Here is a 576,716-nt window from a genome sequence, read left to right as displayed (position 1 = left end):
CAATTTCCATGTGGAACTTAATAGTTTTTGAATTAGCTCTTAATGGCATTTTCAGTTATTACGCCATTTAAGTCAATTAAACAGTTTTGAATTCCGCAAGGAAATTGGCTAGGAACTGCTAGGCGCCACTATTTAGTCACCTACCGGCACCTAGCCTAGATACCACTTATAGAATCAGGGCCTTTATGTGCATTATTTTATAAATTGTGCCGAAAAACTGGTGCCCAAAAATTGAATGTAAAGCGTGATTCTGTAAAACCAAGCACGCTTTATAGAATTACACTTTGCACCTATTTCTGTGCACATAAGTCTATGTACACATTTCTGCATGCCAAAAATCACACAGCATATACACAATTGAGCACCCTTTATAGAATACCATTTCATACCGATTCCTGTGCACATAATTCTGCTTGAAAATCAGCTGATTTAATCAGGGATAGTGCACAGTGCATGATCAAGTTTCAAGTTTATTAATATTTGATGAATCGCTAAATCGGTTTGCAAAGCGATGTACAAAATATAAAAGAAAGTAAAATTATAAAAAGACAAGCCCAATGACATTAATTTTAAAAACAAGACAAACTAGAATTGGGGGGAAGGAGATGACATGATGATGTCATCTGCATGGGGAAATTGCAGGAAACGGAAGATGGCTACAACAAGAAGGCAGCCAAATTTTTCTGACAATGACACCCTTCTGCTGGCCAAACTCATCCTCCCCAGGCCCTGCCAGCTCTTTATGATCCCTGGGCACCAAAGGAAGAGCTACAACAAATACAGGGCCTGGCAAAAACTGATTGCCACCAAGCCTTATTCTATAGGGAGCTAAGCGCCAGCACACTGGGCTCCACATTACATCAGTCAGCTATGACCCTAGTACAAGAAATCACCGTTTGCTTGCCACTTCTGTATCTGGGCTCAAGGTGATGGTGACGAGTCAAATGCACTCAGGACAATAGCGCCCTGACAATTGAGCACAAGACAAATGTGCACACGGAATGGGAACTGACCCGTCAAATGCGTGCAGGACAATAACACCCAGACAATTGAGCGCAAGACAAATGCACGCACGGAATGGGAACTGACCCGTCAAATGTGTGCAGGACAATAACACCCAGACAGTTGAGCACAAGACAAATGCGCGCACGGAATGGGAACTGACCCGTCAAATGCGCCCTGACAGTGAATGCTATTTTGACATTTTGAGGGTGGAGGGTAGGGGCAACCCCCTCCCCACACTATACTTAAAACATTCACTTGCTATCTAGTGTTAGGGTAAGGTTTACATCAGGATTATGGGAACCCTTAACATAACTGGATATCTGGAAGGCTCTGATTTGCTCAGACTAGAGAATAACATGGTGGCTCTTACCTGCGGCTAGCTGCGACTACCCGTGGGTAACCTGCCAAAATGGTGGGGGAGGGGGGGAAATGGTCACCGCAGGTATGGGGAGAAGGCAATTCACCACTCCGTGAAGCGGTGAATGGCCTTGTTTCCGCAGTTAAGGGAGGGAACGCATGTGGTCACCGATCGTGCGCAGCCCCCTCCCTCCTTCCTAAAGATCACCGTCGCCGCCGCCATTGTCCATCTGGGCATCTTCCTCATCCCTTCCCCTTACCTTCAGGTGGTTTTAAATTTTTTTTTTCTACAAGCAACCGGAGCCGCGTGATGTGTGTGGCTGCTGGAAAGTCTTCCTCTGACGCAACTTCTAGTTTCGTCAAAGGAGAAGTTTCCGGCAGTCACACGCAGCTCCGGCTGCTTGTAGAAAAAAAAATTCAAAATTGCCTAAAGGTAAGGGGAATGATTTATTTCTTTGAAAGAGTTTGCTGATGCACCATCTATTTGTGTAGTTATTTGGGGATTTCAGCTCCTCTCTGGAATCACTGAGTTTTCTTTGGGTTGTTCCTCTTGCACCACCTTGTAATTTTTGTTAAGCTGCGGGGGGTGGGGTGATGTTTGGAGGGAAGGGATAGTTGGTGGAAGGTGAAGAGGGGTGGGGGGTGGGGTTGTGTGCTTTTTTGCCATGTACTAAAGAATTATGGTACGTCAATTGTATTGTATCTGACCCTCTGCTATCTTATCTGTGTTACTGTGTTTGGGTGGTTTTTGGGTGTTTGATTGGCTTTTATGTTGTAATTTGCGGTTTTTTCAATAAAATATATATATATATTTTTTTTAAAATGAAGGTAAGGGGAAGGAAGGGAGATGCTCGGACCACGCGAAGGATGCTGAAGGGCGCTGGAGAGAGGGGGGGTGGAGAGGAACAGACGCTGAAGGGAAATGGGGAAGAGACATTGGGGAAAAGACAGAAATAGGGGAGAGAGAGTGGGGAGAAGATGCTGAAGGGAAATGGGGAAGAGAGAGTGGAGAGAAGACGCTGAAGGGAAATGGAGAAGAGAGAGAGTGGGGAGACATTTATAAACAAAGCCCTGCCAGCTGAAAATCTCTTTCTCTAGTTCAGCAGCCAGAACTTTGATTTATAAAATGACAATTGTACAGAATATTGTTTCTTTTTTTTACTTTAATAAAATAAGTTCAGTATAAAACTATTTGAGGCTTGTGTGGATGGGATCAGATGGTTTGCAGGGATGGGGCGGTGACGGGGACCGAGATCGTGGGGACGGGGAGGAGACGGAGATAAATTTTTTCTGTGTCATTCTCAGGGACAGGGCCTGAGGAGTCTGAGCAAATCAGGGCCTTCCAGATATCCAGTTATGCCAGATTCAGTCACGGGGCACAATTGACAGGCCACAATTGTTGTGCGCTCACTTGTTCGGGCGCACAATTGTCGGAGCGCATTTGTCAGAGTGCAGTTGTCCTGTGCAGATTTGTCAGTGTACCCTGTCAATCTAATCTGATAAGCTTCTTTGATTGGGTAACAAAAAAACTGGATGGGGGTGAGTCCCTAGACATAGTGTATTTAGACTTTAGTAAGGCTTTCGATAGTGTTCCACGCCGAAGGTTATTAAATAAGATGAACTCGCTAGGACTAGAAGAAACACTGACAGCATGGGTACAAGACTGGCTTAGCGGAAGATCTCAAAGAGTGGTGGTAAATGGTATCCCCTCAAAAACGTTGAGAGTGATCAGCGGAGTGCCGCAGGGCTCGGTCTTGTGCCCGATGCTATTTAATATCTTTGTTGGGGATCTGACTCAGGGACTCCAAGGCAAAATTACACTATTTGCCGACGACGCTAAACTATGCAGCGTTGTGAGCAGGGCCTCAGAACCTGATAGTGCAACCAGGCCCAACACTATGGAGCAAGACCTGCTTGTATTGGAAAAATGGTCCAGTACTTGGCAACTAAATTTTAATAACAAGAAATGTAAAGTAATGCTCCTTAGGAGTGAAAATACATGCAAAACATACACCTTAAATGGCAAAAAATTAACAAGAACTACTGCAGAAAGGGACTTGGGAGTTCTCATCCGGGAAGATATGAAAGCTGCTAATCAGGTGGAGAAAGCTTCAGCAAAGGCCAGACAAATGCTGGGTTGCATCAGAAGGAGCTTTATCAGCCGGAAGCCGGAAGTAATACTGCTGTTATACAGATCCATGGTGAGACCTCATCTGGAGTACTGTGTCCAATTTTGGAGACCACATTAGCAAAAAGATGTGAAGAGAGTGGAGTCGATACAGAGAATGGCCACTAAGATGATCTCAGGACTTAAAGGCATCCCATATGAAGAACGTCTGATGAAACTGCGCTTATATTCTCTTGAAGAACGCAGAGAAAGGGGGGACATGATAGAAACATTTAAATACATCATGGGCCACATCAAAGTGGAGGAGGAAATCTTTTTTCTAAAAGGTCCCACGGTGACAAGAGGGCATCCACTAAAGCTTAAGGGAGGAAGATTTCATGGTGACACAGGAAATACTTCTTCACTGAACGGGTGATTGATCGATGGAATGATCTTCCCCACCAGGTGGTCGAGGCCAGTAACGTGCTCGACTTCAAGAGTCGTTGGGACAAACAGGTGGTACTACGGAGTTATGCTCAATCGACACATACTCCAGGGAAGAAGGGTCCTTGAACAGGCAGTCTAGTTGGAGGGAGGGTTCTCGAGTGGGCAGACTTGTTGGGCCATTGGCCCTTTTCTGCCGTCATATTCTATGTTTCTATGTTACCCAAAGCGACAGGTACCATGGCTGAATGATAAGTTAACTGTCTTAACCATTAGGCTACCTCATCTACTACACAGCACAATGTTGCAGGCATTTGTAATGATCCATTAGGAGGGCAGCATGTTCATGTCAGAGGGTGACTGACATTTCCATATATGTCCTGATGTGAATATAAGATCACAGAAGCCACCATGTCATGAGGTAAATCTACACTGTGGCATGTGGAGGTAGAAGCAGCAGGAGTCATGCAATACAGTAATGTCAGTCCCCCATGTGAATAGCTAGGTATTATTATTGAAAAATGGTATACTAAATTGAAGAATGGTAATACTTGATAATTAGTTTGGATGCAGTCTTGTTGAGGACCTGATGATATAATACTGTGACTTTGTATTTTCCTCTAATTGACGTATGTGAGCCACCTTGGATAAAGACCGATTAAAAATGTTTTAAATAAAAATGATAAATCTGCCACATACTTGCCCACTCAATCTCTTTCTCCTTTCCCAATGCCCCCCCCCTTCAAACAGATGGAGGATCTGAGGAAAAAGAATCAGTACCCTTGGCAGCACAAGCCAGACTACCTCCGAGGAGTGAGACAACAGTTGAAAGCAGAAGCATATAAGTAACACTGCAGTGACAAATGTCTATACCACTGGCTCCCTCTCCATGCCTCACTCTTTTCTGTGGAAGCCACTTTGGGGGGGAGGGGCAGGCACTAATCTATGGTACTACAAAGTACAGGTATAGGGTAGAGACAGAGCACACACACCAAGATCACAAAATATCTAAGGAGGCATGATGCGCGGAGGGAAGCCCCAGGGTCTATTCAAAGGAGCCTGTCTTGCTGCTGCCACCATCATCATCAAAATATCAAAATCTTCACAGCACCAGGGGTGTGTGCGAGCGGTGCTAGACGTGTGGGGAAGGAGAGGAGAGACCAGATTTTTTTGGGGGTGTGGGGGTATGGAGAAAAAGCATAACCTAGAAACATGATGGCAGATAAAGGCCAAATGGCCCATCCAGCCTGCCCATCTGCAGCATTCACTATCTCCTCTTCCCTAAGAAATCTGATGTCCCTGTAGACCGGATGAGATCAGAGGCTAGATATTTGGGCTGTAGTCTTACTTGGTAACCAGCTGGTGAGGTACGACTTGAAACTTTGTCTGTAGCTTTTAAGGCAGCTATTCTAACCATCTTGCATTGAAGAAACACATTAGGGGGAAAAACAAAGACGCACACCAAATAAAATCCAAATATAAAGTCTGTATTAGAAGTATTCCCAGTAACACAAAGATGTGCCCAACATGACCGCGTTTTACCTAAATGGCTGCATCAGGGGCTAACCAGCTGGTGAAAGGCATACTGAAAACACCAAAGCTGCAAATACAAATGTGCCTGGCTTTGTGAAAATTTGCAATCAAGCAGTGTTTTTAGTGTACCTTCACTAGCTGGTTTGCCCCTGACACAGCCATATAGGCAAAATGTGGTCATGTCGGGCACATCTTTGTGTTGCTGGGAATACTTCTAATAAAGGCTTAATATTTGGATTTCATTTCATTTATTTTACTTATTTAAGAACATTTATAATCCACTTTTAACCAAAGCAGCTCACAATTCACATACACAGTCTAAAATACTTATAATTTCATGAGACCAAGTGTACAACAGGGAAAGGATTAGAGGTCAAAGTTACAAAATCTATGCCATAGTCTTCTAGGTAACATGATCACTATGGTGGAGTGTAAGTTTAACAAAGAAACGCCTGTGCAAAAAGATAAGTTTTGATCTGCTTCTTTGTTTTTCTCTATTGTCGATCTAGTAGACCCCTGCCTGCTTGTTTTCTCACCGTTGAAGAAACACTTTCCAGCGCAGTTGAGAATATTAGTACAGTTGTAACCAGGAAGCTCCCTTAATTCTACAGCAACAGCCAGCTATTAAGATCATCCAAGACAAATATCTGTGTTTGTTCTGACCAAATGAAAGATCTGGCTTACAAATGAGGAAATACAGTATATCATAAAGAATAAACCACACAGGAAAACTGGGCCAACAATAGAATACTATATTGTGTATAATTGGTTTTTTTAAAAATAGTTTTATCAGGGATAATCAATAATGCCTTCTGCCCAGTCTGTCGCATACACTTAGATCTTTTTACTAAGGTGTGCTAACAAATTTAGCATTCACTAATGAATTAGTGTGCATTAAGGCCCAGATTATGTAACCGATGCCATTGTCGGTGGTCACCATAAAAGTGGCCACTGATCGTATGCCAATCATGCTATGGCACCAGGTACAGAATCGTGCCTCTGGCAAAGGTAGGTGCCGGAACTGTAAGCCAGGATTTTCCAGGCCTTCATTTCTGTAAGCGCTTTAGACTACCTAATGCCACTTCCGGCATTAGCCACACCTACAGTAGCGCTAGGTAGCCTAAAGTGCCTATGGAGATGCGATTCCAGCACCAATTTTTTAAATGCCGATAAGCGCCTTGAAACTCAGTTTTAAAAAAAATTGGTGCCAGTTAGAAAATCCGGACCTAAGTGCTGTGCATGGGCTGCATAGCATTTAGCATGTGTTAATCTTTTGCATGCACTAAATCCATCAGCGCATTTTTGTAAAAGGACCAAAATAGATTTAACACTGAATACAGCGACCTACGGTAATAGAGGAGGCACATTAAGGCCCCCTTTTATTAAGCCTCGTTAGGATATTTTTATCGCCGGCCGCTGCGGTAAAAACTCCAATGCTCATAGGAATTTTATGAGCGTCGGAGTTTCTACCGCAGTGGCCAGCGATGAAAAACCTGAACACGGCTTGATAAAAAGGGGCCTAAATTTTAAACCCTTAAAAGTAAGCAATAAAATCCGAATATAGCATGTTTTGGCATACATAGCCAGTGTAAACCATAGAACAATTGTAAAAGTATTAGTATTTCTAGGATTCTTTGTAAGAAATCTGGCCACCATATTTTAGGCTACTTGTAATTTCTGTAATAATTTCCCAAGCAAACCTACAAATAAAGCATTGCAATAGTCCAGGGAATATAAAATAACTAATTCCACCACTGTTCTGAATAGATGTTAAAATATATTTATCTATCAATCTGCAAAATTCGTTTTGACCCAACTCCCTCATCTTCCAAAATTACCTCTAAAAACCCTCAGATCAATAACTCCTTATTCCCCAGTAAAATTTGAAGATGAATGTCTTCCCAATTAGTATCCCTTAAACATAAAGAAGCAATTTTATCTACATTGCTCATTAAACTACTCTGAGCAAACCAAAAATCTAATTCGGGCATACAACCTGAAATCTTCTCTTGTTGTCTCTGTTTATTTCCATCTATGGGAAAGAGGAGCTGGATGCAATCAACATAATTTTGTTTTTTAAAAAATTCTTTATTCATTTTCAAACTTATAATAATTGTATCAATATGTTAAAACAAATTATCCATAAATATATCACTTAATAATCATCAATAGTAGAAATAATATGCTGTTATCCCCCACCCTTCCCACACCCTTTTTTATATAATCAAATACCTTGTACAATATATAATAATAAAATTAACCCCCCTCCCCCCTCATAATTGAACCTGTAAATTAAGGGAAAAAATGTCATCTAATCAGTACAATATTTTGTTAATGGCTCCCACACATCTTGAAATTTCTTAAAACACCCTCGTTGTATTGCAATAAATCGTTCCATTTTATAAATTTGACATAAGGAATTCCACCAAAAATTATAATTTAATCTACTCCAGTTTTTCCAATTATACATAATTGTTGAATGGCAACCCCAGTCATTATAAGTAATAATTTGTTATTATTTGAAGAAATCTGACTTTTTGCTCTATTGCCATACCAAACAGCACAGTATCATATGACAATGCCATTGGATTGTCTAATAAACAATTAATTTGGTCCCAAATTGATTTCAAAAATTCCATAATAAATGGATAATAGAATAATAAATGGTTTAAAGTCCCTGCTTTGAGATGACAGTGCCAACATCTATTAGACTTAGAGCTATCCAATTTTTGTAACCGAACAGGGGTCCATAATGCTCTATGTAACAGAAAAAAACATGTTTGTCTCATAGATGCTGACACTGTACATTTCATCCTCCAAGTCCAAATTTGTGTCTATTGAGACACAGAAATTTGATGCTTGATCTCAATGTTCCAAATGTCTCTCAGACCAGTGTTTGGTTTCTTTTTAATAAGTCCAATCGGCAATTTATACCACTGGGCAGCCTGGTGACCCAGGAAGTCCGCCTGAAAGCATAAGAACTCCATACTATATTGATTATTAAGGTTTTTCCACTCAGGGAACCCAGCCTGAATGGCATGCTTCAGTTGCAACCATCTAAAACTTTCTGATTTATTCAGGCCATATTTATATTGCAACTGTGAAAACTCAAGCATTTTACCATTAGAGATAACATCATCCAATAAATGTATTCCTACTATCATCCAATTCTTCCAGGCAACCTTTTCTCCGCCTATTTGAATCTTGGAGTTCAGCCATATAGATTGATTTGTAGATTTGTTAATTGGAATAATTGTTAAATTACTTACATATCGCAGTGTTTTCCATGTATCAGCTAATATTCTGTTATTTTTACTGTACCTAGGCATTTTGATACTGAGCACATGGCAAAGGCACATTGGAGACATGAATTGCCATTCTAAACATCACCAATCTGGAAGTTTTTCCATGAGCTCTGGGAGGACCCAATACATACCCTGGCGCAAAATATAGGATTGATGGTACCTATAAAAATTGGGAAAATTTACCCCTCCCTCCGAAATTGGTTTCTGTAAAGATACCAAAGCAACTCTAGGAGTTTTATCCAGCCAAATAAATTTTGTAAGAATGCTATTTAATTTTTTATAAAAGGACCCAACTGATAATAAACCACAGGCAAAATCGTCATTTTAATAGTTTGGACTCTCCCCCACCACGAAAGATGTAAAGGATTCCATTGCTCATACATTTCTGTTACCTTCTGTAATAAAGATTTTTAATTTATTTTCATTGTTTCTTCCAGCGTATTTTTAATCCAAATGCCTAAATATTTTATTCCATCCTCTTTCCAAAGAAAAAGGAATGAATCAAACAAACCTTTTGTACATAAGAACATAAGAACATAAGAGTTGCCTCCGCTGAGGCAGACCATAGGTCCATCTTGCCCAGCGGTCCGCTCCCGCGGTGGCCCATCAGGCCTATTGCCTGAACAGTGGTCCCTGACTAATTTTATAACTTACCTCTAATCCTGTCCCTATAATCTACCTCTACTCTTATCTGTACCCCTCAATCCCTTTGTCCTCCTATCCAAAGCTTCTTTGAAGCCCTGTAGCGTGCTCCTGCTTAACACATTATCTGGTAGCGCGTTCCATGTATCTGATTTACTCCAATTTATCTTATATCCTGAAAATTTTCCAAATTTCTCAATCATTTCAAGTAAGCAAGGAATGATTGTCTCAGGATTTCTCGAATAGAGCAATATATCATCCACATAAGCAGAGACCTTATATTCCCGATCTCTACGAGGAATATCCTGAATCTCCTTCGCTTGCTGAATAGCTAATAACAAGGGTTCTAATACAATATCAAAAAGCAGAGGAGATAAGGGACAGCCTTGTCTAACCCCCCTCTGCAACCTAAATCCTTCTGAAAAATTATTATTAATGTACAATTTAGCAACAGGGGATCTATACAATGTTTGAACCATTTGTATAAATCCTGAACCAATACCAAACCACTCCAACGCTTGATACATGAAGGTCCATTCAACTCGATCAAAAGCCTTCTCTGCATCAAGGAATACAGAAACAGCCGGATCATTTAAGGCTTTTGACAAATTCAACATATGTAATGTCAGCTTAGTGTTATTAGATGAATGTCTCTGAGCAACGAATCCTGTTGATGCATACCAATAATAAAAGGGAGAGCTTTAGCCAAACGTATAGCCAATGTTTTAACTAAAAGTTTTCCATCTAATTAATTAATGAAATAGGCCTGTAATTTGAAACCAGTGTAGGATCTTTATTTGGCTTTGGCAAAACTATAGTTAATGATTCTGCCATGGTACCTGTAATATAACCTTTAGTTAGTTGAGTCTGATATAAATTTAACAAATATGGCAATAGGGTAATTTGGAATGATTTGTAAAACTCTACCGTAAACCATGTACACCTGGAGCGGATCCAGCTCTAAGGGACTTCAATGCTGTTAGTAATTCATTTATTGATATTGGCTTTTCTAGACTTTCTTTTATATGCACAGGAATTTTTGGTCCCTTAATTAATTTTAAAAATTCTAATCCATCTTTTTCTTTATCTAAATAAGGCTCAGAAGAATATAGATCTTTATAAAAATTTAAAAATTGTTTTAGAGTGGGACCAATTTGAGAATAAATATTCCCTTTATCATCTTTTACCAACACTTCTTTTGTTTTTCATTTTTTTGCTTTTAGATAATTTGCCAATAATCTTCCCGTCTTATTTGAATTCCCATAATACAATGCCTGTTGAGAAAATAAATCTTTTCTTATCAATTTAGAAGAAATCTCATTATATTTTCCTTTAGCTTTCAAAAGATCCTATAGTGTAGAATATTCCCATTTATCTATTAATTTTGATTCCAATATCTTTATATCTTGTTCTAACTTGGAAAAATTGACTTTTAATTTGTTTTTTAATGTATGATGAAAAAAAAATAATTTGACCTCTCATGGTTGCCTTAAAAGCATCCCACAATGTTTCCATTGAGATATCCTCAGTATTATTAATTTGAAAATAATCATTTATTTTTAACTGAATTTCTTCAATAAATTTTGGTTCTACAAGTAATGCATTATTGAATCTCCCTATAGGTCTACTATCCTCCTGATCATTAATTTTAATTTTAACCCACACCCCACCATGATCAGACAAAACAATTGGATCAATGGAGGCTTATGTTACTTGCTGAACTAATGCATTTGAAACAAATATATAGTCTATTCTTGAAAATGATTCGTGAACATGGGAGCAAAACAAAAATTCCCAATCATTAAAATGAAATATCTGCCATATATCTTTCAAATCACAATTTTGTACCAGATTATCCAAACCTAATGATTTCATAATTCTACTAGGTTTTTTATCCATTAAAGGATCCATAACAGCATTAAAATCCCCCGCCACAACTAAATTAGAAGCAGCCAGTGGTAACAATAATTGTTTTGGAGATTTTAAAAATTCAATCTGATTCGAATTAGGTGTGTATACATTGAATAATGCCAGGGTATTATTTCTCATGCTCATGTTTAAATGTATCCATCTTCCTAAAGGATCAGCATTAATCATTTTAAATAAAGCATTAAATTTTTTATTAATTAAAATTGTTACACCTGCCTTTTTCCCTATAGCTGGGACAAAAAACAATGTTTAACCCAATCTCCTTCTAACTTTTTAGACTCTGTCTCTGATAGATGAGTCTCTTGGATGTAACATATATCTAAGTTTTGTTGTTTTAAAAATAAAAGTGTTTTCTTTTTTTTATTGGATGGTTGAGGCCATTAATATTTAGTGAGAATAATTTAAGCTCCATTAAAATATTTACTTACTGAACACTTGAACCATATCAAATATTTTGTTTTATTATACTTAATATTCTTCTGTATATATCTATTTTCCCTTAATTTACTCTGTGTAACATCCCTAAAATTCCTTACTCTATTAAATATTGTATTTCTAAGATCCCCAAAACCCTTCCCTATGCCCTCCCATAAACCCTCCCTTTCTATATTACGACAACTTGAAGACATAAAAACAGACTGGCCTCCATATCCCTCCCCCTTACATCTACTTTAATTTACTTCTTTTATACTTTATAAAATAAACATATTTTAAAAATATATTTTCCCTCCCTTTTTTAATAAAACCTAACTTTCTATCATTTTGTATAAAATCTTTTCCACAGACAAGCATATAAATAAATGTTTCATTATGTTCATTACATCAAATCAATTTTCTAAAATATATAAAAATTCTCTTTATAAATTTCCCTTATCAGTATTGAATATAATTTAAGACATAAGTACATTTACAGTTGAAAAAAGAATGCCATTTAATTTATTTATAAAACAATCATTTTAAATCTTTTAAATCTTGTGTAAATTAGAAATTTTATACTAGAAACCTATTACCCCTTATTCTTAAAATAAAATCTCTATTTGCTGCATAACTAGATTTTAAGAATAAATGCTGCATAACTAGATTTTAAGAATAAATGGGATGCCTATGTGAGATCCCTAGGAGGGTCGAGTCAGGGTATTGAGTCATTAGGCACGGGGTCTCTAGGAGAGTAGACTTAGGGGGGTGGGTTAGTAGAGTGGGCAGACTTGATGGGCTATGGCCCTTTTCTGCCGTCATCTTTCTATGTTTCTATGTTTCTAACTAGAACCATGTTAACATTACTCATTCTCAAGATATTATGAATCAGGAAGTACATAAATGTCACCAATTTGTTTGGCATGCCAGCCTAATCCTCAAGAGACTAGGCTCTATGTTTGAGAACATATTCCTCTCATTAAAGATTCCCATATCATCGACAACCTTCATCTTTCCTTTCAATTAAACTTTACCAGCTTTCGGGTTTGAACTGGAACATCCAGATTTATAAGCATGGAAACCAGAGATACCAAATCTTCATTGTTTTCAGGTCATCTCACATGTTAAGCCGCAATTATATTAAGTCTCTCTCTGTTAAGCCGAAACCATCCGTAGCTGCAGAAGTCGATATGCAAATCACTATTCATTACATCAAAACAACAGATGTCTTCTTTCTCGCAGAGAATATAAAACAAAATCAATGCCATGGATCTCTGCCTGTATGACAATGTTCACTCTACAGCTGACAGAGGGAAGGAGAGCACGAAATTTCCTGAAGAAAAAACAAGGACAGGAGGAGGAGGGGCCCCATCATTCGCCCTGGAAGATTTACCTCTGAAACATCTGTGACTTCCATTTCCAACTGTACGGCCAATCAGATGCTACAGCCCCTTCTGTCCTCCAATCCTCTCTGATCCCTTCCGATCTAACCAGCCGGCATTGGAGAGCGCCGCAGCGGTGGATTAATTTCAAGCCGCGCAGCTAAGTCAGTGAGGAGGCGGATGTCAGGCAGACTGACTTTTTTTTTTTCCCCCCCAATCCAGCCGGCAGTGAAGCACATCGCAGCAGTGGAATCAGTGAGGAGGCAGCCCCTGGGACCCCGTACAGGCACGGATGTCAGGCAGACTGACCTTCTTTCAATCCAGCCGGCCATCGGCAGTGGAGCACATCGTAGCAGTTGAGTCAGGAAGGAGGCAACCCGGGGGATCCACTATTTTAGCAGTCTCATCAACTCACAGCTAATGCAGCATGTCTACCATTGAATTCTCATCGTTGCCTTATAAGGAAAATTCCATCCTCCAAATTCTCCTGACGTCAGCAATCAGCATAATTTAAAAAAACAAAAAAAACAACAACAACCCTCATTTCTCACAACCTCCCTTAATGGGGCTAGATCAGACATGGGCAAACTAAGGCTCACAGGCCATATCTGGCCCGTTTAGTTTTTTAATCCGGCCCGCTGACCATCCAAACCCCGCCGACCGCGAGCCCTACATACTTCCCTCCAGAGCAGCGTTGGGCCGGCAGCACTCTAAACAGGCTACTTCGCGGCCTTCTCTCTTTAGGGAATTCCCTCTGCCGCATCACTGATGATGTCATCAGTAACACGGCACACGGAAGGCTCTGACGAGAGTAAGCCACGAAGCAGCCTGTTTAGAGTACTACTGGCCCAACGCTGCTCTAGAGGGAGATATGTAGGGCTCGCAGTCGGCGGGGTTCAGATGGGAGGGAAGGATGGAGGGTCAGTGGGGGTTCGGTTACGTGACGGGGCAGGTGCTCAAGGGTTCTGCAGCACAAGGGATGAGAGGGAGGGAAGGATGGAAGCTGGGCAAGGGTTCTGCTGCACAGGGGGACGGGAGGGATGGAGGGATAAAAAAGATGCTCTTGGTCTGGACCCTCTGTCAAAAAGCATTTAAGAGCATAAAAATAGCTATACTGGGTCAGACCAATGGTCCATCAAGCCCAGAAGCCTATTCTCATGGTGGCTAATCCAGGTCACTAGTACCTGGCCAAAACCCAAGGAGTAGCAATATTCCATGCTACCGATCCAGGGTAAGCAGTGGCTTCCCCCTTGTCTTTCTCAATAACAGACTATGGACTTTTCCTCCAGGAACTTGTCCAAACCTTTTTTAAAACCAGCTACGCTATCCGCTCTTACCATAACCTCTGGCAATACGTTCCAGAGCTTAACTATTCTCTGAGTGAAAAAAAATTCCTCCTATTGATTTTAAAAGTATTTCCCTGTAACTTCATCGAGTGTCCCCTAATCTTTGTAATTTTTGATGGAGTGAAAAATCGATCCACTTGTACCCGTTCTACTCCACTCAGGATTTTGTAGACTTCAATCATATCTCCCCTCAGCTGTCTCTTTTCCAAGCTGAAGAGCCCTAACCATTTTAGTCTTTCATCATATGAGAGGAGCTCCATCCCCTTTACCATCTTGATCACTCTTCTTTGAACCTTTTGTAGCACCACTATATCTCTCTTGAGATAAAGAGTCCAGAATTGATACAAAAATAACGGTGCCTCTTTGGAGACTACTGGCAGCTTAGCACTGGGTGGTGAGCAGAAGGGAGCAAAGATGGCAGCATAGCTCTGAGACCGAGACTGAGCAGAACATAGACACAGAGTGCAGCAATCAGTTGGGGTGGCGCCTGGATTTTAAAATATAGATGCTCGAAATAGTCAGAAATGCAGATACTGTAGCAGGATCTACAAGAAGGACTGGATGATATTTTTTAAAAGTTACTGAAACTAACACGGCAACAGGAGGAACTAGTGGAAGCGTGGACTGTTAACATGGAGGAAGCCATTGGGGACCTGATAGAAGAACATGATGCAGCCAGTAAAGATGAGGTGTAGTTATGGGACCCAAAGGAGCAACATACTTATTAGGGGACTTCCTGAGACCACACTATATAAAGAATGTATACTGTATACAACAAGAAATAACTAATAGTCTATTGAAAGGACAATCAATGGAGGTGGGAGGAAGGCCAAAGGTATGAGTGGACAGAGCACATAGAGCCTTTGGACCCCAGAGAGAAAATCAACCAAGAGACATTATTTTGGCACAAAAGAGAAGGTTAAGGCAGCAGTGCGACAGATGAAAGTAGTCCATTGGAAAGACCTTAAATTGGATGTCTCCCCTCTGTACTGCAATGGTGGAGGGATCTGCGAGAGGTGACTCTATCCATTATAAGTGGGTTTACCCATTTGGTCTCAAGGAATTTTGAGGAGAGTTTAAATTCCAGATAAACTGCCATGTGTTTGTGCAGAACATACCAATAGAAGTATGTAAGCAACCTATGATGCAACAATCAAATAATTCACCAGCATAATGGCGGTATGTAATGGAGAGAATTGTGGAAATACACTTCCTGAAGCTGAGATAGAAACCAGCAGATTATTGGAATTAGCAGAGATTACAAATAATGCTTGAAGTTACATCTGAGTAACCATGGAAGATTGGGAGAGTACCTGAGAATGAATGAATAGGATGGTCTGTTAAACATGTGAATGGACGCAAGACAGTTTAATATGTGTGGAAGCTGGGTAATTTCCAGAGAAGGGTGGTTTCAAGAGGTTGTAAGATAGTGCTGGAGGTCATGGTGGTATGAGACCAATGGGAAGGAGTAGAGAAGGGGAGAGACAGACTGGGATTTCTTGGGGAGAGAGGCATAATATTGGGAGAAAGGGAGGGGGAATATTGAGGGAATCTAAGAGCATAGCTGGAGGGGATCAAAGGGATATAGAGTTGAAGAAAGGAGTCATGGTCATGCATGATACATAGTAATTTTAGCACGGGGACTCTGAACATTAATGGTCTGAATTCTAATCTAATCTAATCTAATCTAATACAGCACTTGTATTCCATCAACTCCCCCTAGAGATTCAAAATGGATTACAATTTAAATTCAAAACCAAAGCAAGACCCCTAGGAGTTTAAAAAAAAGATAGTAAAACATAAAGTTAACCTAAATATTAAATAGGAGAGTCTTAAGGGAACAGTGGAATAAAGAATAAGACTTTAAGGATTTTAACACAAATGATAATGAATTCCAGAATTCAACTGCTTGGAAATTTATGGGACTCTCAAGAGACCTCTTAAAATGCATCCTTTTAGCCAAGGGGAAATAAAGTAACAGTCTCCTTAGTTCTAAGAAAAGAAGAAAAGAGTTCTACCAGATATTCATGATACAGTAGTACCTTCAAAAATCTTAAACATCACTTTCATGTGGAAACGATGGAGATCATTTCAATTTAATAATTGTTTTTATTGTAAACTGCTTTGATTTGTCTGACAACTAAAGCTGTACATCAAATCCATTGAATGATAAATGATTATGCAGCCCAATTGAAAAGAATTCTGGCATGAACTGGTAGCCAGTGTGATTCAATCAAAAGTGGTTTAACACTGTCATATTTCTTCATACTGAAAATCCATCTTGCTGCAAGATTTCGCAGGTTTCAAGTTTGGTATCAGAGTATAGAAAGTTACAATAATGAAGTCCCTGAACCAACACTCAAAAATGTTCTTCAAGAAATTCTCTTCAAAAGTGAAGCTTGTTCTTTAATGAACTAAACCAAGGGGTCCTTTTATCAAGGCGCAGTAGGGGTTACCACACGTTAAACCGCCTGCCGCGCTAGTCGCTAACGCCTCCATTGACCAGGCATTAGTTTTTTTTGCTTGCTGCGGGGGTTAGCGCGTGATGAAATGTCCGACACGCTAACCCCGCTAGCGCGACTTGATAAAAGGAACCCCAAATGTATCTGGCTGACCTCACTATTAAATCATTTTCTTGAAAACGGTCAGTTCTTGGTGGGTATGAGGAACATAATCCTGACACCCCTATTGAAAAGTACCAGTTTGGACCCTTCCGTTCCCTCCCATTACCGTCCAATTGCAAATATACCCTTATTGACAAAAATGATTGAATCTATTATTTCTAGCCAACTTTCCAACTATTTAGAAAAATTCTCCATTTTGTTACCATTGCAACACGGGTTCAGACCAAATTTTAGTACAGAAACCCTCTGTGTGTCATTAACTTCAAAGATTCAAAATTTACAGACGCAAAATAAATATGCAGTACTCCTGCAATTTGATTTGTCGGCCACGTTCAATGTTATCCATCATGATATCTTGATCGGTATGTTATCAGATATTGGTTTAAATCAAGTAGTTCTGAATTGGTTTAGTAAATTTCTATCACTGTGATCCTACGAGGTATATTCAGAGAGTGAGTCATCCTCTGTGTGGAAACCGAGCTGTGGGGTTCCCCTTTGTCGCCAATTCTGTTTAATATCTATATGACCTCATTGAAAAACTTTTGTCTCACAACTGTAGAGACTATATTCACCTACGCAGATATTTTTATTTTACTGGAAGTCGATCCTGATCTCAGTAATTTAGTTTCAAATATAGACTGTTGTATTTCTAAACTTCAAATATGGGCGTTGTCCATTCAAATGAAATTGCACACTGCCAAAACTAATCTACTTTGGGTTGGGCCAAGATTGGAAAATCTCTCTTTCTCTGTTACACTAAAAACAGGTACAGTCAAACCTCGGTTTGCGAGTAACCCGGTTTGCGAGTGTTTTGCATGAAGAGCAAAATATTCTCGCAAAACTTGTCTCGCAAACCGAGTGCTGATTCGATTTGCGAGCACCCACCCCGAGAACCGGCATCACTCCCCCCCCTCTCGCAAAGGCCCCCATCCCATGCTCTACTCGGCACCCCCCCCCCCCCCGCGCGAACTGGCACCCCCCGCTCAACCAACTTTAACTCACCCTCCCATCTGGCACCGACACGCAGTCCACAGGACGTGCCGGTGCCACTTGAAGATCTTCTTCCTGCCTCTGCCGGCTTTGAGCATGCATCTGCGCATGGTCAAGCCCTTCTAATTCTCCCTCTCACCGAGATTCAGATCTCAGAGAATCTCGACGAGAGGGAGAATTAGAAGGGCTTGAGCATGCGCAGATGCATGCTCAAAGCCGGCAGAGGCAGGAAGAAGATCTTCAAGCGGCACCGACACGTCCTGTGGGCTGCGTGCCGGTGCCAAAAGGGGGGTGCCTATTCTTGCGGAGGGGGGGTGCCGATTCGAGCGGGGAGGAGCGATGCCGGTTCTCGTGCTGGTGCCAGACCGGGGGGAGGGGGGGTTTGAGTTCAAGTTGGTCGGGCGGGGGGTGCCGGTTCGCGCGGAGAGGGGCCTTTGCGAGCAAGGGGGGAGCAGCGCCGCTGGCCTCGGGGGGGGGGGGGAAACATATCAAAGCGAGTTTCCATTATTTCCTATGGGGAAACTCGCTTTGATATACGAGTATTTTGGTTTACGAGCATGCTTCTGGAACGAATTATGCTCGTAAACCAAGGTTCCAGTGTATTTCGTTACAGTTAGAGTTCTCTTCCAGAGTTCTGGGTATTATCCTAGACTCATCACTCACATTTCATGAACAGATAACTTCCTTTGGTAAAAAAGTGTTTTTTTAGTCTGTGTATGCTGAGGAAAGTTAGATCATTATTTTATCAAGACCACTTTTCAGTGTTGGTACAGTCTAATGTGCTCATCCAGTTGGATTATTGTACGTAATTCTGTTTATCTAGGTATCAAACAAGGTAGTTTAAGAAGACTCCAACTGATACAGAATACAGCAGCCAAACTCATCTTAGGGAAGAGAAAGTACGATCATGTCTCCCCTCTGTTGAGAGAGTTTCGTTGGCTCCCAATCCATTTTAGGATCCAGTTTAAATGTGCAAGTATCACTTTTAAGCTTCTTTACGGAATATTTGGCCCTCTGGTCCCTTTATATTGGAATACCCTTAGATCCTGCTATTCATGGAATACACAGAGATATAACTTACTGTTTCTTTCCTTTAAAGGAATTAAATCGGCCGGGAAGCTGAGTCAATCTTTCACTTACAAACTGGTAGAAACTTGGAATGGGTTTCCTGACTCTGTCAGATTGATAGGTCAGTTACAACAATTTCGTAAAGTCCTAAAATCTTTATCATTTACACAACACAACACCTGAACAGTATACCTAAAGATTCAATGAACTGATGACTTTACAACATTTTCTCCTCTTATGACCTTATTCTTATTTTTCTGGTCTTTAATTACTTGTAAACCGAGTTGAGTTCCGTTGGGAGATGACCCGGTATATAAATTGAAGATTAGATTAGAATAGTGTTTTTGCAAGACATACATTTCAGTAAAAAAGGGGAAAAGCTATTACACCATAAATCGTATTCTCAAATATTTTTTCATCTAAAGATGAGAGAAAAAATGTGGGGTAGCAATACTGATTCAACATGATGTTCCACTAGAAATCCAAACTCTATGAGAGGCCACTGAAAAGTTCTCAGCCCAACCATCAAAGTTGGGGCAGTTTCCCTCGAGGGCTATATCCAGTGATTTTCCACTTTTTTCATTCCGTCAGCTGCACAAGGGGAGTCACTTGAGTTCTGACGTTGGGACACTAGCAACCTGTGCCAAAAGATCTTTAAAGTGCATCTATTCTGTGGTTTCGTCGCAGGGCACAGTTGCAGGGTGTGACCAAATGGGCATGTACTAAGGTGCACACTTGCCCCCCTGTGAGTCCCTTGGAGCACTGAAGGAGCAATAGAGGAGGAAATCCTGCTGAATGCTGAACTTCTGACCATTAATCTGGTATATCATGGGGAAAAGAAAAGAAAAATCAAAGCTCCTTCCAACATCAAGTTGTCCACAATTGGGTACTATTGGCAAACGTTTATTAACTAGATCCCCTTCTGTTCCTTTAAATGCTGGCTTCCCACAAGAATGCATAACACTGAGCTCAGCTAAAAGGTCCCCTCCACCTATGTCTAGTATGTCAGTTTTGAATTCCATCTCCCCCAAGGTATAACTTGCTGTGGAAGCTGCTGGATGCGCTCTAACTGTTGGTTTCTCTATAGGAGACAATTCAATTCCACTTCCTAAACTGGTTGTTCTCCCTTTTCGGAAGTCATCTGATTTAGATATTGCTTCTGAAATTTCTTTGAAAGATATTTGGTAGGTGGTTATTAGAATTGAATCTAAATGGAAGATACAGTGGGACAGCTGTATCATTTTTCACAAGAAACAATCACAAGAATGGAGGATTGGATAAAAATATTTCTTTGGTAGAAAAGAGACTCCAAAAATGGAGCCTCGGGTTGCCAATCTTCAAATTATTGGCTTTGACGATTATAGATGGACTGAAATGGCTAGAAAATTCACTAAAAACCAGAAATCTGAGAGTATTGAGTGTGTGGCACAGTGGTTAAAACTACAGCCTCAACACCCAGAGGTTATGGGCTCAAATCCCAGACTATGTCTTCTCGGAAAATACTTCAATTTTTTTTAAATTTTTTTTAAATTAATCTTTATTGATTTTGAAACTTTGACAGTACCATTAATTAATTTAGATGAAAACATTACAGAAAAGGCACTTTAGCTACACAATTAATACAAAAGACAATCATTTCCCCCCCCTATAACTTATTATATTAATTAATCTTTATTCATTTTTAAAGCTCCCAGTAAGTGTAACATATAATACAATCATTTATACTTAAATCACACTAACTATGACATCAAATTCTAAACTTTATCGAATAATCCCTCTCCCTTGTATCCTATATTTATTCATAAATAAAAGAAATCATAAAATAATCCCATCCCCCACACCACCCTGGATGTATATGAATCAAAGGAAAAAAATTAATATTTATTCTATACAATACTTTCAATCTGTGCAAAACTTTGTTAATGTTTTGTTAATTTGGCGAGGTAATACTTCAATTTTTAAAACACCCTAAGTCCACTGTCTATATCTCCAAATCTGTATGTTATGACTATACTGTAAAAGATGAAATTTATACCTCTATATACACCAAGTTTGTTTTTTACACCAAAGTTTGTCTTACTTATAATGTGAATGTATTCTTGTAACCCATTCAGGGCTCCTTTGGGAGGACGGACTAAATAAATGAATAAAAATAAATAAATAATATTTCATCTAAGATCTGGGCAGTTAATGTTGATGAAGGGCATTTCACTCCTTGTATGTGGCTCTTTTTTGTTTTAACTAATTTTTTAAAAATCTCCTTCAGCTATTTCTGCTAGAGCCAGCCTCCTCATCACTTTTTCAGTAGGGAAGGATAAAATATGAGTGTTGAAGTCTTATTTCAGAAAAAGGATTTCCCTTTTTGTGGTCAAAAAATCCAGATGTTCCTGGATGTGGAGTGAGCCACACAGCTGAATAGGAAAAAGTTTCTGGATTTAAAATTAAAGGTTATGCAAGCAGGAAGAACCTTTTTTTTAAGGATTAATTCCCCTGTAAATGTTTGGTATATTGGCAAGAGAATCAATTTGTCTTTTTTAACCTCTCTCAGAGAGTCTTTCTCCCTCCCCATGATGGGGCCTAAGTACATCAAATTGCTATTATAGAAATTGATGTTTATATTTCTTTTTCCTATGTCTATGTTCTTGTTATGGGTGTTAATTTCTGAATTCTATTTGGAACTGAAACTATAAAATCTTTAATTTAAAAAAGTATTCAAATACATGTCATGCCATGATCTGGATAGAGGCCACAAGTACTGAATATCCCAGATAAGGCAGTTATTGCTGAAACTTATCCATACAGCGACAATATTCAATCTGCAATCAAAATAACTTATCTGGATAACTTAGGGCCTGTTCTATCCTAAGTTACCTGGAGAAATTATCTGGATAGTAGACTAGAAATGTTCTGGGACTGTCCTGACTGTTTAACCCTGGCACTATCTGCATGGTGCAGGAGCGATCTGTAAGGAAGTTCAGAGGTGCGATCTGGATATTTCCTCTGAATATCCAGCTCAGCAGCAGTTATCCAGATACGTAGAACTACGTAGCTCAAGGCGTGAGCCAAGTAAGGCACTGGCTCAGGGTGCCAAACCTCAAGGGTGCCAAAAAGCCTGCCTCACCATCATGCCTGCCGTAGCCAGTAGCCACTTCAATTCTCTGTCTAGTTAGCAGAAACATCTTCTCCACAGTCTTCTCTGACCCCTGACCCACTTCCATAACCGCAGCGCTCCCTGCTTCTGTTTTATACATATTCCTCCACCCCCACCCCCAATCCTTATATTCTATGGTACTTAGCCAGCCAGGAATGATTCTCAGCTGGCTAAGTGTTGCTTAGCTGGCCATCTGCCAGCATTCAATAGGAGATAGCCAGCTATCTCCCACTGAATACAGTATTTGGTTTGCTTTGATTAGCCAGCGAGCAGTTACGTCGCACAACATAGCTGGTTACCGCCAATATTCATCAGCTGGCCAGCTAAGGAGCAAGGCCAGATAGACCTGCCCAAAAGGCAGAGCTATCTTTGCTCACTAGACCTTAGCCAGCCAGCCGATGAATATCAACTTAGCCGGCTCACGTCTGCGGTGGCGAACTGCTGGTGGGTAGATACAATATACAGGCTCACCGCGGACCGCAGAAGGTAACTGAACTGCCTCCCATGGTCTCAATATCAGGTCCATTGACCCTAATTATACATCTAACAGGCAATTTTATACATACTGAAGATGCATAGCCCTTTCATTATTCACTGGATAGTTCTCGTGTGTGAACAAATAGCTCATAGATAGATAATGAGCTATTTATGAGCTATATATATCTCTTTCCATATTGAAGAAGGAAAGACCTCAGAATATCATGGCTTCCATTCAAAAGATTCTAAGAGCACTAATCCATATTTTGGTCTTATAATCGGTCAGAAGACCTCCTTTTAACAAAGTGCTCAGTATCTAGAATAACCTGAATTTCCTCCAAATATTTCAAAAAAGCAGTGACTTTTTTTTTCTTCCAAAATATTCCTTCCATAAATCAATAGTATGTATCTTGAGTGATGACCTGTGGAGGGGCCTTTCTTAAAAAACAGTTTTATTAATAGAACATTAGCCCCCTCTTTAACGAATGCATAGCACGGTTTTTAGCGCCAACAGTGGCAGTAACTGCTCTGACACTCATAGAATTCCTATGAGCATTGGAGCCGTGGTGCTAAATAATTAAACAATCAAGAAAATTCTTGTACAGAAAAGCTCAACCCATAAATAATACATTACAATAGAATTAAGTGAAACGTAAATGAAACATTATGAGTTTAAGCTAAAGTCCATTATGTGGAGGGTGGATCAGAAAATGACATAAGAAAAATTATTTTAATACCAATAATCAAAGGAATTATAATGAAACATCAGTGAAGTCCTTCTAATTAAATCTCATATAGTATCTTTAACAACAGGAAACTAAGGAGGAGTAGGAATCAAAGACTTCTTTGCTGCCAAAAAATTGGTTGGATGTAAAGGATCAAAAAATAGATAACGTACAGATTTGTACTTCACAAGGAGATTTTTAAAAATACAATGCTCCTAACTGTAATACAGTGTTCCCCCGGTCATTCACATTCGGCGGTTCGTGGTCCCAGTCATTCGCGGTATTTTCCGACCGCAACCGCCAACAGCTGGAAAGGCAGGAGAGAGCAGCTGGAGCACCGGCGAGTGAAGGAAATCACTCGCTGTATTCTCCGACCGCCTCTTCCTGCACTAAAGTCGGGCCTTACCAATCAGGAGCTGCGTGTCAAAGCAGCTCCTGATTGGTAAGGCCTGACTTTAGTGCAGGAAGAGGCGGTCGGAGAATACAGCGAGTGATTTCCTTCACTCGCCGGTGCTCCGGCTTCTCTCTTCTGCCTCTCCCGCTGCCCTCTCCAGTCTCCCCCATGAAAAACTGTATTTGTGGTTTTTCAAGATTCGCGTGAGTTCCTGGAACGGAACCCCCAAGAATTTGGGGGGAGTACTGTACTTCAGCTTTTAACAACAGAAATAGATTTCTCTTTTTTTTTTTTTTTTTTGCATCTCTCTTGAGACGTCAGAAAAAATATTTATTTTTAAATCAAATAACTTCTTATCACGATGATGAAAGAACATTCTCAACAGCCACTCTATCAGAGGTAAAAGCAAAAGTTACCACCATTGTAGCTGGTGTTACATTTCCATGATCTGAATGCTCCAATATATTAGAAACATCCATTTCAACTAAAGCTTCTACTTGTGGCTGTTCCTTTTGTTTTTTTTAAAGCAGAAAGATAATAAGCCTTTACAATGGGTGGAACAGGTTCAGGAGCAACCGCTAATATTTCAATTACATATTTTCTGAACACTTGTTTAGGAAAATTCAAAAACCTCAAATTTGCAGCTCTGGAAATATTCTCTAAATTTTCCACTTTAGCTCTAAGGTTCAAGTTATCTTTAATTAAAGTTTCATTCACAGACTGATTAGTGGTAACTTTCTTATTCAGATCCTCCACTTCAGGAGACAAAAACAAAATGTCTGTAGCAGACTTTTCAACTTTTCCTTCCAAGACTTGAACTCTCAGATTAAGAGCATTAGTTTGTGGAATTAATATCTTTGCCATCTCTGATAAGGCTTCCCAAATTACATCTAGGGTTGCCAGATTTTTTCAATCGTAAAATCTGGACCCCTAGACCCGTCCCAGGCTCGCCCAGTTTTGCCCATCCCTGCCCTGTAACATCCTAGCCTTGCCCCCCTGTCTCACCCTAGCCCCCCTCCCTCCCCGCTGCCTTCTCTTGGGCAGGGAGGAAGTCCATGCATGGGCGGATGCCACGTGATGATGCCACGCACACGCACGTGTGCACATGACATCATCACGTGGCATTTGTGCATGCGCGGATTTCCTCCCTGTCCGACATGATTTGAGGAGGCTTTTCAAAACTCGGACAAAGTGCCAGGTTTTGAAAAGCCATCCGGACCCCTGGACATGTCCTCAAAAGGAGGACATGTCTGGGGAAATCCAGATGACTGGTAACTCTAGTTATTACAGAGGGGTGATTGACCAAAAAAGAAGGCATCAGAACTGTTACCATTGAAGAGGAAATTCCACCAGTGTCTTGATGAGCTACAGAAATCTCTACTACAAATATACCTGCCACATTCTCTGGGGTCAAAGATATCTGATTTTGCAGCACAGCTTCAGTTCCTGACTCTTGCAGGGAGCTCTCAGCTAGAGAATGACACGGTGACAAAATTCATCACCGTTCCCGTCCCCGCGGATAACCGCGGGAAACCATCTTCATGTCATTCTTTAAAGAGAGAGGGAAGAATCGGAGTATAATTGGGCACAACCACTGACCCGCAAGCTTTGCTTTGAAGAATGCTGGGGTAGAAGAACCGAGGTTGAAATAGACACTAGAAAACGACATGGGATTATTTCCCGTGGTTATCCGCGGGGACGGGGACGGTGATGAATTTTGTCACCGTGTCATTCTCTACTCTCAGCCACTCCTGCTGGTAGCACCTCCCCCCAGCAAATTCAACACCTCATGGGAGAAGAAATGATGGGTGGGGCAGAAACACTGTTGGTTGTCGAAGGCTACACAGGAGGGTTTCCAAGATCCAGGCTTTTAATGAGGCGTCAGGCCCAGGAGAAAAACCAGTAGCTCCTGCTTAGAGATTGACACGGGGACAAATTTGTCCCCGTTTCCACATTCATTTACCTTGCATCAAAACGATACAGGGCTATAAAATTATTCCATTTCTAGCAGCTTATACAATTGCAGCCAAATACAAAGTTTCAGGACAAAGTGTACAATGTTGGGTCTGAATTTAAAAATAAAACTTAAAATCTACACAGAAACGTGGTAGAAATCAAGCACAGGTACAAGGATGGAAAATTAAAACTCACAAGGGGAGTCTGGACTTCCATTCGAGTTCTTTATTCTGCTACAGAATGGTCAACACTGTAAAGATGTAAGCTTTATGATTAGTTTAAATTATACACTCTGTAAATACTATAACCAAGTTATGCATACAGAAAGAGGTGTCCATTAGAGAATGACACAGGGACAAATTTGTCCCCTGTCCCCGCAGGAACTCAATTTCCCCAACCTGTTCTCTTGAGTTTTGTCCCTGCCCCATTCCTGTAAACTCTGCCTTAACCTCACAAGCCTCGAACACTTATGATTTTAAAGTGTTTGAGACTTGTGCAGATGAGGATGGAGCTTGCAGGAAAGGGGCAAGGACAAAAAAAAGAACTTACGGGGATGGGAAAATGAGTTCTCGTGGGAAAGGGAAAAATTTGTCCCCTGTGTCATTCTCTACTCCTGTTTCCTGGCGTCTTTGAGCACCGGACACTGAAGGATCTGTTCCTCACTGAACAAAAGGGTCTATCGGACTCATCACATGAATGCTCATGGTCTCAGAGAGATAGACACGGGGCTTCCCCTTTTGTTTCACCATTGTGGCAGGTAAGGAAAGCAGTCGGAGAGCAAATACTAGACTGCCGCCAGCTTGACTCCACCCTCTTCACCTCTGGCATTTTTAAAAGAACATCCAAATCAGAATTGGGATTTCCTGCTCATAATGTTCTCACAGCTATTTTTGAACAGGGGATTTTCTATTTGAAAATATGAGAGAAGGCCATTCTTGTACTGAAAACATCCAAAATGAACAGCTATTTTTCGAAATGAAAAGTCCAAATAATGCTTGCAAAAAAAAGCAGGCACAAAAAAGTCTGTCTGGCATCATTTGTCTACAAATGGCCACACAAATGTCCCTGCAGCATCAGAGCATTTACCTCGCTGGCCTGCACTAGAATGCTCTACTGCAACTTGATAAAAAGGGGCCGAAGAAAACCTAGGGCTCTTTTACAAAGCTACGGTAGAGGTTTCTACCAAGGGCCAGCAAGGTAAACGCTCCAGCACACATAGAGATTCTATGAGTGTCGAATCATTTACCTCGACGGCCCACGGTAGAAACCTCTACCGCAGCTTTATAAAAGGAGCCCTAGGTTTTCTTCGGCCCCCTTTTATCAAGTTGCAGTAGAGCATTCTAGTGCAGGCCAGCGAGGTAAATGCTCTGATGCTGCAGGGACATTTATTTGTGTGGCCATTTGTAGAGAAATGATGCCAGACAGACTAGTTATTATTGAAATATTTAAACCTGAGGCATGCTTGTATTTGAAGTTTATTAAGCTATTTTATAATAATATAATATTGCTGTACTATTAGAATGAATGGTCTTTTCTATCCCACTGTAAACCATACTGAGCTAATGGTTGTGATGGTAAATAAGATTACTGTATTTTATTATTATCTATCATAATAAAACCCTTAGCGTGCATGCGCACTTTAATCTCCATGTCTCCGTGCGTCGTGATTCCGTGCCGCGCATGTGCAGTACAATAATTCGCCTGCTGCCGATCACCTGTGCCTGCCTCAGCTGATTTCCTGCCTTCTGCCCCGATCTCCGATGCCGGCTGACTTCCTGCCTTCTGCCTACGCTGCCGGGATGCCTCTTCTTCTCAACCCTGGACCAGCAGCGGCAGCAGCCGCGGTTTCATCAAGAGCCGCGGGGCCTTTGCTAGGCTGGCCTACTTGGATAATGTGAGGCAGGCTGGCCTAGTAAAAGCCCCAAAGCTGCCTGGGCTAACGGATGCGGGACAGGTGTCACAATCCGTCCCCTGTGGCTCCGCTCATCCCAGAGCTGCCGGTGACTAAACCCTATCCAGTCATACAGCGAGCTAACCACGGGGATAGGATTGTGACTAGTCCCAGGGGAAAATGTGGATTTCCCTTTAACTTAAAGCAGGCTGAACTGCAGGGAGTAGAGGAAGGGGAGCAGAACAGCTCAGAAGAGCTTCAGAGGAACCTCCCTCCTCCTGTTCACTCTCAGCTGAGACCCATAATGAAAAACCCAAGACAAACTAAGCAAACAGTGCAGGTAACTCCTCCCCCTCAGAGAGCAGGGTGTGTTCGGTTGAACAATATAGAGGCTGCTCTGAGGAGAGGAAAGTTAGTTGGCCCTGAGCCAGCTCAGGGAAGGGTCTCTCCTGATTATGTTCCTGACTGTGAGGATGTGATAATGCAGGAAGCTGACACTGACCCTATTGCCAACCAGCCAGCTCTGCCTGAACCCATGGATTGGGGAGAAAACCTTGGACTGCCTGAAGACATGCTCCTGGAGTGAGGATAAGTGGCAGGTCTGGAGGTTTGTGCAGGCAGGAGCTTTCTCTGTTTAATAGAGTATTGTTGTGCAGTAGTGCTGCGTGTGGGAAACTGCATAGACTTGTGCTAAGAAAAAAAAAAAACGTTTTTTTTTAGTTAATTCAATTGGCCTGAATTGGGGACTCATGTATGTGAATGTGAGGGAAGTAAATGTTGTGATTTTGGGGAGAATTCACTTAAGATCCAGGTTGGGATAGTGGGGCCATTATTGGCATTCTGAAGTATCAGAAAAGTGATAAGTGAATTCCTTTACTCCCCTCCCCCACCAACAGCTTCTCTGTTGGTTACAGCCAAGCTTTAAGACTTACTGAGCTTGGAGGCCCAGAACTTGTGTGAGAAAAAAAAAAGGTTCCTTTGCCTTCTTAAAGGTAAAGACAACCCCTCTAAAGTTCTGTTAGTGATTGCAATACTGAACTGTTACTTACCTGAATTGCCTGATTGAAGGTAGCAGTGGTAAACCCATTCCGGTGGGTCCACTCCATACTTTATTTTTTGATATTTGGATACAGCATTCTACTTGGACTTTGATTTTTCTTTGAATGCTTAAGGGAGACGTTGCTCCCATCATCGCTTCACTGAATAAAGTGACTTTAAACAAGTAAAGCTGATTTGTTTTATGTTTATATTTGATTCCTGACAAGTAAAGATATAACCAACAGGACTTCCTTCCTTCATCGGAAGCACGCCGGAGTTGCGCTCGGGTGAGCAGAGACCGGGTTCCGGAAAATACAGGTACCGGCTCTGTCACATATGGTATCAGGAGTGGGATAGAGCGCCTCCTGTTGGACACTAGTGGAACTGTTGGAAAAAAAAATTAATATATTGGAAAAAAAAAAAGTTTTTTGGACTTTGGAGCTAATTTGTTGTTTTAGCTTATTATTTTAGTTTGTTGTATTGGTTCCTGTCCTGGAGGGCCAGCTTCCTGAGTCTTCCGCCGGAAGCGCCGAAGAAGCTCGTGACCAGAGGGATCCTGGTTAGCCCACGGTGAACCGGTGTCGGAAGAGGACCAAGGGGAGCTGGAAGCTAAGATAAGAGGACAGAAACGCAGCTATATGACTGGGGGCCAAGGAGGCCTACAAACAAAAGGCAAAGACTCACCTTACGCTCTGGTAAGAGGCTTGACCAGGGGGGTGAGGGAGGTTGACTACCCTTATATAGTGGTACCGCACTTGGGTTGGTCTCTCTCTTTGTTTCTTGTAGGTTACCCGGCACGATGGACCAGCAACAGCTGATAGCGTTCCTGACGGCGGAGCGACAGAAGCAAAGCGAGGACTTACAAGCAGTGTTAAAAACCAACCAAGAGTTATGGTATCGGTCCCAGGAGCTATCTCGGCGGCAACACGACGAGATGGTGCTGGCGATGGGGGAGCAAACGCAAGTACTGTCTAGAATTTTGCAGAACCCATCGACATCTGCAGGCAGTGAGCCTGGACATAGTAGTTTACCACAACCCTCAGGAGCAGCTAACCCTCTAGCCACGCTGAATCTGTGCAAGATCACAACAGCGGATGCTCCGGATGAGTTCCTATCCGCATTCGAGAGGGTAGCTACTGCTGCTGGTTGGCCTCAGGGTCAGTGGGCGGTAAGGCTACTCCCATGCCTTGCAGGAGAAACCCTGTCTGCTTATCAGACACTAGCCCCTGAGGTAGCTAACAATTACCAAATGGTGAAAACACATATCCTAGAGTACTTAGGCTACACCCAGGAACATTACCGTCAGCGGTTTAGAGCAACCCTTATGCAGGATAAGGAAAGGCCTAAGGCACTTGCTCAAAAACTGTCTAAGTTGGCTGAGAGGTGGCTTAGTCCATGGCTTGGGGATGCCCGGGCTATTGTATTGGAGTTGATCAGGGAGCAGTTTCTGCAATCCGCTCCAAAGAATTTGAGGGGCTGGGTGCAGAAACAGGGCTGCAAAACCCTAGCCCAGACCTTAGAGGTGGCAGAAGCCTATTTGGACGCTCAAGGCGCCTATGAGGAGGAAAAGACAACCACCCTACTAGGCCTGGGAAAAGCTAAGGACAGCCGAGGTCAGGACCCGCCTAGGAGAACTACAGGGTATCCTAGGGCGAAGGAGCCTGTCCCTGAGAAAACCCCGAGGTGTTATCGTTGTGGGAAAATAGGGCATACCCAGAAGTTCTGCAACTCTAAAAGAGAGCTAATGGTAACTCAAGGAATACATACCCAGGTTCCGGAAGCTTATAGAGCTACAATCTCAGTTGCAGGGAGAATGGTGGCTGCTCTGGTAGACACAGGAGCGGATCAATCCATGATGTCTACCCCATGTTATAGGAAATTGTTTCCCTCCGAAGCCGAGCATAAGGAGGGAGAATCGGTGGTTATTAAGTGCGTACATGGAGACAGGGTAAGGTATCCTCTTCGTACCACGACCATATTGAATAAGGATAGGGTAGACCGGGTCAAGATAGCCATAGTACCCGGCGCACCCTACGACCTCATATTGGGTCGGGATTGGAAGGGGTTAGAGGAGTATCTCAAACCTAAACAAAGCCTAGTGAGCACTCGATCCCAGGGACCCCTTACTTCAGCCGGAGAGGAGGAACTGGGGAAGATATTTCCCTTTAGTGGGGAGGTAATAAGGGAAGCAACCCAGAGGCCGAATCGAAGCTCTAGGGCACAGAACCGCAGACAAAGGCAACAACGGAGCCAGGCTCTGAAACAGGTTAGCACAGGCAAGGATATTCCCTGGTTACCCAAGGAGGTGACACAGGTATTTCCTACCTTCGCAGCAGAGCAGAAAGCGGATGCCTCTCTGGCAGAGTTCTGGAAACAAGCTTCCCAAACCCCTAGGTCCCCAGTGGGCTTTAAGGTGAAACAAGGGTTACTGTACAGACTCACATTGGGGAAGGACTCCAATTGCAACAATGAACAGCTAGTAATTCCTCAGGGTTTCCGGAGGATAATAGTAGAAACAGCTCACGATCATCTGCTTTCTGGTCACAAAGGGACTGAGTCAACGGAAACTCAGGTCTCCCAAAGATTTTTTTGGCCAGGCCTCGTTCAGGATGTAGCAAGTTTTTGCAAATCTTGTCCCACATGTCAAAAGCTCTCATTGAATAGACCAGCTAAGGCCCCGTTAATACCTATACCCAGAGTAGGAGAACCTTGGGCCCGGGTGGCTATGGATATTGTGGGTCCATTAGAGAAGACTCCAAGGGGATATAGCTACATTTTGGTGGTGATGGACGTGGCCACTCGTTATCCCTGGGCCTTCCCGTTACGGAAAACAACGTCCTCGATACTTATGAGGGAATTAATGAACCTTTTTTGTACGATGGGGTTCCCTCGGGAGGTCTTAACCGACCAAGGAAGTAATTTCCTGTCAAAAGAAATGGAGAAGTTTTGGCAAGGGTTCGGGATTCGCCACCTTAGAACGGCTGCTTATCATCCCCAGGCTAACGGGATGGTGGAAAGGTTCAATCAAACATTAAAGCAAATGATTAAAAAAGTGGCGGGCTCCGAAAAGCGAGATTGGGATCTTTTTCTGCCATTGGTTTTGTTTGCAGCGCGTGAGAGAGTGCAGGATTCCTTGGGGGTAAGCCCTTTTGAGATGATGTTTGGGAGAGTCCCAAGGGGAATACTGGATGTGGTTAAGGACCAGTGGGGCTCACAGGAAAGCGAGGATATGAATGTAGTGTCCTACTTAGCCCAACTAAGGAAAAGATTAGAGCAGGTGGCCCAGGTGGGCAAACAGAATTTGGAGTGGTGTCAAGAAAAACAAAAAAGGTATTATGATAGGGGGACTCGGGTTCGCCACTTGGAAATAGGAGATAAGGTCCTGGTTCTGATACCCACAGACCCTCATAAATTCCTAGCAGAGTGGAAGGGGCCCTCCACGGTGATAGAGAGAGTGAATGAGGTGGACTATAAAGTCAGGGATGAGGCAAACCGCGTTCAGACTTTCCACATAAATCTCTTGAAGCCCTGGAGGGATCGGGAAACGTTAACTATGATGGCAGAGCAGAAATCCGATGACGACCTGGGCCCACAAATAGCGGACATGGCCCAAACTGAAGGGGTCAATATTGGGACTGAATTGTCCACCAGTCAAGCCAGACAGCTGGAGACTTTGGTACAGGCTTTTGGGGATGTATTCTCACCAATCCCGGGGCGGACCGAAGTAGTCACCCATGAGATAGTCACTACTCCAGGGAAGGTAATCCGGGTGAAGCCTTATAGACTCACAGAGGGAAAGAAAGAACTGGTTCACAAGCTGGTGGAGGAGATGCTAACACTGGGGGTGATCGAACCATCTCAAAGTCCTTGGAGCAGCCCGATTGTTATTGTTCCAAAGGCTGATGGCACACCCAGATTTTGCATCGACTTCCGTCAGTTAAACGAGGTCTCGCAATTTGATGCCTTCCCCATGCCCCGGGTGGATGACCTTTTGGACCGATTGGGTCAGGCCCAATTTCTCTCCACGTTAGACCTAACGAAAGGGTATTGGCAAATCCCGCTATCCCCATCGGCCAGACCAAAGACTGCCTTTAGCACACCCCACGGGCTGTACCAATTCAGGCGCATGCCCTTCGGCCTTCATGGGGCAGCTGCGACATGCAAAAGAGGAATCACGGAGGTCCTAAGGGGGCATCATAGTTACGCAGAGGCGTACCTTGACGACATCGTGATTTTCTCTAAGGATTGGGCCCAACATCTGGTGCATGTGCAAGCGATACTGGAGTCCCTAAGAAAGGCAGGGTTTACAATCAATCCAAAAAAATGCTATCTAGGGCAAAAGGAGGTGAAATACCTAGGGTATGTAGTAGGCAGAGGGCAAATTAGGCCTTTAGTGGACAAGGTACACTGTATAAAGGAATACCCCATCCCTAGCTCCAAAAAACAGTTGAGGGGGTTTTTGGGACTCCTAGGGTACTACCGCAGGTTTATTCCAGCATTCTCGACCAAGGCCGCAGTCCTCACGGACATGCTAAAAAAAAATAGTCCGGACACCTTGCGTTGGAAGGATGAGGGAAGGCAGGCCTTAACAGAATTAAAGGAAGCTTTGTGCACTAACCCGGTGCTCATAGCAATCGACTTTAAGAAACCATTAATTTTACAAACTGATGCGTCTGGAACGGGGCTGGGGGCGATATTAAGCCAAGAGGTTCAAGGGGTAGAACATCCAGTCCTCTTCCTCAGCCGCAAGTTACATCCTAATGAGAGGAATTATGCGACGGTGGAGTTGGAATGTCTGGCAGCCAAATGGGCTATGCAAACCCTTGAACACTACTTGCAGGAAAGAGAATTTACCTTAGTTACCGACCATGCAGCCCTGAAGTGGCTGAACACTATGCGAAATAACAACGCAAGGCTGACACGGTGGTACTTGGCTCTGCAAACGTTTAGGTTCAAGGTTTTGCATCGCCCTGGCAAGTTAAGTGTGAATGTTGACACTCTGTCTCGAATGCAAGAGGATAGTGAGTTGCCCCTGGAAAATAGGGACAGTCAATCCTTAAGGGTGAGGGTATGTCACAATCCGTCCCCTGTGGCTCCGCTCATCCCAGAGCTGCCGGTGACTAAACCCTATCCAGTCATACAGCGAGCTAACCACGGGGATAGGATTGTGACTAGTCCCAGGGGAAAATGTGGATTTCCCTTTAACTTAAAGCAGGCTGAACTGCAGGGAGTAGAGGAAGGGGAGCAGAACAGCTCAGAAGAGCTTCAGAGGAACCTCCCTCCTCCTGTTCACTCTCAGCTGAGACCCATAATGAAAAACCCAAGACAAACTAAGCAAACAGTGCAGGTAACTCCTCCCCCTCAGAGAGCAGGGTGTGTTCGGTTGAACAATATAGAGGCTGCTCTGAGGAGAGGAAAGTTAGTTGGCCCTGAGCCAGCTCAGGGAAGGGTCTCTCCTGATTATGTTCCTGACTGTGAGGATGTGATAATGCAGGAAGCTGACACTGACCCTATTGCCAACCAGCCAGCTCTGCCTGAACCCATGGATTGGGGAGAAAACCTTGGACTGCCTGAAGACATGCTCCTGAAGTGAGGATAAGTGGCAGGTCTGGAGGTTTGTGCAGGCAGGAGCTTTCTCTGTTTAATAGAGTATTGTTGTGCAGTAGTGCTGCGTGTGGGAAACTGCATAGACTTGTGCTAAGAAAAAAAACAAACGTTTTTTTTTTAGTTAATTCAATTGGCCTGAATTGGGGACTCATGTATGTGAATGTGAGGGAAGTAAATGTTGTGATTTTGGGGAGAATTCACTTAAGATCCAGGTTGGGATAGTGGGGCCATTATTGGCATTCTGAAGTATCAGAAAAGTGATAAGTGAATTCCTTTACTCCCCTCCCCCACCAACAGCTTCTCTGTTGGTTACAGCCAAGCTTTAAGACTTACTGAGCTTGGAGGCCCAGAACTTGTGTGAGAAAAAAAAAAGGTTCCTTTGCCTTCTTAAAGGTAAAGACAACCCCTCTAAAGTTCTGTTAGTGATTGCAATACTGAACTGTTACTTACCTGAATTGCCTGATTGAAGGTAGCAGTGGTAAACCCATTCCGGTGGGTCCACTCCATACTTTATTTTTTGATATTTGGATACAGCATTCTACTTGGACTTTGATTTTTCTTTGAATGCTTAAGGGAGACGTTGCTCCCATCATCGCTTCACTGAATAAAGTGACTTTAAACAAGTAAAGCTGATTTGTTTTATGTTTATATTTGATTCCTGACAAGTAAAGATATAACCAACAGGACTTCCTTCCTTCATCGGAAGCACGCCGGAGTTGCGCTCGGGTGAGCAGAGACCGGGTTCCGGAAAATACAGGTACCGGCTCTGTCACACAGGGGGAGCAGGGAAGGGAGAAGGGGTACTGCTGGACAGGGGGGAGGTAAAAGGAAGGGAGAAGGGCTAATGCTGGACAGGGGGGAGCAGGAAGCAAAGAAAGAAAGGCCTCAGCGCCCTATTGTGCTAAAACTTTACACATCTATTTTAGCATCCATTAATGTAATGGACTTAAACACTAGTAGTTAATATTTATTTTTAATGAAGTTCTGTCATTTGCCATTGTTTGCTGTGCCAGATTGTGATGATCTGATGACTCTATGCTATTTTTGATATGACGTATAAGTCCAAGTTTGGACATGTGCAGAACAGAAAAATCCAATAGCGAACAGCACCATTTTCAAAACAAGAAAATGGCTCTTTCTCAGATGTGTTTGTCCTCAGTATGTCTATTTTTTTTTTTTTACCATTTTGGAAAAAAAAAAGTTAATAAGAAATTTGCACAAAATAAGCCATTGGGATGTAGGAGGAGGCAGCATTTTATTTAGTAGACTGGCCACACACACATCCCAGCAGAGCAGTGGCCTTAGGGAGCAAAGTCTGAGGTACACATTTCACCATAACCCCCTTATATTGCATGGTAAGCCCTACAAACCCCACCCACAACCTACTGACCCAACTGTACACTCAGTGGCATGGTAAAGGGGGGCAGTCCGCCCCGGGCACCATCTAGGTGGGGGCACCGGCACCCATTCTCCTCTCCGCCCCTGCCATCATTTACTATGTTACTATGATGACCTTAAGGAATACGTCGGCATGCAAGGAGTCAGCCAAATAGATCTTTGCAATCCGAAAATTGAAAGTTATTAGACCTGATTGCGCGGGGGGAGATATGCAGACACTAGGCCAATAACTTTCTGTTTTGGTAGGTCAGTTAAGATTATGCTTAAACAGGCTACAATTTAAGAAACAGTTAAACTCAGCTGTTTGTTACATCATTCCTGTGATGTACTTTGGTCATTACGGAGCAGAAGAATTTAATTAAGAGGGAAGATTTTTTTTATTTATTTATTTTATGATGCTCATTTTATATATATTTTATTTTTGTAAACCATTTAGTTTTTAGACGGTATATACTTTTAAAAAAATAAATAAGAATGATGACAAGCCTGCGCTAATTATAATACCGAAAGGAAGTCTTGTTGTAAGCATCAAACAGTGCTCTTGCTTACGCAATATGATCCCATTGATTGGCTCATGTCATAATCTTAACTGTGGTGTTCTGTACTCTCTGTAAATGTTTGCTATCCATGATACAGAGGCCCCCAAAAAAGGGGATAACAGTAATTAAATTGCCCTAGCACGAAAGAATGAAGTAGTTCCTGTAAAGCTGTTTGATCAAAGCTATGGCCATTATCCTTTCTTACCCTTATCCATTCTCTGTTTTCTGTCTTTCAGCCAGTTCCTGATCCACAGTAGGACACTGCCTACTATCCCATGACTTTTTAATTTCCTCTGGAGTATTTCATACAGACTTTGTTAAATGCCTTCTGAAAATCCAGACATACTATCTCAACTAGCTTACCCCTATCCAAATGTCTATTAACACCTTTAAAAAAGTCTTCATATTTGTAAGGAAAAACTTCCCTTTGTTTAATCCATGTTGACTTTGACCTGTCAAATAACGTCTTTTCATATGGCCAATTATTTGTTGTTCAGAATAGCTTTTACAATTTTGCCTGTTACTTGCATCAGGCTTACCTGTTATTTTGGCTATCCTCCAATCCTCAACCACTGTAGCTAATTTCAGTGACAAATTGCAGATTACAAGTAATAAATCTGCAATTTCATTTTTGAATTCTTTTAGAACTCTGGGATATTTGTCTTTTGGTTCTGATGGGTTCTGATGATTTCTTAATCTTGGGGAGAAAGTGTGGCACAGTGGTCAAAGCTACAGCCTTAGCACCCTGAGGTTGTGGGTTCAAACCCACACTGCTCCTTGTGACCCTGGGCAAGTCACTCAATCCCCCTCCTTGCCCCAGGTACATTAGATAGATTGTGAGCCCATCAGGGCTTCTTTGGGAGAATGGCATAGAAAATTGAATAAATTTTTTAGTTTGCTCCATTATATCATTCAGGTTCATCATGGTGGCTTCAGTTCCTCAGTCATCACCATCAAATAGTGTGAATGTCTGTTCAACATCCTACTCAGAAAAGACCAAAGCAAAAATTACATTTAATTTTTTTTTTGCTACGGGCTTGTCTTCCTTAAGTGTCTCTTATACCCCTTATCATCAAGCAGTCCTGTCCTACTGACTCCCTCACAGGCTTTTTCAAAAGTACCTGAAAAAGATTTTGACCCTGTGGAAAGGTTTTGTGTTTTGTTTTCCAAAATTTATTTTAGACTGGCTTACCTTAGGTTTACTTCTAATATCAAAATATCAAAACAAATACTCAAAAACTGGCTGGTGAGAGAGATAAACCCTATAGATCAAATATAAGTGGAGGAAAAAACCTCAGTATCAAACAGGATAAGACAAATAGCATATCCAGGAGACAATCCAACTTCAAAAGAAATTTTTAAGAATCTTTTTTTTTGAAGAAATTTTGAAGAAATTTTTATGATCCCTGATCATAAAAAAACTCCACTCAAGCTAACATATTGATACTTTCAAAAATTGCACAAGTCTTTCAAGAAAATCTATAAATATAATTAAGTAGAATTAAATCAGCAGCACTTATCTTCAATAAAAGTCCATTCAACACACAGCTCCACTTAGGAAAGAGAAGGTACTATGAAAGTTCTTGATTCTACACTCCTCATACATTATATTGGGTTAATTCAACTCTAAATGTCCGTTTAGCAAATTACTTCTAATGTGTCATTGTGTATGTGCTTTCCTATTTTTTTTTATTTGGATCTGCTTTCCAGTTTTCTAAAGATGTCCTTTGGTCTTTAATAATAGTTTATAGTTTATTTAAAATTTGATAAAACGCTTTACAATATATTTCAAAGCGTTGTACAATTAAAATCAAAATAAAATAATGGGCAAAGATAATACAAGGACAGACATATTAAGGTGGGAAGGAGGAATAAAACAAAAGGGAGGTGTGGAAGAAAACTACAATTAAAAAAAAAAAATTAAAAACAGAGGGAAGAAACAAAGGGAACGGATAGGGAAGAATTTTAAAATTGATAAGAAAATAAAGGTGAATTAAGATTGTATACAATATATCAAAATTGAATCAGATACATTAATCATATGCATCTTTAAAAAGGAAACATTTTAAGCTGCTCTTAAATTTAACCAAGTTTTGTTCTACTCTTAACTGTAAAGATAGTGAGTTCCAAATAGTGGGTGCTGTTACGGAGAAAATGTATGAACGATGAGTACCAATTATTTGTAGAGATGGAACATTAAGGGTAAATTGTGATGAGGATCTTAAGATTCTAGGGGAGTCATATGGAATAAGTAGTTTGTCAATAAATGCTGGTGCATTAGTCTGCCAGGTCTTGAAAGTAAGGAGAGCAATTTTATAGATGATCCGATGATGAATGGGAAGCCAGTGGGCATTTTTCAACAGAGGAGTAACGTGATCATATTTTTTTGAGTTAGTGATAATTTTTATTGCTGTGTTTTGTATTAGTTGAAGACGTCTAATGTCCTTTTGGTATAAACCTTTATATAATGAATTACAGTAATCTCTTTTGCATTACCATTTAACTATGCTGAAAGTGTTTTAGTCTTCAGTCAATCTTTGTTAATTCATGGAATAAATGTGACATTCCATTTGGTATAGGGAAATGGGACATAGAGATTGAGTCATTCATATTTCCCCTATTACTTTACTCAGGAGAATTTGATCACATGAATCTACTTCTTGTCATACTACCAGAAAGATCACCCAAAAAGGCTTAGGGGCTCATAATCAAAAGAGAAAAACGTCCAAAAACCGGCCTAAGTCAGCACTTGGATGAACATTGTCAAAATATGTCCAATATAAATGACCTAGGTTTTCATAGTGCCTCTGAACGACCATAGCTAAACGGGGCATTTCAGGAGGAGTGTCGAGGGCGGGAGTTGGGCGGAACATGGAGCGGTTTAGACTTAGTCGTACTGCATGTATAACTGAAAGTTATACAGCACAGGATTGACGGAACTTGGAAGTTGTGACTTAGACCATTTAAAACATGGTCTAAGTCACAAAAATCTACCTAAAGTGACCAGATAAGCACTGCAAACACATAATACAGACCCCCACACACTACCTCAGTGATCACCAACCCCTCCCCATTAAAAATATTAATCACAACTTGAAAATTGTGCCTCCAGAACATCATCACCTGGTAGCCTGGCATAGGAAAGCCTAGTCGTGCTGCATAGAGGCATCTTAAACCATCTTGGGGTTGGGTTAGGGACCCATGGAGAGGAGGACCCATGCCCATAGGCCCCTGTAATCACTGCATTGATATTGAAACATGTGCACTCCCCTATACACCCCCAAAACCCTTTTGTACTGGCATATAGGTGACTCCTGTAGCCATGAGGGCTTTTGGGGTGGTAGATAAGTGGGTCTAGGGGATTCTGGAGGTGGTTTGGGGGGCTCACCACGACCTATAAGGGAGCTATAGTGAGATGAAGACATGGCACCCTTTTTGTGAGGTTCACAGCAGTGCCTTGTAAGGTACCCCACTATTTAGGTGCCATGTCTGGTTATCAAGTCCATCACTTTGTAGACCCTCCCACGTCCAAAAGGTCTGTTTCTAGGCGTTTTTGCTTTGGTTTTAAAGTTGGACAAAAATGTGATATAAAGATGGAAGATTTAGCAGCTTGAACGATCAGATCGGCAGGATGTATAGTTAGACGATTTTCGAAATGGAAAATAATTTGGACTTATTTTTCGAAAATGTGTCCTAAGCTGTTGTTTACTTTGGATGACTTGCGACTTGGACGAAAACGGACTTAGATGTTCCTTTCAATTATGCCCCTCATAGCGCCTCTTCTTTGAAATAAATATTGGAATACAACATGTATAAGCATCTGTACTGTTCACTTGTCATCAAGGAGTCAAGGAGATCCTTCTGACTGGTCCACCATATAATTTATGGCACAATTTAAATCAATCAGGTAACAAAGGAGGCTTAAGGCTGATATCTTTCCCTCTTGACCCCTTCTCAGCAAAGATAACATAACATAACATAATAACAGATTTCTATAGCGCATAACCCTTAGTTCAATGCGGTTTACAAAAGATTATGCTATGAGTAAATACAGAGATAATGCAAGAATTAGCTAGCTACAAATTTAGAAAAAAGAAAAGTTTTCAAAAGTTTTCTGTAATGTTTATAAGATATTGATCTGGTCAGTAATGGGTGGAATTCTTTATCAAATTGAGCTGCTTGATAAGAAAGACAGTGCCCATGATATTTCTTACTTTTACAGCCCTTAAGAGAAGGGAACATAAATAGGGCATGGGATTGTACAGCTAGGAACAAAGGAGTTACCGTAATTCTTTTCTTGTGGAAGAGGAGCTGCCAATGAAACTAAAAAGGACTGTGGAACACCCCTATTGATGAAGAGCTCATGTTCTAATCTATACCACCTCTCCCATAGGAGGCTACAAAATAGATTACAAAGTTTATATATATTAAAATAAAGCATAGCTGTTTCATAAAAACCATCAATTCAAGAACTAGTACTATACAAACTCATGTAAATTAACAGCGTTTCAAAACCAAAATACCATAACACACCCATGCCTTGCATTTTAAAAAAATATTAGAGTTGAGTCATCTAGGAATGCACTCTAATATTTTGGGCCACTATGTGAAAAAGAATGTTTTTTATCAGCTGATATTCAGCCAGCAGTAGTCTAGAGTTTTTAAGACAGCCTCAAATTGTATAAAAATCACAAAATATTATGCATGCAAATTTAATCGCATACCCAAACTGCATGTGCAATGTACCCAACCTTTTTTTTTTTTTACAAAAGCATAGCAGGGTTTTATCACCGGCCACGGTGGTAACTGCTCCTGCGATCATAGAAATTCTATGAATGTCGGAGCTGTTACCGATGCCACCGGTGCTAAAAACCACACTACGCTTTTGTAAAAGGAGGGTAATTGACTAGCAAGCTAATTAGCATCAATAATTGGCTTCTTAAAAAGCAATCATTGGTGCTAATTAAAATCAATTACTAGTTATGCACATAAATGTAGGCGCAGGATCCATGCCTAAATTTTAGCCCTGAATCAAAAAAGGGGACACGGAAATGGGTGGGTCAAGGCCAGATTGAGGGCATTATGAGGAGATGCTGAAAAGTTCTCAGCCCAACCAACCAACTTCCTACAATCTGAGCGTTATTTTGCCACCGTAGCTGATCCAAAGTGTTAGTCCTGTCCTAGTGAGCCAGTAACAGTATTAGTGTCCCTTCCTGATGAAGAGATGAAACTCGGGTCAGGGGGACAGGGACTTTAGAAAGAACGGCTTACAACGGCTTATTTTAATTCACCAGCACAAGTTTTAGGCACCCCATCACCATTGAGGAATAACGTTACACAATCAACCACCCGGCAAAGATAAGTACATCATTGGATACAACAACGCACGTGGAGTGCTTTGTATATAAAGGGTGGTTAGGGGACAGTGAAGGCGATGATGGTCCCCTTGTTAACCTCAATTTAATGACATCACTAAAGCACTGGTTATAAGGTCTGAGCACTTCACTTTAATTTGAGAAATATTTTACTATAAAGTTTAGAATTCAATTAGAGCTGTGATAATAATAGCAGTAGATGATCTTCATCACAGGATACTGAAACTTATTTCCCTATTAATTAGTTTATTAGATCATTAATTGAACCATGTCCACGTCATTTTCTTCTTGGTTGGGCTAAGAACTTTACAGCATCCCCTTGTACTTTCTGGGCATCCACGCCTAAATTTAGGCCCAGGCATTTGCAGCACATATGTCTGTATTTTGTCTTAGTTTCCAGGTGTAACTTTAAGCACAGCTTATAGAACAGTGTATTTTTTGGTGCCAATGTTTTGGGTGCCATATATAGAATTTTAGCCCTCAGTGTCGCCCATGGTTACTAGCCAAATTAGTCCAGATATCAAGGCACCAGTAGGTCAGTTGCAGACCCAGAAGTTATTGTGACGCCAGCACTTGCATACATAATTGTGCTATCTGCCTGGTTAGGTATGCTGGCACCAGCACTGAATATGGTCAGTGCCCATATATCTGTCATCTCATAGCAACATAGAACATGACGGCAGAAAAGGGCCACGACCCATCTAGTCTGCCCACACTAATGGCCCACCCCTAACTACCTCCATGAAGAGATCCCACATGCCAATCCCATCTTTTCTTAAAATCTGGCACGCTGCTGGCCTCAATTACCTGTTGTGGAAGATTATTCCAGTGATCAACCACCCTTTCGGTGAAGAAATATTTTCTGGTGTCGCCATGAAATTTCCCACCCCTGATTTTCAATGGATGCCCTCTTGTTGCCGTGGGTCCTTTAAGGAAAAAGAGATCCTCTTCCATCTCGATATGGCCCTTGACATATTTGAACGTCTCAATCATGTCTCCCCTCTCTCTGTGTTCCTCGAGTGAGTACAGCTGCAACTTACCCAGTCGTTCCTCATAAGGGAGATTCTTGAGACCTGAGACCATCCTGGTGGCCATTCACTGAACCGACTCAACTCTCCATACATCTTTTTGATAATGCGGCCTCCAGAATTGTACACAGTATTCCAGATGGGGTCTGAACAACGGCATTATGACCTCGGGCTTACGGCTGACGAAACTTCTACGGATACAGCCCATGATTTGTCTATCCCTGGATGAAGCTTTCTCCACTTGATTGGCAGTCTTCATGTCTTCGCTAATGATCACCCCCAAGTCACGTTCTGCTACAGTCCTTGCTAGGATCTCACCATTTAGGGTGTAAGTCCTGCATGGATTTTTGCCACCAAAGTGCATGACCTTGCATTTTTTGGCATTGAAACTTAGTTGCCAAGTCTTTGACCAATGCTCCAGCAGGAGTAGGTCCTGCGTCATACTGTCGAGCATTGAGCTTTTGTCGGGCACTGTGCTTTCATCTGTTGTGCGGTTGCCTACTATGTTGCATAGTTTGGCGTCATCGGCGAATAATGTAATTTTACCTCGCAGCCCCTCAGCCAAGTCTCTTACGAAGATGTTAAATAGGATCAGGCCCAAGACCGAGCCTTGCGGCATTCCGCTGATCACCTCCGTCGTATCGGAGAGGGTACCGTTTGCCACTACCCTCTGAAGTCTACCTCTAAGCCAGTCCCTAACCCATGCGGTTAATGTTTCACCCAGTCCCATCGAACCCATCTTGCTCAATAACCTGCGGTGTGGGACGCTATCAAACGCTTTGCTGAAGTCCAAGTACACGACGTCCAGGGACTCCAGCTCAGACTCCAGCCCCAGACCCTCTGGCACTAACTGGACTGTTCCATGACGGTCAAATAACATGCCTGGTAAAGTGCCTCCTAATATCCCCTCCTAGCCTGCTGATCAGGTTTAAGCAAGTAGGAGCTTCTATCCCTTAGTTCATACTTGAGGGACTCTGCAGTAAGCTTCTTTGAGATAGGCAAAGGGTTCTTGCTGGTGTATGTCATTAAATACTAACTGCAAGATGCTGGGGCATAATGTCATTTAATCCACTTTTTCTAAGGTAATTATAATCTCTTCAGCTCTTCCACCTTCGTACTTTATATAGCACATGCATCCAATATTCTGCCAAAGACCTCAGAAACACAACTCCTCCGTCCCACTATAGGTATTATTCTCCGGGGAGATTCATGTGTTCAAGCCTCACTGGTCTAGGCTCAATTTTATCAATTGATAACATTGATAAAAATGGATAAAATTGAGCCTAGATCAGTGAGGAGTTAACACATGAATCTCCCCGGAGAATAATACCTATAGTGTGATGGAGGAGTGGTGTTTCTAAGTGTTGGGAAGTTGAGGGAGAAGTCAGTAACAGAGGTTCACAAAGAAAAATGAACATTGCCTGAATGTGTTTTAAAGCACTGCTCTGCAACTGAAAGTGAAACAAATGATAGAAATGATAGAAAACCTGTGAGAAAACCTGTACTAGATGAAGCCAAGGATTATGAAGCTTTAAAGGAAACTGTGTCCTAGTTTACCTAAAAAAGCCAATACTGTTAGTTGCCAAGGAAGTAGTGCTGTGTGAGGCAATTAACCAATTAGGCAGTCAGAGGCAAATCAGTGTTTCTGACTGAAGAAAGAATTGTGTTGGAACTGTGTGAGAAAGTTTATTTCTGCTGGCAAAAGAAAAACTAACTGTATGAAGTCACTCACTAGTTACTACTATATAAATCTGATGGGATATTATGTTATATCTTGGGTGGGATCTACAAGCAGATCTAAGGGCGGAATGATCCCATGCATTGTTTAAAACAGTATTTAAACCAGTGGAGTGCTTCAGTCACATGGTTGAAATTTTGAGAGAGCCATCAAGGCTTGGGAACTGAGGAATCGAGCTACTGGGCTTGAAAAGTAGAAGGCAGATGTAAAGCAACTAGCTTAGATCGTGTGAAGACCTGCTGTGGTCAGGTCAGTGAACTGAGCTTGGGGAAGAAGAATGTTTTGTTTTGGTGGTATTTAAGTTCAGTTGAGAAATTCTGAAGCAAAGTAGCATTATCTACCAGAGGAAAGGTTCCTGTGTTTTCGTTTAGTACCAACTCCATATTAATCATACCGCTTGGTCAGAAATCAGTGACTGGGTCAACACCATTGGTTACATGCCACGGGCCAGTGCTCGACCACAATATGCATGAAATAGATGTGCGTACAATGGAGGCGGTGCATTCAGATTTATCTCATGCATATTCATTGTGGGTATCCTGAAAACCTGACTGACTTGGTGTGTGCTGAGGACTGGATGAGAAACCCTTGATCTAAGTGGATAAGAACCATGAGAATAGAAGATTGGATCATGTAGAAAACCAGATTATTTATTTAATTCATTTTCTATACCTTTCTCCCCAAAGAGCTCAGAACGGGTTACAGGTTGACATACCTTATGTACAGTTAACAGATTACAATTTTCCATAGTTCCAGTGCAAGGTTTTTCAATACAAGTTTTATTCCACTTGATACTAGGGATATAGAGGCTAGAGAAACTGGGCCTCTTCTCCCTTGAGAAGAGAAGACTGAGAGGGGACATGATCGAAACATTCAAGATATTGAAGGGAATTGACTTAGTAGAGAAAGAGAGACTGTTCACCCTCTCCAAGATGAAGAGAACGAAAGGGCACTCACTGAAGTTAGAAGGGAAAAGATTCCGTACAAACATAAGGAAGTTTTTCTTCATCCAGAGAGTGGTAGAAACCTGGAATGCTCTTCTGGAGGCTGTTATAGGGGAAAACACCCTTCAGGGATTCAAGACAAGGTTGGATAAGTTCCTACTGGAACAGAAATACGCAAGTAAGGCTAGATACTAATAGGGCACTGGTCTTTGACCTAAGGGCCACCGCGTGAGCAGACTGCTGGGCACGATGGACCACTGGTCTGACCCAGCAGCAGCAATTCTTATGTTCTTATGACACCAAAAGGTTGTTCTTGAAATATGCTAAAACTTTTTGCAGTCTCAAGAAATGTCCTTCCTATTTGGGCAAAGCTGCTTCACCAACATTTTTGAAATTTTTTAATGGCCCGGCATAACTTCTATCTCGATTCTGGAATTTTTCCCCCTTCCTGGGGTGATATTTTTCTCACCCCAATTCCAAAGAATCTAAAGATAAGCTTATTGGAAGAGATTGATTACCATCCTGTTGTTTCTATTCCATTGTTTATAAAGGTGATGGACGGACTAGTTAGAAGGAATTGGAGATATATTTAACTAAACAAGATCTTCTTTATTCCACACAATCAGGATTTCAAAGAAATCACAGTACAGAAACTGGTAGGCACTTTTGTGGCTTACGGGAAACAATTATTATCTAAGGATCAGTGTGTGATAGTAATACAGTTTGATCTTTCTAGCACATTTGACATAGTTGATTTAGATATGAGACAGAAATATTTCATCATCAATTTGGTATTTATGGTCAGATATTAAACTGGTTCTTAGGGGAGCGGTTATTGTTTTTTCTTTAAGAAAAATCACTACATAAATTAAATCAAGAAAATCAGGCAGAAGTAATTACAATTACGCACTTATTACAAATCTTATATGAAATAGTCCACATCATGAGAGGAAAGAGAGAGAAAAAAAATTACAAGTAATCACAGGATAATACAATCCTAAATGCTAGTGCCATTATCTTTTCCACTAATAATACCCTGAGAAGAAGAACTAAATAATTATTTAGGCAAATTAACCTTTGTTTTTTTGCTAACTCCTTAAGAAGGATGGAGTTTTCTCTGAGAAATGGAGGGTGCCCTATGGTGTTACCTTGGGCTCCCCTTTATTGCCTTTACATTTGGAAGGGGTTTAGATCATTTTGGGTTTAGCTATTTTACAGTATCTATGCTGATGACATTACTGTTATTCTATCTTTTGCCACAGGGCTTTTACTAAGCCGCGTTAGAGCTTTAATGCATGGAATAGCGTGCACTACATTGCCGCGCGCTAGACCTTAACGCCAGCATTGAGCTGGCATTAGTTCTAGAAGCGTAGCGCGCGGTGTAATGTGTAGTAATTTCATGCGTGCGCTAAAAATGCTAGCGCACCTTAGTAAAAGGAGCCCACAGTCTTGGTTAGAACATTGGGATGCATTTGAGAGTGTCAGACTTATTGATAACTGGATCCTTGTTCTTCATTAAAAAATAATAAAAAGTAGATGGGTAGGTCCCATTAACGATTCAATATATATTTGTGGTCTTGCTATATTTCAGGGATCTCAAAGTCACTCCTTGAGGGCCGCAATCCAGTCGGGTTTTCAGGATTTCCCCAATGAATATGCATTGAAAGCAGTGCATGCACAAAGATCTCATACATATTCTTTGGGGAAATCCTGAAAACCCAACTGGATTGCGGCCCTCAAGGAGGGACTTTGAGACCCTGCTATAGATGGTATTATCTTTAAATTAGATTCTATTTCCAAAATATTAGGAATAGATGTAGACAATTTACCACTGATAGCTATGCATTATTCTGTTCATACTATAGTAATGAAATCTTTAGAAAGTTGAGGATTATAAAGAGATATTTTTCTGCAGATTCATTTAGAGTTTTAGTACAATTGCTTCTTCTATCCCAGTTTGATTACTGCAACCTTACTTTGGCAGGTTGTTCTAAGGCCCTGTTTAATAATCTACAAGTTATTCAAAATAGAGCAGTCAGGATGTTTTTTGGGCTACATTAAAGTGAATCTGTTAGGTGTTTTTATGCTAACCCCCTCTTCTACTAAACTGTGCATGTGGTTATAGCACGGGGAGCCACGCTGAATGGCCCGTGCTGCTCCCGACGCTCATAGGAACTTAATGAGCATCGGGAGCAGCGCGGGCCATTCAGCGTGGCTCCCCGTGCTAAAACCACTAGTGCAGTTTAGTAGAAGAGGGGCAGTTTCACTGGCTACCTGTTATAGCAAGAAGGAATTATAAGCTTTGTATTATGGTTATCCTAGTCTGGGGCCTACAAGAGCCTTGGCTCCGTGCTTTAGGGGCTAAGGAGAAGAACAGGTCACAGGAGTTGCCAGTCTGGTCCACAGCTATCCCCTGGAGAATATTGGAAGCAGAGGGTCTGTTACCAAGAAAGAGTGAACTAATCATTCATTGCGTTCTGATCCACAACTATCCCCTGAGGCTCAGACTCAGAGTACCATAAAAGATGAGGTAAAGGTCATTGGGAAAACCTGATCTTAATCTTTTGAAGGAGAATTAACAGAGTGCAGCTGCTGCCAAAGACAGCCCTTACAATAAAAGGACCTAATAGCTGTGAGCACTGGAGCCAGTGAGTGGTGCTACCTTAAAGAGACAGAAGATAGAACCAACCAGGGTTCCAATAAACTTGCTAGTTCTAAGATGGAAAAGAGCACTGTTGACACAGGAATAAAGGTTAGGGTCTTCAGCTTGGAAAAGAGATGGCTGAGAGGAGATATGATTGAAGTCTACAAAATCCTGAGTGGAGTAGAATGGGTACAAGTGGATCGATTTTTCACAACGTCAAAAATTACAAAGACTAGGGGACACTCGATGAAGTTACAGGGAAATACTTTTAAAACCAATAGGAGGAATTTTTTTTTTTCACTCAGAGAATAGTTAAGCTCTGAAACGCGTTTCCAGAGGTTGTGGTAAGGGCAGACAGCGTAGCTGGTGTTAAGAAAGGTTTAGACAAGTTCCTGGAGGAGAAATCCATAGTCTGTTATTGAGAAAGACATGGGGGAAGCCACTGCTTGCCCTGGATCGGTAGCATGGAATATTGCTACTCCTTGGGTTTTGGCCAGGTACTAATGACCTGGATTGGTCACCATGAGAATGGGCTACTGGGCTTGATGGACCATTGGTCTGACCAGTAAGGCTATTCTTATGTTCTTATGAGAAAGTGGATACAAATGTGATTGGAGTAGTCTTTTCTTCAGGAGAAGAAAGTTTGATAGATTTGATATTGGAAGCACGTCGGGCCCCTTTTACAAAGCCATAATAGTGATTCCCGCTTGAAAAATGTGACGCATAGAAACATAGAAATAGACGGCAGATAAGGGCCACGGCTCATCTAGTCTGCCCACCGCAATGACCCTCCCCCACCTAACTCAGTGAATAGATCCCACGTGTCTATCCCATTTGGCCTTAAAATCAGGCATGCTGCTGGCCTCAGTGACCTGAAGTGGAAGACTATTCCAGCGGTCAACCACTCTTTCAGTGAAAAAGAATTTCCTGGTGTCACCGTGCAGTTTCCCTCCCCTGATTTTCCACGGGTGCCCCCTGGTTGCCGTGGGACCCTTGAGAAGGAAGATATCTTCTTCCACTTCGATGCGGCCCTTGAGATACTTGAACGTCTCGATCATGTCTCCCCTCTCTCTGCGTTCCTTGAGTGAGTAGAGCTGTAATTTATCCAGCCTTTCCTCGTACGGGAGATCCTTGAGACCCGCGATCATCCGGGTGGCCATTCTCTGGACCGACTCTAGTCTCAGCACATCCTTTCGGTAATGCGGCCTCCAGAATTGCACACAGTACTCCAGGTGTGGTCTCACCATGGATCTATACAATGGCATAATGACTTCAGGCTTACGGCTGACGAAACTCCATTTGTATGCAACCTATGATTTGCCTTGCTTTGGAGGAAGCTTGCTCCACTTGATTGGCAGTCTTCATGTCCTCTCTGACGATCACCCCTAGGTCACGTTCTGCTTCAGTTCTTGTTAGGATCTCGCCATTTAGGGTGTAAGTCTTGCATGGATTTTGGCTGCCCAGGTGCATGACTTTGCATTTTTTGGCATTGAAGCTGAGTTGCCAGGACCTAGACCAGCGCTCCAGTAGTAGTAAGTCGTGCATCATGTTGTCGGGCATTGAATTTTTGTCTGTTGTACTCTTGGCCACTACATTGCTTAGTTTGGCTTCATCGGCGAATAATGTTATTTTACCTTGGAGCGCTTCTGCCAAGTCCCTTATGTAGATGTTGAACAGGATCGGGCCCAGGACGGAGCCCTGTGGCACTCCACTGATCACCTCCGTCGTTTCGGAGGGAGTGCCATTCACCACTACCCTCTGAAGCCTACCTTCAAGCCAGTTCCCAATCCATTTCGTCAACGTGTCGCCCAATCCTATAGAACTCATCTTGCTCAGCAACCTGCGTTGTGGTACGCTATCGAATGCTTTGCTGAAGTTCAGGTATACGATGTCCAGGGACTCCCCAACATCCAGCTTTATCGTCACCCAGTCAAAGAAGCTGATCAGGTTGGATTGGCAGGATCTCCCCTTAGTAAATCCATGTTGACGGGGATCCCGTAGATTCTCCTCGTTCATGATCGTATCCAATTGGCGTTTGATTAGAGTTTCCATTAGTTTGCTCACTATTGATGTGAGGCATACCGGTCTGTAGTTTGCTGTCTCCATCTTGGAGCCTTTCTTATGAAGTGGAATGATGTTAGCCGTTTTCCAGTCCAACGGGACGTTACCTGTACTAAGGGAGAGATTGAAGAGCGCGGATAGCGGTTCCACCAAGACATCACACAACTCCCTGAGCACCCTGGGGTGTAGGTTGTCAGGCCCCATTGCCTTGTTAACCTTGAGCTTTGACAGCTCGCAGTAGACACTGCTGGGCGTAAACTCGAAATTACTAAACGGATCAGCTGAGTCAACCCTTGTCTGCAGTTGTGGATCAAGTCCCTGCACCTCGCGGGTGAAGACTGAGCAGAAGTATTCATTTAACAGTTGGGCTTTTTCCGAGTCCGTTTCTGCATAGTCTTCCTCTGGTTTCCTGAGGTGTACTATCCCGCCTGAGTTCTTGTTCCTGTCACCGATATACCTGAAAAAGGAGTTATCTCCTTTCTTTATGTTCCTTGCTAAAGACTCCTCCATGCAGAATTTGGCCTCCCTAACTGCTGTTTTGACGGCTTTTGACTTGGCCAGATAGATTTCCCTGGAGTCCTGTTTCCCTGATTGTTTGTAAGAGATGAATGCTTTTTTCTTCTCCTTGATGAGGTCCAAGATCTCCGCAGAGAATCACTGTGGCTTATTGTTCCTACTCCGTTTACTTACTGATTTAACATAGCGGTTTGTTGCTTCCTGTATGGTGGCTTTCATAGTTGACCACATTTCTTCCAAGTTATCGGTTTCTGCTTGGCTTTGTAGCGCCTGGTGAACGAAGTTCCCCATGTCTTTGAAGTTTGTGTCCTTGAATTTAAGGACCTTGGTCAGTGTGGTAGATTTAGTGAAACCTTTCCTGAGATTGAACCATACCATGTTGTGGTCACTGGAGACCAATGTGTCGCCCACCGAGACCTCTGTGACACTTTCTCCATTGGTAAGTATCAGGTCCAGGATTGCCTGATCCCTTGTTGGTTCCAACACCAGTTGCCTTAGTCTTGCTCCCTTCAAGGAGTTTAATAGCCTCCTGCTGCTGCCTGAAGCAGAGGAAAGCGTGACCCAATCCACATCAGGCATGTTGAAGTCAGCCCATTCAATTCCTATGGACTATGTCACATTTGCTATGCTGGGACACACTAGCATGGCATGTGAAAGGGGCCTATTTTTTGGGAAGGTAGATGTTGAAGAGGAGTCAAGTAAAGCATTATTATTTTTGTAGGTCCCTTATGCTTTCTCTCTATTTTTGTGTCTCGATGTGGACATGGAATCTAAATTGTTTCTTTATGATTTGTGGATCATTTTATTGTGTTTCTGTTACATCTCTTATTTCATGTATAATAATGAATCTTCCAATATAAATAAAGAGGAACACATAAAAGCTGTTTGCCACCAAGGGAGAGAGAGGAGTGAAATACTGGTCATAGCCAATATTCAATGCAACTGATAAAAGGGAGAGATGCTGCTGACCAGTACAAGGAAGAATAAAATCACCCTATAAAGGAATATGAAGGAAAGACTGTTACAGTTATCGGGGTAGGGTGGGGGTTTAGGTTAGGGAGGGTGGGATGTGTAGATAATGATATGTGTCTTTTAAGAATTTTCTTGTGTATGTTTACATATGTTAAAATATATTTGTGTGTTGCATTTCTCTTTAGAATGTAAAAATTTAATAAAGATTGAACTTAAAAATAAAAAAAGGTGTGAAAGATGCATGGCAAGGTCAGGACCCTCATACAGTATTGCGCTAGTTACTCTTCCAAAAGTAATTAATTAGTTACTAGTCGCTTCTCAGCTTAAGTAATTAGTTACAGTGATTAGAGTACTCATTTAGGAAAGCAATTGATTGCTGATTACAGTTACCTGCTTAGATTAACTAATTCCTTTTCCTTAACCGATACCCCATCCAAGAATATTTATCTTTATACATCTTCTATATATTGCATTTCCTTCAGTTAAAGGTGTTTGCAACAGAACTCATGTGTACATTCATATTTGTATATTTTTACTGCACTGTGGAATGAGTTGCCACTACAGATTAGAACCTGCGCTTCTAATCATATTTTCATAAATTACTGATAACTACACTTTTTAACTTTTAGTAGAATGACATTAATGTTGTTTGAAGATCCAATTAACTGTCTTAAATATCTGAACTTATTGACGTTATTGTGCACCAGGATGAGATCTAGATATATAGAGATAATCCAGTATACAAACCTAAAGATTAGATTATAGATGGTAAAAGCTTTATGGTATGTGAAAAGGTAAAATATTTTATACACTTCATCTCATGATGCTTATTTCAAGGAGGGTTGACCAACTTATGCTAACCGCATCCTCTGTCATATCATGTTATACTAACTGCTCTTCAAAAGTAATTAATTGCAGTTACTGGGATAGTAAATAAGTAGTTAATGACTTTATTGATTACTGCAACTAATTACTAGTAACTCAATATTGCACAACACTGCCCACACATGTGTAACTTACAGAGTAAGAGCTCCTTTTATCAAGCTCCGCTAGAGGTTTTTAGCATGGGCTGGCGAGGTAAGTGCGCCAATGTTCATCGGAATTCTATGAGCGTCAGAGCATTTATCGTGCTGACTCGTGCTAAAAAACCTCTAGTGCAGCTTGATAAAAGGGGGGAGGGGGTACATTATGCACATATCTCCAGCACTTAGGCACACACTTACTCCAGCTCTACGGCAGATAGAAATACTCAAACTTAACTTATAGGCACATATATACATGGTTATGCTAATATTCTAGAAAGCAAAGATGGGGGCCTATGTTCCTTTATAGAATCAAATCCTTCCAGGCACCCTATGGGCATCCTATGTGTTTACACTGTCATGTCAATAAATGTGATAGGAATATCTAGATAGTCAGTTTCAACCAGTAGAGCAGAACTGGCAATTGCCCCTTGATAAGAAGCTGGTGGCACTGGGAGCAGCCTTGATATAAAATTGATAGCACATCATTGGAACATATGCCCAACTGCAGCTGCTGATTAGAGATCAGATTTTCTTGTGCCACATTGATAACGATAACCGTTACAACTCTAATTTTTAGCACATGAACTTTCTGTGACTTTTCTATCATTTGTGACCCTGGAAAGTGTGATAAACATTATAACTCACTATCAGCAAGATAGAACGCTACAAGATAAAACAACAGTTCCTTGAAGGGCGTTAAAAAACATTGCTGTTGGGAGAAGTTCCTCAAATTGTGGACAGACCCCCATCCTCTAATAAAATTGTAAAAAATGCCACTCAGAAATAAGTACGACGGGCCACTGAAAGTTTCTCAGCCCAACCAACATAGGGCTCCTTTTACAAAGGTGCGCTAGTGTTTTTAGCACACATACACGATTAGCGCGCGCTAGCCAAAAAATTATTGCCTGCTTAAAAGGAGGTGGTAGCGGCTAGCGTGCGATAAAACCGCTAACGCACCTTTGTAAAAGGAGCCCATAGTTGGGGCAATCTTCATCGAGGGCTATACACTTAATCCAGCAATTTTCCACTTTTTTAGCTGCCCCTTGTACTAAACAAAGAAAGGACCTATGTAAGAAATCCCGGTTCTAATGTGTTCTATTTTTTAACTTAAAAAAGTTCAAGACAAGTTTGTTTTGCAGTTATGTTTCACCTACAGTATATCCCTTCTCATTTCCTGCCATGTTGCAGCAGAGATAGACAGGGACTCAAGAGCAGATTATAAGCATCTAATCTTATAAGTTTCTTTATAAGATTTCTAAATATCCTTCCCAAACTTCAGCAGTATTCTGCTAACTATTTGTAGTTTGCTCCATAATAAGGTGTGGTAGCTGCTATGCCAGTGGTGGTTTACATATTTTAGCCAGGTACTCATTTTGTACCTGGGACAATGAAGTGTTAAGTGACTTGCCCAGAGTCACAAGGAGTTACAGTGAGAATTGAACTCACAACCTCAAGTTGCTGAGACAGCCGCTCTAACCACTAGGCCACTCCTCCATTCCCCTAGCCCGGGGGTCAGCAACCTGCGGCTCCAGAGCCGCATGCGGCTCTTTTCCACCTTTGCTGCGGCTCCGGTAGTGTGTCACGCAGGCATGCACCTTACAAGTCCAGCGTCGCGGCGGGAAATAGCCATGCTGAGCAGTGAGCTCAGCACATACACAGATGAAAGCCTTGCTTGCTGATTGGTCCGGCGGCCCCGCCCCGCCGTGCCGCCGGACCAATCAGCAAGCAAGGCTTTCATCTGTGTAGTGCTGAGCTCACTGCTATTTCCCGCCGCGACGCTGGACTTGTAAGGTGCCTGAAAAAGAAATCATCCTGGCCGGGGTCGGTGTCATGCTCCGGAGATCTACAGCCTTCCTATCTCCCTCTCCCTTCTACCTGCTTCCGGCCACATCCCCTGCTCCGCGGCTCTCTTCGGCAACTCAGCAGCAGCGATCGACACAAGCTTCTGACGTCGGGGCCTACCCTCTGCGAGTCCCGCTTGTTTCAACTTCCTTTTTCCACAAAGGCGGGACTCGTAGAGGGAAGGCCTCGATGTCGGCAGCTTGTCTTGATCACTGCTGCTGACGAGTTGCTGAAGAGAGCCGCGGAGCAGGGGGGTGTTGCCAGGTGCAGGTAGAAGGGAGAGGGCCAGATGCAGGACTCGTGGGTGAGGGAGGAGAAGAGAGAGAGAAAGAGAGAGGGGAGGGAAACAAAAGGAAATCTTTCATACTGGGCTGGGCCGGAGTGGAGGGAGGGTGGAAAGATTCTAGCTACAGGGTGCAGTAACAAAGGAAAAGGGGGGGAAAGCTGAAAATGGAGATAGTGACACAAAGAAGAGAAAGGGTAAGCAGGACCTACTGAATAAGGATAGAGATACAGAGGGGACATGAAGAGGAGGTGAAATAGAGACATAGAAGTAATGCTGAAAAAGTGGGGGGGGAGATAAAGACATTGAAAGGGCAAATGGTGAACATGGCGTAAAGATAAGGACAGAGACAAATGAATATTCTGAAAAAGTGGTGAGATAGGGATATAGGTGAGATGGACACAAAGAAGGGTGATGCTGGAAAATAGGTGGAATGGTAATTCTGACAGACACAGAAGGGAAATGCTGGATCAAGGAGAGATGGGGCTCAGGCTGGATGGAATGAGGAGAAATGCCTTGTTGGCCCGGAACTTCCTCTCCTACGTCAGAATTGACGTCAGGGAGCGGAATGCTGGTCAGCGCAACACTTCTGCAGGGAAAGCTTGGGACGGCGGTGGCTTGGGGGCTGTTCCCCGATTGCGGTGGCAGCAAACCGAGTGGCTTGGGGGAGGGCACGGAGACAGAAAGAAGGGGGAACAGGGAGACAGAAAGAAAAAGTTGGGGGAGAGAATGAGGTCTGGAGGAGAGGAAACATACAGGAGGCTGAAAGAAAGGAAGAAAGATTGGATGCACAGTCAGAAGAAGAAAGTGCAACCAGAGACTCATGCTGGGGCCGTTACTCTTCAATGACCTGGAAAAGGAGGCAAAGTGCGAGGTTATAAAATTTGCAGACGATACCAAACTGTGCGGCAGAGTTAGGTCCAGGGAGGAGTGTGAGGACCTGCAAAGGGACCTGGACAAGCTGGAAGACTGGGCAAACAAATGGCAAATGAGCTTTAACGTGGAAAAATGCAAGGTCATGCATATAGGGAAAAAGAACCCGTTGTTCAACTACAAATTGGGGGGGGCAATGTTGGGAGACAGCAGTCTTGAGAGAGACTTGGGTGTGCTGGTGGATGCATCACTGAAGCCATCTGCACAGTGCGCGGCAGCCTCGAAAAAAGCCAACAGAATGCTGGGCATCATAAAGAGGGGCATAACAACCAGGACGCGGGAAGTCATCATGCCATTGTATCGAGCGATGGTGCGTCCACATCTGGAATACTGTGTTCAATATTGGTCGCCGTACCTCAAGAAGGACATGGCGGTACTTGAGAGAGTCCAAAGGAGAGCAACGAAGCTGGTAAGAGGGCTGGAACACTGCCCGTACGCCGAGAGGTTGGATAGGCTGGGGCTCTTCTCTCTGGAAAAAAGGAGGCTCAGGGGAGATATGATAGAGACCTTCAAGATCATGAGGGGCATAGAGAGGGTGGATAGGGACAGATTCTTCAGGCTGAAGGGGTCAACAGGCACGAGGGGGCATTCGGAGAAACTGAAGGGAGATAGGTTCAGAACAAATGCAAGGAAGTTTTTTTTCACCCAAAGGGTCGTGGACACTTGGAATGCGCTACCGGAGGAAGTGATCAGGCAGAGTACGGTACAAGGATTCAAACAGGGATTGGACGGATTCCTGAGGGATAGGGGGATCGTGGGATACTGAGAGAGGTGCTGAGATGTAACACAGGTATAGAAAGCTAACCAGGGGTCGCGGCCTGCTCTGGTCGTGCATGTGCAAGACCGGAGGGTTAGGACTTCGATGGGAAGATAGAACTCAATGGGAAACCAAGGTGGCAAGGGGGCCCCTTCTGGTGACTCAGACAGGCCGTGACCTGTTCGGGCCGCCGCGGGAGCGGACTGCCGGGCGGGATGGACCTATGGTCTGACCCGGCGGAGGCACTGCTTATGTTCTTATGTTCTTATGTTCTAAATCACCAAATAGCAAAGGTAGGAAAAATGATTTTATTTTCAATTTAGTGATCCTGTATATAGCATTAAGATAAGAAACAATATATGCAGTGTTAGATTTGTTTTATAATGGTTTTGCGGCTCCAAGTTTTTTTTTCTTTTCGAAAAAGGGTCCAAGTGGCTCTTTATGTCTTAAAGGTTGCAGACCCCTGCCCTAGCCCTTTCCAGTCCTGATATTGTTTAGTGTGTATTACGTTTTTGTGCATTAAGGCAGTTCTATTATAGACTGGGTTTTCTAAGCCCTCTCTCATCTCTGGAAGCCTAATTCACAGTTTACAAATCCTTGCCTTTTTATACTGTAGTTAGAGCCAGATAAGCCTGGAGGAGGAACAGAGAGCTCTGAGCTACTGAGACCCTTAAACTTCTTGAAGACAGCCTATCAGCACTATTCATAAAACAAGCATTATTTTCCAAGTAACTGGGGACTTTTGGAGAACAAGAGTGCCATACCTAAGTTCCTGGTGTACAGCCAACACTAAAAGCATCACAAAGTCCTTTCAAAACTATTCCCACTGTTCCAGTTGAGAACATATGCGAAATTCCCACAGTACTATGTTGTAATGTTATCAAGAGTTGGTTTTGCTTTTCTTGGATATCTTATTTGTAACCTTCTTTAATTTCTATGAGGAAGCTGTTTGCACATTTCATGTTGTCCTTGCAAGATATTAGTTCTCCTTTTACAGAAGACAGTGGTTGTATTAAGCTAAAATTCTAATACGTATGTTAAATTTCCTTTTTTTCAGAAAATATAATGTAGTTACCTGATGTAGGCCATGTTTAGCGTTGTACAAAAGTATTTCACAAAATCAACTCACAGGACTATGTTATTTCATGAGATTTTCAAATCTCTGGAGAGCATGGAGACCAGTTTGAAGACTAGCCTCGAATACTTTAAAATTATAAGTGTTTGAGACTTGTACAGATGAGGATAGAGCTTGCAGGAATGGGACAGGGACAGAGACAGAACTCACGGAGACAGGACGGGGTTGGAGATAGATTCTGCTATGATAGGGACAAATTTGTCCCCAAGTCATTCTTTACCTGGAAGTTATTAATTATACTTGTCCTCTTGCACCACCATTCAGGAATTGGCCAGGGACTTAGGAGCCAAAACCTAGCCTCCTTGCATTGAGGTGCTCTGGCTGGGGACATGAATCAAAAACAGTACTGTATTTATAACAGGTCATTTTTTTCCCCTCCAAGGAATGTATCCTTCCCCCCTTGGAGGGAAGGAAGACAACCCCTGTTCTAGAAATTGAGAGGTGAGAAAAAGTTCAGAATTCCTTTACTCTGGTAGAGAACTAAAAGGTGGTAGCAAAACTCAACAAGCAGAACTTTCATTGTTTCTCTACATATATTAATATAGCCAAGAGCTTCCATTTGTAAATCGCCTTGCTATGTCCAAGGAAAGTCAGCACAGAAATTTTTTTCCCAATAAATTTTATTGATTTTAGATTTTACAACAATAACAGTGTATAAACAAAAGGTTGACCCTTAATCCTCCACAGAAATGAAAGTCTAACAAAAACACTGTGGAGAAGATGATGTCCAAGATGCAGGCTTTATTGAAAATACAATCCAATAATCCACATGAAAAAGTATCTAGGACCCAAATCATTGGGGACTATGGATCCAACAAGGTCCATGTTTCGACAAAACTGCCTTTTGAGGATATCTCATCTGCGCAGTTTCACACAGGATTGTTTTCAGTATTTGATCCACAAGTTTTTGAATCAGGACCCTCAGGGACCCCTGAGGAAGACAGTTTTGTCGAAACACGGACCATGTCAGGTCCATAGTCCCCCAATGATTTGGGTCCTAGATACTTTTTCATGTGGATTATTGGATTGTATTTTCAATAAAGCCTGCATCTTGGACATCATCTTCTCCATAGTGTTTTTGTTACAATAACAGTGTATAAGAGAAATGCAGAAACATTGAACTATAGACAGAATAGTACATAAACATGAGTGCTTCTGAGAGTAATAGATATAGTAAAAACAATCTGTGAATATTGAAGTATTTAAAGATCTGATTTATGAATAGAAAATTTATATTGAATTAAGTTTGTTGCAAAAGGTATCAATAGGTGCCCAAACTTTATTAAAATGTAATAATGAATGATTTTTAATAGCAATGACTTCTTCATAATTACATATGGAACTTATGAAGCTCCACCATTTCATGAAGTTACATTTGGTACAGTATTGTCTTTCCAGTTACAAATGAGTACCCACCCCCACACCCCCTTTTACAAAACCGTAGCACTGTTTTTAGCACCAACCATGGCAGTAACATAGGAATTCTATGAGCGTCGGAGCTGTTACTGCCACGGCCGGCGCTAAAAAACGCACTACGGCTTTGTAAAAGGAGGGGGGGGGGTGTAAATGAGTAGCAGCAGCAAGTAGAATATTAAAAAGTTTTATTTAGTGATCAAGGATAATAATGTCAGGGTTGGAAGAACGTAATCACAGAAAATTAAATAAACTAGACTGTACTAAATGAGCACTAGCTTTGAATGGATACATTATCCTCTATAATAAAACCCTACACGCGCATGCGCACTTAGGAGTCCGTGATACCTGACAGCGTACTGTGTCCTTCCGTGGCTGTATTCTATTTGCAGCACGCAGAGGCTTGAGGCGTGTGCGCTGGCTTGCGACGTCTTGCGACACATGCAGCGATTTGAGCGGCGGTGGTGGTTTCACTCCTGTGCTGCCACTGCCGAGACGCCTCCTCTCACCCCGGACCAGCAAACGTACCAGCCACAGGGCTTTCACTTTGGAAAGGAGAAGGGATACTACTGGACAGGGGGTGAAGTAAAAGGAAGGGAGAAGGCCTTCTGCTGGGCAGGGTGAGCAGGGAAGAGGTGTTGCTGGACAGGGGGGGGATAAAAAGAAGGAAGAAGGCCTACTGCTGGACAGGGGGAGCAGGGAAGAGGTGCTGCTGGACAGGGGGGAGAAAAGGAAGGGAGAAGGCCTACTGCCGGACAGGGGGAGCAGGCAAGGGGTGGTGGTGGACAGCTGAGGAAAGAGAGAGATTCAGAAAGAAAGAAAAAAAGGCATACAGACAGAAAGCGGCCAAGGAGAGAGAGAAAGAAAGGCACATACATCTATTCTAGCACCCGTTAATGTAACGGGCTTAAAAACTAGTTTGTAAAGAACCTTTTTAGACTCAGATATGTGAAGTGCTCATCTACCATGTTAAAGCATCCTGCTTAAGCCCCTTGCCATTTTGAAAGCATGTAGAAGGTGTTTAGGCTTCAGACCCTTCATCAGATAAATAAAAACCGTTTTTCAATGTTGGTTGTTTTAAAGTCATTTTCAATTCCTCCTCTAACATTTTATTTTATATTGATTGATGCAGCTTGCAAGGGAAATGCTGGCCAGCGTAAGACTTTTGATAAGGTAACAGTGTAGGAGTGTTTGTGTCTGCCTTCAGATACCATGAAAGAAATATGGATGGTTGATTGCTTTGAAATTTTAATAACAACAGACAAGATAAGTCTTCTAAATAATATAGCATTTTCTGTGTCATTGAAATATACCAAAATTGTTAAGATCCTGGTTCAAAGACTGCTGAGGCTTTTTTAAAATCTATTTTGAGGTACATTATGTAATATCTGGTGGGCATCTAAACTTTTATTTGAACTTTAAATATGTTTGCATGGGTTAAGAAAATGTCTTTTCCGACACTTCCATTTCATGAAATTTTTTAAAATAATAAAATTCATAGAACATGAAACATAAAAGTAAGAAGATAGCATGTATTAAAAAACATATCTTTATTAACAAAATATAGAATGAAAAGTAAAGATAATGCAAAACAAAACAGAAAAATTAATGTAAAAGTTACTATGGAGGTTTTTAGACCTCTAATTGAGAAAGAGATGCACAACTTATGTAAATAGCCTTGACAAACACAAATGTCATTTGACAGTTCAAACCTTTGAAAATCTTGCTAAACATTTTTGAATATTGTTTAAGGTAATACAATTTAGTTTCATATATGTTGCTATAGATTTTTTTTTCTCTTTTTAAGTTTGTATTTGCAACTCCTAGCCCCCAATTGCCAAGTGCCAATCAGGATAATATTTCATAGACTAACATACAGTAGACTCTGGGTCCTAGTGATGCATCTACTATATTGCTGGTATTACCGGCATTGAGAGTATTGCCATGACAATACTCTCAATCCAGAATCCTCGGATCTTCTTCATACCATCTCAGGAACTAGGTTGCAACCTCCACACGCTGTTTGGGAACTCATTTTGCATACACTTTCCTGTATCCCAAGTCATCATGCATTATGGCGAATGCATATCCTTAGCTGATATCCAAATTTGCAGCCAACTGAGTCACTATTATCTGTCTGTCTTCTCTAATCAGGGCAGCTGCTCTGTCAATGTGCTCTTGTGTGCGTGATGCCGATGGGCGACCAGAAAAAAGAGCCCGAGAGCTAGTCTCGACGGGCGACTATAACAGTGGGTTGGATGGCCCAAGTTGGTTGCCCGTGGTGAGACTGCTTGAAAGGCTTGGAGGGAGGTAATAGGGAAAAAGTGGGGGAGAAGAGGTGGGTGAGGAGGAAGGTGATTTCCCGCCAGATGGCCGTAGGTGATTGGCTGCGAGAAGGGAAGCAGGGCATGATGGGTGGGGATATATATAGTCTTCATGCCTCTGAGGAACAGTGTGCTTCCCGGTCCCTCGGAGGCAACTTTCCCTCCCACCCTCCCCTTGTGTTTATTGGGTTCGCTTGGGAGATTTGGAGTTTCAGGGTTGGCGCAGTGGCGGTAATCCCAAGCTACAAAGTTTTGGCTCATCAAAAGATGAGCAGGTATTTGGCAGTCAGCTCAATTGAGTGGCATCCATGCCTACCCCCTAGGCTCATCTGCCTTGATACAAGTGCTACAAATGGGGCATGGAGGTCCATGCCACCCCCTAGGCTCCTGCTGAGGTGGCGGAGTCAGGGGTATACAATTTGATGGCATGGAATGGGGCATGGAGGTCCATGCTACCTCCTAGGCTCTTGCTGACGTGGCGGAGTCAGGGATATACAATTTTGAGTGCTTGTCAAATTGCAATGTTTTGTAGCTCGGGAGATGAAGCAATTGTTGATTGCTTATTGGTTGTCCCCAATAAACTATGCTGCGGCTTGGTTTTACCATCAATAAAGTGTCTGTGGTTTATTTATTGTCCACGTTATTACTGTGATTATATGAACTTTGGTAAGAAAGTATAGCGAAGGGCTTTGTGATGTGGGGTGTTAGGGGCGAGAACTTGGCCAGTCCAGATCCATATGTTATGACCTTTGTTGGTTATACCTGTTCTTCTCGCTTTATGCCCACTCAAACCTTTCATTGATTCATGGTGCTATGTCCATATTGAGTCAATAACCAATGGTGAATTTACACAGGTTTTACTCCCTCTGTCCAAAGAAATCTCATTTCTACATTGTTCTTTGATGGTGCAATCTTGTAATGGGCGTCCATGTTTCTAACCTCGTGGCTGCTACATGACCAAAGGTCAAGCACTGCACTGTGTGAGGATGAACTATCCAACAGGCACTGTAATAGTACTTATGTTATCACATAATTTAACAATTGCCTTTAATTTCTGACTCACCCTCTTATAGCAAACCTTTAGGCTGCTTGCCAGTCTCCATCTCAAAGGAGGGGCCTTAAATGATCTCTTTGGCAGTGCAACAGCCAGTAGGCTCTTGCCATCAAATTCTCCTGAATAAACCAGTCTATTGAGGCAAATACTCCTTCTTGCACTCATAAAACTGACTCAGTTCCACAAAACTCTGAGCTTTATCTAACTCTTCTAGTACTTGTTTGCTCTGTTCCTGACACCATGTGCAGCATTTCTCTCCCCCCCCCCTTGCCTGTGCAGCATTTCTCTCCCCCCTTGCCTGTGCAGCATTTCTCTCCCCCCTTGCCTGTGCAGCATTTCTCTCCCCCCTTACCTGTGCAGCATTTCTCTCCCCCCCTTGCCTGTGCAGCATTTCTAACCCCCGTCCCTGTGCTGCAGAAACATTTCTCTTCCTTGCACAGCATTTATGGCCGGTTTCCCTGCTCAAAGCCGCGGGCATCTACATCTCACGTGATCCGCGGTTGCATCGGAAGCCTTCTCTATGATGTCGTGACATCAGAGGGAATGCTTCCGACGTAGCTGCGGATTGCGCGAAGAGCCGATGGCCGCGGCTTTGAGCAGGGGAGCCGGCCAGAAGCTGAAGAACCGCCGGAGAGAGCACAAGATAGGCCGCGGATACCCCTCTTTACCATTTACTGCCGCTGCTGGTTAAGGAAAGCAGCAGTGGCAGAATAGGGAGGGTGGCCGGCTGTGCACTCCCTTGGGGCGTGCACCTGGGGCGGACCACCCCCCCCCCTTGGTACGCCACTGTTCAGACATTCAAATACTTGAAAGGTATTAACGTAGAACAAAATCTTTTCCAGAGAAAGGAAAATGGTAAACCAGAGGACATAATTTGAGGTTGAGGGGTGGTAGACTTGAGAGTAATGTTAGGAAATTCTTCTTTACAGAGAAGGTGGTGGATGCTTGGAATGCGCTCCCGAGAGAGGTAGTGGAGATGAAAACGGTGATGGAGTTCAAAAAAGCATGGGATGAACACAGAGGATCTAGAATCAGAAAATCACAGTAACTATTGAAGAACTAAGGCCAGTACTGGGAAGACTTGCACGGTCTGTGTCTGTATATGGCCGTTTGGGGGGAGGATGGGCTGGGGAGGGCTTCAATGGCTAGGAGGGCATAGATGGACTGGAATGAGCTTTGACAGGGACTTCAGTAGTTGGAACCCAAGAACAGTACTGGGCAGAGCTTTGGATTTTTGCCCAGAAATAGCTAAGAAGAAAAAAAACAACCCCCAACAAATTTTTAGATTGAATCAGGTTGGGCAGACTAGATGGACCATTTGGGTCTTTATCTGCCGTCGTCTACTATGTTACTATGTTATGTTAACTATATCCATGACATCCTGTTTGTCTATCTTGCCTGTTTAGATTGTAAGCTCTTTCGAGCAGGGACTGTTTTCTTACTCTTTGTGACTCTGTACAGCACTGAGTACGTCTGGTAGTGCTATAGAAATAATTAAGAGGAGGAGGATAATCTTTTAATAATACCATCTTTACCTAGAATCAGATTAGAATCAACTCATTAGACTGCCTTTAGTCACTTGGCCTCCTCTCACTGGAAGCCTGTGCCTCTGGATCTGAGATTAGAGCCCTAGACACTTTAAGGCAAGTTTCAAAATATGGGTTTGGAGACTAGCCTAGACTCCTTCCAAAATGGATTGTTGTTGCTGGGCTGAGTAGGAAGGAGTGAAATGTCCATATGACTGTAAAGGCTTTGTACTCCTCTTCAGTCCCTTGACTGGTAGTTTCCTTTTACTGTGTGTTCCCACTGTATTCTATTTATTTATTCATTCAATTTTCTATACCATTCTCCCAGGGGAGCTTAGAACAGTTTACATGAATTTATTCAGGTACTTCAAGCATTTTCTCTGTCTGTCCCAGCAAGCTCACAATTGATCTAATGTACCTGGGGCAATGGGGGGGGATTAAGTGACTTGCCCAGGTCACAAGGAGCAGCGTGGGTTTGAACCCACAACCCCAGGGTGCTGATGCTGTAGCTTTAACCACTGTGCCACACTCTGTTCTTCATTCTCTCCAGTTTATTTCCATTGATTGTTTCTTGTGGCTGTTTATGTAGTTTTATATTAATACAGGCAGTATATATCAACATTAATAACAGTAAACTAAATTAATACGAGCTAGGTTCTGTTACTTAAATATTGAGCACTTCATGAGCATTTTCATTGTAAACGTAGCTTGGTGTTTTCTTTTGCATTACTTGTAGTCTATGTTGCAATATCAGAGTGCTCTAAATTAATAAAAATATTACCCAAGAAGCATGTAATTTTCAGTTTTGAATAAAACATTTTTTTCTTATTATACACTAGCATAGTGTTACAGCAAAACAATATAGAAAATGGATTTGTTTTGAAGAATTTCGCACAGAAAGATTAGAAGCCATCTTTTCTAAAGAGATCTGTTTTAAACTCAGAATGAGAGAGAAATGTTCACATGATAGGCCCTAGATCTCTGAAATAAGAAGCTTTGTAGCAAAAATGAATACCTGTGGGATGACTAATCCCTGACTGCCTTCCAAAACTGTTCCTCCACAGCTGCCAAGAGTACAGGCCGTCAAGGATTCTGCTATCAAACTGCTGGTTTTGCTCATGTTGAGAAAAAGTAAACTTTTTAGGGCACTTTTCGGATCCCTGACATGCTGCACTCCTCCCTGAGAAAGGAGGCTATTTTGTGTGGTTCTTCCTCGTACCTCTGGAGGACCTTTAGCTTGATGCCCTACTGATAGTTCCTGAGAATCGACATACTGCAGGAAGATATTTTGTTTTATCCCTGGTGCAGAGAGAAGATGGATATTTAGGTTGACAGAAAATGAAAACCTGCCTACTCCTACTTTCATTAGTCTTCATTATGTGACCAAGACAGGTTTAATTGCAACCCAAGCATACATAAGTAATAAAAATGTAAAATGTCTAAATGAACTGTGGCTCCCAAAAGCCATTATAAAAGATTAATGAAGAGCACTCTTTTATAACTTAAACAGGCTTGAGTAACACATCCCAGCAGCCCTTGTGGTTAGACAGTATTGGAGCAATATTTGCTGGACCACTTTGTCTCAAACCATTATGCAGCAGCAGCCTTGATGGTTTTGATTATTCTGTCTTTAGTGGGTCTGACTCGAGACATGTTTGATCCAATTTGCTCATTCTTGACAGCTTATCACAGTTCCATGATCCAGAGAGTCTTTAGAAGCTTTTACTAATATTTTAACTTTGAGAAGTGCTGATGCTTGTATAGAGAACTTTTTCTTCTGGGGCCCAGCAATCAGAATAATACCATAATACAGCTCCAGATCAGTACAGAGAATCCATTTAAGAAAGCTACGGTATGTATTCTAACTAGAGAACGGCATGGGGCCAAATTTGTCCCTGTCCCCAAAGGGATCTACCTCTATCCCTGTCCTCACGAGTTCTTTCCCTGTCCCCCATCCCCGCAAGCTCTGTCCTCATCTGCACAAGCCTCGAACTAACATCATAAGTGTTTGAGGCTTGTGCAGATGAGGACAGAGATTACAGGGATGGGGCAAGGACAGGGACAGAACTCGCAGGGATGGAGTTGGAGATAAATCACGCAGAGACGGCGACAAATTTGTCATTCTCTAATTCTAACTTCTGCTATTGCTGCTTCCATTTTTATAGCCCTATTAAAACATATGCAGCGCCCTTTTTTTCAAGAGTGCCACTTTGCCGTATTGCCGCAAATGCTTATATTGTCCCAGCTGGATTATTACAGCTCCCTCTATGCAGATCTAAACTCTACTCTTCTAAACAAACCTACAGATGATTCAAAACACGGCGGTCAGACTGACATTCAAACTACAAAACTTTGACTCCGTCTCACCTTACTATAAGAACTTACACTGGCTGCCTGTCAAAACTCATATCACCTTTAAACTATCAGGCATAATGTTCCAAATCCTGTATGCAAAAACTGTGAAACCACTAATAAACGTATTTGTCAAGTCCTGGTCTAAGTCAACCAGAAAACCGAAATCGCTTCAACTGCTCTTCCCATCTCCCAAAGGGGTTAAATAAAACCCATATTCGACTCGCTCTTCACATATCTTGGCACCAAGACCTGGAACAACCTCCCAACTGACATCAGGATGGAAACATTCTACATCAGATTCCGCAAAAAATTAAAAACTCTCTTTGAAAGCATACACACCGTAGACAACTAACTCGAAATACCTAATGTCATTAAATCCCACACTCTACTCAAATGCTATACCAGTATAGCCATAGAACCTCCATTCTCTCTTCCCTATTTTCTCTATTCACAACTCTGCCTTCCTCAAACTGATATAATGTAACATATACATTCTGTAATTCCTTATATTGTAAGTTGTCTTGAACCTGTTTAGGCATAGCGCAACTCAGAAATACTAGATTAGATTAGATACAGAAAAGAAAGTACATGATCCGTGGAGCTTATGATCAAGTCAAGTCACACTTAGAAGACAAACTTATCATAGAAAAGCAATGAAAATCTACAAAACTTGCATTAGGGTGAGCCAAAATTCAATATTTAAAAGCCACTAAAATAGAAGAGGTTTTAAGTTACAGTTGAATATGAAAGGAGAGGGAGCATGACACACCAACGGAGGAAGTCTGTTCCTGCATACAACACAACAGATTGGCGATGATATAAGATGTTCATGAGGAAGAATGTAGACCAGCGTCCCCCAAACTTTTCAACCGGCGGCACACGAAACCTGGTGCCCTAGCCAGAAGGTACCCGGGATTGCACAGACTTCGACACGATGATGTCACATGCATGTGTGATGTCATAACATCGACGTTCGTGCATGTGCGGAGGCCCTCCGGCCACGACCCTGAAGCGGTCACTATGGTGGGGGATCCTGGAGAAGGGGAGGTGTGGGAAGAAGAGGAGAGGCGCCGGCTGACTGCCTACAGGACGTGCCTCTTGCCACGAGAGGCACCTCTTATAAGCAGTCAACCGGCACCTCGCCTCCTCACTGGCATCTCGTCAGGGCACACCTGGAATCTGCTGTAGCACACAGTTTGCGATACACTGATGTGGAGATTGGATAGAGAATAAAAAAGAGGTAATGAGGAATGGCAGAATAAATATATTTCTAGAAGTGCAGTCAATGCAGTGACTTCAGAATGGTCATAAGGACTTTACAATAATATAGTGGAAAGAGATGGTTCAGAAGGAGACACAAGGAACACAAGTTGCATATTTTAACTTTGAGATGATTAGAGAATGGGGACTTGATCGAAACGTTCAAAATACTGAAGGGAATAGACTTAGTAGATAAAGACAGACTGTTCACCCTTTCCAAGGTAGAAAGAACAAGAGGGCACTCTCTAAAGTTGAAAGGGGATAGATTCCGTACAAACGTAAGGAAGTTCTTCTTCACCCAGACAGTGGTGGAAAACTGGAACGCTCTTCCGGAGGCTGTTATAGGGGAAAACACACTTCAGGGTTTCAAAACAAAGTTGGACAAGTTCCTGCTAAACTGGAATGTATGCAGGTGAGGCTGGACTCATTTAGAGCTCTGGTCTTTGACCTGAGGGCCACCGCATGAGCGGACTACTGGGCAGGATGGACCACTGGTCTAACCCAGCAGCGGCAATTCTTATGTTCTTATGAGAGTTTTGGTAAACAAATACAAGTACATTGATGAACATAAAATTGAATAAATACATAAAAGCAAATTAATTGATTTTAAAAATTTTACAACCTCCCCTCCTCTTTTTACAAAGCTTCACTAGTGGTTGCCGCTGCAGTAACTACCCTGAAACCCATAGGGATTTAAAGGGCTACAGGGCTTTTTCCACATACCAGCTGCTAGTGCGGCTCTGTAAAAGAGGGGGTTAGTCTGCCTATAACCTAGGCAGATTACAATCTACATACATAAAAACTGCAACATAACACTATTTAACAGCACAGAAATCTTCTAATAAACTTTCCATCCACAGACTAGTCACATCAACCCGGCATAAAATGCTTGCACAAACAGATGTGTTTTCAAATGTTTCTTAAAAATTGTTCTACTATGGTACAACCATAAAATTCCTGGGAGTGCATTCCATAATGCTGGACCTGCTACTGAAAAGGCCATGGACCTGGTATCAGCATAGTCCGTGGTGCGACCTCACCTGGAGTATTGCGTTCAGTTCTGGTCTCCTTATCTCAAGAAAGATATAGCGGCACTAGAAAAGGTTAAAGCAAGAGCGACCAAGATGGTAAAGGGGATGGAACTCCTCTTATATGAGGAAAGACGAGGTTAGGGCTCTTCAGTTTGGAAATGAGACGGCTGATGGGAGATATGACTGAAGTCTACAAAATCCTGAGTGGAATAGAACGGGTACAAGTGGATTGATTTTGCACTCCGTCAAAAATTACAAAGATTAGGGGACTCTCAATGAAGTTACAGGAAAATACTTTTAAAACCAATAGGAGAAATTTTTTTTTTTTCACTCAGAGAATAGTTAAGCTCTGGAAATCTTTGCCAGAAGTTGTGGTAAGGGCAGATAGCGTAGCTTGTTTTAAGAAAGATTTGGACAATTTCTTGGAGGAAAAGTCCGTGGAGGGGCATAATCGAAAGGGACGTCTAAGTCCGTTTACGTCCATTTCGCAAGTTGTCCAAAGTCAAAAAGTGCCTAAGTCCCATTTTCGAAAGAGACGTCCAACTTCTTTTGACTTTTGAAAATTGTCCAAATTATACGTCCTGCAGATCTGATCTAAAACGTCTAACTTTTTAGTCCATTTTCGTCCAAATGTCCGTCCAAGTCAAAAACGTCTAGAACAAGCCCTGTTGGACATGGGAGGGGCCTGCAAAGTGAGTGACAGAACACCCAGACAGGGCACCTAAATAGTGGGGTACCTTACAGGGCACTGCTGTGAACTTCACAAACAGGGTGCCATGGCTTCCCCTCACTACAGCTCCCTTATAGGTGACGGTGAGCCCCCCAAACCACCTCCAGAATCCCCTAGACCTACTTATCTACCATCCCTATAGCCCTTATGGATGCAGGAGCCACTTATATGCCAGTACAAAAGGATTTTGGGGGTGTATAGGGGAGTGCACATGTTTCAATATCAATACAGTGATTACAGGGGCTTATGGGCATGGGTCCATCTCTCTTTGGGTCCCAAACCCACCCCCAAGATGACTTAAGCTGACTCTGGGCTGGACGACTAGGCTTTCCTATGCTAGGCAGCCAGGTGATGATGGTCTGGAGGCTGAAATTTGAAGTTATGATTAAAATTTTTATTGGGGTGGGGGGGTGTTGGTGATCACTGGGGTAGTGTGTGGGGGTCTGTGTTATGTGTATTCAGTGATTATCTGGTGAGTTTAGGTGGGTGTTTGTGACTTAGACCATGTTTTAGATGGTCTAAATCAGTGTTCTTCAACCTTTTTACACCCGTGGACCGGCAGAAAAATAATAATTATTTTGTGGACCGGCAAACTACTAGGACTAAAATTTAAAAATCCCGTTTCCGCCCCATCTCCGCGAGCTCGGTCCCCACAAATCATCTGATCCCATCCACACAAGCCTCAGTTATGATTTTATATTGAATGTATTTTATTAAAGTATAAAAAGAAACAATATTCTGTAGAATTGTCATTTTATAAATACAAATAATTCAGAGCAAGGATCAACAAAACCCCTGTCTCTCCTCCCCTTCACATATATCCCCTCTACTATCAAGAAAACTGAACAAGCCAAATTATTACAGAATGCTACACAGAAATATCATGCTAACAGAATACTGAAGTAACACATGACAGGAATAGTTTTAGGGGAGTGCAACTAGGGCAACTGCCCCCTGGTCAGAGAGCGCCCTAAGCCAGCTGAAAGCTAAAGAAGCACTGCCTGGGTTTTGCAGTCCCCAGTTATGTCTAACACCAGCTCTAGCAGGATATATATTTCAAATCTGATATATTCTAATTACAAAATAGAAATAAAATTATTTTTTTCTACCTTTTGTCGTCTCTGGTTTCTGCTTTCAATCTTTTTTTCACTCTCTTCCTTCCAGCATATGCCCTCTCTGTCTCTTCAATCCAGCATCTGCCCCTTCCATCCACTATCTGTCCTCTCCCCCTTCCATATGGTATCTGTCTTCTTTCTATGTCCCTCTCCCCTTTCCATCCAGCTTGTGCCCTTCTCTCCTATTTACATGATTCATTCCAGCTTCACTGCTCTCTTCATTTTTATCTCTCCTACACCAGATCTATCATCGTTGTCCCTCTGCTTATTTTTCTGCTGACCCCTTCCTATCATCAATCTCTCTACTTTCTCATGCCTGTGTCTCCCCTTCCCCTCCTCTAATCTCTCTGCCAGCTGTTTCCTTCCTTTTTTCATTCTCCCTTCCCTCCTCCTCCTGTCCAGCAGTAACTCTCTTCCCTTCCTCCCCTCCCAGCAGCATCTCTCCGTCTCCCTCTCCAGTAGCAGCTGTCCCTTTTTTTTCCTTGCCCAGCAGCTTCCCAGATTCCTTTCCCTCCTCCCCTCCCAGAAGCATCTCTCCTTCTCCCTCTCCAGTAGCAGCTGTACCTTTTTTCCTTGCCCAGCAGCTTCCCAGATTCCTTTCCCTCCTCCCCTCCCAGAAGCATCTCTCCTTCTTCTCCCTCTCCAGTAGCAGCTGTCCCTTTTTTTCCTAGCCCAGCAGCTTCCCAGATTCCTTTCCCTCCTCCCCTCCCAGAAGCATCTCTCCTTCTTCTCCCTATCCAGTAGCAGCTGTCCCTTTTTTTCCTTGCCCAGCAGCTTCCCAGATTCCTTTCCCTCCTCCCCTCCCAGAAGCATCTCTCCTTCTTCTCCCTCTCCAGTAGCAGCTGTCCTTTTTTTTCCTGACCCAGCAGCTTCCCAAATTCCTTTCCCTCCTCCCCTCCCAGATGCATCTCTCCTTCTCCTTCTCCCTCTCCAGTAGCAGCTGTCCCTTTTTTTTCCTGGCCCAGCAGCTTCCCAGATTCCTTTCCCTCCTCCCCTCCCAGAAGCATCTCTCCTTCTCCCTTTCCAGTAGCAGCTGTCCCTTTTTTCCCCTGCCCAGCAGCTTCCCAGACTGATAGTGGTTTTCTCCCCTCCCAGCAGCTCTTCTTACTTCCCAGCGCAGCGATTCACGAAGGCAGCCTCGGGTCCTTTGTTGGGTCGCGCCGCCTCTGAGGAAAGAGGAAGTTGCATCATCAGAGGCAGCCGCGACTCAGCAAAAGCCCCGAGGCTGCCTTCATGAATCGCTGCGCTGGGAAGTAAAGGAGAGCTGCAGAGAGGGGAGAAAGCCACTGTCGGAGGCTCCCCAAGATCTCTCCGGCCCAGCGCACGCTTCCGATGCTGATCTTGCCGGTCCTGCGCGGACCGGCAGGAAGTTCAAATGAGTCAATCTTGCCGGTCCTGCGCGGACCGGCAAAAATTTCCTGCGGACCATTACCGGTCCGCGGACCGGCGGTTGAAGAACTGTGGTCTAAATCAAAACGTCCAAGTTTCCTCTAGGCTCTGTTGTTTAACCTTCGGTTATACATGCTGTATGACTAAGTCTAAGCCGGCCCACGTCCCGCTCAACTCTCGCCCTCGACATGCCTCCCGAAACACCCCATTTAGCTTTGGACGTTGAGCAGCACTATGAAGGCCTAAGTCGTTTAGAAATACATCCAAAACCCGGTTTTAGAGAAATGTCCATCCGAGTGCCGACTTAGGCCGGTTTTTGGACGTTTTTCTCTTTCGATTATGAGCCCCATAGTCTGTAATTGAGAAATACATGGGGGAAGCCACTGCTTGCCCTGGATCGGTAGCATGGAATGTTGCTACTCTTAGATTTTTGCCAGGTACTAGTGACCTGGATTAGCTACCGTGAGGACGGGCTAATGGGCTAGATGGATCATTGGTTTGACTCAGTAAGGTTATTCTTATGTCGCATAGCCAACTCAGATTGTAAGTGTTTACTAGGCTTATAAATCAGCAAAACCTGTTTCAGATATATGCCATGGAAAAACAATATCAAAAATAGTAAGAACATAAACATAGGGCTCCTTTTACTAAGGTGCGCTAGGGCTTTAATGAGCGGAATAACATGCGCTACATTGCCGTGTGCACTAGACCTTAACACCAGCAATGAGTTGGCGTTAGTTCTAGAAGTGTAGCGTGCGATAATTTCCTGCGGGCGCTAAAAATGCTAGCGCGCCTTAGGGCTCCTTTGACTAAGCTGCAGCAGCATTTTAGCATGCGCTAAACCTGCACTACGCAGCTAGAAATAACGCCAGCTCAATGCTGGCGTTATCGTCTAGTGCGTGCGGCAATTTAGTGTGCGCTATTCCGCACGTTAATGCCCTAACGCGGCTTAGTAAAAGGAGCCCATAAAAGTGAAATCATACCCAATGTATATATATATTTTCACGCAGACATTGTTCAGGTGAAATTTAGCCATGATAAATCCTTTGTTTTAAAGTTTTTGTATAATAGATATCTTTGTGTTTGTTAGATATGTGATCTGCTCTGTTTTCTATTTTTCTGGATTTACATATAAAATAGACAGAAATAAATTATTCCAAGTTACCTCCATCAATTTCTATGCAGGCTATAAATATGAAAAATAAATATTCTTTAAATTATCTGTGTGCAAATTCCAGAAATCTAAAAATTTAGATAATAGAGAATGTGAAGAGTTATATTTAATAGAAAGCTCAGAATGGTGATAGAAGGATTGTTGCTGTTTTCCGGGTCTCACTGCATCTTGGTAGGTAAAACCGGAATTTCAGCCATCATGTTCTGGATTTTTTCAGGCTGAAATGTCAGTTCTACCTACCCAAACATGACGAGACCCAGAAAACAGCAACAATCGTGACGCCAGCTGCAGAAGCCTAAGAGAATGTGGTAGAAGGAAGTCAAGCAATGGGGACATTGTGATACTGGAGCACAACCAATAATGTCACACTAACAAGTTGAATCAGATTAGTTGGTGATGGGGCACTATGGGTCCCTTTTACAAAGCCACAGTAGCAATGCTGCTGCAGTAAATGTACCGAAATCAATAGGAATTGAATAGGCTTCGGAGCATTTACCAAGGAAGCTTTGCTAGCGTTGCTTTGTACAAGAAGCCCTATATGCTATGAATAGCATAGAGTGAAACAGGACAAAAATTATAAGGAAACAAAATGTAATATATAATATTTATGAATAGAAATGTAATTGAATGATGGAAAGAAGCATAGTGGTAGGGGTATACTACCATCCACCTGGATAAATCAATAGATTGTGAAAAGTAACGGCTGAGGGGAGATATGATTGAAGTCAACAAAATCCTGAGTGGAGTAGAACGGGTACAAATGGATCAATTTTTCACTCCGTCAAAATTTACAAGGACTAGGGGACACTCAAAGTTACAGGGAAATACTTTTAAAACCAATAGGAGGAAATATTTTTTCACTCAGAGAATAGTTAAGCTCTGGAACGCATTGCCAGAGGTTATGGTAAGAGCAGATATCGTAGCTGGTTTTAAGAAAGGTTTGGACAATTTCCTGGAGGAAAAGTCCATGGTCTGCTATTGAGAAAGACATGGGGGAAGCCACTGCTTGCTCCATGTTTGGTAGCATGGAATGTTGCTACTCCTTGGGTTTTGGCCAGGTACTAGTGACCTGGAATGGCCACAGTGAGAACGGGCTACTGGGTTTGATGGACCATTGGTCTGACCCAGTAAGGATATTCTTATGTTGTTATGAAATAGCAAGAAAAATTAGGAAGGTTAACAAATTTGGGAGCACAATAATAATGGGAAATTTTAACTATCCCAGTATTAATTGGTTAAAAATCTCATTGAGCCTTGGAGAGCCTATAGAGCAACAATTGTTTCTGTAGGGTCTTGTTTAAAATGTGATCATCCTAAGGCGACATTACCACATATGTTTTGGGAATGCCCTTTGATCTCTCATTTTCAGTCAGAAATTTTTTATACAGTTAATAGTATGTGGCATGTTACATGGCATTGTAATAGTTCAGTGGTCTCAAAGTCCCTCCTTGAGGGCCACAATCCAGTCGGGTTTTCAGGATTTCCCCAATGAATATGCATTGAAAGCAGTGCATGCACACAGATCTCATGCATATTCATTGGAGAAATCCTGAAAACCCGACTGGATTGCGGCCCTCAAGGAGGGACTTCGAGACCCCTGTTATAGCCTATTTTGGCTTTTTGACGTACAACATCTAGTACCTAAGGGGTTTAAAGATTTTTTTAAAAAGGGTAATTCTCTCTGGGTTAAAAGCTATTCTTTATTCATAGATAGGGCCTACAGGACCGAATTATGGTCATTGGAGAGCACGAATGATAGATTTGGTGCTTATGGAGGCTAGTCTGTTTCTGACTGAGATAAGAAACAAGGTAGGATTTTACTTGTTATTTGGAAACCATTCTTAGAAACATTGACTCAAACTGCTTGTAGTCGTGTTTTGTTATGTAGACCTTAAAAATTTATTTATTTTTTATATGCTGTCCTGGAAGAAAGGGTGGGTAGTTCCAATTATAATCATAATTATTCTTTATTTATTTTCTGTTATATTTATATGCTTATTTAATCGGGAATTTGGGTGGGTGGTGAACAATGGGTTTGTAAAGTATACAGTGGTAGTTGAAATTGAAATTGTTTCAATTTATTGTTGATTGCTTATTTATATAACTATATCTATTTGTATTTTCTCATGTACAATAAAAATCACATTGAGACATGTCAAAGAAATAAAGTTTCTAGACCAACCAAAGGGGAAAGTACTTTTGATCTAGTGCAGGATCTAGTGCAAGTGTTTAATGGTGCTGGGGCCACTAGGCAATAGTGATCACAATACAACCAAATTTGTCACCACTGAAAGGAAGATACCAAATAAAAAGTATTAGTCCCAACCTAAGAGGGAAGTGACATGGGAGGGGTGGAGCCAGAGGGCATGACCTAGGAAATATAAAAGGCTAGGCCAGAGCTAGGTTAAGGAGGCCCAGAGGGAAGCAGTGACACTCACTACAGATGCCTCCATCCCAAAGGTGAAACACTGCAACCACCATGTTCAGACTGGAACCTTGAAGAGTTTGTGTTTTTGACCTGGCTAGCTGCAGGCCAACCTTGTGTGCCTGTTTGAGACTGTGCTGGTAACTCTGGATCTATAGACCCAGCCAGAGACCAGTAAGATCTGCTGCTGAGAGAAAGGCATTCATGTATGCTGTGGCCCTGCAGGAACAGAACATCCAGGGACACTGTTATATTACAGAACCAGGTTTGAGTATTAATTTCTCCTTTCATGTGAAGTGAACAGGAACCCTTACCAGACAACTTTAATAAATATTGCTTGTTTTCACTGTAACTCGCTGAGTGTGTGTGGCTTGTCTTACCTGGCCCCTCTGCCCGCTCTTGCTCAAGTTACCACAGGGAGACTATGATAAAATGAGGATATGAGAAAAAAATTGAAAGAAGTGGTTGCCAGGGTCAAAAGTTTGCATGAGTGGTAGATATTATTTTTTAGTTCTCCTATCTATATTTAGTTTTGGCATCATATACACAAGGCAAACATAAAAAATAACCATCCAACAACAGTTAAGCCTTGTGGTAAACTTGGTCAAGCAGGTAGCATGAGGTCCTTTTACATATACTATAATTTAATAGATTTCCATACTTTAACAAATGAGGCCAGCCTGCATACCTTTTGTACAGCATCTAATCTAATCTAAACCTTAAGTTTATATACCGCATCATCTCCATGCCTCATATGTGAATTTAAATCCAACATCAAATTGTTCTTCCAGTGATTTAAGATTTGTTTTAATGCTATCATCAGTAGGAAATCAAAAAGTATTTGCTTCCAAACAACCACTTTATCATTTAAATGTTGCTTAAGCTGCAAAACTGAGCAAATTTCTCCAGTACTTCCCTTCAGTAGATCTAAATATTGAAACAGAAAAATAAAATTAATCTGAGGGACAATGCCCTTCTGTTTCTGCCATGATCAACATTTCCTATCCCCCTGCACCACTTTACCAGGTGTCCAAAGAGCCTTATGGCTATTGACTGGGTAATAGTAGCAGATACAGACACTGAGAGGAGTTTAGGGCAAGATGCACTACAGTCTCTGTTCGTTGCTAAACCGGTTTGACTGGTTTAGTGACCGATCGTACTTGCCGACCCGATGCACAAATCAGCTCACTGTGTGGTTTTCTGTACAATTGCTTATTCTCCGATTCTGGCATGCAAATGAGGACATTAATATTTAAATCAGTTCTCTGACTGATGTCCTAACTTTGCATGTCAGAATCAGATTGGAAAACCTGACCCTGAAAAGCCGACAGGTCCTGTTGGTAACTATGTTACTGACAGGTCGACCTGGTTTTCTCATTTTTTTTTTCCTATGGGTACAGATGGGCCCATAAAAAAAATGGTCTGCCGTGCTATGTTGTTCTACCCCCTCCGTGATGACCCCAGAACCAAAAGAGACACTGGATGCCCCCGGCTCCCCGAACCTCCCCCGTACCTTGAAATTAGTTGACAGTAGGATGGACGCCCAGTCCCTACTGCTTCTCAGGCCTGCCACTGCAAAATGTTCCCCTTCCCAGTACAGCCTGGGATGCATGGGGAGGGGCCTAAGGCCCTGATTGGCTCAGACACCTAAGGCCCCTTCCAGCCTGGTGTCATCAAGAAGGTTTTAGGTGCATAGGAGGATGGGGCAATATAAGGAAAAACAGACTCTATTATAATGATGAGTTGCATCGTACTATGGCATGAAAAAGAATCCTTCCTGAGAAATTCAGGCAATATGTTTCTAGGCATTTAAACTAGAAGGTTGGGGGGGGGGCATTATATTACATTACATTACATATGCTTATTAACCGCATTACCAAAAGTTCTACGTGGTTTACAAAAGATTATTAAATTATAAACATGCTACACGGAATAGGATCAGTTGGGTAGTCAAGTATTTAGAGAAAAGATAAGTTTTCAGCTTTTTCCTTAAATGTTTGTAGGAATCAGTTGGAATCAGTGGTCACCCCCAGCAAAAGACAAGTTGTGACAGTAGTAAAGATAGCAATGTAAACAACAATCTTAGCAAATCAGCAATGCAGTAGGAAGTGAGACAAAACAAAAAAACTTTACAGTGAGAATACCACTGAAATGTAGCTGGAGTGCAATGACCATAAACATTCACAGTCTACTGTAAGCATGGTTCAGTGATTAAACCGAGCTATAATCTTTATAGGAAGAACAGGGATGGTCGAAAAGGTGGAGTAACACCTCTATATGTGAGGAACAATATCCAAACAACTGGAATGCAGGGGGCTTGGGGAAAGGAAAAAGCGATATGGATCGCTTGAAAAGAGAAGATGAAACTTCTGTTTCTATGGGTGTTGTCTGCCGAGAGAACATGGGCGTTTCCACGCCGCAGCGCCATGTTTCATTTGAGTTTCTTTTGCCTTTCGGCTAAGTTTGCTCTCATCTTCACTTCCACCAGTTCAGTTCTACCACTCCAGAGGAAGGAGGAGTGACCTTCCAAAACGGAGCCCCGTAGAGATTCAGCGTTGTAGCAAGAACTATGGACTGAATATGCCTTATTGGACGGCTCCACGTTTGCAAGGATAAGGACCTGCTTCTTTAAATATTTGAACTGTTTTGATTTTTGGATATCAGAGGAAGAAATTTGGAAGCTGAATCTCAAATAGATTTATGGACTTAGTGGCATTTATATGCACAATAGTATATTAGAGAGATGAATTTTGAATTATTTTTCAATTTTTGATTTTGGTTGCGTGGTTTGCACTCATTCACTATAAAATATTGGGTCCAGGGATGTTTCATATTGAATAACCTGTTTGGGTTAACACAACCCTCAACCCGATGTTACAGGCTGGGCCTGATAACCAAGTTGTGAAAACTGAGGAACATACACAAATTGAATTTATTAACTTAATTTAATTTTTATTCATTCATTTCATTCCCAGTAATCTCTCAATATATTATATTATTCAGGAAGAATTTCTCATATTACTGCTGTTTCATTTTCCTACTTGGATTTTGAAGTTTTACAAATAGTCTACAGACTTCTGACACAATCAGATCAGCTTGATAAAGATCTGGTTGTAGATATCCAAAAGTTGGGAAATAAAGAGGCGATATTGCTGCAGGGTGATTTCAACCTGCTGGATATGCATTAGAAGTTCCATCTATGGAACTGGAAAGAAATAGAGAGATAATGGATGCCTTTCAAAGTGCTCTGCTCAGACAAATGGTGACAGAACACATGAGGGAAGGAGTGATGCTGGAACTGATGCTCACAAATGGGGAAAGTGACTCTAATGTCCAAGTTGGTGTCCACCTGGGTGGTAGTGATTTTCAAACAGTTTGGTTTGATATAAAAGCTAAAGTGGGGAGCGGCTACACAAAACTCAAAGTCCTGGATTTCAAACAAATGGACTTTAATAAAATGGGGAAGTACTTGAAGAAAGAGCTGTGGAAAAACAGTGGTCCAAGCTGAAAGGAGCAATAAAAATAGCTACCGACCTTTATGTGAGGAAAATAAATAAAAGCAAGAGAAAAAGGAAACTGATATGGTTCTCCAAACAAGTGGTGGAGAAAATAAAGGCAAAAGAGTTGATGTTTGTGAAATACAAACCCCCCCCCTAAAAAAAAAAACTCAAGAAGAGCACCGAAAGGCATACCGGATGAAACTGAAAGAAACCAAGAGATATGTCTGGCAAAAGTGGAAGAACAAATGGCTAGAAATGTAAAGAGGGGAACAAAAGTTTTTTTCAAGTATATTAGTGAAAGAAGGAAGGCTACAAATGGAACTGTGAGACCAAAAGAAGCTGTGAACTGCTGTGTGGGGAGTGATGAGGAAATAGCAAATGTGCTAAACAATGTACTTCTGTTCGGTGTTCACTGAAGAAAATCCTGGAGAAGGACCACTATTGGTTGGTGTGACAGGGTATATATCCCATCACTGGCCAGCAGAGGGAAGTCTCAGCATCAGAAGAAGGAACTCATTTGCATATAGATGCTGTAAGGGCATCTGGATACTCTACTCACCCTGAGTGGGAAAGGGAGGTAAAAACAAGAGTTCCAGAGCAAAGCGCTGAGAAGAGCAAGAGCTCCTTTGGAAGCTTGGGTGACCTTCAAGAGGAGTAATGGTGGTGAAAGCCTAATTTTCAGTAAGTCTGACCTTGACTGGTCTTCCTGGTAGAGCTTGGAGTGATCAGAGAGTGCTCAAGCTTGACAACTGGCAGAGGGACCAGGGGAGTCCTTGGGGAGAGAGTCTGAGGGACTAGAGAATCCTCAGGGAGAGAGAAGAGGAATGCTGGTGAAAGTCTAATCCTCAGTAAGCCTGATCTTGACTGGCCTGCCTGGTAGAGCTTGGAGTGATCAGAGAGTGCTCAAGCTTGACAACCGGCAGAGGGACCAGGGGAATCCTTCAGGAGAGGGTCTGAGGGACTGGAAAGTCCTCAGGGAGAGTGTCTGAGAGACTGGGAGAGTCCTCAGGGAGAGATGAGTGACCATGAAAGTCCTGATCAGTGAGTGACTAGTGACCAGAGGATCCATGGAAGACCACTGTACTGGTAAAAGCTTGGCTGGAGGTGACTAACAAGTGACCGGTGGAGCGACCAGAGGAAGTGCCCAGAAGATTCAGAGGGAAGCAGCTAGAGGAATTCGAGGTCTTAGGCTGATGGTGACTGATGAGTGACCAGTGGAGGACTGGCAGGACCAGTGACAACCAGCGGAGAGATTGGTAATGGTACAGGAAGCAGCCATTTGAACTAAAGACCCTTGACTAATAGTGACTTGTGAGTGACCGGCGGAGGGACCAGTGGTGACCAGCAGAGAGAGTGGTAATGGTACCAGCTGCTAGAAGACCTAGGAGTCCAGAAAGGGTTGAAGAAGACCTGGTGGCACCAGAGGGACCAGTGAAGACTGGAGTGATCTCTGGTGGCCAGATTGACCAGGAAAGTGTGTCAGTGAAGCATGTAAAGGTGGTGGTGAAGTGACGGGATGTGACCACTCGACTCATTCATAGTTGACAAAGGTACATATGACAATGCAGTGGATACTGCACCATTCACTGAAGAAAGGGTTTATGAACAACTTGAAAAACTGAAGGTGGACAAAGCCATGGGACCGGACAGGCTCCATCCAAGGATACTGAGGGAGCTCAGAGAGATTCTGGCAGGTCCTCTTAAAGATATGTTCAATAAATCTTTGGAGATGGGAGAGGTTCCATGGAATTGGAAAAGGGTTGATGTGGTCCTTCTTCACAAAAAGTTACAGAGAAGAAGTGGGAAACTAAAGACCAGTAAGCCTCACTTCAGTTATTGGAAATGTAATGGAAGCATTGATGAAGGAAAGGATAGTGAATTTCCTAGAATCCAATGGGTTATATGATCTGAGGCAACATGTCTTTAATAAAGGTAAATTGTGGCAAACAAATCTGATTGAATTCTGTGACTGGGCAACCAGAGAATTGGATTAAGGACATGCATAATTTACTTAGTTTTCCACAAAGCCTTTGACACTGTTCCTCATAGGAGGCTCTTAAATAAACCTGACAGGAAGAAGTTAAAACCCAAAGTGGTGAACTGGATTAGAAACTGATTGACGGACAGATGCCAGAGTGTGATGGTTAATGGGATAAGAACCATGACTACAGAGGCGCCTACTGAAGCCTAAGGGTACTTCTGGCATTAACCATGCTTATTTTACCCTTAGGCACCAGTAGCCGCCTCCGTAGTTGCGATTCCTGAGCTGCTTGTGAAGGCGCTGTCTTTTTTTAAAATGAGATTTTAATTGCTTTTAAATGATGCGATCAATTATTGTATCAATTAAAGGCAATTAAACCAATTAAAAATGGTGCCATTAGGACACCTAATGGTACCTAACTAGTGGCACCATTAATATAATTTAGGCATCTATGTTTAGAAACAACTAGCCTCACTGGCTTTAATGATGGGTATATCCTCTTATTAAAAAAAAAAACCCAACAAAAAACAGAAAAAGTACTGGAAGCATGCCATGCATATACAGAATCATAGGAGCCAAAGTCATTTTAATTGCTTCCAGCTTTCCCCACCACAAAAGGTGAAGGGGCATCCATTACAATTGTTGGCAACTATAGTATCTTCCAGCATCAAATAGACCCAAATTCCAATATACAGTACTTTATACTTCATTAGCAACACAACCATTGGAGCTATAGCTGTAGCGAGAGAACATTTGATTTAGCGTAATTAAGTTTAAACCCAGAAAATGCATAAAATGTTCAATAGCTCACAGAATCTCTGGCAGAGAGCCTGCATGCGCATATATTAAGACACCATTAATATTGAGTGAATGACCTAAACCTGAAGTCAACCAATGCAGGGTGTTGCTGAAGGGCAGAGCTAGGAGCCTCGGTACAATATTAAATAGCATAGGGGAAAGGGGATACCCCATTGGATTTGTCTTCCTTAGCCAAAGACCTGGGAGAGAAGACCATACATGTATAGTAAAAGGGATGGGACTTGTATACCAATTTTTTGTGTAGTTACAATCAAAGTAGTTTATCTATATTTAAGACAGGTTCCTATTTTGTACTTATTTAGTGGTTAGAGCAACAGCCTCAGCACCCTGAGGTTGTGGGTTCAAATTCCACGCTGCTCCTTGTGACCTTGGGCAAGTCACTCAATCCTCCATTGCTCCAGGTATGTTAGATAGATTGTTAGCCCACTGGGACAGATAGGGAGAATGTTTGAGTACCTGATTGTAAACCGCTTAGATAACTTAGATATAAATACCAAAAAAATATCTAGGGCAATGAAGTGTCAAGTGACCTGTCCAGAGTCACAAAAAGCTGTAGTGGGAATTGAACTCACAACCTCAGTGTGCTCAGGCAGCTCCTCTAACCTCTAAGTCACTCCTAGCCAATGGAGAAGTATACATTAAAGGCAATTCTATAAAGGGGTGCCTAATTTTAGGCATGATGAAGGCACCTATTTGGAGCCTATGCTATTAAAAAAAATGAAGGGTTTTTGGTTTGTTTGTTTTTTTATTATGACAGGGATTGCCATACAACAGATTACGAGTAATTGGAAAAACTCTTTATGTCATATGTCTAAACTGGAGAAGATAATAGCCACACAGCAGGGGAATTTTAGAAAATTTCAGGAGATTTGGGAGCCATTAACAAAATATTGTAATGATTGAATATTTCTTTTTCTTTTTTCTCTTTTTCCCTTAAAAATACACATCCAGCATGGGGGGAGGGGAAGGAAGGGATTTTTATTGATTTGAACATTAAATAAGGTATATAAGAATGGGGTTTATGATAGGTTTTCTGGAATTTTAAGAGTGTAATTGATTAGGGGGGAGAGGGGATAAAGTCTGATATAATGTTTAACAGAATATTAAGGGGTCCTTCTATCAAGCCGCGCTAGTGGGGTTAGCGCGTCGGACATTTCATCTCGTGCTAACCCCCGCTGCCGGCTAAACAATTAATGCCTGCTCAATGCAGGTGTTTGCGGCTAGCGCAGCAGGCGGTTTAACACGCGTTAAACCCCTACCGCAGCTTGATATAAGGACCCCTAAGTGTTGTATTTGAATTTTAAATGCTATAAATACTGTTACACTTATTGTAAGTTTTTTAAAAACGAATAAAGAATTTGAAGAATAAAAAAATTGAAGGTGCCTACTTTTCGTTATAGAACTAAACTAAAGTAAACTAAACCTTCAGTTTATATACCGCTTCCTCTCCATAAAGATGCTACCATAACCAAGTACAGTCAAACCTCAGTTTGCGAGTAACCCGGTTTGCGAATGTTTTGCAAGACGAGCAAAACATTCCTACAAACCTTAACTCGCAAACCGAGTGTTGACTTGATTTGCGAGCACTGCCCCCCCCCCCGATAACTGGCATCGCTCCCCCCCCCCCCCCGCTCGCAAAGGCCCCCCGCACGAACCGGAACCCCCCCCGTGTGAACCGGCACCCACCACCCGAATAACTTAAACTTACCCCCCCCCTCCGTCTGGCACCGGCATGCAGCCCACAGGACGTGCCGGTGCCGCTAGAAGATCTTCCTGTTTCTGCCAGCCTTGAGCATGCATCTGCGCATGCTCAAGGACTTCTAATTCTCCCTCTCGCCGAGATTCTCGGAGATCTCCTGTTGCCTTTCTTACCCGAGTTACTTGCTTGTCTTACTTTCCGTCGAGGGGGGGGGCTGCGTTGCCGATTGGGTGGGGCCCGCGTTGCTGATCGGGGGGGGGCCCACGTTGCCAATAGATGCTGGAGGGGTGCATCGCCGTTTGGAAAAAACAATGTTGATGCCCTCCTTCATCGGGCCCCCCTGACCATTTTGGGCCCTAGGCACGTGCCTACTTGGCCTATTGGTTAATCCTGCCCTACTCACAACCCATGTGTTCCAATTCTCAGTGCCTATGTCTATTCTTTCCTTCCTCATTCCTTTCCCAGAGTCTCTCTATGGTAGACAAAACCAGGAAGCCTCTCTTACCTACACTGCAGCTGTTCTGTGTTCTCTGCTGTTAGTTCATTTCTCAGACATTCTTTAGTCAGCCAATAAGATGCAGAGGAGACAGGACCAATAACTTATGAGACATCAACTTTCAGTCCTGTTTTTCCCTGCAGCCTATTATATTACCTAACTAAGCTTGCGGCAAGGAACCCCCAAACTCTACCTCAAGTCAACTGGCAAGAGGGATTCTCAATTCCTTCTGCTGCCACCCCCAAACACCCCCCCCCAACACTGTCCATGGCAGGAAGGATGCCCAATTCCTCCTGCTGCCACCCCTGAACCCCCACCCGACACTGTCCCCAGCAGGAGGGATGCCCAATTCCTCCTTCCACTATCACCAAAACAACCCCCTCAACTTCGATAGGTAGGAAGGATGCCCACTTCCTCATGCCAGAAAGCCCCCATGAACCTATGACCCCCTAATCTATGACCCTTCCCCCAGACTCGAACCCCCCAGCCTGATACCTCCCAAGACACAAACCCTTCACCCTGGCACCCCAAAAAACCTCGATCCCCCTGTACTTTTTATAGTATGGTGGGCCAGAGGGATGCCTACTCCCTCTGGCTACCAGGCCTACCTCTTCACAATGGCTAGCCTTTTCCTTCTCAGTGCATCCTGGGATGCACCGAGGAGGGGCCTAAGGCTCCGAATGGAAAGATACCAAAGGCCATGGGTGTGGTCATGGGTATCTGGCCAATTGGAGTCTTAGGCCATGCCCAGTGCATCCCAGAATGGGCGGAATGAGAAACTGGGCATCTCTCTTGCCGCGGACAGTATCAGGTGGGAATTTGGAGGTGGCAGCAGGAGAGATTGGGTATTCCTCCTGTCGCGGACAGTGTTGGGGGGGGGGTCACTGCCACTGCCACTCAGTTGATCGCAGCAGCGAGATTCTCTTGCCACGATTGGCAACGCGATTCTCTAAGTGGCACCTGTGACTTGGGCGCTGGTTAGAGAATTGGGGTGGTTAGGCAGGGTTAGGCATCTTTCCCTTATGGCAGACACAATTCTGTATAGGATGCTGGTGTGCAATTCGCAGCCCCTTCTTATGCGGCTGCAGAAACCAACATCCTATACAGAATTTTCCCCTTACCGTCAACTCCATTTGTAGGCAGTAAGGGTACCTGCGTTATCTATGTACTAACCAATGAGTGTGCGGTAAAGTAGATGTGCTAATTGGTTAGTGTAGAGATGACCACTCTTCACACATAACAGGTCCCCTCGAAAACAAAAGGAAAAATTATTTACCCCCCCAATTCTATAAAGTCCATCTAAAGTTAGACGCCTACATCAGCATGCCTAGCCGATGTAGGCACCTAACTTACCCCCCACACCCACCCCTTTAACTAAGCCGTGCTAGAGATTTCTACCATGGCCCGGAGCGCTAAATGCTCCAACACTCATAGAATTCCTCCTGCTTCCTGCATTTAACACTCCAGGCTACAGCTGAAACCTCTACCACGGCTTAGTAAAAGGGGGGGGGGGGAGAGTTAATTAATAGGCCTAATTGGTGCCGATAATTGGCAATTAATTTACATTAATTGGACTTAATTGAAAGTTAGGTGCACAACTCAGCACAATAATAAAAAATATGCACCTTCTCCAAGGCGCATACCTAAAAATGGATATGGTTAGGGACAGATCGTGAGCATGTTGTTCAGTCAGACGCATGTTTTCGCCACTGTGCACACAAATTAGGTGCAGGCATTTAGGCGCAGAAAATCCTGGTATAAATAGGGTGCGCCTAAATGTTAGGATGCCTAGTGACGCATAGCTGCACTAAGGGGCTCATAATAATAATAAAAAAATGTCTAAAAAATTGGCCTAATTCAGTACTTGGACGATCAAAAAACCAGATCGTCCAAGTACCGATAACCAGCTTAGGCCTTTCCCCTGCTTCTAAACGCATAGAGCGAAAAGAGGCGTTTTTAGAGGAGGGAAAAGGGCGGGAGGTGGCCGACCTAGACATAGTCGTACAGCAGGTATAACCAAAACTTTTGACTGGTTGCCTAGTCGGCACTTATACGTTTTGACTTCGACCAAGTCAAAATAGGTATAAGTGCCAACTAGGCAACCTGTTTAAACTTTTGGTTATACCTGCTGTACGACTATGTCTAGGTCGGCCACCTCCCGCCCTTTCCCCTCCTCTAAAAATGCCTCTTTTCGGTCTATGCGTTTAGAAGCAGGGGAAAGGCCTAAGCTGGTTATCGGTACTTGAACGATCTGGCTTTTTGATTGTCCAAGTACTGAATTAGGCCAAGTCAAAATAGGTATAAGTGCCGAAAAAGGGGCCGCTGAGCTGATCACGGCTCCCTTCTGCCTCGATCTTCGTTGGGGGGTCATCCAGTCTTCGGGCAGGAAGGGTTGGGCTCCCTCCTGCCCGATCTGATCGGCCGGGAGGGGGGGGTGAGGGGCTGCATTGGGGCAGGAGGGCCTGGGATCCCTCCTGCCCTTATCGGTTTGGGGGGGGGGGGGTGGATCGCGGCAAAAGAGATTGGCTATCTCTCTTGCTGCGATAGCAATCACCCCTCTACCCAAATTGCCACAAACCGCGGCAAGAGAGATTGGGCATCTCTCCTGCCACGGGTTGCGGCAGTTCGGAGGTGGGCCGATCACCATCGTGGCATGGGAAATGAGTCATCTCTCCTGCTGCGATCATTAGGGGGATGGGGGGTTGGATTCTGTAACCAGTGTTGTTTTTGACAGACACCGATTACAGAATCCAGCTTTTAGGCAAAGGACTGGCCCCTCCTTCGCCTAATAGGTCTGGTTTTGGGCGTTTGGGACTTAGGCTGTTTTGGGGTTGATTATGTGTTGTAAGTGTAGATGTAGTGGTGGTATGGCCATTTAAACAGCTGAACGTAGAGGTAGGCTATTCTCAAAACAAACCTCATTTTGGACGTTTGTTTTGAGAATGGACATTTTCCCTGCTTCTGCTTTCAGCGTTTAGGGCCTAGGCCAAAAGAGGACTTAGACTTTTTTTTTTTTTAATTATTATGCCCCTCCACGCATGATTCTATGCAATGTGCATAACTTTGATAGAATCTCACTTAGTGCCACACTAGTTAGTGTCAATTTTTTAGATGACATGCTGCATATAGAAATCGAGCATTGAGTCTTAATGCGTGGCTAGTGCATGCACATTTTGAAGCTACCGCAGGGTGCCTTAGAGCACAGTTCTTCAACCGCCGGTCCGCGGACCGGTATCGGTCCGCAGGAAATTTTTGCCGGTCCGCACAGGACCGGCAAGATTGACTCATTTGAACTTCCTGCCGGTCCGCGCAGGACCGGCAAGATTAGCATCGGAAGCGTGCGCTGGGCCGGAGAGATCTTGGGGAGCCTCCGACAGTGGCTTTCTCCCCTCTCTGCAGTTCTCCTTTACTTCCCAGCGCAGCGATTCACGAAGGCAGCCTCGGGGCTTTTGCTGAGTCGCGGCTGCCTCTGATGATGCAACTTCCTCTTTCCTCATAGGCGGCGCGACCCAACAAAGGACTCGAGGCTGCCTTCGTGAATCGCTGCGCTGGGAAGTAAGAAGAGCTGCTGGCAGGGGAGAAAACCACTATCAGAGTCTGGGAAGCTGCTGGGCAGGGGAAAAAAGGGACAGCTGCTACTGGAGAGGGAGAAGGAGAGATGCTTCTGGGAGGGGAGGAGGGAAAGGAATCTGGGAAGCTGCTGGGCCAGGAAAAAAAAGGACAGCTGCTACTGGAGAGGGAGAAGGAGAGATGCATCTGGGAGGGGAGGAGGGAAAGGAATCTGGGAAGCTGCTGGGCCAGGAAAAAAAAGGACAGCTGCTACTGGAGAGGGAGAAGGAGACGGAGAGATGCTTCTGGGAGGGGAGGAGGGAAAGGAATCTGGGAAGCTGCTGGGCAAGGAAAAAAGGTACAGCTGCTACTGGAGAGGGAGAAGGAGAGATGCTTCTGGGAGGGGAGGAGGGAAAGGAATCTGGGAAGCTGCTGGGCAAGGAAAAAAAAGGGACAGCTGCTACTGGAGAGGGAGACGGAGAGATGCTGCTGGGAGGGGAGGAAGGGAAGAGAGTTACTGCTGGACAGGAGGAGGAGGGAAGGGAGAATGAAAAAAGGAAGGAAACAGCTGGCAGAGAGATTAGAGGAGGGGAAGGGGAGACACAGGCATGAGAAAGTAGAGAGATTGATGATAGGAAGGGGTCAGCAGAAAAATAAGCAGAGGGACAACGATGATAGATCTGGTGTAGGAGAGATAAAAATGAAGAGAGCAGTGAAGCTGGAATGAATCATGTAAATAGGAGAGAGGGGCACAAGCTGGATGGAAAGGGGAGAGGGACATAGAAAGAAGACAGATACCATATGGAAGGGGGAGAGGACAGATAGTGGATGGAAGGGGCAGATGCTGGATTGAAGAGACAGAGAGGGCATACGCTGGAAGGAAGAGAGTGAAAAAAAGATTGAAAGCAGAAACCAGAGACGACAAAAGGTAGAAAAAAATAATTTTATTTCTATTTTGTGATTAGAATATATCAGATTTGAAATATATATCCTGCTAGAGCTGGTGTTAGACATAACTGGGGACTGCAAAACCCAGGCAGTGCTTCTTTAGCTTTCAGCTGGCTTAGGGCGCTCTCTGACCAGGGGGCAGTTGCCCTAGTTGCACTCCCCTAAAACTATTCCTGTCATGTGTTACTTCAATATTCTGTTAGCATGATATTTCTGTGTAGCATTCTGTAATAATTTGGCTTGTTCAGTTTTCTTGATAGAAGAGGGGATATACCGTATTTTCACGCAAATAACGCGCACCCGTATAAAACGCGCACACGGGTATAGCGCGCAGAAATCACGATGATATGCACAAAAACTTTGGTATACCGCGCTCACGGGTATACCGCGCATGCTGCCCGACGCTCCTTTCGCCCGCCCTGACTTTCCGTGCGCTGCCCCGACTCTCCGTTCACCCCCCCTGACTTCCGTGCACTGTCCCCCCTTGAAGGTCTGTCCCCATCCTGAAAGCCTGATGCCCCCCCCCGACGTCCGATACATCCCTCCCCCCGAAGGACCGCCGACTCCCCAACAATATCGGGCCAGGAGGGAGCCCAAACCCTCCTGGCCACGGCGACCCCCTAACCCCACCCCGCACTACATTACGGGCAGGAGGGATCCCAGGCCCTCCTGCCCTCGACGCAAACCCCCCTCCCCCCCAACGACCGCCCCCCCCAAGAACCTCCGACCGCCCCCCCAGCCGACCCGCGACCCCCCTGGCGACCCCCACGACCCCCCCACCCCCCTTCCCCGTACCTTTGGTAGTTGGCCGGACAGACGGGAGCCAAACCCGCCTGTCCGGCAGGCAGCCAACGAAGGAATGAGGCCGGATTGGCCCATCCATCCTAAAGCTCCGCCTACTGGTGGGGCCTAAGGCGCGTGGGCCAATCAGAATAGGCCCTGGAGCCTTAGGTCCCACCTGGGGGTGCGGCCTGAGGCACATGGTCGGGTTGGGCCCATGTGCCTCAGGCCGCGCCCCCAGGTGGGACCTAAGGCTCCAGGGCCTATTCTGATTGGCCCACGCGCCTTAGGCCCCACCAGTAGGCGGAGCTTTAGGATGGATGGGCCAATCCGGCCTCATTCCTTCGTTGGCTGCCTGCCGGACAGGCGGGTTTGGCTCCCGTCTGTCCGGCCAACTACCAAAGGTACGGGGAAGGGGGGTGGGGGGGTCGTGGGGGTCGCCAGGGGGAGCGCGGGTCGGCTGGGGGGCGGTCGGAGGTTCTTGGGGGGGGCGGCCGTTGGGGGGGGGGGGGGTTTGCGTCGAGGGCAGGCGGGCCTGGGATCCCTCCTGCCCGTAATGTAGTGCGGGGTGGGGTTAGGGGGTCGCCGTGGCCAGGAGGGTTTGGGCTCCCTTCTGGCCCAACTACCAAAGGTACGGGGAAGGAGGTGGGGGGGTCGTGGGGGTCGCCAGGGGGGTCGCGGGTCGGCTGGGGGGGCGGTCGGAGGTTCTTGGGGGGGGGCGGTCGTTGGAGGGAGGGGGGTTTGCGTCGAGGGCAGGAGGGCCTGGTATCCCTCCTGCCCGTAATGTAGTGCGGGGTGGGGTTAGGGGGTCGCCGTGGCCAGGAGGGTTTGGGCTCCCTTCTGGCCCGATATTGTCGGGAAGTCGGCGGTCCTTCGGGGTGGGGGTGCGAGTGGTCCTGCCGGGGGGGGGGGATGTATCGGACGTCGGGGAGTCGGCCGGGCAAGAGGGCTTGGGCTCCCTCTTGCTCCGATCGTGGATGCGGGTGCGGGTGGGAGCGCGTGCGAGCGGTCGTTCGGGGGGGGGGGTGCGAGTGGTCCTGCCGGGGGGGGGGGATGTATCGGACGTCGGGGGGTCGGCCGGGCAAGAGGGCTTGGGCTCCCTCTTGCTCCGATCGTGGATGCGGGTGCGGGTGGGAGCGCGTGCGAGCGGTCGTTCGGGGTGGGGGTGCGAGCGGTCCTGCTGGGGGGGGTGAATCGGGCGTCGGGCGGGGTGGGAACTATGTTTTAAAACTTTTGTATACCGCGCTCACGCATATAACGCGCGAGGGGTATGCGCGGTAGGTAAAAACGCGTATAACGCGCGCGTTATATGCGTGAAAATACGGTATGTGAAGGGGAGGGGAGACAGGGGTTTTGTTGATCCTTGCTCTGAATTATTTGTATTTATAAAATGACAATTCTACAGAATATTGTTTCTTTTTATACTTTAATAAAATACATTCAATATAAAATCATAACTGAGGCTTGTGTGGATGGGATCAGATGATTTGTGGGGACCGAGCTCGCGGAGATGGGGCGGAAACGGGATTTTTAAATTTTAGTCCTAGTAGTTTGCCGGTCCACAAAATAATTATTTTTTTTCTGCCGGTCCACGGGTGTAAAAAGGTTGAAGAACACTGCCTTAGAGCATCCCACAGCAGTCCATTTTTATCTGCATCAGGTGCATGTAAGTGCCTAATGCAGTTTACTAAAAGGGCCACGATGTTAACTGTCCATCTGAAAACTGCCCTCTTTAAGGTGGCAAAAAATATTGAATGAGTTCCACAATGCATAATTCATTTTAGGGGAGGCATTCGCAAGGTAGGAAAATAACAACCATAGAATGCAATCTCAAATCTTTGTATATTATTTTTTCTTTAAAGTACTCGGACAAAAATATAATGCCAGTGTCAGTGGTTGCCTACAACAGATTCCAAAGAGCAGGTATACAGTTGAAAACTGAAGCAAAGCCTGTGGGGAAAAAAAAAGCAGTGCACCCCCAGACTTTATCCTAATGCAGGATGTGTGAAAATTGCTCAGTTTGCTTTTCCAATATTGTGATCGAGATATTGTAAACATAAAGTTGTCAGCATGTAACAATGTCTGACTTTGAGTTCTTTGTTTTCCTTCTGAGCGTGCCCTCCATTTCATTTACTGTTCCTCAGAGAGATGGCCCAGACAAAACAAAAATAAAAGGGAAACAGACACAGTCTGCCCATGCACAGTGTCCGAACGCACAGGGACCTAGTTCATGGTGCTCTGGACATCAGCACTTTGATGGGTTTTAATGACAATCAATGGAAGGAAGATGTGTTGAAACCTCTGCCACAAAGAGGAAGTAGGGGCACATGTTTCATGGAGCTGTGCATGGTTCTGCAAGTTTGAGACTACTGGATAAACAGTATGACTCACCGGCAAAACTTCCGATTGCCCATTGTGCTAATAACTTGTTTCTGAACTTCAGTGTGTTTCTCCTCTAGCCACAGATCAGACTTCCAGGTCAGTCCATAAAGGTCTTGCAACTGGAAAGGCAGTAAAAATGTTACACAGCACACTGACTTATTTTGGGGTAATTTTATAAAGAGCACAAGCATGTGGGTTCTGATAAAAATCTCTTGAGGGTGTACATAAATAAAAAGTAAGTGCAAAGAAGCAGTGTCTGCTTTTATGTGATTTTAGTGTGGATATTCTGAGGTGTAAAATAAACTGTAGTTGAAGCAGGAGTAGGATTGGCAAATCCCGCGCTGACCCTTGTGACCTTGGACAAGTCATTCAATCCTCCATTGCCCCAGGTACATTAGATGGATTGTGAGCCCATCAGGACAACAGGGAACATGCATGAATGATTGTAAACCACTTAGATAACTTTGTTAGGTGATATATAAATACCTAGAATAAATAAAATAAAATATGAGCACATATTTTATAAAAATATAAATATACACCTTGGTGCCTATTCTTATTGACCCATGTACAAACACAATAGCATCTATCTCAGAAGAGGTATAAAAGTATGTTCCTAGCACTCTTATGATGTGTAATTGCTCTAATATCCGGGCAGTAAAACCTCTTGTACATCAGCACACACAAGAAGTCTATGGGGCTCATAATTGAAAGAGAAAAACATCAAAAAACCGGCCTAAGTCAGCACTTGGACGATCATCAGTCAAAAACGTCCATGTGCCGATAATAAAACCAGGTTTTGGATGTATTTATAAATGACCTAGGCCTTCATAGTGCCGCTGAATGACCATAGCTAAATAGGACATGTCAGGAGGAGTGTCGAGGGCAGGATTTGGGTGGGACGTGGGCAGGCTTAGACTTAGTCGTACTGCATGTATAAAGTTATACAGCACAGGATCGACGGAACTTGGACGTTGTGACTTAGACCGTTTAAAACATGGTCTAAGTCACAAAAAACCACCTAAATTGACCAGATAAGCATTGCAAACACATAATAAGGACCCACACACACCATCCCAGTGATTACCGACCCCCCATCCCCATAAAAATATTAATCACAACTTGAAAATTGTGCCTCCAGAACATTATCACCTGGCAGCCTAGCATAGGAAAGCCTAGTCGTGCTGCACAGAGGCGTCTTAAGCTGTCTTGGGGGTGGGTTAGGGACTCATGGAGAGGAGGACCCATACCCATAAGCCCCTGTAATCACTGCATTGATATTGAAACATGTGCACTCCCCTATAAACCCCCAAAACCCTTTTTTTACTGGCATATAAGTGGCTCCTGCAGCACTAAGGGCTATTGGGGTGGTAGATAAGTGGGTCTAGGGGATTCTGGAGGTGGTTTGGGGGGCTCTCCATCACCTATAAGGGAGCTGTAGTGCAATGAAGACATGGCACCCTTTTTGTAAAGTTCACAGCAGTGCCCTGTAAGGAACCCCACTATTTAGGTGGCATGTCTGGGTGTTCAGTCCATCACTTTACAGACCCTTCCCACGTCCAACAGGGCTTGTTCTAGGCATTTTTGACTTGGACAAAAAGTTGGACGAAAATGTGGTATAAAAATGGACAATTTTGTGACTTGGAAAATTAGATCGGCAGGATGTATACTTAAACGATTTTCGAAACGAAAAAAAATTTGGATGTATTTTTCAAAAATGTGTCCTAAGCTGTTTTTTACTTTGGACGATTTGCGACTTAGACGAAAACGGACTTAGACGTTCCTTTCGATTATGCCCCTGACATTTACTTTATTGAATACATGTAGCTAATGTACTCACAGTAAGTAGATTTTCAGAAGCTTTATTCCCTAAGGCAACAGACTTTGAATTTCTGAAAGCTGTAGCTAGAGATGAAGGTGGAGTTCTGAAGAGAAAAGGCTTTATGGCAGAGATGGGAGAATCAACAAGCAGACAGAAGTACCGTAGTTCAGAGGTGACATACCGAGTTATGCAGTAGTACTAGCAGTAGTAAGGAGAGAGAGATGCAAAAAGACAAGTTCATTTCAGAGGGGCATGTGCTCCTGAGACAGAAGCAAGAACACCCACAGGAGCAAGAACACCCACAAGGCCAGGGGCAGGGCGAAGGGTCCAATAGGAGTAGAGCCTAAAACTAGATCACAGAGAAGGTCATATTCTGACTGACCTATCAGAACAGATAGTAAAGAGGATCAGGAAATAACAGCATGTAGATAAAGGACTCAAGCTCAGCTAAAAGAAATGATCTTTGCAGAAGAGAAGACCGCTAGGAAAGATGCTTATACACTAAGCAAGGATGGCTGTAAGACATGGAACTACAGTACGCACAATGCATTGCTCACATACCACGACAGAAAGTAACTGCATCACTAAAAATCCTAAGAAGTGTAAATAGAATTAGACACATTTTTAGAACTATAATATAAAAATAGTACAAGTCTGCCAGGGTCAGAACAGTGTGTACCCATCTATCCTAGAATAATTTTACAAAGGCACATAAGTATAATATACTGTATGTACCCAGCTCCTCATTCTATAACAGGTCACCTAAAGTTAGGCACCCATTTCACATATATTATAGACTAATAAGATGCATGAAATCCAAGATGGCTGCACAAGATATTTAACTTAATCTGTTTCTCACTCTATCCAGACTACAGACTTTTTTCCTGATTCCTAAACAGGAGGGATTGGGCTTCCTCCTGCCTATCACAACTCTTTTCTTAGTGGCAAACTCTGATCTCGGCTTACACAAAGGCTAATGCTGGGGGGCATTCTGGCTGATCTGGGGAAAAATAAAGGAAGGTGAGCATGTGTCTGCTTGATTTTCCACATCTAAAATTCTTTAAGATTTTCAAGTGTCATGCCTGATGTTTTGAACTATGTATAACTAGGAAGGATTCAAATCTACTCATCCACCTTACAGGAATACTATAATGATCCTCAGATGCACCACTCCACGTTCAAACTTGATCACTACATTAAGCTTGATGTGCAAACTCTTCCCTGGATCAATCTGTTTTGATTATACTCATATATATATTTTTTCTTTTAAATTATACCATTATTCTCATATAGTTAAATGCTTCAGCGTGTTAAATACATTATTAAATATGTTATATAGTTTAAGATGAATTTATCTTAAATTGTGGTCAACGTAGGGACTTCTTGTGCCGACATGTTTCGCGTCAAAAACGCTTTATCAAGGCTTGGTCCCTAATTTGGCCACGCCATCTGATATGACCACTAATCTCAGCTCAAGTTTGAACGTGGAGTGGTGGCATCTGAGGATCATTATAGTATTCCTATAAGGTGGATGAGTAGAGTTGAATCCATCCTAGTTATACATATTGCAATTGGATGCTATAGTAATATTGAGTGCCTTTTATTGATTGATGTTTTGAACTGACATGTTTAGTAAAACTTTTCTGCTGTCTGCTAATGAGTACACAGCTGAGCAGGAAGGTGCCCCATTATGTCAGACGCATAAGTTCATTCAGACTAAGGCTGACGCCATCTATGCCGCTGTGAGTGAGTGAGAGATTCACCCAATGTGAGTCGATGAAATGCTGGAGAATGATCTTTACCAGCTGTTCTTCAAAATTGCTAATGCTACTCTTGTTCTCCCTGTGCTTTCTTCGAGAAAAGAGGTCTAGTGCCCTGACGCAGCTGTAATAGCGAAACACCAGAGCTCTCGTAAAAGGCACAAAAAGGCTGGGCAGAGAGAGTACAATTGAAGACTTAACAGTAGTCCTGACGCAGATGAGTTTTTTGAGCTTTTGGAAATACGATTTATTTAAACACTGGAACAGTTATTATGAATGTTTTGGATGGCTGACACAAATAATGCATAATTGGAATTATATTAGAATCAGTTTGGTCGGGGCAGGAGGTTTTTGAGCCAGTGAGGTTGCTACCCTTTCCAGTATGTCTGCTTAAAAACAACAAATGCAGCTCTTTTCCTCCTTGAATTAAAAAAAAGTTATTTTGGTTTTGAAACAAGTCAATGGTAAAGAAGATTCACCACATTTCTAAATCAATGACAAATTTAAGGCATTGAAGAGAGGCATTTGCTGGAGAATATTAGTTCTCTCTTTTTTTTTTCCTGTATATTTTGGGAGAAAAATAAAGGATCCCAGACCTTGGAAGCAAAGTTTTGCTCAGCTTCAGATTCCTAGTAGCCCTGTCCCCAAGCTTGGAGGATGCATTTGCCAGTAGAGATGCAGACACCTATGGAAATCATATTGCAGCCTGCAATGGCGGGAGCAGCACAAGCATTTTGACAGTTCTTGTGAAGGTGCATACATAGAAGTTGCTACTGGGAGGGGGAAGAAGATTCATTTCAAGGGATTGAATTTACAATTCCTCGTTTGACAAAACCAGCTGAAATAAACTTAGAAGCAGTATGGATGGCCCTTGAATTGCTGTACAAAGTGTGTTCAGGAGTAATTCTTGCTGTCCTAAACAATGCAGTGAAGTTGCAGCAGCACTTACAAACCAAATTTGGAGCTGATGATACAAAGTTGAAAGATTTGACTACACAAGTACAGCAAGTAAAACAAACTCAGGTGGCCTTAGTGCAAGGCAAGATGATATTACATTGAAAAGATAGAACATTTTGCCCTTTCATTATGCACATCCAAGATGGGTTGGTGGGGGGGGGGGGGGATATGCCTTTAATTTATTATTTGATTGCAATTTTGTTTGTCTTCAACACTTGTATAACTTGATTGTCTTTATAAAGGGGGAGAAGGGATATATATTTATTATATCATTTGATGGTATTAAGTGCTGTTTATTTTGTACATTGTTTGATAATAAGTTGCACTTGATGTTGGTTTTTAAAATGAATAAAGATATGGAAAAAAAAAAAAAGAAAAGATAGAACATTTTGATAACTATATTGTATATAGTATTTGAACTTAAGTATTTTTAATTTCCCTCAGATGTTGACTGTTTCTCCTAAAAATCTATAGATTTCTAAAGGAGATACTTCATTATTCTCTTAAATCTTTACTTCCTTTACAAAAGATATATAGGGCTCCTTTTACGAAGCCGCGTTAGCGGCTTTAGCGCGCACGACTTTTAATCACGCGCTAACCCCTGTGCTAGCCAAAAAACTACCGCCTGCTCAAGAGGAGGCAGCAGCGGCTAGCGCATCCGGCAGTTTAGCGCACTATTATGCGCATTAAATCTCTAACGCGACTTCGTAAAAGGAGCCCATAGTATTTTTCTACCCTCACCTGTTATGACACATTTGCCTTCATCTGCTGAATGTTTCCATTGCTTAATGTTTCCTTGTATAGTTTGAATGTAACAGAGATAGAAAATTCTCTGGATGAGATTACTTTTAGAGCAATCTTATTAGTATATTTCATCTTTCTGCAAGATAAAGAACTTTTGCTGCATCTTTTTTTCATCTGGTTTTCTCAGTGTCTTAAGATTGACACAGTCTAGGAGAAAAAACTTTCTTTTATGTCATCAACAACTTGTGCACATGGGTGCAAAGTTTCAACTTAGGGCTCCTTTTACGAAGCTGCGGTAGCGGTTTAATGTGCGTAATACCACACGCTAAATCACCAGACACGCTAGCCACTACCGCCTCCTCCTGAGCAGGCGGTAGTTTTTTGGCTAGCGCGGGGGTTAGCGCATGATTAAAAGTCACGCACGCTGAAGCTGCTAACGTGGCTTCGTAAAAGGAGCCCTTAGATCAGGGATAGGGAACTCCGGTCCTCGAGAGCCGTATTCCAGTCGGGTTTTCAGGATTTCCCCAATGAATATGCATGAGATCTATTTGCATGCACTGCTTTCAATGCATATTCATTGGGGAAATCCTGAAAACCCAACTGGAATACAGCTCTCGAGGACCAGAGTTCCCTACCCCTGCCTTAGATACTCATTTAAATGTATTTTGATGTTAATCATTCTTATATTTTCTATGAGCCATTGCAGTTGCAGTATTTTCCTAGAGAATAAGTAGCTTCATACATCAAAGCCATGATCGATAGATTTGCCTCTAAGCCAGGGGTAGGGAACTCCGGTCCTCGAGAGCCGTATTCCAGTCGGATTTTCAGGATTTCCCCAATGAATATGCATTGAAAGCACTGCACGCAAATAGATTGCATGCATATTCATTGAGGAAATCCTGAACACCCGACTGGAATACGGCTCTCGAGGACCGGAGTTCTCTACCCCTTCTCTAAGCTTATAATTCTGAGCCATTATTTAGATAGGCTAGGCCAGGGGTGGGCAACTCCGGTCCTCGAGGGCCGGAATCCAGTCTGGTTTACAGGATTTCCCCAATGAATATGCATGAGATCTATTTGCATGCACTGCTTTCAATGCATATTCATTGGGGAAATCCTGAAAATCTGACTGGATTCCGGCCTTCGAGGACTGGAGTGCCCACCCCTGGGCTAGGCTCTAACTGCAATGTAGCTTAACTGTATTTCCTAGAGCAGGGGTGTCCAATGTCGGTCCTCGAGGGCCGCAATCCAGTTGGGTTTTCAGGATTTCCCCAATGAATATGCATGAGATCTATTTGCATGCACTGCTTTCAATGCATATTCATTGGGGAAATCCTGAAAACCCGACTGGATTGCAGCCCTCGAGGACCGACATTGGACACCCCGTCCTAGAGATTGCCAGCTTCCTTTGATTAATTAATACTTAATTAATACTCTTGAATCTCCAAATGACATGGGCTAAATTGTGAGAAATTTCTATATATAAGTTTCTTTGTTTCTTTATATTGTGGAATATCACTATATATGTTTCTTTCCAAAGTTTCATTTTGAATGTATAATTTCGGAATCAAATATAAAATAAAGTCTCCTTGTAGGAAGCCCCGTTAGACTTTTTTATTGCCGGCCACGGCGGTATTAGCTCTGACTCTCAAAGAATTCCTATGTGTCGGAGCTAATACCAATGCATCCGGCAATAAAAAAAAGCCTAACATGGCTTCATAAAGAGGGGGGGGGGGGAGGTGGTAGAGGAAGATTACTAGCATGGATAAATGTGTATGTTACAGTTACACACACTCAGCAGTATTTGATAAGTGCACAATTCACTTACCCCAAAATTATTATAGTGCCATGCATTGTGATTGAAAATCGGGGTGCATAGCTGATTTGCACCGATCTCGTGGCACACCTGGAATCTGCCGGGGAACACAGTTTACAGTACACTGTTCTAAGTGGTACAATAATTGGTTGTGCCATTAAAAACCCAATTAAAACCTCATCAAAATAAAAAATTAGGTGACATTAGGCAGCCTCCAGGACCAGCACTTGGGTATGTGATGCTTAGAGTCACCTAGTGAAGTCGAAGCCTGAAAGTGGGCATGTTTAGGGGTGGGTGTAAGACTTCGGCTTCACTAGGTGATGCTAGCCGCCATTCTGCAAGGACCCTAGGTGCCATAAATGTAGGCCTGAAAAAACCCTGGTCTATATTTCCAGTACCTAGGGTCCTTGCTAAGTACTGGTATCCCTGATTCTGAAAGCGGAGCCTGGTCGTAATTGACATGCCAGTATATAATAATGATCCCTATTCAAAATTTCATGCTATCAAATAATAATTGTAAGTGAAATGACTTGTGCTTAGAGATGTGAAGCTTTGCCAAGGACTAAAGCCCCTATAGCAAGACCCGCAGAACAAAGGCAAGAATTTTCATTGCATATAATGGGCGCCTGAGCGTTTAGCACATGCTAATCTTTAGCTTGTGCTAAATAGATTAGTGCAAGCTAAATCGGTTAGCATGCACTAAATCAGTTAACGCGCCTTAGTAAAAGGACCCCATAATTACATAGCACTGTTTATATGATACATAGGACTAGATTTACTAAGCAAACCGATCTTGTACCGATCGGTTTGCGAGCCCTATGCGACCAAATTTCCCTCCAATCCCATTCACTAACGCCTGTAGCGATCCGATTCCGACCCTCCCATGCAAATTAGCAAAACCCCATGCAAAATAGCCAAGCGATTGATTCACTAACAATTGCTTGGCTATTTCGAATCGGGTTTTACTATTGGCAAACCAGACTGCTGCAGACCTGTCACCTCAGCCAATCAGTGCCTTAGGCCCCTCCCCGTGCATCAGATGATGCGCCAGGGCGGAGCCTAAGACCGCTATTGCGCAGCAGTGGCCAGGGGAGCAGGAGCAGGAGGACTTTCCTCCCACTCCCGAAGATTGGCCTAGGAGCAGGAGGGCCCAGGCACCCCTCCTGCTCCCAAAGATGGAGGGAGCCTTGCCCTAAGGAGCAGGAGGAACTGGGCACCCCTCCTGCTCCCAACTGTTTAACAGGTACGCGGGGCGGGTGGGCCAGGCCCAACCACCTGAGCCAGGTCGTGGGTGAGGTTATGGGGCCGGCCGTGCTTGATCGTGGGGTGTCGGGCAGGCACATTTGCGATCCCTGCTCACAAATGGGGGCGGGGAGAGAGGAGTGGTTCCTCCGGTGGCAGGAGGGAGTGAGCATCCCTCCTGCCTTTTTCTTCAGGAGGGGGAAGGTCTTTCTGGGTAGGAGGGAGTGGGCATCCCTCCTAACATATTTTTGGGGTTTGGAGGGGGGGACAGTGGCTCAGGGGTGCTAGCGTGAGGGAGGGACTTTTATAATGGGACAGATGGCGCATAGAACATCTGTTCCATTTTTTTTAAAAAGCAGGCTGTTTCCCCTGTCACTACTGTTAGGGCTCTGCATTGTGTCAATCGCTCACTGAGCGATTGAGTCGGTGGGTTTGCATAAAGGTAGACAAAGCAATGGGGCCGGATGGTATACATCCTAGGGTGCTTCGCTGACTACTTTTCAATGAGTCTCTAGAGTCAGGAGTGGTACCGGAGGACTGGCGAAGAGTGGATGTGTTCCCTCTCCACAAAAGTGGAAGTAAGGAAGAAATAGGAAATTACAGGCCGGTAAGTCTGACTTCTGTGGTAAGCAAATTAATGGAAATGCTTTTAAAACAGAGAATGGTCAAGTTTCTGGAATCCTGTGGATTCACTTAGAGGTAGGTCTTGTCAGACAAATCTGATCCATTTCTTTGACTGGGTGACCAGAGAATTGAATAGAGGATGTGCGCTAGATGTGGTGTATTTAGATTTTAGCAAAGCCTTTGAGAGTGCTCTACACAGACGTCTAATAAATAAACTGAGTTCCCTTGGGATAGGTCCCAAAGTGACAGGCTGGGTCAGGAACTGGTTGAGTAGAAGGCGACAGAGGGTAGTGATCAATAGAGATCACTCTGAGGAAAGTAATGTTACCAGTGCTGTGCCTCAAAGTTCTGTTCGTGGGCCTGTTCTTTTTAACATTTTTATAAATGATATTACTGAAGGGTTCTCGGCTAAGATTTGCCTCTTTGCGGATGATACCAAAATCTGCAATAGAGTAGACATGCTGGATGGTGTAAATAACATGAAGAAAGGCCTGGCGAAGCTTGAAGAATGGACTGAAATTTGGCAACTAAAATTTAATGCTAAGAAATGCAAGGTCATTAATTTGGCCTGCAAAAACCAGAGAGAACGGTACAGTTTGGGGGTGAAGAACTTATGTGCACGATGGAAGAGTGGGATTTGGTGTGATTGTATGTGATGATCTTAAGGTGGCCAAATAGGTTGAAAAGGTGACGGCGAAATCTAGAAAGATTCTAGGTTGCATAGGGAGAGGTATGGCCAGTAGGACAAAAGAGGTATTGATGCCTCTGTATAAGACTCTGGTGAGACCTCATTTAGAATATTGTATGCAATTCTGGAGGCTGCACCTTCAAAAAAAATATAAAAAGGATGGAGTCAGTCTAGAGAAAGGCTACTAAAATGGTGTGTGGTTTTCGTGATAAAGCATATGGAGACAGACTTAAAGATCTCAATCTGTATACTTTGGAGGAAAGGCGGGAAAGGAGAGATATGATAGAGTCGTTTAAATATCTACATAATATAAATGAGCATGAGTCGAGTCTCTTTCATTTGAAAGGAAACTCTGCAATGAGAGGGCATACGATGAAGTTAAGAGGTGATAGGCTCCAGAGTAATCTGAGGACATACTTTTTTACGGAAAGGGTGGTAGATGCGTGGAACAATCTTCTGGAAGAGGTGGTAGAAACAGAGACTGTGTCTGAATTCAAGAGGGCCTGGGATAAACAGGTGGGATCTCTCGGAGAGAAAAAAAGATAATGGTTATTGTGGATGGGCAAACTAGATGGGCCATTTGGCCTTTATCTGGCGTCATGTTTCTATGGTGGTTTTGAAAGTGCATTCCGCCTCATCCTGGGCAGAGCAGACCTTGATTTCTCTAGAGGATATTTGCAGGGCAGCTACTTGATCCTGGGGTTCAGTCACAAGTGGATGCCACATTTGGGGCCAGGGTCTGAGCTGCTGTTTGGCTGCATTCTGCCCTCATTGAGTACTGCTTTAGTACTTCCCACTTATCGGGACTGGTTTGGAGAGCCAATGAGGAAGGAAAAATTAGATTTCACCTGCTAATTTTCTTTTCTTGAGGCCTCCAAACAAGTCCAGAACCCCTCCCTCTGAATTTCTTCCTTTGTCTCTTCACAGCTGGAGTGCAGAATGTTATGCTGCATCAGTGGATGATTCTACTTTATTTGTCTGGTTTATTTGAGGCTGGAATTCTGGTCCTGGGAGGTTATATCCTTTCTCCTCTGTTGGTTACCTGGTTTTCTATTTAATTGTTGCTAGCTTGGTCCCAAGTTATGGGGGTTTGTTCTTCCATTCCCATCTAACTTTGAGAATAATAATATTGGCTGGTTCAGAGATACACAGGACCCTGTATGGGGTGATGTAAACGCCATAGTAGTCTCAGTCTCCACCTGAAGAAAGTTTGGTATAATCCACTCAGCTGGACTGGTTTGTAGGCTCCAAGAAAAAAAATTAGCAGGTAAGCTCTAATTTATCCTGATTAGGACTTGTGTGCAATAGTGCAATATTAAATTTTACTACTAATGTGTTGTTAAGTGTTAATTGTAAACCATTTTGAATGTCTCTGTTCAGGGAGATGATATAAAAATGTCATATAAAATATAAGGGACCTTGTTTCTTCAAAGGTGATAACCATATAACAATTCAAAAAATAATCACCTTATTTCCACATAAATAAACAAGCAAATACTTTCATGGTCACACAGTGACTCTAGATTTCTAAGTGAACACTCAGACCCATAATTAAATTCTAGTGAAAAGTCACAGAGTCAGTTATAATAGAGACTATCACAGCAAGTTCACTGTCTCTGCCACCTGCTAATAACATACAAGGAAAAGATAGATAACTTATCTGAATGCAGGATGGCACTGCTGTTGCTCTTTTACTGCTCAGGGTACATATTTAAAGTACGAACACATTGCAACTGCCATAAGCTGTTAAACCCCCCAACCTGGGTTTCACGATTGACTTTCTCAGGAGGGGCACTGCAAAAGAAAATCAATAACATTCTAAGCACCTTCTACTGTGACAACAGGGTCAGGGCGAACTAGAAACTCAAGACTAATAAATACATTCACACTAAATGTTTCAAAACCTTTCAAATACTATTAAATAGGCTTACCAGGGACTGGACACTCCTTCACCAGGCTGACAGGCAACTCTAGCGATGTCGAAACCCGAAGCAGGCCCAGAATTTGAAGCTCCAGCCAACCAGGGTCGACCATGATGTCAGACATTGGGGGCGGAGCTTCATGATGTCACAAAATTTCAACAAACTTTAAATCTGAAACCAATCTATTTCATTATTTAGCTCCAGTGGGCTTTGCAGTGCCCCTCCTGAGGAAGCCAATCGTGAAACCCGGGTTGGGGGGTTTAACAGCTTATGGCAGTTGCAATGTGTTAGTACTTTAAATATGTACCTGGAGCAGTGAAAGAGCAACAGCAGTGCCATCCTGCATTCAGATAAGTTATCTATCTTTTCCTTGTATGTTATTAGTAGGTGGCAGAGACAGTGAACTTGCTGTGATGGTCTCTATTATAATTGACTCTGTGACTTTTCACTAGAGTTTGGTTATGGGTCTGAGCGTTCACTTAGAAATCTAGAGTCATAGTGTGACCCTAAAAGTATTTGCTTGTTTATTTATGTGGAAATAAGGTGATTATTTTTTGAATAAAAATTCCATAAACAAATACAGAGCATGTGTTACCACATCGATATACTACTGTTTCAATGAACAGTGTCAAGAAAAGTGTGGCTCCACATCATTTTCTTCTTGGTTGGACTAAGTACTTTTCAGCAGCCCCTCATTATGTATGTTATTTTATGGCAGGTTCTATTATATGCAATTGGATCTATAGTTATAGATAACAGGTGTTAGCATGCTGCTCTGAGAATTTCAACTGAAATTTATACCACTGAATATTGCTTTCTAATATTTCTATTTTACCCTATCAATTTCTACAGAGTCAATACATGCAAATGAGATGGAAATTTTGGTAGATGACATGCAGACAGACGTTTTTTGGATTCTTGCCCTTGGCTCAACTTGCAGCGTTATTGCATGCACTTTCTTTATACAATTCCAGCTGGTGTCAATGTCAGGAGAGTAAGATTACATATTTGAAAAGAAGAATGAAGTAAGAGAATTTCGACTCAAAGCTGATAAGTAATGTATGGTGCATTTCCAAGCAGAGGCTTTTACTAAGGTGCGCTAGGGCTTTAACGCACGCTACATTGCCATGCGTGTTAGACCTTAACGCCAACATTGGCGCTAGTTCTAGAAGCGTAGCGCGCAGTGTAGCATGCGGTAATTTCCTGCGTGCGCTAAAAACTTTAGCACACCTTAGTAAAAGGAGCCCTAAGTCATGTAGAGAGGGTTTATCTGACTTTTCCAATTTAAGAAGGACCTCTTAAGATTTGATTATTATTATTATTCTCCAAGCCTTTGAATTAATTTCAATGCCTGGCAACTAAAATTCAATGCAAAGAAATGCAGAGTAATGCATTTGGGGATTAATAATAGGAAGGAACTGTATATGCTGGGAGGAGAGAAGCTGATATGCATGGACGGGGAGAGGGACCTTGGGGTGATAGTGTCCGAAGATCTAAAGGCGAGAAAACAGTGTGACAAGGCAGTGGCTGCTGCCAGAAGGATGCTGGGCTGTATAAAGAGAGGCGTAGTCAGTAGAAGGAAGAAGGTGTTGATGCCCCTGTACAGGTCATTGGTGAGGCCCCACTTGGAGTATTGTGTTCAGTTTTGGAGACTGTATCTGGCGAAAGACGTAAGAAGACTTGAGGCGGTCCAGAGGAGGGCGACCAAAATGATAGGAGGCTTGCGCCAGAAGACGTATGAGGAGAGACTGGAAGCCCTGAATATGTATACCCTAGAGGAAAGGAGAGACAGGGGAGATATGATTCAGACGTTCAAATACTTGAAGGGTATTAACGTAGAACAAAATCTTTTCCAGAGAAAGGAAAATGGTAAAACCAGAGGACATAATTTGAGGTTGAGGGGTGGTAGATTCAGGGGCAATGTTAGGAAATTCTACTTTACGGAGAGGGTGGTGGATGCCTGGAATGCGCTCCCGAGAGAGGTGGTGGAGAGTAAAACTGTGACTGAGTTCAAAGAAGCGTGGGATGAACACAGAAGATTTAGAATCAGAAAATAATATTAAATATTGAACTAGGCCAGTTACTGGGCAGACTTGCACGGTCTGTGTCTGTATATGGCTGTTTGGTGGAGAATGAGCAGGGGAGAGCTTCAATGGCTGGGAGGGTGTAGATGGGCTGGAGTAAGTCTTAACAGAGATTTTGGCAGTTGGAACCCAAGCACAGTACCGGGTAAAGCTTTGGATTCTTGCCCAGAAATAGCTAAGAAGAAAAATTAATAAAAAAATTTAAATTGAATCAGGTTGGGCAGACTGGATGGACCATTCGGGTCGTTATCTACCGTCATCTACTATGTTACTATAAATAATTTTTCTGTATCAAACTTGGGTGAGAGGAGGTTTTAGTTCTAATTTTTTGAACCAATGAGAATCAGCGGTATGATGACTTCCTTCATCACAACCAGGACGAAGGAAGTCATCATACCGCTGTATCGTGCAATGGTGCGCCCGCACCTGGAGTACTGTGTCCAGTACTGGTCGCCGTACCTCAAGAAGGACATGGCGGTACTTGAGGGGGTCCAGAGAAGAGCGACTAAACTGATAAAAGGTATGGAAAACTTTTCATACGCTGACAGGTTGAAAATGCTGGGGCTGTTCTCCCTAGAGAAGAGGAGATTTAGAGGAGACATGATAGAAACCTTCAAAATCCTGAAGGGCATAGAGAAGGTAGACAGGGACAGATTCTTCAGACTGTGGGGAACCACAAGTACTAGGGGTCACTCGGAGAAATTGAAAGGGGACAGGTTTAGAACAAACGCTAGGAAGTTCTTTTTTACCCAGAGGGTGGTGGACACATGGAACGCGCTTCCAGAGGTTGTGATAGGCCAAGGCACAGTACAGGAGTTCAAGGAAGGTTTAGATAGGTTCCTAAAGGATAAGGGGATTGAGGGGTACAGATAGAAGCAGAGGTAGGTTATAGAAATGGTCAGGAACCACTTCATAGGTCTTAGACCTGATGGGCCACTGCGGGAGCGTACCGCTGGGCGCGATGGACCTCTGGTCTGACCCAGTGGAGATAACTTCTTATGTTCTTTCCAATGTACCTGTTCCAGTTCCTTCTATCAATCACATCTGTTCTTTTATTGGAAGCCTTTATGAGTGGAAACAAAATTTGCATAGTCCTACATACCTCTCTAAAAGAAGAAATTGTTTCCTTCATAAAGACTTTGGAATATGGGATAAAATGTTTGCTCATTGCTATGAAAGGTGGCCTGTTAGAGTAAAATATATATTTTCATAAATTGAAAAGCAAAATATAGATAGATAATGTAACATAACGGAATGTAAACAAAAGGACTACATAGCAGATCAAACACTACTATAAAAAGGTACATGCTTGCAAAATCATTACAATGAATATACTTCAAGTGATCTAAATGAACTTCTTGGAAACTGTAACAATTAAATTTCTTAATTATCTAGGAGCTTAGAGCTGGGTTGAATTACAGTGCAAGGGCTGCTTTCCACTGACAGGTAGGTACTGTATGTGCACGAGGGCTGTTACCAGCATCGTAGCAGATAATTATTCACACGTGTATTATTTTTAAACATCTTACCAGAAAACCGCTTGAGATATTTTTCCTCTTGTTTCTAAGGAAAGTCAGAAATAGAACCCAGTTGCAATACAGGACCCATTTGATTTGGTTATAGTTATTTTCTGGTACCTGGAATGATCCAAGTCTGCTGGTGTGTTGGCTGCCTTGCTCCTGGAGACCCTGGCTTGAATTTAGACTGCAGCTCTTTCCAGATGTTGGATCTGTTTAGGGTTTACTTGATCCAAAAATATGTGCTTTTTGGCCATAACAAAAAATTTTCTTGGAGTTGAGAGAGACTGTAAAATCAAATCCAACAGCGAGGGATTCCACAGCTGATATTTTTTTTTTTTTTCTATTCTTATTAATGTGTCACAGGCAGCAGGCAATGGGAGTTACCCTAGCAGAAATAACTTGGCCTGCAACATAAATAGTGGAAATAAAATATGTTAAAATGAGTCTGAACTCTGAAGTAGTTCTTAAATACACTTTGTCATTGCCAGGCAGTAGAAAATGCATAGAAGAAAAAGACAGGCAGGCCTACTTTTGGTAAAGAATGTGTGAGAGCTGGAAATAGAGTTAGTTTTCCTGCTTTGTTTTGAGGGGCAGTCCAACAGTTATCACCACATGAAGCTGGAAAATAAACTTGTTTTTAAAAATGTATTGAGACACCCATTTTATGATTGTCTCAAAACAGTATACACTTCTCCCTCCGTATTCGCTGTGATAGGGGATTAACAGAACCGTAAATACAGAAAAAACGCAAATAACTTTTTCATATGTTATTCGCTGTTTTCTATTAAAAACCATTGTGAATATGGTGAAACCGCGAATAACATGGTGGGAGACCTGGCCTGTTCCTGAAGGAGAGGCAAAACACGGTGAAGAAAGTGCCGGGAATCGGCGATTTTCTCTGTAAATGCTTGGATTCAGCGATTTATCTATGCAAGCTGAAGTAATTTGGGGGGAGGAGCCAGCAAGCTAAAAACCACGAATAATCGAAACCGTGAATGCTGAAACCATGAATATGGAGGGAGAAGTGTAGCACCCTTTCTTCTCATCACAAATGCTCAGGAATAGTTAGCACTCCCCTGGTTTTATTTCTCTTTTGCAGCAAAATGGAATACGTGAATTTATAAAGCAAACTATCTCTCCAACCCAATGCACTGCCTGCATATTGTTAAAAATTGATCCAGTTAAAACTATTTGATATTTTGTTTTTTTCTAGTAACTGACAGAGGTCATACTGAAATTGTTTTTCATATTTAGGGGCGTTATCAAAACACTAAGGGCTCCTTTTATCAAGCCGCACTAGCGGGGTTAACGTGTGCAACGTTTCATCATGCGTTAACCCCCGCGCTGGCCCCAAATCTACCGCCTGCTCAAGGGAGGCATTAGCGGCTGGTGCAGCCGGCGGTTTAACGTGCACTATTACGCGTGTTAAACCGCTAGCATGGCTTGATTAAAGGAGCCCTAAAATGCAAAAAAAAAATAAAATAAAATAACTGCCTAAGTCAGCACTTGGACGTCCTAATCGCCGGGACATCAAAGTGTCAATAAACACATACTTTTGATCTGTCTTTCCTAATGCTATTTGGGTAGTTTTGTAAAAAAAAAATTTTTTTTTTAAATACGCTATTGAAGAATATGTAGGTCTTGCTTTCACATGTGTTCATGTTATTTTGAAGAACGATTTGTATTGTTTTTGATTTATGTATGGGGCTGTTTTACTAAGGCGCGGTAGACGATTTTGCGCATGCTAAATGCTAACACATCCATAGAATATAATGGGTGCGTTAGCGTGTAGCGGGTGCTAAATCAGCTACTACGCCTGTGTTTGGAAACCGCTGTGACTCCAGGCGGTATATTAAGAGCTCCTTTTGTCAAGGTGCGGTAGGCGGTTAACACCTCCATTGACGAGGCGGGGTTTGCGCGTGATGAAATGTGTGACGCCCTAACCCCCTTGATAGCCCTAAGTTTTTAAATAAATAAAATTAATAAATTCAAAAACATTTTCTCGGCTGTCTAGCGAGATGTTTCATCCTCTGTGCATCCAGAGTTCAAGTGGGCATGTTATGGGCATGCTTTGGGCAGGCCAGACTTGGACGTCTTGCAGGGATAATCAGACCTTTCCCAAGATATCCTGGATGGAACTTAGATGTTTTGGGCTAGACCTCTTTTGGAAGCCTAAGTGCCAAAAAGGGTACCCAAATTGACTAGATGGCCACTGGAGGGATTATGCTATGATGCCCTACACTCCCCCAGTGGTCACTGACCCTCTCCCACCCACCCCGAAAACTGAATAAAACAGTACATACCTGTCTCTGGAGTAGCAGCATCTGGTATGGGAAATCCTAGTAGAGCATCACCCAGGTATCTTAAGTAGCCAGGTGGGTGGGCTAGTGAACCGTAGAGAGGAGGAGCCAGACCCATAAAGCATGCTAACCACAACATCTTTGGTTTTAAGCATGAGCTCACCAAAACCCTACTATATTGCAATATGGGTGCCACCTACAGCCACAAAGGCTATTGGAGTGGTAGACAGGTGGGTATAGTAGGTTTTGAGAGAGTTTTGGAGGGTTCACTATAAATTATAAGGGGTATATGGTGAGATGTATATCTGATATCCTTTATGTGAAGTTCACAGCAGTGCTCTCTAAGGTGCTCCACTGCTCTGTTGGCATGTCTATGTGGCCAGTCTATTAGAATGGCGACCCTTCCCACGTCTAAATGGTGCTAATTTGGATGTTTCTAACATGGACATTTTTGTGTTTGAAAATGGTGAATAAATTTAGACATCTTGTTGGTCTGGTCTTTTTGGCGCCCAAGACGTCCAAATAGTGCAATTTTTGCATAAAAAAAATTATTTTGATATCCCTTTAAAAAAAAGGACATTTCTGTGCTTCTGAACTTGGACATTTAGCGGGGAACCTCCAAGTTGGGCTTAGATGTCCTTTTCAAAAATGGTCCTCATTTGCAAATATGGAACTCTGCCTGTAACTTGAGATCTGGACTGGCCACTGCTGGAAAAAGGATACAAAGCCTAGAAAGACCCGTAGTCTAGCTTGATAAGGCATCTGTTATGTTAGGTTCTCATGTTATGTTAAAATTTAGTTGCTCTATTTTGGGGTTTGGTAGTCGCCCCTCCTCACCCTCCCCTAGCTTTCCTTTGTTCATGCCCTACAATGAACAACTAACCATTTTTGTTCCTCTTTTATCTCCATGCCTTACTGTAGCTAAGCCCAATGACAGCCTTTGACTGGGGGTCAGGCAGGATAGTGAAGTTACTCACCCGCAGCAGTTGTTCTTTGGGCATATAGGGCCCGATATTCAGTGTTATTTAGTGGCCGAGAATGGCTCCCAGCTGGCTAAATAGCGTATACATAAAGCATCACAAATCAAAAGGAAACCACAGCTACTCCGAGTCTGGGCTAACAAACTGTCCAAAAAAAGTGGAGAAAAAGACCTCAGAATGCGGGTATACCTACCGAAAGCTATAAAGCAGGGACCTAAAACACCATCATTAGTGTAAATAGAGTATAGCCAGTTATCTGGCGATATTCAGCGGTAAAGAGATTTCTATCTCCCACTGAATATCTGGCTCAGTGAATTGGCTGGTGACCAGCTAGGTCATGTGAAGTAGCCAGTTGCCATCAATATTCGGTGGCTTACTAACTAAGTGTGACAGCCAGATAGAGTCACCTAAAAGGGTGATCTATCTTTGGTTGTTAACATAGGCATCAGAATGGGGGAGCCTGAAAATTGACAGTATGAAGAATCAGTTATGACTCTACTTCCCCGCCTACCTCCTCCCAGCCGCTGTAATTTTAAATCTTCAGGCAGCCGCCATGCAGCACCAACGAGCAGACCTGCCTTGGAAACCTTCCTATGCAGGAACAGGAAGTTGCTGCAGAATGAAGACATGCTTGTTGATGCTGCACGGCAGCTGCCCAAGGATTTAAAATTACAGCAACCAGGGAAGGTAGTTGGGGGAGTTGGGAACTGGAGAGAGAGGTCAAGCCCCAGGATCCTGCTGGGATCGCCCAAACAAAAAAGTGATCCACTTCCTACTTAGCTGGCTAGCCGCTGAATATTGGCCTAGCTGGCTATGTCTCGGCCGACCAAAAATAGATCAGAAATTCAATGCCATCACTGGATATGATGCCAGCATTTAATTTCCAGTATCACACCGTGAGCAGATTGTGAAGCTGTGAGGTCTCTTTAAGACATATTCAGCTACTGAGGTATTTTTTTCCCCTCTTATTAAGTTCAATTGACTAGGTATGTCTATGTTATAAACAGCCTGCAACAAGTTAAGGCCTAGAACATTTTTCTTTTTTCTTTATAATTTTCAAAATGATTTTTTGTTCAGCCTGTAACAGAAACAAAATAGGCCTAGGTGGAGTGTTAGACTAACAAGAATTCTCTCTGAACAACAAGTTATTAAGTATCAAGAGGACCTTATGAGACTGGGCATCAAAATAGTGGATTACGTTTAATGTGAGTAAGTGTAAAGTGATGATTGTGGGAATGAAGAATCCAAAATATAACTACATTGTTCAGGGTTCCACTGTAGGAGTCGCCACCCGATGAAAGGATCTAGGTGTCATCGTTGAGGATACGTTGAAATCCTCAACTCAGTGTGTGAAGCAGCAGCTAAGAAAGCAAATATAATGTTAGAAATTATCAGGAAAGGAATAGAAAACAAAGATGAAAATGATATCATGTCTTTGTATCACTCTATGGTACTGCTACACTTCGAATACTGTGTGAAATTCTGGTCACTGTATCTCGGAAAAGTTATAGTGGATTTAGAACAGGAGAAGGGAGATGAAAATAATAAAAGGGATGAAATGACTTCCCTATGAGGAAAGGCTAAAGCAGCTAGGGCTCTTCATCTTGGAGAAAAGACAGTTTAGGGGAGATATGATAGAGGTCTTTAAAATACTGAGTGGAGTGGAACAGATAGATTGAATCACTTGTTTACTCTTTCTGAAAATACTAGGACTATGGGGCATGCAATGAATATTTCTTCAGTCAACATGTAATTAAACTCTGGAATTTGTTGTTGGAGAATGTGGTGAAAGCAGTTAGTTTAGCAGGGTTCAAAAAAGTTTTGGATAGTTTCCTAAAACAAAAGTCCATAAGGCATTATTGAGATGCCTTGGGGTAATCCACTGCTTATTCCTAGGATAAGCAGCATAAAATCTGTTTTACTGCTTGGGATCTTTCCAGGCTTGTGACTTGGGTTGGCCACTGTTGGAAAGAGGATACTGAGCTTGCTGGACCTTCAGTCTGTTCCAGTATGGCAACTCTTATGTTCTAACAAAGAGCAGAAGCTAACCAAGTTGGTACCCCATTTAAAAAAAAAAAAAATATTGATAGTTTTACAGTGCCTTTTAAACATGCAAAAATTCACTGGATGGTCATACTAAAGTCTATAATTTCCCTATGTTTACAGAAAATCTCATTCCACTCAGCACTTAAATGTAGATAGTTAACAAATAAAGCCGTAAAATTTCACATTAAAATTCCAAGCAGTTGTTGAAAAAACAGCAAAAAACTCAAGGGGGGGAGGGGGGTTGTTTTTTTGCCTTAATTTTTATATGTTTTGCTGTCCCACCAGACCATTCCCTCTCCTTCTTGCCTTGTGGACCTATTCAATTTTCCCAAGTCTGAATGGACTTTGTTCTGAAACATCTGGTCCTCTCCAGATGGTTAAATGCTGTTATTTAAATGTAAGGATTCTTAAAAAAAGAAGGAGCTTTATTCATGTAATGGGCACATAAATATGAACACCAAGAAGCAGGTGGGAGGGCGGGCACCCAATCTTTGGGGAGGCCATGGCCCCCGTGGCCTCCCCCGTTCCGATGCCTATGGGTTATATCATGAGCTTGTCTTGATAAATTTCCTGTTTTTTATTTCTCTTCTGAGGGTTTTGGTAGTTTGGTGCTGAGGTCGGTAAATTGGAGAGATGGCTGTCCAGTTTAGCTGCTTGCGTGGCAAGTAACTCGTCATGCATTGCCTTTAATGGGGGGTGGGGGGGGTGAGTAAAGGGTGTCTCTGTTCTCCTTGGTTTGGATGAGTTGTTCCAAGTTAGGTGATTGTTCAAGTAGGCTGGTCCATTGCCATTTAGGGCTTTGAAAAGCATGCAGTAGAATTTGAAAAATATTCATGCTTGTGCTGGGAGCCAGTGTGCATCTAGGTAGGCGGCGGTGATGCGGTCATGCTTAATCAGTGAATAGATCAGTCTGAGGGCTGTGTTTTGCACTGTTTGTGGTTGTTTTATCCTGGTGGTGGGGCAGGGTAGGTATAGGATGTTGCAGTAGTCCTAATATTAGGGCCTGGACCAGGAGTCTGAATTGTGCTTTATCAAAGTATTTTTGGATGTCTTAGGTTACGCATGACTGCGAAGGCTTTCTGGACTATTTTGTTGATTTGTAGTTGCATGGTACCACCTCTGTCTAGCATCACCCCTAGAAGTTTTAGGTGGGGTTGTAAGGGGTATGAGATGGAGTTTATTTCTAAATTTGTTAAGGTTGAGGCTTTGGTGTTTTCGAGAAGTAGGATTTTTGTTTTGTCTGGGTTTAGCTTTAGTTTGCGGTCTTTCATCCATTGTGTTACTATTTCTAATGTTTTGAGTAGTGAGCCTATTGTGGTGGGGGTTGGTTGGTAGAAGGGAAGGAAGACACCTTAGACATCTGGTCAGTTTTGACACTTTTTTGGCACGTATTCTTTGTTAAAACAGGTTGTGACATAGAAGAGCCTGTCACTGGTGTAAATCCTGATCCAAACCCAGTACTAATCAGGACTGTCCCTAAGGAAAGGAACAGATCCTGTAAGTCTGTCACTAGTGCTAAATACAGACAAGGAATGCGGTTAATAGGGGATGTTGCAGTGAGGAATAGGATTTCTGCCACTTTTTCCTATCATTCCTTTTATGAATAGGCTACAGGAGCTCACATTAACCCCCATGCAGGATTAGGTGACAATAAAAGGGATAAAGAAAGGGGTGTGACAGAGAGAGATGGCATGCTCGGATAAATTAGCCACAGCTGTGAACCCTAGGAGGCAGCTGCAAACCCTGAAGGAAGGGAACTTCAGAGGAGCTTTAGAACACTGTGGGAAAAGTCCTGCTCTTGAGTCTCTAACTCGTTAAAAGTTCTGCACCCAGGAAGTAGCAGAGCTGGCAGGAGCTAATTTGGAGAGAGAAGCCATTAGAAAAGATTTATCCAGAAGCTGCCCAGGGGAAGCATTTATTTTCACGTTTAGAGGGGGAGGAACAGTTCTCCGGAGAGGAAAAGTTATGGAGATAGAAGAGAATTTCCCTGACATGAGTGAGAATGAATCTGACATGAATTGGACCTCAGGAGCAAAGGAGGGAATGTTTAAGGAATGCCTGAATGAGTAAAATATGATTTGATGAATAGGACAAATGTACTATACAGTAAAAGGGTGGTCTTAGAAACTATGGAATATAATGGTGATATATGTATGAGTGTTTTAGAAGTTATAGTGCGGTTTGGATGGTGTGAGTAAGCCAGTCACTTTAGCTGGCCTGAATATGGAAAGGGATTAGAAGCCTTTAATAAACTCAAAGTCTAGACATTCTGGAAACACATGCTAATGGGAACTCGGGAGGGATTCGGGACCATCAGAATCGTAGTGGGTAGAATGGTTCCCCTTCCCATCAACCCTGGTTTAGAGGAGAGAACTTCCTGGACAAGTGCCTAATTACTGCTTAACAGCTTTGGAAGCACTGATGAAGGAAAGTGTGAGGGCAGGTGGCCATGTGGCTGGCCCTGGTACCATGTGAGAAGGAACATGGGTTCTGTATACAATATGCTGCAAGAACTGAGCAAAATAAAGCAGCTGGACTATATAAAGAATGCAGTTACTCTGATGGAATTTTATTAAGCTGATGAACCTTTTGATGTTTCTCATTTATAGAGAGTCATTTGAGATAGCTACCTGTAGTAAGGATTTACCTTAATTGCTTGGAAACTAAGCCAGTGAACTGGAAATTAGAAATAAATGTTTTTAATTGTTATAGGGCTCAGAGTTTAAGTTATAACTCATTAATTGCCATTACCCTATGGCCTTCCAGGGAGCATTGGATTGTGCGCCTATGACTGAAGGTGGGCCTCCTGCTCTGTTGGCAGGCCCCAGCCCCACCAAAAGGTGTAGCCCTAAATGCCCAAATTGTGTCATGGACATTTTCTAACATGTTTGATTATTGCAGAAAAATGTCAAAATCATAAGCCCACCTTAGTCCCACCTAAATCACGCCTCTAACATGCCCCATTAAGATTTAGATGCACTGCGGACAACTGCCATAGAAATCAGTTTAGAAAATGGGTTTTGAAAATAGTGAAATGGAAGGGTTTGATGAGAAAAACATCCATCTGCCCTTTTATACTACATTTTATACTTTTTTTTTTTTTTAAATGAGACTTATAAGTATCTTAAAACACTCATATCCAAATTTTAACATATATAATCAGAAAAGACCTTACTATATAACTCATCACTCTAATATCATCAAAAAAAATTTCTTCTCCATCACAGATCTAAAACAGTTTAAGAAGAGGATAGTTTTTAGTTGCTTACAAATGGACAGAGGCTTCTGTTCCAAATATATCAATAGACAGCTTGTTCCAATGCTCTGGTTCTGCCACTGTGCATGTACAAGAGGAGCAGCTAATAAACAACTTTGAGTATAATACATCTGCCTATATGGAACATACTGATGCAAGACGGTAGAAAGCAATGTGGACTCTGGAAATGCAATACCTTGAATGTCAGCACCAGTCATTTGCACCTCATTTTTTCCACAATCATCTGCCAATGTAAGACGACCAAAGAAGGATGTGTGCTTTCTCTTTTCCTGACATCTGTTACTATATGAGCTGCAGCATTTTGGACCATCTGTGAGGACATGGTGAGTCAGGTTATTAATCAGAAAACCACTACTGATACCGTTATTAAAGAGAATGGAGTATTAATGATAGGGAGTTCCATTTCTGTAAGATGTTTGGAATTTATTTTTACTTTATTTAGCTCCCTGTATTTTCTTTTGTGGCACTCTTTTTATTGTGGATTTCAATTCATATTTGTTCCCCTCCACCCCCCCCCCCCTTTTTTTTTAAACTTACATTAGTTGAGGGATCTTTTTATTGTAACCACAGAAAGGCGGTATATCAAGTCCCATTCCCTTTATATTTCCAAATCAGTCGGAACCAGGGCTGAGATTTGGTGCCATGACCCTTGATTCATTATCACCTGGGTCTTGATTTCCTATTTTATATCTTCTCAATGTAGCAACTATGGTCCTGGAGCAAGCACAAGGTTCCTTTTAGAACTCTGCAATCATGGGCTCTGGCAGGAATGAATAATATGGTGTCACCCTTCATTGATAACAATGACTTTTTTACTTTCCCCTTAGGGGGCTGTGAGCAATACTTTCATAGCATCCCTAGCCCTACCTGACCCAGGAAGTAGAAGACATAATTCTGGGTCAAATCTAAGGAGCTTCTACATGGCAGTGCACAACACTGCCACTGAGCCATTGGGTCAGCTTTCCCAGAAACCTTTGAGTTCTGGTCATCTTGAGACTGGTGTAGCATAGTGGAAAGGGGGGCACATATATTCCTGCTAGGCACCCACTTAGGGCAGAGAAATTTGGGGGGCAGCAGTGTTTCTGGAGATCACTGACTTATGAGGGGCTGCTGAAAAGTTCTCAGCCCAACCAACAAAGATGGCGCAGTCTCCATCAAGAGCTATAAATTTAGTCCAGTGATTTTCCAGTGAAACAAAAAAAGTGGAAAATCATTGGACTAAGTGTATAACTGTCATTGGAGACTACCCCAACTTTGTTGGTTGGGCTTAGAACCTTTCAGCCCCTTGTATCTCCCCTTCCATACCCCCATCTTTAGTCCATCATCTCTCCCCTTCCCTTCCCTCCTCTGCTGCTGCTGCCGCCACCCTAACTCTTCCTAGTAGGTCAAAGCTCTAAAGGGACTCAGCACAAACACTAGACTTTTGAGTAGAGGCCTGTGCCATAGCACTACTACATTCCACCCTTCCTCTGATAGGCAGTCCCAACTTTAGAGCCTTTTCTGATGTATAAGAAGATTATGATCAGCTATGGGAATAAGTATTCCTGTATCCACCCAATCAATACCCCATTATCAGACCAGTGGCTATGGACTACCTATGGAAATTCCCACCCCTCTGAAATCAGGATGCAGAGAACATATTAATAGGTTAAAAAAAAAGGTCTGGGCCTATTGACAAAAGTTGACAAACCAACTGAATGGCTCAACAGCATGGCTGCAGTCAGGAAAGCTAAGGATCTGCATTTATACAGGATTCAAATACAGTACTGCTTTTTCCACTGGTTCTCCTTGCAACCTTGAGCAACCTTGTTTCATTTTCCATTGACTCGAGTCTAGCCTAGATTGTAAATCTGCTTGAATATGTACCAGATTATAATTTGTCTTGAGTTTGGATTTGAGAGTGGTGAGTAATTACATTTAAAATTCAGATCCAATCTCAAAGACTAGAATACAGCACTGAAATGCTCACAGTATCTGATGCCCACCCTAGAAGTGATCCTGCCAAGTTTGGTCAAGACCAAGGTGCTCTTTGTTCTGGATACCCATGATGGGTTCTGAAAACTGAAGTTAGTCAAACAAAGCAGCCACCTCACAATTTTCTGGGCTACAACAGTGATTTCAGAATCCACTCAGAACTGCCCCTGCCCTGAGGAGTGCCAGTGCAGGCAGCACAAAGCAGTGGAAGGGCTTCCAGGAGTGAAGGTGATCACAGATGATATTCTGGTATACTGTATGTCTGTAGAGACACAAAGGCAAAAAAAAGCAAAGGACCACAATCTGACAGCACTGTTAGTAAGAGCTAGGCAGCTGAACTTAGTCAAACAAGACAAAGATGCAACTTTCAGCTGTTCCATATATTAGACATTGTTGGGAATGGGTGTCTGGGTGAGAGAGAAAGAAAGATGGTGCACATGAGGAAATGAAGAAAGCGGTGAATTGTTGGGCACATGGGCAGCGGAATGCTGTCCTGTTTGGGGGGGGGGGGGGGGGGGAGGGACCAGAAGCTCCACCCTGGCACCAGCGAAATCCTACGGCATCTCTCCCAACTCTGTGGTTTTAAATCTTCAGGCAACTGCTGCACACCGTCAAGGAGAATGTAGAGTTCCAGGGCAGGCCTGCTCAATGACACTGTGCGGCAGCTGCCCAAAGATTTAAGGGAGAAAGCAGGGATATGGGAGGGTGGGCATGCACCAAATTTTGGGGGAGGCCATGGCCCTTATGGCCTCCCCTTTTCCAACGCTTATGGTTGGGCATAGGAAGGGATAAAGAAATATTGGACATGGTGGTGGGAGAGGCGTGAGGTGCAGATGCATGGGGAAGAGGGAGATGAGAGGGAGAAATGTTGGATATGGTAGTGGAGAGGGAACAGTGAGATGGATGAAAAACAAAAGTAAGTGTAAACCTCCTATCTTTTCTTTCTATTTAAACTACAGTCCTTTTTTTGAGGACTGTTTCTTTAATGTTTAATGTTTTTATAGACTGTGTACTGTACAGGATCTGAGTTACATAAAAATTCAACTTAAGAATGGTTAAAAAAACAGAATTTATTCTTAACCCGGGGTCAGCCTGTATTTGAGAATCAAATGCAAATGGAATGAGTGATCCCAATGGCCAATAGCCTTCCAGTGTTTGCTGGTCCCAACCCAAAAATTCTGTAGCCCATGACAGTTAACTCCCCACCCCCTGACCTTCAGTTTCCCTACAGTATATGGTGAGAGGCTAAAGGCTGTGGGAGCTATATGTGCCTAATTTACATGATCATTATAGAGTGCCACAAGATACAATTCAGTCACCATAAGCTTTCATGACTCTTCTATAACAGATCACTATGTAACAACATTTTTTTTGTTCCTGAAATGCTTATGCCACAATTTATAGAAATGACTATCATTCCCCTGAAACTTTGCTTTTGTGACTAGGACATCGATATTTTGAAATTTACCTCTTTTGCATTGAAGATTGATTCCAAGCTCAGTAAATTTAGAAGCCCTTTTACTAAGGCATGGTAGGGTATTACCAAGCAGCAAATAATACCGCAGGCACGCCACGCGTACAGCTGCAGTAAAAAAAGATTTTCCACATGGCAATTCAGACAGTAAGACTTACCATGGCTGTGGGTGGAGATGGATTGAGGAAGGTGTGTTGTGGGCATGCATACCCATAATGCACTGGCGTGCTACGGTAAAGATGCTCAGTTATATATACAGCCAATTTATCAAGACAAGAGGGGGAAAGTACTCCATAGAAGCATCTGCTAAGATGTGTGATGCCTATAAGGCATATTTCAGCTTGCCTGCTGGGGACTAAAGACAGGTGTTGGGCACCTCACTTCACATGCAAGCATTGCCATAAACTCTGGAACGTAAGACAATTTTGTTTATCACTAGGATGGTAGAGTTTCTGCAATAAAATTTCTTAAAATGTTTAATTTTAAAAAATATTTCAAATTTAAAAATTCAGTGTTATTTGAAATACTGTATATTATGAGAATCTTGTATACATTAGTCATAGGTGAAATAATTTACTGTTTCATTACCACAATTTCATTATATTCTTCTACAGGATGGTACAGAGGGGAAAAGAGAGCCATGAAGTTTGAGTAATCAGTGGGTTCCCGCCAAATTCAACTGCTTTTTCTGCATGGTGGACCCTTCCAAATGTTGAACTGGCAAGCATGCATCTGCAATCACATATCTGAACATTTCTTCTTCCATCACCCTGGTGCCACATTGCCCTTGGCTCCCCATATCCACTTCCCCAGAGAGAGAGCAGCAAGTCAGAGAGTGAGGGAGACATTGTAGATCCAGTTTACGGTATCAGTGGTACAGCTGATGAGAGAAATCCATACTACCCAAACCAAAAAGACCTCAATGACTTGATCAGAGATCTTGGTCTCACCAAGTCCAATGCTGAACTCTTGATGTCTAGGCGCAAGCAGTGGAACTTGTTGATTGAAAGTGTGGACGTCACAGATCAGAGGAAGCATCACCAAGCTTTTACCACCTTCTTTACCCATCATGCTGTGCTGTTTCTTCCACATTTTGACCAGTCTGTTTGAGGCAATTGGAATCACCGGTAACCCCAAAAAGTGGCATCACTTCATTGACAGTTGATCCAGGAGCATCAAAACTATACTGCTCTACAATGGGAACAAGTACCCATCTCTTCCACTGGCTCACTCAGTGCATCTCAAAGAGGATTACATTAGGCACCCTGAAATATTATAGGTATGGGTGGGAGGTCATTGGAGACTTCAAAATGGTGGTAATCTTAATGGGTCTCCAAGGTGGTTTTATCAAGTTTCCCTGCTTTTGGGATTTTAAGGACACAAAGATGCACTACCAAAGGTGGGACTGGCCACAGTGGACCAAATTCTCTGTGTGGACAAACATCAATAGGAATCACTGGTGGTTCACCAGAAGATGCTGATGCTACCACTCACATAAAATTGGGCCTAATGAAACAATTTGTCAGAGCTCTAAATAAGGAGTCGGCAACCTTCAAGTACCTTCATGACTTCTCCCCAAATTTATTTGTGGCAAAAGTCAAAACTGGTGTCTGAGGAAAAAGCCAAACCTGGAAAGCAAGGAAGCTCCCAAGTAGCTAACTAGGAAGTAGAAAGTGGCTTGGAACAGCTTTATCACAGTGGTTCAGGGCTTTCTGAGCAATCACAAGGCTGAAAACTATGTGGAGTTGGTTGAGAATCTGGTGAAGAATTATAGTAAAACTAGTTTTTAAGCCCGTTATATTAACGGGTGCTAGAATAGATGTGTCTGTCTGTCTTTCTGTCTCTCTGTCTCCTTAGCCGCTGTCTGTCTGTCTTTCTTTCTTTCTCTCTCCTTGGCTGCTTGCTGTCTGTCTGGCTGGCTGTCTCTCTGGCCCACAGTCTGTCATTCTTTCTGTCTGTGTCTCTCCCTGGCCCCTTGTCTGTCTGTCTTTCTGTCTGTCTCTCTCCCTGGCCCCCTGAGCAAGCCAAGATTGCTGCCTGCCCCCCAGCACACCCCTCCACTTTCCTGTGCAGCAGTAGCAGCCGGATGCCTTGCAGCACCTCAAAGGACAGCCACTGCACGCTGCATGCGCCGCAAGCCACCACACATGCCACAAGCCAATGCACGCTGCATGCGCTACAAGCCGCCATGCACTGCAAATGGAACATGGCATGGAAGCACAAATCATGGCGGCAAGGATCATGCTGTTTCAACTACGCTTTATTATAGAGGATGGGCTGTAGAATGTCTCTCAAAGTCCATGTCCTTGATGCTCGTCTTGAGACATTCAAGAAGAACATAGGAGCATACTCAGAGGAGGAAGGTCAGCGCTTCCACCAGGATACACTAGACTTTGAACATTGCTACCAAAGACAATATAATGAGAACATGATGGGAGACTACATTTGGGGGCTGATTCGTGAAAATGACTTACAATATAATCACTAATCTTGAAAAACTACTCAATTCTAAATCTTCTGTGGTCATCTTTGTATAATTTCAACATAAATATATGTTAATTGTAATTCATATGTTGTTTTTTATGACTTTATATGAATGAAAAGATGAAAATTTAGCATTTTCACATTTTAAATATGTAAATTGCAAACTTTGACTTATCTAGTCACAAAAACAAAATTTTAAGGAAATAACAGATATTTTCTATACTTTTTAGGCATGAGTAATTAGGAAATTACACGTAGTACCCAGGAACAAAAATCGTGTTACATGGTATGTTAGGCTGCCATTCACAAGACAGGTTATCTTATTGTCATACAACCACCATTCCAATAGGTAGAAACAGCAGTTAAAGACTTATAAAGAAGGTCAAGCCTAGCAATAAAGATACCTGAGGAACTACACTTCTCCTGCCGTATTCGTGAATTCCATATCTACGGATTCACTTATTCGTGGTTTTAGATCAAAAAATACATTTTCATTTTTCAGACTATTATAAGCCCTGTAAGGCCCCCCCCCCCCCTTAAGCCTTACCAGGTGGTCTAGCGGGTTTTCGGGGCAGGAGCGATCTTCCCACGCTCCTGCCCCGTGCAGATCGCTCACAGGAAATGGCTTGAGAGACTGGGCATCCTCCTGACGGCCGCGTCTACTTACAATGTAGACCAGCATTTTGCTGGCCTACATTTTAAGCTTCTCTTCCTCTACTAGGGAAACGCGTAGGGCCGCCTAGGTTCACCTAAGGCCCTTAGACGAGCTTAGGCGTCTTGCGGGTCTCCCTAGGCTCCCGGAAGCGCCTTCAATATAGGCGGCCTGCCTGGGGAGCATGTTTTTAAAAAACGTGCATCCCGATTGGCTGATTAGACAGCTGTAGGACGCCTACAGCTGCCTAAAATCGGGACACACTTTGGAGAATCAGGCCCTGAATATCCAGTTTTTGCAGAGCCAGCTAACACAGAACTTAAGTAGTTTTGGGTTACTGCATAAAGATAGGACAATGTTTTATGTGACCCCATTATGCAGTTATCTTGGCCAGTGAAGTACTGACTAGTGACTCTGCTCCCAGAATGCCCCCAAATTAGCACTGAGGTGCTAACTGCTAATTTTCAGCAATGATAACCAGTTAAGTGCCACTGAAAATTAGAGGATAGCTCCAAACAAGCGAGTCAACTGGTCAGCAGCCATTTCTGGCTGGTTAAATTGTTTTGAATATCGACAAGCCAGGTTTTTGGTTCTCAAAGGCAAAGACTAGTCAAAACACAAATATAAAAATAATTATGCCCCCCAGCAAGTATGTGCCAGTTAAAAAAATATATATATATCACTACATATATATCATCGTATGCCAAAACTTTCTGCCATTCCTTGAGGTGGGGTGGAGAGTGGCCATACCCCAGAATTTAACCTCCTTCTCATCACTTAATCATAGTTCTTCATCATTTGGTGGTCTCTTTAAAAATGAGCCATGTGGATAACTCATCCAAACCTGCCTTTGCCTCTGGGGAAAAGAGCTGATTCATGAAAAAAATACAGGGCTCAACACAGGGGCATGTATGATTTGCATTCTACTTGAATTATAAATTAAAGTGGCCACCTTTTAACTTTTAAAAATCTATTTTGGTTAAAGAAATTGTGCCAAAGTGTGGTTTGTATGTGTATGATCTATTAGGTTAGATATTATGATTTAGAGGAGCTTCTGAGCAAAAGAGAGGTGGGGGGAGAAAGATTTATGTTACAGCTAAACTATCCAGCGCTGACTGAAGCCAACTAGTGAGCCAGATTTATTGTTGAAGTGAATTTGAGATTATCATACATTTTATGGTTCATTTGACATGATGCCTGATCTTTTTCAGCCTTAAAGAAGAATATGTTAAAAACAAGTATAGGTATTTGACTTTATACAACTCCTCTCATATATTGTATTTACTCTATCTCCAAATATTTTAGAAATAGTAAGACACTGAGTAGGACTGGTCATAAATTTATGACAGAATAAACCCCTCCCACAGTGGGGATTTGGCTCCTTCCTAACTTCAGAACCATTTCCCATCATTATTGGCTCATTCCTGGTTACATTTTGGGGCGTTCCCCAGAAAAAAGTTGAGAAAAAGAAATTTATGAAATGATTTTGATGAAGGTTGCTATGAACAATCCTTTGATAAAAATACTATCGAATGTGAAGCAGGTGCTAAACAAATATTGAAGGAAATTCTTTAACAACCCCAAAAGAGGGCACTATTTAGTATGAATAAAGCAGCAAAGGCAGCAATATGCTTTTATAAACAAAGATTTTGTTTTCAGATTTTCTAAACAAAATGTTAGAGCAGGGGTTGCCCAATAGCAGTGCAGACCCTGTAGCATCCTCCAAAAGTGTGGGGTTTCCAGTTCATTTTCATATTGTCCCCTTCCTGTCCTTCAAACCTATTACCACTAGTCTGACGTCTGAATTCCCAAAGCCCACACCTGCTGGCCTCCTCTTCTCTCATCCATAGTCTATCTCCACTGGTCTCTCTCCACCTCCCCTTCTAGTCGGTCCTTATCAGTCATTGTCTCATTTCCAGGCATATCTTTCTCATCCTCCCCCCCACACATCACTCACCCAATCCCTTAAACAAATCTCTCTCTCTCTCTTCCTCCCTTCACCCAGTCTTGCATCAATCTCTCTTCCCCTTCTCACCCAATCTCCATCAGTATCTTTCTTTCTCCCCTCAGCCAATTCTGTCTCCCCACTCCCTGCCAATTTCCCTCCCCCAGTCACTTGACTCTCTCTTTGCTTTGACTGACCAGCACAGAGAGGGAGCTAAAGGACTTGCACTTTACTCATTGGCTGGTATGATTCTGATAACTGACTGAGATAATCCCTCATATTCACTTTATTTTTCACTCATGTTGGGTGTCACATTATATTTTTAATGCACAGAGTTTATAGTATCTATCTTATCTCTCATATCATACATTAACACATGCTGCATTAAGTTCTAATCTTTTATAACTCACCACTTAAATATTTCACATTCACACTATTCATTGATCACCTCTGATAATAATGTTCATAAATATTACAATGTTTATAAATATTATAATTTTATTAATCTTTGGTTATATTACTCTCCCATGCCATCTCTAAGCACCATTTGTTTTATATAAAATTTTTTATTGGTATCTTTGTTTTCTATTAAATTATACATATATATATATATATATATATATATATATACACACACGCTGAAACACAACTCATGTTGAGTCAATAAAGCACAGTTACTTACCGTAACAGGTGTTATCCAGGGACAGCAGGCAGATATTCTTGACTGATGGGTGACGGCACCGACGGAGCCCCGGTACGGACACTTTTAGAGTGATTGCACTCTAAGAACTTGGAAAGTTCTAGAGACCGCACCGCGCATGCGCGAGTGCCTTCCCGCCCGACCCCGACGCGCGGTCCCTCAGTTAAGATAAGCCAGCTAAGAAGCCAACCCGGGGAGGTGGGTGGGATGCAAGAATATCTGCCTGCTGTCCCTGGATAACACCTGTTACGGTAAGTAACTGTGCTTTATCCCAGGACAAGCAGGCAACATATTCTTGACTGATGGGTGACCTCCAAGCTAACGAAAAGAGGGATGGAGGGAAGGTTGGCCATTAGGAAAACAAATTTTGCAAAACAGATTGGCCGAAATGTCCATCCCGTCTGGAGAAAGCATCCAGACAATAATGAGATGTAAAAGTATGGACTGAGGACCACGTAGCAGCTTTGCAGATTTCCTCAATAGGCGTGGAACGGAGGAAAGCTACAGATGCTGCCATAGCTCTAACTCTATGGGCCGTGACAGAACCTTCCAGTGTCAGTCCCGACTGAGCATAGCAGAATGAAATGCAAGCCGCAAGCCAATTAGATAGCGTACGCTTAGAAACAGGACGTCCCAATTTATTCGGATCAAAGGACAGAAAAAGTTGGGGAGATGATCTGTGGGGCTTAGTACGGTCTAAATAGTAAGCTAAAGCCCGCTTACAGTCCAAAGTATGAAGAGCCTGTTCTCCGGCATGGGAGTGAGGTTTGGGAAAAAAAACAGGCAGTACAATAGATTGGTTGAGATGGAACTCAGAGACAACCTTAGGGAGAAACTTTGGATGTGTACGTAGAACCACCTTGTCATGATGAAAGACTGTGAAAGGTGGGTCAGAAACTAGTGCATGGAGCTCACTGACCCTCCTGGCAGAGGTGAGAGCAATAAGAAAAAGTACCTTCCAAGTGAGAAATTTGAAAGAGGCAGTAGCCAAGGGTTCAAATGGAGGCTTCATCAAGGTGGAGAGAACCACGTTCAGATCCCAGATCACAGGAGGTGCTCTGAGAGGTGGTTTCATATTGAAAAGACCTCGCATGAATCTGGAGACTAGGGGATGAGCTGAAAGGAGTTTCCCCTGGACCGGCTCATGAAAGGCCGTAATGGCACTGAGATGGACTCTGACGGAAGTAGATTTAAGACCAGAGTTAGACAGAGACAGCAGATAATCCAAAAGAGTCTCCACTGCAAGAGACTTGGGGTCATGATGATGAAGGAGACACCAAGAAGAAAACCTCGTCCACTTTTGATGGTAACATTGTAGAGTGGCTGGCTTCCTGGAGGCGTCCAGAATGGAGCGAACAGGCTGAGATAGAATAAGATCAGTTGAAGTCAGCCCGAGAGATACCAAGCTGTCAGGTGTAGGGACTGCAGGTTGGGATGGAGAAGGGTTTCCTGATTCTGTGTAAGCAGAGAGGGAAACAGTGGAAGTAGAAATGGATCCCTGGAACTGAGTTGAAGTAGAAGGGAGAACCAATGCTGCCTGGGCCACCGTGGAGCAATCAGGATCATGGTGGCCCGTTCCCTCTTTAGTTTGAACAAGGTCCGAAGCATGAGAGGTAGAGGAGGGAAAGCATAGAGGAACAGATTGGACCAATCCAGAAGAAAAGCATCCGCTGCTAGACGGTGGGGAGAGTAAAGTCTGGAGCAGAATTGGGGCAACTGATGATTGTGAGGAGCTGCAAAGAGGTCCACTTGAGGAGTGCCCCATTGAGCAAAGATGGACTGTAGAGTCGATGGGTCGAGAGTCCATTCGTGGGGTTGGAGAACCCTGCTGAGCTTGTCCGCTAAGTAATTCTGTTCTCCTTGAATATAAATCGCCTTCAGGAATAAGCGGCGAGTGGTTGCCCAGGACCAGATTCTCTGAGCTTCCTGGCATAAGAGGCGAGAGCCTGTCCCACCCTGTTTGTTGATGTAGTACATAGCTACCTGGTTGTCTGTGCAGAGTAGAAGGACTTGAGGAAACAGAAGGTGTTGGAAGGCCTTGAGGGCATAGAACATTGCCCTGAGTTCTAGGAAATTGATGTGATGCTTCTTTTCCTGAGGAGTCCAAACGCCTTGAGTTTGATACTCGTTCAAATGGGCTCCCCATGCATAAGGGGAGGCGTCGGTGGTGATGACCAGTTGATGAGGAGGCAGATGGAACAGAAGGCCCCTGGAGAGATTTGAGGATGTCAACCACCATTGTAGAGACTGACGAAGAGACGATGTCACAGATATGTGTCGTGAGCAAGAGTCTGTCGCCTGAGACCACTGTAGAGCCAGGGTCCATTGAGGAGTGCGCAGGTGAAGACGAGCCAGAGGTGTGACATGAACTGTGGAGGCCATGTGACCCAAGAGAATCATCATCTGCTTTGCAGAAATGGAGTGCTGGGGCAGCACCTGCTGACAGAGCGATTGTGAAGACGGTTGTCCGGCAAGAAGGCTCTCATCTGGACAGTGTCCAGCACCGCTCCAATGAATTGAAGTCTCTGTGTAGGAAGAAGGTGAGACTTGGGTACATTGATTTCGAACCCTAGAAGTTGTAGAAAAAAGATGGTCTGGTTGGTGGCCAGAAGAACAGCTTGAGATGAAATGGCCTTGATCAACCAGTCGTCCAGGTAGGGAAAAACCTGAAGGTGGTGGGAGCGCAGGAACGCTGCCACCACCACCAGACATTTTGTGAACACTCTTGGAGAGGAGGCAAGACCGAAGGGGAGCACTCTGTATTGGTAATGACAGTGATTGATCATGAAGCGAAGGTACTGTCTGGAGGCCGGGTTGATTGGAATGTGAGTGTAGGCCTCTTTGAGATCGAGAGAGCATAGCCAGTCGTTGTGATCGAGGAGAGGATAAAGTGTTGCTAGAGATAGCATCTTGAATTTTTCTTTGACCAAGCATTTGTTGAGGTCTCGCAGATCTAGAATTGGTCTTAGGTCCCCTGTTTTTTTGGGAACTAGAAAATAACGGGAGTAGAATCCCTGCCCCCTTTGATCCAGAGGAACTTCTTCTATGGCGTTCAGAAGGAGGAGGGATTGAACCTCCTGACGAAGAAGGGCAGATTGAGGAGTGTGCAAAGCAGACTCTTTTGGTAGACTTTGGCCTGGAAGGGTGTGAAAGTTGAGAGAGTAGCCGTGGCGGATGATGTTGAGGACCCATTGGTCCGAAGTTATAACTTCCCACCGGCTGAGAAAGAAAGAGAGTCGTCCTCCTATCGGTTGAGGGAGGAGAGGAGATGTGTGAACGTTGGCTATGCCCTCGAGGACTAAGTCAAAAGGGCTGAGTCGATTTTTGCTGAGGAGGCTGCTTGGCTGGTTGTTGCTGCTGAGGTCTAGGCGTTTGCCTCTGTTGTTGACGCTGCCTCCGAGGTTGTTGAGTGGACGGCTGCAAGGGGCGAGCCACAAAACGCCGCTGATAGGCCGATTGCTGTCTAAATGGCCGTGGAGGTGGGGGTTTCTTCTTGGTCTTAAGAAGGGTATCCCAGCGGGTTTCATGAGCCGAGAGCTTCTGAGTCGTCGAGTCCATAGATTCTCCGAACAGCTCATCCCCTAAACATGGGGCATTAGCCAACCGGTCTTGATGATTAACATCAAGCTCGGAGACTCTGAGCCAGGCCAAACGTCGCATGGCTACAGACATGGCTGTTGCTCTAGAGGTAAGCTCAAAGGTGTCATATATAGACCTTACCATGAATTTTCTGAGCTGAAAGAGAGACGAGGAGCATTGATGGAAAGCCTCACGATTCCCCACAGGAAGGTACTGCTCAAAGGAAGCCATGGTGGTAAGGAGATGCTTTAAGTAAAAAGAAAAATGAAAAGCATAGTTACCAGAACGATTAGCAAGCATCGCATTCTGGTAAAGTCGCTTACCAAATTTGTCCATGGCCTTTCCCTCTCTGCCAGGAGGAACAGAGGCATAGACACTAGCTCCTAAGGACTTCTTGAGGGTGGATTCTACAAGGAGAGACTCATGAGGGAGCTGTGGTTTATCGAACCCAGGAATAGGGATCACTTTATATAGGGAATCCAATTTGCGGGGAGCTCCCGGGACAGTAAGAGGAGTCTCTAAATTTTTGTAAAAAGTCTCCCTCAGGATGTCATGTAAAGGGAGTTTCAAGAATTCCTTTGGAGGCTGGTCAAAATCAAGAGCGTCTAGAAAAGCTTTGGACTTTTTAGACTCAGCCTCCAAAGGAATGGAAAGAGATTCACACATATCTCTTAAAAAAGAAGAGAAAGAGGTGGAATCAGGTTTGGAGGAAGTATCCTGAAGAACAGGCTCATCCTCCTCTGACGAACACTCCCCTTCTGACAGAAAAGGTTCTTCAGAGTCGCCCCACAGATCAGGGTCTCGAATATGGGGACCACGGTCCCAAGACTCAGGGGTGGATGGTTCCAGGTGTCGGGACTTCTGTACCGACTTACCCGACCTCATCGACGCGGTACCGGGTGATGTTATCGGTTGCACCAGAGCCGAAGTCTGTACCGATTGGTGATGAGACCTGGGCTCCGGTGCGAGGACAGGCATCGATGCCGATGAGGCCAAGTGTACCGGTACCGAAGAAGTGGATGGTGACAATACAGACTGTTCCACAATCTGTACCGGTTGCCCAGTGGGGACCGACACCGGAGGGCTCGGTGTCAGGAGAGCTGGAAGGAGTTGTTTGAGCTGTTCCTTCAGCTGCACCTGTAAGATGGCCGCAATGCGATCATCGAGGGAGGGCACCAGTACCGCTTTTTTCTTCTGCGGTACCTGCGGTGCCGCTCTACGCCCCGGAGATGAGGAGCCCGATATCGAGGGACTCACCTCAATAGAGGCGGAGCGCTTCCGCTGGCGCCTCACGGTCGGCAGGATTGGACTCTCTGCAATGGAGACCGGAGGACGTTCCAGCGGGGAAGGCTTCTTAGCCGGCTTACCTGCATGCTGCGACGCCGACGCGGTATCGCGTGGCGTCGATGAGGTGGGTGCCGACGAAACAGGTACCGAGACCGGCGCCGAAGACGTGGGGTCGGACATGTCGGTGCCGAAAAGCAGTCTCTGCTGTATTTCTCGATTTTTGAGAGTCCGCTTTTTCAAAGTGGCACAGCGGGTGCAGGTAGAGGCCTGATGTTCCGGACCCAGACACTGAAGGCACCAGTTGTGTGGGTCTGTAAGGGAAATAGGCCGTGCACACCGCTGGCACTTCTTGAACCCGGGCTGAGGGGGCATGAACGGAAAAACGGCTTCTGCCAAATCGAAGGCCGAGGCCTCGATGATGGCAGTAGGCCCCGCCGGGGCAAGTCAAGAAAACTCGAAAAAAAAAAAAGAGATTTTTTTTTTTTACAAAAGAAAGAAAAAAGGAAGGGCAAAAAAACCCGAAAAAGTTTACGCGAGCGGGAAGGCGAATGAAAAAATTTTTCAACAGCCGTTGAAAATGCGACTTCTTAGCTCCGCGGAAACTAAGAAACTGAGGGACCGCGCGTCGGGGTCGGGCGGGAAGGCACTCACGCATGCGCGGTGCGGTCTCTAGAACTTTCCAAGTTCTTAGAGTGCAATCACTCTAAAAGTGTCCGTACCGGGGCTCCGTTGGTGCCGTCACCCATCAGTCAAGAATATGCTGCCTGCTTGTCCTGGGATAAAGGCAAGACCCTGTTCATTGAGGACCTCTGTGCTTTTTTTTCTAATGGTAAAGGGTTACCAGTGAGTAAGAATGTCACTTATTAAAAGCAACCATTTCTATCTCTGACTGGAAGGAAAATGCAGCCATTGGCACCTGCAATTGAACAACCTATCAGACCTAAAAGCCTATCATTCCTTGCTAAATATCTACATCATTGGTCTCCATAGTGTGGCCTTTGGGTTATATGCGGTCTCCAAAGTTCTCCAGTGGCCCTTAAACACTTGGCTGAAATGCTTTTTAAATCCTATAAATGTGTTAATTTCAATCTTGCCCAATTGATAAAGGGGAGCATTTTTATATAAAAGATGTCTAAATCCAAGTTTAACTCCATTTAATAGCCTCAAGTGTATGTATTTCAAACAATAGAATCTCAGCAACACCACTCCAGGATCAAAATTTCATTTCCCTAAGCTTTATGTGTCAGATTGTCACTGGTTCTTTATCCTTAAATTTTCTTTCAACATTTATATATTTATAATTACTTTTATATTTGCAACATTTCAATACACTTTTCAAAAGTATGTTTAAATTACTTAGCAATTTTGTAGTCTGGGACGTCATAAACAACATGTTTCGCTAAATGCTTTTTCAAGGACGCATCCCAGCATTGCCGACACTATCCAGCCTACTCCCTTTCCAGACTAAGGGTGGCCATCTCAGTGGGGGTACTGGCATCTTTCTGCCCCCCCATGCCACACTCATGCCCTCCTTTCCCCGTCCTCGTTCCTTTTAAAAATCTTTACCGAGAGCAGCTACTCTAGCTTGCTACTCGCGCAGGCCTGGCTCCTTCTAAAATCACTTCCGGGTCGCAGGGCCAGGAAGTGACGCTAGAGGGAAAGCTAGTGCGGCAGCAGGCAGAGAAGATGCTCGCGCTGAAGATTTAGAGGTTCGGGGGGTGGGAAGGGACGGTGTGAGTGTGGTGTGGGGACTCAGAAGGAGCGGGGGATGTAAATGAGGGAGCAGGGGGGAACCACAGCGTCAGGTGCCTCCCACCCTCGCTATGCCACTGAATTAGCTTCTTTGACCTATACAATTGCAATGCCACAAAAATAGATATCAGCTCAAATGGCATACACCTGATTTGCTTCATGAGGGGATCTTGGATTGTGCACATTCATTTAAAAAGTAAGCTATTGCCTAAAATAGTGTTTCTTAACTCGGTCCTGGAGTACCCCCTTGCCAGTCAGGTTTTCAGGATATCCACAATGAATATGGATAAACTTGATTTGCATACACTGCCTCTATTATATGCAAATTTCTTTCATGCAGATTCATTGTGGATTTCCTGAAAACCTGGCAGGCAAGGAGATACTCCAGGACCAAGTTGAGAAACACTGGCCCAAAAGACCATCAGTTCAAAATTGGTAAAACACTTGTTTAGAATCTCACTGCTTTCCTTGTCTTCCTCTATACTGAGTATGTCCATCCAGTATAAGAGCAGTCTGCCCATACAATGAAGACTGATTCAGTTTTCCATGATAGCTGCTAAATTATTACTGCATGCTTTACACCAGGGGTGCCCACACTTTTTTGGCTTGCGAGCTACTTTTAAAATGGCCAAGTCAAAATGATCTACCAATAATAAAAATACTAAACACATACCCCCCTCTTATACTGTAGTGCGCTAGTTGATTTAGCGTGCGCCCATTGTATTCTATAGACATGTTAGCATTTTGTGCACGCTAAATCAGCTAGCGCGCCTTAGTAAAAGACCCCCATATTTATTTATATATATATCGAGTGCACCTCTTCTGTCCTCCAGACTTCGCTCCATTCCCCAACCAACATCTCTCTCTGTCCTTCCAGCTTTTCTTTCTCTCTCCACCCCTATTGGCAACATGTCTCTCTCCTCTGATCTTGCAACTCTTTGTTCTTCCTTAGGGTCTCTCCCCTTCTGTCTCTTCTGTCCCATTGTCCAACATCTGCCCCCTCTCTTCTGCCTCCCCTTTGTTTCAGGTTTCTCCCTCTCTAGCTTCCTTCTGCTAACATTTTGAGTCCTCCCACCTTTGGTCCAGGTCTTTGTGTCTCTCACTCTCTTTGTCTTCCCCCTCCCCAGGGCCTAGCATCTCTCTCTCCTCGGTTCAGAGTGTTTCAACCTCTCTAAGCCCTCTAGTAGTCCAGGATCTGCCTTGTCTTCCCACTCCCTTTTTGTTCAAGGCTGCTTTCCTGCCCCTCCTCAAGGTCCTTTTGTCTCTTCTCTCTCTCCCCCCCTCCCCGATCCAGAGTCTCTAAGGCAATCTCCCTCCTGTCGGAGCCCTCGCAACGGGCCCAATTTTACCCCGACATGTGGGATCTTATCTCCGCTGCTTCCCTCAGACTGGATCCCTCACCTCCGTTCTTCTCTCTGGGCCTACCACAGTTGAAAGTTCATTACGGCAACCTGCAGAGCGAGCGCAGCATGCTGCCATCAGCTTCTGTAGCACGTTCCCTCTGCCGTGGTCCCGCACCTCCTCTGACGTTGGGGGGCGGGACCGCGGCAGAGGGAACGTGCTACAGAGGCTGATGGCAATCTGCTACGTTCACTCTGCAGGCTGCCATAATTCCACTACTTTAAAGGTGAGACAGTGACCGGGGGAATGCTAGGGAGAACATTGGCTCTGCGAGCTACCGGCGTTGCCTTTGCGATCGACGTTTTGGGCACCCCCTGCTTTACACCAATGACTTTCAACAGTTTATAGATTTTTGCTGCTAGACATAGATAGTCAGAGGGGAATGGCAAACAGGAAACAATAGATACCTTCGGTACAGTCATAAAATGGCAAAATAATTCCACAGGAACTCCTTCGCAATAACACAGATAGCTACCACAACACTTGTGACTGTCTGCTTGGGAATATGGCAGGTGTGATTGGAAGATCAACCATTGGGATTAGAATGAGTATCAAAGCAACTGAGCAGCTTCCTGAACAGTTGATGAATGGTCAACTGGAATGCCTTAAATCACCCCATACCAGATTTGACATTTGAAGAACCAACATGGTAAAATAGGAGTATTCCTTCATGCTTGAGTTGAGACCTGTAATTGTGGTGAGAGGCACACCATGCATACCTTTTGTTTTATCCATTCACCAGCAACAACAAAAAAAGTATCACTTTGGACAATGAGCACAAAAAGACCTAAGATGCAAGCTCTTCTTTGTACCCTGCAAATATTAACTTTGCTCAGCTCTACAACTCTTTGCTTCCTTTCTTATATGTCCAGATTAATGTATGTGCAAACTACTATGAAAGTTCTCTGTAAGAGCAGTATGTCAAGCCAAAATAATCTTGAAATTTGAGCACTCAGCTAGTCACAGTATTTACAAAATTAGCTCATATGGAGACACTGCTTCCAGAGAGGAACAGTACCATATCATACCGCTCTTCCTTGAAATAATAACAGAGTGGTTCTCAGTATATAAAAGTTAAAAACAAAGAAAGGAATGGCAATTTTAGATTGAAAGGTAAGTAGGAAAATACATGTAGCAAAACAGAAAGGTTAAAAAAAGCCATCCAAACAGAGGCATTCGCATAAATCAGAAAATCCCCAAGGCTGCTGAGCCATAGAGCTGCAAGTTAAAAGCTTTTTCAAACAGATAGGTTTTAAGTGAACATCTGAATTTTGGGTAGGAAGGGTCATTCGAAAGGGAAAGTGCAATACAAAAGAATGTTCAGTTCCTAATGACTTGACAATGAGCTTGTTACACTGAATGAATGCAGAGATGATGAGTGAAGAGTTCCCCTAACTCCTATCCGTACCCTTGGATCACTGGATGCTAACAGATTGGTACTCCCAAACCCAATACAGGCTCATTATGAATTAACTAGGACATCAGCCTTCTACTTTATTGCTCCTAAACTAGGAACAGCCTCCCTGCATATATTTTCTTCAAATCGACTTTTTCCAAATTTAGAATCTTGCTGAAATTCCACTTTTACTACAAAGCCTTTGGCATTGACACCTCTCAGTGAGGTAGCGGGAGGTCTACACCCTTGGAGCTCAGGAGACATACAAATTGTCTTAATTTTTTTGCCTAAAATGAGTGTCTAATCTTTCCTGTCCTAAATTACTGGAGTTCCTTTCTTTTATGTAATTATTTTATTGTAAACCTCATTGAGCTCGAATAAACCATAAACTATAATGTCAACTAATTTTGCTGCTGACCTTAGAACTCTTGTATCAACTCTTTCCTCTTCTCCTAACACCTAAACCTTCCAACCATTGATTCAATCAGACTAAACTGTGTAGCCTGTGCCTTCACACGGTGGCGATCCAACCAGCTCGTGCAGGGTCTTGGGTCAATTGGCTCCCTTGCCCTACACCATGGCACACAAAAAGAAAAAAAGAAAGAAAGTCTTTTTGAATGATTTTTTTTCTCATTATCACACAGAAACTCTCAATCCTTCACATGAGCTTGGGCGGATAGGCTCCGCGATTGACTTGTGTTGCCTTCCTGATCTACCGGTCTATCGCGATCGACATATTGGGCACCCCTGCTGTAGAGTCACCACAAAAAATAGAAACCCCTTTGCTTTAAGTAAAGTGTCTGGCAAAGGAAGAAATGTGTACTGTTCCTGAGGTGATGATCACAGTTTGAATATTTTTGTATAGTAAGTTGTAAGGGGCCAGAGCTCCATTGCTGAGGAATATTAAGTTTGTGATATAGAACCGTCTCTAGGCTTATATTGAGATTCTGTATATTGAATCCTGTAACAAAACCACACCACTCCCACAAAAGAATTTACTGAATGATGGCATGAATTATAATGGCAGCTTTATAGGGTAGCTGAAACTGGCTGGAGGGAGGATGATTTATGCCTAGAAGGTCCCCGGTGCCTTATACAGCAAATTTAACAGTTGGAGGCAAAAAGGCCTTTGATGTGCAGAAATGTCTTTTTGGCTTGCTATCTGCCTTACCTAGTTTGCCCTCCTGTTGTTTCCCCAAATATTTCTGTGTAGATATGTCATTGCTTTTTAAGAGAAGCAATTATGATGTGTACCATGATTCTTTTTTTTCTTAATGGGACATGAGAACTTTTTCAAGGGAGTTACCTTATCTAAAGTAGGTTGTAGTGTGGAACACAGGAGCCCAGCTCTGTGGGTGCTTTGGATGCTTGAGAACCCCTAATATTGAACATACTTCTTGACTGTTTCCAGGGATGGGTAATTTCCATTGCATTTAGCACATTCCAATCATTTTGAAAAGTTGGCTCCTATGGTGAGAATGTCATGTAGTTATTTTATTTTCTAGAAAGAGGGAGGCAAAATGGTTAGTATCTAGGTCCAGATTATCTGCCAGCTATTCTCTAATAATAAAGTAGATAGCCCTACTTTGTGAAATGGTTTTAGGTTCCTGGATAGGCAGAATACCTGGTCAGTTAAAGGTGAAATGAATCACGGAATAATCAGATCATGGTAGGGCAGTTTGTGATAGATGATCAATGGACAAATAGAGGTCAGACCTGGTGAGTATGAAATCTAAAGTGTAGCCAAGCCTAATGTACTGGGCCAATGATATGTTGAAATGATGTAAGTCTTTAAGAAAGAGTAAGAATTCCTTGGTGAAAGGGTCTGATTGATCATCTACATGTATTATATTGAAATTTCCTTCAACTATATATTGAATTGAGTTTACAAACTATTGAGCTATGAGGTTGCAGGATGGTAGATTTAGGAGTAATATTAGGAAATTATTTTTCACGGAGAGGGTGGTTGATGCCTGGAATGCCCTCCCAAGGGAAATGGTGAAGAGGAAACTTGTATAGAGTAGACAGGCACTAAATAGCAATGTTTTACAGAATAAGCACAGTTTAATGAAATAAATTCAAGTAATGCTTATTCAACAGGATTAAAGAAATAACTTTTTATCAAAAAGAACTGTAGTACTTCCAAGGACTTCAGAGGTGACACTCACAAGACCAGTCATTTGGAGTGGATAACCACCATATTTCTTCATTAGTCCAAACTTTTAAAATTTTCTTTTCAATAAAATGCTTAGCTTGCTTAAAGTGCTGGTTTCTATAAAGTGCTTAGTTTGTTTAAAGTGCTGAAATAATCATTTTTCTAATTTCTAATTTAATTAGACCAAAGCTGTGACAGAATTCAAAAAAGGCATAGGATGATCATGGAGGATCTCTAATTAGAAAATGAATGGTATGAATTGAAGAACACAGTCTATGTCCCGTATATGGTGATTCAGTTTAGGATGGGCTGGGGAGGGCATCAATGGGAACTCCAGCAACATGGAATATGAGGACGTTGCTGGTCAAGCTTTACGGTCTGCATCCCGCAAATGATGAGATGGTTGGATTGGCTGGAGTAAGCTTCGATGGCAACTCCAGTAGTGGAACCTAAGGATAGTATTGGGTCAACTTTATGGTCTATTGTCCAGAAATATCAAAGAAAAAAGACAATTTAATTTAATCTTGAATTTATAATGTGTGTAACTAATGGGCAGACTGGATGAACCTTTCAGGTTTTTATCTGCTGTCATTTACTATGTCACTATGTTATGTAGTTCCATAAGGGAAAGTGAAGAGATCAGAGGCGGTTGGTAGATAAGAAGAATGTGGGTACAGGCAGAGGAAGTCAAACTGAAGTTGATATGATATGAAATGAAACGAAACGAAAAGTGTCAGGAAAAGTGTGGAATAACTTATTGGTTGGGCTGAGAACTTTTCAGCGGCCCATTGTCCTCCAGACCTCCCTCATGAACAGAATAAACAGATAAGAGTTTTATTTAAGGCCATTCACTGAAAGGGGAAGTGTTCTTGGTAGGTGACTTTAATTTGCCAGATGTTGATTGGAACATCCCAGCTGCAGTGTCATCTAGAAGGGAGATTTTGCATTCTCCACAGGAAGAATCGTTCCAGCAACAGCAAAGGGGGCTCATTCTGGTTCCTGTTTCAAGGTTCAGCTCAGACTCCAAGTTTCAGATTCCGTCTGCAAGCTTCCAGGTCCTCTTCCATCTTCAGAGTAAAATAACAAATTTGCAGGGCTAAAATAAACATCCAAGCAGGAGCACCTGGAGCTCTGCTTTGTGCCTCAGCCCCAGAGCCCTGTGGTGAAAGTACTGGCGTGGCTAAGGAACCGAACATATGACTACATTTAAGCAAAAAAGCATGATTTTGATTATATAAAATATTATACTAATCCATAGTGAGATATTCTTTTCTCTTAGTTTATAAAAAATTGAACTGAAGGTACAGTATTTTCAATTAATCAAATCTTGGGTGACAGGGTTCCTCACTCAGAGATAAATTCCAATTTTCTTGCTGTGGACTTCCAGTCCAAATACAGACTCATTCATGCAGCTACAAAATAAATCTCTTCTCACTTTACTCCTTGAGATTGTACTTTCTTTGTTCAGCAACATATGGATATATAGTAGTTTGACTATATAGTAGACTATTAAGTTACTCTCGGGAGTCCATTTGTTTTGTGAAAATAGGGCTTTCTGCCACTAATAACATTGGGTATCTGCACTTCTACAACATTGGCTTTTCCCACTGAAGTGTTTCTTTGCACCTGAATAAAGTGACACCAGTATACAGTGCAGAGTCCTGCTGAGAAGTATCGTATATGCTGCAAAGTACTCCAGTTTTATTAAGACTACTAGTCTTTAAGCCCATTACATTAACGGGCGCTAGAATAGATGTGTCTGTCTGTCTTTCTTTCTTTCTCTCTCTCTCCTTGGCCGCTTTCTGTCTGTCTGTCTGTCTTTCTTTCTTTCTGTCTCTCTCTTTCCTGGGCTGTCCACCACCACTCCTTGCCTGCTTCCCCTGTCCCGCAGCAGCCCTTCTCTCTTCGTTTTACGTCTCCCCTGTCCAGCAGCACTCCTTTCTTGCTCCCCCTGTCCCTCTTCCCTGCTCCCCCTGTCCAGCATGCGGCTTCCTGGTCATTTGCGTCTGTCCTCCTCTTGTTTAAAGCAGCCTGCTGAGAATCGCGGCTGGCTGTAACGAACCTCACAGGCCATTCTGCACCTCGGTAGCACATTCCCTCTGATGCGATCGCGTACGTCAGAGGGAACGTGCTACCGAGGTGCAGAGCGGCCTGCGAGGCTCACTACAGCCAGCCGTGATCCTAAGCAGGCTGTTTTGAAAAGGAGCAGCAGCGTCGGCAGCAGTTGGTGAGTGAGCACTTAGGGTTTTATTATAGAGGTGAGTGAGCATGCGCACTTAGGGTTTTATTATAGAGGATGTTAATGATGAGAAGCATACAAAACATTTTTTACACTTATTTTTAAATTCATATAAAGGTTAGATACGAGGGGCTGCTGGAAAGTTCTTACAAAATTGTTCATCATATTTCAATCAACTTAACCCTCATGATGTGCTGATCTCTCAATATCATATATGAGTATCTCAGTAGTTCAGGGTATAAGGCTGGCTTAGTCTCCCCCACTGTGTTAGAGAGGGTATGGAATGCTAAACTCCAGTAATGAATGGTTTTCAGAACCTTAGATGTCTTAATCTTCCCCTTATTTTTACCATTTTCACTCTTTTTCTTGTCCCCCAAGTCCTGATTTCTCTCTAACAGCAAACATATATCCATATATTCCCCCCTTAATATCTTTCTGTACAGCTTGTGTGAAACTTGGCTATGCAGAGGGCGATCACATTGAACATGTGAAAGCCCAGCAGGACATCAGCCCTACCACTTCTATCCCCACATCTGTATCTACCATTTCAATTCTTGGCCCCAATCTCCCAATTTAAAGCTTTATTTCTTGCGCATAGAGTTTTTTTAATTCTCTACAGCCTGCTTACCTACATTCATATTTGATTCCCTATTCGCCATTAAGAACTTTGAGATCTATTCAGGATAATAGAATGGTAATACCCTCTGTTCATAGAGCTAAGTGGGAATCTACTCGAAATAAAGCATTCTATTTTGCAGCTCCAAATTTATGGAATCATATGCCAAGAGAGCTGAGACTAGAGGCAAATTTAAAATCTTTCAAAATTATGTTAAAACCAGTATTTTTTTTAAAGAAGCATTCGGACAAGATTTAAATCAATCTGATATTACTCATATAGTCTGAATGTTCTAGATCTTCAGTTAGCAGTCTGGGGAAATTTTAAAGCTTAACGGTATTTATATGATTTTATTTAGGAGTGAATGCTTTTTGTAAGAGTGAATGTTCCTTAGTATGTTTGCTGTTTATATGGGCTAGGTCTATACTATCTAATAATGGAGTTCTTTTTTTACATTTGTTTTACTTTTATTATATTTTGTAAACTGCTTGGACCAGGAAAATGAACGAGCTGTATAACAAGCTTAATAAACCATAAACCACATGAAAGCTGTTCTAGACTTTCTCCAGAGTCTAAATCAAAAGAGAAAAAGGGTTCTGAGGAATCCACCAGGTTCGATGATTCCCACATCTTCTTCAGATTCAGCCTACAGTGCCTGAGTAAGTACTTTTCTTTATCTAATTGCTTTACAGACCTCCTTAAATTCAGCAAAAAGTTAGACTTCCCCTGATTCCAAGTCAACTTAACACAGGCACAGAAGCATCAGGGTACTGACCCTCAGCAACTTTTGTGCCATTTTGTTTGACTCTCTGCTGCCCTCCACATCACTCTCATAGAATCTGTGCCTTTCTCCATCAGAAAAATGTGAAACCTCTGATTCATCAGCAACTTTTGTGCCATTTTGTTTGACTCTCTGCTGCCCTCCACATCACTCTCATAGAATCTGTGCCTTTCTCCATCAGAAAAATGTGAAACCCCTGATTCATAAACTGACTAGCCACAATCAGGTATTAAGGCTGACTGATGGCCTGCCAAATTCTCAGGTGTATACTGCTTTGCTTCACATTTATCCTCCTCTATCCCCCTCCCACACAAAGGCCCAGAGAGTAAAGCTCACACTCTTGTGACCTGCTCACCCAGACACCCTTTTCCCTGCAACCCCTTTAGTATCATGGCCTCTTTCTTAGTGGCCCATCCATACCATCCACTATCTCCTCCCCTCCCTAAGAAATCTCATGTGCTTGTCACATGCTTTTCTGAATTCAGATACTGTCTTTCTTAGATGCCATCACTCTGGAGCCTAAAATTGCAAATTATACTTCTCCCTCGGTATTCGCAGGGGTTAGGGGCAGAGCCGGACCGCAAAGTGTGAAAAATCGCAAATAACTTTGTGCCACCCCCGGACCTTACTTGGTGGTCTAGTGGGCTTTTGGGGCAGGAGCGATCTTCCTACGCTCCTGCCTCGTGCAGATCGCCAATAGAAAATGGCTGCCGTGAGCTCCCGTAGTCTCTTGAGCTACTACGGGAGCTCATGGCAGCCATTTCCTATTGGCAATCTGCACGGGGCAGGAGCGTAGGAAGATCGCTCCTGCCCCGAAAGCCTGCTTGACCACCAGGTAAGGCCAGGATGCCGGGGGAAGACGGGAGGGAGGTGGGGAAAGTCTGAAACAAATCTTTTTTTTCCCTAAAAAAAAAAAAAAAATCGCAAATAACCTAATTGGCGGATGCTGAAACTGTGGATTCGGAGAGGGAAGTGTACTTTGTATTCCATAGGAAAACACAACCAACCTTTTTCACACCAGCACTCACTAGTCTCGGCACTTCACCCTAAAAACCTCTCCCGTACTGCCCCCAATCACCTTACTGCTCCAAACTGTTCCAAACTACTCAGGTCAATCCTCCAAACATGCCTCAGAACAAGACTCTGAACACTGAATTAGACAAAAATAAAGCAGGCGCTAGGTAAATTGATAGAATTCTGACTCTCACTAGAAAAACAAAGCTCAATAGTAACTGTCTATCAGCGCATAGCAACATTCACCACAGCCCTGTACTCAACTGAGCATGCCCAAGAGAAACAGCTGGTAAAGCATATTCAACACTGGCCCAGAAGCTCCAGTTAACACCCTTCTCCCAATCACAGGACTGAAGCAAGACAGCACCAGGGCTGCAGGCTGACACTTTGCTCTTGTCATAAAACTCTGCACCAATGCAAAGCTATCCTTCACAATCGAATGAACCAGTGACTCATAGTCCTAATCAGTGAACAGAAGCTTGCCTCTTTATTTGAACCAGTTTCACCTCATTACATGCCTATCCCTTGGGTTGGGGTATTTTTACCCTGCACATCAAACCAGCCCACCCACTCCTTAATCATATCCCTCCCCTAGCAGGGAGCAAGTGCCTTGCAGCTCAGCCATGCTATATGCCCTCACCCTCCATGCCCACCTGAGATTTCCTTAAAGGATGAGGGGGGAAATAATTTAGTTTGATTTTTTTGTTTTGACTAATAAAGACAAAAAGATTTAGAACATTTAGCTAAGGTAAACATTTTGCTAAAATCTATCAATGCTGGAAGTTCAGTTTTAATTTTGAATCGGCTTGATTTGATATATGTAGATATCTGATACTGCTGTGTCTAAGCAGGCTTTTTATTTTACATGGTTTATAAATGGTCTGCCAGATCCAGACGTACTCTTGAGTCAAAATAATTCCTGCTGGTCAGATAGTGAAAGATTCTCCCCACCCCACCTTATGGTTTTCGTGGCAAGATACTACTACTACTAAGCATTTCTATAGCGCTGAAATACATACACAGCGCTGTACATTTAACATGTAATAGACGGTCCCTGCTCTGAAGGGCTTCATTCTAATTAGGACAGACAGGACATATAGGGTTGGAGAATTTCTTACAGACAGAATGATAGGATGAACATAGGTATCTTATGGTAAATTTGAGTTAGGAATTGAAAGCAGCCTCGAAGGAGAAATTAGCGTTTACCTGCTAATTTTCTTTCTTTTAGTCCCTCCAGACCAGCACAGATGGATGGGTTCACGCTCTCTTGCCAGAAGGCGGAGACTAAGAACAAACAGAACTGCAGCAGCCATACAAGTAAGTTGTGCAGGCCTTCTCAGAATCCGATACGAGTCTTCTTGTTGCCTTTTCCTGAGGCCTGCGGGGTTAAGTGACTTGTCCTAGACCACAAGGAGCTTCCAGTGGGATTTACACCTGAAGCTTATAGCTCCCAGCTCACTGATCTAACCATTAGGCCAGTCTCTGCTCTATACATAAGACTATAAGAACATAAGAGTTCTCATACTGGAACAGACTGAAGGTCCATCAAGCCCAGTAACCTGTTTCCAAGAGTAGCCAACCCAAGTCACAAGTACCTTCTGATTTCCTGGTGCCCAGAAAGCATCCAGAATGGCGTTAAAAGACATTCCTGTGTTTTTGCAAGCCATAACACAAAGAGCACAGCCAGTCACCTTTTGTAGTGTAATCAGATCATCAGTTATCAACAATTTTGGCAGGGAGATCAAAGATTGCTGCCTGAGAAGAACCATGGATGAACATCACTCTGCAGTTTCCCATTGAGGAATGGGTAAGTATAAGAGGAAATTGAAAGACTTTCCCTCCAAATCTCAGATTGTGCTCCCTTATGGCAAATTTTCATCACTGAAGTTTTTTCCTGTGTTAATCCACTGATCTCTCCTGCTTGGCCATCTTTAAAACAGCAGCCAGAGGAGATACCGAAATCAGCTTGAGCCTGCAGCAGCAAGCACCTCTTCCCCTCTGCATACCTACCGCTAGGAGAAAACCATGCTGCCCAGATCCCGAAACTCCTGAACTGCCTCTTGGAAATCAAAATCTGGATGTCCGTCAACAAATTACAACTAAATGCCTCCCAAATGGAACTCCTTTGGATCCACAAAGAACACTGCAACCGCGTCCATCTAGTACTATGCTGGGACTCGTCTACCATAACTGTAAAAGACCAAGCCTAGTAATACTCCTTAACTTCAACCTATCGCTCACCTAAGGCCACTTCCAGATGAAACCGTGCCCATGCCCCGCCTTGGGAGAGCTTAAGTGTCCTGACGTGTCTCTCTTGACCATGACAAATACCTACCGTGTAGGTGCCCTGACTCTGGGTAGTTATTTTTTAATCTATGGTGAAAGTAAAGTTTCATGGCATGATCCTGATCCTATGGAAAAACAAAGGACGGGAAGAGTGGCAAAAGTCAGTTTCCATATCTGAGTTTCTGTATCTGATTTCTTCAAGAAAGCAGTTAAATCTAGCCTGTCCTGTGATATATCCTCCATATTTAGAACCATGAGCCAGTCTCTGAGAATCCTTAACCTTAGGTTTTGTGGAAATATAATAAGCTTTAGTGGCAGGTGGTATAGCCTCCTTAGGAATAAGCAAAACTCCCTCAAGATAACTTATTAAAAGCTAATTAGAAGAAAAAAAAATAGGATGTTTTGGAAAATTGAAAAAGCACAAATTCAAAAACCTCATGGAATTTTCCAGGTGCTCAATATGTCTATTCGTGACATTTTTATCCTTAATCATGGCAGACTGAACCGTCAGTGACTCTTGAGACTCTACTGTAACCTTCTGAAGTTGAGCTTTCAAAGTCCCTAAAGAATTGTCAGTATTCACTGCAGTTGTACTAAATGGATAGCGCTGTTGATATCATGAAAAACAGAAGTTTGTCATGCTGCTTGTGCAGGAAAAATTAAAGCGGTATGAGGGAAGGGGTACACGCGCATGGCAGGGGGGTCAGGAAGGAGGGGGAGGAGAGGAAGATGGGTGCCTTTGCCCTTTACATGCTCGGGGCGGACTGCCCCCCCAGGCACTCCACTTAGTATGCCAGTGGGCCCGCCACTCCAAAATGGCAGGCCTTCCCTTACCTGGTGCATTCTGAGATGCACCGGGGAGGGGCCTGAAGCCCTGATTGACTCAGATGCCTAATGCCTCTACCATAGGAGGGGCCTTAGGCATCTGGCCAATCGAAGTCTTAGTCCTCCTCCCAGTGCATCCCTATGAGAGGGATCTTAGGCATCTGAGCCAATCAGGGTCTTAGGCCCCTCCCCGTGCATCCCAGAATGTACTGGGAAGATGAAGGCCCATTATTTTGGAGTGGCGGGCCTGCCAGCCAGAGGGCGTAAGCATCCTTCCGACCTAACTTTCTATTATAGAGGTATGGGGGTGTTGGGTGTCCTATAGGTTTGGGGGGGTTTGGAGGTGTCTAGTGGGAGGTGTCGCCAGTTGTGGAGGTTTGGGATATTCTGGAGGGTGGCAGCAGGATGGAGTGAAACACTCTTTCTATCCACTATTTTCTAAATGGCTTACGATATTTAATATTGAAAAAAGGAAAACCAGAAGTGAAACTTTGAAAATTCTGACTATACAGCTAAAAGAAAGGACAGCATTCAAGATAAGTACAATACCTCCTGTTTGCCCCTTTTTTGACAGTTTTTCTTGTATTCAAGTGCCATCAAATCGAGTGTAATTGAGTGTAATATAGAAATCAAAGAACTGATATGTGTGGGGATGAATGAGATTTGATATATTACCCTTCCTGAAATAAAACTGATATATAAAATAAAAGAAAGAAAGAAAGAAAAGAAAAAGAAATTAAAGGAAAGTAAAGTTCAAGCTAAATATGGCTATTTTAAACAGGAAGGAAAGTGGTTTTTGCCAATGATTAAATCAAAAGCATTGTGAGTGACCACATAAAGATGCCAGATGGTGTTTTTTGCTCTAGATCTGAGGCTTTTTTCCACCTACTATATAGCATATACTAATAGAATACAATAAATTCATATATATTTTAAAAAAGACCCCATTAGAGACTATCAAATTTATTGATCTATGCCACTTAGAAAATAGTGGATAGAAAAAGTGTTTCTAGTAACTTTAGATATTTTACCACTATTCATGAATTTAGGTAATTTTGCTGAGGGCAGGAGGGAGTAGGCATCCCTCCTACCAGGGGACTTCTTTGGGGGGGATCAGAAGTTTTGGCAGGAGGGTAGGCATTCCTCCTGCCAGGAGATTTCATTGGGGAGGGGGTCTGCGATTCTGGCAGGAGGGAGTGGTTCTCCCTCCTGCCAGGGGACTTCTCAGTGGGGTGGCTGGCGGTTCCAGCAGGAGGGAATGGGCAATCCTCCTGCCGATTTCAGTAGGACTTGTGAGGGGTTCCCAGCAACAACCGCTTAGCTGATAGCGGCAGGGGAATTTCCTTGCTGCAATCAGCTGATGGCAAGATATCAGGTGTGATTCTCTAACTGGCGCCTGTGACATGCACACCAGTTAGAGAATTGGGGCAGTTAGGCAGGGTTAGGCATCTGTCCATTAGGGCAGATGCGATTCTGTATAAGACACCGGTGTGCAATTCATAGCTGCTTCTTAGACGGCTGTTGAGATTGGTGTCCTATACAGAATTTGCTCCTAAGTGCACCTAATATGTTACTTGGTTGTAAACCACATAGATGCCAAACAATGGATATGTTGCAGTATATCAAGAATTGTAAATAATATTTAAGGCCTATTTTACCACAACCATAAAATAGTCAATTTTCTTTTTTCTTTTTAACTTTATTTAGTTTTTAATGCCAACAAAAGTTGCAATACAATTTATATACAAATAATGATAATCAACCAAGCACTTATAATCAATCAGTATCTATACAAAAGATAAAACTTCCCTCCCCCATCCATCATTACCATCAGGAATAATAACAAAAGATACACCCCCCCTCTCCTGCTCCCACCACTCCTAGATGTGTGGGTGAAAAACAACGGAAAATAAAGATAAAGATAAAGGACAACTATAGCAAATCTACAAAAGACGTCAATGGACTCCAAACTAATTTGAATATCTTATGCCCCAGTATGTCAGCATTCATTTTCTCATATTTATAAGTTAAACATAAGCTCGCCCACCAACAAGGAAAACTAAGGTCAATTTTCTATTTTTTGTTGCCATTAGTGTGTGGCCATTTTTAAAAGTTACTGTATAAATACTCACTGCCACCTATTTTGTAAGTGGTAAAGGGTCATGTATTTTTGCACTAACCAGTTATCAGTAATATAGATGTGCTAACTGGTTAGTACAAGAATGCCCAATCTCTGCTCATAACATGCCTCCTCCATATAATTTGAAATATTTTAGCATGTGGTTAGCACGCATACATTGTGAAGTTACCAAAGGATGTCTGAGTGTGTGCCGTGGTACTCCAGTCTTTGTTTATATGCATGTATTATACAGGTTTTATGTTCAAAGTTAGAAGTGCCCATTTCAGTGGACCTCCATTATCTGATTCATTTATTTGATTTGTATTTTTGTACTCTGACTCTTAAATATATAGGGCTGGATTCTGCAACTGGTGCCATTATTGGCCGGCGTCTCCATAACTGGCGCCGGTCACATGTCAATCATGTACCTGTGCCGGTTGCAGAATTGTGGCCATGTGTACACGAGAATCATGTCCATAGGGGCTCCTACTGGCGCAAGAATTGTGGCCATGTGTACACGAGAATCAGGTCCATAGGGACTCCTATTGGCGCAAGCCATACCTACTTTGACTGTAGGCGCTGGTAGGTTCCTCTGTGGATGGGACATCAGTGGCTTGTTCTGTAGGCGTCTACATTTTTATTTTAATTAGTTTTTAATTGGGTTTAAATGACACAGCCAATTACTGCATTAAACCAATTCAGCTAGGCGGTGGTAGGATGCCTATTGCCACCTAACTTTCAGCGTCCCTACGAGAATCAGGGACCTTTTTGGTATTGCACCTTTGTGTCCCTGCTATCCCAAAGGCAGAACAGGGAAACCTGGTAAAACATAAATAGATTCACCATTTGTTCTGTATGTCTATCATAATTAGATTGTAAGCTCTTGTGTGCAGAGACCTTCTCTTGCGTGTTTAATGTACAGCACTGAGTGCGTCTGGTAGTGCTTTAGAAATAATAGTGATTATTGGGTTGTTGTTGTTTTTTTTTTTAATAATTTAGATTCAGTTCTGATTGATTATTTTATCATCCTTAGGGTCTGAGATTATGAATGTATTTGGTAAATAAATAGGATTTAGATTCAGTGATTGTGTCATGGCCTGTATTTTTTTTTCTCCTTGCTAAGATCAAATATAAGCTGTGAGCTGAGTGCAGTCTTGACATTTCAGTTGAGACTGGGAACCTATATAATATAGAGGGCTAAAGCCCTGCAAATGGTCCTGTAGAGAACAGGATAATATTACAATCATGGCCAATCAAAAGAATTCATGGGGAGGTGTGGTTCATGAACTTCGGGCATTTTTTCATCTCTGCATTAGTTTAATGGCATGAGAAAATAACTGGTGTTAAAATCTGACATTCATTTCCAAAGTATATTATTTTCTTGTAGACTAATTAATACTTGTGTGGATTGTTCAATGAACAATTTTTATTCTGGAGGATTGGTATATTGAACATGGTGCCCAAATTCCCAGCATGACTGAGACATTGGGGTTCCAGGCTTTTGATTCTGTCTTGTGGTGTAAGGTATATTTATTTCTTTTAAGGCGGCTACAGTTGGTAATTTTATGTAATGCAGTTATTTTTTTCTTTGTCCTTTCTATGAACTCTATAGTTTTTATTGTTTACAATGTTATGATTAGTATGACATGCCCCATTATTTTGCATAATTATGGTTTACAATATTTTATATGTTAATATGAATTGGCAGTGGTTGACTGTTCACTTTATTTAACTCGAACCAGATCTAAATGTCTGTTTCTGCTGAATTGCATAATCATGTTTCTGTGAAGTGTCTAAAAAAATAAACAGTTGTTTGAAAGTTAATTTTTATACAGGCATAAAATATGCTAATTAAAGGGCATAGATGCATAGATTCTGGGCTCCTTTTACAAAGGTGCGTTAGGGCCTTAACGCGTGGAATAGCGTGCGCTAAATTGCCCCGCGCGCTAGACCTTAACGCCAGCATTGAGCTGGCATTAGTTCTAGAAGCGTAGCGTGGGTTTAGCGTGTGCTAAAATTCTGCGTGCGCTAAAAACGCTAGCGCACCTTAGTAAAAGGAGCCCTCAGTGAACTGGACTCCATCTTTTAAAATCCTGTAAATCTAGATGGGTAAACCTTTTACATTGTATGAGGTAACATAGTAAATGACGACAGATAAAGTCTGCCCAATAGCTCCACGTATTATAAATTCATGATTAAATTATTTCTGGTCCATAGACTGTAGAAGTCTATATAGTACAGTACATAGGTTCCTACTGGAGTTGACATTGAAGCTCACTCCAGCCTATCTAAACCATCCCAGATTATTGGAATTCCCAAAGCTCTCCACAGTCCATCCCAAAACCAACTAGCCATATACAGGATACGGATCGCATAAATCTGCCCAGTTCCAGCCCTAGTTCTTCAGTTTATACCCTTCACTTTCTGATTAGAGATCCTCTGTGTTTGTCCTACGCTTTTTTGAATTCTGTCACCATTTTGCTCTCCACTACCTTTCCATGAAAAAGAATTTCCTAACAAAACTCTTAAGTCTACCACCCCACAATCTCAATTTATGCCCTCTAGTTTTACCCTTTTCCCTTCTCTGGAAAAGATTTGGTCTGTATTAATACTTTTTAAGTCTTTAAATATCTATATCATGTCTATATCATATCTCCCCTGTCCCTCCTGTCCTATTCAGATCTTCCAGTCTCTTCTTGTATGCCTTTTGGCTCAAACCCCTTTCCATTTCTATTACCTTTCTCTCAACTGCTTCAAGTCTTCTTATATCCTTCGCCATATAAGGTCTCCAAAATTGAACACAATGCTCCAAGTGGGGCCTCACCAACAACCTGAACAGGGGCATCAACACCTCCTTTCTTCTGCTGGTTATGCCTCTATACAGCCCAGCATCCTTCTGGCTACTGCCACTGCCTTGTCACACTATTTCTTCGCCTTTAGAACCTCAGGCACTATCACCTCAAGGCCCCTCTCCTCATTCGTGCATGTCAGCCTCTCTCCTCCCAGTACATATGGCTCCCTCAAATTTCTACTTGCCAAATTCATCACTTCACACTTTTTTGCTTTGAATTTCAGTTGCCAGACATTAGACCATTCTTCTAACTCTGAAGTGTCTACTCTGAAGTGTCATCCACAAAAATGAAAATCTTACCTACACCTTCGGTGACGTCACACACAAATATTTTGAACAGAATTAGCCCCAGCAGCAATCCTTAAGGCATTTCATTTCCACTGCTCACTTTTCTTTCCTCCAAGCAAATCCCATTAACCACCACCCTCTGGCATCAGTCAACCAGTTTCTAATCCAGTTCACTACTTTGGGCCCTAACTTCAGCCCATCAAGTTTATTCAAGAGCCTCCTATGAGGAATTGTATCAAAGGCTTTACTGGTCATCCACTCAAAGAATTCAATCAGATTTGCTTGGTGTAACTTTTTAGTACAGCCATGCTTTCTTGGATCTTGTAATCCATTAGATTCTAAGAAATTCACTATTCTTTCATTCAGCAACGCTTCCATTATTTTTCCAATAACTGAAGTGAGGTTTACCAGGATATAGTTTCCTGTTTCATCTCTGCAACCACTTTTGTGAAGAGGGACTACATCCACTCTTTTTCAATACCATGGACAGGGCCAGATTAATCAATAGGCCCAGTAGGCACGTGCCTAGGGCCCGAAACTGTGAGGGGGGCCCGCTGAAGGAGGACAACTCACCTTGCTATTTTTTTAAACAGCAACGGCCCCCCCGGCAATGACAATGGGCCCCCCCATAGCAACGGCAACGGGCCCCCCGTAGCAACAGCAACAGCCTCCCCCCCCGCAGCAATGGCAATGGACCGCCCCCTCACCCGCAGCAACAGCAACGCGGCTGGATCTGTTACTGGAAGGTCCTGCGATGACTGCTTCTGCCGGTCCATCCCCCTCCGACATCACTTACTTGTTTTGGAAGAAGTGACATTGGAAGGGGATGGACTGGCAGAAGCAGTCATCATGGGACTTTCCTGTAACAGATTTGGCCGCGTTGCTGTTGCTGTAGGGGGGGGCCCGTTGCCGCTGCTGAAGGGGGGGCATTGCTGTTGCTGCGGGGGAGGGGCATTGCCATGGGGAGGTAACCCATTGCCGGCAGCGGGCAGAGCCGGCAGCTGCAATGTTTGGAGGGGGAGGGGAAAAGGAGCATGGAAGGGTGGTGGAGGGAGAGAAAGGGGGCAGGGTGGTTTGGAAGGGTGGTGGATGAAGAGAAAGGGGGCAGGGTGGTATGGAAGGGTGGTGGAAGGAGAGAAAGGGACTGATGGAATTGGTGTGCAGGGGAAGGGGAGAGATAAAAGGGGAAGGATACTGGATGGAATTGGGTTGAAGGGAAAGAAAGGGGGCAGATGCTGATGGAATTGGGGTGCAAGGAAAAGGGAGAGAGACATAAGGTGGAAGGATCCTGGATGGAATTGGGTTGGAGGGAGAGAAAGGGGGCAGATGCTGATGGAAGTGGGAGGAAGGGAGAGGAGAGAGTGAAATGCCCGACCATGGGGGTGTGGGAGAGGAAAAGAGAGGAGAGAGATGCCAGACCATTGGAGGAGGGAAGGGAAGATGATGGATGCCACACCAATGGGTTGGGGGGGGGGGAGAGAAAGAAGAAATGTAAGGGAGAGGCAGACAATTTCTGGAAGAGGCACATAAGGACAGAAGATGAAAGGAAGAGAGTGACAAGAAGATGAGAAGAGCAGAAACCAGAGAACACAAAGGTAGAAATAAATTTCTATTTATTTTTTTGCTTTAGGGTACATGCATCGCTGTTTCTGTGGTGTTGCATTATATGAAGAGTCCAGCTTCTTGGTGGTTTTATTTATCCTTTGTCTACATATTTCTATTTTATCCCCCATTTTACAAACCTGTAGAGCATTTTTTAGCACTGGCCATGGCTAAAAATCATACTACAGTTTTGTAAAAGGGTGAGAGGTTAGTTTGTGATTACATATTCCATACTAGGCGAAGGTGTTTTCTGTGTTCTGTTTGTATGAAAGACATGGTTTTTTTGTTAGTGTTGACTAGCCTTGTTTGGCAAAATGCATCAGGCATGGTTCTTGGGAGCACCTTGAATTAACCTAGATTTGAATCTCCTTATTTTTCTGCCAATCTTCTTTTGTTTCATGTTGGATTCTTTGGTGGACTGCTTGCCTTGCTGTTTCATTGCAAGTTAACATACATGGAGTGGAACGTACTAGAGGAGTTACAGATTTGGTTATGATAAAGACCCGAATGGTCGGTCCATCCAGTCTGCCCAACCTGATTCAATTTAAATTTTTTCTTCTTAGCTATTTCTGGGCAAGAATCCAAAGCTCTACCCAGTACTGTGCTTGGGTTCCAACTGCCGAAATCTCAACCTACTGCGGTTGAAAGGCGTTGTAAACTTGATTATTAATATAGACATATTTCGGATAGTATTACTGCTTTACAAATATTTGAACACTTTTATATATGCATGGAAAGGATTCAGAGTTAAAGTTCTGGGTAAGTAGGTGGGAAAGGAAGGAAGGGGGATCTGTTCAGAGATGTTTGGGGGTTGCATAGAAGAAAAACTGTGCACTGGTATGCTAATCTTTGTTTGTTTTGAATTAAAAAAAAAAAAAAGAAATACAAGTGGAAATAAAGAAGTAAACAAGAAAACAGTTAAATGGGGGCGGGACATGGGCTGGGTAGGGGCGGGGCAGAGCCAGGGGGGCCCAGTGTACTTGGGTGCCTAGGGGCCCTCGAAGAATTAATCCTGCCCTGCCCATGGAACCTCTTCTTTCTCCAAAGATTTATTGAACAAATCTTTAAGAAGACCCGCCAGAAACTCTCTGAACTCCCTCAATATCCTGGGATGGATCCTGTCTGGTCCCATGTCTCTGTCCACCTTCAAATTTTCAAGTTGTTCATAAACACTTTCTTCTGTGAACAGCGCAGTATCCGTTCCATTCTCCATGTAACTTGCATGTAAAATGCATAGGATAAGGCTTAAATGCTACGTCAGGGATGATATTCATAGGCATAGATTGTGGTTCAAATATATCAGGCATAGCGATTGGTCTAGGTTTATTAGTCACTGTTAACAAACACACAAGAAAACAGATCCTGGAATGTTTAAACTGGAACAGCAAATTGTACTGGAATCAAGAATGCTGGCTAGAAAGATTGATATAGTTTATTAGGGCAGCCAGAACACTTGATGCAAAATTCCCTGACAGTAGAATCGCTGTAGCGGCCGGTGGGGGGGGGGGGGGGGAAGGGGGTTGGACACAGCATCGTAGGCTACAGTGCAGCTAATATAGGCACAAAGCCCAGAACTGTGTTACAAACTAGTGGTGGCAATTACCACTATGTCCTGTCTTGCAGGTGCTCTGTCCAGATTCAAAGTATAAGGAGGAGTTCTGAGCAGGTTCCAGGTAGATTTATGTAACTTTGGGGGGTTCAAATCAGAATTTATTTCAAAACTCTAAGATAATAAGCAAAGGGTTCCTTCATAACCAGGATTCTAAAACATAAATAAACATTCTTTTAAGTCATGGAGCCAGGACAGTTCTACATCTCTTTAGCTCAGAGCTGGCTTTAATTTTAAATGAGAAAGAGAGAAAAATCATGCATGAATTTAGTTTAACTCAAGCATCCCCTTACAAAATAAATGGATTACTTTCAGGTCAAGTACCAGAGAAGGAGTCTGCGGAGCTCTTCAGATATTGGGTAGCCTCTGTGGCACAGTAGCATTTATCAAACAGCCTTCAAGATCCCAAGTAGCCTTTAGGGAGCCACAGCTTTTGGCTATTGTAGCCAGAAAGGAGATCAGCAGAGACTTAGAGCAAGGTTTGTGTCATGGCAGCAGCCCTTCTCCCCCACCCCCGGTGGATTCTGCTTCCCTTGAAGAGGATCTGGGCTTCAGCAAAGGGTGTTATTAGGTAGTGGACATAATGGCTCAACCTCCTGCTCTGTGGCAGCAGCCAGCTGGAACTGAGCTCCTGCCTTCGGCAGAACAGCAGCTCTGCTCCCTAGGAAGGGCTGCTTTTCTTGGCCAAAAAAGTGAACTTTTTGAAAAAGAGGCAGTGTTCAGGCAGACATGCAATTGGCTTCACAGCAATATTTTGCTTGATAGACCTAGCAAGCCAGTATCAACACAGGTTCTGAATCCTCTGGCAGCAGTCTGGGAAGTTCCCCCACCAGAGTGAAGCATGGAGAGCAGTGCGCCAGCTGTGGATGCTAGAGGTGGAACCTCAGAGCATTTTTGCTGCAAGAACAGAAACGGCTGGAGGTAGGTGAAAGTCACTGAGGAAGGAGGTTAGAACTAGAAAAAAAGCCAGCTATTTCTGCATTTTTAGCCCTGTGCTGTAGCTTCAAGTAATCCATTTTCAGCAGCTGCAGGGGAGAACTATTACTTGGAAAGCAGGCCCTAGCTAGAGCATCATTTCCTCCACACCACAGTGAAGCTGTAGGTGCTTGCCATGGCAGGCACCACTTCCAGAATCAGCCCCTTAGTGTTTGCTACAAAGGCTGCTGCCAATGTTCATTGTAAGCACACAGCTGCGTGGCCGTGCACCAACTGATGAATTGGCTAGCCGTGCCAATCTGCAGCTTCTATGTTCCACTGCCTCCATCTACTGCTACCACTGCTGCTGACTTCCCCAAATCGGAAGCAACAGCAAAATAAAATGCAAACCGATGCCTGCATTGCACTTATCTATCGCTGCCGACCTCACCCCCCTCAACATTATTTCATGTTCTGGGATGGAGTCGGCAGTCACGGATAAGTGCAGTGCAGCCCTGCACCGTGTTTTGTTTTGCTGCTGGTTTAGGGAAGCAACAGCGGTTGTGGTGGAGGCAGGAAAGGAGCCAGATGCTTTAAGGAAGTGGGAAGCGAGCACAGAAGGGCATATTGGATGGAAGTGAGAAGTTGGAGGGGCATATACTGGAAGGAAGTGGGGAGGACAGAAGGGATCATTGGAAGGAAGTAGGGAGGACAGAGGGGCAAAAACTGATGCAATATTGATCTAGTCCAGTGTTCTTCAACTGCTGGTCTGCAAAAATTTCCTGCCGGTCCGTGAAGAATTCATGTCCCCTGCAAGCGGTACCCTCCAGTTTCCTCAACCATTGGACACCGTTTTCCTTCTGGCTTGGCTGCTCCTTATCTTCAGCGCCAGCAACACTTGTTTGCAGGACAGCGCACAGTGACTCTTGCACACTGCACATGGCTGACCCAGAAACGGAACCGGGTCAGCAGCGTGGGCTAATTCTACAAATGGTGTCTCAATTGTAGATGATGGTAGATGTTCTACCAATGTCTCTCCTGCCTGCAATCTACAGAGGAGGGTGGGGGGATTCTGGCAGGAGGGATTGGGCATCCCTCCTGCCAGTGAATTACGGAAGGGGGTGGGGATGGGGTTCTGGCAAGAGGGATTGGGCATCACTCCTGCCGGCGATCCATGTGGGGGGGGGGCATCCCTCCTGTTGGTAGTCTTTGTGGGAGGTGGGGGACGAGTTGCTGCTACACTTATCGCAGCAGGGAGATCCCTTGCCGCGATAAGCTCAGCGGCAACCTGATTCTCTAACCGGCATTTGTATCATGGACATCGGTTAGAGAATCGGGTTCTTTTTAGGCGGGTTTAGGCTCGATTCTGTATATGCCTGTCAGCTTCTGAGACAGGGCATCCTATACAGAATCCGGGCCAGAGTATTTGTTGAGTATTTGTTGAGTATTTGTTTCTGCCATCTTGTCCCTCCTTCCTCCGCCCGACGCCGTGCAAGCAGGAGGACTCTGCTCTCTCTTAGAGCCCCTGCCTCTCCAGCCACCGGGGATCGCCGACGCAGCCCGACTTTTGAGTCGGATTTTTCTTCTTCAGCCCTTGAGGGCCACCGAAAGCCTCTCCCCCCCAGCGACATCCTAGGCAGAGGAAGGAGGAAGTTTCTGCCATCTTGTCCCTCCTTCCTCCGCCCGACGCCGTGCAAGCAGGAGGTCTCTGCTCTCTATTAGAGCCCCTGCCGCTCCAGCAACCGCGGATCACCGAACGCAGACCGACTTCTGAGTCGGACTTTTTCTTCAGCCCTTGAGGGCCACCGAAAGCCTCTCCCCCCAGCGACATCCTAGGCAGAGGAAGGAGGAATTTTCTGCCATCTTGTCCCTCCTTCCTCCGCCCGACGCCGTGCAAGCAGGAGGACTCTGCTCTCTCTTAGAGCCCCTGCCTCTCCAGCCACCGGGGATCGCCGACGCAGCCCGACTTTTGAGTCGGATTTTTCTTCTTCAGCCCTTGAGGGCCACCGAAAGCCTCTCCCCCCAGCGACATCCTAGGCAGAGGAAGGAGGAAGTTTCTGCCATCTTGTCCCTCCTTCCTCCGCCCGACGCCGTGCAAGCAGGAGGTCTCTGCTCTCTATTAGAGCCCCTGCCGCTCCAGCAACCGCGGATCACCGAACGCAGACCGACTTCTGAGTCGGACTTTTTCTTCAGCCCTTGAGGGCCACCGAAAGCCTCCCCCACCCAGCGACTTCCTAGGCAGAGGAAGGAGGAAGTTTCTGCCATCTTGTCCCTCCTTCCTCCGCCCGACGCCGTGCAAGCAGGAGGACTCTGCTCTCTATTAGAGCCCCTGCCTCTCCAACCACCTCTCCAGCGAACTCTGAACACAACCCATACATCCACTCTCACAACCAACTCAAATAACTACCAAACCGCAATCTTCACAAATTTAAAAAAAAAAAAAAAAAAAAAATGGCACTGCGTACACACAACCTCATTCTTGCCCTCATACTAATTGCCACATTTATAGCAAAATGGAAAACCACAGGCTACCAAATACAAACCATCCCTATCCTAACAACAACACACAGACCTGTTCAACATACCAGAAAACTGCATACCACTAGAACACTAACTCCATGCCCACTATCCAGCCAAGCCAGCATCCCCACCATCTGGGGAAAAAGACCCCCACCAAAACCTAACTCAAACACACAAAAATACCAAACCTCACCAAAAACTATCATCAATACAACCACTACACCAACCACAAAATACACTACAATTGCTTGCGCATATATGAACATCAGATCCGTCAGCCCAAAGGCAGAATTAATCAAAGATTGGCTGACCAAAGACAATCTAGGCTGTCTCTTCCTAACCGAAACATGGCTCACCTCTGAGTCAGACCCAAGCATCACAGAATTCTGCCCCAAAGGATATAAACTTGAAGTAGTATGTCGAGAAAACAGAAGAGGAGGAGGTCTAGCAATCATAACAAAAAACAATCTCAACATCGACGTACTAACCAAGCACTCTACCCCTTATCTTGATCTGCTAGCCTGCCAAATATCTGACAAATCACTCAATGGAAACCTGAACTGTCTTATTTGCTACATTACACCAGGTAAATGGAACACTTCAAAACAAGAACTTGAAGAATTCATCTTCCAGAACTCACTCTCCTCCACACATAACTTGATCCTCGGAGACTTAAATCTCCACTTAGAAGATCAATCATCCAAACAAACAACAGATATACTCTCATACCTCAACACTTTATCCTATCAAATTCTCAACCCAGAACCCACACACGAAAAAGGCCATCAACTTGATATAGCAGCTTACTCATCTCCAAATCAAAACACACAAAACATCTACATCTCAAACGGGTCCTGGCACCCTACTCTATGGTCAGACCATTTCAAATATTCATTCACCATAAATTGGGCTCAAAATAACAACAAACCCATCCCAAAGAAAACACTCATCAAATTCAGACCGAAAATCGAACCTCACACATTCTGGAACACAGTCGACCCCGAAATCGACCCCAACAACCCCAAAGAATTCATAAACAGCTGGCGGACCCTCAGTGAATCTACACTAAACGAACTTGCTCCAATAAAAAACAAAAATAAAATAGACAGACCATCTAATAAATGGTTCGACGACGAACTTCTACAACTAAAAAGAAAATGCAGACAATTAGAAAGATCATGGAAAAAACAAAAACACAACCACATCAAAGATGAATGGAAAATCCTAATCAAACAATACAATACCAAACTGAAGGAAAAACGAAAAAACTACTACTCCAAACTCATCAGCACCGAAAAACCAGACACAAGAATACTTTTTGACATCTTAAGAAATCTCACCGATACCAAACCATTTCTCGCCACCCAAGGAAACCAAACTCCCACAGCCACCCAATTAGCGGATCACTTCAAACACAAAATCATCACAACCAGATCCACATTCAACAATTCAAGAATCAACATAGAAGAAATACGAATCAATCCCAAAACAGATGAAGCAATCCCAGCAGACAGGATATGGACAAACTTCCCAAAGATACAATGGTCAGACTTGAACAGACTTTACAAAAAATACAGCAAATCCTCATGTGACTTGAACAACTGTCCCTCATACTTACTAGCAACAGCTTCCACCAAATTTAAAGCTAGCCTCACACTATGGCTTCAAACAACACTAAGTGAAGGTCATTTCCCACCGGAATTAGGAGAAATCATAATTACACCTATCCTAAAAGATCCCAAAGGTCCTATAGATAATCCTGCAAACTATAGACCAATCGCTTCAATCCCTCTATACATTAAAATAACAGAAGGCCTTGTCGCACAACACCTCTCCAACTACCTTGAAGACCATCACATATTACATCCATCACAATCTGGATTCAGATCCAACCATAGCACAGAAACTCTACTGGTATCACTATTAGACATTGCCCGACAACACCTCAGCAAAGGAAACAAGCTGCTTCTCATTCAACTCGAACTTTCTGCGGCATTCGACCTAGTTGACCATCACACACTACTCCAGATATTAGACGCAATAGGAATCTCAGGTAATGTTCACAAATGGTTCCAAAGCTTCCTCAAAACACGAACATACAAAGTCAAATCAAAAGAGCACATATCCGACCCATGGTCAAACCCATGTGGAGTACCACAAGGATCACCATTATCACCCATATTGTTTAACCTCTTCATAGCATCCCTAGGCATAACCCTAGACGCCCTAAACACAGTATCATTCAGCTACGCAGATGATATAACTATCCTCCTCCCCTTTAATATTCAAGACCCCTTATCCACAAACCACCTGAAAATGATAATGGAAACGGTAGAAAAATGGATGTCAAGTCATAAACTAAAACTGAACTCGGAAAAAACTAAATTCCTACTACTGGAAAGGGAAAAAAAACCATCTCTCACAGAACTAGAAGTAAATACAATCAAGTACTCAATGCAAAGCACACTCAAAATCCTGGGAATCCTACTAGACAGAAATTGCACAATGCAGTCTCAAATCCACAAAATCATCCAAAGAGCATTCTTCACAATACGTAACCTAAGAAAAATAAGAAAATTCTTCAACAAAGATCAATACAAGATATTAGTACAATCCCTAGTACTGAGTATTGTAGATTACTGTAACAGCCTATACCTATCATGCCCAAATTACATGATAAAACAATTACAGACAGTTCAGAACACAGCCCTCAGAATCATCTACTCACTAGGCAAATATGACCACATCACCAAAGCATACTTAGACTCACACTGGCTACCAATAAAAGCAAGATCCCAGTTCAAATTCTACTGTCTACTATACAAAGTAATACATGGAACAGCACCCAGCTACCTAAACAACAGACTACACCGTAACCTCTCACACAGATTAAGGAGAACCCAGAGCCTATTCACTCACCCCCCTCTCAAAGGAACACGACGAAAGAAACTATATGACAGCCTTTTAGCGACACAGGCAGCAAAGATCGATACTACCATCACCAATCTACTGACCAAATCAATAGACATTAAAGCATTCCGAAAAGAAATCAAAACTCATCTCTTCAAAAAACACTTCCCATCATCATAACCTCACAAAAGTATTAGAAAATACTCTCATGACTACCCAAAAACCACCACCAGCAACACCCGAATCCGGACAGTATTATCTCTACTCGTCTAAACAACAGAATCCGGACAATATTATCTCTATTCGCCTAAACAACCTATCACTATCTACTATCTACTACCAATTTATCCTGGAAAAGTCCAGAACAACAATTGTAACTTAACGCATTCTTGATTATATGTACTGCAATGCTACTGGAAATGTCCAGTCTTCTAACTTGTAATCCGCTTAGAACCGCAAGGCACAAGCGGAATAGAAATCACTAATGTAATGTAATGTAATGTAATTTATGTTTTTTTCCTTGTCACTTTTCACGCATTAATCTTCAACAACTTTGAGTTTTGTATTCTACCTCTTGCCTTCCTCCTCTTCCCAATACACCTAAAATTAATTCTTGTCAACTCGCTGTACATCCTTAGCAATTTTTTCTTCTACCCATGCTTTTGTCATCCTGATTTTTTCATTTGAGCTCCTTTTACAAAGCCATGGTAGTGATTCCCATGCAGCAAATGCAACGATGCACATTCAATTCCAATGGCCTTCATCACTTTTGCCGTGCGGAAATTGCTACCACAGTTTTGTAAAAGGAGTCCCTTTCAGCTAAAGGAGTATTTTTCATGTATTCCTGCTTTTATGTTTTGTGAATGTTATTTTTTTCTTTTTTGGAGAACCATACTAGTTTCCTTTTCCTCTTGTGTTTATTTGCTTTCCTTACATAAAGATCTGTTGCTCTTATTATAGCCCTGCTACAGGTCACATATTATCCAGTTTGGTTGTTTTCTTTATGAATTAAAATTATTTATTGATGAGTTTTTTATTAGATGGGATTTTTGTGTTTAAGAAGTTGAAGAATGCCAATATATTGAATGTATGTGAATATGGTTTATTGTAATTATATTATAAAGGCAATATTTTAAATGATGTAATCTAAATGGAATGACTTCTCTGGAACAGAAATCTTATTAAATTCATTTTAATAGCTAAGAGGAAAACAAAACTTTTCTATGTAAATGGCATAAATGTCAGAGAACAAGATCTGATAAGAAGTTAAGGGTACAAGTAAGGAGTCACTATAGAAAAAGATCTTCACTGAAAGCACATTAGAAGCTTAGTATACTCTTCCAATGGAGATGGTTGAAACTAACACAATAATAAAGTCCTATAGGATATGAGGTATTCTTTGTGGATGCTTAATTGAGAAAAAGACCAGGAATCAATTGTAGTGTATAGCAGCAGTAAGTCTGCCTATGATTCTACCACACTTAGTGGTAACCCTCCCAAATCTTATTTCCCACTGCAAACATTAGGAATATCAGATCAACTTACCCCATTCTCTATCTTACTAGTCAATTTGCCTTCTGTCTTGTCCATGGCCTTGAGCTTCAAAAGTTTTACAAATCTCATCCAACCTTTATTATTCTTCCTGAAAGTATCTCATGTTCATCACTGTTACACCTTTGATTCTCATCTGCATACTGTTCTTTTCCTCCTTGTCTTTTCAACTGGGGATATCAATCCTAATTTTCTTCTTCTAAGGCAATTCTCAGTCCATCTGTGCCCTTCAGCTCACAGCCTTTCCAACTGTATCCCTATTCGCTCTGTAAATAGCGAACATGAGTGGCAGGTTTGCCTATTCTTCTACCATTCTCTACCCATGGGAATACCCTCTTGAATTTATAAAAACATAGAAATACAGAAAAATGAACACAAATAAAGACCATAAGGCCTATCTAGTATTCCCATCCATATTATGTTCTATCTCTTCCTCTCCAAACTATGCACACTTGCGGAATAGCATTTAGTCATTTTGCTGCCACATACACACATAAGTGAACATCTACCCTTGAAAATGCTGGCATTCTGTACATTCATGCCTATAACGAGTGCCTAAACATGGGTGTCCAGGTATAAAATTGCCCTTAAACCCATAGATTCTATATAGGTCACCCAAATTTGAGCATGCAGGCCAGATGTGCAAACTAGTTAACAAGCCATTAACAATTAATTATTGGCATTAATATGGATGTACGCACACATCTGTGTTTGGAGTAATGACTAATCCACTGTATAGTCAATCTATAAAAGTAGCAAAGACAGGAGAGGGGATTATTCAGTTACATTTAATTTGCCTTTGTGTTAGGTTAACTATTTTATCACTTATCTTCTACTTATTTGCATTCAATTAAGTTCAAGTTCATTTTATTTGATACTACAAATCAATGACTATATCTAAGCAGTTTAAAGGCTACATTTGTTTGCTATTTTGCCATCATTCCAATTCCCTTTGCTTAACTTGCATATTCTTGTGGTTTGTTTTATCTCTTTTGTGGTTGCTCAAGTGGTACTAATAACGCTTGTGGTCTTGAGAGTAATGTCTGCTCCAGCAGATACTTCAGAGATTAACTTATTTCTGATATCTTGGCTGTATCATGGCTACTGTTTATCTACTTTAATACAGGTACATGAGGCTTGCTCTTTGAGCAGTGCTCTATCAAACTTTCCAAATACCTGAGACATGACAACTGTTTCTGTTCTAATAAAGGTTTATCTCACAGCAAAGAACCTGTGGAGGGCCATTTTTGATAAGACGTTTAAGTACAAGTCTGGATTTCTTGAGAAAGATGCCCAAAAATCGGGTGGAGAAAATGGCCATTTTCAAAACCATAAGATGTCTTATCTTTTTTTTTGAGTGTGTGAAAATGACCTGCTAGACGTCTTGGCCTAGCAAGGCATCTGTCTTTGGACTAGCAAGATGTCTATCTTTTTTAGCCATTTTTGAAAAATAGGACATCCAGATGAAACACGTCCAAAATAATCCATTTGTATATAGGAGGGGCCTACATTTTTAATGGACTGGCCACATAGACATGCCAGCAGAGAAGTGTGGCACCTTAGAGGGCACTTTCGTGAACTTCACATAGAGAATGCCAGATATACATCACACCATAACCCCCTTATAATGTATGGTGAGCCCTCCCAAAATCCCCCAAAACCTATTACACCCACTTGTCTACCACTCCAATAGCCTTTATGACTGCAGGTGTCACCTATATGGCAGTACAGTAGGAATTTGGTGTGTTTTGGTGGGCTTTCATTTTCTACTATAAATGTAGTGGTTAGAGTGGGATATGGGCTTGAGTCCCCCTCTCTATGGTTCAGTACATCACTCACTGTAATAACAAAAAAACTCAAAAGGGATAACAAAGGAGGTATTCCCCAATAAATAGCACCAAAAAGAACCTCGTTTGTGAAAAAGCCCAATGAATTAAGAAACTCTATTTTTGTGTATATGTGTATGTATATACAGTATATATATATATAATTTTTATATTTGTTTTTGAGAGCTTCAGTAACAGGAACTCAATATAACTGAGAAACCTCCACAGAACTTTGCCCTTTAGTCAAATAAAGTCTCGAGTCCATGCTACATCTTTGCCAGAGGTTGTGGTAAGAGCAGATAGTGTAGCTGGTTTTAAAAAAGGTTTGGACTATTTTCTGGAGGAAAAGTCCATAGTCTGTTATTTTAGAAAGACATGGGGGAAGCCACTGCTTGCCCTGGATCGATAGCATGGAATGTTGCTACTCTTTGGGTTTTGGCCAGGTACTAGTAACTTGGATTGGCCACTGTGAAAATGGGCTACTGGGCTTGATGGACCATTGGTCTGACCCAGTAAGGCTATTCTTTTGTTCAATTCTCACCTTTTTTTTCTATATATATACATGCCTTAATCCTTCCAGTAGTCATCTGGTCAGTTTGGGTTCCTTTTTGGCCCTTATTCGCTTTTAAAACAGGTCTAGCTCCGAACATCTAAAGGACATTCTGGACATTTTGGTAAATGTTTGATTATTGCCCACAAGACATCCAAACGCTAAGCATACCCTAAGCTTACTCATAGCATGCCTCCAATATGCCTCCTTGATTGCTGGATGCAGTGCAGACAAGAAGTCTCACAAGATGCTAAGAAAGTCGGTTTTGGTTAAAAAGGGTTTTTTTTACTCTTTGGAAGCTCCGGACCATTAAGGCATATTTTCATGTTTCATCATTTAGAGTTTTGGTGCAATCTCTTATACTGAATCAACTTGATTACTGCAACATTGCTTATTTAACAATTTCTCAGAAACATATGCACCGATTATGGATGGTGCAAAATACAGCGGTCAGGTCGATCTTTGGATTGAAAAAATATGACCATGTGACACCCTTTTATCGGGTGTTGCATTGGTTGCCAATGGAGGCGCGCATGAAATTTAAATTCAGTTGCTTTTAATTGAAGGTTCTATTTGGTCTGATTCCTAAATATATAAAATAACTTTTTCCATAGACATAAAAGAAGCTCACATTTGATTTTTGCTTTTCCGCCTGTTAAAGGATGCAAACTTAAAAAATATCATCAGCATCTTCTTTCATATCAAGCAGCCGCATAGGGCAAAGATCTAGATCAATTGCTTATTTCTACTGAAATTTATGGGGAATTTAGAAAACATCTAAAAACACATTTATTTCTGAAGCACTTAGGTAGTTAATTTGTATAATTGTAGATTATGCAACTATCAGATTTTAGGGTTTTTAGCCATTGGTTCTTACTTTTTAATTTCCTTCTGCTTTTATTGTATTTCAAATGTATTTTAAATTGTGTAAACCGCATAGAACTTCACGGTTTTGTGGTATATAAATAAACTGTTATTATTATTACTACTTTTATGTCTTAGCCAGTAAGATATCCAAGTACTGCTTCTACTATTTAACATTTCTATAGCGCTGAAAGGCGTATGCAGTGCTGTACATTTGACATGTAATAGACGGTCCCTGCTCTGAACGGCTTACAATCTAGTTTGGACAGACTGACAGGACATATAAGGGTTGGGGAGTTTCTTGCAGAGAGAATGATAAGATGGACGTACATAATTTTAGGGTGAATGGGAGTTAGGAGTTGAAAGCAGCCTTGAATTTGAATACTTCAAGAGGAGGACATAAGAGCATAAGAACTGCCATACTGGGACAGACCGAAGGTCCATCAAGCCCAGTATCCTGTTTTCAACAGCGGCCAACTCAAGTACCTAGCTAGATCTCAAGTAGCAAAACAGATTCTATGCTGCTTATCCTAGGAATAAGCAGTAGATTTCCCCAAGCTAGCTCAATAATGGCCTATGGACTTCTCTTTTAGGAAATTATCCAAACCTTTTTAAAACTCAACTAAGCTAACTGATTTCACCACATTTTACGGCAACGAATCTCAGAGTTTAATTACATGTTTTGTGAAGAAATATTTTCTCCGGTTTGTTTAAAATCTACTACTTAGAAGCTTCATCGCATGTCCCCTAGTCCTGGTATTTTTGGAAAGAGTGAACAAGCGATTCACATCAACCCTTTCCACTCCACTCAGTATTTTATAGACCTCTATCATATCACCCCTGAGCTGTCTCTTCTCCAAGCTGAAGAGCCCTAGCTGCTTTAGCCTCTACTTGTAGGGAAGTTCACCCATCCCTTTTTTCATTTTTGTTGCCCTTTTCTGTACCTTTTCTAATTCCTCTATATCTTTTTTGAGATGCAGCTACCAGAACTGCACACAGTATTTGAGGTACAACTGTACTATAGAATGATACCAGGGTATTATAACATTTTCCCTTCAACAATTAAAATATCTTCAAACACCTTAGAACACCACTGCAAAACTTCCTTGCCAAGCCCACAGATACTTAAATTCATCCATTTGCATGGGTTATCTATTAATTATCACATATTCTTTAAAATTCTTTGACTTACCTATAAGGCGTCCTATCTTAAGCTCTCTCATGATACTTTATACCATCAAGTATCCTCAAGTCTTTGGATTCCTATTGTCTAATTCTCCCTAATCCAAGAAAGCCCATTTTAAAACAGCCAAATACTTTATTTTTTAGTGCCCAAGTTATGGAATAACCTCCCTGCTCCTATTTGAATAGTACATTCATTTTCCAGATTTAAGGCTGTTCTTTAAAGTTTAGCCTTCAGTGATGTCTTAGAGCCATTGATGGTTTAACTTGGCATATTTGGCCCACATAAGTTTACACACTTTTACGTTGTTTTTTGTATATATGATTTTACTTTCCTATCAAACCCTGGCATTCCTTTGTATAAATGTTATATGTACTATTGATTTTTGCGAACCAGCTCAACCTACATGTCAGATTAGACAGTATACGAAGTCTGTAATAAACAAAAACCAACAGATATGCCTGGGATGGGAGGAAAATAGACTAAACTAAGACAAAAGTATTTTGACCTGAGAAGCTAATAACCTTGTTTTTGACTGTTCTTGATCTGTAACAATAAGGGCTCCTTTTATGAAGGCGCGCTAAGCGTTTTAGCGCACGCACCAGATTAGTGTGCGCTATAGCGTGTGCCAGCTGAAAATCTACCACCTGCTCAAAAGGAGGTGTAAGCGGCAAGCGCGCAGGGCAATTTAGCGCGCGCTATTCCGCGCGTTATGGCCCTAACTTGCCTTCGTAAAAGGAGCCCTAAATCTAAACCAGGGCACAGGATTTTAGACCTGATAAGCTATCTACCGTATTTTCACGCATATAATGCGTGCGTTATACATGATTTTACAAACTGTGCATAACCATGCGCGTTATACGTGTGAGCGCGTTGTACACATGTTTTTTTTCATTCGAATCCGGCATTCCCCCTGCAAACCGGCATCCTCCCCCCCCCCCCACGATCGCATCACCCGCCCCTCCCCCGCGATCCTACATCCCCCCCAGCACCGCAAAGACAATTCTTACCCGATTGGGCACCGGCACCGGCATCAGCATCAATGCACAGGATGTGCCAGTGCTAGTGCCCGAAGATCCTCCCTCGTTGGTTTTGGCTGGGCTGGGCTGGGTGGTGCGGTGCGAGAGAGATCCTCCTTCTTCCTGCACCGGGCTGGACTAGGCTTTGAGCATTTGCGCATGCTCAAAGCCTTCTGGCCTCGCTCTCTCCGAGATAATCTCAAAGCCTAGTCCAGCCCGGTGCAGGAAGAAGGAGGATCTCTCTCGCACCGCACCACCCAGCCCAGCCCAAACCAACGAGGGAGGATCTTCGGGCACTGGCACTGGCACATCCTGTGCATTGGTGCTGGTGCCGGTGCCCAATTGGGTAAGAATTGTCTTTTCGGTGCTGGGGGGGGATGTAGGATCGCGGGGGAGGGGCGGGTGACGTGAGCGGGGGGGAGGATGCCGGTTCGGAGTAGGCGGGAGGAGGTTTTAGCATGCGCAGTATATACGTGTGCGCGCTACATTAAATTTTTTTTACATAAATTTGTGCTCCCTGCGCGCTATATCAGTGTGCGCGTTTTACACGGGTGCGTGGTATATGGGTTAAAATACGGTAATACCTTATTAATACCTTGAGCATGTATGAGCGACGCACAAATAGAAGATTAGATTAGATTTTTGACTGCACTAAGGTTCTTGACAATTAAATCTAAATTAGGGCAAAATAATTGTAGTCTATTTTAACAAGCCAATAACTTATGCTTACATCTTTAATTAAATTAAAACATTTTCCCCTCCTTTACTAACGCGTAGTGTGAGTTTTAGTGCTGGCAGTGGCGGTAACCGCTCTGACGCTCATAGAATTCCTGTGAGCGTAGGAGCAGTTACCGCCGCTGCCGGCGCTAAAACCCGCGCTACGCATTAGTAAAGGAGGGGGGTTTATCAATATACTGACAAATTCACTTCTATACCAAGCTTAAATCACCAACGCTGGGTTTTACCTTTTTTTTTTTTTTTTAAAGTTTCCAAGTTTATTTAAAATTTTCTATCCCGCCCTAGAGAGAACCGTCAGGGCGGCTTACAATTCTAAAACATAGTAAAATACAATACAATAAACAAAATAGCCACACATATATTCAAAACATAATAAAACAACATAATATACAAAATCCAAACATAATACATAAAATTAGGATTTTAGGGGTGGGAATACAATAAATTCAAACAAAGAAAAAATTAACACTAGGGATATTCTTCTGTTTTTCAGGACATTAATAGTGCTACTCGTTAAACCTGAGAATATATATCAGAAAAGGGATGGGTTTTGAGATTTTCCTTAAACTTTTCAACAGAAGTAGTTGATTTAAGTGCCAATGGTATTGAATTCCAATACTTCAGACCGTTAATGGAGAAAAGAGCGTCTCTTACGTCTTCATGTATGATTTCTTTGTACGATTGAATGATAAGCAATTGCTTAGTTCTAAATCTAGTTTTATTGAAAGGAAACAAAGCACTACAAAAAAAAAAAAATCAGGTTAACAGCAAACAACCAGCATCCCCCCCACGCTGGGTTTTACTAAGCAGCATAAGAGCATTTTACCACAGGTTGGCGAGGTAAATGCTCTGATGCTCATAGGAATTCAATGAGTGTCGGAGCATTTATCTCAAAGGCACGCAGCAAAATGCTCTTATACTGCTTAGTAAAAAGAGCACTAGATTTTCTAATATTTACTTATCCCGAGAGGCTTCCTCTTCTCTCAGAACTTCATTAGATCAAATGCTGGGGCCTCTTTAATATCCTTAAGGTTAAGGAGTTCCTGATATCCCATGAACAAGATCTGTGCTGGATTTCAAATTCTCATTCTATTGCTAAGCAACAATCACAGTTTTCTATGAGAATGGGATGATGAGTAAGGAAGTCCTGAGAAGATATTTGTCACTTTTACTCCACTACCTCCAACATCCAGCTGGTAGGAACAGCCAGTCTATGTGATGAAGTTAGCTATTAAAGGAGTGAGATGGGGCAGCACTCATTCCACCAAATTTGTACGTTTCATTAAGAAAAAAAAACCCCAAACATTTGAATGAAGGGGGTTTGTATTAAAAAAATGAGGCTCAAATTTGCATCTGCTATACAATTTTAAAGCTTGAGGTTGCTTTATTATTTTAATTAAAAAGAAATCTAATGCAGAATCTCATAAGATGACCCATAGATACAGAATTAAGACAAGGTCAAACCCAACTCATATTTTGATTTATATATAAATCCCCAAATAAAGTAAAAGTATAATTATTTGTATCACACTATGGAGCTCATTTTCAAAAAAGATAGACGTCAAAAAGATGACATAAACTGGCACCTGGACATCTTACTAGTCAAAATATCCAAATGGGCATTTTTGAAACTGATTTTTTAGATGTCTTTCTGGTCATGTTGTCTCCAGTGCATCTAAATCTTAAGAGTACCAATTGTAAATATCCCTCTATTACTTTTCTGGAAATGGTGAGCTTTTTGCTTATTTGATTAATCTTTTTTGCAACCCACCATTTCCAGAAAAGGAATAGAGGGATATTTACAATTGGTACTATTCATTACCCTCTGGGACATTTGTTATTGGTCTAAATCTTAAGAGGGCATGTTATAGGTGTGTTTTGGGTAGGATTAGTACTTGGACATTTTACAACAATAATCAAATGTGTTAGAAAACATCCAGGACACAATTTTGATGCTTTGGGCTAGATCTGTTTTTTTAAAAATGAATAAGGGCCAAAATGTTACCCAAACTGACCAGATGACCACTGGAGGAATGAAACTATGCCCCCCACACTCCTCCCCACTGGTCTAGTACAGCTGCAAGAAGGACTCTGAAGTAGCCTGGTGGGTAGTGCAGTGGACTGCAGAGAAGGGGACCTAGGCCAATATGCCACCCTAACTTGTACACTTGTGGTGGAAAGTGTGAGCCACCAAAACCCCACTGTATTGCCTTATAGGGCTATTGGGGTGGTAGACAGGTGAGTACAGTAGATATGGAGGGAGTTTTGGAGGGTTAACCATAATGTACTGACAAAAAAACATCGCTCGCCTCAGCTCCCCCAGCTCAATACCTTGTAGATCACTTTTTTAGCAAAATATCTTCGGTACGAGACACTATGATCCCCTCAAAGGTGCCATTCTGCAACAGCTTGCCAGAAAGATCAAATCACATTCTTTTCAGCTCATTTGCAAACTTTAGCATTCCATTCTTGGCAGAAATCCAAAAGACTATTCAAAATATGTCAAGTAATCTCTTCAATGTTCTGCCACCATGCTTAATAAAGCGGTTCTTCTCTACCCTTGGTCCTTACATCCAAAGCTTGATTTCAAAAAGCCGAGATCTGGAAGGTGGCCTATATGAGACCTATCTTGAAGCAGTCATCCACTAGTCCAGAAGATTGTTCCAACTATCGTCCAATAGCCAACATTCCATTCCTGGCCAAGGTAACGGAAAAGATATATTCAATCAATTGACCTTCTTCTTCAAGCAAACCAATATCCTACATTCCAACTAGACTGGTTTTAGGCCACATCACTGAACAAAGCTTTCACTTTTAAGCCTCATTACTGCTATTAGGAATTTCCTGGATCACAGGAAATCAGTACTTCTAGTTTCATTAGATCTCACCGCAGCCTTTGATATAATTGATCATCCAATATTGTACAAATTTCAATCCTTAGGTATCACTGGGACAGTTCTTGAATGGTTCAAGTGATACTTTTCAGAAAGGCAATATCAGGTCAGTCTCACTAGCTCATCGTCAAAGCCATACATGCAGAATTTTGGTGTTCCTCAGGCTCCATCTTGTCACCAATGTTATTCAACCTTTTCTTGGCCCCACTTTTGACTATTACGAAATCCGTCGGCTTTACTATTTTCACTTATGCTGACGATGTTCAACTTCTTCACCCAATCAAAACACAAAACTTGTAGGACATTCAGGAAATTAACAAAAAAATGGATCTAATCAGCAACTGTCTTACCGAAAACTTATTGTCTTTAAATATCAAGAAATCCAAAGCTCTATTATTTCCAACCATGGAAAATGAAACCCTCATATCCCCAATCAGCATTATATCAACTCCCATTCAATTTGTATCCACAATCAAACTTTTAGGGGTGGTTCTAGATGATAAATTATCCTTTAACAAACAAGTGAGTTCAATAGTTTAGAAATGCTTTTTCAAACTTAGAATGATTTGTTCCCTCTCATCTCTTCTGGACTTTAAATCTCTTAATATTCTCATTCACTCGCTCGTAATTTCTCACTTAGATTACTGTAATTCTCTCTACCGGGGAATTACACAAAAAGAAATCAGAATGCTTCAGATAGTGCAAAACACAGCAATAAAAATTATCTTTAATGCAAAAAAATATGATCACATTACCCCTCTTCTGAAAAAAGCACATCAGTTGCCTATATCCCACCGGATAACCTTCAAATTACTTTTCCTTACTTTCAAGGTAAAAACAGTGCATTCTCCAGCTTTCATTGATAGACTGTTAATTTCGTATAAAACCCCTAGAGCGCCTTGATCATTGCATCAATACCTTCTTGCAATTCCCTCCATTTGTCAGTTAGTGTACGATATGACCCGTAAAACAATCTTCTCGATAGTAGCACCCATGTTGTGGAACTCACTCCCATTATAAGACAAGAAACCAATACTGCTAAATTCAAATATAACCTTAAAACCTTTCTTTTTAAAGACACCTTTGAGGTTTAGGCTAGGAGCACAATTTCAGCTATTCTATATGCCCTTTTGTTTTTCCCTGCCCCGTTGATTTTTTATTTTATAGAAACATTGTAATCCTACCTGCCTCACTTTGTATTATGTAAAGTAGGGGTGCCCACACTTTTTTGACTTGCGAGCTACTTTTAAAATGACCAAGTCAAAATGATCTACCAACAATAAAATTTTTTAAAACACAAAGCACACTGTACGCAAAGAAAATGTTAATTATCATTTGTATTTGGAGTTTTTTTTCAGAGGTCAAGGCAGATGACTTTAAAATATGCAATGTCACCTCAGTAACAACTATACAAAAAGACAAATATACCCCTCCCCTTTTACTAAACCGCAATAGAGTTTTTTAGTGCAGGGAGCTGCGCTGAATGCCCCTTGCAGCTCCTGATGCTCATAGGCTCCCTGCACTAAAAACCACTATCACGGTTTAGTAAAAGGGGGCCATAATGAAAAATATAGACAGCAGATATAAATTCTCAAAACGGACACATTTGGATCACTAAATTGAAAATAAAATCATTTTTTCTACCTTTTTGTCTGGTGATTTCATGAGTCTCTGGTTGCACTTTCTTCTGTAAATCCAATATTTCTTTCTTTCTGCCTTTCTTTCTTTCTGCCCCCTCCCCTTTTCTTTGTCTCTCCCCCTGCCTGCCTGTCTTTCTTTCTCTTCCTTTTTATTTCTGTCTTTCTTTCTCTCTCCACTTCCCTGATTCTTTCCCTACGCCCAAGCTGATTTCTCCCTGCTGCTTTCCCGAGCCAGGCCTGGCACGTACAAGCGCCGGGCCCACAAGGCTTCACCTCCGACATCAATTCTAACATCGGGAAGAAAGTTCCAGGCCAGCCAGGCAGCGATTGGCTGGCCCAGAACTTGCTCTCCGACGTCAGAATTGACATCGGAGGTGAAGTCTTGTGAATCCGGCGCTTGTACGCGCCAGGCCTGGCTTGGGGAAGCAGCAGGGAGAAAAAAACTGCAAAGGCAATGTGATTGACTTGCATTGCCTTTGCGATATACTGGTCGATCACGATCGACCATTTGGGCACCCCTGATGTAAAGTTTCTCCTGTTCTTCTTCTTATATTTTAATTGTATTGTCAGACTCCCCCCTCCCCCATTTTTAGATTATTATATAAACCGCTTAGGATGGTTAAGCAGAATATCAAGCTTAAATAAACTTGAAACTTGAGATGTGTACTCGCCTAGCTAGGCCATTTTTGAAAAATTAAGATAAATGTCTAGCTGGACAAAATATCTAGTAGGGCCATTTTCAAAAATAAAGACAGATGTCTTGAAGGTTTGAAAATGGACATTTTCTCCTCTTGATTTTTGAACGTTTTTCTTGAAATGTCCAAAGTCAGACTTAAGACATCCTATTGAAAATGTCTCCCCACATCTAATTAAAAAAAAAAACTTTGCTGTTGCATTTACATTTGGGTTTATAGTTTAGCAAATCACTCTAATATATTAGCAGACATTCTTAATTCAGCTACTTCTGCCAGGCCAACCTCAGTTATTTTCTTCATTAGAGGTACACGTCATCTGCCTATTTACCTCACTGTCTTTCCAGGCAGCTATCACCTATCAGTTCCCTGATCAATTCCTCCTGTTCCTTCCTCACTGATTTTGGTGCCTTGTTTTCCTTTTTCTTTGAAGCAGCTTCCTCTCCTAAGGCCTCTAAGCTCTTGATGTAATCTTTTAAACTTCAAACTATGCTCTTTGGCCCTACCCGCCAGTGTTTTGACCTAGTCACTTCTTCCAACTCTACTCTATCACAATTCTCCACTTTTGTTCTTCCCCTATTTGAGCTTCATCTGGTAACTTTCACACTTAGCCATCTTCTCCCACAGCCTTGTCCACTTTTGAGAATGATATTGAACTATGTCTATGTTTGCAAGGGGAAAGAAAATAAGGGGCTTTATATTCAAAGTGATTTAAGCACTGAATATCTACTGGATTGTGGCCTGAAGACTATCCCCCTTCCCTTCTGTCCCCCCAACAAAGACTGATTTCCCCTCTCAGCCTTTCTCCTAAGTCACAGAAGGCTCCCCTGGAACCCTACTTGATCCTGATTGAAATGACCCCCTTACCTCTTAGCACTGCTGCAAAAATATCATTAGAGGTCATAATAGCCCTTTTTAATCAGAGCCACAAGGGGCAAGAGTGAATTGAGTTTGTTCCTGCCCTGATGACCAGTAGACTCCTGGGGGGGGGGGGGGGGAGCTGCTGCTACTGATGGGGAGAGTTGGTGGGGGAAGGGAGATTGGACATTGTCAGGGGACAGAAGGGGGGAAATGTGGACTCCTTTTAGGCAAGTCTCAGCTGAATATCAGCTGGTTACCACATGAGTTTCTGAAGCTAGCACATTTTCAGTGAGACATGGATATTCAATACCAGAACCTAGACATGGCCCACATTAATTATCCAGGTCTAATGTAGGTGGTGATGGTCAGCACATTAAAAAAATACTCTGACTGCTACTGACTGAATATTGACTGGAAAATGTTTGCCCCTCAAACAAGAAATATTGTGAAAGTTCAGAGATGCTATTCTTTTAGATCAAAAAAACAATAGGTGGAAAGAGAAAAAGACAACTACAATTTCTATATGGTTAGAATTTCAATTAGTTTATTTTATGAAGATGCATAAATAATATGTGAGCTTCATATCAGCATAGACTATAAAGTTCCCGAAAAGACAGAGCAAGAAATGAATGTGTGTGCATCAGCATATGTGGGTGTTTATGAGTGTGTATGTCCAACAGTTTGACCAAGATATTTTTTGTCACTGAAGAATGAGAAAATTCTATCATATTCAAAGGCTCCACTCAGGCCTTAATTCCAGAATTGTATGTTCAGAGCACCTGAGAATTATATCATACAACTATCTCTTTCCTTGGAAGTTATTTCAGTTAAACAGAAGAAATCTAGAGAATGACTCTGCTGGCAGTAGATATTTACCTTCACATTAGCAGACTGTGGTACTCTATAAGCAGATGCACTGTCAGGGGAAGAGTCAGCACTGCAGACAATGGAAATTATTGCAAAATGGGAAGGAAGACTTCTAAAACATCGTCAAAAGAACCACTCTGGCACTAGCACGCAGCAAAAATATTGCTTTATTGACCTATTTGATGTCTACAAGTTTAGTTGACATGTCTGTCAAAGTTTTTATTTCTTTATAGCAGTCTATAACAAATAGTCCATGCATTCTCTACAGTGCTGAGTACAAGATGAATAACTGGGATTAAACAGGTGACAAAAGAGAAAGATCACGATTAGAACAAGTAAAGGCATAATATGTACACATAGCCATATTATATTCTCACCTTTTCACAGTACTGTGCAAATGTTTAAATATGGCTTTAAAAAAAATACTCCCTTTACCTCCCTAAAGATAAGACTTATTTGTACAGAGCAATAGTTTAAAATATTTCCACTTTTTTTTTTTTTTTTTTTTGTGAAAGCTCACTTTAGACAGGGACAACTTCATGTTGTCTGTGTACTTCAGGCATATTTCCAGAAGGGGGCATTAAGTACTAAGGCACAATTAATACGTTTTTTGTTTTTATTTTATTTAGTTAAAACCATGCTTTTTGGTTATATGAAGTAATAAGTCAGCACTAGTAATACCATAAGCTTCTAATCGTACAACAGGCAAGTCTATAGGCTACACACATAAAAATTAACTAACCTGTTAAATACATACAACGCAGCCTGTTAAAATATTGTTTTTGGTAACATTTTCTTACACAAAGCAGAGTTATAAGGCTTCTGCAGAATAATCATCTTACATTTGAACAACTATATTACACTCATGATATATACAATTAGTTTAACTGTTCTTATAACATTTGGTAAATAGATTTGCTTCCTGTATGTATCTTTCTTGACTCTAAAGTGCTTGCTTACCTGCTTGAGGCAAGAAAATACATAACCGTCTTGGGCGCAATAGATCTTCAAGCCTGAAAAAGTTGGTTTGGATTGAAAATGTCTTCTTTGATATTTATTGCTACACTCAGCACCATTACAGTGCAACAGCTGAATGATCACTTATTTTATCTATCTATATATACACAAATATAGATAGAGAGAAAGATAGAAAAAAAGTAAATATACATGCTATACACGCATGCACATATGTTAACAGTATGTATCTGTTAGGTCATCAGCATTTTATTCATCAACCATACTATATCATGTTGGGCTATTCCACCTACACGTGTTATGTTTGAAGCCAAAGTACAATCAATATATTAACATGCTAACTCTAAAAGTCATAGGAAGAGTAACATAGATTAGAAATAAGGTAAACAGAAATGAGATGACAATGGGAAGTCATAATTGTCTTTTGAAAACCATCAAATAAGGCAATAGATTCAAAAATATCGCAGTGGAAAGGCCAAGGATTTCTGGACTTAAAAAAATGTCCTCAGCTCACAAGGTCTGGTTTGCTTTTCTATATATGGTCTTATGCTTCTAAAATATTTATTTCCAGAATGTTAGATTTGATGCCTTCTGCATTTTACAAATACTTTTTTGGTAGTAAATTCATAACTTACTAAAATGCCCTGATGCCACAAAATGTTAAAATAAGGCACTTCCTACGTTGAATCCAGAGTTGCCCCAGACAGATCAGTCCTAAAAAGGGGGGGAGGGGGGCACACCATCTGCTTTGGTCAAGATTCTCAGTTTTGTCCCATGACTTGCACCATTAGGCAGTTTTGATTCTTCCCTGTTTCCTTGAGATGATGATCTGATTAGAAGACAATTTTTGTTGATGCCAGGGAACCACTCTGTGGTGCCTAAGAGGTAATGTTTTCTGTCTGAAGCATTTGGTGAAGTGGAAGAACTGAAAGGCACCTGGCAAGGTCTTGAATCCACTCAGCACATTGTCCTTGTGATGCACACCAGCTGACCCAGAGCTGACTGAAAATAGGATGGTATAGCAAGCAGTTCAATACTGTGCAAGCTATACGTTGGTACAAGAGAGATCATTTCTTATGATTTCATTTACTGAAAGAAAAGAGAAAACAAAAGTTTACTGGAGATGAGAGCAACCCCCATCTCACTAGCATTCTCCTGCAAACCTGACTTCAGAAACCTCACATAACAGTATGAAAGTTATCTTTTTGTTTCTTTTTCTCTTATTCTCCTTAAGATAACACAAAACACATTTAGCGAGACACAAGAAGGACTATAAGAGAACTCTGTTTACTGGCATTTTTTAAAATAAGTGCAGTCTTATACTTTTTATTTTTATGGCTGATATATATCTATAATCTTATGTGGCCTTTTTAAAAACTTTTGTTCCCTGTTTACAGCATTTGTTTGTAATGGAACACGTTATATAAATGAAAAAAATTAAAATTTTAAAACCTTTGGAAAACAGGGCACATAAATGTGCTGTGATTAATGCTGGTATTGGACGAAATGAACATTGGAAATAGGGGGGCAGCTTTCTTCCTTCCAAAAGAACAACTCCATATATCATGCAAGGGGTTATTATGGTATGGGCTACTTATGCCAGATTGCATTTGACATCACTAGGACATGTACATGTAAGGCCTGTTAAACATATTCATCCTTGGACAGTCAGCTAGTATTTCAGTGTAAAATACAAAACAATCCCAAAGTTCTTTTGGCAGTTCATTTAGCTGCAAACTCAAAACATTATTATCTTCACAAAACAATGGATACAATTTTGTTGCTCATTTGCTGATGGAGGGGTTGAGAAGAAAATTAGCATTCTTGTCTAAGTTCAAGAAAAGAAATCCCACGCTATCTCTGCATCAGTCACTTAGCCTGCATCTCTACTGATAACAAATTGTTTTCTTTATCCAAGCCTCTTCTTTCCTCCTTTTTTAATTCCTTTGTAAATGGTCAAGCCATAAAGTTTCCCACACTCAGATTCTGTTCATTTATCAGCTTGTATATTTTGGCAGATGGAAAGGAAATGACTGAACCTGGTAAAGGCCATCTAAAGTGAACTGCGCAACATCCCTTCTCTTTCCACCCCTCCCTTCCCCTCCCTTCCCCTCCCTCCAGCTAGGAACACCAAGAGCTAAAGCAGGACATCAAGGTGGGTGGAATGTCACCAGCAGCAGGTTGTCACATTATCCCCATCAATAGGTTTTCCTAACATTAATTCAAGGTGGAACGGCATGCCCACATCAAGGAATGAACATTCCCTCCCCCCCAAGCTTCCCCTTTGCACTTGAGCATTGATGCACTGCCAAGCCAGATAATAACCAGGTAATTCCAAAATCAACTTTCTGAAATAACTACCTTGTTTTCCTGAAAATAAGACATTCCCCGAAAATAAGTCCTAGTGCGTTTTTGGAGCACAAATTAGTATAAGACCCTGCCTATTTGCAATATGTAACATACATACCGTAACTTACACATTTCAGAACAATGCTAATCAATTAATAAGGTACCAGTCAAACAGCTTCATTTTAGTTATATTATTTACACTGATAAATTGCAAGTCTGTTTTCTAGGAGATGTTTCCAAGCTTTAGAATCGCTCCATAACAATGATACAGTGGTTTTGCTAACTTCTTCAACAGACAGAAGACATCTTAGGTATCGTATGCAAAACTCTTATTAGATTCAGAAATTTTTCCTTACATTTTTTTACTCTAAAATGTTTATCCATGCATTACTGGAGAAGAAAAAAATAACTCCTACAGGCCACAGTCACTTCTAGAACATCTCTGAAAAAAAGCAGCTTTTTGTTTTCTCCCAGTTGTGATAACTGTTACTGGACCAACATATGAGTCATCCAAATATAATTTTGTATATACAGTGAGCTTTGTTCAGATGGGACAGCAAGGTTAAAGGAAAGAAGCTTAACTATGCTCTAATACAGTATCTCTCAAACCGTGTGCCATGGCACAGTGGTATGCCCCAAGAGATTCCGGGTGTGCCATGAGAGATTCCAGAATTTTACTTTATTTTCAAAAATCCCCTTCATAAGGATACACTAGAATAGATGACATGGATGTCACGTATGCAAGAGTCTGTCAATGTTATGAGCACCTATGTACGTAAGGATACAACCACCCACACAAACATCATTCTTTGACTTGATTAGTCCTTGAAAACTAATTGCAAGTAATTTTTTCTTTTTTATGCAGTAGTTATCCTAACTTGAGCAACAAAGCAATCAACGCTTTGCTACTGTTTGACTCTTATCTTTGTGAACTTGGATTTTCAGCTTTGACAGAAATAAAATTCTAAAAACAGAGATCAATCCCTGATGGTGGATGATGAAATGTGTGTTTGCTTGTCGACTATCGAGCAGCATTTTGAGTTTATTTGCATTCAAGAACAAGCAAATCCATCGCATTGATTAGCAATTCTATTCTATCTACTGGTACTTTAGTTTCACCATTGTTACAATTACTCTTACAAAGCTTAAAGCAGTGTTTCTCAGCTTGGTCTTGGAGTACCCCCTTGCCAGTCAGGTTTTCAGGATATCCACAATGAATATGCATGAAAGAAATTTGCATAGAATGGAGGCAGTGTATGCAAATCAAGTTTGTGCATATTCACTATGGATATCCCGAAAACCTGACTGGCGAGTTCAGAAACCCTGTGGATATAACAATATTTTTTATGATTAATTGTATGAATTGGTGTATTCTATGAAAATAATTTTATAATAATGGTTTTATAATAATTGTAATACACTGTTGTAGTTTATAAAATAATAATTTTTTTTAAAAAAAGAACTTTAAATAAATAACTCTCAAAATTTTATTTTTTGTTAGTTTTACAAGTTTGTAATTTCAATTATAATGTGCCGCGCAAAACATTTGCTCTGTCTAGTGTGCCAGAGCTAAAAAAGTTTGAGAGACACCGCTCGAATAGCATGTCACAGGACAGAAATGTAGGTAGGCACTAATGCATGCTTACTGCAGCTTAAAATGGTATACCGTGGGGTGCAATGCGGTACTTGCGACATATGCACATTCTACTGGCATACTAAAAAAAAATTCTGCAGGGTGCATGTCTGGGGGTGGAGGATGCTTAGCGCATGAGCCCCTACCACCTATAAAATGGGTGGCAGCATAGGGCCATGTGGTAATAGCTACATGCTAATGGCAACATTAACACATGGCCATTCATTCAGAAAAAAAGAAAATTGGCACTTTTTCAACTGTGGCAAAAGTGATCTTAGCGCAAGGGAAAGATTTACATAAGGGTGCACTACAGCCACTTTTTGCTGCAGCTTTGTAAAAGGCTCCTAATACTGCAAGAGGGTAATTTTATAAGGGGGCATCTAGATAAAAGCACCATTTAAGGCATTATGTGAAGCTTATTTTATATAGACGAGTAATGTCTTCATACAATATTTACATAAATAGTAGATGCAGATATTTTACACCAACGTAACTTATAGAATGTTATTATCCACGTGTATATTTCTGTGCTTCCCCCATTAGCAAAGTAGGTTTCATTGTTTCAAAACATGAAAATTCAATTAAAAAAGTACAATGATAAAAAATAGTGTGGTTTTTTTTTTTTGCTACTTCAGCTTGTCTGCGGTGTTCTTTGCTCACATGTTTAAAGACAATAGAGTGTTTTCAGTCCAATTCTTTATATGTGAGTTTGCAAACCATTGGACCACTGAGGAAGGCGTGTTCACCGAAACACGGACCGTGTAGGGTCCGGTTGGATTTTTACCACTGTACTTTTTATCATTGTACTTTTTTAATTGAATTTTCATGTTTTTATATGTCAGTGTATAATAAATTATCTCCAGAACATCTGTATCCACAGCTTTTTGTTTTTGTTTTCATCGGTGGATTGTTTTCATTGTGGATCATTGGGTCTCCCATTTTTCTTCATTGTTTCAAAATACATAAGAGATCATTTGTGCAAGTATGTGGTCACATTTGTCTGTAAATGACTACAATACCCAAAAGTGGGCATGTGCTTCACTGTTTAAAGTACACAGCCTTATACAATTACACTTGAGGGGGTCCTCAGTAGATATCTAGTAGTGATCAATTAGCATCAATGAATAAACTTTAATTGCAATAAAATATGATGTAAAATTTTTCCACTTGTGATATTTATTGGTTACTGTTCCAGAATACCATAATTCCTTGCAGTGGCTGAAAATAAGGCTTAAAGTTTTAATCTTTAATACAATAAGAATGTAACTTATGAAAGGGTATTTAAATAAAGAAAAAAGAAAAATAAATTTACATATGGCCGATGATGAAGGTCCACATAATTCTTCACGCTATAAACTCATATTAGCGGTGAAGTGGTGGGGCTGAGGCCTAAGAATACTTATATATAGAAAAATAATCCGGATTTTTGCAAGGAATTGTAAACTTTAATTGCAATGCATGTAATTAATATGCCAGTAAAGTTATCTGAATCTAGGTGTTGGAGATGTCAGAAGTATTTTAAATAGAGAATGGTATGGTGAAAGGAGCACAGTATTTAGGTTTTCCTAATTGCTTTTGATCTCCTAGCTCCTTGATATTTACTCTAGACCCGGGCAGTGCGTACCTCTGTTCTTCTCTGCTAAGTACACATGGTTCCTACTTTTCATTTTTCAGCAGTAGCAGTGGAAAAATCCATGTAAGGGAATGCTAAGGACACTCTTTGTTGCAGCTTAATAAAAGGGCTCCTAAAAGAAATATCTGCTCTGAGTCTTATGGAAGGGAATGGAGAAGGGCAGCATTCAGAACGCAATAGAGAAATTTGTCTTGGGACTTCTGACTTATAGGGGGAAATTTGGTAAATGGTATCTAAAAAGACAGGTGCCTATAATATACTGGAGGCGCCTATCTCTTGTTGACCATGCTATACATGGTAATAAAAAAAAAAAGTGCTTAGAAAAATAAATAAATGCGGATTCTCAATTTTCCTCAAGCTACTGGAGTGTCTCCTATAGAAATGTTAAGAAAATACCTTATTGAAGTTTTAAAATACTCATCTGATTTAATTCCACCAGTTAACTGGGTATACTATATTCCTTCAAAGAAACAGATAGGAGCCACTCCTGAACTAGGAGCAGCTGTGGAACAATTAAATCGTACAGAAATATTAGAGTCATCAATTGCAGATGCCACAGAGTGAGCTACATTATTAGTTTCTTTTGTTTTTGAGCAAGACGCAAATTCCCTTTTGAGATTATATTTTCGGAACTCTCAACTACCATTTCTGGGGAGAAGGGTTTGGATATACCCAGATGTTGCAAGAGCGAAGTAAACTTTTTCTAGCAATGAGAACTGAGACTGTGACACCGGGTGCATCCTTTTTGCTTGCCTATCCATTTAGTTAAATACCTTGCAGTTAAATATGTTTTTTATTTACTTGAACACTTGCGCGCATTTCTTGATTTGAAGAAGTTGTCTACTGGTAGTGTTAATTAATGTAATATAGGGAACCTTCTGCTAAGCCTATTCCATATTACTTATTACGTTATTATTGTTGTGTCTCTTTACATTTTCCAGGAACTCTCTAATCATGGATTGTGGTCTAAGAAGGCTTTAATAATTCTTTTTTTCTTTTTTCTTGGGACTTATTTTGTATTGTAATGCAGCTGTTTTTCTTAAGCAAGGTTATCTTGTGTTAATTTTGAAAATTCAATAAAGATAAAATTTAAAAATTAAATTTGAGAACAGCAAATACTACTCCCTGGTCAGATCCCGACCCATCCACAAAAATATGCTCTCCATTTTTCTATTGACAAGTCTTGTACCCCATATTGTACATAATATTATCCCTAAATCTGCAACTAGTCATACATTCATATTCTCAGGATTGTCAAATCCTGTGCTTGGGGGCCAAGTGCCTCCATTGGGGAAAAATGACTGAGAGACCCCGTTCTACTCAACAATCTCTATAATCTCATCCATCTTCAATTCACACTTCCTCTTCCCCTGTTTCTACCTTCACAAGCAAAATGTCCCCACTTGCTGCAAGCCCAACAATCTATCTATTGTCTGTGGTCCATATTTCTGGGACCCATTTGATTAGCACCTGGCCTTCCTTGACCTCTCATTCCCAGATGCTGCCCATTTATTTGAATTACTTGTATCTCTGCCTTTTCTCCGACATCATTGTCAGTCAACCTTAGGCACCTAATACGGTATCATACCTAATTTAAAACTTAGGTGCCTGTAATGTGGGCCAGGGTTTTAAAGGCCTACATTATAGGCGCCTGCCTACTTTAGAGTTAGATGCTGCTAGGTGCAATTGAATAGGCACCTATCTTTTGTAGAATCACACCTAAGAAAGGCGCCTATCGCCCAATTAATTTTTTTTTCAATTATGAACTTGTTAAAGCCCATAACTGAAGACAATTTACGAATGAATCCTCTCTTGCACAGACTGGCGTGGTAAATGCGCTGATGCCCATGCGAACTGAACGGGCATCAGAGCATTTGCCGTGTGGCACTCAGTTGTGCGGCTTTGTAAAAGAGGGCCTAAGTCAGGTGCCTACTTCAGCGCCTATCTTTAGGTGTCTCTTAAAGAATTTCTCCCATAGTGTATACCTTTAACCATTAGTCTCTCAATTAATATTAATGAAAAACTTTTTATGTTGAAGGGCAAGATCCTTTCTTCAAAAGTTGCTCCTGTTGTTGTTCATACTCATGACATGGTAACAAAATTCATCACTGTTCCTGTCCCCGCGGATAACCGCGGGAAACAATCCTGTGTCATTCTTACGTGTCTATCTCAACCTCAGTCCTTCTACACCAACATTCTTCAATGCAAGGTTTAAGGGTCTGTAGTTGGGCCCATTCATACTCTTGATTCTTCCCTCTCTCCTTGAATAATGACATCGAGATGGTTTCCCACGGTTATCAACGGGGATGGGACCGGTGATGAATTTTGTCACCGTGTCATTCTCCATAGCTCTCCAGAAGCAATACTCAGTCATACCCTTCCAACAGCATTCACCTTACCCTCTGACACCTTAACCTCAGTGACACATTCAGACCCTGTCATCCTCAACAAGGAAGAAATCTCTAAGCACATTTCCTGTGCCTCTCTGCTACTGTACAATTTCAGGGGAAAAGGCAGCATTAAATAGTCCAAATGAAAACTGGCTAACACTCTAGTTCTCCTGGAGGAAATGTTTGGAATGAAAAGACTTTAAATAAAAAGACTTTAAATAATGGACATCAGTATGAGCCCTTCAGATTGCGCACAAGGAATTATTGGCTCAGGCAGTAACTCATTGGTGACTAGCACCAGACTTAAGTCTAAATAAGAACTGCCTCATATATCATGTTGTCCTATTTTGTGTATAATCAAAAAATGTGTACTTTAAATCACTTGCAAACATTTACTCCAGGAGAAAAATTGAAAAAACTCAAAAGATATATGAGAAAAAAATACTAAAGCAAAAAATGAATGAATTATCTCCCAAAACGTGATAAAGTGAAAGTGCTAGAAGTCCTTAAAGTGTTGAAAATGCATCTTAATTTGGACATTATTGGCAGCAAGGTCCGAAGGGTTCTATCATTTGAGCATTAAATAGTGCCGTGGAGTGTGTATATTTTGTGGCTTTTTGTAAAGGTATGAATGCAAATTTAATCAACAAAATCTGTTTTTGGCATCTCAATAAAATAATCATAACAATCATATAATTAAAAGTATAATTATATTAACAATGCAACAAAAACAAGAAAAAGCACACATACTGACAGACTTCTACAGAAAGTACATGCTTCAGAAAAGGTTTATATTAAAACAGTCTTTTTGAAAGCAGTTCTGCGAATTTCAGGATTTCTACTGATTTGTTCCTAAGTCAGGCAAAGAATGTTTTATAGATAATTCAATTGACAGTGAAACAAATTAAGGGCATCATTTTTCTTCAATTATCAGTTTAGTTCTAAAGATATATTTCTGCTGCAGTCTTTTGTAAGCTGCTCATTCTCAAGTGCTCCTACCTTTATGACTAAGGGCTCCTTTTACTAAGCCGCGTTAGAGCTTTAACGCATGGAATAGCGTATGCTACATTGCCACGCGCACGACCTTAACGCCAGCATTGAGCTGGCGTTAGTTCTAGAAGCGTAGCGTGCGGTAATTTCCTACGTGCGCTAAAAACGCAAGCGCACCTTAGTAAAAGGAGCCCTAAGTAATCAGAGTTCTGCTATGCTCACCCTTGTTAGAAGCCCAAGCTGGTGTCACCCTGATAACATAAGAACATAAGAAATGCCTTCACCGGATCAGACCCTAGGTCCATCTTGTCCGGCGACCCGCACACGCGGAGGCCAAGCCAGGTGTTCCCTAATGGACACCTTGTTCACCCGTATCCCTCAATGTGATTTGCAAGAAGGTGTGCATCCAACTTGCCCTTGAATCCCAGAATGGTGGTCTCTGTCACAACCTCCTCCAATGAAAAACTAGAAATTAGATTCCAGGAAGGATATTATTTGGCCATAGCATATTAATAATAATAAAAAAGCATCCCTCTATTAGAAATAGATTAGAAAAGTGCCTCTCTTCCTCCCCCCCCTTCTCCCCACCCCCCCCAGATATAAGGCGCATGAGGAGGCAATAGGGCAGTGGTATGTTGAAACTTTAAGCAATCCAGATTCTGAGTTAATTAAGATATAGTGGAAACTTTGGACTGTATGACCTCCCATCTCAGAACAGGAGAGAGTACAGCAAGCCAGAAGTATTAAGTCAGATGTTGTTCTGCTATGATTTGAATATATAGGCTATTTAAAACAAGAATAATTATACATTAAATCAATCAGGTACCCTATTTACATGAGATTATCCTGAAAGTTGGAGGTGAGGTGTTTGTCAGATGCCTCACTGGCAAAGGTGAAGTGGGCAGGGCAGAGGGGGTATATGTGGTAACATTCCTCATGGTTGGTTGCAGGGCCTCAAAGACACTTACAAAGGACAATATAAAGTCAAAGGAAAAGCTTTATTAGTGAACAAGTAATCAAACCAAGCCGATCCATTCCTGTCACAGACTTGCTTCCACCCTAGGCAACAACCATATTAACATTTTACTTCCTTACGTTTGTAGAATGCACCACCTGGATACTTGAGATTATGCAGGGACAAAACGTCTTTTAAAAAGCAACTAAAATTGAAATTAAGGCTTCTTTCTCTGTTAACAGTTCTAGTTACTCATACATACATCCAGGCCTGGCTCCAACTAGGACACTCAGGACCTGGGTCTTCACAGAAAAATAACAGCACTCCTTTACCTTTGCAGCCTTCTGTTGCTTCTCTTGCAATCTCCAGTCTTCTATAGGGTGCAAAACTCTGAGCTAGGGACAATTCTTACTTCCTTGGGTCTCTCCCACAGGTATTGCAGCCCAGCCTACACTTTAGGGGGGATTCCTTCACTTGGGGCCCTTTTTCCAGGAGATATCTACACTTGGGGGTTTCTCTCCTGAAGACCTCTTGCCAGGGGGCCTCCTTGATCCACTCTGCTCCAAGGCAAGGCTCCAAGGCTACATCCTCAGTGAGGGAATATTCTTAGGGCCACCTCCTGTACCTCACAGTAGGTGACTTGCAGAGGGAACAGTTACAGCTTAGTACAATTCTAGCAGTAACACGACTCAGACTGAAACTATGTCCATCAGAAAGTAGATGGAATGAAGAAAATAACATCTGTGGGAACTAGAAAAGGAAACAGAGCAGCATGATTAGCTCATTTGCCTATCAAGGTGTTTGAATCCTCTTTTGCATAGAATACCTGTACGGTGACGAATGGTGAAGTAGGACTCCCCCATCTTGTTTGCCTATTCTTTCCACTTACTGTCCTTTAGACCAGTGGTTCCCAACCCTGTCCTGGAGGAACACCAGGCCAATTGGGTTTTCAGGCTAGCCCTAATGAAAATGCATGAAGCAAATTTGCATGCCTATCACTTCCATCATATGCAAATCTCTCTCATGCATATTCATTAGGGCTAGCCTGAAAACCCGATTGGCCTGGTGTTCCTCCAGGACAGGGTTAGGAATCACTGCTTTAGACCTTGCTTAATTACCAGCCGTACCTTCACTTTTCAACTACTCTGTGTTTATCCCACATTTACTCTAATATAGGAGTAGTTACTAATTTTGATCCTAGAGCCTACCTTGGGAGGCTGTTCCATAAATCTCTGATGGTGTGAAGAAATGCTGATTTGATCCCTACTACTTAATGCAATGACTCCATGTTACACAGTGGCATAAGGTTTCAATTTCTGAACAGAGACTGTGCCCACCTATCCCTAATCCTTTGAAACTATTTTGGTTTCAAAGTGACGGATTAAGATTGTCAGTAATGTTTTCAGGACTTAAATTCCTAATATCTTTGGATATATCCCAACTGATCCTATTGCCATGACCACTTTCAGATTTGCCATCTGTACCCAGATATTCTCTCTTGCAAATTGACTAATGCCTATTTTCTTTCAATATTTATTGGATTTACAATTTTAAACCAAGAATAATCTTGTACAGAAAAGCAAAAAATATAATTATATCTAGTAGGAAAAAAAATAACCAGCATCCTCTTTTCCAAATTCAAATTGAATTAAATCAAAATAAGTAAGCAATAGTACGCTATAAAAGGGATCCAATTTTAAAGGAAGAAACAGGCAATAAATTTAAAGACATTTTTATACATGCAAAAAATTATGACATATACTCCACTCCTTTTACAAAACCGTGATAGTGGTTTTTAGCGCAGACCAGTGCGCCGAATGCTCTGGCTGCTCCCAATGCTCATAGGAACTCTATGAGTGTCGGGAGCAGCGCAGAGCATTCAGTGCGCTGGCCTATGCTAAAAAAAATCGCTAGCGTAGTTTTATAAAAAGGAGGGGGGGTAATTATTTAAACTCCCTTTAGCTGCCCCACCTCCACCAAGAACTAAATTAAAAATTCTCTTAGTTGCCAAAAAAGTGGGCAAATGTGCTGGGTCCCAAAATATATATTTAGTTGAGTGATAATAAATTAAACATTCAGAACGCTGTAGCAAGAATGATTACAGGAGTAGCCCGAAATGAGCACATCAGTCCAGTATTGAAATGACTGCATTGGTTGTCTATTGAAATGACAATTGAATATAAAGTGCTGACGATTGTGCACCAGGTGATCTACGGGATAGCTCCTAGGTATTTAACTCAAATGTTGAAACATTACTTACCTCCTAGATCATTGAGATCTTAGTCTGCAACGAGATTATCAACTGAAGTACTTGGGAAGACACTATAAGAAGACACAAGCGTCAGCTATCTCAGTGGCGGGTCCACGTTTGTGGAATGCACTACCTGGATAGTTGAGATTATGCAGGGTCAAAATGTCTTTTAAAAAGCAACTAAAACATTTTAGTTAAGGCTTTTTATTAGTGTAATACTGTAAAAGCTATTTTAGATGGTTGTAAGTGTAAACTTTTACATGCTGTATTCTATTTTTTAGCAGTGATATTTAAGCTAGGTAAGAAAGGGTTCTTATGACATTCTTCTGTTGTGGTTGTACTATTCAAATGTGTGTTTTATTGTTATCCGCTTAGTTATTAAGCGGAGAAGAAAATTTTTAAATAAATAAATAAACAATCATTTACACAAAAATTGCAAGAAAAAGAGGCTCCTAGTTTAAGCACTCCAGAGCGAATCAGTAAAAACTGCCTCCTCCCCCTTTGTGTTTCCTAGGAGATATCTAGAAAAGCCATAATTTTCGCTCCTAATCAAATTTCCTTAGTTTTAAAATAACATTTCAAAACCAAATCTCTGTCAGCATAAGTAATAAAAGAGTTAACCAAAGTTCTACAAAGGATCTCTCTAGCTCCAGGGATATTCTAGAAGCTTCCAGAGACATAAGAACTTAAGAATAGCCTTACTGGGTCAGACCAATGGTCCATCTAGCCCAGTAGCCTCTCCTCACGGTGCCCAATCCAGGTCACTAGTACCTGGCCAAAACCTAAAGAGTAGCAACATTCCCCTTACAAGCCAGTAACGTTGGAATTCCGGGCGTCTTCCTGTTACACTGCCTTGGTTTCTGAGGAAGGGGCCGTAGAGCGCTGAAACCAAGCCAAGTTGAACCGAAATAAGAGTGTTTGAGTGGAAGGGAGACAATTATTTCACAGAAACCTGGATGCTCCCAATACGATTGACGGCCCATACCTGCAAGCTAAGTGTGCTTCTGGTTGTGACATTGCTACTTGTTCTGGCTCTGGCTGGTAAATGGGGGGCTTTTTCATTGAACTCTGGTTTAAATTAATAGATAAGAGAAATTTTTATAGTTTATTTTGATTCACTTTGACTCACTGTTATATACATAGTTATGTGGTTTATTTAAATGCACAATAGTGACTCTGATGATGGTGTACGGCAGAAACATAATTGGTTTCTCCGCTGGGTAACAATGGAGCCTAATTGAGCAATAGACAGGTCTCTTTTTGGGATCTGTTCTTTAGTGCTCATAAACTGAGGATTCACTCACAAATTTAAAAAATAAGAAGTTATTATTTTGGATGTTACTGAGTTCTATGGGTTAGCCTCCCACTTAAATTTTTAATTTTTGGTATCTTTTAAAGCATGTTTGTTAAGAGTTTTTCTTTGGATACCAATCCAGGATAAGCAGTAGCTTCCCCCATGTCTGTCTCAATAACAAACTATGGACTTTTCCTCCAGGAAATTGTCCAAACCTTTCTTAAAACCAGCTATGCTATTCTCTCTTACCACAACCTCTGGCAATGCAATCCAGAGCTTAACTATTCTCTGAGTGAAAAACTATTTCCTCCTATTGGTTTTAAAAGTATTCCCCTGTAACTTGAGTGTCCCCTAGTCTTTATAATTTTTGACAGAGTGAAAAATCGATCCACTGTACCCGTTCTACTCCATTCAGGATTTTGTAGACTTCAATCATATCTCCCCTCAAGCTGAAGAGTCCTAACCTTTTTAGTTTTTCTTCATAAAAGAGGAGTTCCATCCCCTTTATCATCTTGGTCGCTCTTCTTTGAACCTTTTCTAGTACCGCTATATCTTTCTTGAGACAAGGAGACCAGAACTGAATGCAATACTCGGGGTGAGGTCACATCATGGAGTGATACAGACACATTATAACATTCTTAGTCTTGTTAACCCTCCCTTTTTTAATAATTCCTAGCATCTTGTTTGCTTTTTTGACTACTGCCACACACTGGGCAGAAAGTTTCATCGTAGTGTCTACAATGACACCCAGATCTTTTGCTTGGGTACTAATCCCTAAGGTAGACCCTAGCATTGGGTAACTGATTTGTGTTATTCTTCCCAATGTGCATCATTTTGCATTTGTGCTCATTAAATTTCATCTGCCACTTGGATGCCCAGTCTTCCAATTTCCTAAGGTCTGTCTGCAATTTTTCACAACCTGCATGCGTTTTAACAACTTTGAACAGTTTAGTGTCATCTGCAAATTTAGTCACCTTACTCATTGTTCCAATTCCCAGATCATTTATAAATAAGTTAAACAGCACTAGTCCCAGTACAGATCCCTGTGGAACTCCACTGTTTACTCTCCTCCATTGAGAAAAATAACCATTTAACCATACCCACTGTTTTCTATCCAGTTCCTAATCCACAACTGCCACCTATCCCATGACTCTTTCATTTTCTCAGAAGTCTCTCACGCCAAAGGTTTTCTGAAAATCTAGATATACTATATCAACTGGCTCACCTTTATCCACGTTTATTTACACCTTCAAAGAAGTCAAGCAAATTGGTGAGGCAGGACCTCCCTCAGTTGAACCCATGCTGACTCTGTCCTATTAAATTATGTTTGTTTATGTGTTCCACAATTTTATTTTCTATAATTGTCGCCACCATTTTGCCCAGCACTGAAGTCAGGCTTACTGGTCTGTAATTTCCTGGATATCCCCTAGATCACTTTTTGAAAATCAGTGTAACATTGGCCAATCTTCAGGTACTACAGATGATTTTAGTGACAGATTACAGATCACTAACAGCAGGTCAGCAATTTCATGTTTGAGCTCTTTTAGTACTCTGAGATGTATACCATCTGGTCCAGGTGATTTATCACTTTTTAACTTATCAATTTGACTTAGTACATCTTCCAGATTCACCAAGATTTCTTTCAGTTCATCCGCATCATCACCCTTGAAATCCATTTCCATTTCAGGTAGATCTCTTACATCTTCTGTAAAGACCAAAGAATTCATTCAGTCTCTCCACTATGGCCTTATCCTCCCTGAGTGCCCCTTTTGCTCCTTGATCATCCAACGGTCCCATGGATTCCCTCACAGGTTTTCTGCTTCTGATGTACCTATATTTTTGCCTCTTTGGTAAGTTTCTCTTCATATTCTTTCTTAGCTTGCTTTATCAATGCTTTGCATTTAACTTACCAGTGCTTGTGTCTTTTCTTATTTTCTTTATTTGGATCCTTTTTCCATTCTTTAAAGGATATTTTTTTTGCTCTAATAGCCTCTTTCACTTCACCTTTTAACCATGTTGGCTTTCGTTTCTTTTTTTTTTCACTTCTGTTAATACATGGAGTCCATCTGGTCATGGCTTCCACAATAGTATTTTTAAATAACATTCACGCCTGGTTTACAGTCTTGAGCTTTGCAACTGATCTTTTTAGCTTCTTTTTAATCATTTTCCTCATTTTATCATAGTCATCCTTTTGACAATTAAATGCCTCTTCAGTAGATTTATTTTGTGATGTCACTCCAGGTATCAGCTCAAATTTGATCACTTTATGATCACTGTTTCCCAGCGGACCCAACCCAGTTAACTCCTGTACTATGCCTTTCATTCCACTAAGAACCAAATCTAAAATATCTCCCCCTTTTGTTGGTTCCTGGACTAGTTGTTTTAAAAAGTATTAATTTATGATGTCTAGGAATTTTACCACCCTGATGTAACATTTAACCAGTCAATGTTGGGGTAACTGAAATCACTCACAATACTAAAATATATGTCCTATATAGAAAATGGAGGGGAACCCCCAACATCACATAGCTTCACACCACCAGCCACACACCTATCTCAGGGAAAAACACAAACTATGGCCTTCTTTTACTAAGGTGTACTAACCGATTAGCGCCCGCTAATTAATTTAGCGCACGCTAAACGCTAACATGTGCATGTTAGTCTATGGATACGTTAGTGTTTAGCACGCGCTAATCAGTTAGCGCACCTTAGTAAAAGAGGGGGTATGTGAAGTGGAGAAAACTCAGTTCGGCTTCATTGGTAAAAAAAACCTCCACCTCTCCACATGTAACTTCGTTTCAATCAAATGTTCAAAATATGTCCTGAATACTGCTGGAACACAAGCGAAGCACTGTTGTAGTGTGAGGAAACCATTCCTCTTTAGATGTAACATCAGCTCACCAAAAGCAACAATTGTGAGCACCACACTGCTACAAAAAACTGTTTCAAATCCCCCCCAAAACTGTAGGAAACAGAAGAAATCACACTTGGCTGCAGTTAGCTCACACCGGAACCAAACACTGAAATCTGCAAATCTGGAGCATTGTAGCCACAGGCACCTGACCGTGAAATTGCCATTTCGCAAAAGCTGCGTCAAAAGTTTGTGTCCTTTCCTTAGGTTAAGTTGGTAATTGAAATCACCCATTATTATACTGTTGCCCAATTCTCTAGCTTTCCTAATCTCTGAAAACATTTCTTCATCTGTCTGCTCATTCTGTCCCGGGGGATGGTAGTATAACCCTACCTTTATATTCCTTCCCTTCACACATGGAATTTCTGTCCATATGGATTCCACACTGCTATCTATGGGGGAAATAATCAAAACTTTAAAACATCAAAAAATCTGCCTAAGACGGTACTTAGACGTCCTAATAGCAGGATCGTCCAAGTGCCGATAATCAAAACAAACTTTCTGGACGTTCAGCAGCATTTCTAAGCTGCTGTACATCCAGAGCTCAACAGAGCGTGTTGGAAGGTGTGTTATGTGTAGGAATCGGGCGGGCTTCCACCTGGACGTCCTGAAGCAATAATCGAAGCTTTTCCAGGACATCCTAGGCAGAACTTACATGCCGGAACTCTGACCAAAATAAAACAGGTCTAAGTGCCCCAAAGGTGAACAAACTGACTAGATGACCACTGGATGGTTTAATGCATGACCCCCCTCCATTCCCCTACTGGTCATGACCCTCTCCCACCACCCAGAGATGGGGGAAAAACAGCACATTGAGGGCTTGCCATCAGCTGATCGCAGCAGAGAAATTCCCATCAGCTGAGCTGGTTTTAGGGATTCCTGTTGGCTCAGCTGAAGGGAATTCTCCCTGCCAGGATCAGCTGCAGCCCTACACCCCTTCCATGACCCCCCCAACATTCCTGCCCCCCCATCACCAGACACCCCCGACATCAGACAACACTTCGCACATCACTGGACACCACCCAACTTCAGGCAACATCCCCCACACATCAGCAGACACCATCTGACTTTAGGCAACACCGCCCTACATCAGCGGATACCACCCAATTACAGGCAACAACACCGCCATATCACCCGACACCCCCGTATCTTGCACTGCAAAATTGGCCAATCAGGGCCTTAGCCCCTCCCACTGCATCCCAAGATGCATTGGGAGGCAGAAAGGCCATCATTTTCAGCACACAGCCCTGTAGGCAGGAGGGTGTGGGCTTCCTTCCTGCCGATCTTGCAGCACAGGGTACGAGGCTGTCAGGTGATGTGGGGGGTGCTTGCAGGGGGGCTGGATGTGGGGTGGCTGGATGTGGGGGGGCTTGGGCTCCCTCCTGCCTGATCCGATTGGGGGGGGGGGTGAATCACAGCAGGAGAGATTGGCTATCCCTCCTGCCATGATCATTGCTGGGGGGGGAGGGATGAATAGGAAATCTGTATTTTTCTTTGACATTATTTATTGATTTTTTTTTTATTGTAACCTATGCTGATTCTTTGTGGGTATCACAGATAACAAAAGCTGATTAAATACCTTTCTTAATTCCAGTATCATGTATTAGGGATAAATTGATCTTGGATAACATTGCTGAATATTAAGTTAAATAAGCTATGAATGATCTACCTTCCATGCATTTGTCAAGCACCTGCTTTAGCCTGCTTATACTGTACTATTTGTCTATACAATAGTCCATGACATTGAATTCCATGTTATATATTGTACTATGAATTAACAGTTCCTTTCCCTGACTTTTCTTCTTCATCCTGTCTGTTCTTTACAGGTGTATGTTTTGTCTTTGTACTTACCTCATTACATTTTAAGGGAGTACCAGTTTAATCCATCCAACTTCTATTTGTTACCTCCGGTCTTCTCCTTTAAATTCTTGCCAATGCAGGATATGAATTATTCACCAAGGACCACAGTCCACCCTCAGGTATGGCTTCCATATTAGTCTTTCATCCCCTTCAGGTGAAGCCCTAAACCCCAGTGAAGTCAAAACTCTCTTTCATTAATCAGTATTTTAGTCATGCATTTGGTCAAGACTACCTCTCTTCTTGATAGGGCTGCCTAAAATTCTCCCATATTTCCTTAAGATTTTGTTGCATGCCTCATTTGGCTCTCATTTGCTATTGTGTATGAGTTTTATGCACATAAAGGCAATTCTATTAAAAAAATGTCTTTCTGGAACCTATCTGGACATTGAAAAAAAAGAAAAAGATATTCGATTGCACTGTATCTGTGCTATATCAGGTCTACAATGTAATATGTAAAAGCAAAAGAGCTGAGGTCTAGCCTTTGACCATTGTATATCAAAATCCATTTTATAAGGTCTACAGAGTACTGCAAAAGAACTGTGCATTGAAATCTTTTATGGGCTGTCTCTGACTCACTGCTTTGTATCTAAACCATGCTGAGAATAGTTCATCTGTTCTTTATTTTTGGAATCCTCTGGATTTAAAGGAAGCAGATCTGACAGTCTTGGTATGGGGACAAACTCAAATGCCATTCCTAGTATAACTTAAATGGGCTACCTACTGTAATGCAGATGTTGGACTATCAACCATGTTTAGGCCTCTAACCCAGAAGCTGTACTATCATCTATGTTATGCCTTTAATGGAGATGTTGCATTATCAACTGTGCTATGTCCGTCATGACTGTATTATCACTCATGTCATGTCTTGACCTATATTGTGAATGCACTGTTGTAACCCATTCTGGGCTCCTTTGGGAGGACGGGCTAAATAAATGAGTAACTAACTAACTAAATAAATAAACAAATCTCATTGAATAGCAGCCAACTTTGTCTGGAACAAAGTATCATGTGTTTAAGTCTGAGACTGCCTAGCTCTGTGTTATGACATGTGCATTATTTCTTAATTTTCTTCAAATTTATTAAGGTGAGAATTGTATACAGAACATTCATATCCAGTTCTGTAACAGTAACAGTTATAAAGTTAGCTCATGAAACATCCAAAGAGTAACTGCTTCTACTACAGTAACTGTCTTGCAGTCAAACCCTGTTTCTCCTCCCTTGTCTACGCTAGAGAATGACAAATCTTTTCCTTTTCCTGTCCCTGCCCCATTCCTGCCAGCTCTGTCCTCATCTGCACAAGCCTCAAACACTTTAAAATCATAAGTGTCCGAGGCTTTTGCAGTTAAGACAGAGCTTACGGGAATGGGGCAGGGACAGGGACAGTGACAAAACTTGCGGGGGATGGGATGGGGAAATTGAGCTCCTGTGGGGACGGTCATTCTCTAGTCTAAACATCTTATAGCCTTAGCTTGAGAACATGATTATCAAGTGACTTTCTCAAGTAAACAGGGGATGCTCACAGCTTTACATATTGACTTCTAAGATAAAAATGCATGCCCAGTATAACACAAAGTGATATTACCCATCCATGTTTATCACAGTGAGTCTAATACAATTTTCAACAGAAACATGAGTGGGCCGTGGCAGTTTCATTTTGATTTTCATGGCATTCTAAGCATTAACAGTTACATTTCGGTATTAGCTGGTATAGAAACACGTTGCACTATATACGGCCTAACAAATAACTGTTATTTTGCCTGAAAGCTGCATGGGGTAGTTTTTTTGAAATCCTAATTCAGTCTTTGCATTTAATTCACATGCCTTTCATGGCTCGCTCCTGTGAAAAGTATTCAAGGAAAAGTGTCAACCGCTTTTTCTCTAATGGTCCAACACAGGCCAATCAGCAAATCATTATGAGTCACTGCATGCGTGCCAGAATTTTTTTTTTTTTTTTTTTTCTTTCTTTCTTTTTTGGGCTTTTGTAGTCAACACCTACAGCTCCCATCCTCTCAATGCCTCATCGGCTAACTTTCCATTTTCATTATTCACTTTTTCCACTCACACGACGTAAACATCAGAGTGTATAGAAGTGTAAGCAACTCATGTCAGGACCTTCAGAAGCACAGGAGCCTTGTCTCTGCTAAACAGCAGATGATACTGAAACAGGATGCGGTAAGTTGTTTAGACCACAGTTTAAGAAGCGGGGTCTTCCCCCTCCTTATATTTGTTTGGATGTCCAAAAATAGAACTTATATTTTATAAAAGAGCAAATCACCGTTCTAGCATGCAACGGTTTTGCTTCTACCTCAGTTCCAAGTGGAGATCACCTGACACAGATGATATATGTTTTATGATGATTCTTAGAGATACTTATTGCCCTTGACCCCTTGACTGTAGGTCTAATTGTTCTTGCCCTTTGAGAGAAGAAATGGGTTTTGTTGAACAATGAGGTTATAATTTATACCCAAATACTCCTCATGTTTACTGTGCACATTTATCTTTAGAGAGAGAGCTGTTAACCTACAGTAGAGGCCCACGTTTCAATCCCCCCAGTTTCATCTTACTCATGTATAACCTAAAATTCCATGATACACAATAACTTGGATATGTGATGCTTACTGGTTACTTATCATTAGTTTGCATAAAAAGATAAAAATATTGGTAGGAAGCAATCAAGTATATTTGTACTGATAAAACCTTTCAGAGATTTGTTGTAAACCACCTCCCACCCTTTTTCGTAGACACTGAGGACTTGAGGTGATAGCCATAAACACGGTACAACGGAGGAGTCGTGAGGACAAGCTGTTAATAATTCAGCCGGGGGTATACAGTTCAAAGTACACTTTATTGGTATTTGGTACACTTTATTGGTATTGGTATTTGAACCGTATACCCGTGGCTGAATAATTGACATCTTGTCCTCACGACTCCTCTGCTGTGCAGTGCTTCTGTCATCGTTGAGGCCTTCTTGGGATTTTTCTTCAGATAGCCATAAACAGGCAGCAATAGGAGTTTGAATATAGTAACATAGTAAATGACGGCAGTTAAAGACCTGAACGGTCCATCCAGCCTGCCCATTAGTCAATATCCATTAAAAATGAATGGATCACTTTCGTTTCCTATGCACAGCTTTTGTCAGTAAGACTAATATAAGCACATTATTCCTAAAAGCTAAAACCTGTTGTGAGCAAAATATTTTGTTTTAGTGAGTACACTTGCACCAATATGTCATAAGAAAGATAGGAATACAGAAGAAATAGATTTGCTTATGTATTTACTAGGGTTTAGCTACTGTCTTTACTGAAGAAATTCACCCAATGTGGTGTACAAGTATAACCCAGCCACTGCCAATAACAATTGCAGTAGTAAAAATATTCAAGTAACAGCACACATTGGGGATAATTATCTACAGGTCACCAAAGGTTAGACACCAGAATGCTGTGTGATAAGCGTAAATTCTATGCTGGCAATTATGTGTGCAATTGCTGTTTTAGAGTAATAGCAGAAGTCTGCATTTACATGGTAACATTTACGTAGGTATGGCTGCTTACATCATGTCAACGACTGGGGTAAATGTTTGCAACGAAGAGGGGCATTTTTGATATAAACTCCAAATCTAACTTTGGACCTTTGCAAAAAAACATCCAAAATTCCAGTGCCCTAGTACCTCCCAAAATATGTCTCTAACACACCTCCTTGAGATTTAGATGAACTGCGGAGAAAAACATCTTAAAAATTAGTTTTGAAAATAGCAATTGTCACATTTAAGTTCCAATTAACTAATTAATGTTAAGTTAGCCGAATAACAAATATCACTTTATGACATTTATTTCTTCTAAGAACAACAAAACAAAAGAACATACATTTTGAACCTTAAAAATATTAGGTCCAAGATTCAAAAGCATTTAACTGAGAAGCAGAGGCTCCCTTCTACTTAATCCTCACTGAGTGAGCTAGGACGAGATGTTCAATGGCACTTACCTGGGCAGTGCTGTGGAATATTTCCCCTAACCACTGGCGTTGGGGTGTTCCGGGGGCAGAACTGAAACAGTGCCAGAAGTTACATGAGCACTGGCAGTATTCAGTGCTAGTACCTGCATTGCCAACTGGGCAAGTAGGATCGCTTAAACAGCGGCCCCAACTTTGCCAGGTGTAGCTAGGTAGGTGTGTCATTGAATATCAGCTGCACCCGCATAGCTTTTGCTCAGCACTGGATATTCGGGTCTAATTTCTCCAGCATTGTAAAAAGCTTTCACCACCTTTGGCTCAATAACAACTGCATCAATTGTTCCACTTTTAAAGCAAATAAGACATGCATGCATGCTCTTCAGAATGATACTAACAGAGTATCTGCATGCTGCATCAGCTGTAAATTTCCACACAATGCCACCCCTGGCAGTGGCAGAAGTGCTGCTGCACACAAAGCAAAACAAGGCCATGAGAATGATTTTGTATGAGAAAAGTCTCATGGAAGGTTTGCAAGGAAAAGTTTCACTGGAGATCAACAGTTCTTCAATACACACAGTTCAAGTTCGGGAAGAAATATTTATGTGATTTGCTGAAAAGGATGGCAATTTGTTTTTGAAATTTTGATTTAAAAAGTAAATGTGTTATGAAGTAAAAATTTCTTTTTAAAAAAATCTTATTTTATATGTATTATTATTGCTCATGTTATTTCTCCTTATTAGTAGGAAAGATTACATGTTCAAAGTGTTCAGTTATGTTATTCCATTATATATGCTGACCTGAGGAATAGGGTTTTAATTTCTGAAAGCCAGTCAAAAATCAATTAATTTATTCCAATAAACAGTATTCTTTGGTTTTGTTTTATTAACCTTCGTTTCTGAATTGATAGTTTCATAGTACAATGATACCTTGGCATCCGAACTTAATACGTTCCAGAACCCTGTTCAAGTTTCAAATCGTTCAAGTTCCAAGACAATTTTTCCTATTTAAAATAATAGAAACTGGATTAATCCGTTCCTGGGTCCCACAAACTCAAATTTTAACAGTAAATACATTGGATTTTAAAGTAAAATATTAACTAATAATAATAATACAGTACAGTATTTTCCTCACTACACTACACAAAGGCGAAAATCACACGAGATGCTTTCACTACAACTTCGGACAACGAACTGAACGACGTATGGGTTGCCCGAGCACTGGGGAAACGTATGCACAAACACACACGAACAACGTGCAGATTCCAAAGCAGCGTTCGGATTCCGGGGCAGAAATACACACAAGGAGTTGGTCCAGATAAGTGCACTTTATCTGTTAAAGAGTATATCAGTTTACCAATAAGTATATTCTTATCCTGGCAGTGTGAATTTTGGGAGTTTGATACATTAACTGCTGTTTATTTATTGATGTCAGTTCTTTGAATTTTATATATGTGTGGTTTATGTTTGTACGTTCTTTATATATATATTGATTATCATATTAGAAAGTAATAAAAGTTGATTAATATATTATTAATAAGAAATTCTTTTGTCTGGTATAGTTGGGAAGCATGTACCAATCCCATAATTACCGCAGGACTCCTGAGCGCGCTCCTCAATAGTGTGTTTTTAATCTGCGGTAAGCAAGTATTAATGCTTACCGCACCTTAGTAAAAGGGCCTCCAAGTGTTGTGGAAAACCTTTTTTCAAACCAGTTCGCATGTCATGCTCTAGATCAGCTGTCTCAAACATGCAGCCCGCGGGCCGCATGCGGCTCTCCAGGTGCTATTTTGCGGCCCGCGGTCTGGATGCAATGATCAACTGCTCCCTTGCTTCAGTTGATTGTTCCGGTTAAAGCTGCGGCAGGCGGCAGCTCCTCGCGCCATCCATACCAGCATTTCTCTTCCCCGTTCCCTTCCTTCAGGAGGAGCAACGTGTCTGGCCGGCTCCCTCGCTCAGTCGATCGTTCCATTCAAAGCCGCGGGTGGCGGCTCCTCGCGCTATCCACTCCTGCATCGGAAGCCTCTCTGACGTCACAACATCAGAGAGGCTTCTGACTCAGGCGCGGATCTCGCGAGGAGCCGCCACCCGCGGCTTTGAACAGAACGATCGACTGAGCAAGGGAGCCAGCCAGACACGCTGCTGCTCCACAAGGAAGAGAACGGAAGGGGAGGGGAAAGAGAAATGCTTCTGCTGCATAGAAAATGGGGACCCTAGGGAAATGCTGCTGCTGCTGCTGCACAGGGAAAGGGAGAGGGAGGGAAGGGGGAAGAGAAATGCCTCTCCTGCACAGGAAAGGGGGGAGGGAAATGCTGCTTCTGTTGCTGCTGCACCCAATTGGGGAAAGAGAGGGAAGGAAGGAGAAAGAAGACAAGGGAGAGGAAAGGAACAAGAGATGCCAAGTTCATGGGAGGGAGGGAAGGAAAGGAGATATCAGACCATAGAGGGGGAGGGAGAGATGCCAGGGCATGGGGGGAGGGAAGGAGACAGATGCCAGACCAGGGGAAAGGAAGGAAGGAGGGAGGGAGAGAAAGGAAGGAAAGATATGTCAGACCATAGAGGGGGAGGGAGAGATGCCAGGGCATGGGGGGGGAGGGAAGGAGACAGATGCCAGACCAGGGGAAAGGAAGGAAGGAGGGAGGGAGAGAGAGAAAGGAAGGAAAGAAATGTCAGACCATGGAAATAGGATGGAAGAAGAGAGAGATAGGAAGGAAAGGTAAGACATGGAAACGTAGATTTTGAAAAGAAAGCAGAAAAATTGAATATTAAGTTAATGCCAAAGATGCAAGGCAGAAAGTGAAGACGGAGAGAAAAACAGTCAAAGGACAAGAAGGCCCTAGAAACAATAGTTAAAAGCACAAAAAAATAAAGTCACCAGCCAACAAAGGTAGGGAAAATGATTTTATTTTCAATATAGTGATTGAAATGTGTCAGTTTTGAGAAAGAAAAGATATTCAACTTTAAATGTGAGGGCTGCAGAAAAAATAGAGTACTTGGAGGGCCGCAGAAAAAATAGTTAATGTCTTATTAAAGAAATGACAATTTTGCATAAGGTAAAACTCTTTATAGTTTATATATCTTTCCTTTTAACTGTTAAAGGAAAGTTTTATAAACTATAAAGAGTTTTACCTCATGCAAAATTGTCATTTCTTTAATAAGACATTAACTATTTTTTCTGCGGCCCTCCAAGTACCTACAAATCCAAAATGTGGCCCCACAAAGGGTTTGAGTTTGAGACCACTGATCTAGATGTAGCTAGAAGTCTGTCACCTTCAAAAAGCACGTAATTATTTACCAATTTAAGATGTCAAGAAATAACATTGCAGTGCAAACATGGGAATTACAAGAAGAATTAAATACTATAAGTATACTCAAAGTGGAAAAACTATCGCAAATTAAAGATAACTCTTAACCAATGAAATTAAAATGAAGGAGAAAACCCCCCAGGATCATGAAGCAATGGAAAATACAACTTCACATGCCTAATAAAGGAGTCAGATCTTCTGTTACCTCAGGTGTCTTGGATGTATTTAAACCTTAACTTATTTTTATCTGTATAATCTCAATAATCCACTGCCACAGGGTATGCTATTTTTGGAAAACATGAACAAGACAGTGGAGCAACTGACTGACAACAAGTAGCAGGCTTTAATAAAACATGATCCTCCCCTATGAAAGCAGTTTTTGGCACTGGTGATAAGTATTGTTGGAGATGACTGTCAGTTATTAAAATGGAGCAATTTTTCTACCTTTTAGTATCTGTATCCTTATTTAGCCAGAAAACTATTAATATTACAAAAGCTATATGTAGGAGCAAGAAAAAAAGACCTCAGCAGCTAAGCTAGCAGAGAAAGGATGATGAATTAAAAAAAACAAAAAAAAAACGCTACAAATTAGAGTGTGAGGGGATAACCAGAAAGAACTACTACGGATCCGCTACTTCCAACTTCAGTCAAAGTCTACTAGTCAAACACAAAACTGGCTGGTTTATATTAGGAACTAGTGTTTTAGCCCGTTACATTAACGGGTGCTAGACGGAAACCAGCCAGGGTGCCTAGCTGCAACTGTCCCAGTCCACCTTAGAAGGCCACCTCCTTAAAAGCCCTCCTTGGCGGCGATGTCTCCTGCCCGCGTGCCCAGAGATCGGCGCGCGCAAGCCCCAACTTCGGCCGCACTCGCACCCCACGTCTCCTCTTCCTCATCGACATGGCAGGCCCGCCGCCACCTCCCCCCTGTCCCCAGCGCCGACCCCGCCCCCCCCCCCCCCGCTACCAGGACACTCGAGTCGCCGACCTGGAGCGCATCTGAACTTTGTCTGGCCGTGCGTGGTAAGCGCGCATGCGCACTCTTCCGGCCACAGAATTACAGATCAGGCAACACGGCTGTGCGAGTGCGCATGCGCGCTTAGCGTTTTATTATAAGAGATGGGATGTCATTCACTGATAACAAAATATGCACATACTCCCAAATTCTATATATGGCACCTTAAAAATCGGCACCAATCAGAACAATGCTTAGTGTGATTATAGGCTCCCACAATATACAGAATCATGCTTAGCGGGAGGATTGCTGTATTTTGCATTTTTTTTACCCTACGATACTACTACTACTATTAATCATTTCTATAATGCTACTAGACATACGCAGCACTGTACATCAAAACATGGAAGAGACAGTCCCTGCTCAAAAGAGCTTACAATCTAAACATACAAGACAAAAAAATAGGATGCCATGGATACAGTTAAGAGGAATGTGTTAATTGCTGGATGGGTTAGTGGGCAGTTGGCTTTTCAGGGTTAGGTTTTCCGATCCGATTCTGGCATGCAAAGTTAGGGCATCAGTCGGATGGCTGGTTTTAATATTAATGCCCTCATTTGCATGCCAGAATTGGAGAATGAGCGATCGTACGGAAAACCGTGTGGTGAGACAATTTGTGCATCAGGGTGGTAAATACCGGTTTAGCGATGATCGTTAGAGAATCGGAGACTTTAGTGCATCTAGCCCTAAGAATCTTAAATTACTTCCCACCAGGTAGGAGCTTCTTCTAACCTTAAGTTGTATGAATATTGGGTCCTGAGATTATAAACACTCTGGACCTATAAATACTTACTGTACTGGAATGTAACACATTCTGACCTTGGGTTGGAAAAAGCAAGTACAGTCATTGAATCCTAATGATAATATGAAAATATTAGTGGAAGGCTCAAAATCCAGTGTCACTGTTGTTGACTATAAGTGCTCAACACTACAATTTAATAAAATAAAACTAATTACAAACCAAAGATTCTACACTCTTTCAAACCATCCACAAAGAGTTAGCAGAGGAAAAGAAAAGGCAAAAGAGATGGGTATTGTGATTTTTATGATATATATTGATTTCACCATTGAAAATAAAAAAACTCAAGGTGGAATTTCACTGTTGATTGTGCAATTATTAAATTTTGCAGGAGCTTCTATAATGAACAATTCATCAAATTATATTAGGTGCCATGGAAGTTGCATTTGATATAACAGGGTCATTACACCTCTTGTAATTGCACAGCACTGAAGCTTTAGTTTAGCTCTAAATCAAATTAGAAAGCATGCATGCAACATGCTCTATTGGCATTATGTGATTTCATTGTGCCCCCAGTCATTAGGAATGCTCTGAAAGAGACTGAGGAAAACTGCCAGCGTTATTAGAGGTTTACCTAACAGATACTGGCAACCAATTCAAAACAAAACAAATACATAGGAGGCGGTTTTCAGTCATATCTATGTGAATGGTTCTTTTCATTGCACGACAAACATATATTGAGAGCACATAACAGTCATCTGCATATGAACTTTATTCACGGTGAGGATGAAGGACAGAGGGAGCAAAGTGCTTCCATATCCCTTGAATGATGCAAAAGGGCAAGAGACTTATAGTACAGTAAAACCTTGGATTGCAAGTAACTTGGTATGCAAGTGTTTTGCAAGACAAGCAAAACATTTGATTAAATTTTAACTTGATATACAAGCAAGTTCTTGCAATACAGTATACACACATCACATGATCACACCTGAGCCGATGGTTCTTCTCTCTATGACACTGCAGGAGTGTAGTGACTGTCCTAAACAAGCAAGATCTTGCAATACGAGTACATACAGTATTATGTATTAAAATTTTAGGGCTGTGGGGTTTCCATTATTTCTTATGGGGAAATTTGCTTTGATATATGAGTGTTTTGGATTACAAGCATGTTTTCGGAACAAATTATGCGCGTAAACCAAGGTTTTACTGTTATCTCCTTTTGGGATTTTATTGACTGGTTTCTGGATTTAGACGACAAGTGTAATGCAGTGCTGGATATTTCTACATCTAACTCAGTGACTGGACACATTCTAATGGGACGTAGGCAGGTGAGACTGGACTCATTTAGAGCACTGGTCTTTGACATGGGGGCCGCCGTATGAGTGGACTGCTGGGCAGGATGGACCATTGGTCTGACCCAGCAGCGGCAATTCTTATATTCTTATGAAACTGAAGGGAGATAGGTTCAAATCAAATGCAAGGAAGTTTTTCTTCACCCAAAGGGTCGTGGACAAATGGAATGCGCTCCCGGAGGAAGTGATCTGGCAGAGTACAGTACAGGGATTCAAACAGGGATTGGACAGATTCCTGAGGGAAAAGGGGATCGTGGGGTACTGAGGGAGGTGCTGGGGTGTTGCATAAGTATAGACAGCTCACCAGGTCGTGCAGGTGCAAGGCCGGAGGGTTAGGACATTGATGGGAAGATAGGACTTCGATGAGAAACCTAGGGGGCAAGGGGGCCCCTTCTGGTGATTAAGGCAGGTCATGACCTGTTGGGCCGCCGCGGGGGCGGACTGCTGGGCGGGATGGACCTCTGGTCTGACCCGGCAGAGGCACTGCTTATGTTCTTATTATGTTCTTATGTTATCACTGGACTACAGGTAGTGACACAAGTTTATAAAAAAAAACAAACCCACAGAAATCTCCATTGCTTTTGTTACTGCTAATACAGAAAAAGCTTGCAGTTTGCGTGATGGAAAGCTACTAGCAAGGAAAGAGCAAGAACCCAGCCTTTTCACAGACCTGAACAGATACACACCATCACTGACTGATTAAAAATTAAAAGGGAAATACTCACCCTAGGCTTTCCACTTAGTACACCTCTGGTGAATGCAACTCATCGCCTATTGTCTGCTGTTGATTTATTGCTTAATAGAAACCAAACACTGACAAACCTGTTCAACAACTTCCTTGTCTGAAGAATTTGGGAAAAAATACTTTACAGAAGAGAAGTCCAAGTGAGCTGGAAGTGGTAGAATAAAGTAATTACAGTACTGTACTGGCTTTCACATCTGCTAGTAGAATATCAGGAATACACCCCCCCCCTGATATTCAAAACTATTTAAGTGCCTGGGAACAGCTCCTGGTTGGTTAAATGTCATATCAGCGCCTAACCAAGGATATGCAGTGAGAGAGAACCAGCTATGTCCAGATACTTAGCACCTATCTGGCAAAGTTTAGCAGCTAAAATAGGCCGCATAAATAGTAGGCCCGTCTTTAGCAACGAAGCACTTAACCAGTTAGTACTAACTATCAGCGTAACTGGTTAAGTTGCCGTGGCTAAAAATGAAACTGGATATTCAATGCTGGAAATGGCTCCAGGTTGAATGCTGCACATTGCCAGCTGAATATTGGCACATAATGTTTTTTTTCTGTCTGTAAAGTCATAAAGAGGGCAAATATATTTAGGTATCAAGAAAGCAACCTATACAGTGGTTAAAGAATTTACTAATACATGCATATGGTAATATACATGCTTAAATTGCCTCCTATAAAATTGAAACCAGCATTAAAAGTACAGATATACTTTGATGGTGGGCATGCTTATGACAGGAATCAGGGCACAGCATAGAGGGGAGCATGTAAGTAGGAGTAAATTCTTTAAAAAAAACTATACACATAGAGCGGCATAATAAAAAAAGACCCATCTAAGTCTGTTTTGGGCCTAAGTCACTAGTCACCTGAAGTTGGAAATGTCCAAAGTCCATTCTCAAAAAATACATCCAAAATATATATTTTTTTTGAGAATCATCTGCTTGTATGTACAGACATTTGATCGTCCAGACAGCTAAGTCATCTATCTTTATACCCCATTCTCGTCCGAAAAAATTGTCCAAGTCAAAAACACCTAGAACAAGACCTTTTGGATGTGGGAGGGATCATTACAGTGATGGACTGGACACAGACTAGTGGGGCACCTTAAAGGGCACTGCTGTGAACGTCATAAAAAGGTGCCACATAAATATCTCACCACAACTCCCTTATAGGTCATGGAGAGCCCCACAAAACACCCCTAAAACCTACTATACCCACCTATCACCCCAATAGCCCTTATGGCTGCAGGTGGCACCTATATGGCAGTACAGTAGGCTTTTGGGGGGTTTTGGTGTGTGCACATGTTTCACCTTGAATGTAGTGGATAGAGTGGCTTATGAGCATGGGTCCTCCTCTCTATGGTTCACTAGCCCACCCCCCAGCCTACATAAGACCCCTCTGTGCAGCTCTATTAGGCTTTCCTATGTCAGTTGCTAATGTTCTGGAGGCAGGTATGTACTTTTTTATTCCAATTTTTATGGTGGTGGTGAAGTGGGTGGGAGAAGGGGGTCAGTGATCACTGGGGAGTGTGTGTGGGAGTCTTTACTTTGTCCCTGCAGTGGTTATCTGGTCACTTTTGATACATTCTGGGTCCTTATACCTGTTTTTTAAATCACCTAAGTCACAACGTATAAGTTCCATCTAGGAAGTCTCGAACTTTTGATTATCGCTGCAGGACGACTAAGTCTAGGTTGGCCTACCTCCTGCTCTAACCACTCCTTCAAAAATACCCCTTTTCACTCTGGGTGTACAACAGTACTGAAAAGGCCTAAGCTGTTTTTAGAAACCTCTAAAACCCATTTTGAATTATCAGCACTTGGATGACCTGTCTTTTTGATCGTCCAAGTGCCGATTTAGGTGAGTTTTTTTAGACGTATTTTTGTTTCGATTATGTACCTCATATTTTTTCTAGCATCTAGGTGCAGGCATTTACACCTGCTCTAGGGATGGTGTAAATGATTGTGCCTTAAATTAAGGTGTGTTTTCTAATCTAATGTAGTATTTCTGAGTCGTGCTATGCCTAAACAGGTTCAAGGTGACTTACAATATAAGGAATTACAGAATGTTTATACTACATTATAGCAGCTTGAGGAAGGAAGAGTTATGAACAGAGTAATGGGGAAGGGAGAATAGAGGTTCTATGACTTCACTGGTATAAAAACATAGTAACATAGTAGATGACAGCAAATAAAGACCCGAATGGTCCATCCGGTCTGCCCAACCTGATTCAATTTAATTTTTTTTAATTTTTTTCTTCTTAGCTATTTCTGGGCAAGAATCCAAAGCTCTACCCGGTACTGTGCTTGGGTTCCTACTGCCGAAATCTCCGTTAAAACCTACTCCAGCCTATCTACACTCTCCCAGCCACTGAAGCTCTCCCTAGCCCATCCTCCACCAAATGGCCATATACAGACACAAAGTACGAGATTTAACACTTGAGTATGAGATTTAATGACATTAGATATTTCAAGTTAGTCATCTATAGTGTGCATGCTTTCAAAGAAGAGTTTTTAATTCTTTTCAGAATCTGTTATAGAATGTTTCCATCCTGATGTCAGTTGGAAGGTTGTTCCAGGTCTTGGCACCAAGGTAAGTAAAAAGTGAGTCCAATGTGCATTTGCATTTAACCCCTTTGGGAGATGGACGGAGTAGTTGAAGCGATTCTAGTTTTCTGGTAGGCACTGACCAGGAATTGAATAAATTTATGAGTGGTTAAGCAGTGTTTACATAAAGAATTTGGAACATTATACATGATAGTCTGAAGTTTCAACTAAATGCGCTATTTTATAAATAAAGGTGGACTGAAATAGGCACCTTTTAAAACTCTTTTAGTAGGTACCCTATTATAAAATTACTCTGGGTACCTTCAATTGGGTGCCTGCAGACTATGTGGTAGAAGCCTATTCTATGCAATACATTACATTGGTATCTTTTATTCTGCTAATACCTTGCAGTTCTAGGTGGATTACAAAAAGAGGCGATTCTGGTCATATCCAGAAGATTACAAAATAGCTATTTGGCTGGAACATTTAAGGGTCTGGAAGCAGTGTTCCCTCTAAGCGGGCGGGTGTTGTGAGCAAACTTTTTTCACCGTGAGCCAAAAATATCGGGCGCCAGCAAGTTATGAGCCAACTCGCCCGATTCTCCTCTCGCCGCCCTGCCATCTGCCGTACGCCTCTTCCGATCGTGCGCTGTGACGAGAAACGTGTGCGCTGCGATGTAATATTTTGTGCGCCAGCGCACGCCAGCGCAGCTTAGCGGGAACACTGGTTCAAATGGTTTTATTTATTTCCCCAAATTTATTTTTGTTATACGCATTGAAAATATTTGATATTGCGTTTAAATCAAAATCTCAATAAACTTGAAACGAGTGCCCGTGAGATTGTGGGAGGGTTAAATACTCAAAACTTAGAAGTTTTTGCTACGCCAGCTTTCTGGTATCTTTACATACAGTGGCGTACCTAGCATATGTAACATCCGGGGCCCATCATTTTTTGGCACCCCCCCCCATCTGTAAGAAAAACATGATTTTTAGTAACAAACCACACGTCACACATGAGTACCTAGGAAAAGGCAGCATCTTACATATTGCAGTGAGCAGTACATCAATACACCCATTGTAAAACTAAACAAGCCAGACCAGCACAGATCAATCCTACACCGTCAATCCTAACAGAAAACCATGTCTTTCGAACACACAGAACACAGAAAACACCTTCGCCTAGTAAGGAATATGTAATCACAAACTAACCCCTCCCTCTTTTACAAAACTGTAGTGTGGATTTTAGCTACGGAGGTAACAGCTCTGATGCTCATAAAATTCTGAGCATCAGAGCTGCTACCACCAAGGCTGGTGCTAAAAACGCTTCACAGTTTTGTAAAAGGGGGGATAAAATAAAAATACATAGACAAAGGTTAAATTGAACCAGCAAGAAGCTGGACTCTGCATACAATGCTTCACAGAAACAGTGACACATGTCTCCTAAAGCAATAAATAAATAGAAATTTTTTTCTACCTTTGTCTTCTGTGGTTTCTCCTTTCCTCATCTTCTTGTAACTCTCTTCCTTCCATCCACTGTCTGCCGTCTCTCTTCCCCTATATGGCATCTTCTCTCCTTCTATGCCCCTTCCAGAAACTGTATGCCTCCCCCTTCCATCTCTCCTTTCACCCCATTGGTCTGGCATCTCTCTCCTCACCTTCCCTCTCCCACACCTCTCCTCATAGTCTGGTATCTCCCCTTCCCTGATTCTCTGGCATCTCTCTCCTTTCCTTTTCTTCCATCTTTCGCTCCCCCTCCATGCTCTCACATCTCCCCCTTCCTTTTCCCTTAGACTGGCATACCTTCCTCCTACGCTCCAAGCCCTGGCATCTCCTTTAATTCCCTCCCTCATCTTCCTTCTCCCTCCAGCTGGGTACCGCAACACTCTTCCCTGCAGCTCTGCACTTCCCCACAATTGCCATGCTTCGGTTCCTCTTCTTCCTTCCTTCCTCCCCCCCCCCCGCGGGACCCTGCGGCACCATCAACTCTTACTCCCTCTAATGTCGGCCCTGCAGCTCCAGACTTCCTCGCACCTTCTCCCCTCCCCCTTTGGATCGCTATTATTTTAAATGTTATAGCCGCGGAGCTGTATCCATCAGTGGAGATGTCTAACCTCGGCCTGCCCCGGAACTCTTACTGCAGCAGACGCCCGTCTAGGCAGGAACAGGAAGTCACTGTTGCAGTAAGAGTTCCGGGGCAGGCCGAGGTTAGACATCTCCACTGATGGATACAGCTCCGCGGCTATAACATTTAAAATAATAGCGATCCAAAGGGGGAGGGGAGAAGGTGCGAGGAAGTCTGGAGCTGCAGGGCCGACATTAGAGGGAGTAAGAGTTGATGGTGCCGCAGGGTCCCGCGGGGGAGGGGGGGGAGGAAGGAAGGAAGAAGAGGAACCGAAGCATGGCAATTGTGGGGAAGTGCAATCCCCCCAATGCGTCCCCTTACCTTACCTCCCCTTACCTTTGCGACGCGTGTGTGCGCTGTGAAGAGAAACTTTGCGCTGCGATGTAATATTTTGTGCGCGAGCGCAGGCCAGCGCAGCTTAGCGGGAACACTGCGAGATAGATTGAGGTAATCGGTTATATCAGGAGCTTGTCTTGATAAATTTCCTGAATAACATGGTTTTTATTTCTCTTCTGAAGGTTTTGTAGTTTGGTCCTGAGATCAGTAAATTGGAGAGGTAGCTGTCTAGTTTCGCTGCTTGCATGGCAAGTAACCTGTCATGCATTTTATTTCGCTGTATGCCTTTAATTGGGGGGGTGAGTAAAGGGTGTCTGTGTTCTCCTTGATCTGGACGAGTTGTTCTGAATTAGGCGATTGCTCAAGTAGGCTGGTCCATTGCCATTTAGGGCTTTGAAAAGCATGCAGTAGAATCTGAAAAGTATTCGTGCTTGTACTGGGAGCCAGTGTGTGTCTAGGTAGGTGGCTGTGATGTAGTCATACTTCTTCTGTGAGTAGATCAGTCTGAGGGCTGTGTTTTGCACTGTTTGTAGCTGCTTTATCGTGGTGGTGGGGCAGGGTTCCATTATGGAATACTAGTGTAATCAGATTATAAACATGCCTAAAAATCTTGCACTTACACTAGTCATAGAGTTGGTGTGTGTGTAAGTGTGGCGGGAATGTGCGTTACTTCCAGTGTTCTGCAAATTATGTTTATGTGGGAGCCCCGCATGTGTACTGCCCTTGTCCCACCCTGTGAATAAGCCCCATGCAAAATGCGCTACATAAAATAAGCATCTCAAAATGCAAAAAGCTAATTTAACAATCTTTGAATAATGTGTAATTTTTAATACTATAAATTTATAAATTAATTACATACTCATAATATCATATCAATTCACACATTGATCGCACAGATGGAGCCCTACCAGTTCATCCAACCCTATTAAAATCTCATATTAAAGTGCTTTGAAATGTTCACCCATATGTCCATGAGTTAGCAGCAACAGTAGACCAAATTTTCAATTGATGTGTCCAATTGGAAATATCTTCACTTGACTCAATACTTCTTTCCATAATATCACGAAGATTTAGATGTCATAAACAGTAACCACGCAGATATATTTGAAGAATATATCTGCTTAGGTGCCATGCTAAAATTTACAGGTGTAGGTGTGCACATATACACATAAATGTTACTAATGTAAACACGTACATGTGTAACATGCATGTAAATGTGAACATCTAAATTAGAGAATTGCCTTTTATTCCCTGAATTCTGTATATATTTTCCAAAGATGGACATGCAAATTTGGCTTTGGGTCGCAGATCTGCATGAAAACTAATCAGGCGTTAACAATCAGTAATTGGTGTTAAATTACACAAGGCTATGCTCTATGTCCTATTCGATAACATTTGTGAGGGGGAGGCATAAAAGATGAAGGAGATACAAAATAGGACATTTGAGTAAACTAAGCGATCAGTTTCGTTAGGACATTAAATTTGTTTAACAGGAAGGGAGGGGATGGAGAATCCGGAGGTGTATCAAAGGTCAGGTGGGGAGCAAGGAGAAAGGAAGGGGAGGAGTCAGAGAAATTTGTCAAAGAGGTAGGTTTTAATTGACTTCCTGAACATTTGGTAGGAAGGAGAATTAGAAATGAGGGAGGTTAGGCATTTGTTCCATTTACCGGCTTGGAATGATAGGGATCTATCAAGGAATCTCTTGTAGAGGCAGCCCTTTAGAGATGGAAAGGCGAACAGGTAGGCGTTTTGTGTGCGAGAGGGGCCTGCAAGTTCAAGGTGTTCAGACAGGTAGATTGGGGAAGAGCCTGTTAAGGTTTTGAAGCAGAGGCAGGCGAATTTGAAGATGATCCTTGCCTCTATTGGCAACCAATGAAGTTTTATGTAATATGGCTTACATGGTCATATTTTTTGAGACTGTAGATGAGGCGAACGGCAGCATTTTGGACTATTCTCAAACGTTTGATGGTACTTTTATAGGATCCCAGGTATATAATGTTGCAATAGTCTAGGATGCTTAGGATTAGTGATTGGACCAGCAGTCGAAAGGAGAGGTGGTCGAAGTAATGCTTGATGGTGCGAAGTTTCCAGAGGGTGCAAAAGCATTTTTTGACCTGGGCACTGGTATGGTCTTCGAAGGTCAGGCATCAGTCAAAGATGACACCAAGGATTTTTATAGTGGGGTTGATAGGGTAGTCTAGTCCATTTAGTTTCAGGGAAGTATTTGTTAGCTTATAGGTAGGACTTGCCAGGAATATTTTGGAAGCAGAGTAAGACAGGGCAGGCGATGTAAAAACAGGTCTAAGTGCCCAGAAGGTATCCAAAGTTACCAGATAACCACTGCAGACACAAAGTACAGACCCCTACACACTGCCCCAGTGATCATTGACCCCCTCATACCATAAAAATTGGAATAAAAATGTACATACCTGCCTCCAGAACATCAGCACCTGGCATAGGAAAGCCTAGTACAACTGCAGAGAGGTGGCTTAAGTAGTCTGGGGGGGCGGGGGCTAGTGAACCATAGAGAGGAGGACCCAGGCCCATAAACCACTCTAACCACTGCATTCATGGTGAAACATGTTCACTCACCAAAACCTCCCAAAATCCTATTGTACTGCCATATAGGTGGCACCTGCAGCCATAAGGGCTATTGGGGTGGTAGACATGTGGGTCTAGTAGGTTTTGGGGGTGTTTTGGGGGGCTCACCATGACCTATAAGGGAGTTGTGGTGAGATGCTTATGTGGCACCCTTTTTGTGAAGTTCGCAGCAGTGCCTGTAAGATGCCCAATACTCTGTTGCCATGCCTGGGTGTCCAGCCCATTACTTTGCTGACCCCGCCCACGTCCAAAAGGTCTTGTTCTAGGCGTTTTTGACTTGGATGAATTTTTGGATGAGAATGGAGTATAAAGATAGACGACTTAGCGGTCTGAATGATCAAATGGCTGGACGAAGAAGTAGATGATTCTCGAAAAAAAAGAAATATTTTGGACGTATTTTTCGAGAATGGACTTTTGACATATCCGACTTTGTGCGACTAGCGACTTAGGCCCAAAATGGACTTAGATGTATTTTTTGATTATGCTCCTCCACGTGTGATTGACACCTGATAGACACCTATGCTATAGGTGCCTACCTTTTAAGATCCCACTTACAGAACTTCCCCCCCATTCACACCCTTTTTTAGAATGCTAGCTTAGAATGGATCATCCTGGTGCCTAACTCTAGGTTCCACTTGTTGAATTCCCCCCTAAAAGCCTCACCAAATTAGGGGCAAGAAAATTCCACAAGAAGGAACACTCAAATGGTTTAGAACTCTGAGCACAATACTAATACTGCTAACCAACAACTTGATCTGAATAACTTTTAGAAATCAACTTCTCTGTCTTATTTTTGTAGGTATTAGGAAACAAGTGTGCCTGTCAATGGGATATGACTAGAATTCAGAGGACCCAATATTCAGCTCCTGGTGGTGGCTCGTAAGCTGTTCACAACTGTGGGCTGAACTAACCCCTAATAGTCAATGCTGGGCACATTACATCTGTCACAGAATATCACTTTCTCTGTAGTTACCAGGAAAATACAGTAACTGGGCATCAGCCAATAGTCAGACCAATGCCAGTTAATTCGGTGAATAAAATTAGGGCAGCTGTTTTGCTATCTTAAATCAATCCACATTGAATATTGTTAACTGGCTAAGTTGTAGCTCTACACAAACTCCACCCCAGCCATTTAGCAGAGATATTCAAAGGCAAAACCCAGTTTAAGTGCCGCTGAATATCAATGGCTAACTAGCACAGTAGGGTTTAAGCAAGCAGAAGCCTCTCCTGCCTAGTTAAATCCCTTTGAATATTGACCCTAGATAGATAGTTTAAGCATCCACAGATTTGAAATTTGAGAAAAATTTTATTCCTGCAAATAGCCAAAATCTATGTTAAAAAAAGCATCCAAAAATTATTAAAAGTGGCTTTCGAACTGTTAGCATTCCTACACAGTTTGTGAGCATAGAGCAGGAGTAGGGAACTCCGGTCCTCGAGAGCCGTATTCCAGTCGGGTGTTCAGGATTTCCCCAATGAATATGCATTGAAAGCAGTGCATACAAATAGATCTCATGCATATTCATTGGGGAAATCCTGAAAACCCAATTGGAATACGGCTCTCGAGGACCGGAGTTCCCTACCCCTGGTATAGAGAGACCAAAGGGGAGCAAATTTGGAAAGGGAGATTTTACACACTTTCTTGTTTGCCCTGTCTTACTCTGCTTCCAAGCTCTAATGCCAGTCCCATCTCTATCTGGACTCATTTCAGAAATGTGGGTTTGGAGCTGACAGCGCAAGTATAAATTCTGAGAAGAAATTCAGTCAAAATCAGGGAGAAATCAGGGATGTGTGACCATTGCCATCTCTAACTGGTTGAGAATCATCTTGACTGTAGTCTACTATCCTATGCTGCAATTATCAGTGTCTTGTCCTTAAGAGTAAAACAACATATTATTTTTCTCTAAATAGTGAATAGCCAGTGTTTTTCTTAAACCTTTTTTTTTTTTTTTTTAGATCCAGTATTCAGTCAGTGGTGGACAGCACTTTTTTGTCCGCTGCCAGCCCCAAAACTGGAAATTCAATGCCGGGTTCTGTTTGGGCTTCAGCATTGAAATTTCTTTCAAATCACCTAGCGGTTAATATTCAGACTTAGGGCTCCTTTTATCAAGCCGCGCTAGCGGGGTTGACGCGTCGGACATTTCATCAGGCGCTAACCCCCGCGGCCAGCTAAAAAACTAACGCCTGCTCAATGTAGGCGTTAGCGGCTAGCGCAGTATTCTGCGCGTTAAACCCTTACTGCAGCTTGATAAAGGGACCCCTTAACTGGCCATAGATTAGTGCATAAAGAAAGCATAGCTGTTTATATGGTCCTACTTATGCACTAAACCTGGCCGGTTAGGTCTGAATATTAGGACGTAACCCGGACTCTGACAAAGAACAACCCCATCATAGCCGGTTTTAAGTCCGGCGCTAAATGCTGCTGGAAATGACAGGATAGCCATAACCAAGTGAGTTAACTGATAAGTGGCCATTTCCAGCTGGCTAACTTGCTTTGAATATCAACCAAAATGTCTGTTGTAATTCTCCTCTATTGTACAGGATTCTTTACTATAGGGCTCATAAGTGAAATTGCCATTTCTGCCTCGTTTTGGAATCTTGCATCTGTTAAAACACTTTTCCGTGCCAAAAGCTCATAGCAGGAATAGTGCTTAATCATCAACGCAATCTATAGAATTCCCCCCTAAACATGTAAATAGGAGCCCTACTCATGTCCCTCTTATGCTAAATCGGTGTCAGGTCAAAAGCGCGCCGCGACAAAGGCGCGCCCAGACAATTGAGTGCAGCGCGGAGGTGTGCGCCGCTCTAAATTACTGTTTTTAGGGAGCCGACGGGGGGGGGGTGTGTGGGGGGGGGAACCCCCCCACTTTACTTAATAGACATCGTGCTGCGTTGTGGGGGCGTTGTGGGGGGCGTGGGGGGTTGTAACCCCCCACATTTTACTGTAAACTTAACTTTTTCCCTGTTTTTAGGGAAAAAGTTCAGTTTACAGTAAAATGTGGAGGGTTACAACCCCCCAAACCCCCCTAACGCCGGCGCGATGTCTATTAAGTAAACTTGGGGGGTTCCCCAACAAAAACCCCCGTTGGAGCCCCTAAAAACTGTAATTTTGTGCGGCGTGCGCCTCCACGCTGCGCTCAATTGTCGGCGCGCACTTTTGTCTTTCGCGCCGTTGTCTATGAACCGCTAAATCACATGCACACTTACAGAACCGCCCTAACTGCACTAATATACCTACATACTATTTTTTGATCTTATGTGCATGACAGTGGCATATTGGGATTGTGGGCTCGGGCCTCCTCCAGTACCCTTTTTACTGGAGGGGATGCTGAGCCCTTCCAGCCAAAATAACTACAGTACCTCTGCTCCCCGCTGTTTCCTCCTTGCTCCATGTATGCCGGGACTTCTCGTGCATGCTTTAAAGCCCCAACATGCTCGGAGCAGAAAAGCAGCAGCAGGGTAGTTTGGCTGCTGGGGCTCTGCATCCCTGCTAGTAAAGGTACTTCTCATGTACCTGCTTAGGGGAGGGGGGGGGAGAGGAATATATTGCCCCTTCAGTCCACATCCAGGCCCTCCCTTAATTGCAGGGCTGGCAATGCTACTGGTGCATGTAAAAGGGGTGCTTAACCACAGATGCTTAGTCACATGTTATGTGCTTGTAGCTTATTCTTCCTTCAAGAACAGTGCTGCTAAATGTACCATTTCTTACAACCAATGCGGTCTAACCTTCCCCCCTCTTTTATGAACACATAGTGCAGGTTTTAGCGCCGGCAGCGGCGGTAACTGCTCCGATGCTCACAGGAATTCAATGAGCGTCGCAGCAGTTACCACCGTGAAAGAGGGGGGCTTGTGAAGCACTCTATTTGACAAATTCAGGAAGAAGTAAACTGTTTAGCAATGTGATGGCCAAGTAACCACAGTGCCTGTAAGCCCACATTTTACCCTCAGTGTGCTATTTTTATGAGACAAGTCTACTTTGCCCTCACTCCTTTACAGTAGCCATGCTCGGTGTTTCAATTTTTTATGCTCACTGGTAAATGTTTTCATTCTGCTTTGTCTCACTCACTCTGAGACGTGTTTTGATGTAGGAGTGAGTAACAAATTCTGCAAATCATTAAAGAAATTTAATGAGTTCAGCTATGAATTTCCAGGAGACGAGGGAGGATTATAGTAGTTTTTAACTGGAAGCTGCCCTATTAAGAGTTTTAAAGGCAGAAACAGTATGGCCTCCATTTAGGTCTGCCAAATTCTTGAGCTGTGTAAATGGCCACACATCTGGAGATATGCATCTTGTGACACTAATTTTCATTCTACAAACACTGTATTATGAGCCAACTCATGGGAAATTTGATTCTGCTCCATGGAGATTTAAGTGGAACAAAATCAATAATGTCAAAAGGCAGTTCCATCAGACTTCCTCCAGACAATAGCGATATTTGCATAGTCAAGATTTGTACACTAATTTACAAGATAAGACCAAACTGCTTTTTTTTTTCATTATATTTTTGCACTTTGCAGAATAAATTCTGCTATAAGGGATATGGAAGGTTTACAGTCCCTGCTCCATTACTTCCTATAGCTGTCCTATTGGACCAACAAATTTTGGAAATACAACATAAGCCACTTATTGCTCTAGCCCATTTGTCTAATAAATGAATACAACAGGATGACTTTATAATACACATCAATAAATTTCTGAGATAAATTTCAGGAACTTTGGGTAAGGCTGCAATGATTTTGAAAACAACTTCCTTTGGGGTAATAATGCTGTGGGCTTTGCTTCATTAACAATTTTTGTGTTCCTTTCAGGGCAAATTGTCCATAAAAAGTAATAGCCAAGTGCACATACAACAGATGCAGAAAACTACTGGAGAAAGCCCCAGGATTTCAAAAGCGACTCTTATCAAGGACTTTGATGACTGGAAAATGCTATTTCTGAAAACATCAATATCCAGTAACCACCCACTCCCCAAAAAAACACACCTTTTCAAATTCATGTTTCAGTGTATCTAATTACCTGGCCTGCACTGTAACTTCTCTCCTTGTCCAAATTTCAACTTATTCTAAATTATACTGGGAGGAAACACTATCCAGAATGGAGAACTGATATTCCATCCACTTCAAAGGTCCACATTCATTTAAGACATAGAAAATGTTATAAAAAGAACTGGTAAACTGTGACTGTATGGCATGGAGATGAAAGATGTGAAGTGACATTAGTGGTGTGTAACCGTAATAAGACTGTGTATATTTACTTGACCTTGGATAGCTTTCCAACCTCCCAATTCTGTCTGCCCATACCACCCAAGCACATTAAAAGGGACATTTTATCCTGTGAACATATTAGGCTCTTGTCTTTTTATAACAGAAAAAAAATAAGCTTCATTATTTTTCCAAATGGGAGACAGAGTTTTCTTTATTTAGAGGTAGAGCAAATATTTACAGGTGATGAGGAAATCATCACTTCCTCCCTTTAAACTATGCCAGAGAGTATGCCACAGAATTTCATCCCATTTTTTTTTTTTTTTAACTTTTCCTCAGCCATCTGCCAAGAGAAAATAACACCGCTGCACTGGGAGCCTGGGAATCCTCGGGAAATACTCCTAGATTCTGTAAAAGTACTAAAGCGTTTGAGGGGCTTTTTTGTTTTCCTTTTTTAACTGGAGCTGTTTGCTTCTATTCTGATTTTTTATTACCATGTCAACAATAGAGTTCTTAAATGACATTGGCGAGTTTGTCGCTGGCAACAGAGCTACTGCGGAGGAGGGGGGGGGGGATAACCCCAACCTCGAAAGTGCAGTTGGAAGGCGGGGCCTAAGCTTTACACTTCGTGAAAGCAGGGAGCGCTGCCAAGAGAAGCAAACAGCACGGCTTTCCCCAACCACGGCTGGCTGCAGGGGCTGTTCGTTATTGACATCTGTCGCTATGGAATACATTTCCCCCGCTCTAGCAAATCTCATCTGGAGCTCTGTAATTAAAAAGAAACATCTTAAAATGTAATTTTTCTTTGCCTAAAACGCTTGCAGATGTTAACCAGATCGCTAATGGTGTAAAGAGTCCGTGGGTGGACGTCTTCCTCCTTATCTTGACGTCTACGCTAAGAGCAAACGGAAACCCAATGAAATATTTTTTATCGGTTTTTGTTTTTTTTTAGCTCACTTTGCAATCTACAAGAATTAGGTTTTAATTATTTGTTTTACTTCTTCAACAATCCCATTTAAAGAAAAATAAACATCCAGTCAACTTAGTCAAGCAACTTTCGCCCGTCCCCCCGCCCAACCAATGATTTTAATTAATATATACGTAACGTCGGGCCAGACGATCCCCCCCCCAAAAAAAAAACCAACAAAACAAAACACAACTCTAAAAGTAGATGCCTACTGGTAAAACTGTACTCTTGTAATGTTTTTAGGGGGGTATCAACACAAACCCGCCCCAGCACACTTAAAGTGAGAATACGGCCACCTTAAAATACGCGCCTATAAGCATGAGAAAGGCTAAGCCCCACCCCCAGCTCCTGAAACAACGGGAGCCCGGCTTTTTCTTGGGCCGCAGCTCGCGCACTGTACACGTGTCACGTCCACCGCTGCTCGCGTTTTCTCTGCAACTTGAGGGGAAACTTTTGGCCGCCCAACACATCAGTGATTTACTGAACTGTGACTTAGAATCTCCTCGGGACTCTGCTGCAAGGTGATGGTTAAAGCTCCCAGACAGGGCTGGCTTATGCCTTTTGTTGTTGTTAACTTTTGCAATTGGCTTTGCTGGAGCCAGAGTTTTAGTAAATCAGAGGAATTTCTAGATTTTTCTAAGCGCTGAGAGTCTGCTGTTTTCCGGTGCCTACTTCCTGCCATATCTAAAACAACACAGCTGCACGGGCCTGATAGAGATGAGTCCCAGGCACCGGTTTACAAACTCGGGGGAGGGGGAAGAAAAGACAGTTTTAAGGGTAGCTGATAAAGCAGACCTGCGCGCGTGCGCGCACACACACACAGTCTCAAATTCAGCACTGCTACTGATAGTTTTGTATGAAAACACCCTTCTAAAAAAAAAAAAAAAAAAGTTGTGTCCATTGTAATGTAGTCATGGGAATGCCAGCTCACAGCAGGATAACAGTAGAGAACTGTGCGGCATGTATCCTATTGTACTGGTTATCAAGCCCTGATTAGCTGACGTCTTAGAAAAGCAGATACTATGGTTAAGTCTGAAGAGTTTCTTTGTCAGGATTAGTACTAGTCTGGAATCTGCAGACCAAATGCTCTGGCACAGGCAGGGGTGTACTGAAAGGAGGAGGGACACAGCATAAAGCTCCTCTTCGTTTAATTTGGGGAGGTAGTGGAGTTTGAGTGGCATAGACAGAAAATGATATTTTGTGGTGGGCTATTGCTTGCCTGCTCCTTCCTACCCTCACTGTCTCCCCCCATCCTGTTTCTCCCCCTCTCCACCAAACTGAAAAAAAAAAAATGAAAATAATGTACTCCTCAGCACCAACCCTCAGGCTATTAGAACACCATGGCAGTCACAAATGCCAAGGATGGCCCATCCCAAAGCTGGAGATTTACACTCTGCTGGAGACTGAAGGCTAATGAGTAAGGCTGTTCTCACTAACACCAATTTAGCACATGTACATATATTACAAAAATGAACACCGTCTAATCAATAAATAGAAAATAAATTTTATTTTTCTAACCATATTGGTCCCAATCTCTGGTTTCTTCTGACTTCTCTTAACTTTTTTGTCAGGTTTTCTTGTCAATTTGGCATTTCTTCTTTAATTGTATCCATATTTGACTCCCCTCTAATTCCTGCCCCTATCTTCTGCCCTGTTGAGCATCTCCCATCACTATATCTTTTTCTTGCCCTGTCCAACAACACTCATCTAAATCCCTATCCCCCTCCCCATGTCCAGCATTGCATCTCTATATGTCTAACCCTCCTTATATTCAGTTTTTTCCCTTGTTACTCCTTCCCTTCTGTTCCCCTAATCCTCCCTCCCCCACGATCAGCATATCCCTTCCTTCTATCATGTTCTCCTCACAGGTACAGCACATCCCTTCCCACCTGTCCCCCTCCATGACACTCCAGCAAGTGCCCCGCTTCCCTCCCCTCCCCCATAGCTAGCATCTCTCCTTCCCTAGCAATTCCCAGCATCTTTTCCTCTCCTTCCCCAAAGGGGTACATCAAGTGTTCCTTCCCTTCTACCCTTGCCATGGGGCAAATCTAGCTCCCTCTGCCTCACTCCCTTGCAAGTCAAGGCATCTGTTCTCCCCCACTTGCAAGTCTTTCAGCATCTTTTCATCTTCCTCCTTCCCATGCAGAACCTGGCATAGCTAATGTGACCATTTGTTTTTTTTCCTCAAAATGGAACAGGACCCCCGCATTCTCCTCCCTCCTCCCAGATAGCTAACGTGACCATTTATTTTTTTCCTCAAAACAGGACAGGACCCCCGGATCCTCCCCCCTGGATCCCATTAAATATAGTGAAAAATATAGACAGCAAATATAAATTCTCAAAACGGACACATTTTGATCACTAAATTTAAAATAAAATCATTTTTCCTACCTTTGTTGTCTGGTGATTTCATGAGTCTCTGGTTGCACTTTCTTCTGACTGTGCATCCTTTCTTTAATTTCTTTCTCTCTCTCTGCCTCCTTTCTTTCTTTCTCTCTCCCTGCCTCCCCAAGCCACCCTGCTTCCCTGATGCAGCCTGCTTCCCCTATCCCCCGCCAAGCCAAGCCAAGCCACCCTGCTTCTCCAACACACCCTGCGATTGGCTGGCCCAGAACTTCCTCTCCAACTTCAGAATTGACATCGGGGGGGGGGGGGGGTGGAGGCTTGTAGGCCTGGCGCTTGTGCAGTGCAGTCACTGCAGCACCTGGCCTGTTGCTGCGTCATGGAAGCAAGGAAAAGCAGGAAGAAATCCTGGACTCCGAAAGTGGGAAATTTCAGGTGTACTTCAGGACAACGGGACAAGGTAATTAAAAACGGGATGTATGGTCACGTTAGGCATAGCTACCTCTCTCCTTCCCCCTACTCTTCTGAGTCCCCAAAATATCTTCCTCTCCTCCCCACCAACCTAGTATTTGTGGCCAGTAGTGCTTGAGAAATGGTGCCCCATCCCACCTGCCCAAATTTAAGCTTTTAGGGTAGAAAGCTGAAATCTAGAACTTTCAGGTCAGTATTCTGAAATATGCTCCCTGTTTCACTCACAGGACCCTAAAAGAAGGCAGAGCTCTGAAGTAGAGAATGACACAGGGACAATTTTTTCCCAGTCCCCGTGCAAGAAGCCTAAAAACTAAAATTGAATAATTAGAACATATAGCACTTAACGAGAAGGTAGATAAAACAGGAAACTAGGAGACATGGTGGGTGATAACCAATGGTACACTTGTGATACCAGTGTATAAAATACAGTATATCACAACAATAAGGTAGATCAGGGCTTCCCAAACCTACCCTGAGAATCCTACAGCTAGTGAAGTTTTCAGGATATCTATAATGAATATGCTAACAACTAATTACTAATGTAAATTGGCACACATTAAAATTTGTGCAAGTATCTGTTCTACAGATATGACACTTTGAAAGTGTAGTGAAACGCCGTTTAAAATGGCATTTTTCACTTAGGCACTGGTAGGGCACCTACTGGGACCTGTTAAGGCACCGGTTGTAGAATTTCTCCCATAGTGCATAACTCAAAAGGGGCATGGCCATGAGAGAAGCATGGATATGTCAAGGGAGGGGGAGAGGGGTTCCGAAAAATTACATGCGTTCTTACAGCTGCGTCAGGGCACCTAACTTGGTCATCAGCATTTTTACCAGGTTTCAGCAGGCATAAATCTAGTGCCTAAATTTAAGTACAAGAATCAGCGCTAAGCACGATTCTACGTGTATAAAGAGTGCATGCCCTTTATAGAATCATGATTAACGCTGATTTTTTTCTGGTGATTTTTGGGTGCCATTTATAGAATGCTCCTTTATATGTAACAGAGGTCAGTTACTGAGTCAAACTGAAGGAAAGTTCTGGATGAAACAGAGTACATCATGGAATCTTTGTGAATAGAAATTCTATGTGTGAAAAGAAAGACAACATTAGTAAGGGTATATTACCATCCACCTGTCCTGAATGAACAGATGATGAAATATTAACAGAAATTAAGGAAGCTAACATGTTTGGCAACATGATAAGAATGAATGATTTCAATTGCTCTAATATCGGCTGGACATGCTCTGGAAGTAAATATCCTAGTTGAAATAAATAATTGCTTCATGGGCAGATGGTTCAGGAACCAACAATTCTGGAGCAAAGGATTTGGTGCAAGAGGTAATGGCGTTGAGGCCACTTGGCAGTACTAATCATAATGTTATCAAATTTGACAATAACTAGAGGGAGAACATAATGGAAATCTGTGCTAGAATTTAAATTTCAAAAGGTAGACTATGATAAAATGAGGAAAATAGTACAAAAAAAGACTCCTAAAAAGTCTATCGCCAATGTTTATATTAAATATAGATATGGCTAAAAAATATCATAGCAGGCTAAACCAGATGTATTGTGTGCCACATATTAGAAAAGACAGAAGGAAGGCCAAATGACAGCTAACGTGGTTAAAATGTGTGATGAAGGGAGGAAGGAAGGAAGAGGAAAGGAGAGCCAGCGTGGTTAAAAGGTGAAGTGAAAGAGGCTATTACAGCCAAGAAAATATATTTTAAAGAATGTATAAAGGATCCCAGTGAAGAAAATAAGAAGAGACATAAGCACTGGCAAGTTAGATGCAAAGTATTGATAAAGAAAGCTAAAGAAGACTATGAAGAACAACTTGCCAAAGAAGCAAAAACTCATAGTAACAATTTTTTAAGGTACATCAAAAGCAGAAAACCTGTGAGGGAATACATGGGATTGTTGGATGATCAAGGAGTAAAAGGTGTGCTCGGGGAGGATAAGGCCATAACGGAGAGACTGAATTAATTTTTTGCTTCGGTCTTTACAGAAGAGGATGTAAAAAATCTATCTGAACTGGAAATGGTTTTCAAGGGTGATGAGGTAGAGGAAACGAAAGAAATCTTGGTGAACCTGGAAGATGTACTAGGCCAAATCGACAAGTTAAAGAGTGATACATCACTTGGACCGGATGGTATACATCCTAGGGTACTGAAAGAACTCAAACACAAAATTGCTGATCTGTTGTTAGTGATCTGTAACCTGTCGCTTAATTTGTCTGTAGTACCTGAAGACTGGAGGGTGGCCAATGTTATGCTAATTTTTAAAAAGGGGAGATCCGTGGAATTACAGACCAGTAAGCCTGACCTCAGTGCTGGGCAATATAGTGGAAACAATTATAAAAAAATAAAATTGTGGAACATGTAGACCAGTGTTCTTCAACCACCGGTCCATGGACCAGTGCCGGTCCACAGAAATTTCCTGCCAGTCCACAGGGCCAGCACGTGCATCAGGCCCTAAACAGTGTTCTTCAACCGCCGGTCCACGGTGCGATCGATGCGGCGTTCTCTTCGAGCCAGCTCCCTCTTCCTAACTGATTCAGTGCACAAAGCCACGGGCAGTGGCTCCTACGGGCATCCTGCGCCTGAACTGGAAGCCTTCTCTCTGACGTTGCAACGTCAGAGGGAAAGCTTCCAGATGAGGCACGGGATGTGCAAGGTGCAATTAGTACTATTATGGAGGCGGGATCTGGGATGGAGATTGGGTGGAGATGGACGGAGTCTGGCCCACGACTTAGCCCAGTGTTCTTCAACCGCCGGTCCACGGACCGATGCCGGTCCACAGAATAATTCTTATATTTCTGCCGGTCCATAGGTGTAAAAAGATTGAAAACACTAATGTAGACAAACATGATTTAATAAGACAGAGTAAGCATGGATTCAGCCGAGGGAGGTCTTGCCTTACCAATTTGCTTGACCTCTTTGAAGGTGTGAATAAACATGTGGATAAAGGTTGATATACTGTATCTAGATTTCCAGAAAACTTTTTACAGAGTTCCTCATGAGAGGTTCCTGAGAAAATTAGAGTCATGGGACAGGAGGCAATGTTCAATTGTGGATCAAGAATTGGTAATCGGACAGAAAACAAAGGGTAGGCTTAAATGGCCATTTTTCTCAATGGATGAGGGTAAATAGCAGTGTGCCACAGGGATCTGTACTGGGACCAGTGCTATTTAACTTATTTAGAAATGATCTGGAAATTGGAACTGCGAGTGAAGTCATTAAATTTGCAGGTGACACTAAACTGTTCAAGGTTGTTCAAACACATGCGGAGTGTGAGAAACTATAGGAAGACCTTAGGAAAATGGAAGACTGAGAGTCCAAATGGCAGATGAGATTTACTGTGGCCAAATGCAAAATGATGTACATTGGGAAGAGTAATCCAAATCAAAGTTACCGGATGCTGGGATCCACCTTGGGGGTCAGCACTCAAGAAAAAGATCTGGGTGTCATCATGAACAATACGCTGAAACCTCCTGCCTAATGTGTGGTGGCGGCGGCAGCTTAAAAAAAGCGAACAAAATGCCAGGAATTATTATAAAATGGATAGTAAACAAGACTAACAGCCTCTTTTACAAAGCTGCGCTAGTGGCTGTGCTGTGCTAACGGCCCCGAAGCCCATAGAGATTTAAAGGACTTCGGGGATGTCGCTGCGCGGCTTTGTAAAAGAGGCCTTAAGAATGTTGTAATGCCTCTGTATCGCTCAATGGTGCGACCTCACCTTGAGTACTGCATTCATTTCTGGTCTCCTAAACTCAAAAAAGATATTGCAGCACTAGAGAAAGTTCAAAGAAGAGCGACCAAGATGATAAAGCGGATGGAACTCTATAGACTATAGAGGTTAGGGCTCTATAGACTATAGAGGTTAGGGCTCTTCAGCTTAGTAAAGAGACGGCTGAGGGGAGATAGGATCGAAGTCTACAAAACCCTGAGTGGAGTGGAACGGGTGCAAGTGGATTGATTTTTTTATTGAATCAAGATTTACAAAGACTAGGGGACACGATGAAATTACAGAGTAATACTTTTAAAACGAATTGGAGGAAATACTTTTTCACTCAGAGAATAATTAAGCTGTGGAATATATTGCCAGAGGATGTGGTAAGAGCAGTTAATATAGCTGGTTTTAAAAAAGGTTTGGACAAGTTCCTGGAGGAAAAGTCCATGGTCTGCTGTTGAGACAGAAATGAGGGAAGCCACTGCTTGCCCTGGTTAAGATAAGTACTTTAAGAAAAAGATATACTACAAAATAAAAAAAACTATATTTATACTAATGAAATAGATTTAAACAAAAGAATTAATCAAGATTTGATCCAATGAAGATTGGGTTCAGCGATTTGTTTCATGTGAACCACAGGGGTAGTGTAACCCTCTGAGGATCTTTACCATCCCTAATCAATTTAAGGTTTGGTAAAAAATCTTTTTGTTATAAACAAAGCTGGAAGTTTATGATTGTAGAAGATGTTGCCCTGGATCAGTGGCATGGAATGCTGCTACTATTTGGGTTTTTGCCAGGTACTTGTGACTTGGATTGGCCTCCATGAAGACAGGATACTGGGCTAGATGGTCTGATCCATTAAGGCTATTTTTTTTTTTTTTAATATAATTTTATTTTTTATTGATTTAACCTATATTACAAGTAAATCTACTTGTTACAAAAATTCAGAAACGTATCCAAACTTAAACAAAACTTAAAGAAGCAACATTAAAAAGTAAAAAAATGGAATTCAATTCTTCATTAGACCTCAACAATCTGTGAGAGAGAAAAACATGGAAATTAAATGGAAAAATTATAAGAATTTTTTCAAGGTATAGGCTATAATATGGCTATATCCCTCAGTCTTCAAGTTTTGGAGCCTCCTTCCTCACCACTGATTAACCCCTTGAGGTCCAAAAAAAGATCTTAGATGATCAGGAATGAAGAAAACATATTTTAGACCCAAGTATTTTACAATACATTTACAGGGGTAGGCTATTTTTATGTTATTATGGAGTTTAGTTGCTCATGTAGAGGGGAAGACTGGATAGGCCACACAGTCTTTAACAGCCATCATTATTTTATTATTTATTTATTTATTCAATTTTCTATACCGTTCTCCCAAGGGAGCTCAGAACAGTTTACGTGCATTTATTCAGGTACTCAAGCAGTTTTACCTCTCTGTCCCAGTGGGCTCATAATCTATCTAATGTACCTTGGGCAATGGGGGGGATTAAGTGACTTGCCTAGGGTCACAAGGAGCAGCGTGGGTTTGAACCCACAACCTCAGGGTGCTGAGGCTGTAGCTTTAACCACTGCGCCACACTCTCCCCTTTATTTATATGCACCCCCCCCAAACAAAAAATAGGCCTTTTAAGTCCTTTTCCATACTTTCTACCTTTCAGCAAACCTCATTGTGTTCTGCAAACACTGAAATCACAGGAGAAGATTGCAGCACTGCAACACAAGTTTAATAAATCTCTGGTGTATCTAACAATAAATGGGCATCAGTTTTCACTGATAAGACATAATCCCTCCATTGAAATCAATTAAATCTTTGGATGCCCAGTCTTCCAAGGTCCTTCTGCAATTTTTCACAATCCTCATATGATTTAACAACATTGTTTTATCTATTTTCGATGCTGTTATTTTCTGTCCTATGCACAGAAAAGTTCAGCACATAAGAGAACAGCATACAATCATAGCCATCTGCACACTTGTCATTTCAATCTGATGGCAATGAAGATATTAGCTATTAAGCCCAGATGCAAAGTGCACAGATGACCCAAAGGCTTTTAACACTTGTCCCCTCTTTTACTAAGGTGCGCTAACCGATTAGCGCACGCTAAATGCTAATGCGTCCATAGAATATAATGGACGCGTTAGCGTTTAGCGTGCGCTAAATCAATTAACACGCCTTAGTAAAAGAGGGGGTTGGTCTTCTGATGTTAGAGAATTAGTATGTGGCCTGAGGAGGAATGAAAAGTTTGCTCACTTTTCTGTAGCTAGTAATAGTAAGGATTTTGTTCCAGCTTCTTTTCTTGTGCCAGCATGAACTACTGACAAAACATTTCTTGTTTACTGACGGGGACTTAGGGCTCCTTTTATCAAGGTGCGATACGGGGGTTAGCACGTCGGACATTTCATCACGCGCTAACCCCTGCAGCAAGCCAAAATACTAACGCCTCGTCAATGGAGGCGTTAGCGGCTAGTGCGACAGGCGGTTTAATGCGCGGTATTCCATGTGTTAAACCCCTACCACACCTTGATAAAAGGAGCCCTTAGTGAACAGTTGAGTGAATAAAATAAAATTTTAAAAAATGGCGCTGAGGTGATTGTATTGCCAAATTTGGGTTCAGGAGGAAATGGCACAGCTGTGAAATGATGGGTAGATGCCCTTGATTACAGAAATTTATATGATATCATACAAGCAATATGCATTAGATATATATTTCAATCAACAATATCTCTCCTAGATAAATATACCTTTTTATATTTTTGTGGATATATAAATGCATACACTGTTTTTCTGTAATGGTGAAAAAGATTTATATTAAGATAAATACTTGCTGATTTTTATTAAACTTGATGAAAGACAGTTTTTGAAAATGTTTTAAATTGGGATTCACATGTATGATATTAATAGGGTGAAAAGAAATGAGTGCTTCATGGACTGATGAAGACTGAAGATGATGATTAAGCAATGTATTGCATTTATATATCCACCAACTGACGTCCACAAAAATATAAAAAATATATTTTTTTCTGGGAGAGATATCATTGACTGATGTGTTATTAGCACCTTTCTCATGATCAATGTAATCTTGACCACAGAAATATAGTTACAATTATCGGGATATACATTTGGCATTCCAAATTTACATATCTATTATGCATAATGTATGCACATGCAGTTCTCCTCCAGGTATTGGTATAATATTTGCATGAAATATTGATATTCCTGCTAATGCATGCCCAGTTCACTAATGTCTATCTAAGCACGTTTTCATGAGAATCAGCTTTCTCTCCCATGTTTATACACATTTTTGCACACACAATATTTGCATACGATTTGTTTAATTTAATAATTTTTTTTTTTGTATGCTGCTATACCAGAAAGGTTCAAAGCAGCATCCGGTGTACAACTTCTTTTGCATGTGAGCATTAGAAAATATGTGTATTGAATTATAGCATATATAGTAGCTGGTATGTACAGCTTTTTCGTTGGTTTCCATATATTTGTGGAACTTTAGTTCTACATAAACAGCAATAAAACTCTTCAAACAACACCTGGTGAATCCATCTTTACCACTCAAAGCACCTAAGAAACCCTGGGGCAGGCCTCTGAGGTCTGGAGCAGCATATGGCATCATTTGCAAACTCTTAAGAGATTTGGTGAAAGAAAGAGGGAGGTGTCAAAATCTCTCTGACATGCTGGAGGAAGAAAGTGGTTCTTAAGAGGGGGAAGCAGAAATAGTAATTTTCTGGTTTAGGAGGGAGGGTCACATCCATTTTGTTGTTTTTCTTAAGATATGTAGTGGTCATTTTACAAAGCTGCCACAAAAAAGTGGCCTTAGCTCTTACTTGAGTCTTTCTTGTGTGCTAAGGTCATTTATATTGAAGATGTAAGATGGCCTATTTTCTGGGTTGTTTGTTTGTTTGCTTTTGTATTAATGGACATGTACTGATTGCCCTTAAATGTATAAGGATTCCACTTTTCTTTTTTTATTTTGATGTACTAATTGTGCCTTTAGCATGTAGCCACTTATTAAAATTACTATCCGAGTACTTACTGCCATTCATTTTGTAGGCAGCAAAAGGCTCACATGGTTATCACTTTGCTGACCAGTTAGTGCACAGTAATAAAAAGCCCAAGAGCTAGTCTCGATGGGCGAACTTAACGCGGGACTGGGTGGCCCGCCGGATCGCCCATCGGACTAGTTAGGCCGAAGGAGGGGTAGGGGTAGCGGGCCCAAAGGGGGTCGGTCGATAAGAAGGGATCGCATTGGCTGTCGCGGCCGAATGGAATTGTGGGGGAGGGAAGGGTTAAAAGGCAGGGCTCGCGGAGGACCCGAACAGTTTGGGTCCTCCGAAGCAGCTTTCCCGCCCGCCCGCCCTCTAGTTTTGGGGTGTGTAAGGTAGTCAGGGTGGCGGTATCCCGAGCTACTGGCTAATGGGCTCATCAAGGGATGAGCGGTGGGCCGGCTGGGAGCTGTGCCTGGTGGGTCGGATGACCCTGGATAATGGGGCATGTGTGGGACATGCCACCCCTCGGACCCTTGCTTAGACGGCAGGGTCGGGGGCCAATTACATCTAATGGTAGCTCGGGATCAAGGTCACAATGGTGATACCATTGTTATGGGTTATTGTTAATGTGTTATTTATGGCTGTTAATTTATATATTGATTTATGTAAATGTTATCTGAATATGTTAATATTCAATAAACAGGGCTGCGGCCAGGTATTACCAACAAAGTGTCTTGTCTCATTGAGATAGGTGAAAGGTAGGTTGGGAAGGGGGTAATGTGTTATATAGAGGCGGGTCACTCCAGGTCCCGCTGTTATGTAAATGTGCTAACTGGTTAGCACAGGAATTCCCACTCTCCCAGAAACATTGTTTAACTCATAGTTAGCAAATGCACAGGACTGTTAGGACTTCTTTTACAAAGGCGTGCTAAGCATTTTAGCGCGGATTTAGCGCACGCTACATGCACGCATTAGCATTTAGCGCTTGTTTAGCGCATGATATTATTTAGCACATGCTAAAAAGCTTAGCGCACCTTTGTAAAAGATGGGTTTAGGTTTGGATTCTGTATAAGACACCCGGTCTCAGCAGCCGATAGGCGTCCTATACAGAATTGCGCCTAAAGTGAACCTGATTCTCTAACCGACGTCTATGTTACAGACACCGGTTAGAGAATCGAGTTGTAAGTAGATGGAGCTGCTGAGCTTATCGCGGCAAGCGATCTCACTGCCATGATAAGTTTAGCGTCTGTGGCCGCCAGTCCCCTCCCCCAATGAACGGGGCAGGAGGGATGCCCAGTTTCTCCTGCCCGGAACACCTCCCCCCCCCCTGAATGAAAGCGGCAGGATGGAACACTAACCCAACCCCACCCCCAAACGAAATGGCAGGAAGGATACCCAAGCCTCCTGCTGGAACACCCCCCATCTGTAGTTCGTAGCAGGAAGGATTTGGGGGGGTGGGGGGGTTCCATCCCTCTTGCCGCTTTAATTCGGGGGGATGGAGGGACTGGGCATCCCTCCTGCCGCTTTCGTTCAGGGGGAGTTCCGTGCAGGAGGGACTGGGCATCCCTCCTGCAGTGTTCGGGGGAGGGGGGGTGCAATTGCAGCCACTAAACTTATCGCAGCAGGGAGATCCCTTGCCGCAATAAGCACAGCAGCCATGTCTACTTACAATGGCCTAGGAAGATGTGTACGGTTGCCTAGGTCCGCCTAAGGCTACCTCTGGCCCAGCCCGTGCCTAGCCTTACGGAAGCTTAGGTGGGCTTGTGCGCCTCCCATAGCTCCCAGAGGTGCCTCCAATGTAGGCTGTCTGCCTCGGGAGCTATGTTTTTTAAAAATGTGCATCATGATTGGCTGGTTAGATGGCGGTAGAACACCTACAGCTGCCTACAATCAGGACGCTGTTTATAGAATCCAGGCTTGAGTGCCTAATGCATGTTAGTAAAATGACCCCTAAGAATGGCAGGAATTTATATCAGATAGCCTTTCCAAGCTGAGGACAGGTAGAAGCTGTTGCTCTGTGTGGATCCCATGTAATCAACTATGCTATTTTTAGCACACTGATTTATTTTGGTATTAGCTAAAATTACTTCCAGTGTAGGAAGAGTTTCAGAACTCACAAATGTGTGTTAAATGGGAATAAAGGAACTGAGCTAATTTTAGGCATACTTTGCATTTAAGTAGTTGCCGATAACCACCATATGAATATCTTCTAAAGCAGAAAAGTGTGCTAATTAGCTTAGCACATTTTTTTCTTTTGTACAAAGCCTAAAATCTGTGAGGTAGAGTTCTAACTTATATTTGTTTCAATAGGAAGTTAGTGAAAATTAAACGTCAGCCACTAAAACATCCTGGATCCCTAACTTTGGAACCCCCACACCTGGATGGGTCCGAGTTTGGGGCCTGTGTGCCTCCTATGCCCATTCTTTCCCTATTCCTTTAATATGTTCCCGGTCATTTAAACTCATCTACCTAGGATTACCAGATGTCTGGATTTTCCTGGGCATGTCTTCTTTTTGAGGACTGTGTTGGGAGTCTGGGGGGCTTTTCAATTTAACAGATTTTGTCTGGGGAATCCGGACATCTAGTAACCCTAAAGCAGCTCAACCTGTCCGTAATCTTCCTCTTCCCCAAGCACACCTATGCGGTTTTGTTGCTTTCCCCTCCCCCTTCCCCCCCCCCCGCACACCTATCCTGAGTCTTGCTTCCTCCACCGCAGTATCCTGTGCTAGCTCACCTGGCGCTTTTGTAACTCTTCAGCCGTCGTCAGCATCGGTGAACTAATCACGCTGCTTTTGGCGACCCGGAAGCTTTCTCTCTGTAGAGAAAAAGCTTCTGGGTCACTGAAGGCAGAGTGTTTAGTTCACTGATGCTGATGATAGCTGAAGGGTTACAGCAGCGCCAGATGAACAAGCACAGGATAGAGGGGAGGGGGTGTAAGAAAGATGGTGGACCACGGAGATGGGGTGGAAAGATGCCCTAGACCAGTGCCTCAAAATTTTTTAGCTCTGGCACACTAAACGGAGCAAATGTTTTTCATGGCACACTATAACTGAAATGATATAATTGCAAAACCAACAAAAAAATTTAATTTGAGAGTTATTTATTTAAAGTTTTTAAAGCTATGGTGGGTAATTGTAATGACGGTGAAACTAGAGTAGACAGAATAGAATCGCTAATCAATGCAATGGATGTGTTTGTTTTTGAGTGCAAATTAACTCAAAATGCGGCTCAATAGTCGACAAGCAAATACGCATTTCATCATCTACCATCTGCAGTCATTTTCTTTTTTTTTTCAATTTAATTTCTATCAGAACTGAAAATCCACGTTCACAAAGATAAGAAGATCCGAACAGTAACAAAGGATAACTACTGCATTAAAAAAAAATTCCTTGCCATTAGTTTTCAAGAACCAATCAAATCGAAGAACGATGCTTGTCTGGGCAATTGTATCCTTACACACACAGATAAGAACACAAGAATTGCAGCTGCTGGGTCAGCTCCCGCGGTGGCCTCTTGGTCAAAGACCAGTGCTCTTACTGAGACTAGCCTTACCTGCGTACGTTCTGGTTCAGCAGGAACATATCTAACTTTGTCTTGAATCCCTGGAGGGTGTTTTCCCCTACTACAGCCTCCGGAAGAGCGTTCCAGTTTTCCACCACTCTCTGGGTGAAAAAGAACTTCCTTACGTTTGTACGGAATCTATCCCCTTTTAACTTTAGAGAGTGCCCTCTCGTTTTCCCTACCTTGGAGAGGGTGAACAACCTGTTTTTATCTACTTAGTCTATTCCCTTCATTATCTTGAAGGTTTCACTCATGTCCCCTCTCAGTCTCCTCTTTTCAAGGAAGAAGAGGCCCGGTTTCTCTAATCTCTCACTGTATGACAACTACTCCAACCCCTTAACCATTTTAGTCGCTCTTCTCTGGACCCTTTCGAGTAGTACTGTGTCCTTCTTCAAGTATGGTGACCAGTGCTGGACGCAGTATTCCAGGTGAGGGCGTACTATGGCCTGGTACAGCGGCATGATAACCTTCTCCGATCTGTTCGTGATCCCCTTCTTAATCATTCCAAGCATTCTGTTTGCCCTTTTCACCACTGCCGCGCATTGAGCGGACGGCTTCATCGACTTGTCACCAGTACTCCCAAGTCTCTTTCCTGGGATGTCTCAGAGTACTGCACCAGACATCCTGTATTCGTGTACAACATTGTTAGATTCTTGCATTCATGATGTACATGTCATCTATTCTAGTGTATATTTGTGAAAGGAATTTTTAAAATTAAAGTAAAATTCTGGAATCCCTCATGGCACACCTGGAATCTCTTTTGGACACACCACTGTGCCTTGGCACACAGTTTGAGAGACACTGCCCTAGACCTCCAGGGAAAGAAAGGGAAGGGGCAGATAGAGATACCAGACCACAGGAGGAGGGGAAGGGAAGGAGAGATATGTTAGACCACTGGATGGGGGAAGAAGAGAGAGATGTCAGACCAGGGAAAGGAAGTAGGAGGGAAGGGAAGAAGGGGAAAACAGAGATATGCCAGACCACAAATGGGGAAGAAAGGAAAGGAAGGAGAGGAGATAGATGCCAGACTATGGGAAGGAGATGATAAAGATCCCAGACCATAAGAGGGGGAAAGGGGAAAGACAGATGTCAGACCATAAGAGAGAGAGAAAGAGAAGGAGGAGATGGTACGCAGGGATGGAGGAGACGAGGAGAGAGAGAATGGACATGGTGCACAGGGATGTGAGGGATGGGGAAATAGAAGGGGAGAGCAAGGGAGGAGATGGTGCATAGGGATGGGAGGAGTAGGAAGAAATGTTGTTTATAGATAGAACTGCTGCTGAATGAAGGGTTCTGGTGTAGGCCAACGGCAGAAGGCTCATCTCGTGGATGCTGCACCGCGGCTGCTGGGGGGGGGGGGAGGGGGGAGGGAGGAAGGATGGAAGGAAAAACATACTCTACACATCCAAAATTTAAAATTACAGACACAAGAAGAGGAGATAAGGTGGGGGAACCGAACCATCGCCATTTTTTGGTGAGGCCACATTTCTTTATTTATCAGCAATACTGCATCAGTAAAATAAAAAAAATCTCCATTAAAAATCCAGTGCAGGTTGTTATTGCAGTATTATTAAGTTTCAAGTTTATTTAGGCTTGATATACTGCTTTAATTACCAAAGCGGTTTTACACTGTACAAAATTTAAAATATAAGCACCTTGGCTATAAGTAATCCCTCAATACAAAAAATTAAGATCTCTAAGCAAACTGAAACAATCTTTGCTTCAAATGGCAATGAGTTAGCAACTCGTTGTATAGGAGTAATATACACTCAGAAGTGTGTAATCTAGCCAAGGACCTAGGTCCCTATAGCTGGACCCATCATCCAGTCATTGTGTATGCACTTATTTTTATTTTAAATCTACTGATTTCTTGAGGGTTGTATTGTGTGAACAAAAATAGACTTAGCTCATAGGGTGTTGAGGGTTCCGACGTGGACCATGTTTCGTGTGCCTTTCTTGAACCCACAGAAGCTTGAAAAGTCTCCGTTGTTCGTACAACATGATGATGACATTACCTTTTGAAAATCAGTGTTGGCGTTTTTTGTCAGTTAAGCTCAATGAAGCAAGGAAAAGCATCGATGATACTTTGGAGATCATTTATATGATGGGTACCTTCACCAGTGGTCCAGTAATGTATTTGAATGTTTAATTCAGTTTTGAGTTTATACAAGCATTTTGAAGTTTTTAAAATTTCTTTTTGACAGAGTACAAGTTGTCAAAATTAGACACACCGTCTTCGATTATTTACTTTTCAAGCACTTTTCATGCTCCTGTGAGTTCCTTGAGAAAGGCGCACGAAACGTGGTCTGCGTCGGGAACCTCAACACCCTAAGAGCAAAGTCTATTTTTGTTCACACAATACAACCCTTAAGAAATCACTAGATTTGAAATAAAACTAAGTGCATACACAATGACTGGATGGTGGGCCCAGCTATAGGGACCTAGGTCCTTGGCTAGATTACGTACTTCTGAGTGTATGTTACTCCTATACGAGTTTGCTAACTCGTTACCATTTGAAGCAAAGATTGTTTCAGTTTGCTTATTTACAGATCGTAATTTTTTGTATTGAAGTTTCTTTGATCTCTTCACTCATTACTTTGAATTGTGTTGGTATGCTCCCTCACATAAACCTTTGTATCAGTAGATCCTTCCTTTCTAACTGAAAGAATAAACTAGGGCGTAACTTCCCCTCCTTTTTGTGAGAAGGATGGCTGTACTTTCAAACTACCATGTTTCCCGGAAAATAAGACCTACCCTGAAAATAAGCCATTTTCGGGGTAGGTCTTAATATAAACCTTACCCCCAAAATAAGTCCTAGTTCTGGGATTCGCCGACAGCAACTCTTCAAACTGCCCCCTCCCCCACTGTGCAGTCGAACCCCTGCTGACCATCCTTCCCACCAATCGCAAGTGAGTCTTAATTTTATGCAAAGCAGCGTCGGGCCAGCAGCACTCTAAACAGGCTGCTTCAGCCTTGTCTGTCGGGGAATTCACTCTGCTGCATTACTGATGATCAGTAAAGCGGCAGATTGAAATCCCCAACGGACAAGGCCGAAGCAGCCTGTTCTAGAGCGCTGCCGGCCTGATGCTGCTTTGGATGAAGGTACGGCTCGTTCGCAGTCAGCAGGGAGGGAAGGATGGAGGGTCAGCAGGGGTTCGGCTGGGTGGTGTGTGTGCTTTAGGGTTCTGCTGCACAAAGGATGGGAGGGAGGGAAGGATAGAAGCTGGGCAAGGGTTCTGCTGCACGAGGGATGGGAGGGAGGGAGAGAGGAACGGGGAAGAATTGGGGTGAAGGAGAGGAAGGGAGAGATGATCATGTGCATACCCCAAAAATAAGACCTAGTGCATTTTTTGGGCCCAAAATTAATATAAGACACTGTCTTATTTTCAGGGAAACACGGTATCAGGTGAATCACATGGGAGTCTTGTTCTATGTCTGGGATCCTGAGGCAGAGAAGAAAAACACACAGCTTATGTTGCATCACTGACAAGCTTCCTGGTGCACAAACACAGTTGGCAGACAGATGTGGCTAACACCAACAGCCATGAGTTTCTTACAATTGTTGCTCATAAGAGCCTAGTCCTTGACAGCTGGCTTTGATTCACTCTAAACTGCTAATCTTTACTGCCTAACAGCAAAACAGTTTGCTATCAGTTACAATCCCACTAGTTGCTTTGCATATATTTAACAAGCATTGCATATTCTATAGTAAAGCAAGAATCCTTTTGAAATCAATTGCCCTGCCCCCTCTCATGACTAGAAATGTGAATAAACATACTGTTTTTCCTAGCCGTCAAATGCAACTTGAGAAAAACAAGTCAGTCAATAAAAAGTGTGTTATTGGTGATTTTACAATTACTAACTTGCCAGTGACATCTAAACTATCACTCTGGTTTCGGGGAAGAGATTTTGGTTTTAGTTTACACCTTTTCAGTAATAACGCACAATGGGTTACATTCAAGTACAATAGGTATACCTTCATCTCCAGATGACTTACAAGCTTACCCTACAATACTGAGCCCATGGTGTCAACATTTATTTTTATTCAATGCTGGCTGCCCTAGGTAAAATTTTAGTGTCTGAATCAGTGCATAAAATCTGGGCCTTAACTTACAATCTGCAAAGGGCCCCTAATGTATTTATATCATAGGTAGAATGTCCAGGTATGAGAAGGCCCTATGGAGTAAATGTCTCCAGCCTTGTAGCAACATGGGGGTCTTGTGGAAAAAAAATTGGGTGCAGTAGAGATCCTCTTTCTTCCATTTTCTTTATGTGGCTTTTTGTCATTCTCTCTCTTTGTTTTGTAACGGCACATTGTAACTCCATAACTGTAAATCTGTAACCCGTTCTGAGCTCTTTGGGGAGGACGGGATATAAAACCAAATAAATAAATAAATATCTGGATAGAGCAGTGAGGTATTGGCCTTATATGGATAACAGAGATATTTGGCTGGTATCTGGACAGAGCTGAACACAGCTTTCGATGTCCAAGGATAATTATCCAAACTGCGGCACTAAAAATCATGGCTGTACAAATAAACTGTATGTCTGCCCCAGCAACATCCAAATAGTGTTGAAGCAGTCGGTAAAACTATCCACTGGCATTATTCGGATAAGGCCACAGAACGTCTATTTCAGCAGCATTCATTAGGATAGCAAGCACTGTTAAGATAAAATGCTTTTACACGTAGATACAGTTGTGTCCTGATTATCTGACATATACAGGTCACATAAGAACAATATTGGATAATCCAGAAAATCTGATGAGGGGCTTAGTACATTGCTGCAGCGCAGTGCATTGGGGTACCACTGCCACACTAGGTGCACCCTTTCCTCCTCTCCCAAACAGTAGTCGCCTTATCTTCCGGACTCCCCCCAAAGTGCCTTCTCCTTCCACCCATGTACCCACACTGGCCTACCTTACCGTCCCTGGTGGTCTAGTGGTGAAACTGGGGCAGGAGTGATCCCTAGTTGCTCCTTCCTATGTCAGCTCTGTTTTCACAATGGCTGCTGTGACCTCTACAGGGGGAAGAGGTATGTGGAGGGAGGGTCCAGGAAGAAAGTCCAATTCTGTTTGGGAAGGAGGAAAGGGGCGGAGCCTTGATTAACATTCATCAGATAATTTTTAGCATTCAGGATAACAACGTCAGATATCAAAAGTCTACTGTACTGGATTCTAAGTTTGTACCTGAGGAAATGTAGAGTTAAGTGAATTGCTAAGCTCACAAGAAGCATCTATGGGATTTGAACCACAACTTCTTTGACTTTCAGTCTACTGATCTAACCATTAGGCTACTGATCTTTACTTCTAAATAAATCTTACAGTAATTTTGTTGATTTTTGCATCTCAAAACACAGGCGCTGGGGGTAGAGAGTGGGTGTGTTCTGCGCTAACTGGTTAGCACAATTACACTGTAGTATGCTGTTTAGTGTGGTCTTAGCGCATGAGCCCTTACCACCTACATAATAGGTGGTGGTAGGGGTTCATGTGCTAATGGCCACATATTACACTTCTCCCTCCGTATTCGCTGTGATAGGGGATTAACAGAACCGCAAATACAGAAAAACTGCGAATAACTTTTTCATGTGTTATTCGCTGTTTTCTATTAAAAACCATCTTGAATATAGTGAAACCGCAAATAACATGGTGGGAGACCTGGTCTGTTCCTAAAGGAGAGGCAAAACACGGTGAAGAAAGTGCTGGGAATCAGCGATTTTCCCTGTAAACGCTTGGAATCGGCGATTTCTCTATGCAAGCTGATGTAATTTGGGGGGAGGAGCCAGCAAACTAAAAACCGTGAAAATCAAAACCGCGAATGCTGAAACCGCGAATACGGAGGGAGAAGTGTAGTGGGAAATTTAGTGCATGGCCATTAATTAAGATAATAGAAAAAAATCATCCATTTTATCCTGGCGGTAAAAATGGCTTTAGCGTGTAGGAATAACCTGCGTAAGGAAGCACTGAGGCCGCTTTTTTTTGTTACTTTTCTCAGGAGTGAAGACACGACACGTTTTGCCAACAGAGGCAATCATTATAACTTCCAAAGAAAATGGGACACATTTGCAGAAAAAAATAAATAAATAAATAAATATGCATGTATATATATATATATATATATATATATACTGTAAATTGTTGGGTATAATAATACAGTTAAAAGTTAAGGGCCTCTTTTATCAAGTTGAATAGTGCAGGCTGGTGTGGTTGAATAGTGCAGGCACTGAAGCCCATAGGGATTTGCTACCGCGGCTTGATAAAACAAGGCCTAAACTAGGGGAAAAAAGTTCCAGTATATTGCTGTTGAACTGAGTACAGATTCAAGTATTAGTTTTCAACCTTCCTTTGGATTTCAAGTAAGGCTAAAGAGATTAGGGCTCTTCGGCTTGGAAAAAAGACAGCCGAGATATTAATGAGGTATACAAAATCCTGAGTGGAGTAAGAACATAAGAAATGCCTCTACTGGGTCAGACCTGAGGTCCATCGTGCCCAGCAGTCTGCTCACGCGGCGGCCCAACAGGTCCAGGACCTGTGCAGTAATCCTCTATCTATACCCCTCTATTCCCTTTTCCAGCAGAAAGTTGTCCAATTCCCTCTTGAACCCCAGTACCGTACTCTGCCCTATCACGCCCTCTGGAAGCGCATTCCAGGTGTCCACCACACGCTGGGTAAAGAAGAACTTCCTAGCATTCGTTCTGAATCTGTCCCCTTTCAACTTTTCTGAATGCCCTCTTGTTCTTTTATTTTTTGAAAGTGTGAAGAATCTGTCCCTCTCTACTCTCTCTATGATCTTGTAAGTCTCTATCATATCCCCTCTAAGTCTTCTCTTCTCCAGGGAAAAAAGTCCCAGTTTTTCTAATCTCTCAGCGTATGAAAGGTTTTCCATCCCTTTTATCAGACGTGTCGCTCTCCTCTGAACCCTCTCGAGTATCGCCATATCCTTCTTAAGGAACGGCGACCAATATTGGACGCAGTACTCCAGATGCGGACGCACCATTGCTCGATACAATGGCAAGATAACTTCTTTCGTTCTGGTTGTAATACCCTTTTTGATGATGCCTAGCATTCTATTTGCCTTCTTAGCAGCCGCTGCACACTGTGCCGACGGCTTCATTGTCAAGTCCACCATCACCCCCAGGTCTCTTTCTTGGGTACTCTCATTTAAAAACATCCCTCCCATCGTATAGTTGTACCTCGGGTTTCTGTTTCCCACATGTAATACTTTACATTTCTCAACATTGAACTTCATCTGCCATCTCGTTGCCCATTCCCCTAGTTTGTTCAAGTCCCTTTGCAGTTTTTCACAGTCTTCTTTAGTCCGAGCTCTACTAAATAGTCATCTGCAAATTTTATTATCTCACACTTCGTCCCTGTTTCCAGATCATTTAGAGTAGAACAGGTAAAGGTGAATTGATTTTTTTACTCTTTCAAAAATTACAAGGACTAGGAGACATTCAGTAAAGTTACATGGAAATATCTTTAAAATAAATAGGAGGAAATTTTTTTTTCACTCAATGAATAATTAAGATTTGGAACTTGTTGCCAGAGGATGTGGTAACAACAGTTAAAGTCCACACGCAACTTTGGTCACAGTATATAGATTCTGGAGGTTAGTGCTGAAAATCAGTGCTAAGATGCCTAAATCTGCCCCTGTTGCCACACACTTTTTTGCATCCAAATGTAGATGTTTGGTTAAATTAAGAATATGAAGTTACTTTATGTTATACCGGTTCTTCTATTCCGCCTTTACCTAATTAGTTCAAGGACAGATAACAAAAGTAGAAACCAGACTAACTTATCCAGGAATTACAGAATTAGATAGTAGAAGTTGTACAATAATTGAGCCCAAATAGATTCAATCATGTTAAAACACGTGCTCCATTTCTCTCTACTACTAGTATTCAAAATTCTTTAACTCCCACTCTGTTACTTTTCATAGCTTCTTACTCTTCCTCATCCATCTTCCTACTCCCCGTATCTTTCCCTCTAATCTCCGTCTCCATTTTTCTCCTTTTCTGTCCATCTTCTCCTCACACTCTCACAGGACCCCACAGTTCTTCTCATTTCCAGTTCCCCTCTGCATCCTACCATGATTTTTTCCAACTGCTAGTACCTACCTGCTGTCCTCTTTTCCCATCTCCTCCCCATTCATATCTTCCCCCAACTCCCTGTCTTTCCTTTCTCCCATCACTTCCTCAATCTTTTACTTTCCCCTACAAAGTCCATCTGCCCTTCATTGCTGTCTTTCCATCCTTACCTGCTCTGAGTTTCTTTTCTGTCCTATTCTCCATATTTATTTCCCATCTTTTCCTTTATTCCCCAACACCTTTCATCCTCACCCTCCCATTAGATCATTCTATTAAAGAAGAAGAAAAGGTCTCTAAAAGGAGATAACCCCACCAATGATGGTTAGCAGGAAGAAGCAGGGACCTTGTAGGATGTACTGTACAGGCCAGCACTTTCTACTCTATAGCTTTCCCCTCCCCCATAAAAAGGAAAAGTGAGCTATTAAAGGTCAAAATAAATATCCAAACTTTCCCTGCTTTCTGAACAACTATATTAGCAGGCCCAGAAACTGCGGGACAGGCTAGTCATGTATAATATTTTAGCAGTGACATAGCATTTACTGGAAGGTTTTCTGTTTCTAATCTTATCTTCAGGTAAACCAATACAACTGGTTCTTTTCTGCCTGATATCAGAGCTATTTGGACAGCTAAATAGCACACAGCCGCCTAAATGCTAATATTCAGCACAAAATGGCTGCTGAATATTTGTGCTTAGCAGTTAACAGATAGCTGGCTATGTGGCGTGACTTAGCCAGCTATCCTTGAAATTCAGACTGATGGTCGGCTGTCAAGCGGCCTACCTCTGGCCACTATAAACTTAGCCGGCCAGCACTGAATAGTGACATGGCTGATTAAGTTTTTAGCAGCCAAAAATAGCCTGGATATTCAATGCTGGTCACTGGAAATGGACTGACATTGAATATCCTGGCTCAGCACCAACTGCAGGAGTCGGTCTGGCTAACTCCTGTGGTCTGAATATCGGGCCCTTTGTATTTATTCACTAAAAGGGTCATAAAAATATGAAGTAGGGTTACAGTTGATGAAGCAAATATGACATGAGATGAGGCCCAAGTTAGCCATCTGCAATCATATTCTATCATGTTTTTTGTTTCCTCATTTAGAGGAACTTGGAGTCATTGCTAAGAGTGAAATTTAAAAAATCATATCTCTGTGGCGTTGTCCAGTGCCTCCTCTACACAATATACCTTTGATCCACTTTATATAATACAACTCACCCATTTAGGAAGACTTCCTTAGTACCAAAACTTCAAGAAATCTCCTACAGTAACACTTGGGAGAAATACGAGACATTCCAGCTCACCAATGACATGCTTCAAAAGTATTTCAAACAACTATTATATTCCACGGATTAATGTGACCTTTAGATTACCACCTCTGAATAATATTTCTCATAAAAGTCTTCACCTCAGCACACCACAGATTTTTCTTGGCATGCAGTCAAGAGTAGTAAATAGATCTTTTACTGAAGCAAAGTGCAAAAACTGAATGAGGGAGTCCAAGATCCATGATTCTGAAGAATGAGATTTGCGAAAATGTGGAAGTGAAACTAGCACTTATTCCATTTGGCTCCTTAGGGAGTACCTGTGCTAAAGCAGGTATTTAGCTTGGAACAGAGAAAGTGGGGCTGTCTCAGTTGTATAGTTAAAGAGTTGAAAAGTTCAGCCTCTGGGTCTTTTAGGTTAAAAACGCTTCACAAGATACCATCAGTACAGTTTCAAGCCTTTTTAATCAACTTTTCTCAACCCACACTCATACAGAAATGCTCACTTAATATGGTCAATGAATGGAGTAATATTTAGCCCTCAGTGGTAAGCAATTTGCAAGCTGCTTCAAGCAATGAGTGTGGTGCAATGGCTAAAGCTAGTCTCAGCATCCTGAGGTTGGGGGTTCAAACCCACACTGTTCCTTATGACCCTGGGCAAGTCACTTAATACCAACCCCCCATTGCCCCAGGTACATTAGATAGATTGTGAGTCCACAAGGATAAACAGGGAAAAATGCTTGAGAGCCTGAATAAATTCACGTAAACCGTTCTGAGCTCCCTTGGGAGAATGGTATATAAAACTGAATAAATAAATCCCTATGTGCTAACCCAGATGTTAACTGGGTATTAGCCAGTGCTCAGTTAACTTGATACATGAAGTTTGGACAGTCTTTTTTTCTGTCCTAATTTTATGCACTTTACTTTGGCTAAGTATTGGCTCCACCCAAGCCCCACCCCGGACTCCTCCTAAACCTAGCAGGTTAGGAAATGGCCAGTTAGGGCCATATTCAATACATAGTGCCCCCACCAAAAAAATAAATAAATTGGTGCTGACTAGAATGAGTTAATGCAATTCTATATAAGGTTCACACACCTTAAAGAATTGTGCTAAACGCCAGTGAGCATCATAACTTTAAGGCACACCCATTTAAGTCAAGGAAATTTAGGTCTAAATACCAGTGCCTAACTTTTAGGAATGTCCATGATATGCCTATGAAACTCCCCCAGCCAAACCCCCTTTTCAGATCCATGCACTAGAACTGGCCCGCAGCACTTTAGAGAATACACCTAACAAGTTGTGTATGTAATTTCTAAATAATGCCAATTAGCATTAATTTGTAGGTATTAATTGGCAATTATCAGCACCAATTAGGCTTGTTAACCAATTAGGTTGTGCATGCAAATTGATGGGCATAGCCAATTTCCATGCACAACTTAAGGCACCATATATAGAATTTGGGGGTTAGTGGAGATATTTTAGCCAGTTGTGCTGCTGATATCAGCGGCCAACCTCTCCTGCCTGTAGCTATCTAAAAACAAAATCTAAGTAACATATAATACAGGAACACAACTGACCTTGTGTCAACTTAATCTGTCCTTCACACTCCCCTTAGTTTCTCAGCGAGCATAAAAGCATTTCTAACAGAGTTTATGCATGAAATAGTTCTAAATTACACAATAATTCTTCATATACTGGTATAGAGAACTGCACGAAGTAAAACCCCCTAGTAAGATTCTAACTGGTAACTCTCACATCTACTATCATATCTAGGACTGTGTTATTGGTTTTCAAGGGTGATGATGCAGAGGAACTAAAAGAAATCTTAATGAATCTGGAAGATGTACTAAGCCAAACTGACAAGTTAGAAAGTGATGAATCACCTGGACCAGATGGTATACATCTCAGGGTACTGAAAGAACTCAAACATGAAATTACTGACCTGCTGTAGTACATGAAGATTAGAGAGTGGCCAACGTTACACTGATTTTTAAAAAGGGTTTCAGGGGAGATCTGGGAAATTAGACCGATAAGCCTGATTTCAGTTCCGGGCAAAATAGTGGAACAGGTAGACAAACATAATTTAATGGGACAGAGCCAGGATGGCATAGCCAAGGGAGATCTTGTCTTACTAATTTGCTTGACTTCTTTGAGAGTGTGAATAAACATGTGGATAAAGGTGAGCCAGGTGATGTAGTGTATCTAGATTTTCAGAAAGTTTCTGACAGAGTTCATCATGAGAAGCTCCTGAGAAAATTAAAGATTCATAGGATAGGAGGCAATGTTCAGTTGTGGATTAGGAATTGGTTATTGGATAGAAAACAGAGGGTAAGGTTAAACGGCCATTTTTCTCAATGGACGAAGGTAAACATGGAGTGCCACAGGGATCTATACTGGGACCGGTGCTATATAACTTGCTATTTAACTTATTTATAAATGATCTGGAAATTGGAATGAGTGAGGTGATTAAATTGGCAGATGACACTGAACTGTTCAAAGTTGTCAAAACGCATGCAGATTGTGAAAAATTGCAGGCAGACCTTAGGAAAATGGAAGACTGGGCATCCAAATGGCAGATGAAATTTAACGTTGACAAAGCAAATGGATGTACATTGGGAGATTAACCCAAATCATAGTTATCAGATGCTAGGGTCCACCTTGTGGGTCAGCGCCCAAGAAAAAGATCTGGGTGTCATTGCAGACAATACGCTGAAACCTTCTGTCCAATGTGCGTCGATGGCCAAAAAAGCAAACGGGACACTAGGAGTTATTAAAAAAAGGGATGGTTAATAAGGCTAAGAATTTAATGGTGAGAAAATCATGGTGCATTATATTTATTTATTTTCAAATTTTTTGCCCGCCTAACACCTAGATGGGTTACAGTTATATAGTACATACACAATTTATTCACAGGACAGAGAACAATAATAACTATTCCTTAACAGATAAAAATATATTTTATATAGAGAACTAATCAACAGAACAATAGCTCACCCCTCTCAACTTAATAAATTATGAGCAGTTCTTTCAAATGCTCCACATTTTTTATGGCCATAGATTACCTAGTTCAGGAACAAAACTCCTTCACATATATATGATTCTTGAGCAGTCACCTAAATTATTCCATGTTCTTACATAAACACACTTGTCCTGGTAGTAAATTTCACAATCTGGCTCCTCCTACCAAGAAAGATGCCTGTCTTGTTGACATATAATGTACTGAGTCTACCAACAGTTGCATTGCTGTTTCTGACCTTAATGATCTTTTTGGCAAATACACTGCTAATGCTTTTCTAAAAAAAAATATTCTGTTGACTGTCCATACAAAGTCTGGTGAATTATCATAAAAACCTTATATTACACCCTACATTTCACTAGCAAACAGTGTAATTGCTTCAAAATTGGTGTCATAAGCATTGAACGGTTGCCACCTACAAAAACCCAGGCTAGTTGATTAATAGACTACCGTATTTTTCGCTCCATAAGACACACCCTAGATTTAGAGGAGGAAAAACCAAGAAAAAAAATATTCTGAACCAAATTGTGCCTCTGAACCCAGCCCCTAGAAAAATAGACAAATATACTGCAGCAGAAAGATTTTGATCACTAAACTGAAATCCTACCTTTGTTGTCTGGTGATTTCTTTCTTTCCTTCCTTACTTCCTCAGGTCTAACAATTGTCTCTTTCTATTCCCTCTTTCCTTCCTATGTCCCGAGTTCCTGTCCCCTCCCGCTCACTGCCTTCCAGCCTTTGTCCTTCCTCCCTCCCGCGCCAATTCCTCCTCCCTGGTCCGCCAACAGGCACTGACACCGCTGCAAAATGACCTCTCCCTCCCCTGGAACCAGACTTTTTAGTAGGCGTCATAAGGAGCACAAAAAAACCCTTCACCAAACCCTGGTAAACCCCAACCTACCAACACCACACTACCCCAAATAACCAGAGGCTCACCTCCCAGACCATGCTCCACCAGTGCCACTAGCACACCCGCACCAAGATACACACACACACAAACACACACCCCACTGAACACCTCCCCCCCTGAACTTGGGCTGTCACGATCCTCAAGGCAACACCACAGGAACTTGAGCACTGCTGACGTCTCAGGAACCCGAAGATCCCTCAACGAAAGTCCAAAAAGCCGCTCCTCTGACCAAAACAAGGCTCCTGCACTCCTGGACCACAGTGCACTCAATGCGCACACCCGACACTGCTGCTGCTACTGACTCCTGCTGCCACAACTCCAAGAAGGGCTGCGGTGTGCAATCGGGCCCACAAGCCTTTACCCTACGTCAATTCTGACGTCAGAGATAAGGTCCGGGCCAGTGATTGGCTGGCCTGGACCTTCTCTCTGACGTCAGAATCACATTGGGGCAAGACTTTTGGACCTGATTGAACGCCGCCGGCCCTTCTCTTCCTTTCCTGCGGCGGTGAACGGGTAAGAGGGCGGCAAGCAGCACCCGCGGTGGGGGGGGGGGGGGGGACAAGCAGCAGCAGAACCTCCAGGGGGGGGGGGCGAGGTGTATTCGCTCCATAAGACACCCCCCTTTTTCACTCCCTTTATGGGGGTAGAAGTGCTTCTTACGGAGTGAAAAATACGGTAATTGCTTACTGTGGTTGTGCAGTACTGTACAGTATTTATTTCCCAGCACTGTTCTGTGCAATTATTTTGTTTAAGAATGTTACTTCTATAAGCAGTATTGCAAATAAATAAATTGTTTGTAACATTCTAAATGTTCTACTATGGTTTTTTTGCCAAATGCTGTCCATGCAGGAACCTTACCCTATTTTTCATATTGGATCCATTATTCACTTTATGCGATTTTGAGGTGCAAAATGTACTGCTGAAATCCAACCTCTATTTTCCCATAGACACATTTTGTTATTTGTGATTTCATGATTGGCCAACTTGTTCGGGAACCATACTACCACGAATGAGAACAGACTATCTCACCAGTCTTATCGACATACAGGTGCTGCTTCTAATGGTAAATGTCTTCAAAACAAATAAATTAAAGTCAGAGTCCAGAGCTCCACTTTATTTCCAGCTTCAGTGAGGAAATGGATGTCAAAGGTCAGCAAGCTGGTAGAAAGTAACCATTGGCTACTTCCATTAGAAAGTGTAGATGAGAGACATGGTCCTTATTACATGTTTCTTCCATTTTTGTGCTATTTGTTACGAGAGATTACTGGGTACAAAATCCATCAACTAATTATACATCACTTATCCATGTGCGGCAGATTTGCTTGGCTTTATTCAGTTTGACTTTGGAGGTTTCTCTCTTTCAAGTCTCCTGAGACACTACATTTAGATGAGCTAGAGGTTAAATAGTAAAAAGACAATCTTGATACCCCAGTGGTAACATCTTTCAGTGCTCTCTCCCACTCAGAAGTAGACATTCAAGTCCATTAATGATCTGACCCTAATGAATTATTTGAGTTCTTTAATTTTTTTTTTGTAATGCCAATCACATATAACCCGGCTCACAAATGTTAACGAGTCAGCAAATTTTACCACAGCGTGCACTCTTTCAATCATCATTTTTAATGTGGAGGGCCCTAGATGTGGGCTTGCAGCCAGATGAGTAAAACTTTCCATGAGGAAAGCTTTTTGTTTTCTCCCAGAGCTGCTACTTCATCAATGAGAGTCCTGGTGGTGGAGGGGGAGGGGTGGATAAGCAAAGGCTCACAATTCAGACTCTGGCGTAGACAGCATTACTGGACTTTGTCGTCTACCTGCTTGTTGTTCTAACATCTGGACTACTGGAAATCAAAGGGATCACTCAGGGGTTTTCAAAGGCATAATTATGGCAGTAGCATGAACAAAACTGAGTGCCTGTAGAACCAATCAGCTTAATCATGAAACTGAGACATATGAAAAGCGATATGTTTCAGTACAGAAGAATTTGGTCTGCCAAAGTTCCTTTCCTAGAGTGTTATGTTTCAGTTACAAAACATACTATATGTATGCAAGTATAAAACTAATTAACATTATGAATTCTTCTCTACTGTGTACTGTATCACCCTATTTTTTTACATTACAGAATGCTATTGCTCTGTAAATAAAAGCTACCATTTTTTTAAACATCAACTATGTTCTGTAAATATATTTTGAAAGTACTGTATGCTTGAAGTAGCAAAGATACTTACTTGTAGGTATTTTCCGAACACAGCAGGCATATATTCTCACATGTGGGTGATGTCGTCCATGGAATCCAGTACAGACACTACCAAATTTTTAGGCAATGCTCATACTGCATATGTGCCAGTGCCTTCCCACCCGAAGTCGGCTCACAGGACCATCAGTTCAGTAACAGAGCTAAGAAGCCAACTAGGGGAAGTGGGTGGGTTGTGAGCATATGTGCCTACAGTCCTCAGAGAACAAGCGGGCATTACATTCTCACATGTGGGACTCCCAAGCTGCCAGGATCATGGGATAATGGATACATAAACATGAGCCTGGCGAAATCCAAGAGGGTTGGAGGGAAAGTTGGTGCTCAGGAAGTGAAAAGATTCTGCAGAACTGCTTGTCCAAACTGACTGTCTCTTCTGGAGTTTTGTTCTAAACAGTAGTGAGAGGTAAAGGTGTGTGGATTGAGGACCAAGCAGCTGCTGTGCATATGGTCTCAGTAGATGCAGAGTGGAAATGAGGTACCAAGGCTGCCATAGCTTGGACATTGTGAACTATTATAAGACCCTGCAGTGTCAGCCCAGCCTGAGTATATGCAGAGATATAGTCCGCCAGCCAAGTGGAAATTGTTCTCTTGGTAACAGGAACTCCAAGTCTGTTAGGGTCAAAAGCCACAAAGAGTTGGGAGGATGCTTTATGAGGTTTAGTCTGGTCCAGGTAGCATGCCAGATCATGTTTGCAGTCCAAGGTGTGAAGAGCTGTTTCTCCAGAAGGGAATGCGGCTTTGGAAAGAAACAGGTAAAACTATGAACTGGTTGAGGTGGAATTCTGAAACCACTTCGGGAGGAATTTTAGATGAGTTCAGAGCTCTATCCTGTCATGGTAGAATCTTGTGTAGAGAGGACCTCACATAAGTGCTTGAAGTTCACTCACATGGGTGCAGACATGAGAGCTATGAGGAAAATGGCTTTCCAGAGTCTGAGGGAGCAAGTTGCTCAAAGGGAGACTTCATAAGAGTAGAAAGTACCACATTAGATATGCTATCTTGCTGCAGTTTGATCTTTCAGTAGCTTTTGATGTAGTACATCATGATATACTGATCTTTTTACTTTCCGAGATAGTCCTGGATCAGAAAGTACTGAGATGGTTTACAGGTTTTCTAACATTACGCACCTATGAGGTATATATTGATGGTGAAACATTTGCCCTATGGAGGTCTGCCTGTTGAGTTCCACAGGCAGACCTCGTTGTCTCCTTTACTTTTTAACATTTATATGACTACTTTAAAGAACCTGAATTTGGCCGCTTCTGAAACAATTTTTACATATGACATTTTTATTCTATTAGAAATAGATCCAAAACTGAGAAACTTTGATCTAAATATCGTCTGCAAATTTAATCACCTCGCTCGTCGTACCAATTTCCAGATCGTTTATAAACATGTTGAAGAGTACAGGTCCAAGCACCGAACCCTGTGGCACTCCACTCGTGACACTTTTCCAGTCCGAGTATCGACCATTTACCCCCACTCTCTGTTTCCTATCTGCCAACCAGTTTTTAATCCACGTGAGTATTTCACCCCCCGATTCCATGGCTCACAATTTTTCAAAGTAGTCGTTCATATGGGACCTTGTCGTACAACTTCTGAAAATCCAGATATACAATGTCGACTGGATCACCCTTGTCTATTTGCCTGTTTACTCTCTCGAAGTGCAGCAAGTTCGTCAAGCAAGATCTTCCTTTGCTGAAGTTGTGCTGGCTGGTCCTCATCAGATTGTGTCCATCTAGGTAATCAATGATGTGGTCCTTTATCAGCGCCTCTACCATCTTTCCCGATACCAAGGTCAGACTCACCGATCTGTAGTTTCCCGGATCTCCCCTCAAACCTTTCTTGAAGATCGGCGTAACATTCGCCACTTTCCAGTCTTCCGGAATCCTTCCTGATTTGATTGACAAATTGGCTATTAATTGGAGCAGTTCAGCTATAGCCCCTTTCAGTTCCTTGATTACCCTTGGATGGATGCCATCTGGTGCTGGGGATTTATCGTTTTTAAGCCTATCAATCTGCCTGCATACCTCTTCTAGACTGACCGTCAACCCTGTCAGTTTCCCATCTTCGTTTCCTGTGTATAACCTATCGGCTTCCGGTATGTTGTGTATATCCTCATCAGTAAATACAGATGCAAAAAATGAGTTCAGTTTGTCGGCGATAGCTTTGTCCTCCTTTAGCACTCCCTTTATTGCATGGTCATCCAATGGCCCCATCGCTTCCTTCGTGGGTCGTTTCCCCTTAATATATTGAAAAAACAGCTTGAAGTTTTTTGCCTCCTTAGCTATTTTTTTCCTTGTAGTCTCTTTTGGCCCCTCTTACCGCCTTATGGCACCTGCTTTGATGTTGTTTGTGCTTTTTCCAGTTTTCTTCCATTTTTGTCCATTTCCATTCCTTAAACGAAGCTTTCTTGTCTCTGATCGCTTCCTTCACCTCTACAGTGAGTCACGCCGGTTTATTGTTCTTTTTCCTCTTGGATCCCTTGTTGATATGTGGTATATATAGATTTTGCGCCTCTTTGACTGTGTCCTTAAATAGGGACCATTATCGCGCTAGCGTTTTTACAGTGCTTATCCTCTGCTTAATCTTCTTCCCCACCATGAGTCTCATCCCTTCGTAATTCCATTTTCAGAAGCTCAGTGCCGTGGCCGTCATTCTGGATTGATGTTTTGCCCCTGTGTCCAGATTGAAGTGGATCATATTGTGATCACTGCTTCCCAGCATCCCTTCTACTTCTACACCTTGCGCCGGTCCATGGATGAAGTTACAATGTACACATTCTCTTTCACTTTATAAAATGTGTATAACTAAAGGATGCATTTTGAGAATCTATATGTAATATATGGAGGTTTTTTGACTGATGAGGGAATCTCGCTGAGAAATTGAAGTACCACTAAGGTCTTTTTCCTTCTCGTTTGTTAAACGTTTTGTATATATATATATAAAAACTGTGGTCTCAGAACTACTGTATCTTGGGAGGAAAAGAGATGTTTTCCCAATTCAGTGAACTGACATTCTCAATACAAGGCGGAAGCTCTAGCTAGCTAAAACTAAAATTTGCATGTTTGATAAACTTCTAACTAGGTTCCTTTAAAAACCTACACCTTGCCACCTACAAAAGGCATAATAACAGCATGATCTACTGCAGTGGTCTCAAACTCGCGGACCATGGGCCACATTTGGCCCGCTAGGAACTATTTTGAGGCCCTCGGTATGTTACCATTGTTCTGGAACGTTGCTGGCCTCACTGCTGTAACCTCACGCAAGCACTTTCCTGTGATTATGAGTTGGAATGGAGAGGACAATCACGTACAGATGCAGGAAAGCACTTGCGTGAGGTTACAGCAGTGAGGCGGGCAACGTTCCAGAGTGTCAGGTAACCAATGCAGGCAGTGCAGCTTGTGCGTGTGTACATAATCTCATGAACTCTCGTGAAATTTGGTACCTCTCCTAGCGGTGACTGCTTGATGATATAAGATGGCGGTTGTGTCTGGTGCTGGAGGAGGTGAGAGCTGAAGGCGGTTGCGGTTGCAACCACCGGACACTTAAGGCACAAGTCGGATATTGATTCTCCCCTCTACAAAAAAGCCGAGGACTACCCCAAAATTATCAGAAGCAATTAAGCAAAGATTTATAAACTATAACAAGTTTTACTTCATGCAAAGTTGTCATTTCTTTAATAAGACATTAACTATTTTTTCTGCAGCCCTCCAAGTATCTACAAATAAAAAATGTGGCCCTGCAAAGGGTTTGAGTTTGAGACTGTTGATCTAATGTATATAAAAGCACAAGCTAGTACCCAAGTGCATTCTAGGAAAAGGCAGAAAAAAACCCTATTGAACAGGGAGTATTGTCAAGTTGCAGTTGATCTAGTATTTTGTTTGGATTTTCCTTGTCTATTTTATTGAGGGGTGTTGGTTAAGTTAGTAGCATCAGTGGAACTGTAATAGGGTGTACAATGTGACTTCTTTGATTTATTTTATAAGTCACTGCAAATTTTTTGTGGTTTCATCTGCTAAATGTAATAAATGAAATGAAACAAAAATCCCTCAAAATGCTTCATGAATTGGGTATGTTTACATTCTCTATTTCAATGTATTATTAATGATACTTCATAACTTACTTATGGCTTTGATTCAACTCCTACTCATGAGTTTAACAAGTCATCAATAACTCATGTAAACAAATTATGTAGTTTCAGCTAGTCCATTAGATATATCTTAGAGAGATTATAATTGGAGATGAACCTAGAACCTAGGAATACCTATATATTCTTTTTAAAAATCCCCAACGGCTTTGACACCTCCTTAGAGGCACTTGCACTGGAAGTGACTCATTTCAACCAGGGATGTATAGGAGTGGCTGAGGGTGCAGTGGTATTCTAGATTTTAAAGCTACCCCCCAAATTAAAATTACACCCACACATTGACCCATGTACAAAATTTCATGAAAGTTTACAGGCCCAAGACACAATAAAAGGCAGTTTGACTGAGCTAATTATTTGGCAGTTTGACAGTAATCTTACAGTAATTGGATTCTGCAGGATTATCCTGCTATGATGATTGTGCAATTGTCTGTGATGGACTATGTTTAGTTCCTTAACTGGTGTTTGTTATACATGTATTTACACATGAACTTACGCATAAAGGACTGAATTCTATATACAGTATAGCGCCTAAAAATTGGTGCCAAAAAAGCCTGTCCAATGTCTAAAGTTAGGCACAGTTTACAGAATAGCACTTATGCCCAGAAGACGGACCTAACTTTGTGACCATTTGCACCAATGGAAACATGGTGCAAATCCTCACACCAAAAAGTTAGGCATGGATGCCTTTTATTCTACAATTACACCCATAAATGTAAGGAATGCCCCTGATCTGCCCATGAGCCTCCCAAAGTGTAAAATTTAGGCATGGATCCTGCACTTAAATTTATATATATATATATATACTGTAAATGTAAATTAAATTAAATTAATACTGATAATTGCTTGATAAGAAGTCAATTACACTATATATGGGGGGGGAACCCTCAGCCCAACCAAGAAGAGAATGACGTGGATATGGTTCAATTAATGATCTGAAACAATGTCAAAAAATAGAATTTTGTTTCTGCAAATTGTCACTTAGCAAAATAAGATAACACTCTTTTCAGCTACAGTGGCAAAATAACGTTCAGAATTTAGGAAGTTGGTTGGTTGGGCTGAGAACTTTTCAGTGTCCCCTCGCAACATGATTTTTGTTCCTGGACAGTAAGTGTAATTTCCTAATTGCTCATGCCTAAAAAGTATAGAAAATGTCTATTATTTCCATAAAACTTTGCTTTTGTGAGCAGGTTAGTCAAATTTTGCAATGTACCTATTTAAAATGTGAAAACACTGAAGTTTCATCTTTTCATTCTTATAAAGCAGTATATCGCACACCAGTGTGCCTCCTGAGATTTCAGGTGTGCCGTGACACACTGGCGAGAAGGAGAGTGATCCGTGCTGGCTGACTGCCTTCAGGACGTGCCTCTCACAGCGAGAGGCACATCCTGTAGGTAGTCAGCTGGCGCGGATGACTCTCCTCCTCGCTAGCATCTCTCCTCCTCTAACCGTATGTCCCCTCCTCCTGGTTCCCTCCATTGAAGCGGCCAGATGGGCATCAGTGCAAGGGCAGATGTTGACGCAATGACGTGTCAGCGCGTCGATGACCGTGCACTTCTGGGGATGCCTTCCGGCCAGGGTACTGTGCTTAGTATGCTGCCGACCGGAAAGTTTGCAACACACTGTTATAAAGTATAATAAAGCACCATATGAATCACAATTAACATGTATTTATATTGAAATTATACAAGGATGACCACAGATTTAGCACTGAGCAGTTTTTTGAGATTTGCGATTATATTGTAAGCCACTTTCACAAATCAGCCCCCAGATGTAGCCTCCCATCATGTTCTCATCATATCCTTGGTAGCAGCGTTCAGCATATTCTGGTAGAAGAACTCACCTTGCTCCTCTGAGGATGCTCCCATGTTCTCCTTCAAGGACATAGATTTTGAGAAACATCCTACAGCTCTTTTTACTGTAATTCTTCACCAGATTTTCAACCAATTCCAAGTAGTTTTTAGCCTTGTGATTGTCCAGGAAGTCCCAAACCACTGTGACAAAGCTGTTCCAAACTGATATCTCCTTCCTAGTTAGTTTCTTGGGAAATTCCTTGCATTCTAGGATCTTCTTTATCTGTGGTCTGACAAAGACACCAGCTTTGACCTTTGCCTCAGACAGATTAGGGAAGATATCTTGAAGGTACTTGAAGATTGCTAACTCCTTATCTAAAGCTCTTACAAATTGATTCATTTGGCCCAATTTGATGTGGTGATAGCATTAGCACCTTCCCAGGGTCCACCAGTAGTTCCCATTTGACGTTGTTTCTCCCCAAAGAGAACTCGGTTCGCTGTGGCCAGTCCCGCCTTTGGTAGTGCGCCTTTGTGTCCCTGCTGTTCCGAAGAGATAGCAAGGAAACTTGGTAAAACCGCCTTGCAGACCCATTAGGAATGCCACTACAGTGGTACCTCAGAATCCGAACGCCCCAGAACTTGAACAACTTGGAATCCGAACTAAAAATTCAAGTAAATTTTGTCCCAGAATCTCAGAGAGGGTGAGATCCAGAAGGCCTTGAGCATGCGCAGATGCTTAAGGCCCAGCAGAAAAACGGCGGCAGGCACTTTCTAACACCAGCGGCGCATGGGTAAGGCCAGGGCCGGTCAGTGGGGGAGGGGGGGAGGGGAGGAGGCGATCGCGAAGGAAGGGAGCAGCGCCGGTGGCCTTGGGAGGAGCATGGGAGTTGGGGTGAATCCGACAGGAGTGGGCCAGCACTTGAGAGTCCCAGTGCTAATAACTAATGCGTGCATGTTATCCTATGGATGCATTAGCGGTTAGCACACGCGTTGATTTTGCGCATAGTGCACCTTTGTAAAAGAGGGCCTAAGTGGCACAGAGCATAAATGCATAGGGTTATTAAAATGGATGAAGCATCGAAGGGGCTTGGTTGGGGTGGTGTTGCTGCTGCTTAACAAACACAACTTATTGCATTTAGGCACCCTCCAGAGTCTGCATAGGTTGTGATATCTTTGATTGAACCAATCTCAGATTGTCCTAAAATGGTTATATACAGTAGAAGCTTCTGAGATTTTCACATGCAGTTCCTCCTACGCTACGCATAAGAGTAAAAAGTCTTAAAACCTCCTGAGAAAACTAATGCATGAAAATTGGACGAAGACATGTATTAAAATAAGATGCTGTGTGATTCTCCTTTAAAATAAATTACTAGGAACAGTGTGGACCGAAACTAAATTTGTTATCTATAAAAATAAGAGAAACCTACTGACTAGGACTACTGACAATTTGTGTCCTAGTCAGTAGAATCACTGTTTATATCTCTGTACCATTTTGGTTTAAGCATCCTAGAGATAATGTTACCATTATCTTTTTTAACACAGGAGATAACAGGAAAAATAGAGCCATTTCAATTGTTCTTACTAAATAAGTTTGAGACTCAAAGTGTCCAGATGTGGTGTTATGACTTCAGTTTCCTGATACGGCTTCCTAGCAAAGACAACATTTAAATGCCAGTGGCCAAATACACTTCTAGAGTAGGTGTTTTTCTACAGGAAACAATAAGGTCACAAATGATGACACACCCAACACATCAGGCTTATCTACAAAATGTGGTTCAATCTGTAGCCTAAAAATAGCCTTCAAAAGAGAGGAAAAGCATAAAATTATTATGTCAATGATGAAAACAGCCATGGTCACTAGATATAAGAAATGTGTCCTTTTGGTATTTATTTTTCCTTAAAACTCGAGTCTTTATACAGGACACTATTAAAGAACAAAACAACCACAAGATTACTGACAAACTGGGGCTCACAGTGGCTAAATACAATCAGCCCACAACAGCATTTAGTTTTTATTTTATTTTCATACTCATTCTTGTTTCCTAGTTTCAGACATATGTATACAGAAATTAATATTAAACAAAATTATAGAAAGCACAGTCACAGTATAAAAATTGTTCAACCAACACACATTAACAAATGAAAAGAGAGGCAGAGAAGATCACTAAGGGAGCAATTCTATACCTTGGCACTTTGAGTTAGACACCTCAGGGTCAATATTCAACACAATTTAACAGGTATGAAACAGCTCCTACCTGGTGAAATCACCTGTTTGCAGCTAACCAATCATTTTTAGCGGCACTTAACTGGTTATCAGTGCTGAAAATAACCAGTTACAGCTGAACTCAAAACCAGATCTTCTGGGGGTGTTCCGAGAGTGAAGTCATCACTTGGTTGGTTAAGTGCTGATATTCAGAACTCAACCAGCCAGATTAACAGAACTGCATAAAAATCAGTCCTATTTTTATATGGTAACCCATAGCTGGTTAAGTGTTGAATATCACACTTAGGTCTAGATTCACTAAGGCCACAGATCGGATCCGATCTGTAGCCGGAGGGCTGATTCACGAAGCGCCCTCATGCAAATCAGGGTGATCGGAATCATGCCCCCAACCGACCGCATGGCCCAAAAATGGCGGTCCTGGTTTATATTCGGGCCAACGCCCCCTTTCCAAAATTATTGCAGGCCGCTGCCAGGCTCTGCACCCTGTTCCCCCACATCTTCTGCCCACTGCACCTCTGGACCACCAGGGATCTGATTTCAGATGTCTATCGCGGCCCTAGGGAGACACTTAGGGCCACCTAAGCTCGCCTAAGGCCAGTTCCGGGCAAAACTATTATAGGCGAGCTTAGGCGGCCTTACACGCCTCCCTAGCCTTACGAAAATGTCTACAATGTAGGCAACCCTCCTCAGAGCTTTTTTTTTTTAATGTGCATTCTGATTGGCTGGCTAGACAGCGGTAAGATGCCTACCGCTGCCTACAATCCAGATGCCATTTATAGAATTTGCCCCCATCTCTCCAGAGTCCTTCCTGACTCTCCCGGTCTTTGGCAGCATCTAGTGCCATTACCGGTCCCTCTGCCAGTTGCCACCATCCAAGCCAGTCCCTCTGCTGGACCACTCCTCAGTCCTTTGGCCAATGCTCCCCGGTCCTTGGATTCTTCCAGCTTCTCCATTGCTTGGTCATCTTATCCAGCATACATGCAGTGGGGGTTCTCTCAGCTCCTCAGTCATCTTCTTGCCAATGCACACCCTGAGGACTCTCCTGGATTCTTCCTTCACTGGTCCCACCTCTAATCAAGCCTAAGCCCCTTGACTCTAGGCTCTACTAGGTCCCCAGCTACTTCTTCAGCTCTTTTCCTGCTGGTGTATAGGTCTCTGTGGATCTTCCCACCACCAGATTTTTGTTCTGTGCTGTGCTGTACCAGTCCCATCTGTCAGGACTGGTCAGTCTGGCCATTCTACTCCACTGCACTAGGCCCCCCTGTCAGCAGTGGTCTTCAGGAGTTAGGCCAAAGCCAGCATTCCTCCTCCCAAGGGTCACCCAGCTCCCAAAGGAGTTCTTTGCTTTCTGAGTTCTCTGTGCTGGCAGCTGTTCTTTTCAGCACCACAATCCACTCAGGATGAGTGGACAGCTCCCAGCAGCACTAGTAGCTCCCATGCAAATCAGCTCCACATTATCATGGCTCAGGCTCTCTCCATAAGCTCCACTGCTTGGGCTCCATCCACTGGCCTGGGAGAGGAACTTCACCCTATCATAGAAATATTTTGATAGGATGGTTAACTTTTTAAGGTGGAAAGTCAATATAATCTTAGGAAGAAATTTTGAATTGACTGTGAAGAATCACCTTATTGTTGAAAAACATAGTGTAAGCTAGATTAGTCACTAAGGCCTGGAGCTCTCTGATCCTGCATACTGAAGTGACCATCACCAAGATCCAACAGAGAATTCAGTTCATGAGGAGCTAGCTAAACTAAAGGTGGACAAAGTGTTGGGGCCAGAATGTGTACATCTGAAGGTACTGAAGGAACAGCGGGAAGTTCTAGTGGCTCCGCTGGCTGACTTTTTTAATGCTTCTCTAGTCAGGAGTGGTACCGAAGGACTGGAGAAGGGCAGATGTGGTCCCTCTCCACAAAACTGGAAGGAAGAAGAAGGGAACTACAGGCTGGTAAGTCTGACTTCTGTGGTAAGTAAATTAATGGAAACACTGGAGGTTTCTGGAATCCAGTGGATTACAGGACCTGAGATAACATGAATTTGGTAGAGGCAGATCTTGTCAGACAAATCTGACAATTTCTTTGACTGGGTGACCAGAGAATTTGATAAAGGGAAAGTGCTAGATGTGGTAGTAACATAGTAAATGACAGCAGATAAAGACCCTAATGGTCGATCCAGTCTGCCCAACTTTACCCTCTCTTTAAATTTCTAATTTAATTTAAATTTTCCTTTTTCTTAGCTATTTTTGGGCCAGAATCCAAAGCTCTGCCTTGTAATGTGCTTAGGTTCCATCTATTGAAGTCTCAGTCAAAGCTCACTCCAGTCCATCTAAACCATCCCAGCCATTGTTGTATTTAACAGGATACTTTTTATGGAATTGTATGTATTGTTTTATGTGCTGTGAGCCGCTTAGAACCTCCCCGGTATGGCGGCATATAAATAAATTATTATTATTATCAAAGCCTTTCCCAGTCTATCCTCAACCAAATGGCCATTTATGGACACAGACGGTGCAAGTCTGCCCAGTACTGGCTTTAATTCTTCAATATATACCATTGTTTTTGAGATCCTCTATGTTCATCCCATACTTTTTGAACTCTGTCACCGTTTTCTTCTCCCTTGGGAGTGCACTGCAGGAATCAACCACTCTTTCCATAAAGAAGAATTTCCTTACAGTACTCGTGAGTCTACCACCCCTCAACCTCAAATTATGTCCTATGGTTTTACCATTTCCTTTCCCTGGAAAAGATTTTGTTCTACATTAATACCTTTCAAATATTTGAATTCTGAATCTCCCCTGTCCCTCCTTTCCTTTAGAGTATACATATTCAGGGCTTCCAGTCTCTCCTCATATGTCTTTTGGTACAAACCTTCTACCATTTTTGTTGACCTCCTCTGGACTGCTTCAAGTTTCTTATGTCCTTTACCAGATATGGTCTCCAAAACTGAACACAATTCTCCAAGTGGGGCCTCACTAACGACCTGTATAGGGGTATCAACATGTTCTTTCTTCTACTGGTTACGCCTCTCTCTTTACAGCCTAGTATCCTTCTGGCAACAGCCACCGCCTTGTCACACTGTTTCTTTGTCTTTAGACCGGATATTATCACCCCAAGGTCTCTCTCCCCATCCGTGCATATCAGCCTCTCACCTCCCAGCACATACGGCTCTTTCCGATTAATTTTAGTTGCCAGATATTAGACCATTCCTCTACCTTTTGCAGATCCTTTTTCTTTTTTTAAAATTTATTTATTGAATTTGAAACTTTTTTACACGAAAAAACAACTTCTTGCTAATGAAACACGGAAAAAAATAAGATTTTAAAGTATATGCGGAGAATAAAGAGCAATAGATTACTTCCTTAGACCACTAAAATTGCAAGCAGACCTTAGGAAATTGGAAGACTGGGTGCCCAAATGGCAGATGAAATTTAATATAGACAAATGCAAAGTGATGCACATTGGGAAGAATAACCCAAATCGGTTACCAGATGCTAGGGTCCACCTTGGGAGTCAGCACCCTAGAAAAAGATCTGGGTGTCATTGGAGACAATATGTTGAAACCTTCTTCCTAATATGTGACAGCGGGCAAAAGAGCAAACAAGATGCTAGGAATTATTATAAAAGGGATAGTAAACAAGAACTAAGAATGTTATTTGCCACTATATCTGATGCAAAATCACTTTGAGTATTGAACTCAATTCTGGTCTCATTATCCCAAAACAGATACAATAGAACTAGAAAAGGTTCAAAGAAGAGCTACTTCGAGGGATGTTTGAGGTTCAGGGATGTCAACAGGAGGGAGTGGCATCCCTCCTGCCGGGCTACTTCAGGGGGGTGGGGATTTGAGGTTCGGGAGATGTATGTAAGAGGTAATGGGCATCCATCCTGCTGGGCTACTTAGGGGGGGTTGGGGTCATGGGCTGGCAGCAGGAGGGAGTGGGCATCCCTTCTGCCGATTTCAGAGGTGGATGCTGAGGGTTCCTTGCCACAGCTAGCTCAGCTGATCACATCAGGGGATCCCCCCCCCCCCCCACGATAAGTTGAGCCATCAGGACTCCCTGAAGCCGCAGCGATCAAAGAGTAGTCCTAAAGCAAGCAAGATTAACTTATTAGTGGCCTTAAAATTTGGCATTCTAGGCAGTTGCCTATGTTGCCTGATCTTTCCTTTCAGGATGCTAGAATGCAAAAGGTTTCACACCAAATCCTAACGTACAGAGTTTTCCGATTGCCTGCTTAAGGCATATGATGTTACAATATGATGGCTTTTTATATTAACTTTGGAAAATAATATCATTCACAAATTAAAAAAAGATAAAAAGTTCATTGCCAGCAGACACTGACATAGCTTTTTTCCTTCCTTTACAAGCTCCTGAGTAGAAGTTTAAATTATTATGGTCATAGTATGCATATCTAGAAGAGTATTTTGTAATTATTTTGTATTTCACACCATATTTGCCTCTTATTAAATTGAAAATCTGGCTTCATCATTCAATACTGTGATTAGTTATGTACTATCATACGACTGACTTAAAAGATATCTCTAATATATCGATCTCTAAAGTACATAGTTTTAAGGACATTAGGAATACATGTTATGGGAGAGGGGTATTGCGGATTGGCTGTCTGGGAATGCACTTAAAAAAGATAGCAAGCTGTCTTCAGGACATATCATTTTAAATCTTTTATATACACACATTTGCTGATGCAGTTAGTTCCTCCCAATATTCTGTAACAAAGCTAGAGTATACAGTAAAACCTTGGATTGCAAGTAACTTGGTATGCAAGTGTTTTGCAAGACAAGCAAAATATTTTATTACATTTGAACTTGATAAATAAGCAATGTCTTGCGATACAAGCACACATACAATATACACACATTGCATCATCACAATTGAGCCAATGGTTCTTCTCTCTCTGACAGTGTAGTGACTGCTCTAAATGAGCGAGGACTTGCATTACAAGTACGAATAGTATTTTGTATTAAAGGCTTTGAAAGAATCGTCTGAGTTTTCATTATTTCCTATGGGGAAATTTGCTTTGATATACGAGTGCTTTGGATTACAAGCATGCTTCTGGAACAAAATATGCTCGTAAACCAAGGTTTTACTGTACTTCCATTTCATGCTGTATCAATGGCATTCCTCTTTCAATGATACACATTTAAGGCAGGAGACCTCTCAGGTTAGCTACTGTTAGGTAGGATGAAATATTGAGCAGACTACCATGTTTCATATTTCAGCTATCAGCTGTTAATTAATTACAGATATCAGCGGTTAATTTTACCAATCTTGTTATGCGTCTTACACAGGTACCTACCTACCTGCAACAGACTGTCAACTAAACCTCCTTTGGACAAATATAAAAGTAGATTATTTGCCATCATGACTGGGATAGCCATGCAAATGGTGACCAAAAACTGGAAAAATTGGGATTCTTTATGTTTGTGTTACAAATATGAGAAAATGAATTCAGAAATTTTGTGTAATAATAAGTTATTTAAATTAACATGGAGTTCATTGACAAATTTTGTTAAAGCTGATTAGCTGGATATTCTTCTGATTTCTTATTTTCACATACAGGGAGGGTGGGTGGGTGGAGGGATATTATATTTTGATGACATCCTTGATCAATATTTTCAATATGATTTTCATTATATGTCTGAAGTAAAGCATTTTGTTCTTATATAAGGGTGAGAGGGGGGGAGAAATTTTTTGAAGTATTTTTATGATCGATGTAAGTGCAATTTTGAAGTTAATTATATGTATATTTTAATGCACTATTTTTGAATGAAAAATTAATAATGATTTATAAAAAAAAATAAATGCTCTTTTATAAATATCTTGTCTACCTCAACATAAAGAGTGGCATTTTAGAAAGGATGTACAAATTAGAAATGAGATGTCTAGATCAGGATGTGTCAAGTTCCGCTAGTATTTTAACACTGCTCGCACAAATTGGGGCGGGTGCCCAATTTGCACATGCAGTTTAATTGAATAATGAGACAATTACTGCCCAGACTGACCCTTGCCATATGCACGGTTTTTTTTTAGTTTTAGATGTGTATGTTTTAGGATGGTAAAATTGGTATTTAGATATTTATGTAACATAAATATCTAAATGCAGGTTTCTGTATGTATAAAAGTGAATAGCACTTCTAAAATAATCACCACGGTATCATTAGCAAAGCCAAAAAACTCCTCCTACAAAACTGTAACAAATTGAGGCTTTATAATTAGGAATATTTCTTGGAATGCCATGTAACTCTTAATGAAAGGAGCATTTAAGAAAATTCCTCAGGTGTTTTTTTTTTTTTTTTTTTTAAATAATGTGATTTCATACTAGCTCTATTAAAAATAGAAGGTTTATTCCTGTCTAATCGTGAAATGCTAAGAGCTAATCTTATTATTTCAATTCCAGCATAGTAATCTTCAGGTTTTCATCCTAATTCAGTGAGTGTCATTGCTGTTTTGAAAAGCTTCTTTTCTTTCTTTTTTCATTTTTTTAAAGGCAGTAAGACTGTCTTTTTGTTGTAATTTTTTTGACAATCACATTCCAATGTTCCACAGTACCAATTAGTTTCAATACAGCCATTTCAAAGACATTTCTTTTTCGTGCAGTCTGTAATATGTTTCCTTAAATAATAATCCTACTCAACAGAAGCTCATGTATCCGATTAAAACTAAGGTACAGAGTACTTATGTAATACTTAGCAGTTGTAGTATAATATTGCAGTCTGGCAAGGTGAAATTTGATTGTGTGATGTTTATCCTTTCATTAGGTTCAACTAACAAATCTTTTTAAACCTGACAATTTCATTGCAGTGTTTGTTTTTAGCATTTGAATAAGCATAATACACTACCACCGTTAAACAGGCAGTAAAATTAGCTACCACTAGACCTCATTAACTGACAAGAAAGGCAGTGCTGGCATTCAAAAGATGCCACAACTGCAGATTAGCACACCATGCTTAACAAAACACCTCAGATATTGATTTATACTCTGTCAGCTGGCTAAGCACTTTATGGTTTAATTCCAGTTAGTGAGTTTGGGCATATGGAGCTTCACTAGATTATAACCCAGACAGTGTTAAACGTGTTTCACTATAGTTCTACTCAGACTTCATCAGATAACTGGCAGTAATATAAGCTAAGAGCATATGGTTATGATTTCTGCTATACAGCTATTGGTCATAAGGCTAGCTCTGTCACTAATGGCCTGGAATGCTTAAAATATACAATCTTGTTAGTACAAACAAAATTAAGGTTTTTTTGGTAATTCAGCACAATTCTATAATGTTGTTAAACTTCCATGTCCCTCGTTCAGAACTCTCAATGTGATTAACAAGAACTCACTGACATGGCAACATGGTTGAATGCAAACCTCTACAGCTGTGGAACACTTACCATCATCCAGGTATAACTGGTCCAATTCTTCAGGTTCTCGCTTGATCGTTACAGGAATAGGGGTCAAATTATGATTACTGTCCTCATGCAACTCTGGCAGTGACAGTGGCTGATTTGTTGGCGGATCATTTCTTTGAACCTTCGGTGGCTGGTGCTGCTGTTGACCCATGACAGATGAGCGAGTTGGACTGCAGGACTGCAAATAGGTTGAATCTTGGGTAACAGATGGCACTGGAGAAGAGGGACTGTTGGGATAGAGCGTTTGTTGGTAACCAAGGGAACAGCTACTGCTCAGATGTTGACTCACCTGCGGCTGCAGCATGATGTGAGATGACTGATCTGGAGAACTTGGGTGTACAACTATAGACCTTGGCACTTCCTGTAGAGTGGGGATACCTCCAGGGGGCTGCTGAAGTCCTAGCTGGCTGTGGCCCGGATTCATGATGCATTTGCTGTAAGCAGATGGTGAAAGGTCATGTAGCTTGGGGCTTGAGGTGGGAGAGGATGACATCACAGTGTTTCTCTGCTGATAGGAAGTGAAGCCAGCCACAAGGCATGAACCAGGATCAGGAGGCATTACAATCTGTTGGCTATAGTATGGTTTAGAAAGAGGGCTTAATCCTTGGTTCAGTGGTCCACAGGTTTGAGCAGGCTCATAATCATCACTGGGTTCTGTTTTTATAATTGGAACTGTTAAAAAAAAATAAAATTAAACAAACATGAGTTGCATATTGGTACAATCAAGTTGGCTTGTGGCTAGGCTACCCTTTGCAAAATAAACAACATTTTGAATAAGACTCTGTCCTTTCCCTAGTTCTCCCACCCAATAAAAAAAAAAAAAGAGAACGAATGAGTCATCAGCGTAAGAAAGTCACAGCTGGTTCTAATATTGAAAAAGACTATTTTCTTTGGAATCCCTTCCAGCACTAATGTGCTATAAAAATCTATTTGCAAACAGCCACGCTGCAGAAGAAGCTTTGGACCCAAGGGCTCCACGGATTTGTACTAATCAAAGCAAAAAATTCTTTACTTGGATATGCTGCTGCAACTTATGGCCCATTTGATAAATGTCTGTGCATTCAGTAAACCAAATCATAATAAGGCAAGATTACTTTGGTTTTCAAGAATACAAGAACTATTGAATAGAAAAACCTTCAGTTTATTTGGTGAAACAAAAACTTTAATAGAACGCTTTGGGACCAATGTACAACACAGCAGTTTATTTTGGTGTGTATTACAGACAAGCCTTTCTAACAAAAGCTTGCAAGAAGATATGCGAATGGGGCCTGGCTGAGTAAGATAACCACATTTCTGAAGAGTTGTTATTTTTTGGGGGAAAAAAAAAGGAAAATCTGTTCAGATATCTTTGTATGCCAATTTTCACTTCTAAAATCAAATAGATGCTGTCCATCACAGCAATTAATCAAACTTTAGTAAAATTTCATTTGTGGTAGACTACGTGAGAAAGTTTACTACTTTAAAGGGGGCAGTTTTACAAATTTTGTGCAAATGGTCCCTATTTTCCAAAGCCTGGGATAGCTGTTTTTGCACATATAGGCAGTCCCCGAGTTACAGACGCCTGACTTAAGCACGACTCGTAAAGAATGTGATTGCAGCTTCATTTGATTTCACTTCTCAGGTAGCAGATTCAGGAATGATGCATGGCCACGTTAAGAACAGGGTGTGTTTGTGCATGGCTTAGAGGCCCTATTGTCAGCTAGGAGCAGAGGTAAGCAGCAAGAATCTTAAAATCTACACGTTCTGAGTTACATACAAATCCGACTTAAGAACAGCTTTAAAAACGTAACTCATTCTTAATCCGGGGACTGCCTGTATTTGGGAGTTTTTTTGTGTTTTTTCCTGCATAGGCCTCCACCTCTGAATATATTCACATTGTGAAGGCCCATTTTAACAGGTAATAGAGAAGAGAATTGAAATGTTCGTCAGGACATGCACAGTTCCTAGGGTTACCAGATTATCCAGAGCGATAAAACTGGCCGCATGGTCCCGCCCCATTCCACCCGGCCCCATGAGTCGCACTCCATTCTACCCACAGCCCCACCCCTCTGAAAGGTCACTCGCGACCTACACCTCAACCTGTTCGCTTGTTGGGAGGGCATCTGCGCACGCGCTGGTGTGATGCAGTGTCACACGCATGTGTGCATGCGTGTGACATTGCTGAGTTGCATCCGCGCATGCGCAGATGCTGTCCCCGACGTTGCTGCTAGCTGGAAGCTTTTCAAAGTGCCAGATTTTGAAAAGCCATCCGGATCCCTGGACATGTCCTTGAAAAGAAGGCCATGTCTGGGGAAATCCGGATGTCTAGTAACTCTAACAGTTCCTTCCCTATATTTTACAAAAGTTCTGCTAAATCGGGGATGTCCAACCTTTTGGCTTCCTTGGGCCGCATTGGCCGAAAAAAATGTTTCCGGGGCTGCACAAATGCGCAAACGCTGCAGCAAGACAGAGGAGGGAGCCGGCAAGACGGTAAACACCTGGGGGCAGCAAAGGAAAACACTGCATCGCCTTTAACCGGGGCCACACAAAATACTTCACGGGGCCGCATGCGACCCTCGGGCCGCAGGTTGGACACCCCTGTGCTAAATCATTATTTACATGTATATTCAATCTAAATATGACTGTGCTGCTATTTATTTATTGAGATGTCTTGAAAATAAGCCCCTTGGGCAGGGAGAGATATCAACGTGGGTTACCGTTAAGACAGGTTATTTTACCATTAACCCAGGTTATTAGTAACTAGGTCTGATTGCATAAAATGGGACCTGTTCTAAAAGAGCACAGATTGTGGTAAAATAACTCATCTTAATGGCAGCCTGTGTTGATAATTTCCCCCTCAGTAGAGCAACATCTTTGGGAAGCTTGAACTGTTTGGGAGGAGGTCGATATTCACACCGCAGGAGTCAGCCAGATATTCATTGCTGGTCAGTTAGGTTTAAATAAGTGGAATATATTGCAGCTATTTCGGCAGCATAATTTGCTCACCAAACTTAGCTGGCAATATGCTTAATATCATATGAAATAACCAGTTACCCACTAAGCAGCTATCTCTTGCTGAATATTGTTAGTTAGCTGGTTAAGTGCAATTTAATCAGCCAGGCGCTGTTTCTGGCCAGTTCAATGTTTTTAAATATTGGATGATTTATTACTTTTTATGATCCTCCAGGCTCAGATGGTATAATTTCTGCTGCCTCTTAGTTTTAAAGTTCATGCTACTACTTTTCCCTGAACTCTGACTGGATGTGATCCACAAATGCACAGTGATCACATTCAGCCCACAAACATAAGATACAGACCTTCTGCTAGTCTGAAACTAAGCTCCACACTCTACACTAAGTCAGCACTGTTTATCGCAATGCATCTTGTTAGTCACTAGAAATAAACAACATTGCAAATATGATTCAGCGCATGTGTAAGGCTAGTAGAGCTGGTGTTTACTGAAGGACAGGGTAGATCTGGATTGAGAAAAGAAGAAAGAGAAAATATTGGCTATCAAAAAAAAAATCTCAAACCTGTTTGAGAGAAATGGTGTGGCAGCCGTGTTACTTCACTCTTGAAAATAATATGTAGAAATAAATAAAAATAAAACAAAAAGAATCCAAGTGATAACTTTTTTATTGGACTAACTAGAGCATGGGTGTCACATGTCGGTCCTTGAGGGCCGCAATCCAGTTGGGTTTTCAGGATTTCCCCAATGAATATGCATGAGATCTATTAGCATACAATGAAAGCAGTGTATGCAAATAGATCTCATGCATATTCATTGGAAAAATCCTGAAAACCTGACTGGATTGCGGGCCTCGAGGACTAACATTTGATACCCCTGAACTAGAGCATGATTCAAACAGCTACACTGGCTGCCGATGAAGAGAAGCACATTCTTTATAGAATTACCTTCTCACTGACTATTTTGGATTAAATAAAGAGGAATTAGTTTAATGTCTATTGTTCACTGACTGCTGATCTAGGGCTAGATTCACTAACCTGCCCGAATCGGAACAATCCGTTTCCGATTCGGGCAGGTCTGACTGATTCATAAATCAGTCATATTCAAATGGGGGCGATCGGAGGAACGCCCCCATTTGCAAGCAAGGATCGCAAATGTGCGATCCCCGCTCATGCGCAGACCCTGACAGTAGTGACAGGAGAAGCAGCCTCCTGTCACTGCTGTCAGGGCTTGTAATTTTTTTTTAATCGGGCAGATATTTTGCGTGGTTTACACATGCAAAATATCTGCTTGGTTAAAAAAAATAAAGCCCCCCCCCCCGAACTGCTTCCTCCCTCCCCAAAACCCTACAAAATGCCCCCCAACGCAGCCTCGCCGATGCCCCACAAAAGGCAGGAGGGATGCCAACTCTCTCCTGCTATCTGAAACCCCATCCTGATCTGGCTGGCCCACCTCCCTTCCTACCTGTGCTCTACCTAGGCTGGCAGGCCGGCCTGCCGAATGGCCATGCCGGCCCACCCGCTCCCCCACTACCTCTAAGAATCATTGGGAGCAGGAGGGGAGCTCATTCCCTCCTGCTCCAGGCCTCCTCCGAGGCCAGCAAGATGACTGGGAAGGCCCACCCCCTCCCCGTACCTTAATATTGTTGGGAGCAGGAGGGGTGCTCAGTCCCTGCTGATCCACGCCTCCTCTGCCGACAAGTGCAGCCATAGGCCACACCCCGATGCATCATCTGATGCGTGGGGAGGGGCTTAAGGCCCTGATTGGCTGAGGCGCCAAGGGCTCGAAGTGCGGGGAAGGGCAGGAGAAATCCGGGGACAAGCAGGGCGGCAATTCGGGGCAGAGCAGGCAGGAGAAATCGGGGCAGCAGGCAGGAGAGATTCAGGGCAGCAAAGAGCAGGGCCAGCAGAGAACAGGGCTGTGAGCTGGGCTTCTATGGAGCAGGAGAGTAGGAAATACATTTGCGACTGGTCACCAGCAGTCGCTTTTTCCGAGCCCAGTCGGATTTGAAAAAATGGTTAGTGAATCGCGTCCCTGCCTATTTTGCATGCAATTCCCCTCATTTACATGCGCGGATTGGAAAAAATACATAAAACCAAAATAACACAACCAATAATGTTCCGAATTCCTCCTGCATTACCAACTACTCCTTAGCAAATTAGAAAATGTTTAAACTATTCCTTAAGTACTTCTTAACATCTTATCAATGTGTACTTCTTAAGATCATAACATGTAATCCGCCTTGAACCGCAAGGTAATTGTCATTTTTTTCAAATTTACATCCGTTATCTTTATATTTTGCACAGTATTAGGGGACATGTGTTACTGTTTCTGTGGTGTTGCACTGTATGCAGAGTCTGGCTTCTTGGCTGTTTAGTTTAACTTTTGCCTACATATTTCTGTCTTTAGTTTGTGATTACTTAATCCATACTGGGTGAGGGTATATCTGTGTTCTGTGTGTATGACCCTGGGCAAGTTACTTAATCCCCTCATTGCCCCAGGTACATTAGATAGATTGTGAGCCCACCGGGACAGACAGGGAAAAATGCTTGAGTACCTGAATAAATTCATGTAAAACCGTTCTGAGCTCCCTTGGGAGAACAGTATAGAAATTTAATAAATAAAGAATAATAAAGAATATGAAAAGGACATGGTTTTCTGTTAGCACTGACTATACAGGATCGATCTGTATTAATCCGGTTTGTTTAATTTTACAATAAAAATGGATTCAACTTTACACTTAAAGAGCTGTGTCATTGAAAGTGAATCAAATCAAAAAATAGATTCAATAGGCCGAATTGAATCAAATTTTTTTTCCCTGAATTGGGCAGTTCTGTCTCATACTAGTGAGATGTTTCTTCAGCAGCAGTCACCCTTCATAACTCTCTCTTTGTCACCCTAATAATCCGCCTGAGCTCCACCAGTGTTGGAGGACAGAAGACTCAAACAACATTAATCCATAGGCAAAGATCCAACCCCTGTCACTACACTTCCAGAAAAGAAAAAAAAAAAATCCTCTTTTTATTATATTTATTTATTTTAAAAGTTTCTATACTGTCTAATTCCTAGGCGGTTTACAAAATATGCACATAAATAATAGTTAAAACAGCACAAAAAAGGAACAAATCATCTAAAATTTAAATGCACAGTAATTCCTTGAACACGACAATTCAGACCCTATAAAAAAGCATTGACAAACAATTGTGTTTTGAGGAGCTTCCTAAAAGTTCCTCTAACAGCGCATTTTCTCAACTGCCCTACCAGTGAATTCCATAATGTCACTCCAGCACAACAGAAGGTCATTGCACAAGCTTTGACATATTTTGGTTTAACACTGGCCTTTAGCAAAGCAGAATTTTCAGAACGTAAAGATCTTTTAGGCTAAGTAATCATCTTACTCTTAAAATACTCTGGAATTGTACCATACAAAAACTGATGACAAATCATTGCAGCCTTGTGCCGTACCCTATATGCTACTGGCAACCAGTGCAATTTCTGAAGCCAAGGTGTAATGTCGGCATATTTTGGTGTTCCTGTAATCAATCTGGCAGCTGCATTTTGCACTATTTGCAATGCCCTTTTGTACAATACAGCACACTTTCAACCTCCAGCAGAGTGTGTGACTACATGAACCTGTTTAAAAAGCTCCCCTTGGTGGAAGGGAAATATTATCAGTGCTGAAACTGTGGTAGAATTTTGAGACATGAGCTGTATGCTATACACTGTAACTGCCCTCCCTCAATTTTTTTCCCCTTAATTGAAATTGTAGTTCCACCCTTTTCCTCACCTTTTCATGTATGATGTCAATAGTTAGTCCATTGCATGTCTCTATGTCAGTGTTTTTCAACCTTTTTACACCTATGGACCGGCAGAAATAAAAGAATTATTCTGTTGGCCGGCATAGGTCCGTGGACCGGCGGTTGAAGAACACTGGGCTAAGTCGTGGGCCAGACCCCGTCCATCTCTACCCCAGACCCCGCCCCCATAATAGTACTAATTGCACCTTGCACGTCCCGTGCCTCATCTGGAAGCCTTCCCTCTGACGTTGCAACGTCGGAGAGAAGGCTTCCAGTTCAGGCGCAGGATGCCTGTAGGAGCCACTTCCCGTGGATTTGTGCAATGAATCAGTTAGGAAGAGGGAGCTGGCTCGAAGATAACGCTGCATTGATTGCACTGTGGACCGGCGGTCGAAGAACACTGTTTTGGGCCTGATGCATGTGCTGGCCCTGTGGACCGGCAGGAAATTTCTGTGGACCAGCACTGGTCCATGGACCGGTGGTTGAAGAACACTGCTCTATGTGATTAATTTTAATGTACATTGCTTTGAATTTATTAAGCATTTTTATCAAATTTTTAATAACTTGGAATTGAACTTAAAAAAGAGAGCAAAAACCATAGAAACAGGAGCAAGAGCTCTTGGAAATCACTGCCTCAGCATCTGGTCCCTTGCAATGGCTGTCTCTCCATCTCTTCTATTTTACAACAGAACTGTTCTCCTTGACTTGTGAAGACAAATGTGCTACACATTGCCAGATGAAGCCATATGATGCTACTGGCTCAGCATTACACATGTTTTTCTTTTCCCTGTGTACTTCTACCATTTGGAATTGTTAAGCTGAAAAAAACTAAAACGTAGCACTTGGTTCATGTGAACGTTTGAGTGCACTGCTTGCAAAACTTGTAAATACCCACTGCAGTGATTACTGAAAGTCATCTGATCTCTTAGTTACTGCACATTTTGCTCCTGTTCATCTGTTCCTCTAGGATGATACCTGATATGTGCACCTATTATCCTTGGCATTATGTCAGGTCACTGCTTCACGAAAAAAGGGAGTTGAAAGCTATTTTATCTATTTTACCATGGCTAAATGTGTCTGCTGTCATATCTGCTGCACTGTTCATTCTTGTACTTTCGAAATCTGAGTTTGATCATTAACACTGTTGTAGAATACTGTATAGGGGATTCGAGGCCAATTTGCACACCAGGTTTCAGCCAGCATAACTCCAGCATCCAGAGCTGAATGCATGCAGCAATCCACTCTAAGCACTAATCTATAAAGGGCTCACACCCTCAAACACACAAAATACAGTACCTGGTTTTACTGCCCAGATTTAGTAAGATATCAATGGAATGATCACATAATGGATTTCCACAATGGGAAGAGGCTAAAAATTCTGTACCTGAGGAGGGTTTCTATAAGCTACTTACTAGCATGATAGGTGGTGAGCAGCTCCAGGAAGTAGGAAGTAATACCGCCAGAGGCAAAAGTATACACCAGGAAGAGCAGGCAGTGAAAAGTAAGAAGTAGCACAGGTAGCAGCTCTTGTGAAAGAAGCAGAGGGAGTTCTGTAAAAAACTGAAATCAGAGGTGTGGAGGTTTTTCAGAGTGTATAAGACTGCAGAATGTGTTTACTATCAGACAGTAGAAAAGAAGAGGAATTCAAAGTACAAACCACACAGGAACACAAGAAAAGCACCAAAGGCCTTCAGATTCCAGGCAATCCTACTTTAATGATGGACCCGACATGGCCGTGTTTCGGCGTCTCCACCTAAGTCAATACTGAAGTCACAATGAAAAAACTTTGCCCAAACTAGTGCACAGCAGAACCTCTGTGTGTAGCTTAGCTTTCTGTAACACCAGATCAACTGTAAGTCTAAGCGTGTTTCTTTTCCACCAGTTTGGTCGAAGTTTTTTGTGACTTCAGTATTTTGATTTTTTAATACAAGACCTTCTGACCCCTGATGCAGGAAGAGAAGTCAAAACAAGGTGAAAGACAGCCCTCAGTACAGGAAAGCTACTGGGCATTTTCCAACTAATTCAACAAATGTAAAGAGTTTTCAAACCCGATAGAATTTTACCTCTACGTGCTCTCACTTCTCCATGCCATCTTTAAAAGACCTTCAACGCTTAATACAAACACTTAACCTGTGAGGTCAAAATGCTGAAGTTACTCCTCCCTTTATTTTAAAATTTATTTTTACAATTTTTGGCCCATTTATCTCTAAGTTTGTTAATACTAGCCTTACTACATCCACCGTACCAAATGTTTGGAAGCATTCAATCATTCACCCGGTAATTAAAAATGGCAAAGAAAGTCAACTTGATTGCACAAACTATAGACCAATTGCTAATTTGCCATTTCTAGTAAAACTAACAGAAAAAATTGTCTTTAATCAGATCTCAGAATTTACAGAACAAACCAAAATCCTACACCCAAATCAAAGTGGATTCTGCGTAAATCATTCTATTGAACATTCTTTAATAGGACTAACCACTTCAATTCAGTACTTTCTTGATCACCATAAGTCCGAAATCCTTTTATCATTGGACCTTTCAGCGGCCTTTAACACGGTTGATCATCAGCTACTTTTGAATCAACTAGTTTCAGTCAGAATCACCAGCCAAGTACTAGACTGGTTAAATCATTCTTTACGGATCGTTCCTCCACAGTGCCTTTTAACAATTCCAGTTCAAAGACTTTCTCAAATACGTTTGCAATCCCTCAAGGATCAATCTTATCACCACTATTATTCAATATCTACCTTGCTCCCTTACTGACGTTATGCTAGTCCATAGGTTTCACAGCTTACGCTTATGCGAATGACATTCAGATCATTCATCCTATCGACCCAGCAATTAATAGTGAAATATATGACATAAATAGGAAGTTAAACACAATAAACAGATGGCGGCACTGACCGGGCTTTGAGATCGAGCTCTCGTGGCTGTCAGCGTTTTCTTTTCCAAAGCAAGAAATATGCCGCATAAAAGGAAAGGGTTGGTTAAGGCGCCTTCTTCCTCGATGCCGGTACCACCTTCCAGACAGCAGACGATTGAGCAGTTACTGCCCGGTATCTGCATTGGACCTGGCGAATTTAGCCCCGCGCTGGGGAAAGGTAAAGAAGGCCTTACCTCACTAGGGCATGAGATCTCTCTTTCGCCACCGCAAGCGGAGCCACCTCCTTGTCCGGCGAACTCGAATGCCCTGGAGGCGGGAACAGCCAGTGTTGCTAAGGATGCGCCTGGAGTTCCGGTGGAGGAAGCAGCAGGGGCAGACGAGTTTGTGCCGATGGAGGTCAGCATTGGGGAGAAGAACCCCACTAGTGAGGTGACTCTGGCAGCAATTTGGCAAATGCTCCAGAAATTGGATAAAGCTGCAGTCAAAACATCAGAGGCTGCTTCAAAGACATCAGAAGAGGTAAAAACTTTGGCTGGTAAAATCGATGATATATCAAGAACCTTGGAACATTCTATTATAGAAATGAAAAACTCCATAACAAAAATACAATCAGAAGTTCAAGTTTTGCAAACTTTCAAAGCAGCTGCGATTAAAGACAATACTATGCTTCAAAGAAAAATAGAAAACATTGAGAATTTTAATCGCAGACTTAATGCTAGAATTTTGAATTTCCCCAAAGTACCCGGGATTTCAGCATACGAGATGTTTAAAAGATATTTGTTGGAAGTTTTAAAATATTCACCAGACCATATTCCTCCATTAAATAAAATATATTATCTTCCACAATCCACCAGAGCTCGGGTATCAATGGAGGGAATTAAACCAGATACACCGCAATTGGATATTAACAATATATCAGATATTTTGGAAGAGTCAATATCTGACTCTTCATTGAGAGTGACACTTCTGATTTCATTTATTTTTCAACAAGATTTGGACTCCTTTATGAAACTTTATTTTCGTTTATCAAAAGAACTGTTTCATGGTAAAAAGATATGGGTATTCCTGGATGTAACTAAGGTTACCCAGGAAAAGAGGAAACAATTTTTGTCTTTGCGACAGGAGACCAGGGCACTTGGGGCGTCTTTTTTACTGGCGTACTCTTGTAAATGTGTAGTAAAATTTGCTCAGGTTAAATATATTTTTTTTCAGCAGGAGCAGCTAAAATCATTTCTGGAGCTTAAGAAAATTGCTGTTGTTTAGCGGGGAATTATTATTTTAATGCAGAGTATGTTATAGCCTTTCATTGATTGGTTCTTTTTCCTTTTTGTTTAACTTCTTAATAATAATTGCCATTACTCCCTATTATTTAGTGGTCTAAGGAAGCAAGAATTTTATTTTAATTTTCATATAATCTGATATGATGTGTTACCATTTATTTTGACTGTATTTCCTTAGCAAGAATGTTTGTTTCTTGTAATATATTGAAAATTTCAATAAATAAATAAATTTTAAAAAAAACCTCAATAAACAATTGGTTAAGAGAAAACATGTTATCCCTAAGCATTACAAAAACAAATTGTCTCCTCTTCTCTTGGAAAGAGGGAATACTGCTAATCTCACATATCTGTATTGAAAACTTACCCATTGTTCAGGTTAATTTGGTCAAAATCCTTGGCATAATTATCGATTTTAAACTTACTTACCACACGCCGTTGTCAGAAGTTATTTCCACAAATTGAGAATGATAAGGTCATTGGCAAGCATTTTGGAACCGGCCTCACTACACATACTGATTCATTCCCTTGTGATTTCTAAACTCGATTATTGCAATTCCCTTTAAAAGGGAATACTATTGAAAGAGATCAGAAGTCTTCAGCTCATACAGAATACCGCTATCAAGGTCATCACAGGTCTAAGAAATATGACCACGTTACTCCGCTATTAAAGAATGCCCACTGGTTACCCATCCAACATAGATTAACATATAAATTAGCCATGATAATTTTCAAAACACATAAAGCCAATGAACCAGCATTCATCGATAAATTAATTATTCCACATGACCCACCCAGAGTATTAAGATCTACGAATCAACATCTCTTCTTCATGCCATCGCTGAAAGTTATTGGAACTCATTGTACAACATCATTTTCAGTTACTGCCCCCACAATTTGGAACTCTTTGCTTCAACATGTGCGATCTGAATCCAACTTAGATAAATTCAAAGGTGCATTGAAATGTTTCCTGTATAAAGATGCCTTAGAACAGTAGTCTCTTTCTTTAATATAGCTATTGGCCATTTATCCTTTCCTTTTCCTATTCTTCTCTCCTCCTTCTCCAATTCTTTTTTCAAATGAGTTAACGCAGCAGAATATATGTTACCCTTCCCTTTCATTCATTCCATCAATGTCATCTTTTCTTGACTTTTTTGTAGTTCCTCCTTCTTCCCTCTTGTTAAACTGTCTGGTCTGTTTTTCATCTTTGTAGTCAGTTGTATATGTTCTTATCTTAATCCTCTGTAAAACCCTATTTTTGTAGCACTGTATTCTCGCCTAGAATTTATGATAGGTGTGCAATCAAATTTTAAATAAACTATGAAACCTAACCTGGGACAGAATCAATACTGATGCTTAAGACAGATTTACCCCAAAGGTCATACGAAAAAGACAGGTTCGCAAATCTTTTTTTTTAAATCTTTATTGATTTTCAAACTTTGACAGTGCAATACAATTAATTGAACATAAAATACTGCATAAAACGCACTATTAACTACACAAATACATAAAACAATCATTTTCTCCCACCTTCCTCCAAATTATTAATACAATATGACATATGATGTGATTACAATATTATAATTAAGGTTCGCAAATCTGATAAATGGTTTGACGAAAAGCTCCATGACCTTAAATGTAATGTTCGCCGACATGAAAGAGACTGGCGCAAAGATTGGACACCAAACCACAGAGAACAATGATGCAAAGAAGTTAAAAAATACAAGCAGGTGTTAAAGGATAAGAGTATAGCTTTATACTCACAACTGGTAGGTGAACATTCTGTCGACAGCAAATAATTTTTTTAGGATAGTAGCAGATTTGATTAACATCACTGCTCTTATTCGCACGCCCCAGGATGAACCCCCGTGTGTCTAGGACCTAGCGGACCCCCTTAGCTCAAAGATCATGACCCTTCATCATATGCTTAGCCCCCAACACCACTCCAAACAACAACACATGTGAACTCATTTTAGGGAACCACCAAGCTGACTTAGTTTAGGAAACCTTCACTGTCCCCGACTTTGCCCTCTTCCAAAAGCTATTTGCTAAATACGTGCATGCTGTTTACTGGACACCTGCCCACCTAGGTTCTTGCAATCTGCCCTGCCAACTTTTCAGGTCTTGCTATTCCACTGGTCAGAGACGATGCTTGACCATGGCACCTTCCCTGATAGTAAAGGGCAAATCATGATTACACCAATTGTTAAAAACAACAAAGAACCCATTTTCTCAATTACTAATTACCACCCAATTGCTTCCATTCCCTTCTTTGTGAAGCTTCTGGAAGGACTTGTGTATTAGAGAATGGCACGGGGACAAATTTGTCCCTGTCCTCACAGGAATTCAATTTCTCCTTCCTCGTGAGTTTTGTCGCTGTCGCTGTCCCTACCTGATTCCTGTAAGCTCTGCCTTAACCGCAGTGTTTTGTGCAGAAGAGGATGGAGCTTGCAGATATGGGGCAGGGACAGGAAAAGAACTTGTGGGGATAGGACAAGAAAATGAGTTCCCGTGGGGATGGGAAAAAATTTGGCCCTGTGTCATTCTTTGCTGTGCCATTCTCTATTGTGTATCATCAGCTGCTTGATTGCCTAGAACAGGATGATATACTGTATGACTCCCAATCAGAATTTTGACTGCTTTTTAGCACCAAGACAGTGCTGAATGATATTCACTACCTATTTAGCAGAGGACAGGGCATTCTTGTTACACAATTCAACTTGAGCAGTGCCTTTGATCTACTTGACCATACTATTCTCCTGCCCGAAATTATATATAGGACAAACCTCGAGGAAATTACGTTTAAAAATAAAAGAACATCGAAATGCGGTGGGCAGAGGCATTATGCAGGCTCCGCTTATATAACATTGTTCTGCACATGTTCATGAATTCCTTCTACTTCATTGCTTTGTGATTGAGCAAATACCACTGGATGTGCAGGGAGGGAATAGACATTTGCATCTACAACAAAGAGAGCAATTTTAGATCTATGAGACACTGTGAATCCAAGTGGTTTAAATCTGAGTATTGACTTGTTCTACTTTTTTTGAAATCCAGCCCGTTAATTATTTCATTTTAGCCCCTGCTTTAAAACTGTTACTGATAAATTGGTATGAGAATTCAAATTTGCCATGGCTGGCGTTTGACAAATTGTGATTGGCCAACAGCACTGCCTCGTTGTGAAGTGGCCTTTTAGGATTGGCAGCTGTCACAGTTAAGTTCACTGAGATGCCAAGTTGAAATGTGACCATGGAAGGAAGGAGCTGTTAAGCCACAGTGAGTACATTACAATATTTCCTATTTTTATGAGAGAACTCTGTGTAAAGGAGAATAAAATTCTGATATTGACAGATTGTGTTGGGCAGTATGGAGGAGTCCAATTTGCCCTGAGGAAGTGGCAGAGTTGCCGTGAACATTGCCCTCGATTGTTGGACTCAAGTACTATTAGGAGTAAGAAAAAGTGGCGATAAAAGTATTGAGCATTTACAGAGATCCTCATTTGTTCATTATATAAATGTTTACTTAATAAATGGCATTAATCACATGAATGAAAGTTTTTTTTATGCCAATGATGTGGGAGGTGAATGTCAAGCATTTATAGGCTCATTGTTAACCTAAGGCTTTTTCTTTCATTTATAGTGATTTGCTCAGGAGTTTTGATGGAGAGACATATAAATAGTTATACATCCAAAATCACATTTTACTGAAAACTTCACTTTTTCCCTAAAAACAGGGAAAAAGTTAAGTTTACAGTATAATGAGGGGGGTTACAACCCCCCAAACCACCCACAACGCCGCCGCGATCTGTATTAAGTAAAGTGGGGGGGCTCCCCAACAAAAACCCCCATCGGAGCCCCTAAAAACTGTCATTTTCTTCGGCGCGCGCCTCCGTCTTGCGCACAGTTGTCGGCGTGAGCCTTTGTCTTCCGCGGTTTTGTCTATGAACCTAGCTAAACATTTCATATCACATATTTTCCTTGAATTTACTTCATAATATTACAAAAAATCTAACACAACTGCAATTGTCATCATGATGGCTTCAGCTCTGGCAAGTAGATAAAGGAACTTCTTATTCAGCATCTTCTTTCAGGTGCTCTATGACATTAATTTGCATTTGAGGTCTCATTTATTTTTATTTTTGGACTTTTGCTCATGCCATTTCAGTAGCTGTTCATGGCAAAGTTACAAGCTAGCACTTTATGTATTTCCCTGTCTCCAGCAGCAATGGAGAATTAAGTGACTTGCCCAAGGCCCATGAGAAGTGTCAGCGGGATCTGAATCCTGACTTCACTAGTTTTCTACCCACTACTCAAACCACTATGCCACTCCCTTCACTCTTGAGCAATAGGGAGCTCAGTGCAGCAGCACAGTGTGTCAGCTGAGGCCAGAGATGGGGATCTGCATCATTATACTAAATCATATTCAATAAAGAACAGCATTCAACCCAGTCAACTTTTTTTAAATCATAAAGTCAAACATTAACGTTAGCTGCCAGATGAATGGACTGCTTTATAAGGTTGCCAGCTGCTTAAGACATATTCAGTTGTGTCTTCTAGCCACAACCAGGCTTGACATGAATAAAGAGAGCTCTTCTGCCTTCTAGAATAAAATACCAAGTTTAGCATTGTAGGATTCTTTATTTTAATGAAATTAAACATATGTTTTTACTTCATTTTGTAGCATAGTAACTCCCAGAGATTATCATCGCTTTTCTATTGATGAAATAATGCTATGGAATATAATTCCATACAAGTTTAGTGCAGAAATGATTAAAAGCTGCTACCATCAACTTCCTAGGAATAATATGTGTTTAGGGAAAGCAATTTAGAGGTCACATTTTTAGGAGAATTCTCAAAGACTTAAAAGCTGCTCCTTCCAGTCCTACTTAACAGTAGCTTATATGCTACAGTGAAGGGGTGGGGGCAAAGCCATAGAGGCCAAACAGTGTATTCTTATCTCATTAGTTAAAGGAGGATACCCCCATGTTCTGGTACTGGCAAAACAAAATTCATACTTTAATGATTTGGAGTCCCAGAGCACTAAGTAGACATTAAAGAGACAAAGCCTTTCTTTTTCATTTGGAATGAATACCATTCTATGTTATCACCGAAGGCACGCAGTTTAGTCTTGAATAGCTTAAGGGATTTTTTTTTTTTAATTAATCTCTATTCATTTTTAAAGCTCACAATAAGTGTAACATATAATACAATCATTTATATTTTAACAGCACTTAATATATCATCAAATTCTAACTCGCATTAAATATCCCCCTCCCTTATACCCAACAGTTATTCATAAGCAAAAGAAATCATAAAATATTCCCACCCCACCCTGGACATATATGAACAAAAGGGAAAAAAAATAATATTTATTCTTAATATTTAGCTTAAGGGATTAATTTAGAAACTTTACAAGATTAGGAGGGAAAGTGTGGGGACAGGGATAGGGCTGTTTCTTCCCTTTTTTAAAGCTCACAATAAGTGTAACATGCAGTACAACACCAGAGAAATACAAAGAAATACATTTCTTTCTGAACAGTGCAAAATATAGACAATATGAAAACTGACACATTTCAATCACTAAATTGAAAATAAAATCACTTTTCCTACCTTTGTTGTCTGGTGATTGTATTTTTCTGCTCATCTTTTCCCAGTCTCTGGTTTCACTTCCTTCTGTCTGTGCTCTTAACTATGTTTCCATGACCTCCTTATCCAATGCTGTTTTTCTCCATAATTTTCTGCCCTGTATCCATCTTTCAAAATAGAACAAAACACAGAAGACCCCCCTCTCATCAATACTGGGCAAGATTCTCAAATAATATCATCATGTAACATTTAAAGGCTTTTAAATCTTGCTTCTACTGGAGTGGCAAATGTTATGGCTCTACAAAAGCTGTTTAACAGTAGTTTAACATTTGCCACTCCAGTAGAAGCAAGATTCCTTGCTTCATGCAATGTGTTATGTTTAAAATTCAAGCACCTTTCCAGCGATGTTGTGGCGCCTTACTGAATAGCTTATGAGCACATTTAAATATTTAAAAGCCTTTAAATGTTACATGATGATATTATTTGAGAAATTTGCCCAGTATTGATGAGAGGGGGGGGGGTCTTCTGTGTTTTGTTCTATTTGAAAGTTTTGCCCCCTCGAGTGGACTGTAAGTCAAAATCCCCAGTCTGTTTGGATCAAACCTGTATCCATCTTTGGCATTAACTTTTAACATTCAACTTTCTTCCATTATTCTGCTTCCTCCTGAAATCTATCTAATTTCCCATGTCTTCCCTTCCCATCTATTCATGTGTACCATCTTCTCCCTCTTTCTTCTCCCCTATTCCCATCTATCTATAAGCAGTATTTCTTCCATTTTCTTCCCTTTCCCTTTTCCCTCCATCCCTGTGTACCATCTCCTCCCTCACTTTCCCTCTCCTATGGTCTAGCATCTGTCTTCACCCTTTCCCCCTCTTATGGTCTGGAATCATTATCCTCTCCTTCCCATAGCCTGGCATCTCTCTCCCTTTCTTCCTTTCCCTTCTCCCTCCTTTGTGGTCTGGCATCTCTCTGTCTTTCCCTTCTTCCCCTTTCTCCTCCTTCTTTTCCCTGGTCTGACATCTCTATCATCTTCCTCCCACCCCCTTCCCCATCCAGTGGTATGACATCTCTCTCCCTTCCCCTCCTCCCGTTGTCTGGTATCTCCATCTGCCCCTTCCCTTTCTTCTCCTGGAGGTCTAGGGCATCTGTCCTTCCCTTTCTGTGGTCCAGCATCTCTCCCTCCCAATCCTGTGCTTGCTCACCTGGCACTGTTGTAACCCTTTGGCCGTCGTCAGTGAACTAAACACGCTTCTTTTGGTGACCCAGAAGCTTTTCTCTGCAGTGAGAAAGCTTCTGGGTTGTCGAAGGCAGAGTGTTTAGTTCCCTAATGCTGACGACGGCCAAAGAATTACAAAAGCTCTGGGTGTGCAAGCATAGGATGGAGGGAGGACAACTCCAGATAGGTTCATGGGGGGGGGGGGGAGGCTGGAGAGGGACGAGGACTCCGGATAGGCATTGGGGGGGGGGGTCTGGAGAGGGACAAGGACCCCGGATAGGTGTACAGTGTGGGGGGGACTGGACAGGTGACAGGACTCTGGATAGGTGCGCCTGGGGGGGGGAGGAGGACTCCGGATGGGTTGTTCTGTAGGATTATTAGATGTCCGGTTTCCCCATACAAAAGTTAAATTGAAAATCCGCCCAGACTTCCGACACAGTCCTCAAAAAGAGGACATGTCCAGGGAAATCCGGACATCTGATAAACCTAGGATAGGAGGCTATAAGGAAACAGGCCTTCTGCTTTCAGTTTGCAAAATCTTTGTTTTACAATTGGATTTACCTTTTAGGACATAATTTTTTAAGAGGTATGACTTTTTCGTTGATTGTTGTTGACCACAAAATATATTATACAGCTTTTGTTGTGTGTACTGTTCTTCAATAAAGATTTCAACTAAAAGCTATCCTTCCCCCTCCATAAATATTATTCTTGCCAAACCGAGAAGTCCCTTTTCTTTTCATTTGTTACTGTTAAACAGAAAATATCAGCAATACCATATGTACGAATAAAATGTCATACAGGGAAATTCAACCTACTCTCACATCTCCTGTATGCATCATTTTAAATACAAAACTAAAAGATTATATTAAAATGAAACAAATTAACAAATCCTGAAAGCATCCGTCATACTTCTAGGATCTCTGATCCCCCTTTCAAAAGAGCTAGAATCCAAAAAGAAAATAACTATCCTTCAAATGAAGGCACAACTGGCACATTATTTTCAACTTAATCATAGCCTTTTGAATCATATAGTTAATCTGTTCCTATCATATTCCATCTGCACCCACCATCACTTCAAAACAACACATGACAGTAAGCCATGGTATTTCTACTTGATCCATAGGACAAAAATTAAGTCATCTTTCCAAGGTGTTCAATCCCCCACTACCATTCTATCAGCAGAACTCCATTTATGTATTTGAGATGGCTTATGTGGCCCTTTTGTGGCCCTTCCGGCTTTCTAATTATGGATCTAGCGTTTTGCTAGGAAAAGATTCTGCTCTGCGTTCTCCTTCCCCGACCCTGATGAAATCGTGAAACGCGTGGTGGGGATTGAGCTAGACCCAGAGCTAGATAAAAGCTAAGTGACTGTTATTATCATCACTTCTGCTATAAATGCTATTATACTAGGCACAAGTATCTCATAAGCAAATATAATATAAAATAAAGGAAATGAAAAGTATAAAAATAATGAAAACTATACACGTTATAAAGTTCCTATGAGGACAGCTACCATACGTTATCATAGTGTGGCAAACTGAGGAACTAGTGGTTAGTTTTCTATATATCTTCAAAAATTTGTGGCTAATTCAAACTTTATTAATCTTTATTGATTAGCCTTTTGTTGAAACATTTGGGGCCTCCTAGGTTAGTACAAGGAAGAGAAAGAAGGGCAACCAAAGCATGCACTCTTCACTTTGAAAAGACTTTTGTCCAAGATACCAAATGGGGGAAATCCTTCGAAATTATAGCTCTCTGCATTATGCACAGTGCTTGTAAAAATAAAAAGAGGTCTTCATATCTTTGTACATTTTTCATATTCTTCGGTCTTAAAAATACAATTCAAAATCCATTAAAAGATGAAATTTTTTTCATTGATCTACACAACATATGCAACTCTGTTAACTTGAAAAAAGAATTACAGACATATTGATAAAGTAATTAAGAATAAGAAACTAACGGCCTCTTTTACAAAGCCGCACAGCAACAGCCCCGAAGCCCTTTAAATCTCTATGGGCTTCGGGGCCGTTAGCGCGAGCGCGCCTTTGTAAAAGAGGCCGTAAAATATTGACTGCTTAAATTTCTGCCCCTTAATTCCCTATCAGGTTGAAGCTCATTTTAAAGCAATTACAGCCATGAGTCACTTTGGATAAGTGTACTGTATACAAATATTTAGCATAATCACAAAAGTAAAATAAAACAGTTTCTTGATCATATGTCTCTTTAGCTATAAATGACAATATTATTATTAAGATTTAGCCAAAAGGAAAGATTTATAAACTATAAAGAGTTTTACCTCATGCAAAACTGTCATTTCTTTAATAAGACATTAACTATTTTTTCTGAGGCCCTCCAAGTACCTACAAATCCAAACTGTGGCCCTGCAAAGGGTTGGAGTTTGAGACCACTGGTTTAAACTCTTTCAAGTTGATTGAGATTTATCTGTCTTCAAAGTCTTGTCACAGATTTTCTTCTAGATTCAGGACCATGCTTTGACTGGGCCACTCAAAGACATTCTTTTTCTTTTTACTAAGCTACTCTGTTGTTGGTTTTGCCATGTGTTTTTCACAAGCACCTGGTTTAAGAGGCTTGGTGAAGCAAAGTCTTCCCAAAACTCTGCCAGAGCAACAGGAACTAGTTCATACAACACTGACAGTTTGGACTGAGAATAGGGCAATAGGATGATGACCAAAGCAGGAAACCAGAGAAATTGTCTACTTGATGCATCTGCTGATTTTCCACCTTCTGTTTCTCATTAGGTCTGACTAGAAAAACTAGTCAAACAGCAGCTAGAGGTGGGGAAATAGTTTCTCCAACTTCTGCAGTGACAAGGGAGGGGGTATAGAGAGAGGAGTTCAAGTGCTGTATAGAGAAGACCAATAACAGGAAAGAGTGAGGCTGGAGGCACAGAGGAGCAAGCAGGAATTTATGTGAGTCTGAGAGTCACTGAAAGAATTAAGGTTCTCTATATTTATTTATTTATTTTTGCATTTATATCACATTTTTACCAAAGTGAGTTACAAAATAAGCATACACAATAAAGCCACAAGAAGTTACAAAAACATAAAATTAAAAATAGGTAAAAAAAAAAAAAATCATTAATGTTGCAGGCTCTCGCATAATTCCTGTACTACAGCCTCTCCAAACAAGTCACTGGTTATCTATGGTGTTAGAATCAATGGTCCTGCTGAAGACGATAATACTCATAGGTCATAGAAAACATAGAAAAATGAAGGTAGATAAAGACCATATGACCATTTAGTTGCCATCTTATAGAATCATGTGTAGCCACAATATTAGCATTTATGTGTATATGTGCACCTATATGTCCGTTTAAGCCAGTATTCTAGAATCTTACATGCATTCTTGGTGCCTTATGTATAGAATTACCTTCTAAGGGATCAATTCTGTAAATTAGGTGCTAACATTTACATACATGTTACACTTGTAAATGTTTAGAATACTACACTCACATATATGCCAACATGCCGCCTAAATGATGGCAGATTGGCAGATAAAGACCTGTATGGTCCAGCCAGTCTGCCCAACAAGGTGGTCAGAGCCATGCCTGCAACTCAGTGAGGTCCCCAGCTTAAACACTGGTTGTCAGGTCTTCACTACGCCAACCATGTAGGCAAACAAACACATTGGAGTCTTGCTGATAATTATATATCAACCCCGAGAACTGCTGATAGTATTCAAGTTACCAGACAAGATGTCTTCTCCACCCAACTGAGTTGCACAGCTCCCTCGCTCCCATCCCGTGATAAAAAACTGATATTTGGCAAATGCTCACTTAATTTCCATAGCATATATTTGCAAGGGGCATTCACAGGGGTGGGCCTCTCACGTACATGCGCATGCTATAGAATACTGTAAGTTGCATGGGTACCTACTGCACCTGCGTCTTCACGCTTCTACCAGCTCTATCTAGTATTCTGTAAAAGAAAGTACATGCCTACTTTTCCTTATAGAATATGGGGCTCATAATCAAAAAAACACAAAAGTCTAAAAAGTGGCCTAAATGGGTATTCGGACGATCAAAAAGCCCGATCGTCCAAGTACCCATAATCAAAGCTGGTCTTAGACGTATCTAAAACCAGCTTAGGCCTGTCCCCTGCCTCTAAACGCATGGAGTGAAAAGAGGCATTTTTAGAGGAAGGAAAAGGGCGGGCGGTGGGTGGGAGGTGGGCCGACCTACACCTAGGCGTACAGCAGGTATAACCAAACGTTTTGACAGGTTGCCTAGTCAGCACTTATACGTTTTGACTTAGACCAAATCACAACAGGTATAAGTGCCAAAAAAGGGGCTGCTGAGCTGATGGCGGCTGGCGCGATCAGCTTAGCGGCCCGGCAACCTACCCACCCCCCACCGAAACCATCGAGGCAGGAGAGATGCCTCATATCTCCTGCCACAATAGCGATACCACCAAGTGCCGCCAAACGCGGCACTTGGGAATGCTAAAGCGGCAGGAGAGATCACCCATCTCTCCTGCAGCAATCCACTCCTCCCCTGATTCGATCAGGCCAGGAGGGAGCCCAAGCCCTCCTGGCCATGCGACTCCACCCCGTACAAGATCAGGCAGGAGGGTGCCCAACCCTTCCTGCCCAGGCGACCCCCCTACCCCCCACCCCCACTAAAACACGGGCAGGAGGGATCCCAGGCCCTCCTGCCCTTGACGCACCCCCCTCCCACACTCGCTCCCCCCAAACCCCTGATCGGCCACCCCGCCGACCCCTTGATCCCCTTCACCCCCAATCCCCCCCGTACCTTACAATCATTGGCCGGATGGACGGGTGCCAAGCCCGCCTGTCCGGCAGGCCAGCCATCCTAGGAAAGGCTGGCCTTAGGGCCTGATTGGCCCAGTCGGCTCAAATCCCGCCCACAGGTGGGGCCTGAGGCGCCTGGGCCAACCAGAATTGGCCCAGTAGCCTTATGCTCCTGGGTAAAAAGCAAATTCGATCATGTTTCCCCACTTCTGTCAAAACTTCACTGGCTTGTATGCAGGTAAATTGGGGAAATCCCTTTTCTTCAAATTCACTGAGCTTTGGAATAACCTTCCTGCCCCGCTGCGGAATCTAGGCTCATTCCTATTGTTCCAAAAGCATCTGAAACCTATCTTTTCTCCAAAATGTAAAGCTATCTATTTAAAATGTAAAGCTATCTATCCTCTTTATAAACTCTAATTCTTATTATGTCTTTCCCTCATTTATTGAATTACCTGTATACAAACTTAAGGTTTAGTTTAGTTTAGTTTAGCAAATAAATATGATCATATTACACTCCTTAAATCTTCCCACTGGCTCCCAATAACTCATTGGATAACATATAAAATCCATATTAGCTTTTAAAATAAGACAGACCCACAGACTTTTATTTCTAGACAAACTTCTTATCCCCTACACACCTGTTCGCAGGCACTTTGGTCACTCTGTTGATAATTCCATCTCCCTGTCACCTTACTTATGATGCTACGCATCACAGTATTTTTTTCAGTTATGGCACTGACTTTATGGAACACTCTCCCAACCTTTCCCAAATTGGAGAAATCTCTAAATAAGTTCAAAACATCACTGAAAACATTTCTTTTCCAGGATACTTTTGATTTTTTCCCTTTATTCAGTCAGAGAGCCTAATCCTCTCCAGAGATAATAAGAGGATTGATTTCCAGCATCATTAGCCTGTGAACTTGTACCCTTCCCTTTGTTTTTTTCCTCCCCCTCTTTTCTGTCTTTAAAATTGTAGTTCTTCCCAGTTACTTTTCTTTGGTATTTCTTCCTCTCATGTGTTATCTTGTCTTCATGTGCTATGTTAACCTTCTTTTTCTACAGCAATGTAACTTTTATTTCTACCTATTCCTTCGTATTATATAGTGTAAAACCGCCTTGAAGGCCTCAATTGATGGTATATCAAGATGATAATAAACTTGGATATCAGCCTGGCTAGCGGGATTTTCAGCCTGATTCAATCGGTATACTGCCTGAAAATGTACATATAGCAGAGCATGTGTTCACTGGCCACCAATGATTGTTCAACTCCATTTGCATATCACATGAACTGCCACATGTTATTACAGCTCTTGGTTTTTTAGTACATGACAGTGGATCTGGTGTACATCCAGAGCTTAGAAGCACACAGCGCTTCATTATTCTAGTTTATGGTCAGAAAGAACCTATTTCTTCCCCCATTTCCCTTGATTTTTTTAAGGTTATGTAAGCAAATTCTCCAGCTGATCAAGAGTTGAACTGTTCCTTCTGATTCTCTGGAGGAAGCAGAAGTTAACAGTGCAGCACACAACTGACTGGTCTTTCCTTGAGACTAATTGCATCACCTCTGTGATGCATCCAAACCTCACTAGCACGTTTGGGTAGGGCTTCTAAGCCAGAGACCCTGGTGCCACAGCATTTACATTACATTACATTAGTGACTTATATTAGAAACATAGAAATTTGACGGCAGAAAAGGGCTATAGCCCATCAAGTCTGCCCACTCTTCTGACCCACCCCATTAAGTCTGAGTAGTAATGACCTAGTTCCTTAACTCTACCCTCGTAGGGATCCCACGTGTATGTCCCATTTATTCTTAAAGTCAAGCACGCTGGTGGCCTTGATCACCTGCATTGGAAGCTTGTTCCAGTGATCTACCACCCTTTCTGTGAAGAAATACTTCCTGGTGTCACCATTAAATTTCCCTCCTCTGAGTTTGAGCGGATGCCCCCTTGTGACCGAGGGTCCTTTGGGAAAGAAGATGTCGTCTTCCACCTCGACACGTCCTGTGATGTATTTAAATGTCTCAATCATGTCCCCCCTTTCCCTGCGTTCCTCTAGAGTGTAGAGCTGCAATTTGTTTAGTCTTTCTTCGTACGGGAGACCTTTAAGCCCGGAGATCATCCTAGTGGCCATCCGTTGAACCGACTCAACTCTAAGCACGTCTTTATGGTAATGCGGCCTCCAGAATTGCACACAGTATTCCAGACGCCTTTACCTTGCAGTTCTAAGCGGATTACAGTGTAAGACAGCTGGACATATCCAGGAAGTTACAATTCAGGGGGAGTATAGTAGAATAGAGGGGGATAGCTGGGGTTTTCTAAGAAGTTATAATTGGATGATGCTTACATAATAGATGCCGGAAATTACAATTTAGGAGAAGGGTTTAGGCTTGGTTGCTTGTTAGGTTCAGTTGGGAGGTTGTATATTTTTTTGAAAAGTAGGGTTTTGATTTCCTTATCACTGCTGTCAATCCATGGAAGAACAATATTTAATAATCATTTCAGACATTCCGCAATGGCTGATAGTGATTCAACGTACTGTGACATGATGCTATATTAAATGCAATTTAACACGAGCATCAAGCTTGTCACAGAAACATTTATAGAACAATGCCATTAACAAAGCAATTGAAGAACTGTATTTACTCCCTTTGTTCCTATTTAGCAATGAATTGTTCCATGTGGAGACATCATAAAAAAACAGAAAAAGTTGTGTAATAGTATGTATACAAAGAGCTAATGAGCATCCAATCCACTAAGCATCTGGCACAGAATTAGCATGGAACGCAGCAAAAGTTTTTATGACTGTTTCATAATTCTTAGGGCCCAAAGGATGCAAAGTGACTTTGAAGCACTAAACCCACTGGCACATGTGTAGACATCATATGCTGCTCAAGAGTTTTTACCTGGGAAGCACTTTTTGAAGACTGTCTCAAAGTCTCTGTAACATGTACAGTTAGCATGTAAACACGTTGAATCCATTTTCAAAGGTAAATTATGCTCACAATTTCCCTTAAAAAATTATTGCAGTGAAAATACCATATACCGTACATTTATATCTGCTATTTTGTATACACAAGTTATGCACATAATTTTGAAAATCCAGAAGCACGAGTGTATGGGCAGATCCCAGACTCAGGAAGGACTCTGTTCACTACAAGACGCATAACTCAAAATTCCAGACAATATTATAACAAGCCAATTGCACAGAAACATGAAAGCAGATAAAGGCCAAATGGTGCATCAATGTCTGCCCAGCCACAGAATCCACTATCTCCTCCCCTGCCTATGAGATCCCACATGCCTGTCCCACGCTTTCTTGAATTCAGACACAGTCTTTGTCTCTACCACCTCTACCGGGAGACTAGTCCATGCACCCTTAGGCCCTCTTTTACTAAGGTGCGTTAACCGATTAGCGCACTTTAGTAAAAGAGAGGATTAGATTACTCCTGAGTCTATCAACTCTTAACTTCATCTTATGCCCTCTCACTCTGGAATTTCCTTTCAATTGAGACTTGCCTCATGTATTTATACATAAGAACATAAGCAATGCCTCCGCTGGGTCAGATCTGAGGTCCATCGTGCCCAGCAGCCCGCTCACGCGGCGGCCTAACAAGTCCAGGACCTGTGCAGTAATCCTCTATCTATACCCTTCTATCCCCTTTTCCAGCAGGAAATTGTCCAATCCTTTCTTAAACCCCAGTACCGTACTCTGCCCTATTACGTCCTCTGGAAGCGCATTCCAGGTGTCCACCACACGTTGGGTATTTAAACATCTCTATCATATCTCCCCTCTCCTGCCTTTTCTTCACAGTATACATATTGAGATCTTTAAGTCTGTCCACATATGCCTTATGACGTAGGCCAACGACCATTTTAGTAGCCTTCCCCTGGACTGACTCCGTCTTGTTATATCTTTTTGAAGGTGTGGTACTCAATATTCTAAATGAGATCTCACCAGAGTCTTATACAAGAATATCAATACCTCCTTTTTCCTACTGGCTAGTCTTCTCTCTATGTACACAAGCATCCTTCTGGCTTTCATCATTGCCTTTTCAACTTGTTTGGCCACCTTAAGATTATCATATACTATCACACCCAAGCCCTGCTCCTCTTTTGTACACAAAAGTTCTTCATCCCGGCCTCTAAACTATACCATTCTCTTAGGTTTTTGCAGTCCCATGTTAGCTGTCAAATTTCAGACCATTTTCATTCATTAAGCTTCACTAGGTCCTTCCTTAGGTTATCCCCACCATCAGGCGTGTCTACTCTATTGCAGAATTTAGATTTATCCATTTTATGTATGTAAATTGCTTTGAATATTATCCCCTCAAGGAACAGCAGACTTAAAGTGTATCTCCTGTCAGACTCTCCTTTTCCTTTAAAAGGGAGTGAAGGAGGATTCCAGGGAGTGCCTGCCTTTGCTTTAAAAAGCTGTTATTATCTAGGTACCTGACACTGGTATGTGTATACAATCAACTGCTGCAAGGTTGGCACATGAAACAGATCCTGCTGTGTTACATCAGAGGGAAATCTTCTGCTGGAGACCTATGGAAAAGTGCTGCCTGATGTAACAGGGTTGGCACCTGAGACTCCCAGCAGTGGACTACAAAGAGACCATCAGCACTGCTGAGAAAACACTAAAAATAAAATCAAATTTAAGCAAAAGCTAGAAGGGGTTCCCTTGTTGTTTAGTTTTTCAAAGAGAAAGGGATTGCTCCTATCAGGGAAACGTAGACAACTACTTGGAAGTTCTCTGTATTGCTGATGAAAAAAAACTGTACAAATCATTCCACAATAAAAATTGGCACACTCCCTTTCTTTATTGCACATAATGATCATTAGTGCATATCCCCAGGGCCGGATTTAGATGAAAAGAGGCCCTAGGCTATTCCACTTATGAGGCCCTTTCACCTCCCATTTTTAAGTTTGTAAATTACATGAGAGATAATAAAATACATCATTACTGTGATATATATCAATATGTTAAATGAAACATGTTGTTACTGGTACTAACCTTTATAAAAAAATGTGACACGGATCTTGAGGCCCTAGGCTGAAGCCTAGTTAGCCTATAGGAAAATCCGGCCCTGCATATCCCATGCCCTCCTTAAGAACATTACTATGTGAGTAGATGTTCGTGATTCAGGTATTTATTCAGTCAACAAAACAATGCAGTCAACAGTTCCAAACAAAGAAATCCACAGGTGCAATAGGTGTTGCGGACCCAACATGGTCTGTGTTTTGACTTGATCACCTTCTTCACACACAGTGGCTGCCCGAATATCCTACTCACATTTTTAGTGGAGAACGTTGATCTCTTCAACTTAGAGAATATCCACATTTGCTTGTTTTTGTTGTATAACTGCACACCTTTGGACCCATGATGAAGGCGGTTAAGTCAAACCATGGACCTTATTGGGTCTGCAACACCTATTGCACATGTGGATTCCTTTTTTGGATATGTTGACTGCATCATTTTGTTCACTGAATAAATACCTGAATCATGAACATCTACTCCAGTGGTTCCCAAACCTGTCCTGGGGGACCCCCAGCTAGTCAGGTTTTCCAGATATCCCTAATAAATATGCATGAGAGAAATTTGCATATAATGGAAGTGACAGGTATGCAAATCTCTCTCATGCATATTCATTAGGGATATCTGGAAAACCTGACTGGCTGGGGGTCCCCCAGGACAGGTTTGGGAACCACTGATCTACTCCCACAGTATTTCTTTGTTTTCGCTTTAACCCTGAGACATGTCACAACATGCACAATCTTATTTCAGCACACTTGTTACTTTCTTTCATACTCCAGTAGATAAATTATTGAACATCCCTGGAATGAGAATCATGGTGACCTGAAGTTTGAGTAGAGTCTTTCTGACTAGAGGAATTGGAGAGAAAGCATAAAGAAACTTACCCCGCCAGTTGAGAAAGATGGCATCTGACTCCAGATGTTAGATGTGTAAAGTCTGGAACAAAAGAATGGGAGTTTGTGGCTTCTTGGGCTCCCCAATCTGAGAATTCTGACATAAAAAGGTTGAATTGAGTGACCACTTGTGAGGTTGTATGAGTCTGCTCAATTTGTCTGCTAAGATGTTTTGCTTCCTTGCTAGATAAACTGCTTTTAGAAATATGTTGCAAGGAATCACCCAGGACCAGATTTGGATTGCTTCTTGGTAGAGAGGGCGAGATCCTGTGCCTCCTTGTTTGCTCACTTGGTACATGGGCACTTGGTTGTCTGTTTGAATGAATACCACTAGATTGAAAAGGCGATCTTGGAATATGCATAGAGCATTGCAGATTGCTTGAAGTTCCAGGAGATTGATGTGGAGAATATTCTCATGAGAAGTCCAGATACACTGAGTATGGAGGCTGTTGAGGTGGGCTCTCCAACCATGCATGTATTTCTTTTAATCCATTCCTGAATTGTTGTTAAACAGTTAAGTCAGTTTATTTAGGGCTGTAGGTAAGTCATGTCATCTGTGTTGATGTAGAACTGAGTATCCATTGATCAAATCAGCTCAGCTAGTAGCTTAAGGTAGACCATAAACAAAACAGGTGCCAGCATTGATCCTTGTGGTACTCTGTAGATCAGCACCCATGGTGTTGATAAGATGCCACCAAATAGTAAGGACCATTGCCTATTTGATAGAAAGGATCTGAACCAGGCAATATTGTGTCTCCAATGCTTGTTTAATGCAGGACTGACAATCCAGGCACCAGACTATCATGGTGGTCAAAGCCAAGAGACAACAACCATAGTAGCGTTCATGGAGTCAAAGCCAAGAGCCTCTTTGCCATACTGGTTCCTATTTTCTTCATTGTTTTTTCTTGACTTGTTGTCTCCTAGCTTTGACCACTTTCAGCAATACCAGTCTCTTGTGTTCTCCCATTAGATCAAAACTTGGGTGCCCAGGATTTTGTGTCCTGAATTGGCTGCCTAATGCTGTGTCTAAAAAAACCCAACAACAAGCAGTGCAACTCGATCGCTGCTCCTGGTTAAGTCAGTTTCTCCTCCCCACCTGTGCTTTTCTTCCTCTTGAGAAAGAGCCTTGTTGAACACGATCTGTGTTTAGGAAGTTGAATTTGCTTTGGATTGACTACATATCAACTACATATTTATTGAATGATGAACTTGGACTTTTTATTGACGCACTTGAACTTTCAAATCACCGTGCGAAGAAACTGGGACTTGGTAACACACGGCAACCACTCCTTTCCAGTTGGTTAAGAACTTTTGGCATGTTTTCATCTATTTCCCTCCATTTGGACTACAAATGAACTACAGGAACATATGCTGACTTATTTAAGATAAGTTATTAATGTTTTCAGATATGTTATATGTCTATGAGAACATCTGTCATTTTCATTATTGAATTAATGAAGGTAGAAGTGCTGAATAGAGCTTCTTTGCCTTCCACTGATTTTTAGAGTATATTTATATTATTGAGCACAATTAATTAAATTGTTTTGCACACTTATTTTTGTTTATTTGAATTCTCTTGTATAATTTGTCCACTGTTTGAGAATTTCATTATTTATTTCTTATCTCTCTAGTACATTTATTTGTTGGACTCTTATTAAGAACAAGAAAAAAGCCTCATGCAAGTCTTTTTTTATTTAAAATTTTATTGTTTTTCAAACTAAAAACAGTGCATTACATTTAATTGAACACAAAATACTACAGGATCGCACTACTTTTACACATATATTATAGACTATCATCAATTTCACCCACCCACCCTCCTCTCAATTATTAATATAATAAAACACATTTAGTGATTTTCAAAAATACCATTCCCTCCCCCCACCCTCCACCACCCTGGATGTGTAAGGAAAAACTTAGAAAAAAGAAAGATATATAACCACTAATGCGAGGTAGCAAATAAAGTCAATGGACTCCACACTTTGTTAGAAAAAAGCCTCATGCAAGTCTTGCAGTACTTGAGACTGATAAACTTTCACTAATTCATTCCTGCATTGCACGATTTAGATCTAATAAGACCCGCACATGAAAAGGTAGAGCAGTGCAGTTAGGCCAATCCTTCCATTTAGCTGAAGAAGGTGGGAGAGGTGGTGAGGTGCGACTGGTTTATTAGGGGTAAGAACTGCTAGGGTGAGAGACACTGGGTGAGAACAGAGTGCTGGGCATATGAATGAGATAAATGTTGTGACATATCCCCAGGCCATGAAGCATGCAAGGCAGTCTCCTTACATGCACTTATAAAAGGGTCACTGATAGGCTGCTGATGGTGTGCTTGTTAGGAGGGGAAGAGGTGCTGCTCCTTTTGGCCGGCACTGTACAATGGCATATTAAGGGGCATACAATGGGAAAACAGTAAATTGGACATTAAAGGATGTGCAGCAGGGGGAGGGGAGAGGGTCGGCGCAAAATATGTTAAAGCCTGATTTTGTGGATTACTTATAAAGCGATGGCAATGCTATTTATCTGGCAAATGTTTGCAATCTTATAGAAAGAAAGACCCTATTCTTTAAGTAGAGCACTAAACATGGGGAACATAGGGCTAAATTCACTACGCCCACCGATCAACTTTCGACCACTTAGCAACCCTTTTGCGACCCGATTTTCCTCAAACTCTATTCACTAATCTCTGTCCCGATCATCCTCCGATCCGCGCATGCAAATGAGGGGGAATGGCATTCAAATGTAGGTAGGCAGCGATTCACTAAAAAAAAAAAGGCAACACCGACTGGGCTGGCTGATTGACAAACAAGCAACTGCTGGGGACCAGTTGTTCAATGGTTTCCGATTGCATATCCTGCTCTATGCCCCAACTCAAGTGGCGATTCTTCTGTGCCCTGCTCTGCCCCAAATCTCCTGCTCTCTACCCCGAAGCCATGAATCTCCTGCGCCCTGCTCTGCCCCAAATCTCCTGCTCTCTGCCCCAAAGCTACAATTCTCCTGCGCCCTGCTCTGCCCAGTAATCTAATTTTAGGGAATATTGCAATAATCCCTTGTGTTGCCTGGGATTATTGCAATATTGGATGTTCCTTTTCGGCCTTTGCAAATTTGGATGTTTCAAGCACACGGACGTCCATATGCATCAAAAATAAGCTCCTTAGTGTACTTTAACATTTACTGTTAAAACACACTCAGGGCTCCTTTTACAAAGGTGCGCTAAGCGTTTTAGTGTGCGCTAAACGCTAACGCGTGCATGTTAGTCTATGGACACGTTAGCGGTTAGCGCGCACTTATATTCAGTGCGTGCTAAAACGCATTGCACACCTTAGTAAAACAGGGGGTAACTGCTAAATCAGCACACTTTAGTAAAAGATCCCCAATGTTTTAAAATTGAGGCTCAGGTATCTCTGCAGCAAAACCTATTTGCATGAGGTTTCACTTATCTGAGCACAGCTATCTGGAGGAAATATATTGCCAAAATTATGATTTTCGTGAATCAGCCAGTATGCTATACAGTGTAAATACTACATTAAAATATGTCATCATTTATTCATTTGGTAACAGCTGTTTTCTAAAATAATTTATGTGGCATTTTTGTAATCATAAAATGCAATTGATGGTTGTGCTGAAATTCAGTAGTACTTTATGAACTCATCAAATGCTTCATGTATGATATCTTGCCTAAGATTTCCCAGTCTTTTTTTCCCCCCCAAGGTTTCCCTCTAGGGCACTAAGATGGTCCTTGATTACAACCATACATTTTTTTATGATCAGGTGACTCAAACATGTGAAAATGAATGGGTCCATCTACTAAAACTGTACAGTATTCATTGCAGACTTAAAAGTTATGTTTTAATTGCACTGAACCAATTAGAGACTAACTAACCCCCCCTTTTACTAAACCACAATGGCGGTTATTAGCGCAGGGAGCCGCGCTGAATACTCTGTGCTGCTCCCGACGCTCATAGGAACTCTTTGAACGTCAGGAGTAGCGCGGAGCATTCAGCGCGGCTCCCTGCACTAATAACCGCTATTGTGGTTTCGTAAAAAGGGAGGGGGGTAAATTAATGATATTCCTCCTTTAATTTCTCAGATCTCAGAGCCTATGAAAACACATGTCTAGCAATGTAGGAAAAATTAAATGAAGATTTACACGTCTTAAAAACTTTACTAAAGCATTGCTCACAACTCCTATATTTTTGATATTCTTTCCCAGAGTCGCAATCCTTTTCTGAAGCAACATCAAACAGGATTCTTGAAAAATGGCCACAAGATCCACATTCTTAGCCAGGAATTAAGGTTTTTTGGGTTTTTTTTTTTTTTTTTACTAAAGTGCAGTAAAGTTTTGCACTTAACTCATATTTGAAGGATTATTCTGTGACAGGGCACCTAGATTTAAGCACTAGGAAAGCACTTTATTTTTTTTGTGTGTGTGTTTTTAATTGTAGAAGGGTATGTGAGAATACTATTAGTAGTCCTTTTATATATTGTTGATAGTATGTAATTTGTTTTTTGATATTTTGTGCTCTTGATTGTATGTTATTTGTTTTTACTTTATTATGTATGTTATATTGTTACCCGCATAGAACTGGTGGATATGCGGGTTATAAATTTTTAAATAAAATAAATAAATTGAAGAATAGTCTCCGAAAAAAGTAGATGCCTATTTTTCTTTATAAAATACTAGCACACATGGCTGATAATGTAACTATATTTAAGATACGGTCACTTATGTCGGCCATAAAGCTAATGTAAATACTTGCAGTTAGAATGCAAAAGAACATGCATAAATTATAGCAATCTATACTCTACTTGCATAAATGTGCGTTCTGCCCATATGAATATTCACTTGCAAAGTATGTGCCATTGAATATATTACATAAATATATAATTACATGAATGGGCCAGATTTAAAAAATAGCACCAAAAAATACATGCTGGAAAAAATCAGCACTCAGCCCTAGGGCTCCTTTTACAAAGGTGCGTTAGGGCCTTAATGCGCGAAATAGCACGCGCTAAAATGGCACGCGAGCTACTGCCTCCTCTTCCCAAAACAGTGTCTATGACCTTTCCTGCTGACTTTTGGGTCTTGAATTTCCTTGGCCTTGGAGAACCTGAGTTCCATTTTGAGTGTTGTTTTGTCTCAGGATCATAGTGATGTAGCTATGTTTCATCAACAATAACTAGTCATTCCAGAAAGTTGGCACCAGCTTGCTGAAAATGCTGCAAAATCAACTTGGAAGTGTTCACTTGATGTTCTTTCTCATTAGCATTCAAACATTTGGGCCCCCGCTTGGCTGACAGCTTCTGCATACCCAGCTGCTCGTGAATTATACACCCAACACTTTCACTGGATACCTGTAATGTTTCAACAATTATTTTAGCCAATATTCACCAATCTGCCCAAATCAGGACATGGACATGGTCAACAATTTCAGGAGCTGACACCGTTTGAGGCCTCCCAGACCTTGCTGCTTCTTTGTATTCCACTTCTTCACTGTGGAGTATGATGGGCATTTGTCATTCAATGTTTGCATCATACATTCATGGATTTCCTTTGGAGTTTCTTCTGCAGGAATAGGAACTTCATGACGGCATGGGAAAATTTAACACGTTTCATTGACATGGTTCAATCAATGATCTGAAACAATGTCAAACATAGCATTATAATTCTGCAAATTGGTACTTTACAAAATAAACAGACATTCTTTTCAGCTACAGTTGCAAAATAACCTCAATTTTTTAAGAACTTTTCAGCACCCCCTCATATAAAACTTAGATTGTGAGCCCACTAGGGACAGAGATAGTACTTGCACATAATGGGGATCATAATCAAAACAAAATACATCTAAAAACTCACCCAAGTAGGCACTTGGATGACCTAAAAGACAGGTCGTCAAGTGCCGATAATCAAAATGGGTTTTTCGATGCATCCAGAGATTTTTTAGGCCTCTGAATGCCGCTGTGTGCCCAGAGCTGAAAGGGCATTTTTGAAGGAGTGATGAGATGGGATTTGAGTGGAAGAAACTGAAAACCCTTTTATTTGATACCTGAACTTTACCCCTGAACAGCAAGAAGAGTTCCGATTTCCTCCTGCCTCCACCTCGCCAAGAATCCACCCGGCAGGAGGGATGCCTACTCCTTCCTGCCAGAACCCCCTACCCCCACAAAGATCATTGTTTCTTTTGATTATGCCCCTCAATTTCTACATCACTGGGTATGCCTAGTAGCGTTATAGAAATGATTACTAGTAATAGTAGTAATAGAAACAAGTTCTACTTTTTTCTGCCACTAACAAAGAGGCTGATTCATGAAGTTGCAGAAATTTTTAACAGAGAAAATCCATATTAGTACTGGATAGTTCTCATATAATAAAATGGGATGTGTGGTAAATAATGTGGGTTTTCCAGTTCCATGTTAGAAGCTCACCAAAGCTTCATTAATCATCATCTTAAATTGCCATGCCTTAGGTATCCAGTCAAATTTAGCGGCTCTTTGGGGGAGGGAGGAAGGAGGTTCTGTTGTGCCTGATTTAGGGTACCATATAAATGCTGAAATAAAATACCATTAAAAAAATAAATAAATAAATAAGAAAGGGGATTGAAGAATAGAAGATTGGGGCATCTTTGCATTTTGGAAATGAAATGGAGAAGTTCACAGGAAAGAGAACAGCGTGTGCTCGCAGACAGTCTATGAGTGTGATGGAACAGTTTAAGCCGGTGATGTGCTGCCAATTTCTTAGGAAAAGGCTCTCGCCAGCTCTGCTCCACTCACCGAAACACAAGGTTTTCATAAAATAATTTAACAAGAGGGCTCCTGGGAGCACCTCAGCACTGCCTCCAGCACATCACTGATTTAAGCATGCACTTATCCATTTTTGTTTTCAGACCTGGATGAAACATATGCCTGACCTGCTAGACTAAGTTGCTGATTTATCGTGGCCAGATGTACTCAGTTTTATGATAAGCACACAATTTCTAACTTCAAAACAGGCGCATATGCTACCAAATGCGCACTTATTAAAATAAGAACATAAGAATAGCCTTATTGGATCAGACCAATTGTCCATCAAGCCCAGTAGCCCGGTCTCGTGGTGGCCAATCTAAGTCACTACTACCTGGCCAAAACCCAAGGTGTAGTAATATTCCATGCTACCAATACAGAGCAAGCAGTGGCTTCCCCCATGTCTTTCTCAATAACTGACTAAGGACTTTTCCTCCAGGAACTTGTCCAAATCTTTCTTAAAACCAGCTACGCTATCTGCTCTTACCACATTCTCTGGCAACGCGTTCCAGAGCTTAACGGTTCTCTGACTGAAAAAAAAAATTTCCTCCTATTGGTTTTAAGAGTATTTCCCTGTAACTTCATTGATCCACTTGTACCCGTTCTACTCCACTCAGGGTTTTGTATTTAAAATGTTTCAGTATGCATTGTCTAACACAACCACAAGGTTTGGCCTGATGCTGAAGAACTAATTTTGTTACTTTGAATTTATTTACTTGATATTACCCCCTATTACTACAGCTATCAAGGCAGATTACATTACAAAAGATAGAATCAATACAAATTTAACACCGCTTACACATGCAGATGCATTAAAAACCTTCTCCTGATCTGAATTCCTCCCAACCTTAACAACCAAAAAGTCTGCACACAAAAAAGTACTGGGGTTAGCTCTGATCCTCTCAGCTCTTGCAAAACCAGAGGAAGTTTATTCCACAGAGCAGGCCCAATATAGCAAAAGAACCTGCCTCTAGTTAATACCAATGTATAGTTGCCAGTGAAGGGAGCTCTAATACTCCCTGCTGTGAAGATCGCCATTCCCTACCAGGGAACATCTCTCTAGAGCTGAATTGTCAGATAGCTGTCTATAACTTACACAGCTATTCCAGTTATAAACCAAACAAAATCTTAAATTTGGACCTCTTTCCTGTGGGTTACCACTATGATGCAGGCATACATAGGAATAATACAATCAAAATATTCCCCCTCACCCCCCCCCAAGTCAGTGTTTTGGAACATTCACAGCCTTGTCATTCACTTGGTCATTCCTGGATACGGGGTAGTCTTAGGCCCTCTTTTACAAAGGCGCGCTAAGCATTTTAGCGCGGATTTACCGCAGGCTAAATCGACGCATGCGCTAACCGCTACTGCGTCCATAGGATAACATGCATGCATTAGTGTTTAGCGTGTGCTAATATTTATCGCGTACTAAAAAGCATAGCGCACCTTAGTAAAAGAGGGGGTTAGTCTCACCTGAAAGTCAAAGCTGCACATATATGTCCAAAAGTGGGTAAAACCAGAAAGTCAGAAACAGCTGGTTACACTGTTCTAAAATCCTGGGGCATTTAACTTATAAAAGTCAAAGCAGGATTCCATAGTACCAAGACAAAAATTAAAAACCAAAAAATAGAAACTGGCCCATCCAGTCTGCCTTATTTTAAAAAAAGATAATTTAAAAGAGTATATACAGAGTAACTCCAAACCTTGACTATTCAGAGGAAGAGATCCTGAGAAAACAGTTTCCTAGCCAATCCCTTTTGTTGGCCTTGGTTTCAGCTCTTTGCTGGCGACAGCAACCTAGAACTTTTTGGATACTGATTTATAAAAGGTTTTCTCCCATCGCATGCCTTTGGGGTAAAATTTTTACATTAATCAAAACTGAAGAGCATAAAGGGAATGCAGACACTCAAGAATACTTATTACATATTGCAAACTATACCAGTCTCAGAAGCTGCACACACTGAAAGATACAGAATTATGATTTCTGTCCTATATGAGCATTTGTTTTGGAGCCTTTGGAACTCTATGAATTTGAAACAGCAATGTATCACAGCAGAGAGCTGCGTGCACTGTATTTCACCTCCAGTGCCTGCACAAATAGACTCAACTTTTTTCAACACTGTCAAGGTAGAAAAACAGCTCCCAAATGTGTACTTGTCATGCATTTTTCTCTTCTTTTAATTTAACCCCAACTTCTACAATGATTTTGACTTGAAATTATGTTCCATTTGCTAGTCAGTATACTGTATGTTTATATTTTTTTGCAGGGTTGCACAAAGCAGTTTACACACTGTGAGGGGCATAATAAAAAAAATACATCTAAGTCCGTTTTGGGCTTAAGTCGTTAGTCGCCCATGTCCAAAGTCCCTTCTGAAAAAAATGTCCAATTTTTTTTTTTTTTCCGAGAATCGCCTACTTGTATGTCCAGCCATTTGATTGTCCAGACTGCTAAGTCATCTATTTTTATACCCCATTCTTGTCCAAAAATTCATTCAAGAACAAGAACTTTTGGACATGGGAGGGGCCAGAAAAATAATGGACTGGCCACCCAGACATTGCAACAGAGTAGTGGGGCACCTTACAGGGCACCGCTGTGAACTTCACAAAAAGGGTGCCATATAAACATCTCACCACAACTCCCTTGCAGGTCATGGTGAACCCCCCCCAAAACATACTAGACCCACCTTTCTACCACCCCAATAGCCCTTATGGCTGCAGGTGCCACCTATATAGCAGTACAATAGAATTTTGGGGGTTTTGGTGGGTGCACATGTTTCACCATGAATGCAATGGTTAGAGTGGCTTATGGGCCAGGGTCCTCCTCTCTATGGTTCACTAACCCACCCCACAGACTACTAAGCCACCTCTGTGCAGCTCTACTAGGCTTTCCTATGCCAGGTGCTGATGTTCTGGATGCAGGTATGTACATTTTTATTCCAATTTTTACAGCCGAGGGGGGGGGGGGGGTCAGTGATCATGGAGGGAGTGTGTGGGGGTCTGTACTTTGTGTCTGCAGTGGTTATCTGGTCACTTTGGATACCCTCTGGGCACTTAGACATGGTTTTAGATTGCCTAAGTCACTATGTATAAGTTCCATCTAGGCAGTCTTGTTAAACTTTCGGTTATACTTGCAGTACGACTTAAGTCTAGGTCAGTCCACGTCCCGCCCAAATCCCACCCTCACCACTCCTCCTAAAACGTCCCTGTCGGCTCTGGGCATATAGCGGCACTGAAAAGGCCTAAGCTGTTTTCAGATACGTCTAAAACAAGGGTAGGGAACTCCGGTCCTCGAGAGCCGTATTCCAGTCGGGTTTTCAGGATTTCCCCAATGAATATGCATTGGAAGCAGTGCATGCAAATAGATCTCATGCATATTCATTGGGGAAATCCTGAAACCCCGACTGGAATACGGCTCTCGAGGACCGGAGTTCCCTACCCCGGTCTAAAACGTTTCGATTATCGGCACTTGGATGACCTGTATTTAAGGTCATCCAAGTGCCGATATGGGTGGGATTTTAGATGCATTTCTGTTTCAATTATGAGCCCCATAGAGTATACATATCTACACCCACACAGGGTCATATTCTATAAATGGCGCCTTATGTTAGGTGGCAATAGGTACCTTGATTGTGCCTAACATAATTGCTTTAATTGGTGCAGTAATTGGCTGCATTGTTTAAAACCAATTAAAAACCCATTAAAAATAGGTGTCGTTAGGCGCTTCCCGAGGTTGGTGCCTGAATTGCACCTATAGCTTGGCGGCTAGTGGTGCCTAAGGTCAAAGTAGGCATGATTAGGGACAGAGATGGCATTACATCTATTGTTTTAAATGATACAATCTATACCATCCAGTCAACCATAAAGATACTTGGTGTAATTTTAGATCGTACCTTTACTATGAAAAATCAGGTTGACTCGGTTCGATAGGGTTTCTATATTTTATGGAAACTAAGAACTTTTAGAGCATACTTTGAAATTAACTCCTTTCGATTGTTCAACCACTTGTCCTTAGTCAGTTGGACTACTGTAACATTGTTCATCTTGCTGGTACTCAGAAAAATCTTCATAGACTGCGCATAATTCAGAATGCAGAAGCCAGACTGATTTTCAACTTAAATCATGTCACTGATTTTTATCGTCGACTGCACTGGCTTCCAGTTGAGGCACGGGTTAAATTTAAGCTTGGCTGTATTTGTTTTAAGGCACTAACAGGCTCAATTCCTGAGTATCTTATAGAATCTTTTATCTTTACAAAGTCTAAACATTCTAGAAAATCTCATTCATTATTTTCATTCCCTTCTGTAAAGGGATGTAAATATAAGAAATTTCAGGAACGATTGCTTTCTTTTCAGGCAGCCTTATGGACTAGGGATTTAACTCATATATTCACATTCCCAAATTCGTATCAACAATTTCGACGTGCCTTAAAAACGTATCCTTTTAGGGAATCTTTCGGAAGTTAGATATTGGATGTTTATTCATTTGTATTGCAAGAAAACTGAAAATACCAGAACAGCAGTGATTATAGAGGGGTGAGTGCAAAGTGATTATTGTGTGAATCAAATGGAGATGAAAATCTTAGACCAAAATATGTGGCCAAAAGATACAGAAATATTTCCCATTGTATTGAGTACCACAAGCCTGATTAAAAGCAACTTCCAAAGTATATACTTTACATCCTATTGTATAAACTTCAGAAGAAAGCTTTCTTTGGGACGATGCAAGTACTGTGAGAACATAAGAACATAAAAATTGCCGCTGCTGGGTCAGACCAGTGGTCCATTGTGCCTAGCAGTCCGCTCACGCGGCGGCCCCCAGGTCAAAGACCAGTGCTCTAAATGAGTCCAGCTTCACCTGCATACGTTCCAGTTTAGCAGGAACTTGTCTAACTTTGTCTTCAATCCCTGGAGGGTGTTTTCCCCTATAACAGACTCCGGAAGAGCGTTCCAGTTTTCTACCACTCTCTGGGTGAAGAAAAACTTCCTTACGTTTGTACGGAATCTATCCCCTTTCAACTTTAGAGAGTGCCCTCTCATTCTCTCTACCTTGGAGAGGGTGAACAATCTGTCTTTATCTGCTAAGTCTATTCCCTTCAGTATTTTGAATGTTTCAATCATGTTCCCTCTCAGTCTCCTCTTTTCAAGGGAGAAGAGACCCAGTTTTTCCAATATCTCACTGCCAGCAACTCCTCCAGTCCCTTAACTGTTTTAGTCGCTCTTCTCTGGATCCTTTCAAGTAGTACCGTGTCCTTCTTCATGTATGGCAACCAGTGCTGGACGCAGTACTCCAGGTGAGGGCGCACCATGGCCCCGTACATTTTGTGGTCCCCTCCTTTATCGGAACAGTTCTCCGATCTGTTTGTGATCCTCTTCTTTATCATTCCTAGCATTCTGTTCACCCTTTTCGCCGCTGCCACACATTGCGCAGACAGCTTCATCGACTTGTCGATCAGAACTCCCAAGTCTCTTTCCTGGGAGGTCTTTCCAAGTACCGCCCCGGACATCCTGTATTCATGCATGAGATTTTTGTTACTGACATGCATCACTTTACCCTTATCCACGTTGAACCTCATTTGCCATGTCGATGTCCATTTCTCGAGCTTGATTATGTCACGTTGCAGATCTTCACAATCCCCCTGTGTCTTCACTACTCTGAATAACTTTGTATCGTCCACAAATTTAATCACCTCACTCATCGTACCAATGACCAGATCATTTATAAAGATGTTGAAGAGCACGGGTCCAAGCACCGAGCCCTGCGGCACTCCACTGGTGACACTCTTCCAGTCTGAGTATTGTCCACTCTCTGTTTCCTATGCTCCAGCCAGTTTTTAATCCACATGAGTATTTCACCCTCGATTCCATGGCTCGCAATTTTCTGAAGTAGTCGTTCATGTGAAACCTTGTTGAACGCCTTCTGAAAATCCAGATATACAGTGTCAACTGGGTCGCCCTTGTCTATCTGCCTGTTTACTCCCTCAAAGAAGTGTAGCAAGTTCGTCAAACAAGATCTGCCTTTGCTGAAATCGTGCTGGCTGGTCCTCATCAGACCGTGTCCGTCAAGGTGATCAATGATGCGGTCCTTTATTAGCGCCTCTACCATCTTTCCCGGTACCAAGTTCAGACTCACTGGTCTGTAGTTTCCCGGATCTCCCCTCGAACCTTTTTTGAAGATCGGCGTAACATTCGCCACCTTCCAGTCTTCCGGAATCTTTCCTCGATTTGATCGACAGATTGACTATTAGTTGAAGCAGTTCAGCTATAGTCCCTTTCAGTTCCTAGATGACCCTCGGATGGATGCCATCTGGTCCTGGGTATTTATCGCTCTTAAGCCTATCAATCTGCCTGCATACCTCTTCTAGACTGACCGTCAATCTTGTCAGTTTCCCGTCTTCGTTTCCAGCATATAGCCTGATGGGTTCTGGTATGCTGTGTATATCCTCTTCGGTAAATACAGATGCAAAAAATATGTTCAGTTTGTCGGTGATTGCTTTGTCCTCCTTTAGCGCTCCCTTTATTCCATGGTCATCCAATGGTACCACTGCTTCCTTCGTGGGTCGTTTTCCCTTAATATATCGAAAGAACGGCTTGAAGTTTTTCGCCTCCTTGGCTATTTTTCTCTCATAGTCTCCTTTGGCCCTTTTTACCGCCTTATATGTGCTTATTCCAGTTTTCGTCTGTTCTTGACCTTTTCCATTCCTTAAACGAAGCTTTCTTGTCTCTAATCGCTTCCTTCACATCTACAGTGAGCCACGCCGGTTCCTTGTTCTTTTTCCTCTTGGATCCCTTGTTGATATGTGGTATATATAGATTTTGCGCATTGGTGACTGTGTCCTTAAAAAGGGACCAAGCTTGCTCCAGCATTTTTATAGTGCTTATCCTTTACTTAATCTTTTTCCCCCCTATGAGTCTCATCCCTTCGTAATTCCCTTTTCAGAAGTTCAGTGCCATGGTCGTCGTTCTGGACCGATGTTTCGCCCCTGCAACAAGGTCGAAGCAGATCATGTTGTGATTGCTGTTTCCCAGCGTCCCTTCTACTTTTACACCTTGTGCCGGTCCTCAAAGTCCATTTAGAATTAAGTCCAGAATTGCATTTCCTCTGGTATTTTCCTTGACAATTTGCTCCAGGAAGCAATCGCCTACATCATTTAGGAACTTGGTCTCCCTAGCACAGCCGGAGGTGCCTAGGTTCCAATCTATCCTCGGATAGTTGAAGTCACCCATGATAACTGTGTTGCCTCCCTTGCAGTTGCATTTAATTTCATCCGTCATTTCTACATCAATTTATTCGGACTGCCCTGGGGGTTGGTAGTAGATGCCGATCTTCATTTCCAGTCCATTTGTTCTCGGATTTTTGACCCATAGAGACTCTAACTTATTCGTCTGTTGTGGCGTGTTCTCTCCAGTAGATTCAATTTCCTCTTTGACGTATATGGCAATGCCTCCACCTTTTTGAGCCACTCTGTCTCTGCAGTATAGTTTGTATCCTGGTAGTACAGTGTCCCAGACGTTTTCCTCAGTCCACCATGTTTCCGTGATGCCGATGATGTCCACGTTATCTTTTTGTGCCACAGCTTCTAATTCACCCATCTTATTCCATAGGCTCCTTGCATTCGTGTACATAGACTTGAGTTTGTGGCCTGTTTCTTTCTTGCATTTCCTTCCCTCTTGTGTCCCTTTCGATCTCTCTTACCTGTGATCCGGTGAGTCTTCCCCTCTATCTTCCTGCAAGGTATCCTCCAGGTATACCGGTTCCCGAACCATCAACTCTCTCTCTCGGTCGACTGTTGACTTTCCCCTTCTTCCTAGTTTAAAAACTTCTCAACTTCTCTCTTGATGTTGCTTGCAGGTAGCCTCGTTCTGTCTCTGCTGAGGTTGAGTCCGTCCTTCCTGAATAGCTTGCTCCTCCCCCAGAACGTTGTCTAGTTGCGCACGAAGTGGAATCCTTCTTCCTCTCACCAGCACTGCATAAACGTGTTGACTGCTTGCAGCTCCATCTGCCTCTTCTCGTCGGCCCTCGGTACCGGCAGGATCTCAGAGAATGCTATTCTCTGCGTTCTGGTCTTCAGCTTCCTTCCTAGCATCCGGAACTGGTACTTCAGTACTTCCCTGATGTAGTTCCTGTTGCTCATGTTGTTCATCCCCATATGGATCACCACCGCCGTATCTTCTTCTTCCATGCTGTCAATGATCCTGTCGATGCGGCTCATTATGTCTTCCACCTTGGCTCCCGGTAGGCAGGTCACCAGCCGATCCAGTCTTCCTCCCGCTATGTGGCTGTCGACTTGTCTGATGATGGAGTCCCCCACGCCGATTGCTGTCCTCTCTATCTTCTCTTGATTCTCCAGCCGCAGGTCCATGTCCCTGGTGTATGTCCATCTCTCCAGCCGTAGGTCCATGTCATTCGTTCCCATTCATTTTCTCTCATCCTGGCATTGGCTTGCACCGTCCTTGTCTTCTTGTGGGTTCCCTCCGCTGTTTCCAGATCTCGCTGCTGTGTCACCCATTACTTCCTGGTGGTTGTCCATCGGGTGGTCCTCACTCTCTGTAGGTGTATCTCGGCAGTTCCACTGTTGCTGATGATTTTCCACAGCCTCCCTGTATGCCTCCTCTATGAACTTCTCCAGCTCTCAGACTTCTTCCTCGATGGTGTCCTCTGTCTTGATGTTCTCTGCATCTCTGTCTTCCTCCTCCACTGCTTGAAGTGCATCCAGTTCCAGTATTCTGCCCTCCAGGAGTCTGACTTGTTTCTTCAGGCTCTCCAGTTCTCCGCATCGAATGCGTATGTAAGACCGCCTCCCAGAAGGGAGGTAGTCATACATATGGTAGACGGTGCAGAAAACTGGGTAGCTGAACATCCTGCTTCTGTCTGCTGCTTCCATTGCTTCCCGCTTGCCGGTCTGCTGTAGATGTCTTCTGTGCCTGCTGTGTCTGCAGTATACTTCAGAGATTAGATTATACTCCACCTATCCTGGTTTAGGAGTGAGATTTATTGCTGTAATGGTATGCTCAAAACTAAGCAAACAAACCAAAACTGCAGACTTGTACACGGTGCAGGCAAATTTTATTTTGACAAATAAATCTTAACTAAAAACCTTTTACCAGACGGGGGACCCCGTCTGGTAAAAGGTTTTTAGTTAAGATTTATTTGTGAAAATAAAATTTGCCTGCACCGTGTACAAGTCTGCAGTTTTGGTTTGTTTGCTCTGGTCTGTTTTTTCACTGCAGACGAAGTTGGACCTCTGGTTCTTTTGTTGTTTTGATGCTCAAAACTAACCCATTTGGAGAAACAGCCTCCAGAGATTATACATGTCACAGATAATACTCCTGTGGACACAGAGAAAAAGTATAAAACAAAAGTGAAAAATGTTCTGGAGACTTGGATTTTAGGTTTGATTACTTGCTTTTCTAAATGTAGGTAGGTTTCCATCCTAGAGAGGACCCAGATCTCATTGATTTGTCAGCGAATACAAATCACTGTATTACTAAACATCAGTCCTGGGCATCGGTGGTCCAGATGAAACTTAATACCGCAAAGACAAAACTTCTGTGGTTAGGGCCCCAATTAGACTGCCTCCCTTCTGGTGTGATTTTGGATTCCGGTGAATCCCTGAAAATTGAATTTACTTCACTGATACTAGGTGTTATTATAAATTCCTCACTCACATTTACGGAGGAAATCAACTCTCTTGTAAAAAAAAAAAAAAAAAGCAGCTTTTTCAATCTCCGTATCTTAAGGAGGGTAAAAGCGAGTTTCCTTCCACAACATTTTTGACTATGAGCATGGTATTTAAAAGAGTTTAACCTGGCAGGAAAGACTCCTGCCCAGTTAAACCATGCTGAGCAGACTGGAAGGGGACTGTATATACTCGACTTTAGGTCAATCTCATGCATAGGTAAAGGGCAGTTTTAGACAGGTACACAGGGAGTGTGGAGGGGAATCCCAGGCAGGTGGGGGGGGGGAGGAACAGTGGGAAGAGATTTCCACCAGAGGTGGAAGGGAGGTGCTGGCCCAGGGAGGGTTGCATAGATAAGATGACCCTGTTTGTTTCAGTGCTATGTTTTATGCAAAATTTCTCAACATACAGTTGAATATAGTGTATATTACCACTGAATATCTCCCATGACTGCCAAAGTACAGTCCGAGCAGTGCTAAGGCCATTCAAGGTCAGAGCAGAAGTGGATCCTGGCTTTACCTGCTAGACAGAAAAAGGCTGTCCTAACTTTTGAACTACTCAGGTACTGGTCTGAATTAGAGAGTTGCGCAGGGACAGAAATCCCACCCATCCCCGCCGTCCCCGCCAGGATCCTCTCCGTCCCCATCCATCCCCGCAAGGAATTACCTCCATCCCTGCCCGTCATCATAAAAAGCAGCAATTACTTCTGACAGGATCAATTCCACAGTTTCTTTTGTGTTGTGCTACTGTTTTCCTTGTGGAATATCTTTGGCGGAACCCTTTTTTTGTTTTCTGTTCAGGTAATTAACTTATAAACCCCCTCTTTTACTAAGGCTGACGTGTCCATTATATTATATGGACGAACCCTGCTTCCAAAGCCTTCCATCCCCGTGGGAGTCCTGTTGGCTAGAGGGGGGTCCCCGTGGGAGTCCCGTGGGCCAGAGGGGGGTCCCCATGGGAGTCCCATGGGTTAGGGGGGATTTCCGTGATCCCCATTCCCGTGCAGACCTCTAGTCTGAATATCAGCCAGTGTCCAGGTGATCCCTTGGAAGCCTCAGTGACCCAGATATTCAATACCGGTTCCCGGATATGGCCCAGCATTGAGTATCTGGGCTTAATTCAGTCCAGTGGCCTAGCAAAAGTGAGAGGAACCTGGGGTGGTGGTGCCCCCTTCCCCGCCCTCTTCTATGCCCCCCCTTCCCCTGTACCTCTTTAACTTTCTCAGCGTGAGCAGTATCACAAACTTGCTGCCCACATTGGCGTTGGCTCTCCCTCTGACCCAGAGGTGGAATTAGAGGGAGAGCAGACGCTAGCACAAGTCGCAGGTTGGAGTTGATGCTCGTGCTGAGGAAGAGCTAGAGAGACAGTGGGGGGAGGAGGAGTGAAGGCAAGCGTGGCAGGGGGAGGAGTAGGAAGGAGCGGGCGGCGGAGCGGAGGAGTACTGGCACCCCCCGCACCTCCCCTTACTACACGCTACTGATTCAGTCCATGGTTTACAGTAAAAATTGCTGACTGCTACACGCTCATTTGTTGGGTGTACCACCTGGGAGGAACATAGGTGGGTCAGGCACATGTCAGGCAGTTAAGTATTCATGTTATGGAATACTATTTATGTATTTATTTTTAAATCTTTATTGATGTTTAAACTTCAACAGTGCAATACAATTAATTGAGCATGATTGTTTTATGTTTTACTTGTGTAGTTAATAGTGCATTTTAAGCAGTATTTATTTTATTTTATTCCGCTTAACTTCATGGACTTGTTGTGCCAATGAGGCTTGCGCACCTCTGTGAAGCTGAAAGCCATGCCGTCAGTAGTTTCACTATCAGCAGGGCCTCTCAAGGCAGACGGGTTTCAGCGGAGATGTCAGGCTAAATGATGTAACACCCGTCTGGGCAGCAGCAGATGGGCAGTGATGGAGGCGGAGGGCTGCGACTGATGTGACAACAGCAAGCACATCGAATTTAAACAGCGCAGAAGACCCGGCAATCTACTTCTGTATTCTGCCATGAAAAAACTTGATGATTTTCAACATGTTGCTAGGACTCGAACACGAGTCGATAGTACCTAACATAATAGCTGTTTACAAGTTAGGCATGAGCATTTACACCAGCCATTGAACTAGCTTAATAACTGTTTGGGTGTGTAAATGCAGAATTTCACTAGTATTCTATAATGGCAGTTGCATACACAACTGCCGTTACAGAATTCACCTTTAGCACATATCATCCCAGTGCCTAACTTTAAGAGATCTATAGAGAATTAACCCCATAATGCATAAACACAGCTAGGATCACCAAAGTCAAGGCATACCCACGATGGCTGGTGCCATTCAGAAAACAAAATCAGAAATTAGTATTTCTGATGGTTTGGGGCACTTCCAAAATTTAGTTTACTCTAAAGCCTAAAAGCAGATATTGGCGACTTGGAAAGCAATACAAAACACAGTTGAAGACTGAATGTGGGGTAGGAGATTCCAAAAGTTCTAAAATGGGCTCCCAAATGTAGGCACTAGGGCACTGATTATAAATTATATAATAGAACAAATGTTTAAGCCCTTTACATTAATGGGTGCTAGAGTAGATGTGTCTGTCTGTCTTGCTTTCTTTCTCTCTCTCTCTCCTTTTCCGCTGTCTGTCTTTCTTTCTTTCTGTCTCTCTCTCTCCTTGGCCGCTTTCTACACTCAGGCCCATCAATTGTCCCTTTCTTTTCCCTCCTTCCTTCCTTCCTATGTCCTTAGTGCCCCCAGTGCCTCCTTCCTATGTCCTTAGTGCCCCTTCCTATGTCCTTAGTGCCCCCAGTACCTCCTTCCCATGTCCTTAGTGCCCCCAGTACCTCCTTCCCATGTCCTTAGTGCCCCCAGTACCACCTTCCCATGTCCTTAGTGGCCCCTTTCCATGTCCTTAGTGCCCCAGTGCCTTCTTCCTATGTCATTAGTGCCCCTTTCCATGTCCTTAGAGCCCCCCAGTGCTCCTTCCTATGTCCCCCCTCACTGCCTTCCAGCCCTTGTCTCACCCCCTCCCCAAAAGCTAGCCAGTCTACCTCCCTCCCTATCTGCTGCACTAAAGCCAGCCTGCCTGCCTCCCTCCAGTGCCGAAGCCTGCCCCCCCCCCCCAATACCGGCCCCTGCTGCTGCTACCTACCGTCTGGCCTACTGCAGCTTCAAACACCTCCCTCCTGGTCTGCCACTGCCCGCTGAAACTAGATTCAAACAATTTTATTGATGCAAACATCATCAAATACAGCAAATACAACATCAAAGCACATCAATAATGCATCAACTATTATAATATAATATACATAATAAAAGACAAATTCCAATTTCAATAAACCCCCACTATATCTAAACCAAAAGGAAAAGGGTCCGCCGAACACAAACTGCTGAACGCTGCCACGGAGCTACGGATCACGGAGGTAGGGATCAAGGAGTTAGAAGTGCGCATGCGCACTTAGGGTTTTATTATTATTGATCTGGGTGGCCGGATTCCATTATAGAATAGATGCATTATAGAGTATAGCATATGTTGGCATTGAGCATTGAGATGCTATCGTGTCATCTAAAAGGTAGGCATAACTATTAGTGCTTATAGCATTTCATGTGTAACCTTTCCATGCCCCACCCTTGCTCTGTCCACATGTAGATCCCCTTGCAGTTGTGCATTATGTAAGTTGCATGCTAAGCTTGTAGAATACTATTTAATGCCCAACTGGCACTTTACATATATGAATGTTATATTCACGTATTTAAGTTCATAGTAGTCTATAATCTTAGCTTGTTAATGGCGCTTAACATTTAGATGCTAAGATTACTGAATTAAGGGGAAACTGCGCTCTTAATAAAAGTCACACTGAGGTTGGTCTAGTACAGGGGTGGGCAATTCCGGTCCTTGAGAGCCGGAGACAGGTCAGGTTTTCAGGATATCCACAATGAATATGTACGAGATGGATTTGCATGCACTGCCTCCTTGAGATGCAAATCTATCTCATGCATATTTATTGTGGATATCCTGAAAACTTGACCTGGCTCCAGCTCTTAAGGACCGGAATTGCCTACCCCTTGGTCTAGTAGCAATTACAGTGCTGGGCCGTGCCATGTGAAACACCAGGTTTGATTCTCCAGCCCATCTTCTAGCCTTTGGGCCAACTGGTGTTGCAGGTTCTACACATTCCACATTCACAGCTCACTTAGGGGTCCTTTTACTAAGGTGTGGTAGCCGATTTAGCGCACTAAATACTAATGCATCCATTATATCCTATGGACGCGTTAGTATTTAGCGTGCGCTAAATCAGCTAACGCGCCTTAGTAAAAGATCAACTTAGTGAGGGAGGGAATCATAACCACTGTGCAACACTGACAACTAGTGACCAGACCAAGGGTTCAGAAATGCTAGCTCCTGGAAGGAGCTACAGTGTATGGCCCCTGGCCAAGGACTGTCACTAATGACTGGCTTAGAAGAGAGAAGGCTAAAATAATGTGAAATCCTCAGATCATGTCACCTAGTAAAGCCCATTTCCGATTGAGCAAGAAACTGAAAAGGAAAGAGAAAAAAAAATTCATACTCTAGGAATAATGTATGAATTTCAGAAATAAAATATGACCCCCCCCCCCCCAAGAAACCTATATATAAGGCTCAAAAGAGGAAGTAACAGAACCAAAACGCAAGTAGTAAGTTGATATTTTGACCAATCGAGCTGCTTCAATTTGCATTCTTCTATTCCATCAATATAGCTCATGTACGTGTAAGCATGGCTTACTCACTTCCACCTAATCACAAATAATGGTAACAAGCTCTTAATTACTGTAGCATGCCTTTGTAAAAAAAAATATATATATATATATATATGCAAAGAGCTCCCATGTATCAAGTAAGACAAAGTTTAAAATATTGCAAGACAACAGCTTATTCTCAGTACAGTCTGCCAACATTTTTACTCATGTGATTCACTTCTTGGTTTCATCAACTTTGTGTAATGGAGATTTCAGACAGAACAGTAGTTAAGAAGCAGAGGGGAGGGGCAGGAGTGGCTATCAACTAGTATCACAAGTGCCTAATTATGTTTATCTGTAGAATAATGAGAAGATAATTTTAGAACAGAGGAAGGAAGTTGAGTAGGCTGATGTGCACTGGGTATTGATCACCATTTTCATAAGCAAACAAAAACACATTCACTTTCATCCAACAGCCTTGTGTTGCTCATGTCTCAGCAAACGCACATTAGTAAACTTTTTGAAGAAAACTAAGAGGCTGTCTATCAGCAAAAATGGCAGCATACTACATGACGGCCTCCTAGCCACTCAAGCCGCAAGGCTAGACAACCAGATCTCCAACCTTCTGATGACCACCCCAGACTACAAGACATTCAAAAAAGAAATAAAAACAATACTTTTCAAGAAATTCCTGAAACAACCCTAACTTCACGTACTCTTAACAACGCAAAAATTGACAAAGGATCTACTCTTTACTACCCTAGTAATGACAATTTTGCTACCATTGTAACCACCTTTTATAAATCTTTTGTAAGCCGCCTTAATCTTAACAACCTGAGAAATGTCAAAAGACCTACTCTTTACTACCCTAGTAAACCAATTGTTCTCCCATTGTAAACCCCGTTTATAAATCTTTTGTAAGCCGCCTTGAACCGCAAGGTAATGGCGGAATAGAAATCCCTAATGTAATGTAATGTAAATTTATAGGCGAGCAAATCGTGCCTTGCACACCTAGTGTTGACTCGATTTGCAAGACACCCCCGAGAACCGGCATTGCCCCCCACCCCGCGAACGTTCCCCCGTGAACTGGCATGCCCCCCCCCACTCGTGAATGCCCCCCCCCAAGCAAATCAGCACCGCCCACCCGCTCAAACACAAGCCATTACCCTGATCTGGCACCGGCACACAGCACCATGCTCACAGGACATGCCGGTACCCGAAGATCCTGCCTCTTGCCAGACAGCCTCAGGCCTTTGCTAGGTCGGCCCGCCTCTGACGAAAGAGGAAGTTGCATCATCAGAGGCGGGCTGGCCTAGCAAAGGCTCAGAGACTGCCTGAAGGAATCACCAGCTCAGCAGTACCTCTCCTCTCCCTAGCAGCAGCTCACTGCATGCTTTTAACTTCCACACACAGCTGCCGCTAGTGTTAGTTTAGCCGTGGTTCCATCAGGAAGCCTCGGGGTTTTTGCTAGGCTGGATCGCCTCCAATGGGAGGGTTCGGAGGATCGCAGCAGGAAGGATTGTGCATCCCTCCTGCTGGGGAAGATTGCGGGAGGGTTTGAGAGACCATGGCAGGAAAGATTAGTATCTCTCCTGCCAGTGAAGATTGCGGGGTGGGGGGCGGGGGTGTCGTGAGTGTCAGCAGGAGAGATTGGGCACAGATACATTTATTGCACTGAGTGAAACCAATGTTGTCATCTTTTGACTTCCGTACCGTTGTCCAAGCGATGGTCTTGTCGAGCCTTGATTATTGCAATGCCCTGTACCTTGGAATAACCAAGACAAGGTGCAGGGCACTGCAAGTCACACAAAACGCAGCAGTCAGACTGATAATGGGAACGTTGAAATACGTACACATTACACCCTATCTCCAGCAACTACACTGCCAGTTGCATTCAAAATTCAGTACAAAGTGGTGATGATTGGTCACCTATTTTTGTACAGTACTATACCTGAACTTTTTAAGAGCAATATGACTAATTATCTACCAAACAGATCACTATGTTCTAAGAACTTAGCCTTATTAAAGGCAAATGTTAATCCTAAATATGTTGAGACCAGCGCAATGACTTTTTGTTGTGCAGGGGTTAAACTGTAGAACTCACTCGTGAGTCAAATACATAAATGTGGTGAAAAAGCCAAATTTAGGAAATTACTTAAAACTCAACTTTTCGTAAATGCCTTTTTCTAGCTATTGATTCCTCATGATTGATGTTTTCTGAGAATCTCTCTACAATTGTTTGTATAGGCTCTTTTCATTTTGATTTTTTATTGTTGATTTCTCCAGGATCTGTTTATTTATCTTTATCTGTTTTTATTTTGTCTTATAATATTATGTGCGTAACATCATGTAAACCGTTTAGGAGGCCTTAAACGGTATAGAAATTCTTAAAATAAATAAATAAAATAAATCTCTTCAGACAGCGAAGATTGCGGGAGGAGGGGGGGTACAGTCTTGTTTTGGGCATTAGGGACTTGGGCAATTTTTTTTTTTTTTTGAGAATAGGACTTAAAGGTAGATGTAGTGGCGGTCTGGGCGATTAAACTCCAGAACGTACAGGTAGGCCATTCTCAAAAAAAAAACACATTTTGGGTTTTATTTCAAGAATGGACATTTCCCTGCTGCCTACCTTGGGCACTTAGGGTTTTAGGCCAAAAGGGGACTTAGACCTTTTTTTTATTAGGCCCCCCTCCACAGGTACACAACTGCAGGGGGTGAATACTTTCAGTTCACATGTCACTTAGCGCATGTAGAATACCCATTTATACCTGCCACTGACACGGTGTAGTCATGCCTAAACTTGGGTGTGCCTATTACATCTTATTCTCTAATAAAATCTTCCGTCTTATACTAGTGTTCTCTAATGGAATGCACAGATACTGTTACAGAATTGGCACTTAGCATCAGTGTCCCTAAATGGACGCATCAATTTATAGAATTGCCTCCAAGCTAAAGTGGCTAGGGCTCTTCAGCTTGGGGAAAAGATGGCACGAAGGAAATATGATATACTGAGTGGAATGGAACGGGTAAATGTGAATTGCATATTTACTCTTTCCCAAAATACTAGGACTAGAGCACATAATGAAGCTACTAAGTAGTAACTTTAAACCAAACCAGAGAAAATATTTCTTCATTCAATGTGTAAGTAAAATCTAGAATTCACTGTAAAAAAAAATATGGTGAAAGCAGATAGCTTAGCAGGGTTAAAAAAATATCTGGATAATTTCCTAATAGAATAGCCCAAAAGCCATTATTAAGATGGACTTGTGAAAATCCACTGCTTGTTTCTAGGATAAGCAGCATAAAATCTGTTTTACTCTTTTGGGGATCTTGCCAGGTACTTGGACCTGGATTAGCCACTGTTAGAAACAGAATACTAGACTTGATGGACCTTCAGCTTGTCCCAGTATGGCAATGCTTATGTTTTTATGATCTTTCACAAGCAGAGACTTCTGTCAAACATGTAAATCTTGAACCAAACTGTTCACGAGCCTTGCATATACAACATCATCTACTTTTATCATTCAGAAATATACTGTATAATGTCATCCACTTTTTAAACAAGCCAATGCAAATCCAGCAAATGTTGCCGTTTAGATCTGCCTAAACTGTGCCCCAGGGAATGCCCACATGTAGATTGCATAAAAGGAGGCACAGTCTTGTGGTAAACCTAATTTCTATGCATGCATACTCCTACACTATTTTAAAAGAACCAAGATTCACATGTGGAAACATGGGTCATTTTATAAAACCTATTATGGGCCCTGTTGAAGCAATTTTGGGAACAGAAGAAAATTTGAGTGTACTATGACAAAAGACATGCAGACTTAATTCTATCAGAACATCATATTGAAAGGGTAAGGTATGTTATATAGATCTGTGAAACAAACTCCTACTTTATTCCACCCTGAATTACAGACTTTAGACAGCAGAATTTGAAAAATGTCCAAGGATATGAAGATGTTTACGAGGTACTGTAGCTACACATTAGAGTACATGCTAATCCAGTGAATCTGAATTAATTACCATATGTTGGGTCAGGAAGGAAATGTTTTTATTGTGGTGGAATCAACTAAGAATGCACAATGACTTTTTGCCTTCTGTTGCATTGTCATGTAGCGATGGCTGTCAGATGAGCAGGAAAGGTTTGCATTCTATGAATTCTAAGAAGTAGAGGCAGGGGCTTAGCTGCCAGTGAGATAACCTGGCAAAATGCCTTGTAACTGCCTTCTCCTACCTACCATCATACCTAACACTACTGCTTTTAACCTGCAGGCCAGCAACAACTCTCTCCTCCTCTGATTGCATCACCCTGCATGGACCTATGGCAGCTAGCAGCCAAAGAGCAAGTAGGAAGCATGTGGCCTTGAGCTTCCTTACTTTTGAGCTCCAGGCTCCTTTCTGCCTCCTCCAGGCCTGGGCAGCAATCAACAAAGTAAAGCGTGAGCTTGTCAGGTTGGGGAAGGGACAGCAAACTGCATGCATGCCAGACATGCAGGATGTGATATGCCTAGAGTTACCTCTACATACAATCTTCTTAGGCCCTCAGCGTCACCACTCAGAACTCAAAACTTTTCACTGTTCTGAGATTTACGTGACAAATCGTCACTGGGTCTATTTATTCATTTTTGTCACTTATCAAGAGCTTAAATAGCTTAAATTTACTTAGCTTTATATAAAGTTGTCTCTATTTAGAGATGTCTATGTCATGCAGGGTGTCACAGCCGACATGTTTCGCGGGAACCGCTTTATCAAGGCTCCACCCCCTTTTACTGTTGACCTCCTCGAATATTCGGGGGGGGGGGGGATATTGGGTAAGAACTGGGTCTGGGAGAACTGGTGTTGAGCACTTAGGAGCTAAGTTTTTGAGCTGCTCCTGCGGCATAGAGAGGCACAGTTTGCTTTAGTGCTGGAGTTCTGAACAAAAGGGTCCTAGGCTGCTGCACTAGCCATTAGGCTACTGGGGAAGGAGGAAATGGAGGTGTAAAGAGATAAGGCAAAGGGATACAGACAAATAGATTTTTATTGGGAATGAGGAGAAATTATTGGACAGGGAAGATAGTGAAAGGGGTCATTGAAAAGAAGAAATCAGTGTAGGAATGGCAGGGTCTAAAAGTAGAAAGGAAGAGGTAAAGAGGTAGATTCTGAGAAGAGAGAAATGGAGCAAAAATCAGATGAAAACTAAAAGATCGATGCCAGATGCAGTGGAGAATTAAAAACTGGAAAATAAACAGTAGACCCTGGAAAAGAGTTTGAAAAGACTGATGAATGAAAAGAGAGACCAAGACCAGTGATTAGAAAGACAATGTCCAGATGACAAAGGTAGAAAAAAAATATTTTTTATTTTCATTCAGTGTTTGAAATATGCCAACTGTGGCAATGTGCACCTCTTATAGAAGAAAATGCATCTCTGTTTGTGTTTATCGAGCTTTGAATTACATAAAGTTCCCATTCCAGCTTTTATTAGTACTTTTCAATTTTGTGGTCCTTTAATTCTTTACAGGATTAGGCTCTGTCTGTGTTCTGGATGTGTGACTGAGGTGAGGGAGTCTGCTGGTATATAGTTTCTGTGTAGGGATCTACACAAGTCTGGCATGTTCAATTTTTTCCAGTTGGAAGTATGTTGGTGTCCAAGGACTAGGCGTATTATTTATAGCACTGTCTTTTCATGTATAGGTTTGGAAGGTTGTTACTGTTTGAGTTCTGAGCGATAGTCAAGGTTTGGTAAGGCAGCTTTGCTACGGTTGTGCTTGTGTGTGATACAACCAAAGTGGTTTCCTGCACCCTGACTGGACCTAAAGAGAATCCCCCACTCCCAGTCCCCTCTACACTGCAAGAAATTGTGTTATAGGGGCCCATTCAAAACTAACTACCCCACAGAGTGGAGGAATATCTAGAAATCCTACTGTAGCTTCAGATGATCTTGAGCAAGTCATTAACTTCTCCATTGCTTCAGGTACAAAATTAGATTGTAAGCTCTTCTGAGCAGGGACAATCTATTGTATGTTAAAATGTGCAGTGCTGCGTATGCCTTTCAGCGCTTTAGAAATAATAAATGGTAGTAGTAGTAGTAAACTTAGATCATAAGTCCTGAGGACAAGAAAATACCTTGTGGTACAGTGGCATAGTTAGGGGGGTGCGGTCTGCCTCGAGCATGATCTTCCTAAGGGCACGGCACCCCTTCTCCTATCCACCACCTCCATCCCCCTTGTGCCTATTACGTTCCCGTACCTTTTTTACTTCCCCAGCACGAGGTTGCTGTCCACGTCAGCATTGGTGCTCTCTCTGATGTTACTTCTGGGACCTGCACCTAGGAAGTGACATCAAAGGGTAAGCCAATACTGACGTGGGCATGCTGCTCACACCGGAGAAGTTAAAAAGGTATGGGGAAAGGGAAGGGGGGCGTACATGCGGTAAGGGGCAGGGGCAGTGCTCACCCTTACTATGCAACTGCTTGTGTACCAGAATATAATTTATTTTGAATTCCAACTGAAAAGGTAAAAACTAAATCAAAAATTCTCTTAAAGTGACAAAATATAATATTTGTCACATTCTGGAAGATTTCTTTTCTAGAAAGTTCTATTTGCCTTAGTATTTTATTATATCGCTCAGATAAGATACTGTATTTTTCGCTCCATAAGATGCACCTGACCATAGGACGCACCCTAGATTAAGAGTATAAAAACAAGAAAAAAAAAACATTCTGAACCAAATTGTGTACTAACATATACCAGGCTCTGCACCCAGCCCCCTCACTCCCTTCCAGGCTCTGTACCCTGTCCTCCCTCCCCTACTAATTGTAAGCAATTTTTTCCTTTCATTTTTCATATACACACATCAGATATAAATTCTCAAAATTGACACATTTCGATCACTAAATTGAAAATAAAATCATTTTTCCTACCTTTGTTGTCTGGTGATTTAATTAGTTTCTGGTTGGACTTCCTTCTCACTGTGCAGCCAACATTTCTTTCACAATCCAGCCCCATCCCCTTTGGATCCAGGTCTCTGTCTCTCTATGTCTTTCTTCAGCTTACAACCTCCCATCCCATCCCCATGTCCAGCATTTGTTCTTTTCTTTCAGATTTTTCTCTGCTTCTCTCTCTCTCTCTCTCTCTCCTTCCTTCCTCCCTGGTCCAGAATCCTTCCACCTCTCTGTAGTCTGTCTCTCTTCCCTCTATATACCTCCAAGTCTAACATCTGCCCCCTCTCTTCTGCCACCCCTTTGTTTCAAGTGTCTTTCTTCTGATTACAACTCCTCCATCCCATCCCATCCCCATGTCTAGCATTTGTTCTCCTTTCTTCCAGGTCATTTTTGCTTCTCTCTCTCTCTCCTTCCTTCCTCCCTCCTTGGACCAGAATCATTCCACCTCTCTGTAGTCTCTTTCTCTCTCTCTTCCCTCTATACACCTCTAAGTCCAACATCTGCCCCCTGTCTTCTGCATCCCTTTTGTTTCAGGTTTCTCCCTCTCTCTATCATCCTTCCGCTAACATTTTGAGTGTTTCCTCTCTACCCCCTCTAGTCCAGAAGAACTTCCTCACATTCGTACGGAATATATCCCCTTTCAATTTTAGAGCGCCTTCTTGTTCTCCCTACGTTGGAGAGCGTGAACAACCTGTCTTTTTCCACTAAGTCTATTTCCTTCAGTACCTTGAAAGTTTCAATCATGTCCCCTCTTAATCTCCTCTGTTCGAGGAAGAAAAGGCCGAGTTTCTCTAATCTTTCGCTGTACTGAAGGGAATAGACTTAGCAGATAAAGACAGATTGTTCACCCTCTCCAAGGTAGGGAGAACAAGAGGGCACTCTCTAAAGTTGAAAGGGGATAGATTCCGTACAAAGTTGGACAAGTTTCTGCTAAACTGGAACGTACGCAGGTGAGGCTGGACTCATTTAGAGCACTGGTCTTTGACCTGGGGACAACCGCGTGAGCGGACTGCTGGGCATGATTGACCACTGGGCTGACCCAGCAGTGGCAATTCTTATGTGGGGGGATGCAGGGGGGATCCAGGGATGTCGGGGGGGGTGTGTGTAGGGATCCATGGCTCAGCTGATCCTGGCAGGGGGAATCTCCATCAGCTGAGCCGGCAGTAATCTCTGAGACCAGCTCAGCTGATGGGGATTCTTGTGCCACCATCAGACAAGGCAGTTGGGTACGTCTACAAAACTTGCTTTTGTGTGTTTTTCATACGGACAGTTTTAGTTTTGAAAATGATCAAAAAAGATAGACGTCCTAAGGACCAAAATTTATACATAGGTCATTTTCAAAAATAAAAGACAGACAACAGGAGGGGCAGAATGAAACTAAGATGGCGGCCTGATGCCTTTGCAAGGACGCTATCGTACCTGCATTTGAATTTTCACTTTACCTGATGGTCTTCCTGTAAGAAACTGTTCCACTGTCAGGCCCGATGGACGCCTTTGTGGAACGCAGCTCTACAGCACGGAGTTCGGAGGTATCCACGGCTGGCGAGCTCACGCGAGATCTCTCTTTTGAGGGCGTCACTCTTTCCTCCAAAGAGCGTAGTCCGCCCAGCTGTCCCGGTGCGATGGGAGAGTTTTTCCTAGATGTGCCGGCATGGGGGTCCTTCTTGCTAGCACCACGGAGTGGGAGGACCAACTCCGGAAGGGAACAAGAGGAGACAATAACAACTTTCCAGCGGGTGAAAAGAGGACACCAAACTCAAGGAGCTTTTTCTACAACTGAGTCGGCTCAAGGTACTGTGGGAGCTGTAGGGAGCTCTGGAGGAGAAGCTGCTGCCTTACAGAGGCCTAAGATCATCACGATGAAACAATTTGGGATGCTATTTCTGCCATGCAAACTTCTCTCAGGAACCAAACTCACCAACTTTTCACAAAATGCACCACTGCACTTTCAGAAAACTTAAGACCAAGGTAACAAGTTTAGAGTCTAAAACTAGTGACTTTGAGGTTAAGATAAAATCTTTGGAAGTACAAGCTCTAACTTGGGCTAAGGACAGTGCTAGTTGCACTTTAAGCAAGAAATGATGGAAAATTCTATCAGGAGATGTAATCTTCGGATTATTAATTTTCCTAAAGTTTATCCTTAGCAATGTTTAAAAGATATATGAGTGAAATTCTGAAAGTGCCTGAGACCTCATACCCACTTCTCTCAAAACATTTTACCTTCCTACGATCGCTAAACCTCAAAATCCTGACCAACAAAATGTCTCTGCTGATAGTCTGGATCTGACTAATTTCCTTGAGAGGTCGGATTCCGAGGTACAGGTTTCAGCTACATTGATTGTATAGTTTGCTATTGACCGTAAGATAGGGAATGGATGCTTAAGATGTTTTTTAAACATAAGGATGTATCTTTCCTGATGAACACTATAAGAATGTATCCAGATGTTTCTCAGTCGACCCAGAAGAGAAGGAAGCAATTTCTCATTTTGAGGCCCCGGCCAATCTAGTTGGGGGGCAACTTTTGTTCTAAGATACCCCTTCAAGTGTGTGTTAAAATATAAGGATGATAGATATGTTTTTTATGAACCACAACAGTTGTCTAAATTTATTTCGGCCAGAAAGCAACTATATCTACTACCTGAAATTTGCTGTTTTCTAAAATTGCTCAGGGAAATAATTGCTCATGAGCAGTCAGGCTACCCCAGGGACCCCTGAAGAAGACTTTTTGTCGAAACGCAGACCGTGCTGGGTCCTGTATCCCTAGCGGACTAGGTCCTTTAAGGCTCTTATGTGGATGATTTACTTCTATGTGGATGGAATTATTTTATGTGGATGATTTTAGTGTACCTTTGGAACTTTGACACTTTCAAATAAAGTCCATTTAGGAACATCGTCACTCCACAGAGTTTTTTTTTGGTTTTCTCATGAGCAGTCAGGCCACTTTTCTCTATTTTCTTATTATTTGATTGCCTATGTTTAATTTCAGTTATACTCTAGCTACGTCCCCAAGGAGATATCTTTTGAATAATTTGGGTTTTTTATTTCATTTACATGGTAATTTTTCCTGTTTGACTTGTAAAGAGTGTCAAATGTTAAAATAATAAATTTAAAAAAATAATAAAAGACAGACATCTGGCAATTTTGAAAATGGACATTTTTTTCTGCTGGCTTTGTGGACATCTTGCACAAAACGTCCAACCTCTAAATATTCTGAGTGCTCCTGCTTAAAATCAGGTTCACCTGCTTAATTGTCTTACTTCGTGAGTGTTCCTACAGACAGAGGATTGTACTGTCATCTCTTTTTTGTTTGTTTCTATGTTAACGTTCTCCAATTTGACAAAGTATTACTGATCATGCTCCAACAAGTTAATCATCTCTGCTCTGTTGGATAGACTTGGTGATTAACTACTGGTATTCTGGAGACAAATATCTGGCGTGTTCAGTAACAAGACAGGATGGGTGCTCATGGAGGGTAGAAGATTGCAGGGAGAGGGTGAGGCATGTACTAATTAATACCACTCATTTCCATGAAATAAATGCTTAGCTAATATATGTTACTTGCGGATGTTGTGAAAAATGAACCAATCTGTAGTACAGGAAGCATAGAATTTCCAAATCTCATCTCTAGACACAAACATACAAGCATTGACAGACTGCTTGATACTAATCCCTTCTGAACATTTCATTAAAGTCTGGCAAAGTCTGTAAACAGTATCAGTGACGATGAGAAATGGCTGTATGTCTAAGGAAAACCAGGAATTAACCCTCTGAGGCGGTGTAGCTCTTTGACACATTCATTAATAAAAAGGTTTTAATGCAAACAGGAGCTCTTAAAACTTGCTAGCACCAAAAAAGCCAGAAAACTAAGCATTAAAGAAGGTAGTTCTCTAACAGATGCCTGAAGTTAGGCGCTCGGAAGCTACACAGTACACACTAAGCATTGGCCCCCTGAGATTTGCATGCAAATAAATGAATCAGTTGTTAACAATCAATAATTGGCTATTAACAATCAACTAATGTTAATTGTCTCCAATTGTTTGTCTGTCTTGATTGATTAGATTGTGAGCTCACTCAAGCAGGCACTGTCGCCTTTGGGCCCCTTTACAGTGCTGCGTACATCTGGTAGCACTCTAGAAATAGAAACAGGATGGCAGATAAAGGCCAAATGGCCCATCTAGTCTGCCCATCCGCAGTAACCATTATCTCTTTCTCTCTCTGAGAAATCCCAGGCCCTTTTGAAGAGACACAGTCTCTGTCTCCAGCACCTCTTCCGGGAGACTGTTCCACGCATCTACCACCCTTTCTGTACAAAAGTATTTTCTTAGATTACTCTGTAGCCTATCACCTCTTAACTTCATCCTATGTCCTCTCATTCCAGAGTTTCCTTTCAAATGAAAGAGACTCGACTCATGCGCATTTACATCACGTAGGTATTTAAATGTCTCTATCATATCTCCCCTCTCCCGCCTTTCCTCCAAAGCATACAGATTGAGATCTTTAAGTCTATCCCCATACGCCTTATGACGAAGACCACCCACCATTTTAGTAGCCTTCCTCCGAACCGACTCCATCCTTTTTATATCTTTTTGAAGGTGTGGTCTCCAGAATTGTACATAATATTCTAAATGAGGTCTTACTAGAGTCTTATACAGGGGCTTCAATACCTCCTTTTCCCCTACTGGCCATACCTCTCCCTATGCAACCTAGCATCCTTCACTGTCACCTTATTTTTTTTTGGGGGGGGGGCAGGGCTTATATTAAGACCTACCCCGAAAATCATGCAATGGCTTATTTTTGGGGTGGGTCTTATTTTCGGGGAAACACGGTAGTAATAGTAGTAGTAGTAGTAGTAATTTGGATTTGTGCACAGATCTGGCTGTGTGATTCTATAAAGATCCACATCAAAATCCTCTTGCAAGCAATCCAAAAGGGGGCTGTGGCTATGGGAGGGGTATGGGTAGGTCAAGGACATTCTAAAGAATTATGTGCCATGGTATAGAATTTGGGTGGCTGTGCACTCAAGTTGAGCACCAGGATTGGTAACAGGTTTCAGTTCATGTCCAAAGTCAGGTGCCAGAATATGCACCGAGAGCTATTCTATACGGAACTCTAGAGCAGCGCTGACCTTGAATTTTTCCCAGCACCTACTTTTTGGCGCTATTTACTGAATCTGGCTCTAGGTACATAATTGCTATTGTAGAATACTAGCATAAGTAACATAACATAAGTCATTTCTATACCACATAACCAGTAAGTTCAATGAGGTTAACAAATATTTAAAAAGACAATATAGATTAGGAAGATTTAGTTAGTTAGCAAACAGATATGTCTTCCGTTGCTTTCGAAAATGATAAGACTCCGAGCTCAGTAACAATGGTTTTAATTCCTTACACCAACATTTAGGCACAGCCATTTACACCATGTGAATGTCTGATGTAAAATGTCCACACCTAAATGGGCATCTCCTATATGGACAATGGATGTTGTATACCAGGCTTTCGATAAATCTCTGTGAATTTGGTGACATCATTGTTGAGCAAATTGACTCCATCTTCCTGCCTTCTAGACTCTTGCCCATCCGCAGTCTTTAAAAGTGTTCTAGCTGATGCAACAAGGTGGATAACTTCACTGCTGAATCTTTTTTCAGACTGCGTTTGTACGGGCAAAATTGTGCTTACTCCCTTTATTGAGTCATCTTCTTTAGATCCCCAATCTCCTGCTAGTTATAGGCTTATTGTAAACATTCCCATTTTGACTAGACTCTCGTAGAATTGATTATATCTAAACAATCAATACTCTATATAGATCAGTTCTTTATTTTAAGGCTGTATCAACACACTTTTGTCCTGTTTATAGCACAGAGACTGCTGTCAGCTTTAACAAATAAAGTGAAGCTTTTACTGAGTAGAGGCAAACAGGCTATTTTATTGCAGTTCAATTTGTCTACTGCTTTTGATATGGAAGGTCATGAAATATTATGAATGCTAAGTAATTAGGATTTAGATGATGTTGTTCCGAAGTGGTTCCAAGGTTTTTTGAAGAAACCGCTCGTACGCTGTTTAGATTCGTAATGATCGTTCACATTTTTGGACTCTGGCTTGTGGAGTCCTTCGGGGATCATCTCTGTCCCCCACTGTTTTCAATATCTTTAAGGGGGTCACTCAGTTTTGTTAAACCAGAGGATAGGGAATCTTTATATTCTTATGTGGATTATATATTCATCTTATTAGAAGTTGATTCTAATGTGCAAGTTTGTTTGGCCAAACTAACAAACAGTTTAGAAAGAATCTAACGAAAAATAGGATATCCAGCGTTGAAAATAAAGTGGATGGATATGAAACTAGATTAAAAACAGTGGAGTCCCAGGCTTCGGTCTGGGTAAAAGACAGTGGAAACCTTAATTTTAAGGTGGAAATGTTGGAAAATATGACTAGAAGAAGTAATCTTCGGATTATTAACTTCCCAAAATTACCACTTATTTCAGCGCAGGATACATTTAAAAAATATTTGAAAGAAGTTTTGAAAGTTTCCGAAACCTCCTATCCGCCTCTCACTAAAATTTATTATTTACCAACTAGAGCATCTGTTCAAAAACCAAACCAGCAGAATTTGTCTGCTGATAGTTTGGATTTGACAAATTTCCTGGAGAGGTCAGGTGAAGAGATACCGGCAACTGCTACGCTACTTGTACAATTTGCTATAGATGCTGACAGGGAATGGATGCTTAAATTGTTTTTCAAGTTTAAAGATGTTCCATTTATGACTAAAATAGTGAGAATGTATCCAGACGTGTCACGAATGACCCAAAAGAGAAGAAAACAATTTCTTATTTTGAGACCAAGGGTTCTGCAGTTAGGTGCAACGTTTGTACTCAGATTCCCCTGTAAATGTGTAATGACCTATCAAGGGAACAGATTTATTTTCTTTGAACCTCAGCAGTTGACAAAATTTATTTCTGCTAAAGAGCAAACTTTAAATTCTTGAGAAAAGTTCAGTCTCAACCTGCTCAAGTATAAGGTTTTTGGTTATGTTCTCTCCCGCTACCATTTTCATTTTTCTTTGTACTATTTGATTAAGATTTCAGCAATTTTAAAGCTTTCTCCCCCATGGATTGAGGTCTAACGATACAAACCAGTAAAAATTTATTTTGTGTTTAATGTTATGCCGTATGAGAAAGGGAAAAATTTTGCCTTGATTCCTTTATTTCAATTGTAAATGTTTATTATTACCTATTGTCTCATTTTAATCTTTGAACTGACTTGTATTATTTTCTTGTTTTGACTAATATTATGTCAATACTATAAAATGAAAATAAAGATTTAAAAAAAAAAAAGAAAGAATCTAACATTGGGCTAATATTTTTCGCCTCAACCTTAATCCAGCTAAAAATAAGTTGTTATAGTTTGGAAAATGTAATCACGACTTTCTAAAGAATGTGGGAATCAATGTTAATGATCAGATCTCAATTGAATATATTTCCAAGGTTTTAGGGGGTCACCTTGGATTCAATGCTGACCTATCAATCACAAGTTAACAACTTAATAAAAAAAATGTTTTTAAGTTAAACAACTGAGTTTGTTTGTTTTAAGTGAATTCTTGAGCAATCTTTTTTCTTTTCAAGTAGTCGCTCTTTGGAATGTTATTCCAGTGGAGATCTGGATTTTGATTTCTTGTAGTCTGTTTCATCGTAGTCTTAAATCTATTTTGAAATTCTTTTGTGTTAAATTTTCTGTTCATTGTTTTGATAGTAAACCACTTCGAGACCTCTTGTGAGGGTAGAGGTGGTATAGAAATCCATGGAATAGAATAGAAGTACGTGTATCTGGTGGTATTCTGTAACTTTAGCACACATGTGTGAGCACACCCCAGACCTACACATGCTCCTCCCACATCCACACCACCTGGCAATTGCATACTAGAGAATACTGACTAAGGGCTAGATTCACTAAGCCCACCAATCAACTTCTGACCACTTAGCGACCTCTTTGTGACCTGATTTCCCTCTGACCCGATTCACTAACCTCTGTCCCGATCATCCTCTGATCTGCGCATGCAAATGAGGAGAAACGGCATTCAAATGAAGGCAGGCAACGATTCAATTAAAAAAAAACAAAAAAAAAACAGAGGGACACCGACTGAGCTGACTGATCCAAAAATAAGCAACTGCTGAGGACCAGTCACTCAGGTCCTTTCCAACTGCCCTGCTCTCAGCCCTGATCTCCTGCCTGCCCCGATCTGCTCTCTGCCTCATCTCCTGCTCTCGCCCCAAATCTCTCCTGCTGCCCCGACTCTCCTGCCCTTCCCCTGCAGTGTAAGCCTAGGGGTTAAAACCAAGGGCTTGGGAAGAAAAAAAAAAAAAGCAAAACAAAATGTCCTGCTCTGCTGGGCATGGAGGGCCAGCGTATGTGCAGACCGTCTATAGATGGTCTGCGGAAGTGGCTGGATCACTATAGAGCGATCTGGTCGCTTGGTTGGGGGCGTGATTCCGATCGCCCTCATTTGCATGAGGGCGATTCGTGAATCAGCCCCCCAAGGACGCGGATCGGATCGGATCCAATCCGATCCGTGCCCTTAGTGAATCTAGCCCTAAGTGCAGTTATGCATGTAATTGCAAATTACTGCCTATTAGCACCAATTAACTAATTATAGATGATCTTCCAATTAGTGTCTAATTTGTCAATTAAGTTACTTGTGAAACTAGAACTAGTGTGTAAGCTATGCATGCAATGGGGGGGAGGGGTAAGAGGGCAATTCTTTGAAAGTCTCCCAAATTGGGCACTAAAATGGAAGACACTGGGTGTGAATTCTATAACAGCATCTGGGCAGTAGAATTCCATTATAAAATACAGCATAAGTTGGCAATTGTGCACCAGGTTTTAGGTGCTATCACTTACACCATCCATCAGGCAGGTGTAAATGTTAGTATGTACATGCTCTGCCTACACGCAACCCCCTTTCAGTTGCACTCTAATGTGGGTTATACACTAAGGCCCAGATTCTGTAACCGGTGCCTACGCTCATGTTCGCCTTAAAAGCGACTGCCGATTGCTTGTCAGTTACTCGACAGCCCCGGATACAGAATCATACCTGATGCAGCCAAGATAGGTGGCTGAAATGTAGGCACAGAAAACCCAGGAACTACATTTCAGCTGCCTACCTGTGCTGCCGTGAGATCATAAAGCCAGCCCATGGCAGCCATAAGCTGATCACGGCAGGGGAAGTTATCCCTGATCAACTGAGCCGGCACGGCTCCCTGAAGCCACGTTTCAGGGAGTCCTGCCGGGTTAGCTGATCAGGAGGAAAATACCCCTGCTGTGATCAGCTAAGCGGCTGTGGCTGGGTACCCCTTGATATCGGCAGGAGGGATGCCCACTCCCTCCCGCCAGAACCCCTGAAACCCCCCCCCCCTCTTTAAAATCATGCAGCAAGTGGAATGCCCATTCCCTCTCACCAGAATTCCCGAACTCCCCCCTCAAAGTCCTGCTGCAGGAGAGTTGCCCACTCCCTCCAGCCAGTAAGCCCCCTCCGAACTCATGACCCCCCCCCCTCCAACTGTGTTTTATTGTTGTAGTTATATGCTCTTGAAGCAGTCTGTTTGGTGAAACATGTCGGGCATTGTTGCTGGGAGCATCATCAATACATTTTATCTGACCTCCATATCTTCTGCCAATCTTTATGTTCCATTTTGGATTCTTTGGTCGACCGTTTGTTTGCCTTGCTGTATTTTCTCTTCAGCTATAATGTCATACAGTACATATTTATGGTTTGAAGAGTTAAAATGAGAATAATGTTGCCATTTCTTTAACATTTTAGCTACTGCAAATACTAATTGATTATCCCAAGGTCTCATCTGTTAACTATAAAAAGCTATGCAATGCCACATGGTTAAAGTAAACCATTGATGTTAACTTTTCATGAATTTATATAATTGAGATAACTATGACTAGCACTGTGTATGCTTAATATCTCCTGCAGAGCATAACTTTTAAGAGCTTGGCAAAGATACAAGATGACTGAATTAAGTTATAAACCAGGGGTGGGTTAATCATGTTGAGGGTCTGTCTGAAATTATTGAATCTTAAATTACCCAATTAAGTACTAAACCATAAGCATAATTCTGTAAAATAAAATTTTTAAAAAAAAATCCTTGAAAGCCTGGTGGTGTGTGCTTGCCTGTGAAGGCATGAGGCGAACAAGCAGAAAGAATGTGCAGCAGTCCAAAAAGCACTCTTTTCAAATTTCAAGAGCTTAGTAAAACACAGCATTTATCCATGTCACCTCCATGAGCACTAGTGAGTTCACAAAGAAATCAGTATGTGAGCCTTTAAGAAAAAAAGACCCCATAAAACTGAAAGTGGTAATTTTCTTAACAAAGAAACACAAAAATAAAGAACTTTTTATCGCAAAAGTAAAATTAATTCATAGGCAATTAAGAAAGAAAAGGGCATTGTTGATTACAAGGTGTGATGGAAAATGAGTGAATCATTAATCGTTAATGTTTGACCATTCTGTGGGATGCCTTGTTCAGCCAAATAATAAGACAAAGCTTTATTTAAAGATTTCATATGGATGTAATTAGGGGTATGGCCTGGCCATGGGCCTAGGTTTTATCTTTATAAAAGATGATTACATAAAGAGAATTAGTAAGACTTGCTTTCTTTTCGAGGCTGCCTGAAGTCATGCCACATGACATACTGTTACCAAAGAATTGTGGCACAAAAGACCATGACAGAGGCTGGCTGGATCCAAAATTAGCAGAAGAAGATGCATTTTAGGTGGGTAAGAGAGAGAGAGAGTCCCTAGTTTATTTTGCTGGAAATCACAGAATAGCCCCACTTAGGGCTCCTTTTATAAAGGTGCGCTAGCGTTTTTAGCGTATGCACCGGATTAGCGCGCGCTAGCCAAAAAACTACCGCGTGCTATTCCGCGCATTAAGGCCCTAACGCACCTTCATAAAAGGAACCCTTAGTCAAGTGGAATAGCTTAAAGCTTTAATATTTCTTAACTTGTGGCGTTCACTGTTTAGGCAGCCACATGAATGTTTGATGTAATATTGTGTTATACTAATAATTTGTATTTTGTGTCTGCAAACCACTGCACTTGGAAGATTATAAAAGGTAGTATATGAATGAATAAATTAGATAACATGGCACATCAACTCAAAAGCTACAGCCTCAGCTCCTTGTGACCCTGGGCAAGTCACTTAATCCCCCCATTGCTCCAGGTACATTAGATAGATTGTGAGCCCACCAGGACAGACGGGAAAAACTGCTTGAGTGCCTGAATAAACTCATGTAAACCTTTCCGAGCTCCCTTGGGAGAACGGTATAGAAAATTGAATAAATAAATATGAAGCCAAATGAAAGTGAAATGCAATTACAATAAAATATTATTAGCTGTCTTTTCATAAGTCAATCATTGCAACTTGTGGTCCTTGGGTGAGGTGGCAGAGAAGTTGGCAACCACTATTTCTAGTAAAACTGTGATTATTGTTTATTTATGTTTACTGTACAGGGAATGGAGAAAAGATAATAATAATAATAATAACTTTATTCTTTTATACTGCCATAACCAAAAGTTCTAGGCGGTTTACACTAAAAAGAGCTGGACAATCAGCGAAATACAGTAATACAGTAAAAAATACAAATATTTGTAAAATAGAATTTCAATAATAAAACTCACTAAGTAATAAACTTATCGAACAAAGTGGTCTTAATTAATTTCCAAAAACTGCAATAGGATAACATAGCTTGCTGAATACATTTACCTAACCAAGATTGTTGCCTACCAGCTTGAAATGCTAGGGTCCTAGCTAATAAGGTCTTATATCTAATTCTACACCCATTAATTTTTGGTTAAGAAAATAAGTAGAAGTTTCTAGTTTCTCTTGATGGTCTATGCAGCACAAAATGAGCAAAAAGGTAAGCTGGAGACAATCCCGATATCAGCTTAAAGCAGATACAGGAAAATTTGAATAATACTCTTGCCTCCAAAGGCAGCCAATGAAGTAAACGATAATATGGACTAATATGGTCGTTCTTTTTTAAATGCAGGCATGGTCATCATAGCCATAGCAATCTTGCCCTTAACTGTTTCACTGCTGTTTGCCACACCCTGTAAATATGTAATGTTTTGTTTCGTACAATAATGGTATTTCTCAGCACTTAATCTTAATGTCTTGTCAATTAAGCAATGTAAAGGTTGAGGGGCACCATTGTGGGCTGTGGCTTGGGGCATCCGTTGGACTTAATCGGCCCCAGACATGCTCATAACGAAACTTAAATAGATCAGACAAAGTACATAAGAATTTGGGAAGTGCGCACTTAGAGAGTGCCACAATGGTATATTTCCCCTTCTTCTGTCAGCAAAGTCAGATATGTCTGGGTTGGTAGACTTGCAGAAACATGGTGAAGTGTGTCTACTCAATACATCGGGTCCTGTCTCTCATGGGGTTCAAATCCAGGCTAAAAATTCACTTTTCTAAAACTGCATTTATGCCCTACCCTCCCAACTGTTACCATTCCCTCTTTAATCCCCCTCTAGCCCTTATATTTCCTCACCTAAGTAACATGTATATGCCTTTTTCCTATGTCTGTCTTCATTAGATTGTAAGCTCTTTCGAGCAAGGATCGTCTCTTGCATATTTGTTGTATAGCACTACATGAGACTGGTAGTGTTTTATAAATAATAAGTAGTAGTAGTACTAATAGTGTATGAAAAAATATTTTAGGGGTTTTGCCATAATAAAAAGTTAGGGAATCACTGGCCCTGGGTGTCAGATACACTTGAGCTGGCCTTGAAGCTTGGTATTTATAGCACTAAGACTCCCTCCGTCCTTTATTAACCACTGCCTGTGAATTTAATGGAGTTTAAGTTTTCTTTTTCTAATTCTGAAGTTAATGCATGATAACAAGAAAAAAATACAGTCATCTATTTATTATTGTCACAAATGGCTCAATGGGACTGCATCAGATTTACAATGACTTCTGCATCAGATTCATTTTATCTGCATGAGGAATTCTTACAGAAGTATTTCCTTTATATACAGAGCTGGCTACTATTTCTTTTCTTATCCAAATACATTGTACTAATGCAATGAATTTTTTGTGCATTGTACAAAGTGCACTGATTTGGTTTTATTGATAAAGCTAAGAATTCTGATTTGTTTTCTTTTTTTCTATATTGCTTTGTTTATCTTCCCTGATATATGGACTGTTTTTGGTTCTCTTTTTGATATACCATGAAGTGCATTTTTCTTCATTCTTTTCTTGTTCTTTTACATAATGTAATATTTCATGTATTTTGCTTATACAAATAGATGCTTGTTATTGTAAATTCTTTGAAACGCAAACAAATAAGATAAAGCTCAGAAAAATATTTAAAAATGACAATACAAAATGTTACCATTGGCAGGAAGGTACGTAAAAATCTGGAATTGGCTTCTCTTTCGTTTTCCATTGCAGACATAGAAATTAACCTGAACAGGACTGGTTATTCTTGGATTGCGGAAAGATGGTATCTCAACCACTAATGTATTCTACAAAAAGAAATTAAAAGGAAACATATTTGACAAGGATATTAAATATAAGAATAAGTCAAATGCAAACTCTACTATAGTCAGGAAACCCCCACTCCCCACAGTTCAGTATATACTTTCAACTCCTAAAATGCATAAATTGAGTCAATTAATTGATTTTTATGTGTAAAAAAACACCCTACCTACAGTGTCTAATATAATGGAGTTTAGAAGGGCAGTAGCTGTTTTAGTCTAGTGCAACAAAATTAATGTTTTTGATTTTCTGACTCCTTTTCTACAGTTAGTAATGTAGTTATTGTAATTTTGATGTTCTTTATCTTATTAAGATCACTCATTTTGCTCTGCATGCAGTGCATTAATATTGCATGCTTTTTTATTTTTATATTTATTTTTATTTATTAATTTTTAATAAGTACACTTGTCTTCTTGTTGTATTTAACACTATTTTGGATAACATCGTTTAAATATTTTAAAAAACTTTTTAAATTTATTTTATTATTTATCTTTTATCATATGTATATTTGTTGTCTTAATATATATTTTTTAATAATAAATTTTATATTATATTTGTGCCTATTAGGACCCCTGACGAAGGTTTGTCCGAAACACGGACCGTGTCGGGTCCCTTGATGGGTAAAAGGATTTGCATATAATTATTTTGTCACAATAAATTTTGCCTACGTCTTGTACAGATCTGCAGTTTTGTTTTGTTTGCTCTTGGTTGGTTTTTCACTGCAGTTTGGGTTGGGACCTCCCTTCTTTCCTTGTTTTGCTGATTCTTGATACACCATTATTCTGTGGTATAACCAAATCAGTTTACTTTACATATTACTTACAGGCACTTTCTCTGTTTCCAGTGGGTCCACAGTCTAGGACAATACAAAGGCAGGTGACACCCAATAGAGTAACCAGTATATTGAGGAGCTTTTAAGGACCAGAGTCAGATACAAAACTGTATTGGAATGAAATAGATTCTAAAGTTTAATATTAATCTGTACATGTAAATTTGTGAATGAAATAGATTCTAAAGTTTAATATTAATCTGTACATGTAAATTTGTAATTGATATGATCATTTTGCTCTCTGATATTGCTCTCTAAACTTCATTACATGGAAAAGGGTATTTGATATGTTTATTTATATTTCATTTTTTAGAAGCATTAAACAAACATCTGAAGAAATTAATAATGTTGGAAAAATTTTTTTTACACCTGCTTCCCACTAATTATGTCTTAAAGGAGTCAAATAAGGTATTCTGAACTTGTTATCTTGAACGCAAGAAGGGAATCCTAGCCCTCACACTCCTTGATTATCAACAAAGTGGGCTCAGTGAGCAATGTAACAAGCATTTTAAATTTAATTTTCATTTTAAAATCCAGTGATCGCACATGGTAAATGCAAAAGTGGCTGGCAGGTATAACAATTTTGGCACTATTACTAGCTGATTTTGACTGGTAATCGAATTATTTAAAGGTTTTATTTGTAAAGTAATCATTTAGCTAACTTATCTATTCATTGTTTATTTAAAGAGCCATTGACGATAGTATAGGAGATATTCTTAGTTCTACTATTTGCTTCCACCAAAAAAAGCTTTTAAAACACATAAGCAGCATCAACAGTTGCAAAATATGTGGCTACGTAGTGCAGAGGCCTTGATTTCATAGTATAAGTTGTCATCAGAACTTGTCTGCTTTTCAGGGCCTTCAATTCACTCTTTGTGATGTACAAGTTCACAGTAGCATGTTACATGGTGTGCTCCCTACTGTAGATTTTCCCCACAGAATTCCAACGCCAATGCATTTTTTTCAAATTCAAGAGGTCAAAAAGCTTGAGGTTTTTTTTTTTTTAACTGTGCTCGGGCTGAAAGAGTTCAACAGATAAAATGTGTCTTGTAATAATATACTTGGCTTTTTGTACGGCTGGTCAATGAGGCAGCATTCTGCCTTCTACTCAGTATTTCCATTTCTAGCTGGAGGATGGGGATGTTGTCAATGATTAATAAGTCAGTGCTGACTTACTGAGCTAAAGTACTGATGCTTCTGGGAATTCTTAGGAAGCTGCAGTGTCAGACACTATTTGGAATATATTCCAGAGATTATCTATATTTAATTTTCTTTAATGAAGACTGATGTGTGCATTCCTCTGCCATAATGGTTTTAACATAAAGGAAATAGTAACATACTTAATATATAAGGATAGCAAAAACTCTTAACAGTGAGCAATACTTTGTAAAAATATTTATATCCAGCTGTTCTTAAATGCTCACTGTTTATAATTGTATTTGTAGTACTGAATGAAAGGGTGTTGCTCATTTGTTGCCAAAGCATGCATGGAACAAGTTCTAAACGAATGGGATCATTCTGGGTATGTGTGACCTAGACCAGCCATTGCTGGGGAATGGGTGCAGAGCTTCATGGACTTTTGTACTGAACCAACAGCCATCATTTAAATCCTATTGATGCTTCTTTTGACTTTGAAGCAAGTCAAGTAGCCCTCCAGTGCCTCAAGTACAAATGTAGGGGCCCTCTATGTGTGTGCTAACAGATCTTGACATGCATTAAATGATGTGCATTCTATTTTATACCTAAGGCCCAGCTGCAGTTATCTAGGGCAGGGGTAGGCAATTCCGGTCCTCGAGAGCTGGAGCCAGGTCAGGTTTTCAGGATATCCACAATAAATATGCATGATATAGATTTGCATCTCAAGGAGGCAGTGCATGCAAATCCATCTCATACATATTCATTGTGGTTATCCTGAAAACCTGACCTGGCTCTGGCTCTCGAGGACCGGAATTGCCTACCCCTGATATTCTGAAGCTTGTCCCATCACCAGACCTCTTCCCTAGCATTGTCCTGATTTTGTCTTTTCACCTCCAATTCATGTACCACAGTTTTTTCAGGTTGATCTAAAAACACAGTGAAAAATACAGTGTAGAATTATATCAAATAAGTGTGTGTTTTATGCACCATTTCCAAAACTCTTTAAACGGTGCTCAAAAGTGTGTGCATAATTTTGGGCACATACTCAATTTGTATGCACAATTTAATTGGATAATGAGTCAATTAGCTCCAATAATTGTGCACTGACAGTTATTGGTTCTAATTGAAAACAATTTGAATCTATCTGTGCATCTTTCTAGGCACTATTTTTTAACATGTAAGTGAAAAGGGGGAATGGCGGTGAGAGGGGCATGGGTTGGGCAGAGACATTAACTAAAGATGTGTGTATTGTAATAGAATAAGGCAGATCTATGCCTAATTTAGGCAAGAGGATTTACAACAGGTTTCAGGCCATGTCAATCCTCACTCCCAAAATTGGGCACAGATCCCAGCGTTAATTGTAATTCTGCAAATGGTCCCCAATTCAAACTGCTATTCATAGAATAGCATTTAGTGCTCATTTTTGTGGGGTGCCATTTACTGAATCCAGCTCCATACAAAAGCACCTATTTCTATTTATAAGTTCACTGTGGGGTAATTTTATAAAGGATTTTTCACACCTAAAATGACAGAATACGTGTGTAAAATGGCCTTATAAAATTACCTCAAGTATGTTTTTATGTTGTAAACTATGCCTAAGGCCCCGATATTCAGACTGTGGGAGGCAGCCTAGCTAGCTACCTTCCTCAGTACGTGGCCAGCCACCGGCAATGAATATTCAGGTCAAAGTTTGCTGCCCTGGACTTGGCCAGCCAAGCTGATATTCAGTGGCTGGTTGGTTAAAGCAAAACGGCAAAAGACAGACATGTTTTTAGGAGGGTTTATCTAGCCCAGGGGTCTGCAACCTTTAAGACATAAAGAGCCACTTGGACCCGTTTTCGAAAAGAAAAAAAAACTTGGAGCCGCAAAACCATTATAAAACAAATCTAACACTGCATATATTGTTTCTTATCTTAATGCTATATACAGGATCACTAAATTGAAAATAAAATAATTTTTCCTACCTTTGCTATTTGGTGATTTCATGAGTCTCTGGTTGCACTTTCTTCTTCTGACTGTGCATCCAATCTTTCTTCCTTTCTTTCAGCCTCCTGTATGTTTCCTCTCCTCCAGACCTCATTCTCTCCCCCAACTTTTTCTTTCTGTCTCCCTGTTCCCCCTTCTTTCTGTCTCCATGCCGTCCCCCAAGCCACTCGGTTTGCTGCCACCGCAATCGGGGAACAGCCCCCAAGCCACCGCCGTCCCAAGCTTTCCCTGCAGAAGTGTTGCACTGACCAGCATTCCGCTCCCTGACGTCAATTCTGACGTAGGAGAGGAAGTTCCGGGCCAACAAGGCATTTCTCCTCATTCCATCCAGCCTGAGCCCCATCTCTCCTTGATCCAGCATTTCCCTTCTGTGTCTGTCAGAATTACCATTCCACCTATTTTCCAGCATCACCCTTCTTTGTGTCCATCTCACCTATATCCCTATCTCACCACTTTTTCAGAATCTTCATTTGTCTCTGTCCTTATCTTTACGCCATGTTCACCATTTGCCCTTTCAATGTCTTTATCTCCCCCCACACACTTTTTCAGCATTACTTCTATGTCTCTATTTCACCTCCTCTTCATGTCCCCTCTGTATCTCTATCCTTATTCAGTAGGTCCTGCTTACCCTTTCTCTTCTTTGTGTCACTATCTCCATTTTCAGCTTTCCCCCCTTTTCCTTTGTTACTGCACCCTGTAGCTAGAATCTTTCCACCCTCCCTCCACTCCGGCCCAGCCCAGTATGAAATATTTCCTTTTGTTTCCCTCCCCTCTCTCTTTCTCTCTCTCTTCTCCTCCCTCACCCACGAGTCCTGCATCTGGCCCTCTCCCTTCTACCTGCACCTGGCAACACCCCCCTGCTCCGCGGCTCTCTTCAGCAACTCGTCAGCAGCAGTGATCAAGACAAGCTGCCGACATCGAGGCCTTCCCTCTACGAGTCCCGCCTTTGTGGAAAAAGGAAGTTGAAACAAGCGGGACTCGCAAAGGGTAGGCCCCGACGTCAGAAGCTTGTGTCGATCGCTGCTGCTGAGTTTCCGAAGAGAGCCGCGGAGCAGGGGATGTGGCCGGAAGCAGGTAGAAGGGAGAGGGAGATAGGAAGGCTGTAGATCTCCGGAGCATGACACCGACCCCGGCCAGGATGATTTCTTTTTCAGGCGTGCACCTTACAAGTCCAGCGTCGCGGCGGGAAATAGCCATGCTGAGCAGTGAGCTCAGCACTACACAGATGAAAGCCTTGCTTGCTGATTGGTCCGGCGGCACGGCGGGGCGGGGCCGCCGGACCAATCAGCAAGCAAGGCTTTCATCTGTGTATGTGCTGAGCTCACTGCTCAGCATGGCTATTTCCCGCCGCGACGCCGGACTTGTAAGCTGCATGCCTGCGTGACACACTACCGGAGCCGCAGCAAAGGTGGAAAAGAGCCGCATGCGGCTCTGGAGCCGCGGGTTGCCGACCCCCGATCTAGCCACTATCCTTAGCCAGCCACTGAATATTGGCAGGGACCAGTTATATTGCGTTACATAGCTGGTCACCACTCAAGCCAGTGAGCCAGCTAGTCAGTGGGGATAGTCGGATGTCTCCCACTGAATATCGGCGGATAGTCATCTAAGTGGTACTTAGCAGTCCCCGACTAGCTAAGTACCGCAGAGTATCAGGGGGTAAATGTATGTGGGCTCATTTTTAGCTGCAATTTCTGCAGGAATTATACAAATATTTTATAAAGTCACATTGGTTCAAAATAGACACCCAACTAAGAGAAATTCAGGCACCCCTCTATGACAGAAATTCTATAACAGTGTGCCCATATTTAGGTGTCCAGAACAGGCCTTCTCAACCCAGTCCTCAGAGCACACCAAGTCCCATTGGGTTTTCTGGATATCCATAATGAATATACATGAGACAGATTTGCATACCAAGGAGAAAGTGTATGCCAATTTATTTATTCATTTATTTAGCCTGTCCTTGCAAAGGAGCCCAGAACAGGTCACAAGAGTACATTCACAGTATAAGCAGGACAGACTTTGGTGGGAAAATACAGACTTGGTGGACATGGGGGGGTTTAAATTCCAGCTTTACAGTATAGTCATATCATACAGACAATCTAGCTTGTGTATATGAATATGCATGAGATACAGGGTAGTGCCTGAAAACTCAATGTGACTTGGTGTGCCCCAAGAACTGGGTTGAGAAGCCCTGGCTTAAAGGGTTCTATCTAGCACCTATTCTATAAATGAAAATACCATATTTTTCGGACCATAAGACGCACCCACCTGTAGAGGAAGAAAAACCAAGAAAAAAAAAAAATTTGGTTCAAAATTTTTTTATTCTTGGTTTTCCTCCTCTACACGTAGGTGCGTCTGGTGGTCTGGTGTGTCTGGTGCTGGGAAGCCCGCCACCTGCAACCCAAAGCTGCCCGAAGCCACCCAAAGCCCGAAGCCGCCCACAGCTCCCCCGGTACCTTTTTTAGTGGACAGCTGCCTTTGTCTTACAAGAGTGACGCACAACGCAGAAGCGCGACCTTTGCGCTTCCTGCTTGGTCTCGCGCCACTCTGTGATTGGCTGCAGTTAGTAACTGACAGCCAATCATAGAGCGGCGCGACCAGGCAGGAAGCGCAAAGGTCGTGCTCCTGCGTTGTGCGTCACTCTTATAAGACAAAGGCAGTTGTCCAGGAGACCGTGCTGGACCACCGCCACTAGAAAAGGTACCGGGGTGGGGGTGGGGGGGCGCGCTGTGTATTCGGTCCATAAGACGCACCCCCTTTTTAGGGGTGGAAAAAGTGCATCTTATGGTCCGAAAAAGTGCTTCTTATGGTGCCTAAAATACAGTATGTGCCAAGAATTTAACAACAGGATAGAGCTGGTGTAAGTTCTTGCACCTAAATTGTGAAAAACTGTGTATACATTACAGTATTCTGCTCACATTCAAATGGTATACTATTTTATAGAATAGTACTTAGGTGTAATTTTGGCATTTACATGAACTAGTAGAAGTGAGATTTCACACCTAGCTTCCCTGGTTCTCAGATAGTTGCTTTAACTACTCAGCTACTTCTCCAGTCAAATGCATGTCCTACTGTAAATTGTTAACAAAAGAAACAAATTTTATTTATATGCATATATACTTACTGGCTTAAACATCTCTTTATCAGTTTTTGCTTCCATTTCCCATACATGGTGACCATCTACAAGACAAGCACCACATTAAAATGTAACCATGCATTTAAAACAAGTTCCTCCAAGACATCCTAGTAATTAGAGAAAATCATGTGCATTTGTTTGAAGAATAATTGTATGGGAGTCCCCCACCAACTCCCAATCCACGAAAACATTTTGGTGGATTACTGCATCTGAACAAGCATGCCAGGGACCTTGTAAATACAAAACAAATTTCATTGTTCTGTCAAATAAATGCATGCATTGTCTTGAACCAGAAGCAAACAGATATACATGGGATAAGCAGCAAAAGGGACTCTCAGTTCCTGTGTTCTGTCCCTGTCTAGCCTCATCATAGCATTCAACAGGAAGATTCAACTTGATGTCATCAGTTTTAAATATTTATTGATGCAACAGGATGAAGCAATGCAAATATTAGTTTTTTTTGGTCTTTGCCACTTGGTCATTTGCATGTTTTAAAAAAACACAGTAGCAGTGCTGAATAAACTTTTTGTTCTTTGTTGGTAATCATGGCCAACATATGCACTTTTCATACATCAAGAAGAGATGTCTGAAATAAATAATTACTTCTGCGTACAGAGGAGACTGCGAAGGGATCTGATCGAGACTTTCAAAATACTGAAAGGATTGAACAAAATGGAGCAGGGAAAGCAGTTATTTAAAATGTCCAATGTGACACGGAAAAGAGGACATAGACTGAAGCTGAGGGGGGACAGGTCCAGGACGAATATCAGGAAGTTCTGTTTCACGCAGCGAGTGGTGGACACCTGGAATGCTCTCCCAGAGGAAGTAATTGCAGAATCCACCATTCTAGGATTTCAGGGTAAACTAGATGCACATCTCCTTAAGAGTGGCATAGAGTGATACGGATAAGGGTAAATTAGATGCACATCTCCCTTGAGAAGCATACAGTGATATGGGGACTAAAACTATGCCAGGGTAGACCTGGCGGGGCCTCCGCGTGTGAGGATCACCGGACTTGATGGACTGAGATGGCAATGCTTATGTTCTTATGTTAAGGAAACTGAAACTTCACGTGTTTCTTCCAGTCTTTCAGTTTCAGGAGAAAAACATCAAAATACAGCAGAGGACAGAAGAAAACAAAACTTACTTCTGCTACTTATTCAGACATTTCAAGCAGTGGTTTATGTTAAGACTACCAAGACTGCACAAAACGTTCAGAACTACTGGGAGATCACCTTACAATTTATACGCCAGGGCTCTGATTCTATAAAGTCCACCTAAAGTTAGGGGCCTACATTGGTGCGCCTAGCCGATGTAGGCAACTAATTTAATTAATGGGCTTCATTGGGGCTGATTTTTGGCACTTAATACCTCATAATTGAAAGTTAGGAACCTAACTTGAAAAATGTGGTTCTATAAAAAGTAGGTACCCAATCCAAAGCATCTATCTAAAAGTGGATGTGGTCAAGGGGCAGCTCATGGGCGTGTTTTTGAGTTAGGCGTCTGTTTGGTTTAGCCGCCATTGTGTGTTTTGCTTAGGTGACACATTTAGGCCAAGAAAACCTTGGCAAAAATACAGGGCGCCTAAAAGTTGAGACACCTAGCAACGCCGAACGGAGCTTAGACAGCACTAAGCATGATTCTAAATTGTGTGCCTAAGCTTTATAGAATCGCGCTTAGCACCACACTAGTTGGCACTGACTTTTTAGGCAACCTACACAGAATCGGGCTCCAGATGTTTTTATCCACTACAACAACATTAAAAAAGAGAGAACTGGCTTTGGTCCCATGTTAAAAATACCCAGTGAATATCACACGCCAACATTTCACTTTGTCCACCCAATGCTTGTCTCTTAGCACAATGGAAGTGGAATAAGAACACGTGTATTCCACTCAGTAATGCCTTGATTATATCTGTAAAATTATTTAAATTGTATTGATTTTTTTTCTTTTGTAAAATATAGAACTGCATTAAACTTTGCACGTGTATCTTCCAGAATCTACCTGGGGTGTCAAATCACAATTCTGGAGGGCTACAAACTACTCAGGGGTCCATGCCTATCCCTAATGAATATGCATGTGATTTATTTGCATGCAATGGAGGTAGTACAGGCAGTCCCCAGGTTAAGAATGAATTACGTTTTTAAAGCTGTTCTTACATCGAATTAAAATAATAAAATGGGGAGAGCAGAACAAACACTCCTGCAGGCACACGTGCATAAGGAAAAAACTGCAGGTGGAGCTAGAGAGCCCAGTGAAGTACAACAGAGGCAGAGTGAAAAATCCGGAGTGGATTCCTTCTGCAGCAGCACGCGGCTAAAGGGAAATAACCCTACTGTCTAGATTAGAATGTCTCACCTACTGCACTGGAAATATATTTTTCTTTAAGCAACCATATTGAACCTTTCCATACAAATTATTTTGTCATCTTTGTTTCATTTCCAAAGACGTGAGGCCTAATGTATCCACCACAATCTTCCTGGATGATACAAATAAATTGATAATACTTTATCTTTGGCATTATGAACACTAACCTAAAATTCCCTTCACTTTGGGCATGCCCTAAATGTGGCCACATGAGCTCTACATATTCTCCAATACTTATCAAATAATCATCCATGCATTAGCTGAGGCAATGAAACCAGTATCTCTATCTGCCATTTTCCATGCAAATCCTTTCTAGCTGTGGCTCTATTGTGCTGTGTATATTAAAATTTTGCTGCTGTTTTTTTCCACAACCTTTTTTTTTCTACTTTCCTATCCCATCTCTGGACGGGCACACATTTAAGGGATATGAGCGTGTCTTTCATAAACTGAGAGACACTATAAATTTGTCTTTGGATCTTGTACATTTTTTACATTCTACTATCAAAAAAAATACAGTTCAAAATGCATTGGTTACACTATCTACAGAACATACTCTACACCCTCAACATGAAAGAATTACAGCAATATGCAGAAAGTAATTAATAAGAAACCAAACATCTTGATTGTATAAGTCTTGGCAAACAAGTCATTGCAAGCTTAAATTAGTTTTGTTTCCAACAATTGCCTTAACAAGGCCCATACGTTAAGTCAAGTCCACCTGTCTCCAATTACAGCTGATTCAAACACTCCTGCATAATGAATCAATCTATTATTTCTGTTGTAAGAGATGAATCTGAAGCAAAGCTCTAAACATGTGGAACACTAAGTATTTCAAAGGGAGATATCAGGGGGAAGGCTGTAAGAAAACTGTGTTTGAATAAATCTTAGATAAAACTTCAAAATATATGTAATGTAATGTAATGTAATTTATTTCTTATATACCGCTACATCCGTTAGGTTCTAAGCGGTTTACAGAAAATATACATTAAGATTAGAAATAAGAAAGGTACTTGAAAAATTCCCTTTATATGTATTTATTGGGATTTATTAACCACCTTTTCATGAAGAGATTCACCCAAAGTGGTTTACAATACATTGAATAGTAATCAGGTACTCTTAAGTACTTTCTCTTTCTGTGCCGGTAGGCTTACAATCTAACTATGGTATAGAGAATGACACGGTGGCGGTTTACCCGCGGCCACCGCATTTTAGCCACGGGTCACCCGCCGAAAACGGGGAAGAAAACTAGCAGTCGCTGCGGCGACGGGGACAAGGCCATTCACCGCCCGCGGGGCGGTGAATGGGTCTTGTCCCCGCAGTGAGGCATGAAGGATCGCGCGGTCCCCGCAGCTCACACCCGCCTGCCCAATCGATTCTAGTGTTTAGCCAGCTCTCTCCCTTCTCCTCACCTTAGTTTGTAGATTTTCTTTTTCGGCGACCCGCACGCTATCAGAGAGCCACGCACCCGCCGCTGCTCAGTTTCGATCTTCTGCTCTGATGCAACCGGAAACAGGAAGTTGCAGCAGAGCAGAAGATTGAACACTGAGCAGCCGCGCGTGTGCGGCTCTTTGGGAAAGCGTGCAGGTCGCTGAAAAAGAAAGCCTGCAAACTAAGGTGAGGAGAAGGGAGAGAGCTGGCTAATCACTACGATCGATTGGGCAGGCGGGTGGGGGCTGCGAGGACCGTGCGATCACCCGTGTTCCCGGCTCAAACTGTAAGGAGGGAGTGAAAGGGAAAAGGATTCTGGGCCAAGGGGATGAAAACGGAAAATAGATGCAGCGGGGACGGTGACGGGGCGGTGAATGGGATGGCAGTGGCGGTGACGGGGCGGTGAAAGGGATGGTGGTGACGGTGACGGGGCGGTGAAGGAAACGGCGGTGACGGGGCGGTGCAGAGGATGGTGGGCCGGTGACGGGGCGGTGACGGGGACAGATTTTTTCCCTGTGTCATTCTCTACTATGGTACTTGGAGCAATGGAGGGTTAAGTGACTTGCCCAGCCTTGGAAGTGGAATCACCAGTCCACTGACTGAACCAAAGCATTCTGCGGGCAGAAATGGAGTACGCCGACACCTTTGCCTCACCCCCTTAGGGGTAATGAAGCAGTACCTCTAAACCAGGGGGTCTCAAAATCCCTCCTTGAGGGCCGCAATCCAGTCGGGTTTTCAGGATTTCCCCAATGAATATGCATGTGATCTATGTGCATGCACTGCTTTCAATGCATATTCATTGGGGAAATCCTGAAAACCCGACTGGATTGCGGCCCTCAAGGAGGGACTTTGAGATTCCTGCTCTAAACACTAGGCCAGAGGTGTCCAACCTTTTGGCTTCCTTGGGCCGCACTGGCCGAAAAAAATGATTCTGGGGCCGCGCAAATGCTGCAAGACTGAGGAGGGAGCCGGCAAGATGGTAAACGCCCGGGGGCAGCAGAGGAAAACACTGGATCGCTTTCGACCGGGGCCGCACAAAATACCTCATGGGGCCGCAGGTTGGACACCCCCTGCACTAGGCCACTTCTCCCCAACGGAGTTAAAGATTAGTAAAATACTAAATACTGTACTGAATAAATTCCTATCTTGGTATAAAAGAAGAGGACCAAGGGGCCCTTTTACTAAAATATGTTTTGGTGACACAGCTTAATGCAGAAATTTCCTGTGTGCTACCTGCAAATGTAGCTCGTCTGTTTATTAGGACATTTTCTTTTTTGGGGGTTGTTTTGTTTTTTTATATTTTTTTTGCAGGCCATGCACCAACATTGCCAAAGGCACATGAGACCTGAATAAATTTAATGCTGGAGCTTGCAAAGAAGCACTCTGGGGATACTGTATGCATGTGGAAGGTTTTAAAGCAATCAAATGGAAATTTTCAGTTTCAATACTAACCAAAGTATAATATAAAACAAGCTTAGCACATAAGCATCTTTCCAATAAAGTACAAGGTAGGTAGGCAGCAATAGCAGCATTTTGTGGGGATGATTTCCAGCAGCAGAGATGGGGAGGACTGTAAAGATTAAGGGAAAGACAAATAGGCAACTTATAGGCTGATCCTAGAGTAAGACCTGTTCTAGTTATTCATGATTGGAGTTCTTCTTTCCCTTTTGATTCAGGTAATACATTTTATTGCTTTGCAAACAAGTCTGCTGCTGTTATTGAAATGGTCATGTAGCATATTCCATAATAAACACACAAATCTGGAACTAGGGATATCTTTTATTTATTTATTTTTATTTTTTTTAATATATATCTTCTTTACCCGTACTCCTAGGGACACCTTTTAGCAAGACAATCCTAATCACAAAACAAAAGCAACCTTGGATTGACTCAGCAAGAAGAAACTTAGGCCCAAATTCTGTAACCAGCGCCTAAAGTTAGGCACCTATTTTGGAGGCGCCCAACTAGATAATCGCCTATCTAAATTGAAGATCAAGCTCAATTAAGCTTTTTAATCTGCACTAACTGAAACTTAGGCGCCTATCAAGAAAGCATGATTCTGTAACAAGGCGCCTCTAAAAATTTAAGTGGCCTTCAAAAAAGTAGGCGCTATGCATGTTAGGTGTGGTTGGGGCTTTGTGTTAGGCGCCTTATTACAGAATCGCTGCTCTTAAGTATGCTTAAGCGCTCACATGGGCACCTAACTTTTAGTTGTGCCTATTTATTGGCCACCTCCAAAATAGGTGCCGCTCAGCGTGATTCACTAAACAGCACCCAATTTTACTTGAATTGAGCTGAATGGTGCCTCTTTCGGCGCCCAACTTTTGGGCACTTCTTATAGAATTTGCCCTTTAATGCCCTTGAGTGGCCCAATCAAAACTCAGACCTGAATCTAGTTAAAAAAAAAAAAAAAATGAAAAACCTGCAGTAAGACTTGAAGATTGTAGCCCATGGATAATTTTCAGCCTACTTGAAAGAACTTAAACTATTCTGCCAAGGAGATGAGCAACAACTTTACTGTCTCTCTACGTATGCAAAACTGGTAACTCTTGACTGTTATTGATGCAAAAGATGCTTTCACCAATCATTGAATGCAAAGCCTTATGCAATCATCTCAACCACACACTGGGGAGAAGATTCTCAAAACCGCCTTTAACGATGGTCACCAAACCGGTTCCAGCCGGTTTAGCGTGGAAGTATTCTACCAGCCAATTCTCAAAAGGGTTCACCATGGTCTTTTCTGAGCTTCCTGGCAGACTTCAACTCTGCCATGAAAATGTATTACAACAAGGTCATTACTATTTAGACAAACACTCTGCGCGATTCTCCATTATCACTGGGTGATTCCCTAACCTTGCTGTCCTGCATTTGCAGGCAAAATTTTGCAGCAGGTCTGAGCTGTCGTAGCCTTACTTTCTGGTCAGTGCTTGAGTGCTGATTGGCTCAGGCATTGACAGAAAAGAAAGGCTTGAAAGCTCAGATCTGCCAGAAAATTTTGCCCCTCCCCATGATGCCCCCAGCAGGAAGGATGCCCCCCTCAACACCCCCCCAGCAGCAGTAGAGGATGCCCACTTCTTCCCGCCACTGCCATAAAGCAAACCTTTCCACCAGAACCCCCCCCCCTCTTGCCACTGCCAAACAACCTCCACTCGGCAGCAAGAGAGATGCCCACTCTCACCCCCACCACTGTCATGTCCCCAATGACACCCCCCTCCCCGTGTCTCCAACAACCCTCCGTTCCCCTACCTTGTTCATGATGGCTAGCTACAGATAGGCAGGGGCAGGCCTTGGGAAAACAGACTGATGCCTGCATGAGTTTGGCTGAGGTAAGCCAAATTCATTCTATTTTGGGTGAGGTAAATGATAAATAAAAATTCTTTTTATACGCAATTGTCTTAGCAGTATATGTGCTGACCTCTCAGGGCAAGTCAGGCTAGCCAGCCAAACCAGGCTAGTCTCCCAAATGCTGTTTATTCTGGGATTAAGCAGTGGATTTCACCCAAGCCATCTCAATAATGGTCTATAGACTTCTCTTTTAGGAAATTATCCAAATTTTTTTTAAACCCTGCTAAGCTAACTGATTTCACCACATTCTCCGGTAAGGAATTCCAGAGTTTAATTGCATGTTGTGTGAAGAAATATTTTCTCTGGTTTGTTTTAAATCTACTACTTAGTAGCTTCATTGCATGCCCCCTAGTCCTAGTATATTTGGAAAAAGTGAACAAGCGATTCACATCTACCCTTTCCACTCCACACAGCATTTTATAGACCTTTCACATATCACCCCTGAGCCGTCTCTTCTCCAAGCTGAAGAACCCAAGCCACTTTAGCCTTTCTTCATAGGGAAGTCGTCCCATCCCTTTTATCATTTTTGTCGCCCTTCTCTGTACCTTTTCTAATTCCGCTATATCTTTTTTGAGAAATGGTGACCAGAACAGCATACAGTATTCGAGGTGTGGCCGTACTATAGAGCAATACAAGGGCATTATAACATTTTCATCTTTGTTTTCCATTCCTTTCCTGATAATTCCTAACATTCTATTTGCTTTCTTAGCAGCCGCTGCACATTGACCTGAGGGTTTCAACATATCCTCAACAATGACACCTAGATCCTTTTCCTGGTCAGTGACTCCTATCACAGAATCCAGCATCACAGAGCAATATTTCAGATTCCTCTTTTCCACATGCATCATTTTGCACTTGCTCACATTAAACATCATCTGCCATTTTGATGCCCAGTCTCCCAGTCTCACAAGGTCCTCTTGCAATTTTTCACAATCCTCTTGCAATTTAACAACTTTGAACAAATGTAATTATCGTCCCAGCATGGACTCCAGGGGAACCCCACTATTTACTCTTTTCCACTGAAAATACTGACCATTTAAACCTACTCTCTGTTTTCTGTCTTTCAATGAGTTCCTAATCCATAATTGGACGATACCTCATATCCCTCGACTTTCTAATTTCCTCAGAGGTCTTTCATGAGATACTTTGTCAAATGTCTTTTGAAAATCCAAATACATAATATCAGCTGGAATTAAAAGGAATGTCAGACAGAACAGTAAAGACCTTATTTACGACCCTTAGAATGCTGACCTGCCCGCTGAACCCCATTAATCAAATCTTTGAAGGGTAAACTCTTCTTGCACTCAACACCAATACCCAAAGTTTCATCCTCATTGCCTTAAGGTAGTACCCCTCAAATTTTGTCGAGCCGCAGCACACTAAACATAGTGGCTGTGGCTCGAGGTATCCCAGAAGTGAGCGATCTCAAAGCAATGATGTCACGCGCATGCCTGATGTCATCATGTCGATGTCCATGCAGGCGCAAAGGCCCTCCAGTCGGACCCTGAGCCACCAGTGGGGAAAGCTGGCAGGGAAGATGCGCAGAGAGAAGGAGAGGCACTGGCACCAGCTGATTGCCTACAACGGGGGTCGGCAACCTGCGGCTCCAGAGCCGCATGCGGCTCTTTTCCACCTTTGCTGCGGCTCCGGTAGTGTGCCACGCAGGCATGCACCTTACAAGTCCAGCGTCACGGCGGGAAATAGCCATGCTGAGCAGTGAGCTCAGCACATACACAGATGAAAGCCTTGCTTGCTGATTGGTCCGGCGGCCCCGTCCCGCCGTGCCGCCGGACCAATCAGCAAGCAAGGCTTTCATCTGTGTAGTGCTGAGCTCACTGCTCAGCATGGCTATTTCCCGCCGCGACGCTGGACTTGTAAGGTGCCTGAAAAAGAAATCATCCTGGCCGGGGTCGGTGTCATGCTCCGGAGATCTACAGCCTTCCTATCTCCCTCTCCCTTCTACCTGCTTCCGGCCACATCCCCTGCTCCGCGGCTCTCTTCGGCAACTCAGCAGCAGCTTCTGACGTCGGGGCCTACCCTCTGCGAGTCCCGCTTGTTTCAACTTCCTTTTTCCACAAAGGCGGGACTCGTAGAGGGAAGGCCTCGATGTTGGCAGCTTGTCTTGATCACTGCTGCTGACGAGTTGCTGAAGAGAGCCGCGGAGCAGGGGGGTGTTGCCAGGTGCAGGTAGAAGGGAGAGGGCCAGATGCAGGACTCATGGGTGAGGGAGCAGAAGAGAGAGAGAAAGAGAGAGGGGAGGGAAACAAAAGGAAATATTTCATACTGGGCTGGGCCGGAGTGGAGGGAGGGTGGAAAGATTCTAGCTACAGGGTGCAGTAACAAAGGAAAAGGGGGGAAAGCTGAAAATGGAGATAGTGACACAAAGAAGAGAAAGGGTAAGCAGGACCTACTGAATAAGGATAGAGATACAGAGGGGACATGAAGAGAAGGTGAAATAGAGACATAGAAGTAATGCTGAAAAAGTGGGGGGTGGGGGGGGATAAAGACATTGAAAGGGCAAATGGTGAACATGGGGTAAAGACAAGGATAGAGACAAATGAAGATTCTGAAAAAGTGGTGAGATAGGGATATAGGTGAGATGGACACAAAGAAGGGTGATGCTGGAAAATAGGTGGAATGGTAATTCTGACAGACACAGAAGGGAAATGCTGGATCAAGGAGAGATGGGGCTCAGGCTGGATGGAATGAGGAGAAATGCCTTGTTGGCCCGGAACTTCCTCTCCTACGTCAGAATTGACGTCAGGGAGTGGAATGCTGGTCAGCGCAACACTTCTGCAGGGAAAGCTTGGGACGGCGGTGGCTTGGGGGCTGTTCCCCGATTGCGGTGGCAGCAAACCGAGTGGCTTGGGGGAGGGCACGGAGACAGAAAGAAGGGGGAACAGGGAGACAGAAAGAAAAAGTTGGGGGAGAGAATGGGGTCTGGAGGAGAGGAAACATACAGGAGGCTGAAAGAAAGGAAGAAAGATTGGATGCACAGTCAGAAGAAGAAAGTGCAACAAGAGACTCATGAAATCACCAAATAGCAAAGGTAGGAAAAATGATTTTATTTTCAATTTAGTGATCCTGTATATAGCATTAAGATAAGAAACAATATATGCAGTGTTAGATTTGTTTTATAATGGTTTTGCGGCTCCAAGTTTTTTTTTCTTTTCGAAAACGGGTCCAAGTGGCTCTTTATGTCTTAAAGGTTGCAGACCCCTGGCCTACAAGATGTGCCTCTCACCACAAGAGGCACATCCTATAGGCAGTCAGCTGGCCCCAGCGCCTCTCCTTCTCCCCAGCACCTGAAATTTCTGGAAGCACACAGTTTGCGACACACTGCCTTAGGGTCTTCCTGACAATGTTGGTACTGCCATGCCCCTCTCCTGATGCCCTAGTCTCTATGCCAGTATTATGCTGCTTTAAGCCTAAACATAGTAACATAGTAGATGGCGGCAGATAAAGACCCGAATGGTCCATCTAGTCTGCCCAACCTGATTCAATCTAAAAATTAGAGAAACTGGGCCTTTTCTCCCTCGAACAGAGGAGATTGAGAGGGGACATGATCGAAACACTCAAGGTACTGAAGGGAATAGACTTGGTAGATAAGTACAGGTTGTTCACCCTCTCCAAGGTAGGAAGAATGAGAGGTTACTATCTAAAGTTGAAAAGGGATAGATTCCGTACGAACGTAAGGAAGTTCTTCACTCAGAGAGTGGTAGAAAACTGGAACGCTCTTCCGGAGTCTGTCGTAGCAGAAAACACTCTCCAGAGATTCAAGACAAAGTTAGACAAGTTCCTGCTGAACCAGAATGTACTCAGTAGGTAGGGCTAGTCTCAGTTAGGGTTTTGACCAGAGGTTCGCCGCGTGAGCAGACTGCTGGGCATGATGGACCACGGGTCTGACCCAGCAGCGGCAATTCTTATGTTCTTATGTTTTCTTCTTCTCCTTAACTATTTCTGGGCAAGAATCTAAAGCTCTGCCTGGTACTGTTCTTAGATTCCAACTACTGAAGTCTCCGTCAAAGCTCACTCTAGTCCATCTTCACCCTCCCAGCCATCGAGGCCCTCCCCAGCCCATCCTCCCCCAAATAGCCATATACAGACACAGACCATGCAAGTCTGCCCAGTGCTGGCCTTAGTTCTGGCCATGGGTTTTTTGTCTTTTATAATAATTTTTCTTTCCAGCTTATGATTTATCTTTAATCTTATCTATTGTTTTGTTCTATTTCTATCATTTAAATTTCTCCAGAATTCTACTGTTCAACGGCTCCCCCTTCTGCTTCTATTCCTTTCTCTCCTCTCTTCTACCTTCCAAAGTATTTAGATCAATGCTGTCTTGTTAAAATGTTTATTTTATTTTTATTTTTCCTCTAACTCTACTTTTCACTTCTCTATTACCCTCCAGGTACTTTAGTTAGATTGTGAGCCTTCGGGACAGTAAGGGAATTTTTCAAGTACCTTTCTTATTTCTAATCTTAATGTATATTTTCTGTAAACCGCTTAGAACCTAACAGATGTAGCGGTATATAAGAAATAAATTACATTACATTACATTACATAATATAGCACTACAAATCCTTGTAACCTTGTGCAAGTCACTTAAACCTCCATTACCTCAGGTACAAACTTAGATTGTGAACCCTCCAGGTACAGGAAAATGCCCACTGCACCTGAATGTAACTTACCTTGAGCTGCTACTGAAAAAAAGTGTTAGTCAAGTGCACATAAAAAAATAATACAAGTGCAGCAGATTTTGTTTCAATATGAAATAGATTCCTCATTAAGAAGCAGTGATATTTCACTTACAGAAAACATAAGGAGTAAAAGCTGGTAGGAAACAGAGGCAGAAAACAAGTAGACAATTCCTCAGATTACGTCTAGCAAACCAAGAGGGAAATCTCAACACCCACGGACTGGGATTAACTCCAGGAGGGAAACCTTAGACCACTACGTCAGCATCCTACAGTAAACATGTTTTGCAGGTTTATATAGCACGACTGAGGGGGAAAAAAATCCCCACCTGGGACTGGAACAATTTAGGGGCAGCCCAAAATACTTTAAAAAAAAAAAAAGTTATCTTACATAAGGGAAAAGCATTTCTTTTTAGCACTTCAAGATACTGAATGTCCTACCAAGAATGCGAGATACCTTTTTCTTGTCAGACTATGCCTGAGGACAGCCTAAACCACAAAAGTTTCCATTGTAAGCCTGCCACATCTGCACTGCACTTCTGAGCTGGAATCCAAAGCAATTCCCTGACTGGAGAAGAACCAATAAAAAAAAAAGTACACCAGCACAATTTATACCTTTCCAAAATGCAAATAATTCAAATTACAGACCTAATACTTGGCTGAGGAATACATTTCAAACATTCATATCAAATTGTATTTGTTTATTCAGTTTTCTATACTCCTAGGAGAGCTCAGAACAGTTTACATGAATTGTATTCAGGTATTCAAGCATTATTCTCTGTCTGTCCCAGTGGGCTCACAATCTGTCTAATGTACCCGGGACAATGAGGGGGATTAAGTGACTTGCCCAGGGTCACAAGGAGCAGCATGGGTTTGAACCCACAACCTCAGGGTGCTGAGGCTGTAGCTTTAACCACTGCGCCACATACCAACCCTTATGCTATGGGGGCAATAAATAACACTGCACAACAATTTTTTGGTTAAGTCTTGATTCCTGAAAAGTTTTTGGTGATTATGACAGGTACCAACTTGGTATGCTCAAATATGGTTTTGGTTTTACTGCATCACGTAAGAACTATGAGAAATAGACATTTTTATGTTTACTGACAATAAAATATATAGTCAAGTTTACGTTTCGCACAAGCGACTAAATGAAACAGAATTAAAAGTGTTTTGCTCCCGAGTTTCTTTTATATTCAGTGTCTGGTGCATCACGTTGTAGCATCCAACAATAGTCGGCAAGCATTGACGGATTCCAATTGCCCTGGTATCGTTTCTCCATCGTAGCTATGTCTTGATGAAACCTTTCACCGTGCTCGTCACTCACAGCACCGAGATTTGCGGGGAAGAAGTCCAAGTGTGAATGGAGGAAATGAATCTTGAGTGACATATTGCACTTCATTCTCTTGTATGCTTTGAGAAGTTTGTCTACCAGCTGAATGTAGTTTGGGGCTCTGTAATTGCCCAGAAAATTGTCAACAACGTCTTTCAAGGCTTTCCAGCCAATTTTTTCCGGCCCAACTAACAGATCTTCAAATCGCTTGTCACTCATAACATGTCTGATCTGGGGGCCAACAAAAATACCCTCTTTGATCTTGGCATCAGTTATTCTTGGGAACATCTGTCTTAAATAACGAAAACCTTCCCCTTCCTTGTTCATTGCTTTCACAAAATTCTTCATGAGTCCCAGTTTAATGTGAAGAGGAGGCAAAAATATCTTTGTCGGGTCAACAAGCGATTCATGTGCTACATTTTTCTGTCCTGGAACTAACTTTTTACGGAGTGGCCAGTTCTTTCTAGAATAGTGCGACTCTCTGTCTCGGCTGTCCCATTCGCAGATGAAACAGCAGTACTTTGTATAGCCAAGCTGCAGTCCTAGTAACAGAGCAACGACTTTGAGGTCTCCACAGATATTCCAGTTATACCTGGTATACTGGACATACTTTAGTAACATTTCCATATTCTCATATGTTTCTTTCATATGTGCTGCATAGCCAACAGGTACTGAAGGATAAACATTGCCATTGTGCAACAGAACAGCTTTCAGGCTTAACATTGAAGAATCAATGAAAAGACGCCACTCTTCCGGGTTGTGATCACAACCAAAGACCGAGAACAATCCTTCAATGTCACAACAGAAACAGAGACTGTCGACTTGTGCAAAAAATTTGGTTATATCATGATGCCGGTCTCGAAACACAGAAATTTTCGTACCTGGTGATAGCAAACACCATTCCTGCAGTCTCGAACCTAGCAGCTCAGCTTTTGCTTTTGACAGACCCAAATCTCTGACCAAATCGTTCAATTCGGACTGTGTTATCAGATGTGGATCGCCTGATGAGGATGGTTCAAAATCCGGGTCAATGTCACTGTTAGAACCCTGCACTGCAGTTTCTTCATCTGGTTCGTCTAAGGTCCAATCCTCTGGTGGTTTCGGAACTGGAAGACTGTCATCATGTGGCATGGGTCTCATTGCTGAAGGCAGATTAGGATATTCAATTGACTTCTTGTTTTTGGCAGAGAAACCAGACACATTAGTCAAACAGAAATAACAGTCCGTCACATGGTCTTTCTGTTCTCGCCATATCATCGGAACAGCAAATGGCATCGTCTTTCGAGTACCTCTGAGCCAGGCTCTCAGACTAACAGCACATGTCGCACAGCAAATGTGAGGCGCCCATTGCTTGTCTTGATCACCTATTTTGCAGCCAAAATACAGATGATAGGCTTTCTTTACAAGGGCAGTCATCGAACGTCTCTGAGGCGTAAGTGTATATTCCCCACAGATATAGCAGAATGTGTCGCGGCTGTTACGACACCGACGAGACATATTGCCCGACACCAAAACGTCTATAGCATCAAGCTTACTTACTGTTATATTGCTACAGCTACTATACTACTATACTTTACTATACTGATACTATATACACACACGGACTATCTATATTAACCAAATGAGCAGGATCGGTGTATGGAAGCCACCATTATAGCATGGTGAGACAGCGCAAGCTCGTTCAGACCTGCCCAGACATGCCCAGGATGTCATCTTCCATAAAACAGCTTCCAACCTGGCTAGATTTTATGCATGGACATACCCAGGCGGCACAAACCATTGTTGATAAGACACTTATGGGAGAAAAAATTGTTTGCATCCAAATATAAGAAAAAATCACGACAAAATTGAAGATTTCTCTGAAATGGTACGTGATGGGTAATTTTTGATGTAATATTCATGATCAGCACCCAAAATTCTATAAGAAACACCCAGCAGTGTTCAGGAAGCAAAAACTTTGTTGTGCAGTGTAATTAAACTACCCAATAGGGCTTGCACCAGTAAACAAAGCAAACCTCCAAGCATAGTTTTGCTCTGTTTATTGACACGAGAAAGTGTACTCAAAACATGTGTGTCTGCATTTTCTGCAGATACTTTTTCCAGGCAAAACTATGTACATAGCTCTGAATATTCAGTACTACATGCATCCCTTGACCGAATCCCACCCATGTGATCCCTTCTGATTAACATGCTCTAGAACACATGGATAATGTTTGGACATTGAGAGTGGGCCATTCGCAGAGTCCACATTTACCACTTTGAAAACTGCATTCCTTGGGGTAATTTTAGAATATTTTCCCACAGGTAAAGCCTGTTTTGCCCATAGAGAAGGGCTGTTCTAAAACTGCATAGCTGCATACATTCATAAAATGTAAGCACAAAGGGAGCAATTCTAACACTGTGCACTTCCATTCAGGTATCCCAAATCTTCATGGTAGGGGCTTATTCCGTAATAGAACCTAGACAGATTCAATTAGAAATTACTAACCTAGTATCAGTGTGCCCACGGTTACACCAGCCATAGAACTGGTATAACTGTGGCCATCTAAATGGGGAAGGCACATATCTTACTGTGTTCTACAAGTTGCATGTTTAATAATAATAACTTTATTCTTCTATACCGCCACAATCTTGCGACTTCTAGGCGGTTTACAATCAAGGAAGCTGAACGTTCAGCGAGTTACAGTATGCAGATGATCAGAGGAAATACAGAGTGCAGAAATTTTAAGAAAGTAAAAATATAAATACAGTATATTTATACAGTATTTATACAGTATATTTATACAGTTTGCTGAGCGAGAATATAGGTTATACAGTTTGCTAAGAAATTTCTGAGTGAACCTGTTAGGAAAAGGTAAGGCATTTAAAAAAAAAATACAGCTAAAAATTACAATATGATAATAACAGTTTATATGAATCGCTGAACTGAGAGCCTCACCCATATACTGTACATGTTGGGGGTTAGCGGACATCTGGATTTCCCCAGACATGTCGTCCTTTTGAGGACATGTCTGGGGGTCCGGACGGCTTTTCAAAACCTGGCACTTTGTCCGCTTTTGAAAAGCCTCCTCTTAACCGCGTTGGGCAGGAGGAAATCTGCGCATGGGTGGGTGCCACGCGATGAAGTCACAGGTGTGCGCGCGTGACATCATTGCGTGGCATCTGCGCATGCCTGGATTCCTCCTGCCCGACGAGAGCGGGCAGTGGAGGTCAGGGCTGGGGTGGGATTGGAAGCGGGACTGGGGCATAATAGGGCAGAGATGTGTGGAACTGGGTGGGCCTGGAGACGGATCTAGGGGTCCAGATTTTGCTATAGTAAAATCTGCCAACCCTACCCCATTTCCATTTATTTGCCATGTAAGTTAGATGCACTGATACAGAATAGTGGTTAGGCCCTGCTGCCACTTTCACAAATAAGTCTACACTTAAGCATTTAACTGCTAGTTTTCTAGATATTTACGTGCACTCAGGGTACACAAATGTGGGTGCCTAAATTACAGAATTGCCCTTAAAAGAGTGCATCTACTGTTCTATAATCTTTACGTAGGTGTTTCCAATAACATAGTTTGGATGTAATTGCAATTACATTACATTTCATGGGGTATTTATGGACCGCTAATAGGCCCCAGAAAGAGTTCAATGTGATTTACAATTTAGAAGAGCTGGGCTGTGTGCAGGATTTACATTATTTCATCAGGGTTCATGACAGATATCTTGGTTGTGTTCGTGTAGGCGTATGATTATGGTATATGGCTTGGAGAGATGATTGGGCATATCTGGTGTTGTAATCTTGACATTGTAACCATTTATTTTATAAAATACTCACACATAGAATACACACTTAAATTTACACTTTTGGAGAGCGCGAGTACATTTCTGCATAGGCATTTCTGCACTTTTGAAGTTTGATCTGTTTTATAAAGGCATATAGTCACCTTTGTTACTTTTATAAAATAGGTGTTCTGTTATAAAAAGCTGCTCTCCACATGAACAATAATTGAGCTTGAAGAAAATTTCTCTTATGTATGGAAAAAAAAACTCACCTCAGATCAAAAAATCTAATCACTTTCAATCTGTTATCTTGTGTTGTTAAAAATGAATTAATCTAGAATTACCATATATACTCAAATATAAGTCGAGATCTCCCTTTTCCCCCAAAAAGGAGGAAAAAAAATGGTTGACTTGAATATAAGTTGGGCAGCTTAATATTCAAGTGTCCTGGCCTGTCAAGCTCTGCACCCAGCCTTCTTCCCTCCATCCCTCCCGTCAGGCACTGCACCCAGCACCCTTCCTTCCTTCCCTCCCCTGGCCCGCTGCTAACCGGCTGCGCGGATCCAGTTTCTTCAGGTGAGCAGCACGAGCAGCAGCAGCGCTGAGCGGCTTCCTTACTGGCTCCTGCGAATTCTCGCGAGAGCCAGTAAGGAAGCTGCTCAGCGCCAAATCGTGCTGCTGCTCATGCCGCTCAGCTGAAGAAACTGGATCCACGCAGCCAGTTAGCAGCGGGGCAGGAGTTCGGAAAGTTTGCTCCTGCCTGCTGCACCTCCACCAGGGATCGGCAGAGGACCCGCTGCACCTCCACCAGGGATCAGCAGAGCTATGATAGGGCAGGGAGGAGGAGAGGGACAGTGCCTTGCGGCAGCGGAGGCCTAAAAAATTCTGGGAGGGAGCGTTGGTCCAAATATAAACTGGGACCCCCATTTTTGGGCCAAAATCCCGGTTTATATTTGAGTATATACAGTATTATGTATTCTCATTTTCTCTCTCTGGGCCCAGTGAACTAAGGGGATTTTTTTTCATCTTCTATACGCATATGTAATATAGAAACATAGAAACATGATGGCAGATAAAGGCCAAATGGCCCATTTAGTCTGCCCGTCCGCAGTAACCATTATCTCTTTCTCTCCCTGAGAGATCCCACGTGCCTATCCCAGGCCCTTTTGAATTCAGACACAGTCTCTTAGATATACTATATATAAACACTTTAAACTTGTACCAGCACTGATCTTTGTATCAGTTAATACAAATCATCTAACTTCCTTTTCTTCATATTTTTTCTAAGCAATATCCTAAAGCAAATATAGTAGCTTACAGCTTTTACTAAGGAATCATTTACTAACACATTTTTTACCACAGGGCCAACAGGATAAAATGGGTCCGTGGTAAAGAATAGCATTAGCAGGTGCTGTGTGTATCTATCCCTCTAAATAAAGACAATTGGCCCCTGGAGATGCAATATTGACCTTCAGAAGCAGCAGCAGCTTTCAGACAAAATAATCCAATCAGCTTGATATTTAAAAGCATTTATCCACATAGCAGCAGCCATTATACCACATACACCAATTTTCAGCAACAGATGAGGAGAAGCTGAAATCAGGAAGGAAGAAGCAGCCAACCTCATGAAGGATGAAGCACCAAAGGAGGAGGAGCAAGACAAACGGAATGTGCCAGGTATGTTAATGAAGCACTTTGTTAAGAAGACTCAACACCGTTGTGTTTCAGTGATGACACCTGCGTCAGGAATCGGTGAACTTTAAAGGCAGTTGGGTAAATAAAGCAATGATAGGTCACATATATTGGCTCTCAGCACAAGCCTGGCCTTGCTTTGTGTGCCAGTTGACCAGTGGACATGGACTTGTGCTCAGAGCCAATACATGTGACATATCTTATTAGTTTATTCACCCCACTGTCTTTAAGATGATCGACTCCTGATGCAGGTCATCGCCAAAACATGGTAGTGTTGAGTCTTAATAAAGTGCTTCATTGAAACACCTGGCACGCTTTGTTTGATGTACCTTATTCCTCCTTTTTTTGTGAAGATGAGATCATCATGTTTATGGAATTTTATGTCCCTGTAAACAATTTTAGGTAGGATAAATGGCTTGTGTTTTCAGGACAAAGCGGTTTGAAGACATAGCATAGGAGGGACCATTGGTATTTCACTATCTCTCGATGGCACATGATTTTGACAAATTATAATGTTTTATTCTTGATCGAACTTCTGGAAAAGAGCATGGAGGTGACTGATTCTCTGTTACACTATTGAGCAAGAATGAATTTTCAAATTTCAGAATGGTAGAACCAACTGGTTTGAGTGTTAGAACTGAATGGCACCATTTTTTCTGATGACTGATAATTTTAGTGAGTTTTTGATTGGTTGATTTGAACCACCAGTGTCTATACCAGCATGTCTGCTATGTTTATGATTCCCATTGAGCAGTATTCTGTACTGAAGAATTTGAGGGGGGCTTTAGAGCAGAGGTTCCCAACACGTACGTGTACCGGTGCCAGTGGGTATGGGGTGCAGCCATGTCTCCTGCCATTTTTTTATCTTTCCTACCCCCCCCCCCCCCCGACACTCTTTCCATTATAACTTGCCTGCACAGCTGTCAGTGTTAGTGCAGGGATTCCCCCTTGGCAGCCTTGGGGCATTTACTAGGTCAGGCCTGCCTCCGATGATGCAATCTCCTCGGAGGCAGGCCCAGCCTAGCAAAAGCCACGGCTGCCAGAGGGAATCCCTGTATTAACCCTAGCAGCTGTGCAGGCAAGTTATAATAGAACTGCTGCTAGTCAGTGATGGAGGAAGGGAGAGGAGGTGCTGCAGTTAGTTGAGTGGGAGGGGGGAAGGGGAAGGAAGATGTGGTGTGCTACTGCTAGTCAGAAGGAAGGGGGGAAGGGAGAGGTGGTAATGGTGCTGCTAGTCAGGTGGGAGGGGAAAGGTGAGGTGCTGCTGGACCTGGGTGGTGGGGGGAGGTGAGAGGCAGAGGTGCTACTGGATAGGGCAGGGAAGGGAGAAGGAGAGATCTGCTGGACTTAGAGTAGAAGAATGAAAGGTGGTGCTAGACTAGAGGAAGGGCAGTGGAGGTGAGAGAGAGAAATTGGATCGAGGGAACTCAGGGAAGGAGAGATGCGGATTGCAAGGGGAGAACAAGGGATAGAGAGGGAGACATGCAAGCCACAGGGTGGGGGATGTGAATAGAGAGGTGATGCCCAAAGAACAGATGCTAGGTGTGGAGGAAGGATAGGGGCAGATACACAGAGAAGGAAAGTGCACAATCCAGATATGAGAAATAAAATCAAGAAGTATCTAAATTATGCAATCAGGCACTGAAATCATTCACAGCACAGCAAACACATGAACTATTGAGTAATGGCAGAACAATTTAAACTTTGTCTTATGATGCCTAAACAAATATTCCAAGTCTAGTATGTACATTAACCCCCAGATTCTATATGGGTCGCCAAAATTTGGGCACCTTGTATTTGGGCAAGGATCCCAGATCCGTGTGCAAACTTAATTAGTTAAAGGGTTTTTATTTAAATCATTTTTCTTATGTTACATTCAAGTATAACTATAACTTGGAACAGATCCATAAATTCAAGGAAACAAGAAAAAAAATTACAGGAAAAAAAGATAATCTATTATTTAGTCCACCATATTGAGAGAGATCAAAGGAAAATTCTCAGTGGTAACACTTATATTCAAATTAACAAGCAGATCCTACAGCTGTTTTATGACAAGCTATACATTCTCAGCTACGGGCACTACTTGCTCTTTTGAGGGAAGGGGTAAAACGTGGACCTCAAGGACCTTGCGGATCTAAAACCGCACGTCCTTAAAAATCTGAGGTCTGTGCATTAACAAGTCTGACTTTTAGCTTATTCCACCGCTTTCCCTGCACGCTCAGCTCAGGCCTCTGGCTCTGCCTTCCCTAATGGCTAAGGAGGGAGGAGGCGCACTGTGGCTTTTGCTAATTAGCCCGATCGTCCCTTCCTCCAGATCTCTCCCTCCTCGCTGATTCCGACAACCCCCGCGATATGGCACTGGATGACAAATAGCTGGGTTTGGGGGGGTTAAAAAATGTGTGCAAAGGTCTGCAGTGCATCGGACCTCATGGACCTCATGGATCTGAACTACACATCCTTAAAAATCTGAGGTCCGCACCACTTTTAGACTCTTGCTCTGATAGACCTCTATGCCATTATAGTCAATGATGGATTCTAATGCTTTTCCCTCCTTATGCTGAGACTAAAAGTGGCACAGACCTCAGGGCAAAAGTTTTGCCGCTAGTCTCAACATAAGGAGGGAAAAGCATTAGGATCCGTCAGAGCTAAATTGTCATAGAGGTCTGTCAGAGCCAGAAACTACAAGTGGCACGGATCTCAGATTTTTAAGGCCGTGCGGTTTTAGATCCGTGAGGTCCATTAGGTCCGTGAGGTCCTCGTTTTACCCCTTCCCCTCTTTTGATTCTATAAATCCTAACAGTTGCTTAGGTTCAAAAAACAGATAATTCTTTTTTTTATTATTATTATTATTATTATTTATTAGATTTTCACATTAATTCACAAGAATAAATCTTGCTCCATGTAACAAAGAGAAAGAAACAATTTTAATCATTTAAACAAAACTTTTCAAAATACAGAAGTATTTTGCACTTTGCCCCTTTCTTAGACCACAATATGAGGGGAGTGATAATCGCATAATAATGGAGATAATTAAAGTAATAAGTTTAAAGGAAAAAAGCTTAGTGTGAACAAAAAACAGATAATTCTTATTCTGATACGTAACAAAACATTTCACAGGAAATTGTAACAAAAATATCTCTCCCAGGGCAAGAATTCTTGGCCCTAATGCCAAAAATTCCTTTCTACGCCTCTGAGATCTTTGAGACATGTCTGGAAATATACGAACATTAGAGCCTAAGAACTGATTATTTATATGACGAAAGTACAAACGTAATACATATTCTCTATCACTTTCCAAGGCCAGAGTTATTAACAAGGTTTTCCTTTCTGTTATAACTTCCAAAGAATTTTCCAGAAACGTTGTTAAATTAGTATCCACTTTATTTTCCCCTTGAATCTCATTAGGAGTTGACACCTCCACAGGTTTCTTTATTTGATGATAGTTAGCTCTTATAATAGGTGGCAAATTTTCTTGTGAAATAGCCAAAATTTCCTTAAAATACTTCCTTGCCATCTCCATTGTTGATATCAAGGACATTTAGGAAAATTAAGGAGTCTCAAATTATTTTTCCTTAATTGATTTTCAAAGCTTTCCATTTCCCTTGCGATGAATGTTCTTTCCTTGACTAGTTCAAAATTTAAAGCTTTTATCTCATAAATTTTTACCTCCTGTTTCTCTAGCTTTTCATTTATATCTTTAAGGACCAAACCCTTTTGCTCCACTTTGGCATGGATAGTCCCATAATCAGTACTTAAAATGGAAAAGGATAGTTTGAGGTTTGCATCCATAACGGATATAGCCTGCCATAAGGCCTCCATATCTATTATTTCCGGCTTCTCCAACACCCCAAATATGATCTTAGTCCCATCAGAAGCACCTTTCACCTCTGCCTCGGTGTGGGGTAACTGTTGTTGTTCTCCAGCCGCTCCAGCTCCCAACGAAGTTGGAACAGCCGACCCTCCATTGCTAAGGTCTGAAATCTCCCCTCTGGGCATCAGCTCCTCAGACACTCCCAACACTGGGTTGCTTCCGGGTTGATGTGGAGGCTGTCTTTGCTCCAGGCTTAACAAGGTCCGAGCCTGTGAGCTGAGTTTGCCTGAAGAATTCGGGCTCTCCCTCGAAGTAGACTGCAGATTCGCCCGGTTGGGAAAAGGCTCCTAAAATGGTAGTCTACACAAGCCATTATGGTGCCGCTATCACCGCCAGAGGGTTGCCTTGGAAAGCTCCTTTTCTCTTCCCCATAACTAGGTAAGAGGAGTGCTGTTAAGAATGCCGGAAGACCCAAAATGACAAAGCCTCCTTCTCAGGTGTCCGCTCCCATCGCCAGCTTGATTCTCTCTTGAGTACTCCCAATTAGTTAATGTTTATGTTTAATTAAAAACTTGCTATGCTGCCTTTTCTGAAAGTACAGGTCAAGGTGGTGTACAGTATAATAAAAATTAAAAAGGAAACAAATTAAAACTCCATCAATGCAATAGGAAATAATCCATTCACACAAGAAAACAACCATTCTGCAAACTTACAAACACATAAGACAACTGGCTCATGAAGAAATTCCCTTCCTACCTACAACTCAAAAGCATATACAAAAATAAGTTTTTAATATGGTTTTAAATTTCTTCATTTATAATTCCTTACTAAATGGTATAGGTATAGCATTCCACCACAAGGAAGTGGTGAAAAAGAAAGCTGACTGGTTTGTGAATCCAAGGTGTGCCCAGATTTTTTTTTTTTTTTTTTGGGGGGGGGGGTAAGAAGTAAACATTATGCACTCGGGTGGGGGGTTAGTTGTGCATGAGTGTGTGTGTGTGTGTAGATGCGTGACTGAGTGTTTCTATTTGCGGGGCTTTTCTTTCCTTTTTGTTTTAAAACTGGAACATGGTGAATTAGAGGTTTTCCCTTCTTTGTTCTTTGCTACTAGTTTTGTGTTTGGTTTGATGGGGACTGGTATTGGGGGGGGGGGATTGGGGGGCTAGGCCTCCGCCCCGTTATCATGCTTTGACTCTGCTTTTGTATCTCCATCTACCATTTTGAGTTGAATGTTCATCTTATTTTCTGTCTAATAAAAATTATTTCAAACAAACAAACAAAAAAAAGAATGTAAGGAGTACCCCAAAATACAAGGAGAAATCAGACCAGACAAAAAAGAAGGAACACCATCATAAAGTGCTCGATGAGTTAGGATGAGGATCTCAAATAGGCTATGCAGTGACCTGGCCCTATCCTTGACCTCCCCCCCCCCCCGCCCCAAGCCCCCTCTCTTTCTTCATTTCCACATAAGAACATAAGAACATAAGAAGTTGCCTCCACTGAGTCAGACCAGAGGTCCATCTCGCCCAACGGTCCGCTCCCGCGGTGGCCCACCAGGTCTGTGACCTGTGAAGTGGTTTTTGCCCACTTTTATAACCTACCTCTAGTTCTATCTGTACCCTTCAATCCCCCTATCCTCTAGGAACCTATCCAAACCTTCCTTGAACCCCTGTAAAGTGATCTGGCCTATCACCTCCTCCGGAAGCATGTTCCATGTGTCCACCACCCTTTGGGTAAAAAAGAACTTTCTAGCATTTGTTCTAAACCTGTCCCCTTTCAATTTCTCTGAGTGACCCCTAGTGGTTGTGGGTCCCCACAGTTTGAAGAATCTGTCCTTATCTACTCTCTCTATGCCCTTTAGGATTTTGAAGGTTTCTATCATGTCCCCTCTAAGTCTCCTCTTTTCCAGGGAGAACAGCCCCAGCATTTTTAACCTGTCAGCGTATGCTAAATTTTCCATACCTCTTATCAGTTTAGTCGCTCTTCTCTGGACTCCCTCGAGTACCGCCATGTCCTTCTTGAGGTACGGCGACCAGTACTGGACACAGTACTCCAGGTGCGGGCGCACCATTGCGCAATACAGCGGCATGATGACTTCCTTCGTCCTGGTTGTGATACCCTTTTTGATGATGCCCAGCATTCTGTTTGCTTTCTTTGAGGCTGTCGCACACTGTGCCGATGGTTTCAATGTTGTGTCCACCATCACCCCCAGGTCTCTTTCAAGATTGCTCACCCCTAACAATATTCCCCCCATTTTGTAGCTGAACATCGGGTTCTTTTTCCCTACATGCATGACCTTGCATTTCTCTACGTTAAAACTCATTTGCCACTTTTTTGCCCATTCTTCCAGTCTCGTTAGGTCCCTTTGCAGGTCTTCACAGTCTTCTGTGCTTCTAACCCTGCTGCAGAGTTTGGTGTCATCAGCAAATTTGATAACCTCACATTTCGTCCCCGTCTCCAGGTCATCAATAAATATATTGAACAGGAGAGGTCCCAGCACCGACCCCTGTGGAACTCCACTCGTGACCCATTGCCAGTCTGAGTATTGGCCCTTTACTCCAACCCTCTGTTTCCTGCCTGCCAACCAGTGTTTGATCCATCGGTAGATATCCCCTTGCACCCCGTGGTTCCACAGCTTTTTAAGTAGCCGTTCGTGAGGTACCTTGTCGAAGGCTTTTTGGAAGTCAAGGTAGATGATGTCTATGGATTCCCCCTTATCCATCTGGCTGTTTATTCCCTCAAAGAAATACAGCAAGTTCGTGAGGCACGACCTTCCCTTGCAGAAGCCATACTGGCTCGCCTTCAGTTGTCCATTGTTTTCTATGTGTTCGCAGATTGTGTCCTTAACCAGTGCTTCCATCCCTTCCCACTTACTGCCCTCTGTCCAGATTCCTTTGCCTTCACTGAATAAGACTACACAGTTTATTTTCTGAAAATGGGAATTTATTTGAAAAGGCAGCAGTACTCCTACAACATGCATTTTATCAATTGCAAATGCAACAAAACTTAAAACAACATAAGAACATAATAATAGCCTTACTGGGTCAGACCAATGATCCATCTAGCCCAGTATCCCATTTTCACAGTGGCCAATTCAGGTCACAAGTACCTGGCTAAAACTCAAATATTGTAGTAGCAACATTCCATGCTACCGATCCAAGGCAAGCAATGGCTTCCCCCATGTCTGTCTCAATAGCAGACTATAGACTTTTCCTCCAAGAAACTGTCCAAACCTTTCTAAAACCAGCTGTTAACTGCTCTTAACACATCCTCTGGCAACACATTCCAAAGCTTAACTATTGGTTTTAAAAGTATCTCCCTGTAACTTCATCAAGTGTCCTGTAGTCTTTGTAATTTCCGATGGAATAAAATATCAATCCACTTATACCCGTTCTATACCACTCAGGAGTTAGTAGACTTCAATTGTATCAAAAGAATAGGTGCATCTCTTACATTTGAACCTATATCTAACTAACTAGGCATAATCCTCTAGATACACCACTTTTGTATTTGAGGTTATCAGGTGTTTTAAGAATCACAACTGGAATATTTAGATTCTGGGGATCAAAACTGAGGGGTGATACCATAAAAGTTTGTTCCCATCCATGCCTGATCTCTCCCCAGGTTACCTGGTTCCCTCCCCGCAACTGTCCAAGTCATGGGGAGTAATGTGGCAGCTTCCAACAACACACCCTGTGCTAGTTATGAGTCCAGGCACTCCCCTTCAGGTATCCCCACTCTAGAGGACACCTTTACTTTTGATACATAACCTTCTGATGACCCCTTTGACACTTTATCATTTAGACTACTGGTGCAAGCTTTGGTGCTATCTATACTAGATTACTGCAACATCGTTTATTTGCGAATACCTAAAAAACAGTGAAGAAATTAAGAATTGTTCAGAACACGGCTGTCCGCCTAATATTTGGACTGAAAAAAAGCGTCCATGTTAGCCCCTACTACAGACTGCTGCACTGGTTACCAATGGAAGCACGAATAATGTTTAAGATTTCTTGCTTCTGTTTCAAACTGGTTTGGGGACTAGCTCCCACCTATCTACTAACTCATTTCGTATTATATAGACCTACAAGGACAACCAGAAATTGTAACCTATTTGCACCCAAGCATTACTGGCTGTAAATGCAAATCCTTTTTGGATAGGACTCTCATGTATCAAGCAAGCAAAAAGCAATCCTGGTTAAGTAACTACATTAACAGAGCCAGACTGACCTATGACGCCTTTAGGAAAGAAATAAAAACTGCATTGTTTGATAGATTTATCTCCTAAACAGAAGCTACACTAAAACTAATACTTTCTTCACGTCCTTTCTTATGTAATCTGTTGTATTTTCAATAATCTGCATATTGTAATTCGCTGATTGTCCAGCTCTCTTCGGTGTGAACCGCCTAGAAGTCGGCTGATTATGGCGGTATAGAAGAATAAAGTTATTATTATTAGTGTGTGTTCTCTTTTGACTACCTCTCCACTGTGTCATATTTCACAACAGGTGGGGGGAGGGAGGATTAAACTTTGCTCATGAATACAACATAAAGAATATTCATAGATACAAGGAGAAATCAGACCTGACAAATAGGAAGGAATACCGTCCTAAAGTGCTCGATGAGTTTGGGCGAAAGCCTTAAATTGAAAATGAAACCAAACTGGAAGCCAGTGTAGTCTTTTAAGAATGGGAATAATAAACTGGCTGCTGTGTTTTGTAATCATTGTAGATTTCATATTCATGAACACAAGCACAGACAATGTTACAATAATCTAATCATGAAAAAATAAGAGCTATCACAAGAGTACGAAGGGTCTCTAAATCAAACAATGGATTGTGCGGAGTCACCTGAGGACTAGATAGCCTATCTGCATCACTGAGGACACTTGATCCTTGAAAGATAACCGAGTCAAAAATAATCCCTAAATACTTATAAAGCTCACAGGTAAAGTAGGGGGGGTGTCCTAATAGCCAATGTGCAGTATAGTCTTAGTAGTGTTGAAGATTACTTATGCTTTTTCAACTATTTTGCTGTTAATTGGGGTTAATTGGCAGTAATATGGGTTGGCACATAGATCTGCTATTCGTCCTCGTCTACACAATGTGTGCCTAAAATTTGTAGCATGCAACTCAAAAAAGGGGACATGGCCATGGGACAGGGGCATGTATTTTATGATTTTTTTGGGTTAATTTATTCTAAACTGTGTTTTACAGTATATAGAACTTTTATTGTAAACCACTTTCGTACTTATTGTGCAAAGCAGTATATCAAATAAATAAATTAAATTCTCAGAAATTAAGCACGGGGTTATAAAATAGGATCTTTTATGCACCCAACTGCATACAAGTAGTTGCATTTTTCTCTAGCCTTCTCTAAAATACATTTAGGAATGGACATGTAAGCACCGGCTACGTGCAACAGAAGCATCTATTTCATTACTATCAATGTCGACAAGATCAATGAAAGAAACAATTATGTCCAAGTGTCAGCACATATACATGTCATAGAACATACAAATGTAAACGTCAACGTAGAAAAGTGAATGTGTACCATTTCAGAAAATTACACATCTATATGCACTCAGTTATGAATGGAGCCTGCAATTATTCAGAAGAATTGAGGGGACTTTTTGTGGGGGAGGAACAGGGAGATTAAGGAGACACTCCTCTAATCCCTCCTGTAGAGCGCTGCCCCAGGAGTTGTTGTAAATACTGACATTTAGAATAGTGAGGGCAGATATACATTCCCCCTTCTGAACTGGAAAATAGACATGTACATTTTGGCTCTGCTAGGTCCTGCCCTTACCATACCACCCAAACCATGCTACCTTGCGATATGAACATATTGTATTTTAATATGCAAATCCTGGCTTTCTAAAATCGGGGTTTCTACATTTGTTTGACACATATGTATAAATACCACTACTTAGAGTTACACATAGTAAATAGGGCTTCAAAGATACAGAGGGGCATTTTTGATAGGAAGTCTAAGTCCTAAGCTAACTAAGGGAGGTGGGCGGGTTATGAGAATATCTGCCTGCTGTCCCCAGATATCACTTGTTACAGTAAGTAAGCGTGCTTTATCCTTGGACAAGCAGGCAGCATATTCTCACAGATGGGACTCCCTGCTTAACTAAAGGGGATGGAGGAAGAGTTGGCCTCCAAGGAAAACATAAATGTTGAGTGTCATGCCACACTTTCAGATATATTGTCTGATAATAATAGGCGGAGATGAAGGGAAGGAAAAATAAAAAGAGGACTAATAAGTGGTATTCAACAGACCTCAGCAAGAGTGGAAGGTAAGAACTTAACACAACCGATGTGAAATAGAAGCTGACCTCAGAGCGGCAGGGGAATCACAGGATAGGAGAGCGAGTCACCGAAAAAATCTAGGAAGAAACAGTAAATTGGATACTTGAAAGAGGCACTAATTAGAGTGATCAGATTAAAAAAATAGTTGAAGCCATTCTTTTCCCAGGTTGACATAGATAAAAAACAAAAGGGAAAAAATGGCAAAGCAAGGAAAACATGGTTCCCGTTGATATAATAATGTTGTAGGAAGAAACAGGAAAGAGAGAAACTATGGATGGGAGGATGTGGAAGAAGTTGGAAAGGAAGAGTAGCTGACTGGGGATAAGGCCATATGTCATCAGCTCTCCCCCTTAGGGATGTCTGAGAGCTCCGGTATGTCTTAGAAAATGAATAGAGCCAGTGCTCGAGGTTTATCAAGTATTAAGAGTGCAAGGAAAAAAAAGGAGAAGTAGTACATCTCAAGATAACTGTGGGGAAAAATGGACCCACAGAAACTGGAGCAGTTGGGGATCGGAAGGTACTGAAGAAGTAGGAAAGAAGAGATAGAAGTCACTTGAATGCTTCCATTAATAAAGAAAAAAAGGGAAGCACAGAGAGAAGGATATGTGAATTTATGTGAAGTATCCAGTCTTTATCTGCACAAAAGGCATAAAAAATCACTATGGAGGACGTATAATTAATCATTTTCAGAACATCAGCATCCACAGTTTTTGTTTTTATCATTGGATTGATTCTTCTGTGGATTTTTGGGTCTTCTTCTTTCTTTTGTGAATAGGCTCTACACCCATGATGAAACGCTCTGATTTTGAAGCCGTTCATGATAAACAGAAGAGGTGATCCAAAAGTAAAAAGCTCTGCAACTATAGCATATCCCTGTGATTCTTCTCAATAGTGCTATCGATGTGAGTGTGTGCAGTGGAAAACTGTCAAATCCAGGTAGGTAGACCAGAGGAAAGGAAGGAGGGAGGCTTTTTTTTTTTTTTTTGTGCAGCAGGGAGGGAAGGAGGTAGGCAGGCAAGCAGGCTGGCTTTGGCCAGGGAGGGAGGGAGGGAGGGAGAGAGGTAGACAGGCAGGCAGGCTGGCTTCGGGGGTGGAGAAGGGACAAAGTATGGAAGACAGTGAGAGGGACATAGGAAGGAAGCACTGGGGGCACTAAAGAGATAGGAAGGAGACACTGGAGGCACTAAAGACATGGGAAGGAAGCACTGGGGGCACTAACGACAGGAAGGGGCACTAAGGACATGGGAAGGAGGCACTGGGGGCACTAAAGACATGAAAAGGAGGCACTGGGGGCACTAAGGACAAGAGAATGAGGCACTGGGGCACTAAGGACATGGGAAGGAGGCACTGGGGGCACTAAAGACATGGGAAGGAGGCACTGGGGGCACTAAAGACATAGGAAGGGGTACTAAGGACTTGGGAAGGAGGTACTGGGGGCACTAAGGACATAGGAAGGAAAGAGGGAGGGAATAGAAAGGGACAATTCTTGGGCATGAGTGCAGAAAGAAAGAAATGAAAGAAATGATACACAGACAGAAGGAAACGCAACCAGCGACTCATGAAATCACCAGACAGCAAAGGTAGGAAAAATTAATTTATTTTCAATTTAGTGATCAAAACATTTCAGTTTTGAGAATTTATATCTGCTGTCTATGTTTTGCACTATATTTGTCTATTTTTCTATAGTTACTGAGGTGACCGAGCTCGCGGAGATGGGGTGGGAACGGGGTTTTTAAATTTTAGTCCTAGTAGTTTGCCAGTCCACAAAATAATTATTTTATTTCTGCCGGTCCACGGGTGTAAAAAGGTTGAAAAACACTGCTTTAAATTATTTTGTTGCATGTCCCAAGTGGCAGAGGTGACTTCCCTGGAAAGAGGTTAACACACTTGTTCATGCAAAACATTCCATTGGAGAATCCCTCCGGACATATCCCCTAGGCCTGACCCTCTGCATTCATTGAACGGAAACATAGAAGCAGAGCTACAGAAATAAGTTGTAGCAGACCACAAAAAATCTGTGAAAATATTAAACAGTAAAAAAAAATAGAAAAAGAATGCACTGTTGGAGGATTTTCCTTGGATCAAGGTAATAGAGTCTATTTTTAAAAAGGATTCCTGTTCTTCTGTTAAACACACTCCAGCAAATGTGTATTTTGTTTTACTGCAGCACACTTTAAAGACAAAGATAATAGGTACTATCACACAGTTTGACATATAAAGATTGATAAACATTGTGCGGTGCTATTTATGGCAATGCCTATAAATAGTTCATTTCATCTTCTTTACACTTTTCTCTGCACCATGTCAGCCACCTGGAGCTACTAATGCAGAGCTATTGTTATAATAATCCTTTGAATTCTATTTGGAGCTCATGAAAGATGCTAAGACCTGCTCTGAAGAATCAGCATTGTTTAGAGCTGTCTTTTCTCTCAAACACCTGCCCCATTACTACCAGTCACTACCCAAGTGTTCATAAGAACTGATGCCCATTTCAAAAGATTAAGTGGAGCTTTTGGAATTTAGCCATCAGATTTTGGAGAACAACTTTCAATTATGGTTAAAGAATTAAAAGGAAACTGTTTAAACAGTCCAGAAACGTTCTTATTTTAGAGCACCAGGGAATCCCCTTTGCTGTGAGTCACAGCAAAGGCTTTCCCCTACCACACCTAAACTTCAAGGCAGATAAAAGCCACAATTCTCGTCCAGTCTGTTCCTTTTCCCTACTTCATTCCATTAACCCTAAGGGCCAGCTTTTCATTAGAGATGTACAAGGAAGAACTTTTCACATTGTATACGTTCCTCTATACTTTGCAACATTTTACATTTGTTTTTTTGTTTTGTTATACTTTTTAATTTCACTTCAAGGAAAAATCTCCTTAATAGTATACACTACTGAAAAAAAAATGAGTACTTGTCATAAAAAAAAATGAGCAACTAAATTTCAGGGAGTTTACTGCCATTCCCCTTAAAAAATTAGATTAAACAACCGCACAGCCCTTCCTTTCATTCCTTTTCCTCCAGGCAAACATAGGCAACCTCTGTGAGTCTATTCTATTACACAACACAAGAGGGAAAAGTGATGAAGCTTTCTACTTATAAAGTAGAGAACTGCTGTTCCAATGCATCAGTTATATTTTTAAATCACATTAGCAGACTAATAGTACAAACTACTCAATCTTTCTAACACTCACCATATACAGTATGTCCTCCCTTTGCTATCCCACATCATATTCACATCTAATAGAAACATTACACACACATAAACATAAGAGTTACCATACTAGATCAGACTGATTGTCCATCTAGCTCAGGATCCTGTTTCCAACAGAGGCCAATCCAGGTAACAGTTTTCCAGTCCAGGGGCACTTTTCCCTTGCTTAGGGAAAGATTGAAGAGCTCGGCTAACGGTTCTGCCAGGACATCTCTCAATTCTTGAAGTACTCTAGGGTGTAGATTATCCGGGTCCATAGCTTTGTTAACTTTTAGTTTTGATAGCTCACGGTAGACATTGCTCGCGGTAAATTCCATGTCCCGGAATGGGTCCTCCCAGCTCCCCTTCGTATGTAGCTGAGGACCTGATCCTGGTGCTTCGCAGGTGAAGACTGAGCAGAAGTAATTATTGAGTAGTTCTGCTCTGTCTGCATCCGAATCTGTAAAGTCGCCGTCAGGTTTCTTTAGGTGCCCAATACCGCTTGTGTTCTTCTTCCTGTCGCTAATGTATTTAAAAAAGGATTTCTTCCCTTTCTTTATCTGCCTACTATGTTTTCTTCCATCCAGAGTTTGGCCTCTCTGACCGTCATTTTAACTTTTCTAGAATTCGCTAGATAGGTTTCTTTAGCTTCCGGTCGTTGTGATTGTTTGTAGGTAACAAAAGATTTTTTCTTTTGCTTTACTAGTTCTGAGATCTCCGCGGAGAACCATTGTGGTCTATTTTTTTTGCATCGTTTGCTAACGGTTTTTATGTATATATTGGTTGCTTCTTGCAGGGTAGATTTCAGCGCCGACCATAGTAGCTCTACCTTGTCCGTCGTGCTTTGATTTTGCAGCACTTTGTAGACATATTCCCCCATGCCCTGAAAATTTCTTCCTTTAAAATTTAGGACCTTAGTTGATGTATTTGACCTAGTGGTTCCTTTCTTGAGGTGGAACCACACCATGTTGTGGTCACTGGAGGCCAAGGTATCTCCCACCGATACCTCTGTGACACTGTTTCCATTGGTGAGTAACAGGTCCAGGATTGCCTGATCCCTGGTGGGTTCTAATATCAATTGTTTGAGGCGTGCTCCTCGCATGGAGGCTAGTAGCCTCTTGCTGCTGCTGGTTGTAGCGGAGGGTTTGTTCCTGTCCACATCAGTACTGTATCTCCACGCAGTGTGATGGTCTCAATGTCTTCCATTAGTTCATCGTCTGCATCCTCCTTTTGTCTTGGTGGTCTGTATACAACACCAAGATACAGGCATTTGTTATTGCCCCTTGCAAGGTTCACCCAGAGGGATTCTCCCTTATACTTGATGTCTGTAATTTTAGTAACTTTGATGTCTTCTCTAATGTACAGAACTACCCCTCCTCCTGATTTGCCTTCTCTGTCGTGACGGAGTAAGTTATATCCCGGTATGACCATATCCCATCCGTGGGACTCCGAGAACCACATTTCTGATATCGCCATTACATCAAGGTCAGCGAATCTCATTTCCGTTTTCAGTTCCAGGATTTTGTTGCCTAAGCTACGGGCATTAGCATACATGGCTGTCCATTCTTTCTGTTTGCATGGAGTGTTTTCTTTCTGAGATAGTTTGTCCCCTTCAATCTTGCCCTTGTCGCTCTTACTGTTGCCTCTGTCTCCTTCAGTGTTCATGCCGACTTAATTACTTACTTCAGATACTAAGTCTCTATCTCTCGCTCTGCCTCTCACTGCATTGATGCGAGATAATTTGTCTTCCTTGATCATGCCTTTGTTTCCTTTGGTATTGCCTCTGTTCCTTTTAGTATTTGTGCGATTACTTACCTCAGAGTTATTTATCCTACTAGTGTGAGAGTGGGTCCCCTCCCCTGGCTCACCTAGTTTAAAGCCTTCCGGAGCTGGTGAGCCAGGCGTCGTCCCAGGACATTCTTCCCTCTTCTGGTTAGGTGTAGCCCATCTGGTCCCTGCAGTCCCTGAAGTGCCTCTCTGTGGTCCAGGAAGCCGAAGTTCATCTCTTTGCACCATCCCCTTAGCCATTCATTAGTCCTCTTGATCTGTTCTTCTCTAGCTCTCCCCTTGTCTCTTACTGGTAGGATGGAGGAGAAGACCACTTTTGCTTCCAGTTGCTTCAGCTTCTCACCTAGGGCTTTAAAGTCTTCCTGTATCTTCTCCGGTGAGTTCCTGGCAGTGTCGTTTGTCCCAATGTAGAAGAGGAGCATCGGGTAGTGGTCTTGGGGCTTTTGTGTCTTTATCGAGCCAATAAATGAGGACTCTTCTTTTGTATATAAAATGTGTGACATTCCTCTGGGAGCTGAATATTTGGATTCTATAGGGAGCTCAAGGTGGCTAATGGTTAAGTATAAAGCATACTTGACCATCATGGGAACTGGCTCTTCCAAGAAAAACACTTGTCCCCTCCCTGAAAATGGAAGTTTGAAATGGTGCCAGAGAAAATTTAATTTAAATTTATTTAGGGTGTTTTGCATTTTAGAGAGTGGAGGAAAATAGGCAAGGAAAAGACTGCAGGCAGCTTAAAGCAAACAAGTGACTTATGAAGACAACTTTTGTCACTTGTTATTTGTTCCATGAGCTAGTTTGATTACCCATGAGCAATATGACCTATTCTTGGCCTTATGCCCCCCATAACTAACTGCTACTGGCAATGGAAAGACCTCTGAGAATGCAATATCCTTAACTAGATGGAGATGTGCCAAGTGTCAGGACACCAGCTTGCACATCACAGGTCATCATAGAGAGACTCCAACATTTAAGCCTCCTTTCACATTCAGTTTCAGGGAAAATATCCTATGTCTTATCTCTATAGTGATCATATATTCCTAAATATTGCTGAAGCTATTTACAATGACCACAGATCCAATATTCTCTTCCCTATTTTGGATGAAAAAAAATGCAATAGTGAGCTACATAAACTTTTCACTTATGAGGGGCCGCTGTAAAGTTATCAGCCCAACCAACAAAGTTGGGGTAGTCTCCATCGAGGGTTCTACACTTAGGGCTCCTTTTACAAAGCTGTGCCACACGTACTAGCCACTACCGTCTCCTTTTAAGCAGTTCTCCCTCCATATTCGCAGTTTCAGCATTCACGGTTTCGATTATTCACGGTTTTTGGCTTGCTGGCTCCTCCCAAATTACATCAGTTGCATAGAGAAATTGCTGATTCCAAGCATTTACAAAGAAAATCGCCATGTTTTGCCTCTCCTTCAGAAATAGGCCAGGTCTCCCACCATGTTATTCACCATATTCACGATGTTTTTTAATAGAAAACAGTGAATAACATATGAAAAAGTTATTTGCGGGTTTTCTATATTTGCGGTTCTCCTATCACAGCGAATACGGAGGGAGAAGTGTATATAGCCCTCAATGGAGACTGTCCCAACTTTGTCAGTTGGGCTGAGAACTTTTCAGCGGCCCCTCATATGACTACATTTATTTAAATTAAGGATAAGAAACCTACCCTAATATAAATCATCAAATATTTGACACAAATTATTTTCAGATAAACCAGGGGTTATCTTTTATGAAGTTTCAATTACACATTTTGGCTAGGGTCCTTAAAAGTAAGATCAATTTCAAACTACCTGAATATATTAGCATCTTTAAAGATATGGACTTAAAAGAAAATTAACCCAGAAAGTTCTGTGCTCTTTGACTAATTCAAGTATTAGCGCTAATCTGAGAACATCCACGTAAACTGGGAGGAGGAATGGTCCTAGCAGGTGAAAACAAGACTAGGATTCAGAGGAAGTCTTATATCAAGGGCTAGAAATGTCAGTCACCAAGTGTCATAAGCTGTTTCAGTTTTCAAGATATCCACTCTGAATAAGCTTAAGGGGTAAATTCTAGAAAGGGTACCAAAGATATTGGTGCTAAGCTCCAATTCTATATAGGGAAAGGGATTGAGAATTGTACACCGCCTTTTTGTAGTTACACAATGTCGAGCGGTCACTCCAGTCACTTGTGCTCTTCTGGTCACCACTGGTATCTTAGTCTCTGTGGACCCTCGGGTCACCGGTTAATTCTGGTCTCCTCGTACCTTGGTCCCCATGGACCCTCGGGTCTGTGGTCAATTCTGGTTTCCTGGTACTTGGTTCCCAGTACTTGGTCCTCAGGTCTTAGATGTTCCTGTTGCCAAAAACTCCCCTCACAGAAAGAGGAAGACAGGCATAAATATCTGGAAAAGTTAAGAGAGGTTGGTTGTGTAGTCAGGAAAGCAAAGATGCAAATGGAAGAAAAAAATAGCTGACACAGTACAACGAGGAGACAAGACCTTTTTTTTAGATATATTAGTGATAGGAAGAAGTGCAAAAGTGGCATTGTGAGACTCAAAGGTGAAGGAGAGAAATATGTAGAAGCTGATAAAGAAAAGGCTGAATTGCCTAACAAATATTTCTGTTCTGTGTTCACGGCTGAAGTGCCGAGAGCAGAACCACAGAAGACAAACATGAATAGGGTGGAGGAGTGGTTGGTCCTGATCAATTTTCAGAGGGTTGTGTTCATGAGGAACTAGCTAAATTAAAGGTAGGCAAAGTGATAGCGCCGGATTGCGTACATCCGAGGGTGCTGAAGGAACTTAGGGAAGTTCTAGTGGCTCCACTGCCTAACCTTTTCATTGCTTCCCTAGCGTCAGGAGTTGTAGTGGAGGACTGGAGAATGGTGGATGTGGTCCCGCTCCATAAAAGTAGAAGTAAGGAAGAAGTAGGGAATTACAGACCAGTAAATCTGACTTCTGTGGTAAACAAATTAATGGAAACGTTTTTAAAACAGAGAATGGTGAAGTTTCTAGAATCTGGTGGATTACAGGACTGGAGGCAACATGGATTGACTAGAGGTAGTTCTTTTCAGACAAATCTGATCAATTTCTTTGACTGGGTAACCAGATAATTGAATAGAGGGAGTGCACTAGATGTGGTGTATTTAGATTTTAGCAAAGCCTTTGACAGTGTTCCACACAGGCATTTAATAAATAATAAATAACCCAAAGTGAAGGGCTAGGTTAGGAACTAGTTGAATGGAAGGCAACAGAGTGTAGTGGTCACTCTGAGGAAAGGGATGTTACTAGTGGTGTGCCTCAAGGGTCTGTTCGTGGGCCGGTTCTTTTTAACATTTTTATAAGCGATATTGCTGAAGGGCTGTCAGGTAAGATTTGCCTCTTTAAGGATGATACCAAAATCTGCAATAGAGTAGGCACCCTAGATAGTGTAAATAACATGAAGAAATACCTAGTGAAGCTTGGTGAAGAATGGTCTGAAATTTTGCAGCTAAAATTTAATGCTAAGAAATGCAAGGTCATGCATTTAGGCTTCAAAAACCCAAGGAAATGGTACAGTTTAGGGGGTGAAGAACTTAGGTGCACAACAGAAGAGCAGGACTTGGGTGTGATTGTTGTGGAATGAGAGGGCATAGGATGAAGTTAAGAGGTGATAGGCTCAAGAGTAATCTAAGGAAATACTTTTTTTACAGAAAAAGTGGTAGATGCATTTTAACAGTCTCCCGGAAAAGGTGGCGGAGACAGAGACTGCATCTGAATGCAAGAAAGTGTGGGCTAGGCGCATTGGATCTCAGAGAGAGGAAGAGATAATGGTTACTGTGGATGGGCAGACTGGATGAACCATTTGGCCTTTATATACCATCATGTTTCTATGTTTCTCTGTTTCCTCTCCCCACCTCCCTTGGAAGTGAATTCCAGGCATCAACTACCCTCTCTGTAAAGAATTTCCTAACATTACTCTTGAGTCTAATACCCCTTAACCTCAAATTATGCCCTGTGGTTTTACCATTTACCTTTGTCTGGAAAAAATTTTGTTCTATGTTATTACCATTCAAGTATTTGAATGTCTGAATCATATCTTCCCTGTCCCTCCTTTCCTCTAGGGTATACATATTCAGGGCTTCCAGTCTCTCCTCATATGTCTTTTGGTGCAAACCTCCTACCATTTTCGTCGCCTTTCTCTGGACCGCATCAAGTCTTCTTATGTCCTTTGCCAAATACGGTCTCCAAATTTAACACAATACTCCAAGTAAGGCCTCACCAACAACCCGTACAAGGACATCAACACCTTATTTCTTCTACTGGTTACACTTCTCTCTATACAGCTTAGCATCCTTCTGGCAACAGCCATCACCTTGTCACACTATTTCTTTGCCTCTAGATCTTCGGACACTATCACCTCAAGGTCCCACTCCTTTTCACAGCTTTTTGCTGGAGTTCTTTTGCTAGCTCCTTGGTGCTTATGGGTGGTCTCTAATTTGAAATACACTACCCAGCAGAGGGAAAAAAAATTAAATGTGTGAATGCTACCCATTCTAGGGCCCTTTTACCAAGTGGCGTGTTTGGGAGGTGGAGAATGGACAAAGCTATGCTAATCGGTTAGCACATGTGAGCCCTTACCACCAACAAAATCTTGGCAAAAGACTTAAGATAACGAGAAAAGCAGAAGCCAGAGATAGGACCCAACACAATTAGAAAAATTAAATGGCCACTGTTTATTCCTAGGTTAAGCAGCATAAAATTGGTTTTACTACTTGGGGTCTAGCTAGGTACTTGGGACCTGGGTTGGCCACTGTTGGAAACAGAATACTGAGCATGATGGACCTTCGGTCTGTCCCAGTATGGCCATTCTTATGTTCTTAATATGTTGCACTGTTTTGTCATGCAGTATTTTGATTTTTTGGTACATAATTCCCTCGTGTATTATAGTGTGCGTAATACCATCAGTAACAGAGATACTTGGGGAGGCAGCTCGTCCTTCCCTGCTGCATTCAAAAGTGCCCCTATTTTTCTTTTTGTCAAAGAGTGGTGCTTGTATAGGGGCAGCAGTACTTTACATCCAGTAGCTGAGTAAAATTCAGAGTAGCTTTAAACATAAAGTTCAGGCAAACAAGAAGGGAAAGAATGCAGAGCATGGCTCATGGAATTCTTTCCAGCCTCCCAACAAGTGTTTATGTAAGAAGTGTTATCTGTAAGATCTTCTCACAGTGTAATGTAATGGAAAATTTTTGCTCACGTCAACTTCAGTCCTTAGATGGAACATTGCTCTAACTTCTCCTTCTCCTTCTCTTCACCTTCCCCACCCCTTCAATGAGTTTAGTACCCTACCTCCTTTCTCCAGGACAGCAATACTCCAACAGAAACAGCATCATAAGCCGAGACCAGCAAGCATGAGACCTTAAGCATGAACAGATTCTCAGTACTCAACACCCGCCAATTCTATATTTTTGGTGTTGTGCCAGTTGGAGTGTTGCTGCCCTGAGCGGCTGGTAAGGAACTAAGTCAGAGGAGGCGGGGCGGGGAGGTAGATAGACATGTTGGAGACCTAGGGAAGGAGAAAAGTGCTGGAGAGTAGGGAAAGATGCTGGATGCCATGGGAGGGAGTGGCTAAGGGTTGGTAGGTAAGGGAAAGGGGAGATGCTGGAACTGAAGGCGGAGCATGTGTGGGGTTGGAGGTGAAGCTTTCCATTCTCCCTGACACAGATGTTTGTGTTGAAGAGGCCTAGGAAGACTGTGTGTGTGGTTCTTTATGTCAGGCTGGAAGTCTCAGGAGTAAATGTATTGCTATGTGGGGGCATGTGGAGGAGCACTGTATAGGGGGAGCTGTGAGATGTGTGGGAGGGAAGGAATTTGTGTGTGGGTATGTCAGGGTACAGTATTACAGCTATATGTTTTGGGGGATGGTGGAGTAGGTGTAGGTGGTGGAAGAGGACCCTGAATATACATGCAGTGTGTGTCCATACAAAGACAGAGAGAGATGCTGCCTATTGGGATGCTGAATATGTATACAGTAGATATTTGGGTATGTGTGGGGGGTGCACATTTGAGACAGGGTGCTATCACATATGGAGTATATGGCTGGTAGAGGGTATGGAGTACGGATGTGTGTGTCTGATAGGAAGTCTGTACTACATACTTCTTTCCACTTTATTCTGAATTCCACCTTCTCCTCTGAATTCCACCTTCTCCTCCCTAACCTGTTCTTCTCACAGCCCCCTTCCCCTCCTTTTCTTTATAGCATCCCTTCCTATCCTTCTCTCAGCTTTCCTTCTCTAATAATAATAATAATAGTTTATTTTTATACACCACCATACCCGGGAGTTCTAGACGGTTCACATCAATCAATCATTATACATATAGTACAAATAGATATTTAAAATTGAAATCATCAGCTTAGAGGGAGTTTTGGCCTGCAACAACTGACAACTCTCAGCACCTCAATCATTTCTTTTGGCTGGCAAGGCCCCTTTTCACTGGCTGGAAGTTTGGGATCCTTTACTGGCTGTTCAACAGCTGCTGCCACAGCCCCTAGTGAGGTGTTGGCCTCTCAGCTACCCGAAGGCTCACTCTTCCTACCAAATCACCAATTTTGATTTGTGCACATGCGGATGCATACAGATACAACCAGACCCTTGACATTAACTGCACTCTGTCTTTGAAAAAAATGTGCCTCATAATTCCCAGACAACCGAACAAGCCAAACACTGACTATAGTCATTTGTGCACTTCCATTTCACTATTTTATTTCTTTAAACTAAACTAAACTAAACCTTACGCAGAGCTCGGTACGGTTTACAGAAGTTAAGAGGAAAGGAACTACAATGAAGGGATATAGGAGAGGGACTGAGAAGATAGAGAGGGACAGGGTACTAGAGAACGGGAGGTGATTAGATTTTTGAAAAGAGCCAAGTTTTCAAGTGTTTGCGGAAGGATTGGAAGGAGTTAGAATTTCTGAGCGGGGATGAGAGGTTGTTCCAGAGTTCTGTGGTTCTAAAAGGGAGGGATGTTCCAAGTTTTCCTGCGCGGGATAAACCTTTTATAGAGGGGAAAGATAGTTTCAGTTTTTGGGAGGGTCTAGTGGAGTGTGGGTTTGAGGAATTCCAAAAGAGTGGGATAACGGGAGGAAGGACACCATGTAGAATCTTGAAGGCTATGCAGGCACATTTATAGAGGACTGGCGCACTGTTCCCTCTAAGCTGAGCAGGTGTCCTCCAGCTGCATTGCTACCACTAGGGGGTGGAATATTTTCAGTCGCTAAGGACAGGTATGTTCCCTGGAGTCCTGCAGAACTTGCCTGTCCCTCACAATTGAAAAATGTGACAGTAAAACAGCACCCTCTATTGGTGAGACTGTGGGTGGAGGACTCCTGCTCAGCTTAGAGGGAACAGTGGACTGGAGTATACTGGGAGCCAGTGAAGTTTGGAGAGGAGTGGGGAACTCAGAATGGCTTTACATGCATTTATTCAGGTACTAAAGCATTTTTCCCTGTCTTTCCCGGTGGGCTCACAACGGGGAGATTGAGTGACTTGCCCAGTGTCACAAGCAGCAACGTGTGTGTGTGTATGTGTGAGTCTTTCTGAATTATCAGAAACGATGAGGCGCCCAAAAGAATGAATCATCCAGTAAACATACTAAATACAGCATTAATTTTGATCACTTCTGTAAATGAAGCCCTTGGTCTATACCAGCAGTGTTTGCAGATTTTCTAGATAGCAACACTTCAACTTTCACAGGTTCATTGATGATCAGACAGATAGTTGCCATGTGTTGCTACTCCACAAAAATCCTAAGATAAATTAACCTTGAAGTTGGGCAGGCCAAAGAACAGGTAACTAGATAACTGCTGCTCTCAAAGCCTGCAAGGGGTTAACATTCAAGAAGGGGCCCACTACTGGGAAGTCAGCTAAACAAACTGGGTATTTGAAGCCATCACATCATCTCTGCTTTGAGTCTCTGCAGGCAAGCCTGTTCAGGGTCATGTTTATTAAATCATTCATCTCCTACAATTCTACCCCTCTTTCTGCAAACTACCTTATGTCAGGGGTTATTTGCCATATGAATCCTGGGGTTCGGATGATTATTCCAACATGATTTGGATTTTACAGCCCCCTTCATAAAAAACAGATTACAACATGCTTACACTGTAAACTTTTTAACATTTCAGAAACATGACAAGCACTTCCTCTCTGGGCTGGGTATCTGTATTGAATGTCTGTTTTATGGGTGCCAGCATCAACTTTATTATAGCTGGGTAAACTGAGGCACCCATATCCAGTGACAACCACTGTAGTCAACAAAAATTACAGTGAGATATGTGTAGGTACCTTTAAGCAACCTGAAAATAGCCAGTACTGTACACTAGAGGTCTGCACGGGAAAAGGGATTGCGGGAATCCCGCAGGTCCTGCAGGGTTCCCGCGGGAATCCCCCCTAACCCAAGGGACTCCCACGGGGATCCCTCTCTAGCCAACGGGACTCCCACAGGGATGGAAGGCTTTGGAAGCAGGGTTCGTCCATATAATGGACACATCAGCCTTTAAAAGAGGGGGGTTTATAAGTTAATTACCTGAACAGAAAACAAAAAAAGGGTTCCACTAAAGAGATTCCACAAGGAAAACAGCAGCGCAAACACAAAAGAAACTGTGGAATTGATGATCCTGTCAGAAGTAATTGCTGCTTTTTATGGGGACGGGCGGGGATTGAAGGTAATTCCTTGCGGGGACGGGTGAGGACGGAGAGGATCCTGACGGGGACGGGTGGGGACGGAGAGGATCCTGGCGGGGACGGAGAGGATCCTGGCGGGGATGGGTGAGATTTCTGTCCCCGTGCAACTCTCTACTGTACACCCCACCTGAGAGTGAGAAGTTTATGAATGTGACCTCGCCATATTCGTGATGAATAAAGTAGCTCTCGCTCTCTCCATTAGAAATATATTCAACAGGTTTACCCTGAAGTACAAGTTTAAACAGGTGATGCTATGTATAGACGATCTTTGGGCATTTCCATATGCCCACCTCAGTCTCTGCTTATTAGACACTGTCCCTAGCGGCAAAAAATATTGAAAACCCAGTGTAAATTTTGGACTCCTGGCTGTTTGAATCACCTGCTCAGGGCTAACCTGGCATTTTCAGGTGCACTTAATCCAACAGAGCTGCTGAAAATGCCCAGTTAGTACCCGAGCCCAAACTGGCTATTTAAGCGGGTTCTGATTAACATTCAGGTCAGAACACATAACTAAATATTCAGTGCCAGGTTAGTGCAGTCTATAGCTTACAAGATGCTTTCCACCATAAGATGAATATACTCTCTGTCTGGTATTGCAGTCAAATGGGCCAATGGTAACATGCATATATTTGCATATTATTTATGCAATTTTTTTAAACTCCTATTTTAACTCATTTCTTTTCCCAGTATTTCTTATATCTAGGTAATTTAGTCTTTTTTGGGGAGAGGATCTTAATGATCAGTACTAGGAATGAAGGAGAAGGAAGAGCCGAGATTTACAATCTAGTCCTACACATCAATTTACACCCTCCCCCCTTGCCCACATGTAATACTAATGAATAACTGTCCACTTTAAACAGCGGTTACTTCTTAAGCCCTTTTGTATTAATCATGGATTAAACCGGCCTCACTGTATCTATCTTTCTAAAGCTGGCCTGTGTAGACCTCTAATTACTCTGAAAATGCATTTCAAATTAGACGTGATATTAGTAGCTTTCTCACATAAATGGTTTAACTGGACTACTATCTGAATTATACTATTTTTTTTGGCTGTTAACAGTGCAGTATTTCAAAAGAATTCTTGCAAAAAGCAGCAATAAAAGGGTTACTTTGCAAAGAAAGGGCTCCTTCTACTTTTCAGTTCAAGCATCAACATGATCATTCTTAAGGGATTCCCTTTCCTATGAGTCATTGTTAGCATAGGCAGACTCCCCACACAAAGAGGCTAGGATAATGCCATTCCTCAAGAGATTACAGTGACAGCTGAGGGTTAGCCTTGCAAGAGGGAAAACCACAGAAAACCATGCTTAAAAAAAAAAATTAAAATGCATGCGAGTCCATTCAATATCAGCAAGACTGATTTTGATAAAGTCATTATTCTAAAACTCTCGATCTATGTACCTAGATCATGCTAAAAATGCACATTAAGAAGGCAATTCTATAAGAGGGAATCTTCTTTTAGGTACTCTGATGTTGCACTGTGGCAGCCTTATTCACTCGTATACCCAGATTCCATTATAGAATATAGCATTGCTCAGCATTGACACACCTTATATTTAGGTACCTATAGTTATGTCAGGCACCCAAATAAGGCAAGGGGGTGCATAATTTACAGTATTTGTAGATTACACACATAAATGGGAGCCCCACTTCACTCACTTGTATGGCTCCAATATATGGGCTCCCTTGCAATTGCATGCTACACTTCTTATCCGTGCTCTTACAGAATAGTGTTTAAGATGCTTATATGCATAAGTGCTACTTTTCTTTGCATTACATATGCATAGAATAGTCCTGGTAGAATTCTGCTAAAAAAATTCAAACTTTTGTACAAACAAATTATCAAATTCTGCAAGTTTATTTGTCATAATTTAAACAATATTTTTGCTATTTAATATCCACATTCCATTTAAAACATTCAAAATAAAATGCTTTTTCTCTACCTTTGTTGTCTGGACGTTTTATTCTTCCAGTTTCTCTTTTTTGCTTTCCTGTCATCTGCTAATTCTCCTTCAAGCAGTTGCTGTCCATTTATCTTTCTCCTCTCTCCCTCATTACATCTGCCTCTGATATATTGATAAATCTGTTTTAGCTTTTTTGCCTCTCTCACCATTCTCCTCTTGTTCACTTCTCAGCTACCTATCAAATTTCTGTCTTCTCTCCTATTCCCCATCTCATTCCTTCCTCAGTCCTCCATTCCATTTTGATCTTCAACCTATTCTCCATTAGCATATTTCTACCCTCTGTAATAACTATCCTCCCATCCGTGTACTTGCCACCCCTCCTCTCCCTCCTGGCCTCTTCCTCAGGGTTCTACCATTCCCGTCTTCCTTCCTTCACCCTTATAGCACAGCATCTGCTCCCTCTTTCTTCCCTACCTATCCTTATACCTGACATCTACCTGTCTCTTTTCTCTTCCCTCCTGCACTTCCCCCCATGGTCCAGCATTTCTCCCACTCTCCTTCCTCACTCCCATTGTCAGACATCATTCCATCACTCCCTTCTGACTCCTGGATCCAACATCTCCCTGTCTGTCCTGGTGGGCTCACAATCTATCTAATGTACCTGGGGCAATGGGGGGATTAAGTGACTTGCCCAAGGTCAAAAGGAGCAGCATGGGTTTGAACCCACAACCTCAGGGCTGTAGCTTTAACCACCATGCCACACTCTCCCCTGACAAGAAATCAGTCAATAACTGGGAAGGTTACAGCAAATAGCTAAAATTAACAATTAAATTTCTGAAATAAAACATTTTAAGTGATTTTCTAATCATCACATGGTCATTGACCTTAATTCCCTTGGGAGGATATTCCACTATTTGGCTCACTTAATATTTGGTAAATCTAAATTTAAGAAAGTTACCCTATTATATGCAAAGTTGCACTGGCTTCCTGTAGAGGCATGGATGATTTTTAAGTTGTGCACCTTGTTCTTTTTGATGCTTAGTGGTAAATGCCTTAGCTATATGACAAATCTTGTTGACTTTCTATGAAAAATTGAGATATCAACCCTAAAAACCTTTTGCTAAAAAGGTGATTTATAAAACTGTTTGGTCAAAGACCATTCCATACCAGGCTTCCAAATAGTGGAATATCCTCCTAAGGGAATTCAGGTCAATGACTAACTATGGGGTCCTTTTACTAAGACGCGCCTAACCAATTTAGCACACGCTAAATGCTAAGGTGCCCGTTATATTTTATGGGCCCCATAGCATATAGCACGTGCTAATCTTTAGCACGCCTTAGTAAAAGGACCCCTATGTGATGTTTAGAAAATCACTTAAAATGTTTTATTTCAGAAATGTAATTGTTAATTTTAGTTATTTGCTGTAAACTTCCCAGTTATTGACTGATTTCTTGTTTCTGTAAACCACACTGAAAGCTTGAAAATATTGTGGCTCGTAGAAGTATCAAATATAAATAATTGTTACTATGTACTTTACAGAATTACCTTTCGTGGGAATAAATGGAAAAAATATTTTTAAAGGACTCTTTTTTTCTTCAATTTTTATTTTGAAAAAGAAAAACTTTACCCTCCCTCTACAGACCACAAAAATGGTAAACCAATCAAACAAACATATAATACCCAAAATGAAATCATAATATGGCCCCTATTTGGACTAAGCAGTGAAACATTAACCACAAAAAAAACCCATCTTCCCATTCCCTAGAACCCCCAACTCCCCCAGGAAAACATGAACTCCAGTCCGTCCAAGCGTCCGCCATTGTTTTTCCAGCAAACACCCACTAATCAGATCTCCTTCTCCCTGATTAATTAACCTCTCCAAATGAGTCCATTCCTCCTTGATGGGTCAAAACGACCATGGCATTTGTCAGTCAATTGCTCCAGATCACAAACCACCTTCACACGTGTAAGCCCGTCCTGCAAGCGGAAAGGACTCTTATAAAACTGTGCAGCTACATATGAATCTATCAGTACAAATGCCAACAAGATGGTATATACTGATATGCATGCCACACACTGGTGCTCCTAGGGGGCAAGGTTTGGGCAGAGCAGGAATGGATTGGAATGTACACTAATTTTATAAATCACATGAGAATTTGTGCACCAGTGGGGATAGTTCTAACAGTCTATTTTATATGATACATACATAGGATATAAACCATAGGGGAAAATTATATAAATGGCATCTAAAAAGATAGGTATCTATAATATAGGTGCCTTATCTCTCTTTAATCACACTTAGGTGCCTGTCACAGAATTGCACCTAACTTAAAACTTATTTAAAAAACTAATTAGGGTATTACATAAATATGCAACCTCCTATTTCAAGAATTCATTAAAAAAGAGTCTGTTAAATATCAATAACAATTTACAATAAACTTACAAAAAAAAATTTGTGAAAATTTAATATACAGTAAAACCTTGGATTGCAAGTGTTTTGCAAGACAAACAAAACATTTTATTAAATTTTAACTTGATATACAAGCAATGTCTTGCAATACAAGTACATACAGTATACACACATCACAACTGAGCCAATGGTTCTTCTCTCTCTGACGCTGCAAGAGTGTAGTGACTGTTCTAAATGAGCGAGGTCTTGCAATACAAGTACGTATAGTATTTTGTATTAAATTTTTGGGGGTATGGAACGAATCGTCTGAGTTTCCGTTATTTCCTTTGGGGAAATTTGCTTTGATATTTGAGTGCTTTGGATTACAAGCATGCTTCTGGAACGAATTATGCTCACAAACCAATGTTTTACTGTACTTCTATTCATAAAATAATTAACATACTACAATCATTGTTACTCACAAATACATACACCCCAATGACCAGAGAACATCCCTGTATCCCAAATGCACAGCCTTGAATTCCTGTTCAAAAGATATTGTTTTAACTGCTTTGTAATCTTCTGATGTTGTGTTGATGATTTAAAAAAAAGCATCTTCTTCTGTTAGTCAATTCTATTAACTGTCTTCACAAGAATCAAGAACATAGAAAATCTCTCTCAATACCAGTCTGTGTTTTGCTAAACAGCATCTTCAGGAGTAGAAAACTATACAGGAGATTCTCAGGAACAAACTTAACCTTCCTGTTTCTTATACATTATAAGCCACATGAAGACTGCAACAGACAAACCCCCTGTTTTACTAAGGTGGGCTAAGTGTTTTAGCACGCGTTCAGTGCGCGCTAACTGCCAACATATCCACAGACTAACATGCTTGCATTAGCAGTTAGCACATGCTAAAACGCTTAGCGCACCTTAGTAAAAGGAGCCCCCAAAGGGGGTTACCAAACCCAGATCAATGCACATACCCATGCACATAACTTAAAACTTAGGCACATGTAATAATAATAATAATAACAGTTTATATACCATAGGATCGTGAAATTCTATGCGGTTTACAATGATTAAAAGGTATTATAGATCAAATGGAATAAACAAAGTTCAGAGTTGGTGAATAACAGTTCTAAAGATCATTTGTTGAGGACTAAGATTGGATAGGTCAGTTACCTAAGTACTTCAGGAACAGATGTGTTTTTAGGCATTTCCTGAATCCCCTATAAGTAGTAGGCACGAGCAGTTGTTCCAAGTCTTTACCCCATAATGCTGCTTGATGTGAGAAAAGATGTTGGTGGTGACTTTTAAATTTACAACCTCTAACCAGTGGGGAAACAAAGTTCAGATGTGAACTTCTAGGCCTATATTATAGGCGCCTAAGTCTTTTAGAGAATCACGCCTAGCAGCGCCTAAGTCCTTCTCTGCCCCTAAACATGCTTACTTTTGAGTTAGGCACCATTAGGTGCCATGTGATAAGAGCCTATCTTTTGAAGAATGTCTAAGAAGACAGGCGCCTATCAACCAATTAATTTTTTTTTTTTTCAATTACGAGCTTGTTAAAGCTCAAAATTGAAGTCAATTTACTAATTAAGTTAGGTGCCTATCTTTAGGCACATCTTATAGAATTTCCCCCATAATGTTTTCTTTATAAAACAAGTGCAACTTATTGTCCTTTGTACCTTCCCTGCCTAGGCACTTTTTCATAAAATTATCTTCTGCAACATTCACATATATTTCATGACACATTAAAAAAAAAAAAAAAAATTTAAACTAATCATATGAAACATGTATTAAGCACAATATACTCGTTCTATCTGGGTCTTGCTCTCCCCTTCACTAGCTCAAAGTCAATGGACCACCCATGAAACCTCCTGTTTCTCTTTTTGATTTGCCCTTTTCCCAATCATTCCAAATATCCACCCTGACCATCTAGAAGACTTCATTTCTATCAAAATGACTTCCAGTGATATCTAGTGCCACTTAGAATTGCAAACCTTAAATTGCATGCAGCATGTGTGAGCCTGGCTCATCAAGGGGGCAGAATCATATATCAATGGATAACATGGGACTGGTCCAAGGTGAACATTTAGCCAAGGCTCTCGCCAATACCTATAGTTCATCATCTCCCTCTCCCTTCCCTACTCTTGTCCTGCTATCCAGCAACTCTCCTTCCCTTCCAGACTCCCTCCCCCAGTTATGTGTAATCTAATCTAAGCACTTATAGACAACTTAGTCCCAACAAAGTGATCCAACACACTTCACGACAACATATTAAAATAAAATCACAGTAGGTGCTCAGATTTAATTAGACAATTAGATATCCAGCATCTCTCCTTCACTTTCCTATATCCCCCACCTTGTCCAGCATCCCTCCTTTTTTTTTGTACTCTCCTCTACTGTATCCAGAAACTTGCTCCTCTTCCCTTTCCCCTGCCTCTGCTTCCACCATACCTCCCCTCCCCTCTGTCTTCTGCAGCTCCACCCAAGCAAGAAAGTCAGTGCAGCAGTGGGTCTTTACCTTCATGTGCCACTCTTGTTCTTCTGAGTCCTACCCTCTCCAAACCAAACTTCCTGTTTGAGGAGGAGGGGCACAGCAGGTCTTGAGTATGTGTGGGTTCTCAAAGGCCTACAAACATACTAACTGCTTAAGTCTTCTGCTGCTGGTCGTGTCAGCACCATCTCACCATCCACCAATTTCTGACATCTCAGGCAGATACCTAATCTACCCAGTTGTAACACCAATCCCAGGAGAAAGAGAAAGTCCAGGATACAATGCATCCACTTCACCTCCATAGGGTTATAAGCTATTAGCAGGTAAATATAAACTGCTAAGGGGGGGGGGGGTGATCTCTTATTTAGGAGTTGTTTAGTATGGTTTTGTGTTAAATATAGCTGATGGTATCAGTATAGTACCGTATATACCACATTATAATTAATTAGGTAGTTAATAAGCTATTTAATAATTTAGCACATGGAAAATTTAAAGAACTTGGATGTGCACTTAATAGGGACAATATGTGCCAATATTAGGGAGATTCTATAAATGACGTGCAAATTTCCACAAGCAAAATTGGGCACAATCCTTAAATGCAATGCAGATTTAGCACGTGCTAAATCAACACGTGCGCTAACCGCTAATGCGTCCATAGGATAACATGCACGCGCTAGCGTTTAGGACGCGCTAATATTTAGCGCACGCTAAAAAGCTTAGCGCACCTTTGTAAAAGAGGGGGTACATTTCTTTACTGACTGTAGGCCATAAGCTTCTAGGATATTCTGATATTTAGATGAATTAAGTTTTCCTCCCACTTCAACAAAATTCCCCTGTGTCACCAGCTATCACAGCAACGAAGCATATTAGCTTAATGGTTGGCAAAGCATTCTTTTCTCATATGCATCCTTGTGGTTATGGTTGAACAGTTCAATTTTCTTTCCATCAATTAAAAGCACTTTGTTCCAAAAAGTTTTAGATATCAAGGTTTTATTTTGTATACTTGAGTTGATGGCTTTCATGGTGATGAGATTACAGAAAATTATTTCTTTTGACAACTTTCCCATGCAGATCTTTGCTGTGTAAGCAAGTATACTGTAGACACCTACTCCAGTGTCCAGTAAAATTTTTAATAGGCTGGTTGCAGTGATCTTTGGGCATTGTTAAGCAAATCCTACCCGTTTTTGGACAGTTGTATCAGAGCTTTTTGATAGTCTTCCAGATCCTGTCTTAACATCAACACTTTCATTGAAATTGCTAGCTACAGTAGAAGCATTTAGAGCTATTTTTATTATAACTTGTCCCTACTTTGCTTTCAGAAGGTCAGAGAGCAGCTTATGAGGAACTCAGTTGTTGAAAGTAGAGAAAACTATCATGACTTGTGATGTAGAAGTGTCAGAGTATTAGGGAATTGTTATCACCTGACTAACCGAAGACCTAACAAGTCAGTCAACTTTTTGAGTCTTATTAGCAACTTAGAAAATTAATAATGAACAAACTGGAAGGGGGGTCCACATTTTTGTACCTGTCATATTCACTTTTATTATTTTCAAACTGTTAAAATCAGAAAATAAATAGTAATTTTGCATTAAGTTCGCTGAATGATGTGTTTAACTTCACACCATGCAGAGGTTGTGTCAGCTTCTGTTCAGTTAGGGATTCATTGAAACATATAATTTGACCAGGAGAGCCTGAACTTTTGCACACAACCATAAGCCCCACAAAATGACAAAAATTACCCTGCATGAATTTCCAGCCTGGTCTGTTAGTTGGAAAGCTAAGCAAGGCAATGTTCCAATCATTTTAGAAATAAAGGCAAGAGAGCAATTAATTCAGTGCAAAACCAGTGATATGTTTAATAATGACTAACCTACTGTAACCCTTCTATCAACTGCAGCCCACAGGAATGTTAACATTTAGATTTTTTTTTGTATAAAAAAGTACAAATCACCAATTAGCATTATTATAATTAATCATACAAATGAATAATCTGGCTCCCTAACAGAGATTTTCTTCTACTTGTTTTCCATTTTACTGGCACATGGTTGTGGAAAAGAGAACCTGCTGTTATAGGCACTGAGGATGAATGATTAAGTGAGATTACTATTATTATTATTCAATTTTATTTTAATTGAGTTTAAGCCTTCCATAGGAGAATGCACCAAAACCATAGAATTAGGGCTGATGCAGCACGCGTTTCTCATACCATTTGGTCTTACAGTCAAAAGCACAAAGCCCAGAATATTATAAACAGGTATTACTAATAGAAACATGACGACAGATAAAGGCCCAGTGGCCCATCCAGTCTGCCTTTCCCCATCATCCATTATCTTCTCTTCTTCCCATGAGATCTCACATGCCTGTGCCACGCTATCTTGAATTCAGAAACAGTCTTTGTCTCCACCACCTCCACCAGGAGACCATTCCATGCATCTACCAGCTTTTCTATAAAGAAGTATTTTCTTACATTATTTCTGAGCCTAACTTCATCCTATGCCCTCTCCTTCCAGAATTTTCCTTCATTTGAAAAGGGCTCACCTCCTGTACATTAACACCACAGAGATATTTAAACGTCGCTATCATGTCCCCTTTCTCCTGTCTTTCCTCTAGAGCAGTGTTTTTCAACCTTTTTTGGGCAAAGGCACACTTGTTTCATGAAAAAAATCACGAGGCACACCACCATTAGAAAATGTTAAAAAATTTAACTCTGTGCCTATATTGACTATATATAAAGTAATTCTCTTGAATAGGAATCAAATAAACACAAAGAAAGTATTTTATAATTACTTTATTATGAAATATTAAGTAAACAGAATAGTGAAAAATTATAAAATACTTTATTCAGTGCGAAACCTGGGCCTGTTTGGCTGAACACAAAGCTGATATTCTGGCTGGAATCGAAGAAAGACACACACGTAGCTCTTCGTCAACAGCTCTCAGTCTCTCTCTGTATTTGGTTTTTATAGCATACAAAAATAGACAAATATACCCTCCATCCTTTTTATTAAACCACAATAGCAGTTTTTAGCGCAGGGAGCTGCGCTGAATGCCCAGCACTGCTCTTGACGCTCATAGGCTCCCTGCGCTAAAAACCACTATTGCGGTTTAGTAAAAGGTGACCATATTGTAAAATATAGACAGCAGATATAAATTCAGAACTGTGCATAGTAAGTGAAGGGAAGTTTTCATCTCTGGGAATTTACCCAGTTAACTATTAAGTTATTTGGGCAAATTCCTTTGAAAACTGTGGTAATACTGCCTCCACTTTGCTAAATTTAAAATAAAATCATTTTTCCTACCTTGTCTGGTGATTTCTGGTTGCACTTTCTTCTTCTGACTGTGCATCCAATCTTTCTTCCCTTCTATCAGCCTGTATGCTTTCTCTCCTCCACACCTCATTCCCTCCCCCAACTTTTTCTTCCTCTCTCCCTGACCTTTCTTTCTTTTTTTCTGTTTCTCTTCTTTCCTTCTGTTTCCCTGCCTGCCCCCTTTCTTTCTTTCTCCCTGCCGTTCCCCAAGCCACTGCCACTGCCGCTGCCATCGGGGAACAGGACCCACCAATGTATAACAGGCCCCAAAGCCGACACCGACGCATGCTCTCCCTGACGTCAATTCTGCAATCGGAGAGGAAGTTCCGCCCAGCCAGGCAGCGATTGGCTGGCCCAAACTTCCTCTCCGACTGCAGAATTGACGTCGGGGAGAAGAAGACTTATCGGCTCAATAGATTAGATCGCCAAGACAAAGTGAGTCCTGGGTGATCGACTCACTTTGCCTTGGCGAGCTACTGGCGCCCCTGCCTCGGGCCCCCTGTCAGCTCCGGGCCCCTGAATGCAGGACTGGTAGTACTGCCCTGATGGCGGCCCTGCGGCACACCAGGCAACATCTCGCGGCACACTAGTGTGCCGCGGAACAGCGGTTGAAAAACACTGCTCTAGAGCAGGGGTGTCCAACCTTTTGGCTTCCCTGGGCTGCATTGGCCGAAAAAAATGTTTCTGGGGCCACACAAACATGCAAATGCTGCAGCAAGACAGAGGAGGGAGCCGGCAAGACAGTAAACATCCGGAGGCAGCAGAGGAAAACACTTTATTGCCCTCGACCGGGGCCGCACAAAATACTTCACGGGGCTACATGCGGCCCTTGGGCCGCAGGTTGGACACCCCTGCTCTAGAGTATACATATTAAGTTCTCTAAGTCTCTCCCATACGATTCATGATAAAGGCCACCAACCATCTTTGTAGCAGCCCTCTGGATGACTTCATTCTATTTATATCTTTTTGAAGGTATGGTCTCCAAAATTGCACATAGTATTCCAAACGGGGCCACACCAAAGACTTCTACAGAGGCATTATCACCTTTCTTTTCTTACTGGCCATTCCTCTCTTTATGCACCTATGCATCTTCCTGGCTTTGACCGTTGCCTTTTCTACCAGTTTTGCCCCACCCCCAATCACCTATTCTTCCTCCGCGCAGGAAAGTTCCTCACCTCCTATACTAGACCTTTCCCCTGGATTTTTGCAGCCCAAGTGTATGACCCTTCATTTTTCAGCATTAAATCTTAGGCCCTCTTTTACTAAGGTGCGCTAACCGATTAGCGTGTGCCAATCAATTTAGCATGCTCTTCACGCTCACGCGTGCATGTTAGTCTATGGACGTGATAGCGTTTAGCGCGCGCTGATCGGTTAGCGCACCTTAGTAAAAGAGGGGGTTAGTTGCCAGTTACTTGACCATTCTTCAAGCTTCACCAGATCCCCCCCTCGTGTTATCCACACCCTCCGGGGTATCTACCCTGTTACAGAGCTTGGTATAATCCGCAAAAAGGCACACTTTGCCAGATAGTCCTTCCCCAATAGCACTCACAAAGATGTTAAATAGAGCCAGCCCAAGGACAGATCCCTGCAGCACTTCACTAACACCATCCTTTTCCTCCGAGCAGACTCTGTTCACTACTATCCTTTGTCTCCTTCCACTTAACCAGCTTTTAATCCAGTTTGTCAGTTTAGGGTCCACACCACATGCATTCAGTTTATTTATCATAGTAACATAGTAGATGACGGCAGATAAAGACTCAAATGGTCCCATCTAGTCTGCCCAACCTGAATCAATCTAAAAATTTGTTTGTTTGTTTTTCTTCTTGGCTATTTCTGGGCAAGAATCTAAAGCTCTGCCCGGTACTGTTCTTAGATTCCAACTACTGAAGTCTCCATCAAAGCTCACTCCAGTCCATCTTCACCCTCCCAGCCACTGAAGCCAAAACGGCCATATGCAAGTCTGCCCAGTGCTGGCCTTAGTTCTTCAATATTTACTATGATTTTCTGATTCCAGATCCTCTGTGTTCATCGTACGCTTTTTTGAACTCTATCACCGTTTTCCTCTCCTGTACAGCACCATGTCAAAAGCTTTGCCAAAATCCAAGAACACTACATCTAGCGCCCCTCCCACATCCAACTGTTTGTTCACCCAGTCAAAGAAATCAATCTGATTCATGACAAGACCTGCCCCGGGTCTTGCAGTCTGTTCAAGTCTAAAAATCTCACTATCCTCTGCTTAAAAAGAATTTCCATTAGTTTACTCACTACTGAGGTCAGACTAATCAGCCTGTAATTCCCAACCTCCTCCTCCCTACTTCTACTCTTGAGCAGAGGGACCACATCCACTCTTCTCCAGTCATGCTACCTGTATTTAACATACAGGCTTTGCACTAACCATGCATTAATTTTTGTTTTGTACAGTTAGACCCTGATTCTATATATGTAACCTAAAATATTGGCGCCAATTAGTGCAGTGCTAAGTAAAGTGTGATTATATAAAATATAGGTGCACTGTATAGAATCACGCGTAACATTGCCCAAGTGGCATTAGGCATTGTTAAGTGTCCTAACTTTTAGGTGGACTGTATTTATGCCAGGGTTTTCCAGACTGTTTTGGTCTTATAGCCTAACTATTGAGTGCACAGCCTTAATTCACAGGGGCTATGCGTCGGCAGTGATCGCATCTCTTCTCTGTAGCTATAAGAACTCCACAGTGGTGGCCCATGAGAGAGCTTGGAAATGTTTTCAGGCCTAGTGTGTCCAGAAACATGAAGATCCATCTATTCTGTTGGTGCCTCGGATCCTAGATTTCCTTCTGGACGATCTGTCTAAGGGCCTGGTTTCTCTCTCCAAGTTCAGCCTGCTGTTCTCTTCTACTTCAACCCTATTTCTCTTAGGGGCTCCTTGGCATATCCTTCAGATGCCATCTATTGTCTATGGGGCACACTGAGGCTTCGGCCACCTGCGGCTGTCGTGTCTAATTTGGAATCTCAGCCTGGTTCTCCGCTCTTTGGCTCATCTGCCTAATGAGCCTCTGGAACAGGCATCATTAATGGATCTCACAATCAATTTTCTGGTGGCCATGGTCTCCACTCACAGGGTTTCTGAGCTTCAGGCCCTTTCCTACCAGAATCCCCCTCTGCGTATCACGATTCCAGTGTCTTCACACTGTTCCCTCCTTTCTTCTGAAAGTGATTTCCATCTTCCACATTAGCCAAGTTGTCCAGCTTCCCGCCTTTAATCCCTCTGGTTCAAGGGGCCGGGGCCAGGGCCAGGTTTTGTGGTCCCTGGATCTACGCAGGATCCTGTTGAGGTGACTGGTGGTCACAAATGACTTTCTTGTCTCTGACCATCTGTTTGTGCTGGTGGGTCCTGCCCTTAAGGGTAGGTTGGCTTCCAAGGCCCCTATTTCCAGACAAATCCACACAGCCATTTCCTCTGCTTACATTGTGGCTGGTGAGAAGCCCTCCCTATTCCGTGGAGGTTCATTCTACTCAAGGTGTTTCCTCATGCGCTTTACTCCCTTTTGCCCAATTTAAAGGCTCAATGTGGCAGCTAAGCAGGCTGATGCTTTAGGCTCTTCCATTTTGGCAGCAGGCTCATCATTCCCACCCTGACTCTATGGGACTGCTCTGTTACATCCCACTAGTCCAGGAATAAAGTGGGATTGTACAAGAATGAAAGATTAGATTCTTACCTTTGCTAATCTTCTTTCTTGTAAATCCACGCTCAAATGTCTGGAACCCGCCCTGTGAGTTGCTGATTTACCGATGGCCTTTCAAGTGCTGGTAAGCTGAATTTCTGTTTTCTGACCAGCCTTTCTCAGTGTACCATCCGAATGTATTTAGCACTTTCCCTTGGGGGTCCTGGTCCCAGCACCCCCTTCCGTCAGTGTGAGCTCTGTCTCCTTATAGCACTGATTTTGGTTGTTCAGGTTCCTCCTGTGTCATGACCTGTTTCAATTGTTTATGATTGTTCTGAATTTCTTACATTTATAGTTACTTTATTTGATATACTGCAATTATAAACACAAAAAGTTAAATGTAAGTGGTTTACAACATTATAAGAAAGGGTGACATTTCAATAAACACAAACAAGATAAAACCACAAAAACAAACAGGCACAGATGGGGTAGTGCTGCCTGATTCACAATTCAAATCGATGCACCGATTCACTTTGGGTGAATCGATTCATATTTTTTTTAAAAGTCGGCCTGGCCGATTCGGTGACTGACCCTCCTCTCCATGCCTTCAGAGTGCAATAGGGCTTTTTTCCTTTCACTGTCACTGTTTTTTTTATTACATTTTTTTAAAACGTACCTTCCCACTGTAGTTAGGCCTCTGCTTAGACCAGGAACAGACTCTCATTCAACGCCACCGGCTCACAGTAACCGAAACAGGTGATTTCTGTGCGCACCCTGCAGCCATTTGTTCCGGCGTTACCATGGCATCTCGCTCCGGCCCCTGCTGTGGCCCGGATGTGGTAAAATTATCACTCTCGTGCTCTGTCCTGCTAAGAGCCCAGATGTGTCAGAATGAAATGCCACCGGAATTTCAGCAACAGTTCAGCGCGGGCTCCTTTACTAAACCGCCGCACCGCGCTAGCAGTTTTTAGCGCTAGGAGCCACGCTGAATGCTCTGCATTACTCCCAATGCTCAAAGAGTTCCTATGAGCATTGGGAGCAGCGTGGGGCATGCAGCGCAGGAACTCTATGAGCATCGGGAGTAATGCAGAGCATTCAGCGCGGCTCCTGGCACTAAAAACCTCTAGCGCGGTGCAGCGGTTTAGTAAAGGAGGCAGCGCTGAACTGTTGCTGAAATTCTGGTGGCGTTTCATCCTGACGCATCCTGGGCTCTTAGCAGGACAGAGCGCGAGAGTTTAGTAAAAGGGGAAAAAATTCACTTCTTTTTCTTCCTGTGCTAAACACAGGAGCAAGTCAAAACCTTCAGCTAATGAACAAAAGAGACCCGCAGAGGTATTCCAGAAAGACCTAAGTGCCATGAAAATTCCAAATTCTCAGCAAGAATGGGAGATGGGTGTTCAAGTCCCAGCCAGTCCAGATATAATCCTGCAACCTTCTCTCCGGGTGATTAATGAAAAAGTTAAGGAAGTACTGTATTCTCGACCCAGAAAGTACATTCATTGCTCCAGTCCAGAGCCTGCAAAATATGGCTACATCAACATTTTGGAAAGGGCAGAGAACACATGTCGGTAAGTCTTAGATGATATGGATATGCTTGGGTTACAAGAACTCAATGGTGAGCTTGTAAAAATGGGATGTGGGGCAGTGGGTGAAAATATGATGAAGACCATTGAAGTGTTGGAGCGGCAGTGCTACGAGACTATGAATCATGCTATAGAGACTGAGAAAGGGCTAGGTATAGAGTATGATGAAGATGTGATCTGTGGTGTAAGGAAGGAACCAACATGATTTGAATAATGACCAAACAACAAAAGGAAGAAAAAATAATTTTGTTTTCTGTTTTGTGATTACAATATGTCAGATTTGAAATGTGTATCCTGCCAGAGCTGGTGTTAGACCACGAACGTGAGTTAGGATTTAACAGAGAGAGGAAAAGTCTTTTTTGTTTGTTTATTTTGTTTACACCACAGTGCCAGTGTGGTTAGGAGAAGGCAAAAGGGGTGAAGAGACAATAAAATAAGCCCACCAGGATGTTTTAAAAAAACACCCAATTGGGCAGGAAAATCAAATTGAATCGAAAAAATCGATTCAATAGGCTGAATCAAAATTTTTTTTCCTGAATCGGGCAGCACTAAGATGGGGAAGAGGGGAAAGAGAAGATTTACAATATATAATAGGGGGTAAAAAGGGAAGGAAAACAACAAAAGGTAATTTCTTGTTTTGAGCAGATTGAATTTATGTTTCAGGAAGTATCTCCATACCCCTCTCTTTTGTCTTTGTCCTCTGGCTGTTTTATCATGAACTGGATTCCTGGGAGGCAGTCTTGAGGTAAAAGGGGAGGGGCTTAAGACTAGTTCCCTAGAAAAATAACCCACTAGTCCAAGAATAGACCATGGATTTACAAGAAAGATTAGCAAAGGTAAGAACCTAATCTTTCATTAATTGACAGGTGCCTCATCAGTTTTCCTATCTAGTTCTTTCTCAAAGATTGCTGATGTCAAGGTTGAAGAGAGTGAAAGTAGGCGAAGGCCACATTTTCTTGAATCACGTGCGGTATATTAGCATCCAGGTCCTGGGTACTTGAAGGCTGGCACATTCCCTCAGACAATGATGAAAACAGTCCTGCCAATCTAGGACATGGTGGCTTCCAATGCCTGTGTGCTTGCGACACCATGCTCCAAGGACCAAGATTGATGTATGACATCAATGTCCCAGCCCATTCACCAAGCACTGCGAGTTAGTGGCAGTAGGTTAAAATTCTAAAAAAGAAAACTTGAATTATGCCCAAAAACCTAATTATGAGACCAAAAGAAGAAAAAGGACACCCTGTGTGATTAAAAAAAACAACCCACAAGAGAGGGATTTTCTTTAAATTTCAAAAAACTAATAATGATGACAGCAGGAAGCATCTGTTCAACTATGTGGAAAGCTATAAGAAGGTCCTGCGCAATGATGCAGGCAGGAAGTACAACATGTGCACAGTGAATCTGAAAAACAGTTTCTGAAATGAGGTTATGGGCTCCATTAGATGACATTAAGCAGTTGAATGAACTTTCTATCCTTGTTCTCGGAGAATAGGCGCATATGCAAATAGGAGGAAATATTTTTTCACTCAGAGAATAGTTAAGCTCTGGAACCCATTGCCAGAGGTTGTGGTAAGAGCGGATAGCGTAGCTGGTTTTAAGAAAGGTCTGGACAATTTCCTGGAAGAAAAGTCCATAGTCTGTTATTAAGAAAGACATGGGGCAAGCCAATGCTTGTCCTGGATCGGTAGCATGAAATATTGCTACTCTTTGGGTTTTGGCCAGGTATTAAGTGGCTTGGATTGGCCACGATGAGAGAACGGGCTACTGGGCTTGATGGACCTTTGGTCTGACCCAGTAAGGCTATTCTTATGTTCTTAAATATTTTATAAATTATATTCAGTAATCAGTCGTAGGTGCTATGTATACGCACTCTTAGCAAATTTTATAAAAGAGTACACTTCACTACTGATACCACAGGCCACTTTTTTAGCACAGCTTAGTTAAAGCTTTTTACTAGCCTTAATAGGAGTCTGAGTAGATATTTAAAGAAGCAACAGTATTTAGATATTCACTTTAATAAGTACTGATTTTTATAACACTCACAGGTTTCAGTCTATTTGTATGTATATAGTTGTGAGAATTTGTGATTTTAATATGTATGTGTCATATGTAATCTGCTTAGGCTTAAAGCGGAATACTAATTTTTAAATAAAATTAAAAAAACATTATAAAATCCATCTTATATGGCATTTTTCTTTATGAAGTTCAAGATCATATTGTTAAAAGTATAAAGATTGCTGATTAACCTATAACTGCACCAGATTTTTGTGAATGTACCTGGCCTTGTTGCAGAGGGATCTTGCTATGTAAACAGATTTTAGTTCTGATCCTGCCAGACATTTATCCTCTATATGGCAAGACAGATCAGGAACAAGTACGCATATTTTATACCACATTCATATCATCCGAGTGCAGGTTTTGGGGGGAGGGGAGGCCATTTTATAGAGTAACTTAGCAAGTAAAATTAATAATTACAAGGTGATGAGTGTGAGACTGATGGGCAGACTGAATGGACCATGCAGGTCTTTATCTGTAGTATACTATGTTACTAGAGTTACTAATGTGCATGGCCGTATTAGCTTGTGTTAATGCATTGTAATGCTGTAGCACAAATTAGATCTCTAGCTATTAAGGCCTTGCAGGGTATTTTTCATGCCTGCAGGCAAAAATAACACATTGGGGTACAATGAGAGAAAAATACCAACATGAATTAAAGGGTCTCACTGAAAATTCAAATACTGTACTTAATTTATTGGGATTTATTAACCACCTATATGAAGAGATTCACCCAAGCAGTCTATACTCATCCTGTTTCATCAGGAGGTTCCACACTTTCCAGGGTGATCATGAGATCGAACAAAAGCAGAAAGATAGCACACTCTTTCTGACTATACAGATCTATGGGGGGAGGGGGAGTTCTTCAATCTATCACTATTCCACGGAACTAAAATCTGGCATTTGAGACCATAAAATGGCATTCTAGTGAACCAAGTTAAACACCTTCATGTCAAACACAGTCTATTCATATAGGCGATGCTGCTCACCTTTAATGGCCTTCAGTGGACCTACGGAACTATGAAGAGCAACAAAGAGGATTACAGTTGTTCCTGCCAAAATCAATGCACAACTGGCTGAAGAATAGATCTTTGTGATCATGCCAGAGGGTGAGCTGTGGGAATACATGTAATGCCTCTGATGACCACCCTCACTGAGAAATGTCATAAGCCAGTGGAAATATGTTTCTTTTTTTTTTACAAAATCAATTATCACAATTACAATTTCACAAAAGAAATAAAGAAAAGGAATACAAAGAATATTATTCATAATAAACTCACCAAAAAGTGAGAAATCCTTTCTAGCCCACATTATGAGATTTGCCCAAAACCTTTTACAAGAATACCTCACGAAACCATATTGGCCACTGCTGAAAACATGGCAATTGACCCACCATGGTCAATATTCAGACTAGTGCCTAATTAACTCAGCATATAAAGCCTTTTTAGCCAGTTAATGCACTAACTAGTCCTTTTACTAAGGCACGGTAGCCGTTTTAGTGCACGCTAAATGTTAAGGCATGCTAAAGCGTGCTAATGCACCCATTATATTCTATGGGCGCATTCGCACATCTTAGCACGCCTTACCATTTAGTGCACACTAAAACAGCTACCGCACCTTAGTAAAAGGACCCGTAACTAATCCTTTTACTAAGGTGCGGTAGTCGTTTTAGCACGCGCTAAATGTTAAGGTGTGCCAACGCGCCCATAGGATATAATGCTCCATACATGCTCCGCCCTAGCCAGTTAGGGGCTGACTAACTACTAACAATAGTAGAGATATTTAGTGGCAGCATTGGGTTAAGAGCTGCTGAATATCAGCGGCTGGCCTGCTCAGTGGGATTTATCCAGGCAGGACACTCTCCTACATATTGACCCCTTAGGCCCTCTTTTACTAAGGTGCGCTAACCCAGTGTTCTTCAACCTTTTGACATCTATGGACCGGCGGAAATAAAATAATTATTTTGTGGACCGGCACCGGTCCACGGACTGGCAGTTGAAGAACACTGGGCTAAGTCGTGGGTCAGATCATGCCCATCTCCACCCAATCTCTGCCCCACACCCTGCCCCCATAATAGTACTAATTGTAACACCATTTTTCCCATTCATTTTTTCATATATACACACAATATAATCATATTAACAATACATAATGGTTAACTACAAAATTAAACTACACAAAGCACACTGTATGCTTCGCAATATTCATTTCTACCAGAACACAGATAACCCCATGCAAATACGGAACCAAAAACTAAAAGTACTAATATATACAAACAAACCCTAAGATTCAAGACCCTGCATGCAGTACAACCCCAGAGAAAAAGAAACAAATGCATTTCTTCCTGGACAGACAGCAGATGTAAATCAATCACTAAATTCAAAAATAAAATCATTCCCCCTACCGTTGTTGTCTCCCTCCCTCCATGCTGTGCCTTGCCTTCTGACCTGCTCCCGCCTGACCGTTATATGACGCCCCCCGGTGTTATCTTCGGGCCGGCTCCCTCTTCCTTACTGACGCAGTGCACAAAGCCGCAGGTAGCGGCTCCTTGCGCGTCCCACCCCTCATCTGGAAGCCTTCCCTCTGACGTTGCGACATCAGGTGCAGGACGCATGTAGGAGCCTCTGCCCACAGTTTCGTGCACTGCAGCATTGAGGAAGAGGGAGCAGGCCCGAAGACAATGCCGCATTGATCGCACCATGGACTGGCGGCTGAAGAACACTGTCTCGGGCCCATTGCACGTGCCGGCACCGGTCCACATACCGGCAGTTGAAGAACACCATGCTAACCTATTAGCGCACGCTAATCGATTTAGCGCGTGCTAAACGCTAAGGCGTGCATGTTAGTCTATGGACACATTAGTGTTTAGCACGCGCTAATTCAATTAGCACATGCTAATCGGATAGCGCACCTTAGTAAAAGAGGGGGGTTAGTGTTGCAAAAAAACCTGTTTAAAATACATTAATCTACAAATAAATATGCATGAATCAGCTTCACACATGTTAATAAGGCCCTCTTCTATCAAACTGCAATAGCAGTTTTTAGCGCAGGGAGCCACGCTAAATGGCCCTCGCTGCTCTCGATGCACATAGGAACTCAATGAGCATCGGGAGCAGCGCAGGCCATTCAGCGCGGTTCCCTGCGCTAAAAACTGCTATCGCAGTTTGATAGAAGAGGACCTAAGTGTTTTCTCCTATTTTATCAGGGCTGCATTTCAATTAAAATTTAAATCATAATTAAGAATGCAATTATAGGAAAAATGACAAATTAAGGGCTCCCTTTACTAAACGATGTTAGAGGTTTTTAGCATGGGCCAGTGATGTAAATGCTCTGATGCTCATAAAATTCCTATGAGTTTCAGAGCATTTATCTTGCTGACCCAGGCTAAAAACTTCTAGCGTCATGTAGTAAAACCCAGCATAAAGAATTAAAACAGCATGCAGAATAACTATAAACAGCTTTATAGTTTGTATAGCATACTTCAGAAAAACAAGCCTATTTATTTTTCTTAATAAAAAGTCTAAAAAAATTATGGAAAAATGCCAAACATAAATGTTTTTTCCCTATGCATATCCCTAGAATATAGGTCTATCTAATATAATAAAATCCTAGATGCGCATGCGCACTCTTACCTCGTGTTCTGTGATCTCTGATCTGTGATCAGTAGGTCTGTGGCGGCAGGAGTGCGCATGCGCAAGTCCCCAGCCTTACTTCTTCCCAGCACCTACCTACACTCGCCGGCAGGACTGGCCGCCAGCGCTGGACTCCCTGCTCTCCACAAGATCGCGGTGGCGGCTCCTCTCATGAGCCGCACCAGCATCGGAGAAGACTTCCGACGCTGGCGGGGATCGAAAGGAGCCGCCGCGACACCTTTGAACTTTAAAAAAAAATTTGCCCAGAGCGCACCAGACCGCGAGAAGGGAAGGGAAGCGCCGACAAAAAAGAGTCCAGCCGCTTTGCTGGCTACCCACTCACTCAGTAAGTACTTTTTTGTGGTCAGACCCTCCCATCCCTTCCCGATGTCTGACCGGCTCACTTAGTCCCTTGCCACCCCCCCTTCCCTTTCCGCGGTACCGACTCCAAACCTGCAGACTCCAGCAGCGTCTCCAGCACTCTACACACGCTGCTTCGGGGCCATCTACTGCCCTGATTTGCTCTGCCACGTCTCTGATGATGTCATCAGGGACGTGCCAGAGTAAATCAGGGCAGTAGAAGGCCCTGAAGCAGCGTGTGTAGAGTGCTTCAGATGCTGCTAGAGTTGGCAGGTTTGTCGGGACCGCGGGAAGGGAAAAGTGGGGGTAGGGGAAATGCTGCTGCTGCACAGGGAAGTGGTGTGGGGGGGAGGAAAATGGAGGGGGAGGGAATGCTGCTAATGTGGTTGCTGCACAGGGAAGTGGGGGGATCGAAATGCTGCTGCTGCACAGGGAAGTGGGGTGGGGGAAATGCTGCTGCAAAGGGAAATGGAGAGAGAGGGAATGCTGCTGCATAGGGAAATGGGGGAGAGAAATGCTGCTGCATAGGAGGCAGGGAGAAAGACAGACAGCGGGCGGAAGGGAGACAGAAAGAAAAGAAGAAAGACACAGGGGCAGGGAGAGACACAGAAAGACAGACAGACAAAGGGGGCCAGGGAGAGAGACAAAAAGAAAAAAAGACAGCGGGAGGGAGAGAGAGACAGAAATAAAGAAAGACAGATAGGCATATATTCTAGCACCCGTTAATGTAACGGGCTAAAATACTAGTATGAGTATAATTAGTTTGTATAATCTCAAAAGTTATCAGCATGCATCTCTAAGGGCCTCTATTATCAAGCCAAATAGTGTAGAGCAGTGCGGTAAATGCACCAAAGCCCATAGGCATTGAGTGGGCTTTGGTGTATTTGTCATTTGGTACTCGTTACCACAGCTTGATAAAAGAGGGCCTTTCAAAGGGTTGTATTTTGTTAGTCAGTATCTTTTATTGAACTGTGTTATTTTCTTTTATGACATTGTTATTTGGATATGTATTTTTAATTACTTGTTGTAATTACTATTGTGTAAACCGCCAAGAACTGATGGTTTGGCGGTATATAAAAATAAACTCTTATTATATCATGTGTCCGTTGGACAAAAGGGTCAAGAAAATAAGAAGTATGTTGGTTGAAAACCTAGTGCTTTTCACTGGCAGTATACGGTATACAGTATATTCAATATTCAATGACTTGCATGGTTTTACTGCAAACTTTGGAGTCCTTTTACTAAGGCATGCTAATCGATTTAGCACACGCTAAATGCTAAGGCACTCATTATATTCTATGGGCGCCTTAACATTTAGCATGCACTGATTTGCCCAGGCGCCTTAGGCCCCACCTGTGGGCGGGGCTTTAGGACGGCTGGGCCAATCCGGCCCCATTCCGGAGTCGGCTGCCTGCCGGATGTGCAGGTTTGGCACCGAACTGTCCGGCCAACTTGAAAAGGTACGGGGAAGGGGGGTGGGGGTGGGGAGGTCGTGGGGTCGGCCGGGAGGGGTCGCGGGTCGGCGGGGGGGCAATTGGGGGTTCTGGGGAGGATGGCCGTTGGGGGAGGGGGGGTTGCGTCGAGGGCAGGAAGGCCTGGGATCCCTCCTGCCCGTAATGTAGTGGGGGGTGGGGGGTAGGGGGTCGCCTGGGCCAGGAGGGCTTGGGCTCCCTCCTGGCCCGATCGAGACGCGGGGGGGTGGTCGCCTGGGCCAGGAGGGCTTGCACTCCCTCCTGGCCTGATCGAGACGCGGGGGGGGGGGGTCGCCTGGGCCAGGAGGGCTTGGGCTCCCTCCTGGCCCGATCGAGATGCGGGGGGGGGGGGTCACTGGGGCCAGGAGGGCTTGGGCTCCTCCTGGCCCAAGCCAGTCGCAGGGGGGAGGGGGGTCGCTGGGGCCAGGAGAGCTTGGGCTCTCTCCTGGCCCGATGTTAATCGGCAGGGCAAGAGGGCTTGGGCTCCCTCTTGCCCCGATATCATCGGGGGTGTCGCGGTTGGCCGGGGCAAGAGGGCTTGAGCTCTCTCTTGCCCTGATGTTGTCAGGAGGGGGGGGGTCGCGGTTCGACATGGCAGGAGGGCTTGGGCACCCTCCTGCCTGGATGGTTGTGGGGGGGGTGATTCTGTAACCGGTGTTGTTTTTGACAGACACCGGTTACAGAATCCAGCTTTTAGGCGAAGGACTGGCTCCTCCTTCGCCTAAAAGCCCTTCTGTTGGACGTTTGGGGCTTAGGCGTTTTGTTGGTTCATTATGGACAAAAAGTGTAGACGTCGTGTAGGTGTACTTGTAGACGTAGTGGTGATCTGGGCGTTTAGTAGAGGCAGCCCATAATCAAAACAAGGACATTTGTTTTGGTTACGGACACTTTCCCTGCTTCTGCTTTGAACGTTTAAGGACTTAGGCCAAAAGGGGACTTAGACGTTTTGTTTGATTATGCCCCTCCACATGTACATGTATTCTTTTCCAGGTCTATATGATTTTATTATTTTATTTTACTATATTTATTTTGCTGTACCTTATTTTGCAAGGCAAGCTATAAATCAAATGAATTAAAATTAATTTGAAGAAGCAAGGAAAGAAGTAAAAATCTGGCATATGTCTGAGTTTCACAGAAAGTACAGGAGATACTACCTTCACAGGACGTGAAAGCAGAAGGAAAACAACGAAGCTGAATGATTGGTGTTCAATCTCATTTTTTGGATAGAAAGACTCGACACGATTGTGTTTTGGCCCTACATGGAGCTGTCTCAGGAGTTTGAATCTATGACAAGATGATATTAGTATAGGTATTCAATCTTCAATGTTTATTTCTGTATTTCAATATGCATGTACCAAGAGATTAAGAAAAGCAAGCGGCAACCAGTAATGCTCCTCTGTTACTGTCTGCGATGGGCGCCGCTCTTAGGCCCTCTTTTACTAAGGTATTTTAGTGAGTATTTTAATACCAGGTGCGGGAGATGTCTTTGGCGTCCCATTTGAAAGAAGTCTGATCGGTTGGGATACATCCTGAGGGAGCAGGCTTGTGGAACGCTGGCCACCGTTGGTGCACCGATCAACCGAAGTTAAGTGGAAAAGTTTTTCTTCTATCTTTTGTTTTTTCATTAGCAAAGCACAGCATAAAGTTCTTATTTCATTGAAGGTTTTTTGCCAATGAGGTGACCGCTCAACCACCTTTAATAAACCATTTTGGTGGAGGTGGGAGGGCCCTTGTCTGAGGCTTTTTCCTTCATTTTCAAGTCATTTAATAGCCTATGCTGTCCTTATATTACATTACTGGACATTATAGTATTAATCTCCATTGAAAGTGTTTATTATTTTATACAACTTGTTTTCATGACATCTGAGTCATTTGTGGTTATTCTTACTGTACACCACCTTGGGTGAATTTCTTCAAAAGCTCTGTGAATAAATCCTAATAAATAAATGAATAAATAATAATGGATCATTCAACAACCACACTCATTAAAATTTAGCCCAGACAAAATGTAAATTGTATAGATTGCGAGTCTGCCGGGGCAGACAAGGATAAATGCTTGAGTAACTGAATAAATCCATGTAAACTGTTCTGAGCTACCCTGGGAGAACGGTATAGAAAATTGAATACACACATAAATAAATAAATAAAATCCTACAAATGTTGTTAGAGAACAAGCATATTTCAGCAGATGACTAACTTATATGAAGCTATCTCATATTACACACGCATTAAGCATAAAAGTGACCCATCAACAACTTTTTTTCAATGCTTTTTGAAGGATTAAATTAACTACCAGAGAAGCCAGCTATCGGAGAATTTATGCTTTGCTTTTTAGTTTCTCTCCTTTTCTGAGACAGAACACACCCTCATTCACAAAGTGAGCATAGCCCTCAGGCATTTCTTGCCTAGGGAGGGTTAAGAAGTTACACCACTGTCAGATAAGATGTACAGCACTACACTTCAGAAGATAAAGTTGAGGGGGGCGGGCGTGTGGAGAGGTTTCCACAAGCAGCTGTGGAATCCCGGCTTCTGCCAGCCAGGGAAACCCTTTCCAAAACAAGAACCAACTCCTCCTACTCTTTCTTATCTCTCAGCTCAGCTATACTGAAAATTTTAACCTGAGATCTCAGAAAGAAATAACCCAGCCTTTGTTACTTACAGCAATGAAAATTTACCTGACTGAACAGAGATGAGCCAATGAAAAGCTTTAGGGATTTGTTTTTATATTTTAATCCAGCTATCTGACTGGGGACAACTTTATGCATATTGTTTCCCCCAGGCTGTAACATTTAAGAGGCTCCTTCAATTAAGTAACACAAACTTTAGATTTAATAGACAACAATAACAAAAAAAATATATAGAACAGCCAATTATAATTACTAAGAAAATCAATAATTATGATTTTATACTGTAATTGTTATTTTCAAATGTATTAATTTTTTTTCATTGAAGTCTGAGGCCTTAAGCTGTAGCAGTTCAGATCATGGCTTGCAGAACATGACTAACTTCAGGTAATAAACATAAGAACATAAGCAATGCCTCTGCTGGGTCAGACCTGAGGTCCATCATGCCCAGCAGTCCGCTCACGTGGCGGCCCAACAGGTCCAGGACCTGTGCAGTAATCCTCTATCTATACCCCTCTATCCCCTTTTCCAACAGGAAATTGTCCAATCCTTTCTTGAACCCCAGTACCGTACTCTGCCCTATTACGCTCTCTAGAAGCACATTCCAGATGTCCACCACAAGTTGGGTAAAGAAGAACTTCCTAGCATTCGTTTTGAATCTGTCCCCTTTCAACTTTTCTGAATGCCCTCTTGTTCTTTTATTATTCGAAAGTTTGAAGAATCTGTCCCTCTCTACTATCTCTATGCCCTTCACGATCTTGTAAGGCTCTACTTCCTACATGTTCTTTGAAGCAGAAAACGATGGCTTGCTGGAAGGCAATACTCAGAACTGGCATTAGGGGAACACAAACAGGGCAATGGTCTTGGGTCCCATGCTACGGAATCCCTAAGCCTGCCCTAGGCTGAAGAAGGCAGAGTCTGCCAACAGGCTTTGGGGCCTCCTTACAAATATCTCCTTTGGGCCCCAGCATGACTTAATATCATCCCTGCCAGAGCTGTTGCTTCTCTAAAACATAAGTCCCTACATATACTTGTATCATGATTGGATCTCCATTTTCCTCACTGGTATAAGACTGGTACAGTCTCATAATAATGAATGGAACATTAACTCTCACATACTGCTCTGCTGTGGATAGATAAGAATACACTAACTATATCACTGACTATTATAATCCTCTCTTCTCACTTTACATACTGAATTAGTTAGTAACATTGATTCACTGCAGACTGAACTGGAACACAGACCGTATCTCACTGCCAGATCACTATTACAGTAGTAAACACATGAAATATTTTAGAGGTCAATTTTATATCGACACCTTGGTAAATAGAGCATGAACGTGTCTATTTTATAAAGACTTGTCAGGGCTTGGTGCTTGGACATATTCATAAACGATCTGGAAATTGGTACGACAAGTGAGGTGATTAAATTTGCAGACGATACGAAGTTATTCAGAGTAGTGAAGACGCAGGGGTATTGTGAAGATCTGCAACACAACATGGCAAATGAGGTTCAACATGTATAAGTGTAAGGTAATGCATGTCGGTAACAAAAATCTCACACACAAATACAAGATATCCGGGGTGGTACTTGGAGAGACCCTCCAGGAAAGAGACTTGGGAGTACTAGTCAACAAGTCAATGAAGCCATCTGTGCAATGTGCGGCGGCGGCAAAAAGGGCGAACAAAATTCTAGGAATGATTAAGAAGTGGATCACGAACAGATCGGAGAAGGTTATCATGTCGCTGTACCGGGCCATGAAGAAAGAAGAAAGACACAGTACTACTTGAAAGGCTCCAGAGAAGAGCAACTAAAATGGGTAAGGGGCTGGAGGAGTTGCCGTACAATGAGAGATTAGAGAAAATGGGCCTCTTCTCCCTTGAAAAAAGGAGACTGAGAGGGGACATGATCGAGACATTCAAGATAATGAAGGGAATAGACTTAGTAGATAAGGCCAGGTTGTTCACCCTCTCCAAGGTGGGGCGAACGAGAGGGCACTCTCTAAAGTTAAAAGGAGATAGATTCTGTACAAACGTAAAGAAGTTCTTCTTCACCCGGAGAGTGGTGGAGAACTGAAATGTTCTTCCTGTTATAGGGGAAAACTCTTGAAAAGAGGAGACTGAGAGGGGACATGATCGAAACATTCAAGATAATGAAGGGAATAGACTTAGTAGAGAAAGAGAGATTGTTCACCCTCTCCAAGGTAGAGAGAACGAGAGGGCACTCTCTAAAGTTAAAAGGGGATAGATTTCATACAAACGTAAGGAAGTTCTTCACCCAGAGGGTGGTAGAAATCTGGAACACTTTTCCGGAGGCTGTTATGGGGAAAGCACCCTTCAGGAATTCAAGACAAGGTTAGACAAGTTTCTGCTGAACCAGAACGTACGCAGGTAAGGCTACACTCAAATAGGGCACTGGTCTTTGACCTAAGGACCACCGCGTGAGCTGACTGCTGAGCAAGATGGACCACTGGTTTGACCCAGCAACGGCAATTCTTATGTTCTTATGTGCATAAATCAACATTTTATGTGTGAAAATAGTTTATAAAATTTCTCTTTGGAGTAGGGGAGGGGGGTTTCAACAGGGTCTATTCTGTAATAGAATCGAGCTCCTAGGTTCTGTTATAGAATACTAACATAACCCATTATCAGTGTGCCTAACATTATAAGTTAATTGAATTTCGATTCCAGTTTTGGCCCTGAAACTGGCACAAAATCTGGGTTTGAGTTTTAGTTGGTAATGCTAGTGCATTTTTGGCTGAAACTGAAACTCCATTCCTCTCACAATCACTCTCCTCTCAGGCCACTTATTCCTGACAGGTGCTGTTGCCTAGTTAACATGGCTGCTGAGACTTCCTGTGGAAGCCTCACAAAAACTGCCACGAGCTAATTTTACATTGGAACTGGCATAAGCAAGGATAATATCCAGTTGCTCCTATTTATACTGGTTCCATTCTCAAAATGGCTTCTGGGAACTCCTGCGACAGTCTCGCAAGGCTGCCACAGGAAGTCTTGGCAGCCATTTTGCTTAAGCAGTCTGTATTGCTCAAATAATTTTTTTATGGAATGTGCAGTTCTACATCACATAGGGGTCCTTTTACTAAGACGCGCTAGCCGTTTTAGCGCACACTAAATGCTAACACATCCATATGTTATAATGGATGCGTTAGCTTTTAGCATGCGCTAATATTTAGCGTGCATTAAAATGGCTAGTGTGCCTTAGTAAAAGGACCCTATAATATCTAAGTATAACTCTGAAGGATAGATTTCAGAAAGATGTAGCGATACAGAACTTAAGTTTCTTCACATCAATACAGAAGTCAAAAAGAGAACTAGCAAATGTTATAGGTGACTCTGAAGGAGAACAAGACGTGTCATCATTCAGTGAACACATTAACCTCAGTTATGGGTATGCACTGCACCAAAGTTTAGCACAGGAGTATCCAATCTCAGTCCTGAAGAGCCTCAATCTATTCCAGTTTCAAGGATTTCTCAGATGAATATGCATGAGAATATTTGCATGCACTGTCACCATTGCATGCAAATAGATCTCATGTATATTCATTGTAGAAATCCTAAAAACCTCTGGTTCAGCTCATCTACTGAATCCCCTGCTATAAATGTCACAGTAATACCTTTTTCCAAGCCACACCTATCTGTTGTCTTATTGTGCTACAATCCCACTGCCTCTGATAAGTGGACCTGGGACCAAAGGAAAAGGATCCAATAGAACAAAGACTAGAAACAAAGATTACAGGTTTTACTCCCAGAGAGCACTCCAAAGGCCACAGAGCTTGCTCTTATGGCTGGAGAGTCTGTGTATCCCCTGAAGGCCCTGCTGCATTCCACCAAGGTTGGATTAATCTTTTGCACCAATCGCTCTGCTGTCTACTCTGTTGCTGACAAGGAAAGGGACCAATTTGATGAAAGGTAAAATAGCATTGGGGATTCAGTAAATCCCCTGAAGGCCCTGACCACATGTACCAACAGCAGATTCCCCACACACACACACACATACACACAGAAGATGGGCCATTTTGAAGTGATGAGGCTTTCAATAATAAGCATTCTCATATGTTAGACCTGTACATTGGAACTCTTCACCAGAGGAACTGCACAAAGTTCCATCCTATTTCAGTTTTCTCAAACTTTTAAAGACCTGGAAATTTCAGTAATGTTTTAATTAATGTTTTTATATATTTGAATTTGAATATCAGAATACGGTTTCTGTGTTATCTTACACAAACTGCTTTAACATGTGATACAAAGTTGTGTATAAAATTAATCGATCCAATCAAATCTATCTGTATACCCCGGTCTCTACTGTATGCAAATCTCATGCATATTTCACTGTAGCAGTTCTAAAGATCTGGCTGGCTAGGATTGGCAAACACTACATTAATAGGACATCTGATCCATGCTAGTTTCCACAGACTACCCCCTACCCCCCCCCACCCCACAGGCCGGCGAGGTAAATGCTCAGACGCTTGTAGAAATTCTATGAGCATTAGAGCACTTACCTCACTGGTCCATGCTAAAAACCTCTAGCTCAGCTTGATAAAAGAGGCTGTATATTTCCTATGAAATGATGGACAGATATTGCCACAATTCCTAAACTCTGGACAATACAGTATATTTACATCATAAATTCACAGAATATAACAATCTTGGGCAAAGAATATATTATTGTTATTATCAATATATTTACTATACTGCCTACAAGCTTGAAAGCTATTGAAGCAGAGTACAATATAATACTGTGTCTTATATATCACAATTCTCTACAAGGAATTTATGTGGTTTACAATAAGAGTTAAATCAAATTCTTAATGTTATATTTTTAAACTCGATCTTGTTGTTAGAGGGAAGAGGTAAAGGCTAGGAGGTTGGCTATAGAGAAAGAAGATATGTTTTAAGTTTCTTCTGGAAGTCAAGGTAGATAGTAGGTTGTCTCTGATCTTGTGGTTATTAAAGGGAAGGGGTGAAAATAGGAGGTTAGCTATTGAAAGAAGGGATACGTACTTTTCTTGAGTCTAATGGTAGTTAAAGGCATACAGCCAGAATTATTACATGTGCAAAACATGCATTATTAGTAATTAGGTCCATTGCATTCGAGACTTATGGTAAAAGAACATGTGTTAATGCTGCTAGTTCTAGCCAGGGACAAAGGAAGCTCTTTATGGTTGAGGAGAGCCAAACAATCCAAACTGTTTCTTAACTTCCACAGTTGCCAATGTTGTGTGGAACAAAATGTTGGTACAGCCATGCATTCCACAGCCTATGGATCTAACCAATACATGAACAAAGCTGCTTCAAACATGACTATTTTTTATCTATTTCTATTTATCTATTTCTCCAGAATTCTACTGTTCAACGGCTCCCCCTTCTGCTTCTATTCCTTTCTCTCCTCTCTTCTACCTTCCAAAGTATTTAGATCAATGCTGTCTTGTTAAAATGTTTATTTTATTTTTATTTTTCCTCTAACTCTACTTTTCACTTCTCTATTACCCTCCAGGTACTTTAGTTAGATTGTGAGCCTTCGGGACAGTAAGGGAATTTTTCAAGTACCTTTCTTATTTCTAATCTTAATGTATATTTTCTGTAAACCGCTTAGAACCTAACGGATGTAGCGGTATATAAGAAATAAATTACATTACATTACATTACATTACAATATTCTGATGAAGGGTAATTGTGAGCCAATAATGTGTCTCATCTCATGCTTTCTCAGTAAAAATGCTGTCTGAGTTTTACATGATCCTTTTAATGTGTAACCACCCTGGAAAACAATTTAGGGAAGCAGTTTAAATTTATAGATACATTATATTAACTAATTTCTATTAAAACTTTTAGGGTCCCTTCTATCGAGCTGTGCTACAGGTTTTTAGCACGAGCCAGCATGGTAAATGCTCCAACATTCTCAGAATTTCTATAAGTTATGCAGGCATGTTTAAGCCCTGCCCATGCCCCACCCATGAGCACGCCCCCTTACAAATACATGTTATATAAGTGCATATTTACAAAACAGTGCTTAGGTAGAAATTTGGCAGTTATATGCATCGGTGCACGCATATATGTATAAATGCCTTTATGTTAAACATTTGCCAGCATGATGAGTGTATAGATTTTAGCACCTGTGTTACAGAATTACTCCAGATAAGATCATTGTATTTGTAAATGTAGAATAATTGGGACGTTAGTCTTCAAATTTTGAAATAAACATAAAAATGGGAGGAGCCCTTTTGAAAACCTACTATGAAGAATCAGCTGTAATAATCTTTTGCACAAACATTATCTATAAACATGGAATTTCAATTTTTCCTAAACTCTTAACAATGAAGCGTCTTCAAACAGCCTTTATAGTTGGCCATGTTGACATGGTCCCTATGAACAACACTAACCCCCTCTTTTACTAAGGTGCGTTAACCAATTAGCGTGTGCTAATCAAATTAGCCCACGCTAAATACTAACGCATCCATAGACTACCATGCACGTGTTAACGTTTAGCGCGCACTAATCGGTTAGCGCACCTTAGTAAAAGAGGGCCAAAGAATCAGAAAAATATTTCAAGGAATTGATGTTGCGAAACCCCCCCCCCCTAACATACCTGGTGCTTTTTCCACAAACATGACTTTGGAATCTTGCAAGAAGTTATGCCCAGACAAAACCATTTTCTTTCCACCAATCACTGGAAAGCTATCAATACTTTGCTTCTCTACCAAAGGTAATTCTTGTGCTGATCTTTGAGCTGGTAAAGAAAGCAAATAAAAACATAAGAAAACCAAAATACATACAATACCAAGTATCTTAAGTGAATCAATGTTCAGAACAAGAAAACAGTTTGCACATTTTTCAACAATACAGTGGGAAAAATCATGATGGAAGAAATTATATATTCAAAATATCCAGTTAGAATGGTAAAAATAATAAAAGGTCATCTTGGCAGAGAAAAAGATTTGTGTTTTAAACACAGCTAATTGAACATACTAACTGTCTAATTTTGGAAAGGCAGTTCTATAAAGAGACTACTTTTTCAACGTTACTATATCTTTAAGAATACCGTTGCACATTGGGCTAAGAAATGATGGTGGTTACAACAATATGAAGAGATTTGGGGTCCATTGACAAACTTTTGTAAGAATTGATCGTTAGTAGTTCCCTTTGATTTCTTAATGAGTACTATATACATCCAGGAAGGGTGAGTGGGTGGGAGGGTGCGGGTGGGGGGTGTTATGTACTCATATCATTTGATTGTAATGAGTGCTGTTTATTCTACTAATTGTTGGTTAACCTGTTGCACTTTATGTTGGCTTTTAAAAATTAATAAAGATTAAAAAAAAAAAGAAGTCTGCAGAGAAAATATGCTGGACTGTGTTTCAAGTAACTTTGACTTTTCTATTTTTGATGTACTTTTGTTTGGTAGAATGATCATCTGTTTCTTGCACTATGTAGAAGCATGAGTTTATAACATCACCATAACAACAAAGCTTTTAAATATGGCTGTGGGAACAAGTAGGCCCAGTTCTTTTTGTGTTTCAGCTGTGAAATCACTTCAAGAATTTGAAGAACCTTATGATAAGTGAAAACTGTTGATAGAGAGCTGATGTTGCAGCCCTTGATAAAGCTAGATGCAAAACAGGACCATTTTGGGGCATTTTTTGGAAATGTAAGATGAAGAATACAGCTGGACTTTGCTTTTCATTTAAGTGCTGGAGGGGCGCTACGTGGACTTTAGTTGGACTTTGCTCTTTATGATACCATATATGCTCAAATATAAGATGAGATTTGGGGACCAAAAAAATGGCCCAAAAATAGGGGTCTCATCTTATATTCGGGTCAGTGCCAACCCGCCGCCTCCTGGACTTGTTGCAGATCTCTGCCAGCCTGCCGTATAATCTGTTGGGCCTGGACAGGAGGGATTGCTCCTGTCTCAGCCAAATCTGACAATTTTTTTATCTCCCTCCTGCCTCCCCCTGTGTAAATCCCTGGTGGTCCACCGGTGTACTGGATGAGTATTCCATGCGCCTGTCCAACGCTGAGCCCCTCTGAATGGCTGCTGCGAGTTCTTGCAGTCTAGCAGTGTACCAGCCAGGAATGAGCTTTTTGCACTCTTGCCTGGCACTGAGCCGTTCGTTGAATGGCTGCCATCAGTTCTCGCGGGACTAGTGAGAACTGGCGGCAGCCATTTAGGGAATAGCTCAGGGCTGGGCAGGAGCACAAAAAACTCACTCATGCCCAGTACACTGCCGTGAGAACTTGAAGTACACATTCAGAGAGGGGCTCAGCGTGGGACAGGAGCGCAGAAAGCTCACTCCTGCCCTGTACACAGCTGGACCACCAGGGATTCAAAAAGGTACACGGAGGGAAGCAGGAGGGAGGTAAAAAAAATTGTCAGAGTCGGCCGGGACAGGAGTCCAGTCTACCACTGGACCACCAGGTAATACAGCAGGCTCGGTGGAGGCCTGAAGAACTTTGGGAAAGAGGAGGGACAGGGTACAGTGCAGGGAGATTGGACAGGGTGGACAGCCTGGCAGGGCCCAGCTTATGGGCTATATATTTATTTTTTAGATTTGTGATATGCTGGTAAGCCATTTCAGACCATTAGTACAAATGTTCCTAAAATCAGGATATTAAAAAGTGGAATTTAAAAAAAAAAACCCAAGGATGTAAGACATTCACTCCCCAACATTCAGCCAGTGGGGGGGGACAGCATTTATTTATTTTTTTTGCTGCCACCAATGCTAAAACTGAAAATTCTATGCTGGACCTTGTGCAGGCTTCAGTATTAAATTTCCTTTTTTTTTTTTTTTTTTTTTATAAACCGGCTAGAACATGACCAGTTAATTTAATATTCAGACTTACTGGCCATGGGTTAGCACATAAAGATAGGACAGCTATTTATGGGGTTTTATTTAACCACTAAACCTGACCGGTTTTGTCTGAATATCAAGACATAACCCCCTGTTTTACTAAGGTGCACTATGTGTTTTAGCGCGTATTTAGCGCCACTCTCCTAATCTTCTCTACTTATTTACATTCTCCCATGCATGACCCATTTATATGTTAATGGTTATTGGTGAAATAGAACAACACAGTTCAGCGCAAGAAGGACAAAGACAACAGGAGCCATATTTCAATGTTTAGTCGGATTTCCTATTAAGTATGGCTTAGATCAGTGTTTCTCAACTTCTTCAAGTCAAGTACTCCCCTAAGCCTAACAAATACCAACCGAGTATCCTTGCCCAAGCTCCACCTCAGACTCGCCCAAGCTCAACCCCTGAATCCACTCCCATAACCTAAACCCAACCCACAGGCCTTCCCTCTGATGTCAATTCTGACATCGGAAAGAAAGTTCCCGGTCAACTACTCAGCGTGTGAGTCACTGCCTGCATCCCTACATGGAGTGCTGCTGGGGGAGGAGGGAGCCAGTCCGGCTCCAACAAAGTAACAAGGTCAGCTTTGGGGGTGGGGAGTGGTGCAGCGGGCGGGCAGGCAAGGAGGAAGGCAGGGAGGGATCCCTGGCAGCAACTTCAGCAGGGGGCGGGCGGGCAGGGAAGGATCTCTGCTGAGATCCAAGCTGCGTACCCCCAAGGGTACACATACCGCGTGTTGAGAAACACTGTCTTAGATCACCGGTGTCAGAAAGCAACGTTAAATGGTTGGCTTGTTTCGATCTACTTCCAAAAGGCCATGAATGCAACCAAAGGTAGTGGAATGGGATGGGACATTGGCCATACCTAACCAACATTTTGTCCCATGTGGCATCAGAAATTAGGAAGCCTGGGAATCATGACTGGTGGATGGTTTGTCTGGTCCTGTCAACTACTCATAATGGGTACTAGTTTAACATCTTGACAGAGATCAGTAATTGGCATGCAATCTGCATTACAGAACTTCCCATCCTTAAAAGTAGTCTTCTAGAACAAGTCTGAGAACTACTGGAACAGTATGCAGGGAAGTTTGCACTGCTGTTACCCAAGCTGTATCAAACACAGTACCAGAATCTTTATTGGAGACTGTCACGAAATTCTTCTCAATTTTTCTAGGAAGAATCACTGTGGGTAAAGAACAATATAGATTCAAGGGATTTTTAAGCATTCTTCCAGTTGTATCTAAATTTGTTGTTGACAGGAGCTGATCTGTGTCTGTTCATAATCAATGCTCCTTCTAAGGAGTGGCCAGAGGCATACAAATTTTTTTCGTGTGAGCGACAAGTTCTAATAACCAACAATTTTTAATTCCAATATTAGGATTGCATTTATGTATATAGCACAAAAAAAACCCCACACATATGGTAAATGATTTAGTTTAGTTTAATTAATTTTTTTTTATAGTTTACTTTTGTTTGAAAGTCAGGTCAGGTCAGTATTTTTGTGAGTGACCATGGTGAAATGTATGAACAATTGCTTACATGCTCTGCTAGCCTTAGAGGGAACATAGTTCATAATGTCAATTCACTCATTAGGGGCATGGCAGCAATCTGCAGAAGGAAATGTACGCATTATACCAAATTTATGCTTTGCATAATTATCTTTTTCATACTAAAAATAGTGGCATTTCAGGAATGCTAATTATTTCATCCAAAAAATAAAACTGTGGTGCTAGTTGTTGAATGAAACATGGCAAGAATCACAAGTCTAGGATTACTTACAACACTCAATAGGATTTGAAGATACTTGCAGAGAAAGAGTTCTCCCATTGGGTTGTGGAATGTGAACTCTAAAGACCAGTCGCACTCTCGTGTTCTTCCTCCCAATGTCTGTCTCGCCCTTCCGCAGCTCGATGTCAGAGTTTCGAAGCTTCAATATTCCAGCACAGTCAATACTGCCCAAAGAAAAGTACAATATTTTCTTTTGTCAAAGGCTAATCAGAGTTTAGGCAGTCAGGAAACAGGATCCACTAGTGTTAATCTAGATCATAAGACCTACTAGACAGGTTTATTGTTCTTACACAATCGTCTTTCCTCAGTCCTTAGTTGTTAGATTAGCAATTAGTCAAGAACCGTCTTGCACCAATTTAAAAAGTACACATGCTTATACAAAGTTAGGCATTAAATATGAATAAGAGGGAAACTACTTTTCAGCTCGCAGTATGCAAAGTTCAAACTTTACTTTGTTTCCTTAAAGTATATCCTGCCTTGAAAGTATTTGAGATCAGAAAATGGTATGAAACTGAGTTTAGAGGGCAAGATGTCAATCTCTCATGTTAGGATTAGTGCAGCGATGCTGTCTGTGGCGGGATGCATTGCCTGGAATTTTGCGATTCTGTGCTGGGAGGATAAATTTTAAGAAAATGCTGAAAACTCAATTGCTTGTTAGCGCATTCCTGTGTTAGTTTGTTTTTTTTTTCTTCTTTTTTATGAGAGCAGTCTGCAATTGTGCCTGTACGTGGTGTTTAACCTGTTATGATTGTAATCTTTGTAAACCGTATAGTTAATATACGGTATATAAATTTTTAAATAAAAGTAAAATATATCAAAAAATTAACAGTATTGTATACTGAAGGTAATGTTCAATATGTACTCTTCCCTTTGGTTATAGTTGAATTTATTTATTTTAAAAAATTATGTACTGCTTAGAATCTAACAATCAATGGCGAACGTCTGTCTATTTGTTATCCAGCCCTGTCTTTACAAGTCCATATAATTTTCCGGAAAACTGGATTGTAATATAGTAAAATATGATTATATCCTCTCCTGCAAACTTCAAAAGGACGCCTCAGCCCCACCACTCTGCCGCTATATTATCTCAAAATCGCAGGAAGAATTACATGGTGCCTCATCATTGGCTGTCCATCTTGAATACAATTATAATAATTCTCCGTTTAATCGTATTCCATAATTATAAATTGAATAAATAGTGTAAATATAAATATAAAGTGTGTTTGTACTTAGCTTAATCACAGCCAAACCTGAGAGTCTGACCCGCAGACTGCCATACTGCCTTGAATGTGCCCGATCCCATCTGATCTTGTAAGCCAACCAGGATAGGGCCAGATTAGTACGTGGATGGGTGACCACCTGGGAATACCAAAGGGTCAGACTCTCAGGTTTGGCTGTGATTAAGCTAAGCACAAACGCACTTTATATTTACACTATTTATTCAATTTATAATTATGGAATATGATTAAGTGGAAAATTATTATAATTGTACTCAAGATGGACAGCCAATGATGAAGCACCATGTAATTCTTCCCGCGATTTTGAGATAATATAGCGGCGGAGTGGTGGGTCTGAGGCGTCCTTTTGAAGTTTACAGGAGAGGATATAATCATATTTTACTATATTACAATCCAGTTTTCTGGAAAATTATATGGACTGCTTAAAATCTAAGCAGTTTACAAACAACATACAACATAATAGTAACAATACAACACATACCCCCCTCTTTTACTAAGGCGTGCTAATCGATTAGCCCACGCTAATCGGTTAGCGCACCTTAGTAAAAGAGGGTTGTATTCAACAAAATGGATCCTACATCTTCCTTAACTAACAATGCTCATTTCATTCACATGAATGCATTAACAAATAGCTGTGTCTTCAAACATTTTTTAAGAATATCCCTGGGCTTACATAAGCGTAACTGATTTGTCAGTGCATTCCACAGTTTCACTCCTACTACTGAAAAGAGAGAATTCCCAACCCTAGCATTCATCACATTCCTTTCTCTCATCAATGATAATTTCATACCATTTGCAAATTTTAATTCCCTTCTTGGACAGTACAACTCCAATAAATCTTGAAAACATCCAGGGACCTTATGATACAAGAACTGATAAACTACTAATAGCGCTTTTTATTGCACCCTTTGTTATATAGGAAGCCAAAATTGGCGTAATATGGGCCATCTCCACAATCAATCTTGCAGCAGAATTCATCAAAACCTGCAATGCTCTACTTTTTGTTTTCACCACCCCTAAATACAATGCTTTGCAATCATCTAACCTGCCTAATATTAACGCTTGCACCACCATGCGAAAATCATAGGGCATTAACATTGGCTTCAACCTATACAACATGCAACTGTGCATATCCTAGCTGGATAGTTTTCAATATTTGATGTCTCATTGTCAAAGCAGAGTCCCACCAGACCCCTAACAGGTAATTGAACCTGCAACAAATTTATACACTCCAAATCTCTCTTCTCCTTATCATTCCCCGCAAGCATCACCTCTGTTTTATTTACATTCAACCATAGTCTATGCAACATCGTCCATTTCACTATATTCTCCATACAAAAATTCAAACATATCTCTACTCCTTGATAATGCCTGAAGTTTTTAATCAGTAGCACAGACTCTCCATTAGGTATTTACAGTTAGCTGCCAGTTCTCTAAAATAATACTAGTTTCCAACAACCAAAAATCAACAACCAAAAATATGAGACCAGCAATCTGTCAAAACGTGGTTTATCTAGGTCACTTGGAACTACCCAACATATCTTGTTTCTATGACTGTGTCTGAATTCAAGCGGGCCTGGGACTAGCACGTGGGATTTCTCTGAGAGAAAAAGAGATAATGGTTACTGCGGATGGGCAGATTAGATGGGCCATTTGGCCTTCATCTGCTGTCATGTTTCTATGTTTCTATCTTGATGGGAAGATTTATTCCCTGTTGCTTCTCCCAGAAGAGGTTATTTCTAAGTCTGACAAATAGTTATTAATAGATCTGTTCACTAGTATCACTGGACACATCCTTTGACAACAAAGTTTCACAGCTCAATGGTTCTTTGAGAAAAGAACACTTGCTCAAAATTGAACATATGCTACCAGCTAGTTTAATGGAGTACCCTCTAGACCAGTGGTTCTCAAACCTGTCCCGGGGGACTATTAATCAGTCATGTTTTCACGATATCCTTAATGAATATACATGAGAGAGACTGGCATACCTGTCACCTCCATTAGATGCAAATCTCTCTCGAGAATATTCTTTAGAGATTTGTCTGCTTGGTGGTCTATTGCCCTAGACCTAGTCCATACATGTGACAAGGTAGTGTCTTGTCATAAGAACATAAGAATAGCCTTACTGGGTCAGACCAATGGTCCATCAAGCTCAGAAGCCAGTTCTCGCAGTGGCCAATCCAGGTCACTAGTACCTGGCCAAAACCCAATGTGTAGCAATATTCCATGTTACCGATCCAGGGCAAGCAGTGGCTTCCCCCATGTCTTTCTCAATAACAGACTATGGACTTTTCCTTCAGGAAATTGTCCAAACCTTTCTTAAAACCAGCTACGCCATTCGCTCTTACCACAACCTCTGATTTGATAAGCCTGTTAGTCCTTAGAAACGACTCACTAGCCTATGTCGTCCCTAGTTCTAGTATTATTTAAAGGGTACTTAACTTTTCCATATTAACAAAGAGTAAACACTTGTTAACATGCATTTATAGTTCAATAGAACATCAGGACTTTATAGCACTGGCTTCTTTTTTGAACGTCTGTCAGTTAATGCACATTTACAATTTGTTTACAAAAATGTGAAATAAACCAAGAAATGTGGGGAGAAAAATCAAAAAATGACTTGAAAAGGAAACCACAAATCTTGTCTATGCATAGTCCTGCTCTTAACATTTTCCATATTATGCCTGAGTTTATAAAACTCCTTTATATCCTCTCTCAGTTATCTCTTCTCCAAGATAAATCTACTTTATCATTTCTACTGCCCTTTTTTTTACTTTTCCTAATTCTACTATATAATTTTAGATGAGTAGCCAGAACTGCACACAGTACTCGAGGTGTGATGGCATTCTGATATTCAATTGGTTCGTTTTCTATTCTGTTCTTTTTTGAATAAATTCTTCATTTTCTTTTTCCTTTTCAAACCACTGTTCCACATTGTGCTAAGAATGTCAAAATATTGATTCCATAGTCCTTTAACTGAGAGAGAATTCCTAACAGGAAGCCAGCATTGGGTACCTACCATTAGGAATTATCTTCTTCAAATGTAACACTGTACATTAAGGAGGTAATTTTATCAGTAACTTCAGAGAAGCCATGTTGAGTCAAACAGATGTCCATCAAGCCCAGCATCCTTTCTCTGGCAGTGGACAGTCTAGGTCACAAGTACTCTGCAGATTTCAAAAATTAGATTTCCCATAGCTCCTTTCCAAGGATAGATAATATCTCTCCCACTTCAACCTGGCACATACACATTAATTTTAACTGCCTCAGCGTAGGAAGAACTGGCAGCAGCTTTTAAAGGGGCTATTACATAAAAGGTTCATATGCATATATTTTCCTTTATATAAAATAAGTGCATGAGACCGCACCTTCAAAAAGATATAAAAAGGATGGAGTTGGTCCAGAGGGCTGCTACAAAATTGCTTAGTGGTCTTTGTTATAAAGCATATAGGGACAGACTGAGACATCAATATGTGTACTCTGGAAGAAAGGCAGGAGAGGGGATAAGGTTGAAATGTTTAAATATCTCTGGAGATGAGCCTTTTTCAAATGAAGGAAAACTCCAGCATGAGAGGGCATAGGATGAAGTTAAGAGGTCATAGGTTCAGGAGTAATCTAAGGAAATACTTTTTTACAGAAAGGGTGGAAGATGCTTGGAACAGACTACTTGTAGAAGTGGTTGAGACATAAATGCTTACCGGTTCCATGGTCAGACCACTTTTTAATTTCAATAACACATACTATTTCACACAATTTACCTCACATTAAGCAGCAATCGATTAACTTTAGAAACTTCAATGACCTTTCTTTAGATTTAATTCGCTCTACCTTTAAATTGGATTTCTCCGAATCTAGAACTTGTCCTTTGGATGATCTGCTTAATCAATGGAACATATCCATAATATCATTATTAGATAAACTTACACCACTACAATCCAAATTTATTTCCGCTCGCAAAATCTTGAGCCCATGGTTCACAACTGAACTTGCCCTTATTAAAAAGCAAATTAGGAGTAAGTACAGCAAAAGGGAAGAGAACCACAGTGACAACGTTCAACTTCAAGAAAGGGAACTATGATGCTATGAGAGCAATGGTAAGTAAAAAACTTAGAAACAGCTCAAGGAAAACAGAAACTGTAGAGCAAGCCTGGTCTCTATTCAAGGGCACAGTGCAAGAAGCACAACATATGTACATCCCCAGATTTAGAAAAGGGTACAAAAAAAAACCGAACAAAAGACCCCGCATGGATAAACAATGAGGTGAAGAAAGCGATAGGAGACAAGAAAAAATCATTCCGGAAATGGAAAAAGGACCAAACTGGGGAAAACTAGAATGAACACAGGAAACGCCAAAGAGAATGTCATCAAGTGGTTAGGAGAGCGAAAAGAGAATACGAAGAGAGACTGGCCAGGGAGGCAAAAAACTTCAAATCATTCTTCAGATATGTTAAGGGGAAGAAACCAGCGAGGGAGGAAGTAGGACCGTTGGATGATGGAGACAAAAAGGGAGTGATAAAGGAGCAAAAAGAGGTAGCCGACAGGTTAAACAAATTCTTCTCGTCAGTCTTCACAAGCGAGGACACATCCAGTGTACCGGAACCTGACGTGATCTTCCATGGTGACCAAGAAGAAAAACTGTCAGCAATAGAGGTGAGCCATGAGGATGTCCTCCAACAGATAGATAGATTGAAAAGCGACAAATCACCAGGCCCAGACGGAATCCACCCTAGGGTACTAAAAGAACTAAGAAATGAGATAGCGGGAATACTCCAACGTGTTTGCAACCTATCCTTGAAAACTGGAGAGATTCCGGAGGACTGGAAGATAGCAAATGTTACACCTATCTTTAAAAAGGGGTCAAGAGGAGACCCGGGAAACTATAGGCCGGTAAGTTTGACATCGGTTCCAGGCAAGATGGTAGAAGCACTGATAAAGGACAGCATCTGTGAGCACATCGAAAAAAATGGGCTGATGAAAGCGAGCCAACATGGCTTCTGCAAGGGAAGATCGTGCCAAACAAACTTACTGCACTTCTTTGAGGGGGTAAACAGCCAGTTGGACAAAGGGGAACCTGTAGACATCATTTACCTTGACTTCCAAAAGGCCTTTGACAAGGTACCCCATGAGCGGCTACTTAGGAAGCTGTGGAACCACGGGGTGGAAGGGGACGTACACAGATGGATCAAACACTGGTTGGCAGGCAGGAGACAGAGGGTTGGAGTGAAGGGTCACTACTCGGGCTGGAGGAAAGTCACGAGCGGAGTACCGCAGGGGTCTGTACTTGGACCGCTGCTGTTCAATATATTTATTAATGACCTGGAAACGGGGACGAAATGTGAAGTTATAAAATTTGCGGACGACACTAAACTCTGTAGAAGGGTTAGAACTACGGAACAGTGTGAGGACCTACAAAGGGACCTAAACAAACTGGAGGAGTGGGCGAATAAATGGCAGATGAAATTCAATGTAGGGAAATGCAAGGTCATGCATATAGGGAGAAAGAACCCGATGTTCAGCTACCAAATGGGGGGATTAGTATTAGAGGGAAGTAACCTTGAAAGAGATTTGGGTGTACTGGTGGATACAACAATGAAGTCAACGGCGCAATGCGCAGCAGCCGCGAAGAAGGCAAACAGAATGTTGGGTATTATTAAAAATGGTATTACGACCAGAACAAAAGAAGTCATCCTGCCGTTGTATCGGGCAATGGTGCGCCCGCACCTGGAGTACTGTGTTCAGTATTGGTCACCGTACCTTAAGAAGGATATGGCAATACTTGAGAGGGTCCAGAGGAGAGCGACACGAATGATTAAGGGCATGGAAAACCTTTCATACACTGAAAGATTGGAGAGGCTGGAGCTCTTCTCCCTGGAAAAGCGGAGACTCAGAGGAGACATGATAGAAACCTACAAGATCATGAAGGGCATAGAGAAAGTAGAGAGAGATAGATTCTTCAAATTTTCAAAACATAAAAGAACAAGAGGGCATTCGGAAAAATTGGAAGGGGATAGATTCAAAACAAATGCTAGGAAGTTTTTCTTTACTCAGCGGGTGGTGGACACCTGGAATGTGCTTCCAGAGGACGTAATAGGGCAGAGTACAGTACTGGGGTTTAAGAAAGGATTGGACAATTTCCTGTTGGAAAAGGGGATAGAGGGGTATAGATAGAGGATTACTGCACAGGTCCTGGACCTGTTGGGCCGCCGCGTGAGCGGACTGCTGGGCACGATGGACCTCAGGTCTGACCCGGCAGAGGAATTGCTTATGTTCTTATGTAACTAAGATCACTTGAACGTAAGTGGAGAAAAGAAAAAACTCAAGTTAACTCCCAAACATTCAAAGAGCATTCTAGATTCTACAAATTAAAAATAAACCAAGCAAAAATTAAATTCTATTCAGACAAAATCTTGAAAGCTAAAAATTCCTCAGCTCTCTATGCTATACTAAATTCAATAACATCTCTAAATAAACGACAAACTGAAGCTGCCAACTCCTTACCCACTGCTCAGGAACTTGCAGACCACTTTACTGAAAAAATTAACAAAATCAGAAATACTTTTACAGTAAATCAATATGTAACGGTTGTACATGAACAAATTGTTCCAGAGTCATTATATTCAAAATGTTCAAAATTTAAAATACCAAGCCTCAAAGAAATTGAATCCATTATTAAATCCATTAATATTAAGGGCTCTAAAGCTGATTTAATTCCTCCGTTTATCCTCAAACATTACTTTGAAATTTTTGGTCCTTTTATCCATACATTAATTAATTAATGAAAGCCTGTGTCAAAACATCATGCCAATGGCCTGGAAGAAATCAATCATCCGTCCTATTATTAAAGATAAAAAAATTAGTTCAGAAGATCCATCTAACTTCAGACCAATAGCAAACATTCCTTTCCTGGCAAAACTGACGGAAAAGGTAGTCTTTAATCAAATTTCAGAATTTGTTGAAAAAACCAATGTACTACACCCGAATCAAACCGGTTTCAGACATCACCATAGTACTGAACATTCTTTGATTGGTATGACCACCTCTATACAATATTTTCTAGATCACCATCAATCGGTTCTGTTAATCTCTATTGATCTTTCTGAAGCCTTTGACACGATCGACCACCAACTTCTACTTAATGGACTTCAATCTATTGGTATTACAGACCAAGTTTTTTTCTGGTTTGTTTCATACTTTACAGATCGAACCTCTACTATTTTTTTTAATGACTCAATGTCTAAATCTTCACAGACCACATATGGTGTTCCTCAAGGGTCTATTCTTTCCCCTTTGTTATTTAATATCTTTCTTGCCCCACTGATTACCTTGTGCCAATCTGTAGGTTTCCATGTCTTTGCCTATGCTGATGATATCCAGCTTTTACATCCATTGGATGCTAATAAACCTATTGACATCATAGCGATCAATGAGAAACTTGATCAAGTTTACCATTGGCTGGACTCTAACAGATTGGCACTCAACATTAACAAAACTAATGTGATGCTTTTTCCATGGAAAGATAGTTCTACTCTTGTCTCTCCTATTACTATAAAAAATATCCCTCTGCAATCAGTTAGCAATATAAAAATTTTAGGGGTGATTTTTGATCACAAACTGAATTTCCATGATCACATTAGTAACATTATTAAAACAACCTTTTATAGGCTACGTAAAATTCGTTCACTTTCACAATTTCTATGTTCTAAATCCCTTAATATTCTTATTCACTCTTTGGTGATCTCTAAAATTGATTATTGTAACGCTCTTTTTAAGGGAATTTCTCTGAACGAAATAAAACGTTTACAAATTATTCAAAATGCTTCCATTAAACTTATAACAAAAACTAGGAAGTTTGATCATGTAACTCCCCTTCTTAAGAATGTGCACTGGCTTCCTGTTACTTATCGGATAATATACAAATTATGTATACTCACTTTCAAATCCCTCTTTTATAAAACTCCAGCATTCATTTATAAACTATTAATTCCTTATTCTCCAAATAGAATACTGAGATCCAATGAACAGAATTTATTGACGATTCCATCTCTTAAGGTTATTAATACAAGACGGCAATTTATCTTTTCTGTTACCGCACCTCAAACTTGGAACTCCCTTCCCATTTACTTAAGGGAAGAGCGCAATCTGGAGAAATTCAAAAGTAATTTAAAAACTTTTCTATTTAGAGATGCCTTTGATAATTAACTAAGCAGTTCGCAGGTTAAATTATATTTTTTATTGTATTATACTATGGATTTTATTTGCTTCCCTTTTTGTATTTTTCCTTGATTGTCCTGCTTTTCTTTAATGATTTTGTATTTCACCTCCCTTCTTTCCTTGTGTTTATGAGTTTGTTAAGTTAGTCCATTAGTCCCCTAGGACGTTATATATAGTTATGTATTGTATTGTCTTACAAATATTGTAATTTTAACATGTTCATCGCTTAGAAATACGATTAAGCGATTAATCAAAAAACTATTAAACTTGAACTTGAAACTTGATAGGCACATGAGAGATCTTAGGGAGTGGAGATAGTAAGTGTAGTGGATGGGCAGGCTTGATGGGCCGTTTGGTCTATATCTGCCATCATGTTTCTATGTTTAACTCCTCACAAACTACAAACACCCATGACTGATTACCTCATGTGAAGGTCTACCCTGGACAAGAGTATGGATGGAAAAACTAGACCAAGAACAGGATCTAGCAGGCAGGATCAGAAAATAAACATGGATTATGAATAGACATGGAACAGGAAGCACAGGAATTAAATATAAAACAAGAAGAGCTTGCAGTGAAGCAAAGCAAGGAGCTGGGATAGCAAAGAGGTGCAAATCAGGTCCACTAAAACCTGTTGACCAGCAAGTATGTCTGGCTTGACTTTCTATATGAAGAACAGAGCAGGAGATATTGATAAGACACAGCTCTTGCTAGTACAATGGTCTCCTCCAGGGGTAGACTAAGCAGCCTCTGTGACTCAGCTACATCTCCCATTCTCAGTCCATGAGGCTATGGGTTTGACTCTAGGGAAACCAATGCATCTCATTACTCTTTTGCTCAGATCATTAATTAGTACGATAAACACTGACTGGCATGAGTACAGATCTGTAGGATACTCCACTATTTCTCAGCTGGGAAAACTGTTCTCTACTCTGTTTCCTATCCTTTAGCAGTTCTACAATACTACAGTGACATGACCAAGCTCTTTCAGAAATTAGAACGCCCTCGGCATTTACTTCAGTGTCATCCACCACTACCTTAAAAATACCATCATTCATCTGCATCATATGTGAACCCAAGAGGTTAGCTAAACCAAGCTGTTGTTTCCAACATTTAGCTCCTGAGTCACTGGTCCCATCACCATACCTGAGGGACAGGGGTATCCCTTAATGCATGAGAGTTGAACTCTGTGTATGCTACATTATTGCTTGTTGTTTTCAGAAAGTGTGGGAAAAATTGTATAAGTTCTGTGACGAATCTTGCAAAGCATTCTAGCCAGAGGAATTACCGTATTTGCTGGCATATAAGACACCCCCCAGTTTTGTACACATTTTTAAGAAAAAAATAATTTTCTACATTTTTAAACAAATTACAGATCATCCTTAAACAAACTGAATTTCAGATGTCATAACATTTCTGAAATAAAGCCATTTCCCCGTGCAGCAGAACCCAGACGACCCCATCAACCCATTCCCCTGCACAGCATCTTTCCATCTCTCCTTCCCATCATGCGCAGCAGAACTCCACCGACCCTCCCACCACCAGGCCGACATACCTCTGTTTCAAACTGCAGCGGCTGCAACATTGAACAGGCTGCTTCGCAGCCTCCCCACTGGAACATTTTCTGTGCCATTTCAGTGATGTCATCAGTGACGCAGCACAGGGAAGGACTCAGTGGGGAAGGCCGCAAAGCAGCCTGTTCAGTGCTGCCGCCACTGCAGTTTGAAACAGAGGTATGTCGGCCTGGCGGTGGAAAGGTCGGCGGGGTTCTGCTGCATGGGATGGGGAAGGTGGGGGGGGGAGAGAAAATCGATGCCACCAGCGAATCCGGGAGTTACTGGCGCATAACATGCCCCCAATATTTTAACCATATTTTGAGGGTAAAAAAGTGTGTCCTATATGCCGGAAAATACGGTAAATGTTCATTTCCTGCATGGCTACCAATAAAATACTAGCATATTTGTGTTATGCCTGCCAAAAGCTGGGGTAAATCTTGGTGCCCAACTAAAGGCAGCTGGGCATGGAAATCTAATCAATTATTATGCTGCTATGTTGTTACTATTCTACAACATCTTACCTAATTTCTGGGAATGCCCTTGACCCACCCATGGCCACACCCCCATTGAGATGCATGCTATAAAATTTAGGCGCCCAAGATATAGAATAGGGCAGATGTGTGCATTACCCCTAATTCGTGTCAATTAAGTGCCTATTAACTCTAATAATCGATTGGTCGTGCCTAACTGGTTATTACCGTGTTTCCCAGAAAATAAGTCAGTGTCATATTAATTTGGGGTCCAAAAAAATGAACTAGGGCTTACTTTCAGGGATGTCTTATTTTTTTCATGTACAACAATCATCTCTCCCCCTCCTCTCCTCCACCCCAATTCTTCCTCTTTCTTTTCTCCCCCCATCCCCCAAGTGCAGCATCATTCCTCCCTTGTCACCCATCCCCTTGTGCAACAGAACCCCACCGACCCTCCCACATGAGACTGGCATACCTCCACTCTGAGGCCTCCTAAAGCAGCAGGGGTGGGGGGTTGCTGAACTGACGAGTTTGATTATTTTCAGCAAATCAGGCAGCACTAGTGTCAAGGATGGAGTCAGGGAGTGTCGGGGACATTCGGGATGGGGGGCTGTTGGGGGTCAATCTTAACGGGCTTATTTTTGGGGTAGGACTTATATTAGGAGCATCTTTAAAAATCATGCTAGGGCTTATTTTCAGGATAGGTCTTATTTTCGGAGAAGCGTGGTAGTTTCTGTGCACTTCTGGGATTCATGCCCAAATTTAAACACAGAAATGTAGATACATGATGACAGATAAAGGAAATTTGACCCATCCAGCCTGCCCATCTGCAACATCCACTATCTCCTCCTCTCCCTAAGAGATCCCATGTGCCTGACCTACACTTTCATCAAACTGTCTTTGTCTCCACCACCTCTACCAGGAGATTAATTCCATGTTATCTATCTCTCTTTCTGTAAAAAAAAGTATTTCCTTGAATTATTCCTGAGCCTATCACCTCTTAACTTCATCCTATGCCCTCTCATTCCAGAGCTTCCTTTCAAATGAGACTCACCTCATGCACATTTATGCCATGTAGGTATTTAAACGTCTCTGTCATATCTCCCCTCTCCCATCTTTCCTCCAAAGTATACATATTGAGATTTCAAGTCTGTCCCTATAAGCTTTATAATGAAGACCTTAGTAGCCTATCTCTGGAGCAACTCCATCCTGTTCATATCTTTTTGAAGGTGCGGTCTCCAGAATTGTACACGATATTCTACATGATGTCTCACTAGAGTCTTATAGAGGGGCATCAATATCTCCTTTTTCTCATAGACCATACTTCTCCCTATGCACCCAAGCATCTTTCACCATCACCTTTTCAACCTGTGTTGGCCCCCTTATATCATCACATTTTATCGCACCCAAGTTCCACTCCTCTTTCGTGCACAAAAGTTCTTCACTCCCTATACTATACTGTTCCCTCTAAATTTTGCATCCCAAATGCAGAACTTTGCATTTTTTACCACTAAATGTTAGCTGTCAAATTTACTACTACTACTTATCACTTATATAGCGCTGAAAGGTGTATGCAGCACTGTACATTTTGACATTTATAGACGGTCCCTGCTAAGAAGAGCTTACAAACTAACTTGGACAGACAGACATGGCATATAGGGTTGGAGATGCAAAACCCATGGTGTGAAGAGTTAGGAGTCAAAAGCACTCTCAAAAATATGGGCTTTTAACTGGGCCTTGAACACTGCCAGAAACAGAGCACACAGTAGGGATTTGGGCAGCTTGTTCCAAGCAAAGCAGAAGGGACGGAGTATGGAGTTGGCAGTTGAAGAGAAGGGTACAGATAGGAGGGACTTACCAGCTGAGTGTAGCTTAAGGGGGGAGGGTGGAATTATAGGGGGAGATAAGTGAAGAGAGATAGTGAGGTGCAGCTGAGTGAGTGCATTTGTAGATCAGTAAGAGGAGTTTGAATTGTATTCAGAAACGGATGGAAAGCCAATGAAGTGACTTTAGGAGAGGGGTAATGTGAATAAAGCGCTCTCCCAGAATATGAGTCATGCAGCCGAATTCTGGATGGATTGGAGGGGAGTGAGATGGCTAAGCAGAAGGCCTAAGAGTAGTGAGTTGCAGTAGTCTAAGTGCGAGGTGATGAGGGTGTGGATAAGTGTTTTGGTAGTGTTCTCAGAGAGGAAGGGTTGGATTTTGGTAATATCATAGAGAAAGAAACGGCAGGTTTTAGCGATATGTTGAATCTGGGTGGTGAAAGAGAGAGAAGAGTCAAAGATGACCCTGAGATTATGAGCAGACAAAACAGGAAGGATGAGAGTGTTGTCCACAGAGACGGAGAACGAGGGAAGTGGAGAGATGGGTTTAGGCAGGAAGATGAGCAGCTTTGTTTTAGCTATATTCAATTTTAGATGGCAGTGAAACATCCAGGTGGCATTGTCGGACAGGCAGGCTGAGACTCTGGTCTGTGTTTCAGTAGAGATATTTGGTGCAGAGAGGTAGATCTGGGAGTCGTCAACATAGAGATGATACTGGAAGCCATGGGAGATCAGTGCTCCAAGTGAGCAAGTGTAGATTGAGAAAAGGAGTGGTCCCAGGACAGAGCCTTGAGGTACACCAATCGATAGTAGGAAGTCTGTGGAGGAGGAACCACCATTGCATACACTGAAGGTGCGAATGGAGAGATAGAAAGAAAACCAGGAGAGGGCAGAACTCTGGAATCCCAACAAGGACAGTGTATCAAGGAGTGTTAAAGGTGGTAGACAGATCATGAAGGATGAGGATAGAATGGAGGCCTTTGGATCTAGCTAAGAATAGGTCATTGGAAACTTTAGTAAGGGCAATTTCCATGAAATGCAGTGGATGAAAGCCTGACTGAAGCGAATCCAGAATATCATGGGTTGAGAGGAAGTCCTAGCAACGGCGGTGAACAGCTCGTTCAAGTAACTTGGATAAGAAGACAAGGAGGGCGATGGGGCGATAGTTGGAGGAACACGTGGAGTCCAGTGAGGGTTTCTTGAGGAGGGGTGTGACAATGGCATGTTTGAAGGTATCAGGGACAGTTGCAGTGGAGAGCAATAGGTTGAGGATGTGACAGAGGACGAGATAGCACCAAGTAGGTGAGTGGGAATCAGATCAGAGGAGCAGGTTAGTGGGTTTGGAGGATGTGAAAAGATGTGTGGTTTCCTCCTCAGTCATCTCAGAGAAAGAGGAGAGGTGTTGAGGGGAGATTAGTAGAAGAGGCAGATGGAGATAGGGGAGGGGGAAGCAAGTAGCCTGGTTGAGAGCCTAGGAAACAAATACAACTTATACATAGTCCTCAAATAATGTTGGTTTCTCCATATCGGGATGGTTTGTAAAGTATTTCAAGGGGGGACTTTTTCTTGAAACAGCCTTAGGGCGGAACATGTCGGAGTGATAGTCCCTGCCCGATAAAAGCAACATGCAACTGAGATAAGTTAAAAAATTTTCTAGTATTAAATAAGTTAAAGCATTAAATATTTATTTGCAAAGAGCACAGAGCACAATAGAGCACAAAAGTAGAATTATGCAGGTCTTATGAGGAGGCCAGTGCCAACAAGTTGAATTTTAGCCATTGAAAACACTTCAGTTAGCCCTTCTGAAGACCTTGCAATCACGCTAACATAAATGTTAAATAATAGTGTTTAGAATTCCCCTTCTCATAAGCATCTCAAAGGTACGTAGAAAAAACTGTTTTAAAGAAAAAGTAGTATGCCACGGAACGGGAGCTTAAATACTCGCGTCCACTCAAATCGCCATCTTGTTTTTCCAATGCTGTGCATGCATTTTAATTGAGTAATGAGTCATTAATTATTGTAGGAGTCTATTTTATAATGTTAACGCAGTAGACTGAGAATCAGGGAAGACTGCTTCTTGTGATTTTTGATAAGTCACTTATTTCTCTATTGTCTCAGGTCCAAGCATATAGGGTAAACCCTTTTGGAAAAGGAAAATACCTACTGTACCTAAATTTAACTCACCTTGAATTTCTGAGAGAGGCATGAGCTAAAATTTAAATCCAATCCTCTTAAGAATTGTATAGAATATATGTTTTAAAAAATGGTGCTCTGTTATGAAATTATCCCCAAATGAGTTAAAAGTCCTTTCTAACTAAAACCCTTAAATAAAAATTACTATTTTTGCATTCAAAAGATGCAAAATCATCAGCTTTGAGTTTCTTTACAATTTGTTTGTGGGGATCCTAAGTAACACTTTCTTGATAAATGCACTTTGAACAGAACATGGAAAAAGATCTGTGAATGCCAAGTAAAGTGTTACTTAGGCTCAATGATAGTAGCAAGAATGTAGGAAGCACTGTTCCCTCGAAGCTGAGCAACAGTCCTGCCAACGGGGGTGCTTTTCACTATCACAATTTCAATAGTGAGGGACAGGCAAGTTCTGTCAGATTCCAGGGAAGCTGCGTTTCCCTAGTGATTGAAAACACAATACTGAAGCACCACCCCTGCTGGTAGTAACACCATCTCAGTTTAGAGGGAACAGTGAATTAGGAAACATTTCCACCAAAATGTATGAGGGTGAATCAAAAATTAAAGGCAATTGTTAAATTGCATGATAACCAGAACAGAGCTAGTGAAATGCAGCACATGTACTCATACGTAGCCTGTTGGATAGTTTGTCCATGCACAGTGCAGTGCTCAGCCTTTAGTTGTGTGGCAGCCACGAGGTCAGAAACATGGACGCTCCTTTGCAACAACAACAAAGAACAATGTGCAGTCTACACATGATGGGTTCCTAAACAGCTTACGGATCTGCACAAGCAACAGCTTTTGGAGGTTGTGACCCAGTTCCTGAGACAGTAAGAAGAAAATCTGAGAATTCTGGAGAGAACTGTCACTGGCAATATGACATGGGTGCATCATTACGACCCAGAGAGCAAACGACAAAGCATGGAGTGGAGACATCCATCTTTTCCAGCGAAGAAGAAATTCAGACATCAGCCTTCCTACAAGAAAATCATGTTAACCTTCATTTGGGACATGAAGGGGCCTATTCTGACACATTTCCAAGCGCATGGGCAAACAGTGAAAATTACTGTGCATTGCCATGAAATGAAGAATGTTGTCCAAAATAGTCTTGCTGCACCATGAAAATGCACGTCCTCATATAACAATAGCGACAGAAGAGACGCAACAGCTTGGGTTTGAATGCCTTCCACATCCTCCTTATAGCCTGGATCTGGCACCTAGCAATTATCACATCTTCGGTCCACTGAAGGAGATGCTGCGAGGTTGCAGATTCACTTCTGATGATGAATTGAAGGAAGCAGAACTCAACAGGTTTTAGGAGCAGCCAAAAACCTTCTTCTCTGCAGAATGCAGAAGCCAGTTGAACGATACAACAAATGCATCGTCTTGCATGGGGACTATACGGAAAAGTGATATGATCAAATGCTCACAGTTTCTCCTATTAAAGCCGTTAAATGAATTTTGCCTTTACTTTTTGATTTACCCTCGTATATTTGTGTTAACATTTTTCTTATGGAGGTTGTGTGTAACACAAATCCAATATTTAATCAGAAAATAAATTGACCACCTGAAAATCTTTAGAAGCTTGTTAGCCCAGTTTCTAGAATTTAGAAACAAAGCTAACACACATGAATTCTTACTGAAGAAGCAAAAGATAGGAAATTTCCTGATAAAGAGTTAAGTAGTCTTACATTGCTCTCATGTTGTTTTCCGGCAGAAGGGGAATTTCCAAGACTTTTGTATTAGAAAGTATGGTTTCATGACTGGTGGTGGAAACTGTCTTGCCAGTGATGCGATGAACCTGGTAGAAGGCATGTGGTCGCAGTAGGCGGTCATCTGCAGTGCCAATGAAGAGCTGTACCGTGAGAGGTTCACTTTCCAAATAACCATGGAGCTGGAAAGAGAACAGAAAAACCACAACTAAGTAATGCACACAAACTGCTGAGAAATCCATTAAAATGTTATTGCCTAGAGATCCTAACTCACTGAGAACATTCATGACAAGGGTGAAACGTTAAGACTTCTCACTTTTCAGGACAAGACCAAAGCCATAAAAAAACACAAGTCACAGAAAGAAAAAGTGCCTTATTTGTCAGAGACTTCAAGTCTTTGAAGGGGACTGCTATAACTTTTTATATGAATTCTCCTTTAAAATATTCAGTTAGAAAGAGTTACAAAGAACAGACATTACCTGCCCCAACCCCTTACCCAAAAGAGCAGCACATTCAACCTAGAATTGTCAATATATGGTTCAAAACCCCAAGATTTTGAGAAATTATCTCCTGGATGGTTTAAGCACCTTGTATACAAAAGATTTATTTCAGTTTGAGCAGTTTTAAAGTAAGTAACATAAAAAGATTGCAGACTGTAAGCAGGCCTCTCGTTTTCAGTGATATGCGTAAAAGATAAAAACAGGAAGAAACCCACCAAGACTACTAGCAGAATGGGTCAGTGGCAGTCACTTTTATCTGCTTGATTGCTCCCACCTGCAGATACAAAGCACCACCTACACCATATGTTTTGGCATAATTGTTCACATGCTCATGAAATGAAAAAAAAAAAAAAATCCCTCTGCACTTGTTCAGCTGGAGGCCTGGATTTCTAAAAGAAATCTACCATGGGTAACTTGTTCTTTCAGGACCTCAGTTGTATATTTGTAAAATCATATCTGTAAGTTAATGTAATGCATCAATTTATGCATGCTGCTACGTGGAGTATGAAAAAAAAATCTATCTGCTGAAGAATGATAGTTGAAAAAGTCACTAAGAAAATTTTGGAAATGAAATCTCAAGTGCCAATATATCACATTCTGAAAGAATTTGAGTTGTTTGCTTTACCTTAGAAGAAAAAGACTGAGACCAATAATTTTGTGCCAATTTTAGGGGGCATGCTGATCACTGGGTTTCAGTAGGTCATATGATAATTTTGTCTGTTTTCATGTCAGTGAGCAAATAGCACCAGCAGGAAATAAATAATCTTAAATTAACCAATTTGAGTATTTACGAAACAGCACTAGAATTTTAAGTTACTAGATGTTTCCTGAACATACGAGGAAGAATGATAATGAGCCCTACTTTCCTCCACAGTTCTTAAGAGGCATTCACAAGGTGGTAGATGGTGAAATAGTCCTAGTAGAGGTGGTGGAGACAAAGACTGTGTCTTTATTCAAGAAAGCATAGGACAGGCACATGGGATCTCTTAGGGATAGTGGATGCTGCGGACTGGCAGACTGGAAGGATCATTTGGCCTTTATCTGCCATCATGTTTCTATGTTTCACAGTTCCTGTTTCTGTAACAAAAATAGGACTGCAAAACTACTCATGCAATGTCCCCGGTATTTAAAATAATGAGTCTTATTGCAGGGCTCCAGAAGCTCTAGCTGTAGATAGCCCCCAGCTAAGGACCATCACTGCAATGACAGAACCGGAAGGAGGAGTGGGATAGTGAAGAGAGGGAAATTCCCTGGGGAGTTGCAAATGAAAACTCATGAGGACAAATCCTAGCAAAGCTTCAACTGAGCTGCAAATATGAAGGAGTGGGAATAAACTTATCAAAAATAAGTAGGGGTCTTCACCTGATCCAGATGCTTTATAACCACCTGGTCTGACACCAATAAAAAAAATTAAACGTTTGAACAATGTAATGTTTTGGGTACTCTAATAACTGATAACCGTACATGTTAAATTGCTTGAAAATAATACTGCTGCTCCTCTGATTCCTTTCTTTCTATCACTTCAGGCATGTAATCCCAGTGGACTATGAAGTTCTTGCTGTTTCTTCCCATGGATTTCTCAACTAGAATGTTTAAGTATAACACACCAAGACCATTCTGTAAGGTTGCACCTATATTTAGGCACGTAGGCCCCAATTCTATAAAAGATGCCTAAAGTTAGGTGCCTAGATTGGAACGCTTAGCTGATCTAACTTAATTATTTAAATAGACTTAATCGGTGCCATTAATTGAAAATTGCAATTAAATTGCAATTAATTAGCTGGGAGGCACTTAACTTCGTAGGCGCCTACCACTTCAAGGTAGGCATCTACTCTAAGGCGCCTACCAGAAAGTAGGCATGGTTAAGGGCAGACTGTAGGCAGAATTTGGGCATTGTTTGACTTTGGTGCACTCATTTAGGCCAAGAAAACCCTGGCACAGGGGTTTAACACCTACCTGCGCCTAAGAACACTTTAGATATCCCTAGGTACAAGTATATAAATGGCACCTAAAGTGATTGGCTCCTGCGCTCCTCAGCGCTTACATGTTAGGTGCCATTCATAGAATTAGGGTCTTAGAACCAAATTCTATAAATTGCACTGAAAATTCACCACCACTAAAATCTGGTGCTCAATGCTATTCTATAAAGGGTGCTTCAGGATGAGCACTCAACGTACGCCAGCTGAAAATTGGTGCAAATCCTAGCATGAAAATATGCAAATTAGGCACAGATCCCTACTGTTCTGTAACATTATGTGCATTTTTGTAAATGCTTCTGATCCGTCCGTGCCCCTCCCATGGTGACCTCCCCCCCCCTCTTTTTCTTAGTTACATATGATCCAATTTAGGTGCCCATTCTTACAGAATAGCACATAGCCAGATTGGCACCCAAATCATAATTAGTGCCAATTAAATGCTTGTTAGATCCAATTAAATCACTGGAGCCCATAATTCGTTACCTCCTACTTATTGTCCGAGTGTATATGGGCTGGTTCAATCTGGACTTGGGTTTTGGGCATTTATGGTAAGACTGTGGGGACTGCAGGAGGGATTTCTTTGTAGACACTTGCAGAAGAGAGAGAGGCAGAGGGCGTCACAGTCATATACAAGTTACATTATCATGTTCTTGGATGGCAGGGAGGCTTAGAGGTGGTGCAGAAAAGAGACGGATATTTCACAGTTACTGGTTCCTTTAATAAAAAATCTACTGATGTATTGTTGTATGGAGTGGAACCTATTGTTTTGTGAATGTTGTTCATATTTCTCTATGGTATCTGCTGATCAGGAGTTGGAGGGGATGGTTTATAGGGATTAACTGGGGATATTCTCAAACAGATTTATTGGGCTCTTGTTTATTGATAATATCATTAGCTAGTTATTTCTGGCCTATTGACTTCCTGTAAGAAGTTAATTTTGGTCCTCAATAAAAACTATTTAAGCATCAATCATTGGAGCTCATTAACTAATTATTTTTGGCACCAATGTGGGAATCGCACCCAAATTTGAGCAGCCTGTATAGAATCTGAGGGCTTGAGGGTGCCTGATTGGAGCATATTCTATAAAGGGAAGTGAATGCCTGCTTTCATTTACAAGTAGCATAGCAGGTTAGGGCACATGTAAGAGGCTGATTCTGTGAACAGTGCCGTTCTCCTAGGCATCATAGCACAGTTGTCAGTCAACTGCTGGGTGCCATCTACAAAGTCACGCCTACCTGCACCTAACTCAACTTGGATATCACTGGGCATTCTAATGTTAAGCTTGGGTCTTCCTATATGGGGACAAATCAATTTGATTCTGGAGTCTTTGATTCCGTTATCTTATGAGATGGTTATCTGTGGTACATTGTTGTCACTTAAACCTCCATTAGATAGATATAAAAGCAGACTATTTGCCATAATGACTGGGATAGCATTGCAAATGGTTACTAAAAACTGGAAAAATTGGGATAGACTTAATTTCTCCTTTTGGTGGGTTTCTTTATGCTTATGCTATAAATATGAAAAAATGAATTCAGAAATTTTGTGTAATAATAAGCTATTTAAATTAACTTGGGGTCCATTGACAAATTTTGTTAACACTGATTAACTGGATTATCCCCTTATTTCTTAATTGATTTACACATCCAGGGAGGGTGGGTATTATATTTTGTTGAATTAATTGACCAAATGAAAGTGCTGTTTATGATTTTAATTGTATGTATGAAGTAATGCACTATGTTTTTGTTCTTGAATTAGGGTAGAAGGGTGGGAATGTTTTGTAGTATTTCTTTGATCGATTGTCTTGAAGTCGCTTGTATATATGTTTTAATGCACTATTTTCAAATGGAAAATTAAAGATTTATTAAAAAAGAAAAAAAAAGCTAGGGTCTTCCTGGCCTAATTTACCAGGACCTAGCACAGACACCTAATGCTGCTTAAGTCATACCACGCCTATTTTCTGCCCCTACCCATGCCAACTTTTTGAAGTAGGCGCTGTGCTGAATTCTGTGTGAACTGCAATTAAAGTTAAATTAGCAACCCTTATTCAATCATTCAATATAAAAAATTTTCATCTACGTCTATGACATTCTCCTGGTCTTTCCATGCTCATCACTTTGTCCAGATCTCACGTACCTTCAATCTTGCCTCTCTACCCTTGCCTCCTGGTTAACTGCCCATCAACTGTTGTTGTTAGATTACCAGCCTTTTTCCACAATTCACTCAAACTTCAGTAATTTTTGATAGACCTATCCAGACTGTGTTTTCCTTCCGGTATTTGGGGTTCATACTGGATTCTAAACTATATTTCCAGAAGCACATTTCTTGTACCATAAAGTAAGGCTTTTACTTATTACACCAGCTCTGATCCCTCTGTTCCTTCTAGGATTTCAACTCATTTCATATATTTCTCCATGCCTTTGTGATTTCTAAATTTATAGAATAACCACCACTGAATTGAAGCATCTACAAACACTTCAAAACACAGCTTTGTGCTTACTTTGACCTGCACGTCATTACAATAGTCTCACTCTGCTATTTCTCTGTTTCCACTGGTTACCAGTAAAATTCTACATTTCTTTCATAATTCTACCATTAACACATAAAACACCTCATATCGACCAGCCTTCTTACCCTTCCTCATTGATCTTTCCCTACACCCCATCACAAACACTGTGCTCATTAGATGCAAATCAGTTTGTGCTCCCTGGACTACGCCAGGGCCCCTATGAATCCACCAGAGATGCAATGACATCCCTTCTTATATTTGTATAGAGCCAAACTTCCCTAAATTCAGAACCTTGGAGAAAACGCTCGTTTATCCAATCCAATCTTATATACCGGATCATCCTCCAGTCAACAGAGGCTCGACTCAGTTTATACAATAAGAGGTTGTAATAGTTTCTTCAAATAAAATTACTCATCTAACACTTTTTTGAAAGAGAAACGTCTTTAGATATTTTCTAAAGACATAAAAATCTGATCTAAACCGCATCGAACCTTGCGTAATAAAAGGCGGCGGTATATTAAGAAAAAATAAACATGCACACGTATAGTTTTGATGCAAACACTTATGTCAACCACAGAGCTGATGTAAGTGTGCCCACCTAAATATTGAAGATATTCTATATTACACGTGTGTGACTCCCACTCATTCTCCACCCAACCTCACCTAGGTACTATGTGAGATATGTGCTTATTACAGACTAGTGCTTAAGCAGAATGTCGACACTTAAACACATGTATATGTGATCGGTGCATAAATGTTAGAACTTTATAGAATTACTGCCATAATATTTGGCATTTATACTGTTTTGTAGCAATCTGCTGAACTGTATTCGTGTCAACTGCCCATGAAAGACCAGCAAGAGATAGTCACTGTTCAGATACTGAAGCACTCATTACTCAGTTCTTTGCACTTAGGTTTTGATGATGGAAATCTGAATCCTTTCTGAGACTGTCTTTCAGTATCTGGACACAGTTGCTTACCTTCTAATTCTATACGAAGTGCCTAACTTTAGGTGCTCAAATGGCAGTTGGGCACCTAACTATACCTAGACACTATTCTAAAAGTTAGTGCCTAAGTATTTTAGTGCAAAATTGCAAAGGGGGCACGCATGTGGGTGACACATTCAAGCACCAAAACTTATAGAATACTGTAAATTGTGCAACTAGGCGTCAATATGTAGGCACAAATACTTATACCTACCTTTTACATGGTGTGGGTGCTAAATCTGTGCACCTAAAGTTAAGTGTATAAACACTGGTGCCCAACTTAAGCTCTAATCCAGTGGTCTCCAACGTGTGGCTCCCAAAAACCTCCACTGCGGCCCTCAAACAGTTGGCTAAAATGCTCTTCAAATCCTTTAAATGCATTAATTTCAATTGTGCCCACTTGATATAGTAACTGCAAACAGTCTCTTAAGTGTGTTACTCAGATGTCTCATTTATGGAGTTTGCTACTGCTAACAATCCAAAGTAAAATGAGTTTTTAAAATAGATCCTTGAAGTTCTGTAGAATCAATATTAGTATTAATTTTTAATGTTTTAATACTCAGTCTGAACAAGCAATAGTATATGTAAACTTGAAATTTTTGATGGCCCTCAGTGCTCTCACTTATTCATACTGCAGCCCTTTACGAGAGTTCCTGCTGTAGTCTCATGAGACCATAGGAACTCACGGCAGCCATTTTTGTTGATGGCTCTTGTGACAGGGGAGCACCTGTCACGAGGAAAACCCTGCTCTAAAACCCACAATCCCTAAATTTAAGCCAGTTCAGCCGCTAGAGAATAGGGTTTTAGGCAGAGTAAAACTAGCAGGGTTAAAACAAGCGAGCCAACCACCAGGAAACCCAGTAGGGAGGGCTCCCAAATCACAGTCTAATTGCCCATTATTCCTTTCCCAAGAGCAGAGAAGTTTCCCTGCAAAACCATGCAGTGAAACAGAGAATCAACCCAGAAGGGGGCGGGGCTAATCCAGGGAAGCTGCAAGCATGTAAGCCTGCAGACGTGAAGCAGAAGAGAAATAAATTAACCCCAGCTGAGGCTAGGGGGAAGAGCAGAACACCACACAGAGCTCGAAGCTGGACCTTCCCTCCCCAGAGCAAGAAAGACAAACAGAACTGCCACCAGCAGCTACATACTGGGTCCTTGCAGAGGGGTTTGTCAGAGGAAGGCAAGGCTATGATACAGGGGGGGGAAGGGAAAGCTTGGCCAGCCAGCTCTTCTAACTACCCTGAAGGGGGGAGGGGAATGGGAAAAGGTAGATGCAGAAAGCATGGAAATAGCTGATTATGATTGTGATACCACTAGTATAGGCTGGGAGAGCCATCCTAATATCCCAGAAGAATATACTTTGCCAGAAGGCATGGAGTTGTAATGTAACTGCTCTTTGCAAATGTTCCTCCAGCCAGAATATTAAATGAGCTAGGAACGTATATGTGTTAAGGGAGGGCTAGAAAGTGCTGACAAGAAACAGGGAACATGTAAAAGTACTAGGGAAATTAGTCATTCCCTGGACAAACTTCTAAATTGCCCTAAGGTAGAAAGGGGTGCTTGGAAACTTGGGTGGGGCATAGAACAGCTGTATGCACTGCTTGGCAAAACAGGAGAGGTCCCAAGAGAGAATAGCAGTGAAAGCAGAGAAGCTAAAAGTCAATGAAAACTGGCATTGCCTTAAGAGAGGGGAGGAAGCTGGCAGAGCACTCCCGAAGAGGAAACCCAGCTACCTGCAGGTAGGGGTCCCATCAGAGACTTTAATATTATTTTGACCTGGGTTATTAGGGGCAAAGGAAGCCTGATGGCAATGAACTTTGAAATGAAATACAATAATGAGAATGAATGCTTTATCCAGGTGGCAGTGAAGACTGAACTCCATTGAAATTATTACTGTATTTAACTCAGATTTTTTTTTTTGGGGGGGTGGGGTGGGGTTCTTTGTGGGCAAATAAAGAGTAAACCTTATTTTGAACTGAATCCAGGAAACTCCATGTTTTTCTTTTCACCAACCAAATCAAAGGCGTCCAAAATCTTGCCTGCGGTCCAAGCTGGGTCTTTCGCTAGCCCGGCCACACTCTGTATGCGGCAGGAGCGTGGGAAGATCACTCCTGCCCCGCTTCACCGCTAAACCACCAGGTAAGGTGTGGAGAGGTCCGGGAGGTTGGGGTGGGTCAGAGTTTAGAAACTCATGAATAACCAAAGTCGCGAGTCCTAAACCCACGAATTTGGAGGGAGAAGTGTATGCTGACTAACATAAAAAGGCAGTAAAGTTTCATTCTTCTCTGATCCAAAGCAGCCACCAAGTGGGAGATTGAAAGCAGTCTTTGCATGTCTGGGGGTCAGAACAGAGAATATATTTAAAATCAATAAAGATCCCTCCAAATAAACAGTGGACTGTTAATAAACATTACTAAATGTTGCAAAAATATCTAACCTTAATAGACCTGTGCATGTGTTTCAGCAGGTCTGAATGAAAGCTTAAAATGAACACAGCAGCAGCAGTGACCATTGCAGTTTGGAGTCTCATCTATGCCACTGGAAGATGAGTAAAGCAGACACCACATCGCCCAAAAGAAAACTCCATAATTACAAAACCACTTCTTGTACTCTTTAATCCCATGACTGCCTATTTTGGGGAGAGGGGTCTATTTTATTTTATTTTTCAGACATAACCCTTCTGCCAGCATCGCCTCTTGAATGCTCACATGGATAGTTGACTGCTTGGTATAAAAATAAAGGCCTCTGAGATCTTCCTGGTGAAGTACATTAGAGGAGTACATTGCTACACTGAAAGGAGTTTCCTAATGATTAAGAGCAGTGGACTGAGAACCAACAAAGTCAGGGTTCATATCCCACTGTTGTGCCTTGGGATCTTGGATAAGTTACCGAACCCTCCAGTGCCTCTGGTACAAATGTGAAAGGCAATTGTATGACAAGTTGGTTGCATTTATGTGTGAACTCTGCACCCAAATATGCAGAGTACTGACATTTAAGCATCAAAATGTATACTTACCTGCAAAAATATCATGGGGGGGGCCTAAGTGATATTCTATAAATGGGCGCTCAAAAAGTACAGAATCTATTTGTAAGGGAGGCACAGCAAGGGTGGTCCACAGGCAGAGAAGACATTGAATGGGAATGTTATCAACATGAGCTACCGTTAAGCCATGTTATTTTATCACTAACTCATATTGTTACAGCATAGGCCCCATTTTATGCAATGAGACCTAGTTACTAAGAAATGGGGTTAATGATATAATTTGTCTTAACAGTAGCCCGCATTGATAATTTCCCTCCTAAGTGGGCAAGATACAGAATACTATAAGTTGCCCATGTGCCTACTGCAGTTAGGTGCCCCCGATTTATGCCAGGTCTATGGGGCACCCAAATGTACACCAATATTCATTAAGGACACTTGGATGCCCAATTATTCATACAGAATAAACTCACACCCCACATTACTAGGGCATCTAAATGTAAATTTCCCCTTAGATAGTAATCCTTCTGGGGACAGGAAAAATACCTACTGTAGGTTCCTGAATGTAACATGCCTTGAGCAACAACTGAAAAAGGTGTGATCTAAATACAGTATCCCTTCCCTTTACCAGTTAATAGAACAAACGTTTATGCCAACAAGCTCTAAGGGTGTAAGGTCAAAAAGCTACTGCACAGAGAAAGTGGTAAACCTCAAGGAAATGGTGAACGCACCAGCAGCCCAGTTTAAGAAAGGATGGTTACGCATCGCAGGCCCCCTAGCTTGAGAATGGATCAACTGAGGTGTAGAGCAAACAACAGGAAATAGTTTGGGCATGCTGGATTGGTCCCTGCCTTCCTTATCTGCCACTATATTCTGAATTTCTACCATAAAAAAAATATTAAGCTCCCAAATTACCTTGGCTTTCATGAATTAGATGAAGACTGACTGTTGTCCATTGCTCGGTTGTGCAGGAAATTGTTCTACTATGCCTACGTTGCTGAAGAAATGTACTCTTACATACCGGTACTGTATATACAGGTTTATTTCTCATTTCCTTTAATCGGAAACACCGTCAAAAACCTAAGCTAGTTCGAGACCTTGACTTAGCATGCACACAATATTTGAAAATGCTCTTACATGGGATTTCACTAGATGGATGAATCTGAAAGGAGGTTTCAAGGTTTGACATTTCTAATTTATGTCATCAAACCTGAAAAGAGGGGGGAGGGAAGTAAACAGCTGAATGACATTAAGCTGGAAATGCTGAAATTTTAATTAACTGTTCTTCCTATGTCCCTATGTGAAATAATAGCTGGCCTCTGCCTCTCTGGTTTGATACAAGCAATGTTGTTCCTGTCAGGCCAGATTTTCATGAACTGCTTTATACCCCTGGTGCATGGCATTGTGCCAACTTCATTCATTACAAGATAAAAGAGGACGTGAGGCTGTGCTCACTTCAAACAGGTAACTGAGGTCTGTGACCTTGGTTCAATTAGCAAACCCAATAGTCATAAATAGTTGGAGAAAGAAGGGTCCCGAAATAAACAGGGAGAGCCAATGTTAACAAATCACCTGGATTACGGCCTGAATAACTCTGCTCCGTGCCAAATTTCCAATATGTCTGGTGAAAGATTTGAACAAGGGCAACAGAAACCTGGCATTCAGCTGAGTCTGACATCACCATTACTAGGTTCAGAATAAGAAGGATACATATCTTTTTCTGGATACCATCAAGTGAGTGCTGAAAGGCAACATTTGAAACTGGGGATTTAGCTTCCCCATGGGGTGCAAGTAAGGTGTGCCTTATTCTATAGCTTTCCAACACAGAGGCAGTAGCCTTCTTCAATGTGGTTTTATTTAACTAGAAAAAAAGAAGAATTTGGTTTCTTAATTTCTTTTTACTTTACAGGGTGCATGACTGCATAAATTATGGCACAGTATCTACAAGTTCCTATGTATTGCTTACTCAGAACAAACCAAAAGGCCTTTTTTTATACTGCATTAAGCATCTTGTTTTGCTATATGTTCACATACTTGTTTATTGCACTGTTAATATTTTAAAATAAATAAAGTTTAATAAATAAAAAAAAAGCGCCAACATGCATTTAATGCAAAAATTAAGAATTACTGCAATACATTAAAGCGTTTTTTCAGTTATTTTTCAGCACATGCACATGGATTCTTTTGGGGGAGTTTTAAAGAACGGTGGGGTGTGTGTCATGGTCAGGAGATGGGCATAGAAGCATTATTCAGCTAGCAGGTTCATATTAGTACAGTAGAATCCCGATTAACTGGTACTCAAGCAACCAGCACTCTCACCCAATCAGCCAAAAAATTGTCGGCAAAAACAAAATTTGTCCTCCCTCCAGCCCCAAAGCAGCAGCAACAGTCCTGAGCCACGAACCTCCCTCCCTACCTCCCTCCAGCCCCAAAGCAGCAACAGCAGTCCTGAGCTGTGAACCCCCCTCCCTTTAGCCCCGAAGCAGTAGCAGTGGTCCTGAGCTGAAAATCCCCTCTCCCTCTCACCCACCCCAAAGCATCAGCAGCAATCCTGAGTCACAAACCCCCTCCCTCCCTTCAGCCCTGAAGCAGCAGCAGCATTTCTGAGCCGTGAACCTTTTCCCTCCCTCCAGCCCCGAAGCACCATCAGCAGCAGCAGTGATCCTGAACCATGACCCCCCTCCCCCCATTAACTGAAGCAGCAGCGGCAGCCAGTCAGCAGAGGCAGTGCTGAAAATAGGCCTTTTCTCCGACACGTCACTTCTGACATGGCAGAAGAAAGACCCTGCCATGGCTGGCTGCGAGCAGCCTGCTTACAGCGCTGCCTCTGTTGACCAGCTGCTGCTGCTGTTTCAGTAAGAGAGGGGGGGTCCAGGAAGCCAGACCCATGTGGAAGGAGGGAGGACAGATGGGGGGGATGTGGATCAGAAGTGTGTGGGGGGAAGGGCAGCAGTTCCATCAGGGTGCAAGGGAGGGAAGATGGATGGATGCTGGATCCATAAGTAGGGGAAGAAGGGGGGGGGGGAGAAATGGGAGAGAAAGTTATCGAAGGGAGGAATAGATGCTGGACCTACAAGTGGTGGGGAGATGATAGAGAGAGGAAGAGAGTGAGGTGGGAAGGGAGACAAAACTATTTTAGAGTAACGCTCAAGCAATCAGAAACTACAGTTATCCACATCCACCAATCCCCATTGGTGCTGGATAACTGAGAGTTTACCGTACAACTAAAAGGTCATGGACTTGATATACCACCTTTCTGTGCTACTACCAAAGCAATTTACATATTCTATACAGGTACTTCCTCTGTCCTTACAGGGCTCACAATCTATTTTTGTACCTGATAACACAGGATTAACGCAGTCCCCTCCTAAATAGCAGGTGGTAGGTGCTTTCACATTAATATTTTTTGCAGGTCTTGCGTGCTACAGGAAAAATTAATGCAAAACCTGCAAAAAGAAAAAAGCCTAAAGTCAGCAGCGTTCAAAGTCCTTTCTCAAAAAATACATCCCAAAATTTTTTTTTACTGAAAATCGTCTACTTCTACATCCAGTGTTTGATCGTCCAGACATCTAGTACGTCTATCTTTTTGCTACATTCTCGTCAAAAAAATTGTCTATGGCCCAAATGCCTAGAACAAGACCTTTTGGATGTGGGAGGGACCAGCAAAGTGATGGACTGGACACCCAGACATGGCAACAGAGTAGTGGGGCACCTTACAGGGCACTGCTGTGAACTTCACAAAAAGGGTGTCACATAAACATCTCACCACAACTCCCTTGCAGGTCATGGTGAGCCTCCCCCAAACACCCCCAAAACCTACTATACCTACCTGTCTACAATCCCAATAGCCCTTATGGCTGCAGGTGCCACCTATATGGCAGCACAGTAAGATTTTTTTATTGGGGGGGTTTGTGGATTCGCATTTTCCATCATTAAATCAGTGGTTATAGTGGCTTATGGGCCTGGTCCTCCTCTCTATGGTTTACTAGCCCATCCCCCAGACTCCTTGCCACCTCTCTGCAGGTCTACTAGGCTTTCCTATGCCAGGTGCTGATGTTCTGGATGCAGGTATGTACATTTTTCTTCCAATTTTTAAGGCGGGGGGGTCAGTGATCACTGGGGAACTGTGGGTGGGTCTGTATTTTGTGTCTGCAGTGGTTATCTGGTCACTTTGGATATCTTCTGGGCACTTAGACCTGTTTTTAGATTGCCCAAGTCACAACATATAAGTTCCGTCCAGGCAGCCTCATAAAACTTTCGATTATCCCTGCAGTACGACTAAGTCTAGGTCAGCCCATATCCTGTCCACACCACTCCTTCAAAAATTCCCCTTTTAGCTCTGGGCACACAGCAGGATAAAGAGGCCTAAAAAGTTGCTGGATATGTCTAAAAACCCGTTTCAATTCCAAGTGCTGATTTGGGCGGGTTTTTAGACACATTTCTGTTTCGATTATGAGCTCCTTAGTATATAGAAAAGTTCCATGTTAAAATGTATTAAGCCTATTTCTTAGCACATCTTAGTAAAAGGACCCCCAAAGTTTTTTTCTTATTAAAAGATTTAAAAAGCAGCTGACCATACAATCTAAAAATGAAACCAAAAGGAGGAATGAATAACCTTCCAGCCCTATCTAAGGAACCCAGCTATACAGTCATTGAGTGCAGGCACCCTTCATTTTAAAATTATTGAACTATTTGAAATTCTCTAGTCAAAAATTCTTAATATCCTGAAGTGGCATAAACTCGCCTGGTTCAAGCATATGTATAGCAGTCTTTTTCTTAGATTCTATATTGTGGAATACCCAACTCACATTCTTGTGAATTAGCATTCAATGGCCTAAGATGACTTGGGTTTTGAGCAGGTTGCAGTCTCTATGGGGTCCTTTTACTAAACTGAGGTAAGCACTAGTGCAAGCTTACTGCACATTAAAAAGGCTTACCGCGGGACCTGTGCTGGCATCCCACGGTAAAATGGCGAATTTGTATGCTAAAAAATATTTTTAATTTTCTGGGAAGGACGAGTGTTAGGGGTTGGAGAGTGGGCATGAAAGCACTAATCAGTTAGCGTATGAGGTATTGCTATGCACTAATTGATTAGTGCTAATTAATTGGGAATAAACTTCTCCCTCCTTATTCATGATTTCAGCAATCGCGGTTTCGCTTATTCATGGTTTTTCAGTTGCTAGTTCCCCCCCCCCCCCATTACATCACTGAAATCGCTGATTCACACCATTTACAGATTTAATCGCTGATTCTCAGCACTGCACAGAGCAATCTCTGTTTCCCAGCACTGCAGAGAAATTGCTGATTCCCAGTTGCACAGAGAAAATCACCGATTCCCACCATGGCTAAAAAGCACAAGACTCCTGGTGCTACTGAAAGTGCTCCCAAAAGAGAAAAAAAAGTGAAAACCTTACAAGAAAAGGTTGAATTGTTGGATATGCTTCAGAGAATAAAGTCATCCTCCGCTGTTGCTCGGCATTATGGCATTAATGAGTCTACCGTTAGGTACATAAAGAAGAATGAAAAAGCAATCCGTGAAGCTGTTGTGAGTGCAGGAATCCGGTAGACTCTGTGATGATAAGAGGAAAGGCAAAGTCTTTGTATGATAAATTGAAGAGTAGGGAAGGCAGAGTGTCACAATCCATTGACTTTCTGGCCAGTAAAGGGTGGTTTGATAAATTCCATCACAAGTATGGCCTGCGTAATGTGAGAGGCAGATAAAGTTCCCTGCTATCTGTAAGGAAATTATTGAAGAGAAGGGATATGAACCTGAGCAGGCATTCAATGCCGATGAAACTGCTCTAGTTTTGAAGAAAATGCTACAGAGGACTTTCATTAGCAAAAAGGATAAGCGAGTAACAGGTTTCAAGGCTGCAAGGGCAGGGCCAAATTAAAGGATAGGCCCAGTAGGTACGTTCCTAGGGCCCAAAATGGTCAGGGGGGCCCGCTGAAGGAGACCACTCAAAAAAATTTTTTTTCAAACTGCGACGACGACACCAACCCCCACCTCACAGCGATCGGCAACACCGGAAACAGGGCCGGCGACTGCACTCTCTCTTTCTCCCGCTGCTGCCGAAGCCTGTAAACAATTTTAATACATGCCACGGGGTTCTAAGTGCGCGTGATGTTGCCAGATTCCCTTCTCCTCCTTCATCAACAAAATGGGAAGTTACGTCATGAGGTGGAGCAAGGAGGAGGGAAGCCATCAGCGGCAAGCGCATTCTAAGAGCCCATGGCACATGTTAAAGTTGTTTACAGGCTTCGGTAGTCGCGGGAGAGAGAGAGAGAGCAGTAAATGAGTCGAAGTCAGCAGTCCTGGGGAGGGAAAGATGGAAGGGTAGTCGAAATACGCTATGTTGAAGAAGGGGATGAGAGAGAGGGAGAGAAGGGGAAATGCTGGACAAGGGCAGGAGGGGCGCTGGATCATAGGGTGACGGGGAGAGAACAGCAGGAAAGAGAGCGGAAGCAATCTTTGACTCTGAGGGGGAGGGGTGGCGAGATTGATTATGGGGGGAGGGACAGGAGGGAAGAGAGATGGGATAGGAAGAGATTGAAGGAAAAAGGACAGGGAAATGTCAGGCTAGGAGAGACGGAGATGAGATGCTGGGCTACAAGTCATTTAGACAGAGGCAGAAAATAGAGAAGGAAGACCAGAGAAGAAAAGGGAAGAGAGAGGAGAGTTGCCAGAAACGGAGAAGGAGACCGATATCAGATCTGAGTGGAGGAAATGAGAAGAGAGAGACGCTAAAAACCACAGGGGGGAGAGATGGAAGGAAAAAGATGCCAGACCATGGGGGGAACAGCGGGAAGATGATGGATACAGCAGGAAGATGATGGAGCAGAAGGAGAGATGGCAGAGGGAGGTAGATATTTTCTGGAAAGGGCAGACTCTAGATGGAAGGAAGAAGCAGGAAGATGATGGAGCAGAAGGAGAGATGGCAGAGGGAGGTAGATATTTTCTGGAAAGGGCAGACTCTAGATGGAAGGAAGAGAATGACAAGAAGATGAGGAAAGCAGAAACCACATGCCAAAGGTAGAAAAAAAATATATATATTTTTTTGCTTTAGGATAAAGTAGTATTGTAGCTGTGATGATAAATGTTTAGAAATAGAAATGGTGATCCTTTTATTGGACTAATTTACTTTTGGTTAACTTTCAGAGACTAAATTCTCCTTTCTCAGGTCAGGACAGGATATTGTAACAGCAGTATACTTTATTGATCTAAGGAAAGAGGGTTTGACCTCTGAAAGCTAATTAAAAATGAATTAGTCCAATAAAATGGTATCTTATTTTCCATTTTTTTTGTTTTATTTTTACTTGTTAATTTGTAAAGTGATTTGTTATATCTCTTTTTTAAAAGTTACATCTGCTATATTTATATTTTGTACAGTATTGGGGGATATGCACCACTGTTTCTTCACCCCCTAAACTGTACCGTTCCTTCGGTTTGTAACACAAGGCAGCATGCTGAATGCTTTGCACTGCGCCAATGGTCATTGAATTCCTATGACCATCAGAACAGCACAGAACATTCAGCCCGCCAGCCAGCACTAAAAACCTCTTCCGTGCTTTTGTAAAAAGGGGGGGTGAGTTTAGTTTGTGATTACTTATTCCATTCTGGGTGAGAGTGGTTCTGTGTCCTGTGTGTATGAAAGACATGGTTTCTGTTAGCGTTGACTAGCCTTGTTTGGCAAAATGCATCAGGCATGATTCTTGGGAGCATCTTGAATAAACCTGATTTGCATCTCCTTATTGACTGCCAACCTTCTTTTGTTCCACGTTGGATTCTTTGGTGGACCGCTTGCCTTGTTTTGTTACAAATTAACATACATGGCGTGGAACTACAAGAGGAGATACCCATATGTATGTATTTTTATACATACATATGGGTTACAGTTGGACGACATAAAGTGAGGCAGTTGAGAGGAGTTGCAAACTTGGTTATTAATATACTTATGTTTCGGATAGTATTACTGCTTTACAATGCATTTGAACACTTTTATATACGTATGGAAAGGGTTCATAGTTAAAGTCCTGGGCAAGTAGGTGGGAAGGGAAGGAAGGGGGGAGTTTTGTTCAGAGATGTTTGGGGCTTGCATAGAACTAAAACTGTACACTGGCACTGGTATGGTGTTGTTTGTTTTGAATTTTATTATAAAAGAAAAAAAAAGAAATACAAGTGGAAATAAAGAAGTAAAGAAGAAAACAGGTAAATAAATGTGGGCGGGGCATGGGGTGGGATGTGGGTGGGGCAGGGCTAGGGGGCCCAGTGTACTTGTGTGCCTAGGGGCCCTCAAAGAATTAATCCTGCCTTGTGCAAGGGATAGAGTAACCATGCTGCTTTGTGCAAATGCAGTAGACCATATGATAAAGCCAACACTGATTTATAAAGCGGCAAACCCCCGAGCCTTGAAGGGAAAAGATAAGTTCTAGCTGTTTGTTTATTGGATGAGCAACAAGAAGGCTTGGACAACCAAAGTACTGTTCCTACAGTGGTTTCATCAGTGTTTTGTGCCTGAAGTAAGAAAATACCTGGCCAATAAAGGCATGGGATTCAAGGTTCTGTTGATATTGGACAATGCCCCTGGACATCCAGGCCCACATGAGTTCCATATTAAGGGGGTTGAGATATTTTTTTTTGCCCCCCAATACATCTCTCATCCAACCTCTCAACCAGAGGATAATTACGACATTCAAGGTATTCATTGGAGAGGATTGTGCATGCGATGGACAAAGGCCCAAACGTGGATAACATCATGAAAAAGTGGAAGGACTTCACTATTGCCGATGCCATTAATATTATTGAAAGAGCAGTGAAAGCTATCAAGCTAGAGTCAGTGAACTTGTGCTGGAAGAATCTTTGGCCTGAATGTGTAAAAAAGGAGAACACTGTCAACATCAGAGAGCCTGACAAGAAATTATGGAAGACGACGTGGACTTGGCAAGGCAGGTGGATGGGGAAGGCTTTGAAGATATGGATATGGATATGGAGCATATTGAAGACTTAATAGACACCAGAGCAAAAGAACTAACGGAAGATGACCTAATTGACCTGACTACTCCCGAAGGAGAGGCAATACCATATGAAGAGGAGGAAGGAGTAGAAGAAGAAACATAGAAACATAGAATTAGAGGGCAGATAAGGGCGACAGCCCATCCAGTCTGCCCACCCTAATGACCCTCCCCTACCTTTGCTAGAAGACAAGTTTACAGTGGATAATATTGCAGGTTCAATGATGCGGTCGACTTTTTCTATGATATCGACCCATCCATGGTACGGGCGTTAAAGATGAAAGAGTTAGCAGAAACAGCGATTTTGACATATAAAAATATATATAAAGAAATGATGAAACAAAAGAGCCAGACAGAAATCACAATGTATTTCCAAAAGATACCTAGTCACTGCCTCTCCATCCACCTCTTCCACCCACGAGGAGGCAACCCGTCATCTTTTCGTCATCCTCCTACACCTGTACCGCATACTGAAAATCCACTTCCACTGCCTGAGAAGGGACCTGGTGCTCATTTATCCACTTTTTCTCCTCCTCCTGCACTGCATGCAGTACATGTAAAGGACGATGAGGAGGAAGACACTGACTGAGTAAGAGATAATTACTGTACAGTACTCTATACAGTACTGGTTTGACCATGTTTAATTTATAGCACTGTGTTATTCAAAAGCTGCAATAAATGTTTTCAACTTAAATTGTGAATTTTGTCTTTTTTGTTATTCACGATTTCTCCTTATTTGCTATGGTTTTTAATAGAAAACTGCAAATAACATACGAAAAGTTATTTGCAGTTTTTCTGTATTCGCTATCTTGCTATTCCCCTATCACTGCGAATATGGAGCCATGATAAAAGTGGCCTTGGCACACAGCAAAGACCCACAGTAGAGGCGCACCAAGGTCATTTCTGGCCATGGCTTTAGTAAAAAGGGCTACTATGTTCCTAATTGTGTCCTAGGGATAGTTTATAACCTGAGTCTGACTGGTGTTTGTCATTTGATTTGCCATTTTTATCATACTGTAAACTGCCTCGGTGTGCCATATAAAAGGTGGAACAGAAAGTACAACAATAAACAAAGTTTTGCATTGCAAATCCATTGTACACACAAAAATGTCTGAACAGCTACAGTCTAGAAAGTATTTTCTATGAGTATTGTGTATGAAATGTCAGTCTCTGTGGCCTTGCTATAATTTAGATAACAGGTTGGAAATGTGGTTAGTATACACAGACTACCATCACTGGCCAAGAATAAAAAAGCTTGTGTCCATAGAGGTAGGATACAAGGATGTCTGTTTCCTATGAAGAGAAAGTTGTTGCATCATACTGTTTACTTTATGTTGTGTCACATTAATTCATAAGTCAACAGAAGAAAAATGTTGAAATACTATGCAATGACTCCAGGAAAGGCTAAGATCTGCCTTACAAATAACATGTCCCCTATCAATATACAATAGTCTCCATTGTGAAACAGACTCAGAGGGGATGTTATCAACATGGACTACCCTTAAAATGAGTTATTTTACAATTAACTCAGGCTATTAGAATCTAGGAGGTCCTTTTAATGGTTAGTACAGTGATCTGAGAATCAGAGTAACCAGGTTTGATTCCCACTGTAGCTTTTTGTGATTCTGTACAGGTCACTAAACCCTTTCATTGCTCCAGGTACAAAACATGTAAACTGCTTTGATTGTAACCACAGAAAAAGAGATTAGGTTTGTACTTTGATAATATCTTTTCCAGTAACAGGAATGGTATGCTGAACCTTAGGGTACTCTGTCCAGTCTCACGAGCATACTGCAGAAAGATGTCAATCACAGCTTTTGAAACCTCCTTCTCCCAGGAATCTGTTGCCCCTTTCAGTTCATTCCAAAGCATGCAAGAAATTTAAAATAAGAGACAGAAGAAGGAGGGACACGGGGAACTCCCCAAAACCAAGGTTCTGATCTGCTCATATGTTATGTCAATAATGAAACTGTAATGTACAAATGAACAAACATTACCATTGAACAGTAAAACACATTATATACAACAGCTTGAATATTAGTGGAGCTCAATTATCTCTTGAGATTCTATTTACAAACTGATTCTGAACCCATAGTCCAACCAGCAGAGAAGTCTTAGCTATGGAGAGGACGGTGACGCATAAGGCAAAAACAGCAGCATCAGAAGTTATCAGGTGGGGAGGGGGGTTCAGCATACCATTCCTATCCATTGGAAAAGATATTATCAAGGTAAGAAACTAATATATTTTCCCAGTGCAATAGGAATGGTATGCTGAATCTTAGGGATGCACCTAAGCAGTCCCCAAAGACCCAGGGGAGAGAAATAAGCCTGCTTTCAGTACTGATGATCCAAAAGTGGATTCCTCGTGTGCTACCACATCCACCCTATAGAATTTAGTAAGGATGCACATCAATTAATCACAATTAACATTTTTAATCACATAAAGCATCCCCCCTTACATTTCCTTCTATACTCGTATAGTGGCAAATCTAGACAGCAGAAGTAAATTCTCAGAACTCACAAGTTTTAATTACCAAAATGAAAATAAATCATTTTTCTTACCTTTCTTGCCTGATGATTTTAAAGATGGAACAAATTGATTAGAAAAATAAAATCACCAAGCAAGAAAGGTAAGAAAAATGATTTATTTTCATTTTGGTAATTAAAACATGTCAGTTCTGAGAATTTACTTCTGTAGTCTATATTTGTCACTGTAGGAATATAGAAGAAAATGCAAGGGGGAGGCACTTTATGTGATTAAAAATTTTAATTGTGATTAATCATTATTAATCGATGTGCAGCCCTAGAATTTAGTGAAAGTGTGTAGGGAACACCATGTCAGAGATCTACATATCTCCTCGGAGGTATCACCTTCGATTCCACCCAAGAGGAGGCTACTCCTCTGGTCAAATGTTCTTTCAATGACACCAGCAGTTGTTTGCTACAGACAATGTAGGCGGCGGAGATTGCTCTCTAAATCCAGTGGAATATGGTGGCCTTGGAGGCTGGTCTGCCTTGGGTTGACTCTTTGGATAGGACAAAGAGATGGTCCAATAGATGAAACTCATCAATCACTTCCAGGTAACATAAAAGAACTCTATGGAAGTACAGTAGCTTTAAAGCCTTGTCTTTCTTCTTAGAACCCATAGGTTGAAAGGCTGGTAGTCTGACTTACGGGTTGATGAGAAATGCTGAAACAACCTTTGGCAAAAAGGAAGGTACTGTAAGCAAAGTCACTCCTGTTTATGTAATCCTCAGAAACGGTTCCCTGCATGACAAAGCTTGCAATTCTGAGACTCTTCTGACCGAGGTAATTGCAACAAGGATATGATCCATGAGAGAAGCTTCCTCCAAAGGCTCATACAGGGCCCTCTGAAGACCCACTAACACGATGTTGAGATTTCAGGAAGGGAAGGGATCTTGGATCAGCAGCCTGAGCCTCAGGGCTCCTTTGAGGAATCTAATGTCTAAGTCAACAACCAGGAAGATCTGTTTCTCTCGGCCTCTAAAGCAAGCCAGGCCTGCCATCTACACCTTAAGGGATGTCTCTGCTATTCCTTTGTCCAGGCCTTCTTGAAGGAAGGCAACTACTGGGGCATTGTTGCTGTCCTACTTGGACTATTGCAATTCACTTTATGTTGGAATTACATCTGGTTTGTTAAGGGGACTGCAGATGGTCCAGAACACAGCCACTTATATGATTTTTAAGAAATCTAGATTTGACTATGTTTCACCTCTCCTAAGAGAATTGTATTGGCTCTCGTTCCATAAGAGAATTGATTTCAAAATCTATCCTTTTCAAGAAGATATACCTGAAGAGCTTTTTGATTATGATATGCTTTCCTATGGGAAAGCTTCCTAGCACACAATCTAGAACTCTTAAGCTTATATACCCTTCCTTTAAAAGTTTGCTCTATAAAGCTGCTCGAGCAATCTTGTTCCTTCAAGGTAGTCTTGATCTGGAATGCTCTTTGAGAGACAGATTTATTAGTTCCTATTTTGTATTTATGAAGGGATGCTGAAAAGTTCTCAGCCCAACCAACCAACTTCCTAAATTCTGAGCGTTATTTTGCTACTGTAGCTGAAAAGCGTGCTATCTTATTTCGTCAAGTGCCAATGTGAAGAAGCAAAATTCTATGTTTTGACATTGTTCCAGATCATTGATTGAATCATTTTCATGTCCTTCTCTTCTTGGTTGGGCTGAGAACTTTACAGCACCCCTTTGTAGAGGGAGTTTAAAAACTTTCTGTGTTCAGGGGTAATTGATTAATGATGGTAGATCAAGACTTGAACTGGATGGTCCATCCAGTCTGCCCATTAGTTATTCTCATTAAAAATACATGATTAAATTAACTTGTCTCTTCTTTGATATTTCTGGGCCACAGACTAAAGTCCACCTGCTATTGTCCAAGGTTCCAACTGCTGAAGTTGCCATCTAAGCTCACTCCCGCGTACCCAACCATCTCGTTGTTTGCAGGATATCTACTGTTAAGTCTGGCCAGTAATGTCCTCATATTCCAAGTTAGTGACTTTATATAGCATCTATCAATGGAGGTTGTCTAGGCAGTTTACATTCAAGTACTCAAGCATATTTCCCTATCTGTCCCGGTAAGCTCACAATCTATCTAATGCACCTGGGGCAATGGAGGATTAAGGGCTCCTTCTACTAAGGTGCGCTAGTGGTTTTAGAGCTTGCGTTAGTATTTTTCATTTAGCGCGTGGTTTGCGTGCGCTAAAAACGCTAGCACAACGCTAGTAAAAGGAGCCCTAAGTGACTTGCCCAGGATCATAAGCAGTAGCAGTTTTCTTCTTTTTAAGTTTATATATTTCTTTGGTGACCTGATTCTTTTGTGAACCACTTTGGGACCTTCTTAAGGGAAGAAGTGGAGTATAAGACTGATGAATAAAATAAGTGATTTAAATGGCCAAGAGCCTCTCCTTGCTGTTTAGATCATTTTGAATCAAGCCCAATATTCCTTTTTACTATTCCAGTTACAACAATTCAAAGAGGTGAATTCAGTAGAATAAGAACATAAGAACATAAAAATTGCCATACTGGGACAGACCAAAGGTCCATCAAGCCCAGTATCCTGTTTCCAACAGTGGCCAACCCAGGTCCCAAGTACCTAGCTAGATCCCAAGTAGTAAAACAGATTTTATGCTACTTATCCTAGGAATAAGCAGTGGATTTCCCCAAGCCATCTCAATAATGGCCTATGGAGCACTCTTTTAGGAATTTATCCAAGCCTTTTTTAAACCCTGCCAAGCTAACTGATTTCATCACATTCTCTGGCAATGAATTCCAGAGTTTAATTACACATTGTGTGAAGAAATATTTTCTCTAGTTTGTTTTAAATCTACTACTTAGTAGCTTCATTGCATGCCCCCTAATCCTAGTATTTTTGGAAAGAGTGAACAAGCGATTCACTATCCTTTCCACTCCACTCAGTATTTTATAGACCTCTATCATATCACCCCAGAGCTGTCTCTTTTCCAAGCTGAAGAGCTCTAGCCGCTTTAGCCTTTCCTCATAGGGAAGTTGTCCCAAACCTTTTATCATTTTCATTGCCCTTCTCTGTACCTTTTTTAATTCTACCATATGTTTTTTGAGATACAGCAACCCGAATTGCACATAGTATTTAAGTTGCAGCCATACTATAGAGCAATACAAGAGCATTATAACATTTTCATTTTTGTTTTCCATTCCTTTCCTGATAATTCCCTAACATTCTATTTGCTTTCGCAGCCACCACTGCACATTGAGCTGAGGAGTTCAATGTATCCTCAACAATGACACCTAGATCATTTTCCTGGGATGAACAGACTCTTGTCAGTCATGCATCTCACATATGAGGAAAAGACACACACCAAAAAATCCACCAGATCAGCTAGATTGTCTTTTTCAGTGCACACATCTCCGCTCCACTACCTAAAGCAGCCATTCCCGTTCCAGTCCATGGGGTACACCTAGTCCCATCAGTTTTTCTGGATATTCACAATGAATATGCATGAGATAGATTTGCATGTACTGCCACGAATGTCCTGAAAACCTGATGGGACTAGATGTGCTTCGAGGACTGGGTTGCGAATGGCTGACCTAAAGTGTGATAGTTACAGAGCTAGTACATGCACATGAGAGACTGTAAAATGGATCTGATCCCCACTTTCCCTATAGTATGCAAATCTTTTAAAAGCAGTACTTGGAGGATAAGCATTATGTTCTCCTTCCAGTCACAGGTAGCTTCACTAGACAGAATCATCAAGATATTTACAGCCTCTAAAGGTGAATAGGATCTTAATATTTACATAGTATGCTCACCATGTTTACACTTCAATTTGGATTACTGAAAAGTTAGTGTCTCATTTGAAAAACAGACAAATCGGACCTTCAAAAATGTATTCCATCTACTTAAGCTGCACTTGATTAACTCTATGAGGATTTCAAAAGACTCCTTTCTTCAAGCTAGTGAAAGTAAATTCCCAACATTTAATTTTCCTTTTTTTTTTTTTAGGGTTATGTGAAAACTCATAAAGTTGACCAAGCCGAAGGCAAAAGAAAGCAATATTGTAAGCAGGCAAAAGTATTCATCTTACTCATGGGAATAAATTAACTATGAGAAAGAAAATAAGATTACAAGCTTTTTTTTCTGCAAGGTTACAATAAGCCAGTCCAGCTATCTTAAAGGAGCACAATAAATGAGACAACATATTTTCTCAAACAATTAAGAATTTAAACACTGAATTCATGCAAATGTTTTGAGCATGTTCCTGTCTGCCCAACAATAGTGACTCCTTTGGTAATAGCATGTACTACAGGGGTGCTCACACTTTTTGGGCTTGCGAGCTACTTTTAAAATGGCCAAGTCAAAATGATCTACCAACAATAAAATTTTTTAAAAACACAAAACGCACTGTACGCTGAGAAAATGTTAATTATCATTCCTATTCTGGGGTTTTTTCAAAGTGGTCAAAGCAGATGACTCTATGCACTGTCACATCAGTAACAACCATACAAAAATAGACAAATATCCCCCCTTCCCTTTTTACTAAATCACGATAGCAGTTTTTAGTGCAGGGAGCTGCGCTGAATGCCCAGCTCAGCTCTCGACGCTCATAGGCTCCTTGCGCTAAAAACCGCAATTGCGGTTTAGTAAAAGGGTCCATAGTGCAAAATATAGACAGCAGTTATAAATTCTCAAAATGGACACATGATCACTAAATTGAAAATAAAATCATTTTTCCTACCTTTTTGTCTGGTGATTTCATGAGTCTGGTTGCACTTTCTTCTTCTGACTGCATCCAATCTTTCTTCCCTTCTTTCAGCCTGTATGCTTCCTCTCCTCCAGACCTCATTCCCTCCCCCAACTTTTTCTTCCTCTCTCCCTGCCCTTTCTTTCTCCCTGCCTCCCTTTCTTTTTTTCTCTCTACATGCCCCCTTTCTTTCTGTTTCCCTTCTTTCCTTCTCCCTGCCTGCCTCCTTTCTTTCTTTCTCCCTGCCCTCCCCCAAACTACTGCCGCCGCCATCGGGGAACAGGCCCCAAAGCTGCCACCACCCCAAGCTCTCCCTGCTTCCGTGCGTCGGGCCGACCAGCATTCCTCTCCCCATCAATTCTGCCATCGGAGAGGAAGTTCCGGGCCAGCCAGGCAGTGATTGGCTGGCCCGGAACTTCCTCTCCAACGGCAAAATTGATGTCAGGGAGAGGAAGGCTGATCGGCCCGGTAGATTGTAAAGGCAGCGCAAGTCTATCACGGAGCCCGGGATGGGCTCCGCGATCGACTCACTTTTCCTTGGCGATCTACCGGTCGATCGCGATCGACCTATTGTGCACCCTTGATGTACTATATAATATAGGCATTATCTCTCCATCTTCTCCTTCATGAAATATGCTAAAGTGCCTCATATAGCCAAGAAAAACTAACTAGATATAACTCAAAGGAGGGTAATGTCATCTTTTATGTCATGGAAGCTCCTCATTTTTCCTTCTTCTAGGTCAAACTGAACCAGTGCAGAATCTAGTACCACGAACCTTCATTCACAACTAACCACTATTTGAATAGACTCCCCATGTCACACATTTCCTAGCCTGATCATAGAAACATGATGGCAGATAAATGTTTATGTTTATTCAAATTTGACATAACGCTGAATCTTACTTAGAGTTCTCAGCAGTTTACATAAACACTAAGTTAAAATAAAAAAGAACGCCATTTAGAATAGGAAAGCACACCGAGAACAACAAAAAATACAACAAATTCCAACTTTAAAATTTAAAATACATTGTGGTTTTTCAGGATGCTCTGCTAAAAATCTTCAATAGATAAAGGCCAACTGGCCATTCTGCAGTAACCATCCTCTCTTCCTCTCTCTAAAAGATCCCACATGCCTATCCCAGGCTTTCTTGAAATCAGACACAGTCTCTGTCTCCATCACCTCTACCAGGAGACTGCTCCAAGCATCTACCACCCTTTCTGTAAAAAATTATTTCCTTAGAGCTTATCACCTCTTAACTTCATCCTATGCCCTCTCATTCCAGAGCTTCCTTTCAAATGAAAGAGACTCGACTCATGTGCATTTATGCCACATAGGTATTTAAACATCTCTATTATATCTCCCCTCTCCCACCTTTCTTCTAAAGTATACAGATTGAGATCTTTATGTCTGTCCCCATACGCCTTATGATGAAGACCCCGCACCATTTTAGTAGCCTTCTTCTGGACTTCAACAAATGGTCCTGAGGCTAGAATCTATTCATTAGAGCTTTTTCCAGAATCCCTTTGTGCTTCACTGGTTGTGAATAATGCCTTCATCACTTCTCCAGCCCCAGGCTACCCAAAGTGCTGAAGACTGAAAGCTTGATCATCGAACCAAGGATCTCTGTGGATAATAGTTTTACTATTGTATTACAATTGTTGCAATTATGTTACGGAAAAATTAGGTTCTTACCTTGATAATCTTCTTTCCTGTATAAGGGTACCACTGGTGGCTGATGGAGGGAGGGTGTTGTTGAGAGCCAGGTAGTTTGGTGTCTGTGAGTTCCTTTAGTAATTTAAATAGTTTTTTAGTATCTTGGATTTCTGATCCTATCTGATTTGTGTAGTATGTCTTTCTTTTTTCTTTTAGTTTTTTTCTTGTATTGTTTATTTAGTTTTCGCCAGGCTGTTTTTGTGTGTTCTTGTTTATTATTTCTCCATTCTCTTTCGAGTAGTCTGCATTGTCTTTTGAGTTGGAAGAGTTCATTGTTGAACCGTTTGTATGATAATCTGCAGATTCTTTTTTTTTTGTTTGAAGTTGCGCCATATCATCCAGGATGGTAATACTTAGTGTGTACCAGTGGGTTATGAACTCTGTGGGGTTACCATCTTTGATCATGGCATCTGCTTTATTCCAGAACCTGGAGGGGGTCGACCTTTTGACGTGTTTCGTAGGTTAGACTTTGGTTGTGCCCAGTTGATGTTGAAGGTGTATATGTAGTAATCTGACCAGAGGGAGCATGCCCAGATTCCATTTGAGGTGTGGATCTCTGGTTGAGTGGTTTGTTGGACATGAAGGCTGCTATGTTGAGTTGATGTGTGATTTGGGAATCTAGAATTTTGTAGGAGAGGACTTTGAGGAATGAAAGAAGGCTTTCTACCTGATTGGAGGTTTCATCTTCGAGATGCAGATTTAGATCTCCTAGGATCAGGTTGTATGCAGATAGTAAGGAGTTTTGGAATATAAATTCTTCAGATTCAGGTTTTGCTGTGTTCCATTTCCCTTGTGTTATGTAGCAGAGAAGGCAGTTCATTGTTCCTTTTAGTGTGTCACTTGAAAGTTGGCAGGCTAGTAGGTCCATATGGGGGGTGGATGTTTTGTCCAGTATGCTTATATTTAGGTTGGTTTTGGCTATGATGGCTAGCTAGACTTCCTCCTCATTTTTTGTCTCTGCAGACCACCTGTATTTTGTAGCCCTGTGGACAGACTTATGTTATCCAAGGGTCATTGTCAGAGGTTAGCCAGGTTTCTGGAATGAATGTGAGTTTACTCAGTTTTTTGTTGGTGCCTGCCTGCAGCTTTAAAGAGGAAAGGACTTTTCTACCTCTGATACTTTGTGCGACTCCACCAGACCATGGAATCTTTGAGCCTACAAGCCGAACGGACTGACTTCCACTCTTCCAGGGACCTCGGAATGTATCAGAGTGGGTAAACATGCAGTTGGTGCCCTGATACACAGGGTTCTTACTCAGGGCGCCCATAGCCTGCGCAAAAGCCACTGAGAAATTAAGAAGGTAAACCGGCTCCCAAGAAAACTGGACCCTGAGCCCATAAAAAAACACAGCAGGCAGGCCCTCCAGGTCCACTCGAAGGCTTACCCTGCACAGCTGCAGACTGGCACAGCGGGTCCAAGTCCTTTCCCAGGCAGAGAATCGCCAAGAATGGAGTATCAGAGCACCAAAGCCTCAGAAAAAAAATAACAAACTTTAAACGCAAGAAAGCAAAAAAGCTAAGCAGAGCAGATCAGAACCCCTCTACATAGTTCACTTGCAAAGAAAAAACTGAGGTGTGGACTGGGGCTCTGCCTCTTTTAGGGAGGTGCTCAAAGCTGTAAGTATTCTCTCTCTGCAAGCTAGTTTGCGGCAAGGGATAAATCACCACAGTATGGAAGCTGGAGCAGATGTAAATGAATTCATGGTTGAATATGTCATTTACTAAACAAGCGTTAAAAGGTAGCCCTCAATGAATATGGCCAGTTTGGTTCTGTACAACTCTGATAAAGATAAGTCAGTCAGTACTTCCCGGTAGCATCTAATAGCCATGGTTATTGCACTTGTACACATCTAAGGAAATGGAGCTGCATGTGGTATGAACTGCAGAGCAAGGGAGTACTGTGGAGGTTTAAAAGCGGCACATGGAGGTACTGATTGCAGCTTAGATTATCTTCCTGATGGTGTTGTGGCAAGAACTGCAGGAAGAGAGTGGGGTGACATACCATGAATTTCAGCAGGAAGAAGAAGAAAGAATTGAGAGGAAGACTCTGAAACTACTTGAGCTGGACAAGAGATTGGAAAAGAATGAAGAGAACCTAAGGTAAGAAAAGGAGGACTAATGAGGGGTGGAACCCGAGGAGAAGAAGCAAAAGGTTACATTGGGAGGGGAGGGCGAGATGAAAAGTGACAAGAAAGAGACTGGAAAGAGACTACATAAGGGAAGGAAGAAACTAGAATGGAGATATAAGAAAGAAATGAGATCATGTACAATTTGGTAGAAAAAATAAAAGGGCAAGGGGAAGTATTAAAAAAAAAAAAATTAGAAAAGAGGAAGAACTGCAATAATAGAAAGAGCAAAAGTTTCAGATCTCGGTTCAGACTTAAGCAAAATCAGCCAGCTGTCTAGAATGAATCTATAAAATAGTATTCTTAGTATCTCCCTAGTAGTTGGGTTGCAAAAGGTGCTGCACTATTAATTCCAATTTGACAAACAGGTGTTTGCCAGGGTAGAAGAGACTCCCCCAAATTCTCTATAGATTGTGCACAATTGGGCACACAGTTTTAAGCATAGATCACAGATACTTGTGTACAGTGCCTAAACTGGTAATAAAAATCAACAACTGGCCTTACAAGCACTAATTGGCACTCATTACTGGTTATATATGGATCTGTTCTGCACCCCTGTTCTATAGCCTGTCTGCACGATATTCAGTGGTATTAAGCCGGCCAGGAACAGCTCCCAGCTGGCTAAGTACCATTAAGCCAGCTGACCGCCGATATTCAGTAGGAGATAACTGGTTATCTCATTGAATATCCTGGTCAGCGGACTGACTGGTGACCAGCCATGTCACGCAGCATAGCTGGTTATCACCAACAATCAGCAGCTCGCTGGCTAAGGTGCGCAGCCAGATAGACCTGCCTAAAAAGCAGGTCTATCTTTGACCACTAGGCCTTAGCCGGCCAGCGAACAAATATTGGCTTTCCTGGCTGAGTCCATGGTGCACAAACATAACCCAGAAATTCAGTGCCAGTGGTCAGATATGGCACTGATGTTGAATATCCGCTCTCATCGCTGACCGCAGAAGATATCCAGGCTGCCTCCCTTGATCTGAAAATTGGGCATTTTGCATTGCACTCCTAAGGGGTCATGGCCAAAGCAGAGGCTTGGACAGGTCATGGGTGTTCCCAGCATTTAGGCACAGAAATAGTACATTTTGCCCCTAATTGACAGTAGTTAAAAGTCAACATGTACACCAACATTTGTCAGGCATATATTTTTATGCCTAAAATTAATCAAGATTCCGGTTGGCCCATGTGCCTAAGGACCCAGCCATAGGCGTGGCCTTAGGCACCTGGACCAATCAGGCCTTAGGCCCTTCCCCGGTGCATCCCACAATGCACCAGGAAGAGGCAGGACCACCTCATTTCGATGGAGGCGGGCCTGCCAGCCAGGCAGCGGGAAGACCTGTCCATCCTGCCATCAATCAAGGTTAGTGGGTGGGGGTCCGGGGAGGGGTTAGGAGGGGTGGGGGCAGCGTCGGAATATCTACAGTGGGGGGTTTCCAGCAGAAGGGATTAGGCGCACTCTGCTGGTTTCGTTTGGGGGCTGGGGGGGATGTTCCAGCAAGATGGATTGGGCACCCTCCTGCCAGCGATCTTCAGGGAGTGTTTTGGCAGGAGGGATTGGGCATCCCTCCTGCCACATTCATTTGGGGCAGGTGAGGGGGTTTTCAGGCAGGAGGGATTGGGCATCCTTCCTGCTGTGTTTGTTCGGAGGGGGGGACAGACTGTCGGCCGCTGCTGAGGCCACTAAACTTATTGTAGCAGGGAGATCCCTTGCTGCAATAAGGTTAGTGGCCGCATCTACCGTATTTTCACGCATATAACGCGCGCGTTATACGCGTTTTTACCTACCGCGCATACCCCTCGCGCGTTATATGCGTGAGCGCGGTATACAAAAGTTTTAAAACATAGTTCCCACCCCGCCCGACGCCCGATTCACCCCCCCCAGCAGGACCGCTCGCACCCCCACCCCGAACGACCGCTCGCACGCGCTCCCACCCGCACCCGCATCCACGATCGGAGCAAGAGGGAGCCCAAGCCCTCTTGCCCGGCCGACTCCCCGACGTCCGATACATCCCCCCCCCCCGGCAGGACCACTCGCACCCCCACCCCGAAGGACCGCCGACTTCCCGACAATATCGGGCCAGAAGGGAGCCCAAACCCTCCTGGCCACGGCGACCCCCTAACCCCACCCCGCACTACATTACGGGCAGGAGGGATCCCAGGCCCTCCTGCCCTCGACGCAAACCCCCCTCCCTCCAACGACCGCCCCCCCCCAAGAACCTCCGACCGCCCCCCCAGCCGACCCGCGACCCCCCTGGCGACCCCCACCCCCCTTCCCCGTACCTTTGGTAGTTGGGCCAGAAGGGAGCCCAAACCCTCCTGGCCACGGCGACCCCCTAACCCCACCCCGCACTACATTACGGGCAGGAGGGATCCCAGGCCCTCCTGCCGACGCAAACCCCCCTCCCCCCCAACGACCGCCCCCCCCAAGAACCTCCGACCGCCCCCCAGCCGACCCGCGATCCCCCTGGCGACCCCCACACCCCCCTTCCCCGTACCTTTGGTAGTTGGCCGGACAGACGGGAGCCAAACCCGCCTGTCCGGCAGGCAGCCAACGAAGGAATGAGGCTGGATTGGCCCATCCATCCTAAAGCTCCGCCTACTGGTGGGGCCTAAGGCGCGTGGGCCAATCAGAATAGGCCCTGGAGCCTTAGGTCCCACCTGGGGGCGCGGCCTGAGGCACATGGGCCCAACCCGACCATGTGCCTCAGGCCGCGCCCCCAGGTGGGACCTAAGGCTCCAGGGCCTATTCTGATTGGCCCACGCGCCTTAGGCCCCACCAGTAGGCGGAGCTTTAGGATGGATGGGCCAATCCGGCCTCATTCCTTCGTTGGCTGCCTGCCGGACAGGCGGGTTTGGCTCCCGTCTGTCCGGCCAACTACCAAAGGTACGGGGAAGGGGGGTGGGGGGGTCGTGGGGGTCGCCAGGGGGGTCGCGGGTCGGCTGGGGGGGCGGTCGGAGGTTCTTGGGGGGGGGGGGCGGTCGTTGGGGGGAGGGGGGGTTGCGTCGAGGGCAGGAGGGCCTGGGATCCCTCCTGCCCGTAATGTAGTGCGGGGTGGGGTTAGGGGGTCGCCGTGGCCAGGAGGATTTGGGCTCCCTCCTGGCCCGATATTGTTGGGGAGTCGGCGGTCCTTCGGGGGGAGGGATGTATCGGACGTCGGGGGGGGGGCATCAGGCTTTCAGGATGGGGACAGACCTTCAAGGGGGGACAGTGCACGGAAGTCAGGGGGGGTGAACGGAGAGTCGGAAAGTCAGGGCGGGCGAAAGGAGCATCGGGCAGCATGCGCGGTATACCCGTGAGCGCGGTATACCAAAGTTTTTGTACATATCATCGTGATTTCTGCGCGCTATACCCGTGTGCGCGTTTTATACGGGTGCGCGTTATTTGCGTGAAAATACAGTACTTACAATGTAGGCCATTTTGATGGCTTACATTGTATACGTCTCCCGCTGGACTAGGGAGATGTGTACGGCCACCTAGGTTCATCTAAGGCGACTTCCGGGGCAAACCACGCCCACGGCTAGCCTTAGACGAGCTTAGGCAGGCATGTGGGCCTCCCTAGGCTCCCGGAGGTGCCGCCAATGTAGGTGGCCTGCCTTGGGAGCTTTTTTTTAAAAAAAAAAAAACAAAATGTGCATCCCGATTGGCTGGTCAGCAGTAGGACACCTACCACTGCCTCTAATTGGGACGCCGTTTGCAGAATCTGGGCATTTATGTTCAGTACACATCATCCTGGCACCTAACTTTGGACACCATTTAATGAATGTACCCCACTGTATTCTCATCTAGATGGAACAAGGTGACAGTATTTCACAAAAGAGATGTTTCAATTACATTATAAATAAATGTAATCTCAAGAGGAAACAGGATAAAGTGAAATAATGCTTCAGCACACCAGAAATGCAGAGCTGTGGTTTTCATGTAATGTACATTTCTAAATATCATATCCTTCCTAACAGGAAAGAAAAATGCTTTCATTTTAAGTCCAAATGCTTAACTTAGATGTGTACTGACACATGAATGGAAATAAAAATCAACAACCAAGCTACAAGTGATACCTTTTTTATTGGACTAACTTAATGCATCATTACCAGTACTAATACTGTTATTTATCACTTCTAGAGTACTACTAGAAGTATGTAATACTGTACTCAAACCTGTAAGAGACAGTCCCAGCTCTATAGAGTTTAAAATCTATTCAAGACAAATAGGTCAAAAAGGGATTAGGGAGTTACATTTATTACAGGAAAGATTAAAACAAACATGGGTACTGAACAGATGAATAAGGCGTTACAAATCAGCCTCATAATTTTTTTTTTTTTAGCCTAGATTTGAATAGGATCAGAGATGGAGCATGACATACTGACTCAGGAAGTCTATTCCATGGATACAGTGCCGTAAGATGAACGGAACAGAATCAAGAGTTAGCAGTGGAAGAGAAGGGTATAGACAAGAGAGACCTACCGATGAATAGTTCCTGGGAAGGATGTAGAGAGAGATAATAGGAGAGACACTGAGAAGCTGCAGAACGAAAGCACTTGTAAGTCAGTTAGAGGAATTAGAACTGTATATGAAAACGGATAGGTAGCCAATTAAGTGACTCGAAGAGCGGAATTAGTGTCAATAATTGATTGTTACAAGACCAATATTGGCACTAATTAGCTTTTTATTCCATTAAACTGCACACACACATTGGTTACATTACATGCCCTAATTTGTGCACACTATGGGCTCCTTTTACGAAGGTGCGCAAAGCGTTTTAGCGCACGCAACGGATTAGCGCACGCTAGCCAAAAATCTACCCCCTGCTCAAAAGGAGGCAGTAGCGACTAGCGCGTGCGGCAATTTAGCGCACGCTGTTCCTCACGTTAAGACCATAGCGCGCCTTTGTAAAAGGAGCCCTATGTTCAGTGGTTTTTATAGAATTAGGGGGTAAGAATAAAATTAGGCACATAAATATATAGGATTAGGGAGCTCCTATATAGGATTCTTCCAAGTACAAAGCATCTGTTGTATCTCACATTTAATGACTCTAGACCACGTGCAATAGTATTGAATTTAATCAGTGTCATTAAGGATAGTATTAAATAAAGGACTTATTCTTGGGAAAAAAACTGGCCTGACAATCTGAGCACCAATACTGAAATGTTTATTTCGTCACAGGGTTTCCTTTCCAAAAACAGTTCCTATGAATTTTTAAAACAATTTTTTACTGATTAAAGATCATTTGCACTAAACTAAAGCAATACTTCTGACACACACAAAGGACATCAAATTAAATAGGCTTTAAATTTAAAGAGATGGAGCATCTCTGCAGTATGTTAACCCTCCAAACACTCCCCAAACATACACACCCAAAAAAAGAAGCCCTGCCTCCCCTTACTCAGTTTGAGAGGTGCCATAAAAAGTGTCCTGGTGTCTTGTTAAGGATCGCTGGGAAGACAGCCATTTTCCCACCAATAAGAACTTAAGAATTGCTATACTGGGACAGACCAAAGGTCCATCAAGCCCAGTATCCTGTTTCCAAGCTAGATCCCAAATAGCAAAACAGATTTTATGCTTCTTATCCTAGGAATAAGCAGTGGATTTCCCCAAGCCATCTCAATAATGGCCTATAGACTTCTCTTTTAGGAAATTATCTAAACCTTTTTAAAACTCTGCTAAGGTAACTGCTTTCACCACATTCTCTATCAATGAATTCCAGAATTTAATTACACCTGTTTTAAATCTACTACTTAGTAGCTTCATCACATGCCCCCCAATCCTAGTATTTTTGGAAAGACACCCTTTGCATTCCACTCAGTATTTTATATCATCCCTAAGCGTCTCTTCTCCAAGCAGAAGAGCCCTAGCTGCATTAGCCTTTCCTCATAGGGATGTCATCCTTCTCTGTACCTTTTCTAATTCTGCTATATCTTTTTTGTGATAGGGTGACCAGAATTGCATACAATATTCAAGGAGTGGCCTTATTGAATTTGCTTTCTTAGATGCCACCGCACACTGAGCCGAGGGTTTCAACATATCCTCAACAATGACACCTAGATCCTTTTCTTGGGCGTTGACTCCTAACGTGGAAACCTGCATCATGTAGCTATAGTTCGGGTTTCTCTTTCCCACATGCATCACTTTGCACTTGCTCCCATTAAACACCATCTGCCATTTTGATGCCCCATCTCACAAGACCCTCTTGCAATTTTTCACAATCTTCTTGCAATTTAACAACCCTGATGTACCGTAAATTTTTTAACCTTTCCAGCTGCTCGTCTAAATGTCTTAAAAACTAAATATTTACCAGACAGCAAAACATGATCCCAATCCCTCCCATGCAGGTCTTAGACCAGTACTGGTACTTTACAATTCCAGATATTAAAAAAAAAAATAGCACTACATACAGTAAATTATAATTCTTTTTAATTTCATCTCATTTACTGTATTTATATTTCATCATATTCACATACCTATTAGACAGATCCCAGAGGAACATATATAGTAAAATATGGCAACCTGTAATACAGACATATATTGGCAGGAAACCAGTTCCAAAATGGTTAATGACCGCATGCATTGGAAATACATGTGCAGCACCCAGGAGCATTCACACTCCCGAATGATCACACATTTCCTACAAGTTGCTTCCAGTAGTCTCAGAAGCAGGCATGAGGCACCAATATGCTCAATAAGAGAGAAAAGGATCTCCCCACTCCCTCACCCCACCTCCCAAATCCCTGTTCTCTGTTTGGCTTAAAAAAAACACCTCAAGATATTAGAAACCACATTATGGAAGAAGTGCATATCACCCATTTACAAAGGCAGGTGGGTGGGGCTAAAAATTGGCATGATAATGGGTCCACATGGTCAGCATCCAAGGAGTTTAAATATCTTACAAAAGAGCTGGTAACATCACTGATAGGTTGGCTAAACCAGTTTCAGGGAGGACAAGAATGGTTCTAAGGACTGGAGATGGACAAACATTATCCCTCTTCATTAAATTGGAAGCAGAAAAAAAAATTGATTACTATAGTAATGGGTAAATTAATAGAGTCACTAATAAAAGAAAAAAGATAAGGAAGTGTCTTGATTATTAAATTACTGGATCGACAACAGCATGTTTTTACCAGAGAAAGATCAGGCCAAAATCTGATCACTGTTTTGACTTGGTAACCAAAGAATTAATGAGCCCTTTCACTAATGCATAGCATGCACTAAAAGACATTACCATGCATTAAATGCCATGTGGTCCATAGGATGTGCAGCATTTAGGGGGAAATTCTAGAAACGATGCCTATATTTACTAACTAACTAATTTTATTCTTATATACCGCCAAAGCCGTAGTAGTTCGAGGCGGTTTACAACAAAGAGGGCTGGACAATCAGCGAATATAGGTACAATGTAAAGTCTTCCAAGAACAGGTGAGCAGGATACAGAGGTAAGGCATATGAGATCTTGGGAAATAAGAGGTAAGGCATAAGAGGTCTAGGTTATAAATCGGTTAAACAGGTTTGTTTTCACTAATTTTCTGAAATTTAGGTAGGATGAGGAGTGCGAGATAATATTACCCAGCCAATCGTTCAGTTGGCCTGCTTGGAAGGCAAGTGTTCTGTTCAGGTATCAAGCACCAGTAGACACTTTACCGACACCTAAGTTAAGTAACAAATGCCTTTTAAAACGGAAAAAATGGCACCGTTAAAGTACCTATCGGTGCCTAAATAACAGGTACCAGAATCGCACCTATGTATGCATTTTAGGCCACCAAATGCCAATATGGGTGTGGCTAATGCCAGAAGTGGCGTTACGCAGTCTAAAGCGCCTATGTAGGCATGATTCACGACAAAAGGTAGGCGCTGGAAATGTATGCCCAGAAAACCCTGGCTTATATTTCTGGTGCCTAACTTTTACGGTGGTGCAATTCTCTTTAAGGCGCTGTCATGTGATTGGCATGCAATCGGTGACTGCTTTTTAGGTGGCCACCGATATCAACACCCTAGAGAGAATCCAGGCCTTAGTGCACCAATGTCCGTTAAGAGTGTGCTAAACTTTAGTAAAAGAGCCCCTTAATTGGATACGGTGCTGAATATAGTGTATTTAGATTTCATAAAGGCTTTTCACTCTTATCTATATAGTAGGATAGACCAATAGCCCTACTGGATATGGATTTCTATAGGACCCTGTGGTCGGTACTATTTCATATTCTTTTAAATTAATACCATGTTCCCCCCCACTAAGAAAATATGGTACTAAATTAAAAGAATACTAATTTAAAAGAATATGAAATAGTACCGACCACAGGGTCCTATAGAAATCCATATCTAGTAGGGCTATTGGTCTATGACTATATAGTATATATAGTAGGATCACATATAAGTCATGGTTAACAGTTAAACTAAGGGCTCCTTTTACTAAGCTGCGCTAGCGGTTTTAGAGCGCGCATACTGCGCGCTAGATGCTAACGCCACCATTGAGCTGGCATTATTTCTTGATGCGTAGCGCGGGGGGGTAGCGCGCACTAAAAAAGCTACCACAGCTTAGTAAAAGGAGCCCTCACTGACAGATGGCCAGTATTAAAATGGTATACACTCCGCAAAAAAGGAAACTATTAATGGCCTGCCTCCAGGGATCAAACCTGATTTTCTTCAGCACTTTCATAAATTACATTGCAGAAGGGTCCAAAAGACAGAAAGGGGACACTGGAAGGAGTAGCAAATATAACGGACAATCTATGGGGTCCCTTTAATAAACTGTGGTAAGCGCTTGCATGCACCTATCGCACATTACACAGGTACAGAGACTTCTTCTGTCTAGGTTGATTATTGCAATTCATCGTATCTTGGTGAAAAATGCGACTGCACGTTTGGTGATGGGAGTACAGAAAACAGTGCCTATTTCCCCTGTATTAAAGCAGCTTCATTGGTTACCAGTAGCATATTGGATCCATCACAAGGTTTGTCTATTATTCATCAAACATTGTATGCTCCTGCACCATTGTATTTTAAAGAATTGTAGAAGGTCTACTGACATAGTAGAACATTAAGATCAGAGCATGCTTGAGGTGGGTAAGGCTTCCTCCTGTGTTTTAATTCAGAAGAATGCTTATAAAGTCCTTACTCGGTGGTATTTTACACCTACCCGCTTGCATAAGATGTATCCGGGGACCTCATACACCTGTTGGAGATGTGGGGTGGAATTGGGTACTTTCCTCCATGTTTGGTGGGAATGTAAACTTTTGCAACCTTTCTGGAGGGAACTCTGTCACAATTGTTGCAGCTCCTTCTTCCTTTTATGCCACAGGGCTGTTTATTGGGTCTCCATAATATATGCTTACATACCTGGCAAACTAAACTTCGCCGGTGGGGTTTGGCAGCAGCCAAGTGCTTGATAGCCAGCCATTGGAAGCGATTGGAGCCACCTAGCCTATTGGATTGGTCCTTGAAACTTCAAACTTTGAGTGCAATGGAGCTCTCTATTGCAAAAAGACATGGATACTATCTTTCTACTACCCGGACTTGGTCTCTGATTATGGACAAAGTGGACTCTTTGATTTAAATTTACTGCTGGGGAGTGGGGGGGGAAGTTTTTTGGGGGATTGTTTTATTGGGACAGCTTCCTGAAGAAACAACAGGGGGATGTCTCATGTTGGGGTCATGTTATAGTGTGATGGGGGGTGGGATACAGTTTGTGCGTGGGTATCTGGTTTATAGTTCTTAGGTATGATGCTGTGATTTTCTTTTAGAGATGGTAGTACTTTTCTGTCTTATTGTTGCATATTGTGTTCTACTGTTGTGTACACTGATATTCACTTCATGATGTTTTGTATACTTTATTCAAAATTCAATAAAAATCTTTAAAATAAAATAAAAAAAGAGATCAGAGAATGCTATGTAGTTATCTTAGGAGAAAATGATGAAAACACATTATGCAAATACACCGGCATCTATGATTGCTATAGCTGTAGTGCATTTACCTGGTTTAGTACGACAATATAGTGCCAGATGGAATTTTAAGAGAGTGTTGAAAACTCAACTCTTTGCAAGAGCATTTATTTTACCTGCTTGTATGGATTTGCATGCACTGCCTCCTTGAGGTGCAAATCCATCTCATGAATATTCATTGTGGATATCCTGAAAACCTGACCTGGCTCCGGCTCTCAAGGACCGGAATTGCCTACCCCTGGTCTAAGTATTTAGGCAATGTATACATTTTTTAAATAAAATAACAATCAATAAATAAATCTGGACCACTAAATACGGTCTTAATACTGAGAGCCCTAGGTTAGGACTAATTTCTCTGAATTGTGAAGTTACAAACAGAATTAAAGGTCTAAGAGATTTTGGGTGATAGAAATGGTAAGAGTAGAGCCCACCTCAACATATTTATGGTTGCACAGAAAGACTGTTTCTTATCAAATCCATTCTTTTAATAGCTATTTGAACAACTTCATTCAATGTGTCTTAATATAGTTTGTTGGAAAGAGTTTTTTTCACTTAACCTTTTCCCATCGTGTGTCCCGGATGACGGGACATTCCAAAAATGACATAGACAGTGGATACACAGTCTGTATGGACTAATAAAGAGCCAGGAACACAAAATATTTGAATTTACAGACTTATGACTTATTTATATTATGTTTATAATAGCCATAAATGATAACAGTGAATAATACAAAACTTTGCTAAAATAATTACGATTGGAACCAGCATAACATAAAATTTATTACGATAGGAAAAGGATAATTATTCTTAAAATTACTTATTATAGCACCACTGGATTCTATAACCATTCCCACACAAAAAGTTTCCTAAAATTTTAATCAAGATTTTTTAAAGCTCACCATACTTCTGGTTTAATGCTTAGAGAAATGCTCTATTAAGAAATCAGTTCTTTGCATATGTTGAATTGCAATGAATGTCAGGCATTTCCCTTTTTACAGATTCCTTACACATCCAGGATGGTGGGGTGGGGGGAGGGGAAGGTATCTGGGTTTGCTAAAGGTATTTATCTATAATAGTGCAATAATATATGCATATGCAATGTAATAGTTATGTGAGGAAGGGAGGGAGAAAAGGATTGGTAAAGTATTAATTTTATGTATTTTAAGTGCGTTATGTATAATGCTCATGTTTAATAGATTAGTATTGCACTGTCAAAATTTGAAAATCAATAAAGAATTAAAGAAAAAAAAAAAAGAAATCAGTTCTTTAATATGTTGAAAAAAAGGCTTTAACATGGCAATACACATCGTAAGATGGGGAAAGAATTGCGAATTAAAGAAAAACATTTAGAGGTCAGTCTTTATATAAAAAGTTGATTCCTGGAGTGGAAAGATAGACATCAATAGCATGCCAGAATCACCAACCCTTCCCGTCTTTGAAACTACTGATACCTGTACAATAGGGTGACCTCCAGCAGACGCCTTCACAGCCCCTCTGCTTCCTTCCGTCTCATAATGAGCTCTGTGATGGGACTTAGGCTGCACTTCAAGTCGAAGTTCATAAGGTCCTGAGTGGGAAGGCAGCTGCCAATCGAGAGCAGGCAAAGTGGGGCTATAATGGAAGAGAAGGATTATTAAATATTAACAGCAAGTATATTATCCCACACCACAAGAATTCAACACTATTACTTTAGAGACCATGATTAGCAGTTCATCCTTCACCATCTTACATTTAAAATTTCATCAATAGAGATTATTCCATGACATAAGTAATTTAAAAGTTCAGACAATGGCCAACGCTTAGGAAGATTTATTGCTAAAGACTAGCTGATGCTTCTATTGTAAACCTTTTATTTTCTTTTTATCAAATGGAAACTTTGTTATAATGGCTCTGAAGCTCCTTTCTCTGATGTTCAATGCATTCATTAATCATTTCCTGTTAAAAAAATAGAAAGGCCCCATTGAAACATCTTAAGTGGAACAAAATAAAACAGGTTGATATTATGGAGAACGGGAATCTGGTTAGCACAGTGTCTTGCAAACTTTCTCGAGCCATGACACACTAAAGGTGGTGGAGCAGTTCGAGGCACCCGGAGGTGTGCAGATGTTGCCTTGATGATGTTACGTGCATGTGTGATGTCATCATGTCGATGGCCGCACATATGCGAAGAGCCCTCAGATGCCAGTGGTGCTAGCAGGGCAGAGAGTCGGAGAGGGGATGCGCTTGCGTCCGACGATTGCCTACTGGATGTGCCTCTCGTTGCGAGAGGCACATCCTGTAGACAGTCAGCTGGCACCAGCACCTCTCCTCCTCCCCAGTGTGCTGTGGCACACCTGAAATCTCAGGAAGAGAGGAATTAAGAGTGACTACTTCAGAGGATTGTAGCAACACCAACATATAAATAAAAAATATTAGCAAGGAATTAAATGGAAGGTGTCTGTCTTACTCAGGGTTTCTCTCCCTTCTTTTTGGCTATGTGAAAAACCCTAGATAAGTACAAAGGGCCACTGAAAAATTCTCAGCCCAACCAACAAAGTTGGGGCAGTCTCCATCGAAGGCTATACACTTAGTTCAGTGATTTCCCACTTTTTTTCATTCCATCGGAAAAATATGGAACGGAAAAAGTGGAAAAATTGGTGGACTTAGTATATAGCCCTCGACAGAGACTGCCCCGATTTTGCTGGTTGGGCTGAGAACTTTTCAGTGGTCCCTCGTATAGGTCTCAGGGAATAAAATAGGGCGACTGCTTTTTTAACCTTCAGTATCTGGCTGCTAGTTTATAAAACATCTTTAACTTAAATCAGGACAAATTGTCTGTCTAGGTAAAAATGTGGGACCTGCTACACAGATGTTAAATTTTAACAGTGTTGAGCACAGAGGTTTGGATATCAAGAGAGGGAGTTGAACAACAATGCTCAGACACAAATATCAATGGAAATGGCCACAGACAGAAAATGGCTAAATGATCAAGATGATGTTTATTGAAGTTACCGTATATGAAGAAACAGAGCTGACACAGTCTGATGGTTCTGCTTCTACATATGCTTCAGTAAACATTAGGCTCCCCTCCTCTCCTAACAATCTTCCTCATCCTCTGATCGTGCTGAATTAACTCTGATCTTTTTGTTTTGTTTGTGAATCCCCTGTCTTCCTCTTACTATAGCAAACTTGTTTGGCAATTGTCTCCAGATTTATGTTTTTGTTATGCTATGACTTTTATTGTAAACCGCCATGAAGCCCACCGGGCCACCTGACTAAATACTAATGCTAGACAACGCCTTCTGCTACTTCTTGTGAGGACCCAACACTGGCACAAATTTCACTTGTGCTTTGTGGATCTCTTTCCTTCTTAGGCTTCTCCTCTGTTTGCATCTTTCTCTTTTCCAAATTATGACTTTGTAGTTGCTTATAAGTGATAGCTGATAGCATTTTCCATAGTGGATTTGGGCAGTGGGATTTTTTTTTATTTTAGTGTAATTACTTTGTAGTTCTTCAGTCAGAGGGGGCTTGAAAAATTGAACCTAAGTAAAAACAATTCTTGAAAATATTATATTTAAAGACATAGAACTGCGTCAATGTGTGCTTGCACTTCCAACCTTCCATGGGCATGTGCACAAGAGCTGAACTAACCACAAAACTCTTGAGTGCATACAGCAGGCACATTCCTCCCTATTGCTTTTGATTTCTTAGCAAGTTCTTGTGTTAGGGGTTTTGCACTGTTGGCTTAGCACTAGATCTTTTTACAGAAAGGGTGGAAGATGTGTGGAAGTGTCTCTTGGAAGAGGTGGTGGAGACAGAGACTGTGTCTGAATTCAAGAAGGCCTGGGATAGGCACGTAGGATTTCTTAGAGAGAGGAAGAGATAATTGTTACTGCAGATGGGCAGACTTGATGGGACATTTGGCCTTTATCTGCCATCAAGTTTCTATGTTTCTATCTTTGAGCATCGGGACCTAATCAACAGAGAAACTGGGCCTCTTCTCCCTTGAAAAGAGGAGACATGATCGAAACATTCAAGATAATGAAGGGAATAGACTTAGATAAAGACAGGTTGTTCACCCTCTCCAAGGTAGAGAGAACGAGAGGGCATTCTCTAAAGTTAAAAGGGGATAGATTCTGTACAAACTTAAGGAAGTTCCTCTTCACCCAGAGAGTGGTAGAAATCTGGAACGCTCTTCCGGAGGCTGTTATAGGGGAAAACACCCTCCAGGGATTCAAGACAAAGTTAGACAAGTTCCTGCTGAATCAGAACGTACGCAAGTAAGGCTAGACTCAGTTAGGGCACTGGTCTTTGACCTAAGGGCCGCCGCATGAGCAGACTGCTGGGCACGATGGACCATTGGTCTGACCCAGCAACGGCAATTCTTATGTTCTTAACTGGCAGAGCAGGAATTTAATTTGAATCTGGCTCTGGATTTGGGATGCTGCACAGCCACAGAGTTGAGGATGTGGCCATTCACCTCATGTCATGCATGGATTTCAGTGACTCACCATGGACCCAATGCATGGCTGTGTGGATGGTGTCGTAGAAAATGTTTCGACTTCCTGGACCATGGGATGATTTTCCAAGGGCTGTTGAGCAGGGATGGTGTACATCTATCAAAGAAGGAAGAAGTTAGGCAACTGAAGGACGGGATACAGGAACTGGAAGGACTTTATATCATGGAAGAGCATATCAGGACATCTGAAGACTTCATGAGAGAGAGACACATTGAGGAGGAAGTCAGGGAGCTCGAAAAGTTCATTGAGGAGGCCTACCGGAGGAGGGTGGAAGAACACGAACATCAGAGGAAAGATGAAGATACACCCACATGGAATGGAGAACTAGAGGAAGATGACTCCAAGGAAGAAACCCACAGAGGAATCCCACAGGAAGGGGAGGCAAAGTCTTGCCGATACCTAGCAGAGGAAGCAGCGAAGAACACCAAGGACATATACCTGCGACCGGAGCGAAAACTGAAGAAGGGAAAGTCTGCGATCCTAGTGGGAGACTCAATCCTAAGGTAAGTAGATAGCCACATAGCAGGAGGAAGAGATGATCGACTAGTGACCTGCCTCCCAGGAGCGAGAGCAAAAGACGTCGTCGACAAAAATGAAAAGATCCTAGAAGCAGCAGAGATGGAAGAGACTGCAGTGATGATCCACATCGGGACAAATGATGTCAGCAGGAGGGACTACAGAAGAAATGCACTGATTGAACTGTTCAAGATTCTGGGAAGGAAGTTGAAGATAAGGACTCAGAAGATAGCATTTTCAGAGATCCTACCAGTGCCGAGGGCAGATGTGAAGAAGCAGACGGAACTACAGTCAATAAACGCATGGATGAGGAGATGGTGTGAGGAAGAGGGGTTCCGCTTCGTGAGGAACTGGACAACATTTTGGGGCAAGAGCAAGCTCTTCGGGAGAGATGGACTGCACCTGAGCGCAGCGGGAACTAGACTTCTAGCAAACAACGTCAGAAGAGGAATAGAGCAGGCTTTAAAGTAAGAAGAAGGGGAAAGCTGACAGTCGACCAAGTGTCAACGATTCGGAAGAAGGTATCCCATGAGGAAACTGAGTGGGAAAAATGCTGGAAAGATACAACAGGCAAAAATCAAGAGTTGACAGATCAAGAAGAGGATGACAAGATGATCGTAGCACAGGAAAAGAACAGGAAGACAGAAAAATACCAGGACTTAAATTGCATGTATACTAATGCAAGAAGCCTAAGGAATAAAATGGGAGAATTAGAAGTCATGGCCAAAAAAGATAACCTAGACATCATTGGGGTCTCTGAAACATGGTGGAATGAAGAAAACAAATGGGACATAGCACTGCCGGGGTACAAACTCTATCACGAAGACAGGTCAGGCCAGAAAGGAGGAAGAATAGCCCTATACATAAAGGAAAACATACACTCGACCAGAGTGGACACAGCAGCAATGACTAACAAACTGGAATCACTATGGGTTAAAACCGTTCTTCAGATATGTTAAAGGGAAGCAGCTGGCAAGGGAGGAGGTGGGACCACTGGATGATGGAAATAGGAAAGGAGTGGTAAAGGAGAAAAAAGAAGTGGCAGATAGACTAAACATGTTCTTTTTGTCAGTATTTACAAACAGGACACATCCAACGTGCCGGAACCTGAAAAACTCTTCAAAGGAGATCAAGCAGAAAAATTAACATCCATAGAGGTAAGCCTTGAAGACATACATAAGCAGATAGATAGATTAAAAACTGACAAATCTCCGGGCCTGGATGGAATCCACCCTAGGGTATTGAGAGAACTAAAGGAGGAAATAGCGGAACTACTACAGCAGGTTTGTAATCTATCCCTGAAAACAGGCATGATCCCAGAGATAGCTAATGTTACGCCCATCTTTAAAAAAGAATCGAGAGGTGACCCGGGGAACTACAGACCGGTAAGTTTGACTTCGGTTCTGGGGAAGATGGTGGAAGCGCTGATAAAAGACAGCATCGATAAGCATCTAGAAAGGAATAAACTGAAGAAAACAAGCCAACATGGATTCTGCAAGGGAAGATCGTGCCTAACAAACTTATTGCACTTCTTCAAAGGAATTAAAAAACAAATGGGCAAAGGGGACTCCATAGACATCGTATACTGGATGCCCACTCCCTCCTGCCACCGGAGGTCCCCCATACACCATCCCCGTACCTTTCAAGGAAGTTGGGAGCAGGAGGGGTGGTGTCCAAAATGGTGGGCCTTCCCCTCCCAGGTGCATCATGTGATGCACAAGGAGGGGCCTAAGGCCCTGATTGGCTCAGATGCCAAAGGCCCCGCTATAGTACACAAAACTTTCAACTTAAAAGTTTCTCCTCTGAACTTTTATAGCCTTTATCTCTAGTATTTGTAACCCCACATTTGGTACCTTTTCACATATTTATTTACAATAGAGAACTTCGGATTCTCTGTCAGATCCTGATTTACCCATGGATTTTTATCAATTTGTTAGTGAATTTTTAAACTTGATGATTAGACCTCAAACGGGGTGGGGGAGGGTCAGACACAGGGGTGCAGGGCTACCTTTTGGAGAGCAGGCTTTGTACATGGAAGGACTGGATGTGTTTGAGGGATTTACGGGGTGAATCAGGGTGGGATCAAATGTGGGGGGATATCTTGAGGTGTTGGACCCTGTCATTAGTGTTAGAGCTGTGGCCACACTACTGCACTGCCAGTGGCATGGCTTCATTTACTGCCTCCTCCTGAGGTAGCAGTCATAAACAGCTACCACATGGCAATAATTCGCATGCTAGCTGTCTCAGGCAACCAATCTTTTATCCTGCCCAACTCTTACCCACTCCCACATTAGGTAGATAACAAGGGTTTTTTTTCTTAATAATAATATACCATGCTAGCTTCTTTCTTTGTGCGAAGACACTGGCACAGGTCTGCATTAATGTTTACTATGTGGTAAGATCTACATTAGCTTTGAATGCAGCTTAGGCTGAATTTTACATCGTAAAGTGACATGAATTTATGTTGCTGATGTCAAGGTGACATCCAAAATTATTATTTTCAGGGTAGGGATTGTAAGACAAAGGAAATCTACTTCTGCTACTTCTGTTCTTCACCAATTGTTGGTATTTTTTATTTTTACTATATCAGAGAGTAAGTTATTGACATGTATCCATTGCCAAAAATGAAACTGGCCATTCAAAAACCTGTCAAAGCAATTGCTGAACTACCAGTTCTCAGTTTCCATCAGCATTAGGCACCAACCCCAGAGCAGGCCCTGGCTGCTTCCACAGTCAATGATACTTCATCAGAGCCACTGGATAGTTTTCAATTGTTAAATGCAGTGAGTACAAGTAAAGTTGATGTCAGAAACCTAACTTCTGCTTCAGACCTTGGAGGAAAAAAGTAATGGACCAAATCAATCCCATCTGCATGATTTTCCAAAGAGAATGTTTGGGAAATAAAATTGTTCATTTTCAGTTTCCCATTATACAAATTCCCTTGGGCTGAATGCTCCTTTCAGCAAGATGCTGCCTTCTGCTTTCACTGCTGTCACTTCCATTCAGAAACAGCTGATGTTGAGGACTTCGTCATCAAAACAGATGTATAGGATTAGAAGAAAATCTCAGGAAAAAACTAACTAAACATGGATAATCACAATAATCATAATAATGATAATAATAAATAGAATTTTTGTACACAATTTCGACCTTTAGTTCAAAAATGGTTTACAACAGGAGTCATTTAAAGCTCCAGTTGCAAACATATAATTCAAAAATAATAAAACTAGATATTAGAGATGAACACTGGCTTTTACAAAGCTGTGGTAAAGGTTTCTACCGCGAGCCGGTGAGGTAAATGTCCTGACACTCGTAGAATTCTTATGAGCATTTATCTTACCGGCCCACGGTAGAAACCTCTAAGGCGATTTTATAAAAGGAGTCCGAAATGTAATGAGAATATTTAATAAACAACCAGGTTTTAATAATTTTTGGCATCTCATATAATCCTGTTCTTTTATTTCAGTTGGTAGGGAGTTCAAAGCTACTTCGCTAAAAGGTTTCTTGCAAGAAGACATCAAATGGGCACAAATAGGATCTACTGGAAGACCAATTTTTTATATGAATCAAATGATAGACCATTAAGGGTTAAATAGGCGTTCCCCGCTCTCTGTGTTTGAGGAGCCGCCATGTTTAAACTCAGAGCTCCATTGAAAGTACGTCGGGGCTCGCTTTTGTCTAAGGAAGAGGAAAAGATTCCTGTTAAAGCTAAGTATTTTAAGCACTTCCACTATGTTTTTTTAGGATTAACCACCCTTGCATCCTGAGGCAGCTTATGATTAGCGAAACGCTGGCCATCGTTGATGTGTGGTGTGCTTTCTGTCCTCTATCAGATGAGTATTGTTCAATTGTTACTACAAATATTTATTTTCATGGTGAATTTATAATAAATTAAAATACCTCTCTAGTTTGCATTGCACAAGGCTTTTTCTTTAGTAAAAATATTAAACGAGGAGGTTTTTTTATGCCAGTGATTTAATCTTACCCCGTGTAGCCTCCATTTTTTTACGACCTTAGTTGTCGGTTTGGTGGAGGAGGGGATCTGAGGCTTTTTCCTACCTCGTGGTAATTTTTGCAGTGAAAGCCTTTGAGGTGTTTAACTGGAGGTATCTGACTACATTTCCTGTGAAAATATAGATTTTTTTTTTTTTTAGTAGCTCCGTTTGTTTTGCATAATTTATATGATTACTGTGCTGTGAAGGAAGTCATATAAAAAAGGAGTTACAACATAATATTTTAAAAGGAAGACCCCCCTCCCTTTTACAAAATCACGCAAAAGGTTTTTAGCGTCGGCCGGTGCACTGAATGCTCTGCGCTGCTCTTTCAGTTCCTATAAGTGTCGGAGCAGCGCAGAGCATTCAGCGCACAGGTCGGCATTAAAAACTTCTTGTGCGTTTTTGTAAAAGGGAGGAGGGGAATTTTTTAATTCAATATGAGCAGCCACAGGAAGCCAATATAAGATCTTCAAAAGGGGGTCATTCTATCAAATATTAAATACAGAGGATGATATCCGCTGCAACGTTTTTTAAATGTTGTAATTTAGACAGAAAGGTTTCTGAGTTCTCTGGGGCTCATTTTCAAAAAAGAAAAATGTCCAAAAAGTGGCATAAAGGGACAGAGGGACTTTTTTTTATCACCAAACCCTTCCAATTCACTATTTTCAAAACCCACGTTTTAGAAGAAGTTCTACGCTAGTCATCTACACTGCATCAAAATCTCAAGTGGGTATGTCGGAAGTTTGGGTTGGGGGGACTAGGGTGGGCTTATGATTTGGATGTTTTTCTGCAATAATCAGACATTTTAGAAAACGTTCAGGACACAATTTAGATGTTTGGGGCTAGATCTACTTTAACAATGAGTTAAATGCCAAAAAGATGCCCAAACTGACCTGATGACCACTGGAAGGATGAAGACGTGAACACCCCCCCACACACACACACACACACACACTCCCCCAGTGGTCACTGACCCCCTCCTTCCCGCCCTCCAAAGATGTGAATTAAACAATATATACCTGTATGTATAACAGCTTTAGATGTTATAGCCAGGCCTAGTAGAGCAGCAAGCTGGTTCCTGGAGTAGCTTAGTGAGCTTCTCCCTCCGTATTCGCTGTGATAGGGGATTAACCGAACCGCAAATACCTTTTTCATATGTTATTCGCTGTTTCCTATTAAAAACCATTGTGAATATGGTGAAGCCGCAAATAACATGGTGGAAGACCTGGCCTGTTCCTGAAGAAGAGGCAAAACACGGTGAAGAAAGTGCTGGGAATCAGCGATTTTCTCTATGCAAGCTGATGTAATTTGGGGGAGGAGCCAGCAATCTAAAAACCATGAATAATCAAAACCACGAATGCTGAAACCATGAATACAGAGGGAAAAGTGTATAGAGATGAAACTCACTCATATCCCTCTCTATTATACTTATGGTAGAAAATGTAAGCCTTCTAAAATCCACCCTAATCCCACTGTACCTACATAAAGGTGACACCTGCAGATTAGGAGGGGCATTTTTGACAGGATATATAAATCTAAGGTCAGATGTTTTGGGCAGGATATCCACAAACCCATGAGAAAAAATCTCCATTTTCAAAGTGGTCCTTAGGACATCTATCTTTTTTGGCCATTTTCAAAAATAAAAACGTCCCATGTAAAAAACACACAAAAGCAAGTTTTGTAGATGTACACAACTACCTTGTCTGATGCGGCAGAGAAATCCCTGACCCCTCCCCAACATCCCTCCATATCCCCCAATATCCCTGCTCCCCATCACCCGATACCTCTGACATGAGGCACTAGGAAGGGGAAGTCCCGCCTGTCAGCAGAAGGGAGTAGGCATCCCTCCTGCCGGATTGTCATTTAAGATACAGTGTTGTGGGGAGTGTCAGGGATGTCAGGGTGGTGTGCCAGAGGTTCAGGGGGTGTTGGGGGATTCACAGGGGCCCTGGCAGAAGGAGGAAGTGGGTATCCTTCCTACTGCTCTTTAATTTAAAGGTGGGGGGTGTCAGGGGGGCCCTGGCAGCAGGAAGGAGTGGGCATCCCTCCTGATACTCTTTAATTTACCCAGAAAAGAGATAAAGTTAATATGTAATGGTATTCTATGAATTGAAAAGACAAGGATCAAAGGACCTCAAACATCCAACCCTCACCCTCTAATGAGAGGCTTACCTGGGGTATGATTTTTAGCATTGGTTCGAGAAACCTTGTTAAATTTTTAATTTATTGTTTTTTGATTTATTTATTTTATTATTGTAAACTTTTTTTATCAATTTAATTAATAGCAAAAAAATAATGTGAATTAATCATCAAGTGAATTAATCATGATTGATTTTTTGCTATGAATTAATTAATCAGTTTGTATTGTTTTTTTTAATCCTCAACACAGAGAGATAAGAAGATTGCTCTCAAAGTACAAAAGATTTGTGTCTTCCCTCTACTCATGGCTTCAACTTTCCTTAAATCCTAGCTAAGCTTGAAAAATGATCCAGAATTTGGCAGCTAAGATTTAATGCTAAACAATGCAGGGTCATGCAAATGGGCCATGAAAACCTGAGGGAGTGGTAGTTTAGGAGGCAAAGTACTTTTGCGCACAAAAGAGGAGCGGGACTTGGGTGTGATCATATGTGATGACCTTTAGGTAGGCAAACGGGGGAGTGGAGGGTGGAGAAGGGAGAGGTGCCATTCATCCTCGCCAGGGTCAAATTACCCAACTGTAAAAAGATCTTTAGGAAACAGATACTTTATTCTGATGCATAGGAGGCAACATCTCAAAATTACCTCTCACTGGGCACAGCCAAGGAGTTTGTTAAATATTAGGGAAACCTGGCAGCTGAAGGCCCAAATATAGCCCGACACTGAATATCTGGGTCTAAGTCAGCCTTCAGCAGTCAGTTTTAATATATGTTGACCACCATGGGCTGAATACTGACCAGTTTTCATTTTCCCACGCTCAACAACACATCAGCAATCAGTCTCTCCAGCAAAGTCTCGAAAACTCAGGTTTTCAGTTTCTAAGGACCAGAAAGCAAGTTAAAGTTTTAAGATTCACCAGTTCCAAAACTGAGGTACAGTTCCAGACAATTCCAATCCCTGGTTTTCGACAGCCTCAGTTCCTTACTAGAGGAAAGAATCAACTATGGAATCAACTTTATGTAACGCCATGCCACTCCAACTCCGTCTTGAAAATTCTCTTGACAAATTCAGGATTAAACTAAAAACGTTTTTTGTTTTTTTTTCAAAGACGCATACCACACCATCTAAATATTTTTTCTTCTCCAAACGCCAGCAAATTAAATACGAACCGCTTTTAAGAAGCGATCCCCTCCCCTGATGTTATATCCTTCCCCATCTTCCTTCCCTTTTATATTGTTTTTCTTTTTATCGATTTATTTATCAACTTTCCTTTTCCCCTTTATCCTCAAGCTCACGTTTGTACTTGTAATTTGACTGATTAATGTTTACACTTCCCCCTCCCTTTTTATGATGATTTATTTTTAACATTGTAAACTGGCCAGATGTCCGTCGATGGTCGGTATATTAAAACTTAATAAACTTGAAACTAGACATCTGATTGCAAATGAAGTACTCTTCTATGGATATCAAAAGGCTGTAAATACTTTGGATGAATGTTATTCAGAAATTTAAAAGTGTTTCGGCATTTCAGAAACCATCCTTAGGTCCACTGGAAGCCAGTGTAGTGTCACCAAAAAGAGACTATCCCAGACTGTCTCTTGGGATCATTTTGGCTGCTGTATTTTGTAAAATGTCTTGTGGCAGTTAGTTTGGTCCTGCTGAGTTATGTATTTTACCTAGGACACAGGGCGCTCCGCCCAGCTAATTTAGATGACTGCCCGGCTAAATTCTGTTGTTGCTGCCGCTGCTGCTCAACATTTAAAAAAAAAAAAATGGCTTGGAGATTTCACACCTTAGCCCGTAGCGAACTTATGCTCCAGGGCTCTAACGTGTGCGTGCCGGCTTCCCTTCTCTTCCCTCCAAAACTGGAAGTTATGTCCGGGGAGGGAGAGAAGGGAACCCAGCACGTACATACTAGAGCCCCGAAGCATGCGTTCGCTATGGGCTAAGGCGGGAGACAGGTCGGTGAAGCTTACAATTTGCTCTTCTTGCTGCCAGGTCCCGCCTACTTTCTGTTTCCGTGAAAGCAGGACCCGGCAGCATTTTTCCCAATAGGTCGATCGCGATCTTGGGCTGATCAGCCTTCCTCTCCCTGACGTCAATTCTGCCGTTGGAGAGGAAGTTCTGGCCAGCCAATCGCTGCCTGGCTGGGCCGGAACTTCCTCTCCGATGGCAGAATTGACGTCGGAATGCTGTCGGCCCGAAGCAGGGAGATCTTGTGGCTGCGGCGGTGGCTTTGGAGACTGTTATCCGATGGCGGCGGCGGCTTGGGAACCTGTTTCCCGATGGCAGTGGCAATGGCAGTGGCTTGGGGAAGGTCTGGGAGAAAGAAAGAGGGCAGGCACGGAGACAGAAGGAAAGAAGAGAAACAGAAAAAAAGAAAGGTCATGGAGAGAGGAAGAAAAAGTTGGGGGAGGGAATGAGGTCTGGAGGAGAGGACGCATACAGGCTGAAAGAAGGGAAGAAAGATTGGATGCACAGTCAGAAGAAGAAAGTGCAACCAGAGACTCATGAAATCACCAGACAAGGTAGGAAAAATGATTTTATTTTAAATTTAGTGATCAAAATGTGTCTGAATTTATATCTGCTGTCTATATTTTACACTATGGTCCCCTTTTACTAAACCGCAGGGAGCCTATGTGTGTCAAGCGCAGCGCTGGGCATTCAGCGCAGCTCCCTGCGCTAAAAACTGCTATCGTGGTTTAGTAAAAAGGGAGGGGGTATATTTGTCTATTTTTGTATGGTTGTTACTGAGGTGACAGTGCATAGAGTCATCTGCTTTGACCACTTTGAAAAAACCCCAGAATAGGAATGATAATTAACATTTTCTCAGCGTACAGTATGCTTTGTGTTTTTAAAAATTTTTATTGTTGGTAGATCATTTTGACTTGGCCATTTTAAAAGTAGCTCGCAAGCCTAAAAAGTATGGGCACCCCTGCTCTAAAACATCGCTCCTTAGTTTTATCAAGTGGTGCAGTGAGGGGCCAGCACTTTACATCTTATCACCTCATTCTTTCTTTTTTCTCCTCATGTACAGCACGGTTCTTTATTCTAAGCAGCTCTGGCACTAACAGTACTACGGGTGTCTTATGCTACTTTCACTACCACTTGCAGTCAGGTTCGGCATTTTATCAAGGTTTTGGTTTTTTATTTAATTTTTCACCAGTATTTTCATTTATTTATTAAAGCAGCCTTTTTTAACAGCCCGATACCCCTCACCTATCAGTGTGCATTCAATCCACTGCCGACACTTTTTTGGCGCCTCTTTCAACGGATCAAATACCATAGCCCCACTGTTGCGTGTTCACATTTATTCTGCGTATGAGTTTATCTTATCAGTGCAAAGACCTTCTTGGTAAGTCCATTTTACTCTCCCTTTTTTACTTTCCCAAGTGCTGTGGTTTTATTCTTTGGTTTTAATAGAAGCTCATTTGAACAATAATTTAGATCTTTCCCAGGTTTCACTTTTCATCTACCCGGTCGGCTTGTCTTTGAGCTTATGTTTTCAAGGTATACTCTGTATTATCAGCTGTTCATTTCCTATATGTTTACTTTTGCCCTGTTTAGGTTTATATAGTCTAGGCATACTGTTTGTAAACAGCCATCATTTTAAGTATGTATGTTCCCTATTTTAGGTAAGTTCTTTTAGCATGTTATTTCATTAATTCTGTTACAATATATTGTTCTTGGTTTTTAGTTTTCACATTATTTATTCTTTTCTATGACATGTATTTCCATTCAAGTTTCATCACGATGCTCTGGTTTTGGCTTCAGTATTTATCACTTCCATCCACCAGGTCTGGCTATCCATTACCGTCTCATATTTTAAAGACTCACTCGTTATAATTAGCGGTGATCTACACGTCTCTTCATAATGGACATGTCCGATTTTAGCATTTGAATCTTAGTACTATGGGTTTGGTCTTTTCTGGTTTCCTTTCTATAATCTGCTTTTCGTCTGGAGTCTTTTAAGTTTAGAATTACATTTTATGACATTTTTGTGGTTATAATTGTATGACATGTCTAAATCGGTCAAGTTATCCATTCTTTTTATTATTTTTTGTCCCCTCATACAGTGGCTGACTGCCCTGGGTGCCAGCCCTAGGGGGGTACACAGCTAGCTGGATCAAGAACCTTCCGAGCTGCTCTAAATGGCACCTGCACCTCAGCACGCCTTCCGTACTTATTCCAAAACAGAGTCTGCAGTCGCACTGAAGTGCAGGAAGGTCCCACGATGACTGCATTTGCCACCTCTGCCTCCGGAAGACGAAAGTGATGTCGGAAGGGGTGAACCAGCAGCTGCAGTCATTGCAGAACCTTGCCGCAACTCCCTGCGTCTGACAGCCCACCCATTCCAACTTCACTGACATCTTGCAGAGGCAACAGAAGCAGTCATCATGGGACCTTGCTGGTTTGGAGGGAGAGAGGAGCATAGAAGGGTGGTGGAGGGAGAGAAAGGGGGCAGATGCTGATGGAAGTGGGGGGAAGGGAGAGGAGAGTGAAATGCCAGACCATGGGGGTGTGGGAGAGGGAAGGGAAGAAGAGGAGAGAGATGCCAGACCATTGGAGGAGGGAAGGGAAGAAGATGGATGCCAGAATAATAGGGGTGAAGGGAGAGATGGAAGGGAATACAAGGAGAGAAGATGCCATATAGAAGGGGCAGAGAGAGGATAGACAGTGGATGAAAGGAAGAGAGTGACAAGACTATGAGGAAAGCAGAAACCAGAGAAGACAATGTAGAAAAAAATTATATTTATTTATTTTTTTGCTTTAGGGGAGATGCAGCGCTGTTTCTGTGGTGTTGCATTGTATGCAGAGTCCAGCTTCTTGGTGGTTCAATTTAACTTTGTCTACGTTTTTCTATTTTATTCCCCCTTTTACAAAACTGTAGAGCATTTTTTTAGCACCGGCCATGGTGGTAATTGTTTAGAATTCTATGAGAGTCTGAGCTGTTACCACCATGGCTAAAAACCACATTACAGTTTTGTAAAAGGGAGAGGGGTTAGTTTGTGATTACATATTCCATACTAGGCGAAGGTGTTTTCTGTGTTCTGTGTATTTGAAAGACATGGTTTTCAGTTAGGATTGACTGTGTAGGATTGATCTGTTCTAGTCTGGTTTGTTTAGTTTTACAATGGGTGTATTGATGTACTGCTCACTGCAGTATGTAAGATGCTGCTTTTTCCTAGGTACACTCTTGTGTGATGTGTGGATTGTTACTAAAAATCATGTTTTTCATACAGATGGGTGGGGGGGTCAAAAAATGATGGGCCTCGGGTGTCACATATGCTAGGTACACCACTGCCTTCATAGTTTATATCTAATCCACAAGCCTGCTTTTAGGACCTACAGGGTATGTATCCCTCTGATTCATGACAATTTCACTTCTCATGTTATCTTATCCATTCTTTTTATTATACAACTGCCCAGATAAGCATCATTCTTCGACGTGATTGGACCTTGAAAACTAACGGCAACAGTGTTCTCCCCAGAAATATTTTCCAGCCATGAAAAACATTTGCTGCATTTAGTGTGCCACAAAAAACATTTGCTCCGTTTAGTGTGCCGGAGTTTAAAAAGTTTGAGAGACGCTGCTCTATACCATTTGAAAGAGAGCAAATATCTAATTATTCACTTCTAGAATTGGATACTTCTTAAATTTAATTAAAATATTATGGAACAAGTGTCAAACCTTAAGAAACTATGCCAGGGTACACCTGGCAGGGCCTCCACGTGTGCGGATCACCGGACTTGATGGACCCCAGGGTCTGATCCGGAGATGGCAATTCTTATGTTCTTATGAAAGGCAGTCATATTGAGCATTGGAAAATAACTAATAATAATTAACTAATACAAATACTACACATTTTGGGCTCCTTTTACTAACCTGTGATAGCGTTAGTTCTAGCCGTGTAGCACGGCAATTCTGCATGCGCTAAAAACGCTATTGCAGCTTAGTAAAAGGAGCCCTTAATTTTCCCCACCACCTAATTTTCCCGTCCCACCCCACCCGGCTATTTTTTCATGCCACCTGGCTGGAAAAAACTTCTGGGGAGAACATTGTTCATGTACTCAAGTATTATTCCCTAACTTTCCTGGTGGGCTCCCACTCTATCTAATGTACCTGGGGCAATGGGGATTAAGTGACTTGTCTAGGGTCACAAGGAGCAGTGCGGGATTTGAACCCACAGTCTCAAAGTGCCAAGGCTGTAGCTCTAACCACTGCACCACACACTACCACTTTACTTCGCTACTTTACTTAGCTAGATTCCATAGTATAAAAGCCTTTTTATAGTTTTAGACATTTTTAAACAACTTTCTGCTAGAGAATGAGTCCGTTCCCTTGAGGCTAGAGTTGCAGACTTGGAGGAGCTGAGGGAGACAGAGAGATACATAGAGGAGGCTTACAGGGACTTTGTAGAGAAGTCTAGGGTTACCAGGATATAATGGACTTCAAACTTCGCTAGCAAGGACAATATAATGAGAAAGTAATAGGAGACTACATCTGGGGGCTGATTTGTGAAAGTAGTTTACAATATAATCGCAAATCTCAAAAAACTATTCACTTCTCAATTTTCTGTGGTCATCTTTGTATAACTTCAATATAAATACTGTATTTTTCGCTCCATTAGACGCACTTTTTTCCCAAAAAAATGTGGGTGGAAATTAGGGTGCGTCTTATGGAGTGAATACCCAAAGCGTGCGCACACACCCCCCCCCCCTCTACCCTCCCTACCTTATTCTAATACGGCCACCCTTCCTCGCTGGATGCGACGCACAAGGCAGACACTTGCCCTCTTCCCCCTCCCTGATATCTCCTGCGCATACCTTTTTAGTTTTAAACTTCTGGACGCGGTGCCTCGCTAGAGAATGAAAGAGGAGTCATCCGGCAGCCAGAGGAAGCGGCGGGAATCAGGCAGCCAGCCTGGTGTGCCACTCTCAGCGAGGCACCGCGTCCAGAAGTTTTTTTTTAAAAAAAGGTACGCGCAGGAGGCGTCAGGGAGGAGGAAGAGGGCCAGGGCCTGCCTGCTGCCTGCCTGGGGGATAGGGAGGGAGGAGGGAGAGGCTGGGACATGCCTGCCTGCCCTGCCGAATTAAAAATAGGGAGCAGGGAGAAGCTCTGCCTGCCTGCCTGTGGGGAGGCTTGGAGGGGGAGGCCTCCTTGCTTGCCTGGGGGCGGGGCTGCCAGGGAGGGGGAGTCCTGCCTGCCTGGGGGAACTGCCTGGGAGGGGAGAGGCCTGCTTGCTTGCCTGGGGGGATACCTAGGAGGTGGGAGGCCTGCTTGCTTGGGGGTGTGGCCTGGGAAGGGGAGGCCTGCTTGCTTAGGGGGGGCTGCCTAGGAGGGGGGAGTACTGCCTGCCTGCCTGGGGGGAGCTGCCTTGGAGGGGGGAGTACTGCCTGCATGCCTGGGGGGGGATGCCTGGGAAAGGGAGGGGGAGGCCTGCCTGCATGCCCTGTCCCTGTCTGCTCTGTGCCCTGTCCCGGCCTACCACTAGACCACCAGAGGGGGGACAGGGTACAGAGCCTGGTAGTTAGGGGGGACAGGGTGCAGAGCTTGGCAAGGAGTGTGGGATTGGTTGCAGAGCCTGGCAGGGAGAATTTGGTTCAGAATGGTTCTTTTCTTGTTTTCCTCCTCTAAATCTGGGGTGCGTCTTATGGGGAGGTGTGTCTTATGGAGCGAAAAATACAGTACCTGTTAATTGTGATTCATGTTTTGCTTTTAAAGACTATATAAGAATTAAAAGATGAAAATTCAGTGTTTTCATGTTTTAAATATGTAAATTGCAAAATTTGACTATCTTGGTCACAAAAGAAAAGTTTTAAGAAAATAACAAGACATTTTATATACTTTTAAGGCATGAGCAATCCGAAAATTATACTTATTGCCCAGGAAGAAAAATCATGTTACATAGTGCAATGAATGGAATACTAAGCTGTGATAGCGTTTTTAGCGCACAAAGAATTTTAGCACGTTCTAAACCCGCACTACGCTGCTAAAACTAACGCCAACTCAATGCTGGCGTTAGTGTCTAGCGCGTGCAGCAATTTAAAACCACTAGCACAGCTTTGTAAAAGGAGCCCTGTGTTTCCTGGGTACAAATTATATCGCAAAGATAGAATAGATCAAATTGGAGGAGGGTTACGCTATATGTTAAAGAGGGAACTGAATCATACAAAATAAACATTCTGCATGACATAGATAGAAGTGTAGAGTCCGTATGGATAGAAATTTCATATGTAAGGGAACGAATATACAGATAGGGTTATACTACCATCCCCCCGGGACATAATAAGCAACCAGATGAAGAAATATTTTCAGAGTTTAGGAAAGCTAACAAATTTGACAACAATATAACAATGGGTGATTCCAATTATTCCAACACTAACTGAATAAATATTATGTCAGGGAATGCTAAGAAATTAAAATTCAGAGACGTAATAAGTTACTACTTTTTGGAGAAACTGGTCCAGGAACTGAGCTATTTTAGATTTGGTCCTTAATAGAATGCAGAGCATAGTATAGAAGGTCATTGTCTTGAGTCATAAGAACATAAGACTAGCCTTACTGGGTCAGACCAATGATCCATTAAGCCCAGTAACCCATTCTCAAAGTGACCAATCCAGGCCTCTAATACCTGGCCCAAACCCAAAGAGTAGCAACATTCCATGCTACCGATCCAGGGCAAACAGAGCCGTCCCCCATGTCTTAATAACAGACTATGGACTTTTCCTCCAGGAATTTGTCCAAACTTTTCTTAAAACCAGCTATGATATCCACCTTTACCACAACCCCTGGCAACGCGTTCCAGAACTTAATTATTCTCTGAGTGGAAAAATATTTCCTCCTATTGGTTTGAAAAGTATTTCCCTGCAATTTCAATGAGTGTCCCTTAGATTTTGTAATTTTCGATGGAGAGAAAAATCGACCCACTTGTACCCGTTCTACTCCACTCAGGATTTTGGAGACTTCAATCATATCTCCCCTCAGCCGTTTCTTTTCCAAGTTGTAGAATCCTAACCTTTTTAGTCTTTCCTCATACGAGAGGAGTTCCATCCCCTTTATCATCTTGGTCGCTCTTCTTTGAACCTTTTCTAGCACTGCTGGGAAACAGTGATCATAACATGATCAGATTTCAGCTGATATCTGTAGTGACGTCGATAAAGAAATCTACCTTAGCAGCATTTCATTTTTCAAAGGGTGACTACGATAAAATTAGGAAAATGGTTAAAATGAAGCTAAAATGATTGGTAGCAAAGGTTAGGACTATAAACCAGTTATGGAAGTTACTTAAAAATACCATTGTGAAAGCTCAAACCAGATGTATTCCAGTGTTCTCCCCAGAAATTTTTTCCAGCCGGGTGGCATGAAAAAGTAGCTGGGTGGGGCGGGATGGGGAAATTTGGTGGTGGGGAAAATTAACCCCCTCTTTTACTAAGGTGCGCTAGCATTTTTAGCGCGCGCAAACCCCTGCGCTACGTGGGAAAACTAGCGCCAACTCAATGCTGGCGTTAGCATCTAGCGCGCATGGCAATTCCTCCGCGCGGTAAGCGCACACTAAAACCACTATCGGAACTTAGTAAAAGGAGCCCTAAATGTATACTATTTTTATTAGTTAATTATTATTATTATTTTCCAATGCTCAATATGACTTCCTTTTTTAAGGTTTGACACTTGTACCAGAATATTTTTACTAAATTTAAGAAGTATTTGCCCTCTTTCAAATGGTATAGAGGTCTAATAAAGGGAAAGGCATTAATGAAGTCATTATGTTCAATCTAGCCATTTATTTCTGCATGAATTTAAACAACTAAAAAAAAAAGATAAATATAGCTCATCCAGTCATACAAGAAATGACTGTACAGCAGGGGTGCCCACACTTTTTGGGCTTGCGAGCTACTTTTAAAATGACCAAGTCAAAATGATCTACCAACAATAAAATTAAAAAAAAAAACACAAAGCACACTGTACGCAGAGAAAATGTTAATTATCATTTATATTCCGCGGGTTTTCAAAGAGGTCAAGGCAGACGATTCTATGCAATGTCACCTCAGGAACTATACAAAAATAGACAAATATACCCCCTCCCTTTTTACTAAATTGTAATACTGGTTTTTAGAGCAGGGAAATGCCCTGAATGCCCTGCGCTGCTCTCGATGCTCATAGGCTCCCTGCGCTAAAAACCGCTATTGCGGTTTAGTTAAAGGGGGCCATAGTGCAAAATATAGACAGCAGATATAAATTCTTAAAACAGACATATTTTGATCACTAAACTGAAAATAAAATCATTTTTCCTACCTTTTTGTCTGGTGATTTCATGAGTCTCTGTTTGCACTTCCTTCTTCTGACTATAAATCCAATATTTTTTTCTTTCTGCCCCTCCCCTTTTCTTTCTGTCTCTCTTTCTTTCTCTCACCCCCTGCCCCCCCCCAAGCCATCGCGCCAATTTCTCCACTTCCCCGATTCTTTCCCTACCCCCTAAGCCACCATGCCGATTTCTCCCTGCTTCCACGAGCCAGACCAGGAATGTACAAACGCTGGACTCACAAGACTTCACCTCTGATGTCAATTCTTACGTCGGAGAGGAAGAGCCAGGCAGCGATTGGCTGGCCCAGAACTTCCTCTCTGACGTCAGAATTGACGTCAGAGGTGAAGTCTTATGAGTCCAGCGCTTCTACGCACCTGGCCTGGCTCAGGGAGGCAGGAAGAAAAAGATTGCCAAGGCAACGCGATTGACTCACATTGCCTTTGTGATCTACTGGTCGATCGCGCTCGACCATTTGGGCACCCCTGCTGTTATGGTATGGTATCCTGTCCTGACCTGAGGAAAGGGGTTTAGTCCCCAAAAAACTGCCTTATTTCCATTTCCTATTTATAAACTTTAAAGAATAGATACAATAGATAGTATCAATAGATACTACTTGATTCTACGTAAAGCAACAAAAAAATTTTTTTCTACCTTTTTGTCGTTTCTGCTTTAATCATCTTGTCTTTACTCTTCTTTCTAGCCAGCATCTGTCCGCTCTGTCTTCCATGCAGCATCAGCCCCTTCCATCCACTGTCCACCCTCTCCCCGTTCCATATGGCATCTTCCCTCTTTTTATGCTCCTTCAATAAACTGTCTATCCTGTGCCCCTTCTCTTCTCCTTTGTACATGATTGATTTCAGCTCTGCCACCTCTCCATTTTTCTCTCTCTGTCAACACCCCGTCCCCTATGCTCTGGGAACTCTCTCTTCTCCTTTCTTTCCTTCGCACCCCACAGTCTGGTATCTTCCCTTCCCTGATTCTCTGGCATCTCACTTCTTTCCTTTTCTTCCATCTCTCCCTCTCCCTCCATGCTCTGACATCTTCTTCTTCCTTTCCCCCTTCCTTTTCCCTTGGTTTGGCATACTTTCCTCCTTCCCTCCAATCCCTGGCATCTCGTTTCATTCCCTCCCTCATCTTCTTTCTCCCTCCAGTTGGGTGCAGCAAGTCTCTCCCCCTCTGCTCCCTTTCCTCCTTCTGTCACCCAAGGCCTGGCATCATGAACTTCTTCAGGCAGCAGCATTCACAATTCGCTGCTGTTGCCAGCTTCGGGCCTTCTTCTCTGCCGGGTCCTGCCTTCATAGAAACAGAAGTAGGCAGGACCCGGCAGAGAGGAAGGCCTGAAGCTGGCAACAGCAGTGAATTGTAAATGCTGTTGCTAGCCGAAGAAGTTCATGATGCCAGGCTGAGTACCCGGGGCAGACTGCTACTCTCCCCCCCACAACCTTCCTATCTCTTCCTCCTCCCATCACGAGACTCTAAACAGCATTGCTCTACTCTAAGCAGGCTGCTTCAGGGCTTTCTCCTGCTGTGATTCCCTCTGGCACGTCACTGATGAGGGAAGGAGGGAGAGATAGGAGGGTCAGATCGGGTTGGAGGGGTGCCCAGGATGATGATGAGGCTGCTGCTGCTGCTGCCAGCGAATCCAGCAAGGGTGAGGCCCCAAAGCACAGCACTGGCAGGACCACCCTGACCATTTCAGGTCCTAGGCCTGTACCTACTGGGCCTATCCTTTAATCTGGCCCTGCTTCCCCTCCCCCCCATATGCCCTGACATCTCTCTCTTCCATTCCATGGTATGGTATCTCCTTTCCCTCCCTCCCATGGTCTTTGCATCTCTTTCCTCCTTTTCCTTATCTTCCTTCTCCCTCCTTCCCTCTCTCTCCCCAATTGGGTGCAGCAGCATTTCTCTTCCCCTCCCCCCATTAGGTACAGCAGTATCATCAGCATTTCTCTTTCCTCCCCCCAATTTGGTACAGCAGAAGCAGCATTTCTCTTCACCCTCCCCCCTAATTGTGTGCAGCAGCATGACTCTTCCCCCTCCCCCTATTGGGTACAGCAGCAGCATCATCAGCATTTCTCTTAACCCCCCCCCCAATTGGGTACAGCAGAAGCACCAGCATTTCTCTTCCCCCTCCCCCTCTAATTGGGTACAGCAGCATTTCTCCTCCCATTAACCCCCCCCCCCCCCGCCGTCTCACACACCCGGCAGATTCGCTACAAACAAAGGCAAGTTGCAAGTTTCCCTTCGTCGCTGACCTATCTCCCAAAGGTCAGCGACAGAGGGAAGCTTACAACTTGCTGCTCTTGCTTACTTCGGGCCTTTCTCGTTGCCAGGTCCTGCCTTCGCGGAAACAGAAAGTAGGCAGGACCCGGCAGCGAGAAAGGCCTGAAGTGAGCAAGTAAGCTTCCCTCCGTGGCAGGCCTATCTCCCGCATGCTCCGGTGCTCTAATGGTCCGTGCCGGCTTCTCTTCTCTACCCCCCCCCCCCCCCGACGTAACTTCCGGTTTCGGAGGGAAGCCGGGTTCGAGTCGCTTGCTGGGTTTTGTTTATTTTAAAGTCCGGCGGGAGTCTTTCGGCGGCTCTTCAGGCTGCGCGTTAAGCAGTGGTGGCAGCAGGATTCGGCAGATGACAGCCGGGCGGTAATCTAAATTTGCTGGGCGGAGCGCCCGGCTGAAAAGGCTGGGGAGAACACTGTATTCTATGCATTAACAAAGGTGGAAAGAAGAGAAAACAAGAACCGGCATGGTTAAAAGGTGCTATTAGAACAAAAAAAAAATTAATCTTTTAAAGTTTGGAAAAAGGATACAAATGAAGAAAATAAGAAGAGACATAAGTATTGGCAAGTTAGATGCAAATCATTGAAAAAGAATGTTTAAAAATACTATAAAGAGAAACTTGCCATAGAGGCAAAAACTCATAGAAACAAGTTTTTTAAGTTCATCAGTAGCAGAAAATCTGCGAGAGAATCTATGCAAGGTTGGATGATCAAGGAGCAAAAGGGGTGCTCAGAGAGGATAAGGCCATAGTGGATAAACTAAATGAATTTTTTTCTTCAGTTTTTACGGAAAAAGATGTAAGAGATCTAGCTGAACCAGAAATGGTTTTCAAGGGTGATAATGCAGAGGAACACTGAAAGAAATCTCAGTGAACCCGGAAGACATAATAAGCCAAACTGACAAGTTAAAGAGTGATAAATCTACTGAAAGAACTCAAACATAAAATTGCTGAGCTACCGTTAGTGATCTGTAACCTGTCGCTAAAATCATCTGTTACGCTGATTTTTAAATAGGGTTCCAAGGGAGATACGGGAAATTACAAACCGATAAGCCTGACTTCAGTGCTGAACAAAATAGTGGAAACAATTATAAAGAATAAAATTGTGGAGCACATAGGCAATATGATTTAATGGGACAAAGTCAGCATGGGCACAGCCAAGGAAGGTCTTACCTCACCAATTTGCTTGTCTTCTTTGAAGGTGTTAATAAACATGTGGATAAAAGTGAGCTGGTTAATGTAGTGCATCTAAAATTTCAGAAAGCTTTTGACAAAGTTCCTCATGAGAGGCTCCTGAGAAAATTAAAAAGTCATGGAATAGGAGATAGTGTTCAGTTGTGGATTAGGAATTGGTTATCGGACAGAAAAGAGAGGATAGGGTTAAATGGCTATTTTTTTCAAAGGAGGAGGGTAAATAGTGGAGGGCTGCAGGGATCTGTACTGGGGTTGGTGCTATTTAACTTATTTATAAATGATCTGGAAATTGGAATGACGAGTGAAGTGATTACATTTGCAGATGATATTAAACTGTTCAAAAGTTGTTAAAATGCATGCAAACTGTGAAAAATTGCAGGCATATTTTAGGAAATTGGAAGACTGGGCGTCCAAATGGTAGATGAAATGCAAAGTGATGCACATTGGAAAGAATAACCCAAATCATAGTTACTAGACGCTATGGTTCACCTTGGGGGTCAGCACCCAAGAAAAAGATCTGGGAGTCATTGTAGACAATACACTGAAACCTTCTTCTTGCAATGATTTGTTTCTCTGTTGATGAAAATGCCCTTTCAGTCTATTAGAAGAATAAAGTTGGAGTTGGATGATTAACCCTTGGTGTGGTCTATATTTATTTGAAGGAGTGAAAGGAGTATCTGATGCCTGCTTGCTACGGGGCTCCAGCTGCAGGTTGGCCCCAGCTTTGTTTCTCAAATAAATAATTTTGTGTGGCCCTTCTGCCAGCATCCGGGTAGACAAGGGGTTACAGTTCAAAGAAGAGTGACCAAGATGATAAAATAGATGGAACTCCTCTCATATGAGGAAAGACTAAAGAGGTTTGGGCTCTTCAGCTTGGAAAAGAGATGGTGGAATGGATACAAGTGGATCAATTTTTTTACTTCATCAAAAATTATAGTCTAGGGGACACTCGATGAAGATACAGGGAAATACTTTGAAAACAAATAGGAGGAAATATTTTTTTCACCCAGAGAATATAGTTAAGCTCTGGAACGTTTGCCAGAGGATGTAGTAAGAGTGGTTAGCTTAGCTGGTTTTAAAAAACAAGAAAGGTTTGGCCAAGTTCCTAGGAAAAAAAAGTCCATATTCTGCTATTAACACAGACATGAGGAAAGCCACTACTTTCCCTGGATTGGTAGCATGGAATGTTGCTACTATTTGGGTTTTTGCCAGGTACTTGTGACCTGGACTGGCCACCGTGAAGATGGTCTGACCCAGTATAGCTATTATGTTCTTATCCAGTAGTACTATAAAAACGGTGTCAGGTCAAAACCGCGGAAGACAAAGGCGTGCGTCGACAACTGAGCGCAGTGCGGAGGCGCGCACCAAAGAAAATAAACTAAACTAAACCTTGGGTTTATATACCGCACCATCTCCACGAATGCGGAGCTCGGCACGGTTTACAGGAAGAAAGATGAAAGAGGAACTACAGTGGAGAGATTAAAGAATTAGGTGTAAAGGGGGAAAGTGAGAGGCCTAAGAGGGGGGAAGTGTTACAGTTTTGAGAATAGCCAGGTTTTTAGGTGTTTGCGGAAGAGTTGGAGGGAGCTTGAGGTTCGGAGAGGGGAGGTGAGGTTATTCCAGATCTCAGTGATTCTAAAGGGGAGGGATGACCAAGTTTGCCTACATGGGAAATACCTTTTATGGAAGGGAAAGATAGTTTAAAAATTTGGGAGGATCTGGAGGAAGTAGGGGTTGGGGAGTTCCAGGATAGAGGGATAACGGCAGGAAGGATGCCATGTAGGATCTTGTAGGCCAGACACGCACATTTGAAGTGGATCCTGGGGATTACTGGGAGCCAATGGAGCTTAGACAGGAGTGGTGAGACGTGATCAAATTTGCTTTTCGCGAAAACAAGCTTAGCTGCGGCGTTCTGAATCCGCTGAAGTCTGTGGAGACTTTTCTTGGCTAGGCTGAGGTAGATAGAATTGCAATAATCCAATCTGGAGAGGATGATGGATTGTACTAGGACTGCGAAGTGTTTTTGGTGAAAATAGGGTCTGACTTTCCTTAGCATGTGAAGGCTGAAGAAGCATTTCTTCACCAGGGATTGGAGATGTTCGTTGAAGGATAGAGAAGAGTCTAAGGTGACACCCAGAACTTTGCTTGAGAACTCGAGCTGTAATGGGGGGCCGGAGGACAATAAAAATAACTGTTTTTAGGGGCTCCGACAGGGGTGTGTGGGGGTGGAACCCCCCCACTTTACTTTAAACAGATCGCGCCGCGTTGTGGGGGCGTTGTGGGGGGCTTGGGGGGTTGTAAACCCCCACATTTTATTGAAAACTTCACTTTTTCCCTAAAAACAGGGAAAAGTTAAGTTTACAGTATAATGAGGGGGGTTACAACCCCCCAAACCACCCACAACGCCGCCGCGATCTGTATTAAGTAAAGTGGGGGGGCTCCCCAACAAAACCCCCTGTCGGAGCCCCTAAAAACTGTCATTTTCTTCGGCGCGCGCCTCCATCTTGCACTCAGTTGTCGGCGCACGCCTTTGTCTTCCGCGGTTTTGTCTATGAACCATAAAAACAAGTATTTGGGGTAGAAAGTTTACAAACAATCCAGTGCGCACAACAAAAGCCATGATCAGACATGCTGCTGAAAAAGGTACAAGAACTGAAACCAGACAATAAAATGGAATTTAAGTTTTGGGAGTTATACCACTCTTCTCAAACAAATACTACCACATGTTACAACAGATGGAGAAATATACACATCAATATAATATCAAATCAACAAAATACTTATTAAGGTGGTAATTCTGTAAATGGGCACTTCCATTTTGGTGCTTCAGTGCGACACCATGAAAGTCTATTCTATAACAGCATCTGGGAGCCCAGATTTCAGTCTTTTATAAATGGCGAGAGACTAAATCCAGATTCGAGGAACTAAGGCCAATGCTGGACAGACTTGTATGGTCTGTGTCCCGCACGTGGCATGAAACAGCTCCAATGGAGGTTTTGACAGCTCCAATGTTTCAGATGATTTTATTGCCACATAACTGCAAGTGGGGATGATGTGCAGCTTAGGGAAGAGGGGAAGGAATCTTGACTGGCAAGTTGAATACTGTCAGCAATACTTGGAGTCTTGGTCATAATCATGTATCAGCCCCATCATGTTTGGCTACCTATCTATATGGTTGGCATGGTGGTGACTTCACAACTGGCACTTGAACATGGGTGACTGGGTGGTAGGTGTGGCTCTGACCACCTTGCTGGGCAGATTGGATGGACCATGAGAATCTTTTTCTGCCATCATTTATTGTGTTATTATGTTACTGTGTTGTATGGTTGGTTTTATTTGATATACCACCTCTCATTACAGAACAGCGAAGCAGCTTACAATTCAAAAATTAGCAGAAACCCAAAAAGAACTACATTAAAAATAGGACAGAGAAAAAACAGAGCCAGAAGGAAGTTAAAGTCAAAAGTTGATCAAGGGTAGAATAGATGAAAGCAAATGAGCTCCAAACCATTACGTACACTCAGAACTGTGCCCGGTCTTCAAACGCTAAACTGAACAGACAAAATAAATTATAAGTAATGCTTAAAATTTGGGAAAGGAGAGAGTTCAGTGCAAATTTCCAGAGAAGTGGAATAATACAATAGAAAGCACTCTGGTGCATAGTATCCAGTCAGGCACATGATGTTCATCTGTCATAAAGGGAATGAAGGATTCTTGACAATGCTCAGTCTAAGGCAGTGTCTCGCAAACTTTTCCGGTCGGCAGCACACTAAAGCCAGTGCCCCAGCTGGAAGGCACCTGGAAGTCGACGTGATGACACCACGCGCATACATGACATCATCACGCCAACGTCCACACATACGCAGAGGGCCGTCTGGCCGCGACCCTGCCATTAAGGGATCCGGGAGGTGCGGGGAAAAGAGGAGAGAAGCCGGCCAGGAGGAAAGTCAGCTGCGCCGTCTGACTTCCTACAGGACGTGTCGCGAGAGGCACATCCTGTAGGCAGGCAGCTGGCATGGACGACTCTCCACTCGACTCTCCTCCTCGCCAGTGTGTCGCGGCACACCAGAAATCTCAGGAAGCACACTGGTGTATTAACTATGCATTTCTATTCTGCATGTTGTGCAATACCAGAGAAAAAGAAAGAAATGCATGTCCTCCTGTACAGTGCAAAATAGAGCCTACAGATGTAAATTCTCAAAACCAACATAATTCAATCACTAAATTGAAAATAAAATTACTTTTCCTACCTTTGCTTTCTGTGATTTTATTATTCTCTATTAGTCTTTAGTTCTGCTTTCCTCAGTTTGTACTCAACTCTGTTTCCAGGCTTCCTTTCCATTTGCTATTTCTTTTCTCACCTCCTTTCTTCTTCACTTCCTGCCCCTATGTCTGTTAGGCACTGATCTTACATGTTCATCTTTCTTCAAGTTTTCTTCCTCCTCAAATCTAGTTTTCCATCTCCCCTTCCTTTCATGTGCATCATTTCTCCCCTCTTCCCTTCCCTTCCTGGGCAGCATTTCCCTCCTTCCCTTTTCTTAATGTACAACATTTTCCACTCTTCCCTTCATGAGCAGCAAGTCTCCCATTTTCCCTTCCCTTCATATGGAGCAAATCTCCCCTCTTCCCTTCCCTTCTCTTCATGGGCAGCATTGTCTCCATCCTTCCCTTCCCATCCTCTCATGGGCAGCATCTCTCCCCTCCCTCCCCTTCCTTACAGGGGCAGTACAGTATTTCTCTTCTTCCCTTCATGGGCACAGAACATAAGAACTGCCACTGCTGGGTCAGACCAGTGGTCCATCGTGCCCAGCAGTCTGCTCATGTGGCAGCCCTTAGGTCAAAGACCAGTGCCCTGAGTCTAGCCTTACCTGCATACGTTCTGGTTCAGCAGAAACTTGTCTAACTTTGTTTTCAATCCCTGGAGGGCATTTTCCCCTATAACAGCCTCCGGAAGAGTGTTCCAGTTTTCTACCACTCTCTGAGTGAAGAAGAACTTCCTTACGTTTGTACGGAATCTATCCCCTTTTAACTTTAGAGAGTGCCCTCTCGTTCTCTCTACCTTGGAAAGGGTGAACAACCTGTCTTTATCTACTAAGTCTATTCCCTTCATTATCTTGAATGTTTTGATCATGTCCCCTTTCAGTCTCCTCTTTTCAAGGGAGAAGAGGCCCAGTTTCTCCAATCTCTCACTGTACGGCAACTCCTCCAGTCCCTTAACCATTTTAGTCGCTCTTCTCTAGACCTTCTTGTGTAGTACCGGGTCCTTCTTCATGTACGGTGACCAGTGCTAGATGCAGTATTCCAGATGGGGGCGTACCATGGCTCAGTACAGAGGCATGATAACCTTCTCCGATCTGTTCATGATCCCCTTCTTCATCATTCTTAGCATTCTGTTCGCCCTTTTCGCTGCCATTGCGCATTGCACAGACGGCTTCATTGACTTATCAACCAGTACTCCCAAGTCTTTTTCCTAGGGTGTCTCTCCAAGTATTGCATCGGACATCCTGTATTTGTGTATAAGATTTTTCTTACTGATATGCATCACCTTACACTTATCCACGTTAAACCTCATTTGTTATGTCGCAGCCCATTTCTCGAGCATGTTTATGTCACATTGCAGTTCTTCGCAATCCTTCTGCATCCTCACTACTCTGAATAACTTTGTATCGTCTGCAACATGTCTCTCCTCTTCCCTTCTCTTAAATTTATGGGCAATATAGCTCCATTTTTTTTTCTTCCCTTCATTGGCAGCATTTCACTTACTTTCTCTCTCTCATATTGTCTCTCCTCCTCCCTGCACCTGTTCCTTCCTGCAGGTCCAGTTTCTCTTCTCTCTACTGCTTTTTTGCAGTTGCTGGCAGCAATTAGATCAGACCTTCCTCTGTCCAACACAAGGCTTTCCCTCGCAGCAAAAAGGCTTTCCCACGCAGCAGTTGTGACAGATGAAAGGACCCTGGGGCTAGCCAGAGGAAGGCTTGATCTAACCCCTGCCGGTGACTGCAACAAGTTTGTAGACTCACGGCAGACAGGAAAGAGACCAGACCCAAGGAAAGAGGGGGAGGGGAGGAAAGTAGTTAGGCTATGTCGGGCCCAAGGGGGAAGTACACTGATTCTGTTTGGGATGATAAAGGATAGCAAGGCAATTTGGGGGGGGTGGCACTTGCCACCCTGTGCCGCCTATGGCATTCAGTTATACAATAGCACACAGGGGACATCTGCATATAACTTCAATCAGGCGCCAATTAAGTGGTCAGTTAGTACCCATTTCCTCATTAAGTTGGGCACAGATCTTGGATCCGCATGCAAGTTCCGGTGCCTAACTTTCAGCACTATATATAAAATCTGGGGGTATGCCACTTATGTGAATCCTTACAGAATAACGCTGCTGTCACTTTTGTGGGTAAGTATAGATACGCAGACATAAGTGACAGTATTCTATACATTTATATACCCATTTGATGTATGTACATATGGGCACCCTTTTACAAAATTGCTCTTCATTTATTGTTTCCATCCAGTTGTAATTTCTTTTATTGTTTCCATCCAGTTGTAATTTCTTATTGGAGTTATCTTGAAGTATGTTTGGGAGAAGACTATCTGACCTTCTCACTCACCATGATCTACCAGAAGCAGTTTGGCCAAAGATCACACCTTGCAAAGATAATTTCAGCAGAATCTTAGCTCTCGGTTAACAGTGTCTCTGGGGATCCTCAATAAAATAAATAATTTTGTACAAATGTTATCATCTAACTGGACATAACATTTGTACAAAATGAAATATCTACTTACAATGCAAGTGATTTTTGATCTCCAATAATTATTGGATTTTATTTGTAAATATCAGAGTCAATATTCAACTTAAATGGGTAGGAGAAGTGATCCACTGATATTGAGCAGCTCTTAACCGCATAATGTCACTGAATACCAGCACCAACTAGTCAAAGTGAAACCTGCTATTTTGTGTGAGTCCTGGGGATAATCTGGAGTCAGCACTTGCCGATTAAGGGCTAGATTCACTAAAGATAGCAAATCAATCACTGTTGGCCAATTCTCTGGCCGATTTTTCAAACAGCAATTGATTCACTATCAAGTTTGCATGCAAACCCATTGACTCAATCGCTTAGTGAGTGATTGAGACATACGCAAAGCCCTAACAGCAGTGACAGGAGAAGCACGGGGAGGGGCCTAAGGCCCTGACCTGCTCAGACGCCTCATACTCTTTCCTTGACATGATGCGTCTGAGCCAATCATGGCTTTAAGCCCCTCCCCATGCATCACATGATACACCAGGGAGGGGCCTAAGGCCCAGTGGCGTAGCAGACTGGGCGGAGGATCAGGAGAAGGAGGTGTTTGCGGTACCTCCTGCTCCCAACAGAAGGTATGGACACCGGGACGGGGAGGAAGAGGAGGCGGGGAGGGGTACTGCGGTGGAAGGAGGGAGTGGGCATCCCTCCTGCTGTTTTTTTCAGAGGAGCGGATGGGTGGGCGGGAGCCTTCATGGAAGGAAGGAGTGGTATCCCTCCTGCCGGTTTTTTCAGGGGAGTGGGCAGGCAGGAGCCTTAGAGGCAGGAGGGATTTGGAGGTGGGGAAACAATGGCTCAAAGGAATGCGATTGTTGGGGGTTGTTGGGAGAGGGCCGTTGAAAACCGGTTGGGGATTTTTTTCATTTTTTTTAATGAGGCAGATATTCTGTATGTGTAACACTCGCAAAATATCTGTGCCATGGAAAATAAATAAACCCAGCAGACCTGTCGGTAACACAGCTACTAACAGGTCTACAGCAGTCGGGCTTTAGGATTGTAAAATCTGATGTAAAATAGCCAAGCAATGTAAGTGAATCAATCACTTGGCTATTTTGCATGGGGTTTTACTAATTTGCATGGCCGGATCAGAAAATGGGCGATCAAGGGGAATAACACATGGTGGGCCGTTTTGTGAATCAGCGATTGTTGCTAAACCTATGAAAACAGGTTTAGCGACGATAGCTGACTTTAGTAAATCGGTACCTAAGTACTGATATTCAGCTTTAACTGGTTAATTTTAACTGGTCAAACAGGACTGCATAAAAAGCAGTCCTATCTTTGTCTAATTAAGTGCAGGCCAGCCGCACAGACCCACATATTCAATGCCAGTTCCCAGACATTACCCAACATTGAATATCCATGTACATGTTTGCAAATATTGATTGTAAGCTGCTGTAACACTATTGTAATCTGCAGTATATTAAGTTAATAGATCCAACCCAATAAAGCTAGGGGTAGTAAAGAAAAAAAATTCTGACTGCCACAGGCTGAATATTTACCTCATCATAGCTTATTTTGTTATCATATTTCTTGTTCTCTCACAGTCTCACCTGAAATCATTCTTCTCCTTCAGAAGTGTACAAAGTACAGCTGAATATAAGATGTTGGTACTCACAGGAAGGACTAGATAGAAAATGACACGGTGACAAAATTCATCACCGTTCCCGTCCCCGCGGATAACCGCGGGAAACCATCTTCATGTCATTCTTTAAGGAGAGAGGGAAGAATCGGAGTATAATTGGGCACAACCACTGACCCACTAGCTTTGCTTTGAAGAATGCTGGTGTAGAAGGATTGAGGTTGAAATAGACACTAGAAAATGATATGGGATTATTTCCCACGGTTATCCATGGGGACGGGAACGGTGATGAATTTTGTCACCGTGTCATTCTCTAGGACTAGACAACAAGGAAAGAAGCATCTTCTCTCCCTGAGATCATGGCCCTAAAAGCATGGATAATGTGGCTCCTGCTTAGATCTTGCTCTTAACAATTAACGAGTCAGATGATAGTGGTGGCTCTGGGGGGGGGGATCCTTGATAAAACTTTTAGCTAAACAGGTCGGATCTAACCCTCCCAGGTCAGAGTAATTGAGAGAGAATGAACACTAAAGATAAGTGATTTGTAATACGTTAAAAAAAATAAGTTTTGGAAATAGCTTATTAAGAAGAGATGAATAGAATATAGAACTTAAGAAACAAACGAAGATTAATTTGAGATCAAAAGTGTATGGACCGGTGACAATTAAACACATAAAGCTTTCCACTGTGAAAGTGATTTGAGCAGTGGAGTGGTGTTGCTGAGGCATTGGAAGAAAAAATAAGAAAAATATAATATAAAATAAAATAGCTGGTGAAACAACCTTTCCACTTGGGACACCTGAATTAAGATGATCCTGCTTAGCCCAGGCACAATATTTGGTCTCTTCAAAATTTGTCACCTCTAGGCAGTTGTCTAAGCCTAAATCTGGGCCTGGTGGAAGGGTAAGATGGGTTAATATGTACTTTTGTTTCATTGTCCAATTCATCTGAATATTACTCAGTTTCAGAGCTATCCAAAAAAAACAAACTTTGGAAGTGAAATGTGTTGTGCCTCTATAAGTTAATAGAAAAAATATTGTACAAGTGTCATACAGGATATGTACATAAGAGCTTTTCCCCATTTTGTCGCTATGGAAAATATGTTCTAATACATCCGGTCCAAAGTTTGTTGGAGAGCATTTCACCAACACATTACTCATCTGATCCACAGACAGTGCATTACAAAAATATTCTCACCTTTGCATCTTCTGCTGTCTAAGAAAAAATATAATTCGGAATGCTTTCAAATAGGAGTTTTACTGATCCTCAACATACTGTATATACTTTTTTTTTTTTTTAATCTTTATTCATTTTTAAAACTCACAATAAGTGTAAGTGTAACATAAAATACAATCATTTTATACTTTAACATCACTTAATATATCATCAAATTCTAACTCGCAACAAATATCTCCCCTCCCTTATATCCAACAATTATTCATAAGTAAAAGAAATCATAAAATATTCCCACCCCACCCTGGACGTGTATGAACAAAAGGGAAAAAATTAATATTTATTCTATGCAGTAATTTCAATCTTTACAGTATCTTGTTAATGGCTCCAAAATATGAAAAGAACAATTATAGGAATATTCAAACAGTATTTAGGAATATGAACCAAAAAGTCTTGATTGCATAAGTCATCATATTCAATGTTATATCAAACCCAGACTAGCTCCATTTCCAAAACTAGTCTTGACGAGACCCACAATACTTGTCTAATACCTCCAAATTCTATGTGCATAACATAGGTACCCTTTTATTAAGGTGCGCTAACCGATTTAGCATGCGCTAAATGCTAAGGCGCCCATTATAATCTTTAGCGTTCGATAAATCGGTTAGCACGCCTTAATAAAAGGACATCTAAGTTATGCACATAGAATTTGAAGGTATTAGACAAGTATTGTGGGCAAAAACTCATAGCAATTTTCTTAGGTACATCAGAAGCAGAAAACCTGTAAGGGAATCTATGGGACCGTTGGATGATCAAGGAGCAAAAGGGGCGCTCAGGGAGGATAAGGCCATAGCGGAAAGACTGAATGAATTCTTTGCTTCGGTCTTTATGGAAGAAGATGTAAAAGATCTACCTGAACTGGAAATGGTTTTCAAGGGTGATGATTTGGAGAAACTGAAAAATCTCTGTGAATCTGGAAGATGTACTAAGCAAAATCAACAAGTTAAAAAGTGATAAATTGTCTGGACTGGATGGTATACATCCCAGGGTATTAAAAGAACTGAAACATTAAATTGCTGACCTGCTGTTAGTGATCTGTAACCTGTTGCTAAAATCGTCTTAGTACCTGAAGATTGAAGGTTGGCCAATGAAGGGCTCCAGGGGAGATCCTGGTAAGCCTCACTTCAGTACTGGGCAAAATGGTAGAAACAATTGTAAAATATAAAATTGTAGAACACATTGACAAACATGAGTTAATGAGACGGAGTCAGCATGAGTTCAGCTGAGGGCTGTTTACCCTTGAGAAGAGAAGACTAAGAGGGGATTTGATAGAGACTTTTAAAATATTAAAAGGATTTGATAAAATAAACCAAAAAGAAACATTACTGAAATATTCTGATGTGACGAGGACAAGAGGACATAGACTGAAACTGAGTGGCAGCAGGTTTAGGACAAATGTCAGGAAATTCTGTTTCACACAGCGCGTTGTGGGTGCTTGGAATTCGCTCCCGGAGGAGGTTGTGGAGGTTCTGGGATTCAAACGCAAGTCGGATGCACACCTTCTTGCATATCATATTGTGGGATACGGGTAAATCCCGGTCTCCAAAAAGGAGTACCTAAATGGGCCGCCGCGTGTGCGGATCACCGGACTAGATGGACCTCGGTCTGATCCGGTGAGGGCGTTTCTTATGTTCTTATGAGGGAGATCTTGCCTCACCAATTTGCTTGACTTCTTTGAAGGTGTGAATAAATATGTGGATAAAAGGTGAGCTGTTTGACATAATGTATCCAGATTTTCAGAAAGCATTTGATAAAGTTCCTCACGAGAGGCTCCTGAGAAAATTAAAGTGTTATGGGATAGGTGACAAAGTTCAGTTCTGGATTAGGAATTGGTTATCAAATATAAAACAGAGGGTAGGGTTAAATGGTCATTTTTCTCAATGGAGGAGAGTAAATAGTGGAGTGCCGCAGGGGTCTGTACTAGGACTGGTGCTATTTAACTTATTTATAAATGATCTGGAAGTTGGACGACGAGTGAGGTGATTAAATTGCAGATGAGAAGGAAAAAAAAAAATCAAACCTTGGGCTTCTTTTCTGGACTTGCATCACTCTGGTCTGGGGGGAATTTTTGCTTATTAGCAGATCCATCATTATGTGGGTTCCTTTTCGCTGAGTGCCCTGCAGTTTTGTCTGGGTCATAAGATCTGTACTTTTTTTGACCAGTTTTGAGAGGATGGCGTTGCATGGTGCTCTGAGTGCTCTAGGCCCACTTAGGTCCTATGGGACATTGGGCCAGAGGTGGGGTAGGCATCTGGGTGTGCCTGTTGATTTCCTGGATTTTTCTTCCCTCACTAATCGTATCTCGGGGATTTCTCTCAGTGCTGAACTTAGGGAGTGTCAATTCCTGGTGATTCACAGAGCTTTCTCAGGAGCAAGTACATAAGGCTGGTGGAGTTCCCCAAGTGTCAACAGGGTGTTAATTCATTATTTTCATGCTTTTTGGGCTTGCCCAAAGGTTAAGGCATTTTGGAGGGCTATTCTTCGTTTTTTGGAGCGGCTCTTTGGCCAGTCTTTACCATTGTCCCCGGTTGGATCCTACTGGATAGTTATGAATATTTTGTGTCTCCAACAGGGATCATCAGTTAATGCTGCAGAAGGCAACTGTGCTTCGTAAGAAAATAATTCTTGCCATTTGGGTGCAGGTGACCGCACCTGCTTTTTGGGCCTGGTGTAATTGTTTCCATGGGCTGATGACACTGGAATAGTGACATGCCCATCTCACCAATAAACGTAAACGTGTTTTTTTGCAGATTTGGGATGCTTATATTCAGTTCTTGTCTCCTAGGGCTCAGAGCTTAGTTTTGAACTCATTCTAACTTGGGGTCTCTTTTTCTTTCCCTCTTTTATTTTTTCTTTCTTCAATATTAGGTACTCACCATGGTGTGTTTGTGTGTGGGAGACTGGATGTAGTATGTATGGAGATGTATGGCTGTTTCAATTAGGGAGGATGGATATAAGGGGGGACCTTTTGGAGGGGGGTCGCTTGTTTTTCTGGTCTGGGGGGAGGGTGGTTTTTGATTGTTGATCATCGGAGAATACCAGAGTGCAGCTCTGTGACGAGTGTGCCTGCTGGGTTTCTTTCTACTTGGGGGCTCGGGGTTGGGGATTGTTTAAAGGGGGGGTATATCCTTCCTACTAGTCATTGGGTCCCTAAGATTTGTTGCCTGCTCTCTCTAATTGGCTGTTCCTACTCACTCTGTTTGATGTGAGGGTTTCTTGTCTTTTCTGATGGTGGGGGGGAGGTCAGGCAGGTGTTTCAGGGGTGGGTGGTACATTATGCTTAAAAATTCTTGATGACTGCCTATTTGCTGTATACTACTCCTTACATGTTACACCTGTTTTGTTTTGTGTTCTTGCGATGTGGTTTTGGAGTTTGTTTTGTCATCAATAAAAATGATTTGACCTAAATTTGCAGATGACACTAAACTGTTCAAAGTTGTTAAAACACATGGATTGGCTACCCTGAGAACAGGCTACTGGGCTTGATGGACCATTGGTCTGACTCAGTAAGGCTATTCTTATGTTCCCCCATGTCTTTCTCAACAACATACTATGGACTTTTCCTCCAGGAACTTGTCCAAACCTTTCTTAAAACCAGCTACACTATTCGCTCTTACCACAACCTCTGGCAATGCATTACAGAGCTTAACTATTCTCTGAGTGAAAAAAAATGTCCTTCTATTGGTTTTAAAAGTATTTCCCTGTAACTTCATCGAGTGTCCCCTAGTCTTTGTAATTTTTGACGGAGTGAAAAATCGATCCACTTGTACCCATTCTACTCCACTTAGGATTTTGTAGACTTCAATCATATCTCAACTCAGCTGTCTCTTTTCCAAGCTGAAGAGCACTAACTGTTTTAGTCTTTCCTCATACAAGAGGAGTTCCATCCCCTTTATCATCTTGGTCGCTCTTCTTTGAACCTTTTCTAGCGCCACTATATATCTTTCTTGAGATAAGGAGACCAGAATTGAATGCAATACTCCAGATGAGGTTGCACCATGGAGCGATACAGGGGTATTATAACATTCTTAGGCTTGTTAACTATCCCTTTTTTAATAATTCTTAACATCCTGCAAATATTTAGTCAGCCACTGAGTTGGTGAACATGCTCACACCTACAGTAAATACCAAAAAATATATAAACTGACTTCACTTGAATGTTATAGGAATCCGTTAAAGCAATTAGTAACTATTGTAAGTTGGTGATTCCTATAACATTCAAAATCGGGTCTCCTGAAGCAGGAATCGAAACGGGGCCATGTTGGGTCCCCCAAATTTTCTACAAGATAAGTTAAAGCATTACAGTCAATTCACAAGAGTGATGTTTGCTTTATGAGTTATAAGAAGAAAGAACACCAAACATTTTTTATGAGTGTTTTGAAAGACTTTGATATTTATTTATTTATTCAAGACCTTGGCTTGGAGCATGATCATTATTTGAAGCAGTTGCAATGACTGGAAGGTGAACTCTTTACCACTACTAGGGTTTTTTTTTAACCTTCCTTGCAGAGTTTCATGTCTCTGAGCAATTAACAATTTTTTGATCACCCTCCACAGACAGGTCGCTCATTCAAGTGAAGTCAGTTTATATATTTTTTGGTATTTATATTAGAAATTTTCTGACTCTATTTTTTCAATTATTATCCCTGTAATTTCTGAAGGAAACTAATTCACACCTACAGTAAGGCATATAAATGCAAACTTATGCTAGCATTCTGTAATGGCAGATGCATACAAAATTATCATTCTATAGTTTGCACTTAGCGTGCATCATCCCAGTGCCTAAACTTCAAAAATTTATAGAGAATTGCCCCTATATAGTGCTACTTGATAGATATAAACAATTTAAATTAGCCATTAGCATTCAAGCACAATGTTTCCCTTCCCCAAATAATTTACAATCTCAATGGGAACCTAAGGCAATGCAACATAACATGACTTGCTCAAGGTCACAATGACAATCCCTGGCAGAGAAAAATTTGAATACCAGATTCATCAGCCCATTGCTCTAACCCAGGGGTTTTCAACCCAGTTCTTAAGTACCAGATCTAAACATCTAAAACACAAACAGAGCTTCTAAAATAGAGAATTTCTATGGTCAAAGGCAGTGTCTCTCAAACTATGCTACGGCACATTGGTGTGGCCTGAAGAGATTCTAAACTTTATTCTATTTTTAAAAATTCCCTTCATAAGTATACACTAGAATACATGATATGTATGTCATGTATGCAAGAGCCTATAAATGTTATGAGTGTCTGTGTGCATAAGGATACGACTGCCCAGACAAGTAACATTACATAAGAATATAAGAATTGCCATACTGGGACAGATTGAAGGTCCATCAAGCCCAGTATAATGTTTCCAACAGTGGTCAACATAGGTCCCAAGTACCTAGCTAGATCCCTAGTAAATTTTATGCTGCTTATCCTAGGAATAAGCAGTGGATTTCCCCAAGCCATCTCAATAATGGCCTACAGACTTCTCTTTTAGGAAATTATCCAAACCTTTTTTAAACCCCGCTAAGCTAACCGATTTCACTAGCTGTGTGAAGAAATATTTTCTCTAGTTTGTTTTAAATCTACTACTTAGTAGCTTCATCGCATGTCCCCTATTTTTGGAAAGAGTGAACAAGCAATTCACATCTATCCTTTCCACTACACTCATTATTTTATAGACCTCCTGAGCCGTCTCTTCTCCAAGTTGAAGAGCCCTAGCCACTTTAGCCTTTCCTCATAGGGAAGTCATCCCATCCCTTTTATCATTTTTGTCGCCCTTCTCTGTACCTTTTCTAATTCCACTATATCTTTTCTGAGATTTGGTGACCAGAACAGCATACAGTATTTGAGGTGTGGCCGTACCATAGAGCGATACAAGGGCATTATAACATTTTCATCTTTGTTTTCCATTCCTTTCTTGATAATTCCTAACATTCTATTTGCTTTCTTAGCAGCCGCTGCACATTGAGCTGAGGGTTTCAATGTATCCTCAACAATGACACCTAGATCCTTTTCCAGTGATTCCTAACACAGAACCCAGCATCACATAGCTATAGTTTGGGTTCCTCTTTCCCACATGTATCACTTTGCACTTGCTCATATTAAACGTCATCTGCCATTTTGTCGCCCAGTCTTTCAGTCTCACAAGGTCCTCTTGCAATTTTTCACAATCCTCCTGCGATTTAACAACTTTGTGTCATCAGCAAATATAATTATCTTTCTTGTTAGTCCCATCTCTACATCATTGATAAATATGGTAAAAATCAGCGATCTCAGCACAGACCCATGGGGAACCCCACTATTTACCCTTCTCCATTGAGAATACTGGCCATTAAAACCCACTCTTATGTTTTCTATCTTTTAACCAGTTCTCAATTCATAAAAGGACATCACCTCCTATCCCATGACTTTCTAAATTTCCTCAGAAGTCTTTCATGAGGTACTTTGTCAAATGCCTTTTGAAAATCCAAATATACAATATCAACTGTTTCATCTTTATCCACATGTTCATTCATCCCTTCAATGAAATGTAGTAGACTGGTGAAGCAAGATTTCCCTTGACTAAATCCATCTTGGCTTTCTCTCAATAATCTATGCTTATGTATATATTCTGTCATTTTATCCTTTATAATAGTCTATAGTAGTCTCTACCATTTTGCCCGACACTGATATCACTGGTCTATAATTTCCCGGATCACCTCTAGAACCCTTTAAAAAAATCAGTATCACGTAGGCCATCCTTCAGTCTTCTGGTACTATGCTGAATTTTAAAGAAAAATTACAAATTACTAACTATAGCTCTGCAAGTTCATTTTTCAATTCTATCAGCACCCTGGGATATATACCATCCGGTCCAGGTGATTTGCTACTTTTCAATTTGTCAGATTGCCTCATTACATCATCCAGTGTTAGAGATTTGTATGAGTTTCTTTGATTCATCAGAATTAAATACAATTTGTGGCACCAGTAGCTGCTCCACATCTTCCTCAGTAAAAACTGAGGAAAAGAATTAATTTAATCTCTCCGTTATTGCCTTGTCTTCCCTGAGAGCCCATTTTATCCCTCGGTCGTCTAGTGGTCCAACTGATTCTCTTCCCGACTTCTTGCTTTTAATATGCCTATAAATGTTTTTACTGTATGTTTTTGCTTCCAGCGCAATCTTCATTTCAAGATCTCTCTTTGCCTTCCTTATTAGTATCTTGCATTTGACTTGACATTCCTTGGCATGTTTACAATTATTTTCAGTCAGATCCTTCTTCCACTTTCTGAAGGATTCTCTATTAGCTCTAATAGCCTCACTCATTAACCATGCTGGGTGCCATTTGGTCTTCCTTCCTCCCTTTTTAATACATGGAATATATCTAGTCTGGGCTTTCAGGATGGTATTTTTAAACAACATTCATGTGATTGGTCCTTAATAACTAACGGCAAGTAATTTTATTTTTATTTTATTTCTGCAGTAGTTTTCCTAACGAATAATAAAGCATTCAGGGCTTTGTTACTGTTTGGACTTCTTATCTTTGTGAACTTGAATTTTCAGCTCTGATAGAAATTAAATTGAAAAAAAAAAAGAACGACTGCAGATGGTGAATGATGAAATGCATGTTTGCTTGTCAACTATCGAGCCACGTTTTGAGTTAATTTACATTGAAAACAAGCACATCCATTGCATTGATTAGCAATTCTATTCTATCTACTTTAGTTTCATCATTGTTACAATTACCTATACATAGTTTAAAGAACTTTAAATAAATAACTCTCAAATTTAATTTATTTTTTGGTTTTGCAATTTTATAATTTCAATTATAATGTCCTGCGAAAAACATTTGCTCCATTTAGTGTGCCAGAGCTAAAAAAAAGTTTGAGAGACACAGGTCAAAGGCATCTATTTACTAACGAATATTATGGAAATAATATTCATGCAGCTATTTTATTAGCAATTAAAGCAAAGATTGTGTAGTTAGTGCTCATTAAAGGGCCCTTTTATTGAAACTTAGCACACGCTAATGGACATCAACATGCACTAAATATTGGATGTCCCATTTTATACCTATGGGCCATGTTGCAACACATGCTAATGTCCATTAGAGCAAGCTAAGCTTTAGTAAAAGGGCTCCTAAATGAGCTGCATAACATGTAAAGCAGCTTTTTTTTCAAAAAAGTTACAGTTTGTTTTATTCTGTGGATGTTAATGCCTCCAGAAATTAACTTTCACCTGGGAGCATCAGCCCGCTAGCAGGCTTCTGAGGACCATTTAAAGGGGCTGATAATTTGCAAAAACAATACCGCTCCGTCACCACACCCCTTGTCTTCTGTTAAGGAAAAAGTGAGACCCATTATCCCTTATAAAATATAGGCCACAGGCTGTACTTCCAAAATCTAACACCACCACAGCACATATTGGGAAATTCTTGGTGTCTAGTAGGCAGCAGAATGATCCCCACTGGCTTCTGCCCCAATGACTCCATTTTCAAAAAGTGTGTTGCTAGGCCCCTAGTGGTCCCATAGTACTACTGCTTTGTGGTCAGCTACAAGGGGGGCCTTATTTATTTGTCTTTATTGAAATGTTAATTTTTATAACACAATCCAAAATGAAAAGCTACATCCTTTCCCAGAACCCTAACTCACCACTAAGTGACTGCCTGGAGTTGTCCAGGTCTTACTGTGTCTGAGTAAATAGAACCGATGTTTCAGTTGTCATGTTATGGCTTCTTCAGGGAACACTGAAAGTCACAGCATGATAGCTGAAAAACATTGGTTCCACCTAGTCAGGTATGGAAAGACCCAGACAACTGCAACAATCATGATGCCAGCCACAGAAGCCTAAGAGAACATATCACCACTAAGAGGCAAATTCTATAAATGGCGTCTCAATTTTAAGCAGCAGTAGGCATCCTACTGCTGTCTAACAAGCCAATTGTAATGCACATTTTCTTAAAAAAAAAAATAAATAAAACCTTGAGACAGGCCGCTTACACTGTAGGCATCTGTCGCAGGTGCAGGAAATGCATCAGGACACTTAAGCTCTCCCAAGGCTGGGTGGGATTTCGCCCAGAAGTGGCCTTGGGCGAGCTTAAGAGGCCCTAGATGTCTCCTTAGAGCCACAATAGATGCCTGAAATAGAAGAGGCTGCCAAGCTGATCACAGTATGGAAATCTCCCTGCTGCAATCAGCTGAGCGGCCATGGCAGGAAACCCCACTCCCACCCGGGAAGCTGGCCGGCAGGAGGGATGCTCACTCCCTCCTGCCAGAACCCCAGAACCCCCACACACAAACTCGGCCAGCAGGAGGGATGCCCACTCCCTCCCTCCGAAACCCCTGAACCCCACCTGCAAAGTAAGCCAGACAGGAAAGATGCCCATTCCCTCCAACCCCAGAACCCTCCCCCAAAGTAAGCTGGGAAGGAGGGATATCCACTCTCTCCTGCCCTGGAAACCCCCACCCCGAAGCAAGTTGGGCATGAGGGATGTCCACTCCCAAACATGAACCCCCACAACAACCCCCCCCCAAGACTCAGGCCCCCCCATCCCACACCCCTAATTCTACCCCCAACCTCTTCCCCAGACCTTTCAGTTGAATATCCGGCCGGAGGGATGCTCATACCATCCGGCCGGCAAGCCGGCCCGCCCCTCCAAAATGGTAGGCCTTCCTGGTGCATTCTGGGATGCACCAGGGAGGGGCCCAAGACTCTGGTTGGCCCAGATGCCTAAGGCCCCTCCTATGAGGTTTGGAGTAGAGTTAGGGGTACAGGGTGGGGGACCTGAACCTTCAGGGGTGTCAGGTACAGGTTGTGGCAAGAGGGAGTGGGCATCCCTCCTGCCTGGCTTGCTTTGGGGGGATTCCATGACAGGAGGGAGTGTGCTTCCTTCCTGCCCGGCTTAGTTCGTGGGTGGGGTTCAGGGGTTCCAGTGGGAGGGAGTGGGCATCCCTCCTGCCGGCCGAGTTTGCAGGGAGTTCCCTGCCGCAGCCACTCAGCTGATTCCAGCAGGGGGATTTCCTTACCGGTGGTTGTGACGTAGGTGCTGGTTAGAGAATCAGGCTGCTTAGGCAGGGCTGGGCGCCTGTCCTTAGGGTAGATGCAATTCTGTATAGGATGCTGGTGTGCGATTCTCAGCCTCTTCTTTGGCGGCTGCAGAAATCAACATCCTATACAGAATCCGGCCCTAAGTGTCCGGCGGCGGGAGATTATGGACCCCTTATGTAACCCCATAGTGGTAGTACCACAAACTACCTCTATGAGGTTAGCCTGCTCATTTTTTTTTTTCTATTGGTAGCCACTGGAGCAGTAAATTGACAGGCAAAGCAGCAATAGCCCTGGCCTAATCTTTACCAGTGCAAGCTATGGTGCTTCATGCTAATTTACTTGAAATGCATCTGTTTGTGCATGCACAAGCAAATAAATGTGAGCTAACAGACAGAATGACCCTCGATAATAGGCCTGATGCTAAACATACCTAAAAAGGGGGCATGTTGGATTTCAAAGGGATTTGTTAAGACTTCTCTACAAAGCTACGTGTAAGTACATTCAGTAAGAATATTTCTACCTAGATATTTCCATAACAACTGATATATTAGCAGACCACGAAGAAACACTTCTTTGGTTTAAATTAAAACAAAAAAAAAGTATTCAAAGATGAGCTAAGATTTGGTCATTTAACTCTTAGTTAATGAGAAGCAGTGGGGAAAAATTAGTACTCAGACAACGGCAGACGGTTTCTATAAGTTACAAGACATGTAGCTATGTCTGCAGTGGTAGACAAATGGAAAGAAAACCACATGTCTCATACATGTTGTAAATCAGTCAATGTCTTGGTGCTTTGCTGAAGCACTCAGACAGAGAGCACATGTGATCTTCATAACAGCCATATCAGCTTATATCACTACACGATCCACATTTTTAGACTTAATGAGCCTGTAATACAAACAGATTGTAATCTGATTTCAAAGGGAGCCTCAACTACATGCAACCATCACCTCTCTCCCTCCCCCCGAAAGGAACAGAAGACCAGAAGAGCAGAATTTGACATCTGACTTTCTGCTTTGGTATATTCAGGGTGTGAATCCTCTGTACAGGATGTAGACATCATTGATCTTTATGACCACTAGCTTCAATTTGCGTTCCACTTCTGCAATGGGAAATTAAGGCTATGACTAGATCACTCAAAGCACCAGAGCTGGCCCTGACACTAGGCGGACTAATTCATTGTGAATATTCTGAAAACCTGACTGGCTGGGTGTGCCCTGAAGTCCGGGTTGAGAAGTGTACTGCCCTAGAGGTGTTCTACTCCCACAGCTGTTTGTATATGTTTACCCTTCAATTTGTATTGTATTGACAGCCTTAAGCTAAAATAAGCCACTTTTTGCTTTGTTCCATTAACCTTTACACCCATAGATTAAATGTTACAGGTGACTTCTTCTCTCCAGTCTCTTTGAGACCTGCTTCACTCTTAACTCAACAAGGTACAACCTTTGATCCTATTGGTCAAGTCCACAGCCCCTAGCCTTTTGGACATTCCTCTGCATCCCTCCACCTGGTGAGAGAATCTCCATGAGCCTCCTCCCACCCCCCACCCCTTTCACTCTTACAAAAATCCATCACCTTTTGACCTATTCAGCATTCATCAACTACAGCATTCATGTCCATTCATTCCTACAGAGGTAATTCAGCCAATAAGCAGCCCATTCTGTCAGTGTTTGTTGAAAAAGGATGATTACTTTGAACAAATTCTGTGACTCTGATCTTGTAAGCATGTACGTGCAGACTCATCAGAAAGTATAAACCCTGCACATCAGTACCACCAGAAGACTGTTCTTTTCTGAAATTTAATTGTAGCTAATTTACTTACAGTTCACAGTAGAAAATCAGAAGCTTGCTACTCCAAGGCTAAAGTCTTTGGGTCAGATTCACTAAATGTACCGATTGCATCCTGACCAGTTTGCGATCATTCCCCACCCGATTTTTCCACAACCCGATTCACTAACCTTGTGGCTGATCAACCTCCCATCCGATCCGATCCGCCCATGCAAATGAGGGGAAACTGCATGCATAAGTAGGAAGGCAGCAATTCACTAAACAGAAGAAGAAACACCGATTGGGCTTGCCGATCGAAATAAAGTGACTGCTGAGGACCAGTTACAACTGTCCTTGCTGACTCTCCTGCTCTCTGCCGCCAAATTACTCCCCATATTTCTGCAAAAAGCGCAGTGCAGTGCGAGTCCATGGTTTTAACCCGTGGGTTAAAAGCGTGTTCTGTTTCATAAATAATCTGGTTGCACAAGGCAAGAACTGGAGAATATTTCTAAAATATGTACATCTTGATTTCTTTGGGCCAGCGAGTACTGTTTTGAACCTTGAAGATCAAGCGCATGCACGGATCTCATCTAGAGCCAATCAGGATTGTCTCCACGTACGTCACGATTGCTCAAAAGCGATCTGTGGGGTGTGCATCCGATCAGTAGTGAATCAATTGCCCGGCAAGGCTCGGCCACGGATCGCCCAGAACGGTGAGTTTAGTGAATCTAAGTCTTTGAATTTCTGAATATGGTTACTGAAAGATAAGCATTTGCTACCACGCTTCTCTATCGATACGCCATTGTATGCCTCACAGCATAAGCTTTTTTGTATTTGGAATTTGGACCCTGAAGAAGCCAAAACACGGTCCATGTTGGGTCCGCACCACAATTCTAAATTTTACCTGTACTGGATGCCCTATTTATGTGATAGAACTACCAGCCATTGAGACTGTTGACAAAGGCATAGATGCTGAAACACTGTCAGTGTTGAGTCTTCGAGTCCTCGCAGTGCTACTATCAATAAAGTGAACTTTGAACTGCACACCCGTAGCTGAATTATTGACATCTCCTCCTCACGACACCTTTGTTGTGCCTTGATATTACCTACACCATTTGGAGCATTTGCAAAGCATTATCACAATAAACGTTGACATCAAGTACACCAAGCCACTGCTTGCCCTAGATCGGTAGCATGGAATGTTGCTACTTCTTTAGGTTTTGGCCAGGTACTAGTAACCTGGATTGGCCGCTGTGGTCTGACCCAGTAAGGCTATTCTTATGTTAATCAAACTCAATAAAGTTCTAGTTTGGTTCACTTACACCTCGGACTGAGCTGTTTCATCAGAATAGAGTGAGGAATTCGAGTGGGTTGAGAGAAGCCCGAAATTGCTCATCCTCCAGCCTACCAGAATTATCCAACCCTAGCCTACGCCCAAGCTTGTGTGACTATTGTGAGCAGAGACACTGTGTGTGAGTAAAATTGAGAACTGTGTATTTTTTTATATCTTTCTTGTGGAGCCCTGGCGGCCCCCCCCCAACCAAAACAGCTGGCTGGATCTAGTCATAGGAAGGCACAGGTGGGCGGGGAATCCAGAGCTACAGCAGTAACATTCCATGCTACCGATCCAGGGCAAGCAGTGGCTTCCCCCATGACTGTCTCAATAAAAGACTATGGACTTGTCCTCCAGGAAATTGTCCAAACCTTTCTTAAAACTAGCCATGTTAACTGCTCTTGCCACAATCTCTGGCAACGTGTTCCAGAGCTTAACTATTCTCTGAGTAAAAAAATATTTCCTTCTATTGGTTTTAAAAGTATTTCCCTGTAACTTCATTGAGTGTCTCCTAGTCTTTGTAACTTTTTACAGAGTAAAAAATAGATCCACTTGGTCCCATTCTACACCACTCAGGATTCTGTATATTTCAATCACTAGTCTTATAGCCCGTTACATTAACGGGTGCTAGAATATATGTGTGTGTGTCTGTCTTTATTTCTTTCTCTCTCTCTCCTTAGCCACTTTCTGTATTTGTCTTTCTGTCTTTCTTTTTCCTTGCCTGTCCACCACCACCCCTTGCCTGCTCCCCCTGTCCATTCTCCCTTCCTTTTACCTCCCCTGTGTCCACCACCACCCCTTCACTGCTCCTCTTATCCAGATGCAGTAGAAAAAAGGATGTTTATGGGTGAGGTTATAGTTTTGAAAGTGGTCACTGAGGGAGAAGATGAGAAACAAATGAATTGGATGGGAGGAGGGAGATAGTTTTGGTGTCTGTCAGACCAGTGGAAGGAAAGAGCAATTGAGTGAATGTCACAGCAGTCGAGGATGGGAAACAGTTTGGAAGTGTGTGTGCCACATGGAGCCAGGGCAGTAGAGAATCTGGGTCATTAGCCTCCCTTCCTTTTTCTGCCCCCCCCCCTGTCCTTACCACCTTTTGCTGAGGTGTCGCGGCCTGCAGGCGCTGATAGCCGCTGCGGCCTGCAGGCACCGACAGCCATCGCGGCCTGCAGGCGCCGACAGCCGCTGCGTGCGCCTGAAGCTGTCAGCCACCTCGCCTCGAAGCCCTCCTCCCGGCAGCCACCGCCAGCACCACTCCGTGAAGCCCTCCTCCCGGCAGCCGACGCTCCGCACCGCCTTTCATGCTGGAGCCATATGGTAACCCTAAGGCCAGTCTCCCATGTCTACATGGTCTGCATTTGGGCATTTCTAAATTGGACATTTCTATGGTCAAAAATGGGGTATAAAGTTGGACATTCTGGCAACTTAGTTGTTCCAGTCCTAGCCGTCCAAATAGATGTTTTCAAAAAAAAATTTGGGGGTGTCTAGCAGTGCTGTGTTTCAAAATTGGCATTTCTCCACCCCTGGTCAATGGTCAGAGGACGGAGAGGAATGCAAAACGAAACAAAATAAAGAAGCAGAACATCTTTTTTGCAATCTGCAAGAAGAGTTTTGATTATGCTTCTTTAACTGCCTTATGTTAAACACATTAAAGCAGTATACACAGTAATAAAGTTATAAAAAGAAAAATGGTAAACAATAAGAAGGGGAGTGAGAAGAGAACAGCCTGGGTATGTCTGCTTGGAACACCAGTATGAAGAGCTCCATGTGTAAGAAGCAGGTCTTCAATTTGCATGTACAGGTGATTGGGAGCCAGTATAGGGCAATAATAAGCCTAAAGAATAAGTCAGCCAGCCCTCTACACCTCTTTGAAGCTTCTAAAGGCCTCTCAAAGAGCATCACTTTGTGTACCCTCATCAAAAGAAATCATCTAATCCAGGGGTGACCAATACGTCGATCGCTCAGGCGACTCCAGTCGATCGCAGAGTGGGTTACCTTCTTCCCTTCTCTTTTTTCCCCTCCTGACTGGCTCGCCTCTTGAAGAACGCCGGCCAATCAGAGTGCTGGCAGGGCGGGGTGAAGGTCGGTGGTGGATGGAGCTTAGCACACCACAGGAAACAGAAGCGCCTGTTGAGTGAAGTAAGAACCGAAGACTAGTGCTGCCCAATTCGAATCGATACGATTTTTTTTAAAAAAAACAAAATCGGCCTCCCAATTCTGGTATTGACCCTCCCCCCTCGCCCCTTAAAACAGGATCGGCAGCGAAGCCTCTTGCTGGCTGGCCGCCACCGCTCCTGCTTTAGAGGGCGAGGGGGGATGGTCAGTCGGGAAGTCAGCTGTGGTGTCCAGCTTTCTCCCTGCCCTGGTTGTAACCCCCTAATGCCAACCCTATGTATCACCAAAGATCATTAAACAGAGATACACAAGGCATACTTGGAAATCAAATCCAGCTAATTACAGTTTCCTGTGTTTTGCCGTAAGCTAATTAACGCAACCGGTGCACTCACACTGAAAGCCTGCATGTGATCGGCAGATCGTACATCCATTCAATGGCGCCGTTCTCCTTCCTCTGCACTCCAGCAATGACTCCATGTGGCTTCTCAGTTGTAATTTTATGTCTGAAGAGAGGCAGAGATTTGTAATTATGTCTGGAGAAAAGTAACAGGCGCACGTGGAGGTCTCAGTCCTGGAAACAGCAGGGGTGTTGCAGAGTAGGACTGAGGTGAATGGGCAGGGCTGAGTGCAGAAACAGCTGGGATTTATCGTGTCCTTATTCTAATTAATGTAATTACATCTCACTCTTATAGATTTGGAGCGTAAGCCTAAATTGCACAAAGGATTAAAAGAAAAGCTCTGGAATCAGGATGACATTACATCACTTCCTTGTTCCTGTGGGGACCTCCAAAGGGGACGAATGGGAGACTGCTGGTGGCAGGTGGTACTTTAGCAATTCTTGCAGGTTGCCATAGGCCTCAGGAGCTGTCTTCCCTCTGCCGCGGTCCCGCCCCTCCTCTGAGTCAGAGACAGGATTGGGGCAGAGGGAAGACAGCTTCTGAGGCCTATAGCAACCTGCAAGGATCACTAAAGTACCAGTGATCCTCTCTACAAGCTGCTCCCTGCTGGTGTTAGGTAAATGGATGTGGGGGTAGGCCTTCAAGGGGTAGTGCAGGCCTTTGGGGGGGATCATCTTATGGTGTATGCCGAGCCTTCCAAAATCCACTCAAAACCTACTAAACCTAACTGTACACCACAACAGTAGCCCTTATGTCTGCAGGTGACACCTATATCAGTACAGTAGGTTTTGGATGGGTTTTGGTAGGCTCACACTTTCCATCACAAGTGGAGTAATTAAAGTGGGATACGGGTGTGCCCCTTCTCTGGCATCCACTGCACTTACCATCAGGCTATGACAGACACAAGATTGTTGCTCTAATAGGCCTGGTAATACCATCTGAAGCTATCAATGTGGGTAAATAGAGGGGTTCCCCTGGGGCCTGTGCTGGAGTCATTATTTTTTTTTTTTACATATTTATCAATGACCTAGAGACGGAAATAACTAGTGAGATAATTAAATTTGCTGATGACACAACGTTGTTCAAAGTTGTTAAATCGCAAGAGGATTGTGAAAAATTGCAAGAGGACCTTATAACACTGGAAGATTGGGTGCCAACATGGCAGATGATGTTTAATGTGAGCAAATGCAAAGTAATGAATGTGTGAAAGAGAAATCCGAACTATAGCTATGTGATGCAAGGTTCCACGTTTGGAGTCGCCACTAGGGAAAGAATTTAGGTGTCATCAATGAGGATACATTGAAACCCTCAGCTCAGTAAATGACGGTGGCTAAAAGAAAGCAAATAGAATGTTAGGAATTACCAGGAAAGGAATGGAAAACAAAGATGAAAATGTTATTATAATGCCTTTGTATTGCTCTATGGTACAGTCACACCTCAAATTCTGTGTGCATTTCTGGTCACCATATCTCATAAAAGATATAGTGCAAAGGTTCCCAAATTGTGAGCCGTGGCTCCCTAGGGAGCCATGACTGATGTACAGGGGAGCCACGGATTATTCTTATATTAGACATCTTTCAGTGTTTCTCAACCCCTTAGGGGTACGCAGTAGTGCTGCCCGATTCATTTGAATCGATTCACCAATTCACTTTGGTGTATCGATTTGAATGGATTTGTTTCTTCCGGGTCAACGCAGCAACAGTGGTGCTGCTCCTGGCCTGCCGCTGGGGCCTTCCCTCTGCCGCATCACTGATTACATCACTGATGACGCAGCAGAGGGATGCCCTGGGGGCAGGCTGCCAAGCAGCCTGTTTACCGCTGTTGTTTAGGTCGGAAGCGGGGGGAGGGGACGAATGAGCATCAAATCGGAGGAGGAGGGGCGAATCAGCATCAGATCTCATTGCGGTATCGGCAGCAATTCCCACCCGCTGTCTGCTGCTGACTGTTGTGGGATATACTTATTTTTCATTAGCAAGTCTAGCCCCAAAGGTCCAAATTGTGCCTCGGACGTGTTCTTTAATGTTTGATTATGGTAGAAAACTGTTCAAGTCATAAGCATGCCTAGTCCTGCCCACACCACATCTCCGACACACCCCCTTGAGATTTAGATGAACTACTGATAAACAGCACAGAAATCCATTTAAAAAACAGGTTTCAAAAATAGTGAATTGGAAGGGTTTGGGGAGAAAACATTCAACTGTCCCTTTATGTCACTTTTGAGATATTTTTCACTTTTGAAAATTAAAAAAATTGGTATTTGCCTGATGTTTATGTAGTCTTAATATTTCTTTTGTATATTTTGCAGTAACTCTTGGTCAATAACAGAAAAATGTTTTTTAATAGTACATTTTTTGGAGAATATTTGGAAACTAAACTAAACTAAAGCTTAACTTTGTATACCAAGTCATCATTCTGAGAAGGCTCGACTCAGTTTAATAATAATAATAATAACTTTATTCTTCTATACCGCCGCAATCTGACGACTTCTCAGTAGTTTACATCAAAGAGAGACTGGACAATCAGTGAAGTACAAAATACAAATAGTAATAGTACAGCAATTAAATAAACTGGGAATGATTTACAAATTGATAAATAGAAGATAATAGCAAAATTTCAAAAGAATTAATTTTCAAAATGTTTGGCAAATAGAGTAGTTTTTAAAGATTTACGGAAAAATTGAAATGAACTGGAACTCCTTAAAAAAAAGGGGAGATCATTCCAGAGTTGAGAGAGTTTAAAGACCAAAGTTTGACTGAAGAGCTTGACTCCTTTAATCCCTTTTTTAGAAGGAAGGGAGAGTTTAAATTGTTGGATACCTCTTGCAAAGGAGAATCGGTAAACATTCCAAAATAAAGGAATAAGGGGATTACAAGCGCATTTAAATTGACTTCTAAAATAAACTGGGAGCCAATGAAGACTCTTAAGCAAAGGGGTCACATGGTCAAATTTACATTTTCCAAAGATCAGCTTCGCAGCAGTATACTGAATATGGAAACTGTGGAAAGGAAAAATTATCGTTGGCCAAGAAAGGAATGCAAACAAAATGCAAACAGTGACAGAACAAATGCAAGACTGAATTGCCCAAATGAAATATCATGAGAATTGCTCCTGCTTTGAAGATGCAGAAGGGAACATGTCTGAACACGCAAGGTCTTCAAATCAGAATAGTTACTGAATAGATTCCCTTTTTTTCAGTCCAAGCTATACGTCACATATTAGCAGTATGATATTAATTTAATTGACTTTTCAATATCATCACTGTTTATTGTTTTTAATCATGTATGTGAGAAAGACCCAAGGCTAGATTTACTAAAGTGCATTAACACTCATTAGTAACCAGGCCCCCCATTACATAAAAAATGAGGTCTGTGATAAATAACAACTAGTGTGTATAATGCAGCAACATCTTTTAGTAAATCTAGCCCCTTGTTTTATTACATGAAGGTATAACAAGAAATAAACTACATTATCCGGCAACTGATATACATTTGTAATAAACAGTCTCCCAGAAGAGTTGGTGGAGACAAAGGCTGTGCTTGAATTCATGAAAGTGTGGGATGGGCACATGGGATCTCTTAGAGAGAAGAAGAGATAATTTTACCTCTTTCCCAAAGTCATAAGAACATAAGAATTGCCGCTGCTGGGTCAGACCAGTGGTCCATCGTGCCCAGCAGTCGTGCTCACGCGGCAGCCCTCTGGTCAAAAACCAATGCCCTAACTGAGACCAACCCTACCTGCGTACATTCCAGTTCAGCAGGAACTTGTCTAACTTTGTCTTGAATCCCTGGAGGGTGTTTTCCCCTACGACAGCCTCCGGAAGAGCGTTCCAGTTTTCCACCACTCTCTGGGTGAAAAAGAACTTCCTTATGTTTGTACGGAATCTATCACCTTTTAACTTTAGAGAGTGCCCTCTCATTCTCCCAACCTTGGAGAGGGTGAACTTCAATGGCTTCCCATCCGTTTCCGAATACAATTCAACCTCCTCTTACTGACCTACAAATGCACTCACTCAGCTGTCCCTCACTATCTCTCTTCATTTATCTCCCCCTATGATCCCCCCTCCACTCGAGAGCTCCGCTTAGCTGGTAAGTCCCTCCTATCTCTGCTCTTCTCTTCAACTGCCAATTCCAGACTCCATCCCTTCTGCCTTGCTGCGTCGTATGCTTGGAACAAGCTGCCCGAATACCTTCAACTGGCTTCCTCTCTGGTAGTGTTCAAGGCCCAGTTAAAAGCCTACCTTTATGAGAGTGCTTTCAACTCCTAACTTCTCTCACCTTGGGTTCTGCATCCCCAACCCTATATGTCATGTCTGTCTGTCCAAGTTAGATTGTAAGCTCTTCCGAGCAGGGACCGTCTATAAATGTCAAAATGTACAGCACTTCGTACGCCTTTCAGCGCTAAGTGATAAGTAGTAGTAGTAGTTACAAATGGAGTGCCCTTTATAGAACATCAATAGTGCCAATTCCCACACCCAAATTTGGGTGCCAGAACTTATGCCTACTGAAACTGGATGCAATTCCTGGTGCCCAACTTGGGTGCGCATCTCTGGTATTCTATAACACTAAGCATAAATGTTTGGCACAACCCTTTTGGGTTGTACACTATGGGATTTTGGCACCAAGGGCTCCTTTTACAAAGCTGCGTTAGGGCTAAAAACGGTAGCGCACCTTAGTAAAAGAAGCCCCAGATGTGTACACAAATCCTAATTGGTGCCAATTAATGTTCATGATAGATTGACGGCGCCTAAGTATTGCCATTAATTGGCTCGTTAACCGGTTAAGTTGCATGCACATCTCAGGATCATGCCCAAATTTTGACATACTAATTTGGACATTTACAGAATCCAGGTGATTTTTTTTTTTTTTCACAAAAAATATTTTATTGAATTTAAATAAATCATTACAATTGAATCAAAGTTCCCCTTGGAAAACAGTATATAAAACTGAATAAATAAAGCCAATGTTTAATAAGCATGGAAAAAAATGATTAATAAAAAATACACTAATACAATTTAACTAATCAAAAAAAAAATAATAAAATTATATAAATAAGCTAAATAACATAATGAAAACAGAAAAATTACAAACCTCTACTCCTTCATATTCAATAAGCTGTTCCAAATCTTTTTAAATTTCTTCATATTGCCACAATTAATTGTATATATTTTCTGATATATGATGCTTTCTAAAAGAACTAAGGAGTTTGCCTTGGGTTGCCATTGTCAGACAATACAATTTTCACCAACTATTTGTCCTGTCTCTGACACTGTACAGCTCAGCTGGAGAACACCAGCTCACTATACTTGGAGATCCCTTAATATGCGCCTTAGGGCATGTTACTGTCCTCAAAAATAAAAAAACAAAAGGAATTGACCCCAAAATATCCACAAAGAAGAAAATCCAGAGAAAACCAAAAAAACTCTGTGGAGTGACGATGTTCCCAAATGGACTTTATTTGAAAGTATCAGTGTCTCACTTCCGGTTCACCACACAATTGTTTCCCACGTACTCACCTTTATAGGACCCCCAGGGACCCCTGAAGAAGACTTTTTGTCGAAACGCGGACCGTGTTGGGTCCTGTATCCCTAGTGGACTAGGTCCTTTAAGGCCCTTATGTGGATGATTTACTTTTATGTGGATGGAATTATTTTATGTGGATGATTTTAGTGTACCTTTGGAACTTTGATACTTTCAAATAAAGTCCATTTGGGAACATCGTCACTCCACTGTCCTCAAAAATTGCATTTTAAATGAAATCATACATAGATTTTTGATCTGCATGATACTTGATATCAACTGACTGTTGGTTCAAACGAGAGCACAAAGCTAGAGCTCAGGGTCTTCAGACATTCTAAAGATGCTTTGCCATTAGTCCCTAAAGCATGATGTGTCCTCTGTTCATTGGAAAATGCAGTCACATTATATACTCGACAACTCACAAAAGGCTTGATTTTTCATTGACCATGAGATAAAGTATTTTATGTTCCAATCTTTTTTTATTAGTATGAATACTAAACAACAAACAACAAAGACAGCAATGTCAAAGAAAGAGCTTCCAACAATACAAAAGTCAGCGCGTTGTTAAGGTAAAACAAGAGAAACAACCCCCCAGCCCCCAAACCCCCCCCCCCAAGCAGCAAGATCCACCCTTACAAACCGCCCCCCCCATCCCAAGAAGCAAACAGAAGCTAAGAAACTAAACTCCAAAATGCCAAAGGCCTGTGCTCTGGTGGCCCCTGGCAGACACAAAAGAAAAGTCCTCCCCCCCCTCAAAAAAAAAAAAGAAAAGGAAAGTGCCTGCGGTGACCGATCCCGGGAGCGAGTGCGAAGAACCTCAACAAGTCTAAGCAAGAGGATTCAAAAGGAGACTGCGACCTCTAGGAGATAAGGAGTCCAAATAGACTCCCCACACAAGCAGAAAACTAAAGTATTTTAAACAATACACTGATCATGTGCAGCCTAAAAGTCACAAGCAAAACAAAATAATGCAGCTGCTGAGCAAAAGTAATATCCTGAAGGAAAGGAGATGTGTTTACTGCACCACCTTAAAATGAATCTAACATGAACATTAGCTACCAATAGTTTATAGCGGCGTTTCTCAACTCGGTCCTGGAGTACCCCCTCGCCAGTCAAGTTTTCAGGTTATCCATAATGACTATGCATAATCTTGATTTGCATACACTGCCTCCTTTATATGCAAATTTATTTTATGCATATTCATTGTGGACCTGGCTGGCAAGGGGGTACTCCAGGACCGCGTTGAAAAACACTGGTTTATAGTTTATTTGTATCCCGCATTTCCCAAAGCGGGACACAACAAATGCATACATAATCATCATCATGGCAATACACGTACAACAATTACAAACAATAAAAAGCTGATTAAGCGACCAGCACTTTTTCAAACAATTAGACCAGGGGTAGGGAACTCGAGAGCCGTATTCCAGTCGGGTTTTCAGGATTTCCCCAATGAATATACATTGAAAGCAGTGCATGCAAATAGATCTCATACATATTCATTGGGGAAATTCTGAAAACCCGACTGGAATATGGCTCTCAATGACCGGAATTCCCTACCCCTGAATTAGAAGTACAAAATTCAAATTCTATACTTCATTTTGAGGGAAAAAAAAAGTGTTTTTTCAGTAATTTTTTAAAGTTCTGCTGGCAGATGTATAATGGAAGCCTGTTCCATTCCCTGGGACCTACATATGAAAATATACTGTCCCCAGACACCTGCAACCTCAATTCTTTAACAGTTGGAATGTATAAATCCGTGCGGTCGACAGAACGCAACTGCCAAAGCGGAGCATGTGGCAAAATGCTCTCCACCAAATACTTTGTGCCACTTGCAACGTACATAAGGCTGAAGCAGGTAGGCCCCGAAGTACCAGATTACAATAATCAAAACTGCATAGCACAACTGTTTGCAGAACAATTTTAAAAGTGCTGCCGGGCAGATATGGCCTAAGATTACTCATCATTCGCAATTTAAAAACCACCTTACAAACCACTGCTTAAACATGACCCCGAAAAGTCAAAACTGAGTCCACAAGAACTCCTAGGTACTTTACCTCTGTAACAACTGTTACCTTACCCCCTCTTCTACGAAACCGCGCTAGCGGTTTTTAGCGCAGAGGGCCGCACTGAATGGCCCGCGCTGCTCCCGACGCTCATTGAGTTCCTATGAGCGTCGGGAGCAGCGCGGGCCATTCAGCGCAGCTCTCTGTGCTAAAAACCGCTAGCACGGTTTCGTAGAACAGGGGGTTAGTACCCAGAAGTTCTAGTGCAGCCAGTATATTGGCCCCTAACGCTTTCCCAACATACATCAATAAATTCTACCAATAGATTCAGGGGTGAACCAAGTATGAAAGTCTTTTGGCAGTTGTTTTATTAATGATATTTGATTGATGTAGGGTGTGAACATAAACCAAAAAGAAAAAAAAAACCAACAGGAAAAAAAAATCCTGTTGTGAAATTCTTATCTCAAATTTTTGGAAAGCTTATAAACACTAAAGTTTCCATTGCAGGGCCTCTGACCCTACTGATATTTGTGTTCATTAATCTACAAAGGTTACCTATGTATGAAATGAGATATGGTCCCTGTGGAAGGAAGTTCGGGTAGCCTATTTGATTAGTAATGCAAGTTACCTTTCTACAACACTGCCTGGCAGTCCCACAGCACCAGTTAATGAGATTACAGGGAAACGTATCGCAAAAGGACCAGGAAATGTATATTGACACAAGACTAAAAACAGTGGAAAGTTGCTCAATACCCAGCCCATCATGGATCAATTCTGTTTGTGTCACTACTAGTTTTATTTTTGGGGTGGAGCTTGGAAGAAAATGATATTTGGGAGTTAAACACAGGAATGTTCCGTGCAATTCACACTGTGCCTACAAAGCTAAAGGAAAAGCTGCTTCTACATGAAAAATAAAAGAGAAAGGTGTTACATTATCAGCCGTACATGAAGAAGATCACGGTACTACTCGAAAGGATCCAGAGAAGAGCGACTAAGATGGTTAAGGGGCTGGAGGAGTTGCCGTACAGTGAAAGATTAGAAAAACTGGGCCTCTTCTCCCTCGAACAGAGGAGATTGAGAGGGGACATGATCGAAACATTCAAGGTACTGAAGGGAATAGACTTAGTAGATAAGGACAGGTTGTTCACCCTCTCCAAGGTAGGAAGAACGAGAGGGCACTCTCTAAAATTGAAAGGGGATAGATTCCGTACGAACGTAAGGAAGTTCTTCACTCAGAGAGTGGTAGAAAATTGGAACGCTCTTCCAGAGTCTGTCGTAGGGGAAAATACCCTCTAGGGATTCAAGACAAAGTTAGACAAGTTCTGCTGAACCAGAACGTACACAGGTAGGGCTAGTCTCAGTTAGGGCTCTGGTCTTTAACCAAAGGGCCGCCGTGTGAGCAGATTGCTGGGCACGATGGACCACTGGTCTGACCCATCAGTGGCAATTCTTATGTTCTTAATTCTGTTCTCCAGACACTCAGCTAGTTGGGTTTCCAGGATATCCACAATGAGAATACAGTGGAGCATTCAAATCTTCAAGTATCAAGAAATGCAATCTTAGACCAAGAAAATGTGGCAGAAAGATACAGATATTTTTTCCATCATCTGGGTGCCACACCTGAATAAATTGTCTACATACTTATATGTAACATCTTATGAACTCCCAGAAAGGAGCAAGTACTATGAGGGTGGTTTGAAAAGTTTGGTAAAAAAGCAAGTTAACCCTTTCAGGACCATAAGGATCGTAGGCCAATTTTTGTGGTTTTGACGACATTTTTATGGTAAAAAGGGCTTGCAGATGCCAAAAAATTGATTTTTTTTGTGAAATATCATTATTTTTATTTAAAAAAATCAAACTTCTGGCTTATGGACAGTGTGGCAAGTGAATCTTCTCGTCAATCTGGCAACGACGCTAATGAATGAATGTCGAAACCAGTTTGTTTACATAAAGGCAGTATCATATGGAATCCGTACATATCAAATTTAGAATTGTAGACTATCCCAATCAAAATTTATAGGATTTTAAAGTTATGGGACAAATATGTCCCTTGGTCCTGAAAGGGCTAAACGACGTAGTCTCCATTGAGGACTATACACTTAATCCAGCGAGTTTCCAGTTTTTTTTTCATATCGTAGGAGAAATAGCTTACAAAAAAAAACTAGAAACTTGCTAAACTAGGGGCTCCTTTTACTAAGGTGCACTAGCGTTTTTAGCACACACTGCATTGCCCCATGCGCTAACCCCACGCTACGTACCAAAAACTAACGCCAGCTCAATACTGGTATTAGCGTCTAGCGCAGCTCAGTAAAAGGAGCCCTAGGTGCATAGCCCATGATGGAAACCATGTTTTAACGTGCTTTTTTATTTATTTTTTTTTTTTTTACTAAACTTTTCAAACCACCCTCATACAGTAAACATTAGTATAAAGTTGAGAGACTGATACCATATTCCACAAACTGTGGCCTAGGAGTGAGGTATGGTATGGTCACGGTATGTGCAAAACTAAAGAAAAAAATCCCAAGTTGAATGTTTTTAAATTACAAAAATCCAAAAATAATACATTCAGATTAACAGCCAGGGAGAAGTGGAAAAAAAAGACCTCAGTGCCGCACAGGATAAATATAAAACAGTCTATCCTGCAGACAATCTAGCTTCAAATCAATATGTGAAGAAGAAGACACTCTTGATTTACTCATTTTCAAAGCTATATAGAAATAGTCAATCTAAATCAGGGATCTCAAAGTCCCTCCTTGAGGGCCGCAATCCAGTCGGGTTTTCAGGATTTCCCCAGTGAATAAGCATGAGATCTATGTGCATGCACTGCTTTCAATGCATATTCATTGGGGAAATCCTGAAAACCCGACTGGACTGCGGCCCTCAAGGAGGGACTTTGAGATCCCCGATCTAAACCATCTAGATAAAAAGTTGAGTAGCAATAAATCAACCACACTTATCTTCCAAGGATGTCTCCTCAACCCAGCTTCGTATAGGAAAACAAGAAGGGTACTTGTCAGGAGTATCGAGTCTGGCAATACACCCACAGAGTCAAAATAGCGGTCTTCTTCAAATATTGATTTGATGCTAGATTGTCTCCAGGATAGACTGTTTTATATTTATCCTGTGCGACACTGAGGTCTTTTTCTCCGCTTCTCCCTGATTTGGAATAGTTCCCCTCACTGGCTGTTAATCTGAAAGTATTATTTTTTATTTTTGTAATGTGCAAAACTAACCCATTTGAAGACATTGCCCATGAGAAACTTACAATTGAGGAGCTACATGCAAATCTCTCTCATGCATATTCATTACTGATATCTGAAAACCCAATTAGTTGGACTGGCTTGAGAAGTACTGTTGTACTAGACCAGCCTGAAGTCTAAACCTGCTCATTTTCTGTTGATAGAAATGTGCCACAATTTAGCTCACCTTATTGCTTTTTAAACAGTTGACAGAAAGTGACCAATAGCACTGCCTGCGATACAGCTGTCTTCTAGAATTCGATTTTTCACACCATGCAGTTTGATATTCTCTAGCTCAGTGCTTCCTGACTTCTCCTGGAGGCACACATAACCAGTCAGGTTTTCACATGAGGAATTTGCATCTACTGGAGACACATTGAATGCAAATCTGTCTCCATACCTATTCACTGTGGTAAGCCTGAAAACCTAACTCTCCAGGAGAGAAGCACTGCTCAAGCTGAAACACAAGACATCATTTGCACCAGACCACCAAGGTCCTTCAAATTTAATTATTTTTACATCGAATTTGACTATTCAGCTTTCCAAACCCAAGCTCAAGACAACTCACATTCAGGTAAAGGAGGCAAGTCCCTATCCAAGAGAGCTTACAATTCAAGTCGGAGCTCAAGAGGAGAGTGTGTGAAGTGACTTGCTCAGTCGGAGAAGCATGATTTTTGAACCTTGGCTTTCCTGGTTTTCAACCTGCTATTCTAACCAGTTTTTGGAGTGGAAAAGCAAAGAATTTATGGCCTAGGAAAGGACTGTGAAAATGTTCCTCTTATAACAGAGATCAGTGTTATACAATCATATAAAGCTCCTCCCTGAAAAGATGTTTATATTTTTGCTGTCTACTCTCATTCACAAAAGAATGTTGCATTAGACACTCAGAATGGAACTAGACTTATCATTAGTCCTGGGGGCTGAATTTTTTCCCTTTACCAAGCTATTAATAGCCTGTTGCTTCTATGACAAACAAGTATGATAAATAAAGCTCCCTAACACATGAGAAGCACTTCCCTAAAGCTGGGGCATCATGTGCTCTAAGTTAGTAATAATTTTCTAGTCACCACTACTTATCCTCACTTAAAGTTAAAGTGAGGAGCATGGGAAGTAGTGAGTACAAGATAAGAACACATGTACACATGGGGAGGAGGGCTGAATATGCCTTGGGTACTTTGCTGGTACATGTCATCAAATCTCTGGCCAAATCAGAGATGGCAAGGCTAGATTTCTAGTTAGCTACTGTGTTTCCCCGAAAACAAGACCTACCCTGAAAATAAGCCCTAGCAAGATTTTTGGGGTAGGTCTTAATATAAGCCCTACCCTCAAAATAAGCACTAGTCCCAGGATTCGCCAGCAGTTCCCCTTCCCTCCCTCCCATCCCTTGTGCAGCAGAACTCTTGAGTGAGCACTGCCCCCCCCCCAAGCACCCATATCTGCCCCCACCATGCAGCCAAACCTCCATCCTTCCCTCCCTCCCATCCGAACCCCGCCGACTGCGAGCGAGCCCTACATACCTCCCTAAGCAGTGTCGAGCCGGCAGCACTCTAAACAGAATGCTTCAGTCTTGTCTGCCCATGAATTCACTCTTCCATGTTACTGATGACATCATCAGTAACGCGGCAGAGTGAATTCACAGGTGGATAAGGCCAAAGCAGCCTGTTTAGAGTGCTGCTGGCCCAACACTGCTTAGGGAGGTATGTAGGGCTCGCTCACGGTCGGCGGGGTTCGGATGGGAGGGAGGGAAGGAAGGATGGAGCTTCAGCTGCAGGGGAGGGTGCTCGGGGAGGGGGGTGCTCACTCGAGGTTTCTGCTGCACAAGGGATGAGAGGGAGGGAAGGCTAGAAGCTGGGCAAGGGGTCCTGCTGCACGAGGGATGGGAGGTAGTGGAGGAAAGATGCTGCACATTTGGGGGACAAAAGGGAAAGAGGAATAATTGGGGTGAAGGAGAGGAAGGGAGAGATGATCATGTATATACCCCGAAAAGAGAGATGATCATGTATATACCCCGAAAATAAGACCTAGTGCATTTTTTGGGCCTAAAATTAATATAAGACACTGTCTTATTTTCGGGGAAACACGGTAGTACTGAATAAGTATTGCCACCGTGGGCATCTCTCAGCACCAACTTAATCCCTTAGATATCATGTTGAGAAGCAGTCTTCTGTAAACCTAAAATGGAAGCTCGTGCATTTTGTACTATGCTGTCAGATGGCCAGGCTGTGGGCCCTGTGGTTTCAGAGTCTCAGGAAGTGTAGTCAGTTAAATGAAGCAAGATACTGTGAACCCAGGAGCCCAAGTTAATATTCTATGCAGAGTTAGCAGCAAAATAAAGTGTGGTGTGTGTGCCTACAATGGAAAGAAAGATACTTAGGAGAGTGGGAAAAAAAAATCTTTTGTTAAATTACAATTATCCACTGGATCTGCAAGGCACGAAGCCGCAAGCAGACACCAACGGCAGACTGCAGCACCAATAACTGGAGAGTTCAGCTCAAAATTACACTAAGTCTCCATACAGTGATAGGTAGTGTTTCGCAGGCTCCTGTGGAGAGAAAGGAGCTGTTTTGTTTGTTTGGATCCTAGATATCTGTTTGCTGGAGGAGTACCGGTGTTTTTGGACTGCAGAGGTGGCCCATAGATGTTTACTACTCAGCTCAAACCTGAATTAAACTACCAGAAAGGACAACAGTAACTGAAAAAGCAGTTAAATAGACAGAGGGCAAAATATAGAGTGTGAATATGTTGGGGATATGCCATATATAGTAGGGCCCGGATTCTATAAACGGTGCCATTCAGTACAGTTGTCAATCAACTGCTAGGTATAGTTTACAGAATCACACCTAACGGTGCCTAACTCGATAGGCACTGGTATATTATGCCAGGGTTTTTCTGGCCTAATTTACCAGCACCTATTACAGATGCCTAAGTCATGCCATTCCTATTCTCCGCCCGAACCACGCCTACTTTTCAGTTCCAAAATTTTTATTGAAATTTTGTATAAGAACATACAATAATGCAGGAGAAACAAATTAAACAAATTGCTCATAACAATTATTAACTTTTCAAGTAGGTCCCTCGGTTTAGGCATCGCATCGATTTCCGCATGGAACTTTGAACATTTTAAAATCATTTTTAATTGGCTTTTTAATGGTGTTTTCAATTATCACGCCATTCAAGCCAATTTTTTTTTTTTTTTATTAACTTCTGTGTGGAAATCGGCTAAGTGCTGCTAGGTGCCACTTATAGAAAATCAGGCCCTGTATCTCTGAACTCTCAGCATTATCTTGTAAAATAAGTGACCAACAAGTTGGCAAAAGACATGAAAATGTTTTCAACACAAATCAGACATTTTATTCACGTGCAAAAATGTTTTTTTTATAGCACAACACAGGTTTACACTCTCCCTGTTTCCAGACATGATACGGGCTAAGTCTGAGATGAGTTTAAGTGATTTGCCCGAGACCACATGGTAAATACTAGCTAGGGCAGGGGTAGGCAATTCCGGTCCTCGAGAGCCGGAGCCAGGTCAGGTTTTCAGGATATCTACAATGAATATGTATGAGATGGTTTTGCATGCACTGCCTCCTTGAGATGCAAATCTATCTCATGCATTTTTACTGTGGATAGCCTGAAAACCTGACCTGGCTCCGGCTCTCGAGGACTGGAATTGCCTACCCCTAAGCTAGGGTAACAGAGATCTCAGCTTTAACAACGATGATTACATGACTAGTTCCCAGTAAACATCCAGGCACCAATTCTATACAGGTTGCTTAAAAAAATCGGCACTAAATACGGTTCTACAAAATTCAGGCACACTGTATAGAACAAGGGTGGGCAACCAATCAGGTTTTCAGGATTTCCCCCAATGAATATGCATTGAAAGCAGTGCATGCAAATAGATCTCAGTTTGAAGCCTCTCTGACTAGATGATCATGGACTAATGAACTCATGAACTACCGTAACCAAGATCCAGTTTGGGATAAAAGTAACACAATAACTGTAGTATGTGTGTGAAAGTTGGGAAGTGAGCGTGAGTGATGGGGATTAGGTTGACTGACTAAATTATTCTGATATTTATTAATAAATTAAGTATTGGTAAGTTGTAAAAGTACTGTAATGAAATGAATTGTGGGAGACAAGATTAAAATTGAATTGATTAAGATAATACTTGTTTGTACTAAATATTTAATAGCTGGTTTTAAGAATTTGAGTTATCCAATAGGCAGCTATTTAACTGGGGAAAAAAAACCCAAGCTTAGGCTTTATGCATATTCATTGGGGAAATCCTGAAAACCCGATTGGATTCCGGCCCTCAAGGACTGGAGTTGCCCATGTCTGGTATAGAATCATGTTTAGCCTTAGGCAACACTAGATGCCTGACTTGAAAACATACCTACAATCTGCCCTAACCAAGCCAACTTTTAGGTAGGTGATTTGGACTAGGTGACTACTTTTTATAGAATCGTTTTTTTCAAGTTAGGCGCCTAACTTTCAATTAAATCTGATTAACAGTAATTATGAGGTGTTAAGTAGCAATTATCAGTGCCAATTATGCCTATTAACCAATTAAGCTGGGAATCTCCATCAGCTAGGCATGCCGATATATAAACCAAACTTAAGGTGCACTTTATAGAATTTGGAGGCCAATGTCAATCCATTTGCATAAAGCTGACATCCAAATGTGTCCTCTATAGCAAGACAGAATCTTATTTTACCTAGATAGAAAATATTCAGCAATATCTCCCTTTTCTTAAATTTTATATGTATGCTGAAAATATTTCTAAAGGAAGTAGTTAAGATTCAGTTACAGAAATATAAAGTATCTTACCTCATGTAAGAGGTGGGAGGCATATTCTTTGGTTTGGCCCATTGATAAGGATGCTGTGGCACAGATAGGTACTGATCGCAGAAGTTTCCTTTCCTGATGTGCTGAAACCCTGAAAATTCTTCTGGTGTCAGATCAGCAGCTGGCGATGTGGTCCCAAGATCATCACCGGCAGGTTCCATCTTGAGAGCTAATGACGGAGTGTGGTCTATGGCAGTCTTTCTGGACTTAATAGGAATACCGTCATTCAAGTCTATTGTGCTGTCAGTGGTAAGAGCATTTATAGCGGCAACTATAGCAGAACTAGTGTACTGATTAGTGTTTCCCAGCCATGTCTCATCTGTTACACTGACTCGAGGAGAGCCCTGAGGGGACAGCGTTGGAGAATGGTGTGGCGAGTAAGAAGCCTGTCTGCCATTAAGGCTGTATTTTCTTTTGTTACAGGGAGAAGATGGGCGTGAGTTGTGGGCACCTAGCCAGTTTTCCTCTGTTACACTTGTCCTTGGAGATGTAGATGGAGAATGTCGGGGTGAGGTCAGCAAAGTGCAGGCAACCATACCGCGTTGATAGCCTTCCTCTGCATCCGTTGTCTTGGGAGAGACGCATGGTGACTGCCATGGGGAGGTCTGAGGAGAAGTGTATGGGTATGAATAATTGGATTCAAAAGAAGATGCTTCAGAGTTACAGCTTCGGGAAGACAAGCTGCTTGCGGGACTCAAGCAAGTTGGATCTCTATAGGCATCAACATTTGGCAAGTTCAGAGTGGCAGTGGCGGGTACTCTTTTAGAATTCGGGATAGCTTCCTCTATGTCAGCATCATGGAAAAACTGATTGTTACTCTGATGCATTCCCAAATAAGGTGTTATCTCAATTCTAGGACTTTCTAATGCAGGAATGCCATTGGGTCTCATATTAGGAGACAAGTAGTATCCAGATGCACCACTGTCATTATTTCCTCCATATCCAGAAGAATGACTTGTTGATGGAATGATTGAAATGGCAGGATTGCATGATTGAAGGCCATGGCATGGAGCGGGTAATGAAGAATTTACCATACCTACTGGCAGGCTGGTTGTTAAATTTGAAGATGCATAATTATAGTGTTCTGGAAAAAAAAAAAAGAATGACATAAGATACTACACATGGAGCTTTATGGATTATTCTACTGAAACTAACCTAAAGTAAAATGCTGGAAAACATAAAATATACTACACTTGCGTTTTAAAGCATGAAAACTGCAGTGCAGTGCAGTGCATGCTGTGAATGAAATGTTAATGAGATGGGTGCAGAACAGGTTGCTGTGCCTTTCAAAAAGATTCAAGTCTTGAGGATAAAGTATCAATTTTGATAAAAGAGAAAATGGATTTCAGATCCCAAATGTAAAACCAAGACCACCGTATATGAAATTAAGCATAAGTAGTTAAGGCTACAAACGACATGGAAAATTGGTTCCACAAATTTCATAACACTAACGCAAGAATGATTGATCATTCATGTAGAAAAGCACACAGGAATGGGAGCAAGGATTTGAAACAACTAGCATAGAAGCAGGATGCCACCCACCACGGATTCAGCAGGAATCCGCTAGGAATCCCCTAGCACTTCATATTAGGCACTATTAAAAATGTCAATACTTTCTTTTCAAAATATCACCAGTTTGGTCAAAACATAAAAAAGAAAGAGTTATAATAGGCTCCAGTCTTAGCTATTAATTTACCAAATGGTTTCCTGTAGGTCCCTTAACTATGTAATTCAACCTGCTACAAAATTCAGATTATGTCAACACCCTACCCCCAAAGAAGCAGCACTGGCTCCCTATCTCTGAGAATTAAACCATCATCAGAATATATTGTGCTTGCTCTATAAAGCATCTTTTCTTACACCTTATATTCCATATTATCATTTTACATTCGTTTAACTAGTTCTCCCACCACCTTTTCAAGGGTAAAACTTGAATCCACTGGTTGCTCTGCCATATGTCTTAGGCCTTGAGTATGGAATTTCCTTGTTCCTGAGGTTAGGAGTGAAAACTCACTCCTGTCTCGAATGTAAGTCTGGACCTGTTTTTGTTTTTTAATTGAACTATGGCAGGATAGAATATAGAATACATTTGTGTCAACCCCTCTTTCAATAGATTGTAACTATTTTCCTTGAGTTTCAAGTCTATTGTCTCTGTGATTGATAAAGTTATTGTAAACTATAGGTGGTATAAAAGAACAATTTACATAAATAAACAATACAAGCAGAATATCAATGGAAAGAAAAGTCACACAAAATATGCTTTCCTGGTATACATTTCTTCTTTAATGAGACCAATTTGCAAACTTTGTTGCTCTGCTGTCTTTCAGGGCAGTCTTTCCATTCTAAAGCCCACCACAGTCAATAATTATTCCTCTCAAGTCTGTAGGCCTACCTGTACCAATCTGTTGCCAGTGTTTGTTTCTTTCTGTCCCGTGGGCAAACCCCCCAGGCAATGAACATCCCCTGGCAGGCAGGTAGAGATCCGGAAAAGCTTTGTTAATTACTGTGGTTGTAACTCCCAATCAAGCCTGGTCCCCTGTGAAAGGCGTAAACTACGGTACTTTGACATCTGGATATAGCACTGCTCCTGCTCACTGCTTTTGTCGCATGCGCTTCCTAACAGTTTATTTTGGTACTCAGCTTAATAAATATTCTGATTTGTGGATCAGTTAAAGAATTTTGCAAAAATATATATATATATGTATAGTAAAACCTTGATTTGCGAGCATCATTCATTCCGGAAACATGCTTGCAATCCAAAGCACATGTATATCAAAGCGAATTTCCCCATAAGAAATAATGGAAACTCAGACGATTCATTCCACAGCCCAACTTTAGTAGAAAATACTGTACTGTAGTACATTTAAAACAGTTACTACACTCCCGCGTCATAGAGAGAAGAACCATCGGCTCAGTTGTGACGCGGGCATACAGTGCACACTTGTATTGCAAGACCTTGCAGCGTCTTCGGCTCAGTTGTGATGACATCCACGCGTATACGTGTTCATACTGCAAGACATCGCTCGTTTATAAAGTTAAAATTTAATAAAATATTTTGCTCATCTTGCAAACACTCACACACCAAGTTACTCACAATCCAAGGTTTTACTGTATATATATGTATGTATGTATATATATATATATATATATATATATATATATATACACATACACACACTTGAAAGAACGCGCACACACACCCACATGTAGAAACTGTTTTAATTCATTCTTAGCACTTTCACATCAGCTTCTGGGAATATTAAGTTTATATTGTGTATGTAAACTTTGTAAACCGTTTAGCTTCAAATGGTACATAAATTTTTAAAATAAAATAAATCTTTGCTAATCATTTCAGGCACCACTAATGTGTACAACACCTATTACGACTCACTTTCTACAAGATGCCTCGACAAACTGGCTATCTGCCAACTGAAGTTCATTAAATTATGTTGTGCACTGCCACAAATAAACAAATCCTCTTTAAAAACATTTCAGGTTGACTGCTCAAGGCAATGGCCTATAAGATGGCAGTAAAACAACTTGCAAGATAAACTCATCTCTAGATATTTTTGCAAGCACAGGAAAAATGTTATAAATGCAAGCGATGTCTTTGCTCCTTCATCTTCATGCAGAATGTTCATAAAATTCTTTCTATCTTACTGTTTGTTTGGAATTGCTACAATGCAGTTTTCACATTTTGTTAGGAATTGATATGTGGCTGCTACAATGCAAAGGTTTCATAATTTCAGCATGCTCAATTCACTGTACATAGGGCAGGAGTAATGCATAGGCAAACTAAGCAAATGCCTAGGACCTCAAGTCAACGAGGGGCTTATGGATTTCAAGTGAGATGGAAGTTCCTGATTGAAATGGGGAAACTCAGTGTCTGAATGGGGCTACCAGTGGTTTTACTAATGTGAGGCTAGTCCGGCCTTTACTAGTATTAATAAACCTGCTGTCTGTTAACTGCCTGCAACCATAGCAGGAGACATTGTCCTCTTGTTCCTCTAAATTGTTCCAGTCCCTCTGAAGGCCTCTTGAATCAACATCTTCCCCCCACTTCCTTCTTATCTCTAAATCCTCTCCTTCCCCTTCCTTTCTTGCAAGGCCTCTACTCTCACCTCAGGGGTTAGGGAGCTTCTCAGGCATGGGTACTCAGGACACCTATTCTCCCCACTCCCAACCATCTCATTTTCAGGATATCCTGAATGAATATGCATGAGATAATAGATTTGCATACAGTGAAGACAGTGGATGTGGTTCTCATGTGTACGAGGTGCTACCCAAAAGTTCAGGGAATGTGAACAGCGCGCACGAACTGGATATAATATGCTCTTCCGCTGCTAAAGGTGTCTAGCAGTAAGCTTTGTGAATCAGTGTGCCAATGGGCGTGCAGCTAAGTGGTCACGTTGTTTTGTTCTATGCGACTTTGTAAGGTTGTGTTTTAGTGGCTCGGTGGATTTCGATATGATGGATTTTACTGAGAAAAGAATCTGCATCAAATTTTGTTTCAAACTTTAAAAAACTGCTGCAGAAACCCATCGTATGCTCCAGGAAGCCTATGGAGATAATGCCATGTGCCAAAGCAAAACCTTTCTTTGGTACAAACACTTCAAGGACAGACTAACATCTGTCTACGACGATGACCGTTCCAGACAACCATCAACAAGCACAACATGAGACGCATTTCTGTGAAATTTGTGCCAAGACTGCTAACCACCATGACAACGCACCAGCTCACGCATCACTCGTTATTCAACAATTCCTGACTTCCAGAAACATTATAGTGATTACGCACCCTCCCTATTTGCCTGACCTTGCCCCTTGTGATTTTTTTCCTATTCCCCAAAATGAAATTACGACTGAAAGGGTGCAGTTTTAACAAGATTGAAGAGATCCAGGCAGAATCGCAGGAAGTACTCAAGGCACTAACCCAAGATGACTTCCATTGATACATGGACTCATAGGAAAAACACTGGGATCGCTGTATACAATCTCAAGGGGACTACTTTGAAGGAGACAGTGGAAAAAAGGAGTTCTGGCAAACAATTTTTTATTTACAATTGAATTCCCTGAACTTTTGGGTAGCACTTGTACCACATAAATGTTTCTAATTTGATTGTTTTAATGGCAATGTTTCAAATGATTTCATAGCAGAACGGAATTGTAGTTCAGGGAGTTTCCCCATATCCCTCCTTCACATGTGTTTCTCTATGGGCTATTGCCTGCTTTGGTACAAACTGAAGGGGGCAGCAGAGGCCTTTAGTGAAGGAGGAGGGATTCAAAAGGTGGAGTGGATTCCTTCTGCACGACTCGCTAGCACTGGGATATTACCTGACCATCCAGAATGACACACCTATCTACCAGAAAGGATATTAGCAAGGTAAGAACCTAATCTCTTTAAAGACCTTCTTAGTTTGTAAACCCTCTGGGGATAGGAAAATACCTGAATACCTGTGAGCTGCCACAAATCTTTTAAGAGTAAAATAAGCAATTATGCCATTAGTCAAATCCACATTTTACCCAATTTAAGGGCCCTTTTTACAAAGCTGCAGTAAATGCACCAAGGCACATTCAATTCCTATGGACTTTGGTGAATTTACAACATCTCTACCATGACTTTCTAATAGAGGCCCTAAATATTATTAATCGCAGTAGTTGCAGCTCTGTCAAATGTGGTATGTTTTGTGTTTAAACTTGGAAGACTCATCTAAGTCCAATTGAATGGAGCACCTTTTTGTGTATGGCTATGAATTCACCCTTTTGGGCTGGTTAAAGGCTGACAGCATTTCATCCCATTGAATACTATTTAGGGTGCTAGTATTTTTGTGAATGAATTTGAAAGCCACCTTCTTTGTGACATCATGCAACAAAAGCTTTCTGCGATTGACTGATAGTGCTGACAGGATCATATTTGACAGGGAACCATTTTTATGCCCGAGTTGCCAGAGCACATCAAATTACTACTGTATGTTCTGTCAATAACTTAGGACCCTTTTTAGAAAGCCATGGTAGCAATGCTGCTACGTTAAATATACCGAAGCTCATAGGAATTGAATGGTCTTCGGTGCATTTAATGAGGCTTTGTAAAAAGGACACTTAGGGCTCCTTTTACTAAGGTACACTAGTATTTTTAGATCACGCTGCATTGCCGTGCATGCTAACCCCAGCTCAATGCTGGCGTTAGTATCTAGCGTGCGCGGCAAATAAAGTGCGAGCTAAAACCGCTAGCGCAGCTTAGTAAAAGGAGCCCTTAGAGATGGCTGGTGTTATTAATTTATTATATTTATTGTAGATAAAGGAGGACAGATCTTTATTTGTATTTTAAAAGTTAATTATTGTATGATGTCAAAACATGGGCCTCTATTGGGTTTGAATTGCAATTTAAAGTAAAAAAGGATGGTAGAGTTATTCATGTGAAAATGCAAAGAACAGAATCAACAACCCCACGGTAAAAACAGGAAAAAGAAAGAAAGTGGGGAGGTGTTGAGTTTTAAATCAATTATTTGATACAACACATACAAATATCAGTTCATATGACATATCCAGTTGTGAGTCCTTTCAAACTCTCTCGTACCCGACACGGTCCATGTTTCAGCTTTATATTTTTTCTGTTCTTTGAGGTGTTTTTATTCATGTTATATATGTATTATTTTAGATTGATTAATCTATACCCCTGACGCAGCCTTCAATGTTAAAGCTAAAACATGGACCGTGTCGGGTACGACAAGAGTTTGAAAGGACCGGGGCAATGGAGGGTAACATGACAAGGAAAGCAATAAAAACTTACGGATTCACCTATTCCCCCGCTTAACGCCCGTATAATTAAAAAAGAAATGTAAAGTAAATATATGTTGAACTAGATCCTCTGTGCATGACAAATTAGGATGAACACACTGTATTATAATTATGGCAAATTGTAACCTGTTTTGACTATATACAGGGCGCCCACAAAAGCACTCCTTGACTTTAAATGCTTACAAAACCAAAATTTATTGGAATATTCTTTCACCTTTGAGGCTACAGTTTTATCAACTCATAAAGTTTCATATGGTATCTGTTGATTACATATAATCGATGTGCGCCCCACCTGTTACTCAGCAAACATCGATTCGATAATCAAGCTTGAACTAGACTCTCCAAAGCATAGCCAGCGTGATCGCATTTATAGTTTCAGTGATGCGTTCCTGCAGATCATCCATAGTTGCAGATAGTGGAAGTACGTACACTCTTGTCTTTCACGTACCCCCAAAGGAAAAAGTCACAAACAGTAATGTCCAGTGATCTCGGGGGCCACTTGAGGAACACCTGGTCATTTTATCTCATTGCAGCTTATAAGGGTGAAAGTGCAAGTGATTGTGTAAGATCTTGTTAACTGTGCTTTTTGGGACTTGTATTTCTGTCATCTTACTTATAAACATATTCCAATAAGTTTTGATTTTGTAACCATTTAAAATCAAGGAGTGCTGTTGTGGGCACTCTGTATTATGGGATAAAATGAATTAAATAGACAGAAGGGGTGTTTAAATAAAAAGCTGGAGAAAGCTCAGAGCTGTCATTTAACACCTTTGGTACTGTGGCCCAATACAGGCTGGTTTTGATTGAGTTTGAAAGCCAAAATGAGGAGGAAACTGTCAGGAAACAGCAGGAAAGCAGCTGCATGAGAAACCCAAACAGTGAGGGCTTCATTTTCATGCTTTGGTTTTGCCGCTCCACCCCTCTAAGGGCAGGGGGCTTGCAGGAGGTTGCAAGGCTGCAGCTATGAACAGAAGTCTTTACACATGTCTGTCACTGCCTCTCTAGACATGTGCCTACAGGGGGATATGCTTTCCAAGGGTGCACTCTATTGCACTTTCAATTGTGGTATGGCCTGTGGTTACTGAGATTCTTCTCTTCCACCATGCAAGTCTCCTTCCCAACACTAAATCTACATAAATACTGTTTGCTCAGAAAATGCCACAAGAGACAAGACGGCACATGGTTATGGAAACAAAATATGTATTTAGAGCATATCCTAGAAGCGGAACAGCAGATGGTCTCTTTTATCCCCAGTCCAAGATATACCTATTACCAGGGCTCTCAGTAAAATTTACTGATCTCAAATCTGTAAACAAATAGGGGCTCATAATTTAAAAAAAAACAACATAAAAAGTCTAAAAAAGTGACCTAAATGGGTACTTAGACGATCAAAAAGCCTGATTGTCCAAGTACCCATAATCAAAGCTGGTTTTAGACATATCTAAAACCAGCTTAGGCCTTTCCCCTGCCTCTAAACGCATAGAGCAAAAAGAGGCGTTTTTAGAGGAGGGGAAAGGGCAGGCGGTGGGCGGGAGGTGGGCTGACCTAGACCTAGGCGTACTGCAGGTTGCCTAGTCGGCACTTATACGTTTTGACTTAGACCAAGTCACAACAGATATAAGTGCTGAAAAAGGGCACGCTGAGCTGATGGCGGCTGGTGCAATTGGCTCAGCGGCCCGGCAACCTACCCTCTCCTCATCGCAACCATTGCGGCAGGAGAGATGTCTCATCTTCCCTGCCGTAAAAGTGATACCACCAAGTGCCGCCAAACGCGGCACTTGGGATCGCTAAAGAGGCAGGAGAGATGAGGCATCTCTTCTGCAGCGATCCACCCCTCCCACCGATCCGATCGGGCCAGGAGAGAGCCCAAGCCCTCTTGCCCCGCGGCACCCCAACCTTCCCTGACTTGATGGAGCAAGAGGGAGCCCAAGCCCTCTTGCCCCGGCGATCCTGGAACCTTCCCCCCGCCGATAACAATCGGGCCAGGAGGGAGCCCAAGCCCTTCTGGCCAAGGGACCCCCCTACCAGATTGGGCAGGAGGGAGCCCAACCCCTCGTGCCCAGGTGAACCTCCTACCCCCCACCCCACTAAAATACGGGCAGGAGGAATCCCAGGCCCTCCTGCCCTCGACGCACCCACGCTTCCCCCCCCCAAACCCCTGGTCGGTCCCCCACCGACCCGCAAGACCCCCCTGCCGACCCCTCGATCCCCCCACCCCCTACCTTAACATCGTTGGATGGACGGACGGGTGTCAAGCCCATCCATCAGGCAGGCCAGCCATCGCGGGAATAGCTGGCCTTAGGGCCTGACTGGCCCAGGCGGCTCAAACCCCACCTACATGTGGGACCTGAGGTGCCTGGACCAACCGCAATAGGCCCAGTAGCTTTTGACCCCTCCTGTGGGCAGGGTTTGAGCTGCCTGGGCCAATCAGGTGATGGCTGGCCTGACGGGCTTGACACCTGTCCGTCCAGCCAACAATGTTAAGGTAGTGGGGGATTGGGGGTGGGGGGGATCGAGGGGTCAGCAGGGGGCCTTGCGGGTCGGCGGGGGAGCCGATAGGGGGTTCGAGCGGGCAAGCATGGGTGCATCGAGGGCAGAAGGGCCTGCAATCCCTCCTGCCCGTATTTTAGTGGGGGTGGGGGGTAGGTGGTTCACCTGGGCAGGAGGGGTTGGGCTCCCTCCTGCCCGATCTTGTAGGGGAGTGTTGCATGGCCAGGAGGGCTTGGGCTCCCTCCTAGCCCAATCGTTATCGGCAGGGGGAGGGTTCCAGGATTGCCGGGGCAAGAGGGCTTGGGCTCCCTCTTGCCCCGATCGTAGTCAGGGGTTCGGGGGCTCGCGGGGCAAAAGGGCTTGGGCTCCCTCTTGCCCTGATCGTAGTCAGGGAAGGTCAGGGTGCCGCGGGGCAAGAGGGCTTGGGCTCCCTCTTGCCCCGATCGTACTCGGCAGGGCTAGGAGGGCTTGGTCTCTCTCCTGGCCCAAATGTTGGGGGGGGGGGGATTCTGTAACCGGTGTGGTTTTTGACAGACACCGGTTACAGAATCCAGCTTTTAGGCAAATGACTGGCTCCTCCTTTGCCTAAAAGCTCTTGTGTTGGGCTTTGGGACTTAGACTGTTTTTGGTTGATTATATGTTATTAGTGTAGACTTAGTGGTGGTCTGGGTGTTTAAACAGCTGAACGTAGAGGCAGGCTATTATAAAAAAAAAAAAAAAAACTCCTTTTGGACTTTTGTTTGTTTGATAATGGACATTTTCCCTGCTTCTACTTTCAACGTTTAAGGCCTTAGGCCAAAAGGGGTCTTAGGCTTTTTTTGATTATGCCCCTCATAGGCTCTGGCCTATGTGTGAAGATAGTCGGACTCTTTAGCCTGTAGTAATCAGTTACTTACTAAAGAAACATAGCAGTGATGCCAACAAAGCTGTTATAATATATAAAAATTATCAACAAAATTTCATAATATATAAGCAATTTAAACATGTTTGTAGAAGCTGAACTATACTCTTCAGTTTTTACAGGGAAACTGAACACTGGAAAACAAAGCAAGGAAAATTCTGTGGGATTCTGGGAATTCTTTAGTGGGGGAAAGAGGAAGGGTCTCCACTGCAAGTCTGGAACAGAACTGTGGTAGTCAGGGTCAGATTTTTGTGTACGGTGGCCCCTAAGCTGTAACATTTAATAGGTCCCCCTTCAAGTTGGAAGTGAAATTTAGGTGTAATAGTTTTCCATGCTCATGATAGAGTATGCATAAAATGCACATTACATGCAAACATTTTTATTATTAAAGTTACGCCTCTAAACGCATAGAGCAAAAAGAGGCATTTTTAGAGGAGGGGAAAGGGCAGGCGGTGGGCGGGAGGTGGGCTGACCTAGACCTAGGCGTACAGCAGGTACAACCAAACGTTTTGACAGGTTGCCTAGTCGGCACTTATACGTTTTGACTTAGACCAAGTCACAACAGATATAAGTGCTGAAAAAGGGCACGCTGAGCTGATGGCGGCTGGTGCGATCGGCTCAGCGGCCCGGCAACCTACCCACCCCTCACCGCAACCATTGCGGCAGGAGAGATGTCTCATCTTCCCTGCTGTAAAAGTGATACCACCAAGTGCCGCCAAACGCGGCACTTGGGATCGCTAAAGCGGCAGGAGACTAGGGGACACTCGGCGTTACAGGGAAATATTTTAAAACCAATAGGAGGAAATATTCTTTTCACTGAGAGAGTAGTTAAGCTCTGGAAAGCATTGCCAGAGGTTGTGGTTAAGAGAGGTTAACAGCTGGTTTTAAGAAAGGGTTGGACAATTTCCTGGAGGAAAAGTCTATAGTCTGTTATTGAGACAGACATGGGGGGGAGCCACTGCTTGCTCTGGATCGGTAGCATTGAATGTTGCTACTATTTGGATATTTGCTGGTACTAGTGACCTGGATTGGCCACCAGAAAGATGGGCTATTGGGCTAGATGGACCATTGGTCTGACCTAGTATGACTATTCTTATGTTCCCTGGCTAACTTTTGCATCTTGGCTGCCTGTGGCCTAGAGGGGAGAGAGATAGTGCCAGGAAGAATGCTGAAGAGGGTGATGCACACGTGGCTCATAATTTTTGATGGAGTAAAAAAATAGATTCACTTGTACCCATTCTACAGCACTCAGGATTTTATAGACTTCAATCATATCTCCCCTCAGCCGTTTCTTTTTCAAGCTGAAGAGTCCTAACCTCTTTAGTCTTTCTTCGTACTAAAGGAGTTCCATCCCCTTTATCATCTTGGTCACTCTTCTTTGAACTTTTTCTAGTTCCACTATATCTTTTTGGGGATAAGATGACCAGAATTGATTGCATCAAGGTGAAGTTGCACCATGGAGTGATACAGAGGCATTATAACATTCTTAGGGCTCTTTTTACTAAACGGCACTAAAGGATTTCAGTGTGTGCCGGTGAGGTAAATGCTCCATTCATAGAATTCCTGTGAGGGTTAGAACATTTACCGCACTGGCCTGCACTAAAAACCTCTAGTGTCGTTTAGTAAAACCCATCATTAGTCTTGTCAACTATTCCTTTTTTAATAATTCCTAGCATCCTGTTTACTTTTTTGGCTGCTACCGCATGTTGGACGGATGGTTTCAGTGTATTATCTACAATAACACCCAGATTCATTTTCTTGGGCACTGACCCCCAAGGTGGGCTCTAGCATCTGGTAACTATGATATAGTTATTCTTCCCAATGTGCATCACTTTGCATTTGTCCACATTAAATTTCATCTGCCATTTGAACGCCCAGTTTCTTAAGTCTGCCTCCAATTTTTCACAATCTGTATGTGCTTTAACAATTTTGAACAGTTTAGTATCATCTGCACATTTAATTATCTCACTCATCGTTCCAATTTCCAGATCATTTATAAATAAATTAAATAGCACCAGTCCCAGTACAGATTCCTGCGACACTCCACTATTTACCCTCCTCCATTGACAAACATGGCCATTTAACCCTACCCTCTGTTTTCTATCCAATAACCAATTCTAAATCCACATTGCCTCCTATCCCATGACTCTTTCATTTCCTCAGGAGTTTTTCATGAGGAACTTTTGTCAAAAGCTATTTAAAAATCTAGATACACTACATCACTGACTCACCTTTATCCACATGTTTATTCACACCTCCAAAGAAGTCAATCAAATTGGTGAGGCAAGATCTCCCTCGGCTGAACCCATGCTGACCCTATCCTATTAAATTATGTTTGTCTACGTGTTCCACAGTTTTATTTTATATAATTGTTTCCACTATTTTGCCTGGCACTGAAGTCAGGCTTACCGTTCTGTAATTTTCCAGATCTCCCCTGGAACCCTTTAAAAAAATTAGAGTAACATTGGCCACCCTCCAATCTTCAGGTACTACAAACGATTTTAGTAACAAGTTACAGATCTCTAGCAGGTCAGCAATTTCATGTTCTTTCAGTGCCCTGGGATGTGTACCATCTGGTCCAGGTGATTAATCACTTTTTAACTTGTCAATTTGGCTTAGTACATCTTCGAGATTCACCAAGATTTCTTTCAGTTCCTCTGCATCATCACCCTTGAAAACCATTAACAGTTCAGGTAGATCTCTTACATCTTCTTCCATAAGGACTGAAGCAAAGAATTCATTCAGTCTATCTATGGTGTTGCCCTCCCTGAGCGCCCCTTTTGCTCCTTGATCATCCAGTGGTCCCACAGATTCCCTCACAGGTTTTCTGCTTCCGATGTACCTAAAAAAATTGTTACTATGAGTTTTTGACACTTTGGCAAGTTTCTCTTCATATTCTTTCTTAGCTTTCTGTAGCAATGCTTTGCATCTAACTTGTGAGTGCTTATGTCTCTTCTTATTTTCTTCATTTGGATCCTTTTTCCATTCTTTAAATTATTTTTTTTTTTTACTCTAATAGCCTCTTTCACTTCACCTGTTGACCATACCAGCTCTTATTTTCTCTTTTTTTTTTTCTACCTTTGTTAATACTTGGAATACATCTGGTCTGGGCTTCCACAATGGTAATTTTTAAATAACATCCATGTCTGGTTTACAGTCCTAACCTTTGCCACCAATCCTTTTAGCTTCTTTTTTAATCATTCTCCTCATTTTATTGTAGTTGCCCTTTCAAAAATTAAATTCCGCTACAGTAGATTTCTTTAGTGACGTCATTCTACAGTAGATATCAGCTCAAATTTGATCACGTTATGATCACTGTTTCCCAGCGGATCCAATACAGTTACCTTCTGTACTATGCCCTGCATTCCACTAAGGACCAAATTTAAAATAACTCCCCCTCTTGTTGGTTCCTGAAACAGCTGCTCCAAGAAGCAGTTATTTGATGTCTAGCACTCCCTGATGTAACATTTATCCAGTCAATGTTGGGGTAATTAAAATCACTCCCACTATTAAGGTAGCACATTTATAAAGTCATATTCTATTATGAAGATGTGCTAGCACCAGTCTGGGAAGGCTTAAGGAAAATTTGCCAGAAATCCCTAACACAATAAAGAACAAAGAAAAAAAAAAGTGGAGAAAAAAAAAACAGTTCATCTTCATGGATCTTAAAAAACTCCATATTCTAAAGTAAGTTCTTTATAGCAGTTTTTTTTCCATTGGGCTGCCCCAAAAACACTTTCAAGATTAACAGCTTATTTCTTCAGCCTATCTCAAACTCTATTGGAAGTTAATTAATGCCACAGTTCAACAATTCAAGCAGGGCATGCATATAATGTAATTAAACTTAGCTGTATTTTCTCCTGATCACACTCTAGCTGCAGTGCCAGCACTGGACACTCAGCAGTTTCCAAGGATCCACTATGCCGATGACTCAAAGGCTACAACTCGCTGTTTCACTTTCCTTCTCGGATTAGATAGCGTCACAGTTTGCACCTCAGTAGGGCTCTCGGGCAGTAAACTCTTCACCCAACAAATAAATCTCTGTTGGGCATCTCTGCTGTGTCAGGGGTAGCACACAATATCATGCAGAAATCCCCGTCGAAAGATTCTTTCAGACAATTTACAGAACTTCCTAGAAAAAGCGGCTAAGCCTCTAATTACAATCACCCATTATTATACTGTTGCCCAAATTGCCAACTTTCCGAATCTTTGAAAACATTTCTTCATCTGTCTGCTCATTCTGTCCCGGGAAACAATAGTATAACCCTACCTTGTATATTCCTTCCCTTGCATACATGAAATTTCTATCTTCATGGATTCCACACTGCTATGTCATGCAGAATGTTTATTTTGTTTGATTCAATTCCCTCTTTAACATATAGCACAACTCCCCCCCCCCTCCAATTTGATCTACTCCTTGCGATATAATTTATACACAGGTAACGCAATGTCTCATTGATGGTCCTCCTTCCGCCAGGTCTTTGAGATGCCTATTATATCTACCTCATCATTCAGTGCTATATACTCTCTCCTATTATATTTTTTAGGTTTCAAATTTTCTTTTTCCTTGTATCCGCAGCCTGCTGAGAAGATGACAGGGATAATTTGAGTCCTTTACTCTGCCTTCCTCATAAACATACCTGGCTTTCTTTCACCACTATTGAAACCTCCCTATTGGTACTCCCTAAAAATCTTGTTTCAATAGTATCCTTCAATGATACCCCACATTGAACCTTCTGCTCCTGGACAACTGTCAGCTCCACTCCCCCCCTCAATCTCAGTTTAAAAGCTGCTTTTATCTTCTTTTAAAATTTTAGTGCCAGCAGCCTGGTTCCAAGACAGCTGGCTCTTCCCCAGCACTACCTAAAATTCTATCTAAGTGACACGTGGTATCCGCCACCTTTGCACCAGGCAGGCAAGTGACCAGACATTCCTCATGCCCACCAGCCACCCAGCTATGTACTGTACATGCCTAATTGAATCACCAACTACAACAGCTGTCCTAACTCTTCCCTCCTGAGCAGAAGCCCCTGGAGACACATCTTCAGTGTAAGAAAATATTGCATCCCCTGGTGGGCAGGTCCTAGCTACAGAATTATTTCCTACTTCATCAGGGTAATGCTCTACTTTTAGGAGACCTCCCTCCTCTAAGGCAGCACAGGGGCTACTAGACTGGAGGTAGGACTTCTCTACAACGTCCCTGTAAGTCTCCTCTAAGTACTTCTCTGTCACCCTCAGCTCCTTCAAGTCTCCTACTCTAGCCTCAAGGGAATGGACTCATTCTCGGAGAGCTGGGAGCTCTTTGCAGAAAGCACATATATACTGTATAACTTATTGTCAGCTGGGAGATAATCATACATGTAATAGTGTAAAAGACTGGATAAGCATCCCTCTTGCTGTTGGACTACTGCCTGCATCTTATTATTGAGCTGATTAATTAAACCCTATTAAGGTACTAGGAATATATTAGACCAGGGGTGCCCAATACATCGATCGCGATCAACTGGTAGATCGGGAAGGCAACACTCATGTTGCTGTCCCGATCTACCGGGCCGATCAGCCTTCCTCTCCCCGAAATCCCCCACCGCCGCCCCAAGCTCTCCCTGCAGAAGCATCGGACCAACCAACATTCCTCTCCCCGACGTCAATTCTGATGTCAGAGAGGAAGTTCTGGGCCAGCCAATTGCTGCCTGGCTGGCCCGGTACTTCCTCTCCGACATCAGAATTGACGTCGGGGAGCGGAATGCTGGTCAGCGAGACGCTTCGTCATGGAGAGCTTGGGGCGGTGGTGGCTTGGGGGCCTGTTCCCCGATGGGGGCGGCGGCAAACCTAGTGCTTGGGGGCCTGTCCCCGGTGTCAGGTCAAAAGCGCGCTGGGACAAAGGCGCGAGCAGACAATTGAGCGCAGCGCGGAGGCGCACGCTGAAGAAAATTACTGTTTTTAGGGCTCCGATCAGGGGGCATGGGGGGAACCCCCCCACTTTACTTAATACAGATCGCGCCGCGTTGTGGGGGGTTTGGGGGGTTATAACCCCCCACATTTTACTGAAAACTTCACTTTTTTCCTGTTTTTAGGGAAAAAGTTAAGTTTACAGTAAAATGTGGGGGGTTACAACCCTCCAAACCCCCCACAACGCCGGCGCGATTTGTATTAAGTAAACTGGGGGTGCTCCCCAACAAAAAACCCCGTCGGAGCCCCTAAAAACAGTAATTTTCTTCGGTGCGCACCTCCATCTTGCGCTCAGTTGTCGGCGTGCGCCTTTGTCTTCCGCGTTGTTGTCTATGAACCCCTGTCCCCTGGTTGCGGCGGCAGCGGCAGCAAACTTAGTGGCTTGGGGGAGGGCAGGGAGAAAGAAAGAAAGGGGGCAGACAGGGAGACAGAAAGAAGGGGCGGCAGGGAGATAAAGAAAGAAGGGAAACAGAAAGAAAGAAGGCATGGACAGAGAGAGAAAAAAAGAAAGGGAGGCAGGAAGACAGACAGAAAGAAAGAAGGGGGCAGGGATAAAGAAAGAAAAAGTTTGGGGAGAGAATGAGGTCTGGAGGAGAGGAAGCATACAGGAGGCTGAAAGAAGGTAAGTAATATTGGATGCACAGTCAGAAGAAAGTGCAACCAGAGACTCATGAAATCACCAGACAACAAAGGTAGAAAAAATGATTTTATTTTCAATTTAGTGATCAAAATGTGTCCATTTTGAGAATTTATATCTGCTGTATATATTTTGCACTATGGCTCCCTTTTACTAAACTGAAATAGCGGTTTTTAGCGCAGGGAGTCTATGAGCGTCGAGAGCAGCGCCGGGCATTCAGCGCAGCTCCCTGCGCTACAGTTTAGTAAAAAGGGAGGGGGTATATTTGTCTATTTTTGTATGGTTATTACTGAGATAACATTGCATAGAGTCATCTGCCTTGACCTCTTTGCAAAAAAAACAGAATATGAATGATAATTAACATTTTATCTGCCTTTTAGTGTGCTTTGTGGGGTTTTTTTTTATTATTTTATTGTTGGTAGATCATTTTGACTTGGTCATTTTAAAAAGTAGCTCGCAAGCCCAAAAAGTGTGGGCACCCCTGTATTAGACTAATATAAAGGGCCTCAGGATTATATTGTATGCTTTATTTAGTGTTTGATTCTTATCAGGTAATGAAATATAGTAAGAATATGTAACAAAGGCTTTTCCTGTTGTCCTAATTAGAATAACTGATTACAAATTAGGACTATAGACCCTGCAGATTTGAAGTGCCCAACAGAATCACCAAAAATGGTAGCCCTGGGCACTCATCCATTTTTGATGAATGAGTCCACTAGTATTAGAGAAATGCCTAAGACTGTAATTTAAGGTACAGTACTCGATCATGAGATAAAAGTTACTTATGAAACAGAGGCTTCTACCGAGCATCAATACTCATCCGTCCTAATTCATAACTACCGACTTAGATTGTAAGCCTTACGGGGCATGAACCCACCGGCTGTAGCTCACCTACAGCACAGCTGCTTAAGTCTAAATTCTACTCGGCCTGCTGCTTTGTATAAAACATGTCGTCTTTCAGGGGTGGATGTCGCACAAATGACATCCTGATATAATGCTGCTAAGAGCCAGGGGTTAGTCTCACGCCACTTGTACCTGGCATTTTCTTTCCATAGATAATGTATTAAGAGAGTTTAATATAACTAGTCCACTAAATATTTTTTTAAATGGATGATATTTGGGGGGGGGGGAGTAAATAGATGAATAATTAAAAATAAAAGAGCAGCCCCCAACCAAGTCAACCAAAATCATTTCAATTTTGCATAATAGGAATTTGCACTGGTTATTGCACTTTAAAACAGAGAAAATGCAATTCTATAACCTTGTGCATGGAGTTAGGTTTGCCATAACTGCATTAGCACATAACTGCACAGAGAGCACTTACGTGAGTGCAGCAACAGCATTAGCCACGTGTAACTTACAAAGGGGTCCTTTCCCTAAGGTGCACTAGTGGATTTAGTGCACACTAAAGATCGGTGTGTTTTAAATCCATTAGTACACCTTAGTAAACGGACCCCAGAATAGTGCACATGACATGTAGCATTTAGGGGGGCTCAGTTAACTTGCCATTGACTCGGCGTAAGTAAGCTCACCTAACTTTCGGCCCTTTTTATCGAGCTGTTTTAGAGGTTTATAGCATGGGCCGGCGCCGTAAATGCTCCGACCCTCATAGAATTCCTACGAGCATCAGAGCACTTACCTCGCTGGCCCATGCTAAAAACCTCTAAAACAGCTCGATAAAAAAGATGGGGGGGGTGAGGGAATCACACACATTTCGCTTATGCCTATCTTACTAGTACTACCACTACATTACTTATTGTTCCTATAGTTTTATACATGAAATAGCATCTATGTACACAATTGCTGTGTACTTAATGTGCACCATCAGGATGCCTAATCTATGGTGGCCAGTCTACACTAAGGGCTCTTTTTGACGAAGGTGCGCTAGAGTTTTTAACGCACGCGCCGGATTAGCGCGCGCTAGTCGAAAAACTACCGACTGCTCAAGAGAAGGCGGTAGCGGCTAACGCGTGCGGCGTTTTAGCGTGCTATTCCACGCGTTAAGGTCCTAACGCGCCTCGTAAAAGGAGCCCTAAACTAACATATATGTTAGGTCAGTTAGTATATGTTAACATTCTAACACACATTAAAAAAATGTTGTTATTAAAATGTCTGAAAACCGGGAGGGGGGGGGAAGCTCAAACTAAACATTTGTGCCTGTGGATGGCCCTTCTGTAGTAGACCCAAAGCTGTGTTGGGGTCCACAGCTGCCCTGCAGACACTTTGGTTCAGCGTGTGCTATGTAGTCGGGAGGGTGAAGCCAAGACTGGCTAACACTATTACAGTGGGCATCTGTTTCAAATATTCCCAGCCCCACAGGGTCAGCTTAGTCATTAAGCAAACCAGGCAATTGCCTAGGACAGATTCTGACAGCTAGGCTAAAACAACTATCAGCCTATGGTTTGATCTGCAAGGAGGGTGGACATCTTTCAAATAGACACAATAAATAGGTTTTGGGCAATTCTTATTATAGATTAAATAAATTAATATACATGAAACAGGCATTTAAATATTTAAATAAAACTCACGTCCAATCGTGCCTTTTTACAGAATTGTTTTGGGTGGAGTGTTTGGGTTAATAGCAATTGGGGAGGGGCGGAGGCGCAAGGCTGAAGGTTTACCCTAAAGCAGTGGTCTCAAACTCGTGGCCCGGGGGCCACATGCGGCCCGCCAGGTACTATTTTGAGGCCCTCGGTATGTTTATCATAATCACAAAGGTTAAATAAAACAGTTTTTTGATCATATGTCTCTTTAGGTATAAAGGAAAGATTTATAAACTATAAAGAGCTTTACCTCATGCAAAATTGTCATTTCTTTAATAGGACATTAACTATTTTTTCTGAGGCCCTCCAAGTACCTGCATATCCAAAACCTGCAAAGGGTTTGAGTTTGAGACCACTGCCCTAAAGTAACTGTCTCTTGCACAGGAAGCACCCTCGCAGCGAGGGCTGTCACTGTCCCCAAGCCAAACTTCCTTTGCTCGGTCCCAGAGTCCGCACAGAGCTCCCCAGCCTGGACTTTCCGGCCGACAGAAACAATGCGGGAGATTTAAAAAAAAAAAAAAAGCAGGTGCAACTCTCCTCTAATTCTAGCAGCGCAAAAGTCGCGTCTGTCAAAGCAGAGTTATTGCAGCGGAGCGCAACCTCTCTCGTCTCTTTTTAATAAGTGACTCACTTGGCTAAATCTGTCTTTTGGCAGCTTCCGAGGGCCAGGCTGCGAGACGCGCTTTTTCACAGCTAGCAGTTTAATTGAATAAGCACAGTGTTAAAAAAAAAAAAAAAAAAAGCAACACCACAGTCCTGTCAAGCGTCCACCCGAAGGAAACGGAAGATCCCCCTCTCGCTCTTTTACCTCCTAAGCTAACTGCGCTCTGCGCGCGCCAAGGGGAGGACGCCAGCCCCGAAGTTAGTTTTAAGGCCGTCCGCACACACCACATGGAAAAAAAACAGTCACGCGGGAGCTCTCTTACCAACCTCTGCCACCGCCGCCGAGATCGTCGCTCTGGTTAAATTCGAAGAGAAAGTCAAAATCAAACTCCTGCTCTTCCCCCGGGGCGCTCATGGCGGAGGGAGGGGCGGTCGCAAGAAAAATCGAAGAACGCGAGCCGCGTTCGCGAACGTCCGAACGAAACGAAACGAAAGAAACAAAAAAAAAAAAAGCCCGCCTCCCTCGGCGAGCTGAGCCGCTCTCCCTCGCAGGCCGCCGGCCGATCGCTCTGCCCTCTTCCTCCTCTCACCTAGCGCCTTATGTTCCGCTCCCCCCCCCCTCCTCCTCGCTTTTGTTGATATTTCCGGGCTTTGCATACACACTGCCTCCCTCCCCTCCCCCCCGGCCCGGCTTGGCGCTTCGGCCACCTTGTTTCTAATTTCAGCCGCTCCCTTTCAAGTGCTGTGAGTAGAGAACATCTCTTTATTTATTTCATAACGGAAAGTACTCCCCACCCCCCAACACCTCCACCAAATATGCATCTAGCGCCGCCAGCTAAGCGACCCATCTGAATTTCAGCTGTGGGCAGGCACGTGGAGGCTGTGCGGCTCTTGGATGTCGTCTTTGCGTGATTTTATTCGGATTTGTGTTTAAAAATGAGGAAAATATAGAGCCAGCCGGGGGGGACCTCCCCCCCCACCACTAGCAACAGGCTCCATCGTTCAGGAACTCTGGTTATCCATAGACTGAGGTTTGGAGGAGTCTCTCTGCCCTAAAACAAAGTATTTTTGGAAAATGTTATTTAATTTGTCGAATGGAGTGTTTTTTCCCCACCCTACCTGACAAGGTGCTGCATTCACATTTTGCGTTGGTGCTGCACGATCTTTGAAGTCCACTGCTCTCCCCCCTTACTCGTCTTATTTACTATCAATAACTTGTATTTCTTTCCCCATTTTTTCCCTTTCTTATTATATGTTTTGTCAGGTCAGTCGTATTTATTTGGTTTGTTTTCCCTAGAAACTTGTAATTTTACTATTTTGTACATTGCTTAGAATTTGAATAAGCCATTAATCAAATCCATAATAAACTTGAAAACTATCTACTTTTTACTCTACACACAAATGTTTTGTAAACTGTAAACGATGAATTGATCATGTCCGAGCCCTCGCGGTGTGATATAAGCGTGCAAATACCCGTGAGTTGCCCTCTTCAAGATACCACAACTCTTTACATGAAAACCTGAGGCCATTTGAATAAATATAGTTCTGATTTCTGCTGCTCTATTTTTGTCCTACAAACGTCCCTCTTCCAAAGCTTAGTAGTTCACTTTTTGTTCAGTTGCAGCACCCACTAGTGCCAACAGCTATGAAAATATACAAACCAAAATATTCATAAAATCACTTTTGTTCAAGGACATGGCATGGAATTGATCCCTGCATGTTATAAGAATTTTCAGATACTTCACTAAATTCATACTACAGTACTTAGAACCTGAAGCAATAAACACTATTACGCGGGATCTTATAATTCAGGTTACTATTTGGGTTTTCTTTTAGTAAAATATAGGAATTTAAATGAGATGGGAGTGAAATAAGTAGCTTTCACGTGTTCAGCTGTTTTGCTGAACTCACCACCATTTTCTGTAGGGGAAATTCCCCTTTGCTTCTTTGCATGCCAGTTGGGATCTATTGTATAGAATGCAAGTTCCCAAAGTAAAATAACTTTTAACCATGAAAGTGTTGAGAACATCTCCGACATATCCTGGCAGGGGGAGGCTCATGTCTGTCATGGTACGTGCAAAATTTAAAAAAACATTAAAAAGAGAACGGCTGAACAAACACACTTATGTAGGGCTCGAGGCCTAACATTTAGGGATACTTTCAAGCTTAAATCAACTACCATATACTTGAACTCTGTTCATAAAAACACTCCTGGACTATGAAAAAAATATGGGGGGGGGGGGTTAATCAAGCTTGTCTGCATCTCCTCTTCTTGTCTTGATGAGCAATGACGTTCCATCAGTAGCTCAGAAAAGCAAAGTTGTAGCTATTGGTAAAAGATAGGAGTTTACTGGAGACAGTATTCCATGGTCTTTTTTGAATAAATCGGATTGCAACAGAACTGTTGGATAAAATTTGACAGCTAAAAAAAGAACGAAAGAAATTTGTAGCACCTTCCAAATTCAGTTATTAAAACACCCCCCTCCCGCCAGGTGCCAATAGTGTGGCCTATCAGATAGCCAAAATCATACAGGGCGTCCAGCCTCCACTACCTGCTTTATTTTTCTCTAGCTTCTTGTCTTCGTTAGGGCATGAGCAATAATTCATTTATTACTAATACCCAGGAGAAATGTGATCGTTTGAGCCGTGATGTCTCACCTATCTCTTGTCAAGAGGCTTTTGCCAGTTGTCCGCCATTGGGAAGATAGGCCAAGTTCCACAGATTTAGGAAGGGCTGCGTACAGTACAGCAGGGCCTAAGCCTTAGAGCTCGTGTCTAATATGATGTAAAACATTGTATGCAGTGGTGCAGTTCTCAGATAAAAAGCCTACAAAGACTTTCATCAGTGGGCAGTTTTACCACTTAAGGTACCTACATCTGAAACATGTAAGTACCTTTCGGAAATGTACCCTTTACTATGTGGAAGAGGTTTTATGAACTTTTGCAACCATTTAGGTGGCCTGCCCGCTTCACCCTCCTTGATTTTCCAAACGAAAAGGCAGGTCACCACCAAAATTACAACTTTTTGAAAACAGACCGTGCAACTCCAAGAATCTAACTGAACACCATTAAGTCGTGCAAACATTTTCCCCCCCCCCCCTCCTTTTTTTAAATGTTTAAATGTTGTAAGAAAGGGGTCCTGGAAGCACTGCACTGGCTTGATGGGGCTTTGGGACCTCATCAAAACAGAAGTTGCCCCCTTTACTCCTCGGTACACCCCATGTTGAATTGTTTGAGCGTTACAGCTAGAAGGTAGCGGTGACACTGACAATTTTACCGGCACTTAATAAACTAGAGCCCTAGGTTCGCTAAATATATATCACTCTATACTTGAGGAAATCATTTGTCAGGGGTTCAGGATCTTCTCCAAGAAAAAAAATATTGTATCTACAGATAATGTGTTCAAATATAATTTAAATTGCCATGTCCATTACCACGTCCATTAAATATTGCACTTGATGATATCTGGCTATCTGATGATTCGATACAAATTTCATTCCATATGTCTACCGATGCATTCTGGATTTCCCAGTTTAGCATATGTATGGTGTGTAATTTTAAGATAGGGTCATCTCCAAAGCAGACAAAGACATGGGGAGAGGGCCTACACTATTTAACAAAAGCTTTATGTTAATGTTCTCTTTTGAGAGCTCTGCATATTTCAAAGTATAGTAATATTGATTAGCCTCTAAGTCCAATCAGCTTCAGATAGCCATTGCAATATCTATAAGACACTTTAAATCTAATTCCCATCAACAGAAATGTGAGAAACTCATTCTATATTGTGTGACGGTTTTCATCCAGTCACGTCTGCCTTAATTTGCAAATAGCCCAGCAGTAGAATGCATTACTATATTTCTGGATTTCATCGTTTCTTACAGAATATCATCATCGTACACTAATTCGGCCGAATTACTACAAACACATTCCAGTCTGTGAAATTATGTTCTAACGGAAACATACAAAGTAGAAAGGTACCATCATCGATAATGGAAAAAAAAAAGTGCAGAAAGAGGCATTTTGGTTTTCCAAAAAAGTGACATGTGTAGATAAGAAAATCCCCAATAGATCTTTTGGAAGGGATATACAGTACATGCAATATTTTTATGATCAACAGAGAGCAAAGGCATGAGCCTTACCTTACAGAAAATAGGTGTTCAAGAAAAGAGGCCAGACATTGCATTTCACACCTTACCTTAAATAAAACACTTTTTCAACGTAATTTGACGATAGCCAACAGTCTTTTGCTGTTTGGAAAAATTAATGCTCAGCAGGATATAGTTAGACCAATCTATGAACAATTACACACACACACACATATATATGTCTTCACTGTTCTTAAAACGTGGAGGGTCTTTTTAAACAAGGGGAGGCTGTTCTGTGGATTGATTTGACCCTACTCAGTGCCTCCTGCAAAAGGCAGGTAAATTTTTTGAAGGCCTTTCTGAGTGACTGCACTAGTAGAAATTGGAAAGGAGGTGCACCTGTTCTAAGAAGCCTCAGTGTACTCTGCCCGCTTACTTTAGGGGAGAGGAGGCAAAGGAAGTTAATTGGGGTGGGGGGAGCCAATTCAGCATTACAACATGCAACTTTTGTGGGATGGCTGCCCCTCCCATGTTACATTTCTGTTCAGAAGGAATGTTAGCTATCAAGCCATACTAAATGGCAAAAGAGTAAAAGGCTATATAATTGATACTATTAACGTCATATAAAACAGTTATTGGCTTTGCTTCCTTATGATAACTGAGGGCAAACGACCACGAAACTCCAAAAGGTTAGGATGGACTATTAGACAGCTCCTTCCATCATCACACTACACCCTAAAGACAGCAATCCTGTATCTGCCCGGACAGGCATTCAGAATCTATCCAAATACTTTCGATGGCCACCCCCGCCTTGAGAAAGCAAAATGACAGGCCAAGTTGCAGTACTCCTTTTAAGGCATAAAAATACATTTTAAAGAGTCATAACCTCAAGGATTCCTCCTCTAGAATCAACGGAACGTAACCTCTTTTACTACAGATGGATGCAATTCGTTTTAACACATCTTCAAGTAGCCTGCATAAGTAGGACTCTTTCAACTTTAAATGCTGATCTCTACTGAGAATGCAAAAAAAAAAAAAAAAAAAAAGGTTTGTTTGTTGCACACAACGCTTTATTCGAGTTCATCATAATTTCATGCGATGAAGTGTTAGAAGCAATTCAACCTGCCTTGACTCGTGAAGCTGCAGCTATTTCTACGAAATGTGACATTTCTGCAACTTCTGCCTAAAGCCACACAACTATTGCTCGCCCTGCTCGGAGCGCAGAGTCCGGAGCGCTGCTTCCCCCCCCCCCCCCGGAACTCCAGCCAAAGAAACCGGGTTTGGGTCGCACGAGTTGACACCCGGGCTCGTGAGATTCCGAAGCCCGGGCCAAGCTCATGCACGGCAGAGGGGAGAGCAGACACCTATTGGGCAAGATGCAACAGCCACAAGAAAGGACTGGATGGGGCGGGGGGGGGATGCCACCCTTATGCCCGTGTGTCCGTCCCCCCCCCCCCCCCGTCTAGGTGGGCGACTGCCAGCAGGCGCAGTGCAAAAGGGTGGGGGGAGAGAGGGGATGGCAGAGCTGAGAGTACCGTACCTTCCTCGGCAGACTTCATGCTGGGGATGGAGGGGTAGAAGAAGGCGCGCGAGTCCCAGGCTTCTCTCACACGGGCTGGGGCCAGCGGACCGAGCGGAAGACTGGCAGGAGCAGGGAGACTCTGGCGGGGCATCCACGCTGCGGTGCGCTGAGTCCCGGAGGAGGAGGAGGGGGGATGCGATGGGTTTGGGGGGGGGGGATTGCCCCTTTCTCCAGGTGGAAGGTGGAGCGTTCTGAAGAGGGGGGGGGAGGAGGTGGGGGTTTTGCCTCTCTCACAGTCCCTCTCAGCTCAGGGCTGTTTATTCTGCTCGGTGACTTTCGCAGAGTCTCCAGGTCTCTCTCTGACGCACGGCCGCTGCTGCCTTTTTAAAGCTGGAAAACACCCCCCCTCCCCTCCCCTCCCTCCCCGCCCCGGGTGACGTCACGGACCTGCCAGCTCCTCTCCTGTGCGAGCGTGTGTGAGGAGACGGCTGGAGCCAAACCTTGACAGAAGCTGTGTGTAAAAAAAAACAAAAAAAATCTGGCAGCGGGGAAAAGTGTGTGTGTGGGGGGGGGGGGGGGGGAGCTGCCCTTACTCTCTCCTGCTGCCCTCTGAACATTTTAAGGAGCCAGCAAGATCACACACTCACTCAAGTCTGAACCGGTGGCCCTTGAAAGAATACAGCGATTTGCAAACGTGTACACGCATAAAAAAAAGTCTGTGTGTGTGTTTCCTGAAAGAAAAAAAAAAAAAAGGGGGGGGGAGGGAGAGCTCTCGCATGCTAAGATCATTATGTAAAGTCCTAGGTTTCCCCGCCATGGAAAGTTGGATAAGCACAAAATCTGGCAGACAGCAGAAAGGAAAATCCCGTTCTGTTAAATGAGTAAAACTGGACAGATTTTATTTCAATCAGACTATTCCTCACATGGCTGAGGAGAGCACTGTTTTCCTTTTAAATTGTGCTTCATAATTCCCAGTGTAGCTAATGGCTTCAGGGTTTCCGCTCGCATCTCAAATATGGCGCGCTGGCGCTTTTCTTTCTACACACAAGTACATCCCTGACACTTGGAAGGGACAAGTGTCGGAACTGAATTGGCGGGAATTTCTTTTCCTAGCACACACGGCCGTCCTTCACTTTCCGCCTCTACTATGCACCGCGAATTTTTAGCTGCCAAAGTCAGGCTTGATTTTTTTTTTTTTTTTTTTTCATTGCTGGACAGAAGAAATCCCTGTTCAGGAGCGGTTAAAAGTCTGGTGTCTAGAAAATGGGATTATCTATTGCACAATGCTAGTATGTGGTTTGATCTTAGCCTTTTAAACGTCTGTTTATAACACCAGAAAAGGGGGCGATTGCTTAATATTTGGGGGCACATTAGTGTATTCGATCATTATATAGAAATGCTGAATACATAGAAAAGGATCACGTCCTAGATTGGGTCTCTCTAATCCAAACCTAAATCCCACATACTCTTCTGAGTATAACAGAATTTGGAGAATGACATTTTAAATGCAAAAGGCAGACAGACTTCTACAGATGCTTGAGGAATCACAAGTGACTATGGCAGGAAACAGTGTTATTAATTATTCTAATTATGTATCATCATTTACTAGCCAGCAGAGAAGACGACAAAAAAAAAAGGAGACAGCCTTCTCTTGAATATGTAAACTATTTCCATCCAGTAACTTTTTTTTTAATGAAATAAAAAGGTATTTATGTTTTCAGTTTGTCCTTCTGTCCATTCATGACACTGACCTTAAAGACTGGGACCCACCATGCAGAAAAAATACAGCCTACAGTATAAGTAGTGGGGGCCAAGACCAGTGCCCATCTCGGCAGCCCAGAGACCACCAAAGTTTATCATCCTCGGAGACTGACGAAGAGGCGATCAAACAGGTCAGTTGCACAAAACATGGAGAGGATAGGATGAGAGAAGAGGTGGCGGGGAAGGGTTGTAGGAAGGGGTGGGTGGAGTCCCCTTCATTCCTCCCCCCCCCCCATATACACCGCCTCCCCACCACATAACCAGGCATACATTCCCCTCATGCAAACCCAGTCCCCAAACACACCTCTACCTGCATTGGTTGCCGATGGAGGCACGTGTAAAGTTTAAGTTTGGATGCTTTTGCTTTAAGGTACTATTCGATTTGGCCCCTAAATATATAACTGACCTTTTCTCTTTTTCAACCAATAGACATAAGAGAAGCTCACACTTGAATTTTGTTTCTCCACCAGGTTGGAGGATGTAAATTTAAAAGACATCTTTTCTCACATCAGGCAGCATTATGGGTTAAAGATCTGGAACAACTGCTTATGCTTGCTACTACCTATGGGGAATTTAGGAGACACCTAAAAACATATCTGTTCCTGAAGTACTAAGGTAACTGATTTGTACAATCTTTCCCACAATAACTGATCTCTAGAGCTGTTAGTCACTAGTTTTTAACTTTGTTAGTTCTACTCAATTTGTAGCATTTTCAATCATTGTACACCGCATAGAACTTCACGGTCCTGCGGTATACAAACTGTTATTATTTATTTATTTACTGACGGGAGAATTTACCATAGGCTGGGTAGACAAGTGCTTAGTGTAATCATGAAATGGGACAAATGTCATGCTGTTTGAGACACTACAGTTTTGCATCATAGTCTGAGAGGAGAGGAGCCAATTGTCTACCTGCCTAGGAGTATATTCACCAGTGCTCTCACCCTCCCCCCCCTCCCCCCCCCCCCAGCAGCAGCAATATCACCACACAAACCATACACACAGAGTATATAAACAGGATGATACATACAGTACGTTCCATGGCGTCATAAAACGCTATTTCTGACTTGCCATGCAAATTCTACACTTGTGTTTACCCTCCCCCCACACCCCCTTTTCTTTATCCTTATATTTTATTATTGAATTTCTTTTATGTAAACTGCTTTGATATTCTGTTTTAGACTGCAATATATCAAAATAAATGATACAATGATTGAAAAATTTGTATCACGTTTAATGTATTTTTCAGCTGTCCAAGGTAATTTTCGTAAAGATAAAGTGTCAGGTAGAGAGCAATCAAAACCAAGGTTCTCGGTTTCAACCAAAACTGAATCAACAGAGGAAATTTGCTGTTTGGTTTTCGCCAATAATGAAACTGAAAATGGTGTCTCCCTCCACAACCCCACTCCTGGAAGAGGGTCGGCCCTCCTGGACCAGTCAGCTACCCATTCCCCCCTGACCACAACCCCACCCAAAGGCCCTCTCCAGGGCTACCTTAAGTGCCCTGGTGGTCTCTTCTGGGCAACAGTGATTCCAAGTCGCTCTTGCCTCTTCCAGTTCCTCAGCCCAAATGGCTGCTGAGACAGCTGGAGAGGTCCCTGTGACCATTTTGAGATTGGAATCAGCATGTGCAGAAGCAGTTTCTGCTTATGCTGGTTCCAATCTCAAAATAATGGCCATGGGAATTCCTGGCAGCTATTTTGGCTGAGAAACCAATGGGGGCAAAAGTGTGTGGGGATCTCTCTTGCCCAGAAGAGGCCACTAGACCATAAGGGTATTTAAATGTAAGCCTGGGAAGGGGCTTCAGGAAATCCATGGCATGAAAAGGAAATGGAGAGTGATTGGGGGGGGGGGCAGAGTTATCACAGGAAGAGAGGGGGAGAGTCTTGGATTTTGGGACATTTAGATACCAAATCTGAAATTGAAATTCAGTCGACCTCCAGTGTAAGAGGCAAACAGTGGTCTCCAGGTTTAAATCTGCTGCAATGGTTGAAAAGAAAGAAGTTCAAATAAGATTCTGTGTTGGATGATCTGGCAGAAAAATCACGGGTTTTTAACTGCAAATAAAATCTAGCAGATTGTTCTGTTTGTTTTCAAAACAATCTTAAATGTTTTTAGAGCCCTCTTTTTAAGCAAAAGGGGTCATTTTATTTAACATAGTAGATGACAGCAGGTAAAACCCCGAATGGACCATCAAGTCTGCCCAACCTGAAGCCCTCTCCAGCCCATCCTCAACCAAACCTCCTATCCAGTATCTCTATCCCTCCTCCAAACCATCCCTTGTGTCCAATTTCTCTCCCTTTCTGTACCTTCCCTCACTAAATCCCATGGTCCATCATCTCTCTCCCTCTCCTCTATTTTCGGACCCGTTATTTCTTCCCCCCTAAAGTCTGGCATATGCACATCTCTTTGAACACCCCCTTCCCTCTGTGTCCTTCTTCACCAGGGTCCCCCCCAAAGGCCTGTCCCCCCCTTGAAGGCCTGCACCCCCCTTGAAGGCCTGCACCCCCCCCGAAGGCCTGCACCCACCCCCTTGTAGGCCTGTCTCCCCCTTAAAGGCCTGCCTGCCTGTCCCCCCTTGAAGGCCTGCCTGTCTTGCCCCATGAAGGCTTGTCCCCCCCCCTTTAAGGCCTGCATCTCCCCCTGAAGGCCTGTCCACCCCCTTGAAGGCCTGTCCCCCCCCTTAAAGGCCTGCCTGCCTGTCCCCCCCTTGAAGGCCTGCCTGCCTGCCTGTCCCCCCCCCGAAAGCCTGTCTCCCCCCATGAAGGCTTGTCCCCCCCTTTAAGGCCTGCATCTCCCCCTGAAGGCCTGTCCCCCCCCCTTTGAAGGCCTGCACCCCCCTTGAAGGCCTGCCCCCCCCCCCCGAAGGCCTGCACCCCCCCAAAGGCCTGCACCCCTTTGAAGGCCTGCCCCCCCCCTTGAAGGCCTGTCCCCCCTTGAAGGCCTGCTTGCCTATCCCCCACCGAAAGCCTGTCTTGCCCCATGAAGGCTTGTCCCCCCTCCTTTAAGGTCTGCATCTCCCCCTGAAGGCCTGTCCCACCCCCTTGAAGGCCTGTCCCCCCCCTGAAAGCCTGTCTCCCCCCATGAAGGCTTGTCCCCCCCTTTAAGGCCTGCATCTCCCCCTGAAGGCCTGTCCCCCCCTTGATGGCCTGCACCCCCCTTGAAGGCCTGCACCCCCCGAAGGCCTGCACCCCCCCCCGAAGTCCTGCACCCCCTTGAAGGCCTGCCCCCCTTGAAGGCCCGTTCCCCCCTTGAAGGCCTGTCCCACCCCCTTGTAGTCTTGTCCCCCCCTTAAAGGCCTGCCTGCCTGTCCCCCCCTTGAAGGCCTGCCTGTCCCCCCTGAAAGCCTGTCTCCCCCCATGAAGGCTTGTCCCCCCCTTTAAGGCCTGCATCTCCCCCTGAAGGCCTGTCCCCCCCTTGAAGGCCTGCACCCCCCTTGAAGGCCTGCACCCCCCCCCCCCGAAGGCCAGCACCCCCTTGAAGGCCTGTCCCCCCCTTGAAGGCCTGCCTGAATGTCCTCCCCCGAAAGCCTGTCTCCCCCCATGAAGGCTTGTCCCTCCTCTTTAAGGCCTGCTTCTCCCCCTGAAGGCCTGTACCCCCCCTTGTAGGCCTGTCCCCCCCCCTTAAATGCCTGCCTGCCTGTCTCCCCCTTGAAGGCCTGCCTGCCTGTCCCCCCAAAAAAAAAGCCTGTCTCCCCCCTTGAAGGCAAGTCCCCCCCTTTAAGGCCTGCATCTACACCTGAAGGCCTGTCCCCCCCTTAAAGGCCTGTCCCACCCCCTTGTAGGCCTGCCCCCCCTTAAAGGCCTGCCTGCCTTCCCCCCCCCCGAAAGCCTGTCTCCCCCCCATGAAGGCTTGTCCCCCCCTTTAAGGCCTGCATCTCCCCCTGAAGGCCTGCCTGCCCGCCCCACCCCGAAGGACCGCTTGCCCCACCCTGACGTCGCTTTGTCAGCGATCTTGAGTTGCTTGTGCTGTCCTCCGCCGCGGACCCACTGATGTCAGTGGAGGGGGCCGGACCGCGGAGGAGGACAGCACGAAGCAGCGCAAGATCGCTGACATCACAATCTTACTGCAGGCTGCTTCTACTCTAAATGGTGCGGAGAGGCCAGAGGGGAAGAACCAGACGTAGGGGGGGGGGAACGGATGCCAGAGCACCCCCTCAGGGTTTGCACCCGGGGCGGACCTCCCCCCCCCCCCTTAGTACGCCACTGATACAGACACAGGCCATGCAAGTCTGCCCAATACTGGCCTTATTTCTTCAATGTTTACTATTATTTTCTGATTCTACATCCTCTGTGTTCATCCCACGCTTTTTGGAACTCTAAAGTGTGTTAAGCTGTTATTGCATAAATTAGGGCAGATTAACAACTACTGCAGAAGCATGCTAAGAGCTCCTGCAGTGGCATGATGGTTTGCTCACACTAATTTATGCATTAAGGGCCAGATTCAGATGGTGCTCATACTTAGGTGCCAGGAAAATTTTGCATTCAGCGCTATTCCATAAAACGCTCCAGCCTGAGCACCGTTTATAGAATACCACTTAGTGCAGATTTCCTAGGGTTACCAGCAGTGTTCCCGCTAAGCTGCGTTGGCCTGCGCTCGCGCACAAAATATTACATCGCAGCGCAAAGTTTCTCTTCACAGCGCACACACGCGTCGGTAAGGTAAGGGGACGCATTGAGGGGATTGCACTTCCCCACAATTGCCATGCTTCGGTTCCTCTTCTTCCTTCCTTCCTCCCCCCCCCCCCCCCCGCGGGACCCTGCGGCACCATCAACTCTTACTCCCTCTAATGTCGGCCCTGCTGCTCCAGACTTCCTCGCACCTTCTCCCCTCCCCCTTTGGATCGCTATTATTTTAAATGTTATAGCCGCGGAGCTGTATCCATCAGTGGAGATGTCTAACCTCGGCCTGCCCCGGAACTCTTACTGCAACAGTGACTTCCTGTTCCTGCCTAGACGGGCGTCTGCTGCAGTAAGAGTTCCGGGGCAGGCCGAGGTTAGACATCTCCACTGATGGATACAGCTCCGCGGCTATAACATTTAAAATAATAGCGATCCAAAGGGGGAGGGGAGAAGGTGCGAGGAAGTCTGGAGCTGCAGGGCCGACATTAGAGGGAGTAAGAGTTGATGGTGCCGCAGGGTCCCGCGGGGGGGGGGGAGGAAGGAAGGAAGAAGAGGAACCGAAGCATGGCAATTGTGGGGAAGTGCAGAGCTGCAGGGAAGAGTGTTGCGGTACCCAGCTGGAGGGAGAAGGAAGATGAGGGAGGGAATTAAAGGAGATGCCAGGGCTTGGAGCGTAGGAGGAAGGTATGCCAGTCTAAGGGAAAAGGAAGGGGGAGATGTGAGAGCATGGAGGGGGAGCGAAAGATGGAAGAAAAGGAAAGGAGAGAGATGCCAGAGAATCAGGGAAGGGGAGATACCAGACTATGAGGAGAGGGGTGGGAGAGGGAAGGCGAGGAGAGAGATGCCAGACCAATGGGGTGAAAGGAGAGATGGAAGGGGGAGGCATACAGTTTCTGGAAGGGGCATAGAAGGAGAGAAGATGCCATATAGGGGAAGAGAGACGGCAGACAGTGGATGGAAGGAAGAGAGTTACAAGAAGATGAGGAAAGGAGAAACCACAGAAGACAAAGGTAGAAAAAAATTTCTATTTATTTATTGCTTTAGGAGACATGTGTCACTGTTTCTGTGAAGCATTGTATGCAGAGTCCAGCTTCTTGCTGGTTCAATTTAACCTTTGTCTATGTATTTTTATTTTATCCCCCCTTTTACAAAACTGTGAAGCGTTTTTAGCACCAGCCTTGGTGGTAGCAGCTCTGATGCTCAGAATTTTATGAGCATCAGAGCTGTTACCTCCGTAGCTAAAATCCACACTACAGTTTTGTAAAAGAGGGAGGGGTTAGTTTGTGATTACATATTCCTTACTAGGCGAAGGTGTTTTCTGTGTTCTGTGTGTTCGAAAGACATGGTTTTCTGTTAGGATTGACGGTGTAGGATTGATCTGTGCTGGTCTGGCTTGTTTAGTTTTACAATGGGTGTATTGATGTACTGCTCACTGCAATATGTAAGATGCTGCCTTTTCCTAGGTACTCATGTGTGACGTGTGGTTTGTTACTAAAAATCATGTTTTTCTTACAGATGGGGGGGGTGCCAAAAAATGATGGGCCCCGGATGTTACATATGCTAGGTACGCCACTGTATGTAAAGATACCAGAAAGCTGGCGTAGCAAAAACTTCTAAGTTTTGAGTATTTAACCCTCCCACAATCTCACGGGCACTCGTTTCAAGTTTATTGAGATTTTGATTTAAACGCAATATCAAATATTTTCAATGCGTATAACAAAAATAAATTTGGGGAAATAAATAAAACCATTTGAACCAGTGTTCCCGCTAAGCTGCGCTGGCGTGCGCTGGCGCACAAAATATTACATCGCAGCGCACACGTTTCTCGTCACAGCGCACGATCGGAAGAGGCGTACGGCAGATGGCAGGGCGGCGAGAGGAGAATCGGGCGAGTTGGCTCATAACTTGCTGGCGCCCGATATTTTTGGCTCACGGTGAAAAAAGTTTGCTCACAACACCCGCCCGCTTAGAGGGAACACTGGTTACCAGATGTCTGGATTTCTCCGGACATATTCTTCTTTTTGAGCACATGTCCGGGGGTCCAGACGGCTTTTCAAAACCCAGCACTTTGGGTTCTGAAAAGCTTCCCATCAAGATCGCATTGGGAAGGGGCATCTGTGCATGTGCGGATGCAACACTGTGACATCACGCACATGACATCATTGCATCACACACATGACATAATTGTATCATGCACATGACATCATTGTATCATGTCCACGCATACACAGATGCCACCTGGGGCAGGGCTGGGGGTAGAACGGGGCATGATAGGTGGAACGGGTGGAAATAGACGGGTCTGGAGGCATGGCCATGGGTCCAGATTTTCCTTCGGGAAAATCTAGTAACCCTAAAATTTCCGTACTCAGCTTTGAGCATGAACATATATGCCTGGTGAAATGAAATCTGCTGTAAATTCTGGCACACAAGCTGGGCACACAACCCTGGTATTCTATAATACTCTGCCTACATTTTTTTTGTACACCATGCTCCTCCCATAGCCATGCCATCTTTTGAGTTGTATGCAGGATAATTTAAGCATGCAGTATTATAATTTATAACATTTTTATTGAAGAAATCAGTAAATATACAATAATATAATACAATAAAATAGTCGTTATATTAAAATTCATCATATTAATTTCCATCAAATATCTTTCACTTCTTCAAAATATATTTCCAAACTACCCATTACATCTCTCAATACCCTCCCCCTAATTCCTACCCCCTTCCCTTTTCCCTATTGACCTCTCCCCCCTATCCTCCCCCCAAATTTAGTTTATAACATTTTATTGAAAGAATCATACTAAACCCCCCCAACCCAATGAAAGCCAAACGCCTATATTATATATTATAGTATTATAGAATAGAATAGTGCACACAGATGTGTGCACAAATTTAAATTAATATCAATAATTGATTTTGACACTTCATTAGCTCGTTAATTTGTGCACACATCTATCCTGCATGCTCAGATTTGGGTGCCCGACTTTGGGTGACCTATATAAAATCTGAGGGTAACTGCTTATTCTGTTAGGGGACAGGAACTAGGTGGGTCATGGGCAGAGAATGAACACAGGCAGCATAATCAAAACAGTAGAAACAAATTGATTGAGGGGATTGAGGGGTACAGATAGAAGTGGAGGTAGGTTACAGGAATAGTCAGAAACCACTTCACAGGTCATGGACCTGATGGGCCGCCGCGGGAGTGGACCGCTGGGCACGATGGACCTCTGGTCTGACCCAGTGGAGGCAACTTCTTATGCTCTTATGTTCTTAAACCACTGCAAGCAAGTCACAGAAACAAGGACAGAACTAGTCGCATTCCTTCAGAAGACTTGTATACAATAGAATAGAATTTTTATTTGCATACCGCAAATGCCTCAAAAGAAGTCCAAAGCGGTTAACAAAGACAATAATTGATACAATAAACACATTTTTATAAAATTACAACTTTTTCAAAACATATTCCTTAAACAAATGAGTTTTCAATGCCTTTCTAAAGCTCTTATAATCACTCATTGAACTAATCTGATCTGGCAGAGTTCTCCAGAGTTTGGCAGCTTGATAGGCTAAAGTGAAAGTGAACATTTTGGTATACATTTGATACGTCTGGAAATAGAAAGGGCAAGTACTGCCTCAGATCATATAATGTAGTATCTAAATAACATAACAATGGAGACATATTAAATCAGGAAGAGCTTGACTCAACACAAGCTGTGTTTCTACTGGAAAGTCTGCTTCAGAAGTCTAGGAGCTTGCGAACTGAAACATAGGGCTCCTTTTACGAAGGCACGTTAGGGCCTTAACACGTAGAATAGCACGCGCTAAAATTCCACACGCGCTAGCTGCTACCCCCTCCTCATGAGCAGGCGGTAGTTTTTCGGCTAGTGCACGCTATAGCGCTAGCGCACCTTTGTAAAAGGAACCCTTACTGTATACTGTCTCATACAGAGATGACCAATAAATCCAATGGTAAGAACACCTTCAAAATATACTTGTTATGTAAACACACGTGACATACTTTTAGACTGGGATTCTATAAAATACACTTACAGTTAGGCATGCCTAACTTAATTGTTTTAATTGGCTTAATCAGTGCCAATAATTGAAAGCACCATAAAAAATTTAATTTGCCTGTAGGTGCCTAACTCAGTAGGCGCCTACCACTTGGAGGTTGACGTCTACACCAAGGTGCCTATCAGCACCTACACAGCAAGTAGGCATGGTTGTAGGTAGATTCAGGGTGGAGTTTGAGCGTGGATTGAGTTAGGCACCTACCTTAGGTGCACTTATTTAGACCAAGGAATCCCAGGCCTAAATGGTAGTGCGCCTAAGGATTTAACACCTACTAGGCATGATTCTATAAATGGCCCAGTTAATTGATAACAAAGCCGAATGACACCTAGCCCCTAGGCGCTGTTTATAGAACCAGGGCCTTGGCAT

The 576,716-nt window shown here is 42.3% G+C and overlaps 1 protein-coding gene and 1 long non-coding RNA gene across 7 annotated transcripts; both read right to left on the bottom strand.

Moving 5' to 3' along the window:
- Positions 1-106,467: 106,467 nt before the first annotated feature.
- LOC117355975 lies at positions 106,468-132,661 on the bottom strand. The gene is made up of 3 exons (XR_004538495.1): positions 132,556-132,661; positions 115,483-115,617; positions 106,468-107,108 (listed from the first exon to the last, which is right to left on the bottom strand). It is a non-coding gene; the product is annotated as an uncharacterized LOC117355975 (long non-coding RNA).
- A 41,147-nt stretch (positions 132,662-173,808) lies between these two features.
- Positions 173,809-566,108, bottom strand: NFATC1 (nuclear factor of activated T cells 1). 6 transcript variants are annotated; one of them, XM_033934427.1, is made up of 10 exons: positions 565,906-566,108; positions 540,342-541,443; positions 476,035-476,194; positions 435,581-435,783; positions 418,393-418,565; positions 414,349-414,489; positions 339,805-339,860; positions 332,583-332,715; positions 262,664-263,353; positions 173,809-175,430 (listed from the first exon to the last, which is right to left on the bottom strand). In XM_033934427.1, exons 1-10 carry the CDS (start codon positions 566,036-566,038, stop codon positions 175,387-175,389), a joined length of 2,835 nt encoding a protein of 944 aa, XP_033790318.1. In that variant the 5' UTR covers positions 566,039-566,108; the 3' UTR covers positions 173,809-175,386. The 6 variants fall into 6 exon arrangements, with proteins under 6 accessions (XP_033790318.1, XP_033790322.1, XP_033790319.1 ...); XM_033934431.1 differs by having other exon boundaries at positions 262,971-263,353; positions 565,906-566,105; XM_033934428.1 differs by lacking the exon at positions 565,906-566,108 and adding an exon at positions 560,608-560,774.
- Positions 566,109-576,716: the final 10,608 nt, after the last annotated feature.

Source organism: Geotrypetes seraphini, chromosome 2 (genome assembly GCF_902459505.1).
Source record: "Geotrypetes seraphini chromosome 2, aGeoSer1.1, whole genome shotgun sequence".
NCBI classification, from domain to species: Eukaryota; Metazoa; Chordata; class Amphibia; order Gymnophiona; family Dermophiidae; genus Geotrypetes; species Geotrypetes seraphini.
The sequence above is the reverse complement of the archived record's forward strand: the minus strand, read 5'-3'. Positions and strand labels throughout refer to the sequence as shown.

Bases quoted from the DNA above. Each gene is read 5' to 3' on its own strand.
- NFATC1 (XM_033934427.1), bottom strand. From the start codon at position 566,038: ATGCCCCGCCAGAGTCTCCCTGCTCCTGCCAGTCTTCCGCTCGGTCCG. The intron at 476,195-540,341 runs GTAAGATACTTT...CTTCCATTATAG, and splicing joins CCTCCCACCTCTTACATGAG to CCCCACTTTGCCTGCTCTCG. The intron at 339,861-414,348 runs GTATGTTAGGGG...CTTGTCTTGTAG, and splicing joins GTTTGTGGAAAAAGCACCAG to ATGGTCACCATGTATGGGAA.